General features: G+C 40.9%; 2 protein-coding genes, 3 long non-coding RNA genes and 1 other non-coding gene across 17 annotated transcripts; 4 read left to right on the top strand and 2 right to left on the bottom strand.

The window, feature by feature from the left end:
• Window positions 1–31,472: 31,472 nt before the first annotated feature.
• Window positions 31,473–45,223, top strand: LOC147355512 (uncharacterized). Of its 3 annotated transcripts, none has more exons than XR_015144593.1 (2): window positions 31,473–31,713; window positions 36,013–37,472. It is a non-coding gene; the product is annotated as an uncharacterized LOC147355512 (long non-coding RNA). The 3 variants fall into 3 exon arrangements; XR_015144592.1 differs by having other exon boundaries at window positions 31,508–31,713; window positions 36,729–37,472; XR_015144594.1 differs by lacking the exon at window positions 36,013–37,472 and adding an exon at window positions 43,261–45,223 and having other exon boundaries at window positions 31,563–31,713.
• A 107,734-nt stretch (window positions 45,224–152,957) lies between these two features.
• On the bottom strand, window positions 152,958–166,952 carry LOC147355511 (uncharacterized). 2 transcript variants are annotated; one of them, XR_015144588.1, is made up of 6 exons: window positions 166,832–166,952; window positions 165,684–165,806; window positions 161,592–161,799; window positions 160,956–161,041; window positions 157,727–157,793; window positions 152,958–154,024 (listed from the first exon to the last, which is right to left on the bottom strand). It is a non-coding gene; the product is annotated as an uncharacterized LOC147355511 (long non-coding RNA). The 2 variants fall into 2 exon arrangements; XR_015144587.1 differs by lacking the exons at window positions 152,958–154,024; window positions 157,727–157,793 and adding an exon at window positions 158,692–158,974.
• Window positions 166,953–169,634: 2,682 nt separating this feature from the next.
• On the top strand, window positions 169,635–192,315 carry LOC147355510 (uncharacterized). Its single transcript, XM_086346148.1, has 3 exons — window positions 169,635–169,665; window positions 170,311–170,793; window positions 192,105–192,315. Exons 1-3 carry the CDS (start codon window positions 169,635–169,637, stop codon window positions 192,161–192,163), a joined length of 573 nt encoding a protein of 190 aa, XP_086202274.1. The 3' UTR covers window positions 192,164–192,315.
• A 32,696-nt stretch (window positions 192,316–225,011) lies between these two features.
• LOC147355509 (uncharacterized) lies at window positions 225,012–251,925 on the top strand. 3 transcript variants are annotated; one of them, XR_015144590.1, is made up of 7 exons: window positions 225,012–225,153; window positions 245,658–245,742; window positions 246,310–247,222; window positions 247,872–248,017; window positions 248,116–248,243; window positions 248,478–248,642; window positions 250,489–250,691. It is a non-coding gene; the product is annotated as an uncharacterized LOC147355509 (long non-coding RNA). The 3 variants fall into 3 exon arrangements; XR_015144589.1 differs by lacking the exon at window positions 225,012–225,153 and having other exon boundaries at window positions 245,605–245,742; XR_015144591.1 differs by lacking the exons at window positions 225,012–225,153; window positions 245,658–245,742; window positions 250,489–250,691 and adding an exon at window positions 250,722–251,925 and having other exon boundaries at window positions 247,084–247,222; window positions 248,116–248,387.
• MED13L (mediator complex subunit 13L) lies at window positions 247,014–525,638 on the bottom strand. Of its 7 annotated transcripts, XM_086348055.1 has the most exons (32): window positions 523,090–523,780; window positions 492,101–492,338; window positions 491,803–491,924; window positions 380,798–380,882; window positions 367,969–368,052; window positions 307,394–307,539; window positions 304,703–304,897; window positions 304,128–304,316; window positions 299,612–299,777; window positions 297,389–297,493; window positions 293,303–294,031; window positions 292,284–292,509; window positions 291,219–291,321; window positions 290,791–290,915; window positions 284,154–284,253; window positions 279,188–279,408; window positions 278,486–278,691; window positions 273,744–274,681; window positions 269,829–270,008; window positions 269,001–269,224; window positions 267,022–267,214; window positions 265,881–266,307; window positions 264,908–265,127; window positions 263,661–263,849; window positions 258,287–258,510; window positions 257,956–258,098; window positions 254,980–255,138; window positions 254,035–254,211; window positions 252,735–252,892; window positions 249,892–250,053; window positions 248,128–248,240; window positions 247,014–247,157 (listed from the first exon to the last, which is right to left on the bottom strand). In XM_086348055.1, the coding sequence occupies exons 3-32, from the start codon at window positions 491,813–491,815 to the stop codon at window positions 247,025–247,027; spliced, it is 6,333 nt and encodes a 2,110-aa protein (XP_086204181.1). In that variant the 5' UTR covers window positions 491,816–491,924; window positions 492,101–492,338; window positions 523,090–523,780; the 3' UTR covers window positions 247,014–247,024. The 7 variants fall into 7 exon arrangements, with proteins under 7 accessions (XP_086204181.1, XP_086204183.1, XP_086204179.1 ...); XM_086348057.1 differs by lacking the exons at window positions 491,803–491,924; window positions 523,090–523,780 and adding an exon at window positions 525,304–525,638; XM_086348053.1 differs by lacking the exons at window positions 491,803–491,924; window positions 523,090–523,780 and adding an exon at window positions 524,048–524,170.
• On the top strand, window positions 342,975–343,046 carry TRNAV-UAC (transfer RNA valine (anticodon UAC)). The gene has a single exon. It is a non-coding gene; the product is annotated as a tRNA-Val (tRNA).
• Window positions 525,639–561,754: the final 36,116 nt, after the last annotated feature.

Genomic DNA, 561,754 nt, shown 5'->3' with positions numbered 1-561,754 from the left:
ATCCGAGTCAGAGTTTCAGCCAAACCAGATATAAGTTGAAGACAAGAAGAGGGAACAGAAAGAGGCTCAGGAAGATGGCTGCAGCATGATGTCTGCAGGAAGCATATGAGTCTTAGAATCAGGCCAGCATGGATATGGATCTGACTCTACCACCAGTCAAGCACCTACACCTGTCTGAACCTCAGTTTCCCCATCTGTAGGATGTGGGTAATGCTGCCTGTCTTACAGCTTTGTGGTTAGGGTGAATTGCAGTCACAAGAGGACAACAGCCAACACTGCTGGGCTCTCGGTAAATGCATTACCACATTACTAAACCCAAGACCAGTCTTCCCAGGGAGCTCAGTGGTCACGACTCCACTGGCAGTGCAGGAGATGTGGGTGCAATCCCAGGGTCAGGAAGATTCCCTGGAGAAGGAAATGGCAACCCACTCCCACTCCAGTATTCTTGGGCTTTCCTTGTGGCTCAGCTGGTAAAGAATCCGCCTGCAATGTGGGAGACCTGGGTTCGATCCCTGGGTTGGGAAGATCCCCAGGAGAAGGGAAAGGCTACCCACTCCAGTGTTCTGGCCTGGAGAATTCCATGGACTGTATAGTCCTTGGGGTCGCAAAGAGTCAGACACAACTGAGCAATTTTTGCCAGTATTCTTGCCTGGAGAATCCCATGGACAGAGAAGCCTGGTGGATTATAGTCCATGGGGTCATAAAAGAGTCAGACATGACTTAGTGACTGAACAAAAACCCAAGACCATTACAGAGGCATATTCTCTATACATTCACACCCAAAACAGTTTTGTCAGATGCAGAGTAGCAGCTCACTATCCCTGAGCCAGCACCGGAGACATTAATTCTGAACTTCAGACACTGGGGAAGTTTAAAATGAAGATCTTTAGGTTTCGTGTGGGGGGAAATGCTGTAAGTTCTGATGTGATCAGCTGTACAAAGCAGATGCCATCTCCCGCGAATACATTCTGTGTGGGGCACAGGATAACTGCATTCACAATGTAATTCAGATGAGTTGGCAACTCTGAGCAGGTACAAGTAAAAACTGTCTTAAATCTTCAGTCTTGAGTCTCGCTATGTTTCTTTTCAGTTTGTTTTTTCTTCTAGGGGTCACAAAGGAAGCCCCTGGTCAGAAAGGTGGACTTCTCATTTCCTTCAACAGTTCCCATGCAACACAGAGTTTATTTTCCCATCATCAGAGGGCTCAGCGCAGAGCTCCCAATGCGGGTGGATGAGGCAGGAAGAAGCTGGAGATAGAGGACTTCTCTGCTAGTCCAGTGCTAAGATTCCATGCTCCCAATGCAGGGGGCCCAAGTTTGATCCCTGGTCAGGGAACCAGATCCCACATACCGCAACTAAGAGTTCGCATGCTGCAACTGAAGACCCCGCAACCAACAGGGACCTACTGCACAGCACAGGGAACTCTGCACAATATTATGTGGCGACCTGGATGGGAGCAGAGTTTGAAGGAGAATGGATACATGTGTATGTATGCCTGAGTCCTTTCACTGTCCACCTGAAACTATCACAGCACTGTTAATCGGCTCCACTCCAATATAAAATAAAAGGTTAAATAAATAGAATAAAGATTACACAGATATGTGCTGGGTCTTTTTTGTGGCATGTGTTCTATATATATATATATATATATATTTAAAAATAAGTTGGAGACAGAGTTTAAGGTCTGACTCCTTTCTCTCCATCCCCCTCAAAGGAGAAGATCATTTATTTGCTTGGAAAGGGCTTCGCTCACTGGGGATTCCGTGTACCTGGAAAGAGAGAGGCAACAACCACCCAGGGAAGATAAACAAGAGGGCCCCTAAGTGTCCATCCATCAGTGGCAAACTGAAAAGGAAGGAAAATATCACAAGTTGTTCCTACAAGTTAATGCATTCAATATCAGGGGCTGCCCTTTATTCTAAAATTCTGTTCTCTCCATATTTATTATGAAAAGATTCTCTCTTTTGCAATGGAACACAGGTGATTAGTGCCCACCAGCTAAAAGCATTCAGGTTATTACTGCTCAATGTCCTCCACTTCTGTGCCTCTAAAGGACTGGTCTGCATTTGAGGGACAATCAGAAAGGGTTAGGAGGGGGGTTTTCTGATGCTGGATCAGGGAAAGAAGAATGGAAAATGGAAAGGATGGTGGGAAGTCAGCCAGTCTGCATGGCACAGAGGTGGAGTGGGTGGGGAAGGAAAGGCGAGACCAGAGATGGGGAGAAAGTAAAAACTTTGCAGAAGGGGCTGAGAGTTTGGACTTGGACATCTTTAAAAGCAGATTCACTTCAGAACTGAAACTTTTTGAGGCCAGGGTTTTCACTGACTTATACATGTACAAACTGCTGGTAATTGTAGAGGGCAATTTTTAAAAATCTTACTCAGCAAAAGAAAAATAAGGGCACCCCTACGTCATTCTCCAAAGAGTTTCAGAATCACCTTGCTTGTGACTTTCCCAAGTTTGTGCCTCTTTGGCACACCACACTGATTTTTCTCCAAGGGCTGTCTCTTTTACTCTGGAAACAGTGAGGTCTCTTCCTAAGAAGAAAGTAGGAGGATCAGCTGCCTTCTGAATTTAATGAAAATCAACAATCTCAAAACTTTTTTTAAAAGCTGATTATTGACTTATGAAAGCCTATATGATCCCATGTTTGGGAGGTAATAGAAATGGAAACTAACATTTCATGTTTGGGAGTAACTTCCACAGGGCAGGCACAGGCTAATAATGTATATTGTGTGCCTTACTTAGGGGGTGGGGAACAAGGTAATAAGCCCTTTCATAAGGGAGAAATGGTGATTGATGGGGTGGAGAGGGATCAAAAATGACTCCCAGATTTTTTTCCTAAAACTACTGAATTGACTGTGGGGCATTTTGTAGCCTAAGAAACATCCAAGAACGAGAAAATGAAAGGAATAAGGGGAAAAAGGAAAAGTTGCATTTTAGACCTGAAAAATTCCCAGTGCCTAAGAGACAGTCGAGTGCCAGCATGCAGGAAGTTTTAGGATAGATGGATTTGAAGTCCAAGAGATATATGGAACAAGAGACTTGGGTTTCAACACCACCCATGTAGATTGTCCCACAGGATATCTTTTAATTAATTTTTATTGGAATATAGTTGCTTTACAATGTTGCAGAACACTCAGTCTAGTCCTGTGCCACACAGTCTGTTCTCATAGCTATCTCTTTTACACATAGTATCGATATTTAACTGTACCCACCATCTCACAACCTTCATGTCTTGTCCAAGTTTGGAAGACATCCACCTTCAAAGATTTCCAATGAAAGTGTAACACACCCCTGCACCCTGCCCACCCAGGGGAGCTACTTTTGATCTCTTGTTATTTAACTCCCAGCAGACAATCATGACAAAAATCATAATGAAAACCAATAGCCCTATAGGACCTATGGTTTTCAAAGCAGCTTTACATACTAGATCCCTCTTCTGTAATAGGATTCTTTGGGTTGCAAATGACAAGAGAGTCCATTCAAAGTAGCTTCAGCAACAAGGGAATGTTGTTGGTTGGTGTACTGATTCAACCCGTACAGGAAGCCAAAGCCAAAATAGATCTAGACAGTCATGAGATGCATTGGGGGCGATGCCAGCTAAGGATACAGGAAGGGGAGGCAAGAATTGACAAGGAGAGGCTTCAGATGGTGACACCTGGGAAAGGAAGAGGGAAGGATGGAGGAAAGGGTAGAAAGAGCCTCAAACCATAGTGCAGCCCAATCCAGCCTTAATGAGGCCAATGGGAAGCCATGAAGTAAGAAGAAAAGGCCCTGCTCTGGCTCCCTCACCATGCTCAGTCAAGGCAGGCAGCCCAGGGAGAGGGTAGCCCCAGAGTAAATGCGGCAGCAGAGCCAAAGTTACAGGTGCTGGAGGCTTCCATTTATGCTGCCCCCAGTGGCATGTCTCACTACACCTCACTGGTAACCCAGGTGGCCAAGAGAGAAGCTTCAGGCACAGCCAGATCCAAATTTCTATAAGACATCATTAGATTCCCCCTCCCCTCCTCCCCATCCTCCTTCTCTCTTTCTCTCTCATACACACACACACACACACACACACACACACACACACCTCTCATCTCCCACCTCTTCTTTCCTATCTATTGGCTTCATGACTTTCTATTTCTTCTGGGATCAGCTGACACCATACCAAAGATGGCTCTCAACATCAGGCTTAGATTAGTCCTAGAGAAGCTCAGAATGTCTAAGGGAGGGAAACCCACTCTATCCCAGGATCCACCCTGATCTCAACAACAGACTCACGTGTTTACCCGGAACTGATCTGCTACATCCACGGGGATGGCAGTGCTCTAGACAGCCAGGCTGATGAGTAGTAGGGGAGTTGAGAAAGGGACCCCTGATGTGAAGTCACAGCAGAACGACATGGAACAAAGAAGGGCAGTCCGAAAACAGGACAACGGATAAAAGTAACATGGGACTTCTATCACCACGAAAGCTGGTGGGAAATGCAAGGGAAAGTTGATCCTTTAGCTGGGAAGTGCATACACGGAACAAACTGAGTGAGCACCATTTTATCTACTTATTTTTTTAAATTATTCTTTAATCTTTTATTTCCAGTATAAGCACCATAATATTTTTTAAATTTTTATTTATTTCTAATTGGAATATAATTTCTTTACAATGGTGTGTTAGTTTCTGCTGTACAGTGAAGTGAATCAGCTGTATGTTTGTATATATCCCCTACCTGGGTGGGATGGGAGGTGGCGGGAGGGAGATCTATTGATTTTACAGATCATTAGTTGAAGGTTAGTTTGGCCAGAATTACTACAGTTGGATTTTGTCAGGCATTGGCTTAGGTATAAGGAGAACAATAAGATTCTCAAAATAAAACTAATTCTGTTTTCTTGTTAGAAAAATTAATAGATGTCAGTGCTAGGAATCTAAAAATTAAACTACAATGGTGGTAATTAACTACTTCCCAATGACATATATTTTCCACATTAAAGGCATATATTTTCCACATTAAAGGCTATGAAATGCTCATCTCAGCTCTAACTGCGTGGTCTTGGGTAATAACCTCCTGGATTCTCTATCTCAAAATGGGAGAGAGAGAAAAGGAAGCCTCTATTCTTATAATAAGGTCATTGCAAGAATGAGGGCTTCCCCAGTGGCTCAGTGGTAAAGAATCCACCTGCCAATGCAGAAGACACGGGTTTGAGCTCTGGTCCAGGAGGACACCATGTCCTGCGGAGCAACCAAACCTGTGTGCCACCACTACAGAGCCCGGACACCACAGCTACTGAGCCCACATGCTGCAAATACTGAAGCCTGCACACTCTAGAGCCCCTGCTCCGCAGCAAGAGAAGCCGCCACAATGAGGAGCCCGTGTAGCGAGCCTAGAGAGTAGCCTTCGCTCTTAGCAACCAGAGAAAAGCCCACGCTGCAAGGAAAACTCGGCACAGCCATAAATAAGTAAATTTTTTATATATATATAAAGAATGAGTTATGATCATGAAACACCCTGGAGCTTAGTCAGTACTCAATACATTGGTATCTAATATTATTAAACCTGCGAGATGCCATGCACTTCAACTAGCATTGGCTTCCTGCCCTCTAATACCAGTCAGCCATGCCAGCAGGCCTGAAAAAGCCCTTTGCCTCATAATCCAATAATCCCATGGAGCCCTAAGAAGGGAAGGAAAAATGTTCCAAGCCCAACGGGCTATTTTTGGAGATGAAACATCATCCCATTATTTGCAGAAGAAAAAGGGGATGGGGCAGAGAGAAACTCTTCAAGCTATCCTGTGCCTACAGTTAATAGCGCCTTGGGGAAGGTTCCATTAGATGGAGATAGAGGTTTCAACATCCTAGAACACAAAGCACCTTTACAATTGTCCTTGATTTATTACATCTCTGAGGCTGTCTTCTAGCTCTGACCACAATCCGTTTGGATCCGCCCAGGTTCCTGCTTCTGCAGATTCAAGGGCATGGCCGCAAGCCCGGAGTGGAAGAAGGGTCCTGGGGATTCTCCCATGCCCTGCTCGGAGCCTGGCCCCCCTCTGGAAGCCAGGGGAACCTCCACGTTCCTCCAGAGTCCTTCACAGCAGATTTTGTATCCCACATGTTTCAGAAGCTCATCTGGCTAACCGAGAAAGCATTTTAGGACAACAATTTCAGAAAAATAAAAAGCAATTATACGAAAATGCATTTCCTTGGAGGTCATGGTCTATGATACTCCAATTTGCAGGAGGTGATGAAGCATTGGTGCTCGCTGCAGTCTGATGAAATAAAGCAAATGGCAAAGAAGTGTTCCCTGAATAAATAATGGTGGAAGGAACCCACTGTTAACTTCGGTAGGTGGGCATTGAGTGCTATGCTTCAACTTTCCATGCAGAATATTCCTGGTGTACTCAACCCAAGTTCACCATGGCTGTACTAGGCACCAGAATGGTGAGGGTGGCTCTCCTCGTGAGGAGAGGTTAGGGCAAGACAGCATTAAAACATACAGAATGACAAAACGAGTGGGTGGTTATCATGTGTTAGACTGTCAACCTCATTAAATCCAAGTAGTTGAAACAGGGAAACTGAGGCTGCTCCCAAAACAGAAGCAACATGGCCATCACTCCCAGCTATTTACCCAACCGAAGTGATGGCCCAGGTCGCAGGAACACAAGCACAGAATGTTCTCAGCGCCTTTATGTACAAGAGCCAAACACTCAGAATGGTATAAACACCTCCCAAGAAAGGAAGAGATGACCACCTGGGGCTGCAGCAGACACTGGAATACTATGTCGAAAATAAGAAATAAACCATTGCTACGCAACATGGATGAGTCTCACAGACACTATGCTGAGTGAAAGAAGCCACACCCACAAAAGAGGATGTTCTGTCTGATTCCGTTTATGTGAATCTCAAGGGCAAAATTTATCTGGGGAAGACAGAGTGGTGGTTGCCTCTAGATGGGCATATAGATTGGGAAGCAGCATGAACGAATGTTAAAGGGTGCTTTATCCCCATCTGAGCCGTGGTTACACACACACACACACACACACACGCACACAACGGATGATAGATAGATAGACAGGAAAATAAACAGAGTCAGAGACAGAGAGATGATAAATAGATCAATACAAGGGTAGATAGATGGATGGATGGATAGATAGATATCAATAATCACTTGGCATTTTTTTTTTTTGCACTTTACATTTTTGTGTTATACCTAAATAAATCTGGAAAGAAGAGAGGGAGGGGAGGAAGGAAGCAGAAGGACTTCAATTTCCTCAGCAAGTCAATAGCAAAAACTGGAATTTGACCCCAGAACTGCCTGGATTCTGAGTACACTTTACCTACTGGGCTATCCTGTCTCATAGCTGGGCTCATGCTGACTATTGAGTAAGCCTTTGTTGATGGATGGGTGTCTGTTTATGGAAACTTAGCTGCATTAGCTCACCGGCATTCAAGATTTAGATCCCAGTGAATTCCCTCTGACCTTTCCTATCACCCTTTTCAATATCTCTAGTGGTTCAACCAGGAAAATTTAGCTCCAGCAAGGCTATAATGAGCTTCCCCTGCAGGCTGAAGTTTCGTGGTGAATCTGGCCTCCTGTTCTTAGGCCATCATCAGGGGAATGTGGACAAGAAGAACAGAGATAGGTATTGATCCTTGTTCATTATTTAAATGCATATGGCGGCAGGCAGCTGTGCTCAATAAAGCTCTGACAGAGACGCCTCGGGCCTGAGTGATGGGCTCCTCAAGGGACCTGGGACTCAGTTTCCCCAACTAAAAAGAGGTGAGTGTTTTCAGACTCATCCATTCAAACTAGACGCTGGGGCGGCTGTTGTGGTTAACACTTGTGTGCAACGCATTCTTAGATGTTTCTGTATTCATAGAGCAGGGGCAGCATCCTGTAATTTTTCCCCTGCTAAGTTTAATATTCAAACAGAGTATCTAAGGGACTTCCCTCGTGGTCCAGTGGTTAAGACTTCACCCTCCAAGGTACAGGGTATAGGTTTGATCCCTGGTCGGGGAGCTAAGATCCTACATGCCTTGTGGCCAACAATACCAAAACATAAAACAGAAGCAATAGTATAATAAATTCAATAAAGACTTTAAAAATGGTCCACATCAAAAAAAAATAGTAAGGATATGGGAAGCAGCCAGAGAGACAGGACACACTGGAAGATAAATGGGAGATTAAGAAATTATTCAAACCAAGTGAAGAGGCTGTGTCAAGAAGACAGACTGTTTCACTATACATATAAAAGAGATAACTAATGAGGACCTACTGTGAGCACAGGGTACTCAGTACTCTGTAATGGTCTACATGGGAAAAGAATCTGTAAGAGTGGGTATATGTATCATAGATTCACTTTGCTGGATACCCAAAACTAATACAACATTGTAAAGCAAGTATGCATGCGTGCATGTGAAGTCTGTTCAGTCGTGTCTGGCTCTTTCTGACCCCTTGGACTACAGCACACCAGGCTCCCTTGTCCATGGGATTCTCCAGGCAAGAATACTGGAGTGGATAGCCATTGTCTCCTCCTGGGGATCTTCCTGATCCAGTGTCTTAGTCTCCTGCATTGGGAGGCAGGTTCTTTACCATTAGCGCCACCTGAGAATCTCAAATCAACTACACCCAAATTTAAATTTAAAAAAAAAAAATGTATTTAAAGGAAAAAGAGAAAAAGAAAAGGAGGGGAGAGTGTTTGATTGTGTCAAATGCTTTTGAGAAGTCACATACTATGAGGGAAAAAAAAAATCCATTGGATGGTCAAGTAAAATAAGCACATCCTTTGGATTTAACAACATTATGGAGAACCTCAAGGTTCCCCCGTATGGATTCAGGTGTGGGCGGGGAGGCGGGGGTATAAACCAGACTGGAGAGGGTTAAGGGAGGAAACAGAAATAATGGGGAAATAGGCACAGTGCACATAGAGTATGCTTCCAACAGTTGCCGCTGAGAGTGACATCTACACCCTAGATTATACGGGTCTGAGGGAGTAGGCATAATGCTTCTATTATCCCACATGCAGTTCCCAAGAAGGAAAGAAATCAAGTCTCTCAATAGATCTTTCTATCTAACTCTGAGGCCTGAACTTCACCTTCTGATGAGTTCAAACTTAATGAAACGCAGAGCCTTGAAGGGGTAAATCTCAAGTGCTAACATCCACAGACACATTCACTCACACACACATGCACGAGCACACACACATTTTAAGAGGCTTATATACAAGCTCATAATTCTTCCTGGACATCAAATGGCTCTTTACAGGCTCCATTTTGATGACCTAAGTATCCTACAAATTAAATAGAAACATAAGGATTACATTTCCCTCGAAGTACCCCGGGCTTTGAGGAAAAATAAGAGGAAAGAAATGCCTGGATGATCACATTGTGGTTTCTTCCCTTTCCTTCATGACTCCAGACCTTTGCAAATTCACAGTCTTGGAGAGCATGCCAAACCCATGTGACATCAGCCACACATCCCACTAACACCCTACCCTGAAGCATCTTCTCGTGCTGTCCTCTGTGGTCGAGAAGAAAGTGGGCTGACAGATCCACGTTCTCATGTATAAACGAGAAGACGCAGAGCCTCACAGACCAGCCGGATTCTCAGAGGAAGAAACTCAGACACAACACTGTTTTCCTGTGAGAGTCCTGTATTCACGGTGAATGGGACGTGACCAAGATTGGATAAAAACAGGATCATCTCGTACTTTTCTAGCTCATTTGCATTACACCACGGTAATTGACCGCTGTTGTTCTAGCCTGGGGAGTACCCATTTCCCCTTCGGTGGGGCTGGACCGAGCTCTGCCCCATGGGGTTGTCCATACAGTTAAGACCCCTTGGTGCCTGTGAAACATGTAGACACTGGCAATCAGAGCAAAGCATCCCAATGGACAGCAATCAGCTCACACAAGTGACAAGTAATAGACAATCAGAGAAGTAATCACAGATCTTCTGCTGGAGTTATTGGAAAAAGAGGAGCTCCCCTTCTGGTGTACTTCAAGCTGTGTGTGCACGTATGTGCCAAGTTGCTTTAGTCGTGTCTGACTCTTTGCGATCCTAAGGAAGGTAAGTCCACCAGGCTCCTCTGTCCATGGGATTCTCCAGGCAAGAATATTGGAGTGGGTTGCCATGCCCTCCTTAAGCTGGGTGAACAGTATATAAATCTGGACCTGCCGCTGCCATCGTGTTGTGTTATCATGAAGGGTAAACCTGCCGGAGATTGGAGCTCACACAGAGGAAAGCAGGGATGAAGAGAGAACAAAACTGTCCTTAATATGTCACTGGAGCCCTTGGGTACAGCCACGCCTGAATTCAAATCTGCCTTTCACTTATCCCACTGAGTTGGGATTCTGTTGCTCTCAGCTGAGAATCCTGACTGAGTCAGCCTTATTTGAGGTTCCTGCGATATTATGAGCTATCATTATTTGTGAAAACTCTTTCCATCTTCACTTTGCCTGGGGATTAATGACAACAGGGATTCCACACACCTGCGTAGTGCTCCGTGCTTTCCAGAATGCCTTCAGCAAGGGTGGACGGTCAGAGTGTCTGTCCTACTTGTTACAGCTAGCATCTGTCCAATAGCTGCTCCAACTAGTCCATCCCCATGGTACACAGACTGATAAATATTTTGGATATCACCTTTGCTTGTACCTTTTGTTGTTGTTGTTGAGTCGCTATGTCTGACTCTCTGCACCTCCATGGACTGCAGTACGCCAGGCCTCCCTGACCTCCATTATCTTCTGAAGTTTACTCTAGTTCATGTCTATTAAGTCAGTGAGGCTATCTAACCGTCTCACATTCTCTGTCTCCCTATTCTCCTTTTGCCTTCAATCTTTCCCAGCATCAGGGTCTTTCCCAATGAGCCAGCTCTTCGTATCAGGTGGCCAAAGTATTGGAGCTTCAGCTTTAGCATTCAGTCTTCCAGTGAATATTCAGGACTGATTTCCTTTCGGATTGACTGGTTTGATCTCCCTGCAGTCCAAGGAACTCGCAAGAGTCTTCTCCAGCACCACAATTCAAAAGTATCGATTCTTCAGCGCTCAGCCTTCTTTATGGTCCAACTTTCACATTTGTACATGACCACTGGAAAAATCATAGCTTTGACTATTCAGACCTACAGCATCCCGTTTATACCACAAAGCAAAGTGGGAGGAGAACGTTCCCTGACGGTCCAGTGGTTCACATTTCCCTTCTAATGCAGGGGGGATAGGTTCTATCTCTACTTGGGGAGCTAAGATCCCACATGCCTTGTGGTGGAAAAACCAAACAAAAAACAGAAGCAATATTGTAACAAATTCAACAAAGACTTTAAAAATGGTCCACATAGAAAAGAAACTTTTTAAAGTGGGAGCAGAGACTAGTTGCATCTAGTCAAAGCTATGCTTTTTCCAGTAGGCATGTACAGATGTGAGCTGGACTATAAAGAAAGCTGAGCACTGAAGAATTGATGCTTTTGAACTGTGGTGTTGGAGAAGACTCTTGAGAGTCCCTTGGAGAACAAGGAGATCCAACCAGTCCATCCTAAAGGAAATCAGTCCTGAATATTCATTGGAAGGACTGATGCTGAAGCTGAAACTCCAATAGTTTGGCCACCTGATGAGAAGAACTGACTCACTGGAAAAGACCCTGATGCTGGGAAAGATTGAAGGCAGGAGGAGAAGGGAATGACAGAGGATGAAATCGTTGGATGGCATCGCCGACTCAACAGACATGAGTTTGAGTAAACTCCGGGAGTTGGTGATGGACAGGGAAGCCCGGCGTGCTGCAGTCCATGTGGTCACAAAGAGTTGGACATGACTTAGTGACTGAACTGAGACCAAAGAATGGACCTCACAGGTCATTTTATAAATGAACAAGATAAGACTCTGAAGTGACTTCTCCAAGCTAATCAGTAGCCAAACTTGGGGTGGAAATTGGAACTTACCTTTCAGGGTTCTTTGCATCTCACTGAGGTTTATAAAGAATATAAAGATAGTCTATATTTTCCCCTCACTATTTCTCAGAAACTAGGCTAAGGGATTTATATGCATTGAATACTTAAAACAACCCTCAGGAAGTAGGTTTTATTACACTGTTCACTTTTCATTCAAGGAATCTGACATTCAGTGAGGTGAAGTTCATTTTAGGAAATGGCAAAGCCAGGATTTGAACTCAGATCTGCCTACTCTAAAAATCCATGTGGCTCCCACTCTCAAGAACCTAGATGTAAAGTCCAAATATACGAAAAGTTATTCATCATAGGCTTAAAAATACAGTTGATGTGATTATACTCAGATACAACATGGTTTGTAAGATCAGAACAAGGAAAGGTCAGTTGAGTTTGCATCATCAGAAAAAACTATCATGTAGGATTTCGAATCAACTCAAGACTAGACTCAACTCAAGACTATAAAATCATTTCTGATTTTATAATACTACTGAGACTGCCTGTAGAAATTTGGTAAAAATGCATTCAATCCTGAATGATGAATGGCACTTGGCTGGGCAGAGACAAAGGAATTCTGGGTCAAAGGGTCAGCACTTAAAAGCATATAAGTGTGGAACTTCCCTGAAGGTTCAGTGGTTAAGAATTCACCTGCCAAGGCAGGAGACACAGGTTTGATCCCCGATCCAGGAAGATTCTACAAACTGTGGAACAACTAAGCCCAAGAGCCACAACTATGGGGCTTGTGTACCCTAGAGCCCGTGCTCCACAGCAAGAGAAGCTGCTGCAGAGAAGCCCGTGCACCACAACCAGAGAGCAGCCCCCACTCTCTGCAACTAGAGAAGAGCCCACATGCAGCAACAAAGACCCAGCACAGCCAAAAATAATCAATAAAATTGAAAAAACAATAAGAGAAAGAGTGAAATGATTTTTTAAATAAAAAGAATGTAAGTATGGGGAAGTAAAGCCCCAGACAACCACGATGGTGGATCACTCACCTTAAGCCAGACATCCTGGAATGTGAAGTCAAGTGGGCCTTCGGAAGCATCACAATGAACAAAGCTAGTGGAGGTGATGGAATTCCAGTTGAGCTATTTCAAATCCTAAAAGATGATGCTGTGAAAGGGCTGCACTCAATATGCCAGCAAATTTGGAAAACTCAGCAGTGGCCACAGGACTGGAAAAGCTCAGTTTTTATCTCAATTCCAAAGAAAGGCAATGCCAAAGGATGTTCAAACTGCCTGCACAATTGCACTCACCTCACACACTAGTAAAGTAATGCTCAAAATTCTGCAAGCCAGGCTTCAGCAGTACGTGAACCGTGAACTTCCAGATGTTCAAGCTGGTTTTAGAAAAGGCAGAGGAACAAGAGATCAAGTTGCCAACATCCGTTGGATCATTGAAAAAGCAAGAGAGTTCCAGAAAAACATCTACTTCTCCTTTATTGACTATGCCAAAGCCTTTGACTGTGTGGATCACAACAAACTGTGGGAAATTCTTCAAGAGATGGGAATACCAGACCACCTGACCTGCCTCCTGAGAAGTCTGTATTCAGGTCAAGAAGCAACAGTTAAAACTGGACATGGAGCAACAGACTGGTTCCACATTGGGAAAGGAGTACGTCAAGGCTGTATATTGTCACCATGCTTATTTAACTTATATGCAGAGTACATCACGCAAAATGCCAGCTGGATGAAGTACAAGCTGGAATCAAGATTGAAAGGAGAAATATCAATAACCTCAGATATGCAGATGACACCATCTTTATGGCAGAAAGTAAAGAAGAACTAAAGAGCCGCTTGATGAAAGTGAAAGAAGAGAGTGAAAAAAGCTGGCTTAAAACTCAACGTTCAAAAAACAAAGATCATGGCATCTGGTCCCATCACTTCATGGCAAATAGATGGGGAAACAATGGAAACAGTGAGAGACTTTATTTTGGGGGCTCCAAAATCACTGCAGATGGTGACTGCAGCCATGAAATTAAAGGACAAGTGCTCCTTGGAAGAAAAGCTATGACCAACCTAGGCAGCATATTAAAAAGCAGAGACATCATGGACCGACAAAGGTCCATCTAGTCAAAGCTACAGTTTTCCCAGTAGTCACGTATGGATGTGAGAGTTGGACTATAAAGAAAGCTGAACGCTGAAGAATTGATGCTTTTGAACTGTGGTGTTGGAGAGGACTCTTGAGAGTCCCTTGGACTGAAAGGAGATCAAACCAGTCAATCCTAAAAGAAATCAGTCCTGTATGTTCATTGGAAGGACTGATACTGAGGCTGAAACTCCAATACTTTGGTCACCAAAAAGAACTGACTCATTGGAAAAGACCCTGATGCTGGGAAAGACTGAAGGCAGAAGGTGAGGGGGACAACAGAGGATGAGATGGTTGGATGTCATCACTGACTCAATGGACATGAGTTGGAGCAAGCTACAGGAGTTGGTGATGGACAAGGAAGCCTAGCCTGCTGAAGTCCATGGGGTTGCAAAGAGTTGGACATGATTGAGCAACTGAACTGAACTGATAAGTATGGAGAAACTCTAGAATGTTCAAAATAAAAAGCCAGACTGCCTACATCAGGGGTGGTAAATCACACCATGCTTCATCAATTGAGAGTGGCTGCCTGCAGTACTGTTTTGAGAACAATGATGAAACTGGATATGAAGTCAAAGCAAAGATCACTTAGTGATGTCTGCCATGGAGACTAGATTAGATTAGAACTGGTAGCACAAGTACCACGTATCTGCCCTTATCAGACGCAGAATACAAAGTATATTGAAGAATGTGCAAGCAAGGACACTGAAGAGCTATCTTAGGGTGTATCACAGAGAGTTATTTTCTGTAATAATGGAGTTTGGGGTTTCACTTAATGGCTGTTAGTCACTCAAATTGTGTCTGACTCTTTGCAGCCCCATGGACTATAGCCCACCAGGCTCCCCTGTCCATGGAATTCTCCAGATAAGAGTACTGGAGTGGGCTGTCATGCCCTTCTCCAGAGGATCTTTCCAACCCAGGGATCAAACCCAGGTCTCCTGCATTGCAGGCAGATTCTTTACCACCTGAGCCACCAGAGAAGCCCTGATTTAATGGCGAGAAGGAGCAATTTTGAGCTCCTGAAGTAAAAAGACTCCAAATAAAAATAGGATCCTGGTATATAGAATAACTAGATGACAGCTATATGAAAATTTGTTCCTGACCAGCCACAACAGCTTCTGAGCCTGATCTTCTTCTCATAGAGCTAGTTGTTAGGTATCAAAATGATGCTCTAAAAAGAAGAAATACATTATTTAGAAATTCACTCTTGGGTAAAAACTCACTTGGAAGTGAGCAAGCACCTGGCTTTCATCACACCTTAGAGACTGGCTAATAAAATCCCAAATATCACTTCCACAGCCCTGGCATCTCAGTGGTCACTGGGTCATCCCAATTGCACTCTTGAATATGGTATTTCACTGAGGAAAAGTATAACACCAAAGACCAACGTCTGACTTGCTGTCATCATGAGTCACCATGAGACAGTTGATCTCATCACTAAGACTTATTGAGCATATACTACATGCTAGGATAAGCCTCACTTTACATTTTTGTCTCAGTTGATCCTCATGACAACCCTAAAAAGCACCAGTGTGCCCATTCTGCAAATGAGCACACTGAGGCTTAGAGAGGGAATACAAACTCCCCAAGGTGGAACTGATACAGAAATTGAGGTCCATCCACTGCCAAGGCTGTGCCCTTCACTACTGTTGTCACTGGGGCCATGGCTCTGCACACAAGGACTCCATCAAGTCATATTCCCACTGCCATCACAGCATGCAAACCACAGACAAGCCTAGGGGACTGTGGATTCTGTCCTACTCTTCCCAGGAGACATCAACAACCAAGCCACAGGGACTTGGAAATTAATTTCTATGTTAACCACACCCCCAAAGTTCCTACTGTCAAGAAAGAGAAATAGGAGTGTCTCACCCCAAGCAGCATCATTTCCAGGACCAAGAGTGAATATGTCTGAAGCATTAGATACATATCTGAAATTGGGAAAAATAAACTCATAGATCATGAAAGTGAAAGTGAACTCGCTCAGTCATGTCCAACTCATTGCGACCCCATGGACTGTAGCCTACTAGGCTCTTCCATCCATGGGATTGTCTACCAAGAGTACTAGAGTGGGTTGCCATTTCCTTCTCCAGGGAGAAGAAAGTCATAAATCATGACTGAGGTTAAACTCTTAGTGTCCCAAGATCTACACACCCTCCTGAAAGCCTAGGTCTTATTTCAATTTTCTGATATGTCTAACACCTCCAGTTTCTAAGTCTAGTTCTCTGCTCTTATGTGATCAGTTTAGAATGGTAACAAAAAAAAACAAAAACAAGACTCCACACAAACCTAATGCCATATTTTAAATACATCTTTGAAAGGTTGAATGGTTACTAGAAAACCTCCCATTTCTGGTCCCAAAAGCCCTTGTTTATTTAACTGATACATAATAAGCCCATTTGCTTTTACCTTTAACCTGCTAAAACGCTCTGTGGTTTTCATAGATTTCCTTTTCACATGTGCAGTGATACCCACTTCCATTTTCATTACATACAAAAGCTTATACTTTTCATCAACCTTGCTTTTTTTTCCCAATAAGAATCCATTTCAGGGTATTTCAGAGCAATGTAGACTCTCTCTTTGAAAGTTAAAGAAGTTTTTTTCCCCTCTCTACATTTGGATCTGTACAATGGGATTACTGCACAATGCCATGGAAGTGTAAGGGCTTCCTAGGTGGCTCAGTGGGTAAAGAATCTGCCTGCAATGCAGAAGACCTGGGTTTGATCCCTGGGTCAGGAAGATCTCCTGGAGGAGGGCATGGCAACCCATTCCAGTATTCTTGCCTGGAGAATCCTATGGACAGAGGCGCCTAGAGGATTATAGTCCATAGAGTCGAAAAGAGTCAGACACGACTGAAGCAACTGAACATGCACGCACGTCATGGAGGTGTGAACCTTTGAAATATTTATTTAAAGAACAAAAATTTCTGTGGTCCAGTTTCTAGTGCCCATCACTGTATCAGTCAGATAGGATGCCTTTTGTTGCAGTAACAACAATCCCCACTTTCAGGGTCTTGTAACAGTGAAGATCTATTTCTCATTCATGCTACACTGCTCTTGTAGGTCACCTGAGGGCTCGGCCCTATATCCTCACTCTGATACCAGGCTGACAGAGCATCCAACATCCAGATCCTTGCTGGTCACCATGGCAGAGAGAAAGATAGATGTGGTCAATTGCACACCAGCTCTTAAAACATCTACTCAAAAGTGACATATCACTTCCACTTAAATTTTTGGCCAAAGTAAATCATTTGGTCATGGCCATTCCTAACCCCAACCTTCAGAAAAGAGCAAACCCTCCAAAACAAGGTTAGTACTGGAGTGAGCAGCCATTTCCTTCTCCAGGGGATCTTCCCAACTCAGGGATCGAACCCATGTCTCCTGCACTGCAGGTGAATTCTTTATCACTGAGCCACCTGGGAAGCCCAATAATGATGAGCCTCATCTTTATTGACTGCCTCCTGTACACAGGGGTGAGTTTAAACACTCTACACATATTGTCTCATTAAACCTTTAGGACAGCTCTATGAGATCAACAGCCTTATCCCACTTTAAAGACATTGAAACTGAGGAACAGAAGTGGAGTGGCTTGCTCAAGGCTAACTAGCTGGTAAAATGTTGGACTGAGACTTGAACCCAAGTAGGTAGCCTGGCTCTAGCTTTTGCTAAGAGAGTAGAATTGAAGTGCTCACACACACACACACACAAAAGACAAATGTATGAGGTGATAGGTGTGTTAATTAATTCAGTGGTGGGAATCCTTTCACAATATATACATATGTCATATCATCACATTATATACTTACACTCACAGTTTTGTCAATTACAGCTAAATAATGCTGGGGGCAGGGGGAAAGACCATCATTCTTAAGTCAAAGTGTTTATACCCATCTTCTTGGTTAAGTGAAGTGAAAGTCACTTAATCATGTCTGACTCTTTTGCAACCCCATGGGCCCTGGAGAAGTACATGGAATTCTCCAGGCCAGAATACTGGAGTGGGTACCCATTTTTTTCTCCAGGGGATCTCCCCAACCCAGGGATTGAACCCAGGCCTCCCACATTGCAGGTGGATTCCTTACCAGCAGAGCCACCGGGGAAGCCCCTCTTCTTTATTTAAGTTCTACTTCTTACTCTGTATTGGAATATAGATGATTAACAATGTTGTGATGGTTTCAGGTGGACAGCAAAGGGACTCAGCCATACATACACATGTATCCATTCTCCCCCAAACTCCCCTCCCATCCAGGCTGCCTCATAACACTAAGCAGAGTTCCCTGTGCTGTACAGTAGGTCCTTGTTGGTTTTCCATTTTAAATACAGCAGTGTGTACATGTCCAACCCAAATTCCCTAACTATCCCTTCCCCTCATCCTTCCCCCACCCCCAGCAACCATAAGTTCGTTCTCTGAGTCTGCAAATCTGTTTTATAAATAAGTTCATTTATATCATGTCTTTTTAAGATTCTTTATATAAGGGATGCCATACAAAGTTTCTGCCTCTCTGTTTGACTTACTTCACTCAGTATGACAATCTCGAGGTTTAGGAATTCTTTTCGATACCTCCCTCTTCCTTATGCTCTACCCCCTCCATCACCAAATCTTTGCAACTTAAGCCTCATTTCTCATTCACTTCTTCCCAGCTTCGTATCTGCTTAGTCATAAGCCACCATGCTCTTCGGCCTGGACTATCGCAATGTTCCCTTCCCCAAACTAACTTCCCAGCTCCCACTCTTGTCCAAGTCTTTTCTCCACCCTGCAGCCCAAGTGACCACAGCTGACCATGTCACACCATTAGTGTGATTATGTGACAACTGTTGTCTGAGCCGCTGGATCCAGAAATGCCTGAAGCCAGCTACCCTTAAAATGTTTCTGTTTCTTTTCTGTCCTTTGCACTGAATTCACCCCAGGCTATACTTACCTCTTTCCTCTACCATTCTGGATACCCTTTAGTTATCTGTGTACCCCCAAGTGGCTTATCCAATGCCCAACATCTATTGGACATTCTGTACATGTTTGCCAAACTGAGTCAATCTGGATGGTATTTAGTGTCCTGTTCTAGAAATGGGGCCTCAAAGGGAAAAGCCTTGGCTTTGTCCTTGAAAAACCCACAGAATGTCACTGCACCAAGACACAAAAGACAGATCTAATGGTTGACAAGCAAGTTGTGTCACCAGTCCTCTTCTCCATCCAGCGGTTTTAAGAATACTTTAGGGAGTTTTTCTCACTCCCTTAAATGTGGTTTTGCTTACTGACTCCCCAACCCCCAGGAAAGTCTCTCATCTCCAGGGCCTCTTTCGTTTTCCAAACTGGAAAAAAAAAAAAAAATGTGTGTGTAGCAAATCCTATAATTACTGGATCTGATTTTCATTTGAACTTTTCCTCTCTGACATGACTGCAAGGTTCTTTGGTAGATGGCAGGCACCAAGGCTTCAAAGTGTGTGTGCAATAAAGAATATGCTGCTGGGGTGTGTGTGTGTGTGTGTGTGCGCGTGCGTGCGCAGGGCAGGAGAGTGTTTGTGTATGTACGTGTGTGTATGCACTAGTTGACTAGTGTTAGTCATTCAGTCTTGTCTGGCTCTTTGCAATCCCATGGACTGTAGCCTGCCAGGCTCCTCTCTCCATGGGATTCTCCAGGAAAAATTACTGGAGTAGGTAGCCATTCCCTTATCCAGGGGATTTTCCCAACCCAGGGATCAAACCCAGGCCTCTTGCGTTGCAGGCAGATTCTTTACTATCTGAGCTACAGGGAAGCACTTTGAATGAGTGTCTGAAGGAAAGTGGCACATATGTTTGTACACGTTTGAGTGAGTATGTGAATAGCACGTATGTGAGTGAATGTCCTTAGGATATATGTATGTATGTGTTGTGTGTGTAAGTGTGAGTGTATGCATGTCTACGGGCTTCCCCGGCGGCTCAGAGGTAAAGAATCTGCCTATGATGCAGGAGATGCGGGTTCAATCCCTGTGTTGGGAAGATCCCCTGGAGGAGGAAATGGCAATGCATCGCAGGCAGATTCTGACCCTTGTCTTACTTAGAATGTAACGATGAAGACTGGGAAGTTCCAAGCCGGGCTTCCCCAGCTTGAATTTGGTCTCTGCTGAATCATTGTGGGTAAAGTTAACTAACCTTTTCCTGCCTCAGTTTCACCTGCTCTGTAAAATGGAGAATATCCTAGAAGCTGTCTCATAGCGCTATTAAAGATGATGGTTGGGTGAGTTAATATATATAAAGAGCCTGGAATAATGTATGGCTATTTAAGTGTTCATTATTGTTATCTCAATCACCAGCAGCAGCACCTCCCCAGCATTAAGCAAATGCTGGCTATAAATGTAACAGGTATTGTATCTAAGTCTGCTGAGTGAATGAACGAGTTAATGAATGAATGAGGAAGTTCTACACTGATAAGCTAGACTTTCCTGCCTGAGGTCTTGACATGTATCACACCCTCTGCCAGGCACTAGCATTCATTTCCTGACTCCTTGCAGCCCTCCCTCAGCCTAACTACATTGTATCCATCCTCCTAGTCTCCCATGAAACTTCACTTGCTCCAGGGAGCTTGCCCCGACCTCCCCCATCCTCCTAGACATGTATGTCCAGAGGGATCCATGCACCCTTTCTTCCTCGGTAAGTATTTACTCAGTGCCTATCTTCATTATTTGGCTGGACATCCATGAGGTTAGGAACTTCGTCTGTTTTGTTCCCTGCGGTAAAGCCAGTACCTGGTAAACAGAAAATGCTCAATGCGTCTCTGATGAATGGATGAATGAGAGGTAGAGCAGTGGTCCTTGGGCTTTACTACGCACCTGAGTCAACTAGGAATTGTACGACATTGCAGAGTCAGGGAATCACGTTCAAATGCTGGACTCTGCGTTAGTAACTAGCTCCAGGTGATGCTGATGCTGCTGGTCCACAGGCTACACTTGAACAACACGGCCCCAGAGGATCTACTTGTTTGAGGGTTTAGAAAATGTAACTGCTTTTATGCCAAATAAACATGGATACATAGGGAATAAAATGCAAACTTCACATGAATTTTTAAAATAAATCCCATGGTTCTGAGGGCTTCCCAGGTGGCTCAGTGGTAAAGAATCTGCCTGACAATGCAGGAGACTTGGGTTTGATCCCTGGGTCAGGAAGATCCCTTTGAGAAGGGAAGGGCTACCCACTCCAGTATTCTTACCTGGAGAATCCCAAGGACAGAGGGGGCTGGCGGGCTACAGTCCAGGGGGTCGAAAAAGAGTCAGACATGACTTAGTGACTAAAACAACAAGAAGAAGGTTTTGAAGATGAACAGAAGTGCATCCCCAGGACTGATATGCATGGAGTTCCTTGAAAATAAGCATTTGAGAATTCCTGCACTTCTCAGTATCTCAGTCCTAGAACAAGCCACAGAGAGACAACCCAGGGCCAGTCTTAGAAATAGGTATGCCAGTCCACACCAGTGTTTCCTGGTTACCAAGAAGAGCCTACTTTCCCCAAAACATCTCCTTCAAGCCCAAATTCCTGCAGGGCTGACAGGTCCACATAAAAGGACACTGGCTTTTCCTGGTGGTCCAGTGGCTAAGACCCCACGTTCCCAATGCAGGGACTCGGGTTTGATCCCTGGTCAGGGAACTGGACCCCATAGGCCACAACTAAGTGTTCACAAGCCACGACTAAAGATGTTGCATGAGGCCGCTAATAGATTCTGTGTGCCACAATGAAAACTGCAGATCCACGTGCCGCAACTAAGACCCAGCACAGCCAAATAAATAAACAGATAGGTAAATAAGTAGATAAATATTTTTTTAAAAATTGGATTTTGCTGCCCAGCCTCTGCCCACCTTGTTTCCCTTCCATGAACTGTCCCTGTGTATGTCCAGATAATACTCCTCTGCCCGTGGCTTCTCCTGGCTTGTTCCCTTTGTCCTCCCTCCAATCCTGTGAGCCTCTCTTTTGAACTCTCTTGGCCTGAGCAAGCCAGGGTTGGTTCTGTTGCTTCCAAGCAGTAAAGTCTAACCAATACTCTATCCTTGCTTTGGGCAAATACATCCATTCCAGTAAACAAAGCAAAACTGCAAAGAAAATCAACAAGCCTAAGTTACAAGCAACCTAATCATTTAGAATAATATAAGATCAGTGAAGTGAATTATGCAATATTTGTCAAATAGAGTATCATGTGCCCATTAAAATGAGTGGGGAGATCTCACCAACGTAATGCTAAGCAAAAGACTCTGGGTGACCCTGTATACAGGAGAACCCAGAAAAAACTAATCTATGGTGTCAAAATCAAGATGCAGCATTTTGTCAGGGTGACTGAGACTGGGAAATAGGCTGACATCTCCTGGTTCTTGATCTGGGTATGGTTTCCAAGGACGTGTTTACTTTTTGAAAATTCACTGAACTCAGCTTTTATGATATGTGCATTTCTTCTGTATGTATACTATAGACCAATGGAAAAAAAATGTTACTGATGAAAAAGAGTAGATTTAAAATTTTGTTTCATAGAGAGTCACATGGAATTCCTCAAAGACCACCACGTTAGAGAGAGGGGCTCCCAAAGCAAGAGAGTAGAGAGTAGAGGCCTGAACAAGACTCCGGGTTTCCAAGCACAGTGACGCCAGAGCGGTTCTATTCGTATGTCTTTTGATGCAGTAGGGAAGGAGGGAGGGGCCATTCAACTGTATGTGTAATGCTATGTTAAAAATAAGCATGTGTGAGAGAGAACAGATACCAAGATGCGTTGGAGTTTTCTGCTTTAAACCATCACTCTCTCCCCATGCTCCTGGGAGTTGAAACCTCAATGACTGGGGCCACAGTTGATCCCTATCCAGAATCTAGCACAGTGCTGGATCAGTAATTAATGCTAATGTGCTCACTGAGCAGCTAAGAGAACTAACATGGCAAAATCAGGTTCTTTGAAACATTGAGCTCCTGGATCAAGACTTGCCTGAAACTGTTCCTATCGCTAAATTTTCAATTACATTAAATCACCTTTTGTGTGAAACCCAGTCCCAGCTGGATCTACAGACACCTGAAAGATGACAGATAGCTGCAGCCCCTTCATCTTCTTGTGCCTCAGTTTCCTCATCTGTCATCCTTGTAAGAGCACATAAGGAAGATGAGAGAATTGTTAAAAGCACAGACTTTGGAGTCGAGAGACTTAGATCCAAATTTGGACTCCATTACTAAGTAGCTGCAAGGGCTTGAGTGAGTTACTTTACTGCCCTGAGCCTCAGTTTCTTCATCTGTAAAGTGGGGACCGTGCCTACTTGCTGAAACTGGGAGACGTATTCAATGCATGTAGCATCAACACTCATTCCGTGTTAACCGGACATGAAGCTCATTGCCCCAGCCCACCTCATAAAGATTTCATACGTGTCAGATGAGTTAAGGCTCTAGGAAAGCACTTCTCCAACATTATAGATCATTATTATTATTAGCAAGGTAAATGGATTTACAGAAGCAGAGCAGAACAAAGGCCAAAGGGAAGCAAGACTGTTCTGGAAAACAAACCAGGGAAAGGAGGCAAACATAAGTGTTATTGGTCAGGGCAAAGAAAGGCTGGTGCAAAATGGATGAGAAGATGGGTATTTTCAAGCTTTAAATGAACTTGTTTGTCCCCAACTCCATTCAGAGAGGAAAGTGCAGGCGGATATAATCAAAGGCTGACAAACAGCAAGATGTTTGTTCTGGTAAACACACTCATCTCTCCAAACTCACCTGAAACATTTTCTGCTTTCATAAAGAAGCTCTTATGAACTCAGAGCTGTAAAGAATCACCTGGTGAGGGGCTGTGCCAAGCCAAGAAAAGGCCGCCCAGCCCTGGACAGTAGGAGCCCGAGGCGCCTGGCTGGATGTCGTGAGGGTGACCTTCGATGGGCTTTGAATCCACTGCTACTTACTGTGCCATCAGGGTGGCACCACGCACGTCGTGAGCTACAGATGAGAATCCTCTGACCAAGAAAGGTGCAGCAAGGTGGCAGAGGGTGAACTGAGGCTTCTCTCCAAAAAGAGGAGGGACAGATGTTTGCTGCTGGTTTTTTCCATCGTTTTATGCCCAAGTGTCCTGTTCCAGTCATAGGGACCTGGAGCGTGTGAGGGTCTCTGTCAGCACCACTCAAAAGAAAAACAACACAAGACCCATTTGTAAGTTTCAATATTCTAGTAGCCACATTCAAAGGGAGGGAGCCCAGGAATGTTCATTCTATCAAGCATCTCTTCCCAGACGATTAAGATGCAAGTGGAGAACTGATGCTGTGTTGTTTGCTTTTTTTAACAGTGGTCTAAGGCAGCCCTTGCCCAATAGGAAGCCCATAGATTCCTCATTCATGCTAAAGACAGGCAGAGTCGTCTGTGACTTTCAATTTTCATGAATGCGTAAGTGGCCTTGGCCACTAAGGTAAGAGGACGACCTCCACTTTTAACTCCAGGAGCTTCTGTTTTTGTTTGATTTCTTTCGCAATGAGTATGAATTTACTTTTTAATAATTCCTTGATGTCCTTGGCCTTGATCGTAAGCAAAACTCACCCGCGTCAAGCTCTTTCCGTGGCTCAAACACTAAACGAAGCACTTGTCATGCGTTAGCTCACCTAATATTCACTCTCACCCTATAAGGTGGGCACTATTGTGATGACCATTATATGGATTGGGAGGCTGAGGCTGGCAAAGGCTAATAAGCAGTTGTTCAAGGTCACAGAGCTAAAAAACAGAGGAGACTGGACCGGGGCTCATATCGGTCGGTCTCTAAAGACCCAGTTTTACCCTTTCTTTATTCATGTTTAGCAGTAAGAACATGTGACACAAAAGGTTCTCAATAAAGATCTGTCTCACACGTCGGCATACAAGCACCCATGGATACAAGAGCGGGAAGGGAGGGTGGGACGAACTGGGAGAGCAGGATTGGTATACAAACACCGCTATGTGCAGAACAGATGGCTGGTGGGGAGCTTCTGTATAACACCGGGGGCTCAGCTCAGGGTGGGGTGGTAGGAAAAGCGCGTAGGTGCAAAAGGGAGGGGAGATATGTGTGTATATATATTCACTTTATTGTAGAGCAGAAACTAACACAACATTTAGTAAAACAATTATACTTCAATTTTAAAAATAAAAAATATATATATATAAGCTCCCATAGGAGCCTGGTTCATTACTGAAGATCCAACACCCACCACAGTGCCTAGCACAGAGGAATCCATCAAGCGTTTGTTAAATGAGCGAATGAATGAATGAATGAATGAAATGTGCTCTCTGAGACTTGAGGAGGCCCAGGTATATAAAACACCCACTTGAGGCCAACATCTAAAGCATTCCTCCCAACTTCATCGGGGATGTATCTGAACAGCTCAGACATGCTTTCCAGTTGAAAACATTCATTTAATTAGCAGGCATTTTCCAAAACGGATGTGCCTTTCTCAATCACTGTGTCTGCGGCGGACATTTGCTGAAAAGGTGCCCCCTTCTCCCAGACATCAAAGCTTCTGCTCGCAGACCTTTCTTCCCCAATTACTTCCATCGGAAAAGGACAGCCAGGCGGACAAGAAATCGGCCACAACGTGCAAGATGTTTTGCCTTTGTAGAAAAGATGCTTGTGGGGTAAGGTCCTTTTTGGGGGGAGGGGAAAAATCTATACCTTGGTTTAATATGTGTCTTTAGAAACGTTTCATTGGCCAGCACGGGCTGCTCACTGTGACTGGCCCCAAATCATTTCTCTTTGAGATCTAGCTTCTCCTCCCCAAAATAATATCAAGAACAATCTATATTCCCTGGTGGCTCAGACGGTCAAAAGAATCTGCCTGCAATGCAGGAGACCTAGGTTTGATCCCTGGGTCAGAAAGATCCCCCAGAAAAGGGAATGGCAACCCCCTCTAGTATTCTTTCCTGGAGAATCCCATGGACATGGGAGTCTGGCGGGCTATCGTCTGTGGGGTTGCAAAGAGTCAACGCTAACACTTTCATTGGATTTATTTCTTCCTAATTTTTGCAGCTACTTGGATATGCATTCTGACTCTTATATCAGCCTTGGTTTGACCGTTATAACTCAGCTTGAATAGGAACACTATACCTTCTTCGCTCTGGAGTCCCTGAATTCTAGAGCCTGTGGCACCGGGGGCTATGGCGTGGAGATGGCAACCATATTTGGGAAAGATGATGCTCCTTAAGAAAACACGACTCTCCAACCCACTGAGCTATTGCTGGAGTTGGTTGAATCAACCCCTTGCCCTAAACTTGTCCGTAACTCCCCACTGCCACCTGGATAATGATCAGATGCCTCAGCATGACTCACAGACCTAGATTCAGACCTCAGTTCTGCCTACTCTTGAACCTCAACCCTGCCCCCCACCCCCCGGACCCCAGCCAGATAAGTTATTTGCAGTTTCCAGCATCCTGCTTCCCCACTTCCGCACCAGCCCTTTGGCCTACACTCTTCCTGCTCCCCAAAACATCCTCTCTGTCCCCCCTTAATCATGCTACTCAGAATCAGTCTTCAAATTTGATGTCACTTCCTCCAGGAAGTCTTCCTGATTATTCCTTCTACCGACCCCTGGAAGAATTGAATCAAGCGTGCTCCCCAGCAGTATCACATCTCACCCCTTCCAGCACTGATGGCTGTATTTAAATGCCTATTTATTTCCCTATCACGCTCACCGGACCTGAATTCCCTAAGTGCAAGTCTCAGAATCTGGAATATATTACGCCCTCAATGAACAGCTGTGTATAAATACATAAATGGGGGCAGGGCAAGGGAAGATGCATAGCATCCAGATAGAAAGAGGTTGAATTTTCCTCACTGAAATGGTGGAGTTACAGAGCACTGTGGGCGATCATGACGTTGGTCATAGTCCAATCCTCTCCCCCAACCCCGAGGGGCACAAACACTAAATCTCGCCTACCACAGACCCTAAGAGGAAACCAACTTGGACCTACAAGATCATTCCAGCCAAACAGGTCTGCTTATGGTGGTTCTCTGAGCAAGCTAACTTTGCCCCACAGCCTGACCCAGAGAATCTGGCTTCCCAGACAAGCCACTCGGAATGCATCTTCAAGGTCACAGGGAAGGTTGGTTGAGAAGAAAAGGCAAGGATGGGAAGACAGAGATACTTGAATAGGAATGCTGTCTCTGTTTGGCTTTGAAGTTCTGGATAATTTCCTGTCCAGCAATTGCCAAAAAGCCAGGGCTCAATAATAAAGCTACGGTAGCGACTTCCCTGACGGTCCCGTGATTAAGCCTTCACCTTCCAATGCAGGGGGTGCGGGTGTGATCCCGAATCGGGGAGCTAAGATTCTACATGCCTTGGGGCCAAAAATCCAAAACATAAAACAGAAGCAAGATTGTAACAAATTCAATAAAGACGTTTAAAAACATGGTCTACCTCAGAAAAGGTCTTTAAAATATATATAAAAAGTAAAAAAATACATAAAACTACAGTGGGAAATGGGTGTCAAAAAAAAAGATCTTAAAAACTGGAAGAGTCTTTTGCCTCCAAATTTTGGAGTCTTGGGAAAAACTCTGTTTTACCATTTGCTTGCTCTGTCCCTCACAGTGCCTTAGGAGGTGAGTGGACCCTAGTATTCTTCTGCTCTAGCAGAATGGTGGTGCAAAGCTCACTGCTAAACAAGAATGACTGGGCTCTCTCAGCCTCCACTGACAACAGTCAGTTCACACTTCTGTTTCTCCGTACCTCCAATCTCTCTCTTCCCCGGGTCATCCCACTAAGGAAAGTACAAGAGGACTCCAGGTGCGGTGGGTTTTCCTCTTGAACAGAAGAAACCTTTCCTATTGCAAACTGTACGCTTGAGGATAACATGTGGCTATCCACTACCTTGTGGCTCAGATGGTAAAGCGTCTGTCTGCAATGCGGGAGACCTGGGTTCGATCCCTGGGTTGGGAAGATCGCCTGGAGAAGGCAATGGCACCCCACTCCAGGACTCCTGCCTGGAAAATCCCATGGATGGAGGATCCTGATAGGCTACAGTCCCTGTGGTCGCAAAGAGTCGGACAAGACTGAGCGACTGCAGTTTCACTTTCATCCTAATCTGATGCTCGCTGGCTCCCGGGTGTTTGCACCCCATCTTTGCACCTTTCAGGCTGTGTGATCTTCGGCAAGTGACCTAACCCCTCTGAGACTTGCCTGTAAAGTGGGATGAGAACAGAGCTCTCTCACAAATGTTTGTGAAGATGTAATGTGGCAGTAGAAAGACAGCACCAAGCGTGGCTCCTGGCTTCCACATAGCTCCTGCCACCAGCAGCTATTATTGCTGCATGGGGGTGCCCTCCTTTATTGAATGACAACATGCCTTAGACCACTGTTTTTTTCCAACTGCAATTCTGTAATCCTAACAAAGTACATCGAAGAAACAAAAATACATGTAGAACCTTGGAGGGCTTCCCTGGTGGCTCAGTGGTAAAGAATCTGCCTGCCAATGCAGGAGATGCATATTAGATCCCTGGTCTGGGAAGATTCCCCAGGACAAAATAGCAACCCACTCTAGTATTCTTGCCTGGGAAATCCCACAGACAGAGGAGCCTGGCGGGCTACAGTCCGTGGGGTCAGAGTCGGACACAACTTAGTGACTAAACAAGAGCCTCAGAAAATCCACACAAGACAAAGAGCTGGTGTGCTTTGACTCCAGGATGTATCATGAAGAAGTTTTGTTATTTCTGTTGTTAATACATTCCTAATAGCCACTTGTTTCCTGGATACTTGCCTCTTCGGCTCTGATTGGCCGAGTTCCAGTTTCTTGAGGTTTTTACTGCCTTTGGAAGCTATGTTATGAAAACCTTGAAGCCTCCATGAAAATGAAAACTTCCTTTTCTTCTTCTTTCTCCCCAGAGTGTGGTGGCCAAACACCCCTCAGAGTTGGAGGATGGTCCAACTTCCAATGCTCTGTAGCAGTGATTCCATAACTATCAGTTGTACCAGAAATTACAGCATTTTGGCATCTAAAATGTAATTCCCTGCCTTGCCTCTCACACTGAGAAGTGGTCAAGAAAAATTCTTTGTTGGTTTTGAACATTCCCCATTTTAATTCATATCATTTGATTCCATATCCATGATGTATCTTATTTTTTCCTTCATCCAACCATCCTTCCCCATCATCCAATCATTATATTCATCTGTCAATCGCCTTCCCCATTCTTAACAATGTCACACACACATACACAAATGTACATACACACAGACCCAAACTCCACGCATGGTCAGCTCCCTTCTCTTCCTCTACCACGGGCATTCCTATCATTGTAATTTATGGTCAACGAACATTTTGGTTAAAGGGTTTGAAAAAAAAACAAAAATGCCTTTCATTACCCAAGGGTATGTGAAGGTGTTGTAATTACACCGCCAACCAAAGAATCCATTTTTTCCTGAATACCTAAAGGGATTTGGATAATCCTACAAAGTCAGAGTCTTATTTTCTATTCAGTAGTGCCAGACCAAAATCCACCCACACCAAGACAAATGGGTCTTTTTTAGCTCCAGCAAGCTTCTCCGAACAAGATATCCCCACCATGTGCAAGTAGAACTCCTTGGCTTGGTCACTTTTCTCCTTCTCTTCATCTTTTGATGCCATTGTTGACTACCCAGAATCAGCCCCAAAGTGCCTGTCCACACTCTTGTCCCAAAAACCAAGAATAGCACCAAAATCAGGTCCAGGAGTAGTAACCAGGGGTGCAGTGCCATCTGCTGGCCATTTTTATAAGATAGCCTCTCAGCCCACACTAGGAAATGTTCCCCCGTTTCAAAGCTACTGAAAGAATCTGAAGGTCTGGTATGGGAACAAATGATTTTTACTGTATTAATATCCTATTATTGAGAATAGTCATTTAGAAATAAACGTCTTCTCTTTCACTACTTTTTTAGGTATGCAAAGGAAAAAATCAAAAATCTGGGAGAGATCGACTCGGCTTATAATTCCTTTTTTTATTGTTGTTGTTGTTAGTGTTATATTGGGGAATAATAATAATAAACTCTCAGAAAACTAAGTTTTACACACTCGTAATAAGGACCCTCTAAATCAGCATATCACGGTTTGCAAAGAGATTTATGGTCCACAGCAAGTTTACGAGACTTTAACACAACAAAGGCAAGAAAATAAAGGAGAAGAAGAAAAACAAAGCTGAAATGAATGATCCCGTTTCCAAAGGAGCAAGGCTACAGCTAATGAACATATATTTTTGTGATGAGGCTGATTTGTCTCAGATGTGGATAAGCATTTTTATTTAAAATCTGATGAGTTTATATCTTCCTTTCAGGCTACTGTATTTGTGTAGTCTCCTAAAATTCAGAGAAAACACTTTTAAATAAGGTGCCTGTTCGAAGAGAGAAAACAGAAAATGCGTCAGTGTGCTTCTTTAGAGCTTACTGTGCTTCCAGTCTTTCTGCTTTCAAATTAGACAGTGAATTGACAAAATTGACCAAAGAGAAAGGAAGGGACGCCTTTCCTTAAAAGAACTTCTGACATGTTCTTATCTGTAATATTCACCAGGAAGAGTGTCAATAACATACAAAAGTCAGGCATTCTCTTTCCAGTTGCTCTCTATGGAAGTTTTCCTAAGCGATCATCTACATAAGTGTAGACAAAATATATGGAAAATAGTGCAAATTGCACGCATGCACACACACATACAGGTCTGCCACGCTTGGAAATGCCCACTCTGAAGAAAGCTTGTCCTCTGGTTGAGTGCTTGTAAGTTTTCTACACCGAACAAGTCTTTGGGATCCTAAGCGTTCCTTTTGTTTGTTCTCTGCTCAGGCTTCCAGAAGCATCAACAAGCTACAGTCCTTACTGCGAGGGGAGGATTTGGTTAATAGTTCCTAGTATTTTCAGCCCTTTCGTTGATTTCCTTCCCTTCTAGTATTTTTAGTTCCTGAGATAAAACTCTCATTTATAATAAAGTCAGAATCCCTGGAAAACATTTCGTCAATGAAACATTTGGCTTTGCTGTCCATTATTTTATTGAATGAAGGGGTTTCCCCCCCTCTCTTAAAACCTGGCAACCCAGTTCTGATTATTTAAAGGCAGACACAAAGGCAGAACTGGGTGGAGTTTTTAAATATTTAAGAAGTAAAAATCTTATTAAAAATGTTTACTCTTTGCCGTAAAATTGCCTTTCCAAAAGCACAGGTTTGCTAGGACCAAATCATTCACTTTAGGAACTAGGGTATGTCGGCACCAGATTCAGTTCTGGCAAATTCTAATTAAATGTATGTCTCAGCCTAAACTTGTTTTCGTGTGTTTGTTTTTTTTCATTGTTATTCGCAGTCCCTGGCCTAAAATATTGAAATTTTGAGACACGACCAAATATTTTTAACTGAAACTAGTCCAATAAGAAGTTCTCTTTCTTTTCCTTTTTAAAGAAGTGTTATTTCTTTACAGGGTCCTTTCATTATTCCCCCAGAAATTTGGGAGGTTTTTGCAATCATCATACATTTGAAATACCAGCTGCTAACTTCAACCCAATTTTCTGCCCTGTTTGAAAAGGATTTTTTGTTTGGATTTAGTGGGGTTAGGATTGAGAGTGTGTGCGCACGCACGTGTGTGCCCAGAAAGATAGAGGAAAAAAGACGGAAAAGCACACAAATAGTTTTGCTTTGAAGTTGCTACATAATTACTGTTAAGATCTACCAAAATGTACTGAGAGACAGCCCTGCTTACTCAAATCTGGTGATTGAGCAGGCAAGCAGCGTCTGGGAAGACTTAAGGATGGATGAAATGGAAGCATCGGAAGAATGCAACCAAGGTAGACGGAAAGATGTTTTCTGTTGTGTTCTTGTAGAGACGTATTAGGGAAAGAGAGGGCAAGGGGAGGAAGGGATACTGGGGAAAAATAGAAAAGAAAACATTTATGGAGAAAAGGCCAGAAAGATATAAGAATTGGGGGGGGGCGGGGAGAGGGAAGGATGGAAAGAGGGAGGGAGGGGAGAGAGAGAAAGAAAGGTACTGAGCTGTTTTATCTTCCTGTGCTTCCCTATTCAAAGCCCTATGTCCTTGGTGGAGACATTAAACCTTACATATGGAATGCAGCAACAAAAAAGGGGGGGGGGGGCAATATAGTGAGTTTCCCTTGTTGATTTCCTTTGTTGGAATACTGACTTGGAACATCTGAAGAGAAAACGGTCGCAAAGTTGGAGAATTTCTTCTTTCAGCAGGCTCTTTCTGCAAAAGTTGTTTATGTCACAGTGCCCCCTGGAGTATGGTGGGGAAGGGACCCCTAATGTCCCCCCTCTAACTCCCTACTCTTGACTTGTTTTTCTTACCATGGGGAGGGGAGGAAGGGGGAGGAAGGATTGGAAATTTTTGAAACAATCTCAGAAGCTTTTGAAGAGCTGCCACTGGCCAGGGGAGAGGAGGATTTCGAGAAATGACTTCCGATTTATTTCGGATAGTTAGGGGAAAGGGGAAGGAGGGAATAAAACCCTTCCTTCTCTCTTTTTTTTTTTTTCCTTCCCCCTTACCCCCTTAATCCTATTTTAGTTGAGGTCTGACCTTGGAAATTTCCAAAAGACTTTAATCTCCTGTACTCCAAATTGCTAAAAGGAGCTCAAAGAGAGCGTGTGTGCGTGCGGGTGAAAGGCGGTTTTAAATTGTTTATTTATGAATGGGTTAGACTTTCCTGATAGTAAGAATGTTAACTAGTTCATTAGGTACTCTCGGTACATTTAAGTCTTTTTTAGTTTTTCTTTTTATTCCCTTCTCTCCCTCTTTCTCTCTCTCCTTTTTCAGACAAATACATTTAATCACCAAAACACAGCAGAGAAAAAAATGATCTTCAGTTCTGCCTTCTGCCTCTGGGCAGACCTGACCCACTTGAATGTTAATATTCTCAGATAACTAGGAAATGCCATTTAGTATTTTCTATAACTACATGGCTGTCCTCCACCCTCCAACTCTCCCAGAGAAAACAAATTACCTTCCTGTAGCAAGAGGGGTGGGGGGGGGGATGGGGGGGCTGGAGGTGGAAAACCCAAGAGAAGAATCATTTCCATACATAGCTCCCAGATATAAAGGAAATCCAGGCTCTATGCTGATCTCAAATTTGGGGAGGTACGAACTCATTGAAATCATTAAGCATTTCATTTTTCAGATGAAAGGCTCTCCTTTTGCATTACTGGGGAGAGTTCTGATGTAATCTGAAGTGTCACATTGGAGGGGTCTTGGTGATTAAGTCTTTTCCATTTCTTTCATTAAAGGGCCGATTTTCCTGAGGTGGGTTATAACTTCATTCCAATCTGAAATTTCACCCACCCACCCCGCAAAAAGGGCTATATGTACGACCGATTTTTAGAAAGAATAACAAATCCAGTTGTATACTTATTTTTTAACTGCTTTTGATTTTATTGAACTACGAAACCACTTTGCTGTCATTCTCAAAGGTCCATTCTAAATCACGAGCTACGTCAAGGTATAATTACTCACATTTAAAACATTCCGTAATTATAGGAGGAAAGAATAGAAAAATGGCTTTAAAGAAAGGAATTGTTGGAAGCAATTGACTCTCAAGAAATGTCTGTCTTTCATAAAGTTCATAATTTCCCAGTAAATTCTTTTAAGTTAATAAACATATTAAACATAAAGAACCTTAAAAGCACTCCCCCCTCCACCATCTGCCACCACACATACACACACAGGGGAAAAAAAAAAAAACAAACCCTAAATTCTTTTAAAATGTGCATTTTTTTTAAAGACCTCAGAGACGGAAATATTTCTCAGGAAATGTCAAACATGAGCGTCTACATAATATCTACATGAAATAATAAATCAAACTCAGCTTTTTTTTATCTGACAAAACACAATAAAATGGGTTTGGAACATTATTTTTGCGCATGCTTTTTAGCTCTCAAAAAAAAAAAAAAAAACCTCCAATAATAGATAATGCTTTATTGGGAAAGATAACATGTTTTCTTATAACTTGGTGGGAAAAACTTTTTTTTATTTGCCCTTTGTAAAGGAAATTAGATATATATTTGGCGGGGGTGGGGGGTGCAGGCAGAATATAATGTTTCACTGTGATACAAGCCAACAAAAACCCAGGAAATTCAAAGTCCAACTGATGTTCAGCTAAAAATTCACACCATTGTACCCCTTTACTGACAACAGATTTAAGAGTCCAGAATGTCTGGGGGAACATTTCCTGACTTTCAGCCTCTCATGTCTAAACAGTAAATTGTTATTTAAACTTCAGCCAGTCTTAGAAGAACTGCTCCCTCCCACTTTTTTTTTTTTTTTTGCTTCTTATATTTCTCCATGTATATTTTATATCTTTGCCGGTCCTTGTTTCACATCACCTGAAATGTATACATTATACTGCATTTTAATCCCAGTGATGGATAGGCTTTCTGGGGAAACTGAAATCTTTTTTCATTGAGAAGAGTATTTAAAAAGAGAGGAGAAGAATCATAGCAGCGGGATTTCCAAGCTGAGAGAAACCAAGGATATAGAGCAAATAGAAAGGGAAAGATAAATCAAAGGAAAAGGTTGGCGAATTGGGGGGTAGGGGGACCCCAGACTGTGTCCATGGCCTTGTTTGGGGCTATGCCTAGAAAAACGTTAACCATCAGGGACTCATGCCTTCGTGTAGGTTTCAGTTACAAAATCAAATTATAGAACTTAACACGCTGTCAGGAGCCCTTGCTAAATATTTAAACCCTCAAGTTCCACACCATTTGTGAATTCCAGATCATTAATTTACTACTGGATTGTTAATTACAACAGAGTAATGGAAAACCGGGCTTGTCGATTTTATGGACACCGCTCCCGTACAAGTGCCTGTGGTACTTTCAGAGGCTAAAAGCTTAAACTTTAACTACATTCTAAGTATTTGGGACTGGGGTGAAAGGGGGACCTGTGAGTAAATGCTTTGAGCAGGTAAGTAGTTAGTTATTAAAATGGGCTTTGAAGCCCTCTCTTGGTGTATGTCTGCATATTTTAAGGGTCCCAGCAAAAAAACAACTTTTTTTTTAAATGCACCTAATTTAGATTTCATTGAATTTTCTGCACGCACTGATGTTAGGATATTTTGGTGAGTTTAATTCCCCCAACCCTTCTGTAAGAAAGAAAAGAAACTCTTTCTCGAAGAGATTTAGCAAGGGAAGAGAAATCCTTTTTAAAAAGCTTAGAGAACAGGGAAGGGGTCGGGGAGTTAAGTGGTAAGAAGGCTTTAATTTCTAAAGCTTTAATCCCAAAGGAGAAGGACTATCTACGGAAGAACTGAAACTAATTTACCTGAATTCCTTTGTCACTGCCTGACTCTCCACTATTAAATGATTCTTTTCACTAGCCAATAAAACCGAATCCAAAGCCTGTTTGGGATGGAGGGCTGGTACCAGACCTACCCACTCCCGCAAAATGGAAAGCCAGTTTTCTATGCTATTTGCTTTAGTTTCCCCAAAAGGATTTTCAGAGAGAGAGCTGGGAGTTCAGGCCACCCTACTTGGGTCTCACTTAGATAGGGAAACATGGGGGAACGCGTTGGCTCTTGTTCCCGGAACTGAACGCTTCCTAAGTGTATCCCAGAAAAGAAAGAGAAAGTACCTGCATCTTAGGTTGACAAACCGGTAGCTGTTTTGTCTTTGTTTCCCTCTCATGGGCTGTTTTAGGATCTCTGCCAAGGCAAAGGGTTGTGGAAGTGATTGCTGCTCTTCAGAAAACAGTGCAGACTTTCTGCAACTTCATATCTCCACCTTTGTAACAGATAGAGCTACCGCGACCATCTGGAAGATGTCACAGAAGATGTTTACAAAAGATTGGGGCGGGGGGGGGTCCTTAAAAGCAAGTAGCTGTATAAAAATACTGAGTTGGTTTTTTTTTAACATCACGACAGCGACTTTCATTCTATTGCTGACATCCCGTCGGTCAGGATGGCAAAGAATATACGAGAGAAAGCATTAAAAGTGCCTAATCACGGCTACTAACAAGGAAAAGTACCCAGCACGGAGTAAACATTCAATAGTTGTTATTTAATTTTAATAGAAGTAATAGCCTTTCAAACTCTTTTGTCCCACCTTGAAACTAGAAAGGGCCCCTCCGCCTTTTATTACAGGAAATCAAGCCGAGGAAGAAATGAAGATAAGATAAAACGGCTCAGTAATCACCGTTCCTGGGTTTTCCAACCTCGAGTGAGGCCTTGATTCCAAGTCTCTTTGCCCAGACAATGACAAGCACCCAATTGAAAAATGGATGAACTAAAGCTTTTCGCTGTTCTCCTGTCCAAATTGGATTGGTTACCCAATTTGACTGAGTGCTTAGAAATTAGTCAATAAGGCAACTAATTAATAATTTGACTGGGTGGGGGGAATGGTGGAGGAGAAGTCAATTTCTCAGCTGTACACAGATGTAAGTCAGAGGAAACCTTGAGGCCCCTTACTACATAATTCTAGCAAAAGCCTGTTTTGAAAATCTTGTAAGCTGATTTAAAACAGGAATTCTGGGTTTAGTTTACTTTGTATTAAGCCTTTTCGTCTCAATGAAATAATATAGTGGAGAGAGATATCAATGAAATAATATAGTGGAGAGAGATGATATACAGAGGAAAAAAACAAAGCTGTGAGAGTTAATACAAGATACAGTAAACATATATTCTCTATAATATATATTTATAAACTATATTGTGTAATAAAATAGTCATTATAATCATAGTGCAGAAAGTATTCATGCAGAAGGTATGTCCTAGGTATGTGCTGAGTAAGTACTTTGAAAATGTTATCTTATTTAATCCTATGAGGGAGGTGCTATGATACTATGACCCCCAATTTACAGGTAAGGAGACTGAAGCCCAGAGAGGTCAGCCATTTAAAAACCAGGATCATATAACAGTAAAAAGAAACAGCAAGATTTTGAACCCAGAGCCACAGATTTCAAACGCCGCTTTCCTATTCCTCTCCTCTAAGACCATGGAGAAAATTAACCAGTGATCTTGTTGCCAACTTTCTTCCTGCTTAAGGGAAAACTAAATGACTTCAAAAACTGGCCCTAATTTGATGTTTGTCCATGAACAAGGCATGTTCCGCTGGACCTCAGTTTTCCCTGGACAAAGTCAGAGAGCTCCTCTAACAGCAGCTTCACAAAATCACCTTATCATTCCACACTCCAGGCTCTATCAAGAAACATGTTTTTATGTGCGTGGATTTAAATGCAAACTAGTACAGCCACTATGGAGAATAGTGTGGAGATTCCTTAAAAAACTGGAAATAGAACTGCCTTATGATCCAGCAATCCCACTGTTGGGCATACACACTGAGGAAACCAGAAGGGAAAGGGACACGTGTACCCCAATGTTCATCGCAGCACTGTTTATAATAGCCAGGACATGGAAGCAACCTAGATGTCCATCAGCAGATGAATGGATAAGCAAGCTGTGGTACATATACACAATGGAGTATTACTTAGCCATTAAAAAGAATTAATTTGAATCAGTTCTAATGAGGTGGATGAAACTGGAGCCTATTATACAGAGTGAAGTAAGCCAGAAGGAAAAACACCAATACAGTATACTAACGCATATATAAGGAATTTAGAAAGATGAGAACAATAACCCTGTGTACGAGACAGCAAAAGAGACACTGATGTATGGAACAGACTTATGGACTCTGTGGGAGAGGGAGAGGGTGGGAAAATTTGGGAGAATGGCATTGAAACATGTAAAATATCATGTATGAAACGAGATGCCAGTCCAGGTTCAATGCACGATACTGGATGCTTGGGGCTAGTGCACTGGGACAACCCAGAGGGATGGTATGGGGAGGGAGGAGGGAGGAGGGTTCAGGATGGGGAGCACATGTATACCTGTGATGGATTCATTTTGATATTTGGCAAAACTAATACAATTATGTAAAGTTTAAAAATAAAATAAAATTTAAAAAAAGAAAAAAAAAAAAGAAACATGTTTTCAAAAACTTATCAGATCTTCTGTCTGTACCCACAGATGGCAAAACTTGAAAAGATACTAGGAATTTTTGTTTTGTTTGCTTGTCTCATTTTTAAAATTTTTATTTTATATTGGAGTATGGATGATTTACAATGATGTACAGTGAAGTAATTTAGTTATACATACATAAACATATATCTATTGTTTTCAGATTCTTTTCCATGTAGGTTATTAGAGAGTATTAAGTAGAGTTCCCCATGCTATACAACAGGTCCTTGTTGATTATTTTTTTTTAATTTTTATATGGAACATAATTGATTTACAATGTTAGGTTCAAGTATACAGCAAAGTGATTCAGTTATACATATACATGGATCTATTCTTTTGACACTAGGGTTTTTCAATCTGGACTAGACCTTAAGAGATTGTTTAGAGACGCTTCATCAAGTTGTTAAGAACAAGAGTAGTCTGGGTTTAATTCATACTCTACCACCCACTAGGAAATTGGGCCTCAGTGGTCTCACCTGTAAAACTAGAATAATGGGATTAATAACACAGACATGAATACATATCCCATAGGGTTGTGAGGGTTAGATAAAAAAATGCTTTATATAGTGAAGGACACAGAGCTAGGAACATTGGGGATGCTCGGTAGGCATTTTCTACAGTAAGGATGATGGCGGTGTTGGAGATGATGAAGACAGTGATGATGATGGTGGGTGACAATGGTGATGATGATGGTGGTGGTGGTGGTGATGATGATAGTGGTGATGATGGTGATGATGATAGTGGTGATGATGGTGGCGGTGATGATGGTGGTGGTGGTTATGATGGTGATGATGATGGTGGCGGTGGTGATGATGGTGGTGGTGATGCTGGTGATTGATTATGGTGGTGGTGATGATGGTGATGATGATGGTGGTAATGATGATGGTGGTGGTGGTGGTGGTGATGATGGTCATGATGATGGTGATGATGATGATGGTAATGATGATGGTGGTGGTGGTGGTGATGATGGGGATGGTGATGATGGTGGTGATGATGGTGATGATGATGGTGGTGATGGTGGTGATGATGATGGTGGTGATGATGATAATGGTGATGGTGGTGATGATGATGGTGATGGTGATGATGGTGGTGGTGATGATGGTGATTGATTATGGTGATGGTGGTGATGATGGTGGTGGTGATGATGGTGGTGATGGTGATGATGGGGATGGTGATGATGATGGTGGTGGTGGTGATGATGGCGATAATGATGATGGTGATGGTGATGATGATGGTGGTGATGGTGGTGATGATGATGGTGGTGATGGTGGTGGTGGCGGTGGTGATGATGATGGTGGCGGTGGTGATGATGATGATGATGATGATAGTGATGGTGATGATGATGATGGTGGTGATGGTGGTGGTGGTGGTGATGGTGGTGATGGTGGTGATGATGGTGATGATGATGATGGTGATGGTAGTGATGATGATGGTGGTAATGGTGGTGATGATGATGATGGTGGTAGTGGTGGTGATGATGGTGGTGGCAGTGATGATGGTGGTGACGATGGTGGTGGTATGGTAAAAACGGTGATGGAAATGATGATGTTGGTGACAGCTGTCATGCTGATGGTGATGATTCTGATCATGAAGGGAATGATGGTGATATTAAGTCATTCAGTTAACAGCTGAGGAACCTGAGACCCTCCCCCCACCAAAATTATATGCTAATAACCAGCCTAGCCAAAACTAGAAATCCATCTCCCTGGAGCTGGCCCACTGCCTCATGCTAAAAATAAGTGGAGTAGGATTTGGCTGAAGGAAGCTGGGAATAGCAGGTCAGATCGTGGCTGAGAATCAGCATGGTTTTGGCTTCCCCTCCACCCTGAGCTCATTTTACAATGCCAGAGAAATCACTCTGTCCTCACCAGACCTCGTTCATTGCCTTTTATGGATGATGACACCTCCTGATGTTTAACTGAGAGGTAGGGGAAGAAAGTGAGGTCTAGCAAGCTGCTTTTTAAACAGTAGCTCCCAGTGATCCTATTGCAGCTGGTCTCACACTGTATTCTGAGAAATTCTCCCACAGAATTGACTTACTTTCTGGTTTCAGCCCAAGAGACAAAATAACCTACTGAATTTGTCTATTTAATTTTCCAGATGGGGCTAAGTGGTCCCTCAAGGAGCTTGAGATCAAGTCAGTAAGAAATCAGATTTGAAACAAAACAGGAGCATGAGAGAGGGGAGAAGTACATATATTTCATGCCAAGTAATAACAGAATTGATATTTTGGGTCAGCACACATCCCCAAAGAGCACTGAGTCTTCCCAATAAGGAGAGTAAAATTAGTTGTAAGATTTAAAGGAGCTCTATCTCAAGGAACAGACGCCCCAGGAATTCAAAGCTAACACACAGGAAGAATAGGTGATAATATTTCCCTTAAGGTACCCATGGCAGACATTACTAACAGATACTGGCATCCTCCACTAAGCCCAAAGCCGCCTCCCAAAGCTTCTCACAGAGCTCTAGGCAGCCATGAGCAATCGATCAGAGTGGACACGCAGATGAAAATGATTTTCCATTTAGCACATGGGAGCAAGACCCCGTAAATGATTCATAAGGTCTTGTGCTGCTGAAGAAACAATTAAGTGACTAGGTCAGGGGAGAGGTTACAGCCTTATTTAGACCTCCCAGTATAATCACATTCCAAACACTGTGGGTGATATTTCATTCATTCATTCACTCGTCCATTCATCCATTCACTCATCCACACATTCATCCATTCACTCATCCACACATTCATTCATTCACTCACTCATTTATTCATTATTCATTCACTTTCTTATTTATTCCTTCACTCATTTTCCCAATCATTCATTCCCTCTGTCATTCATTCTTTAACCAATATTTACTTATTCTGCATTCTAAGTGCCAAACTGTCCCACATGCTGAAGGCTTAAAAGTGAACAAGACAGACTCAACCCTGTCTACAGAGAGATTATAGAAAGGCCGGCATGGGGTGAGGTGGAGAGGTGAGCAGGGGAAAAAAGTGTTGTTTTTTTTGGTCACAGAAAAAAAAAAAGTTACATGTAACAATTACATAATTCATTATTTCTTTTTAATTGTGGTCACTGAAACAAAGAGTAATACTGCATGCTCTGAGAGCAGAGAGCAGGGACTCAGCTTAGCCTGGTGGGGAAAGGTGAGGATGGGAATCCTTACCTCAAAAGTGTCCCAGAGGAATAAATATTTGAGGTGAACACTGAAGGATGAGGAGATAACTAGACATAGAGGGGAAAGGGTTTCCAGGCAGAAGGAATGGCTTCTGTGAAGCCTGGAAGGATGGAAGCATTTTCATCACTGAAAATGAGAGAAGATCAGAGGGACCAGAGCCCAGGGAAGGCCGGAAGGCGTGATGCTAGATGACACTACGAAGGTGAGCAAGGGGCAGTGTCCCCTCCCAAACACGAGTCCCAGTGTGACCCTCACCTGCTAAGAACCCTTCAGTGACTGGCCCCTGCCCTCACAACAAACTCCAAACCCCTCACCACGTTCTGGCTCCAATCACCTCTCCACCTTGCCCCATGCCAGCCTTTTCACTGAAGACACTGAACCCAGATTAAACATCCAGTTTCCAGGATGGGAAACACTGCACTGTAAGCCCCATAGGAGCAGAGACAACGTGTGTGTTGTTTCCTGCTGTATCCCCAGTGCCCAGGGTCCTGGCACCATGCCAGACATAGAGATGAACTTGAGAAATACTGTAAATGTACGAATGAGTGATCCTTTGACCTCACCCTTGGCATAGTGCCACGCACAACGCACTGAAGGTTTAAACGTTAGACAAGAGCAGAGAAAGGGGAACGGAGGGAGGGTGGGGAGGGAAGGAAGGAAGAAGGAAAGGAGGGAATGAAGACAGGATGGAGGGAGGAGGGGGGAAAAGGAAGGAAGGAGAAGGAAGGAGGCAAGAAGGAATGGGGGGTGGAAGGAAGGAGGAAGCGAAACATCTTATGTGAGTATTGGGAAAAGGTCATGCCATAACCAAGCTTTTCAAAGCTCTAATTCTCATCCTAAAAGACAGTGAATCTAAATATTTCAGAACAAATGATTGTTTAAAAAAAAAAAATTCAGACTCACCAACCTGGCAACACAGGGTCCAGTAGGGAGAAGGAGGACCGACTGTAAGCAAGATGGGTGGGGCCCATTTGGAAGCTTCCAGCCAAAAAGCATTTTTGTGGCCTCGTAATTTCTGAAAGCTCTTGGCGAGGCTAACTGACTCCAGGCTCAGTCTCCTGCAGAGATCTCATCCCTGCCATCCCCTCAGTTCACCAACACGTAACCTAACCCAGGCCAGGCTGTTGGCTGGGCCTCAGTTTCCCTGCCTGTAAAAAGAAATCCTTGGGTTAGATCATCTCTAATCCAGCCCTAACACTGTGAGTCTCTCAGGTTCTCTTCCTGGAATCCCTTCCTATCCATCCACCTCAGCTCTGAAAATATTAACAATCATAATTACTATAATAATAGTAATTATACTAGCTACCACTTACTGAAGCACTTTGTTTTTCATCTTTGCAACTGTCACTAAGGTTGATCTATGATCTCATTTTACACAGGAGGAAACAAATTCAGAGAGGTTATGTGCCTTGCCCAAAGTAACACAGCCAGGTAAGGGAAATGCAGGAATCTGATCTCAGACATGTTTAAACCCAAAGCCCATCCACCCCTTCCTTTATCCACAAATCTAACAGGTCCCAGCAGGACAGATGTTTACTGAACACAGACATAGAGTCCCTAGTTAGCTTGTGAGGCAGGGGGAAAAACAGGCAAAGGAATATGTATGGTAATGGCACCCCACTTCAGTACTCTTGCCTGGAAAATCCTATGGATGGAGGAGCCTGGTAGTTCATGGGGTCACTAAGAGTCGGACCAGACTGAGCGACTTTACTTTCATTTTTCACTTTCCTGCATTGGAGAAGGAAATGGCAACCCACTCCAGTGTTCTTGCCTGGAGAATCCCAGGGACAGGGGAGCCTGGTGGGCTGCCGTCTATGGGATCGCACAGAGTCAGACACAACTGAAGTGACTTAGCTTAGCAATGTTATTATTGTTTGCCCAGCCTCTCTTTTTCCTTTCTTTCTGGGGCAAGGGATAAAATTGTCTTTCATATATATACAGATTATGGAGTTTTAGGGGCTATCACCTCTGCCATCCTTTTAGTTCTAATGGAACCACCAAGCACACACAACCCTCCCAATGGCAGCAGTCACGTGGGGCCTAGGTCACATGACCCATCCTGCGCAATTATAGTACAATATTAACCATCACCCAGTCATGATGATTGGTGATTGGTTCAATACTGAACATGTGACTCAAAACAGCCAGTAACAGCCCTCCCCTGCTCCTAAGTTCTGAAGGAAGGCTTTCTCTTTTCTCTAGAACCGCTATGCTGATGCGGAGAAGGCAATGGAAACCCACTCCAGTACTCTTGCCTGGAAAATCCCATGGACGGAGGAGCCTGGTAGGCTGCAGTCCATGGGATCACGAAGAGTCGGACATGACTGACGCGACGTAGCAGCAGCAGCAGCAGCCATGCTGATGTGATAGAAGCTTCAAGTTTCCTGTGACCTTGCCCCCATGGCCATCCCACGCACAAATGCCATGAAAGGGAAGCCCCGCCCCCCCCCACCGCGTTAGAGCGAAGAATGCGGCCAACAGAGAAGCTGAAATGAGAGTCAAGGAGAAAGGAACCCTCACGCCATAAATGGGCTACTGAAACCAACTCCACACTTGTCCTTCCCAGTTACTGAGCCAGTAAGGGCCTGAGATGTGATTCAGCCACTTGCAATCAGTAGAGTCCTAAGAGAATTTTTGACCAGCATTGCATAGTTGTGGTGATATCCCACCGCATACACGAACACAGTATGTCTGCTACCTAGAATTGTGCAGAAAGACCTGGTAAAGGGCATTGAGGAGAAAAAGAGGCAAGGAAGAAATATAGACAGAAAAGAAAAATTGCCAAACCGCCATTTCCTTCCCATCTAGTCTTGGCTCAATCTCTGACCCATGGTCATGCATTCATATCATCTGGGCTTCAGTTTCCCCAGAAAATCATGTCTTCTCTTTACCAAACAGCTTTTTTTCTGTTACCTCATTTATTCCTCACTAAAACCTGCAAAATAGAAAAGTTATATCCATTCTGCAGAGGAGAAACTTAGCCATAGAACAATTAAATTACCACATAATTAAGTGGCAGAGCCTAGACTTTTGAACCAAGATCGTGTAACTTAAAATCCATCCCTTTAAAACAAAACGACAAAACTACTTCCAACAGTCTCCCCCATCAATGACACATTGGTTTGGATGCCAGCACTTTCAATGGAGTTCTCCTTCTCTTTCTGCTCTGATATGTCAAGGGTTGCCTGTGCCTGAAGATCTGAAATTAACCAGGCACATCCTGACACAAGAGGATGTTTCTTTTCAGCAGCACAAGAGCTTACAGGTAGTTTGATCCTAAGGGGAAATATCCCCAGGACAGTGGCTGGCAGCAAGCAGTAGGCTCCCTCCACTTCCAGAAATCAGTGCCTGTGTGTGTGGAAGGCAATTAGGACAGCCCACTTGTTAATACAAAGGTGAAGATATGAACATGAGGATGTCTAGTGGGTATTAATAAAGCCGGACAGAGGCCTTTGGAAGCAGACAAGAGGAGGAACGTGATGTATAATATTGTCACTTACACTGCTTTGAACCCACAAGCCAGAAGACCTTTTACATCTATACTCAGTGTTACTTTTCATCCTAGGGAAGAAAGAAAGGGTCTGATGACCCATAGCAATCTGTACCTAGACTCTCTACTCAACCAGAACTTATTGAGCACCTACTATATGCCAGCTACTGTTCTAGTTACTGAGGACACAGGGATGAACAAGACAGCTGTCCTCAAACCCGCTTTCTGAATCATAGATCTGATCGTGGCATACTCCCTGCCTAAAACCATCGATGGCTCCCCATTGCCCACAGAATCAAGTTCAAAGCCCTCAATATGGTGTACAAAGCATTTCATTGTCCAGCCTCTTCAATTTCATCTCTTTCACATGCTCACCATCCCCAATCCTCCCGATTCATGCTGTGGCTATACTAAAATATTTTCAGTGCCCCCTGACTCCCAGGTTTTCAGACTTTCCTGTCCATCTCCCTTAGAGCACTGTTCTAACGCCACCAGGTCCTCTTGCCCACTCCATGGTTGTCCCACTCTTACTTATCCCTCAGTATACAGGTCACCTCTTCAGGAAGTTTTCTTGATCCCTTTTCCACACCAATGTTAAGCATCATTTTTTTTTTAATTTAACTTTATATACATTATTGGTTTTATACATAAAACAAATAAAAAAGCAAAACTCCAGTGCTTTGTCACAACTTAAATTTTTTTACTACTATTACATTTTGCTAGAGTAGAACTTATATTTTACTGGTGGTAGAATGTATTCATTAAAAACTCCAAACTCCATATATATCAAAATGTAAAGCCCTTAGCTATCTTTCTGTTATTTTTTATCAATTATTTTCACTATTAAATTTTATCATATAAAATCTTCCCTTAAGTTTGTTGCACTTTCTATATCAGCAGAATAATTTTATTTCATATGCTATTCAACAAATGAATAAATACTAACATCAGTCATCAGATTTCTGGACCTTAATGTCAAAAATGAGATTATGTTCTCTGGTATGAATCTTTCTTCTGTAAAGTTTTTTTAACTTTTTATTTTATAGTGGAGTATAGCTGATGAGGACTTCCCTGGTGGCTCAGCAGTAAAGAATCTGCCTGCAGTGCAGGAGACACAGAAGATGCGGGTTCAATTCCTGGCTCAGAAAGTTCCCCTGGAGAAAGTCAGGACAACCCACTCCAGTATTCTTGCCTGGAGAATCCCATGGACAGAGGAGCCTGGTGAGCTACAGTCCATGGGGTCACAAAGAGGTGGGCACAACTGAAACTACTTAGCACTCATGCACACATAGGCAATTAACAATGCAGTGATACCTCCAGGTGGACAGCAAGGGGCTCAGCCGTATGTATATATGTGTCCATTCTCCCCCAAACTTCCCTCCAGCCAGGAGTGTTATGCATCTTTAAATGATAGTGTTGTTTTGTTAGCCTCCCAACTCTCTCTTCCTTCTCTAGTAACAGAAAATCCTTCCTCCTATGGAGAATGCGTTCGAAGGCATTCAGTGGGCTATCCCATGCTCTTATCTTAGCCACAGATGACTTGAGCCAGGAATATCACCAAGCTATCACTGAGACCCCACTAAACACTAAATGCCACAACAGAAGGACAGACCTATATATGTGTAATTATGGCTCTTTTGCTTCCCAGGTGGCGCTAGTGGTAAAGAACCCACCTGCCAATGCAGGAGAGTAAGAGACACAGGTTCAGTCCCTGGGTTGGGAAGATCCCCTGGAGGAGGGCATGGCAACCCACTCCAGAATTCTTGCCTAGAGAATCCCATGGACAGAGGAGCCTGGTGGGCTGCAGTCCATGGGGTCACAAAGAGTGAGACACAACTGAAGCAACTCAGCACGCACAGGAGAAAACAACACAATATTGTAAAGCAATTTTCCTCCAATTAAAAAGCAAATTAAAGACAGAGAAAAGGACAGATTTGTTTGCTTTGCTGTCCTGACCTCAGCACCTAACATGGGTGGAGAATCCACAGGTAGGTTATCAATAAATATATTTGAATAGACAAAGGGAGAAAACTTAATTTGCTTTTACATTTGATCAAGCTAAAAACAACTGAGGTTTTCTACCACCAAAACTTCATATTTTAGGTCACGGAGAACCAAATTTCAGTTTAAAAGACCTGGGTTCAAATCCTAAATTTGCCATCTAAGAACTCAGTGGCATTGGGCAGGTGGTTTACCCTCTTCAAGATTCAGTTTTCTTGCTTATAAAATGGGGCTTAAAATGAACTTGCTGGGACTTCCCTGCTGCTCCAGTGGCTAAGACTCCGTGCTCCAATGAAGGGGACCTGGGTGCAATCCCTCGTCAGGGAACCAGATCCCACGTCCCACAAATAAAGATCCCATGTGCCACAAGGAAGATCAAAGATCTCTCACCCTGCAACTAAGACCTCATACACCCAAATAAGTAAATAAAAATATTTTAAATAAAAATTTAAAAAAATAAAATGAGCCTGCTTCATTGGGATATGATGAGAGATAAACAAGACTGTATTTGCAAAATTCTTAGGGCAGGCGTTGGTACTCGGTAGGAATCAGTGAACAGTAGTAGTCTCTGAGATTGTATTTAAACTAAGGACTCTAAGCTGTATATAAACTAAGCTCCAAGCATTAGCACTTCCTGTTCAGAAGAGTTGTCATCTGTTGACATCAGAAAGATCCATCCACACTGTCCCCTGACCAAGCAGATCTGCATTGGGAACTACATAGTCAACAAAAGGCACATTTTGCAGCCTCAGCTAGTCAGGAGTTTCCCATGATGCCTTAAGGAGCATCAATTTGCCACATCCTCTACCCTTGTCTGCACCTCGCATCAACCTGGATTGAAACGGCTACAATAAAAGACAGAGAAATGCCTGCTAATTATTTCCATTTCATGGGCTTTGGAATGCTTATCTTTGCCATATTTTTCTCATGGGATTTGATTTAGTGATGTGTTTTAATTACCGAGAAACTCTGAAACGTTGATGGCGTTTCATTGGGTAAGCATGGTTGTTCCTGAAAGGGATGACTAAAACTAAGGCTATTTTTAGGAGAGAAAACGGGCTCATTTCCTCTCTGTCAAATCCAATTAGCTTCTTTCACCTACCAAAACGTAGCACTGAATGTACCAGAACACCGTTGCTTGGTGCCCAACTGCGGTCTGAAGCCCTGTTGGTAGCACTGCCTTGTGGGTGAAAGCACGAACTCTAGAAGCAGAAGGACAAGTGGAGTGACCTTGGGGAAGTTAGCTGAATTCACAGAGTTAGTTTTCAAATAGGGGAAACGGAGAGCCATAGTTGTGCTGGTTGGATGTCCCAGTTTCAGCTGCCATTCTCCCAAGAGCAGACCCTACATCATGTACTTGTGTGGCGGTAACTTATTCAGAACATGATCTCAAAAAGTAGGAGTGAACTAATGAGGAAGGAAAAGGGATCTTTTTTAAAGTACATTATCAAGGTCTGTGATATAGGCAACAGAGTCTTGATTTTACACAGAGTATTTATTCAACAGTCCATGGTTGGGTCCCTGCACTTCTAGACAGAACTTGGGTGCCACCTAGCAGGCTCTTGGAGCACCAGAGAAGGTACTGGAACAGAAATACAGAAATCCAGAGAATAGGTCCTTCAGACTGCCAACTGAGGTATGTCTGAGTTCCCAGGGAACTGTCTACCACTGCTGAGGCTGAAATCAGAATTGATTGGAGGAGATGCAGAACAGGGGAGCCACAGCACCTGGGACCTCTACCTAGAACTCTTCAACAAAAAATAAAATAGATGAACATGGATTCTGGCAGATAATAAGCAACTCAGTGCACTCAATAAGAGCTGCAAGTAGGTGTATTGAGTAACTTGGTAACTCCACAGGTACTACGTGGTCAACTCAAAATCACAGGTGAGTTTCCTCTTATGTGCCAACTCTGATCAAGTGGGAGTGGCTGCCTTAAGCCATGTTGAGGCAAGGCTCCTGAGATACCATCTGAGCTCAGTGGGAAGGAATGTGGTGATGGATTATTGATATCTGCCGTGAAAATGGGGTACGTATACTGCTAATCTTGTATGGCCAATACTTAAGGTATATTGATTGTTTCTGTCTTCAGGCATTCCATTTCACACTTAGAGGTTAAGTGTCCAACCCATGTAAAATAAGGACAATACCTGTGCTTGACCTTCTTGACTCACAGGAAGACTTCGAAGTGGTATATTTGAAAGTGCTTCAGAAACACACAGGATGCACATAAATGTGAGAACTTCCCAGCCAGCTCTCTCCTCCCCACTTCATGGGAAGGAACCCTTGGAAATAAGGAGGCTCTCTGAGAAGATATTGACTATGCCAAAGCCTTTGACTGTGTGGATCACAATAAACTGTGGAAAATTCTTCAAGAGATGGGAATACCAGACCACCTGACCTGTCTCTTGAGAAACCCATATGCAGGTCAGGAAGCAACAGTTCAAACTTGACAGGAAACAACAGACTGGTTCCAAATAGGAAAAGGAGTACGTCAAGGCTGTATATTGTCCCCCTGCTTATTTAACTTCTATGCAGAGTACATCATGAGAAACTCTGGACTGGAAGAAGCACAAGCTGGAATCAAGATTGCTGGGAGAAATATCAATAACCTCAGATATGCAGATGACACCACCCTTATGGCAGAAAGTGAAGAGGAACTAAAAAGCCTCTTGATGAAAGTGAAAGTGGAGAGTGAAAAAGTTGGCTTAAAGCTCAACATTCAGAAAACTAAGATTATGGCATCTGGTCCCATCACTTCATGGGAAATAGATGGGGAAACAGTGGAAACAGTGTCAGACTTTATTTTTGGGGGCTCCAAAATCACTGCAGATGGTGATTGCAGCCATGAAATTAAAAGACGCTCACTCCTTGGAAGGAAAGTTTTGAGCAACCTAAATAGCATATTCAAAAGCAGAAATATTACTTTGCCAACAAAGGTCCATCTAGTCAAGGCTATGGTTTTTCCAGTAGTCATGTATGGATGTGAGAGTTGGACTGTGAAGAAAGCTGAGCGCCGAAGAATTGATGTTTTTGAACTGTGGTGTTGGAGAAGACTCTTGAGAGTCCCTTGGACTGCAAGGAGGTCCAGCCAGTCCATTCTAAAGGAGATCAGTCCTGGGTGTTCATTGGAAGGACTGATGCTAAAGCTGAAACTCCAATACTTTGGCCACCTCATGCGAAGAGTTGACTCATTGGAAAAGACTCTGATGCTGGGAGGGATTGGGGGCAGGAGGAGAAGGGGACAACAGAGGATGAGATGGCTGGATGGCATCACCGACTCGATGGACGTGAGTCTGAGTGAACTCCGGGAGTTGGTGATGGACAGGGAGGCCTGGTGTGCTGCGATTCACGGGGTCGCAAAGAGTTGGACACGACTGAGAGACTGAACTGAACCGAGAAGATAAACCTGGTTCTCTTCTTACTACTTAAACACACTACATGGGAGTGACTGATGGTTAGGAAACACTTGTTTGCACCCCAGTGTTCACAGCAGCACTGTTCACAACAGCCAAGTTATGGAAGCAACCTAAATGTCCATCAGCAGATGAATGGATAAAGAAGATTCATATTTTATTACTCAGAGAAAAGAATGAAGCAATACCATTTACAGCAGCACAGATGGACATGGGGAGTGTCATAATCAGGTGAAGTAGGTCAGACTGAGAAAAACAAGTAGCGTATGATAACACATATATGTGGACTCTTAAAAATGCTACAAAAGAACTTACTTACAAAACAGAAATAAACTCACAGGCATAGGAAACAAGCTTATGGTTACCAAAGGGGAAAGGTGGGGAGGAATAAATTAGAAGTTTGGGGTAAACAGATACATACCACTATATATATAAAATAGATAACCAACAATGACCTACTGTTTAACACAGGAAACTATCAGTATCTTTTTCTAAAACTTTATTTTATATTTGAGTACAGCCAGTTAACAATACTGTAATAGTTTCAGGTGGGCAGCAAAGGGACTCAGTTGTACATATACATGTATCCATTCTCACCCAGTACTCAGTATCTTTTAATAACCTATAATGGAAAAGAATCAGAAAAAGAATATATATATATGTGTGTGTGTGTGTGTGTGTGTATACATATATATACATATATACATACACACACATTTTAAATTAATAAAACATTGTAAATCAACTATACTTCAGTAAAAAAAATTTTTTTAATTATATGACTTGCCTCATACCTCAAAGAAGGGCTAAGCTCCACAGCTATTTCTCAGTACTTTCTCTGTTGCTCTAGCTGTAAGTAGGTGCTAACCCTTGCTACCTAATTACCCTTTGGTCCGATCATCTTTCCCCCAGAATTCCTATTCACCATCTCCCAGTGAAGAGTGAAATAAGGTGGCCCTGTCTCTGGAATTTAGACTTATGAATTCTCCCATTTCCTCCCTGATCCTCTAAAATTCCCACCTCCTTCCCTATTCTGGGTCTTCAGTCCCTATAGAGGGCTCTGCCAGGGATTCCCAAGGGAGCAGTGGTCCCCTACATTCAGGAGCCCAACCCAAGCAGACCAGAACACTTCCTGCCAGGAGATTACCCAGAGAGACCCAGCCCTTCATCTTTGCTCTGAGTTCACAGTCAGCAGAAAGCACCTGCAATTCTTCAGCTTCTCTTACACGTATATTCCTTCGCATTGGCTGGGCTCACAGCTCCAGCTGATGGAAGCAAATCAGGGACTTGATAAGTTAGGAGACACAGGTGGAAACCCCCGCTGCCAGGGGAAGCAGAGGGGAGGGCTGACTTCACTTATTCCTAGCAGTCTCATGCCTGTTGTTCAAAAAAAAGGTGGGGCATATCTTTATTTTCCCCCATAATATATCTGATGGATGTTCAAATTCCAATTTAGGCAAAGTAAAAACGTTTCTTTGATCTCCTTCCCACAGTATCTATAGTTAGCAGTTTAATGTGTCCTTCCAGACTTTAAAGACTTTTTCTTAGATAAAAAGATTATACTACATAATCATCTTATAATTTATGTTTTTCACTTAAATGTAAGACATTAAGATTGTTTCCCATTTTTAATTGGTAATCTGTCCAAAAATGTAATTAACACTGAAAATTACCAGATGAATGTTCATTTCGAATAATGGTAACACACACTGTAGTCAAGGTTTCCTTTTTTTCCTGCATTTTTTTCTCTCAATATAAAAACCATTTTATTGTCTCAAAAAAATAAAATTAAGAATATTTTAAAAGTTTCCAAATTTTCAATATTATAAACAACATAGCAATGGATATCTTCATTCATACATCTTCCACACTATTCCTGTTTGTTTGTTTGTTTTTAAGTCATTTCCTGGAAATGTGATTTCATGTCAAAGGGACTCATTTGTTTAACACTCTTGATTCACATTTCTCAGTCCTCTAAGTCTATTTCTCAATTTGTCAACCCACCAGAAGGATGTGAAAATGCCAGGTTTTCTACACCCTTGGCTTACAAATAAAGATACAGCATCAGGATTATTTTTAACTTTTTATTTTTAAATAACTGCAGCCTTACAGAAAAGCTGTAAAATTGGCAGAGAGTTCTCATAGGCCCTTCACCCAACTTTAAATGTTAACATCTTATATAACCAAAGTACGATGAGCCAAGCCAGGAAATAATACTGTTGCAATGCCATCAACTAATGCACAAACTTTATTTAGATTTTTACCAGTTTTTCACCAATGTCTTTTCTCTGTTCCAGAGTCCCATCTGGGAATCGCACATTACATTTAGTTGTCATAGCTCTTCAGTCCTGTCCAATATGTATGAATTCCACTGTCTTTCTTTGCTTTTCATCACAGTTTTAAAGCAGTCTGGTCACTTACTGGGTAGAAAGTCCCTTGGTTTGGATTTGTTGATTTCTCCCATGATCGCATGGAGGTTCTGCATTAGAGGTAAGAAGGCTACAGAGACAATAGTGCGTCCTTCTCAGGACATTGTGTCAAGTGATTTAAGATGCTGTGATGTCTAACTTACTGGTAATATGAAAGAAAGTGAAGTTGCTCAGTCACGTCTGACTCTTTGCGACCCCATGGACTATAGCCTACCAGGCTCCTCTGTCCATGGGATTTTCCAGGCAACAGTACTGGAGTAGGTTGCCATTTCCTTCTCCAGGGGATCTTCCCAACCCAAGGGTCGAACCCATGTCTCCCACATTGCAGGCAGACGCTTTACTGTCTGAGCCACCGAACCTGGTTCATTTGGTTAATATGGGTGTCTGCCAGCTTTCTCTGCTGTAAAGTTACTATTCATCCCTTTGTGATTAATAATGTCTTGGAGGAGATAATGTCGTTGAGATTAGGCAAATATCCTCCTCAAACTTTGGCCCACTTGTCTTAGTACCCATCTGTGTGTCTTGTCAGATGCAGCATCTTTTAAAATAAAACTTAAAAGTAGACAAAGCATTCCTGATTAAATAAGCAGTAGCTAGTGAGATTGGTAAATTAACTTGGAATCTATACCAGAGGGGTGGGTATAAGCATGTGTACCCACCCTAGAGGATGTTTTCTTTATGATGAGCACTGCAGCATGACCTACCACAGGTCATTACAGGTGGACCAGTAATCTGCCAGTCTCATGCATGTGGGACTTCCTTGGTGACTCAGTGGTAAAGAATCTGCCTGCCAATGCAGCAGACAAGGGTTCAACCCCTGGGTCAGGAAGATCCCCTAGAGAAGGAAATTGCAACCCACGCCAGTATTCTCACCTGGGAAATCCCATGGACAGAGGAGCTCAGCAGGCTACAATACATGGGGTCACAGAGTCAGACATGACTGAGCAACTAAACAACCCATGCACGTGGAAAATGGCTTGGAAGACAAAGCAGTCCACAGTCTCTCTCTCTCTCTCTTACTCACTCTCTTTTGCTCTCTCTTTCCCTTTCTTCCATTTGTTAGCAGGGTCACCCTAGGCAAATTACTTTCACCTGCTCAGTGCCTCAGTCTCACTATCTGTAAAATAGGAATGGTAGCAGTACCTACCTCATAGGGCTGTTGGTAGGATTCAGTGAGCTAATGACTGTATCATCTGGCACAGAATTAGTACTGAATGCACAATAGCGACCATTAGTATTGTGTAGCTTATCTGGTTGTTCCTGGCTGCTCTTAAGGAATTTCTCCTCTGCCTTCTGGGTGTCTCTGTCATATTAGCGACCATCCAGCAAAACCCTCTTGTATCACAGAAGCAGAAACTGCTATTCCAAGAAGGTGAGTGATTGTGGGGAGATGATTAAAGGTGTAGGTTTCCTGGTTCACATGTCATTACCTTTTCCAGTGATGAATACCAAATAGCAACACAATTCAAACGAGACACTTCACAGACCCCCACCTTCCATCTGCCCTAGTTAGGACTGTTTTTGTGGGATTGACAGAGGCCCAACTCAACAAGCTTAAGCAAAAAGGGAGAAGGCTCAATTTACTGAAACAATCTATAGGCATGCAAGCTTCAGGCATGGTTAAATCCAGAGGCTAAAGTGAAATAATTAGAGCTTGAGATCTTTCTTTTATATAGGATCTCTAATCTTACTTCTTCCCAGATACAACTTCAGCAGACAGAGAGAACATCTTTGCCACAGCCCAATAAGTCCTGGAATGAAATCTGGGTAACCTGGCATGATAAGCTATGACCAGACCTGCCTGCTGACAAGTCCCAAATGAAAATCTCCTAGGTCTACAGCAAAGATGCAGATAAGAGGATATTGCCCCAGGCTGAGTTCAAGGCCTAGAACCTCAGAGCTTGACCATGTGGTTTCTGAGTCAGAGAAGCTGCCTCATATATAATCAATATTGTGCCTAGGTGCTGACATGATGGAATATAAAAGACACAATTCAAACAAGATACTTCAAAAAGACAATGACTCTCTATTCTTCCCACCTTTGACATAGCAGACATCCGACTGTGCTGAGACAACCAAAGGTCACAGAGACCTCAATGAGATAATGACTCACATTCACCACCTACAGGCCTCTAGCCTTTATATCCTTCATATTGTTTATCAACTGCTTTAGTAGTAAAACATAAAAAGTAAAAGCCACCAAGTCCAAAGGACTTGCCCATCTTCAAACCTGGACTAAACTTTGTGGTCCAGTCTAACACACCTAGGTCATTTGCTGTCTGCTGAACCAGCTAGTGAGGCCAGAGGGATGGAGTGCTCTGCTAATCCCCTGGACTTGGGAGATGGTGTCCATCCTATTTGAACCACTAGAACTAAGAGTGGGGTTTTCCCAAAGAAAACAAGGATGATGGATGCTGGAACAACAAAAAATGACAGATTACAGCATTCCATTTGTGCTAAAAGAACCAATTTGGGGGGCTCATTCCTGTCTCCAATTCCACACTCAAAGAGGTTGTCTCTCTCAAAAGATCCTAATTATCATCCTCATTACCATTTCCAATACTTACCTTGTAGGGGCATTCAGCTGGGTTGCTCAGAAACACATCTGCCAGACAGATCCTCTGGCACTCAGGAGATCTGGACTGAGGCCAACTGTGCTGATGCAGACCAAACTAATTCTGATCAGTTGTTGATGATCTCTAGTGCTGTGTATCCAGATCTGAGCTCAGAGTGGAAGAGTGTCATAGTTGATTAGTGATGTCTGTCCTGGACATGAGCAAGAAGGATAGGAACATGTTTGCAATGTGTATCTTATCATAAAATATCTCAATGATACTGTCCTGCTTGCATATGCTAAAATCCAGGTCAAGGCAATAAACTTTGGAGCACACATTGTACATACAAAATAAAGCTTTGAATACAAGCTTTGTCCTATCGAGATTACTTCTAACTGGGAAGACTGGACATTTAGGAAAGCATTTGGACGTCATAGACTCTCAGCCTCAGATATTCCCAGTGACTCCTGCCCACTTCTCCCAGGTCTTCAGTTGCAAGGAACATCTACAGCCCCGATTGAGAAGATATCTCTGCTCTTGTCTATGGACTCAGGATCCCTTTATTGAGTGGCCCCCAACCTTTTTGGTACCAGGGACCAGTTTCATCGAAGACAGTTTTTCCACATACTGGGTGGGGAGGGGTATGGGATGTTTCAAGTGCATTACATTTATTGTGCACTTTGTTTCTCTTATTATTACACCAGCTTTCCCTCAGATCATCAGGTAGTAAATCCCGGAAGCTGGGGACCCCACTTTATAAGGCATGCTGTGTGTGTGCTAAATCGCTTCAGTAGTGTCTGACTCTTTGCGAACCTATGGACTGTAGCCCGTGAGGCATTAAGCCTTACAAAGCCTCAGATAGACTCCCTTCTTGATGTAATCAGAAGACAGAAGAGCACTGACAAAGAGAGAACACTGCGCATCCAGAACACAGGCCCCTTTGTGAATAAACGTTTAGGACGGGCACATTGAGTGCCTCCGTTGTTCATGCCAATGCCCAGAACAGGAGCTACTCATGGAGAAAGCCTCCTGAATGGTACCAACACATGCACACCAGTGGAGAAGAGCTTGTTGGGTACCACTGATGATCCCATGATGCACAGGAGTCATCTGGGGATCTTGTTCAACTGCTGAGCCTCATTCAAGAGATAGGCAGTGGGGCCAGAGATGCTGCAGGTCTAAGAGGTTTCCAGTGGTCTTGGCTCCAGAGGTTTCCAGAGGATGCCAATGGTCTTGGCTCACTTTGGAGAGCAAGGGTCTGGGTAGTGGGAATGCTATGGGAAGACAGAGAAGAGGGCTAGGGAGACGAGAAAGCACACTGTGTAGAACAAGAGTAGGAAAGGAAATGAGTGATGTTCTAAACATCTGCATGAAAGCACCAGCCTAAAGCCTGATACGTGGTTAAAAATTAAATTAAAAGTTCCCATCTTCCTTCTCCCTTTAATCCTTCTACTTTAGAAGTAAGGTAGAATTTTTGTTTCCACCCACTCCAGTATTCCTGCCAGGAGAGTTCCATGGACAGAAGAGCCTGGTGGGCTACAGTCCATAGGGGCGCAAAGAATCAAACACGACTGAGCGACTGACACTTTCACTTTTCACCTCCCACCCAACCCAACCCACACACACAGACACTTTCAAATGGGGAAACTGAAAGATAAGTAACTGGTCACAAGTTACACTCTGGGTAAAGATTCAAGCCAGAAACCCAGACACCAGCCCCTGCCTGCCTATACCCACTCCTCCGCATTGCAACATGGAACCCAGAAAGGGACCTTGAGAAGACTTGGGGGCGTGTGCAGAACCAGCTTAAGGGCCCTCGTCCAAAGGCCTCCAGTTTCTCAAATAATAAGGCCAGTTGGAAGCTGTTAACACAGACGGGAACCAGCCAACAGCAGGTGAAAGGCCGCCCAACCCAGCAGCGCTGTTCTAAGCCACAGCGCACTGCTGGCTTCCTCTCTCCAATTTCCAGGCCCGATCCCCAGATGCACCTGCCAGCAAACAAGCAGCAGCCACAGGGGAGACCCAGGTCTGCCCCACTCTGCTCCGGCTTCCATGTTCTCCCGTTTCCTGGAGCCTCTTGGGAGCACAGTTTCTCCAGGTTAATATATGGTGCTAACGAGGGGGAGCCGGTGGGGAAAGGCAAGGTCTATTTGATCCGGGGCTTGGAATGAAGCCAGGGTCCCTCTGGCCATAGAGTCTCTCTCCTTCCAGGTTAGTGGGAGATTAAGATGTATAGTCTGCAAATGGACTAACCTTTTCCAGGCCTCTTTAATGAGGCTTCCCATAATAGGGCCATTCCTCTTTCTTGCGTATGTGTACACATTCACACACACATACACATACACATTCCTTAACATAACCCATATGGAAATAAAAAATCTCTCCCTGGCTCTAGTTTTTAAGTGGATGCTATAATGGGCAACACTTTTTTTTTTTCTTCAAATGAAAACTCATGGTTCAACAACACGCCTTTCCAGTGACTTAAGAAGGTAGTTTCAGCCAACTGGCTAGGCCCCTCTTAGAGCTCAGCTTTATGGATAGTGCGCAATTGACTAGTCCAACAGTTCCAATACTTTGGATACCTGATGTGAAAGAGCCGATCATTGGAAAAGACCCTGATGCTGGGAAAGAGTGAAGGCGGGAGGAGAAGGGGGTGACAGAGGATTAGATGGTTGGATGGCATCATTGACTCAATGGACACGAGTTTGAGCAAACTCCAGGAGATAGCGGAGGACAGGGAAGCCTGGAGTGCTGCAGTCCATGGGGTCACAAAGAGTCGGACAATACTGAGCAACCGAACAACAACGACAGTTCCCCTGGGGCTAGGGGGAACCCAGCACAAAGTATGGTAAAGTTCCTGAGAAACATACTCAGTCCTGGGACTCTTTCTGGATGAAACACCATGAGCAGCTTCTAACCCTAGGTCCCTACAGTAAAGGAACATTATTATGTTCTCTATCATTCATTGAAGTTCCCTAATGGCTCTGGCAGTAAAGAATCCACCTGCAATGTGGGAGACCTGGGTTCAATCCCTGGGTTGGGAAGATCCCCCAGGGAAGGAATGGCAACCCACTCCAGTATTCTTGTCTGCAGAATCCCAAAGACACTTGGCAGGCTAGAGTCCATGGGGTTGCAAAAGAGTCAGACATAACTTAGTGACTAAATAACACCAACTATTATCCACATCAGGGCTGCGGGCAGGAACTCTCTGGAGAGTTTCAATTCCATCTCAGATCAGAGGATCTTCTAACCTTAAACTTCTCAGTGAGCAGGGGCATTCTCAGGCCTGTCTCAGACACGTGAGCTTCTGAACTCAGATGTCAAAGTGAGCAGTGTCTCAAAGTTAAATTGTCTGACCACAGAGTAATAAAACTAGATATTACTTTATTTTTTAAAACTCTGGCCACTTAGAAATTTAAAGGCACATCCCAAACAACTTGAGACAAAGAGGAAATCAAACCCAACAATTACAGCAAAGGAAATAACAATAATGAGAATACTGTGTATTTTAAAAATCACACGGGAAATACCCAAGGCTGTAATCAGAAGTGCAAGTCATAGTATTAAATGCTACTGTTATTGTATTTTAAAGGATACAAATAAATGAGCTGAGCATCAACTCAGGAAGTTAGAAAAGACAAAAGAACAATAGGGAAAAAATACAAATAATTATTAACAAAGAGAAAAGGAGAAATATGTGAGTTTAGATTTTTTTTAATCCAGAGCAAAGATACAAAACTCTGAGGGGCTAATCAAGAAAAATAAATAAGCAAGATACATATAATTAGGAGGAAGAGAGTTGGTGGAATAACCACAGTGATGGCAAAGATTAAAAATAGCAAAGCCTCTTAGTCATGTGCAAAAATGTTTGCAGCATGTGCAAGGTTCATGTTTTATTTATTAAAATAGTTACTAATATTCCTATATAAAGCATACTTGAAAATGAATTTTAAAGCTGTATGATAGAAAAATGAGCAAAGGGCATGAATAGGCAACTCAGAACAGAATGAATACATATAGGCAACGGACATACCAGAAAATGCCCAGCCACACTGTAAATCAAAGAAGGAAACATGCAAATGACTGTGATGCCATCTTTCCCGCTATCAAATTAGCAAAGTTTTGTTTCTGAGGTGGTTCCTACTGTAAACGGCTACATCAGTGAGAACAGAGATGAGCAGAGCCAGGTGGTCTGCCATCCAGGTAAGAGTAATGTAAATTACTGAAAGACTCCTCGGAAACATTCCAGGTGAGTGTTTGGCAATCTCCTTTAGATGGAAAGGTTTCAATCATAACTCTCCTTTACAACTGCTTACAAAACAAGACCTGATTCCTGCACATTTGGAGTTTCCAAGATACCAAAAGAGTCAAATTTATGGTGCCCAAGGATGAGATCAACAGTAAAGAACTCACCTGCCAATGCAGGAGACCTAAGAGATGCAAGTTTGAAGCCTGGGTCAGGAAGATCCCCTGAAGAAGAAAATGGTAACCCACTCCAGTATTCTTGTCTGGAGAATCCCATGGACAGAGGAGCCTGGCGGGCTATAGTCCCTGGGGTCGAGAAGAGTCAGACACGACTGAAGCGACTTAGCACGTGTGCACGCAAAAATGAGATCAAGCCAAGAGGAGAATGCCTGGCTCCGGGATCCTGTTCTGCCACCAGCAACCTAGATGACCTTGACAATTCTTTTAATTTCTCCCAAACTCTACTTTATCACCTGAGTAATGCAGGAGCTAAATTTGACCTCTAAAAGCTTTCCCTCCCCTAGTCAATGCTGACATATTGTTTCATTTTCTTCTCAGCGCCAGGATCTTCTTGGTATGTTTAAGATGGGCATTTCTGCATAAGAGGCAAAAGAAAGAATAATGGAATGAGAGTCAAGAAAAATGGACATAAGTAAATTTTGTTTAAAAATTAATATAATATCTATAAGGGAACTATTTTATTATCAAAGTAAATGATTGTTCAGAATCATAAAACACATTTAATCAATAAAACTTTAGTTCTATATGCATTTATAGAAAAAAGTAAAAAAAAATTGGAATTTTAAAATATTTCCTATATCAAATGTTTATAAAAGATTTGGTTACAAAGCTTAAATCTTTTAAATTTATGGGAGATGTAACTTACAGGCAAACAGAAATATAAAGTTGTCAAACAGAAAAAAAAAGAAAAATGGACTAACCATCCACAAAAGACAGTTTCTAACCTTTCCTCTGCTTCACTTCCTGCATTTCTTAAATGGGCTATAATGCTTTTGTATGTTAAAGCTCTCAATAAATATTTGCTGAATCCAAAGAATCAATAAATGATATAGAAAGCCTATTTCTGTAAGTTTTTTTTCTTACTGATCTCCAAATCACTGGAAGAATATAATAAAATTTCTATTTTGTTGTTGTTGTTCAGTTGCTAAGTCGTCTCCAACTCTTTGCGACCCCATGGACTGCAGCACACCAGGCTTACCTGTCCTTTACTACTTCCTAGAGTTTGCTCCAACTCACGTCCATTGAGTCAGTGATGCTATCTAACCATCTCATCCTCTGCCGACCCCTTCTCCTTTTGCCTTCACTCTTTCCCAGCACCAGGGTTTTTTCCAATGAGCTGGCTCTTCGCATCAGGTGGCCAAAAAGTACTGGAGCTTCAGCTTCAGCATCAGTCCTTCCAATGAATATTCAGAGTTGATTTCCTTTAGGACTGACTGGTTTGATCTCCTTGCAGTCCAAGGGACTCTCAAGAGTCTTCTCCAACACCACAGATCAAAAACATCAATTCTTTGGCACTCAGCCTTCTTTACGTACATACTGATAAGTTGATGAGGGTCCCTCAGAAAGAAATTGTGAGTCAAGGAAGGATACACATGGACTCTATATCTTTGCTCTGTTACTTATCAGCGGCAAAAGCAGAAAAAAACACCAGTCAACGTGACCAGATAATCCAGAGCACCTAGTCATTCCAGAGGGGAGAAAATCTAGTCAAGCCAGTTGCAGGTGATTCTTCAAAGGTGAGAGTTACATGGCCAGTGCAGTCAGCCACGTGGACTCAACCGTGTCCATCCACTCCTCCACTGTCGTTCTCAGCCCCTTGGTCAGGGTGGGAGGAACTGGCATGGGTAAAGCCACATTCTGGGTATAGCCACCACACCACTTGACTCTGTGAGAATATAGACTAAAGCCAAGTCACAAAGCAGGCCAGCTCAAGTTGGATTCAGCCGTCAGGACAACCCATCACATGCGTATCACAACTCTCCACGCTTCACCAACAACAGACATCATCAATCTTCCCTCCTGTGCCCAGAGGGGACCTCAGAATCCTTCACGGCACTGAACCTTCCAGCCCACCACAACTACCTGAGGAGAGTCATCACACAGGAAAAAGTGTATCTGTGGTTTCCGGTTCAGCAAATATCTCATGTTTCAATAATGGGTACTATGAGCTGGGTTGTGTCCTCCAAAAATTCATACAGTGTTTTCTAAAGCCCCAGTGTGTCACCCCAGAATGCGACAGCATTTGAAGACAGAATCTTTGCACAGGTGGTTAGGGTAAAATGAGGTCACCTGGATGAGTCCTAATCTCATATGACTGAATCATCTTAAGAATAAATTAGGACACAGACATACACAGAAGGAAGACCATGTCCTCACACAGGGAGAAGACAGCCATCTACAAGCCAAGGAGAGAGGCCTCATAAGAAACCAACCCTGTTGTCATCTTGATCTTGGATTTTTGGCCTCCAGCACCATAAGAAATGAGATGGTTGGATGGCATCACCAATTCAATGGACATGAATTTGAGTAAACTCCGGGAGTTGGTGATGGACAGGGAGGCCTGGTGTGCTGCAGTCCGTGGGGTCGCAAAGAGTCGTCGGACATGACTGAGGGATGGAAATGAACTGAACTGAACCATAAGAAAATTAATTTCTGTTGTTTAAGCCACCCAGTGGGTGATATTTCGTCATGGCAGCCTCAACAAACTAATACAGTGGATGTGCTGATAATTTGTTAGGTGAAAAATTATGTTACAAAAGAGTACATAAAATATCAGTTTTATGTAATTAAAGGTACATCTGTGTGTATGCAAAAGAGAGAGTGTACACTCCAAAAGGAAAATGGAATGTTATAGACCAAAGAGTTCACAGTGATTCTTTCTAGATGGTGGTACTACAGGGGATTTGAGGGAGCAAAGATGTGATTTCTTGCTCCTGCTAACCAGTGCTGCCTTTTCAGTGGCCATGTATTAACTGTAGCTTCCCTGGCAGCTCAGCAGTAAAGAATCCGCCTGCAACGCAGGAGATGTGGGTTCAGTCCCTGGGTTGGGAAGATCCCCAGGAGAAGGAAATGACAACTCACTCCAGTATTCTTGCCTGGGAAATCCCATGGACAGAGGAGACTGGCAGGCTACAGTCCATGGGGTCACAAAAGAGTCGGACACTACTTATTGACTAAACGACAACAATGAAATATTTATACCAGTGTACACATATCCAGCAGCAGCAGCAGCAACACATATCCAATAGTTATAAAAGCTAACCCAGAGGTGATACTGTGCGTCAGGCACTTGCTGTTTTATTTGTTTGAATTCATTTATCCTCACAATCACCCCGACCAGGTAGGGACATTTTTTATCTCCATTTTCCAGATAAGGAAACTGAGGCACAGAGATTAAGTGACTGCCCAAGATGATAAAGTTGACACATGGCAGAGTTAGCCTTCAAACCAGGTGGTCTTGTTTCACATCTGAGCACCCCAGCCTCCCCATCACTGGCCAACTCACTGCTTTCCTGAGAGTTTATCTGAACACAGTTTTGTTTAGTACAGCATGATATGATACAAGCGTACATGAACACACACACACACACACACACACACACACACACACCAGTCAAGCACATTTAGCTGCGCTTCATGGCTCAGCAAATTACCTAAGTCCTTTCCATTTAAGGCACGCAATTCAGTTGGGTTCAAGACCCCACACCTGAGAGGGTGCACCCTTCTTGTAAACCTCAGGAGGAAGACCGGAGAAGCTCCATAAGTTCTGGGGTGGGGCGGTGACCCTTATGCTCTTGGACGGAAGGTAGGGTAAGCAACCTATTCATATTTTATAAGTTTGTTTAATGGAGCCTTATTTTGGGGGTTTATGTATTTTTAAAGACCATACAGCTTAGACTGATGGAGATGCGATGCTGATTCTCCTCTGAAAGCCAGAAAGCTAGAGAAAGCTTAGCTCTTCTGGGCCCAAGGAAGGACAGGGAATAGTCGCAAATGGATAAATGCCCATCAGAAGGAAACTGGTTAAATAAATTATGTTCATCCCCATAATGGAATGTATGCAGCTGTTAAAAAGAATGAGCTCAGGCTATAGGTCCTGTCAAGGAAGGGTGTTCGTGATATACAGCTAAGGAAAAAAGACAAGCTGCAAACCACTGGGGATAATATGACGCTATCTGGTGATAGGAAATTGTGATGGGTGTGTTGTGCTTGCGTAATAATCGCTAAGGATATGGACCCTGGTCGAATCAACTGGAATTTACATCCCAATTCTATTACTTCCTAGCTGTGTGACCCTCGATTTTCTTAACCTCTCTGAGCACCAGATCCTTCACCTGTAAAATAGAGAAATCGTACTACCCATCCAATCCATGATGTGGTGTGAGGGTGAAATGAGAGATGGATGGAAGGGATTTACATTGGCTTGGCACACGAAGCACTGAAAAAGTGCTTCTAAGATTATGATGATGATATTTAGAAGGTCCATAAGGAAACCTAGCAAATTTTTCATAGTGTTCACCCCTGGAAAACAGTATCGAATAGAGCAAGGCTCTTTCTTACTGTTTACATCGCACATTGTAATTCTATCATATTTGAATTTCTATCATGTATATATTTGACTTTCCTCATTAAAATACAATAAAGTGGAGTTTTGTTTATTAATGAATAAAGCTGATTGCTCTCCTGAAAGAAATCATAGGACTCCTGAAGTTTCCAATAGGCTCATTCCTGGTTAGCTGCTCATGTTACGGCTGCAGTCCTGGGACAAGTCTTCTCTGTGAGGTAGAGAATAAGAGTGAGTCTTCCTGAATTGCTTAGGTGGGAATCAACAAAGTCATTTGCAAACTCCCAAGACATACACGTTGGCAATAAAATCTGCCCTAACTTGATTGCTACAGTCCCCTTATTTCAGTTCAATTCAAGCGCTCTAAACAGATAAAGCTGAGCCAAGTGAGCAAACCTACCAAAGTGCAGGGGCTTTGAGAAGAAATCAAATAGCAGCAATAATTTCTCAAATCCTTAAAAGTGTCAGGCATGATGCTAGATACTTCTGTACCATCTCATGTCATCTCTCATAGAAACCCTTTATGGTAAGTACTGACTGATCCCCTGTTTTACAAATGACACAGTAAAGGCTCAGAGAGTTGAAGACACTTGCTCAAGGACACACATCTGAGAACATCAAAGGCAGAATTTAATTTGATGCCAACCTGGACACAAGAAGAAATGGCCTTCCCTGGTGGCTCAGACAGTAAAGCGTCTGTCTACAATGCGGGAAACCTGGGTTCAAGTCCTGGGTTGGGAAGATCCCCTGGAGAAGGAAATGGCAATCCACTCCAGTACTCTTGCCTGGAAAATCCCATGGACAGAGGAGCCTGGTAGGCTACAGTCTATGCGGTCGCAAAGAGTCAGACACGACTGAGCAACTTCATTTTCACTTTTGGCCACAAAATCTAAGCCTTCCATGGTCCACAACCTGTGTACTCTGTCAGAGGGAAAATGGATGGACTCTTACATGGTCAGTTAAGACCTAGACACCCTCTACTATATAAATAATACCAAAGATGAGTATAAAATATTTCATGTTCACAAACTCTCTTGAAACTTTATGCCGGCTCAAATTCATTGATTCTGGGATCCCGTTCTGTTTTGTTTTGTGTCATGGTGATAAGTGTTTTGCAAGCAAAGAGTTTGAAGTTCTAGTGATTTTAGAAAGTTCTATTGGTTTTGTTGAGCACGTTTCCTTATTGCAAGACTTGTCAAAATCGTTGCTGTGCCAAGTATGTTTGATTACCTAAGAAGGCACGACTGAGTACAGTGCTACCCAGACTTACTGGTCACAGAACACTTGAAACCCTTTTCCTTACGAAGCATCTCCCAGAGCAGAATTCACTTTGGAAAATGCTATCCCAAACCAGACATGCCTTCTTTTTTTCTTGCTTGCTTTTCCAAGCATGTTAAAAACACAGAAAAGTTTTAAAACATTTAAATCTAAACCCCAAAGAAAAATGATACATGTCTCTCCTCATATCATCCCTGTGCCTTCAAAGATCCTGTGCCCAAGATCCTTAGACATACATCTGAATATAAGAGAACTCCAAATGTAATGTAACCCCACCTGTAAGATGAGCCTATGCTTCTCCCAACAGGAAAATCTAAAACTAGTTTTTAATTATATTAAAATTTAATTATTAAATTTTTAATAATTAAAATGTAATTATACCTTTAACTTAATTGTATGTATTTGGGCTTATATATATACACACATAGGCTTCTCAGGTGGCTCAGTGGTAAAGAATCCATGTACCAATGTAGGAGATGCAAGAGATGTGGGTTCAATCCCTGGGTCAGGAAGATCCCCTGAAGTAGGACATGGCAACCCACTCTAGTATTCTTGCCTGTAAAGTCCCATCAACAGAGGAACCTGGTGGGCCATAATTCATGGAGTCGCAGAGTTGGACATGACTGAGAGATTGAGCATGCATACACGCACATTTTTATATATATATATATAATTATATATAATATATATTATATATATAACATATATTATAAATTATATATGTTATATATATAATATATATACATGCTGCTTAGTTGCTTCAGTCATGTCCAACTCTGTGTGACCCTATGGACTGTAGCCCACCAGGCTCCTCTGTCCATGGAATTCTCTAGGCAAGAATACTGGAGTGGGTTGCCTTGCCCTCCTCCAGGAGATCTTCCTGACCCAGGGATCAAACCCAGGTATCCTGCATTGGCAGGCAGATTCTTTACCACTGAGCCACCAGGGAGGCCTATATATATATATATATATATATATATATATATATATATTATATACACACAGACATAAACATATGTATATAACTTGACTTTACAACTTTTAAGGATTAGATGGAGTCAAACGTTCATACTTATCATATGTAATTATTGAGTTTGAGATATACTTTTTAATAACACGTAATGTCAAATAATGTTGATGTAGACAATCTACTTTCTCCCACTCTCTCATACCATGAAACATTTTCATTCAAGCTCTTTGCCTGTATCTTTGTCTTAAGAAAGTCCCTTTTAGTGCTTCCCTGGTGGCCCAGTGGTAAAGAATCTGCCTGCCAATGCAGGAGACACAGGTTCGATCCCTGGTCTGGAGAGATCCCCCATGCAGCAGAGCAACTAAGCCCAGGAGCCACGCCTCCTGAGCCTGTGCTCTAGAGCCTGGGAGCCACAGCTACTGAGCCCATGAACCACAACTCCTGGAGCCCACATGCCCTAGAGCCTGTGCTCTGCCACAAGAGAAGCCAAAGCCCCAAGAAGCCTAAACACCACGCCTAGAGCCGCTTGCCGCAACCAGAGAAAAGCCTGTGCAGCAACAAAGACCCAGCACAGTAAAAAATAAACTTTTTTTTTAAGTAACCATTCTGTTTTTAAAAAAATTTAAAAAAGCCCTTTCATGTACCATCTCACACAGTGTTCAGCTAAATCACATTCACTTCAGCCCAAGTCATTTAGAATCGCAGCCACTTTAAACCTGTGCCACGTGCAATCCCTGGAAATGTTACTCCAGACCATAAGTACTGGTACAGATAACATGGCGACAGTCAGGACAGTTGTGTTTCGCCCTCATTCATCTTGTAGGTGTCTCGACACGACCTCTATGATACCACTGCTTCCAGGGTTGTTTGTAAAGTCAGCTTTGGAATGCTGGTTTACACGGACATCAAACACTGGCATCCCTGAGTCATAGCTCCTGGAATTGCTGTTACATCTCTTTGGTTCTGACAGGTGAATGCTGGAATCTTCCAAAGACCCAGCTTTGGTGTCCAAGTCATTCGTAAACAGGGCTTTGCTAGTCTAAATAAAATCGCTGCAGGAGTGTCCCGTCATGTGACACACTTCGCAAGGACCTAAGTGTCTGCGGCATTTTCTCTGCTACAGTGTCGATATGGGAAGAACCTCTCATGTTATAGTTGGGCAGGTGCCGTGGATACAGAGGAAGTTGTTGTTTTAGTCACTAAGTTGTGTCTGACCCTTTGCAACTCCACGGACTTCGCCCGCCAGGCTCCTCTGTCCATTCTTGCCTCTGGGATTCCCCAGGCAAGAATACTGGAATGGGTTGCCATACCCTCCCCCAGGGGATCTTCCCAACCCAGGGACTGAACTTTCATCTGTTGCACTGGCAGGCAGATTCTTTACTGCTGAGGCACATGGGAAGCCCTGTATACAGGAAAGACCTCCCCTCTAAATGGAAGGCTGTGCTGTGTCAGCAATGAGCGGCTTAAGCACAAGCTATGCACCCCAGCTTGAGAAGGAGTCAGGCCAGATCTGGCATGGGCCTCTTTCTGCCCAGGACCAGGAAGACTGAGGGCAACAGAGGAAAAATTATTGACCTAGGGAGAGCATTCAATTGCAACCTCATGAGTAAATGGGCCATTTATCCCCCAGTCCGGAGCTCCTTGAAAAGGTGACCGTCCATCACTCCCTTGTCCGAGCTGCCCCTTGATGAGCTGTTCTATCAATGGGCTAATTTAGCTGATTACAGAGGAATTTGAGAGGAACGGGCCGCCAGAGCCTGGGTCTGGGCCAGCAGTGCATTAAGTCCGCCAGTGTCTCCATCAGCCCCCACTGGGGACCGATAGGGGCGTCTTATTCCTGAAAACATGTCCCATCTGATGGGCTTTCTTTAAATTCAGCTCCAGCTTATCAGGTGCTAGGTGGAAACCCTGCTGCTACAGGGCATGGATTGTTCTGTCCTCCAAGTCCTTGATGGGGTAGGACAGCCTCTGGGACCAATGCCAGGCTATTCTCGGCTGCTGGTCAGCAGCGTGTCAACGCCCAGCTCCATAGGATGGGAGTGCAGGGAGAGATGCAGAGGCCCAGGCTGGACTGTCCTTGCTCCTTTATCCCTCTGACTTTTTACAGCACACAAGGTTTAGAAAATGCCCCCACCATCCTCCAACACAGGAGAAACTAAACTCACACACAGGAGGAACAGGGGCACAACCACGCTGGGAATCTCTCCACTCCTTCCAAAAGGGGTCACCTGCAATCACCTCTAAAATTTCCTACCATTCCCATCTTTGAATTAAAGTATTGCCCCATCCAAATATTCCACTTAAAATATGGAGTTGTTAGCCATTTACACTTTAGTATGATGTAGTCCCTAATAGTTTCCCTAATGGCTCAGTTGGTAAAGAATCCACCTGCAATGCAGGAGACCCCAGTTCGATTCCTAGGTTGGGAAGATCCGCTGGAGAAGGGATAGGCTACCCACTCCAGTATTCTTGGGCTTCCCTTATGGCTAAGCTGGTAAAGAATCTGCTTGCAATGTGGGAGACCTGGGTTTGACCCCTGGGTTGGGAAGATCCCCTGGAAAAGGGAAAGGCTGCCCACTCCAGTATTCTGACCTGGAGAATTCCATGGACTCTATAGTCCTTGGGGTCTCAAAGAGTCAGACACAACTGAGTGACTCACTACACTATGATTTAATCTGCCCACTCTTATTTAAGGTTCAGAGAACAGGACATACAAGGATATATCCAGAAGATAGAAATCTTAGATAGTTGGAAATCTAGAAAGGAGGGCTGAGGGATGCTATATGGAAGAATATTAAGGCATTTAATTCTCTGCACAGTTGGGTCACAACAGGTTTCGATGGAGGGGGAAGTTCAGTCAGTTCTGTTCAGTCGCTCAGTTGTGCCTGACTCTTTGAGACCCCATGAATCGCAGCACGCCAGGCCTCCCTGTCCATCACCAACTCCCGGAGTTCACTCAAACTCACATCCATTGAGTCGGTGATGCCATCCAACCATCTCATCCTCTGTCGTCCCCTTCTCCTCTTGCCCCCAATCCCTCTCAGCATCAGGGTCTTTTCCAATGAGTCAACTCTTCGCATGAGGTGGCCAAAGTACTGGAGTTTCAGCTTTAGCATCATTCCTTCCAAAGAAATCCCAGGGCTGATCTCCTTCAGAATGGACTGGTTGGATCTCCTTGCAGTCCAAGGGACTCTCAAGAGTCTTCTCCAACACCACAGTTCAAAAGCATCAATTTTTTGGCGCTCAGCTTTCTTCACAGTCCAACTCTCACATCCATACATGACCACTGGAAAAACAATAGCCTTGACTAGACGGACCTTTGTTGGCAAAGGGAGATACTAAAAGAGGAGGGAAAAAAGACCCTAGCTCTTTGACTGAGAGGGATCCCAAATTCAGAACATCATGAACCTTCCTGCTCAAACTTCTATTTAAAGGAATAAGAGCACAGGCTCACAGAGGTAGCTATAACATGACTTGAGTATCATTCATTTCTATTAAGGAGGGTCTGAAATGACCCTCTCCCTTTTAATGGACCTTCCTATTAGGACTGTGTTGATACACAAGTAATCCCCCTTGTTTATTTCTCCAACTCAAAACCCAAGCCCTTTTGTATTATGCAGAAATCATTTGTGGCAAGTGACAGAAATAGAATTGAAAAGTTCCAGTGTTAAGTAAGATGGTCAGGGTGAGTCTCACTGAGAAGGTGATACCTGAGCAAAGACTTGAAGAAGGTGGGTGAGGGGGTGAGGAGGTGGGGAGAATGGTGTTCCAGATGGGAGAAAGCAGCCAGCATCAAGGTCCTGGGCAGGGAATGTGTCTGGTATAGTCAGACACGCCAAGGAATGCAGTGTGGCTGAAGAAGAGTAAGCAAGAAGCTGGACAGAGAAGAAACAAGGAATCAGATCCCATAGGAGCTTGTGACCATTCTAAGGACATAAGTGCGTGAAATGACTACCACAGCTTAGCCCAGAGAAGATTCCAAGAAGTGGAAGAGTGGGGACAAAGACAGCAATCAAGACGCTGGTGCTGATGGCAAAGATGCTGATGCTAATGGTGAAGATGCCGAGGTGGTGATGACGGCCGTGACGACCGTGACGTGATGTGATGTGGCACCCAGCCGCCCAGCGACAGCATCCTGGCTTAACACAGACATACTCTCACCTTTCTGAGCCGTGCTGAGGATTTCCAAATTAACACAGGCAATTTGCACTTTGAACCCATGCTGAGAAAACTGCTGTGTCAACACAGGGTGTTTCCTGCCACCACGAGTCTTTATCAAGTGCCTGACACCATTATCACCGAGAGGTCACCAGGTGGCACCCATTAGCAGGGCTCACACTTGTTCTGCTCGCACCTCTCTGTTCTTCATTTCCTCCTGATATCGGCAGAAATTCCCTGAATCCAACTAACCGCCCCAGTGGATATCGTGTGTTCCTCACGCATGGCCTTTTGCCCAGACCAAGTGGATCATATCACTGGGTAATAATATGTGGTGTGTGGGTCCAAATTATCTGGATGTTATTAACAATCACTGACAAGGCTCCAGGCTATCGGTATTGACATCAACTAACTGAGCGCCTGCCTCACCCTGACTCTTGACTCCTGGAAGCCATTCCAAAGTGTAACTAATCCTTCTCAGACGCCCAGCGCCCCAGCGGAGTGGTACCACAGCACTGCTTGTTCAGAAAGGAGTTTTCCCAACATTTCCAGCACGTGGACACACACGTGGGAGGTTGTTGAGCTATCCTTTGAGAACGTCTCCTCCCCTTACCTCTGACCTGGCAAAGGGTGCTCCTCCCTTCACCTACACTCGTTTCCCGGGGACTTCCCTGGCGGTCCAGTGGTTAAGCGTTCACCTCCCAAGGCAGGGGGTGTGGGTTCGACTCCTGGTCTGGGAGCTAAGAACCCACATGCCTCACAGCCAAATAAACCAAGTTATAAAGCAGAAACTATATAACAAATTCTAGAAAGATGTTAAAAATGGTCCACTTTTGGGGGGTGGTGGGAAGAACATATCTTAAAAAAAATTTTTTTAAGAAATTCATTTCCCAAATCCATTGTGGCAGAAAGTCCCTTTTTGAAATTTAAACATGGAATTATCAAACTATTCGGCTTCCCAGATGGCGCAAGTGGTAAAAAATCAGCCTGCCAATGCAGGAGATGCAGGAGACGTGAGTTGGATCCCTGGGTTGGGAAGATCCCCTGGAGGAGGAAATGGCAAACCACTCCAGTATTCTTGCCTAGGAAATCCCATGGACAGAAGAGCCTGGCGGGCTACAGTCCATAGGGCTGCAAAGAGTCAGACATGACTGAGCACATACCTACATATCAAATTATTCAGCATGTTCCAAACGCCTTTAGGAAGGTCCAGACTCTTTAGAACACTGGCAAGGCTCCCCATGACTTGGCCTCTGCCTTCCTCTCCGGCTTCATCTCCCACCAGGCTGAGAATGCAAGAGCTTCGGTACATACACTTCCCCATTGTCCAGGCCATTCAGGTCTCACGAGTCCTCCTCCTCCACGAATCCTCTGCAGAACTCCTCAGCCTGGCAGAAGCCCCTGCCCTGTGCACCTGGGTAACCAGTCCAGAATCCCACTTCGGCTCTTCCCACCTGTCCTCCTGTGTTTGGAAGACACTTTCCCATCTGCCAGGCGTCCTGTCTCATTCACCCGTGGGTCTCCATCTCTGGGGAAAGGGTCTACTCGCAGCAGATGCTCTATAACTGCCTGTTGCTTGAACAGCAGAACCAGTCGTGTGTTTAGTCAATTCCGTCCTCACCTTGCCTTCTGAAGCACATGCAGATGTACGGTCCACAGGACACAGTAGCAGGCTGGTTCGGCAGACCTGGGTCCAGATCTCCACTCCATAACTTATCAGCCGTGACTTCGGGTAAGTCAACCTTTCTAGTCCCAGTTTTCCTGTCTCTAAAAGGGAAGGGTAACACTTCTTACAGCTACACGGAGGATTTTTTTTTAATTTATGAGTTTTATTTCTTTCTTTCTTTTTCGCAGTGCTTGGGTCTTCGTTACTGCACAGGCTTTTCTCTAGTTGCGGCAAGTAGGGAGTACTCTTCCTAGCGGTGCACAAGCTTCTCATTGCGGGGCCTTCTCTTGTGGCAGAGCACAAGCTCTAGGTTGCGTGGGCTTCAGTAGTTGCAGTTCCCAGGCTCTAGAGCACAGGCTCAACCGTTGTGGTGCGTGGACTTAGTTGCTCCTCAGCATGTGGGATCTTCCCAGAACAGGGATCAAACCTGTGTCTCCTGCATTGGCAGGCAGATTCTTTACCACTAGGCCACCAGGGAAGCCCTACTGCTACTGCTACTGCTAAGTCACTTCAGTTGTGTCCGACTCTGGGCGACCCCATAGATGGCAGCCCACCAGGCTCTGCCACCCCTGGGATCCTCCAGGCAAGAACACTGGAGTGGGTTGCCATTTCCTTCTCCAGTGCATGAAAGTGAAAAGTGAAAGTGAAGTCGCTCAGTCGTGTCTGACTCTTAGCGACCCTTGGACTGCAGCCTACCAGGCTCTTCCGTCCATGGGATTTTCCAGGCAAGAGTACTGGAGTGGGGTGCCATTGCCTTCTCCGGGGAAGCCCTACACTGAGGATTAAGTAGGATATTCTACTGAGTATTCAAGAAGTGCTAATAATCACTATTATTATATTCTCCATAATCGATGAAGGGGGTCCTCATATCCTCAAAGCTAGAGATTCTTGTCTATTTGTTCACTGATATACCCGAGGCACCTACCATGGTACCTGACACATAGTAGGTATTCAACAAAGATTAGTTGAATGAATAAACAAGCTAGTCTTGCTAGACTGAAGGAGAAATTCCCTGTATCCCTGTAATCTTTAGATTCACACATAGGATTCTCAGGGCTTCCCAAGTAGCTCAGTGGGTAAAGAAGCTGCCTGCAATGCAGGAGATGCATTCGATCCCTGGGTTGGGAAAATCCCCTGGAGGAGGGCATGGCAACCCACTCCAATGTTCTTGCCTGGAGAATCCCAGGGACAGAGGAGCCTGTCAGGCTATGGTCCATGGGGTCACAAAGAGTCAGACACAACTGAAATGACCGACAGGTACAATTAGGTGTAGAATTCTCAAGATGTCTTTTTCCTATTCCCAGAGGTTCTAGTTTGGCAGGGCATGGATGAAACCCGGAAACCCAAATTTGAATGGGTTCCTCATGATCACCCCATTCTTTATCAGTTCAGGAACCTCAGAGCTACATGATTTAAGTCTCCATCACCTCCCCCTCTTTCTCAGCTCATCCCCTGTTCCTTTCCAATTGCAGTCATCTGACAGTCCACTCTTAGTCGCAGTCATGATCATTGCGCTGGGGCTGATATTACTTGCGTCGGACACAGAGACCCAGCAGAGGCTTTTAAGTGAATACTTGGTAACAGAACAATCAAGTTAAAAGAGCAGTGTGACGCAGAGCATGAAATAGGAAAGTCTCGTGGCCAATTGATTTGGACCACACTTATGGGTTTGTGAAATGAATTTCATTTTCTGGACCAAATGGAAGCCCATCTTATAAATCACTGCCGCTCTTAGAGATTAATAAAGGAAACAGGCTTGATTAAGAATTCAGAGCATTGGTCCCATTGCAGATTTATAGACCCAGAGGTCTTGCCACAGGGATTTCCCACCTGTTGTCATTTAGGAAGATTAACCCTAGGGCTCCAAGCTAAAACCTTCAGGCCCAAGCCCTCCTGGGACAGTAAAGGTCGATTCTAGGAAACGCATTTCTCCATGTACTTCCAACCCTTCCCAGAAATGAACTAGTTATGTGGCCTCTGACATAACGTTCTCTGGGATTTTTCCTAGATTCTGGACAGGTGGGGAATTTGATTTAAATGTCTTTCTGCATATCTGCTCAAACTTGGCAGAACAAGGTTGAGTCGAGATTTTAAAATAAAAGCAACAAGAGTAAAAGGTGTTTAGGGGAATCAACTAAATGCAAAATAATCTCCATTAGCCCCAGTGTTTGCACACCCTTCGTGTAGGAAGGTTTACAATGAGTGCTGAGGCATTTAGCGTCCAAGATCATCTTTGAAATTCCTTATCTGTCAAAGCCTGTCTGTGCTGTGTGCTCAAGTCATGTCTGACACTCTGCGACCCCACGGACTGTAGCCTGCCAGGCTCCTCTGTCCATGGGGTTCTCCAGGGTTGCCATTTCCTTCTCCAGGGGATCTTCCCAACCCAGGGATCGAACCCGTGTCCCCTGCATCGGCAGGCGAATTCTTTACCACTAGACCAAAAAGAGATGAACTCATGAAACTTGAGATGGAGTCAAGACAAAAAAGAGATGAACTCATGAAACGAGATGAACTCAAGACCAAAAAGAGATGAACTCATGAAACATGTAGGGGAGGGCATGGGACCACACTAACAAGCTTTTGGGGACAGAATCAACTCCTGTTATTCTAGCGAAATGTCCTGGTTTGGGAACCAGGACACTTGTAATAAGTGTGCTCTGCACACAGGAAATCACGCTAGTTTGACATACATTTTACTCTTTAATATTTGGAGCCCTGGTGGTTTACCTTGCAGCAAAAGTTAGAAATCAGGAAGATGTCCATACCAGTGAAAAGGGAACACAAGAGAGGCTTTTGAGGTGCTGAGAGTGTTTCATTTCTTGATCTAGGTGTGTTCAGCTTATGACTTTTTCTCAAGCTGTACACTTAAGATGTTCACTTTTCTGATATTTTTTATATTCAATAAAAAGCTAAACATTTAAAAAGTAGCACAAGGCTGTTGGAACCAAACGAGTATGTCTGATGCTCCTGCAGGGTTCTGACCGGTTTCTTAAGTCAAAACAGCAGTGAAGAAGCCTTCTGTATAATTTGTTTCATTCATTCACACATACTTGCACTCATTCATTCAATAGATGCTATATGCCTACTCTGTTTATTCAACATGATTCTGTTTTACCTTCTTCAGGAAATTTGTCATTATCAAAAATTATCTTATCATTTATTTGTTTCATTTACCAGTATACCATCTGTCTCTGCTCCAATAGAATGCAATCTTATGAGAGCAGGAACCCCAGAGCCTAGGAAGTGCCTGGCACATAGTAAACACTCAGTGAATATTGGTCAGTTTCCCAAATGAGAGAATCAAAGTAGTGCCTTTAGCTCTGGAGTATCCAACTCAAATCTCTGTGGTAGCACTAAATCACATGGTTATTTTAAGCCAGTGAAAATCGCTGCTCAGACCTCTCTGGCGGTCCCGAGGCCGGGAAGATCCCACAAGCCTCAGGGCAACTAAGCCCGTGCACCACAACTACTCAGCCCAATGCAGCCAAAATAACTTAACTGTTTTCCAAAAAGGAATGTGTGTGTGTGTTAATTTTTAATAATTTTTTCTCGCTAAGTCGTGTTCAACTCTTTGGGACCTCATGAACTATAACCCACCAGGATCCTCTGTCCATGGAATTTTCCAGGCAAGAATACTGAAGTGGGTAGCCATTTCCTTCTCCAGGGGATCTTCCTGAACCAGGGATCGAACCCAAGTCTCCTGTGACTCCTGCATTGTAGGCAGATTCTTTACCACTAGCACCACCTGGGAAACCCCGTGTGTGTGTGTATGTGTGTGTGTGTGTTTCTTTAACAATTTAAAAAAAAAAAAAGACCACAACAAGATCTCACTTCATGGATGATAGGGTCAGTATTAACAAAAAGACAAGACTAGACAAATGCTAGTAAGGATGTGGAGAAAAAGGAATCCTTTTGCACAGTTGGTGGGAATGTAAACTGATGTAGACACTATAGAAGACAGTACAGAATTTCCTTAAAAAAATTAAAAATAGAACTACCAAATTCTGGGTATATATCCAAAGGAATTGAAATCAGGATCTCAAATAGATACCTGCATTCCTGTGTTGATTGCAGCATTATCCACAACAGCCAAGACACAGAAGAACTTAAATGTCCATCAGCAGATGACTGGATACAGAAAATATGACATATACATGTTGTTGTGTGGTCACTAACTTGTGTCTGACTCTTGTGACCCCCATGGACTGTAGCCTGCCAGGCTCCTCTGTTGATGGGATTTTCCAGGCAAGAATACTGGAGTGGGTTGCCATTTCCTTCTCCAGGGGATCTTCCCAACCCAGGGATCAACCCTGCATCTCCTGCATTGACAGATGGATTCTTTACCACTGAGCCACCAGGGAAGTCCCAGCTTATTTAGACAATAGAATACTATCCAGCCTTTGAAAAGAAAGACATCCATTCTGCCATTTTCAACAACGTGGATGAACCCAGAGGACATTATGGAAAGTGAATTAAGCCAGACACAGAAGAACAAATACTGCCTGATCTCACTTATATGTAGAATCTGAAGTAGTCAGACTCAGAGAAACAATGATGCTGACCAAGGCTGGGGGAGGGGAAACAGAGAGGTGATGCTCAAATGGTACAAAGCTTCAGTGATTACAGTTAACGACACCGTATTGTATAATTCAAATTTTGCTAAGAGGATAGATCCTATGCTGAGTGTTTGAAACTTCTGAAGATGATGGATACGATTATAGCATTGATTATGGGGATGGCTCCATGGGTACCTAGCTATCTCCAGACTCATCAAGTTGTACAACAAAAATGTACAGCTTCATGTATGTCGATCAAACCTGAATAAAGTGGTGGGGTTTCTTTGTTATGATTTTTTTATACTGTGCCTCTTGCCACATGGGATCCTATCACCCCAACCCATGTCCCCCTTCAGTGGAAGTGCAGAGTCTTACCCATTGGACTGCCAGGGAAGTCTCAAAGTAGTTTTAATAAAAGAAGTGAGATGGGGAAAAGTGTATGCTCACTGCATACACTGGCTGTTACTTGGAACTTCCCAGCATGCCGCTTAAGTCTGGATGTTTGCTGGCCCAATTTGGGGATGTTTGTGCTGTTACTCTTCTCTATTATTTCTATTTCTCTTTTCTTCTAATGATTGTATATTGAAATTAAGTTAAATATTAAAATAAGATGAAATCATTGTTAACGCTTTAAAAAGAAAAACAGACAACTGACCTTCAGGGTAGAAGCTAGAATATAAAATCACAGACTAGCTTCTGAGGACCCTAGGGCCTCTTCCACCAAGAAGTCCTCCTGAATTCTCCTTATATTCCCAGAATAAGCCCTTTTATCTCACATTAGCCAAAGTCAGAATCTGTTCAAGCCAAGCGTTATTATCAACTGAATTTTGTCTCCCTGTCCCTCCCCCATTTCCTACTCAATGCCTTAACCCTCAACTAAGGGAATTAGAAAGTGAAAGTGTTAGTCACTCAGTTGTGTCTGACTTTTTGTGACCCCATGGACTGTACCTCACCCCTGTCCATGGAATTCTCCAGGCAAGAATACTGGAATGGTATCCATTCCCTTTTCTGGTAGATCTACCCAACCCAGGGATCGAACCCAGGTCTCCTGCATTGCAGGCAGATTCTTTACTGTTTGAGCCACGAACTTTTAAGGAAGGAATTAAGACTAAATGAGATCATAAGTGTGGGGCCTTCACCCCATAGAGCTGCTGTCTTTACAAGAAAAGGAAGAGACTGCAGTGCTCTCTCTCTGGGTGCACACACAGGGAAAAGGCCCCGGGAGGACATAGCAGGCAGGTGCCACCTGCAAGCCAAGGAGAAGAGTCTCACTAGGAACCCACCCTGCTGCTCTGGGCTTTGATCTCGGGCTCAAGCCTCCAGAAATGTTTGAAAATAAATTTCTGTTTTGTAAGCCACCATATCCAGAGTATCTCGTTATAGCAGTCCAAGCAGGCTTACACACCAAGTGACTCTGGTTTTGTGGTTTTCAATTATGCATATTAGTTGAGACTCCACTAATACCGATGTACCACAAAAGGTCTTCATGGGAGCAGACTTTATTGGCCCTTTAAGAGTAATTCAGGGACCTCCCTGGTGGTCCCTCAGTTAAGAATCTGCCTGCCAGTTCAGGGGACATAGGTCCATCCCTGATCCAAGAACTAAGGTCCCACATGCCATGGGGCAACTAAAGCCCACGCGCTACAATGACTAAGCCCATGAGCTCGGGAGCCCTTGTGCTGCAACTGCTGGTGCCCATGCTACAGCTAGAGAGTCCATGAGCCTCAGCCAAAGATCTCACCCCACTTGACACAACTAAGATCTAATGCAGCAAATAAATATTTCTCAAAAAAAGAGTAATTCACCATCAGTATATTAGCAGATGTCCCATAATCCTGCTACGTGTGATCAGAGGGGGTTGCTAAAAGCAGCATAAACATCATCCATATTTACTTTCCTCTGGATCATTCATTCATCCAACAAACATTTATTGAGCACCAACTGCATACCCAGGGGTTCCCTGGTGGCTCAACGGTAAAGAAGGCGCCTGCAATGCAAGAGACATGGGTTCCATCCCTGGGTAGGGAAGATCCCCTGGACGAGGAAATGGCAAACCACTCCAGTATTCTTGCCTGAGAAATCCCATGGACAGAGGAGTCTGGTGGGCTACCATCCACAGGGTCACAAAGACTCAGACGTGACTTAACGACTGAATAACACAACGTGACACAAAACTGCATATCTAGCAGTGTGCTAGGCCTGGAGACGCAACAGTAAATGAGGCGTAGCAAATCCTGCTGCTGAGGGGCTGATGGTCCAGTGAACAGAGATAGAAAACAAACAAGTGAGTGAGACCATGTCCAGGAGTGATAAGGGCTCTGAAGGAAATAAAATAGCGTGGCTCACAATGAGCCTGAAAGAACTGTAGGGGCCAGTCAACAGGAAGACCTGAAGACAGAACGTTTCAAGAAGGCGGTACAGGGACTTACTGGAGGGTCCAGTGGCTAAGACTTCACAGTCCCAACGCAGGGGACCTGAGTTCAATCCCTGGTCAGAGAACTAGATTCCAACCTCCTACTTCACATGCCGCAACTTAAGAAAGATCACACGTGCCACAGCTAAGACCTAGTGCAGTCAAATAAATAAATATTAAAAAAAAAAAAAAAAACAGTCTCCTTACTTTAAAAAAATGGGTGGGGGGTGAGTATAACTTCAAACACCCTGAGACAGAAATAAGGACATGTGAAACCTCTCGAGTCAAAACTTAAAATCATCACTGGGCTTGAAAAAAGAACTCAGTGCTCAGTACCTATTTGTTGCTTGAACAGAAGAACCATTCATCTGTTTAGTCCCATGCCATCCTTACTTTCCCCACCCAAGCCATTGAAAATATACCAGAAGTCCCTAGAGCACTGTAGCAGGCTGGTCCAGCAGACTTGGGTTTAAGATCCTACCCTATTTCTTGAGTTTGCCTGGTGGCTCAGTGGTAAAGAATTTGCCTGCAATGCAGGAGACTCGGGTTTGATCCCTGGATCAGAAGATCCCCTGGAGAAGGGAATGACTACCCATTCCAGTATTCGTGCCTGGAGAATCCCATGGACAGAGGAGCCTAGCAGGCTACAGTCCATGGGGTTGCAAAGAATTGGACACAACTGAGCAACTAACACTTTTGCTTTCACTTTTCCATTTCTTAGGGTCTAGTATACTTGCAAGAGTGGGGAGAACAATGTTTATCTAGATGGATGCTCTTTATTCAAAGCTTACCCAACCTTGATATTCAAAGTCCTCAGACCAGCAGCACCGGCATCATGTGGGAGTTTATTAAAAGTGTAGCCTCCCTGGTCCCACTCAGATGTACAGAGTCAGAACCTGCTTTTTTAAAACATCTGCGTGACCATTATAGGTTGAGACTCATTGCTCTATGAAACACTCTGTACCCATCATTTAATTCCATCCTTGGAAGAAAGACATTAAAAGATATGGACCCATAGGCAAAATATGACTACGTCATCCTCCCCCTCATCTTTGACTCATGGTAATTCTTTTAATAGCCCAGAGAAATATTAAATGACCATGTGGACTGCAGAAGCACAACTCAGGAGAAAGACATGGATCTGAAAAGGGCTTGGAAGGAAGGAAACTCAGAAATATTTGACCTTTGTTTTCTGTTCAGTTTATTCCTGAAATCAGAGTCAAAAGGGGACAATCAAAGGAAATTAGAGTCAAATTCCCCTGAGAACAGCCCAAACCAAACAGCCACACTGAGTCACGACTAGCATGGGTTACACACAGCTTCAGCATCTCCAGGCCTTCAGGAACAGAGGCCTGTCTTCCCCGAGGAATCAGGTTGGGATACCTGTGAGTCAGTGTTATCTTTGGTGGGGAGGAAGCCCTGGAATTTGATTAGATGCAGCTGGTGCAGCCAGGGGTCATTTACCCGGAAAATTAGGGCTGTCTTGCTTACACAGCCCTAAGTGGGGAAAGTGCAGGGTTGGCTGAAATGGCTTCAGCATCCATGGGACAAATTAAAAGGCAAAGAGAAGAATATAATCTATAATTCACGAGGCCAACCAGAGCAGGAGAACTATAACAGAAGGAAAAGTACCCGCACATGCAGGATGGGCTCCGTCGCCCAAACATCTTTGGGGAAATGACTATGATTGTTCTGTACGGGAAGGAAAAATGTTTCCAAGAATCAGTGAAGATTCTTATTCAGAAATGTCCATAAGCTGGCGTAAGAGATGGGACAGGAAGGATCTGAGTATCTATTTTACAGAGCATTTAAAGGTGGTGATGGCATGATCAATTACTCAGGCCATTTTCTAATTTGAAGAGCATCATGCACAAGGCAGATATTTCCATGCCCACCCCTCGATTCCCTCCTCCCAGGTCAATTGATTCTGCTCACCCTTCAGCAGCAGATCAGGAGACAAAGGGGGTGAACCCTGCCTTAGAGTTGCTCACAGAAGTTCAAAGGCCACCCTTGCCCACCCTCCCTCCCTGTCACTGCATTGAGATGGGAAGCCGCGAGGGAGGAACATACATACCCTACCCCCAAGGTCACAGAAGTGGAAAACCAAACCCTAAACAGTACAGATTCCCATACAGATTTAATTGAGAGTCCTCTAGACCAAGAGTCAGCAAACATTTTCTGTAAAGGCCCAGATAGTAAATATTTAAGACTGCAAATCATAAGGTCTCTGTAGCAACCACCCAACTCTGCTAAGGGTGGCATGAAAGCAGCTGTAAATGATGTTTTGAGAAATGAGTGTGGGTTATTCCAATAAAACTTTATTTACAAAAACAAGTAGTGGGCCAGATTGGACCCATGGGCCAGAGTTTACCAACCCATGATCTAGAACAATATGGTCCTGTCTTCTCATTTTACAAATAGAAAAACCAAGGCTCAAGGGGGAAATGACTTACCCAAAGCCACACACCTAGATCAAGACAGAGCATAAGCTGAAAGCTTAAAATGTTGACTGCACCTTTTAAAACTCTCTCCACTGTACTAGATGGTCCCTTCCTCCCTTCCCTCCTGACTTCTTCCTTTTATTATGTGCAAAACAACTAGGGATAGGTATACAAACACACAGTACATGCATTCATGCCTCCAGCCTAGTGTTATACTGAGAAACCAGTTTAAAAATAAGCTTACTTTCAGAAGTAGCCTTAAGTGCATGCTGATTTGTAAATATTAATATTCTAAAGCCACTGCAATTAAAGTATTAGAATAGTGCTGACCTGGAGCATGCAAAGCGTCAAAGATGCTTGCACCTCAGAAGAAAAACTATGACCAACCTAGACAACATACTAAAAAGCGGAGACATTACTTCGCCAACAAAGGTCCATCTAGTCAAAGCTATGGTTTTTCCAGTAGTCATGTATGAATGTGAAAGCTGGACTATAAAGAAAGCTGAGCACCGAAGAACTGCAATGCTTTTGAACTGTGGTGTTGGAGAAGACGCTTGAGAGTCCCTTGGATGCAAGGAGATCAAACCAGTCCACCCTAAAGGAAATCAGTCCTGAATATTCATTGGAAGGACTGATGCTGAAGCTGAAACTCCAATACTTTGGCCACCTGATGGGAAGATCTGACTCATTTGAAAAGACCCTGATGCTGGGAAAGATTGAAGGCAGGAGGGAAAGGGGATGACAGAGGATGAGATGGTTGGAGGGCATCACCAACTCGATGGACATGAGTTTGAGCAAGCTCCGGGAGTTGGTGATGGACAGGGAAGCCTGGAGGGCTGCAGTCCATGGGGTTACAAAGAGTTGGACACACTGAGAGACTGAACTGAACTGGAGTGTGCAATACTCTTAGAAATGTATTTTCTCTTTTCACAGGTATGTTTGCTGCTTAGAAACTAATCATGCTCATTGAAGGGGAAAAAAAAGCTCTTTAATGTAAATAACAGATGGAAGGAGAAATTGCCCATTATCTTGTTATTCACAGATAGCTACATTAGCAATTTGATGTATATTTTACTTTTCTATATAGACATGGATATATATGTGTGTATATATGTATGAGGAGCTTCCCAGGTTGCACTAGTGAATCTGCCTGCGAAATGCAGGAGACATAAGCAACACAGGTTCGATCCCTGAGTTGGGAAGATCCTCTGGAGAAGGACATGGCAATCCACTGTAGTATTCTTGCCTGGAGAATCCCATGGACAGAGGAGCCTAGCAGGCTACAATCCATAGGGTCACAAAGAGTCAGACACTACTGAAGTGACTTAGCACACAGGCACACACGCACACACACACACACACACATATATGTATACACACACACATATATATGTATATATACATATATATATGTATATATATAAGTATATATATATGTCTCCTTCCATCTTATATATATACTTATATATATACGTATATATATAAGTCACTCAATCGTGTCTGACTCTTTGCCACCCCATGGACTGTAGCCCACCAGGCTCCTCTGTCCATGGGATTCTCCAGGCAAGAATACTGGACTGAGTTGCCATTTCCTTCTCCAGGGGATCTTCCCAACCCAGGGATCTAACCCGGGTCTCCTGCATTGCAGGCAGACACTTTATCCTCTGAGCCACCAGGGAAGCCATATATATGTATACACACACACACACATATATATATATATACATACACACACATACCCACATATATATATATATGACGGGGGTTAGGAGGGTGGTAACAGAAATGAGATCTTTCTAAGGGTACCACTCTGCACAGGTATAATATTGCTTCTATGGTAAAATGCCTATTCATTTCCATCCACTGAGTTACCATAAATTTTTGAAACACAGCCCATTCGTGAGTTGGCATTTATCTGGATCTCTCAAGAGCTTCTGGGGCCTCAGATGGAATGGTGGTGATGGTGGTGGGTGGAAAGAAGCAGGAAGACCCATGGAGATGCTCACCATCTTAGGAAAGGTGAAAGGTGAAGGTAGTCAGCTAATCCTTGAGTGTTTAATTTTTTAACAAGTTGCCTAATGACCTCACTGTTTAGGATGACTTTGATGGTCCAGAAATAAGCGTGCCACCATTACTAGAGGGTAAATTTTACAAAGATCCAGACCAAAGAGCATCTAAAGATAAACAATCCATGGCAGGGAAATATTTGGAATGGGCCTCCAGGGAATGTACCGAGGGTTTTTTGTTTTTTTTTTTAACCTTCTCCATCTCAGATTTATGAATCTGACAAGCAAGTAAAACATGAGACCCTCTTAGTCTAGGGGACTCAGGGTTGTGACATATAAAACCCCATGAGCTCAGAGGTTCCCTCCTCTTTGAATGGTGCCTCAGGTCAACATAAATCATCCATGTCCTGACCCAATTCAAACACAACCATTTTCTGAAGCTGGTGAGGGGAGGGCTTCATGATCCACATTGATTAATTCCATTTATCTGTTTTGGAGCCCTGGCTCTATACAAGCACAGTCATTTAGGGTTTTCTCAGTTGTAAATGTGCCTGCATGTTCAGTCATTAAGTCGTGTCTGACTCTTTGTGACCCCATGGACTGTAGCCCACCAAGCTCCTCTGTCTATGAGATTTCCCAGGGAAAAATACCAGAGTGGGTTGTCATTTACTTCTCCAGGGGATCTTCCTGACCCAGGAACTGAACCTGCATCTCCTGCATTGGCAGGCAGATTCTTTACCACTGAGCCACCAGGGAAGCCCTCAGCTGTAAGGAGCAGATGCCAACTCTGGATTCTGTAACCAAAGCAGTACCTTCTTAGAAGATTACTGGATAGATCACAAAGCCTAAAGATAGGACTCAGCAAAGACAAGAAGCAGAAACTGTGTCCCAAAGCAGGAACTAATGATGACACTCTTCAAGGCATCACAGTTTGGATGAATCAGCTCCAACCATTTCTACTCCTTGCATCAATCTATTCAAGACTTCAATTTTCCAGACATCACAGCTGATCCTTCTTTCTGGTTCTCATGCTAACCCTGTGACTCAGGGAAGATGGAACTTTGATTGACATGCCCACCCATGGGAGAGGTGTAGCTTCCCCAAAGCAAAATCAGACAGATACTACTGGAGAGAAAGGTGAATGGATGCCAAGTCAATGGAATTCACAGATGTCTGCCCCTGTAGGGGATATGCCAGGGTTCACAGCTGAAATGGACAGCGTCAGAGGAGCTCACAGTGCACATGGTTGATTGTCCCTTCATATCCTAGTCTATGATAATGTGATCACTCACCTAGAGCCAGACATCCTGGAATGCAAAGTCAGATGGGCCTTAGGAAGCATCACTATGAACAAAGCTAGTGGAGGTGATGGAATCCCAGTGGAGCTATTTCAAATCCTAAAAGACGATGTTGTAAAAGTGCTGCACTCAATATGCCGGCAAATTTGGAAAACTCAGCAGTGGCCACAGGACTGGAAAAGGTCAGTTTTCATTCCAATCCCAAAGAAAGGCAATGCCAAAGAATGTTCAAACTACTACACAATTGCACTCATCTCACACGCTAGCAAAGTAATGCTCAAAATTCTCCAAGCCAGGCTTGAACAGTATGTGAACCGAGAACTTCCAGATGGTCAAGCTGGATTTAGAAAAGGCAGAGGAACCAGAGATCAAACTGCCAACATCCGTTGGATCATCAAAAAAGCAAGAACGTTCCAGAAAAATATCTATTTCTGCTTTATAGACTATGCCAAAGCCTTTGACTGTGTGGATCACAAACTGTGGAAAATTCTTGAAGAGATGGAAATACCAGACCACCTGACCTGCCTCCTGAGAAATCTGTATACAGGTCAAGAAGCAACAGTTAGAACTGGACATGGAACAATAGACTGGTTACAAATTGGGAAAGGAGTACATCAAGGCTGTATATTGTCACCCTACTTATTTAACTTATATGCAGAGTACACCATGTGAAATGCCAGGCTGGATGAAGCACAAGCTGGAATCAAGATTGCCAAGAGAAATATCAATAACCTCAGGTACGCAGATGACATCACCCTTATGGCAAAAAGTGAAGAAGAACTAAAGAGCCTCTTGATGAAAGTGAAAGAGGAGAGTGAAAAAGCTGGCTTAAAACTCAACATTCAGAAAGCTAAGCTCATGGCATCTGGTCCCATCACTTCATGGCAAATAGATGGGGGAACAATGAAAACAGTGAGAGACTTTGTTTTGGGGGGCTCCAGAATCACTACAGATGGTGACTGCAGCCATGAAATTAAAAGATGCTTGCTCCTTGGAAGAAAAAGCTTCCAAACTAGACAGCATATTAAAAAGCAGAGACATTACTTTGCCAACAAAGGTCTGTCTAGTCAAAGCTATGGTTTTTCCAGGAGTCATGTAGGGATGCGAGAGTTGAACTATAAAGAAAGCTGAGTGCCGAAGAATTGATGCTTTTAAACTGTGGCGTTACTGAGAAGACCCTTGAGAGTCCCTTGGACTGCAAGGAGATCCAACCAGTCAATCCTAAAGGAAATCAGTCCTGATTATTCACTGGAAGGACTGATGCTAAAGCTGAAACTCCAATACCTTGGTCACCTGATGTGAAAAACTGACTCATTGGAAAAGACCCTGATGCTGGGAAAGATTGAAGGTGGGAGGAGAAAGGGACGACAGAGGATGAGATGGTTGGATGGCATCACCAACTCGATGGACATGAGTTTGAGTAGGCTCTGGGAGTTGGTGATGGACAGGGAAGCCTGGCGTGCTGCAGTCCATGGGGTCACAAAGAGCCAGACACGACTGAATGACTGAACCGAACGGAACTGAATCCTAGTCTACCCTTCTTCCTCAGGCACATGTTGCCTAGGGGTAGGAGGGGAGGGAATGACTTGAAAGTGGCCTTTTAAGTCCCAAGAGCAATTAAGGGACTTAATGGAGATCCAGTGGTTAAGAATCCATCTTCCAATGCAGGGGACATGGGTTCGATCCCTGGTCAGGGCACTAGATCCTGCATACTGCAACTAAGACCTGGCTCGGCCACATAAATGGATAAATAAAATATTTTTTTAAATGTCACTTAGAGACATTTTAAGACAGAAGACAGTCAGTCTTCTCTGATTACCCAGGCTAATTAGCTCCCCTACCTCTACCCTTATACTCATTGTACCCCCTGTTCAATGTAAAATGTACATTTTAAGACATTTAGGAGGTAGTCAGTCTTCTCTGATTCCCCAAACTATGTAGCCCCTCCACCCCCATACTCATTGTACATGTGTCTTCCCTCTGTAGCACTTCAAAGCTCAAATCGATGATTTGTTTTATATTTATCTCCCACCACCAGGTTAAGTCCCATGGTGTAGGGACTGTACCACCACCTTTATATATCATTTCTGGTGATCAGCACATATTACGACCTCCACCCATATTTGTCCAATGAATGAACCAGTCACAAACTAGTCACAAACAGTGTTGTATGAGGTTTACAGGCTCAGGTTTCAGAGGCAGACCCACGAGGTGTGAATCCCACCTCTACTCCTTCCCAGAGGAATGCTCTCAGTCTACGACTCAGTCTTCCCCTCTGTAAAATGGGAATAATAACATTACCTCCTTCCTCAGGGTGTCCAGCAAGTTAATGCACATGGAAAATGTACAACTTGCCCAGGGCAGGGCAATAACACAATAACATTAGTCCTTCGGCAGGAAACACCAAAATAAGCATAGGAATGATTTTTCAGAGACAAAAACCATGTTGCTTTTACTAAGTTTCAAGGCAGTGCTCTCTCACATCTCACAAGGTCTTGGGCCCCGGTCTCCTTTCATCCCTGCGTTTTGTATTTCTGGTTGGTTTGGCCAGGCTTCTTCCTGGAATGCAATTTCACACGGTGTGGGAAGAGATGATGTTCCTTGAAACTTCCGCCCTGTGGCTGTCCCGAGAGGACTCAGAGATACAAAGACAGATATGGCTCTGTTCAAAACCTGTTTTGAACATTCGTTGCACATACTTCAAAAACCCTGGTCCCTTGGACTTCTCACCCATTTACTCTTGGCAGAAAGCAGTTTCCTGCTTCTGCGACATTAAGGCTTTCAAGCTTAGGGGGAAAAGCTTTTTGGACAACAAACAGCCCTTTAAAAAACAATATTTTGATGAGTTAAGTGTAAATGAATCAGAAACACATGGATTAAGCTTCTCTTGATGTACACATGGGTTTAATAATTATCGGAGGTGGAGGAGAAGGGAAATGGGGCTGGAAAAGCCGTGTCTTGGGTTTTATCAAATCTAAAATGTTTGAGAAGTAATTCAAGACATTCTGCACACCCCCAAATGTAGCCAGATTTTCCGATTCCACTTCCAAGGAGCCACACCGGATCTTTCTAGTAATGATCTGAGTGTTCCAAAGCGCCAGGGTTTTGTGGCTCTGATTGGCCGGGCATGAAGCTATGATTTATGAGACCATGCAAAGATTTATATATTGCCATTATAAAAAAATCCCTTCCAAACTGAACGGTACCCAAATGCAGCTTTATAAATATCTTTCCTGTTAGACGCCTCCTTTCTATTCACAAAACTCTCCTTCTTTGCTTTTTTCCCCCTCCCCAGCCCCCCTTAAGCCACAGATTCCCCCATGAGGTCTCAGGCCAATGAAGAGAGAGGGAATTAATTTTACCACGGCTGAAACGTGTTTCGCTTTGGATTGAGTTTTAAATGACTTGGGTCCATATAAGCTGCGGGTCATAAGAAGGTTATAGCTAAAGGGCTCATAAGTTAGGTGAAGGGTGGAAGGGCTGGAATTTTATAAATGCTTATTGCTTTCATAAAAAGAAAAGCGAAGTTGTGTTCGTGACGAACACAGCCAAACACTCAATACATCAGGGCTCACCGTTTCCTAGAGGAAATGTCCTTCGCCGGTTTGGCCGGCTTCTGTCATCCTCCACTTCAATGACGTCATTAGCATTGGGTGAGTAACTTCTTCCACATGGCACCCTCCATGGGTCCTTCCCCCAACTAAATTTTGAGTTACTCATAGCTCAGAGGTACTCTGAATTGCATGGCTTAATGGGCAGCAGGGAGGGGGGTGAAAAGTGGTGGAGGGGAGGACTTTCTGGTTTTCTAATTCAGTATCCCATAGGTCTTGTTTCCAATGATGGGTTCACAAGCCCCATCCACCATGGAGTACAGAAGTTATCAGGAAAAGAAGTAACAGAGTCAAATCAGCATGGGTTTCAGAGCCAGGTACGTGATTGCAAAGTTGGCAGAGTTGGCTGATTTATCAAATACAATTTCTAGGGGCCACTGACCCAATAGTGCTGCGTAGGAGAGCCGTTGCTCAAGAAACCTAAGTCATCTGTGTTAGTCAGCCACGCCACAGCAGTGCCGCGTAACAAAATATCCCAAAATTCAGTAGATGGTAAGGACAATCAGGTATTCCTATGTTTTCAGATCAGTGAGTTGAACACAATCAGCAGAGATAATATAGACTTCAGCCTCCAGATTCTGACCATGGGCTCCAGGCAGTGAGGCCCTATATGCTTGGTCATGTCTGTCTCTTTGTGACCCCATGGACTGTAGGCCACCAGGCACCTCTGTCCATAGGGTTCTCCAGGCAAGAATACTGAAGTGGATTGCCATTTCCTTCTCCAGGGGATCTTCTCAACCCAGGGATCAAACCTACATCTCCTGCATTGGCAGGTGGATTCTTTACCACTGAGCCATGAGCCTGTGAACTGAGGTCAAATCTGTTTCAAGTGTCTTTCATCTTCCTTGTACCAGTGGTCACTCAGATCATGTGGCCTTCACCACATGTCACATTCCAGAGCTCAGATCTGCAATTCATTCTCAGATATAATATTTTTCAGATATTCTTGTGTCTATAATTCATGGTTTTCCTCTTCTGTAAGACAGGGTAATTTGATCTCCCCTGCACACCTCAGATGGTTGTCACCTGAAGTCCAAATCACCAAACAGTTGGGAAAGCATGTATACTTCATGAAGGCAGATTTTTATTCTTTATTTATGCTGTATCTGCAATCCCTAGAACAGAGCCTAACACATAGTAGATGCTAATACATATTTGTATAATAATAATGAAGTTGAAACCCAAGCCATGGCTTCTAGAATCCCACTGGAGTGGATTGATAGCCCCATCTACCTAATAATGGGGTGGATTGTACAAACTGAAATTTCCCTGAGGCTATAGTCATTAGATCTGCCTTATTAATAGACTATGCATTCAGGATTGGTCATTTCATAAATTGAGTCATGATGGTGATGGTGAGTGACAGTAATAGAATCATATCATCCTCTAGAAAGAATAGACACCCAACTCTAACTCCACCAAAAAGGGGTGGGGAAGATTGGGATTGACATACTTGCACTATTGATACTATATATAAAATAGGTAACTAATGGGAACCTACTGGATAGCACAGGAAACTCTACTCAGTGCTCTGTGGTGACATAAATAGTAAGGAAACCCAAAAACAAGGTGATACTTGTATACGTATAGCTGATGCACTTTGCTGTACAGTAGAAACTAACACAACATTGCAAAGCAACTGTACTCCAATAAATGCTTTTAAATAAATGATTTTTTTTTAATGAGATGAGGGATGTATTGTTCCATCTAACCAAAAATTCCACGTCAGGTCAGGCAAATTAAAACAAGGACCCAGGAATTAAAACAAGCACCCAGCTGCTCTCCATCTTTCCATTCTGTCTTGGAAAGTGACAGCTTAAGATGGTGTTAGTTCACTGCTGGACTTCTGGGCAAGACCCTGTGATGCTCAAAAAGCATGGTTGCCAATGGTTCATTCTGAGGAAGTAAGAGCGTCTCCACTGGGCACCCCTGCAGAAGGGGAAGAACCCTAATCTTCAGAAACCAATCAGATGACTTCCCGCACTTCACATGCTCTGATTGGTTAGATATTCAACCCTGAGCCAATGACTACAGTCTGGATAGAGATCTGCTCATTGCTTGCACAAGTTGGACCTGGGAGCTGGGTGTCAGGGACATCCCACCTGTGCTCAGTCGCACAGTCATATCTGACTCTTTGTAACCCCACAGACTGTAGCCCACCAAGCTCCTCTGTCCATGGGATTTCCCAGGCAAGAATACTGGAGTGGGTTGCCATTTCCCTTTCCAGGGGATCTTCCTGACCCAGGGATCGAACTTGTGCCTCCTGCATCTCTGTATTGCAGGCAGATTCTTTACCATTTGAGCCATCAGAGAACCCCTCCCACCAAAGCCTTGTGGCTGAAAGGAATAAATACCTGCAGAGAGAAACTCTAGGTAGTGTTAGTGGGGAAAGAGTGGCCTGAGTCCTGGTATATTCCATAGATGTCACCACTTCACACTCAGGTTACCTTTTCACAATTTCAAAAGCTCTTTCCCACACATCGTCCCTATGGAACCCTACAAAGGCTCTGTAAGGGACATAATAAAGTTATTTGGCTCTGGCATTTCCCACAACGCTCCCCAAGAGGGCATCCATCTCTTCTCAACTCTGCATTTGTCAACATAACATTGGGCGTCAGAATTAGCCATGGTGGGATATTTACCTGGAATGGGTAAAAGCTACAAATCATGACCTTTTTATTTTTTCATACCCACCAAGAGGATCAGAGAAGGATCTGTTTAGCATCCCCAGTCAATCCTCCACTCCACCTCCATAACAGGCTTCAGAAGACACAAATCTGATTAAGGCATTCCATATCAATCCTTAGCTAATTTGCCTTCAAATAATCTTTCCAGATTCATTCCCTTATTTATCCTTTGAGCTCCAACCATACCAAGTCATTCCCTATTCCTTAAAATACCAGGTGCTCTCTCAGCTCTATGATTTTGCACGTCGCTCCCTCTGTCAGAACACCTTTGTCACCATTCTTCACCTGGTGGACTCCTACTCCCCCATCAAGACCCAACTCAAATACTCCCATACTTTGCAAGCTCCAAGCAGAGCTGGTGAATTGTTCTCTGGAGTCCCATTTCACCTCTACTCCAAGATTTGTCATTGCAAACTTAATTACTCATTTACACATTTGTCACCCTCCTAAAAGACTGACTATTTTGGTTCACTGTTGTCTTCCAAAGTCTTGCACAGAGCCTCACATACAGTAGGTCATTCCAAAATAATCCTCAAATTAACAATAGATAAATGGCAAAACCAATACAATATTGTAAAGTAAAATAAATTAATTAATTACACATACGTATTTATCAGCCATTATGTGTCAGACTCTAGACTTTGTGACGGTGACCAAACATGGTCCCTGACCTCAAAAAGCTCAGATGAGGCAAATAAGCAAAGATAGAGACCTAGCCTAATCATCATGACATCCCTCCCACCTAGCCTCTATTATGTGCTGAACATCTGTTTGTGGTAAGAATGACAAGTCAAACTCTTTTTTTTGGCCGATTGGAGCCAGTGGGAGAGCATTCTTGACTCAGCTGTCATTTGTAATACACCAGCGTCGCCCAACACTATTAAGCATCCTTGCAGTATAAATACAAAACAGGTTACAGACACACGGACCTTGATGTCTGGGAGCCAGCATGAAACGAATGACATCAACCCTCAGCAAATAGGAAAGAACAAACAAGCAGAGAAAGAGCTGCATGCTTCTTGGGGAGAACAGAATGGGTGGCACCGACTCGTCATGGGATCAGAGTACAGGGACACAGAGTACCGGGAACTCCGGCCAGCTGCCCTATTGGGGTGGGAGAAACAGCATGAGTCACCACCTCAGTCACACTCGAAACTCTAAGGAGTGTCTGGGGTAAGAGGTGTGTAAGGCACGGAGATGATAATTAGCCACAGCCAACATTTTTCTTCTGGAGCACCGTTGTATGCACCAGGCATTGTTCTGAGCATTCTCTCTACCAGGTCACTGAATACCCACAGTTAGCTTGATGTGAACATTCACTTGATACAGATTAAAAAGTTGAGCCTCAGAAGAGTTAAGTCACATGCCTAAGATTGCCCAGCCAGTAAACTAGAGGACTGGGTTTCCAACTCAGATTCTGTTGATTACTTAACCTGATTTTTCGCCATAGCTTCACACTAATTCAGAGAAGTTAGCCAAGAATACGGAGAAGGCAATGGCACCCCCTCCAGTACTCTTGCTTGGAAAATCCCATGGATGGAGGTGCCTGGTAGGCTGTAGTCCATGGGGTCGTGAAGAGTCGGACATGACTGAGAGGCTTCACTTTCACTTTTCACCTTCATGCATCGAAGAAGGAAATGGCAACCCCCTCCAGTGTTCTTGCCTGGAGAATCCCAGGGATGGGGGAGCCTGGTGGGTTGCCGTCTTTGGGGTCGCACAGCGTCGGACACGACTGAAGCGACATAGTAGCAGTAGCAGCAGCCAAAAATACAAGACAAGAGTTGACCCTCTTCTTCCAAGAGTGATCAAGTCTGGGCCAAGTGTGTGTAAAAGTTTGTGAATTAGTCAACCTTCAGTTTATTCTTGACTCTGAAGACCCTTTGCTTGGCCTTTCACATGCTCCTGTTCCTCGTCCTCACTGATGTTTTTTTCTCCTTTATTTCTGGGCTCTTAAGGGGGTAGATACAAGAAAAGATTCTAAGATCCTAAAGGAAGAAAAATCTACAATATAAATCCATAGCCTGAACAGATGGCCGGGGTAGACTATCTTGTCTGCCTCTTTGTTCAGGATCGTTTGGGGAGTGACCTTTATTGTATGGCAGAGTCCTGGAAAGACAGAAATGACCCCCTCCATCTGAGTTGCTGAGAGGGTTATTTACAAAGGTTTAGCAGATCAGGGAGAATCTATGAGGGACAATGTAGTACCCAGGAGCTGAGCACAGCTGGGAAGCATTCCTACCCTGGTTCTCAAGAGGGAAGGGGGAAAATGGTTACTAGAACCTGAAAGAAAACTGTAGATGAGGCAGCCTTGATTAAGAACAGAGCGTTGGTGGAGGGCCATGATCAACCTGGCAGGAGGAACCTGGATTATAAACACTCTGAGCTCCACCTCTCCAAAACCAACACACACCTCATGCTGGTTACTCCCAACAGCTGAATTCAGTCCAGAATGCAGATAACCCTACTGACACAGTCCAGTTGGAATAGCTTCCCAGAAAGAGAATGTGGATCTGGAAGGACTAACGGAAAAAAAAAAAGGCACACCCGATTTATGAAATCAGTCTCCCAGAGGTGGAGCCCAAAACTCACTTCCCCAGCTTCCCTTGCAGCTAGAACCTGATCATGTGGCCCAGCCTTTCAATCAGATGTGTTCAGGTGTGATTTCCATGGGGCTGAAAGGGGATGGCCTGGAATGCGTTCTGACATTGTGGCCTCCAGAGGGACCAGTGACAGCTGTCTTTGTGGTGGTGTTCTCAGTATTGTTAGTGGGGCACGTTGCCCAGGTCTAGTGTAGCAACCCAGGAGTACGATACAAATGGTACAGGTTTTAAGCTTTATTTTCTGTCCTGGAAATTCAGTGAAATTTCTGATATGCTCAACACAATCCTTTTCTGCCTAAACTAACTAAAGTGGATGCTGTTGCTGACAACCATAAGCTCAGACTGATGCACTTCTCTTCTCCAGAATATTCTATGGCTCCCTCTTGCCCTTGAAGTGCTAAACCCCTTCACAGGATTCTCCAGAACTCAGATCAAATCCAACTTATGTTACAAGCCTGAATAAAATCTTCTCTACAATCCCACCTTCCCCTCAAGTGCCTCTCCAGTCACAAGCTCTTTATTACCTCGGTGCCTCCATAAAGGGTCACTCCCTCCCTGCCTGCCTAAATCACCATTTTCCCTCCTCCTTATTTAAAAAATTCAGTCTTTGAGAATGCAGCACAGTCACCTCCTCCATGAAGCCTTCCCATCCAGCCTCTAGGAAGATTTTGTGATCCTTTCTCTGTGCTCCTTCAGGGCTGGACTGACATGTCTACTGACATTCTTATTAAACTTTCATGTGTCGATCTGCTCCCAGTGAGGATGGGGAAAGGGTCTGTGTCTTAGAGTCTGTCATAGTTTCCCAGGGCTGTCAAAACAAATTACCACAAACTGGGTGACTTAACAGAAACCAGATAGTCTCTCACGGTTCTAGAGGCCAGAAGGCAGAAATCAAGGTGCCTACAGGGTCTGTTCCTTCCAGAGGTTCAGTAAATGCTTCTCTCTCTCTTTAGTCTCCAAGTCGTGTCTAACTCTTGTGACCCCATGGACTGTAGCCTGCCAGGATCCTCTGTCCATGGGATTCTCCAGGCAAGAATACTGGAGTGGGTTGCCATGTCCTTCTCCAGGGGATGGGGTGGCGGCAAGAACATTGGAGTGGGTTCCATTCCCTTCTCCAGGAGATCTTCCCGACCCAGGGATTAAACCCAGGTCTCCCGCATTGTAGGCAGACGCTTTACCATCTGAGCCACCAGGGAAGTTCAGTAAATGCTTAGACAGGGTAAATGAGGGAATGGAGTAGATGGAAATTTTCCTTGTGGATCAAAACTCAGTGTCTCCTACCAACATTCCCTTTCCTTCATCCATGCCCTTGTCCCACTTCTTCACCAGGGGCCAGTCAAGTGTATAGAGCATCTGTCAGGAGAGAAGGCAGCTGCATGTCTATTTCTCCTGACCCCACCTCCAACAGCCCCCACCAACTTTTTTTATATTGTTACTATTGTTCAGTAGCTTAGTCATGTCCAACTCTTTGCAACTCCATGGACTGCAGCAGGCCAGGCTTCCTTGTCCTTCACCATCTCCTGGAGCTTGCTCAAACTCACATCCATTGAGTCGATGATGCCATCCAGCCATCTCATCCTCTGTCATCCCCTTCTCCTCCTGCCTTCAGTCTTTCCCAGCATCAGGGTCTCTTCCAATGAATTGGTTCTTCACATCAAGTGGCCAAAGTATTGGAGCTTCAGCATCAGTCCTTCCAACGAATATTCAGGGTTGATTTCCTTTAGCCTTGACTGGTTTGATCTCCTTGCTGTCCAAGGGACTCTCAAGGGTTAACTTTATTTCTTTTTTAATTTATTTTTGACAGCGCTGGGTCCTCGTTGCTGCGCATGGGCGTTCTCTAGTGGCGACGAGTAGGGGCTACTCTCTAGTTGGTGCATGGACTTCTTACTACAGTGGCTTCTCTTGCTGCGGAGCACAGGCTCTAGGGTGTGCCGGCTTCTGTAGCTGAGGCTCCCAGGCTCTAGAGTGCAGTCTCAGTAGCTGTGGTACTCTGGCTTAGTCACCCCTTGGCATGTGGGATCTTACTGGACCAGGGATCAAACTAGTGTCCTCGGCATTGGCAGAAAGATTCTTAACCATTGAACCACCAGGGAAGTCCCCCTTCACCAGCTCTTGAAGTCGAATGTTTTTATCATTGATGAATCCAGCCAGGCAAACAGGGTTGGCAGAAATTTCCCTTTCATTCCTAGACTATCTAATTTCCATGTTTCCCAGGTTTACTGAGGCATAATTGACACATAAAAATTGTATATATTTAAGGTGTAAAATATGATATTTAGATACATGATATGTTATGAAATAATCACCATAGATACATGTGTATGTTATGAAATAATCACCACAATTAAGATATCCATCACTTTACTCACCTAGTTACTAATTTCTTTCACTTCTGTGTTGTGTGATGAGCACACTCAGGATCTACAGATTTATTCTCTTAGCAAATTTCAAGTATACAGTACAGTCCTGTCAATTCTAATCATCAGGTGGTACATTAGGTCTTCAGAACATATTCATCTTGCATAACTGAAATTTTGGAGTGGGAGAAAGGATTTGCAAACCATCTATCTGATAAGGGGTTAGTATCCAAAATGTATATAAGAAATACATACAACCCCAAAACAAACACACACACACACACACAAATCATCATTATCTGATTAAAGAAACAGGCAAAGAGATGGAATAGATGTTTCCCCAAACAAGAAGTGCACATGACCAACAAGTACATGGTAAGGTGCTCAACATCACTTACCATCAGGAAAATGCAAATCAAACCACAAGACATTATCTCACATCTGTTAGGATGGCTACTATCAAAAAGACAGGAGATAAGAGTTGGCGAGGGCGTGGAGAAAGGGAACCCTTGTGCACCGCTGGCGGGAATGTGAAGTGGTGCAACTCCATGGAGAGCAGTACGGCAGTTCCTCTGATTTCTTTCGCACTTCTGGGCAAGCGATTGCCTTGGTATAAATAGAACGTTCTCACGAGAGGTAACCTCAGCACTTCCCTTCACCACCCTTCTGTTCCAGCCGAAAATGCCCCCCTGGTGTCCATCTGGGAGAGGAAGTAAGAAAGAAGGAGGCAGCTGGGGATGTGAAGGAAGTTAGAGTGTGGAGACAGCAGCAGCTCAGACACGCACCTAGTGAATGACTGGACCAGGGTGTAAGGTGGAGACCAGAGAAAGAATGAATCTAAATGCAAAGTCAAGTTTCTTCTCTCTTGCTCAAAAATTAAGAATCTATGCTTGACACAGACAACTTCATGCAAAAAAGAGAAGTCAAAAGCAAGCCAGAGGCCCCAGGTCTCTGGTAAAGGAAGCTCACTACCACTCTGAGCTTTCTAAGGAACAATCCTTGTAGCACGTGTCAGTTAAATGCATGGGCTTTGGAGTTAGTCCCATCTGGTGGTGATTCTCTGCTCCAGCACTTGGCAGAGATGTTGTATCGGGTTAAATACCAGTGTCTCCAAATCTATGTCTACTTGGAACCCCAGAATGTAATTTTGTTTGCAATAAGGATCATTGTAGAGGTAATTAAGGTAAGGATAGCAAGATAAAACCATCCTGAATCTGGGTGAACCATCTATCCAATGAAGGGTGCCCTTATACAGGAAAGAAAAGAGAAGACACACAGAGGAACCCAGAGGAGAAGGCCGGCTGAAGACAGAGGTGGAAGTGGGTGTGATGAGTCTTCAGCTCAGAGAATGCCAGGCATCACTAGAAACCAGAGAGACAAGGAAGGATCTTCCCCACAGCCCACAGAGGGAACTGCAACTCTGCTGACCCCTTGACTTTGAACTTTTCACCTTCAGAATTTAAACAATTTCTGCTGTGGTAAGCCACCAAGTTTGGTGATCCGAAAATCCAATAACAGATGTGATGCCAGGCAAGCCATTTTATTTCTCCTCCCTAAGCATCTGTTTTCTCATCTTTAAAATGGGCACAATAGAAGACTTCCCTCGTGGTCCAGTGTTTAAGGCTCGGCCTTCCAATGCAGAGGGTGCAGGTTCAATCTCTGCTTGGGAAACTAAGGTCCCACATGCCTCCCGGCCAAAAAACCAAAACATAAAACAGAAACAATCTTGTAACAAATTCAGTAAAGACTTTAAAAATGGTCCATGTCAAAAAAAAAAAAAATCTATAACAAAAAGGAAAAAATGGAAACCAAGAACAGTGTTTAAAAAAATAAAATGGATACAATAGTAACATGAGGCTGTCTTCAGGGACAAGGTCTTTAAAATTCTTACAAGCTCATCAACTACAGAGGGGAAACCCATGAACAGACTATCCCCACACCTTGAGACAATTGTCTAGCACAGATATAGAGAAGGAGAGAGAGCAATGTATGTATCATTTTTGTGGATCAGTTCCAGACATCAGAGGGGAGAGCTGGAAAGGGCAGAATAAAAGCAGAGAAGACCTCAGATGATGTGGAGAGAAAAGGGACCCCAGAGATAGGCAGGAGAAAAAAAAAAAAAAAAAGATCATGCTCCTTCTGGTGCTTCTAAGAGGGCCTAAGATACAGTACTTCATCTCTCTGAGCCTGTTTGTTTTTCCATAAAATGGGGATAATAATAGAATCCCTCTTGCAATATTTTTCTGAGGATAAAATGACAGTTGGTATAGCAAGTCCTTAAGACAATGCCTGGTATTCATTCATTCATTCATTCCACGCATAACTGTTGGACCCAGGTTTGGGCCAGGCAGCAGGCAAGTAAGAAGCACCCAGTAAATTCTATCTGTTGTGGTTATTATTGTTATTGGGTGAGCTGGGAACATCTGTGTTGGTCAAGGGCTTCCCTGACTGTGGAAGAAGGATGCGAAGGGACTAGCCATTTTCCTCTGCCTCAATCCCAATCAGCCTCCAAATGTTCTCCTCGGCACCCTGCTGAAGTACCATCCATCAGCAAAGATTTTTCAGGACCACAGAGGACTGGGAGTAAAATCGTCCCACCCCTGCACATGGACATCTGCCCTGAGGACACAGCCCTCGCCTCCCAGAAATGCAACGGGAGTGATGGAACAGCCATAAATCTCACGCGTGACTTCAAGTTAATCAGTCACGCCACTCAGCTGAGAAACAGGACGCAGGGACTTCACAAGTTCCCTTGTGCCCTCAGACCCATGAAGAAAAAATCACTTCATTTGTTCATTCATTCATTCCTTCTTTCGATAAATAGTTATTGAGCATCTCTATGTGTTGGGAACTGTTCCAGATTCTGAGATGATAAAAGGGAAAAAATAAACAATGTCCCTCCCATCATGGAATTACCAGCTCTGTGTACTATACAGATAAGTATGTTATTTCAAACCATAGACAAGAAGTTATCCATTGTGATGAGAACATTTATAGAGGGATCTGACCATGGGGTCAGGAGAGGGGACTGATGAAGGCCAAGAGCTGAAGAATAATATGTAGGAGTTAAGCAGGCCAGGAGGGAAGTGGGAAAGTGTTCCAGGCAGTGGGAATAGCTGGTGCAAAGCCCTGTGGTTACAGGGAGGATTGCTGGAGGGTAGAGAAGGAGGAGGGCTATGGAGAGGAATAAGATAGGACTGGAAGGAGGCCGCAGGCTTGTAAAGTTAATGCCCTATCTCAGCTCCATTTCACAGGTAAGAATCCAGATGTCCTTGACCTGTATTAACTTAGGACTTTTGGTTTTTTCTTTGCTTGCTCCCATAATCAAAGGGAAGATAAGGAGAGATCTTGGAAAGGAGATTGGAATAAGGTAGGGGTAAGGGATGGACATGCATGGCTTAAGCACATCTCCCCTCCTCCATCCCAGACAAGCTGATGGGCCAGAATATTATTATCACTTTGCCTTTACACAGCACTTTTGCTTTTCTTTTTTGTTTATTTTGTTTTAGGGTGTTTTGGGTTTTGGGGTTTTTTTGGTGGTGGGCAGGGAGGGTTTTCTGCTCCGCCCAGCATGTGAGATCTTAGGTCCCCTACCAGGGATCAAACAGAGCCTTAACCCTCTGGAGCACTGGGGAAGTGCCACACTTATGCTTTTCTATCTGTGATTTCCTTCAATTGTCAAAGTAAGAATTATTATCCCCATTTTCCTGGAAGGGAAACTGAAGCAATGAAAAGTGAAATGTCTTGCTCTGAAGCAGAGGGCCCCTGGGGCTGAAGCCAGGGTTGAACTCCACTTTTCTGACTCCTAATCCAGCGGCCTCCAGCTGCTCCTCTGGGGCAGCCATCTGTCTTTTCCCCACTTGTCTCATGCCAGACACCATCCCGTGCTAAGACTGTTCTCACAAACATGTGGGTGACCCTGGAAGAGAACATCTTCATTCGGAGCCTAATTAACTCTAATCTGATTCCTTTTCAAGTGGCAAAGGTTAAAAAATGAATACATAATTGGCAGGAATTTCATTTTCAAGTACCTCTCTGTGGATCACAATGCATATTTTCATCCTCATTCCCATACTTTTCACACCTGTAATGTTAGCCAAGTTTAGCCTTATGTCGCTGAGCCTCCTTTTGTAAAAAGACCACTCGTCTGAGAATCACATGAAAAACAAGTGGAGACCTGGACGCAACCCCTGGTGAATAGACTATGGTCTGCAGAGTTAGACTTTACTGTTGCTCTGAGGATGATTAGAGCCATAAATGAGATTTCCTGAAGAATGTCCCTCATAAAGGGTCAAGGGCAAAGATTTCGCTGGTAGTCCAGCAGTTAAGAATCTGCCTTGCAATGCAAGGGCCATGGGTATGATTCCCAATCCAGTAACTGAGATTCCACATGCTGATGGGATCTGTAGAGAGATCAGCTAAGCCCAGTTGCCTCATAGGTTCCAAATGAAGATGTTCTTTTCCAGGGTCACCCATGTGTTTGTGAGAACAGTCTTAGCACGGGATGGTGTCTGGCATGAGACAAGTGGGGAAAAGACGGATGGCTGCCCCAGAGGAGCAGCTGGAGGCCGCTGGATTAGGAGTCAGAAAAGTGGAGTTCAACCCTGGCTTCAGCCCCAGGAGCCCTCTGCTTCAGAGCAAGACATTTCACTTTTCATTGCTTCAGTTTCCCTTCCAGGAAAATGGGGAGGCAAGTGAGCCTGCAAGCTCTGGAACCCATGAGCCACAACTGGAGAGTGTGCAAGCCAAAATGAAAGATCTCATGTGCTGCAAGCAACAAAGACCTGACACAGCCAAATAAATAAACAATTTAAAAAAAAATCAAGTGTCAAAAAGACTCAAGTCACAAGGCAAGGCACCGGGCCATTTTGGAAAGACCCTTAGCAAACAAGCTTTGGGAAAACAACCACAGAAAATCAATTATCTGCTTTGGAAAAACAACCACAGAAAATCAATTATCTGATGAACCATTGATTAATCACGGGGGAAGATATATACGAACTTAAATTATCTGGGAGTGTTCTGCTCAAACAGCTTCTAAGTGAGCAGACAGACAGATGTCTGCTGAAATATTCCATGTGGCCACATCTTCCCTGTGATCATACTTCAAGGATGCTGTGTTTCCATCAGACACCTCAGCTCTCCTGGCTATGAAAAGAAAAATGGAGTTAACAACTCCCTTTTATTGAGCACTTATTCTTCCCAGATACCATGCTGGCGGTTACACGTTGCATTGGCAAAAAAGTTCATTCGAGATCCATACCATCTTGCAGAAAAACTCAAACGAACTTTTCAGTCAACCCAACACTTTAACATGTTACATCTCACATAAGCATCATGTCAATCCTCTGTAGCATATATTCCTATTACCCGCACTTTACAGATAAGAACACTGAGGTTGGTTAAGCCATTCACCCAAGTGGCAGAGGCAGGTTTGGAACCTTGGGCTGTTTGATCCTATATTCTTAGAACATTTTGCTCAATAGCCCCACGGATTGACATCCAAGCCCTTTCCAGATCTCAGAATTTCTGAGTTCTCAGGTGTAACCCCACCCTTATCCTTGCTTCCTGGAAACCCTCTCATACACATTATTCTTTCATAGGTCAGTCTTGGCAGCCCCAGGCAGGGTCAGGGGACAGGCAGGTCAGGAAAGTTGAGTTACTCGGCTATAAATTCTCATCTCTGACACACCCCTTAACTGCTTATCTTTGGAAAACGTGACCTGGGATAAGCCTAGGGGATGGCAACCCAAGTCATAAAGCAGATGGCCGGGGACACTGGGTGTCTGGGCAATGCTCCTGAAATTCTAGCCAGGTGATAGCAGCAGAGCAGCCCACTCTCCCCTCCCCCTGCCAAATGACCTGACCCAGAGAGATGCCACAGGGAAGTCACCAGAGATCTTCTCTCATCTGTCCCCATTCTTGCCAGATCCCCTCTGAGCCCTTACCTCGTCGTGTCTGTCCTTCACCCTCTGATGTGTTTCAGATGTGTGAATATGATATGAGAGCTCCGATTTCAAAGCCTGTGTGGACTGAGGCTCCAGCCTCTTGGGCCCCAGGCTCTTCATTAAGATCCTTTCCCATGGATGGATGGATGGATGGAACCATCAATATCATGGCAGTGGGGCCATCTTCCCAAAGGTCTCCATCATTCTGACAGAAAGGGCACCAGAAACCCCTCTCTTCAGAGTAAGGCTGGTGGAAGAAAGCTGGGGAAAAGATTAACCTCCAGCTAAACCCAGGAATGGGGCTTCCCTGGTGACTCAGTAGGAAAGAATCCACCTGCCAAGGCAGGAGATGCAGGTTCGATCCCTGAGTCAGGAAAATCCCCTGAAGAAGGAAATGGCAACCCACTCCAGTATTGCTGCCTGAAAAAAATCCCGTGGACAGAGGAGCCTGGCGGGCTACAGTCCATCAGGTCATGAAAGAGTTGGACACGACTTGGCGACTAAACAACAGCAACCACCCAGGGATGAGCAACCAGAAAGCTCAGATGACCACACACTGGGGTGAGGTGTGGGGAAGAGTGCCCAGGGAGCCTATAATCACTGGAGACTGCTTTCCAACAGCAGTATCTTGGGCGGGACTCCTCAGACTCAGTTGTGCACCATCAACATGTGGGAGAGCTTCTTAAATATCATTGCTTGGATCAACCCTGGTGACTCTGGTTCAACTGGCCAAAAGTTGGACTTGGATGTTAGCAGTTGTAATTGTGTTTTTTCTCTAAGTTCCTTAGGAGACTGTGTTAATTCTCTATTGCTGTATAACAAATTATCACAAATGTAGGGACTCAAGAAATACACATGCGTTGTCTCTTAGTTTCTGTGGGTCAGGAATCTGAGCATGATTCAGTTGGAGCCTCTGCTTCAGTATCTCTCAGGAGGCAACCAGGAGTGTGGTCTCATCTGAAGGCTCGACTGGGGAAGGATCCATTCTCAAGCTCCTGTGCCATGGGCAGGATCCAATTTCTGGCAGGTTGTAGGACTGATAATCTCAGTTCCTTACTGGCAGGTGGGACCAGTCAAACCTGTATTTCTCATGCTTTAAAAAAGCATATAAATCTCCCAGAGACCTTGCGAAAATTTAGATACTAGCTGGTGCCTGGAACTCTGCATTTCTTTCAAAGTCCCATGTGATAGCCATGCTGCTGGTCCTCAGATATTTAGAAGCAGCAAGGATTCAAGGAGTGTCATAGGCCCAAGCAGATGTTTTTAAGGTCCAATTCCTACCTCATCTTTAGCATCATTAGAGTTAAGGTGCCATACCCAGATATTGTAAAGCTTAAAGCTGAATCCCCTAGCACATTGGATTAACCAGAATCTCATATTCAGTAATGCATCATTGAACACATCTCCTATTTCCAGTCAACTGAGGTAGTCCCCAGACCCTAATGGTTTGGCTTTTGAGATTTGACTTTATAGATTAAAAGAGTTAATACATATAAATACATACACATAATGTATTACACAGTAGAACTCCAATGATGTTACAGAAATATAATTTTTACTCTCAACCACCTAGAAGTGAAAAAAGACAAAACTTGGAAATAAAGAGAACAAACGTTGAGTTCCCACTACAGATTCTTTCAATTAAAAACACCCAGTGCATGTGTGCATGCTAAGTCGCTTCAGTCGTGCACAGTGTGATGGACAGGAGCCCCCCAGGCTCCTCTGTCCATGGGATTCTCCAGGCAAGAATACTGGAGTGGTTGCCATGCCCTCCTCCAGGGGATCTTCCCAACCCGGGAACTGAATCTGGGTCTCTTACATCTCCTGCATTGGCAGGCAGGTTGTTTACCACTAGTGCCACCTGGGAAGCTCTAAAAACCATCCAGTACCCTAAAATTGAAAAAAGAAATTAAACTTGTTTTTTTTTTAATTAAAAAAAGAAAGAGACTTCCCTGGTGGTCCAGTGGTTGAGACTCTAAGCTTCCAATGTGGTGTCATGGGTTCAGTTCCTGGTTGGGGAAGTAAGATCTCACATGCCATGAAGTATGGCCAAAAAAAATTTTTTTTAATTAAAAAAAAAAAGATAAAAACATTCAGTGCCCTATTTCCTTGATTCTGAAAAAAAAAAATTCTGAAATCAAATATGCATTAAAACTGATATGTACAGTTGATACAGTGATGTTTTTGTTTCCCTAAAACATGGCTAAAACTTGATTATATTATGATTGCAATCATCTCAGAAGTCTCCCTGCCTCCACATTTGCACCCTTCCATCCATCCACTCAGTGCTTTCTTGGTGGCTCAGTGGTAGAGAATCTGCCTCAATGCAGGGGACCCAGGTTCAATCCTGGGTTGGGAAGAGCTCCTGGAGGAGGGCATGACAACCCACTCCAGTGTTCTTACCTGGAGAATCCCATGGACAGAGGAGCCTGGCGGGCTACAGTCCATAGAGTTGCACAGACTCAGACATGACTGAAGTGACTTAGCAGCAGCAACAGCAGTTTATCCATTCAGCAAAGCCACCAGAGTGGGCCTCATCCTTTATAAGGATGAGGTAAGTCGGATCAGGTCCCTCCTCTAAGCAAATCCCTGCCATAGGTCCTGTCTCACTCAGAGTAGAATGCAGAGTCCTTACTGCTGTCTACTATGTAACCAGGTCCCTCGACCTCTGACTTTGTCTTCCTGCCCGCCTCCCGTCACTCACTCTGCTCCAGCCTTGCGGATCTCCTGGCTGTTCCCTGAATATGCCTAGCACAGCCCACCCCAGTGCCTTTGCACTTTTTGCATTTGCACTTTTTGCATTTGCACTTCCTTCTGCCTGGAACACCCTAGTCCAATATTTGCATGTCTCACTTTCCTCACTTCCTCCACATCTCCACCCAAATGGCACCTTATCAGAGAGGTCTTCTGGGACTACCCTGCTTATGAAGACCCAGTATCCTACCTTAATTGACTTGATAGTATTGGGTTGGTCAGAAAGTTTCTTCAGGTTTTACCATGAGATGTTACAGAGAAACCCAAACGAACTTTTTGGAAAATCAGATACTATCCTTTGTTTCTCATCTGACTCCCCAAAGCAGAAGGTAGATCCCCCGAGATGAGGGCCTTTGCTTACTGCTGTGTCCTCTCCATCTAAATCCTGCCTGGACAATATTTGGAAGTCAAATACTTTTAGAAGAAATGATATGATAAATATGATCTTTAAAAAAAAAAAAAAACTTCTCTATGATATAGTTAAGCAAAAATTGCTAACAGTGACAGATTTTATTTTCTTGGGCTCCAAAATCACTGCGGACGGTAACTGCAGCCACGAAATTAAAAGACACTTGCTCCTCAGAAGAAAAGCTATGACAAACCTAATAGGTATGTTAAAAAGCAGACATCACTTTGCCAACAAAGGTCTGTCTAGTCAAAGCTATGGTTTTTCCAGTAGTCGTGTATGGATGAGAGAGTTGGAGCATAAAGAAGGCTAAGCACCAAAGAATTGATGCTTTCAAATTGTGGTGCTGGAGAAGACTCTTGAGAGTCCCTTGGACCACAAGGAGATCAAACCAGTCAATCCTAAAGAAAATCAACCCTGAATATTCATTGGAAGGAATGATGCTGAAGCTGAAGCTCCAATACTTTGGCCACCCAATGGGAAGTGCCAACTCATTGGAAAAGACCCTGATACTGGGCAAGATTGAGGGCAGGAGGAGAAGAGGGCAACAGAGGATGAGATGGTTGGATGGAGTTTCTGACTCAATGGACATGAGTTTGAGCAAACCCCAGGAGATGGTGAAGGACAGGGAAGCCTGGCGTGCTACAGTTCACGAGGTCACAAAGAGTCAGACACAACTAAGTGACTGAACAACAAATGAATAAAAGCTATTTATGACTACAAAGAGGAGAAATAGTATCATTTCAACATGCAATCAAGCAAAAAATAATAGAGATTTTACACGTTATATCATTCATGAGTCACATGCATTGCACTTAGCCCACCTCAGTTCAGACCACCCACACTTTATGTGCTTGATGGCCACGTATGGCTGGTGGATGCTGTATTGGACAATACAGGTTGTCCTGGATGCAAATTCTCCTGCACGACTGTCATCTGAGATCAAGATAATTCTCAACCTGGCAATCCCTTCCCTCTCCCCACGGAAAGCTCCCATGTGTCCAGCTCCCTGTAGCTTTGTAGAACCACAGAAGAGTCTCTCCTGGCATTCCACCTGGGATAGGACAAGCTGAGCCCAGCCCAAGCATGCAGAAGGAGACAATGAGAGCATGGGTACCATGAGGTCAGCACCCTCTGCCAGCTCTGCTCCCAGGAAGCCTGCCCTGCCCTGCATTCTGTGCCCTTCCTTATGTCTGTCTTCTTCCTCTGGGTCAACATGAAGTGAGGAACACAGACCAGCAAAGAAAGCGTTGAGTATAAATATATAGGTGTGTACAGCGGAGTGGTGGGGACTGTGGCTAACTAGAGCCGCATGCCCCGTCTGAAAGGGCTGCCTCTGCTCACCTTCCACCAATCTTGCTGGAAATCAGGACATGAGCCCAGAGTGGCTAGATTGCCCATCTTTTTAGGCTGAGAGGTTAAGATTATTAAATGTGATCTGATATTTAGTGTTGGATCAATAGATCTTTTTTGAGCAGACTTCATTTTTTAGAACAGCTTTTTAAATATTTTTTTTTAATATTTCTGTACTGGCTGTGCTGGGTCTTCGTTGCTGCGTGGGCTTTTCTCTCGTTGCGGTGCACGGGTTTCTCATTGTGCTGGTGTTTCCTTGCGCTGGCTTCTCTCGCTGCTGAGCACAGGCTCCAGGGCAGGCAGGCTCCAGCAGCAGTCGTGGCACACGGGCTGAGTTGTCCTGCTGCATTTGGGAACTTGCTGGACCAGGGATCAAACCCGTGTCTCCTGCATTGACAGGCGGATTCTTTACCACTGAGCCACCAGGGAAGCCCTTTCAGAGCAGTTTTAACAACTTGTTCACCGGAGACATATTAATACATCTTTTGTTACTGAATGTTATTAACCAGAGACGTTTCGATATTCACTTACTTAACAAATCACTAAGGCCACAGGCATTAGTTTCTGCAGAAATCCCCTGGCCAATAATGTGTTATGTTCACAGCAAAGGTAAGCAGAAGGCACAGAGGCTTCCTATATAACCCCCCTAACTCCCTCACACACACAGCCTCACGCATTCCCAACATCCCCACCAGAGGGGGACATTTGTTACAAGCCATGAAATACACTGACTCACCATCATCACCCAAGTCCACAGTAGACACGCTGTGGGTTTGGACAAATGTATAATGACAGGTATCCACTATGATAGGATCATACAGAGTAGTTTTGCTGCCCTAAAAATCCTCCTTGCTCCACCTGCTCATCCCTGGTCAAAAGACTTAACACACCAAATTTAACTATGTCATCTCTAAAATCTGTCAACTGTGCCCTTGACTATTGCTGGACCTCTTTTGAGTCATTCATGTACCAAATATTTATGGAGTGTCTACTCTGAGCTTGGTCTGTATGCAGGCGATCTGGGTAATATTTCAGCTCCTGCCTTCCAGCAACTTATAGGTTGTCAGAAGAGCCAGGCTAGAAAAACCATAATGACAATTGTGAAACAATCTTGGGATCTTGATGACGGGCTGAACAAGACTTGGGGGTCATGAAGGCTGCCTGAAGGAAGTGACATCTAAGGTTAGAACTGAGGATGCATGGAAAGAAGGGGATTGCAGGGGGAGGAAACAGATGTGAAAAGTCCTGGAGCAGAAGGGGAGAGGGATTAAGTAAACATAGGGCTGAACGAGACAGAGAAATTAGTGGGACCTTCCTGCTGGTCCAGGGGTGAAGAATCCTCCTGCCAATGCAGGGGACACGGGTTCGATTCCCGGTCCACATGCCACACGGGGCAGCTAAGCCCGTGAGCCACGCATACTGAGCCCATACTCTACTGCCCATGCTCTGCAACAAGAGAAGCCACTGCAACGAGAAGCCTGCATGCTGCAACAAGAGGAGCCCTCACTTGCCGCAACTAGAGAAAAGTCAGCATGCAGCAACGAAAAACCCAGCGCAGCCAAAAATAAACAAATAAATCAATAAATAAAATAAAAAAGAAACTGATGGCATAGAGCATCATTTCTAGCACGTATCCTGCTAGGAAGCCCCCACTGCTGGCTGCTGTGATGAGGAAAGCCATAGACATTCTGCCGGTGCCTAAACTGTCCCTGACACTTCCAAACGCAGGGGGCTCTTTCTGCTTTAATCCACAGAATTAGCTTCTGGCCCCACCAGTGCCATTCCCTGAATTGCTGGAGGGCAAAGGTCAATGCATTAAGCAGGGCCGATTAATACCCAGCCGTAAATCCCACGAGCACCATTTAAGCAACAGTAATATTTCACATGGGATTGCTCCAGACATCGATCAGCCCATCTTCGGGAGGGTGCGTGTTGTGTCCTGGGCCGGCCGTGTTTACGAGGCTCGCCAAGCCCTCCTGGGCAGCGCCCCCCACACATTGCCCTTTGATCAGGGAAATCCAATAGCTGAGGTCTGGGCTTTATGGGCAAGCAAGTCTAGATTAAGGGAATTAACCACAGTTGATCACAATTAATAAAATGGTGCCTGGGCCCCACCACAGCATGGCCCTGGGGGACAGGTTGGGGTGGGGGGTGCGGGTGGAATAACCACCTGGGATCCCACCCAAAGGCCACCACTTCTAGCCTCCTCCCAGAGCTGCCCATACAAGGACACTGAGAGAGAGTGTGTGTGTATGCACGTATGTGTGTATTTCACCCAAACACTTCCGTATATTTTATTTTCCTATTCTCAACTTCCTCGCACCAACTTCAGTCTGAAATTTCCTGGAGAAACAGGGACCCCGAGACAATCAATTCATTCATTTCTCCATACAGTCATTCCTTCATCAAGTATTTAGGATGAATAGATGTGGCTGGCACTGTTGTGAGCTGAATTATGTCCCCCAAAGGATATGTCTAAATCCTAACCCCATTTACCTGTGAATGTGAGTTAATTTAGAAATAGGGGGAGCTCTCTTCCCTGGAGGTCCAGTGTGTAAGACTCTGCACTCCCAATTCAGGAGGCATGGGTTCAATCCCTGGTCAAGGAACTAAGATCCCACATGCCACACAGTGGCAAAAAAAAAAAAAATAGAAATGGGTTCTTTGCAGATGTCATCAGGTTAAGATGAAGGAATACTGGATCAGGGTGAGCCCTAAATCCGATGGCTGCTGCCCTTCGAGGAAGACGGACACCCAGGGGTGAGGCCACGGGACAACGGAGGCAGAGACTGGAGTGATGTAGCCACAAACCAAGAAAGGCGAAGCATCACTGGTGACACTGGCTGCTGGAAGCAATGGACTGATTCTTCCTCGGAGGTCACCAGAGGGAACCAGCCTTGATGACACCCTGGTTTAGATGCCTGACTTGCTGCGTCATGAGAGAATACATCTCTGCGTTTCAGTTTGTGGTGACTTGTTACAGCAGCCCCAGGACACGAGAACAGGCATCATGGTCTTAGCGATGAGTCAACCAGACCCAGCCTCTGCCCACAGGAGCCTCCAGTGTCCCTGGGAGACAGATAAAGATGAGGCCATTAAAACGCAATGTGGTGAGTTCTGGGAAAGAGAAAGCCCAGAGCTATCTGGTGGGCAGAGGAGGGGCACTGAGCATGGAGGAACCTGGGCACCCTCTCACATGTGCACTGTGCTCAGTCTCTAGGTTGTGTCCAACTCCTGGCAACCCCATGGACTGGAGCCCGCTGGGCTCCTCTGTCCATGGGATTCCCGAGGCAAGACTACTAGAGTGGGTGGTCATTTCCTTCTCCAGGGGATTCTCCTGACCCACGGATCAAACCTGCGTCTCCTGAATTGGCAGGCAGATTCTTTACCACTGAGCTATCTGTGAAGCCCTTAAAGTGCACGAAGACAAGTCAAACACATCATCCAGTCTGCAATCACGGAGCACAGACCTCCCTGGAATAACACAGAGTATGGTCATGTCCAGAACAGGGTAGGGACACCTGGAAGGAAGTCCCGATTGAGAAGGTAAATTTTGAGCTGGGGCGTGAAGCAGGTAATTTCAAAAACACAAAAGCAGTAATCGCAAGACTGAACATTTACTGAGTGCCCACTGTATGCAGCAATCACCATGCAGAGGGCTTTCCAAATGGCTCGCTCTTTTTTTCCCTAACTTTTTATTTTATATTGGAATATAGCCGATTAAGAATGTTGTGGTGATTTCAGGTGGACAGCAAAGGGACTCAGCCATACATACACATGTGTCCATTCTCCCCCAAACTCCCCTCCCATCCAGGCTGCCACATAACATTGAGCAGAGTTCCCTGTGCTATACAGTAGGTCCTTATTGGTTATCCATTTTAATTATAACAGTGTGTGCATGCTGATCCCACACTCCCTATCTCATCACCCTTTCTCCTCCCTCCAACCCCCACCATTTGACCATAAGTCAAATGGCTACCTCTTTTAATCCACCTGACAGGCTGTGGGTGGTCCTGCCACACCCAATGGCCAGATGAGGAGTCTGGGCTGAAGGAGGTGACCTCATAAGGTCACACAGCTCTTCAGTGGCACAGCTGGGCTAAAAGCTCAGTTATGTCTTAACCTGAAGTCCATGCATTTAATCACCCACGCCATGCCATGCATCCTCTTCTTTTTCCTGAGTTTTGAACCAGAGGGTGAGGGAGGGAGAATCTAGGAGAAGAAATGCAAATCAGGCAGCAGTTAAGCCTCTGTTTAATTAAGGAGGGTAGTGGGGAGAAGGAACCCTGACCTCACACCACCGTGATATGACAGCATCCCAGTATCTCCCATGAAAGAGGTACCAAGCTCATCTATCAGCACCAGATGGACCAGGTGGGAAAATAAACCCCAGCCATCAATTCATATGGGCTTCCCTGGTGGCTCAGACAATAGAGAATCTGCCTGCAGTGCAGGAGAACTGGGTTCAATCTCTGGGTCAGGAAGATCTCCTGAAGAAGGGCATGACAACTTACTCCAGTATTCTCACCTGAAGAATCCCCATGGACAGAGGAGCCTGGTGGGGTTCATGGGGGTCAGAAAGAGCCAGGCATGACGGAATGACTAACACCACCCATCAATTCATGTGTCCCATCCTCTTTAAAGGAGATCCATTCTGGGGTCTGAGAAGCAGGAGAGACATCAACTCTTCAAGACCAGTCTGATGCTTTGGAAACAACCCCAATATTCTAGAATGATCAATGGAGGAAGGTCTGCCCATCATGGGCCCTTGCCCCTCCCCTCCTTCTCTGTTCCTACTGCACACATCATGACTGCAGGTTTATTTGAAAGTGAAAGTGTTAGTTGCTCAGTCGTGTCCAACTCATTGCGACCCCATGGACTGTAGCCCACCAGGCTCCTCTGTCCATGGAATTTTATAGACAAAAATACTGGAGTGGTTTGCCATTCACTTCTCCAGGAGATCTTCCGGACCCAGGGATCGAACCTGGGTCTCCTACATTGCAGGCAGTTTCTTTACTGTCTGAGCCACCAGGGAAGCCATAAGGAAATTAGTGAGGTGTAGTAAGCATCCCTAAAGATGGCCACATCTTAATTCCTGGGACCTGTGACTCTGCTATGCTTCCGTGGCAAGGGGGGATTCGGGTACTGGGTAGAACTATGGCTGTTGCCCAACTGACGGTAACATACCCTGGCTTATCCAGGTGGACCCAGTGTAATCAGGGGATGTAAAGGGAGGTGAGCAGGAGGAAGAAGAGTCAGTTTCAAAGTGATATGGTATAAAAGGCTCAACCAGCCAGTGTTGCTTTGAACATGGAAGGGGCCACGAGCTAAGGAATGAGGGCAGCCTCAGGCAACTAGAGAAGGCAAACAAATGAATCCTTCCCTAGAGCTTCCAGAAGGACCACAGCCCTGTTGACACCTTGATTTTATTTATTTTAAAACCTACTTATTTTTATTTATTTATTTGGCTGCACCAGGTCTTCATTGCAGCATGCGGGATCTTTAGTTGCAGCATTCAGACTCTTAGTTGCAGCATGTGGGGTCCAGTTCCCTGACCAGGGATTGAACCCAGGTCCCCCGCATTGGGAGCTCGGAGTCTTAGCCACTGGACCACCAGGGAAGTCCCTGATACCTTGATTTCAGCTCAGAGAGACCACGTCTGACCTCCAGAGCTGCACATCCTGAGAACCCGGAGCAGTGCTTCGGGCATAGGAGCTGCTCAGTAATGACCTGTGAGTCACTTAGACCCCTCTTTCTTCCCATCTTTCTAAATATTACCACTTTCTGCACCAGCACTTATGCTAGAAACCAGGTCTTCACGAGCGTCCCCTGCTCAGTGCTGTCGAGGTCCCCACCTCAGCAGTGCTTCTGTTCATCCCCTCCTCTACATTTTCCCTGCCCGTATGCTAGCTAAGACTCTCAGCACATCTTGTCTGGAGTACTGCAATGGCCTCATGGTTAATTTCATGTGTCAACATGGCTAGACTATGATACTCAGATATTTGGTCAAATGTATGTCAGTTCATATGTCACCATAAAGGCATCTTTAAAAAAAATGAGATTACCATTTAAATCTAGATGTAGAGAATGGATTTGTGAACATACCAGGGGAAAGAGAGGGTGGAATGAACTGAGAGAGTAGCATTGATATACATATAAACACTACCACGTGTAAAATAGCTAGCTAGTGAAGACTTGCTATATAGCACATAGAGCTCAGCTCGGTGCTCTGTGACAAGCTAGAGAGGTGGAATGGGGGGTGATAGGAGGGAGCTGTATGTGTATATACATATGGCTGATTCACATCGTTGTACAGCAGAAACTAATACAACATTGTAAAGCAAGTATCTGCCAATTAAAAAAGTAAAAGAAGAATTTAAATATGAAATTACCATATGATCCAGCAACTCCACCTCTAGATATAGACCCAAAAGAATTGAAAACAGGAACTCGAACAGATATTTGTACATCCTCGTTTCTACCAGCATTATTCATAATAGCCACAAGGTGGAAACAACCCAAATGCTCATCAGATGATGAAAAAACATGAACAAAATGTGGTATCTATTAATACATACCATGCAGCATTATTCAACCTTTCAAAGGAAGGAAATCCCACCGCATGCTGCCACATGGATGTACCTTGAAGACATTATGCTGAATGAAACGAGCCAGACACCAAAGGACAAGCATTGCACAATCCCACTCATATGACCCCAAATAGTCAAATTTATGGAGACTAGTGGTGGCTGCCAGGGACTGGGGGAGAGGGGAATGGGGAGTTACTGTTTTCAGAGTATGGAGTTACAGTTTGAGATGACAGACGGTGATGATGGTTGGACAACATTGTGAATGCACTCCATGTTACTTAACTACATATTGAAACTCGTTAAAGTGTTCAATTTTATGGTACGTATATTTTAGCAGAAAAATTAAAAAAAAAAAAAAGAAATACAGTTGTATCTAATTTCCTTACCATTTCAGCCACTGGAAAGGCCCTAGTCTCCATGTCAAGGCAGAAGAATAAGTTTGCCAGAGGACACATAAAGAAGAAATCGTTCCAGGCAGAAGTGAGGCAAGGAAGAAAAACCACTCTGCCCAAGTCATGGAGCAATTTTCATTTTCTTCTTTTGTTGCCACTCATGTTTTCAATTTTCTTAAATTGCTACATCTCTGGATTTTCAAATGTCAGAGGCAGAAGTTTTCTCCCCATGCAGAATCTCCCAGAACCCTGTCGTCAAATTATACACTGGACAATAATGCCGCTAACATTCATCTATGTCACCGATGAACAACATGTTTTATAGCAACTAGTCTTTTTTCAAAAATGCAACTTTAGGCCAAAGGACATAGACTTGGCCAAGGGACTGGAAAAAGAAGCAAGCAGAAAGGGAAATGTTTTTCAAGAGCTTTAAAGATGGGGAGAAAGAGATATTGGTGAGAAAACGTGAATTCTGTGGGAGGAAAACAGTGTACTTTAAAGAACAGTATGGATTTATCCACTGTCGTAGGCAAAGGGGAGAAGGGCTGGGGATACACTTTGCAGGATTTAGCACAGTCATACAAGTGAAAAACTGACTACCATTACATAGACTTAGGGCTTCCCCTGGAGCTTAGCGGTAAAATGTCTGCCTGCAATGCAGGAGACACAGGAGACTCAGGTTCGATCCCTGGGTTGGGAAGATCCCCCGGAGGAGGGCATGGCAACCCACTTCAGTGTTCTTGCCTGGAGAATCCCACAGGCAGAGGAGCCTGGTGGACGGGATCTGGTCCATGGGATCCCAAAGAGTCGAACACGACTGAAGCAACTGAGTACACACAGACTTAGGTAGTATGTAATTTTTTGACTCTTCCTCTTTATGCTTCCAAATCAAGGAGCCAATGTGATCCAAGTTGTGATACAAAACAGCAGGAATCTCATCAATGAGGGCTCCAGCCTCTTGACCTCATCACCTCCCAAGGGCCTCATTTCATCATACCATCACCTATGGGTGGAGGCAATAAGTTCCAACATGGGAATTTGGAGAGGGACACAAACATTCAGACCATAGCAGAGGGAAAGACAGCCAGTACATAGAAGAACTTCCCTGCTGGTTCAGTGACAGACTCCACACTCCCAATGCAGGGGACCAGGGTTCCATCCCTGGTCAGGGAACTAAATCCCACATGCCACAACCAAGAGTAAAACAGGCTACAACAAAAGATCCCAAATGCTGCAACTAAGATCCAGGGCAGCAATAATAAAATTTGAAAAGCACATTATATGGGATGCAACATCTTAATAGACAGGAATTTTGTTTGGAGATAATGAGAATGTTTTGGAACTAAAAAGAGGTTGGGCCACTGAATCATTCAGTTTAAAATGGGTAATTTATGTTATATGAATTTTGTCTCATTTTTGAAGCAAATGATCAAACCAACCACACTGTGGATAATTTAATCTCTTAATTACTTAAACTCAGTGCAGAACTTAATCTTGCTAGAGAAACTTGAGCTCCACATACATCAGTTATCTCCCCCATGCAGTGAGGGACCTGGGGCATTAATTTTCAGTCCAGGGTTGAGAACACTCCCTCTCGGGGATGTTATTTCCTTTTTTATTTTTCTTAATTAAAATTTTTTTTAATTTTATATTGGCATATAGCCGATTAACAATGTGATAGTTTCCGCGACAGCACAGGGACTCAACCATACATGTATCCATTCTCCCCCAAACTCCCCTCCCACCCAGGCTGCCACATAACATGGAACAGAGTTCCCTGTGCTGTACAGTGGGTCCTCGTTGGTTATCCACTTTACATATAGCAGTTCTAGCCGGCAATGGGAATAGCAAAATAAGAGGGCTCCAGCTGGTGGCGCTGAAGATAACAAAGCGCAGGGTCATGGGTGGAACAGGCGCCCACAGTGTCACCTGGGCCAAAGGTGTTCCCATCAACATCCTTGATTTTTTTTTTTTTTTGCCCTCTGTATTACATTTCATTGTTTGCAAACACCTCACGCCTTTCAGCCACTCTATCACCCATGGGCACTTAGTTTGTTTCTAGCCATTATTGTAAACAGTAGCTGAGAACATTCTTATTGCTCCTGGACATCCCTGCAGGAGAAAAATTACTAGGTCAGGGGATTACGAATTTTCAATGTGAGATGATGACACGAAGCTGTTTTTCAAAGCACTTGCACTGATTTGCATTCCCTCTGCACCTCACATCCTTTCTAACCCTGACTTGTCAGATTTTTTCAAATATTTTACCAAACAGATGAATGTAAAATACTATCTCATTCTGGTCTTGATGTGCCCGACAATTAATTGTTGTACAATCTCTCTTCATGTATTTATTAGCCACATATATCCTTCATTTGAAATATCTGTGTATTTTGCCCATTTTTCTATTGGGTTGTTGAGCTATACTCATTGATTTCTAAAAAATTCTTTACATATGCTTGATAATACTCTGCTTTGTGAGTTGTGTGTATTGCATTTTCTCCCAGTTGGTAATGTATCTTTCACCTTTTAACCTTTTAAAGTGTCTGTTGAGAGCAAAATTCTTGATTTTAACAGTGAAATTTATTAATCTTTTTAAAAAAAAACAAAAAACTAAATATCTGACAACAGGGAACTGATAAGTAAAATATGGTATGCCCGTGCAATGGGATATTGTATAGCTAGGAAAAATTATTTTGTTGAAAAATATTTTTTGAAACAGAAAGATGTTTGCAATTTAATATTAAATCAAAAAGCAGTATGTATAATAAGATCTCACAGTATGTTTTTGTTAAGTTTGATAATTTACCATGTTGACAAACTTGTGAGCTGATAAGCTGTCTCATTCATTACTGATGGATGGTGTACATTGATACAATCTCTAGGAAATGCAACTTGGCAATGTCTATCTAAAATTTTAACGTATGTATAATTTTTAATATTCATTTTCATTAATTTATTTGGCTGTGCTGGTCTTAGTTGTGACTTGTGGAATCTTCAGTTGCAGCATGTGGGATCTAGTTCCAGGGATTGAACCCAGACCTCCTGTACTGGGAGCCCAGAGTCTTAGCCACTGGACCACCAGGGAAGTCCCAAAGAAGGTATCTATCATACCCAATTTAGAGAAAACTGAGGCTCAGATAAGGTTAAGTCCATCAGGGCTCCTCACCCAGCTTTGCAGAGCATACATGGGGGCTTCCTGGAGGCAGCAGTGCCTGACCACAGGTTCTGTCACCAAATGAAATGAGATCAAATCCTGGCTCTGCATCGTTCTCTGTAGGAGCAAGTTGCTCAGGCTCTCTGTGCCTCAGTTTCTGCGTCTATAAAATAGGAGCAATGAAAGTACTGCCTCCTAGAATTATGAAGATGAGATACGCTCAGATGTGTTCATTGCTGCAGCCAGTGAGCCTTTTAAAAACATATATCAGATCACATCACTCTTCCACTCAAAGCCTTTCATAGGCTCCTATCTCATTTGGAATAAAAGCCAAAATCCTTACAATGAAGGGCCAGTTATCTCCCTCTGTGGTCTCATCCTTTAACTCACTCATCACTTTAACTCAGTCAACCAGCTTCCTGGTGGTGCCTCTGACACATCCAACTCCTCCTTGCCTGCAGGCCCTTGGACACTTTTTTCCCTCTGCCAGGAGGACTCTTCCCATAATACCCACTTCGGATCTTACTCAAGTGTCCCTTTTCGAGCCCATCCTTCCTGACCCTCTACCTCTTTATCCTGCTGGGTTCTCTCTCCCTGGCACTTGTCACCACCACATATCTATTCATTGGTGTCTCGTCCTTTAAAGATAAACCTGATGGAGGCAGGTATGTCCTCTGTTTCATTCATCACTGCATCTCGGACACTTAGAACAGGATCTCTCATCCTTGGGGCGCCTGGTAAAGAATAGTTCTCGCAAAAGGTGGGAGGGAAGGGTGTTTCAGGCAAAGGGGCAAAGCTTGCACAAAAGCAAGACCATGGGGGACAGTGCATGACCTCAGCAGGGAGACATGGACGGTTCCTTTAACGTGGCTCCACCACCTTGAAATGGAAAACGGCCTCTGAGCACCAGCAGCAGCTCAGATGTGTTGATCTCTTAGAATGCAAATCCTTCTTTCGTTCTTTCCTGGGGCTGCTGCTGCCTTAGTCTCCAGCCCCCAAGGCTAGAGGTATAGCCGGTACTCCCAACCAGCAGCGTAGGGGATCTTGGGAGGACCTGTAGCTAACAGAATGAGAGGGAGACATTGAGGGATGAGGGAGGCCTCCCTGGAGCAAAGCCTCCTGGTGGAATATTGTCAGCTCATAGCAAATACACAGAAAAAAAAAAAATATATATATATATATATATAGGATGGCCAAGTTCATTCGGGTTTGTCAGTACAATGTTGCACTAAATCCAGATGACCTTTTTGGCCAACCTATTATATATATATATATATATAGGAAAAGACCTGCATCTCTTCTACCCCTTTAAGAAAGACACCTCTGGACTCAGGCTGGAGGTCTCAGCAGGAAGCCAACACACACAGAAGGGCGGTCCAGCCAGATAAATAGACATTTATTAAGGTACTTGTCTCTGCAGCAGGAAACCAGCATGGGGGTCGGAGCCTTCCCTCCCTAAGAGAGCAGGCATCTTGAAGAGAGAGCTGGGAAGAAAGCTTGATTTGAAACACTTGTCTCCAGATGGGACCAGTAAAAACAGCGGCCCTCAACCTGGATTCAAACCTCGCAGGAAAAGGAAGTGCAATGAATGGTTTCCTAGAACCTCCCAGGGCAGAAAGACAGGCCTTCTCCAGGCCACCAGGCTGGGTACACAGCCTGAGCCTCCACCAGACGTGTCCCCACACAGCTTCCTCTGACTTTCTGGCTTGGGCTAAAATGATAGCCCTGCAGCACGCTTTGTTTCTGCAAAGGGAGGTTGTCTGTGGAATGGAGCCAAGACGAGGTCTGAACAGGGAATTCCTGGCCCCAGTACATCCAGGAGGGGACCTCTCCAAGAGCCAGGTTGCCTCGCGCACTGGTGCTTACCTATCTTGAAAGCTTCATGCTCTCTCCTTCCACAGAGCCAGGCAGACTTATCTCATTTCGTCTGGAACATTCTCAACATTCTCTCCTGACCACCCCCACTACCTCCACCACCACGACCTCATCTTTTAGACCTCAGTCCACCAGGGAAGCCTCCTCTGATCACTGTGACAATTCAGATACTGTGTAATGGGCTCTCCTGTACATGCCCTGTCTCCACAATGTACACTGTCCATGCTTATCACAGCGGGCATTTCACACCTGATTCAGGTGTGACCGTTAATTGCCATGCTCACCATGAGGGCCATAGTGCCTGACACATAGTAGGCCCTCAATTAATATCTGTTTGATGAATAAATAAATGGACCCTGGAGGGAAAAAAATGTGAGTATACCTTAGGTAAGTGTCCAAACCCTTGATTGTATGCCTCAATGAGCAAATGAAAGAATGAATGAATGAGAGATGACTAAGAGAATGAATGAGTGAATGAGTGGATGGATGAGAGAATGAATGAGCCAAAGAACGCATGACAGATGAATGAATGAGTGAATGAGAATGAATGGGTGCGTGAATGAATGAGTGACTAAATGAGTGAATGAGTACATAAAAGACTGAGAAGGAATAGTGATGGTTCCCTCAGGGATCGCCCAAGGGTTCCCATGTTTTTTTCTGTCTTTGCTTTAGGTAGTAGAGTTTGGGATGAATATGACTCTAACCAAAACCTCTAAGAGAAGGAGGTCATTTCCCCAAGGGGCACCTGGTTGGGGGGCTTCCAGGCAGAAGCTGATCCCCAAGGGGCAGCTCTGTCCCTGACCCTTTTCACCTTCCCTTGTTCTGATCTTTATGGGGCCGTCTGCCTTTTAGCATCAAAGGAGACAGCAGGCCCGTGATTTGTCCCACAACCGCTCTATAAAAATGTAATTACCCAATAACCCGCTGTCTGCAAAACAAACCATCTTCCTGTTTCTTCTCCCATAAAAAGCATTTGACAGCCCTGTTCTATCAGCTTATAAAACCTGGAGAGAGTTGACTTAGCCCTCTCTGGAATGAAAACCCTCAAGGCGGGGGAGTATCCAAAGTGGGGAGAAACAACACCTCTGATCTCCTAGGCAGTCGGCTGCAAAGTCTCTTGGAGGCTTCTAGGGAAGGCAAGGGAAGGAAGTCATTGTGACCTGATCTGGGACTGGACAGTGCCAGATTCACCTAGAAAGGATGGGGGGGTGGGGCTCGGAAATGCTAAGAACCCAGGCCTGCCACAAGCAGCACCCTCAGAGCTTTCTGGAAGGTCATGCTTCCATTCAATCACTCCACAAACACAGCTCAGGAGCCTACTACACACTGAGCAATAGGTGGGACCCTGAGGGTTCAGTACACCATGTCATTCAAGAAACTCATATCTATAAATATGTATTTATCTATGGAGCACTTTGATCTGAATGGATTGACGTGCAAAAGGTGGGTAGAGTCCAGCATTACATGGATGAGGCAGGTTATAAAACAGTAAGGAGGGGACTTCCCTGGTGGTCCAGTAGTTAAGAATCTGCCTTGCAATACAGGAGACGTGGGTTTGATCCTTGGTCAGGGAACTAAGATCCCACATGCCGTGGGGCAACTAGAGAGACTGCATGTCACAAAAGAGCCCAATGCTCAGCAACTAGAGAAAGCCTGCGTGCCAAAACAAATACCAAGTGCAGTGTGGCTCCATCTGGATTATCTGTGTGTTAGTCACTCAGTTGTGTCCAATCTTTTGCAACCTATGGACTAGAGTCTGCCAGGCTCGTCTGTCCATGGGATGTCCGAGGCAAGAATACTGGAGTGGGTGCCCATTCCCTTCTCCAGGAAAGCTTCTCTACCCAGGGATCAAACCTGGGTCTCCTGCATTGCAGACAGATCCTTTACCATCTGAGCCATAAGGGGAAATAATGGAATCTGAGGAAAGGGTTGATAGAATTGTTCTTTATCTTGATTGGGGGAGCTATGCCACAGATTGAATTGCATCCCCTGAAAGACATGTCCAAGTCCTAGCCCACAGTGCCTGTGACTATGATCTTATTTGGAAATAGAGTCTTTACAGATGTAATTAAGACAAGGATCAAGAAAGATCATCCTGGATTAGGGATGGTCCTAAATCCAATAAGCATGTCCTCAGAAGAGGACGGGAAAGGAGATTTGACACACACAAAAGAGGCCATGGGAAGACAGAGGCAGATATTGGAGGGATGCAGCCACAAACCAAGAAACACCCAGAGCTGGAAGAGGAAGGAAGGATCCTCCCTGGAGCTTCAGAGAGCACTCATGCTTGTGTGCATGCTCCCATGTGCTCAATTGTTTCCGACTCTTTGCGACCTCATGAACTTCATCACACCAGGCTTTCCCATCCTTCACTATTCTATCTCCTGAAGCTTGCTCAAACTCATGTCCATTGAGTCAGTGATGCCATCCCACCGTCTTATCCTCTGTCGCCCTTTTCTCCTCCTGACCTCAGTCTTTCCCAGCATCAGGTCTTTTCCTTAGTCAAGGGAAATGCAAATCAAAATCACAGTGAGATACCACTTCACACCTACTAGGATGGCTATTACCAAAAGGAAAACAAAATAACAAGTGTTGCTAAAAATGCACAGAAATCAGAGCCCCCATGCATTAATAGTGAGAATATTAAATGGTGCAGCCATTGTGAAAAAATAGTTTGGTTGTTCCTCCAAGAGTTAAACATAGAATTACTATATAATCAAGCAGCTCCACTCCTAAATATATGCATGATAGAACTGAAAACAGAGGCCCAAACAGATACTTGTACATCAATGTTTACAGTAGCATTGTTCACAATAGTCAAAAGGTGGAAACAACCCAAGTGTCCATCAACAGATGAATGGATAAACTCACCTACAATGAAATATTATCCAGCCTTAAAAACAAGTGACGTTTTGACACCTTACTCCTTGGAAGGAAAGTTATGACCAACCTAGACAGCATATTCAAAAGCAGAGACATTACTTTGCCAACAAAGGTCCGTCTAGTCAAGGCTATGGTTTTTCCTATGGTCATGTATGGATGTGAGAGCTGGACTGTGAAGAAGGCTGAGCACCGAAGAATTGATGCTTTTGAACTGTGGTGTTGGAGAAGACTCTTGAGAGTCCCTTGGACTGCAAGGAGATCCAACCAGTCCATTCTGAAGGAGATCAGCCCTGGGATTTCTTTGGAGGGAATGATGCTAAAGCTGAAACTCCAGTACTTTGGCCACCTCATGCGAAGAGTTGACTCATTGGAAAAGACTCTGATGCTGAGAGGGATTGGGGGCAAGAGGAGAAGGGGACGACAGAGGATGAGATGGCTGGATGGCATCACTGACTCAATGGACGTGAGTCTGAGTGAACTCCGGGAGTTGGTGATGGACAGGGAGGCCTGGCATGCTGTGATTCATGGGGTCACAAAGAGTCGGACACGACTGAGCGACTGATCTGACTTAACCACATAGAGGAACTTGAAAATATGATGACTAATAAAAGAGGTGAAGCACAAAAGGACAAATATTATATGATTCGGCTTATACGAATTATCCAGAACAGAAAAATTCATAAATATAGAGGTTGCCAGGAGTTGGGGGGAATAAGAGTTAGTGTTTAATAGGTATAGAGTTTCTGTTTGGGATGATGAAAAAGTTCTGAAAACTGATAGTGGTAATGGTTGTACAATAGTTTAAATGTACTTAATGTCACTGAATTGTATACTTAAAATGATAAATTTTATGTTATCTATCTTATATATGTATATATAATATTTCTTTTAAAAAAAATAGGAGAGATGCCTAGATGCTACTGAGGACTGGAGTGGTTTTTCTTTTCTTTCTTTTTTTTTTTGCTTTCTTCTTTATACTTTATGGTATTTTCAATACTTGGTTTACATGAATATATATTATATGAAGAATTCACAGTCTGGTTGGGAAATAGATTAGGAAATCAGCTATTATGGTACATGGTCATATACACACAGAGTTGGGGCATATGAATCAGATTGTGGGAATGCCATGGAAGAGTCTCCAGAGAGAGGGCAATAAGCAGGAATGAGCCAGGCACAGAAGGGTAGTGGAGAAGAGAGGGTGTTCCAGTGGAAAACTGATATTGGAAATGCAAAAGACTGCCTAGTTTGATTCTTGGCCTGGCTACCTACTTGCTGTGTGTCATTGGGTCAGTTAATTAATGTCTCTGTGCTTCAGTTTCCTCTTCTGTAAAACAAGGCTCAATCATTGTACTTACCTCATATGGTGTGGTGAGAATTGAATTAATACATGTAAAGCAATTATAACAGAATCCAGCATATGGTAAAGACAATGTAAGCATTAGACTTTTTTTTAAATGACTGTAAAGGACAGGAAATTTCTGAAAATAGTATAAAAGAGAAATGGAATGGCTAAAGGAGCCTGGGAAAAATGCAATGTAAGAATTATCTTCAGTGAAATGTAAAGCAAATAAAGCCTTGGGGGAAAAGAAACAAAGGGAAATCACAAATCTGAAAATAAAGTATCTCATGATGATGGGATTACATTTTGGACCAAGATATTTATAGCTAAGAAAATTGAGTTAAAATGGGTTTGGACTACGTGAAAAGATGCTGAAAATGTATAAAGGAGTCAGGCTTGAAAGGCTGAATATAAGTCAGCCTCTTTGTTAGAGAAAGCTCCACTGTATTCAACATTTGGAATTGATGACTTGGTGGTTTCCTTTGGGGGAGAAAACATCTAGACATTTCCTGGTAAGTCTTCCTTCCTACCCTCCCTTGCTCTCAACGACCTTCTCTGTCAGCATAATGTCCCAGCTTGAGCATTGATGGGTGTGCGTATGTTGATGATATACAGGATATTAACAGTTTGGAGGCTCAGATCAGTGTCTGCCATCTTCATGAAGAGGCAAGCAATTCTACTGCCTAAGGACCCCTTATAGTCACAAATCACCATTCAATGAATTCCAGGATTTCAAAGCTGTGGCATAAATTTCCAAGCCAGAAGAGCAGTGTGGAAGCTTTAAGTGCTGGGTTTCAACCCTCCAGACTCCCTGGAACCACTGTCTGGGGTTCTGGCAGCATCAATGTGGCCCTTTCATCCTTCCAGGGGATATGGATAGTGTGTTAAGCCAATGAGAGACAGACAGCATGTGGTCGGTGAGTGGAAGCCACATCATGTACTTCAAGGCTCTTGGACTCTCTTTGAAATTCTGAATGGCAAATCTCTGCCCCTCACTCCTCTGCATGATCATCTTTTAGATGGGTACAGCAGTGTTTTATTCTGGCACAGAATGAAAGGTCTTAAAGTCTTTGAGGGAAGGAGGACTGGGTCAGTTTAAGTTCATAAATATTGGGACTTCATTTCACATTTAAGGGAAAGGGTTGGGAACATCCCTTTATCCATTAGCAATACATTCAGCTTCAAGTCATAGAATATTTCACCACAGTGCCTTAAATTAATAGGCATTCATTTTTCTTACACAACAAGAATTCGGGGGAAATCGGTGACATACTCTGATTCAGCAGCTCAATCAATGTTTTGACAGAAGAGCTGCCACAGCTCCAGCCACCACATCTAAATTTAAGACAGGAAAAAAAAAGAAGAAGAAGAGGGGGAAGGCACCACATGTGCCCCCTTTTTCTAGGAGAATAAGGTTTTCCCCAGACTCTCTTGCAACAGACCTTTTGGGCAAAACTGGGCCACATTCCCTCCAGCTATAAAGAAAACTGGGAAAGAAGGAACAGAACTTAGAATGATTATGATCCAGAGCCTGGGTCTGAACTCACTAGTCATCATTGTACTGCCTTCACAGGCTGGTAGAGAGAATGAAATGAAACAATCTATAATAATAATATACAATGATCTACTGGCGCTGTGCTTGGCACACAGTATATTAAACAACTGATAACTAGTACTCAAATTCTGAATTTCTGAGGTTCATTTCATGTCTTCTTTAAGTCTTCTTGGCCCAGGCTGTCTTTGGACCCAGCCATGCCAACTAAACAATCTCTAATAGGCGCTTTGAGATGTCCAAGATCAAAGTATGCCAGAGGTCTGTTCCTTCTTCTTTTTCCTTTCTACACAAATCAGGGAGTACCTAGACTAACATCTAACAACCTGTGCATGAAGAAATACATAAAAGAGTGATGAGAAGTTTAATTCAAAATAGAGAAAGACAATGCACCCCCCAGATCTCTTAAAAACCATGGCTGTCGGGGACACCTTGAAATTAGACTCCGAGACTTTCTGCCTGGTTTGAACTATACATTTCTCAGGTGATGGAATTGGGAACATGTGTCTTGGTTCATCATCTGGGGCTTTGCAACCTCCTTGAGCCAAGTCTGGCGTGCTGCAGTCCATGGGGTGGCAAAGCGATGGACACAACTGAGCAACTGAACTGAACTGGGCCAAGTCGATAAGAGTAGTTATTTAAGTGACTTTGTATTCCATACCTAGGAGAGAGACAGAGGAACAGAGGAGGAGGAGAAGAAAAAGGAGGAGAAGGAGAAGAAGGAGGAGAAGGAAGATAAGGAGAAGAAAAAGGAGGAGGAACAGGAGGAGAAAGAGAGATTGAGCACATGTGTGGGGGAGGGGGGATGAGCAAGCAGAAATGGACCTTTGCCTAGAACCCGTGGTAGGCGTGGGGGTGTGTCTGGTATCTAATTTCTGTTGACATGTGCAGGAGAAGCACATGTGTGACCTGTCCTAGGAGGAGGTCAGAATGACCCACAAACAGCTGAACATTCCTGATCATTCCATTTCCAATCCAGGGGTTGTTTCCAGGAGCTCAGTAACTTCTGCCCTGCTCCACAGTGCCCCCCCAACCCCCAACAGTCATGACCTCCTATGCACCCACCCCCAGTACCTCTCCCTGCCCATGAGAGAGCTCACTCAGATGTCAAGAGGTGGTCCAAAGGACCAGGAGGTGGGGGTGGGGGTGTAACACTGCAGGACTCAGAAGGTGACACTAGATGGCTTACTCAGAAGAAATGGAATCTGTCCTCCCAGGGACAGGCACCACTCACTCAGAGGCCATGAGCCACCGGGTATAATTAGACTAAAGCCCCAGCAACAGGCTGCGTGCCCCGTTCATGTCAGGACCCTGTTCCTGGCATGTGCTTCTGGTGCATATGTATTTCTGGCGTTATCTGGTCACTGATCCAGGGCACCCTCCCAGCAGAGAAGGGGTTGGCAGTGTGCTTTTTGGCAGTTTTTTTCTTGGCCATGGGCATGGCCATAACCATAATTCTAGGAAACCTAATAACAACAAATAGTTCATAATAACAATTGATGAGGAGAATAGAAATAATGATATTATAATCATAATGATCACCTTTGGAGGAGAGATTTTGTGACAGGTACTTGGCAAGGTATAGGTACTCAGTCGCTCGGTGGTGTCTGACTTTTTGCAACCCCATGGACTGTTGACTGCCAGTCTCCTCTGTCCATGGGATTCTCCAGGCAAGAATACTAGAGTGGGTTGCCATTTCCTCTTCCAGGGGATCTTCCCAACACAGGGATCGAACCTGTGTCTCTTGTGTCTCCTGTACTGGCAAGTGGATTCTTTACCATTGAGTCACCTGGGAAGCTCTGGCAAGGTATCAGGTTGGCCAAGAAGTTCGTTTGAGTTTTTCCATACAAACATACATAAAAATCCAAACGAATTTTGGCCAACCCAATATTTAATGCATGTCGTCTCATTGAACCCACCCAAAAAACCCCCTGAGGAAGGTAATATCCTCATTTTCCAGATGATGATAGAGAGGCAGGAATTGAACTCAGATTTTCTGGACTTTCAAGCACAGATTCTTTTTTTTTTTTAATTAATTTTTATTGGAGTATAGCTGTTGATTTACAATGCTGTCCTAGTTTCTGCTATACAGCAAAGTGACTCAGTTACACATAACATATATCCATTCTTTTTAAAATTCTTTTCCCATATAGATCATTACAGAATATTGAGTAGAGTACCCGTGCTGTGTAGTAGGTTATTTATTTTTAATTGTAGGCTAAATACTTTACAATGTTGTGGTGGTTTTTGCCATCAGTCAGTTCAGTTCAGTCGCCCAGTCATGTCCGACTCTTTGCAAACCCATGAACAGCAGCAGCACAACAGGCCTCCCTGTCCATCACTAATTCCTGGAGTCCACCCAAACCCATGTCCATCAAGTCGATGATGCCATCCAACCATCTCATCCTCTGTCGTCCTCTTCTCCTCCTGCCCTCAATCTTTGCCAGCATCAGGGTCTTTTCCAATGAGTCAGCTCTTCGCATCAGGTGGCCAAAGTATTGGAGTTTCAGCCTCAACATCGGACCTTCCAATGAACACCCAGGACTGATCTCCTTTAGGATGGACTGGTTGGATTTCCTTGCAGTCCAAGGGACTCTCAAGAGTCTTCTCCAACACCATGAATCAGCCATAGGTGTACATGTGTTCCCCATCCTGACCCTCCCTCCCACCTCCCTCCCCATCCTATCCCTCAGGGTCATCCCAGTGCACCAGCCCTGAGCACCCTGTCTCATGCATCGAACCTGAACTGGCAATCTATTTCACATATGATAATGGACATGTTTCACAGCTATTCTCTCAAATCATACCACCCTTGCCTTCTCCCACAGAGTCCAACAGTCTGTTCTTTACATCTGTGTCTCTTTTGCTATCTTGCATATAGGGTCATCATTACCATCTTTCTAAATTCCATATATATGCATTAATACACTGTATTGGTGTTTTTCTTTCTGACTTACTTCACTCTGTATAATAGGCTCCAGTTTCATCCACCTCATTAGAACTGATTCAAATGCATTCTTTTTAATAGCTGAGTAATATTGCATTGTGTAAATGTACCACAAGTTTCTTATCTACTCGTCTGCTGATGGACATCTAGGTTGCTTCCACGTCCTGGCTATTATAAACAGCAAGCACAGATTCTTAACTGCTATGTTCTATTGACAGATGACGGCTTTCAAAATATGCTGCTATTCTTCCAGCTTGAGAGTGTGTTCCAAATTCCAACCTAGGATTCTGAGAACTGGCTTTGCTGGATTCTAACCGAAAATTACTAGCCTTTTATCCTCTGCTTGGAGGCAGCCTTGCATACATGGTGGTAAGTAGTAGGAGAAAGTTTAAAAGGAAAATTGGGCCCTTTGGGGGCCAAAATTGGGGCAAAAATTGGAAGGCATTAAATAAGGTGCGTGGTAAAGACCCTCAAACAAACTGAGCTGGTTTCTCTTTTTATGTATGTATTTCTGAACATCCTTCTCTGAGTCCAATTTTTGTAACAAGCCTCATATGCAAGTACGGGGACCCATGGAGTATTTACTAAGTCCTTGTTGGACACGGTGGACTTCTCGGGTGGCCCAATGGTGAAGAATTCACCTGCCAATGCAGGAGACGCAAGAGACGCAGGTTCAATCCCTAGGTCAGGAGGATCCTCATGGAGCAAGAAATGGCAACCCAGTCCAGTATTCTTGCCCAGAAAGTCCCATGGACAGAGGAGCCTGGCAGGCTACAATCCATTGGGTTGCAAAAAGTCAGACTCGACTGAGCACACGCTGGACACGCCAGGTGCTATAAGCACTCTATAAAATGCAGGCAGAGTCCAAGGAATGACTGTCTAGGATGGTCGAATCATCGTGACGGTGCAAAGATGCTCATCACTGCCTGCACTCCTTTTTTAATTTTTTTGGCCACACTGCATAGCACATGGTAACCTAGTTGCCCTACCAGGGATCAAACCCCTGTCCCCTGCAGTAGAAGCAAGGCGTCCCAACCACTGGACCACCAAGGAAGCCCCTGCACTTCTAATAGCTACAAATCGCTGTTTTGTAGTGCCTGAAGCAAGGCAGGTGAGTGGGAAAAGCAGATAATCTCATCTCTCAGGGTTTAGCATCCACAACCTTCCCACCTGTTCACGAAACAAACTTTCTCTGCATCTTCTTCCTGCTCTGAATGCATATTCTTAAGGTGAGAATGAACTGCCCTCCCCCATAACTTCAGAACCATCAGTGTCACTGGGGGCAGAGGTGCGCATGGAGCCTGACAGTCTTCTCCGATGGGACCCAGCCCAATCCCTCTTATGTCAGAATGCCTTGTTTACCCATTAGTGGAGCATTGGACACCAGCAGCAGACAGGCTGGCTCCAGGGCATTTAAAAGGTCACGGATTGAGAGCCCAGGAAGGCAATCAGCTGGGATTCTGATCAACAGAGCTTCCAGAGATGAGCATCATTTCCTAAATGCACCAATGATGTGCTTTGTCCTAGAGGAGAAGGGGACCCATCAGTCAGAGGTGAGCCTCTCTAGGAAATTATCTTTCTTGCCAGCCCTCCTTGGCTAATAACCCAGGGGCGCCTGAATCACTTTGACCTTGGGGAAACTGAGATAATGGCCTTGGGGGAATTTTCTTGGTAAAACCACTGCCTTGGAGAAACTGAGGCAGTAAAACTAAGTGGGACTCGTAATCCTCATACAGCTAGCAAGAACCTGCTATAGAGCACATGGAGCTCAGCTCAACACTCTGTGATGACCAAGAGGGGAGGAAAGGGCAGGGGTGGGAGGGAGGCTCAAGAGGGAGGGGATATGTACACTTGTGCCTGATTCATGGTGTTGTACAGCACAAACTAACACAACATTGTAAAGCAATTATATTCCAATTTTTAAAAAAGAATAATCTCTAATCCCAAACAGTTGAAATAATAAGGACTTAGACATAACAAGCACAGCTCTTATAAATCACTTGCAAGCATGGACCTAGTGGTAAAGAACCCACCTGCCAATGCCATAGACATAAGAGTTTGATCCCTGGGTTAGGAAGATCCCCTGGAGGGGGTCATGGCAACCCACTCCAGTATTCTTGCCTGGAGAATCCCACAGACAAAGGAGCCTGGCAGGCTACAGTCCATAGAGTTGCAGAGTCAGACACAACTGAAGTGACTTAGCATGCATGCACCAAACGTTCTTGCTGAGCTCTCTGGGTATATTCTCTCATTTAATATAAAAGCCCTAAGAGGCACTTACTTTTATTGCTATGTTACAGGTAATGCTAGAGAGGTTAAGTGACTCACCCAAAGTTAGCCAGCTAGTTAGCTGGTGGAGCTGGAATTTGAACCCAGGTCTCTAAATCTAGGTTGGCCTCATCCAACCTAGAAGGGAGAAAATGGATGGAATCTAGCAGATAGGAATTATAAAGTGTTAGGACAGAGAGCTTTGTTGTTTTAGACGCTAAGTCATCTCCGACTCTTTCGTGACCCCAGGGACTATAGTCCACCAGACTTCTCTCTCCATAGGATTTTCCAAGCAAGAATACTGAAGAGAGTTTCCATGTCCTTCTCCAGGGGATCTTCCCCACCCAGGGATCAAACCTGTGTCTCCTGCACTGGCAGGCGGATTCTTTACCGCTGAGCCACCTGGGGAGCCCAGCACAGAGAGCTTGGTGAGGCCCAAATTGGAAAGAAATAGTATTTTTGTTCATTGTTTGTTTTTCCCAGCACCGTTCAGGTCAGAAAGTGCCCTGACAGGCTGAACTGGTCAGACTGGGGGTAATGGTATGATGGACATAGAAGATAAATGCTGATTCACCACTTGAATGTTTTATAGCTGGTAGAAAACACAAGGTGGGAAACTTGCTGGCTAGTATCTTAGAAGAAACTCTTCTTATTTCATATGAATAGATGTGGAAACTGAGACACAGGTGGAAATTGTCCTGACTTAGATGTAGCCTGGGATTATTGACTTTCTGGTTGCTAGAACACTCCTTTTTCAAATAACAACAGTAATAGCCATAATAACAATAAAAACAGCCCACAATTTTCTGTGTGCTTCACATGTGTCGGGCTCTGTGCTAAGCATTTTATATGCCTATAAATACAGCATTGTGCAAACTTCATCACAGCCTCACAAGTAAGTTCTAAGGCTCAGAGAGGTTGAGTCAACTGCCCAAATCACACAGTTAGTAAATGGCAGAAATAAGATTTTAAAATGTAGACAGCCTGACTCCAGAATCTGAGGTGTTTTCTGTTTCATTTTGTTTTGTTTTTTAATTGTTTGGTCACACCATGCAAAATGTAGGATCTTAGTTCCCCAACTAGGGATCAAACCTGTTCCCCCTGCATTGGAAGCACAGAGTCTTAACTACTGGACCACCAAGAAAGTCCCCAGAATCTGAATTTGTTTAAACTCTTTGACTCTGCTTCTTTATAAAATAGCATTCATCAATAAATATTGATGGAGCCCCCATAGGATTCTGGATGAGTGACAGGTTCTGTCTCTCCTCCATGAACTCATCACTTCATCAGAGAAACAGATTCATATGTAGAGAATTGAATACAGTATAAAATGCTTCAGTGAGGGGACTTCCTGGGAAGTCCAGTGGTTACGGCTCCACACTACAATGCAGGAAGCACGTTTGAGCACCGGTCAGGGAACTAAGCACACGCACAGGGGTCTAAGGCCCCACATGCCGTGTAGTACTGTCAAGAAAAAGAAAAAAGAAACAGAAACGGTGGGCAGGTATAGGAGTTACCCTTGAGAGCACACTTCCCGCATGCATGACATCTTGTTACTAAGGCCAGGCTCGCTCTGCTCATCACACAAGAGGCCAGTGAATCTGAGAGATGAGGGGTTGAGGCAAGAAATATGCAGAAAGCTTAGCATAAGAAGCTTGACTAAGAAGATGGCAGACTAATGTCTCAAAATAACCGTCTTGTTGGGGTCTTGACACCAGGTTCTTTTATGGATCAGAGATGGGGGTTATGTGAAAAAACAAAGTAAAAAGGCCATTTAATCTTGCAAATATCTCCTACAACGCCAAGCTTCAGGCAGGGGGATGTGTTAATTTCTTCATTCCTGCCATCTACAGGTGGAAAGGCTTCTCAACAAAGCCTCTTTAGTTAACAGTCAGGCAGAGGGGCAAGATTCTCTGAGGCAGGCCATTATGTATGATTATAATAACAAAAGCAGTTTTAAAAAAGGGGGGGTTAAAATCAAAGAAACAGATCTAGCATGGAAGAGTCAAAATTGACTCTTCCCTGTTACAATCTCTTGATCCTCACAACACATCCTGAGGAAGCTATCTCCATAGAAGGACATATGATTTGCTCAAAGTCACCCAACTGGTAATGCAAGGAGCCAAGATTCAAACTTGGGATAACTGACCCCAGTGCTAAGGAAAGTTCCTGACCACCATGCCATAAGAGTGCACAGGATCCCTCCAGGAAAGCATTCATCAAGGTAAGGCAGACTTTCCACTGGCCCATAGCTTTGTTGTCCGAAAGTTATGGTCAACTCGGAGAAGGCAATGGCAACCCGCTCCAGTACTCTTGCCTGGAAAATTCCATGGACGGAGGAGCCTAGTAGGCTGCAGTCCATGGCGTCGCTAGGAGTCAGGCACGACAGAGTGACTTCACTTTCAATTTTCACTTTCATGCATTGGAGAAGGAAATGGCAACCCACTCCAGTGTTCTTGCCTGAGAATCCCAGGGACGGGGGAGCCTGGTGGGCTGCCGTCTATGGGGTTGCACAGAGTCAGACACAACTGAAGCGACTTAGCAGAGAGCAGCATGGTCAACCACTTCCTCTCAGAATGCAGTTCAAATCAACAAAACCCTAGGCTTCAGGAAACACTCCGTTTTATAGGACAGACCCTGTCCTTTAAAGGACACCTTCCCTTCCAGGTGTTTATAAATTCAAGGCCATTTTTGGACTCATGCATTTGAGGAAACCCTGGTGGCTCAGATGGTAAAGAGTACCTTCAATGCAGAAGATGCAGGAGACACAGATTTAATCCCTGGGTCAGGAAGATCCCCTGGAGGAGGGGATGGCAACCCACTCCAATATTCTTGCCTGGAGAATCTCATGGACAGAGGAGCCTGGTGGGCTACAGCGCATAGAGTTGTAAAAAGTTGGACATGACTGAAGTGACTTAGCCCAGCACAGCACATATCATGAAGGGGTTTCACAAGACCAAGTTTAAACTTGGTTCTCAAAATAGATTCACCTCTCCAATAAACCAATTCAGAATTATAACCAGTCTTGTTTAGGTAGCAGCAACCTGCATTTGTCCTGAAGACACAGTTTTTCCATATATTTTCCATATATTCACTCAAATGTTTTATTAATTGCTGGCAATGTGCTAGGCATTGTGATAGGCACTGGTGAACACAAGTTTTTAAAAGATAGAACTTAAAGTATCAGCAAAACAAGGGTATCAAAAAATTAAGAGGAAAAATTTTTGAGTATTTCATATTTTATATCCCCCCCAAAAAACCATACAAGTAATCATAATAGCAAAAATTGAATTTAAGGCAATCATAATGTTTTCAGTACTCTAGGTCTCCAACTGCTTCCAAGAAAAAGACATTAGTCCCTAGTCTTTATGGAGCTGGATGAAATATATGTAGAAAATGTTTGAGCATGGTCATTTTTGAGTCAGACAGGACTTGGTTCAAATCCCATTTCTGCTACTTTCCAACTATATGATTTTGGACACGATCCTTAAATCATGAGTCTTGTTTTCTTCATCTATAAAATGTGAATAGTAACAACTTGCTCTTAGAGTTGTTATATGGATTTCATAAAGTGATGTCAATAAAGTGTATAGTCTAAATCAATATAAATGGAACCTCTTTTATGAGACCTTTCTTATCCATGGTTCTATTAGGTATCTATTTGTGCATAACAAATCATCATAAATTTAGTGTCTTAAAACAATGCACACTTATTACCTCACAGTGTCTGCACATCAGGAATTCAGGCATAATTTACCTAGGTTCCCTCTTTTCCAATCTCTCACAAGCTTGAAATCTAAGTACTGGCCAAGGTTGGAGTCCCATCTGAAAGCTCAACTGGAGAAGGTTTTTCTTCCAAGCTCACTTATGTTGCTGTTGTCAGGATTTAGTTCCTTCTGGGCTATTGGGCTGAGAGCGTCAGTTCCCAGCTGGCTGTCAACCAGAAGACACCCTCAGTTCCTTGTTACATGGATCTCCCCAACATCAAAGCCAGCCAGGGAGAGAGTCTGAGCAGGACAGAATTTACAATCTTAAATAATACAATCATGGAAGTTACATCCCATCATGTTTCCTATTTTACCTTGGTTAGAAGCAAGTCATAGGTCTTGCCCATCCTCCAGGGGAGGGAATTACACAAGAGGTGAGAGTTCAGGCCGGGGGAGGGGTGGGGGGCAGAAGCGGGTGGGGAGGGGGTGGGTGGGGCAGTGGGAACCTTTTAGAAACTGTCCGCCACACCAGCTGACATTTCTCTCACCTTCAGCAGAGGTTTCTACTACTGGTGTCCTGCTTGAAATTAGGTGGTGTCAAATGGAACTCAGGACACCTTTGAACCCAAGTTATATTTATTCACCTAGCAAATATTTACTGAATATCTACTTATTCAACTCTACTGGTCTAGACATTGGATACACTGTTTAAAAAAACTGTTTAAAAAATAAAAAACAGGTAAAATCTCTGTCTTCATGAAACATACCATATTGGCAGAACAGGGAGGAGGGTTACAGAACACTCTCTGCACTATCAATAATTTATCATATGTGACTCAAGTGTAAAGTTTAAACATAAAATTTGAAATCCATGGTTTATTTCCAGAGAATTGCTTAAAATGTTTATTGACAATTGCAGTAACCACTGCCTCAGCAGAACAAGGTCTCTCCAAAAAGAAATTAATTTTTAAATAACTGGAAGTCTTAACTCATGCTAATTACATGAGTACATACATTTGTTACAGCTCATTGAAATGCCACAGCTAGAATGTGTGCATGTTATTGCATGTAAATTATAGCCCATTAAATAAATAAATAAAAATTCGTTTCAGAAAAAACTACCTAAGAAGTGCCTTGCCTGATGAAAGATTTTTCTAAATTGGCAGGATCATCAATAGACCACAAATTATCAGAAAATATTGATTATAACCTATAATTCATCATTTTCCTGAAATGAAAGTAAGAAAATACATTTTTTACATTACAAATATAGAGCAATTTGTAATTATATATATCTTTATTTTACAGCTCATTCAACATCATCTACCCATTAATAGAGGACCAAGTCTTCCATGATTGTAATTAAATTCAGTCATCTTTGCTATTTTGCTGACTTTTCAGTTATTAAAAAACATATCACATACAAAATTTTTTATTTTGTTGTTATGAGTCGTATATGTCAAGATGGGACCCCATGGTGGGGGGGGGGATAAATTGAAAGACTGGGAATCACATATAAAATATATAACTAATAAGGGCATACTGTATAGCACTCTACTCAATATTCTGTAATGGCCTATCTGGGAAAGAATCTTAAAACAAGTTGGCTATATGTGTACATATAACTGATTCAATTTGCTGAACACCTGAAACTAACACAACATTGTATTGGGTTGGCCAAAAAGTTCGTTTGGTTAGTGAATATGTTGTTCAATAAAGTTCTTGGTGAATATGAAAAATATGCCTTTTATTTTTACTTAAAACCAAACAGACGTTTTGATCAACCCAATAAATCAACTATACTCCAATAAAAAAAAAATTTTTTTTTTAAGAAGGGACCCCAGAACATATTTTAACAGTTTTTTTTTTTGTCTCGTACACAGGGTTATTGTTATCATCTTTCTAAATTCCATATATATGCGTTAGTATACTGTACATATACACAATGGAGTATTACTCAGCCATTAAAAAGAATACATTTGAATCAGTTCTAATGAGGTGGATGAAACTGGAGCCTATTATACAGAGTGAAGTAAGCCAGAAGGAAAAACACCAATACAGTATACTAACAGTTTTTTAAAGTACATTACAACATGTAAATTTTAGCCTTTTGGGTATGTGGGTCTCCCCATGTTCTCTTGCCCTGGGTCTCAGAAATGTCCAGGGCAAGCCTGCCAAGGGGCTCAGCTTCCAACTCTGAAGGTCACACCAGAGCGATGGTTGAAAGTGAAACCAGAAGAATCACTACACGAAATCCAGCCATGCCCCTACACAGCTGTGTGACCTGGGCAAGGCCCCCACCACTCAGAGCCTCAGTTTCTTTACCTGTACAATGGGGCTAACAACAAAACAATCTAGTAGAGATGGTGGGAGAGGTAAATGAGATAATGGTTTGTAAACCAGTTAAGCACTGGACCTGGTGAAAATGAGAAAGCCCCTGGCCTTTCTTTTAAAAAAAAAAAAAAAAATCCTTTTGGGGGTTTGTGGTAGGGCAAATCTGGGAGGCAAAGAGTTTAGAGAAGTGGGAATGATTATGGGATAATATTCCCAGATGGTGTAGTGGTAAAAAGTCCACTTTTTTGATCCCTGGGTTCGATCCCTGGGTCGGAAAGATCCCCTGGAGAAGGAAATGGCAACCTGCTTTAGTGTTCTTGCTTGGAGAATTCCATGGACAGAGGAGCCTGGCAGGTGATAGTCCATGCAGTTGCAAAGGGTCGAACATGACATTCAAGGCAGAGGTAAGAAGTCTTTAGTGAGAACTAAGAAATAATTGGGGCTTAGCTCTACCCATGGTTCAGAGAATGACTCAATGTGAGTGTGATTCCCATGGGGCCCAGGCCCACCTGGGGACTCAGGAAAACTGCATCACACACACTGGGGGCCACTAGCCCCTCCTAGGAAGCTTACCAAAATGCTGATTCCCAGGGCCCACCCCCCAAAAGTCTGATTTAGTAGGTCCTTGGGATGGGGTCCCAAGACTGATTTTTTTTTTTTTTTTTTTTTTACAAGCATCTGCTTGTAAAATTACAAGCATTGTTTTCAGGGCAATTGCAAGAATCCCTGCCCTTCTCAGGTTCTAAGTGAGCCTTATTCATGTCACCCTTTAAAAATATGCATACTTGGTAATCAGAACACCCGCACCCCTCAAACTCCTGCATCTACCCAAGAGGGGCAGGAAGCCACAGGAGATAGCTTCTCCACCTCTGGCTAAGATCAAGCTGCATATCAGACCAGTGCATTGGAACCACCAGCCTTGGCAATCATGGTACATAGAAGAGCAAGAGATGAAAGCAAGCTGAGAACACAGGGCCTGGAGTAGGGGGAGCAAACTTCTGTAAAGAACCAAACAGTATACAAATTCCCTGGTGGTCCAGAGGTTAGAGCTCCATGCTTCCAGTGCAGGAGTCATAGGTTTGATCCCTGGTTGGGGAACTAAGATCCCACCTGTGGCATGGTGCAGTCAAAAGGGGGGAAAAAACGACCAAACGGTATGTATTTCAGCTCCACAGGCCAGACAGTCACAAAGGCGATGCACAAGCAGCCACAGGCCACACACATACAAATGGGTGTGGCCAGTTTCCAATAAAACTTTATTTACAAAAACAGGCAGTGGGCCAGATTTGGCCCATGGGCCATAAGCTTACCAACCCAGGATCCAGATTCAAATGGAATATCTGTGAAATCCCAGCTGCGCTGTGCTGTGTGTTCTTGTATAAGTTACCTAACTTCTCTGAGCCTCGGTCTCCCCATATGAAATTCAGCAGAATAAGAATACCAGATCCACAGTGTTGGTGTGAGAATCCTCACATTTTAAATACAAAGTATTTCACATCATTCTGGGAACTCAGTATACCAGGATAAAAGTCAGCTGTTAACTACTGTCTGGTCTAGAATGAGCGAGGCTCCATCCCTTCCCAGCTGGGTGACCTCATGCAGGTGATATAACCTCTCTGTGCCTGAGTTTCCCAGATATAAAATATGAATAAAAGCAGTTGTGAGAATTAAATGAGACAATTAATGCAAAATGCTTAGAAGAATGCCTGTAAAAAAAAAAAGCACACTGGAAAGTTAGCTTATTATTGTGTTATGATAAATTATAAATTATTATTTTGTTATTATGTTTCTTACAGAGAAGAGATTGAATCAACAGAGTAAGGGGAAAAGTTCCTTTATAGCAAAGAAAAGAGCACCAAGATTCTTGCCTTTCCCAAAAGCTATTAAGACTTGAGCCTTTAGCCAAAGACACTGAGTGTAAAAATGTCTTTCTTTGCACCCACAGGTCAGCCAGGAGACAGCCACACTGAAACCAGCAGATTGGAAGCTGAATTGTATCTACCACACTTAGCTTTGCCTCTAAATTCCTACTAAAGATGAAACACAATATCTAGAACCTTCGTGGGAGCTTTGAGACAAAGCTATGGGATGAGATGGGAGGGGTATTTTAATCAATACCCCCCAGATTGTTTTTACCTGGTTTTAATCTTAGTTTCACATTTCTTCTATCCTTTATTTAGTCTCTAGAATTTGCCATCAGCTTGTCAAAGACCAGTGATGCCTCTTCAAATATATTCTCTTTTGTAATTTATATATCGAATATATGAAGGTCTCTTTGGCTGGGGGTTTTCCCAACACACACAGAAGCCAACTCAATTAACTTTCCTTAAGGAAATTCCATCGCCTTTGAGAAAAACAGTTCTTGATCCTCTCCTCTGGGCTGCTGCTCCAACACACACACACACACAAACACACAAACGCAAGTCCAAACAGCACTAAAGTAATTAAAGCAGCTGGGATTGATTGGGGTTCTGAGTGACCTTTTGGTAACTTACCTACGCCTGCCATTTAGAGAAAGAATAATTTATGATGCAAGTCGAAGTGCAGAAAACCAAGGCAGACAGAAAGAGAATTCTGATTAGCCAAGAGGGGTGAACTGTCAGGAAGGGGCCCCAGAGCCCCTTGTCAAAACAGGGAACAAAAGCAGTAAATGTCCAGGTTCGCCCAGACACAGACGCCTGCGGTTCCCAGGGTGAGTCTGCTCCTCTGGTTTGGAGAATCCAAGAAGTTCAGGGTTGGGAAGGTCTTAAAGGTCTCACTCAGCCCACTCATTTGACAAATGAGGAAACTGAGGCTCAGGGTAGAGGCTGACTCACTCCAGATTTGACTGTAGGTCATCTGCCTGTCAGATGCTACGAGTTTCCCACTTTATCTGGACCAGTGTATTCAAACCAGAGGGATCTTCAAATTCCAAAATGCCCTTTACTTGTAAATTATAAATAAGTTCGCGATTCAGATTACAAATTAAAATCGCAGAAAGCAAGCTCGACAACACATGGATTATTTTCTGCTTTGTTCTCTACTGTACCCAGAACCTAGATTAACAGCTGCCATGAGGTAAATAATGCATTTCTCTAGAATGAGCTTTCAGGAGCCACCTTTCCTGGATTCAACAGATGAACGTAGGGCTGGGGCAGCTCTGTATCCAAAGTGCTACCCATTTGAGGGTCAGGAAAACAGAAGATCTAGATGCCACAGTATTGCAGCTGCATTAAGACTATTCCATTGCCTCTCCACCAGCAGTCCCACAGGCAGGAATGGCCACTGATGAAATCTGTGCCGCTACAAGAATAGATCAAATGGCTGAGACTCTCCTTAATGAATTCCCACCAGTGCCCCGCCTTGGCTTCGGCTGTTACTGTTACCTGGGAAATGCTTCGCTGGCCTCTGAGTCTTCACATCTCACCCACACTTTAAAATCCAGCTTGTAGGACTTCCCTGGTGGTCCAGTGGTTAAGACTTTGTGCTTTCAATCCAGGGGGTGTGGGTTCGATCCCTGGTCCAGGACCTAAGAGCCTCCATGCCATGCAGCATGGTCAAAAAGTAAAAAAGTAAAATTAAACCCAGCTCACGTGCTACCTCCTCCAGGAAGCTTTCTTTTCTTTTTCCTACACAGAAGCAACCCTTCCCTCTTTTGAGCTAACTTCCACACATCTTTTGGGACTTTGTTTAAATGTTACTTTGTCAGGGGAACCTTCTCTGACTTTCTGGATAAGGTTAGATTTTCCTACTTCTTATACTTTTACTATCACAGCACTGATTGTGCTTTCTTTATTATCTGTCTTTCCCCTTTGGATAGTAAGTGTCTTGAGAAGAGAGATCATTTCTGCTCTCTTCCACCATGTGAATTCCTAGAACCTAGCACAGTGCCTTAACCACAGGAGGCATGAACAAACTGAAGGACGGATGGATGGATCGATGAATGGTTGAATGAATCAATTAATGAATTAACCAATGAATGAATCAACATATGAATCACTTACATATTATTATCCAACCTCCAGCATGCTGTTGAATTTACTTCTCAAAGACAGAAGAATGCAGTGGTTAAAAGCGTGGTTTCCAACAGGCTCATAAACACAGAGAACAGACCTGTGGTGGCCAAGGGGACGAGGGTAGGAGAGGAATGGAGCAGGAGTGTGGATTAGCAGAGGCCAACTATTATTACAGAATGGATTAACAAGGTCCTATGGTATAGCACAGGGAACCACATTCAATATCCGGTGATCAACCATAATGGAAATGAATATGAAAAAGAATGTAAATATGCATAGCTGAATCACTTGGCTGTACAGTAGAAATTAGCACAGCACTGTAAGTCAACTGGAGAAGGCAATGGCACCCCACTCCAGTACTCTTGCCTGGAAAATCCCATGGATGGAGGAGCCTGGTGGGCAGCAGTCCATGGGGTCGCTAAGAGTCGGACATGACTGAGCGACTTCACTTTCACTTTTCACTTCCATGCATTGGAGAAGGAAATGGCAACCCACTCCAGTGTTCTTGCCTGGAGAATCCCAGGAACGGGGGAGCCTGGTGGGCTGCCGTCTATGGGGTCGCACAGAGTCGGACACGACTGAAGTGACTTAGCAGCAGCAGTAAGTCAACTATACTTCAATAAAATTTTAAAAATTGTGCTTTCTAGAGTGAGGCTGCCTGAGACAAAATTTTAACTCCATTTACCACCTGCATGGTGTGGAAGAAGCTCCTTCACACTTCTGAGCCTCAGTTTCCCCATCTCTAAAGGAGAACCATCGTACAGCCCACACATCATAGGACTGTTGTGGGTTTAAATGAGATCATGCATGTGAAGTGCTTGGCACATCACAAGTACTCAGGAAAGGTTAGCTTTATTGTTCTGATAACTCTTTTGGCAAGAGTTGTCAAATTCATCTTTGTAAGGCCCAGTACCTGGCAGATACACACGTTTGGGTCTCAAAAAGACTGAACACTTACATGGATATTGTAAACCTCTGCCAGGACACTTCAAAACTCTGAGAATGTCAAATATGTCAGCTACATGGAAGGAAGCTAAAGGGAAATGACAGCTAAATGTAATCCCTGACCCTGGACTGGGTCCTAAAAGAATGCTGTAAAGAACATCCTTGGGTCCACTGACAGAGCTGATCTACAGATGAAGATGAGATGAAGGTACTGTGTAAATGCTAAAGTCTCTGAAGTCGATAACTGTAATATGCTTACATGAGGCTATCCACATATTATACGCTGAAATATTTAGGGGTAAAAGACCTTCATATATGCACCTTACTCTTACATGGTTCAGAAAAATGATACACATAGAGAGAAAAGGAAAAAGCAGAGTAAAATACAAGTGACTCCAGCTCAAGGAAGGATATACTTCATGCTACTTTTGTTCTTGAAATTTTTCAACAAGTTTGAAATTATTTCCAGATGGAAAGAGTTTTGCAAATTATGAAATGAATCTGGAACCACCAGATTACAGTTCTGGATTTTCAAATAATATTATAGTTACATCTGAAAAACAATCTAGTAAATTAATAATCTCCAGGCTTCCCAGGTAGTACTAATGGTAAAGAATCTGCCTGCCATTGCAGGGGGAGATATGAGAGATCTGGATTTTCGATCCCTGGGTCGGGAAGATCCCCTGGACGAGGGGATGGCAACCCACTCCAGTATTCTTGCCTGGAGAATCCCATGGACAGAGGAGCCTCATGGGCTACAGTCCACAGAGTTGCAAAGAGTCGGACATGACTGAAGTGACTTAGCACTCGACTCAAACTAATCTCAGCAGATAAGCCTGCAGAGGAGGCAAACACTCGACTCCCCAACCCTTTCTCAGGGCAGACATTACTAGTCAAGATGGCATCCTTAATTAGTAAATCCAGACACAACCTCTGAATCCTCAACACAGCTACTACCAAGCAAATAAAACAACTCCCTGGATGGAATAACCATGGACTTGACCTCCTTCCGAGAGCTTTCTGTTCTAATCAGGGACTCATCAGACTTCAAAGCCTTCCTAGTGGAGGCACCATAGCCCCTGGAACATCTAGATGGATGATCTACAAAGTACCACTCAAAGTCTTCTGTACGTTATTCCCATTGAAACTTAGGACTGATTTTACTTTGGTAAATTTACTAAGGTTCTATGTGGTCGGAAGATTCTAGCAGTCAGATTTCTTTGTCTGAATAGCATCTCTTCAAGGCCTTCCCAGGTGGCACTACCAGTGGTAAAGAACCCGCCTGCCAATTCAGGAGACATAAGAGATGTGGGTTTGATCCTCGGGTTGGGAAGATCCCCTAGAGGAGGGCATGACAACCCACTCCAGCATTCTTGCCTGAAGAATCCCATGGACAGAGGAGCCTGGTGGGCTACAGTCAAAGGGTCACAAAGAGTCAGATATGACTGAAGCGACTTAGCACACAGGCACACCATCTCTTCAAACACACCTTCCAACTTGACAAGTCACTTTAACCTTCATGAACCTCAGTCTCCCCATCTACAAAAAGGAACATACAATAACCCTCCAGACTGTTATGAGGACTGGCCAAGGTAATGATCGTGAACATCTTATACCCTTTACAGCTAAATTATATGATTATAGTGATGGTGATTAACCACATCATCATCCTTCCATCTTTTTCTGCTCTCCAATTACCGCCCCCCTCCCCCTCCCGCCCCGCCCAGTTAATGGAGTCCTATTTCTCTTTAGAAGGTAGGAAACAGCCTCTTCCCCAAACATCTCCAGCCTGGGTTCTTCAACAACCCATGGAGCTCTCCTGCCTTGAACCTGAACCATGCCTGAGTTTCGAGAGAGCAGTTATGTGTCCATTTTCTTCGATTATCAGTGAAAGGTTAAGTGCCCCGGGCCTCAGCTCCCAGATATCCATCTAGGCTTTCCATTATGAGCGGAGGTAGATCAACCGGGTCTGTGAGTTTCATTCTCTGGCCCTGGGCTCTCCAGCTAATAGAACCTCAGCCACTCTCTTGAAGGTAAAGCTTTATCTCCGGGCAAAGCCAACCAATTTAAATGGCACTCACAGCTCAGGCCCGCATGTTCATGGGCTCTGAGTACTCCAAGGAGCCAGAGCAATAAAATCTATTAGGTCTCCTTTGTCCCATCTTGTTGTGAACTTATAAGAAAAAGCCACTAAGAGGATCAGTACCCAGAAAAACCTTCATAATTGTGGCTTCTATGCAGCGAATGAGGACAATTACCAAGGCAACCGGCCAATCATTCTGGTTAAGGGCAGAGGGAGTTTATTCCAGAAGAGGCTGTTTTGAACCTCTATGGCACTGTAATCAGAGAGTAACCAACATTTTAAAAGGCCCTTGTGTAAAAACAGGAGGAACAGCAGGGGAGGAAAAGAGGAGAGGGGGGGAAGAAATTAATTTCCTCTTATTTCCTGCCTGCCTCATTGATTGCAGTCCAAAGGCAAAATGATGCACTCGCCCTGGTGCACCTGGGGCCATGGGGGCTGACAGCCAAGCCGGCGATGTTGTCTGATTTTATGCATGCGTTTGTTTACTTCTTTTCCCCTCTGGATCTGGCACCTGCAGTGTTGATCTCAAGACAGGTGCAGCCAGGGCGTCAGTAAGAATCATCAAAAAAGGTATGGAGCTTCTTTCAGTACCTTCTGGTCCCGTGAAAATAAAAACAGTAGCCCATCCTTCCTGACCCTGCCTCCATCACCTCAGTTGCTGATTTTGGCAGATCATTTTGTGATGAAAGTTGTTTTGCTCAGCAGAGTGTCTCCTATGAGTTTATGTTGGAAATCAGGGGAAACTGGGAAAACTCTAGATGCTTTTCCATCTTGGGGACTCTGGAGATTTTAGCTGATACTGAATTGGGGACTGACTTTTCCTGCTGGGCCATGAGAGGCTCCTGGGATGGTTGAGGACATGGGTGAGAATATATCTTTGGTCTACAGTCTCTGTGTTCTCAGCTCTGTGTCCCCATGATTCCTCCCTGCCTCCAACCCTCCCAGCCATGGGCAGTGACACACTAGATAACCTGCCCCGTGTTTGCTCATCTTCCTGGTAGGACTAACAAAGCCATCCAGTGAAACAAGAGGCTATCTTTTCCATTAGTGAGCCCCCATGATGTGAGGTGTGAAAGAGAGGTGTGCCCCATTGAAAAAACTCCCTGATTCACTCGATAAACACAGGCCAGGCACTATTCTCTTAGCACCGTGTAGGAAATCATTTCCTTGTTTCTCCCCAACTAGCAGAGTCTATCATTCTAGTTACACTGAGATAACAGTAATGAAAACAACAGGAGTATAATAATATGACCCCAGCAACAGGTGAATTGAACATTTGCCCTTATGTCACGATCTCCCTTAAGCCTCTAGGATATTATGGCATCAGTCAGGGTCCCAGCAGGAAATAAGTGGCACATTCAAAGGGTTTAACTGATGAGGGTTTAATAAAGGGTCTCTCTTTTTTGTAGATGTACAGCCATGTTTCTTCCCCCAGCTTTATTGAGATGCAATTGACGTGTGCGTGTGTGTGTATGCTCAGTCGCTGAGTGTGACTCTTTGTGATCCTATGCACTGTAGCCCTCCAGGCTCCTCCGTCCATGGGATTCTCCAGGCAAGAATACTGGAGTGGGTGGCCATGCCCTCCTCCAGGAGATCTTCCTGACCCAGGGATTGAGCCTGTGTCACCTGCATTGCAGGCAGATTCTTCACCCACTGAGCCACCTGGGAGCCCAAATGACATGTAACATTGAATAAATTTAAGGTGTACAGAGTGTTGATTTGAGACATTTATATATGGCAGTAGGATCACCACCACTACCGGCTTCCCCAACAGCTCCTTCACGTCACATACTAACCATTTCCTTTCTGTGGTGAGAACATGTAAGATCTCCTCTCTTAGCAAATTACAAGTACATAATACAGTGTTGATAAGTTCTGGTACTCTAATAAAGGGGTCTATTTTCACAGGTGTGAACAGGGTTCAAGGAGTCCGCAAAGGATATTTAAATTCCTGGGGTCAGCCTTGGGTGGGGAGATGTTACCACCTGCAGCCAAATGAAGGGGCATAGGGCTCCCAGGCGAAGGACATGGAAGAGAGGCCACCCAAGAGGAGCTGGAGAAATAGAACAGCCCAGTCATTCCCTCCCTCCTGACCTCCAGCCTTTCTCCAGTGATTCCCACTGGCCAATCAATTGAGGTTGAATCAATCACCAATGGCCAGTAAGTTAATCAATCATGACTATTTAGTGAAGCCTTCATAAAAGTCCAAAAAGGAAGGGGTTGAGAGCTTCCTCGATGGGGAACCAAAACACATCCACGTGCCGTTTGTGCTCAGCTCCAAGTCCCAGGAGGCCAGAAGCCTCTTTTTCAGTATCTTGCCCTATGAATCTTTTCCATTAGGCTGTTCCTGAGTTGTTTTATAATAAACTAGAATCATAAACTGTACAGTCAAAGCTATGGTTTTTCCAGTAGTCATGTACGGATATGAGAGTTGGACCATTAAGAAGGCTGAGCAATGAAGAATTGATGCTTTTAAACTGTGGTGCTGGAGAAGACTCTTGAGAGTCCCTTGGACTGCAAGATCAAACCAGTCAATTCTAAAAGAAATCAACCCTGAATAGGGTTGAAATCAAGTCCTTCATTGGAAGGACTGGTGCTGAAGCTGAAGCCCCAATACTTTGGCCACCTGATGTGAAGAACCAACTCATTGCAAAAGACCCTGCTGCTAGAGAAGACTGAAGGCAAGAGGAGAAGTGGGGGGTGACAGAGAATGAGATGGTTAGATGGCATCACCAACTCAATGGACATGAGTTTGAGCCAACTCTGGAAGATAGAGAAGGAAAGGGAAACCTGGCTTGCTGCGGTCCATGGGGTCACAAAGAGTTGGACACGACTTAGTGATTAAACAACATTAATAAACTGGTAATCTAGTGAATTCATGGATTTCTTGAGTTCTGTAAGCTATTCTAGCAAATTAATTGAACCCAAGAAATGGGTCACTGGAACCTTCCATTTGTAGCCAGTGGGTCAGAAGGACTTCTGAACCTGGGCTTGCGATTGCATTGGTGTATGAAGTCTTGCACGACTGAGCCTTTGTTTCTTTTTTAATATTTATGTATTGATTTAGCTGTGCCGGGACTTAGTTTCAGTTGCAGCATATGGGATCTAGTTCCCTGACCAGAGATCGAACCCTGGCCTCCTGCACTGGGAACATGGAGTCTTAGCCACTGGACCACCAGGGAAATCCTAGGACTGAGCTCTTTACCTGTGAAATCTGATTCTATCTCCACAAAGTTAGTGTCAGGGTTGAGCTGACACCCTGCTGGTGTCTGAGAATTGCTTGTTGGTGCAGGAAAGCTGAATTTGGGTCCAGAAACCTAATTTAGTTGGGATACTATTAGATGATGCTATGGCCAGAGGATTCAGGAATATTGGAACCCTGTCCCAGACCATATGAGGTCCCGAGGCAATTCCATGTGAGGGATGGACACATGGAAGGTGAATTTGGAGACTGACACTAAATTCTCATGCATAACTCAAAATCATCCCAGGGGGTCATGGAAAGACCCATTGGTAACAACAGCCCTAGAGCTTCCCTAGTGGCTCAGTGGTAAAGAAACCACCTGCCAATGTAGGAGACACAGGTTTAATCCCTGGGTTGGGAAGATCCCCTGGAGAAGGAAAGGGCAACCCACTCCAATATTCTTGCATGGGAAATCCCATAGAGGAGCCTGGAGGGCTGCAGTCCATGGGGTTGCAAAAAAGTTGGACATGACTTAGTGACTAAACAACCACCACAATAGCCTTAGAACAAAAGCAGACCAGAGCTTTTTTTCATTTATTTCATTCCCTACATTTAAACTTACATTTCAGCATCACCAATTTTTTTAACTGAAGGATGATTGCTTTACAATGTTGTGTTAATTTTTGCTGAACAACGTGAATCAGCTACATGTATATATTTCTCCCCTCCCTCTTGAGCCTCCCTCCCACCCACCCCCCGCCCCAATCAGTCATCACAGAGCACCGAGCTGAGCTCCCTAAGCACCTCCACTTTTTATGCAGGAATTCACCTTTTATTTCCCACCTGGATGATCACAACAGTCTTCTAATTGGGCTTCCTGTGCATTTTCCCTGAACTTTCTCTAATGTTGTTTACTAATGCTTTCTTGACATCTTCACTGAGGTACTGACAAATAAAGATGGTATATGGTATATAATTTGATGTCTGATATATGAATAATTATGAAAAGAACTGCCACAATCAAGCTAATTAACATACTTCTGGTTGTGTGTGTGTGTTGAGAACATTTAAAGATCTACCACTTGGCAAATTTTAAGCATACTATACATTTTTATAATTGGAGGATAATTGCTGTACATCATGGCATTGTTTCTTTTGTACAACAACATGAATCAGCTATAAATATACATATGTCCCTTCCTTCTTGAGCTTTCTACCACCCCCATCCCATCCCTCTAGGTCATCAGAGAAAACTGGGCTGAGCTCCCTGTGTTATATAGCACCTTCCCACTAGCTGTCTATTTTACACATGGTCGTGTATGTACATCAATGCTACTCTCTCAATTCATCCCCCCCTCTCCTTCCCCCACTGTGTCTATAAGTCCATTCTCTACCTCTGCATCTCTATTCCTGCCCTACAAATAGGTTAATCAGTACCATTTTTCTTGATTCCAAGTGCACGGATTAATACATGGTTAATAATTTAACCGAAGTCATCCTGCTGTACATTAGATCTCTAGAACTTACTCATCTTGCATAATTGGAACTTTGTACCCCTAGACCATTGACCACATTTTTTCCTCCCCCACCCCTGGTAACTACCATCTTTTACTATTTCCATGAGTTTGACTATTTTAGGTTCCACATGTGAGTTCATGGCTTATTACCCTTAGCATAATGTCCTCATGACCTGCTTTGCCTAATAGAAAATGGTTAGGAGTGACATTTGGGGGTCCAGCTTCCACATTCATCCCCTGGGGACCCAGCACCATGCGGCAAAGATGCTGGTCCAGAATGCTGGAGGGAGAGAACACACAGAGAACCGAGACCCCCGTCTAAGAGCCACACCAATGGCCAGTTGTGTAAATGAAGTCCCCTCGGACATTCTGGCCCCAGCCGCATTCTCAGCAGATTGCAGCCGTATGAATGACCCTAGCCCACAACCCCACAGAGAAGAGGTGTGCGGTCCTAGCACAGCCCTGGGAAAATCACAAAATTGTGAGCTAGTAAACAGTTGCTGTTTAAGCCACTAGCTCTTGTTTACAGCGAGAGATAACTGAAATAGTGCCTTTTAAACATCCATCCCCCAAGAAAGAGTTCTCCAGTCCAGTGGACTGGAACCTGAATTATGCAAATCAGTGATGCCCATTCCTGAGGTGGAGTAAAGGGGATGGCAGGGTGGGTGGGAGAACCCTTCTTATAGAAAGGAACGGAAGGACCAAACCTTTCATCCTTCAGAGTCCTGATATGTGTGTGTGGTTGTCCTGCAAGCCAGTAAAAGCAGTTCACATGAGCTGTTGAGTTTTTTATTGTATCAAAATACACATAACATAAAATTTACCCTTCTAACCATTTCAAGGTGTACATTTCAGCAACGTTAGGCACATTCACCATGCTGTGTGACCATCACCACTACTCACTGCCCCAACAGAAACCCCACAGTTATTAAGCAATCACTCCTCATTCTCTCTTCCCCTCAACCCAAGATAACTACTTACCTACTTTCTGTCTGTATGGATTTGCCCATTTGGGACATTTCATATAAATGGAAATATGCAATATAATGATCTTTTTTGTGTCTGGCTTCTGTCACTTAGAATGATGCTTTCAAGATTCAGCCATGTTGTAGCATGTATCATTACATCATTCCTTTTTATGGCTGTATAATACTCCTTTGCATGCATAGGCCACATTTTATTTATCTTTTCATCCGTTGATGGACATTTGGGTTGTTTCCACCTTTTAGCTTTATCATACAAATTTTGAACTAATTCAGTAGCTGTCAACCAAGGGTCCTTGTGATCCACCCTCAAGGGGACATTTGGTCCCGTGTGGAGACACTCCTGATTGTCAAAAATGAGGCAAGGTGCTACTAACATCTACTGAACAGAAGCCAGAGATACTGGTCAATGTCCCACGATTCACAGGAGAGCCCTACCACAAGAATGCTGCTGCTGTGACTATTCAGTTGCTCAGTCCTGTCTGACTCTCCATGATCCTAATGACTGTAGCCCACCAAGCTTTTCTGTCCATGAGATTTTCCAGGCAAGAATACCAGAGTGGGTTGCCAATTTCCTCCTCAAGGGGATCTTCCCAGTCCAGGGACTGAACCCACATCAACTGCATTGCAGGTGGATTCTTTACTGCTGAGCCATCAGGGAAGCCCTCACCACAAGAATACTCAAGACACAAATGTCCCCAGTGCTGTGGTAGAGAGACCCTGCTCTAATCCAACCTCTCCCAGCCACCATGGAGGTATAGGGACTATGCCACACTTTCCATTTAGTGTGGATTCTTTCAAAGCCCCCCTCCAATAAATGATCAACCTTCTCTCCTTCCCATCCCAGAATTCACAGCCTGGTGACCAGTTTAGAAATGTGAGATTCTTTTTTAACACCCACTATTTCCAAGAGGGAAATCAAAACAGAACCCTTGAAATCAATTTGCAGGAAAAAAAAATAAAAGGATATTTCTGATGTTTTTCTAAGCTTTTCATCCTTTTTAAAAACAGGGGGGTCAAGTGGCAAGTGAAGAATAAAAGCAAGTGTTCAAAAGCACGAGCGACCAAAAGTCCACAGAAAATCAAAACAAACCCAGCTCTCAGTGTGCGTAATTACGGGTACAAGCCAGTAATGAAAGCTTTATTGGTTTAATGTGATTCCATCAAGTACCAAAAAGCGGGAAGGAGTGGGAGAAAGAAAGAAAATGGATATGAAAGAGCAGAGGGAGGGAGGAGACATGAAAGAGGAATACGAGAGAGCAGAGAGGGTGAAACCAGGAGGCACTGGTAATTAAGCTGCACGTTCTGGGTGTTGGACCAGTGTTTATTCAAAGGAGCAGCAGGAACAGACCTGAACACCTTCTCCAAAATGTGCACCTCTTCATTCAACCAACAGATCACCTGCCAGTGCTGTGTGCTTGACCCTGGTTTTGGTAGCGGGGATCCAGCAATGAATAAATTAGACAAAAATCCTGCTGCTTCCCCCTGGAGCTTACATTCAAGCAGGGAAAACAGCCATTCAATGAAATAGTAGGTGTGGGCCTCCCTGGCAGTTCAGTGGTTAGGACTGTGCTCTTCCCCTGCTGGGGGCCCAGGTTTGATCCCTGATCAGGGAACTAAGATCCTAAAAGCCACATGGTATGGTCAAAAAAAAAAAACCACAAAGAAAAGTAAAATACATTGTACCTTTGCAGAAAAAAAAAAAAAAGCAGGGGGAGGGGACAGGAAGCACCAGGGATGGGGGAGATGCTGGAATTTTAGAGCAGGTGGCCAAGGAGGGGGTGATAATCTTTTTTTGACCATGCCACATGGCATGTGGAATCTAGTTGTCTGATTAGGGATCAAACTCATAACCCCTGCAGTGGAAGCACAGGGTCTTAACCCCTGGACCACCAGGGAAGTCCCAGGAAGGGGTGATAGATAGCAAAGATCTGAAGGAAGTGAAGGAGTAAGCCAAGGACAGATTTAGGGAAAGATCATTCCAGGTGGGGGGAAAGGATGTGCAAATGTCCTGGAGTGGGATGTGCCTGTGGAGGAAGAGTGAAGGGGTTAGTGTTGGGACAGAGCAGCGGGGAGGCCTGTGGGAGATGGGTCAGAGCCCAGGAGACGTCATTGGGCACAGGAAGGTCTTTGTTTTTCCCCTGAGTGAGAAGTGGGCCCTGGGTGGGGGCAGGGGGTTAGACATAAGATTACTCTCATAGGAATTAGTGTGAGGCACCAAGGGAGGCACCAAGGGAGTGGCTGGTCCTGGGAGGGTCAGTTCCTCCAGGGTCAGTAAGAGCCCAGATATCATAGCATCAGGAAATAAAAACATGCTTAATACAGGGTGACCCACATCCAAGGACTGATCCACGCAGGAGTGTGAAGGTCTGGGTCTCCCATTTTCATTGCTGTATAGTATTCCTTAGCACAAATGTACCCAAATTCCCATTCTTCTTTAATGGATTTTGAGTCAATAGGCTTGTAGCAAAAATAATTTCTCCAAATGGCTAATAAACACATGAAATATTCTCAATATCATTAGTTTCCAGGGAAATTCTAGTTAAAACCAAAATGGGATACTGCTGCTGCTGCTAAGTCGCTTCAGTCACGTCCAACTCTGTGCGACCCCACAGATGGCAGCCCACCAGGCTCCCCCATCCCTGGGATCCTCCAGGCAAGAACACTGGAGTGGGTTGCCATTTCCTTCTCCAACCCATGAAAGTGAAAAGTGAAAGTGAAGTCACTCAGTCGTGTCCACCTTCTAGCAACCTCATAGACTGCAGCCTTCCAGGCTCCTCCATCCATGGGATTTTCCAGGCAAGAGTACTAGAGTGGGTTGCCATTGCCTTCTCCGAAAATGAGATACTAATATATACCAACCAGAATGGCTAATAGTAAAAGTTGGAAAATACCAAGTGTTGGTGAGGATGTGGTCCCACAGTATTCCTCTTTCATCAAACCAAGCTGTGTGGTAACTGGGTTCCTGGATGAGAAAGTAACTGTGTTCCCCAAAACCAAAGGAAACCAAGAACCACAGCAATTGAGTACAGATTTTAAATCAACCAATTAGCTCTTCAGTATAAACACAGACAGCAGGCAAATTCACCAGCCCTCACTCCTAAGCCCCTCATCCAGCCTACTGTTCCCTGTTAAGGCTATAAACCCAACCATAGTTGAATGTTGTCGTTGTTGTTGTTAAGTTGCTAAGTTGTGTCGGACTCTCTGTGACCCCATGGACTCCAGCACACCCATCTCCCATAGTTCACTAAATTCATGTGCATTGCGTCAGTGGTGCTCTCTAACCATCTCATCCTCTGTTGCCTCCTTCTCCTCCTGCTCTCAATCTTTCCCAACATCAGGGTCTTTTGCACTGAGTCATCAGCTCTTTGCATCAGGTGGCCAAAGTCTTGGAGCTTCAGCTTCACCATCAGTCCTTTCAATGAATATTCAGGATTGGTTTCCTTTAGGATCGACTGGTTTGATCTCCTTGCAGGCCGAGGGACTCTGAAGTGTTTTCTCCAGCACAGTTCAAAACCATTAATTCTTCAGCACTCAGCCTTCTTCATGATCCAACTCTCACATCCGTACATGACTACTGGGAAAACTATAACTTTGACTAGACAGACCTTTTTGGCAAAGTGATGCCTCTGTGTTTGAATGTGCTGTCTAGGTTTGTCATAGCTTTCCTTTCAAGGAGCAAGTGTCTTTTAATTTCGTGGCTGCAGTCACCATCTGCAGTGATTTGGGAGCTCAAGAAAATAAAATGTCACTTCTCCTTTTTCCCTTCTATTTGCTTCTATTCTATTTCTATATGAAGTGATAGAACCAGATGCCATGATCTTAGTGTTCTTCATGCTGAGTTTTAAGCCAGCTTTTTCATTCTCCTCTTCCACCCTCATCAAGAGGCTCTCAACACCAAACCAAAGGGGCAAAGATGGATATGCCATCTCTGACATAACTGTATGCTTGAACCTTGAGGCTGGAGAGCCAGCGGGCATGTGGATAGTCATCTCTCTTTGACATATTGCCTGAATGCAGGTCTGGTTGTTTTGATAGGCTTTCAAAAAATAAAAATTATAATCTAAAAGGTTACAGTGATGGATATTGAAATCCAAACCCTAAAAGCCTTCTGACTATGGTGTTCCAGGTGGCTCCAAGATATTTTTTTTTCCTTCTTTTTAATCTAAATCATGTTCTCAGACAGCACAGAGCCTGGTATAAATTCTCTTCTGCACTAATCTTTTATATACTTTTATGCTTGTCTGAGATGATTGAACATGACTCATTCATGGTTCTGTTTTCCACCACTGCTGGTCTCTTCCAGTCGGCAACATCTGGTTTTTTGCAGTAAAAGTTTCCCTTAGTCTGTCACATAACTCTGCGGTGTTCTGAGGAGAAGAGGAGTCTACACCAGGGGCTGGTCAAGTGCCAGGAACTGCCATGGACGATAGCAGGGCCGGGATCATCTCTACTATTTATCGATGGTGATATGAAACTGAAAGTCAGCTGAATAAAAACTGTCAGCTCTACAGTGTAGACTGATAGATTTCAACCTTTTATGTATATATATAGAGAGAGATTTTGCTGCAAATCCTTTTTTTCAAACAAAATTTCAATAAAATTGTGAAGAGTTCCTGTTCTGGGGGAGACACACCCTCCCCTTCACTCTCAAGACAAGTCATGAAGCCCCTTCTCTGAGACGCCAGTGTTCCCAAGAGATTCTCAAAAGCCACTGTGCAAAGCAGGTTCATACCATAGTTCTGGTTACCATAGGTTATCGCCAGGTGATCTTGATTTTTTTCCCCTGCTTTTTCTATATTTTAAATGCTCTACAATGAACATTTATAACTCCATCATCATAAAATAAATTGGAACATCTTAAAGAAAACTGGTATCGTTTGATACTCCTTAAACATACCCCATAAAGCATCAAGTCAGTCTCTGGCAATCAGTCTTTAAGTATAATAACCAAGTGGTAAATACATGCCAGGTACTGTTCTTGGCATAGAAGATACAGTGGTGAATACTGAGAGAGCAGCTGACTTCAAAGGTCTGACAGTTTAACAGCAGGAAGACAGATGCAGGAGGCTTCTGCCCAGCATCACTCCCCAGCAACTCACTTGAAGAATTCCCTGTGAGTTGGAATCCTCTGGGTCTAGAGACCCTAGTACTCAGAGAGAGGCTCAGTAATAATCCCAGGACTCAACAGTAATCCCACTCAACTCAAATCTATGGCTGCTTCCTGGTCACTTTGTGGAATTCACACCAGTCCTCCAGAAGGCAGAGCAATCAGCATGCTGGCATGGGTCACTGACCTTGATCATCATCAGGAGACTGGGCTGTAGCACAATGGAATTTTTATGTTTTTTGTTTTTGTTTTTTATTCACTAAGTTGTATCCAATTCTTGTGACCCCATGGACAGTATAACCCGTCAGGCTCTTCTGTCCATGTGATTCTCCAGGCCAACAATACTGGAGGAGGTTGCCACTTCCTCCTCCAAGGGATCTTCTAGACACAGGGATTGAACCCATGCCTCCTGCATTGGCAGGTGGATTCTTTTATCTCTGAGCCACTGGGGAAGCCCAACACAATGGAGATAGGGAGGTAATTGCTTGTGTTTGGCAGTTTGCTAGGGCATCTCCTGTTGTCCCCATGCCTAGGAGTAACTGAACATGGATAATACAGCCACCCCGGCCTGGTAAGGATGGGGTCACCGTGGGCTCAGACTCCTCCAGGATGAGGATCTGAGTCACCCCACCAGGCCAGTTGCTCAGACCAGAAGAGGGAGAGGGGAACCCGGAATGAATAGTGAGTGGGAGGAAGATGATGAGTGTTTGACATGGAAATACTCATTCACGTGATGGTTGATGACATGGAAACACTTGTCCATGGGATGGTTGATAACATGAAACCATCTGCAACAGTGGGGGCTCTCATCCAGCCCACTTCCCCTCCTCTTAGAAATGTCTTCAGGAATTGGTGACCAGAGTCCTGGAGATACTCCACCTAGATGAAATGAATGTATGTGAGAAGCAAATGGCTCTAAAGGGTGGATTGTAGCAGACAATGTTGGTGTCCTATCTGAACCCTCCTAGCTGGACTGTGCACCCATTCCCCCAGCTGCACTGTTGTTGGCTGAATATAACTCAGAGCTGACTCATTCTCCATATAATTGGCCAAAATGGAACCGCCTCTTCCAGGAGGCTAAGCTATCCTTCTGTAGGGGAGGCTGGCATGGTGGTACAAAAGCCCATAATGGGGTACCAATTCCATGGAGCAACTTACGTTCCAGATCATGAACTCCTTATTGCAAAATTCAGAGTTAAATTGAAGAAAGTAGGGAAAACCACTAGGCCATCCAGATATGACCTAAATCAAATCCCTGATGATTATACAGTGAAAGTGACAAATAGATTCAAGGGATTAGATCCGATAGAGTGCCTGAAGAACTATGGACAGAGGTTCGTAACATTGTACAGGACAGTGATCAAGATCATCCCCAAGAAGAAGAAATGCAAAAAAGCAAAATGGTTTTCTGAGGAGGCCTTACAAATAGCTGAGAAAAGAAGAGAAGCTAAAGGCAAAGGAACAAAGGAAAAATATACCCATCTGAATGCAGAGCTCCAAAGAATAGCAAGGAGAGATAAGAAAGGCTTCCTCAGTGATCAATGTAAAGAAGTAGAGGAAAACAATAGAATGAAAAAGACTAGAGATCTCTTCAAGAAAATGAGAGATAACAAGGGAGCATTTCATGCAAAGATGGACACAATAAAGAATACAATACACAACAAAGAAGAGAAACAGAACGGACCTAACAAAAGCAGAAGCAATTAAGAAGAGGTGGCAAGAACACACAGAAAAACTATACAAAACAGATCTTATTGACCCAGGTAACCACAATAGTGTGATCACTCACCTAGAGTCACACATCCTGGAGTGCGCAGTGAAGTGGGCCTCAGGAACTATCACTACAAGCAAAGCTAGTGGAAGTGATGGAACTTCAGCTGAGCTATTCAAATCCTGAAAGATGATGCTGTGAAAGTGCTGCACTCAAAATGCCAGCAAATATGGAAAACTCAGCAGTGGCCACAGGACTGGAAAAGGTCAGTTTTCATTCTAATCTCAAAGAAGGGCAATGCCAAAGAATGTTCAAACTACCGCACAATTACACTCATTTTACATGCTAGCAAAGTAATGCTCAAAATTCTCCAAGCTAGGCTTCAACAGTACTTGAACTGAGAACTTCCAGATGTTCAAGTTGGATTTAGAAAAGGGAGATGAACCAGAGATCAAATATCCAATATCTGTTGGATCATAGAAAAAGCAAGAGAATTCCAGAAAAACATCTATTTCTGCTTCATTGACTATGTTAAAGCCTTTGATTGTGTGAATCTCAACAAACTGTGAAAAATTCTTAAAGAAATGGGAATATCAGACCACCTTACCTGCCTTCTGAGAAACCTGTATGCAGGTCAAGAAGCAACAGTTAGAACTGGACATGGAACAATGAAATGGTCCAAAATTGGGAAAGGATTACATCAAGGCTGTATATTGTAACCCTGCTTATTTAATTTATATGAAGAGTACATCATGCGAAATGCCAGGCTGGATGAAGCTGAAATCAAGATTGCCAGGAGAAATATCAATAACCTCAGATATGCAGATGACACCACCCTTACGGTAGAAAGCGAAGAGGAACTAAAGAGCCTTGTGATAAAAGTAAAAGAGGAGAGTGAAAAAGATGGCTTAAAACTCAACATTCAAAAAGCTAAGATCAAAGCATCCAGTCCCATCACTTCATGACAAGTAGATGGGGGGGAAATGGAAACAGTGACAAGAGTTTATTTTCTTGGGCTCCAAAATCACTGCAGATGGTGACTGCAGCCATGAAACTAAAAGACGCTTGCTCCTTGGAAGAAAAGCTATGACAAACCTAGACTGCATATTAAAAAGCAGAGACGTTACTTTGCCAACAAAGATTCTTCTAGTCAAAGCTATGGTTTTTCCAGTAGTCATCTATGGATGTGAGAGTTGAACCATCAAGAAGAATGGTTGCCAAAGAACTGATGCTTTTGAACTGTGCTGCTAGAGAAGACTCGAGAGTCCCTTGGAATGCAAGGAGATCAAACCAGTCAATCCTAAAGGAAATCAGTCCTGAATATTCATTGGAAGGATTGATCTGAAGCTCCAATATTTTCGCCACTTGATGTGAAGAACCGACTCATTGAAAAAGACCCTGATGATGAGAAAGATTGAAGGCAGGAGGAGAAGGGAATGACAGAGGACAAGATGGTTTTATGGCATCACCAACTCAATGGACATGAGTTGAGCAAGCTCCAGGAGATGATGAAGGACAGGGAGCCTGGTGTGCTGCAGTCCATGGGGTTGCAAAGAGTCGGATACGACTGAGTGACTGAACAACAATTGAGGTTTCTTTTTTCAAACATTTATCCAGTTGAAAAGACTTTCCTTTCCTAATGGAATTGGGGCATTTGCTAAAAATTGTGTCTGTGTGAACTTGGCTTCTGTTGCATTGATCTATTTGTCTATCCCTGAGGTCATACTCTTGCTTAGATTTTTTTTCCCCTGACTTACCATCTTTCCCTCATGCCTCATCTCCTAAGAGAACTCTCTTAATAAATTGGTTGGCTAACATTCCCATCACAGGCTCCATTTTCAGGGAACTAGATTTAAGATTGCAACAGACATGCAGGTTAATTGTTAAATGAGATACTTCCAGGTGCTAATCAGTATTAGGAATAAGTTAAATATGGTAATACTGCAGTAAAGGACTGGCTTGCCTGTGGAAAGCTAGTTTAGCAAAGGTGTCTCTGAGAAAGTGACATTTAAGTCAAGTCCTGAGTCATGACAACATAAGTGGATGGTTGAAAGGCAAGGAAAATAATCACTAGAGCCAAGATGGTCTAGGAACTGAGAGGGAAGAGTGTTGAATGTTGATCTTCAATGTCATGACTGAAGCCAGAAGCATGATGGTCAGAGAAATGGTAGAAACTGGGGCAGAGAAGAAGTCGCCAAGCCAGGAAAGAGTTTATTGAAAAGCCCTTCATATTAGCTGGGAGTTTTGATGAGGGAAGGAGTAGAGATCATTTCAAAGTGTCAGTTGTGTGGGAGGGAGGCTCAAGAGGGAGGAGATTTATGTATACATATAGCTGATTCACACTGTACAACAGACAACACAACATTGTAAAGCAATTATCCTCCAACTAAAAAAAAACTTTTTTTAATGTTTTTAAGTGTCAGTGGAAAGCAAAGAGTACACCCACCACACCTGCAGGTACTGAGTTCTTCAGGAGCTGGGAGAAACCCACAATCTCCCTGAAGAGGGCTGTAGGGGAAGGTGTCCTTAGGGACAAGATATACAGCCAAGATGCATATGGAGAAAGAATATGATCAGAATTTGAACTTGAACATGTAGCAAAATCAAATGGAGGACTTGTTAAAACACAGATTTCTAGGTCCCACCCCAGGGTTTCTGATTCAGAAGGCTTGAGGTAGGGACCCAAGAATGTGTATTTCTAATAAGTTCCCAGGTGACACTGATGATGGGAGACCAGGGACCACTCTTTGAGACCCACTGGCTCAGACAATACCACGTCAGGAGACAGATGGTGGCTCAGCATTGGCAAGACCATGGACTGCTTTTGTTAATAAAGTTTTATTGGCACACAGCCATGCCCATTTGCTCACATGTCATCTGCAGCTGCTTTCCGGGTTCAGGGGCCGAGATGAGTAGTTGCAACAGAGGCTGTGTGACCTGCAGAGCCAAATATATTTATTAATACAACTCTGGCTCTTCATAGAAAAAGTTGGCTGATCTCCATTCTGTTTTATCACTAGACTTCTGGAGTTTCTTGATGGCGTGCCTAGGGGAGTTCAAGGCGACAAAGTACCCCAGATAAGGGTCATGATCTTTCGTAACCTAGTCTTTCCTGTTCTCTTCGAAATGGTAGGTCTGTGCTCTTAAAGATTATTTAACTATCTTTTTTAGTGACCTTCCAGTTAGAACTGGGGGCTTCTCTGGTTGGCTCAGTTGGTAAAGAATCTGCCTGCAATGCAGGAGACCACCTGCAATGCAGGAGACCAGGGCTCAATCCCTGGGTCACGAAGATCCCCTGGAGCAGGAAATGGCAGCCCACTCTAGTATGCTTGCCTGAGAGATCCCATAGATAAAGGAGCCTGGCAGGCTCCAGTCCATGGAGTCGCAAGAGTTGAACAAAACTGAGCGACTAACACTCACTCACTCAGTTGGAACTGAGATATTTGTTTTCGATCCACCAAGGTAATGATGTGGATTTTTAATAGAAGTATCTATGGGCCCATCAGACATGAGTCTTTACAAAACTCTAAGATGTAAAGAAATGCCTCTACAGAGAGAGTTGAACACATCGAGGTAGGGGGCTTCCCTCTTGACCCACTCTGGACCACCATCTGAACTGCTATCAATTCATAATGAAGACTTTAGGTGCCTGGAGCAAAATGAGAAGAGAAAGAAAATTTTTCTTTTTAAAATGAAGCTAACCATGCTTATTGTCCTTTCTTCTGAAAGCTTTTTCCAAATTTTTTGGTGTTAAAAATGTACTTTCTTTTAAAAAAAAAAAAAATGAACAAATGGTGATTTTTAAACAGCAGCTATTTTTAAATTTTTCTAGTACCTGCCAAACAGAGAAGGCAATGGCACCCCACTCCAGTACTCTTTCCTGGAAAATCCCATGGACAGAGGAGCCTGGAAGGCTGCAGTCCATGGGGTCGCTGAGGGTCGGACATGACTGAGCGACTTCACTTTCACTTTTCACTTTCATGCATTGGAGAAGGAAATGGCAACCCACTCCAGTGTTCTTGCCTGGAGAATCCCAGGGACGGGGGAGCCTGGCGGGCTGCCGTCTATGGGGTCACACAGAGTCGGACACAACTGAAGCGATTTAGCAGCAGCAGTACCTGCCAAAACAAAGAGTGGACACCTAACACTAGTCCAGGGCTCAGATGGCAAAGAATCTGCACGCAAGGCAGGAGACCCAGGTTCAATTCCTAGGTTAGGGAGAGCCCCTGGAGAAAGGAATGGCTACCCACTCCAGTATTCTTGCCTGGAGAACCCAAGGATAGCGGAGCCTGGTGCGCTACAGTCCATGGGGTCACAAAGAGTCAGACACTATTGAGTAATGGACACTTTCACATTAGTGCATCTGATTTTTCAGAAATTCCACTGATCTGTAAAATACCAAAGCGTGGGAAACAGTGTACTAAGATACTATAGCAGAACTGCAGTGCATGTCACCTCCTTTGCCCACACCCTAGAACATTACATTGAGTGGGATTCTACGGTCTGTCTGATCTCCCAGGAAAGTGTGCAATGATCGATTGATTAGTGCTGTCTGCACAGGTGCAGGAAGTCAGCCTGAAGCCTGGGCTGCCTTCACCTGCCACCTTTAAACGAACACCATTATCAGCAAAAACACATTTCTAGATCTGATCTTGAGACCCAAGAGGTTCCATGAGCACAGAGCGTACAGCTTGCTCATAAACATGCCCTAAGACAGTAAGAGGGAAATTGGGTGTAGGCACTAATACCCCCCACAGCTCATTTAAAGACCCCAGAGATGGCCTCAAAAAATAGAAGCAATCGAGTTATCATAAAGTAGATCCCACTTCCCCAGAGGAACAATGTTATACTTGGTGCACCCAGCCAATGACTGGGTCCCAAGCAAACCAGAACAGGACACAAAGTGGAACCATACATACACGATGATAACGGAAATAACATCTAAGATCTTTTTAACTCCCACCCTCACTGCTCTGCCAAAGAACCAAGTTTTGCCCCATTAGGAACGATGTTGCCCTCTTTCCATGAGCATGCACAGACTAGACTAGGTCACGAGCAATTTATAAGAATCTGCCTCCTTCAGGGAGAGACACGGATGACTGAGAGTCAGGGAAGGGAGGGAGATTCACTTTATTTATCTTTGGAGCCCTTTAAACACTCTACATATATTGCCTATTCACTAATAAGTTTCCAAAACTTAAAACCATCACCACTATCATTTCATAAGAGAAAGAATGTTTTCTAACCATGAAAAATAAAAGGACACCATCACAGAATATAAGATCATCTTTTTCCACAAAGAAGGGGTGGCAACTTAACACGGACTAAGAAATAAAACATGCAGTACAGTTTCATGTTTTGTCCAAACGCAAAAATAGAAACTTTCATTTTGCAATATACATTACATATAATTGTCTTAATAGAAGGTTGTTTTATGGGGGGAACACTTTGGTGATATATTTTGAAGTTAAACTCACCTAATTTCTCCCAGCCAATTATTTTCATATTGTTGACTGAAAAGCCACTTTCCCCTATGAATGTAGAAAACACCCACAGCACCTTCACTGATCTTTCAGATCTTAACTATTTTGGGCAAAGCCAGAAAAATTCAGGAACCAGGCCTATAGGTTTCTGGCTATTTCTCCTGACTTCTCACTGCAGTCATTTAGAAAAAACAGCGGCTACAGGTGTGAGTCGGAGAAGGCAATGGCACCCCACTCCAGTACTCTTGCCTGGAAAATCCCATGGATGGAGGAGCCTGGTAGGCTATAGTCCATGGGGTTGCTAAGAGCTGGGCACAACTGAAGCGACTTAGCAGCAGCAGCACAGGTGTGAGTTCCAACCAGCAAGTGTTACAAATGAATACACAATTTTTCAACTAAATAGTCTATTAAAAAAAAAAAAACTAACCTACTAGCAGGCACTTTAAAGCCTATGAAAGTCTAAAAAGAGCCACATGAAGTACATCCTATTGGACCCACTTCCCAAAGGAGACAATGAAAGCTCAGAGCAGTTAAGTGACTTGCCCAGGAACACACAGCATGAAAGCAATAAAGAAAAATTCAAACCCCGCTCAGCCAGACAGCCAGGCTTACTCACTCAGAATGCATGTAGCTGGTGTTCACTCATGGCTGGCTCCCTTCTTGAGCTTCTACTCCCAGTGGGTCCTGCCAGGAGTCTGCCAACTGAGGGAGAGAGCAGTCAAGACACACAGGCCTGGAACTGTTGGGGCTGGGAGTAGGGTTGGACGCTGGCCCTCGGACTTGGCACTGCTTCCAGCACATGGCCGGAGTCCAGTTGGGCTTCTCCATAAATACAATCCCCAGTCAGGCCCCCTGGTCCAGGTACAAGTGAACTTCAACCTAAAGGAACGATTTGGGAGACACTAGGCCCCACGGGCTTGAAGAGCAGAAAAGGCCTCTGAGGATACATGCCTTCAAAACCCACTAGGCCAGGCCCCGTGTACCACTCCCTCCTCCCAGCCCCAAGCCTGGAAACCATTTCTTAAATATTCAAACATGGCCTCTAAGCTGGGAGATTAACCGAGACGCAGCCTTCTTATCGCAGGTAGGACTTTCAGAGGCCCTCCTGGTAGAACCGTAACAGGATCCCTCCAGGAGGGGAACTAATCACCCTGAAAGCTTCTGAGCGTGGAGGGGAGGCAGGAGCAGAGAGTCTGCCCCACCCGGGCCAGCCTCATCCCCGCAGTGACCCACATACAGGGAAGAAACCTACCTGCTGCAAGACTGGGCCCCAGCCTCCCCGAAACGTGCAGAACCCAGAGCTGTCGACATGAGACACAAGCGATAGCCAGACCCATTTCATAGATGGGGTTCATCGAGTCACACTCAGAAAGCCCTCCAGGGCCCAGGACACCCAGGGTCCTCTTGCAGTTGTCCTAACCAGCATAGCCGGCCCATCTGAAGGATGCTCCAGGTGCACGCTGGAAGCAGAAGGTTACAGTCAGGAGTTCTGTGAGTCAGTAGCTTGAATTCAGCCTCAGCAATTGTTCTCCTGGTGGTTTTTTGTTTTTTTTTTTTTTAACAGCCCAGATTGTGGGCATTCTTTGAAAGCCCACATGCTTGGGATATCATGCAATGCAGGTAACTGAAAGAATTTGAACTTTAGAACCCCAAAGACCTGGGGCAGGGTCTCAGCGCCTTAGGAACTGACTAGCTTCAGGTGCTTGATTAAGTCACGTGACTGCTTGGCCCCTATCCTCATCTCCTGAGTTAAAGTGAGAAAGGACCCCTACCAACGAGGCTGCTCCAAGGATTAAAAGAAACAAACAATTGTAAATCAAATGCATGGCCTTGCTGAAGGGCAGGGTGGCTGATGAAACTGACACAGGGGTCATTTTCAGGCAGGTCCCCTCTACCGGATTGTGAGTCCTGCTAAGGCAGGGTCTGGTGCTCAGTGAATTCTAATTGAAGGAAATCAACACAGAGGTATTTACAACTGCCTTTCTCATCTTCTGTTGCCAACAGCAGAATAAACATCCTCTTCAGGGGAGCCAGGAGAATAGATACTCACCCGGGCGTTGCCCTTCAGAAGCCAGTGGCATCATGGAACCTAAGCTGCTATTCTAATCAATACCTCTTTTTTTTTTTTTTAACTCAAAAGATCTAAAGCCTGTATTTTTCCTATGTCCGTCTTCTTTAAAAGTTCTTTTTAGTTGCAGGATAATTACAATATTGTGTTGGTCTCTGCCATACATCAACAAGGATCAGCCATAGGTATACATATGTCCCCTCCCTCCTGAGACTCCCTCCCCCCTCCCACCTCATCCCACCCCTCTAAGTTGTCACAGAGCCCTGGTTTGAATTCCTTGAGTCATACAGCAAATTCCCGCTGGCCATCTATTTTACAAATGCTAGTGTATATGTTCGGAGAAGGCAATGGCACCCCACTCCAGTACTTTTGCCTAGAAAATCCCATGGATAGAGGAGCCTGGTAGGCTGCAGTCCATGGGGTCGCTAGAGTCAGACACGACTGAGCGACTTCACTTTCAATTTTCACTTTCATGCACTGGAGAAGGAAATGGCAACCCACTCCAGTGTTCTTGCCTGGAGAATCCCAGGGACGGGGAAGCCTAGTGGGCTGCCATCTATGAGGTCGCACAGAGTCGGACACGACTGAAGCGACTTAGCAGCAGCAGCAGCAGCAGCAGCAGTGTATATGTTTCTATGCTACTCTCTCCATTTGTACCACCCTCTCCTTCCTTGGGCTTCCCTGGTGGCTCAGCTGGTAAAGAATCCACCTGCAATGAGGGAGACGTGGGTTTGATCCCTGGGTTGGGAAGATCCCCTGGAGAAGGGAAAGGTACCCACTCCAGCATTCTGGCCTGGAGAATTCCACGGACTGTATAGTCCACGGGGTCGCAAAGAGTCAGACACGACTGAGCGACTTTCACTTTTTCCTTCCTAAGCAACCCCCGCTGTGTCCGTAAGTCTGTTCTCTATGTCTGCGTCTCCATTGCATCTTTTTTTAACTTTTTATTTTGTATTGGGGTATAGCCAATTTAAAATGTGATTGTCTCAATTAAACAGCAAAGGGACTCAGCCATACATATACATATATGCATTCTGCCCCAAACTCCCCTCCCATAATCAATACCTTCTATCACAAGAGGTACACAGGGGCCATGTGGCCTGGTTTTTTTCATAATAATCCCCAATTTCCCAATGAAACAGACACTGTGTCATCTCCACGAGTTTGCCCAAGCCCTCTCCTGCTCTGGGAGTCTAGCCCATCCTTCCAGACTCAGTTCAGGTGCTTCCTGTCCAGTGAAGCCTCCCTACAGAGGAGGGAACCTCCCTCTGGCTCCGGACATGCTGACCTTCTCTGCTCTGGGCTGAGACACAAGTTCCAGACACACAGACCTGGTTCCCATCTGCTCTGGGTGACTGGGCAAACCACTTGATGTCCCAGAGGCTTGAGATTCCTGAAAAAATTCCCTAGAGCTACTGTAGACCTTAAACAAAAATATGTAAAGCACAAGACCTGGTACCTTAGGTACTCCTTCGATTAATGGGAGTTGTTATTTTTACTGTGGACAAGGCCCATTTTCTCCAACTAAACACCCACTCCCCAACAGACACACACAGGTGCACCCCTCTAAACACAGGGGGTGCTCTGCTTGCCCTGGTTGGTAAATGGCTGGTGATGTAAGACAGCAGACAATGAATATCACACGCTCTCTCTCTCAAGCACCTACTATGTGCAAGAATCACACAAGGAGAAAAACAGGAATAAAGGAATGAGTTGGGGTCTGGACATGAGGGAGGCCGATTTGCAGGGAGAACAGGATTTGTCAGCTTCAGGAAACAGGACCAAGCTCTGAATCACCAATCTACAGAACTTCCTTGAGTCCCAGCCTTCCTCATTTGTAAGCATGTTCTAGGATCCACACCGTGTTGAGCATTAAACATCCCACATAAAGATCTAACACAGAGAAAATGTAAAAAATGTTAGTATTTATAAATGTGCTTGTTATTAGTGGTAATAAACCCCGGGAGGTATTATCACTGTGTACCTTGAAGTCAAGGGAGGAAAAAAGTGATGAAAGGAACCTGGGACTTTGGGCTGTCCTTCTGTCTTCAAACAGAGCAAGGACCTGGGCTGGGAAGAGTTGTGTGTGCTCAGTTAGGGTGTGCTCAACTGCAGGTCACAGACTAGATCGCCTTAAACAACCAAGTACAATTTCCTACCTAACAAGCCCAGAGCAGGCTGCCGGGGTTCGGGAGCTCAGGGAGGCCAAAGTTCTGGATCAATATCACTGCAATTCTCTAGTCCTCCATTCCTAGACTCAGCTCCATGGTAGCCCTCGTCTGCCAGCCTCCAAAGCATTGGGGGGGTGGGGGGAGGAAGGGACATTTCCCGGAACCCCTCACAGTCCCAGAGCTGCCATCAGGTCCCGCTGACCAGAGTTGGGTCACATCGGTACCCAGAAGCCAAGGATACCTAGGCAACGGGACTGGGTTTACCGTGACTACTCAGAGTCTCGCGATGTTTCATCCCTGGGGCTGGGCCCAGCTTCCCTGCAAACTTGACACGCCCCTTTTTTTCCCCCCGCAAGTGATGAGGTTCTGTTAGCAGGAGCATCAAGGAAGAGGCTGGCAGTGCCCAACACCTGGATGTACACATGGAAAGAGCAAAAGGCGGGGGCAGAGAGGATCCTGTCCCCAGTGCCCCCAGGAACTAAAGGTCAGTCAGAGCCTCAGGTGAGACTTATAAGATGCTTACTGTGTTCCAGGTCCACATGCCTGACACAGTAGAGGGTACAGGAAACCTGACTCCTGCCTGTAAAAGGACAATAAGGTCAAGTCACAGCTACAAGACACACACACAGCTGTCTAAAGAGTGGACGCTTCGATGGCTCCAGGCTGGTTGATTCTGTAGGTCTCAGTGTCCCGGGTCTGCAGAGTAAGGCCAGGGTGCCAGAAGAGGCAAGGGGGTCAGCCAGTGCCAGTGCAGAGAGGGTCAGTGAGCCCAGCCAAGAACCTGTTCCCTACACTTAGAACACTTACTTCTATGAAATGTCAGGGTTTGCCCCGGATGCTGGACACAGAGGGAGGAGCCCTCAGCCCTGTCCTTCATGAGCTCACAGCCTTCCTGCACCTCACTCATTCCTGTACCCCAAGTACATAATAACAGCAACAGTAAATGTGTATCATTTGCTGTAAACCAAGCCCCACTTTGAGCACTTCACAGTGCTCAAATCTCAGTTGGTATAATCTCAGTTGGTCAGACAACCACCCTATGAGGAGGTACAGTTAAGGTCCACATGTAATAAATGAGGAAACTGAGGCAGAAGACATTACATACCTAGAAAAGCAGTGGGATGAGAGCGGTGTGAGTGAGAAGCAGGAATTCTAGTTCCAGTCTTGGCTCAGCCACAGACGTTCTGTGTGAGCCAGGAAAGCTCTCTCTGGACCTCAGCTTTCCTGCCTGTAAAAGGAATGATGCTCCATGAGCCAGAAGGTTCTGAGCACGGGTTCTTGAACTTTGCTGCCCAGTAGAAACACCTGGGATCTTCCAAAACTCTGATACCCTCATCAGATCACAGGTCAATTAAGTCAGGAAGTCTGGGCATGAGAGCCAGGAATCTGCGATTTCTTGTTTTGCTTCATTTTTAAGTCATCAGGTGATTCCTACTTGCAGCCAAGTCTGGGGACAAGGATGATGATTTCCTGGCATCCTGTGAGAGTGCACAAGGATGGCCTGGTACAGAATGAAGACTGAGCCACAATTAAATATCCAGAATGGTCAAATCCATAGAGACAGAAAGCAGATTAGTTGCTGCTGGGGGCTGGGAGGAGGGGGAATAGACTGTTCACTGGGTCCAAGTTTCTAAAAGGAAATGGAAATGTTCCGGTCCTAGATCCAGGTGATGGTTGCACAGCATTGTGAAGGTACTAAATGCCACTGAATTGCACACTTCAAAATGCTAAATTTTGTAATGTATATTTTACCACACACACACAAAAAGGTTGAAAATGAATACAAATTCAATTGAAAATATGGTGTGTCTCTCAGAAGGTCAGAACTTTGTGCGCAAGCAAGGGAAGGAACAAGGTCAGAGCTGTCTCTGCAGGCAGACCTGAGTTCAAATCCCTAGTCTGCGACTTGCTAAGTGGATGCTGTGTGACCCTGAACAAGTGACCTCACCTCTCTGATGCTCTTTCTGGCCTCCTCTATAAAATGGAGGTAAGAAAACTACTGACCTCAGAGAGCTATGCTGAGGCTGGAATGGAACATGTACACAACATATTGCTTAATGAATGAAAATTATTATTACTCAGAATCACAGGAAAGCACTTCAGGGATTTGGCAAAGACAGAGAATGCTGGGGCCCAGAGAGGGAAGGGACTTGAGCAGAGTCACCCAGTGGGGATGAGAGCCAAGGAGCACGAACATCCGGGTGCCAGCCTGGCCACCTCCCTCCACCCGCGGGGCCAGGGAGCCTGACTCACCTGGTCCCCAGGCGCTGGGCGGGGCTGCCGGCTCTCACCTGGCGCTGCAGGCGGCCCCCACCCGCCACCCGCCTTTCATCTCCCCTCTTCGTGGCTCCGGGCGCCGCTTTCCCAATTGCCCAGGTGACGCCAGAGCCCGGGCTCTTGGCTTCCGCGGGGGGCGGGGCGGGCAGGTGAGGCCGCCACCAGGTGAGGCCGCCCCGCGGGAGGCCCGCCCACCGCACCGCCTCGCCTCCTCCCGGTCTGTGGCGACATCTGCTGGCCGTCTCCGGAGGGACACAACCTCTGCTCTGATTTCTGCTTCAATTCAGACTCAGTTCAGTTCAGTCTCTCCTCGCGACCCCATGAATGGCAGCACTCCAGGCCTCCCTGTCCATCACCAACTCCCGAAGTTCACCCAAACTCGTGCATCGAGTCGGTGATGCCATCCAGCCATCTCATCCTCTGTTGTCCCCTTCTCCTCCTGCCCACAATCCCTCCCAGCATCAGAGTCTTTTCCAATCAATCAGCTCTTCACATGAGGTGGCCAAAGTATTGGAGTTTCAGCCTCAGCATCAGTACTTCCAATTAACACCCAGGACTGATCTCCTTTAGAATGGACTGGTTGAATCTCCTTACCATCCAAGGGACTCTCAAGAGTCTTCTCCAACACCATAGTTCAAAAGCATCGATTCTTCAGTGCTCAGCTTTCTTCACAGTAATCCCCATTAATCCCTGAGCACCTCCTAGGGGCCCCGTACCGTGTTAGGTGTCTGGGATTCGCACCATCCCATGTCTCCAGGAATCTCAGACTACCTGAAAGCTCAGATGCAGAGAAGACAAAGAAAAACTTGCAAGTTGCAATCATTCTTTGCTCAGATACAGAATAACATTAGTTGGGGAGGTACCAGCCCATCCTCTCTGAGGAGATGTCCGTGGAAAGACTTAAAAGAAACCCAGAAAATCTCAGGGAAAGGAAGTGAAAGTAGTCCAGGCATAGGAAGACACCTGGCCTTTTACAAGTGAAAAGCCCAGAGGCTGGAACACCATGGCTGTGGTATGAAGTAGGCAGAGATCAGATGAGACCTTCTATCTATACTCTCAGTGTTCCCATGGGAAAACTAGGACCCGGGAAAAGGACTTTCCCTCTTAACAGAGTGAGGCAGTGACAGCCAAGCCTGGAGGACTCTTAGGCTCCACCACCCTCTCCAGCCTGGACTGCTATTGGTATCCAAGGATCCATTCAAACATTTCTTGAGCAGTTATTTGTGTGCCAAAGACTGTGCTAAGCATTAAGAACAAAGTAGTAAATGAGACATATTCCTTGAGATCCTCCTAATCTAGTGAGGGCATCAAATCTGTCTAGGATGGTTAGACAAGGTTCTCCATCCCCCACAACATACAAACCCAAAGGAATGAATCTCTAATGGTAGAAATCTGGGACAAGTAGAGGCCAGTAGAGGAGGTATCTCGGCACTCTCTAAAGCATACCATAGGAACAAATCATTTTAATCAGTCCCTAGCCCCAGGTTTTTTGTTTGACTGTTTTTGGCCGAAGGGATAGGTCAGAGGTATGGAGTCAGGATACACAGCTGGACCTCTTCTGAGATCAAAATCCTTGTGGTAGATTCAGCTCAGGGAATGTGTTAGTAATAGGAGTTCACCCCCAGGTTCCCAGAGGAGAGAACTTGTGCTCAGAATTCTGTGAGAGGGTCCTTATTATATACCGGGTGGTCAGGCTGATGGGCTAGGGTGATCCACGCCCTCCTCCTCTTCATTGTCATCGTCTGGAATGATCATCATTGGCACTATTGAGAATTTACTCCCAACCAGCTTCCAGTCCTTGGTTTATTAAACCAAAGAAGGTTTATTAATCACCATTGCTGTCCCAGCATTCATTTGGGGTTGGGACAGACTCAGAAAGGTGAAAGCCACCTTTCAACAGCTCACAGAAGAGGCAGGTTGGTGTTTAAGCAAATTATTTCAACCTGGTGTGATAAAGTGATTACAACTGTGGTAATTTCCACTTGGGAGGAAGGACGGAAGGCCATGGATTCACTCTGCCTGGAGAGGTTTTAAGAGGGAAGTCCTACTGAACCTTGAAAACCTTCATCTGAATCTCTAGTCCCGTGGTTCTCAGACTGTGGTCCTGAAGCAGCAGCATTTTCACCACTCAGGCACTTTGTTAAAACTGCAGATTCTGAATCTGGAACTCTGGGGTGGGTCCCAGTGATCTGTGTTTTAGCAGCCCTGAAGCTGATTTTGATGCTCCCTGAAGACAGAACCTCTGCGTGAGGCAGAAGGACACAGCATGCCTGCGTGCTCAGTTGCTTCAGTTATGTCTGACTCTTTGCAACCCTATGGACTGTAGCCTACCAGGCTCCTCTGTCCATGGGATTCTCCAAGCAAGAAAGAATACTGGAGTTGGTTGCCATGCCCTCCTCCAGGCGCTCTTCCCGACCCGAGGATCAAACTCACATCTTTCTGTGTCTTCTGCATTGCAGACAAATTCTTTACCCACTGAGCCACCTGGGAAGCCCAAAAAGAGGCAGAGGAGCCTATAAATTGGTGTCTTTAACAAGGGAACACTACTAAAGTTGAAATTACTAATTATTTTCACCCAGCTTTTACATTCCTTTTTATTTCTTTTGTCTCAGAATATTGTCTCATCTTAATTCTACATGTGTATCTGTTCTCATAGACTGTCAGGACCACACCAAAAAAGAACAAGTGTGGTCAAATAGGGGACTGAATGACCAGTCATTAACTTGGGACACTCCTGTTACAGCACTGAAATTATCACATCCCATAAGACCTTTAAGTCATGGGCAAACCAGGACAGTTGGTCATCTTAAGTAGGAATTTATAGTTGTGCCTTACTGTGACTAAATATCAAACAACCCAAACACTGAGAGTATTGAATTATAATGTTGGCAACCTTTTTACGCCAGTCCTAATCCCAAGTTCAATTTTGTAATCTTCATCATAATCATCTTCATGGCTTCTGATCCACTTTAATAAAACTCATAGGCAAAATGTTACACACTTCATTTTTATGACTCAGGAGTATCCTTAAAACTTGACCGTAAGGTCGAAAATGTACATTCTACGGTAGAGCGATCCTGCTTTTAGGAGAAACTTCTAGAGAAATTAGGTGGAAGAAAAGTTAATTGGTATATTGGTAGTGTCTTGAGAGATCCTTTTGCACTGAGATATGGAAACAATGTAAGTTATCATCAGAAGAATGGACCATCACATGGTACCAAAAAACAAATAAATCAAAGCTATAAGTATTTTGATTCAGCAGAACCCTAGGGGGCAATCCCAGGACAGACCCCTCCCCCAAATCCTCTGCTTTCAGCTCCTCTCTTAAGTACCTACATAACAGTACCTGATGCATATTTCCTGGGTAGTTTTTCATCTAAAACCCGCCACCAAATGGAAGAAATTAAGGACTTGAAGATCACGAGCACGTAGCCCTAGACCTTCTGGCCCTTCAGGATTGGTCACCATCAACCAATCAGAGAATTGTCGGGAGCTCATCAGGTACCCTGGGACGCCCCTCCCTCACCTGGTCTTTTTTAAATTATTTGCTGGAAGCCTGGAGCTCAAGGAGCTCGAGGAGCTCGGGGGCGGGGGTGGGGTGGGGGCGGGTTTAGCACGAGCCACCTGTCCTCCTTGCATAAAGCTATACTTTCCTTCACTACAACGAGGTGTCAACAGCTTGGCTTTTACTGCGCATGAGCGAGGAATCCGTGGAGGCCTGTCTCGCGTGGATTCCTCGCGCGTGGACGCCTTGCCTGTGGCGTGTCAGAACCCGCAGCGGCGGCGGCATCTCCCGGGACCTAGCCAGCGGCTGCCTGAGAACCTTTGCCTCCAAGTCACCCCCAGAACTGGCCGGCGGGCGTCCCTGGCCCCTGGCACTTCGGAGTTTAGAGGTGATGCAGATGAGGCCCTCATAGTGGCCGACCGAGACGTCTTTGGTGAGTAATGGCGCTCGAGTGTGATGACGCCTGGGTACCCAGCTCCATAACGTTGGTCTTGCCTGAGGCAGAACTTTACTTGGGTCTTTCCCCCCTTGGACCCACCTTGGGCTTTCCTTCAGCCTCATCTCTGATGGGACTGAGGTTCTACCTCTCTGGGGCTAGGAAACTTTGACCCTGAGAGACAGACCGTTTGGCATTGCGGTAGATTTCACAACACCTGCGGTGAAGAGTTAATTATGGGTATTCAGATCTCTGTTTTCCATCTTAAAATCCCCCTACGGGTGAATTTTGCGAAACTGGGAGAACTTCAGCTATGCTATCAGAAATGAAAGAAAGTGATGTTTTTGTTGTCAGCACTGTGGGTCTCAGTTCTCCTTGAGATCTGGAGAACAGAGACTTCAGCGGTTCTGCTACCATATCAAAGTGAGCATTTTCCATAGCTTTGGCTTTTATTAATATCTCGGGGGGAGAGGGGGTGTGTGTTTCCATACCTAAGTCCAAATCCTGTTCTCTCTTCCTGGTTTTGCTGAAATTGAGGCATGTAATTGTGAGCAAATGATAGATATATTCTTTTCTATAACTGTTGTTTGTTTCAACTGAATTTGGTGTTTGGAAACTGGGGGAACATTTCTGAAAATGGTCAAGGTGGCCGGACAGTTTGCAAGGAGGAAGCTGCATTTCTCTTGTGTCTTTCAGATGAATATATCGGCCTGGAACCTCAGGAACTTACCTAGTAATCTGTGTTCCTGAGGCTGAGGAAAAATATATATTTTAAACTCAAGCAGAAAAATTGAAATCCCTGGTTCTGTCTTTATGTATTTGTAAAAATTAACTTGTAAAAATGCTCTATTTGAGTTAAAAGTAAGTGCTTACAAAATACTTCTAAGTATAAAAGATGCTAGCCAGAAAAATTGCAGTTTCACTTGGTCTAGGAAATATGTAACATCTAATTAGTATCTGGTATTGTCGCTTCTTGGCCTTTTGGCTAAGATCTAGTGTAATATCTGGTATTGAAGCCAGTATAAGTTTGGTAGAATCAATACAGACATATATTTTGTTCTACCAAAATCCCATGGACGGAGGAGCCTGGTGGGAGGCCTTCTCTGGGGTCGCACAGAGTCGGACACAACTGAATTGACTTAGCAGTAGCAGCAGGTTACTGAAGATAGATAAATTTGTTACTTTTGTTGCAATTTGTCAGCGGAAAGAAACATTTAATTACCTTGTATGATGAAATTCTTATATGTAAATTACATGCAAATAAAACAACAGCTTTTGGGTGAACTTTTTACAAATAATTGTTTTAGGAATGTCTACTTAAAAATGATTTCTCTAGATAATGTGGTAACTTGAAATTTCAGAGTTGTGCTAAATTAAGTTAAATAATGGAAGTTTATTTTATAGTGAAGTCATTAGCAAGCAAAATTAATGAAACATTAATAACTGGATGTTGGCTTCCCTTTACAGAGAAACTAAATGTGTTTAGGACTATTACTACATGGTGCCACTGAGATGTTTTCTATTAAAAGCACATGTTTTTAGAAATTATTATTGGTATTTGTTTGACAAACTACAGAATGCTAATGTAAACGTTTATAAATACTTCTTGGTTTTCACTAGAGATTAAGGCTCTTAAGAGTTGAAGATTCTAATTTAAATATGTAATTAAAGCAGTTAGACTAATAAAGGAAACACTTCAGTATACAGTAGGAAAATAGGATATATATTTTAAGTAAAAGAAGATATGAGGAAAGGAATTGCATCTTGTTAAGAAAAAGAAAGGGATTTGGTTCTGGAGCTGTTTGTTTCTAGATCGGGAAAAAAATAAAGGACAAAGCTAAGATGGATACAGAAAGCTGTGGAAGGTTTGTGGAAAGGGAGTCCTGAAAAAGGAGTTTTATGAATGGTCAGGCTGAGATTATATTAAACTAAGTAAATGGATTTTATTAAAAGTAGGCTGGTACAGGACTAGATTTTGTTCCTCTCTTGAGAGAACAAGTTTACTTAGAATGCTAATTTTGATAACAGATTGTGTGAATTTCCTTGCCTTTAAGTGATCTGTATTTGCTTTTTTTAAATTGAAGAATAGTTGATTTACAATGTTGTGTTAGTTTCTGGTGTACAGCAAAGTAATTGTTTTGTGTATATATATACACACACATACATATACACATATATCTTTTTCATAGTCTTTTCCAATGCTTTGTTACAGGATATTGAATTTAATTCCTTGGGCTATACAGTAGGACCTTGTTGTTTATATACTAGTATCTGTTTATATGTAGTTTGTATTTGCTAATCTCAAACTCCTAATTTATCCCTCCCCTCACCCCCTTCCCCCTTTGGTATCCATAAATTTGTTTTCTATGTCTGAGTCTGTTTTGGTGGTAAATAAGTGCATTTGTATCATATTTTAGATTCCACATATAAGTGATATGGTATTTGTCTTTGACTTCAGTCGCTCAGTCATGTCCGACTCTTTGCAACCCCATGAATTGCAGCACGTCAGGCCTCCCTGTCTATCACCAACTCCCGGAGTTCACTCAGACTCACATCCATCAAGTCAGTGATGCCATCCAGCCATCTCATCCTCTGTCGTCCCCTTCTCCTCCTGCCCCCAATCCCTCCCAGCATCAGAGTCTTTTCCAATGAGTCAACTCTTTGCATGAGGTGGCCAAAGTACTGGAGTTTCAGCTTTAGCATCAGTCCTTCCAATGAACACCCAGGACTGCTCTCCTTTAGGATGGACTGGTTGGATCTCCTTGCAGTCCAAGGGACTCTCGAGTCTTCTCCAACACCACAGTTCAAAAGCATCAATTCTTCAGCGCTCAGCTTTCTTCACAGTCCAACTCTCACATCCATACATGACCACTGGAAAAACCATAGCCTGGACTAGATGGACCTTTGTTGGCAAAGTAATGTCTCTGCTTTTGAATATGCTATCTAGATTGGTCATAACTTTCCTTCCAAGGAGTAAGCATCTTTTAATTTCAGGGCTGCAGTCACCATCTGCAGTGACTTCACTTAGGTCCATTCATGTTGCTACAAATGGCATTATTTCATTTTTAGGGCTGAGCAGTACCCTTATATATATATAATATATATTTACACACATCACAGCCCCTTTATCCATTAAATTGTTAATGGACTTTTAGATTTCTTCCTTGCCTTGGCTATTGTAAATAGTGCTGCTGTGAACATTGCAGTACCTGTATTTTTTTGAATTAGAGTTTTCTCTGGGTATCTACACAGGCATGGGATTGCAGGATCATATGGTATTTCTATTTTTAGTTTTTAAAGGAACCTCTATACTGTTTTCCATAATGAATCAATTTTTCACTCCCAACAATGTATGAGGATTCCTTTTGCTATATATACCCTCTCCAGCATTTGTTATTTGTAAACTTTTTAATGATGGCCATTCTGACTAGTGTGACATAATAACCTCATGATAGTTTCAATTTGCATTTCTCTCAGTGATGTTGAGCGTCTTTGCATGTTCCTATTGGCTATGTCTTCTTTGAAGAAATATCTATCCAGTTTTATGCCCATTTTTTATTGGGTTGTTTGCTTCTTGTTATGGAGTTATATGAGCTATTTCTATATTTTAGAAGTTAAGCCCTTGTCAGTTGCATTATTTGCAAATATTTTCTCCCGTTCCATAGACTATTTCATTTTGTTTAGGGTTTCCTTTGCTGTTCAAAACCTTAAAAGTTCAATCAGGCCCCATTTGTTTTTGTTTGCTTCTCTTTCTGTTGCCCTAGAGACTGACGTAAGGAAACATTGCTGCAGTTTCTGTCACTGTTTTGCCTGTGTTCTCTCCTAGGAGTCCCGTGGTGTCATGTCTTTCAAGCCATTTGGAGTTTATTTTTGGGCTCGGTGTGAGGTTGTGTTCTAACTTCATTGATTTACATGTGACTGTCCAGCTTTCCCATCACCACTTGCTGAAGAGACTGTCTTTTCTCTGTTGTATATTATTGCCCTTTGTTGAAGATTAATTGACCATAGATGTGCTGACTTATTTCTGGGCTCTCTATTCCATTCTATTGAGCTACATGTCTGTTTTTGTGCCCAAAATACCATGTTGTTTTGATTACTGTTGCTCTGTAGTATTGTCTGAAGTCTGGGAGAGTTATGCCTACAACTTTGTTCTTTTTCCTGAGTATTGGTTTGGCACTTCTGGGTCTTTTACAGTTCCATATAAATTTTAGGATTATTCTACCTAGAGCCAGACATCCTGGAATGTGAAGTCAAGTGGGCCTTAGAAAGCATCACTACGAACAAAGCTAGTGGAGGTGATAGAATTCCAGTTGAGCTATTCCAAATCCTGAAAGATGATGCTGTGAAAGTGCTGCTCTCAATATGCTGGCAAATTTGGAAAACTCAGCAGTGGCCACAGGACTGGAAAAGGTCAGTTTTCATTCCAATCCCAAAGAAAGGCAATGCCAAAGAATGCTCAAACTACCACACAATTGCACCCATCTCACACGCTAGTAAAGTGATGCTCAAAATTCTCCAAGCCAAGCTTCAGCAATATGTGAACCATGAACTTCCTGATGTCCAAGCTGGTTTTAGAAAAGGCAGAGGAACCAGAGATCAAATTGCCAACATCCACTGGATCATGGAAAAAGAAAGAGAGTTTCAGAAAAGCATCTATTTCTGCTTTATTGACTATGCCAAAGCCTTTGACTGTGTGGATCACAATAAACTGTGGAAAATTCTGAAAGAGATGGGAATACCAGACCACCTGACCTGCCTCTTGAGAAATTTGTATGCAGGTCAGGAAGCAACAGTTAGAACTGGACATGGAACAACAGACTGCTTCCAAATAGGAAAAGGAGTTCGTCAAGGCTGTATATTGTCACCCTGTTTATTTAACTTATATGCAGAGTACATCATGAGAAATGATGGACTGGAAGAAGCACAAGCTGGAATCAAGATTGCCGGGAGAAATATCAATAACCTCAGACATGCAGATGACACCACCCTTATGGCAGAAAGTGAAGAGGAACTAAAGAGCCTCTTGATAAAAGTGAAAGAGGAGAGTGAAAAAGTTGGCTTAAAGCTCAACATTCAGAAAACGAAGATCATGGCATCTGGTCCCATCACTTCATAGGAAATAGATGGGAAAACAGTGGAAACAGTGTCAGACTTTATTTTTCTGGGCTCCAAAATCGCTGCAGATGGTGATTGCAGCCATGAAATTAAAAGACGCTTACTCCTTGGAAGGAAAGTTATGACCAACCTAGATAGCATATTCAAAAGCAGAGACATTACTTTGCCAACAAAGGTCCATCTAGTCAAGGCTATGGTTTTTCCTGTGGTCATGTATGGATGTGAGAGTTGGACTGTGAAGAAGGCAGAGCGCTGAAGAATTGATGCTTTTGAACTGTGGTGTTGGAGAAGACTCTTGAGAGTCCCTTGGACTGCAAGGAGATCCAACCAGTCCATTCTGAAGGAGATCAGCCCTGGGATTTCTTGGGAAGGAATGATGCTGAAGCTGAAACTCCAGTACTTTGGCCACCTCATGCGAAGAGTTGACTCATTGGAAAAGACTCTGATGCTGGAGGGGATTGGGGGCAAGAGGAGAAGGGGACGACAGAGGATGAGATGGCTGGATGGCATCACTGACTAGATGGACATGAGTCTCAGTGAACTCCGGGAGTTGGTGATGGACAGGGAGGCCTGACGTGCTGCGATTCATGGGGTCACAAAGAGTCGGACACGACTGAACGACTGATCTGATCTGATTTCTGTGAAAAATCTCATGGGGAATTTAATAGGGATTGCATTAAGTCTGTAGTTTTATTTGGGTTGTGTGGCCATTTCAGTAACGTTAATTTTTCTAGTCCGAGAGCGCAGGATACCTTTCCATTTCTTTGCATCATCTTCAGTTTCCTTTATCAGTGTTTTTCTTCTAATTCTCAGCATGTAAGTCTTTCACCTCCTTGGTCAGGTTTATTCCTAAGTATTTTTATGCAATTTTAAAAAGAATTTTTTTTAATTGGCATATGGTTGCTTTACAATGTTGTGTTAGTTTCTGCTGTACAGCAAAGTGAATCGGCTATATATATATATCCCCCTTTCTTGACTTCCTTCCCATTTAGGTCGTGACAGTGCATTTAAAGGTCCCTGTGCTATACAGTAGGTTCTTACTTGTTATCTATTTTATACATGGTTGTGTATATATGTCAGTCCCAATCTCCCAATTCATCCCACCTGCCTTTCCCCCTTGAGAGCCATACATTTGCTTTATACATCTGTTTCTACTCTGCTTTGTAAATAAGATCGTCTATACCAATTTTTTTCAGATTCCACATATATGCAGTAATACGATACTTGTTTTTCTCTTTCTGGCTTCACCCTGTATGACAGTCTGTCTATATCTCTACAAATGACCCAATTTCATTCCTTTTTATGGCTGAGTAATAATATCCCATTATATATATATATACACGCACCACATCTTCTTTCTCCGTTCCTCTGTTGATGGACATTTAGGCTGTTTCCATGTTCTAGTTACTGTAAATAGTGTTGCAGTGAACATTGGGGTGCATATCTTTTTGAATTAATGGTTTTCTGTCAGTATATGCCTAGTAATGGGATTGCTGGGTCAGATGATAGTTCTATTTTTAGTTTTTTAAGGAACCTCCATATTCTTCTCCATGATGGCTGTATCAAATTACATTCCCACCAACAGTGCAAGAGGGCTCCCTTTTCTCCACGCCCTCTCCAGCATTTATTGTCTGTAGATTTTGTGATTATGGCCAATCTGACCAGTGTGAGGTGATACCTCCCTGTAGTTTTGTTTTGCATTTCTCTAGTAATTAGTAATGTTGAGCTTCTTTTCATGTGTTTTTTGGCCATCTGTATGTCTTCTTTGGGAAAATGTCTATTTGGGTCTTCCACCCAGTTTTTGATTGAGTTGTGTTTTTTTTATATTGAGCTGTTTGTATATTTTGGAGATTAACCCTGTTTCAGTTGCTTCGTTTTCAAGTATTTTCTCCCATTCTGCATGTTCTCTTTTTGTTTATGATTTCCCTTGCTGTTCAAAAAGCTTTTAATTTTGGTTAGGTCCCATTTGTTTGTTTTTATTTTTATTCTCATTACTCTAGGATTGCAGTCCCCAGCCTTTTGGCACCAGGGACTGGTGTCATGGAAGACAATTTTTCCGTGGACTGGGGAGGAGGGTTCTAGTTTCACCTGCCATTCAACTCCTGCAGCCCAGGTCCCCTAACACCCGGTGTTGGGGACCCCTCCTGTAGGAGATGAGCCGAAGAAGAGCTTGCTGAAATTTATGTCAAAGTGTGTTCTGCCTGTTTTCCTCTAAGACTTTTGTAGGGTCTGGCCTTACATTTAGGTCTTTAATCCATTTTGAGTTTACTTTTGTGTATGGTGTGAGTGTTTTAATTTCATTCTTTTACATGTAGCTATCTAATTTCCCAGCACCACTTATTGAAGAGACTGTCTTTTCTCCATTGTGTATTCTGGCCTCCTTTGTCATAGATGAGGTGATCGTAGGCTTGTGGGCTTATTTCTGGATTGTGTATCCTGCTCCATTGATCCATATTTCTGTTTTTATACAGAAATATAGTACAGGCTGAAGTCAGGGAACATAGTCTGAGGTCAGGGAGCCTGATTCCTGCAGCTCCATTTTTTTGTTTTTTTTTCTCAAGATTGCTTTTGCTATTTGAGGTTTTTTTGTGTTCCATACAAATAGTAAAATTTTTTGTTCTAGTACTGTGAAAAAATGCCATTAGTAATTTGACAAGGGGGCTTCCTAGGTGGCTCGGTGGTAAAGAATCCGCCTTCCAATGCAGTAGACTTGGATTCAATCCCTGGGTCAGAAAGATCCCCTGGAAAAGGAAATGGTAACTCACTCCAGCATTCTCGCCTGGGAAAGCCCATGGACAGAGGAGCCTGATGGGCTACAACCCATAGGGTCGCAAAGAGTCGGACACAACTTTTTAGCGACTAGATGACAATAACAATTTTATATGGATTGCATTGAATCTGTAAATTGCTTTTGGTAGTATAGTCATTTTCACAATATTGATATCTATTTGTATTGTCTTTGATTTCTCTCGTCATATCTTAGTTTTCTGTGTACAGGTCTTTTGCCTCTTTAGGTTTATTCCTAGGTATTTTATTCCAATGGTAAATGGGATGGTTTTCTTAATTTCTCTTTCTGATCTTTCATTATTAGTGTATAGGAATGCAAGAGATTTCTGTGTATTAATTTTGTATCCTGAGACTTTACTAAATTCATTGATTATCTCTAGTAGTTTTCTGATGGCATCTTTAGGATTTTCTATTAGGTTGATATAAAAGTAATTGCAGTTTCAGACCATAAATTTTAAGTCATTGTAACTAGGCCCAAACACATCTTTATTAATCAAGATAGGAACCATTACAATCAACACATTTTTGCCAACAAGAAATAAGACTTCTCATTCCTGTAGCATAAAAGTCCATGCTTCGGGATTCGATGAATTCTTGGTTGGTTGTGGAAGCATTTTCCCTGAAAAAAGTTGTCAAGATTCTTGTAGAAGTGGTAATCGGTTGGTGAGAGGTCAGGTGATAGATGATATGATAGACGAGGGAAAACGTCATAGCCTAATTTGTTCAACTTTTGAAAAGTTGTTGCGTGACGTGTGGTCAGGTGTGGTGGTGGAGAAGAACTGAGCCCTTTCTGTTGACCAGTGTTGCCTGCAGGCCTTGCGGTTTTCAGTGCCTATCATTGATTTGCTGAGTATACTGCTCTCAGATGTAATGGTTTCACTGGGATTTAGAAAACTGTAGGATCAGACTGCCGGTGACCATGACCTTTTTTTGGTGCAAGCTTGGCTTTGGGAAGTGCTTTGGAGCTTACTGTCAGTCCAGCTACTGAGCTGGTCATTGCTGGTTGTGATATAAAACCCACTTTTCATCACAGTCCAATCAAGAAACGGTTCGTTGTTGCATAGAATAAGAGAAGATGATATTTCAAAATGATGATTTTTTTTTGAATAGCATTTGGCTCATGAGATACTCACTTATCAAGCTTTTTCAACTTTCCAGTTTGCTTCAGATGCTGAACAATCATAGAATGGTCGATGTTGATTTCTTTGGCAACTTCTCGTGTAGTTGTAGGAGAATCAGCTTCCATGATTGCTTTCAGTTGGTCATTGTCACCTTCCATGGCCAGCCACTATGCTGCTCACCTTCAAGGCTCTTGTCTCCCTTGCAAAACTTCTTGAACCACCACTGCGCTGTATGTTCATTAGCAGTTCTGGGCCAAATGCCTTGTTGATGTTGCGAGTTGTCTCTGCTGCTTTACAACCCATTATGAACTAAATAAGAAAATTGATTTTTATCTAACATCATTTCCATAGTCTAAAATAAATATGAAATAAACAGCAAGTAGTAAGTCTTTAGCAAAAAAACATAAAGCAAGAAATGTGCATTAAAATCATATGTAACATAACCATATTTATTGAGAATGTGTCCCAACATCAAGAGCAAATTTCAACAAAAACCATAGTTATGTTTGCACCAACCTACTATGTGTAGTATCATGTTATCTGCACTTCTTCAGGGCTAGTTTGGATTCCTTTTATTTCTGTTTCTTCTCAGATCGCCATGGCTAGGACTTCCAAAACTACGGTGAATAATAGTGGCTAGAGTGGGCATCTTTGTCTTTTTTCTGATTTTACAGGAAATGCTTTCAATTTTTCACCATTGAGAATAATGTGTGTTGTGGGTTTGTCATATATGGCCTTCATTATGTTGAGGTAATTTCCCTCTATGCCCACTTTCTAGACTTTTTTTTTTTTATCATAAATCAGTGAATTTTGTTGAAAAGCTTTTTATGCATCTATTGAGGTGATCATATGGTTTTTATTCTCCAGTTTGTTAATAGGGTGTATGACATTGCTATTGTGTATACTGAAGAATCCTTGCATCCCTGGGATAAATCCCACTAGATATATGATTCTTTTACTGTGTTGATGGATTCTGTTTGCTAGTATTTTCATGAGGATTTTTGCATCTCTTTCCGTCAGTGGTACTGGCCTGAAATTTTCTTTGTAATATCTTTGTCTGGTTTTGGTATCAGGGTAATGGTGGCTTCGTGTGAGTTTGAGAGTGTTCCTCCCTCTGCAATTCTTTGGAAGAGTTTGAGAAGGACAGGTGTTAGCTCTTCTCTAAATGTTTGATAGAATTTTCCTGCGAAACCATCTGGTCCTGGACTTTTGTTTGTTGGAAGATTTTTAATCACAATTTCCATTTCATTACTTGTGATTGATCTGTTCATGTTTTCTATTTCTTTCTGATTCAGTCTTAGAAGGTTGTACCTTTCTAAGAGTTTGTCCATTTCTTCCAGGTTGTCCATTTTATTGGCATACAGTTGCTTCTGGTAGTCTCTTATCCTGTGTAAAGTGGATTTTTTTTAACTTTTATTTTCTGATATTTTATTGTTAGTGTAAAGGAATGCAAAAGATTTCTTTATGTTAATCTTGTGTCCTGCTGCTTTGCTGAATTCATTTATTCTAGAAGTTTTTGTGTGGAGCCTTTAGGGTTTTCTGTACATAGTATTGCCTTATCTGCGTATGATGACAGTTTTACCTCTTCCATTCCAATTTGCAGTCTTTTTTATCTCTTCTTGTCTGATTACTGTGCCTAGGACTTCCAATACTATGTTGAATAGAAGTGGTGAGAGTGTGCATACTAGTCTTTTTCCAGATTTTACCAGGAAGGCTTTCAGCTTTTCACTGTTGAGCATGTGGGTTTGTCATAAAAATTTATCATGTTGAGATATGTTCCCTCATTACTCATTTTTGGTAAGAGTTTTTATCATGAATGGATGTTGAATTTTATCAAATGCTTTTTCTGCTTTTTCTGCATCTGAGATGATCAAGTGGTTTTTGTCTTTTCCTTTGTTCGTGTGGTTTATCACATTGATTTGCACATGTTGAACAATCCTTGTGACCTTGGGATGAAGCTAACTTGATTGTATGACTTTTAATTTTATGTATTGTTGGATGTGGTTTGCTAATACTTGAGATTTTTGCATCTATATTCATCAAAGATATTGGCCTGTAATTTTCTATTTGGGTAATATCTTTGGCGTTAGTATCAGGATGATGGTGGCTTCATACAATGACTTGCGGAGTGTTCCCTCCTCTTTAATCTTTTGGAAAAGTTTGAAAGGATCAGTATAAATTTTTATATGTTTGGGCGAATTCCCCAGTAAAGCCATCTGGTCCTGGACTTTTCTTTAACAGATCCTCTTTCACTTCTAGTAATTGGTCTGTTCAAATTGTCTGTTTTCCTTCTTTCAGTTTTTGGTTGTATGTTTCTAAGAAATATTTCCATTTCTTCTAGGTTGTCCAGTTTGTCCTCATATACTTGCTCACAGTGTGGTACTTGTTATTTCTCATCTTTCATTTCTTATTTTGCTTCTTAGGCTCCTCTTGCCTCTCTTCTTGGTGAGTCTGGGCAAGGATTGTTGATTTTGTTTATCCTTTCAAAGAACTAGCTCTTGGGTTTATTTCCTTTTTTTTTTTTTTTTTTCAGTCTTGATTTTATTTCTTCTCTGATATTTAGTATTTCCTTCCTTCTGCTGACTTTGGGTTTTGTTTATTCTTTTTCCAGTTCTTTTAAGTGGTAGTTTAGGTTTTTTGAGATTTTTCTTATTTGCTGAGAAAGGCCCATATGGGTATGAATATCCTCTAAGGACTGCTGCTGCCAATAAATTTTGTATGGTAGTGTTTTCATTGTCAAATTTATCTCAAGGTATTTTTAAATTTTCATCTTTTACTCCCTCATTGACCCATAAAACTCTTCATTTTATAGATGAGAAAGCTGTGTCTCAGGGTGAAAGGCTTTAGCTCAGACCAGGTGCTAATACTACACTGGGAACATCATGCTGATTGATTCTGCTAAAATCTCTTGCCTAAGGTGAGAGACAACTTACTGCACCTCCCACCTGCTGCCACCCAAAGCCAGATGCCATGTATTGCAGGTCCCTCTGAGATTCTGGAGGCAACAAGAACACGTCTGAGTGAGCTCCTTATCCACCTACAGAGCCACTCAGAAGGCTTCCAGCTTCAGTGGGAACCAGAGCAGAGAAAGGCTCTGCAGAGCATCTGGGCTACAGCACGAGCTGCTGACAACCCAGGTCCATGGTCTGGTGGACACACCAGTGCAGCAGAGGTTGCACAGAAGAGGGAAAGGAGAACACTCCCTGGATATTGTGGACTCCTTATACCACTGAACTGGCAAAGGAAACAAGTTAATTTACTGACAGAGGTTGATCCCTATTAGCAAGTGAAAATTAATAGGGATCAGTTTGAAGTGGGTGGCTTCAGTTCAGTGAGAGTAAGGAAGATGGTGTAACAAGGGTTTGGGTCACAACCACCAAATAAAGAACCCCCAGCAGCTGGCTAAGAGTGGAGGAAACACAGAATGAGGGGTGGGAGGATGGCAGCCTCACGACCACAATTCAGAAACAAGGATATAAGGACTTCGTATATTTTCTTTAGCTATGTTATAGGGATGTGTTTATTTTTATATACTAACAATTATATTTTCCTCCTTCCCATTATTTTACACATGACTGTTGGAAATTAAGTTTATGATTTAGCCATTAGGGATTAGAATATTCAGCAGCACTGTGACTGAATTTCAGGGGTAATTTGTATATTATTAATCAGCATAGATTCAGTGACTCTTGAAACTGTGCATCCTGTCAATTTGGAGAAAAGAGTGAGAATTTATTTGTAAGAAGCATGGCTGTATCTTTTTTCAGATAAGAACATGAAGTTAATCAATTGTATATAAAATTGTATATATGGAAGCTGAATCGTGGAAGGAAGAGACTATGTTTTCAATTTATTGCCTCTAGTTCTAAATGCACCCTTTTTTGCCTGCTCTGTGGAGAGGAATCTGAGCTTCTAAACCGTTTTCCTTTCCCACATGGCACAATGTTACGTGTTGCCAGCAGAGGGCGCTAGAGAGACACTGCAGGAGGAAGGTTCTTCTAGTGCTGATGGGTTGTTTACCAGGTTTCTCCTGCGCGCCCTCCAGTGGCCGACTGCTGCCGTGCGCAGCAGTCAGCAGCATCTAGGCTCCCTTCACCTCCAACCCGATCGCAGGGCACTTTCTGAATGGAGTGCCTCCAGGGAGACCCCACCCTATAATCGCTTTCCGTGACACCCTGGGAGGGGCGTCCACTGTGTCCCACCAGCATGGCACCCCAGCACTTCTGCCAGCTGGTGAACCACAGCCGTGTCCTCCCAACAAAGCCTGGATCTCAGCCCTGTTGGGGGATCTGGGTGTGGGAGTCTCTTGGGCGGTCTACCTCCGCCCTAGGGGGAGGAACTGCTCCTTAGGGCTGCTCTTCCTGGAGCTTTAGATGTCTGTACTTCTTATTCAGTTCACGCTAACAACTTAGGACAAATTCAGACTGCCTGTGAGGAAGGGGGACTACCCGACGCCTCTCGGGACTGTCCCCCCTCCCCTTCCCCCTCCTGTTTTCTTTGCCTCTGACTATCCCCCCACCACCGTTTCTCATCTGTTCCTCTCTGTCCCCTTCTCCTTCCTCCTCTTCCTTGTCTTATCACCACCCACCCTCCCTCTTTGAAAAGTAAGCAGCTCAGATTTTTGTGCACTTGAGATGCCTATTGCTTCAGAGCCTGGCAGAGGGCTCCTCTCTTTCCCTGTGATGACCCACCAAGAAGGGGTGGGCAGAGGCACAGGGCAGTCACAAAGGGCTGCATGGTCACTGCCCCAGCCAAGAGGCCCACACAGCACTGGCCTCCCTTCAGGCGCTTCCTGACACCTGCCTCTGCAGAACTCCTTCAGTGAATGTGGATTGAAAAATCTACACAGAAAAATCTGAGATCTCCAACCTGAAACCTGAAAGTATGAAATGCACAACCAAACTTAAGACTGGCTAAATCCCCTCTCCAGGCCTCAGTTTTCACATATGTAAAATGGGGAGGACTTTCTTTTCTTCACATAATTTTATCTTTATATTAAATATTTATTTGGCTGTGCCAGGTCTTAGTTGCAGCATGTGGGATCTAGTTCCCTCACCAGGGACCAAACCCAGGTCCTCTGATTGGGAGCGCGGTGTCTTAGCCACTGGACCACCAGGGAAGTCACCTTCAGATAGTTTTACCTATTTGAAAGGTTTGTAGAAACAGTTTCTCTGTTCCAGATACCATTCTAAGCACTGTATATTGATGCTGCTGCTGCTGCTAAGTCGCTTCAGTCGTGTCCGACTCTGTGCAACCCCAGAGACGGCAGCCCATCAGGCTCCCCTGTCCCTGGGATTCTCCAGGCAAGAACACTGGAGTGGTTTGCCATTCCTTCTCCAATGCATGAAAGTGAAAGTGAAGTCGCTCAATCGTGCCCGACCCTCAGCGACCCCATGGACTGCAGCCTTCCAGGCTCCTCCATCCATGGGATTTTCCAGGCAAGAGTACTGGAGTGGGGTGCCATTTCCTTCTCCACTGTATATTGATACATATTAATTGAATCAATATAACAAGCCAACACAGAGAAGGCAATGGCACCCCACTCCAGTACTCCTGCCTGGAAAATCCTATGGACGGAGGAGCCTGGTAGGCTGCAGTCCATGGGGTCACTAAGAGTCAGACATGACTAAAGCGACTTAGCAGGAGCAACAAGCCAACAAGGGAGGGACTATTCTTCCCATTTTATAAGCATGTCTATGACACATTAATGAAACAAAACCAGTGTTTAAAAGTGTATGTGAACATGACATTTACTATTAAACCTGAAAGGGTTAAGCCCCACCTTGTTAAAAATCATAATCTCAAGGATGAAGGTGTTGAGGAATGCAAACACCGTCACTTTCAACCTAGGCTCTGGTGATGTTTGACTATAATGTGCATACAAGCAGTTTGTAATAAAACAGATATTTCCAATCTGAATAATGAATGCATGAAATGCACAAACAGACTTAAGGCTGGCCAGGTCCTCTCTCCAGGCCTCAGTATTCCCATCTGTAAAATGGAAATGGCCTCTTCTTCGTGTTTTATGTATTTAACAAAGATTTGTAGAAACAGTGTCTTTGTGCCAGGTGCCATTCTAAACACTTTGATTCAGTTAATATGTATAATCCTTACAACAAGCTAATGAAAGAGGGGCAATTATTCTTCCCATTTTATAGATGGAGGAACTGAGGCACAGAGAGATTGAGTGACTTGGCCAAGCTTACCTAGCTAATAAATGCCAGAGCTAGGATTTGAACTCAAGCAGTCAGGCTCCAGAGCCTTGCTGTCATACAGTGTAGCAAAGAGTCAGTGAGAATGTATGTGAAATGCTTTTCATGTAACGTGTCACCCAATACTTGTGGAAGGTGAGAGGTGCTTCTCAGACTCTGCCTGCAGCGTGTGCTCCCCACAGCCCCCTAGAGTAGTCCCTGGCCCATAAAAGCCTCAGAACCCAACTGCTGGGTTAATGAATGTGCAAATGAACAAATCCACAGATGCCTGGACCATCACCTTACTTCTCTAAGCGTATTTTGCATGGCAGCATCTAGCCCAGGAGCTAGCACATATTAAGGCTAAGGGATAAATGGGTGGAGAGAGCATTTGGGACACAAGTAGGGCATCAGGAAATGACTGGCTTACAGCAAGATGGTTATTCTTCTGTTTCCTTAAAGCCACACTCTGACTCTTCTGGGAGCTCCAAGCAGGCAGGGACCTTAGCCCAGGGCGTGGCACACAGTAGGTGCTCAGGAATGGGTGAAGAACAAATGGCTGAGAGTGGGGCCTGAGGGAACAGAGGGAATCGGAGCTGGGTGAGCCTCTGTCCTGAGAGCTCAGGCAGGATGACCCCAAGGTGCCAGCCTGCAGCCTCCGTGGGCAGCTCAGCATGGTGCCTGGCCATGCGTGACCTGGGAGAGAGGAGGCAGGATCTGCTCTGTGGGGGGAGGAATGTGAAGAGGAAGGAGCCGAGGGGGTGGCGAGAGCCCAAGCCCAGGCAGGGCTGGGAGGAAGCCTGCTGGCTGTCAGCTGTGGGTCTGCGGCCAAGAAGAACTTCCCTCACATTGTCTTCATGGGGCTCCTCCTAGGCTCCTGAAAGAACATACTTGCAGCACCCCCAGAATCCTCCTTCCACACCCACAGCCCCAACATCCACCCTCTAAGGTCAGTGCACCCTAGGAAGAATCTCTCCCTTCCTGAAGCCCCCAGAGACAGAATTAAAATCAAGCCTTCCTTCTCCCTGTTCACCAGGACCTGTCCACTTCCCCTCCCCTCATGGAACCAGGTCCCTTTCAGCCTCCCTCCACCTCCTGCCCTCCTGGAGAGCAGGCTCTCATTACTCATTCTCACTAACATCCCCATGCTGCCAAGAACGTGAGTCTCTAATTGTGCGGTTCTAGGCATGTCCATTAGAGCTGGGCTGTTAATTGTGCTGTTCCAACGCCTTCTGCGTTCTTACTTATTACCCAGCTGTCAACTGCTGAGAGGCCTGTGAAAATCTTCCACTGTCACTGTGCACTGGGGCTGTGTGACGTGCACCCAAGTTGGAAATGATGATAGCTTCCAGTGAATTGAGTCTTAACACTACATTGTAAGCCTCTTCTTTTCTGACAGTGCTCTTTGCCATAAAGGCTATTTGGCTGGATATGAATATAGTCATATAAGCTTGCTAGTATTTGCCAGGCGTGTGTGTATTATGTACATTATCCTTGAACTTTGACGTGCCTTGTGGGTTTAGCTGCATCTTCTATCAACAGTTTATAGCTGACTTTTATTTTTGGTTTTCATCCAATAAGATATGGCTTCTTATTGTTATTCCTAATATACTTAGATTTATTGTAATTGCTGGTATATTTTAATCTATATCTACCATCTTCTGTTTGCACTTTTTTCTGTTTTTCCTATGCACTTCTTTTTTTATTTTTCTGTCTTCAACTTGATTGACAGTTTTCTGTTTCTTTTACTTTTCATGTTGGAGACTGTACATTCTGGCCCTTTACTGTTGATTTTTAATTTTTCTCCATGGCTTCTAGCTAATTGTGGGTAGCTGAGTTAATATGTATATCTTCCTCTCTAGCAATACAAAGATTTAGATCACTTTTATTCAGATTATCCTGGGGTAGGTTTTATTTCCAAATGGTTTTATAACCTCAAAATACTCTGTCGTTGTTTTTTTGTAACTTGTACATTTGATTTACCCATATGTATGGATTTCTCTTCACCTCTTCTTGCTATGGTCCATGCTTCCTCCTGCATTTGTTTTCCTTCTTCCTCAAGGATGTGCCTCAGTATTTCTATGTCTCAGGTAATGTTTAAAGCTGTTCTTTTGTCTGTTTGAAAATATCTACTTCAGCTCTCATTCTTCACTTGATAGTTTCCCTGGGTATAGAGTTCTGGGTTGTCAGTTACTACGTTCTCAGCAGTTTGCAAACGACTTTTATCCTCTGTTGTTGCTATTGAGACATGTGATGTCAGGACTTCCTTGCCAATCTTTTGTTTCAATTAAGGTTGTTTCTTTTGCTCTGTGTTCTGCAGTTGTATTATGATGTGGATTTATTTTTATGTATCCTTCTTGGTTTTTATATATGATCGAAAATTTCTAGGTATTTTGTAAACAGGGGGAGTCTAGTGGGGGTGGATCCAGAATCACTCTTGGGGGAGCCTGTGTGTCCCCAGCACTGCCTGGCTCAGAGCACACAGGCAGCTTGGGCAGGACAGGGTGCAGTCAGAAAGATCCCAGCCTCAGCTCTCAAGGGAGCCAGGCCTTCAGTTAATGCCCTGGGAGCAGGACATCAGGGTGGGAATAACTGACACAAGTAAGAAAGATCACTTGATAGACACTCAGTGATGCTCCCTCTGGAAGGGGATTCTCCTGACTGAGAGCAGAGAGGGGGAAGAACTCCTGCCTGAGGTGCTGAGAGAACAGGGATGGATTAGGGGAGGACCCCTTTGGGGAGCACACAGTCCAACAAGGCAGGGCTGCTCTATGTAACCAGGAAGACGAGGCTCCCAAGTGCCTGCCCCCTGCAGTTTTAGCAAACATGCACCCTAGTGGTAGGTGGTGCCTAGGCTGGTTCTCAGCAGCAGCAACACACTGATGAAACACTCTTCATAGCTACAAATTGATTTCATCCTCACAACAGGCTACTGAGTCCCCCCATTTAAACATGGAGAAACTGAGGCTCAGAGGGCAAATAGTGTAACTTCTTGTGCCTTAGTTTCTTCTTCTGTCATGTGGGATAATGGTAACAACCTCTATGGGCTGGTGTGAGAATGAAATGAGTTGATGTCTATGAAGTGTGTTCTGTAGAGCAGGAGAAGATAATAGGTGTTAGTGATGAATATTATCCACCTGACCCCAGAATCCAGCCTTCTCTTGGCCCCTCCCCACCCTCCACACAATGTCCTGTATCACTGTCTTCATAACATTTATCCCTGTATGAAATTACACATTCACTTGTGTGCCTGTTTACTGTGTCTTCCCCATAGATTCCTTGTGCCATGGGGACAGAGCCTCATGTTCGTTCACTCTGTCCCTGACAAGGTGGCACTCCATAGATGTTTCTGAGTCTGAGAGTAACTAAGCAACTGCTGGAGTCTGGATTTCAAGGAATCCCCAGTTAACCTAGATCCATGGGCCAGCCACTCACTCTGACCCATAGAAAGTAGCCTCTGAAATGCACATCCCTGGTCAGCCACAGCCACACTGAGAGTCACTGTTAACCCATGCAGCTCTCTCTCCTCCAAGGGCATCCTCATCCCTGGGCTACATTTATTTTCCGCTCCTGGTACTCTCTGTTTGGAGCTCTTTATAATACCTGTTGGCAATTATTGATTCCCTGCACAGCTGGGGAAGGTTCTCATAGGCAGAAACCAAATCAGTCATCTCTGAGTCTCTAGCACGTGCCAGGTATCTAGAAGGTATTGGAATGAAGGACAGAATATTGGATGACACCAGGAAAGGGTCACCAGATATAAGACACCAAGTTAAAACTGACTTCCCTGGGGGCTCAGTGGTTAGGACTCCATGCTTCTGCTCCAGGGGGCATAGAAGGGAACTAAGATCATGGGTGTCGTGTGTCACAGTTTAAAAAAGCAAAGCGAATTCTGATGGATATTTTTAGTATTAGTATGGCCCAAGTATGGCATGGGATATACTTAAATGGAAAACCATTTTTTTGGTTCTCTGAAATTCAAATTTAACTTGATAGCCTGTACTTCCATTTGCAAATTGTAGCAATCTTATAGGAGAGGTACATGCAAGGGACAGGAAGGGGAGACAAGTCAAACGTGCCTGTGGGGCTGGGCTTGCTGGGGAGGTGGGCAGAGCTGGCAATGCAGCTGCAAGATCAGTGGATTCTAAAGTGTGACCTCCAAGTATCTGATCAAGAAAAGTGGCAAGGGCTTCCTTTCAACCCCTCTGCCTCTGGCCTTGTGAAGGGACAGTCAGGGCTACTCAGGGAGTGTGGCTGGGGAAGAGAAGTGGGATGTCAGGAGGATCACTCTGGAGAAGGGGGATGCTCTCGTTTCGTCGTCTGGACCTCTCAGCGGGCCATATCCCAGGTCCTCAGGAAAGGCGTGTCAGCTGAAAATACACACCCCCTAAGGCCAGCTCCACCCTGCCTTCCCCAAAGTAACCACACACTTCAGTCATCAGCAGGGGTGTGACACATTGCATTCATAATGAGGAAACCTCTACACCTTACACAATTCAAAAACAAATACTCTCATACATTTCTACATATTTGGACAGATTTTCAAATTTAACTTCATTAGGTACTTTTCAAACCTGCATGAAAGTAGACAGAAGAATGTAACAGTCACCCATGTATTTGTCACATGATTTCACAATTATCAAAATTTTGCCACCCTCCTTATACTGATATTTATACCCTCACCCTTCCCCCACAAGCACACACTTACTTCCTTTGTGAGTTTTCTTAAAGCAGGTCTCAGACATCATATCATTTTATCCAGTTTACAATTCTAAGGGGTTTACAAAAACACCACAGTTTATCATGAGTGTTGTAATCCCATTTTACACATGTGCAAACTGAGGCCTAGAAAGCTGAAGTTCTTGTCCAAAGTGACAAGGAAATGGTGGGGTTGGCACCAAGCCATCAAGACCCCCGAACCTGAGACTCCCCTTCCTCCATGAGGCCCCCCGCTAGCCCTCCTCCTTTCCCCCATGGCAGGGCTCCCAAGTCAGACTTTGATCTCTGCCAGGGCCAAATTCCAGGCAGAGGTCTGGCCAGCCAGCTCAGGCAAGGCGATTGATGGGGTGCTGATGATGTCAGGGTTTACAGACAAGAGCCGGGCTGGCCCAGGCCAGGCTGCTGAGGGCCAATTGTCAACCGTGATGGGAACCAGACACCTCAGCCCCCTGGGGCCTGGAGGAGAAGGTGAGGGGCCAGGAGGGGGCCTGGGGGTTTCTCACCCTGCAGCAGCCACAGACTAAAGAGTACACGTCAGGTGGGATCAGATGGTCTCAGTTCCTCAAGGAGCCTGAGGGTGTCAGGGGTGTCCTGAGGGTGTCAGGGGTGTCCTGAACCTCCTCCACGTGGGATCTAGCAGGAAGGGCTCTCGACTGAGTCCAGTGTTGGCCTCTGAAAATGACCTCAGACCCTCTTTCCCTCTCTGAGCCTCAGTCCACTCACCAATAACAAAAGAAGCTGAGACTAGATCAGGGGTCAGCACACGTTTCCCATAAAGGGCCAAATACTTCAGCTTTAGGAGCCACGCAGCCTTTACTGTAGCTACCAGGTTCTGCCACTGTAGCCTGAAAACTGTCAGAGATGAGATCTACTGGAGTGGGCATGGCTGTGTTCCAATAAAGCTTTATTTACAAAAAGAGGTAGAGGGCCACATTTGCCCTCCAGCTGTAGCTGGCTGACCCATGGACTAGCCAGTCACTAAAGGCACTTTGATGGGCTTCTTCCATAGCTCAATTGGTAAAGAATCTGCCTGCAATGCAGGAGACACTGGTTTGATTCCTGGGTCGGGAAGATCCACTGCAGAAGGGATAGGTTACCCACTCCAGTATTCTTGGGCTTCTCTTGTGGCTCAACTGGTAAAGAATCCGCCTGCAATGCGGGAGACCTGGGTTTGATCCCTGGGTTGGGAAGATCCCCTAGAGAAGGGATAGGCTACCCACTCTAGTATTCTGGCCTGAAGAATTACATGGACTATACAGTCCATGGGATCACAAAGAGTCGGACACGACTGAGCGACTTTCACTTTCAAAGGCACTTTGAACTCTGAAAAATATGCACATCAGAGATTAGGGTTGACAAACTCCTATGCTCACAGGAGCCGGGCAGATAATGTGGATGAAGCAAAAGCCAGTGGAAGGCATTCAGGAGTGCTGAGGACTGAAGCAAAAACTACAGGCTGTGCCCTGATGAGAGGAGATGGCCTGGGGTGCTCCCTGCTTTAGCCAGTTGTTGCCAGGTGGAGACCAACTTACTCCCAAATATAAACGATTATTCAAAAGATGCTGGAAATCTGCTTGTTAAAAAATGTGAGTTGCCCCGTTTTGAAATGCTGGTTATAAACTCAAACTTGTAAGAAACATAGCGTGGCCACAATCCCATCACACTGTGTGCCGTGTTTGGCCCAAGGGCCACCTTTTGCCCTTCTTTCAGATCCTCCCCCCACCTCCCCACCTACTGCAGACACCAGGTTAATGTTTGCAGAAGCACAGAGACTGTTTTGGGGGCTCACCTTGGTGGACTGGTGTTTTCGCCCAGCCTTGGACACATACAGGCTAATGGAAAAGTAAGAAATACTGATACGAAAAGAACCCTGGCCCAGTCACGGGCCTTCATCCCTTGGGGCCTGGACCAGAGAATCTCCTGGGGAAGCAGCTCTGCTGCTGACCTAGAACCAGTCATCTGCAAGGCTCTCCGTCTGAGATGGGGGAGCACCGAGGTTTTTCCTCTTGGCGGGAAGCAGGCAAGGCTGTCACCCCAGCCACTTGCCCTGATGTCCCCGATGGCCACCGGCTCAGCCTTGGAGGCATGTCCCTCTGCACCGGCTCTCCAGGAAGGCCCACATTGCTCTGGTCCATCATCGTTTTCCTGGCTGGCACAGAAGGGGCCATGTTGCCAGCCTATGGGTGTTTCATTGCCAACTGTCTGAAAGGCAACATCTAGCCAAGATGTGCAACTCTAGAAGAGCTGTGAGAGGCAGAGGACCATGGGCAGAGACTTGGGGCTAGGCTGGGATGGGGGTGTTTAGCTTGAGGCCTATTGGTCTGGGAGCCATAAAAAAATGCTAATTAATCTTCCCGCTGGTCTCAGGGGATAAAGTTAGAGCCAGAAATGAGTCTGGCACTGTGAAGACTTCAGAAAGATACACAGAAGCTCTGCCCGTGTGAACTGAGGAGAAAACAAGACACCTGCCATCTCCCTCCAGAGCCATCCAGTGGGGTCTGTCTTCTCAGCCACCTTTGAAAATCAGGCTTACTGAGGTATCATTAATTTTTAAAAATACACCCACTTTGGTGCAGCTGCTGTAGAAAACAGAAGGGAGCTTCCCTAAAAAACTGTAAACAGAATGACCATGCCAGTTAGAAATCTCACTTCTGGGTATGAACCCCCAAAACTGAAAGCAGGGTGTCAAAGGGACACTCATGGCCATGTTCAAAGCCACGTTATTCACAGTAGCCAAATGTGGAAGCGCCCCACCTGCCCATGAGTGGCCCAGCAGAGTATGGTCTATTCCAGCGATGGAATGTTCAGATCGGTCAGTTCAGTGGCTCAGTCGTGTCCGACTCTTTGCAACCCCATGGACCGCAGCACGTCACACCTCCCTGGCCATCACCAACTTCCAGAGTTTACTCAAACTCATGTCCATCGAGTCAGTGATGCCATCCAACCCTCTCATCCTCTGTCTTCCCCCTCTCCTCCTACCTTCAATCTTTTCCAGCATCAGGGTCTTTTCCAATGAGTCAACTCTTTGCATGAGGTGGCCAAAGTACTGGAGTTTCAGCTTCAGCATCAGTCCTTCCCATGAATACTCAGGACTGATCTCCTTTAGGATGGACTGGTTGGATCTCCTTGCAGTCCAAGGGACTCTCAAGCGTCTTCTCCAACACCACAGTTGAAAAGCATCGATTCTTTGGCGCTCAGCTTTCTTTGTAGTCCAAGTCTCACATCCATACATGACTATGGAAAAACCATAGCTTTGACTAGTCGGACCTCTGTTGGCAAAGTAATATCTCTGTTTTTTAATATGCTGTCTAAAATAGAGTGTTACCCAACCTTAAAAAGGTTTTAAGGTTACTCAAACCTTAAAAGGAAGGAGATCCTGACATATGTACCACCTGGACAGACTTTGAGGACATCGTGCTCAGTGACTTAAGCCAGACAGACAAATACTGTACAACTCCACGTGTATGAGGTTCCTAGAGGAGTTGGATTCATAGAGACAGAAAGTCAATGGTGGTGACCAGAGGCAGGAGGGGGAGGGAGAGTGGGGAAGTGTTGGTTCATGGGGGCAGAGTTTCCGCTTGCAAAATGGAAAAGGTCTGGAGATCAGTTGTTAGCAAACTGTGAATATAATGCTGCTGCTGCTGCTAAGTCGCTTCAGTCGTGTCCGCCTCTGTGTGACCCCATAGACGGCAGCCCACCAGGCTCCCTCGTCCCTGGGATTCTCCAGGCAAGAACACTGGAGTGGGTTGCCATTTCCTTCTCCAATGCATGAAAGTGAAAAGTGAAAGTGAAGTCGCTCAGTTGTGTCCGACTCCTAGGGACCCCATGGACCGCAGCCTACCTGGCTCCTCTGTCCATGGGATTTGCCAGGCAAGAGTGCTGGAATGGGGTGCCATTGTCTTCTCCGTGAATACACTGAGCCCTACTTAAAAGTGGTAAGGTGGTAAGTTTTATGTTGTGCCTTTTTTTTCCTACAATTAAACTTTAGCATTTTAAATGACGCACCCATTTCATGTGTACGGTTCCTTGGGCCTCACTGTAGTCTAAGGTGGTTTTAAACTTTTTGCTGAATGAAAGTCTAATTTAAAGGAAATGATTCCCCCCATCCCCTAGATCTGGGCCAAGTCTAAACCTCTGTGGCTACAAGGAGCTGCTCCTACCTAGACTTCTAATCTGTCTGTGCGAGGGGACAGGAGGGAGCCAGGGAAAGACATTTACTTTGGCTTCTTGATTTCTAATCAGCTGCCCAGGGATTGAAAGTAGCAGTATGAACCATTGGGTCGACAGACACACCCAGACAAACACAGCTCCCAAACACACCCACACCCAGACACACACCCCCCCAGACACACACCCACACACCCACCAGACACATACCCACACACCCCAGACACACATGCCCCCCAGACACAGCAACCCCCCTTGGCAGCTGCCCAGCCTGAGCACACTCCCCCATGTGCTGTAAATTTGCCAGATAGGAGCCAGGCCACCCCACACTTGTCCTTGGGTGTTGCCGGGAGTTTGTCCCCTGGGGCTGTTCACTTGCTGTTCACCCCAGTGAGAACTTCCCTGGAGAGTGAACTCAGATCAGCCTCCTTGACTTCTCCCTTCATACCCTCCTCCCACCTAGCCTTGAAGACCTTTGACTTTTGCCAGTAAAGAGTGGTCTATAAATGTCGCCCCCTGGTGGCACATCTGGGACATCACAAAAATATGTTGGTGCTTTTGTGTTTCATTGAATTCATTTAATTCCAAATATTTGAGGGGGGGGAAATCATGACAGTGGAGAAAGCCAGAAGACACCTTAACCAAGTGATCAGGTTCACGTCACCTTCCAGTGGACAGGGGGACAGCATGTACCCCCGACTATGGCTGTCTCAAGTATCCTTACCCCTCAAATCCCATTACTTTTGCAACTTCTTCATGATCCTAAATTATTTAAAATTTATTTCAAAATTTCAAAGTTATTTCAACATAAAAAGTTAGTGTGGGCTTCCCTGGTGGCTCAGTGGTTAAGAAATCCACCTACTGTTGCAGGAGACACGGGTTTGATCACTGGTCCCGGAAGATCCCACATGATGCAGAGCAACGAAGCCTGTGCCCCACAATTATTTTTTTTTAATTGAAGGATAACTGCTTTATAGTGTTGTGTTGGTTTCTGCCATACATCAACATCAATCAGCCATAGGTACAGAACTACTGAGCCTGTGCTCTAGAGCCTGGGAACTGCAGCTGCTGAGCTCATGCACCACAACTGCTGAGGCTCACACACCCTAGAGCCCTGCTCTAGAGCGAGAGAAGCCACCAGCACGAGAAGCCGCACAGGGCAACGCGGGGCGGTCCTTACTTGCTGCACCGAGAGACCGAAGACCCAGCACAGCCAAAATAAATGAGATACAATTATCTTTTAAAAAATAGCGTGTTTGTGGGCCTTCTTGCTTATGTGGAAGGCACTGATCTTTAAACTGGGGATATCTGCCTTCGTGGAACTTATGTTTTCATAGGAGAGAAAACACACACACAAACCCAGCAGTTGCCTCTGTGTCAAATGAAAGGGCTGGAAAACAAAGTAAGGAAAGACGAAGGGTTGGGGGAAGCTGGTGGCTGGGGGTCAGGGGTGAGCTTTCCGTGGAGATACTCAGTTTCAGGGCCCCAAGTGGCTTAGGCGAGGCCCCATAAACTCCTTCACTAGGTGGGCACTGTCGTGTGTTAGATCGCGTGAGGGCCGTGGGTGAGAAGGGGGTGCGTGTGTTTTTTAAGGGCTTCCCTGGAAGCTCAGCTGGTAAAGAATTCGCCTGCAATGCAGGAGACCCTGGTTTAATTCCTGGGTCGGGAAGATCCCCTGGAGAAGGAATAGGCTACCCACTCAGGTATTCTTGGGCTTCCCTGGTGGTCAGATGGTAAAGAATCTACCTGTAATATGGGAGACCTGGGTTTGAGCCCTGGTTTGGAAAGATCCCCTGGAGGAGGGCATGGCAACTCACTCCAGTATTCTTGCCTGGAGAATCCCCGGCGGGCTGCAGCCCACGGGGTCGCAAAGAGTCAGACACGACTGAGCAACTAAGCACAGGGCTCTTTAAACAGCTGGTGTGTGACACAGGCCTTACTAGGCAAGTGGTGGGTGAGCAGAGGCCTGCAGGGAAAGGTCTGAGTTTCTGGTGCCAGGAACAGGATGCGCAAAGGTCCAGCAGTGGGCTTCTCACTCACAACACTGAGCACAACGGGACACTCAGTGTTACCCATGGACTTAACTTCTTTCTCTGCCCTCCTACAAGGGACACAAAAGTCGGCTTACTGCTGTGTCCTCAGCTGCCTGGCACATAGTGAGCTCGGGGATGATAATCTGCTGAATTAATGAATGTGTTTATGGGAGAGCTCACCCCGACCCTTCACCCCTAACCCTTGTCCTTGCTTTTTTTGCTTTCCGGTTCTTACTGTTGACATAGATGCGACTACTGGGCGGGTATGTGTGTGTTCTCTCCTTTAAGAACATAAGTTCCATGAAGGCAGGTATCTCCAGTTTAAAGATCAGTGCCTTCCACACATGGAGAAGGTCTCACAAACACTGTAATATTTATTTTGAAATACTTTTGTATCTTGGAAAATTTTTTGAAATAATTTAGGGTCACAGAAAAGTTGCAAAAAGTAGGGATTCAAGCATTAAGGATACCTGAGAAAGGAGGTACTCTACTCAGTGTATCACGTCGGAGATACATGACGTCCCCCTGTCCTCTGGAAGGTGATGTGGACCTGATCACTTGGTTAAGGTGTCTTCCAGCTTTCTCCACTGTCATGATTTCCCCCCTCAGATACTTGGAATTAAATGAATTCAATGAAATACGAAGGCACCAACATATTTTTGTTATGTCCCAAATATTCCACCAGGGGGCGAAGTTCAGCTACCAAAGTTCACAAGCAGAAGGCAGGGAGTTTGAGAACTAAAGGTCAAGGCTGGGGGCGGGGGGCGGGGCGGTTGGTGAGTGGAGGGTTAGCTCACGGAGGCTAGCCTGAGTTTGCTTTCCCAGGGGAGCCCTCACGGGTGAACAGCCCCAGGGGACACACTACCGGCTACACGCTAGGGCCAGTTGGAATAGTTGGGGTGGCTTTCAAGAACAGGCTGGCTCCTACTTGGCAAATTTATAGCACACAGAGGAGTGAGCCCAGGCTGGACAGCTGCCCTGGGAGTTGATGTGTCTGGATGTTGTGTGTGGGGGTGTATGTGTGTGTGCCTGGGTGGGTATGCGTGTGTCTGTTGAGCCAGTGGTTCATGCTGCGACTTTCAATCCCTTTGCAGCTGATTAGAAGTTAAGAAGCCGAAGTAAACGTCTCTCCCTGGCTCCCTCCTATTCCCTCCCACAGACAGAAGTCCAGGTAGGAGCAGCTCCTTGCAGCCACAGAGAGTTAGACTTGGCGAAGATCCTGGGCAGGGGTGGGGGGAAGATAATTTCCTTTAAATTAGACTTTCATTCGGCAAAAAGTTTAAAACCACCTTAGACTGCAGGGAGTGAGGCACCAGGGGCTTTATGAATGAGGGCATGCCCAAGGAGCTGCACACATGAAATGCGTGCATCGTTTAAAATGTTGAAGTTTAATTGTAGGGAAAAAGGCACAACGTAGAACTCACCACCTTACCACTTTCACGTAGTGCTCAGTGTCTTCACGGTTTGCTAACAGCACATCTCCGGAACTTTTCCATTTTGCAAGTGGAAACTCTGCCCCCATGAAACAACACCTCCCCACTCTCCCTCCCTCTCCTGCCCCTGGTCCCCACCATCTTACTTTCTGTCTCTATGAATCCACCTCCTCTAGGAACCTCGTATATGTGGACTCATACAGTATTTGTCTTTCTGTGTCTGGCTTAAGTCACTGCGCATAATGTCCTCAAGGTCTGTCCGGGTGGTGTGTTTGTCAGTATCTCCTTTTTTAAGGCTGAGCAACATTCCGTTGTTAGAACGGACAGTACTCTGTTAATCCATTCATGGGCACGTGGGGCGCTTCCGCCTTTGGCCACTGTGCATAAATGCGGCTTTGAACTTGGCCATGAGTGTCTCTTGACTCTGCTCTCAGTTCTTGAGGGTCAATACTCAGATATGGGATTACTTGTCATTCTCTTCATAGTTTTTTAGGGAAGCTCCCTCCTGTTTTCCACAGCAGCCACACCAAAATGGGTGCATTTTTTAAAATAAATGATACCTCAGTAAACCTGATTTTCAAAAGCAACTGAGAAGACAGACCCCACTGGATGACTCTGGAGGGGAGATGGCAGGTGTCTTGTTTTCTCCTTAGGTCACACAGGCAGAGCTTCTGTGTATCTTTCCCAGGTCTGCATAGCTCCAGACTCATTTCTGGCTCTTATTTTATTCCCTGAGACCAGTGGGAAGAATAATCAGCATTTTTTATGGCCCCTAGGCCTGTAGGCTCCACTCCCCACTCCGATAAATAAACACCTCCATCCCGGCCAAGCTCCACGTCTCTGCCCATGGTCCCCTGCCTCTCACAGCTCTTCTAGAGTTGCATGTCTTGGCTGGATGTTGCCTTTGAGACAGTTGGCAACGAGACACCAATAGGCTGGCAACGTGGCCCCTTTTGTGCCAGCCAGGAAAATGGCAATGGACCAGAGCAATGTGGGCCTTCTTGGGGAGCCAGCGCAGAGAGACACACCTCCAAGGCTGAGCTGGTGGCCATCAGGGATGTCAGGGCAAGTGGCCGGGGGTGACAGCCTTGCCTGCTTCCCGCCAAGAGAAGCATCGGTGCTCCCCCATCTCAGATGGAGAGCCTCGCAGATGACTGGTTCTAGGCCAGCAGCAGAGCTGCTTCCCCAGGAGATTCTCTGGTCCAGGCCCCAAGGGATGAAGGCCCATGACTGAGGCCAGGTTCTTCTTTATCAGCGTTCCTAACTTTCCCTTTGGCCTGTTGATGTCCAAGGTGGGCAAAAACACCAGTCCACCAAAGTGAGCCCCCAAAACGGTCTCTGTGCTTCTGCAAACACTAACCCGGTGTCTGCAGTAGGTGGGGAGGTGGGGGGAGGATCTGAAAGAAGGGCAGAGTTTGCAGAGGGTGGCCCTTTGGCCAAATACAGCACGTGGCCAGTGTGATGGGATTGTGGCCACCCTATGTTCCTTACAAGTTTGAGTTTGTAACCAGCCTTTCAAACTGGGGCAACTCACATTTTTTAACAAGCAGATTTCCAGCGTGTTTTGAATAATCACTTATATTTGGTATCCACTTGGTATAAATTGGCTGAAGCAGGGAGTACCCAGGCCATCTCTTCTAGTCAGGGCACAGCCTGACTAGTTTCCCTGCAGTCCTCACCACTCCCTAATGCCTTCTACTGGCTTTGCTTCATCCACAGGATCTGCGCTGTGAGCCCCAATCTGACTTGCACATTTTGCAGAGTTCAAATCACCTTTAGTGATTGGCTACTCCACAGGTTAACCAACTACAGCTGGAGAGCAAATGTGGCCCTCTACCTCTTTTTGTAAATAAAGCTTTATTGGAACACAGCCATGCCCACTCCATTAGATCTCATCTCTGGCAGTTTTCAGGCTACAGTGGCAGAACCTGGTAGCTACAGTAAAGGCTGTGTGGCTCCTAAAGCTGAAGTATTTGGCCCTTTATGGGAAACGTGTGCTGACCCCTGATCTAGTCTCAGCTTCTTTTGTTATTGGTGAGCAGACTGAGGCCCAGAGAGGGAAAGAGGGTCTGAGGTCATTTTCAGAGGCCAACACTGGACTCTGAGTCAAGAGCCCTTCCCGCTAGATCCCACATGGAGGAGGTTCAGGACACCCCTGACACCCCCAGGGCCTCCCTGAGCTCCTTGAGGAACCGAGACCATCTGATCCCACCTGACGTGTACTCTTCAGTCTGGCTGCTGCAGGGTGAGAAACCCCCAGGCCCCCTCCTGGCCCCGCACCTTCTCCTCCAGGCCCCAGGGGGCTGAGGTGTCTGGTTCCCATCACGGTTGACAATCGGCCTTCAGCAGCCTGGCCTGGGCCAGCCCGGCTCTTGTCTATAAACCCTGACATCATCAGCACCCCATCAATCGCCTTGCCTGAGCTGGCTGGCCAGACCTCTGCCTGGAATTTGGCCCTGGCAGAGATCAAAGTCTGACTTGGGAGCCCTGCCATGGGGGAAAGGAGGAGGGCTAGCGGGGGGCCTCATGGAGGAAGGGGAGTCTCAGGTTCGGGGGTCTTGATGGCTTGGTGCCAGTCTACTGTGCCCCTCTCACTTTGGACAAGAACTTCAGCTCTCTAGGCCTCAGTTTGCACATGTGTAAATTGGAATTACAGCACCCATGAAACTGGGGGGTCTGTAAACCCCTTAGAATGTAAAGCTGGATAAGACAATGTCTCAGATTTAAGAATACTCAAAGGGGAATTAAATGTGTGCTGTGGGGAAGTGGAGAGGGCATAAATAAAATGAGGTTGGCAAAACAATAATCACTAAATCTAAGTGAAGACTATGTGAGTGATCATTACACTTTTCTGTTTTGTGGATGTTTGAAAATTTCCTAAAGAGTTCAATTTAAAAATTCTGTATAGGGCTTCCCTGGTGACTCAGTGATAAAGAATCCACCTGCCAGTGCAGGAGACAAGGGTTCGATCCCTGGGTCGGGAAGATCCTGCGTGATGCAGAGCAGCTAAGCCTCTGTGCACCACAGCTATTGAGCCTGTGCTCTAGAGCCCAGGAGCTGCAACTACTGAAGGCTGCATGGACCCTAGAATCTGTGCTCTGCAACAGGAGAAGCCACCACACCGCAACTAGAGAGGAGCCCCAACTTCACCACAACCAGAGGAAAGTCCATGCATAACAGTGAAGGCCCAGCACAGCCATAAATAAATAAAATTATTTTAAAAAATCTGTATAAATCTGTAGAAATGTATGAGATAGTTTTTTGTTTGAGTTGGGGGAAGTAGCAGGGTTCCCTGATGATAAAATGTCTTACACCCCTGCTGATGTCTGAAGCCCGTGGTTAGCGTGGGGAAGGCAGAGTGGAGCCGGCCTTGGAGGTGTGTGTTTTCCCCTGACGCACGTTTGTTAAGTACCTGGTATATACTAGAGGCTGAGAGTGCCAGGTGATGAGATGAGAGCACCCACCTTCTCCAGAGTGATCTGCCCAACACTCCCTGAGCCGCCCTTCCTAAACATGCCCTGACTGTCCCTCATGAGACCAGAGGCGGGGGGTCAGCCCAGGCCCGTGGCCACCTTCCATGGGCAGATATTACGAGGCCACACTTTAGAACCATCTTGCTGCCTCACTGCCAGCTGTGCCCACCTCCCCAGCAAGCCCAGCCCTGCAGGCACATTTGACCTCTGTCACCCCTTCCTGTCCTTTGCAGGTGATTCTGCTATAAAATTGCTAGCTTTAGCAAATGGAAACACAGGATGTCCAGTTAAATTTGAATTTCAGAGAACCAATAGATGATTTTTAGCGTAAGCATATCCCATACCATATTTTATTGTTGTTCAGTCTCTCAGTCGTGTCCGATTCTTTGTGACCCCATGGACTGCAGCACACCAGAGACTTCACCATCCTGCCCTTCACCATCTCCTGGAGTTTGCTCCAAACTCATGTCCATTGAGTTGGTGATGCCATACAACCATCTCATCCTCTGTTGCCCCCTTCTCCTCCTGCTCTCAATCTTTCCTAGCATCAGGGTCTTTTTCCAATGAGTTGACTCTTCACATCAGGTGGCCAAAGAATTGGAGCTTCAGCTTGAGCATTAGTCCTTCCAATGAATATTCAGGACTGATTTCCTTTAGGATTGACTGGTTTGATCTCCTTGCTGTCCAAGGGACTCTCAAGAGTCTTCTCCAGCACCACAGTTTGAAAGCATCAATTCTTCGGTGCTCAGCCTTCTTTATGGCCCAAATCTCACATCCATATGTGACTATTGGAAAAACCATAGCTTTGAATATACGGACTTTTGTCAACAGAGTGATGTCTCTGTTTTTTAACATGCTACCTAGATTTGTCATAACTTTTCTTCCAAGGAGCAAGCATCTTTTAATTTCATGTCTGCAGTCACCGTCCACAGTGATTTTGGAGCTAAGAAAATAAAGTCTATCACTGTTTCCATTTTCCACATCTATTTGCCATGAAGTGATGGAACCAGACGCCATGATCTTCATTTTTGTAATGTTGAGTTTTAAGCCACCTTTTTCACTGTTCTCTTTCAGTTTCATCAAGAGGCTCTCTAGTTCCTCTTTACTTTTGGCTATTAGGATTGTTATCACATGCATATCTGAGGTTATTGATCTTTCTCCCAGCAATCTTGATTCCAGCTTGTAATTCATCCAGCCTGGCCTTTTACATGATGTACTTTGCATATAAGTTAAATAAGCAGGGTGACAATATACAGCCTTGACGTACTCCTTTCCCAATTTTGAACCGGTTTGTTGTTTCCAAATAACCGGTTTGCTATTTGTCCAGTTCTGTTTCTTCTTGACCTGCATACAGGTTTCTCAGGAGACAGGTAAGGTAGTCTGGTATTCCCATCTCTTTAAGAATTTTCCACAGTTGTTGTGATCCACATAGTCAAAGGCTTTAACATAGTCAGTGAAGCAGAAGTAGATGTTTTTCTTGAAGTCTCTTCCTTTTTCTATGATCTAACAGATGTTGGCAATTTGATCTCTGGTTCCTCTGCCTTTTCTGAATCCAGCTTGTATATCTGGAAGTTCTCTGTTCACACACTTGAAGCCTAGCTTAAAGGAGTTTGAGCATTACTCTGCTAGCATGTGAAATGACTGCAATTGTACAATGGTTTGAATATTCTTTGGCATTGTCCTTCTTTGAGATTAGAATGAAAACTGACTTTTCCAGTCCTGTGGCCACTGCTGAGTTTTCCAAACTTGCTGGCATATAGAGTGCAGGACTTGAACAGCATGATCTTTCAGGATTTTAAAAAGTCCAATTGGAATTCCATTACCTCCATTGGCTTTGTTCATAATAATGCTTCCTAAGGCCCATTTGATTTCACACTCTAGGATGTCCAGCTTTAGGTGAGTGGCCACACCGCTGTGGTTACCTAAGTCATTAAGACCTTTTTTCTGTACAGTTTTTCTGTATATTCTTGCCACCTCTTCTTAATCTCTTCTTCTGTTGCTTATAATTTCTGTCCTTTATTGCTCCCATCCTTGCATGAAATATTTTCTTGATATCTCCAGTTTTCTTGAAGAGATCTCTAGTCTTTCCCATTCCATTGTTTTGCTCTATTTCTTTGCATTGTTCAATTAAGAAGGCTTTCTTATCTCCCCTTGCTATTCTTTGGAATTCAGCATTCAGTTGGGTATATCTTATCCTTTCTCCTTTGCCTTTCACTTCTCTTCTTTTCTCAACTATTTGTAAGGCTTCTTCAGACAACCATTTTGCCTTCTTGCATTTCTTTTTCTTTGGGATGATATTATTCACCGCCTCCTGTACGATGTTACGAACCTCTGTCCATAGTTCTTCAGCCACTCTATCATATCTAATCCCTTGAATCTATTTGTCACTTCCACTGTATGATCATAAGGGTTTTGATTTATGGCCTAGTGCTTTTCCCTACTTTTTTCAGTTGAAGTCTGAATTTTGCAATAAGGAGCTCATGATATGAGACACAGTTAACTCCAGGTCTTGTTTTTGCTGACTGTTTAGAGCTTTTCCATCTTCACCTGCAAAGAATATAATCAATCTGATTTCGGACATGCTTATACTAAAAAATATCCATCATTTATCTGAAATTCAATTTTTTTCCATACCACGTGACATATGGGATCATAGTTCCCTTTCATGTCCCCTGCAGTGGAAGCATGGAGTCTCAACCACTGAGTGCCCAGGGAAGTCAGTTTTAACTAGGGGTATTATATCTGGTGTCCCTTTCCTGGTGTCATCCAATAATCTGTCCTTCCTTCCAACACCATCCAGATACCTGACATGTGCCAGAGACTCAGAGATTACTGACTTAGTTCCTGCCTATGAGAACCTTCCCTGGCTGTACAGGGAATCAATAATTGCCAACAAGTGTTTAAAATAGAGGTCTAAGTAGAGAGTATTAGAAGCAAAAAATGAAAGTAGCCCGGGGATGAGGATGCCCTTGGAGGAGACAGAGCTGCATGGGGTGACATTGACTCTAGATAGAGCTGTAGTTGACCAGGGATATGCATTTCACAGGCTGCTTTCTGTGGGTCAGAGTGAGTGGCTGGCCTGTGGATGTAGGTTAATCAGCAGTTCCTTGAAATCCAGGCTCCATCAATTGCTTAGTTACTCTGAGACTCAGAAACAACTATGGAGTGCCATCTTGTCAGGGACACTGAGTGAATGAACAGGTGAGGTCTTGTCCCCATGGCACAAGGGATCAAGGGGAAAGACACAGAACACAGGCATATAGGTAAATGAATGTGGGATTTCACGCAAGATAAGTGCTATGAAGAAAATGATACAGGACACTGTGGTGGAAGGTGTTGAGGGTCTGAGGGGAGGGCTGGATTCTGGGGTGAAGTGGATAATATTCATCACTAACATTTTAACATTCCTTTTACTATTTCCTCCTGTATTCCTGCCTGGAAAATCCCATGGATGGAGGAGCCTGGTAGACTATGGTCCATGGGGTCACAAAGAGTCGGACACAACTGAGTGACTTCACTTTCACTTTTCACTTTTCCTACTCCTCCGAATGCTCTTCATAGATGAACTCATTTCATTCTTACACCAGCCCAAAGAGGTTGTAACCATTATTATCCCATATGGCAGATGAAGAAACGGAGGCACAGAGAAATTACACTATTTGCCCTCTGAACCTCAGCTTCCCCATCTTTAATGGGAGGCTCAGTAGACTGCTGTGAGGATGAAATCAATTTGTAACTATGAAGAGTGCTTCATGGGTGCATCAGTGTTGCTGAGAACCAGCCTATGCACCAAGCATCTATCACGTGGATACATATTTGCTAACAATTGGGGGAAAAGTGAAAGTGAAGTCACTCAGTCGTGTCCCACTCTTTGTGACCCCATGGACTATAGCCTACCAGGCTCCTCCATCCATGGGATTTTCCAGGCAAGAGTACAGGAGGAAATAGTAAAAGGAATGTTTAAAATGTTAGTGATGAATATTATCCACTTCACCCCAGAACCAGCCCTCCCCTCAGACCCTCAGCACCTTCCACCAACAGGCTTCCACTTGGGAGCCTCCTTGGCTTCCCTGTTACATTAGAGCAGCCTGCCTTGTTGGACTGTGAACTCCCAAAAGGGTGTCCTCACTTCATCTATCCCTGTTCCCTCAGCATCTGGACCAGCACAGGCATGTTGCAGGAATTCTTCCCTCTCTGGTTTCAGTCATGGAGAATCCCCTTCCAAGAAGCATCACTGAGTGTCTATCAAGTGATCTTACTTATTTGTGTCAGTTATTCCCACCCTGATGTCCTGCTCCCAGGGCACTAACTGAACATAAGGCTCCCTTGAGAGCTGAGGCTGGGATCTTTCTGATTCCACCCTGTCCTGACCAAGCTGCCGGCGGGCTCTGAGCCAGGCAGTGCTGGGGACACGCAGGCTCCTCCAAGAGAGATTCTGGCTTCCCCTCCCTCTGCTATCCCAGAGAAGGGAATGTCAACCCACTCCAGTATTCTTGCCTGGAGAATTCCATGGACAGAGGAGCCTTGTGAGTTATAGTCCATGGGGTTGCAAAGAGTTGGACATGACTGAGTCACTCACACACACACCACACTGTACTGTGGACTATCAAACCAAAACCCCCTGTATTTACAAAATACCTAAAAATTTTGCATCATATATAAAAACCAAGCAGGACAAATAAAAATAAATCCACATCGTAATACAACTGTAGAACACAGAGCCAAAGAAACAACCTTAATCAATGAAAAGATCACCAAGAAAGGACTGACATCACACATCTCAGCAGCAACAACAGAGAATAAAAGTCACCATCTGCAAAATGCTGAGAACACAGTAACTGACAACCCCAAATTCTGTACCCAGTGAGACTATCATGTGAAGATGGAGAACTGAAGTACATGTTTTTGTTTTCAAATAGACAAAAGAGATGCTTTAATCATCACCTGAAATGCTGAAATAACTGCTGGGGCATATCCTTTAGGAAGAAGGACAACAAGTGCAGGAGGAAACATGGACCATAGGAAGAAGAGGTGACGAGAAGCAGTAAATATACGGGCAAATCAAAATGCACAAATTAGAGAAAATAGCGACAGTGTGCTGAGGTTGTAAAACCATGCAGAAGTAAATCCTTCATGGGATTATCTGAACTAAAGTGTTCTAAATCTTTGTATTGCTGGAGATATGTATTGATATTGACGAACTTAGTTACCCATAGTTATCTTGAAGCCAGGGGGAAAAATTCTTAATTTCAGTGTCAACATTAAAATAATTGAGCAAAATACACAGCTTCAGTACTCTTGCCTGGAAAACCCCATGGACGGAGGAGCCTGGTAGGCTGCAGTCCATGGGATCGCTAGAGTCGGACACAACTGAGCGACTTCCCTTTCACTTTTCACTTTCATGCATTGGAGAAGTAAATGGCAACCCACTCCAGCGTTCTTGCCTGGAGAATCCCAGGGATGGGGATTCCGTCTCTGTGGTCACACAGAGTCGGACACGACTGAAGTGACTTAGCAGCAGCAGCAGCAAAGGAAAAAAAGAGGACATAGAGAAAACTCAGTCAATCCAGTAGAGGGAAGAAAAAAGAAATATATAGAAAAGACATGAAAGCACAAAAAGATGGTAGATATAGATTCAGTTATATCAGCAGTCACAGTACATCTAAGTTTATCAGTAACAGCAATAAGAAACCATGTCTTATTGGGTGAAGAACAAAAATAATAGTCAACTGTTCATTGTTTATAGAAGATGCAGCTACAACTATAAGGGCACAAAAAGATTAGAAATGCAAGGACTAATCTGGCAAACACTAAGAGCAAACTTGCATGACTATATTCATATCCAGCCAAAAAGACTTTATCTCAAAGAGCACTGTCAGAAATGAGGCTTACAATGTAATGTTAAGACTTAATTCACTGGAAGCTATAATTATTTCAAACTTGAGTGCACTTAACATCCCCAATCCACAATGACAGTGGAAGATTTTCACAGGCCTCTCAGCAGTTGACAGCTGTGTAATAAGGAAGTAAGAAAACAGAAGACATTGGAACAACACAGTTAACAGCCCAGCTCTAATGGACGTGTCTCGAGCCACACAATTACAGACTCAAGTTCTTGGCAGCACAGGGACATTTGTGAAAATGAATGATGAGACTCTGCTCTCCAGGTGGGCAGAAGGTGGAAGGAGGCTGAAAGGGATCCAGTTCCAGGAGAGGAGGGGAGGTGGGCAGAGCCTGGGCAAACAGGGAGAAGGAAGGCTGGATTGTTTTTCTTAAAATATATATTTTATTGAAGTACAGTTGATTACAGTGTTTCACGTGCACAGCAAGGTGATTCAGTTTTTATATACATACATGTATTATTTCTGAAATTATTTTCCATTATAGGTTATTACAAGATATTGACTGTATTTCCTTGTGCTATACAGTAAACCTTTGTTGCTTGATGCATACCTATTTTTTTTAATTAGAAATCGAGCATTCTATTTATATCAAGTCAACAAGTGGCATCAAAATGTCATACATTTTTTAGTTCGGCAAAAATTCATAGTTTTTCTAAAATATATATTATACATATTACTTAGTTCAGTTCAGTTGAGTCACTCAGTCATATCTGACTCTTTGCGACCCCATGAATCACAGCACGCCAGACCTCCCTGTCCATCACCAACTCTTGGAGTTCACTCAAACTCATGTTCATCGAGTCGGTGATGCCATCCAGCCATCTCATCCTCTGTCGTCCCCTTCTCCTCCTGCCCCCAATCCCTCCCAGCATCAGGGTCTTTTCCAATGAGTCAACTCTTTGCATGAGGTGGCCAATGTATTGGAGTTTCAGCTTCAGCATCAGTCCTTCCAATGAACACCCAGGACTGGTCGCCTTTAGGATGGACTGGTTGGATCTCCTTGCAGTCCAAGGGACCCACAAGAGTCCTCTCCAACACCACAGTTCAAAAGCATCAATTCTTCAGCACTCAGCCTTCTTCACAGTCCAACTCTCACATCCATACATGACCACTAGAAAAACCATAGCTTTGACTAGATGGAACTTTGTTGGCAAAGTAATATCTCTGCTTTTCAATATACTACCTACGTTGGTCATAACTGTCCTTCCAAGGAGTAAGCGTCTTTTAATTTCATGGCTGCAATCAGCATCTGCAGTGATTTTGGAGCCCAGAAAAATAAAGTCTGACACTTTCCACCGTTTCCCCATCTATTTGCCATGAAGTGATGGGACCAGATGCCATGATCTTTGTTTTCTGAATGTTGAGCTTTAAGCCAACTTTTTCATTCTCCCCTTTCACTTTCATCAAGAGGCTTTTTAGTTCCTCTTCACTTTCTGCCATAAGGGTGGTGTCATCTGCATATCTGAGGTTATTGATATTTCTCCCAGCAATCTTGATCCCAGCTTGCGCTTCTTCCAGCCCAGCGTTTCTCATGATGTACTCTGCATATACGTTAAATAAGCAGGGTGACAATATGCAGCCTTGACGTACTCCTTTTCCTATTTGGAACCAGGCTGTTGTTCCATGTCCAGTTTGAACCGTTGCTTCCTGACCTGCATATAGGTTTCTCAAGAGGCAGGTCAGGTGGTCTGGTATTCCCATCTCTTTCAGAATTTTCCACAGTTTATTGTGATCCACATAGTCAAAGGCTTTGGCATAGTCAATAAAGCAGAAATAGATGTTTTTCTGGAACTCTCTTGCTTTTTCAATGATCCAGCGGATGTTGGAAATTTGATCTCTGGTTCCTCTGCCTTTTTAAAACCATTGTGAACATCTGGAATTTCACGGTTCACATACTGCTGAAGCCTGGCTTGGAGAATTTTGAGCATCACTTTACTAGCATGTGAGATGAGTGCAATTGTGCGGTAGTTTGAGCATTCTTTGGCATTGCCTTTCTTTGGGATTGGAATGAAAACTGACCTTTTCCAGTCCTGTGGCCACTGCTGAGTTTTCAAAATGTGCTGGCATATTGAGTGCAGCACTTTCACAGCATCATCTTTCAGGATTTGAAATAGCTCAACTGGAATTCTATCACCTCCACTAGCTTTATTCGTAGTGATGCTTTCTAAGGCCCACTTGACTTTACATTCCAGGATGTCTAGCTCTAGGTGAGTGATCACACCATTGTGATTATCTGGGTTGTGAAGCTCTTTTCTGTACAGTTCCTCTGTGTATTCTTGCCACCTCTTCTTAATATCTTCTGCTTCTGTTAGGTCCATACCACTTCTGTCCTTTATCGAGCCCATCTTTGCATGAAATGTTCCCTTGGTATCTCTAATTTTCTTGAAGAGATCTCTAGTCTTTCCCATTCTATTGTTTTCCTCTGTTTCTTTGCACTGATCACTGAGGAAGGCTTTCTTATCAGTACTTGGATGCAATCTCAAAAACAACAGAATGATCTCTGTTCCTTTCCAAGGCAAACCATTCAATATCACAGTAATCCAAGCCTATACCCCAACCAGTAACGCTGAAGAAGCTGAAGTTGAACGGTTCTATGAAGACCTACAAGACGTTTTAGAACTAACACCCAAAAAAGATGTCCTTTTCATTATAGGGGACTGGAATGCAAAAGTAGGAAGTCAAGAAACACCTGGAGTAAGAGGCAAATTTGGCCTTGGAGTACGGAATGAAGCAGGGCAAAGGCTAATAGAGTTTTGCCAAGAGAACGCACTGGTCATAATAAACACTCTCTTCCAACAACACAAGAGAAGACTCTACACATGGACATCACCAGATGGTCAACACCAAAATAAGATCGATTATATTCTTTACAGCCAAAGATGGAGAAGCTCTATACAGTCAGCAAAAACAAGACCGGGAGCTGACTATGGCTCAGATCATGAAATCCTTATTGTCAAATTCAGACTTAACTTGAAGAAAGTGGGGAAAACGACTAGATCATTCAGGTATGACCTAAATCAAATCCCTTATGATTATACAGTGGAAGTGAGAAATAGATTTAAGGGACTAGATCTGATAGACGGAGTGTCTGATGAACTATGGACGGAGGTTCATGACATTGTACAGGAGACAGGGATCAGGACCATCCCCAAGGAAAAGAGATGCAAACAAGCAAAATGGCTGTCTGAGGAGGCCTTACAAATAGCTGTGAAAAGAAGAGAAGCAAAAAGCAAAGGAGAAAAGAAAAGATATAAGTATTACTTATATATATGTATGCAAAAATTTTCTATGTTTGATAAAGGCTTGAGAGAGAACATAAAAAGAAGAGATGTAGAAATTGGAAAACATAAACTAAATGAAATGGGAGCACCGAATATGAAATAGAAAAAGTGAAACAAACTAGATAAAAGTAAAAGATCATCATGTAGTGCAGTTGTTTTTAAACATGACTTGCTCATTAGAAACATATCTGGAGCTCTGGAGGAAAAAAGGCAATGCCTGGGCATTTGAATATTTCAAAAAAATTCAAGATAATTCTGATATGCATCTGGATTTTAAAAAGTGATTACAGGTTTTTCTATTAAATCCTAGTTTTGACAATACAGAGTTCTATTTTTCTGTTGGTTTATCATGATACAATGGTATTAAATGAGTAATAGTTAATCACAATAGTAAAAGATGTTATCAGTTTTCACAGTCAATAGCCAGACAAAAAATAAAAGATAATTACTATTGTAAGCCATAATGGGAACATGATTAACTTAACAATATAAAATAATTACATACAATTTGGGGGATCAAGCAGAGTGATGTGGTAAGTGGAAGTGTATACAAGAACATGTTTTGATCAGACTGCTCAGCTAGTCTCTGTCTTTTGGTTGGTGCATTTAATCCACTTACATTTAAGGTAATTATCAATATGTATGATCCTATTACCATTTTAATTGTTTTGGATTTATTTTTTGTAGGTCTCTTCCTTCTCCTGTCTAGAAAAGTTCCTTTAGCACTTGTTGTAAAGCTGGTTTGGTGGTGCTGAATTCTTTTGCTTGTCTGGAAAGCTTTTGATTTCTCCATCAAATCTGAATCAGAGTTTTGCTATGTAGTGTTCTTGGTTATAGGGCTTCTCTGATAGCTCAGTTGGTAAGGGATCTGCCTGCAATGTGGGAGACCTGGGTTTGATCCCTGGGTTGGGAAGATCCCCTGAAGAAGGGAAAGGCTACCCACTCCAGTATTCTGGGCCTGGGGAGTTCCACGGGATCGCAAAGAGTCAGACATGACTCAGCGACTTTCACTTCACTTCATTCTTGACTGTAGATTCTTCCTTTTCATCATTTTAAATATATTATGCCATTCCCTTCTGGCTTATAGAGTTTCTGTTGAGAAATCAGCTGATAGCCTGACAGAATTTTCCTTATATGTTATTTATCATTTCCCCCTTGTTGCTTTTAATATTTTTCTTTGTCTTCAATTTTTGTCAGTTTGATGTGTTCCTCCTTGGGTTTACCCCATCTGGGACTCTGTGCTTTCTGGATGTGGTTGACTATTTCCTTTCCCATATTAGGGAAGTTTTCATCTTTTATCTCTTCAAATATTTTCTCAGGTCCTTTCTCTCTCTCCTCCTTCTGGGACTCCTGTAATGCAAATGTTGGTGCACTTAATGTTGTCCCAGAGGTCTCTTAGGCTGTCTTCATTTCTTTTCATTCTTTTTTCTGTATTCTGTCCTGCAGTGATTTCTAACATTCTGTCCTGCGGGTCATTTATCTATTCTTGTTGTTGTTCAGTTGCTCAGTTGTGTCTGACTCTCTGCAACCCCATGGACTGTAGCATGTCAGGCTTTTCTGTCCTTCACCATCCCCCAAAGTTTGCTCAAACTCCTGTCCATTGAGTAGGTGATGCCATCTAACCATCTCATCCTGTCATCCCCTTCTCCTCCTCCTCTCAGTCTTTCCCAGCGTGAGGGTCTTTTCCAGTCAGTCAGCTCTTCACATCAGGTGGCCAAAGTATTGGAGCTTCAGCAGCAATCCTTCCATCGACTATTCAGGGTTGATTTCCTTTAGGATTGACTGGTTTGATTTCCTTGCTGTCCAGGGGACTGTCAAGAGTCTTCTCTAGCACCATAGTTCGAAGGCACCAATTCTTCAGTGCTCAGCTTTTTTTATGGTCCAACTCTCACATCCATACATGACTATTGGAAAAACCATAGCTTTGACTATGTGGACCTTTGTTGCCAAAGTAATGTCTCTGCTTTTTAATACACTGTCTAGGTTTGTCATTGCTTTTCTTCCAAGGAGCAACCATCCTTTAATTTCATGGCTGCAGTCACCATCTGCAGTGATTTTGGAGCCCAAGAAAATAAAGTCTGTCACTGTTTTCACTGTTCCTCCATCTATTTGCCATGAGGTGATGGGACCAGATGCCATGATTTTCATTTTTTGAATGTTGAGTTTTAAGCCAGCTTTTTCACTCTCCTCTTTTACTTTCACAAGAGGCTCTTTAGTTCCTCTTTGCTTTCTGCCATAAGGGTGGTGTCATCTGCATATCTGAGGTTATTGATATTTCTCCTGGCAGTCTTGATTCCAGCTTGTGATTTATCCAGCCCGTATGTACTCTGTATGTTAGTTATATAAGCAGAGTGATAATATACAGCCTTGATGTACTCCTTCCCCAGTTTTGAACCAGTTTGTTGTTCTGTGTCCAGTTCTAACTGTTGCTTCTTGGTCTACTTACAGATCTCTCAGGAGACCGGTAAGAAAGTAAGGTGGTCTGGTATTCCCATGTCTTTAGGAATTTTCCATACTTTGTTGTGATACGCACAGTCAAAGGCTTTAGCATAGTCAATGAAGCAGAAGTAGATGTTTTTCTGGAATTCTCTTGCTTTTTCTATGATCCAACAGATGTTGGCAATTTGATCTTTGGTTCCTCTGCCTGTTCTTCTGCCTCACTAGTCTCACTTATGCTGTTGATTCCTTCTCGTGTATTATTCATCTCTGTTTGCTTGTTCTTTAGTTCTTATAGCTCTCTGGTAAACATTTCTTTCATCTTCTCCACTGTTTTGTCTAGATCCCAGATCATCTTCACTGAAGAAGTGAAGTGAAGTTGCTCAGTTGTGTCCGACTCTTTGCAACCCCATGGACTGTAGCCTACCAGGCTCCTCTGTTCACAGAATTCTCCAGGCAAGAATACTGGAGTGGGTTGCCATTTCCTTCCCCAAAAAATATTTCTTTGAGCCCCCTTTTTTTTTGCGGGGGGGCGGGGGGCAAGAATACTGGAGTGGGTTGCTATTCCCTTCTCCAGGAGAGCTTCCTGACCCAATAATTGAACCCGGGTCTCCCCCACTGTAGGCAGACGCTTTACCGTCTGAGCCACCAAGGAAGTCGAAAGTTGCTTATCTCCACTTCATTTAGTTGTTTTTCTGGGGTTTCATCTTGTCCCTTCATCTGGAACATAACTGTGCTTTTTCATAGTAAGTAACTTTCTGTAATATGGTTATTGTTTTAGCTGTTGTGGGATAGTGGTTCTTTCTTATTCTGTCTGCCCTCTGATCAGTGAGGCTAAAAGGCTTGTGTAAGCTTCCTGATGGAGGTGACTGGCTATGGGAGAAACTGGATCTTGCTCTGGTGGGTAGGGCCTTGCTCAGTAAAGCTTTAATCCAGTTATCTGCTGATGGGTAGGGTTGCACTCCTAAAGTTGTCTGCTTTATGGTAGGTGGTGAACTCCAAAGGGGACCTTCCCAGCCTGCTGCTGCCAGTGCCCCTGCCGACCCAGGAGGCCCTCCAGCATCAGCAGGTAGTTTTGGTTCAGTCTCCTGTGGGGTCACGGCTCCTTTCCTCTGGATCTTGGTGCATGAAAGATTTTGTTTGTGCCCCCCAAGGGTAGGATCTCTGTTTCTCCCAGTCCTGTGGAAGTCCTGTCATCAAATCCCACTGGCCTGTGTCGACTGAAACAAAGATGTACAACTTGAGAGTTGTAAGTTAAGTTTTATTTGGGGCAAAATGAGAACTGCAGCCGGGAGGCAGCATCTCAGATAGCTTGGAGAGACTGCTCCAAAGCCGCAGTGGGGGAAAGTCAATATATAAGGTTTTGATGAAAGGGGAATTCAATACCATGAAGCACTCATTTTACAAAAGGTTTCTGTTAGTCATGAGACTCTGATGTCACCATGAAGGGATTTAGTGCTTCTCTAGATATGAGGAGATGCAAGGATTGAGATCATAAAATCTGTTCCTAAAAACATCCAACTATCTAAAACCAGTCCCACCAGATTCCCTGGAGCACAGACTGCCTCACTCCACCCTGAACCCTCAGGGGTTGTTGGAGGTCAGCAGCTATAATAGCAGCATGGGGTTCAGTCTCCATAGAGGTGGATGGCAAATGCCTTTGTTGTTCAATTGTTGGCAATGCTCTTGTAAGTGCCCATTTGTTGTTGACACCTGCAAGGCCAGATTCCCTGGGGATTCCTGTCCCTGTGTTGGATCCGCAGGCTGAGAAGCCCAACACGGGGTTCAGAACCTTCACAACGATGGGAGAACTTCTTTGGTATTATCGTTCTCAGTTTGTTACCATACCACCCAGTGGGTATGGAATTTCAGTTTATTATGATTGTGCCCCTCCTACCCTCTCACTGTGGCTGCTTCTTTGTGTTTGGACATGGATATCTATTTTTTTGGTGGGTTCTAGCATCCAGCATCCTCCATGGAAAAGAAATGCAAAAAAGCAAAATGGCTGTCTGAGGAGGCCTTACAAATAGCTGTGAAAAGAAGAGAAGCAAAAAGCAAAGGAGAAAAGGAAAGAGATAAGCATCTGAATGCAGAGTTCCAAAGAATAGCAAGGAGAGATAAGAAAGCCTTCCTCAACAATCAAGGCAAAGAAATAGAGGAAAACAACAGAATGGGAAAGACTAGAGATCTCTTCAAGAAAATTAGAGATACCAAGGGAACATTTCATGCAAAGATGGGCTCGATAAAGGACAGAAATGGTATGGACCTAACAGAAGCAGAAGATATTAAGAAGAGGTGGCAAGAATACACAGAGGAACTGTACAGAAAAGAGCTTCACAACCCAGATAATCACAATGGTGTGATCACTCACCTAGAGCTAGACATCCTGGAATGTAAAGTCAAGTGGGCCTTAGAAAACATCACTATGAACAAAGCTAGTGGAGGTGATAGAATTCCAGTTGAGCTATTTCAAATCCTGAAAGATGATGCTGTGAAAGTGCTGCACTCAATATGCCAGCACATTTTGAAAACTCAGCAGTGGCCACAGGACTGGAAAAGGTCAGTTTTCATTCCAATCCCAAAGAAAGGCAATGCCAAAGAATGCTCAAACTACTGCACAATTGCATTCATCTCACATGCTAGTAAAGTGATGCTCAAAATTCTCCAAGCCAGGCTTCAGCAGTATGTGAACCGTGAAATTCCAGATGTTCACAATGGTTTTAAAAAGGCAGAGGAACCAGAGATCAAATTTCCAACATCCACTGGATCATCGAAAAAGCAAGAGAGTTCCAGAAAAACATCTATTTCTGCTTTATTGACTATGCCAAAGCCTTTGACTGTGTGGATCACAATAAACTGTGGAAAATTCTGAAAGAGATGGGAATACCAGACCACCTGACCTGCCTCTTGAGAAACCTATATGCAGGTCAGGAAGCAATGGTTAGAACAGGACATGAAACAACAGCCTGGTTCCAAATAGGAAAAGGAGTTCGTCAAGGCTGTATATTGTCACCCTGCTTATTTAACTCATATGCAGAGTACATCATGAGAAATGCTGGGCTGGAAGAAGCACAAGCTGGGATCAAGATTGCCGGGAGAAATATCAATAACCTCAGATATGCAGATGACACCACTCTTATGGCAGAAAGTGAAGAGGAACTAAAAAGCCTCTTGATGAAATTGAAGGTGGAGAGTGAAAAAGTTGGCTTAAAGCTCAACATTCAGAAAACAAAGATCATGGCATCCGGTCCCATCACTTCATGGCAAATAGATGGGGAAACGGTGGAAAGTGTCAGACTTTATTTTTCTGGGCTCCAAAATCACTACAGATGGTGATTGCAGCCATGAAATTAAAAGATGCTTACTCCTTGGAAGGAAAGTTATGACCAACCTAGATAGTATATTGAAAAGCAGAGATATTACTTTGCCAACAAAGGTCCGTCTAGTCAAGGCTATGATTTTTTCCAGTGGTCATGTATGGATGTGAGAGTTGGACTGTGAAGAAAGCTGAGCACCGAAGAATTGATGCTTTTGAACTGTGGTGTTGGAGAAGACTCTTGTGGGTCCCTTGGACTGCAAGGAGATCCAACCAGTCCATCCTAAAGGCGACCAGTCCTGGGTGTTCATTGGAAGGACTGATGCTGAAGCTGAAACTCCAATACTTTAGCCACCTTATGCGAAGAGTTGACTTATTGGAGAAGACCCTGATGCTGGGAAGGGTTGGGGGCAGGAGGAGAAGGGGACGACAGAGGATGAGATGGCTGGATGGCATCACCGACTCAATGGACATGAGTTTGAGTGAACTCCCAGAGTTGGTGATGGACAGGGAGCCCTGGTGCATTGATTCATGGGGTCGCAAAGAGTTGGACATGACTGAGCAACTGAACTGAGCATCCTCCTATTGATGGTTGTTCAACAGCTAGTTGCAGTTTTGGTGCTCTCATACAAGGAGATGAGTGCACGTCCTTCTACTGTTCCATCTTGGAAGGCTGGGTTTTTAATTCTGCCTCTGGGGGCTTCAGGCAGGGAGAGACTCTCTCTGGGGTGCAGATACTTGTAGGGTGGGTGTTGGAGTTTTCTTGGGGAAGGAGGACTTTGGGTGGGAGCCTGCATGTATTTTCCTCCAGAAACCTTTTCCTTGAAGTCAGGAATCTGTTTTCTGGAGGAAACTGGGAGGAGGTCCCCCCAAAAGACATGGTGGGGGAAGTTCTTGGCCTCAGTCCCACAGGTGACGGCCAGCAGGCTTCTTCTCCAGCCACCCCCTCGGCTTCTTCCCCTAGGGCTGAGGTAGACCCCCACACACCCAGGCCCCCCAACAGGGCTGAGATCCAGACTTTGTTTTCTGAAGGGCATGGTCATGGTTCACCAGATGGCAGAGAAGTGCTAGGGTGCCATGCTGGTGAAACATGCCAGAAACCTGCCCCTCCCAGGGTGCCAGGGGTCTTCCTGGAGGCGCTCTGTAAGCGGAAGCTGCCCTGCGGAGAGGGCTGTTGGTGGAGGGAGCCTCTGGGTGCTGCTGACTGCCCTGCACTGCAGCAGCCGGCCACTGGAGGGCGCACGGGGGAAGCCTGGTGAGCAACCCATAGGCCCCAGGAAGAGCCCTGTCCTCCTGCAGTGTCTCCAGCGCCCTCTGCTGGCAACATTGAACATTGTGCCATGTGGGTGGCTCACTGGGTAAACAGTTTGCCTGCAGTGTAGGAGACATGGGTTCAATCTCTGTGTCAGGAAGATCCCCTGGAGAAGGAAATGGCAACCCACTCCAGTATTCTTGCCTGGAAGATTCCATGGACAGAGGAGCCTGGTGGGCTACAGTCCACAGGGTCACAGAGAGTCAGACCCAACTGAAGTGCCTAACACTTTCACTTCATGTGGGAAAGGAAAATGATTAAGAAGCTCAGATTCCTCTCCATAGTGCAGGCAAAATTGGGTGCATTTAGAACTAGAAGAAATAAATTGAAAACAGCACAGTCTCTTCCTTCCATGATTCAGCTTCCACAGGTACCCTGCCTGCACATTGTAATTTTATATACAACAAACAACTTTATGTTCCTGTCTGACAAGATACAGCCATGCTTCTTACAAATAAATTCTTGCTCTTCAAAATGAGGAGATGCACAGTTTAAAAGGTCAGTGAATCTGTACAGACTAATCACATACACATCACCCTGAAATTCAGCCACAGTGTCACTGAATATTCTAGTCCCTAAAGGCTAAAGTTTAAACTTATCGGCCAACAATCATGTGTAAAATAATAGGAAGAAAGAAAAAGATGACGGTTAGCACATAAAAACACACACATCCCTATAACACAGCAATAGAAAACATACCAAGTCCTTACAGCCTTGTTTCTGCAGTCGTGGTCGTGAGGCTCAGTGATCCATACAGCTTCACCCTTCCACCTCTCATTTTCTCTTTCCCCCACTCTCAGCCAGAACTCCAGCTGTTGGAGGTTCTTTACTTGGTGGTTGTGACCCAAACCTTCATTTCTGAGTTTTTTGAGTCCTCAACCACCCTGACATTGTTGGCTGCCGTGTTTCTCCACCCACCTTCACTGTCTGGCATGGAAATGCTGGGGTCCACAGTACCCAGGGGGTGGCCTCCTTTCCCACTTCTGTGCAACCACCGCTGCACTGGTGTGTCCACCAGATCATGGACCCTGGTTGTCAGCAGCTTGTGCTGTAGCCTGGACGCTCTGCAGAGCCTTCCCATGCTCTGGTCCCCACTGAAGCTGGCAGCCCTCGGGTGGCTCTGGACGTGGGTAAGGAGCTCACTCAGACATTGCCTGCAGAATCTAACAGGGCCCGCCACACATGGCATCTAGCTTTGGGTGGTAGAGGGTGGGAGGTGCAGTAACTTGACTTTCACCTTGGGGGAGAGATCTCCACACATTCCAGATCACTGTGCCCCAGACTCCTTACCGAGGAGGGGTCCCCGAATGTTTGTGGTGGTTGTCTTCTCTCTCTCCTGTTTGTATGATTTTTGAAAGCATCTCAGACCTTGCTACTTCCTGCTCAGTAGAGCCGATCAGCGTGATGTTCTCAATGTCATGAACCAGGAGTATCAAGGTCTCTGTGGGCTGTATTAGGGCAGAGAACTGGAGAATTGGGGCATAAAAGGTTGAAGACATTGCAACTGGAAAATTTTTCTCAGCATTTTGTGTTGTTATTTAATCACAATTCAGTTGCTCAGTCGTGTCTGACTCTTTGTGACCCATGGACTGAAGCATGCCAGGCTTCCCTGTCCATCACCAACTCCTGGAGCTTACTCAAACTCATGTCCATAGTGTCAGTGATGCCATCCAACCATCTTATCCTCTGTCGTCCCCTTCTCCTCCTGCCTTCAATCTTTCCCAGCATCAGGGTCTTTTATAGGGAGTCAGTTCTTTGTATCAGGTGGCCAAAGTATTGGAGTTTCATCTTCAGCATTGGTCCTTCCAATGAATATCCAGGACTGATCTCCTTTAGGATGGACCGGTTGGATCTCCTTCTAGTCCAAGGGACTCTCAAGAGTCTTCTTCAATGCCACAGTTCAAAAGCATCAGTTCTTCAGTGCTCAGCTTTCTTTATAGTCCAACTCTCACATCCATACATGACTACTGGAAAAACCATAGCTTTGACTAGACAGACCTTTGTTGGCAAAGTAATGTCTCTGCTTTTTAATATGCTGTCTAGGTTTGTCATAGCTTTTCTTCCAAAGACCAAGTCACAGTAAAGCACATATATAAATGCCTGCTAATGATGACTATCCTGGTTTGCCCAAAACTTAAAGGTGTTCTAGAACATGGGCCTTTTACTGTTAAAACAGGACTGTCCCAGGCAACTCAATGGTTAGTCACTTTATCCCGTTTGACTACTCTTGTTCTTTTTGGTGTGGTCCTGACAGTCTGTGAGAACAAATGCACTCGTAGAAGTAAAAGGGAATGTAAAAGCTGGGTGAAAAGAAAAATCAGGAGTTTCAACTTCAGTACTGTTCCCAGACCCTGGGGTCATGGGAAATTGTCTTGATGCTTAATGAAAACACCTATTTAGAGACTTCTTTGGTCTTTCTGCCTCACGCAGAGGTTCTGTCTTCAGGGCACATCAGAATCACCTGCAGGGCTGTTAAAACGCAGATCACTGGGACCCACCCCAGAGTTGCAGGTTCAGAATCTGCAGTTGTAACAAAGTGCCTGAGTGGTGGAAATGCTGCTGCTTCGGACCACACTCTGAGAACCGCGGGACTGGAGATTCAGATGAAGGTTTTCAAGGTTCAGTAGGACTTCCCTCTTAAGACCTCTCCAGGCAGAGTGAATCCACGGCCTTCTGTGTTCCTCCCAAGTGGAAATTACCGCCTTTGCAGCACTTTTGTGGCACTGCGTTAAAATGATTTGCTTCAGTATTAACACGCGTCTTCTGTGAGCTGTTCAAGGGTGGCTTTCACCCTTCTGAGCCTGTCCCAACCTCAAATGAATGCTGGGACAGCTGGAAGCTGGTTGGGAGTAAATTCTCAATAGTGCCAATGATGATCATTCCAGACGATGAAGAGGCGGCGGCCATGGGTCACACTAGCCCATCAGCCTGACTGCCCTGTATGTAATAAGGACCCTCTCGCAGAATTCTGAGCACAAGTTCTCTCCTCTGGGAACCTGGGGGTGAACTCCTATTACTAACACATTCCCTGAGCTGAATCTACCACAGTGATTTTGGTATCTCAGAGGAGATTCAGCTGTGTAACCTGACTCCATCCCTCTCTGATCTAATGTTTCAATTCTGTGAAAACCTGGGACTAAGGATTGATTAAAATGATTTGTTCCTATGGTATGCTTTCAAGAGTGCTGAGATACCTCCTCTACTGGCCTCTCCTTGTCCCAGATTTCTACTATTAGAGATTCATTCCTTTGGATTTGTCTCGTGGGGGAGGGAGAACCTTGTCTAACCATCCTAGACAGGTTTGATGCCCTCACTAGATTAGGAGGATCTCAAGGAATGTGTCTCATTTACCACTATGTTCTTAATGCTTAGCACAGTCTTTGACACATAAATAACTGCTCAAGAAGTGTTTGTGGAATGAATGAATGGATCCTTGGATACCAATAGCAATTGAGACTGGAGAGAGTGGTGGAGCCTGGAGAGAGCTCTGGGCTGAGTCCTCCAGGCTTGGCTGTCACTGCCTCACTCTGTTAAGAGGGAAAGTCCTTTCCCCGGGTCCTAGTTTTCCCGTGGGAACACTGAGAGTATAGATAGAAGGTCTCATCTGATCTCTGCCTACTTCATACCACAGCCATGGTGTTCCAGCCTCTGGGCTTTTCACCTGTAAAAGGCCAGGTGTCTTCCTATGCCTGGACTACTTTCACTTCCTTTCCCTGAGATTTTCTGGGTTTCTTTTAAGTCTTTCCACGGACATCTCCTCAGAGAGGATGGGCTGGTACCTCCCCAACTAATGTTATTCTGTATCTGAGCAAAGAATGATTGCAACTTGCAAGTTTTTCTTTGTCTTCTCTGCATCTGAGCTTTCAGGTAGTCTGAGATTCCTGGAGACATGGGATGGTGCGAATCCCAGACACCTAACACCGTGCGGGGCCCCTAGGAGGTGCTCAGGGATTAATGGGGATTAATCTGAACTGAAGCAGAAATCAGAGCAGAGGTTGTGTTCCTCCGAGGATGGCCAGCAGATGTCGCCACAGACCAGGAGGAGGCGAGGCGGTGCGGTGGGCGGGCCTCCCGCAGGGCGGCCTCACCTGTTGGCGGCCTCACCTGCCCGCCCCACCCCCCGCGGAAGCCAAGAGCCTGGGCTCTGGCTTCACCTGGGCAATTGGGAAAGCGGTGCCCGGAGCCACGAGGAGGGGAGATGAAAGGCGGGTGGCGGGTGGGGGCCGCCTGCAGCGCCAGGTGAGAGCCGGCAGCCCCGCCCAGCGCCTGGGGACCAGGTGGGTCAGGCTCCCTGGCGGGTGGAGGGAGGTGGCCAGGCTGGCACCCGGATGCCAGTTCTCCTTGGCTCTCTTCCCCATTGGGTGACTCTGCTCAAGTCCCTTCCCTGTCTGGGCCCCCCGTTCTTGGTCTTGTCAGATCCCTGAGGTGCATTCCTGTGGTTCTGCGTAATAATGACTTTGACTCATTAAGCAGTGTGTGGCGTGCATTTCCCATTTGAGCTTCAACACAACTCTCTCCACCTGGGTTCCATCCCTGGGTTGGGAAGATCCCCTGGAGAAGGGAACGACCACCCACTCCAGTGTTCTGGCCTGGAGAATTTCATGGACTGTACAGTCCATGGGGCTGCAAGGAGTAGGACAGGACTGAGCAACTTTCACTTTCCGCAACTCTCTGAGCTTGGTAGTTTTCTTATGTCCATTTTGCAGAGGCCAGAGAGAGGATCAGAGGTGAGGTCGCTTGCTCAGGGTCGCACAGCATCCACTTAGCAAGTTGCAGACTAGAAATTTGAGCCCAGAGTCCGAGTTCTGGTGCTGTTCCTCCCCTTGCTTGCTCACCCTGTGAGAGAGACACCCTATTTTATTTTCACAATTCTATGTCAATGTATCTCAAGAAAAAATTTTTTTACATATCCACTCTTTTAAAAATTATTTTCTGAGACTTCCCTGGTGATCCAGTTGTTAAGAATCCACATGTCCATGCAGGGGACACAGGTTCAGTCCTTGGTCAGGGAATTAAGATCTCACACGCTTCGGGGCAACTAAGCCTGAGTGCTCTTGAGCTCATGCTTTGCAACAAGAGAAGCTACCACAGCGAGAAGCCTGAGCACCACCACTAGAGGGCAGCCCTGCTCGCTACCACTGGAGAAAGACCGCGCCGCGCAAATACCCAGCACAGCCAAAACAAGCACACGGGAGAAAATGCTTTTCCATGCGGGTCATTACAGAGTATGGAGAAGAGTTCCCTGTGCTCTACATTTTCCCTGGTGGCTCAGACAATAAAGAATCAGCCTGCAATGCAGGACATCCGGGTTAGATCCCTGGGCTAGGAAGATGCCCTGGAAAGGGGAATGCCTTCCCACTCCAGTATTCTTGCCTCGAGAGTTCCACGGACAGAGGAGCCTGGCAGGCTACAGTCCATGGGGTCGCAAAGAGTCGGACTTAACTGAGAAATGAATACTTTAAACTTTTTCACCTTCAGTGTGTATATGTCGATCCTAATCTCCAAATGTTTACCTCCCCTTCCATTCCCCTTTCCCCCGGAACCATAAGATTTTTTCCCTACATCTGTGACACTATTTCTGTTTTGTAAATAATTTCATTTGTACCATTTTTTTTAAGATTCCGCATAACACCCTATTTTGGTTGAATTACTTTTTATTTCCTCTCAATGCCCTCGCCTCTCCCAGCCCCTCACTGCCTTTGGGGGCTGGCAGGCCAGGGCCACCTCGGAGCTGAGTCCAGGAATTGAAGTCTAGAGAGATGCAGTGATATTGATCCAGAACCTTGGCCTCCCTGAGCTCACAAACAACCCTGGACTGGACTTGTGAGGTGGGAAATCACTACTGACTTGGTTGTTTAAGGCCGGCTAGTCTATGACCTGCCGCTGGGCACATCCTAACTGAGAGAACTCTTCCCGGAAGGAGAGCACAAGGGCCAGCGCTCCCTTCATCCCTTTTCTCACCCTTCACGTCATAGCACCCAGTGCTGCGCCTTCTGGGGCTGAGAGCCACTATTTAGAGCCTGTTGAGGGTGTTCATTGGAGGGACTGATGCTGAGGCTGAAACTCCAGTACTTTGGCCACCTCATGCGAAGAGTTGACTTGGAAAAGACTCTGATGCTGGGAGGGATTGGGGGCAGGAGGAGAAGGGGACGACAGAGGTTGAGATGGCTGGATGGCATCACTGACTCGATGGACGTGAGTTTGAGTGAACTCCGGGAGTTGGTGATGGACAGGGAGGCCTGGCGTGCTGAGATTCATGGGGTTGCAAGGAGTCGGACACGACTGAGCAACTGAACTGAACATTTTTTTAACACTTTCTCTGTGTTAATACTTTATGTGGGTTGGGTTTTTTATTGGACTATTATTGCTGTACAGTATTATGTTGGTTTCTGCCGTACATCAGCATGAATCAGCCACAGGTATACACAGCGATTGTTTCATCTATTGCTCACAGAATCCCATGACGTGAATCCTGGAACTTGTTTACAGATGAGGAAGCCTGGGACTCGGGAAAGACCTGCTGCTTGATGGTTGAGAGCTTGGTCCTGTTTCCCTTGCAGATCCTCAGCCTCCCTCACGTCCAGACACCCCAGCTCATCCCTTTATCCCCATGTTTCTCATTGTGCGATTCTTGCTCAGAGTATATGCTTGATAGAGGCAATGTGGGGTTCTAAAGTTCAAATTCTTTGTTATCTCATTCTGCCTTTAGGGTGATAACCCAGGCATGTGGGCTTCCAAAGGATGCCTGTGCCCTGAGCGAAAAATGCCAGGAGGATTGCCCTGGTTGAGTTCAAGCTACCAACAGTTCAACTACTGACTCACAAAACCCCTGACTCTCTAACCATCCTTGTCCAGCACGCACCTGGAGCATCCTTCAGATGGGACAGTAGGCCAGCCATGCTGGATTGGACAACTGCCAGAGGACCCTGGGCATCCCAGGCTTTGGAGGGCTTACTGAGCATGATTTGATGAACCCCATCTATGAAATGGGCCTGGCTATCGCCTGTGTATCATGTCTTCAGCTCTGGGTTCTGCACGTTCGGGGAGGCTGGGGCCCAGTCTTGCAGCAGGTAGGTTTCTTCCCTGTATGTGGGTCACTGCGGGGATGAGGCTGGCCCGGGTGGGGCAGACTCTCTGCTCCTGCCTCCCCTCCACGCTCAGAAGCTTTCAGGGTGATTAGTTCCCCTCCTGGAGGGATCCTGTTACGGTTCTACCAGGAGGGCCTCTGAAAGTCCTACCTGCGATAAGAAGGCTGCGTCTTAGTTAATCTCCCAGCTTAGAGGCCATGTTTGAATATTTAAGAAATGGTTTCCAGGCTTGGGGCTGGGAGGAGGGAATGGTACACGGGGCCTAGCGTAGTGGGTTTTGAAGGCATGTATCCTCAGAGGCCTTTTCTGCTCTTCAAGCTCGTGGGGCCTGGTGTCTCCCGAGTTGTTTCTTTAGATTGACATTCACTTGTAGCTGGACTAGGGGGCCTGACAGGGGCTATATTTACGAGAAGCTCAGCTGGACACGGGCCATGTGCTGGAAGCAGCGCCAAGTCTGAGTACGGGCCAATGTCCGATCCTGTTCCCAGCCTGAACGCCCCCAGGCCTGTGTCTCTTGACTGTCTCCTCTCTCCCTCAGCTGGCAGACTCCTGGCAGGACCCACTGGGAGTAGAAATTTGAAGGGAGTCAGCCCTGAGTGAGCTGACCATATGCATGCATTCTGAGTATGCCTGGCCATCTGGCTGACCTGGGTTTGAGTTTGTTTTTACTCCTGTCCTGCTGTGTGATCCTGGTCAAGTCACTTAATTGCTCTGAGTTTTAATTGTCTCCTTTGTGAAGTGGGTTCTGTATTATGTACTTCACATGGCAGTTTTCAAACCTTAGGTTGTTTAAGTGCCTGGAATATGTTAGTTTTGTTTTTTTAATAAATTAGTTGAAGAAATATATATTCACTGTCTTGCTGATGGGAACTCACACCTGTAGCCACTCTTTTTCTTTTTCTTTTCAAGTCCCCAAAGTGATAAGGCGTAAGAAATAGCCAGAGACTGGCTGAGAACAGGCTGAGTTTCTGAATTTTTCTAGCTTTGTCCTGAATAGTTAAATTTATGAAAGATCAGTGAAGACACTGTGGGTGTTTCCCACATTCATAGGGGAAAGCAGATTTTCAGTCAATGATATCAAAATAATTGGCCAGAGTAAATTACATGAGTTTTACTTCTGTACCTAACCACACTTGGATCTGCTCACCCGTGAGCAGTAAATCCCATCTACTGACACCTGGTGGTCGTGACGGCAAGTGCAGCTTTAGTGTAAAGGTGCCGATAGAAGGCAGGCAGGTGGCCCCCTAAACCCTGAGCTCCCTGAAGGCTTTCAGCAAAGCCCTTTAGGAGGTGAGGTGAGGGAGGGGCTTCCCGGGTCTGTGATCAAGTCGTGCACAATTCTGTTACTGGTTGAGGTGAACAGTCTTTAGACACCAGAAGGTCAAGGACTACATGCTCATGATTATAAAGTCGTTAAATTCTTCCATTTGGTGGTTTTCAGAGCTGAAAAATTACTCAGGAGATATGCATCAGATACTGTTATCCAGGCACTTCACAGAGGAGCTAAAGCAGAAGATATGGGGGAGGGGTCTGTCCCCAGGAAGGCCCCATAGGGTCCTTCTGAGTTAAAATACGTATAGCTTTGGTTCATTTAGTTTTGGGTACCACGTGATGATCCCGTCTCCTGTTGACAACTTACGTGTTTTCCTAATTTACCTCCCCACTCGCGCTATCCGCTTTGGTAACCATCAGTTTGTTTTCTGTGTCTGTGAGTCTGTTTCTGTTTGATAAATAAGTGCACTTGTATCATTTTTTTCAGACTCCACATATGAGTGATATCGTGTGATATTTGTCTTCCTCTCTGTGACTTCCTTTGCTTAGTATGACAGTCTCCAGGTCCATCCATGTTGTTGCAAATGGCATTATTTCATTCTTTTTTTATGGCTGGGTAATATTTTATTGTTTATTGTGATCCACACAGTCAAAGACTTTGGCATAGTCAAAGCAGAAATAGATGTTTTTCTGGAACTCTCTTGCTTTTTCCATGATCCAGCAGATGTTGGCAATGTGATCTCTGGTTCCTCTGCTTTTTCTAAAACCAGCTTGAACACGTGGAAGTACGTGGTTCACATATTGCTGAAGCCTGGCTTGGAGAATTTTGAGCATTACTTGGCTAGCATGTGAGATGAGTGCAATTGTGCGGTAGTTTGAGCATTCTTTGGCATTGCCTTTCTTTGGGATTGGAATGAAAACTGACCTTTTCCAGTCCTGTGGCTACTGCTGAGTTTTCCAAATGTGCTGGCATATTGAGTGCAACACTTTCACAGCATCATCTTTCAGGATTTGAAATAGCTCAACTGGAATTCCATCACTTCCACTAGCTTTGTTCGTAGTGATGCTTTCTAAGGCCCACTTGACTTCACATTCCAGGATGACCTGGCCTCTTGAGAAATCTGTATGCAGGTCAGGAAGCAACAGTTAGAACTGGACATGGAACAACAGACTGGTTCCAAATAGGAAACGGAGTATGTCAAGGCTGTATATTGTCACCCTGCTTATTTAACTTATATGCAGAGTACATCATGAGAAACGCTGGGCTGGAAGAAGCACAAGCTGGGATCAAGACTGCCGGGAGAAATATCAATAACCTCAAATATGCAGATGACACCACCCTTATGGCAGAAAGTGAAGAAGAACTAAAAAGCCTCTTGATGAAAGTGAAAGAGGAGAGTGAAAAAATTGGCTTAAAGCTCAACATTCAGAAAACAAAGATCATGGCATCCGGTCCCATCACTTCATAGGAAATAGATGGGAAAACAGTGGAAACAGTGTCAGACTTTATTTTTTTGAGCTCCAAAATCACTGCAGATGGTGACTTCAGCCATGAAATTAAAAGACGCTTACTCCTTGGAAGCAAAGTTATGACCAACCTAGATAGCATATTCAAAAGCAGAGATATTACTTTGCCAACAAAGGTCTGTCTAGTCAAGGCTATGGTTTTTCCTGTGGTCATGTATGGATGTGAGAGTTGGACTGTGAAGAAGGCTGAGCGCTAAAGAATTGGTGCTTTTGAACTGTGCTGTTGGAGAAGACTCTTGTGGGTCCCTTGGACTGCAAGGAGATCCAAGCAGTCCATTCTGAAGGAGATCAGCCCTGGGATTTCTTTGGAAGGAATGATGCTAAAGCTGAAACTCCAGTACTTTGGCCACCTCATGCGAAGAGTTGACTCATTGGAAAAGACTCTGATGCTGGGAGGGATTGGGGGCAGGAGGAGAAGGGGACGACAGAGGATGAGATGGCTGGATGGCATCACTGACTCGATGGATGTGAGTCTCAGTGAACTCCGGGAGTTGGTGATGGACAGGGAGGCCTGGCGTGCTGCGATTCACGGGGTCCCAAAGAGTCGGACACAACTGAGCGACTGAACTGAACTGAACTGGAGTATTGTATCCATGCTGCTGCTGCTGCTAAGTCGCTTCAGTCATGTCCAACTCTGTGAGACCCCATAGACAGCAGCCCACCAGGCTCCCCGGTCCCTGGGATTCTCCAGGCAAGAATACTGGAGTGGGTTGCCATTTCCTCCTTCGATGCATGAAAGTGAAAAGTGAAAGTGAAGTTACTCAGTCGTGTCCGACTCTTCGCGACCCCATGGACTGCAGCCTACCAGGCTCCTCCACCTAGGGGATTTTCCAGGCAAGAGGACTGGAGTGGGGTGCTGTTGCCTTCTCCATTGTATCCATACCACATCTTATTGATCCATTCATCTCTCCTGATGGACATTCAGGTTGCTTCCATGTCTTGGCTAGTGTAAATAGTGCTGTGATGAACATCGAGGTGCGTGTATCTTTTCAAATTACAGTTTTATTCAGATATATGCACAGGAGTGTGATTGCTGGATCATGTGTCAACTCTATTTTTAGTGTTTTAAGGAACCTCCACATATTTTCCATAGTGCTGCACCAATTTGTATTACCACCATCTGTATAGGAGGGTTCCCTTTTCTGCACACCCTCTTCAGCATTTATGATTTGGAGACATTTTGAAGACGGCCATTCTGGCTGGTCTGAGGTGATGCCTCATTGTGGTTTTGATTTGCGTTTCTCTAATAATCAGCAGTGGTGAGTGTCTTTTCACGTGCCTGTTGTCCATCTGTATGTCTTCTTTGGAGAGATATCTACCTAGGTCTTCTGCTCAATTTTATTAGGTTCTTTGTTTCTGCTTTTTTTTTTTTATTAGGCTGTATGAGCTGTTTGTATATTTTGGAAATTAATGCCTTGTCAGTAGCATCATTTTCCAAGGATGCTTGGTCTGTAGGTTGTCATTTCATTTTGTTAATGGTTCCTTTGCTGTGCAAAAGTTTTTAAGTTTAATTAGGTCCCATTTGTTTATTTTTTGTCTTTACTTCCATTACTGTAGGAGATGGGTCCCCCAAAATATTGCTGTGTTTTATGTCAGTGTTCTGCTTACGTTTTCCTCTAGGAGTTTGATCGCATCCGGTCTTACCTTTGGGTCTTTAATCCACGTGAGCTTATCTTGTGTATGGCGCTAGAGGCCGTCCTGGTTTTATTATTTCCCAGGCAGCTGCCCAGTGTCCCCAGCACCAGTTATTGAGGAGACTGTCTTTTCTCCACGTGTATCTGTGCCTCCTTTGTTGTGGATTAATCGATCACAGTGTGTGAGTTTATTTCCGGGCTTTCTGTCATTCCATTGATCTATGTCTGTTTTTGTGCCAGAACCACACTCCTTTGATTACTGTAGATTTGTAGTATACTCGAAGTCAGGGAGAGTGATTCCTCCAGCTCTGTTCTTCTTTCTCAAATTTGTTTTTGGTTTTCAGGGTCTTTTCTGTTTCCATACAGATTAAAATTTTGTTTTAGTCCTGTGAAAAATGCGATTGGTTATCTGGTAGGGATTGCCTTGAATCTGTGGATTGTTTTGGGTAGTATGAACATTTTTACAATATTGAGTCTTCCAATCCAAGAAATTAAGGGATTCTCCAGTCCCTTTGTTTTCTGATATTCTGTTGATAGTGTATAGAAATGTAACAGATTTCTGAACATGAAGTTTGTATGCAGCAACTTTACTGCATTTATTGATGAGCTCTATTAGTTTTCGGTTGTATGTTTAGGATGTCCTACATATACCATCATGTCATCTGCGAACAGTGACAGTTTCACTTCTTTTCCAGTTTAGATCCCCTTTCTTTTCTTCTGATTGCTGTGACTAGGACTTCCAAATCTGTGTTGAATAAAAGTGATGAGGGCAGGTATTTTTGATTTGTTTATGATCTTAGAGGAAAACCTTTCAGCTTTTCACCATTAAGAATGATGTTAGCTGTGGGTTTGTCATATATGGCTTTTATTCTGTTGAGGTTGATTCCCTTTATGCCCAATTCCTGAAGAAATTTTATCATAAATGGATGTTGAATTTTGCTTTTTCTGCATCTATTGAGATGACCTTACAGCTTTTATTCTTCAGGTTGTTGATGTGGTATAACACATAGATTTTAAGAATATTGAAAAATCTTTGCATCTCTGGGATAAATCCCACTTGATCACGGTGTATGATCTTTTTAATGTATTGCTAGAGTAAGTTTGTTAGTATCTTGTTGAGAATTTTTGCATCTATCTTCATCAGTGATATTGCCTGTAATTTGCTTTTTTGTGTGATATATCTTTGTCTGGTTTTGGTATCAGGGTGGCCTCATAAAATGAATTCAGAAATATTTCTTCCTCTGTAATTTTTTTGGAATAGTTTCAGAAGCAGAAGTATTAACTTTTTCTGTAAACGTTGGGTAGGATTCAACTGTCAAGGCCGCTGGTCCTGGACTTTGGCTTGTTGGGAGTTTTTAAATTACTAATTCCATTTCAGTACTGGTAATTGGTCTGCTCGTATTTTCTGCTTCTTCCTGGGTCAGTCTTGGGAGATTATACCCGCCTGTGAGCTTGCCCGTTTCTTCCGGGTCGTGCACTTATCGGCGCACGGTTGCCTGTGGTCGTCTCTTACCCTTTGTTTCTGCGGTGTCAGTCGTTACTTCTACTTGCTCATCTCTGGTTTTATTGTTTTGGGCCCTCTCCCTTTTCCCCCTGATGAGTCTGGCTAAAGGTTTATCAATTTTCTTTATCTTTTCAAAGAACCATCCCTTAGTTCCATTGATTCCTTTTTTTTTTAAATCTCTATTTCTCTTATTTCTGCTCTGATATTTATGATTTCTTCCTTCTATTAACTCTGGATTCTGTTTGTTCTTTCTGTAGCTGCTTTCGGTGTAAGATTAGGTGCTAAGTTGAGATTCACCTTGTTTCCTGAGGAAAACATGTCGCTATGAACTTTGCTCTTACAACTGCTTTTGCTGTAGCCTAGAGGTTTTAGCCCATCAGGTTTTCGTTTGTGTTTGTCTCTAGATACTTTCCGATTTGCTCTTTGCTTACTTCAGTGATCCCTGGTTGTGTAGTAGCCTGTGGTTTATCAGCCTTGGTGTGTGAGTGTGTTTTTTCTTGCTGTTGTTTTCTTTGTAGACGTCTAGCCTCATAGAGTTGTGGTTGTAAGAGGTGCTTGATGTGATTTCAGTTTTCTTAAATGTACCAAGGCTTGCTTTGTGGCCCAGAGTTTGATCTGTCATAGAGAGTGTTCCGTGTGCGTTTTAAAAGAATATATATTCTGTTGCTTTTAGATGGAATGCTCTATAAATATCAGTTCAACTGTTCTGATATCATTTAATGCCTGTGTTTCCTTTTTGCTTTTCTGTCTGGCTGAACTGCCCATTGATAGAAGTGTGTTGTTAAAGTCCCCACTATTATTGTTACTGTCATTTTCTCCTTTTATGTCTGTTAACATTTACCTTATATATTGAGATGATCCTATGTTGGGTACATATATATTTATAATTGTTATATTTTCTTCTTGGGTTGATTCTTTAATCATTGTGTAATGATTCTTTAACCACTGCCTCTTGTAATAGTCTTTATTTTAAAGTCTATTTTGTCTGATTAAATATTACATCTCTGGCTTTCTTTTGATTTCCATTTGCACAGACTATCTTTTTCCATCCCCTCACTTTCAGTCTATATGTGTCTCTAGGTCTAAAGGGAGTCTCTTGTAGGCAGCAAATATGACTCTTATTTTTGTATCCATTCAGCTAGTCTGTCTTTTGGTTGGAGCATTTAGACTATTTACATTTAAGGTAATTGTTGATATGTGTGTTCCTATTGCCACTTTGTTAATTGTTTTGGATTTTTTGATGTGGACCATTTTAAAAGTCTTTATAGAATTTGTTACAATATTGTTTGTTTTCTGTTTTGGTTTTTGGCTGCAAGATACATGGGATCTTACTCTCTGAACAGGGATTGAACCCATACCCCCTGCATCAGAAGGTAAAGTCTTAACCACTGGACCACCAGGGAGGCCCCTGGATTTGCTTTCATAGGTCTTTCCCCCCACTTCCTTTGTTCTCTTCTCATTTGATGACAATTTTTAGTGTTATCTGTGGATTCCTTTTGCTTTTGTCTGTGTTTTTTGTTTTGTAGTTACCATGTGGTTTTTGTATAGGAGACTTTATTTAGATGTGCTTGTTTTAAGTTGATAATCTCTTAATTTCAGGCACATTTTATTTTATTTTTTTTTAATATTTATTTATTTGACTGTGCCAGGTCTTTGGGGCACAGAGGATCTTCAACTGTGGCACGTGGGACCTAGTTCCCTGACCAGGGATAGAACCCAGGCCCCCTACATTGGGAGCGCAGAGTCTTAGCCACCGGACCAGCAGGGAAGTCCCCAGGCACATTTTAGATACACTGCATTTGTAATCTCCTCTCATGATTACTGTTTTTGTTTTTGTATTTTACATCTAATCATTTTCTGTATCCCTTAACTGCTTGTTTGTGGACACAAATGACTTTACCCCTTGTGTCTTTTAACCTCCCCACTAGCTTTGTGCCCGGATGACCTCCTACCTTTATTGTAAGTTTGCCTTTCCTGGTGAGCCTTTCTGTTTTGCAATTTTCTTGTTTCTAGTTCTGGCCTTTTCTTTTCTGCCTAGAAAATTCCTTTGGCATTTGCTGTAAAGCTGGTTTAGTGATGCTGAATTTTTTTGGCTTTGCTCATCTGTAAAGCTTTCGATTTCTCCATCAAATATGACTAGATCCTTGCTGAGTAGAGTATTCTTAGTTGTATGTAGTTGTTTTCTCTTTCATCACTTTAAAAGCCTTATGGGAATTCCCTCACCCAGAAGTGTTCCAGGTACCTCCTTCACCCCGCAGCTCAGAGACAGATCTGAGGGCTTCAACTCCAACGACTGAGGAGCAGACCCTGCCCCCGACAAGGGCTGTGACAACCCCAAAACAAAGAGGAGGCCTTGCCGACACCCGGTGCAGGCTCTGGTCCCCACACCACCAGCCACACCCCCTTCAAGGGGATAATGCCCAGCACACACTGAGGACGCACACGGACACTAAAAACAGCCTTTGCACCAAAAATATTAGACTCCCACAGCTACACGGGGATGACCCACAGGAAGAGCAGCCCTTCAAGACCACTGTAGATGGCTGTCTCTTCTAAACCCAAAGAAATATAAGGAAAATGAAGAAATAAACCCATGCACATATGATCAACTAATCTTTGATAAAAGTGGCAGTATATACAAGGGCTTCCCTGGTGGCTCAGATGGGAGAGAATCTGCCTGCAATGCAGGAGACCCAGGTTCGATCCCTGGGTTGGGAAGATCCCTGGAGAAAGGAATGGCAACCCACTCCAGTATTCTTGCCTGGAGAATCCTATGGACAGAGGAGCCTGGTGGGCTACAGTCCACGGGGTCACAAAGAGTCAGACACGACTGAGTGACTAACACTTGGATGTTCGTATACAATGGAGAAAAGATAATCCCTTCAGCGAGTGATGTTGGGAAAGCTAGATCTACAGTGATACTCATTTCTCTAGTTCAGCCATTTTACCTGTGGTTTAATTATTCCAAATGTAGCCAGTACTTTGAAATAGCACAGCATTTGGGACGTCACTTAGATTTTTTTGCTTTAATGTGGACCAATTTTTTTGTCTTTATTGAATTTTTTCAGTATGGCTTTTGTCCTATGTTTTGGTTCTCTGGCCACAAGTCATGTGGAATCTTAGTTCGCTGACCAGGGATTGAACCCCCACCCCCTTTGCTGGAAGGTGAAGTCTTAACCACTGGACCACTGGCAAAGTCCCTGGGAGGTCACTTTAAAACAGTTTTATTTTTGTTTTCCCCTGACCCCTTATTCTACAGTTACAGTTATTCCCTCGCTCCTAGATAGAATTTAGGGGAGGCCTCATAACTTCTCTGGTCACTATTAGGTAATGGTAAGTGTTCTGGTCCCTTTAAGTTACAAAACATAGGGACTTCCCTGGCAGTCCAGGGGTTACAACTCCATGCTGTCAGTATAGGGGGTGCAGGTTTGATCCCTGGTCAGGGAATTGAGATCCCACTTGCCTCATGGCATGGCCAAAAAAAAAAAAAAAAAAAAAACCAGTAACAAAACACACTCTCGGCAGGCATTTGAATCTCACTGTCATGGAATGCTTCTGTGAGCTCTTTGGAGACTTGCCAGCGCATAATGGAGGTCCCTCCCTGGGTTTCTCTGATATGGCAAAAGTATCGTTCACAAAGCTGGATAGCTGCATGCCCACAAATGAAGTTAGAACCCACCCTAGCGCCATACACAAAAACAGTCTCAAAAGGGCTTAAAGACATAAATATAAGACATGACACCATAAAACTCCTGACACCATGACACCGTAAGACAGAGAACATAGGCAAAAATTCTCTGACTGGTACCATAAATCATACCACTGTTTTCTTAGGTCAGTCTCTTAAGGCAATAGAAAAAAAAGCAAAAATAAATGGGATCTAATTAAACTTCTAGGCTTTTGCACAGCAAAGGAAACCATACCCAAAATGAAAAGACAGATGACCGAAAGGGAGAAAATATTTGCAAATGATGCAACTGACAAGAGCTTAACTTCCAAACGATACATACAGTTGATGTAACTCAGTAACAGAAACCCAAAGGATTCAGTCAAAAAAGAAGGCAGAAGACCTAGATAGATATTTCTCCAAAGCAGACAGATAGATGGCCAACAGCACATGAAAAGATGTTCAGCATCACTAATTATGAGAAATGCAAATCAAAACTACAGTCAGGTATCACAGCACTGACTCAACGGACATGAGTTTGAGCAAGCTCCAGGAGCTGCTGATGGACAGGGAAGCCTGGCGTGCCGCAGTCTACGGGGTTGCAGAATCGGACATGACTGAGTGACTGAACTGAACTGATCACCTCATACCAGTCAGTGCCCATCGTTAAAAAGTCTACAAATGACAAATGCTGGGGAGGACATGGAGGAACGAGAAGCCCTCCTACACTGTTGGTAGGAATGTAAATGAGTATAGCCACCATGGAAAACAGTACGGAGGTGCTTTAAGAACTAAAAATAGAATTATCATATGATCTTGCAATCCCAGTCCTGGGTATATATCTAGAGAACACTGCAGTTTGAAAATGTACATGTACCTCCATGTTCATGGGCTTCCCTGGTAGCTCAGATGGTAAAGAATCTGCCTGCATTGCACAGACCTGGGTTCAATCCCTGGGTTGGGAAGATCCCCTTGAGGAGGGCTTGGCAACTCCCATATTCTTGCCTGGAGAATCCCCATGGGCAGAGGAGCTTGGTGGGCTACAGTTCATGGGCTTGCACAGTCGGACACAACTGAGTGACTAGGCACACCATGTCATAGCAGCACGGTTTACATTAGCCAAGACATGTTGTTCAGTCAGTCAGTTACGGCCTACTCTTTGGGACCCCGTGGACTATAGCACACCAGGCTTTCCTGACCTTCACTATCTCCTGGAGTTCTCTCAAACTCGTGTCTGTTGTGTTGATGATGCCATCCAGCCGTCTCATCCTCTGTCGCCCCCTTCTCCTCCTGCCTTTAATCTTTCCCAGCGTCAGGGTCTTTTCCAGTGAGTCAGCTCTTGACATCAGGTGGCCAGAGTATTGGAGCTTCAGCATCAGTCCTTCCAATGAACAGTCAGGGTTGATCTCCTTTAGGGTAGACTGGTTTGATCTTGCAGTCCAAGGGACTCTCAGGAGTTTTCTCCAGCACCACAGTTTGAAATCATCAGTTCTTCGGTGCTCAGCTTTCTTTATGGTCCAACTCTCACATCTGTATGTGACCACTAGAAAAACCACAGCTTTGACTAAATGGACCTTTGTTGGCAAAGTGACGTCTCTGCTTTTGAATACACTGTGCAGTTTGTCCTGACTTTTATTCTAAGGAGCAGGTGCCTTTTAATTTCATGGCTGCAGTCATCGTCTGCAGTGATTTTGGAGCCCAAGAAAATAAAGTCTCTCATTGTTTCCATTGTTTCCCCATCTATTTTCCATGAAGTGATGGAACCAGATGCCACGATCTTAGTTTTTTGAATGTTGAGTTTTAAGCCAGCTTTTTCATTCTCTTCTTTCACCGTCATCAACAGGTTCTTTAGTTCTTCTTCACTTTCTGCCTGTAAGGTTGGTGTCATTTGCCTATCTGCGGTTACTGACATTTTCCCCAGCAATCTTGATTCCAGCTTGAGCTTCATCTATCCCAGCATTCCGCATGATGTACCCTGCATATAAATTAATAAGCAGGGTGACAATATACAGCCTTGACATACTCTTTCCCAATTTGGAACCAGTCTGTTGTTCTATGTCCAGTTCTAACTGTTGCTTCTTGACCTGCATACAGATTTCTCGGGAGGCAGGTCAGGTGGTTTGGTATTCCCATCTCTTTAAAAATTTCCCACAGTTTGTTGTGATCCACACAGTCAAGGCCTAGTCAGTGAAGCAAAAGTAGATGTTTTTCTGGAGTTCCCTTGCTGTTTCTATGATCCAAGAAATGTTGGCAATTTGATCTCTGGTTCCTCTGCCTTTTTAAAATTCAGCTTGTACATCTGTAATTTCTTAGTTCACATACTGTTGAAGCCTAGCTTGAAGGATTTTGAGCATTACCTTACTGGCATGTTTTGAAATGAGTGCAATTGCGTGGTAGTATGAACATTCTGTGGCATTGTCTGTCTTTGGGATTGGAATGAAAACTGACTTTTCCAGTCCTGTGGCCACTACTGAGTTTTCCAAATTTGCTGGCATATTGAGTGCAGCATTTTAACAGCATCTTCTTTCAGGATTTTAAAAAGTCCAGTTGGAATTCCATCACCTCCACTAGCTTTGTTCATAGTAATGCTTCCTAAGGCCCACTTCACTTTGCATTCCAGGATGTCTGGCTCTAGGTGAGTGGCCACACCACTGTGGTTACCTAAGTCATTAAGTCCTTTTTCTGTACTATTTTTCTGTGTATTCTTGCCATTATTTCTTAGTATCTTCTCCTTCTGTTGCGTCCTTACCATTTCTGTCCTTTATTGTGCCCATCCTTGCATGAAATGTTCCCTTGGTGTCTCTAATTTTCTTGGGGAGATCTGTAATCTTTCTCTATTGTTTTCCTCTAATATTTTTGCATTGTTCACTTAGGAAGGCTTTCTTCTCTCTCCTTGATATTCTTTGGAACTGTGCATTCATATGGGTGTGTTTTTCCTTTTCTCCTTTGCCTTTCGCTTCTCTTCTTTTCTCAACTGGTTGTAAGCCCTCCTCAGACAACCATTTTGGAAGAAACCTAAATATCCATCAACACAATTAAGTATTACTCAGCTATTAAAAAGAACAAAATAATGCCATTTGCAGCAACATGGATGGACCTAGAGATTATCACACTAAGTGAAGTTAGAGAAAGACACATATCATGTGGTATCACTTAATCACTTACATGTGAAATCTAAAATATGATACAAGTGAACCATTTACGAAACAGACTCACAGACTTAGAAAAGAAACTCTGGTTGTCAAAGGGGAAAGTGGAAGGAAGAGAGATAAATTAGGGGTTTGGGATTAACATATACACATTACAAGATATAAAATAAACAATAAGGACTTACTGTGTGGAACAGGGAACTATGTTCAATATCCAGTAATAAACCATAATGGAAAGAACATACACACACACACACATGTATGTATACACATATATGGAGCTTCCCAGGTAGCGCTGGTGGTAAAGAATCCGCCTGCCAATGCAGGAGACACGAGAGACACGGGTTCAGTGGCTGGGTCAGGAAGATCCCAGAGGAGGAAATGGCAACCTGCTCCAGTATGCTTGCCTGGAGAATTCTATGGACATATAATATGTAACTGAATCGCTCTGCTATATACCAGAAACTGAACATTGTAAATTACATACCCTTTGTTTAAAGAAGATTCCAAACTGGAGACAGGAATGGGTTTGCCCATTGCCCGGGCTGGTTTGGGGAGTGCATTTCTCTGCGGGGCTCTTTTAGAGGCTGGTTCACTCTGTCACAGATGCTGGCCTCCTCGGTCCTTAGGATATGGGAGCGCGGGGGTTATCTCTTCACCCCCTAGCACAGGGCCTGGCACCTGAGAGGCACAGAGTATCTGTTGACAGAATCCTCAAATTCCTTCTGCAGATGTGTTACCGTTCTGTGAAGTGGCTTCTGCCTTTGCTATGGAGAGAAGCGTGTAACTAAGGGAGCTGCTCAAACCTGCAGGGCAGTATCCAGGGGAAAGGGGGACAAAGACGGACAAAAATTCTGCTCTGATTCACAGGTCTCCACAGGGCCTGGGAGATGCATACAGCTGCGTGAGTCTTGAGAGAACAGGATGGAGGTGGAGTTAGGACTCGTGGTTAAGGAAGGATTTTTTTTTTTAGATGTGTACATGTAGATAAGTGCATTGTGAATGTTTGTGGATTGTTGTAAGGCAGTCACTAACTGAAAACTAAGGTTTCTCTTCAAAATGTTTTGAAAGATAAAAACAATTGAGTTCATACACAAAAAGGTTAAACAGAAAAGAGAAAGGAAGCAAACAAATCATATGTGCATTTTTAAGAACTGGTTGACAGGTCAAAGGGCAACACAGAACAGGAAACGCAAATGGTAGAAATGGCGCTGTTGAAAGAGATTGTAATTCTATGAAGCAATGAGACGCCATGACTTGTATGAAGAGCAACTAACACAGAAAGACAAAGGTTGGAAATAAATGGTCGGTCAAAGATAGAACCAGAATTCCAACTAAAGGAAATAGGGTTGGTAATATTCATATCAAAGGATAATTTAAAGCGAAAAATCTATGCAGAATTCATTATAGAGATAAATTATATAACAGATACATCATAAACCTTTATGCAGCAATAATGTAGGGTAGAGGGAAAAAAGGACAGCCAAATTGCAGTGGGACATTTAACTCCTACTATCTGGACGTCAGCTGAGGTCCAGACAGAAAATATAGAAAATATATTGATACTTGAGACAATTAATCCATCTCAAATCTTACATTCTGGCACTGTACTGTCCAGTGGGATAGTTAAGTGTGTGACTTGGAAATGTGAACATGGCTGAGGGGACTAATTTTTAAATTTTATTTTCATTAAAATTTAAAACCTGAAGCAGCATACAATTTTTTGGTTAAATTCAGCCTGTTTTGATACAATTGTATTTTGCTTTAACCACTGAAAATTTAGCATCCAAATTAGATACACTGTAAACAAAATATTGAATTTTGAAGACTTAACTGCAAAAATAAGAATGCTAAATATCTGATAACTTTTATTTCACATTGAAATATAAAAATTTAGCTATATGGAGTTAAAGAAAAATATTCAAAGTAATATCCCCTGTTGTCTTCACTTTGTAAATGTGGCTACTAGAAATTATAAAACTACATTTATGTGGCTCACGTTATATTTCTGTTGTGTTAGTTACTCAGTCTTGTCCAACTCTTTGTAATCCCGTGGATTGTAGCCCACCAGACTTCTCTGTCCATGGAATTCTTCTTTTTTTAATTACTTTAATTGGAGGACAATTACAATGTTGTGATGATTTCTGCTGTACATCAGTGTGTATTGGCCACAGGTATACACGTGTCCCTGCATCCTGAACCCCCTCCCACCCTATCCCTCCAGGCTGTCATGGAGCACCAGCCTTGGGTGCCCTGCGCCATACATTAAACTCCCACAGGCTATCTGCTTTACATATAGTAACATTTGTGTATGTGTTAGTCACTCAGTCGTGTCCGACTCTTTGCGACCCCATGGACTGTAGCCGGCCAGGCTCCTCTGTCCCTGGGATTCTCCAGGCAAGAACACTGGAGTGGCTTGCCATTCCCTTCTCCAGGGGATCTTCCCAACCCAGGGATCAAACCTGGGTCTCCCAGATTGCAGGCAGAGTCTTTATGATCTGAGCCAACAGGGAAGCCCAGTAATGTGTATGTTTCATTGCTATTCTCTCAAGTCATCTCACCCTCTCCTCCTCCCACTGAGTCTAAAAATCTGTTCTTTGTCCATGTAATTCTCCAGGCAAGAATACTGGCATGGGCAGCCATTCCTTCTCCAGGGGCTCTGAGGGACAGAGCTGAATAGGACACATCTTGTTTTGAAGGTTTTGGAGACTGTTTGCAAAACCCAGTCATTATTAGATTATGTGTAGTAAGAGAAAATTACAGTCCAAGAGACTTGAAATCCAAAGAGAACTTTCCTTTATTTAAAAAAAAAGCAGATCCAAAAAGAAAGAAAACACCCAAGTCTAAAAATAAAAATGAAAACATTAAACATCAAAACCTGTAGGATGCAGTCAGCTTTAACATAGTCCCAGAGCAGTCATTTTTATCCCTTTAAGGATCAGATACCACTGAGAATCTGATACAATAGATCCCCGCCCTAGAAAAAATGCAAACACAAAGAATTTTGCTTGTAACTCCAGGAGGCCCACACACATCCAGAAGCCCCTAGGCTATAAGTGCCTGTATCATCAAAACGGAAAATAAATTAACTAAGCAGGGAATTAAGATTCAAGGAAAATAAAACCCTCAAGGAAACTAGGAAAGGGAACAAGATTAAAAGCCAGGATAAATAACAGCAGAATTGTTAAATCCATGAGCTATTTCTTTGGAAAAAATCAAAACTAAAAAACAGCAACTGCTAGAATAATCCATCAAGAAAGGAAAAAGAAAAAAATGCATAAACAGAAATGAGAAGGACCATACATTACCAAAACAGCAGGTTCAAAATTAAGGGAATACTGTGCACAATTGCATAGTAGTAATATGTTGGAAAACTCAATTTTTTCCCTGTAAAAATTCAAATTTCCAAAATTGGCATAAGAAATAGAAAACCTAAATCAATAACAGAAAAATAAAAGGAATTCTTCTATTTTCTAGTATATAAAATATATATTTTCTGCTCCTCCAAAAAGCAGCAGCAGGTGGTGAATTTGCTGGTAAATTTCAGTTTTGATGTGTATTCATTCCACTCTTTCAACAAACGTTTCCCGTGTGCCTACTCACAGCATTAGTATATAGTCAGCCCAATCTGAGGTCGTTTTTGTCATTTTAAGTAAACTCTCCTGTTCACAGAAATGACTGGAAAGTCATTAGTTCATCCCATGAGAAAAAAAAAGACCTTGATTCCTAGACCTGATAGGGAGATAAATTCCTAAGTTTTGTAGTGATAAGAGGTCAACAGGAAAAAAAACCCAAAACCTGGTGTGTGCACATAGATAGAACTACATAAACATTCTCTTCTACAATTAAAAATCACACACTTAAAGGAGGCAGATAGTAAATAATTTTATATATTAAATAACATAAATTAGTAAGAGCTCCATCAAGCCTCTAAGTAAACAAAGTAAGATTTAAATAAGAGAAGCTAACTTATAAATGCTTTCTGAAAAGTGTTGGGCGCTCAAATTAATTAATTAAGACAATGACCATCTTACATGTTAAATGGATGACCCTTCCACAGCAAACATTTCCAAGTCAGCCCTCTCACTTTAGCTCTGGCAGGGCCAGTTCTCCTGAATATCATGTGGTTTTATGAAACCTGCTTAATTTGCAAGCAAGGAGACAAAGACATAAAATAGGGAGCACTGGCCAGAGAGATGCTGAAAGGGGCTGTTATAATTTCAGCGTGTCTGCCTGTTCTGAGGTGTGGGTGATTTTAAACGCACCGCGACACTCCTGCTTAGACTCCAACCTGAGCAGAGCACCAAGTTGCAGCCCGGACAAACGCTGTTTCTAGATAACTAAAACATTCTTTCCACACCTCCCTGCTTGCCTTAAAAAGAAAAAAGTGAGACTGACCCAGTGTCTGTCTGCATCTGCATCTTCCTTGGTAACTAATGTTCACTGAGGAAAATAACCTTAACAGAGAAAAATCAGGACTTCAGTCTTGCCAAGCTTTCTTCCTCAACTTTTATTCTTACCTGCTTTATTACTTTCTTCTGACTAGAAGCAGTTAAGTGCCAAAAAACAAATCTTTTTTAAAGTTGACCTGAGAATTTCAAGTGAAGTGGTGGGACTTGGTAAATCTGGTTCCAAGCAGAGTAACATGCCCAGGGCAACTGTTGCAACCCTGTAATTACCCGACAAAACAGAATCTTATGATGGTGTCTCATTAGGTATTAATGACGTGAACTAATTCCTGGTAGAGTGACCTTTCCTTTTTGTCAAGGGGATATAAACAAACTAATCATAATCATGTATTACAAGATAATGTAATACATGAAAATCGCATCTTGTTAGGACTGTAGCAAGTGGTACATTCAAAAGGGAAAGAAATCTTTATAGAACGGTTGGTGGTGTGTGGATGACAAGGAACAAAATCTGTTTCCAGTATGTCTCACACACACAGACACCAAGTCTTATGACAAATCTGTCCTTAAGAACTATTGACAAACTGCACTTTTTTATAAAGATTTTTCATGAGCTCTTTGATACCAGTTGGGAACAAATTCCTGGCCCCAGAACAGGGGCCAGGACATAAAACTATTGGATGGCATGGTTTGGGGGGAATGAACTGGTTTAAGCAGAATCTGAGCAGAGCAAATGCCTGGAGGCCGATGGCTGGAATGACAGGTCAGACTTAACCTACACGGAATCTGCAAAATGAATGAATTTGATAGTTTTTTCTGTCTTAGAGATTTCGCTACTGTTGATGTTGGTATGGCTAATAATGTTATGAAAACAGAGTTCCTAGTATAAATAAAGTCAACATTCAATGGTTGTTGGATTAAGTGCCATCGGATGTATGAGCACAGAACCCAAGAAAATGAATTGGTTGGAAAAATACCACCTAGTTCTGATTTTTACAGGGACACAGGAACAGTTGGACTGACCCGAATTCACAGAATCTACGAAGTGCGCAGTTGTCGGTGCTTTTTGGCCAGGGGCGTGTCCAAGAGGGCTGGGAACTAGGTATAAAGCAGTGGTAACTGGATAAGACAGAGATCAACATTATCTGTTAACCGAAATGGTCTCACTTTTCTCAGCCTTCTTCAATAGTACAACTATAGTAACACGGACACAGCTTTTGTGCTGGCATGGAACTGCCCTCAACTCAATCGCAGAGGAAATAACTGAGGCTGAACAGTGGCAACAGTTTTATCTGTAGGTTCAGAGTTAGAACAGTGTATATTGCCCATGAGCTGGAGTAAGATTAAAGGCAAGGTCTTTCAGCTTACTCAGATTTTGACAGTAGGCTCTGCCAAGTCCTGGTGTTAAAACTACTTTAGCGAGTGCTTCTGCCCCGATGGTGGTTTCTCCTACGGAAAGGATCCAAGGAGAGCACGAGGCAGTGGGGCCATGCAGTCAGTGAGTGTCTTGTTTGTGTGTGTGCTGGGTGGCACACAACTGTCATCAGCCCGTGTGCTGGGAAAACAGTAGAGTTGGAACTGTTGTTTCTAAGGAACAACAAAAGGGAAGTGGCTGAGCCCATGAAGAGACAGGAGCAGAAAACAGACTTGTAGTCTAGGACTGACTGCAGCCTTAAGAGCTGGAAGACAGTAGATCATTGTTGGAGCGATCCACTCAAAACAGTGAAGGAAAAACACCAGAGCTCCAATTCCAAAGCTGTGTATGTGTGCTCATTCTAAACCTTGATCCATGAATGCACTTGTATCTTGGAGTATGTGAAACCTATAACAGCTATCAGATGTAGTGATCAGGGGAGTAAAACTTTACTCTGGAAGGCAGAGCCTGGCTCCTGGTCAAGGGCTGTTCAATCCATAGTGCATAACACCTTTTGAATAGGCGTAATCATTTTTACTACAAAAGCAGGATGGAAGGGGGAAAAAAAGCCACTCAATGTTTCAGTAATTCAATAATTTATTCCTCTAAAAAAGTGTGTAAAAGTATATAGCTCTCATTCACAAGGTATATATGAATGACATTTAAAATGGAGGCTTTTTAGTATTGTTTCTTTTATCAAAGTCTTTTAGTGTACTGTACCAGCGCTATACTGTAGTTTTTTTAAATGAACTTCACATATTTTTGTATTCTTTCAAATTGTTTGCTATATATAAAAGAAGCTCACTGCAAAATGCTTGAAGGAAAAAGGAAACAAAAGAAATTCAGAACTTCCCAGAAATGTACAGCTTTTACATTTAAAAAAGGTTCTGAAATATACATACAAGCATGCTGGACAAACCCACCCCTCCCCTCCCCATGTCCCCTCTTTAGTTCAAACCAAGGTAAGAGTTCTGATTTCTGCAGAATTTCCAAAATTAAAAATAAAAAAAAAATAAAATAAGTTCTCACTCTGTAGCAAATCCAGGGCTTGTACATTTCAGATTAATTCAGTAAAAAACTCACAAGTAAAATAATGCATATTTAAGGGAAATATTATACAGACTTTTTCACACAGAAGTACATAATAAGATTTTTTTAAAATCTATTGCCATTCATTTATTTTTGCACAAAAACGTATAAATATGTCACCAGCTTTTTCTTAACTTAAAAAACTTAAATAAAAGACACCAGATGAAAACTACCCTTTGCTGCCTTTTTTTTTTTTTAAGTTTTTGTAGGGGTTTTTTAGTTTTTTGTGTTTTTTTCTTTTTTTGCTGAGAATTGGGTTTCTAGAGAAGAAAAGCCCCTGCATTAAAAACAGCCCATTAAAAAAAAATTCAAAGTTCTGATGAATTCTGGGAAAAAAAGCAACCCCAAAGTGGTAAAAGATTACAAATATCTACTTTACAATTTGTCTTCTCACCAAGATAATTTTATACAAGTTTACAATCTTCATCATCTTATGCTCTTCAAAAGGCCTTGAGAATTTTTCCTTTCTGATTAAGAAAAAATAGCACTGCAATATTTTTAAAGTCAATTTTACACTGTACACATTAGATACAAACGGTTCGATATATCAGATTTTTTAACCTATACATTGCGAAAGTCAACCCCTCCCCCTCAATTGGTGGTACAGAGAACAAAATTATCCATTTACAAGTGATTTCTCTGCTTTCACATTCCCACCACACATTTTTTTTTTTTAATGTTTTAAACGTTAGATTATTTCAAGAAAAATACTTTTACAAAATCATCAGTTATTACATTTTTTCTTTTTTTTTTTTTGTTAATAACCAGAATATGGAAGTTTCTTGGAAGAACTTTTAAAATCTGCATGATTCTCTCTACAGATGACTAGAACTCTACAGTCTGACCAGAGTGGCTCACGGGAGGCAAGCCCACACCCACTGCCCTCAGATAGAAACGCACAGCAAGGTAGGGGGTAGAGACGGGGTCTTCAGGACAACCCGCTCAGGCCTGGGGTGAGGAGTCATAAAATACTTCAGTTAGCCTTAATGCTTTAAAAAGGCATGTTTGTTTGTTTTTAAAAAGTTCCACCACAAAGGCTCAACTTCAAGTACTAATTTAATGGTTAAGTTGTAATATTTCTTTGAAATAATATTCCTATGGTCCAGAAAAAATTCACCATATTTATAACTGATGTTATGAACGAACACTTTTGATTGTGATATGTACATGAGTCCCTTTTGATCTAATGAGAGGAGAGACCTGGCTTTCAGTAAGAATTCACTAGAAAATATGTTTCCACTGTGACTATATAAAACTAACGAAGGTACTTGCCTCCATGGCTCTGGGGGGAGCCTGACTGCCTTCTGTGTAAAAATGTCCTTCATGAAACGCTGGCCACTTCTAATAAGGAACATGGCAGAGCGTTTACCCAGTTTGTTCTTGACAAAACCTACTGCTGGGTGGTTTGAATATATTATTACTTTGTAGGCATGATCCTCCCTAATTTGTATTCACTCCTTTTCCGGCTTCTAGGACAGAGGTATGTAGTCAAAGAATCCTATGGTGGATCTGAGTTGGGTTTTTAGCTACTGTACCTGGTCCTCGCGAATTAAAAAAATAAAAATAAAAGAAGTCACATGACAGAACAACCTAAAATAAATAAACAAAACGAAGACGTCTCCAGACCGCTTGTATCCACACACAGGTATAAAGTCAACCAAAGCACTCACGCCAGTCTAGATGGGAGCACGAGAGACAGAAACCCTATGATGAAATCATGTCCTTGAGCTGGTTCCTATTTTTCAAAAGTCCCAGATTACGGAGTTCAGGTAACCCACAGACCATACACCAGGAACTGGAGGGTTTCCTCGAGGGCTACACTGCCCATGTTAAACAGAGACTGAAAACACAGACTCTTGTGCAAAAGGACACCGTCTCTTCTATTTCCCTCTTAAAAACCAACAGAAAAACTTCCTGTGGCCCAGTGGTTGGGGCCCGCACACACTGTAACACTGGCTGAAAGTCACTGCTCGTGGAAGCTTCCAGGTCCATGAGAGGAGTGTCAGCGAGTCACTCTGGTACTGAACACCGCAGAAATGACATGTGCCTGCTGAGAAGGAATCACAGTGCGGGACTGTGCAGAGTGGTCTCCAAAGGAGGAAGTGGGGTATTTCAGAGTGTCGCAGGTTTCTTGGACTGAGGTTGCAGGGAGAAGGAACTGAGCCAGAGAGAACAAGTGCTTTTCCAATTAGAGTATATTCATGATGGCATTGTACAACTGAGTGAGCACCACAAAGTGGACGGGAAGGCAGGAGGTACGGTCCTGGGTGGCCGGATTGCACGTGAGCCACGACAGAGCGTTGTACTGCTCCAAAACAAACCTGCCGGAGAGAACACACAGGTCAGGGTGCCTGGCGGCCGCAGGACAAAGGCATGACCTCATTCTGTAAGTGGTCCCGCGCCCTAGCCCGGAGCGCCTGTCCTGACTCCCCTTCCTTCCAGACCTGCACTGTCCGATACGGCAGCCACCGCCCCTCGTCAACTCAGACATGGTATATGTAGAGAACGGGCTCAGGGGTTTCAGGGACTGAGTATTTCAAAAAGCAGAGAAAATAGCTCCTGACTATTTTTACGTTGATTACCATTCAAATGATACTATTTATATGATCATTATCATATATTTTTATATATTACTAAAATTTCAAAATTTTTCTAGTAGCCATATTAAGATGGTAATTATGTGACTCACTTCTACTGGATGGTGTTGCTCTAGAGGCTCTGGAAGCCAAAATCATGTAGATTAGGTTCTTGCTTTAATTATAATTTTCAAATCATTTAAGAGTTAGGAAACATTAGAAAAAGCTTACATATCTTCTCAAGGTATATGAAGCATGTTTATAGCTTGCTAAAGTGCAAGAGAATTCTGAGAGGTATTTCCCAACCATGGAATTTGTTTTACTTTATTTATATAATCTATGTCAGGGAGGGTAGAAAATGCGTTCAAAGTCAAGTGCTTTAAGCTTCAGACGTGGTTTTCTACCTATCCACGCCTAATCTGATCTACTTTCATCACCATGACTGCCGCTTGGGAACAGGAAGTGACAGCAGCGGTGCTCATGCCCAACTACCGGTGTGACGACATCTGCTGCCCTGTCTGTCTGTCCGTCCGTCCGTCCAAGGCATGCGTTGGAGGGATGTGGTTTCTCACTGGCTAATTCGACAGTGCTCCACTGCACAAAAGGTAACATCTCTTCCACAAACACCACATTTTACTCTTGTTTTTCCAAGGTGTTTTTCATTAAAACATATAATTTCAAACTGTACTGCTATGTTGTCTAGGTCTGAATCTACCTTAAAACATCAGACGTGGTTTTGGAGTCAAGAGGATGTGGAACCCGCTGAGAATTCCTGGCGGGGAGAAGTTCGTCCGTCTGTGCTACAGAAATGTGGTGATGCAGCGAAGCCTGGTAAAAGAACAGAGAATGTTACTGTTCGGGCCTAGTCAACTTGGGAAGGAAGCCCACGTCTGCCAGCAGCAGATACTATCTAAAGTCCCTTAGGAGTCAGGGCTTCTGTAAGTCCCTGGATTCAAGCTGCTCAGTAACCCCAAGGTGATTCCAAATAACTCCATATCCTAGAATAGAGAGAGGGAAAAAGCTATTTTTGCAAATGCCCTACAAATAATTAGTGTCCCTCTACAGGTTTTAATCTGCAGAGGCCCACAGTCTGGGTGTGGCTGACGGTGTCACCGTGATCCTCTCTCCTGACCTCCGTGCTCCGTCACTGGCGTACTGCCCTTCCAGCGTCAGTCCAGAGGCACGCGCTATCCCACCTGAAGCACCATGCCAGAGCCCTGGGTTCAGCAGGTACCAGCATGTTCTATCAACTATGAAGTTCCCCATCAATCTTTAACATAAGGGTTTTAGCATAGTTTTACTTTATTAATTTTGAAATATTTAAAGCAGAGGCCACATAAATGTTTGATTCTCCTTCAAAAGGTGACTTATTTTAAATGTTTTCTTTTCCAGCACAACTATGAACCCATAGACTTAGCATTAGCAGTCTGTTGCCACCACTGATCACTCTAATGACCAAATGACTGATCCCATCCCTGGGCAATGGGAACCCCTCCAAGTTGGCTGTTGGTTCTTAGAAAAGACTCTAATAATCTTTGGTAACTTCCATGCTTTTAGGCATGAAAAGATGTCTCAGGACATCATGAATTTCTTACTTTGGTCCTGGAATCAGTCATTCCTTAGAGAACTCTTATTCTTTGAATAGTAAGTGGTGTTGAGAAATCATACATGTGTCAAAAAAGGTGTTTATTGCTACTAAGCTATCATCTCTAAGTCTTTTCAGTAAACAGAGCTTAAAAATGTATATTTTTTTAAGAGAGGAGAAGATAATTCTGACGGTAAAGATTATGGATTTTTAATATAAATTCTTTGATTTCGTAATACTGTGTTAAAGTCATCAGGAAAAGAAAACTGTTTTGGTTTTAACCATCCAGGTGTATGTGTGTGTATAACGTGGATTCCTCTGTGGTGGGACTTCTGCATCAGAAGGGGTATGCCACAGTCCTGCCGAAAGAGTATGATATTCAACATCTGCATTTTTGCCAATCTATGGATTTCTTCTAGGTTCTTTCACCCAAAGTGAAGTGAGAGATCTTTTGCTTTTAACTTTAATTTGGAGTAAAAGAAATATACAGGAAAGGCATGCATAAACATAGGGTTTTTAGCTCACTCCTGCCCTACTTCTAAAAAGAACACTGGCCCCCATGAAGGGGAGGAGGAGGACAAGCAGTCATTACTGACCTCTCCCTCCCCAGGCGTAACTTCCCTGACGGCAGTAATCCTACACAGAACCACAGGGTGACCTGAGGTCTCCTCCCTGGGGAAATGTCATTCCTCTGTGACATGGTTTTGGGTTCCTCTCCTAAATTCTGCTCTCTGCCTCTAGCTGTAAGTAAAACAGCCTCAGATTTCAAGTAGACACGAGAGAATCAGGGAACAAATTCTCACCAAATTTTGAGTTTTAAGTCATTCATTCCGCCGCACCTCCCCCCACCCCCCCGCCCCCGCGCCAAAACTTCAAACATGACACCAAACCAACCTTTAGGAAGAGGGGACACTGGTTCTGAGCCTGGGGACATGATGACCAAAACCACTGGGGGAGATTCTCGGCTTTGGCGGTTGACACAAAATACCCAAGGGCTAGAGGCTGCTGTTTCAGCTCCTCGGGTGCTTCCCTAGAAAGAAGACGCTCACCCTGGCTCTGAAAGACAAAGTCCCAAAGCGTGATCAGCATTTATCACCAAAGAAAGCTTTCTGTAAAATCTTTTCAAAAGAAATCCATATAACTGCCATGCACACATGATGGCTCTAATTGTGGGAAATCATCACGTAAGTGTAGTGAACATCCCCATACACAGAGCTGAATGGTTTTTATTTTGATGAGAACTTTAAAAAAAAATCTATGCATAGCAACTATCAAATATACAATATGGTGTTTTTAAATGATTTCTTTCTGGCTGTGCTGGGTCTCTGTTGCGGCGTGTGGGCTGTGGAGCACAGGCCGAGCTGTCCCGCGGCACGTCCTCCTGGACCAGGGATGGACTCTGTGCCCTGTATTGGCAAGCAGATTCTTAACCACTGGACCACCAGGGAAGTCCCTACAATATGGTATTAACTATGCATTATTACATTGTAGACACTTCTTGTGTAACTGGAAGTTCGTCCTCTCTGACACCGTCACCCAGGTTTCATCAGTTCACCGTGCACACTGTAGTGACCAGGCTGGTAGCACCTCACACAGATGAACTGATGGAGAAAGGGCGGCAGGGGAGGCAGTGTCTGCCACACACGGACATCTGGTGAGATATATACATAAAACTAACATCAGCCGAGTAAACAGACTTATTTTCTCTGCTTCCTTTTCTGCAGAACATAAAATCTGCTCCATGGCATTATTAGATAACAAACTAAAAATGGAAGGAGTGGACTCTGACAGCTGAAGGCGCCGCACCACCACACCCATCTGCTCTTTCCCCTGCAGTCACCCAAAAACAGACGCCTGACTGTCCACTGTCAACAGGTCGTAACAACTCAAGGGTCTCTGACCTGCCAGCAGTGGGAAGTCTTGTTTCAATTTACAGCAATCCCAGGAGTAAGAGATTTTTGTGAGAGACTTACTGGGCGTTTTTTTTTTTTTAATTGACATTTTCCTCATCTTTGACTCTCTTAGCTAGCCTCAAGAGTTGAAAATGTACCTTTTATGCAAGCAATAATAAGTAATTCATTTGTTCTCAAAAGCCTTCTGTTTCAAAGAAAAAAAAAAACCCTCAACTACTACACCAAGTTGTAGCAATTCTGAGTTGCTTAAGAAAAACTAACTGCAACTTTGAATGCTTTCTCCTGTTGTAGCCTCTTAACTGAATATCAAAGAAGGGTTAATGGTTCAGAAGGAGAAAATGCTGAAAGCCCGTCAGAGTTACCCGGCTGCAGGCGTTCAGGAGTGGAAAAGGCCACCTGACCAGCTTCAGCACAGAACTGTTTCAAGTGTGACATTCAATGGCTTGAGGCGCCAACCAAGGGAGAAAAGACAGCACACCTCTGCTTCTCACAAAACTAACATACTTCAGTTACCAATTCTTTGTTAGTGGACAGGCTGAATTACAACCACCAGTACTGGTAGATAGTTGCTAGTATTTCCATTTCACAGTTAAGGTAACTATGGCTGAGAAAAGTAGAGTAAACTTGTCCAAGATCGCACAAGCTAGTGAGCTGTAACTCAGAGCTGTGTTTACCAACCTCCAGGGCACACATTCCTCGCTGCAGCGCTACTGGCCTCCAGAATCACGGTAATCCTAAATTCAACCACTCAATGCAAAAGTTGTGTTCTTGGTCCCCATCACAATCTCCAGTGAGCCAATAAATTGTCATTAACGGGCAAATGCTTGAGGAGGAAGTCAAGACACGTACAATCTCTTCCTCCAGAAGGGAAAATTAGGGGGCAGGCAGTAACATGAAGGCAGACTACTGAGTTGCCGTTCCTTGGTCTCATCTGCTCTGTAACTAAAGTTTTCCATCTTCTCTTGATTGTCCTTCAGTGAACTCAGGGCTGGCAATAAAAGTCCCACCTGACAGAAACCTAAGTCCTTTAAGAACATCTTTGTGTCTAAATGAGGGTAAACAGATTGCTTTTACTTGTCCAGTTTAAGATATTGGACAGCTATTTTTCTGTGTCCAAGCCCTCAGTCTCTTAGTATTTTAAGTATAAGACCAGGATAAGGCATGCATCACCTAGCTTTATGGCAGAACCTTTAATGCTTCAATCTTCTGCTAGTTCACCTCTAATATCCCTAGGATATTTAAAGATGAAACTAGTTGTAAGCTCTGTTTTGTCCCTTAATACTCTGGCATTAACATGGACACGTCTCCGAACTCAGCCACCTGTGGGCTCTTCCATTCCTGCAGGCTGGCTACACGGGAAGTCGGACTGCCTACCAAAGGTGGAAACCAGACCAAGACAAGGGGGGCCTCTTTCCGAGTAACCATCAACAGTGTGTTCTTCAGTTAACACAGTTATTCTGCATGTTGAATAAGCAGGATTACTGAACTAGTCTCTGAAAAGCTGCTGTTTTGGCAAAAATATTACAATTAACTGGGAAACGGCAAGCAACCAAAATTAATTTTTGCTCAGAAAACAATTGCAAAAAACTCTGACAGCTGTAATGGACTATTCTTCTGATTAAACACAGTCATCAGGAATGGTAATACATTTCTTTAGAATTCCTGCCTTTGCTCAAAATGAAACAACAGAGCCACACTGACTTCACTTGTATCAGGACCACCGGGAGGAAAGGCGGATGTGGTAACGGAGGTCAGCACCTCTAGGGGCCTTCCCTCAAAGCTGCGGTGGGTTTAAACGTGCCAAGTTTCCCAAGTCATGCTTACCCGGCTGTGCTGAAAGTGAGAGCCCACGCCGATTCCAGAAGGAGAGCCTGGGGAGGGGACTGGGGAGGAGTTAGGAGAGGAATGGAGATTCCCAGTCATTAATATGCCAATATCATTGTCCATATCATCTGGGAATGGAAGGTCAACAAACATGTCATCTAGAGGGGAGAGAGAAAAACACAAAAATTAAAAAGCTCATCCACAGCCCCGACTTAAAGCAAAACACAGTCTGCTGGCCTAGGGCTGTTCTAGGTATGCATCATTAACCACTTAGACTTAACGTGTGCCCTTTGGGTTCAAGGTGCTGCAAATAAGCCTTTCATTGTGTCCTGTCTCTAGTGATCTCCTAGTGTGAAGTATGCACAGAATGGAGAAATAACATAAAACTCCAGCCTCCAAAGGCACATAAAACATGGCAAAACAGCTAAAGAAGCAATTTAATTATTAAACAAAATTAAAACTGACGCCATCCAAGAAAACAGCACACTCCATCTATATATCCAATTAGCATCTAAAAACACTTAAGGCTGAATTAATGCATGCTAATAGGTGTGAACTTGGCCTGAAACTGGAGGCCTCTTACACCAGCAGATCAAAGCACACTGATTTCCCTAGGAAATTCTCTCCTGTATCATAGAAGTAAGGCACACAAACAGCAGAGAACCTGGAAGGTATAAAATGGGAAGCCTCGTCACCAAGAACAGTCCCGCTGGTTCTGGTTCTATATTATGACCCCACGATCATGCTACACATCTAACCTGTGTGCACACACGCAGGGTGATGGCCTTTCACCCTCCCCCTTTAACGGGAGCAAATGCTGCTAAAAACCCCTCAAAAGACACTGTAAATGGCTGCATAATATTGAGCATTTTACAGTTTATACTCAGTTAACAAATGCTTTAAGATATTCAAACCAAGAATATCTATTAAGAATCATCAACTAAGGAGTTGTTTCAGAGCGAATTAGATGCTGTCTGACTACTGCCCAGTAGTCTTCACCCATTTCAAACCAGCTAAGAAATATTTATTGAAAGAGTGACATCACAGCACACAGACACTTTCTGCCTTTCATTTCATGAAAAACAGGAGAACGTTAATTCCCCAAGAGAGGACAGTGTTTATATGGCCTTGGCAATAGTATAAATGAAATCCTCAAGACCGAAAAGATGCTTAGCCCTTCAGTTCCCTCATGCTCTATAAGCTGTTCATTACAACACAGAAGAACCTGCCACAGCGCAGTGACTCCGTGCTGTAGCACGGCATTTTGGTGAAGGAGTCGAGCTGCACTGTGCCCACTCACCATTGTTGGGGCTAAACCCATCTTCATTGGGATAGTTGGCTGGAGCCACCTGGATGGTTGACGACGTCGGGAACACCAGGATGTGTGTACAGGAAGCGTCTTGAGGGGTGTTAAGCTGAGATGACTGCATGTTCAGTGCAGTACTTCGACCAAAAACAGAGCCCATTGTGACAGCATCTTAAAAGGCAGGGAAAAGGTATTCACTCCTTTTGTGTAGCAGTGAACAACTCCAGAAATACATTTTAAGAGGACCTGAGCTGGACTGATATGAGTCTGACACAAGTGCCATGATGGACACACTAAAAGTTGAGCCCATTTGTTTAAATATTTTCAAGAAACTGACTCAGAGCATTTACCTATGATAGCCCAAGCCAGATTTCACATTAGGAAAGTTAAGATAAAATTGGACTGAGCCAACCAAGTATGATTTAATTAAGTATTTCTAAAAATAAAACCTTCTGTTCTCCTGTGATTGCTAATAATTTATAAAGGACTGTTCTCCCAACAGTGCAGTTCTGTAGAAATGATACCATTCAACTAAAAATTGTTAAAATGCATATTTATTGAATGCATACTATATGCTAGATTCCATACTAAATCTTTACTCATCTCATTCAATCATCAAAGCCAACTACCCCATGTCATAAGGAGGACAGAGCACAAAGAAATGATGTAACCCGCCCCACAGGCCGGGGTCAGGCAAATAATTCGCCATGACTCTAAGAGCTCTCGATCACACTCAGGACTCAGGCTCTCTCCCAAGTGATGGTTAACAGATAATAAAGTCACAAACCACTCCCTTGGAAGAGACCAAACGGTTTCTACTTTTGAGCCTTGAGTACAACTGTTTTTCATAAGGATACAATCTATATTTGTGTGTGAACTTCAGAATAAATGGACTGAAGTACTCTGATACCTAATTAAGAAAACTGACAAGAGAGTTACCTGGCATCACTACAAAGGAGCCCTGGGGCTCCATGGCAACCAGGCAGGCACTGAGGATAGAAGGCGAGTCTGCGGCAGAGATTCCACACATCCGGCACACGTCCTTGAGCCGTTTACTGATTGTCTGTAGTGAACATTCTCCGAGGAGGATACTCCAATCTGGAATCAAATACCACAGTCTCACACAGTCTTTGAAATGCATACTGATGTGAGCTTTGAGTGTTTTACCAGTTCTGCCTGATAATTGAATTTCCAGGATTGGGCCCTAAAGGGAATATGTCTTTATACAGGTTCCCCTCCTTGCTACAAAGAAAATGTTACTTGACCTCGATTACACTTCATTAACAAGGGAACAAAGGCCCACCATTATGGAGACTGAGGTTACGTGGGGGCCCAGCACAGACGCAGGCACATGTGCGCATACTTTCTGTTGGGGATGCCAGTCTATTCTGCCCTTTCTCCTTCTCCAGGCCTGGTTCTTTCACACCCTCATGGATACTTTTCCTCAGAAGAGAGCACAGCTGGGGGCGAACCTCAGTTTGGTTTACTGCTCTAGGTTGGTGGTTTCATCAAAGGCGAGCAGCAGAAGGAACCAAGGGGACCCTTTCCTGGCATGCCCCGAACAGCTGGTAAGCAATGGGTCCAAGTAACATGCTCCAGATAACGCCACATTAGCTGTTCAGATTAAAAAGGTGGCACAAATTTTCTATTGTTTGTTTCTTGCCCCCAAACAAAGGCAGGATATCTCATCACAGAACTGCAGAGGGTAATGTTACTCTGGGAATTGAAGAGCACTCGGCCCTCCCTTTATTCTGACCCTGGACACACAGGAGCCCATCAGTGTGACACGAGTGCAGCTGTGCACTGTCACACCCGAGGCAACACCACGCCACCTGTCCACCGCCACATGCTGCTCTCCCTTAAAAAGTTTAAAAAACCCCAAAACTTTCACGAAAATTTCATATTCCCAATGAACAGTGAACAGAAGTGGCTGAAATAAAAAGGGTCAAGGAACACGGAGGAGGGTGTATGTTGAAAAAACCACAGAAAAACCCGAGAGATGTGAATTCAGTATTTAAGAACCAAATAAGAAAGAAAAGCCAGTATGATTCTTTTTATCACAAACACTGTGGTGATAAAGAACAGATTCACAAAACCGAAATCTGTGGACCCGTATCTGCTACTGCCCCACAGAAATGCAAGGTGGTGCAGCGCTCGGTTCCCCAAAGGAAGAAGCTCGTGTCCTGGACACTAGGCTGTTTCCTGTGTTTACTCCTTGAAGGCACGTTTTCTCTCAGTCTTCTGATGGAGCCCTTGGTCACACTTGTGTCCCTTCTAAAAAATCATACAAGGGAGGGCAACAGCTCTAATAATTTTCCAAAACACCAAATAACTAGACTACTAGGCTATATTTTCATCTCCTCTACTTCTTTTCTATTATATTCTAACTTTTCCCAAGGGTTAAGAGTAGCTTAAAGCCTTTAAGAAGTAAGATTGACTAAAAGGTATACTATGAGAGAAGATAGGAATTCTGACAGAAATGAAATGATGAATCCCCTAATGAATTAGACCTCCAGGCTACTGATACAGACTCATTATAAGTATAATATTCTTTTAAAAATGAAAAGGGTGATATTTTTCTCTTGGCCTAGAGTATGATTTAATAATAAAAAAAACTGTGTATAAGAAGATTCCTAAACAAACACTTAATACATATTATATATTTGTATAAACTGCTGTTAAACCCTAATAATTAACCCCTCTGGGCACTTGATACAAGACGAGTTATCTCCATATCAGGGGGTTTATTTCAGGGTTTCCCCAAATACCTGATATAAATTTCACGTAAGAAATACTATGCACACTCCAATACAAGGGTCCACAAGGCCAGGTCGTGCCCACCACCTGATGTCAGCAAGGTCTCTGAGAACACAGCCATGCCCACTCAAGGGGGTACTGTCTGTGGCTATTGTGACATACAATAGAACAGCTGGGTTGCTCAACAGTGACCAGCTAGCCTGCACAGTCCAAAATATTTACTATCTGGCCCTTTACAAAGAAAGTTTGCCAACTCTGCCCTAATATACACATGAAACATGAAAACTACCAGGCTAATTTGTGACACATGCTTGCTTTTGCACACACCTTAGAAAAAATTCACATCTATATGCGTATACTGGACTTCTTATAGATACGCCATTGATAGGCCTTAAAAAAAGATAATCTAGGCCTGTTCAAATAAAACTGTACAAGTAGCTCCACGAGGATAATGAATGAGCTGGGCTCAACATCAGCCAAGGCGGCTGCCAGTGGTCAGTGGTGTTACACGGCACTTACTTTTATTCCTTTGTTGTATTTCTTATAAGGAATATAAGTTCGGGGATTCAACTTAAAAAAAAAAAAAAAAACACCTGTTCTCTTAAATTTCCAGACCACAGACTATCAGATAGTGGTGATGTTTTATAAAGATGGTTCAAATTTGCAACTACTTGTCCTTGTCAACAAGGACTATCTTGTTATCACGCCACTGAAACAATACAGTCTCCTCACCATCAACCATCAAAAACAAACAAGCAAATGCAAGTAAAGGCTGTATATGATGTTTACGATCATCCATAATCTGATATAAAATTTTCCAGGTAAAACTGACTTGTTTAAAAAAAAACAACAAAAACCACTTGTTCTTCTCACTGACTCAATACACAAATGTTAGAAATTCTAATTTAGTGTCCCTTTTATAGAGTAATATAAAGAATTATTTTTCTGTTAGGTTCAATATTTAAAATTTTCTTTGTAAATGATTCTGTTGCTAATAGAAAGTCTAAAAATCACAAGTTTACCCTGTACATTTAGAAGAATCAGAAAATATAACGTGCTCTATCTACTCTTACTCCCAACTTTACTGTTTTCTCCCTCAGCTTAGTTAATGACGTTAGCTCAGCCCTCTTCCTTTCCTTTGCTTCAGGAATTTCTCACCTTTGAGTTCCCCGTGGCCTAGACGCCCGAGTCGCCCGATCACAACTCTCCAGGGCAGAGATGTCATCTGGACAATACCGACGCACCATTCCCACAACTTCTGCAGTCCGATCTTACGTGCAGATACTTTACTCCTCCGTGACCTCAAATAAATGGAAAAGGGTCCCCAAATGAGTCAGAGCTATTACTCAGTACGACAAAGCCAAGAAAATTCCAAAGAACCCACCCACATGGTACCCAGAGCATTTAGGTGGGAGAGTTAGAAATATCCATGAGCTGAGAAAAGGCACAGTGTCAGTCTCCATGCACCACGAACACCAAGGCTCCTCACCTGTTTGGTAAAGCAATATTTACAATACAAGTTTCTAATAATTCTCCATGGAGATCAGTGCAGGAAGCCAAAAGCCAGCGCTGGTCGTGAGACAGACAATAGCCCACAAAGAGCACGTTGTATTTCTGGCTCGCTTCACCGAGCGTCTCTCCCGGCTCTGTCTGCTTGTCTTTGATTGGGGCCAATATAAAAGGAGGGGAGTAAAGCTGGATCGGGCTGGGCCGCTGAAATAAGAATCAAAATCAGAATCAGTAACAACACAGAGCAACTCAATTCGGTGTTCACAACAAACCCCATATAGCACTGAGGGAAACCAACAGGGAGAAATGACAACAGACTGCACCCCCACTAGTCCTATAAATAAATAATGATACAAAAAGACTGTATAAGTCACGTGAGCTGGGGAACTCAAGCCAGTATTTCTTTATGAAAATAAATAATTGGCCCAACTTAGTCATTAGGAAAGTCATTAGGATTAAAACCACTATATACCCACCAGAATGTGTGAAATACAAAAGACAGACAACATCAAGTACTCATGAGAACAGGGTGACTAGAACTCTCTCTCACTGCTGGTATATGATGTGCTTTGGGAAAGTATTGACAACAGCCTTAAAAGCTGAACAAACATGTACCCTCTGATCCCCACCCCACAAATGCACATATATGCTGACAAAGGACAGGTATAAGCATGTTCCTAACAGTATCCATTTTAATAGCTCAGAAAAAGGCACACAAAACTAACAAGCCATGTGGGATGTGTTACTTCTACCTTCTGATCAGCAAGATGTTTGTGGAAGCAGGAAAAAAGAATTCCAAAAAGAAATGGAGCAACCAGAAAAAAGATGAGTTAATGTTTGCAAATGCAGAAGAAGAATTTTTCTACAAGAAGACAATCCTGAAATTCAACTACTCGGTGCAGGAGGAGAGTGACACATGTCTGGGAGGCCGATGGTCCTTTGATGATGTACCAATGAAGCCCCTGCAAACTGTGATGTTAATTCCAAGCAACAAAATGAATGAAATTATGGAAAAACTGAAAGAACATCTGTCTGTCTAACCCATCTCCCATGGACCATGGTGGGCTTGCTTCTGTTCAATTACCAGAAGACTTAGTGGAGGCTTACTTAAAAACTCATGATTTTATTCAGATGAATGTCCTCTTAGAAAAAGTAGGGTTCTGTCACCCGTGTGTGCGACACATTTACAAAATATCTTTGCTTTTTAAAATTTTGGTCAAGTTAAGAATGGCTGCTTAAAAACTTTTCTAGTAATAAGAAAAATATGGAGTAGCAATTTAAAGAACTCAATAAAAACTTCTACTTTTAGTTTTTAAATTAAAAAAAAAAAAGCTCAGAAGAGAAAACAACCTAAATAACCATCAATAGTAACGTGGATGCTAAGCTGTGATAAAATTACACAAGCAGGGCATCAAATGGCCAAGAGAATGAAAAAACCATCACAGGCAACAAAATGGGTAATTCTCAGCACTGAATCAAAGTCACACACAAGACTGTAAACTATAATTCCATTTACATAAAAGCCAAAAAATGGGCAAAATTACACTGTTACAAGTCAAAATAGTGATTACCACTGGAGTGACTAGAAGAGATGTTGGAGATGGATGCTTGTTATGCTTTATTTCTGGCTCTTAGTTCCTTAATATTTTTACTTATAGAAATTCAGCAAGCAGTACACTTACTGACTATGCCAAAGCCTTTGACTGTGTGGATCACAATAAACTGTGGAAAATTCTGAAAGAGATGGGAATACCAGACCACCTGACCTGCCTCTTGAGAAACCTGTATGCAGGTCAGGAAGCAACAGTTAGAACTGGACATGGAACAACAGACTGGTTCCAAATAGGAAAAGGAGTACATCAAGGCTGTATATTGTCACCCTGCTTATTTAACTTACATGCAGAGTACATCATGAGGAACGCTGGGCTGGAGGAAGCACAAGCTGGAATCAAGATTGCCGGGAGAAATATCAATAACCTCAGATATGCAGATGACACCACCCTAATGGCAGAAGGTGAAGAGGAACTAAAGAGCCTCTTGATGAAAGTGAAAGAGGAGAGTGAAAAAGTGGGCTTAAAGCTCAACATTCAGAAAACGAAGATCATGGCATCCGGTCCCATCACTTCATGGCAAATGGATGGGGAAACAGTGACTGACTTTATTTTTCTGGGCTCCAATATCACTGCGGACGGTGATTACAGTGATGAAATTAAAAGACACTTACTCCTTGGCAGGAAAGTTATGACCAACCTAGATAGCATATTCAAAAGCAGAGACATTACTTTGTCCAGAAAGGTCTGTCTTGTCAAGGCTATGGTTTTTCCAGTGGTCATGTATGGATGTGAGAGTTGGACTGTGAAGAAAGCTGAGCGCCTAAGAATTGATGCTTTTGAACTGTGGTGTTGGAGAAGACTCTTCAGAGTCCCTTGCACTGCAAGGAGATCCAACCAGTCCATTCTGAAGGAGAGCAGTCCTGGGTGTTCATTGGAAGGACTGATGCTAAAGCTGAAACTCCAATACTTTGGCCACCTCTGCGAAGAGTTGGCTCATTGGAAAAGACTCTGATGCTGGGAGGGATTGGGGGCAGGAGGAGAAGGGGACGACAAGAGGATGAGATGGGTGGATGGCATCACTGACTCGATGGATGTGGGTCTGGGTGAACTCCGGGAGTTTGTGATGGATGGAGGCCTGGTGTGCTGCGGTTCATGGGGTCGCAAAGAGTCAGACACAACTGAGCGACTGAACTGAACTGAACACTTAAGACTGGGCACTTTTCAGTATGTATATTATACCTTACTATGTGTATGTGTGTGCAATTTAAGAAATCAAAGCATTAGCTGTTACTGAAGACAAATATTTTAGATAAACTGTGATGAAATTTAACCTTTTTGTTTACAGCTATTACATACATATCGGTATTTAGTAAACTACAGCAGGGGTCAGCAAACTTCTATAAAGGACCGGACAGCAAACACTTTAGGCCTTGCGAGTCTCTTTCACATAATCCTCTCTTTGTAAAACTGTAACCATCACTCCCATCTAACTGCTCATACACATGCAGGCTGCAGGCTGGGTTTAGCCCACAGTCAGAGTTGCCAGCCCATGAACTACAGCATAAGAAACAGTAATAATGCAATTACAGAATTTTGAAGTTAAAGGAGACTTTAGAGATAATTTAACCGAATTCCTTTATTTCAGGGATACAAAGATATTCAACAATTTGTTCAAGTTTTAAACCTAACCTTATCACTGATCCATTCACTCTCCACAGACCTGGAAATTTCACACCAGAAAAACCAAAAACACATAGCTACATAAAAACTCATACACGACTATTTAGAGCAGCATTAGTCAAGGAAATGGCAACCCACTCCAGTGTTCTTGCCTGGAGAATCCCAGGGACGGGGGAGCCTGGTGGGCTGCCGTCTATGGGGTCACACAGAGTCGGACACGACTGAATCGACTTAGCAGTAGCAGTCACAACAGTCAGAAAGTGGAAAAGTCCACACGTCCATCCACTAATGGGATAAACAAGTTGTGGTCCATTCATATAATGGAGCATTATTTAGCCACGGAAGAAGTGCCATATGTGCTATGACATGGAGGTACCTTGAAAACATGATGTTAAGTGCAAGAAGCCACACATAAAAGCTTACATGTGGGATGATTTCATTTACATAAAACACCCAGAACAGGCAACCCTACAGAGACAGCAAGTGGGATCGTGGCTCCAGGAGCTTGCATGAGGCTGTGCCACTGCAGAAACTGCGAATCCCTGGAAGCAGAGGACTCGCATCTCGATCACCGCTGCATAGTCGACACCTAACACAGAGTCTGGGAGCAGACACTCAGCTCCAGCCACTGAGTGAAAGTGAAATTCTACCCGCAGACTGAGGGAGAGGCCGCGCCTAGAGGTGAGCCAGGACCCTCACGCAAGGGAAGACTCAAAGACCTCAGCAAGTATTCATGATGTTTGGTTCTTAGGTTTTTAATTAAGTCAAACAATTGATTTCTCTCTTCCTGTTCCAAAACAAAAGGAAAGAAAGCATATTTTTGCAATTTATTTTCATCTGAGCCTCACTTTGTCTCATGAACTCTCACGGTGTTCTGCCAGTACGTTATATAATCTTTTAAAACATTACATAATGCCTTGGGATATCTTAATATAGGCAGTCAGCCTTTACTTACTCCTATGAAAATGCAGACTGCTATTAGCTGTCACTTGAAATTGTGATAGCTTCTTATGAAAGCATAAGGAATGACTGCATCTGAATTGTACAGTAACCACAAGAGGTAAAGAACTAAAAGATTTAAAATGCATACAGAAAGGACAAACTCATGATTTCCAGACACAAATAAGAAGCAGAAATGGATTTATTACAATTCTAGAAAAAGCTAGTAGAGAAAATAGATGACTTGCTCACCAAAGTAAAAAAAACACAAACTCAACAAACTAACCTAGAATTGCCAAAGACAGAACTTTTCTATAACCCCAGGGTGGATGTAAGCTGTCAGCTAAGCAGTTCCTTTCCCTGGGACCAAGCTGACTTGAACCAGGTTACAACAAATGCGGTATAAGTAGTACGTCATTTTTTTTTTTTTTTTTAGTTTTCCAGAAAAACATTACCGACTAAAATTAGCTATTTGGGTATTAAGTTCTCTAACAGTAAAGCACTGTTTGCTGGCTCTTATTAATGGGTAATTTTTCATGCAAAAGTTGTGGAATTGATTTTTGAAGGCTTTGAAAGTCCTCAACACTGCCCTGTACATCTATCTTCAGGAAAAGATGATTTAGTAAAACAACAGCAGTATACAACTCTTGTTTAAGGCATGTTTGCCTTGGTGTTTTGGAGGTACACATCTGTAGAAGATAGGGTTAGGAAGACGGAGAGAAAACACATCCATCCACACACACAAGCACAGAGACCAGGGGAGGAGAAAGCATCAGAAGGTGAGGGGTCCGTGCGGAGTGAACACATACAACAGCTGCTCCAGGAGGAAAGAGCTGGGGGGGGGGGGGGGTGGAGGTAGAGAGTGATTCGAGACACAGATCAGCTTCCAAAACTAATGAGCAAAATAAACATAGGAAAGCTGAACATTAGTAAGTAAAGTAAAAAGGGTAAGTGTATTGTTGCCTTAGATGTTACATCAAGAAAAAAGCAGGAGTTTGCTTGCCTCCTTTCTCAAAAAATTATACAAGTTCAGAGAAGTTATCTCCTCTATTTCAACTTAAGGATTAGAGAAATCTACCACTCTTATATAAAGGCAGAAGACAGAACAAGCAAGTAACTCTCCTGGCTTGCATCTTTAATATAAAAGCAGTCTTTGCCAATTTCTGCCCTGCTGCTGCCTACCTCCGGGTTCTTGAGAGTCATCTCAATGCTGGCGGCAGGCCCGAATCCTGTGAGGGATTTAATGTGGATCTGTGTAGGCAGAGGTCGCCTGCACTGGCAGTACACTGAAAATGCCATGGACTTCAAGTACTGGATGTAGAAAACTTGCTCATCCTTCATTGTCTGCAGCATGTACTGGCAAGGCACAATCTACAGACACAAATACAAACAAGACTGGAAACAGATCTAACATGCTAACAGGCAGCTGGAAAATGAAACGGCATGCATTCTTTATTTGAATGGGGGAGGCAACTTTAGTCTTAAAATACAGAAATGCCAAACAATATAATTCAATCTTAATTCCTTTCAGTGACACAAAGTCTTACATTACAACTAACAGCAGTTTAAGAAGGGGTGTCACTCTGCTAGGCAAGTTACACTGTCACTTAGAAATTACCCTGTTCCCATTTTAAGGATAAATTCTCAATTTATTGTTGCTATGCCGTCAAATTTTAAAACTTGCTTTAAAATATATTTCTCAGTTCTTACACTTAATATGCACGGCATCACTGGAATTATTGTCTAATCATGTGAGATACAAACTTCGATGAAAAACTATCAACAGACTACACCAGGAGCTTTAAATTAATTCTATAGAAATGACTTGAGTTAAAAGGGACAGTAATACAAAAATCTAAACACCCATCATTTTTCACCTATTAAATTATAAACTTAAAAAATTATTACACTATGAAGTTGGCAAAGGTGCAGTGAAAATGAGCATGCTCATCCACTCCTGAGAGAACTGTAAGTAACTGTAACCTTTTGGGAAAGGAATCTGGCATTATTTATCAGTATCTTTATCTAAGAATCCACTTTAAGAAATACTTGAAATATAAAAGAGAGATTACACATAAAGATGTTTATTCTGGCAGTATTCATTTATTTACTGGTCACACTATGCAGTTTTCGGGACCCTAGTTCCCCAACCAGGGGCTGAACCTGGCCCCGGCATTGGAAGCACAGAATCCCAACCACTAGCCTGCCAAAACAGTGAAATGGTAGAAAAAAATTACATGAAAATATGATCTCAATTGTGTAAACAAACACAGAAAAGAGGTTAGAGAAACAGCAAAATACTAACTAATAATGTCTGAATCTAAAAGGTTGAATTAATAATTTTTTTTCTGTTTTCATATACATACAGTTAAAAAAAATGTATTCACATTCATAAAAACAACAAAGTAAATAAACTTGCAGTTAGTTACCTGGAGAATGAAAGAATTTCTCATATGCTCAGGTAAATTATCCAGCATTTCTGTGTAGCAGCGCATCAAACTCAACAGCCAAAAGTTTCCGGAAGTGGAGTCTTCCTCCGCAGTGTACGTGAAGGGGTCCACCATGTAGATGACGACAGCCGGAGGGTAGGCTTGGCTGTCTGCAGAGTCAGGCTCCGTGGGAATGCCTATTCTCTCCCTTTCTGTAACACTGCACACAGAGCCACTTATGAGATGTGCAACATAAATTATAAAAAATACATCAACTCCAGAGCAGACCGACTCCCTGGACAGAGATTACAGAGTAAATGCAACATCAACAGAGAACAAAATGAAGGCAAACCCAGTCAGTCAGCACCAAGATAGATGGAAAATGACAATGTGCTTCTCTAAAATGGGAGATCTCTTTTCACCGCCATGGTTTCCTTCTACAAAGATGTTTTATAATGCTGTTATGTTAATACGAAGAGGTTGAAAGTCAAAATGTTAGTCACTCAGTCGTGTCGGACTCTTTGTCCAACTGTAGCCCACCAGGCTCCTCTGTCCATGGGATTCTCCAGGCAAGAATACTGGAGGGGTTGCCATTCCCTTCTCCAGGGCATCATCCCAACCCAGGGATCGAACCTGGGTCTCCTGCACTGCAGGCAGATTCTGTACCATTTGAGCCACCAGAGAAATATTATTCATATAGTATTAATAGTAATATTAATTACACTAAGTATATTAATTAGTAAGTACATACTATTATACTAGTAATACAATAATTACTAGTAAGTTTATAAGAAGTTCTCAAATTTCTTAACACTGAACTATAGACTGACAGGTGTTACCTTCTTTGGGGAAGAACAGAAATATAGTGCTTCACTAGGTTTAGAGACGCATGAAGTTGAGGGGGCTGGGGCACAGAGGAAGGGTAGCCCAGGGGTCCAAGCCGAGGCCACTCGGCTCCGTCAGAGCACTGTACCTTTCCTGTCCATCCTGGGAGGGCTGCGAGGAGCTCTGCCCAGGCTCGGTGTCTCCAGCGCAGCCCAGGCTCCCTTGCGTTCTCTCTGCAGCGCTGGCCCCGGTGCTGGGGTTCTGCCCCCCGACACTACCGCTGAATCCTGAGGAAGAGGTAGTGCTGATCTGGTTGATGATGGGAGCAGAGGCCGATGTGGAGACTGGGGGCCCGGTGGAGCCAGAGGCCGAACTGCTTGCAGCCGGGTTCAGAGAACTGCCGTTGGAGGTGGGATTAAACGCACTGCCCGCCGAGGGCGCGGCCGAGCCTGGATTTGAAGCTAAAGGCCCAGCGCTCCCAGGTGGCACTTGCGCCTGTGCTGCTGCTGGTGGGGTCTGGTACTTAGGTGGTATCAACAGGCTGCTGTCGAGCTGCAGAGTGGCCAGATAAGGTGCTGAAAGAGGACACACAGAGAAGTGACTTCAGGGACGTCCTGCAGGTCTGGCTGATGCAGACACTCAGAACTGTCACTTTCTAAAGAGCTATGCTTCCAGGCTGCAATACTCTGGTTCTGACACCCAAAATGCTATCTCCACACTGAAACACAAGCTTGTAGATAAACAGGGAATAAACATGGGGCCACTTGTTATAAATTCTGGAAGAGCCTTCTTTGGAGAACAGAAGAAAAAGGACAAAACCAATCATTTCGTTTTCAAGAAAACCAATCATTTTCCTTTCAGACCAATTCCCCACACCTTCACTAAAAACTGAGAGGCCATGTATTCTCAGACATCATGGTATATTATGCTCCTATGTGTTTAACGCCTTATAAGCTAGGTCTAAGATTCTCTTGATAATCTGGGTTAAAATTAACCAGTTAATACCAAATCATGCTGCTACATTTTTGAAACGTGGAGTAAATTAGATATGACTTCTTTAGGCTACTTTAAATAGCTTTTCAAGAATATACATGCACATGAAAACATTTAACTACTTAGAACAAAAAGATTGTGCACTCAGCCGCGTACGATTCTTTGCGACCCTATGGACGGTAGCCCGTCAGGCTCCTCTGTCCATGGGATTTTTTCAGGTAAGAATGGGGGAGGGGGGGGAACAATCTGATAGTCTACATCTCAAATTTGACTTTGTCACATAAATCTCCATTTACCTAGGTGATGGCGGCAAACTTGCGCATAAAGTTTGAGTCTGGAATGATTGTCACTCTCCTCGCTGCCCCACGGCTGGCTGAACCACTCGCTCACGAGCTCTTCCGTCAGCTTCTGCGCCACAGTCCTCCCCACACGCATGATCCCGTCGCGCAGCACTTTGCAGATGGGCTTGTGCTGCCCGAGTCGGCACATCTGACAGAACACAGAAGACCCCACTCAGAACAGGGACCCTCCCTCCTCAGAGTGCACCGTCAGCCGCTGAGATGCCTGACACACACATGGAGGCATCTTCCTTCTTCACTCAGCGTTTCCACGTGCAACCAGACCAGTAATGTATTTGAATCTGCTCTCCTGTCTTTCCAAACCCTGGACCAGCCTCTCTAAGGAAAAATGTTCTTTCTGAAGAAAAAAATAAATGCTTGTTCACCCCAAGCACCTCCTCCCCAACAAGGGAACACTGCTGAGCGCTACCTGACTGCTAATGGTCAAATAAAGAGCCGGATTCCTGCCTACGAAGGCTGACAGAGACATATGTCCACTGAAATCTCTTAAGTAATCCCTACTCTGGATGTTCTCCCATAGGATAACACTAACATTTTATGGGCCATCTGCTACACTGCTACATTTGGAGATCCCCAAGAGCAGAGGCCACTAAAGCAGTGGACATGCTGACTACTTTTTAAAAGTAAATAGTTGTTTTAGCACAATGAGATCCTATTATTAACCTCCAGAACATTAAAGGGGTGCTTATGGTAAAGAATGAATACAATATGTCTGCAAAAAGTAAGCTACTTAACTATATGCTCACTGGCAGGAGAGCCCATATAACTAGCCCATATTAGAGCTGATGAACAGAAGGCTTACCAAACCCCTAAAAAATCCTCTAGTGTACACTCCTCTGAAGCAGGTATACATTACTGCCAAAAGAGCAATTCTGAAGTGATCGGGTAATCCTTTTATGTTCTGTAACTTACGCTGAGAGCTTCATTTAAAAGAATGACTGGGCTTTAAAATTGCTTAGACAAGTTTTCTGCATTAGGGTAATTGTGATTCAGTATTATTATGCATCATGGACCAGGCACAGTTTAGAAATTACTGTTTCCAAGGATTTCCTTTGGTGGCTTAATTGATGCCATTATTTCAGACATAAGCGCCTTCTCTTTTCTCTGAAGCAACATGTAAATTTACTATTTCATGTGTACTCATACATTTATAGATGGTCAATTTCTGTTATGGCATCTTATTTAATAAACATTTTGGTAATGCTTATATTATGTCACAGCTCCAAACACTTTATAAACATTAATTTCATTTACTCTCATCAAATATGAAGATTAATTAGGAGGATAAGGTACAGAAACTTTAGTGTATATGTACTTTAGCAGAAAAAATATACACTAACTCTTTAAAGACAGGTATGATTCTAATTTTTCAAAAGTAACAGGACTTTATACACTAAATATACAAAATTATCTAACATTACTAGGGTTATTACATTATTAATCTGTACCAAAACTGAGTTTAAGATGTTTAAATAAAACATAACAGGGACATGAGTCACTAAACTTCTATGTGATTCAGGAATTTTCCAGCTAAACACTTTTATACTGTTTTCAGGAACTCCCCCCACCCCCAAGAGTAGATGTATTTTCTTTTTGTGAAGTTCTTCTTCTGAACAACCACTAACCCCCGGTGAGTAGTCCTTTTAAACTCAAGCACATAAACGGGGGGAAAAAACAGCTAGTAAGACTGGTAGAGGAAAATCTTTTCAATCTAATAAAATATAAAGCTATGATGGGAAAACAATGTACTTCCTGAAAAACTTGCCAACTTATCCTTTTCTTCGTCCTCCAACTATGTGCAAATTTTCCTGGAGATCTATTTTGAAGCTATTTATCCTTTAAAATTTAGCCACAACTAGAAACAGTCCGAGGCCCTGCATCATACAGACGACTTTCACCTCTCGTGTCTCTCTCACCTCATATACAGCACTCAAGTCCCTGAAGAAAGTTTTGGCTCCTTCGAGCAAGGCCTCGTTTTCTGGACACACCACAATATAGGCAACATCACGGTGGCCCCCGTATGGGTCCAACAACAGCCTCTCCCAAAACGGCAAGGAGAACGGCGAGATGGTGAGGAAGTCCTTGTCGTAGCCTACCAGCAGGGTGGGGATGGGCAGCGGCTCAGGAGACTCTTCAGAACCTAAAACAAGACTGCAGCTTAGGAAAGCTCTTGCGAGTCCGTTTCCCGCTACCTCCACAACTGCGCATTCTCTAGCGATTTGTCTTAATTCTGGCATCGGACATTTTATTGTAGGCTGACATGATACTCTTAGTCTTCAAATCCTCTAATTAAATGGCCCCTGATGAAGAACTTTAATTAAATGAGTCAGAACATGCTTATAAAGGTTCAGTGAGTGCAGAGCAGAGCAGGTTAGTGTTAGTTCTCTGAACAAAACGATCTACCTGCCTCTAAGACAGGCACTCTGGTCCTGACTACAAAGAAGCTGTCAGAACTAGTTCAGAGGTTCACCCAGATGAAACGGCAGCGAGCACTGGGAAGACGAGATTCTAACAAATAGTCTAGTTAGGCATTGTTTGCCCCATTGACCTTGATTATGCCAAAGACATTAAGAAATAAGTTATCTCCGAAACTGACTATTGGAAAACAAGGAGATTATAAACTGTAGTAGTCAGGAGGGAAAAGATTCTATTTTGTCAGCAAAGGAAGACTTGACAGTAACTAAAGCTGCTCTTTTCACAGAAGAAAAAAATCCGAAAGAACGTCAACAGGGAGAAAGGTCTACCGTAGGTTCCCCGTCCTGCCATCTTGTGGAACTGCTGCCAGGTGAGTGGTCCCTGCACGTGCTGGATGTTCTCCCAGGTCCTGCCCGTGCGCTTCTTCTGGATGGCGTCCTGGAGAAAGGGCTGCAGGGACAGCAACGTACGGACCACGTCCTGGGAGGACAGCATGCTGATGTCTAGCACTGCAAAGGAAAACGACAGAACAGGACCCGTCAAGGTGGGCTGGCGCGGCCTCAGCAACAGGCCCTGACAGAGACGTCACTAGCAGTAGAGACTCTAAAATACTTAGTAAGTAATAAATTTTATTATTATTGGAAATAATAAAAGGGGAAATAAAGTTATTCTATATAATCAAGGCTAACTATAGAACTGCCTAAAAGTGGAAAGGTAAATAGGTCTGACTTTTTAAAACCATACAGACCTGTTTCCAAGGGTATTCACAAGAAAAGAGAGCTGCAAAAATTTCTTAATGATTGCTTCATAATTACTTTTAGTTTCTTAATTACTTTTCAAAAAATTATCTATTTCTGTATGGCTATGCTGGGTCTCTGTCGCTGTGTGCAGGCTTCTGGTTGCAGTGAACAGGAGGCTGCTCTCCAGTTGCAGTGGGGGCTTCTCACTGCAGTGGCTTCTCCTGTGGCGGCGTGCAGGCTCCGAGTACAGGCTCAGCAGCTGTGGCGCACCGGCCTAGTGGCCCCACGGCAGGTAGGATCTTCCTGGACTAGGGTCAAACCCGAGTCCCTGCACTGGTAGATGGATTCTTAATCACTAGATCACCAGGGAAGTCCAGTTAATTACTTTTGTTTACAAGTATCAATGTTTATCTGATTATATGATGAGTGGGAAAAGGAATTTAAAAAGAAGCTTAGAACAGCTGGAGAGTCACGGTTTCAGAACACACATTCTTCCTGCTAGCAGGAGGACTCCTTAACCTCGAACATGAAAACCTCTGAAACTCTCCCCAAACTGCACGTGCATGCATGAACACAGGTGTATTTTTTTCCCAGGGGGGAGAGGGTCCATACTGCTCACCAAATTCCCTAAAAGATCTGAAGGAAGAAGCACTGAAGTTGGAGGTGGTCAGCTATGCGCCTGCAGAGCGGGGGCCTTGAGACCTTTCCTTGCTCTCACTTCCCCGGCTGGCGAGGACGGTGGCACAGACGGAAACCTGTGACCTATTTACCAACCGAGCCCGGGACACACGGTGTGAAGGGTCTGGAGACATTCTCAGGTGCACCCTCAAATCAAACACAGGCTGCAAACCCATGGCACAGAGGTTTTGTTTTCATTTCTCAATCTGAAATGGACTTCTCAGGAAATTTCATATACAAATCTGGATTTCCAGCTTCTCTTGAAAAACTGGAAAACGATCTGACAACCCTGGGGCTGAGACCACCGCACTGCTAGAGGACCACCATCTAGAGTCGAGGAGCTGCCTCTTTCAGGCAGTTTTTGACACCCCTGCTCTGCTGCCTGCCTGAGACTGAAGCAGAATTAACCTCCTTTATCTTCAAGCCTGTGCTTCTTTTCTTCTTACAGTAAAGAAAAAAGTAAAGTACTTCTTGTACTCATGGTTCTATCCAATGTAGGAAAATGACAGACTAAGAGAGTTACAGGTTAAAGAAAAATAAAAGCAGAGGCAATTCTTTGTGAACTCTATTCCTATGCATGCAAAATAGGATATTGTGGAAGGACACTGCTTTTTTGCAAAGCTGGCTCTCCACATCATTTGTTTACACGATCTGTCTGGTACTTTCAGCATCTGAATTTAGAACCCACATCTCATCTGCAATAAAACATGCTATTCTTCATATCCAAAGATGACACTACTCATCCACCCACCCAGACTGCTTTTCTATCTGAAGGCCACTATCTAATAAAAGAAACCACGTAAGATAATCACCCATAATTCTTCAGGGCAAAGACTAATTCATAAATTCATGCAGCAGCCATTAATCCAAGGCTTGCCAAGTATAAGGCATTGTACTTAAACCTTAAGGAGTTATAAAAATGAGTATAACCCTTGAAATATTTTCTCAGGCGTCTCTACCTCCCAGAAGTCTCCTTGCTTATATAACCTTCTCCTCTGCAAGACTGAGGATGATTCCAAAAGCAGGGTCCATGTTTCTTCCATTCATAGAATCCCTCCAGCTTGGCCTCTGCTCCCACAAACAGCTCTCACTGTGGTCAAAAGACCTGTTTAATACTTATCCTAGAAGCCTGACTTACTGAATGCCTGCTGACCACTCTCCTCGTGGAGCTTGGTTACACAGCAGAATGCAGTAAAGCTCTAAGTCAGGCCCTCCTCTGGCTCCACACCTGCTTCTTCCTCAGTGAGGCCTCCTCCTTCACCACGCCCTGACCTGGGCTACCATCCCTGTGCCGTCCACTCCCCTTCCCCTGAGCTCCACGCCATCAAGTCCCAAGTGTCCACCTGGACATCTCAAAGGAGATCTTTAAAACTTACTTCCCAAACTCAATTATGACCTTTAGACCTAGTCTTTCCCCAGAACACTCATTTTTGACCAACATGCCACCATCTGTCCAGGTGTACAAGTCACAAACCTGGGTGTTTTCCTTAATCTCTCTCTCTCTCTCTGATCCCCAAAACCCAACGCATTACCAAGTCCTGCCATAATACCTCCCAAACGGCCCCTGACTGTTCCCACTTCTTGTCCATCTCCTGTGCTGGGACAGTAAGCCAAGCTACTGGTTCTTCATCTGCGGCAGGAACTTCTCAGTGTCCTTCAACCCCCTCTTGCCGTTTTCTAATCCTCAGTCCGCATTCCAGTCAGAGTCCACCGTTTCTGAGTACACAAATCTGATGGCAGTGTCTCTTCATAACCCATCAAGGACTTGTTAAAACTGAAGACCCAGGGCCCAGCGTGTTCCCAAAGGCTCTTGATAATCTAGCCCTGCTGGCCTCTGGGCTCGTCTGAAGGCCCCGCACCCTACTTAACTGTGGCCCTCCACACTCACCACTCCTGCCCTCAGTTAACCTGTACCCAGCGTTGCAATCTCAAGTATCACTGCTTCTTCAAGAAGTGTCCTCTGACACCCCATGCTTTCATCACTTATAATGGTTTGCAGTTATATGCTTATTTGTTAGTTGTGTGATTCATGTCACTTTCCAAAATAGATTAGAAAGTCCCTGAGGGCAGGTACCTTGTCTCTTTCATTCACCACTTTCTCCCCCAGGACACATCACAGCACAGATAGAGAGTGAATAAAGAAAAGGAACAGTCAGGTGCTCAGCACTCTTAGAGCCAAACTCCAAAAACGTTTATCACCTGGAGTTTTTAAGACAGTGACATCCCCAGGAGCCCCAACATAAAGTAAAACGTGATTACTGTTACCAGAGACATAAAATACTGGAAAATCAGAGGAAAGAGAAAGTACTCTGTAAATGGACAGAAGGCTTCCTGGAAGAAGTATCATGGAAACTTGACCCAGAAGGGTGTGCAGATTATCAGTCTGTATAATCTAGATCAGGGGTCCCCAATCCCTGGGCCACAGACAAGTACCAGTCCGCGGCCTGTTAGGAACTGGGCTGCACAGCAGGTGAGCCGGGCAAGCGAGTGAAGCTTCATCTGTATTTAGTCACTCCCCATCACTTATATCCTCCTGGTCGGTGGAAAAATGGTCTCCCATGAAACCGGTCCCAGGTGTCAAAAAGGATAGGGACCGTTGATCCCGATGACTTTTATCCCACAACGTAATTACTCTTCTCCAAATGTGTTTCACATGAAACATTTCCCCATCCTTAAATTTCGAATTTCAAGATAGCTCTCACTTCAGTTGTGTCTATTTTTTAAGAAATAAAACTTAAAATTTTGTCACATAAAGTAAGGCAAGTGTGGGAGTTATCGTCATGCCGAGACAGTTCTCAAAGTAAATCTGTACTCCGGGAAACCTACCATTGCTGTGAGGCCAGGAGTGCACAGTGGCGCTTCTCACCAGGGCTTCATCCACTTTGCCACCCGTGGGATTATCCACATACTGCCGACCCTGCTCCAAGGCATTAAAGCATTCCGTCCAGTAATCATTATTATCTGCCTGCACCCGGTCGTAACTCCAGCTCACGCAGGGAAGGGTCTGGCGGCTGCTGGAGGAAATGTAGTCTAGGAAACTCAGTGAAGCAAAAGGCTGTGTGTGTTGGTTCTGCAAGAGGAGGAGAAGGCTTATCGGTGGCTCCTGGGGTTTTCTGGCTCCTTCCATCTGAGGAAGGAAGGTGGTCTGACACATCATTAGGCGCCTTTCAGCAGCCTGACCAATGTCAGAATTCTTCCCAAAAATATCCAACTCGTCTTCCAGGAAGAGTCCTGAATTGTAACCAAGTTTGCGATTCATGATCGCACTAAACCCACAGGTGCAGCGGTACTGGTCCTCGTTGGAAGAATCAGGGATGTAGAGCCCGACATCCGCCCCTTTGATGTTCATGTTACAGGCACAGATGCAACAGCTGTCAAAGTTTCTGTCTTTAAAGATATTCATCACGGAATCCGAAAGAATCAGGGTGACATAGAGACTGTGGGCTTCGGGGATTGGCTGCATGGTGGCAGGCTCCACAGAATTGAGAGGCCGAGTGGTAGAGGGGGTAGAGGCTGGTGAGCCCTGGTCGGTGCTGTCATACTTCACAGAGCCCTGACCACTGGCAGTGCCCCCTCCTCTGGGAGTTCTTGGTGTCCTGGGGGTTCGTGGTGTGGGGACAGAGAAGCGAGGGGTTGCTGGGGATGGTAAAACTCCTGCTCCACTGTTGCTGGCTGGGGCAGCGCTGTTGAGCGTTACCGGCGTGTTCATCTGTGGCGTGTTCAGATAATCTGGATCTGCCAGGCTCCCGACACTAGGCACATTGCTGCAAGAGAGATGGCACCTCGTGAGAACAGGGGGCAGGACACAGGTGCCAGACACACGCCTCAGCACCCCAGCCCGGCCGGGCCATTTCTTATTTACGCGTGCTATTGCTTGGTTTATTTGGTTTTCTTTTTTTTTTTTTAAGGATTCAAAGGAGTCAGTGCAGTGTGTGGAAAAGCAAGCAGCAAGGTATGAAGAGTAATTCAATACAGCAGTGCCCGTCCACTTAGTCCACACTTCAGCAAGCCTCCTCTTCATCTTTTGAGGAAACTTTGGCTATTTTTAACAAGAAAACATGATACTGCGTTTGGACAAAGTAGTTCTGAAAAACTCTAACTACTAAATAGAACTTTAACACATGAGTTCAGATGCCAAATTAGCTAGAAGACCATAGATGAAATTCCCATCTAATTTGCAATTACAATTTTGTCCTTTTTTGAGACTGAAAGTCTGCCAGTGTACTTGTTCTCTGAGGCTATAATCTACATGTGATTCTATAGTAGTTATAATCAAACGCACATGAAAATTTAACATTTTTTTAGTTTCCAAAAAATGCAGTCCTATCTAGCTTGCATTTTTATTGTAATGAGTGACCATGAGGGAATTCTATTTGAGGAACCCATTGGCCAGTCATATATTACAATTAATACAAATGTTACACATGCTGCCAAGAGGACTTGGTCTTAATTAGGTCTGTGCACGTAAGTATACATGCCACATCAAAGTGTCCCAACTGCTAACAGGCTTCTGCGGTAGGCAACTGCAGTTCATTTTCTATTTTCCATACGCCATGCAAAACAGCACCATGATTTTGAATTCCCAGAGATAATCACACTGTGCTGTTTTCTCATAAGCAGTGACTTCTGTCTGGAACAGCCACAAAGAAAACAAAACAGTGTCCATGATTTTGTAATAAAAGTTCTTATTGTAATAAAATGTTCTTGATATACATTATTAGAAGTACCCGTAAAACAGATTGGGATCACTCTTTCCAATGAGAAGGTATCAAAAGAAATAATATTTTTTAAATGCTTAAAATTCTTCTATTAATACTGTGCTTAAACTAATGTTCCTCCAATAAAGTACATATTCATTCACTTATAATTTGAAAGAAGAATGTCATAAAGTAATGGCTCTTTGAATCATTTTCTTTTGATTTTTAATTAGCTATGCCTAACCTACCAACCTGAAAATCCAAATCAGGCTCTGCAAAGAAATGTTCAATCTGAGGCACAGCGGTGTCTTTGAGTGCAGATAACGAGTGACCCAGAAACCCTGATCAGCAATCACTGCTATCTCAGAGAGCAAAATAGTAAGTGTGTAATAATGATCTTTACTCTAATTGGACTCCTTTCAAATTTTCCTGTTCAACAAAACTCTAAAATGATTATGCAGTTCAGATCAGAAAAGGAACTACAACGATTAACTGAAAACCTAAATAATTAAATTGCTCCCGAGGCAGTAAAATGGTTTATTGTGTATAGGAACCTGACTTTTCCCATTCAAGAAAAATGAACTGAGGACCAACCAACCCCATGCTAGTTGCTGGGTATGCAACAGTGAAAAAAAAAGAGGAAGGAAAGTCAGTGCATGGCAAGTATGAGAGGCATCAAGAGAGTGTTGGTGTGTTCTCTAATAAAGCGGGAGGACTTCCCTGCAGCTCAAACAGTAAAGAATCCGCCTGCGATGCAGGAGACCAGGGTTCAATCCCTGGGTCAGGAAGAGGCTCTGGAGAAGGGAATGGCAACCCACTCCAGTATTCTTGCTTGGAGAAGTCCATGGACAGAGAAGCCTGGCAGGCTACAGTTCGTGGGGTTGCAAAGAGACACGACTGGGCAACTAATACACACACACACACACACACAGACACAATGACACACCCCCACACACAGCAGGACGTGAAGGAGACCACAGCAGGACGACTTCCCACAGTCCACAACTGTGCAGTCCAGGAAGTAAGGGAACCACCAGCCCCATGTGCTGCACTTAAATGCAGTCTTGGTCTCAACAAGCCACATGCACAGCTACAACACGAGGGTGGTGGGCGCCACACTGGAAGGTGCAGGGACGCTTATTTCATTCCAGAGGGTTCTGTTAACAGCGCCAGTTTCGAATACCAAGAATCTCTGGGGTGGCAGACAACAGATTTAATAGATCTAAACAATTATCTAAATTATCTGTTACAGAAACTATCATGCAGCAAAGGGTTGTGTGTTGCTGTTTTGAGGAGCTTGTGTGTATAAGAGGCTAGGTGGTGGAATGGCTTCTGAAGCGGCTGCGCTGCTTGTGCTCAGCACGCTAACCCCTGGGGTGCTAGTTGCTGCAGCCGTGTGGGCCAGTCTGAGGTGAAACAAGCTGGGACACAACTGGAGAACGGCAGCCGAAAATAAGCCAGGCCCTGCCCTACAGCGTGCTTCTGGGCACACACTTTCATACTGCTGGTGGCATGTTGCTTCCACAACCATTAGTTCTCAGAGCGTTTCAAAAATCTTGTGCCTGAAACTCCATTTTAAACAGGAGAAGACCTAGATAGAAGGATCCCTTAAGGTCATACAGAGACTAAACAAAAAAGGCAGGAATTCGAGTCCTGTGACTCCATGTACTTCTCCAAGTCTAAGGTTCTTTTAAAGTACTTCGCTGTCACAGTTTCTCATTCCAATACAGACTTTACACAAACACAGGCATAAAGCCTGCTTATAAAATTAAAGTTGATTTCATTAAGATGATTTCTATACAAGGTCACAAAAGTAGCCCACAAACTGGACTACAGCATAAATTTGTCTTAGCTTTTAGAATATAACTCTGAATTAACTGTCAACAACTTTTTCTTTGGCAGGGGGAGGTGCGCCACATGTCTTGCAGGATTTTAGTTCCCTGACCAGGGATTGAACCCAGGCCATTCACAGTGAAAGTGCCGATTCCTAACCACTGGACTGCCAGGGAATTCCCAACTATCAACATTTCAAAAAGGAAATGTACATTAAAATCTCTCACATTCCTGCCTGAACAACTCCCTAAGGTTGAATAGCAAAAAGAAAAGCAAAAAGAAAAAAATAAAAGTCCCTTTAAAGGGGGCAATACATACTCTCAAACAGTTTACTGTTGGCCCCACTCGCCCCACTGCCCCCACAGTGACACTGGGTGTCAGGAGTGGCTAGTATTTTGCTCTGCCCAGTCCACTCCATCCACATACTGCTTACTTGGTCCTGACAGACATTTGAGTTTGTGGCCTTTTACTTTAAAGCATTTACATTATGTCATTAAGAAATTATCAATCAAAGGGAAAACTAATTCTGCACTGTTGAAGTCAGAATGACAGGATGAACTACGTACAAGCTATGATAAATACTTCCTTTTCCCTCCCCCGTATCATGGCACTGTTCTATTGCTGCTTTCTTGTATGACAAAGGGTCAGCAACAGAAATTAGCATATGAATACTTAACCTTAAAGTGCCTTAAGTAAACACATCTGAAATCATCAAAGTGCGTATTAAGGAGTACTTACCACCGTCACCCTAAAAATATTACCCACTCCAATCTACTGCTTGGTTCTGTGACAGACACTGATTTGACACTGAATGACCATAAACACCACGGTTCTCTATACAAATAACCTCAATTTTCCCATATATATGAAATTTAGTTTAGAAAATAATATTTTCAACACAAAAGAATATGCACAAAAACATGAATGGCCGATAAAGTTTCAAATGAAATGCTGTCATCATGTAAAGTAAATACTTAGGTTAAATGATAGAAATCCTATTAAATATGGCAGCCGACTTGACAGAATCCCAGCACATACTTGTAGCCATCTCTAATGAAAGTGGCCGCAGGTGGCATGGGCAGTTGTTCAATTTTAGGAGGGATTGCCCATGAAGGCCGAAACAGACAGGCATCAGGAATCTTCAGAGGTAGCAGGCATTGGCTCGGCAACATCTTCAGTGGAGCAAACATGGAGGATCCCACAAAAGGCTGAAAAGTTGGAACTTTGTGCACGTACGAAAAGTCCTGTGACAACAAAGTGGGGCTGGTGATCAAGCTGGTAAACAACTCGAGGACATACCGTAATAGCAACAAAAATGACTGAATTCACTATTTCTCTTATCTGATCAATGGGAAAATGTGAATGCCAACATTTAAATTAATCAAAAGACACTAATTAATATGCCAAGTGATATACCACATGATCTAATCCAGAGAACCCTTAGGAACGTATGTATATATTGCATACAGACAGTACTATTTTAAACAAGTTGTAGAAAAATGTGCTTTAAAATCACCGTCTTTGTATGGGCTTCCCAGGTGGCGTGAGTGGTAAAGAGTCCGTCTGCTAATGCAGGAGATGTGAGAGATGTGGGTTCGATCCCTGGGTATTCTTGCCTGGAGAATCTCATGGACAGAGGAGCCTGATGGGCTGTGGTTTATGGGGCTGCACAGAGTTGGACACGACTGAAGAGTCTGAGCATGCATGCCTGTCTGTGTACAGTAATATCCCGGCAATTACCTTTATTTCCTCTGGCTTGGGACTTCCTAATCCATCTTCCACTTCCATCTTGAATTCAGTGAGCTGTGTTGAAACCATACTGACCATGGGGCTTTCCATCATGCCTAATGCTGTCACTGTCTCTGAGCTGATCCCATCTTTATAATTCATCACAGGAGAAAATGCAGGGTGCTGTTCCAAAGAAGGAGGGGTGGGGAACATCCTCTGCAGGTCTGCAACTGCTAAAAATAAATAAATAAATAAGTAAAATTTTTAACGGGCCTGACTTCTTTAAAAAAAAAAAATCCCAGTTCATAATCAGGCCCCCTAGTTGGCATCAGAAATAATGTTAACTGAATGGGCATATCTGTTACATAATAGAGTACTAATAACGGAAGTTCCTAAGAAGGCCATCAGCAGAAAATTAGCCTTTGCTGAATCTTTACCACTGTCCTCTTGACGCTTTATAATTTGGCTTCACGTTAATTATGTGAACAAAGTCTACATAAACATAATTTTTTTCCCCCTTCTAACAACTGATACCCTGAAAAATCTAAGGAAACGAAACTTCATAGTCAGGATTAATAATCATACCTAGAACAAAAGACAATTTATTGAAAATCAACTGGGGAAAAAATTGTCTTTTAAGTAATATTTAGAACAGTGATTCTCAACCTTTTTAAAAAAAATCATTGTTATATACCTGAGGTTAACCATCATCATTTCCAGTGTCTCTTTAAGGCACTGATTCTTAGAGTAGTAGTGTATGGAATGAAACGCAAGTTGTGGTTATGAAATCTGGCCACTAGGGGGTGTCACGTACAGCAAATGTATTTGCATATTTGGAGGCACAAGTTTAAACCAGTGATCTGGAAACATATCTAACTCCCCAGTTCTCAACCACACTGCTCTTTCTAGCAACTTCAACATTTAAACAGTAACTACTGTCTATAGTAGTGTAATTTACTGTAACTACTGAACAGATGTTAACACGACTTACAGCACTGAATCAGAACTTAATAAAGAATAGCTGCCCTGTGCTTGCGCCTGAGGCAGAGCTGTACAGAGGAGCGGCAGTGGGCTGGCCCCCCACTCAGGTGGTCCCACCACAGCGCTGCTGTGTCCTGGGCACTTCCTCCCTCCGGGCCTAGCTCCTTCATCTAGAAGGAAAGGCTTGACTAGGAGTGTGGTTCTTATTAGGCTTGCTTTCTTCCCTTTGTTTATGGAGGGAGGGGAAAGCCTCCACCCAATGGAGCAGAGAAGGGTAAGAACCTCTGGATTAAATGATTTTTACCATGTTTCCTAGTTAATTATATAATCCTGAATAATCTACCCTCTCTTGGCCTCAGGGACCAACAAGGGGAGAAAAAGGCCAATAGGCAGGGTTTCAGACCTCAACTTTTACTTCCATTAGAGAAGCTCCACTTCTATTTAACTTTTATAATAGAATTCTGTATAAGATTTCATTTGACAAAACAGTACCTGCTGCTGCTATGGCAAAAAAGTTAAAAAGAGAGAAAAGAAGAAGAAAACCTATTGTAAAACTCCCAAGATGATCTTCAAGTTACTTTCTTGCTGTAATAGTATTTGACCCGAAGATCATATAACAATTCACAGTATTAGGGAAACAAGCCAAGCCAGAAACTATCATAGAACCACCGGAGAGATTATATAGTTGATAAGTCCTGCAGCTGAAAAACAGGTCTTCAGATGCAGCAGCAACCAAATCAATACACTTTTTAAAAATAAGACTAAATACTTTAATACAGAAAAATAGGTTATTCTTGAAATACATACATCACCTTTAATTTTTGGTCCCTATTCCTTTTCCCAAGCCAAGGAGCAGCTACTGTTCAATGTAAATATAAAATTAATTTGTAAGCAGAGTGTTTTAAAACACGTGTCTGCTTCATCAAATCTTCAAACTCCTATTATATTACAGAACTTAATTAACAAAGCAGATATTTGGAAAATAATGAGACTATATAAATTCACTTTGAGTTAAAATGACAATGAACTTAAAACACAGCCCTTTCCTAACTTATTAAGTATTCAAGCTATGGTACAAAATGTTATCCCAAAATTATTTTATTCAATTTGTTTTCAAATTTTCTCTGAGAAATGTGAATAAGGCATTCGCCATTTAGGGCTCCTCAATTTTTTCGATGCTACCGAACAGTTATATATCTCAGTTTTCAAAGCCTCAGCCACCTTGATCGTTTTTGTCAAAGGTTAAGAGAACACAGACCAAAAGTATGGATAAAATGATTTTTCATTTGCCAGAGATTTATGTTAGAAAGCAGTCTTCACCATTCTCATTATGAGCTATTCATCAGGAAGGCTCATAACCTCTCTATAGCTTTAATTTCCTCATCTACAAAATGGGAATAGTATCTCCCTCATATTTTCTGTGCACGTTAAATGAGATAAGGTATGCACAGAAATGAACAGTTTGCCAGGTCCATCTAAATACTCAGAAAGTAGTGAGAGTCAGTAACAATTAGTCCTCCCTGCTAATTTTGGTTTGATTAGAAAAAGATGGAAAAGGCTATTCAATCACAGGAAATTCCTGAAATGACCCTAGAAAGTTTTGAGATGAAAAACAGGGAACTGGACTCAAAGTAGGTAAGGCAGAAAGAAAACAGAAACCTACAGAAACATTCTGGTCCTCTAAATAGAAAAATACTGCCTGTAGTAGAACTGCCTGTTCAATTTTCTTCCCATAAAATGACTAGAATGAGTGTGAGAACAGCTACCAGGGCGGACTGGAGTTTATGAGTCTTGCCCACAAAGCTCCACTTACTCATCCCTGCCTGTCCTCAAGACCTGCTGCACCTCAGCAAGAACTCACCAGTCAGGGCACTCTCCATTTCCTACCCTGTATATCAAGTATTTATGCAGAAGACCGAAGCCTTCCAACAGAAGCATCATCACTAAGATTAATTTCTCAGTATTTGTCCCTTACAAATAGTAAGCACTCTTGTGGAATAAAAAGCCAATTCAAAAGTCTGACTCTTTCATTTTGCCTCCTCAAAGTCTCATACTTCAAACTGACATGCTTTCCAAGATAATTCATAAGTGACTGGTTTATAATAAAACCTAAGAGAAATGTTTCATTTTAATTAATGTAACAATACTTAACACAGACTTGATGCTAAATTAACTCTCACTGTTACTATATGTTGATTTCTTCATTATTACATATGCAAATGAGTAATTATGGACCTATGCTGTGCAAGGCAGGACCCACTAGCCACATGGCCATGGAGCATTCAAAAGGGGGCCCCATCCATCCTGAGATACGCTTGTGTGTAAAAGGTACCTTGGATTCCAGAGTTAATACAAAAATGGAATGTAAAAATCTCAGTATTTTTATGCTGATGACATAAAAATGACATATTGGATACACTGAGTTAAATAAAATATACTATTAAAATTAACTTCACAGTTAAAAAAACTTCTTTTTACTCTTGAATGCAACTAACAGAAAATTTAAAATTACCTTATGTGGCTCTCATTTGTGGCTTCCCTCGTACTTGTGTTGGATGGTGCTGCTATTCTAGACATTAAATGCTATGTCTTTCCACTTCAATGTACAATAAGCTACTGTAGAAATTAAGAGCTTTTTGCCATGCTGTTTTCATTGTCTCATCTTTGAAGGAAATACTATGTATATGTCCCCCCCACACATGCACACATACTCTGACATGTTAATCAGGTCCTCTGACTCTTATTTATCTATGTTTTCCTGATGCCAATATTTTTGCAATATTTCAAATTTATTAATTCTTATATCCTGTACTTTATCATAAAATTCTGAGTAGCTTCTTATTGAAGCAATTCCTTTTGGAACAGAAATGAGAGAAAAAAGAGAGAGCACACCATATTCTTTACTGGCAATGACACTAACCAGCAGGTTGGTTTGTGAGTGAATGATCTTGGACAAGTTTTCAGACATTTTAACATCTAACATGATTACATATTAGAGTGTCAAAAAAAGCACAGCAACTGGTTAAATGCAAGTGAAGAATTCATTCATCTGCCTTACTCCAGATGAATCTACTTTAATAATGTTTCTTTTAATCTGTGAGTTTCATGTTTGTAAAATTCTGCAGTGCAGAGTAATAAAAAAGGAAAAATGTTTAATTAAAAAAACTACAGCAACTGGCTGGCTATCATTATTCATTTTCATACATGTCATGCTTGAGAAAGCTTTGCATATTTTAAAAAGCTATGGATCCACTAAAGCTGTCAAAATCCAATCTCTGTATACTTCACACTTCTACATTTGAGTAAATCAGCAGTACATTTATAGGTTCATAAAACTTTTTGACTCATCCCTATGACATGGTGGTTTTTCCCCTCAATTTGTTCTCATTACCAGCTGAAGTTAATGAGAAGGTATTAAAGAATGATTTGCAATGGAATTGTGTTTCGGTTCCAGAGTACCCATATAAGCAACCTTGACTTTCTTCTCTCTTGTAGAATAATGTTTCTTAGAAAAAAAAAGGAAGTTTCTTGTCCGCATACATAATAAAACTAGTTGATTATCTTTAACGAAACACAAAATCTTCAATATCAATCAGAAAAAGGACCATAGAAAACAAATATTCATTACCCTTGTATGAATTAAATTTATGAACATGGAAACATTCTACACAAGCCCTTACGCCAGAATGTTGCTCTGAAAACCACTGAGCAGCATCTACCCTGCTGGGAGAGGACCAGGAGAGAAACAAACCGAAACACGTGTTTCATAGTTTAAACCATGAAAGTTAATTTGAAAACAAAAGAATTTAAATTTAAATGGGTCTCTTAGCTACCTGCCACCCTAGGAATACCAATATATACAAGTTTTAATTTATTTTCAGTATTCTGTTAGAATGAGAAAAAAAAAAGGAGGGGACTCAGATGAGGCACCACTGAGGATGAGAACATTATGTATGTATCACGAGCAGTAAGCTGAAGCTACATCTCCTTTCCTTACTCGGTGGATAAGGAACAGCAGCTCTTCCGTCCTTCCCAAGAGGTCGGTCTTCTGTCCCAACCGCAGGCATTTTTGATGAGCGCAGTGCAGGTGACACAGCCTAAGAAGAGATTAGTAATTATTAAAACCGAGCAGCACATTTGTATATAAGCAAGGCGGTAGTTAGCTATTGCTTAGAGTGTATGGCTATTGATATTTTAAAAACACACTTCCTTACAAATTTTCACCAGGTGAACGTCTAGAAATACTAGCAGACAGTGACACAGAAGAGATGACGACAACCTTATCAAGTATGAGAAACGAACTGACTGGGTCTTCTTGTCACGGGTCAGGGGAGGGCAGACTGCCAGCTCAGCAGAGGTCCCAGACCTTGGGCCAATTCCCTCTCCATGAGGGAAGCAGTTTCAGGGACACAATAATCACATCAAGCGGGTGCCTCCAAGCAGTAACTGGTCATCAGTCTGGTTTTCCTTCTGTTTGGAAGCAGGCAGCTAAAAGAGATGACCTCAAGCCCTCCCAAGCTATTACTCTTATTTTTCACCACACACACACATACACATGAAAGATACTTCCTATTCCTATTTCTTGGGCTTCCAAGGTGGCTCAAGTGGTAAAGAATCCACCTGCCAGGTAAAGAATCCACCTGCCATTGTGGGAGATGCAAGAGATGCGGGTTCAACCTCTCGGTTGGGAAGATTCCCCTGGAGAAGGAAATGGCAACCCATTCCAGCATTCTTGCCTGGGAAATTCCATGAAGAGAGGAGCCTGGTGGGCTAGACTCTGTGGGGTCACAAAGAGTGACAAAACTTAGTGCTCAGTCACAAAACTTAGTGACTGAGCACACACATTCCTACTTCTACAATTACTATTCACCTTCAGGGAAAAAAAACCCTTACCTCATAAAATTATTGAAATGTATATTCAATACATTTGAAGAAGGTTTTTCCTTGATTTGCTAAGTTCAGTTCAGTTGCTCAGTCATGTCCAACTCTTTCTGACCCCATGAACCACAGGACACCAGGCCTCCCTGTCCATCACCAATACCTGGAGTTTACTCAAACTCATGTCCATTGAGTCGCTGATGCCATCCAACCATTTCATCCTCTGTCGTTCCCTTCTCCTCCTGCCCTCAATCTTTCCCAGCATCAGGGTCTTTTCAAATGAGTCAGCTCTTTGCATCAGGTGGCCAAAGGATTGGAGTTTCAGCTTCAATATCAGTCCTTCCAATGAACACTCAGGACTGATTTTCTTTAGGATGGACCGGTTGGATCTTTCTGCAGTCCAAGGGCCTTTCAAAAGTCTTCTCCAACACCACAGTTCAAAAGCAACAATTCTTCGGCACTCAGCTTTCTTTATAGTCCAACTCTCATATCCATATATAACTACTGGAAAAACCATAGCCTAAGCTAGATGGACCTTTGTTGGCAAAATAATGTCTCTGCTTTTTAATATGCTATTTAACTTTTAGTCATAACTTTCCTTCCAAGGAGTAAGCATCTTTTAATTTCATGGTTGCAGTCATCATCTGCAGTGATGTTGGAGCCCCCAAAAATAGTCTGCCACTGTTTTCTCGTCTACGTGCCATGAAGTGATGGGAACCAGATGCCATGATCTTAGTTTTCTGAATGTTGAACTTTAAGCCAACTTTTTCACTCTCCTCTTTCACTTTCATCAGGAGGCTCTTTAGTTCTTCACTTTCTGCCATAAGGGTGTATCATCTGAGTATTTGAGGTTATTGATATTTCTCCCAGCAATCTTGATTCCAGTTTGTGCTTCATCCAGTCCAGCATTTCTCATGATGTACGCTGCATAGAAGTTAAATAAGCAGGGTGACAATATACAGCCTTGACGTACTCTGTTTCCTATTTGGAACCAGTCTGTTGTTCCAAGTCCAGTTCGAACTGTTGCTTCCTGACCTGCATACAGATTTCTCAGGGGGCAGGTCAGGTGGTCTGGTATTTCCATCTCTTTCAGAATTTTCCACAGTTTATTGTGAGGCACACAGTCAAAGGCTTTGGCATGGTCAATAAAGCAAAAATAGGTGTTTTTCTGGAACTCTCTTGCTTTTTTGATGATCTAGCGGATGTTGGCAATTTGATCTCTGGTTCCCCTGCCTTTTCTAAAACCAGCTTGAACGTCTGGAAGTTCACGGTTCACGTATTGCTGAAGCCTGGCTTGGAGAATTTTGAGCATTACTTTACTAGACTGTGAGATGAGTTCAATTGTGCAGTAGTTTGAGCATTCTTTGGCATCGTCTTTCTTTGCGATTAGAACAAAAACGGACCTTTTCCAGTCCTGTGGCCACTGCTGAGTTTTCCAAATTTGCTGGCATATTGAGCACAGCACTTTCACAGCATCATCTTTTAGGATTTGAAATAGCTCAACTGGAATTCCATCACCTCCACTAGCTTTGTTCGTAGTGATGCTTCCTAAGGCCCACTTGACTTCATATTCCAGGATGTCTGGCTCTAGGTGAGTGATCACATCATCATGATTATCTGGGTTGTGAAGATCTCTTTTGTACAGTTCTGTGTATTCTTGCCGCCTTTCCTTAATATCTTGTGCTTCTGTTAGGTCCATACCATTTCTGTCCTTTATCGAGCCCATCTTTGCATGAAACATTCCCTTGGTATCTCTAATTTTCTGGAAGAGACCTTGAGTCGTTCCCATTCAATTGTTTTCCTCTATTTCTTTGCACTGATCACTGAGGAAGGCTTTCTTAGCTCTCCTTGCTATTCTTTGGAACTCTGCATTCAAATGGGTATATCTTTCCTTTTCTCCTTTGCTTTTTGCTTCTCTTCTTTTCACAGCTATTTGTAAGGCCTCCTCAGACAGCCATTTTGCTTTTTTGCATTTCTTTTTCTTGGGGATGGTCTTGATTCCTGTCTCCTGTACAATGTCACAAACCTCTGTCATAGTTCATCAGGCACTCTGTCTATCAGATCTGGTCCCTTAAATCTATTTCTCACTTTCACTGTATAACTGTAAGCGATTTGATTTAGGTCATACCTGAATGGTCTAGTGGTTTTCCCTACTTTCTTCAATTTAAGTCTGAATTTGGCAATAAGGAGTTCATGATCTGAGCCACAGTCAGCTCCCAAATCAAGTCCCTTAATAGGCAAGATTATCTTTAAGAATGCAAATGAATTGAATGCAAGATAAAGCAAAAAAAAAAAAAAAAAAATCTCACAAATAGAAGGCCTTTTATTTATGTTCACTTACTCAATGGAGAATCCCCATGGACAGAGGAGCTTGGAAGGCTACAGTCCATGAGGTCTCAAAGAGTTGGACATGACTGAGCCACTAAACACACATTCAATGTTATAGAGTTGAAATGTGAAACTGAAGTCTGTGAGGTGAAAACCCAGACAACAGTTTCCCAATTCCAGTTACTAATAAGATGAATTAGCAAAACTATCCTAAGGTAAACTGTTCCTTTGATTAAATGTCAGGCCAGAAGTCAGAGTAGAAACAACTGTTCCAGAGAAATGAAATCAGATTAAAAACTGTCCAATTCTCCTTTGTATATTAACACTACTAAAATATATTCAAAAAAACAGAGTACACATCTCTTCATTTAGTCAGTAATTCATAATTTATACAGAGAGTAAGGATGATGGTTCAGAGCAGAGACGAAATTCACTAGGGATGCTGGCTATGAACAGAAACTGGGCAACTGTACAAAGCTTGGTTTTTTCTTTCCTTATATCTCTCTTTCTACTTCTTTTTAATTCCTTTACTTTTCACACTTTCTTCTCACCACCACCAAACCAAAGCATCTGAACTAACCCTCAATGAAACCACTCCTAGATAATATATGGCTTTACAGACACAATTAGGAACAAAATGGATCTCCAATGCCTGGGTCAAAGAATAAGGACGCGTCATTTCTTCTAACAGTGTTTTTCACATTGCCACGTCCTTTTCTTCATGCAGCTACTCCCTGAATTTAGGTCCTCGTTTTTCAATCCAACAAGTTACCACATAGTACTCTTGCTTTCCATGTATCAGACTGATATAAAACAGTACCCACTTCTACCAGGTCAGCTCCCCACTCAGCAGCCTTCAGAAGAGCACATTACCGTAAAGTCTGAGGTCCAAAGCTCGAAGTGTGGCCAAGTACCTCCCCAGCCCCAGCAATCTTTACCCCCAATTCAGGAAACAGATCGATGTGCTCACTATCCCACAAGGCCCCAGCTAGTTCATTCTCTTTGCTGAACCAAGACTCCTTCCAGGCTCAAACACACATCCCTCCCCTGCCTCTCACTAACCAAGTCTTTCCACATTCCAAGTCAATTTCATTTTTTGAGGTCATGACTATTCCATCTTCTAAGTACTTGGGTTTCTCAGGTGGCACTAATGGTAAAGAACCAACCTGCCAATGCAGGATCAAGACGAGGGTTCAATCCCTGGTCACAAAGATCCTCTGGAGGGCATGGCAACCCACTCCAGTATTCTTGCATGGAGAATCCCACGGACAGAGGAGCCTCACGGGTTACAGTCCATGGAGTCAGAAAGAAGTACTTAGAATACTACTGGTGTACAGTGTCTGTTAACCAGATATATTTTATTTTAAAGTAAGAATGGGCGTTAGAAACCTGATTCCTATTTAACCTCCAAGCCTTTACTTAAACACTGCTTGCCTGTTGCTTCATACTTGAATAGGTAGCAACTTTAGATTCAGATAAATTACTGCACTCACAAGGCTAAGTATATTTTAAACTTTATTTATATGCTATTTCTCCTAAAGTCTGTGAGCACCTCAAGCTTAAGACTGGTAATTTAATTTTATCTATAAACCTAGAGAACCTGCCACAAAGGAACTGATCATTAAATAATTAACAAATATCACATCAACTGGATGGATGGGAAAGTAAATATATAAATGAAAGAAAGTGGACTAATACTTTGACTTCATTGAAGAGCAGACCTATCTTACTCATCTCTAGGTCCCCCAGAGATAACAGGGGCACTTCTGTTTACACAAAGATACAGGCTTAGTTAGGATGATGACAGCACACGTTTCCTGACTCAGCTCAGCTGTTCTGCAGAGAATTATAAATTCTTATCTGTCACTTTAATCATATGATGTGCTGTGCTGTGCTTAGTCGCTCAGTCATGTCTGACTCTTTGCAACCCCATGGATTGTAGCCCACCAGGCTCCTCTGTCCAATGGGCACTCTGCAGGCAAGAATACTGGAGTGGGTTGCCATGCCCTCCTCCAGGGGATCTTCCCAACCCAGGGATCAAACCTAGGTCTCCTGCACTGCAGGCGGATTCTTTACCATCTGAGCTACCAGGAAAGCCCAAGAATACTACAGTGGGTATCCTATCCCTTCTCCAGGGGGTCTTCCTGAGCCAGGAATCAAACCAGGGTCTCCCACATCATAGGTGGATTCTTTACCAGCTGAGCTACCAGGGAAGTCCAATCACATGATACCTTGTATTATTTAATGTCTACGTGTATAAATTCTATTTCCTGACTATGATGTCATAATCCTAGAAAGTATAAATCATATTTGTAATCATCTCTCTAAATGCTGACTATTCTATGACATAAAGTTCAATATCATAAAATTCAAAAAGTTCAGTATGCCCCACTCAGTTCAGTCGCTCAGTCGTGTCCGACTCCTTGAGACCCCATGAATCGCAGCACGCCAGGCCTCCATGTCCATCACCAACTCCCGGAGTTCACTCAGACTCACGTCCATCGAGTTGGTGATGCCATCCAGCCATCTCATCCTCTGTCGTCCCCTTCTCCTCCTGCCCCCAATCCCTCCCAGCATCAGAGTCTTTTCCAATGAGTCAACTCTTGGCATGAGGTGGCCAAAGTATTGGAGTTTCAGCTTTAGCATCATTCCTTCCAAAGAAATCCCAGGGCTGATCTCCTTCAGAATGGACTAGTTGGATCTCTGTAGTCCAAGGGACGCTTAAGAGTCTTCTCCAACACCACAGTTCAAAAGCATCAATTCTTCAGCGCTCAGCCTTCTTCACAATCCAACTCTCACATCCATACATGACCACGGGAAAAACCATAGCCTTGACTAGACAGACCTTTGTTGGCAAAGTAATGTCTCTGTTTTTCAATATGCTATCTAGGTTGGTCATAACTTTTCTTCCAAGGAGTAAGTGTCTTTTAATTTCATGGCTGTAGTGACCATCTGCAGTGATTTTGGAGCCCCCCAAAATAAAGTCTGACACTGTTTCCCCATCCATTTCCCATGAAGTGATGGGACCAGATACCATGATCTTCGTTTTCTGAATGTTGAGCTTTTAGCCAACTTTCATGCCCTACTACATGGCTATTATTTTTTAAATCTAAGCTAAAGGGACTACATAATACATTCCTGTTAGTCTCATATTGAGGAGTATAAAAAAAAAAAAGAAAGATTTTAATATTTACAACAGTAATAACACTAATGGAAAAAAGCCATCAACAAACAAAACCCAAGGGTTATTATTAGAGAGTATACTAACAAGTTCAGAATCCTTTCAAGGTACACAAACATTTTTGAAGAATATTTAGAACCTGAAATATGAGCTCCCAATTCAGTAGACCAAACTATAAAGAAATACTGAAACACTAAGTCCAGCCACTGAAGTGCATTTTGTGTGTGTGTAGCTACTGCAGACTCACCCCAAGTTCGTCGTCATCAGAATTATCAAAGATGTTGTCTAAGTCATGAAGGGAAGGTGCCAAATCTGTCACCTGTGTGAGGCTACTGGAGCCTGCCCTGCCAGCAGCGTTGTCCTGCCGGACATCTGTGGGAAGGAGGCAAAAGGCACCGAATGAGCAGCTTCCTCAAAGGAGAAGGGATGAGGAGAGGGCAGTGAGCAAGCCCTGCCTGCCAAATGCTTCCTTACGCTGTCAGTCAAATCGAGATACAATTAGTGCCAAATACACTTATCAGTTTTGAAAGAACTGAAAAACAAACTATGAAAATATATTACAGATGAGGTCAAATCACTGCTATTACAATCAGCACATAATGTTAAATAGAGAAGCATCTTCCTCGCATTTATTTTAGCAACAGTCCAAGTGAGGCAAATAATCAGTGTACACACCTGTTTTAGTAGAACTGAAAAGGGACATGGCATTTTTCCCTTCAGGCACCGGCGTGGAATGACCTGGTGTAGTGACATCCTTGGTACCAAATCCATCCTCTGACTGTGTAATAAATTCAGCCAAACAAAACACATGAACAGCAACCCAAAGTGTGGAATATGAGGGAGAACACAAAGAATTAGAGGGCAGAATGGAACTTGTTATGAGCACAAGTGTGATAAACCATGGTCTATGCAACCAAAGGAAATAAAAGATATGTCCTCGTCCCTGATTTTAAACTGAAACCAAAAACTCCCACACTTGCCCCTCAATCTGAGTCAATCAGGATTTTATGCCTCAACAGTACTGGTGGGGTTTGATCACAGACCTGCCATGGTGTTAAAAGCTGCCTTTAACATATTTTGAAGGCTGAATTATGCTTCAAGCTTTCTGGATCTAGATAGGTGTAAGAAGTATTCTCTTGAACTATACTGGTCTCCTTTCATTCTCTTATTTCCTCTGTTCTTAAGAATATTTCTTTAAATGGCCCAGTATTTTAGAATGCTTTAAAATTTAAGGCTAAAGACAGCAGACACCCCCAGTACTCATTATTGAGATAATGAAACCAGTAAAATTATACTGACACAGTCTTGGAGTAGTGATGATATTAATTCAGAGAAATTAGAGGTAAAGCGCTTAACACAGTAAACAGTGAGCGCCTGATAAATGGTAGATACTGTCACCAATATTCTTCCTTACATTTTGGAATAATAATTAAAAAGAAATAAGCAGGGAGCATAGGCCAGCAAGAATTAGCATATGAGAGGAAACATGCACTGTACAAGCTATAGCCTGGAAGCTGTGAGGCTTCATTTATGTTCGGCTGACTTTTGAACAAAGGTGAGCCATGACATAAAGAGGAACAATACGCTGTTCGATACAGTAGTACCAAGAGCATGAATATGGGGACAGAGCAATCAGGCAAGACTATCTCAAACATTCTGCCTCGAAGTCTTCCCACACGTGTTGTACTGACATAGACTGAAACCCACTCCTGGCTGGCCTCTCTCTCTGTTATGCGGTACCTTATTCTTTTTCAGGGAGTCTTTTTCTGTCCCTTGTTTGCATTTCTTGTTCGCAGTAAAGATGTATTTTATGTCGCCATCCTCGAAAGTATACGGGTCGTTGACTTCTCCCAAACTGTCTCCAGGTTGTTGTGACAGAGGCAATGGGTCAAGAAGGTGGAGGGGCTGCATCTGGGGCTGCTTGTCTTGCCAGACTTTAAACCGTTTGTTAGGTTGTGCTAAGAGTCTGGAAGGGGAAATGAATAACGATTTAAGCAAGAAATTGTAAAAAGACCAGACTTTTTTTTTAAGCAACATTTGTGATTTAAAAGCATTTGGAAGCTTAAACTTTAACAACAACAAAACTAAAAAATTCACCTTCAAGTGACTCTGAGAGACTATATTCACAGTTAAATAAATCTTAGTAGCCTTCGTCAAGGCCATATACTTTTGTCTCTGATTCCACTGATTTCACTTAACAACAGAGATGGGCTCTGGGGACAGACTGTCTGGGCACAAATTCCATCCATGTCATTTACTAACTGCATGACCCCAGTTTCTTTCTCAGCTATGACATTAAAGGTGGCAATATGGCTGTGGTGAAGATGACATGAGATAATCTGTATAAACTGTTTAGAGTAACAGGTTGCTCAATAACACTCTGAAGTATTACTACTAGATGCATGATATACACATGAAAGCATGCAAAGCCTTCTAAGTGTCAACACACAAAGAAGGCACTGACTGCAATATGGAAAGTCCCATAAAGCTATATTCTTTGATTAACAAACACCAGACCAAAAATGAATTAATTCTAGTTAAGGAAATCTTACAACGAAACCTTTACAGGCCAGCATTTAAATAATGACACATATGATAAATATCACGTTGGATAAAGCATTTGACTTTTAAACCCTTTCCAGATGCAGAGTCTAGAATGGTGAAGAAAGAGCTCTTCAATTTTGGATCTGAAGGCCCTGATTCCTGGGAACCTTGGCCTTCTGTGGGTGGTCAAGGGGTGGGGTGGAGGATCGCCTTACCTTTGCAATGCAGTGCTCTCTGAGGTTACCTCCGTTTTGGCATCGCACCTCTCACCCTGGAGCTCTGGAGGCCGGAACTCAGCATCATCAACAGATGGTAGATGGTAACTGTGCCACCACTTATCTGACGACTCTGGGTTCGAGGGCCTGATCCCACAATATAAGGCGGTCTCACTGACCTCTGCCGTGAGAGGCACTCTTTGGCCTACGAGGACGGTCCGGTCATCCAGAGCAGACAACTGCTGGAGTTCGAGCCCATTTCCATAGAGGGCTGGATTCACAGGGACAGAGGGTGGGTCCAAACTCTCTGCTTCCTGACCTCGAGGCTGAGGGCTGAGTGTTGGCGGCAGAGGGGAAATAGGGGAGTGAGGTGAATCCATAGGATTCAGATTCATTTGCTTGCTTGTATTTCTGGAAGGCACGGCCATTTGCTTATCATACTTCCTACTGCTAGCCACCTCTAAGGAGGAGTCTATCCCTGCCAAGCCTAGCTTCTGTCCCGGTGGATCTTGTTCCATGCATAACTCTTCGGCCACAGACGGCCTGTGATGAAATGGTATCAAGGGTCTCTTTTGTAGCTTGTCTCCCTTGTCCTGTCTTTCTGTTGTTTTGTGCTTAGAAGAAGCAGGAGGTGGTAAAGATGAAGATGATGATGGTCCTGCACTGAACCCTGGTTGTGATATTGTGGGAGGTCGACTGGGGCCTACCGTACGTTTTAAAAGTTTATGCCTGAAATGAGAATGAAAATGAAGTAAGTAAATACACAGGTGAATATAACTATACCATTCTAATACTACAGAAGAGATGCCTCTAACCAGGTTACACCTTTTCAAGAACATGTTATACACACTAATACATCCAAATGGACTCTAGGTGTTAAATATATTGATAATGACTAAAAACTGCAACACACTCTGATAAGAAATAATGAACCAATTGCATGCAAGTAGATAAGAGTTGAACCTTAAGAAATATTCGTTAAAATGCCTCTAACCACTACAAAAATACTAATTTGAAAATTCCCAAATCTTCCAAATTTGGTGAGGGCCTCAGACAATCTATTCACATGGTATTTTAAAACCGAGACCATTTGTCAAGAAAGGCAGCAAAATAAAGCTTCCAATCTCTATTTTACAACACCCAACTAACTCCAACAGAGAATGGTTTATAAAAGCTTAGAGTGCTGTAAATCAGGAACAAGATAACTACGCAATTCTCCCACAAAGTGTGAAACTAAGGGTCAGTTTTAAGAATATTTAATAGGATAAATATACTAAGAGCCTTATATGCTACTATTATTCAAGAAAGAAGGGATAAAAGACAACTTTAGATCTTACAGAAATGTGCTAAAATGAGACAGAAGTAAAAAGGTTGTGAGTGAATATGAAAACAAGACACACATATACAAATGCATCTGTCCCATCTAAGTAGGAGCAGCAAGTCTGCTCACAACCTAACACACTTCTTGGCAGGCATGGGTGTGAGAAACTGCTCAGTAAGGGCCTACTAGATAATGCTAAGGTTTAATCTGCACAAAAAAGTTATACAGCAGGTCAGCCAGTTCCTCCCAATATATAAATCATTCCCAGGAAAAACGTAAGCTCTCCTGCCAGTGTATCAGTAACTCTCTGAGGCCACTAGGGTGGCATTAAATTACTGTTGCATTGCACTAAACGATGCCCTAGTGGGCAGTAAAATGGATTTGTGTGGCATAATGGGATGGTTTAGTGGGACAGCAGGATGGCCACCCTGCCCCATAAGACCATTAAATAGTGTGAGGAGTGGACCATCCCATAATGGGTTCGGTAATCCTGCAGTAGATAATCTGAAAACACTCTTAGAGCCCAAGTCTTAGCTACTCTTAAAAAAAATCCTGACTTTGAAGAAGTCAGTAGCTTAAAGCTACTGTCAAAAAGGCAAAAACTGGACTTTAAATCTCCAGTACCACACTGAGAGATGAATGTCTCACCTGAAAATATCTCAATTATATCTTCCAAGGGTGCTTATTTTAAGACCTAAGCTCTGAAAGTCTTTTACATAAAACTTTTTGATGTGGATTTTCTCCAAGACCATTTAACCACACTGATCTTTTGAGATAGATATTTTATAGCAGCCTTTTCAAAGTAAGGACTTTGTGCAAAGTGGATAATCTTATAAAGTTATTTTCTTCTACTACATTTAGCAACTTAGCTACGTTGTGGAACCTTCAGAATAGGGGATACACCGGTAAGGAACAGACCATTACTGCACATCTGTGAGTGGGTATGGGACCTCCCTGAAGCCGGCAGCAGGACCATCAGGCTCACAAGGCTAACTATGTGGCAGAAGCTGGGCCAAGAGTGTAGAAACATATGGTGACTAAATGAATAAGGAAAGCAGAATGACTGTAACAGACATTTCAAAGGAAGTCAGTGTGAAACGCAATGATAAAACTGATCTAGAAAAGTAAGGAAAATAAATGATAGTTCTAGGCCGAGGAGGAGAAAACTGACAGAAATGACTGCAACAGGGTACCTGGTTTGACGTCAATATTAAGGGTATATCTTAAAAGCACTTTGCAAAATACAAGACTTGAGTACATGTGAGAAGTCAGGTGTAGAGATAAATATTTAGAAGTCAATGGAATGGAATGCATTTTTACAAATAAGATCTGAAGGGTATAAGAATTTGGTGAGGAGACAGAACAGTACTTCCAGAGGACAAAAGAAAAAGAGTTATTTATTTACACTTTAGGTAAAAATAATTCAAAGTACTGAATAAAAATGTGATAGAAATCAGTAAAAGGGTTATTTTAAAAAGTGAATAAATCTAGATTAAGAAAAAAGGCAGGAAAATATAAGAGGAACGCACAAGTGAAGTTAAATACACTAAAATTTTTATCCTATGTACTTTCTAAAGGTGGACCATAACCTGGCTGTAAGCTGTTCAGAAGTCAATATTATTAGGAAAATACCTTTTTTCCCGAATAATCACATGATTAACAATGGCCTAGAGATGAAAGCAGACCAGGCATTCAGCTGGTATACCATTCCTATCCTGGGACTAAAGAGATTCTCATCAGCTCAGAGAAAGCACCCTTAATGAGCAAAGAATATCACCGAAAACATCCTCCTTGAAAAATCAATCAAGGGTTTCAGTAGGTACTTAAAACAGCATCTCTCAACAAAAAGCTGACTACCAAGGCAGGGCTTGATAAAAGAGAATCAACTTATAGGAAAGAGGAGCGGGGACAGGAAGAACCTGTTAAAACTTTTGCCAATGTGTATAAACAAACATGTGCACTCACATGTATATGCTCGCAGAGATTCCTGGGCATCGTGACCTCCTCCCCACCCGGAAGCCAATTCATATATGCCACATTAAGAACCCCGTCGTCTCAACTAGAGAAATAGATAGCCAACTTCCAAGTACACTTATCTCAACTGACCTTTGTATAAGCATTGAGCAGTATCAAATGGAAGCAAAGCCACTCTAAGTTGCTAAGAGAATATTCAGAAAATAATTTGGGTTTCTACTCAAATATCTAAACGAATGAGCAACAATTCTTTCCTCAGAATATCTGAGGAAATATTATTTCCTCAATAATATCTGAGGCTTTCCTCAGATATTATTACCACATATCTACTTCAGTCATCAAAAAACACCAGCACCAACAAGAAAAATTTTCTCTGGAAGGTCTATTTAATCCAAGTTCTATTAATTCAAGCCAACTTGCTTGATATTTATCTCAACTTTATAATTAAGAGTAACTAAATAAACTCAATTAAATGGCAAAAGATTGTCTTGTTAAACTGATGCCTTTAGTGCTAAAGAAGTTATCCTGAAGAAATCTGTGGGAGCTATTTGTTAACAGAGTCAATTGTCTAAAAAGGCCCAATAATAAAACTGTATCCTTTACATAGAAACAAAACAAAACAAAAACAACAGCAAGCTTTTTTTCTAGCACTGGAAGTAGAAGGTTTATAAAGAAAACAAAGCAAAATGACGTGGAAGAAGTGGTCTGAGAGACCAGGAGACAACGAACAAAATGTACTATGATTCTGTCCAATTCTATCCGATTACTGCTCTGCCTCGGCCCCTACCTACCTAGAGCAAGAACAGCTGACTCTTTGGGTTGGATCCACAAAATCCCAAGTAGCAGGATTGTTAGCAGGCTCTTCTTCAAGAGTTGGAGTGGACATTTGGCTCCTCCTAAAAAAGGTTAAAATATGTGGTTTGTATAAACATGAGATAATATTCATACCTCTGGGGAGGAAAAGGATGTTAGAAAGACATGAATACATCTTACACAGTAACAGTATCCTGCCGATAGACAGTTAAGAGCAACCCAAGGTGTAGGGTTGGGCGGCAGAGGGGAAGTCAACTACTCTGTCTGTGCACCAGAAGGAAAATCAGATTCAAAATATTTTTATTTAAGATTAATATACATTTTAACATGGGTGGCACAGATAGCAATGAAAACACTATCTGGCACTATTAGCACTATTTTTTAAAAAGTCACCTAAATTCTGGAGAGACAACCTAAATCTTTAAAAATTATCTTTTCATAGCATCTATGAATCATATACCCTCAGACAGATTATTTTTTGGTTCTGTTTGTTTTGCTTTATTTCTTTGTTAGACTGTTTAAATCACTCTGAAAACATCTACATTTACTAGCATTTAAGGGCAGCACTCCATGTATATAATGTGAACCAAAATACAAGAATCAAAGATGTCTCCTACACAATAACTGGCAGCTAAAAGACATCTATTGCTGCATAAATAGGAACACTGGGCAGTCCCCCTGCACTGTGGATCCTACTACAGCTGATGCTGCAGCTCACTGATGGCTCTGCAGGGACTTTGCTTGCTCTCCACCCTCCCCTGCCTTTCTGGGCATCTCACTTCCCCGTGCAGTGCTGCTGATAGAAGGGCTCTGATCTGTTAAGAGTTAGTGGAAAGGTTAGTGGTGATAAAAATCAAAGATGCTAAATGAAAGAAAAAGAAAATGTTAACGTGGAAATTGTTGAGGCATTGCAGACAGAAATGAAAATATCTGTACCAATAATTTTAAAAGAAAGGACCATTTTTAAGCAAACAGAGCTACCTTTTAAATTCTAGAACATGACATGATTTCCAACTGCAATTATTTTAGATTCTTTTCTACTAAATCTTTAGTAGCCTATTCTATATGTGTTAGTTGCTCAGTCGTGTCTGACTCTTTGCAACTCCATGGACTGCAGCCCGCCAGACTCCTCTGTCCATGGAATTCTCCAGGCAAGAATACTGGAGTGGGTTGCCATTCCCTTCTCCAGGGATCTTCCCAACTCAGGGATTGAGCCTTGGTCTCCTACATGACAGGCAGATTCTTTACCGTCTGAGCTACCATTCTAGAGCCACTAACTGGGAGATAAATATATAGTATGAATTTGTTAAAAACTAGGTCCGAGGTCTGAAGGACAGCTCTTAAATGTGTATATATAAAGCTTTGAAGAGTAGTCACTTAAGAACACTGACTTAACTTCTAAATGAGTCCTTTGGAATTACTGACAAAAATGTCCATATTTGTTCTGCTCCAGAGAATCAAGACTCATTGTTTACTTGTATCAGTCAAAAAGGTGGACATCTCAGTCATATCAAAACATGTGAAAATATGCTGAATACGTTTACAAATTCTTGATAGGTGAAAAAGTGTTTACTGACTACTGTTTGACATTATCATCCATGCAATTAAAATAATATCTCGTCTTAGAATCAATTCCTACTCTTTTCCAAAAATATGTTAAGGAAGGAGGGAAGGAGGTCAGAAGGGATAGATAGGAGGGAGGTGGACAAGAAAGGGAAGCTGGGTAGAGGAAGAAGAGAATTTCCCTGAATCAAGAAACAGAAGCACAGCAGCTACTAAACACTTCTCTAACTCTCATCCGTTTAGTTGAGAAATACACTGTCAATTAAAACATGGCAATGAAGGTCATTTTCCTTTGTAAATAGCGAACACTCATTAGTAGGTATACAGGGAAAAACCATACCCACAACTATTCTCCTGATATTCAGGGTGAATCTCCAAGTCAGCTGTGCTAAAAAATGTCAGATGAATACCATGACAATCTTAAGATGATAAAGAACTTCACAATTTTCCTGGACCAGCAAATTACTCTAACATCTTTGCTTTGAATTTTACCCTATTATGATCAGAAAGATGAGCTAACAATGCAACGACCCCCTCAGGGTTTGGTCACGCAACGGAGCCGTATGACTGATCTTCTTCATGTAGTAATAAAAGGCATGTCAGGTAAACCACCACCCAGACAGAAGGGAAGCACATACTTGGACTGGGTTCTGTTGAGGATGCATTCCTTCCAGACTCGATGGACCATGTGATTGTGGAGTTTTGGAGGAATCTTCCCCGATCTCTTTGGACTGTGCATAGTTAGCATCCCCCCGTCCTGGGCGCCCAGGTGGCTGACAGCACTCTGTGCACCTCCACTCTCACCTGGGAAGGAAAAGACAGTTTGGAAGGTCAGAAGTTTCTGAAAAGGCCTCCTCATGCACAGACTGCTCAGGGGATCTTCCCGACCCAGGGATCAAACCTGGGTCTCTGGCATTGTAGCCAGGTTCTTTACCGTCTGAGCCACCAGGGCAGCCCCTCATTCATTTCACATAGACATCTGACTGCTGAAACTGATCATGGCAGCTTTGCTGCTACCCCTGACAATAACGCTGTCCACAGCTATGAGTAGATCTGCGTCAGTATAGCTTTCAGTCACGTCAATACCCACACTCACATACCCGCAATGGCATATCCATCAGAAGGTATTCCTACTCAGAGGTTTTGGAGATGACTTACACAGGAGGACTCAAACATGACACCGTTAAAGATATAAACATGCATGGATTGTCTGAGTTTTTAAATCTCAAAGCAGTAAATGAGTTTCAAGACAGAAGAAAACAGTAGAGGGAGCTTTATGCTCAAGCAGCTAAAAGGCTGTGAAGCAACTGCACACAGTGCCTGGGTAGGAGAGAAAAATCCTTAACAAGGTCAAATTTCAAATCTGCATGTGGAACTGTTCATCCTTGTGCCTGACACCACCTATGCAAGCTAATACTAAAAAAAAGAGAGACTGACTCAACATTTTATATCAGAGGATTAGAAATTCACTGGTTTCTAATATTTCCACTTAGAGTTTCCAACTGTACTTGGTATGCGATACATTTTCGGTGCCATGCATGCTAAGTCGCTCTGTCACGTCCCACTCTTGGCGACCCGATGGACTGCAGCCCACCAGGCTCCCCTGTCCACGGGATTCTCCAGGCAAGAACACTGGAGTGGGCTGCCACTTCCTCCTTCAGGGCCATTTTCTATGATGCCTACTCTAACTGTTGATAAGATTAGTTATTGGTTGTAAATATTTTACTACTTTCATCTCATACAAGACAAATAATGAAGTCAATTTTCAGTCCAGGCTCCCCTGTCCACGGGATTCTCCAGGCAAGAACACTGGAGTGGGCTGCCACTTCCTCCTTCAGGGCCATTTTCTATGATGCCTACTCTAACTGTTGATAAGATTAGTTATTGGTTGTAAATATTTTACTACTTTCATCTCATACAAGACAAATAATGAAGTCAATTTTCAGTATTAAATTCTGATTCGATTACTTTTATCTATTTGATTTCATAAACATATTGAGGGTTTTATTCCTGATAGAATTATGATGCAAAATATCTCAAATGAAATAATTTTAAAGTGCTCTGAAATCCTTCACTTTCATGTGAAAAAGAAAGAAGCAACCTAATATTACAAACTAATATTTCTTGGTATCAATGCAAAACCACCATTGTATGGAATTAACTGGTTAGTCTCAGTTCCACTTTTTTAATAAAGCAAACCCCAATGCTTACATTCTTAGGAACTGAAGCTTTCTTGTTCCCCAGAAAAGTACTGTTATAATATAAATGAGATAAATTAACAGAGACAAGAAATTTGATCTTTCACTGCTATCTTTTAATCTTAAAAGTTCTCTAACTTGGCTCACAGGACAAAATATTTCATTCTGACTTTACAATGGATTTTCAAATGCCTATTATAAAACTAGGCAAAGTAGCACAACAAACAGAAGTAGAGAGCATAGCCCTTTGACCCCAAACACTCAACAGTATAGCCAAACAGACCATCAGTCCATGGTATCATAAAGGAATTATTTATGACCAAAACAGGAGAGGTTGTGGGGAAAGCCAGCCAGACTCTTTTCTGATTGAAGGTAGGTTAATAGTTTTTCAGTAGCTTTTAATGATTTAACTAAAATGTGGGTGGTATCTTACATGGAATTAAATGAGACTTGTATTACATGTTGTTAAATGCATATTCAATGCTTCTCAAATTATCTCCATAAACAGAAGAGGCAAGCTGATCTATCTATTCACACAAGTCAGAACTCTGGCCCTCCCAGGTCCTGTGCCAATCTAGGAGACTCTTGGCCATTTTAAGAGGCAAAGTAACCCTCTTTGTCCTATGCCCAGGAAAGCATGGCAGTGTTCAACATCATTCAAGTGCAGAGTGACGAGGCTGAGCAGGATTCTCACAGATGGAGCATTAAGGGTCCTAAGCTGTAATTCGATGTTATGATGTATAAAGCTGGACAAATTAATTTTATGACAAATACATCAGTCACTCTCATTCAGTGTTTCTGTTTTAGGAAATAAGGAGACATCAAGAGATTTATTTACCCAGGGTGTAGCACAATGATATACACAGAGTAGAAATCTAAAGATCTATAGTTGTAAAAGTACACACCTGAAATCCACCAGAATAAAACATTTTTTTCTGAATTATGAATTTAAGAGTTCTGAACTAATCAAAGGTCAAGGCATCATGCCCAGAGCAGGCCTTCAATTTTAAGCTGAACACAAATTTTACTAAATACCAGGCAAAACAGTAACAAATGTAAACAAAAACTGATGACTTCTGTAGTTTGTTAAAAATCCAAACTTCCATATGAAATATGGTTAACATTTTTCAAAATATTGACAATTCTAGACTTATTAATATGTCTTCTCTATGGTGTTATTATAATTATAAAAAGACTATACAAGGGTTTTTCTGCTTTTTCAGTTTAAAAGTAGTTTTAATAAAAATCAACTGATGGCAAATCCTTTCACAAGGGATCGTCCAAATTCTCTGCTCTACTGTATTCAGAGCTGGATGTAGTACATTTTTTCACCATCTTAGCAACTACAAGGCTCTTAAAAACAAAGGCTAGGAATTTCCTGGCAGTCCAATGGTTAGGACTCTGTGCTTCCACTGCAAGGGGCACAGGTTCAATCCCTGGTGGCAGAACTAAGATTCTGTAAGCCGTGTAGGCCAGCCTAAACAACCCACCAAAACCCTAAACCCCTAAGGTTACAAGTTCATTTCTATGTCCCTCACACAATATCTGAGTTATTCCTTCCAGATAACTTAATGTGTGTGCTATGTTGCTTCAGCTGTGTTGGACTCTTTGTGACCCTACGGACTTAGCCCACCAGGCTCCCCTGTCCACGGGATTCTCCAGGCAAGAACACTGGAGTGGGTTGCCATGCCCTCCTTCAGGGGATCTTCCCAACCCAGGGATCGAACCCAAGTCTCTTACATCCCCCGGCATTGGCAGGCGGATTCTTTGCTACTAGCACCGCCTGGGAAGCTGATAACAATACTGTGTGTTAAAACTGGAGCTCTGAGCACTTCTTTGAATTCTTGTACTACTGTTTGTATATTGCTTTACTGTTTATCAAACACTGTCAGGTACATGATCTAACATGTATAACAGTCCTGGAAACTATATAGAACTTAACAGAGAAGGAAACTGGTGTTCAAAACAAGTAAGAGAATTAAATAAGGTCACTCACGTAGTAAAAACTAAAGCTAGGTTTTAAAAGGTGTGTTCAATCACAAAGTCTATACTTTCCCCCAATATGTCATTTAACCATGCACATTTACTGAATGTCACTACATGTCAAGCACTATGGCAGCAATTTTTAAATACTGCCTTATTTCATTCTCATGAAAATTACCACGTGATGAACATGTATCATGCTTGATAGTCTGTTTTCAAAGTTTAGAGGACAAGACTTCGTTTACTGATGTTCCTGCCAATATGGCCCACATTAAATACCTATAAATAATCTTACTTCAGCTCAAGTGCGATGATTATCCTTTTCTTAGTGACCATATTTTCAATTAAAACGAAGTCAACTATAACAACAACAAAGTTAATATAGAATATATACTACTCGACAAAGGAAACATCTTCCCAATTTAAATAATTTCTGAATTTTCTCAAGAAGGAAGAATCTTGAAATGGGCAAATTTTTCAAGTTAATTAATATCTGTCATTAGTGTAGACAGATTATTGAAAGGACAAAGCATTTATTCAGAGCTCTTGGATGTCAGACTATCTTTATAACAAGAAAAGAGAATTCACCCAAGACTTGTCCCTGTCTAGCAACAGCCAAGTGGACAAGCACATCAACTATTCTCTGATTTAGTATTTTTCGCCACATCTCGTCTCCTGATTGCATGTGTGTGCACGCATGCACATCAGTGTAAAAGGGTAGATGCATGTGTAGAACTGAAGAGAAACAACGAAGGTGTTTAATTGGAGTAAAGACGAATAGACACAATTAAAATTCTGAAGCACATCAATTGTTTACAATTTTCCTTCTCTATTTTGTAAAATCCCACATTAGTCTATTTCCATCTCTTCCACCAGGAATTTCTCCGTGTGTTTTCTCATCTGTTCCGTGGCAGGGGTGCTACATGACTTTCTGGGATCTCTTCCCCCCAGGATGTTCCTGGATCGTACTCACCCATGATAGCCTGTTCTGGAGAAGTGGGAGGGGTGAGAGGCATCCCGCAGTTACTTGGGTCCTTCACGCTCCCAAGCCCCTGCTGCCCAACAGTAATATGGCCCCCGGTACTGGCCACACTCTGAGGAACTGGGATGTCATTCTGAGAGATCAGCACAAAAGCTGAAGGATAAACCATCCGAACACCACCTGTGAGGAGAGCGAGCGAGAGAACAGGCCTGAGAAAAAGGTCATGCCAGACTGCCAAATTTATTATTCCAGTGGTCAGAGTCAAAGCTCACTGGTGAAAATGAGACTCTCATTAGGTACTGTCAAAAGTGATAGGTTCCATCCTTTCATAAGTTAATAGCTATTTAAACATGTGTTCCAACATTATCATAATAGCATTTGGAATACAGGGACCATTGGTGCTTCAGGCAAGATAACTACTCAGCAAATACCACTGTGTCAAGAGAATTCAAAAAGATGGGGAAATTATGGAGATTATTTTTGATGAATCTGAATGATTATCTTTTTAAATTAAGCAAGATGAAGAAGATAGAATTAAGTTCTTCAGGCAAAACATTTTCTCTTACCAACAATTACTTCTACTGCCACAGGGAAATCATCATCATATCCCAACTCTTCCTCTTCTTTCATTTCTTCTTTCTTTTTCAGCACCATTGGGTAGAAATACTGCCATTCCTCTATCAACTTACGGGTGGCTGGGTCTGACATCTTGTATGCTTGGCCTGTTAGCGTGCCGTTTAAGCCATAAGGACTTACCAGTACTGAAGCAGACAGGAGAAACATGTGTTACACATCAGAGTAATAATTCCTACTTAAGTGTAATGCTACATACACGGTAGTTTTAGGGTGAGGCATATTATCATTTGATGTATACTGCTCTTTATTTCCTAACTCCTTTTTAAGTGTAATTTAAAAAAATTTCTAATTTTAGTACTTTTTATATGCCTCTCAACTCAAATCAGTTTTTGAAGGAAATCAAATGGGAGGAGATATAATTAACACCATCAGACAAGTACATCAACACACAATATATAAGCTATCTATACATAAGCTATCTACATATTACCTATCTATACATTAAAGCATATAAACATCAATTTGGTAATAGCTCATACAGTGTGAATACTGAATCTTCCATGACAGAAGACCATTCAATACATATATCCTGAAACCAGCCTGGGACTTGAATGCTCTCCCTATGATTTCCTGAGACTTCCTAATATTTGAGGTAATTTAAAAATAATACATAAATAAAACGTCTATTGGCAGAAAAGTCTTAATGTACCAAATCTGAAACATAATGTTATGTATAATTTCAGTTACAACTATTTTAGAGGTCTGCTGATTAAACAACTCTAAAATAAAATTTATTTTACGTAAAGTAAAGGACTTAAAAAGTCCTTTTCTCTTACTCTTTCACTGTTTGACCTTGATGTCATTTTCACTGAGCTAGACACAAAAATGCAGTTAACATAACACTGTATAACTCAGTTCTTATTCTCACAGTGAGTATTTCGACATTTCAAATAACACTTTTCTAGGGATAAAAGTCACTTTTCCTTAACTCTGATTTATAAAAACAAATCTCAGCATAAGCATTAACTGGGAGGTCCTTTTGGGAGACAGTTTTTTTCTTAACTGCTGGATGATACGTCACATCAATCAAGACAGAGATGGTTAAAGACATCACATATTTCGTGTTGCCTTCTGCTACTCTGTATGGATAAAAATGGAGAAATACTGATCTAAGCAACACAGCTAATCAAGGGCAATTTTCCTGTTTTAACACTTCTAAGAAATCCCCACATCAATATGATTAATTATGTTCACTATAATTGTCTATATACCAACACCTGCCCTAAGAATGTAACTTCTCTACACCAATAATGGGAAATAAGCAGGATAATGCCCCACAAAGTCTTCCATGATTCGAGATATTAGTAACAAACCAGTAATATTTAAAGTAAGTAGTCTACAGGGACCAAGTATGGCCAATATTATCTTTCCCAACTTAGAAGCTTAGTCATCTTTTCTCATGACTAGTAATTCCTTTTGTTACTTAAAGTAAATGCTTTTATTTTGCTCCACAAAATCTAAAGTCAGATGATCCTCAGCACTTTCAGAGTCAAGGAAACATAGTGTTTAAATAATCCTGACAATCCACAAAATGAGCATATTGTACAACTCAAGTGTACAGTTTGAGAACTAGGCTGTTTTGAATAATATAGCAGTTCATACATAAAACATCCAAAAAACTACAGAATAATAAAGTACACAGTTTAAAATGTGTTGCTAGATGGAGGAAAATGCAGCCAATAATCAGGACAAAATTACATGAGGTTCAATGTTCTTTTTTAGCTTAAAAAAAAAAAAAAAAGGCTTAACAATCTTTAGGGCAAGAAAAAGCTGATTTCATCAAATTAACTTACAATCATTTGTATAAGACCAAAAACCAATATAAATAACATGGAGGCTAAACACTCATTTGACTATTATATAAATACTTTAGTCAATTTTATTAAAAATATTTTTTAAATTACATTTTGCGATATACTAAGGCTATTTCAACCAGGCATCTCTAGAATTGATAAGATTAAACTAAAAAAAAAAAGTTTCTATATGGTTCAATTTAATATTATAACATTTAAAAAGTTATTTATAGAAAATTATGAATTCCAAAGACAAAACCAAAGCTTTAGAATATATAGCTAGAAAAAAAGAAACATGTTATTTGGTGATATCTAGGTAATCAGTTGAGCATTCATGAAAATATGAATGTAAGTTAAATTACAACCAAATATCTACAACCCACGCAGTCTAAAATTAAAAGAAAATAAGGTATTAATAAAGAAACTACAGACTATACAACTCCAGGAATTTGATTTTGGTTAGAATTTCAAAGAGTACAAAGCTTAATAGTAACTCTCTGTTAGTCATTACAGTCCTAAAACCATAGGACAAAGAAAACAAGGAAAACCTTTAACTTATAAGATTTTTGATCTTCAGGAAATCCTCCACACTTTATTCTTCAACACACTTAAGACCATGTTGTAGCTGAGGGAAGCTTTCAGTAAAAAAATGAGCAAGCTATCATCACTTACTTGTGGTCTTCCCTTTCTTCTTCAGAAACTAACCCTTCCTGCTTAGCTCAACACGTCCATTTCAGATACTACCTCATTCCATGAAACTTCACTGGGCAAGGTGGCTATCCACCAGGTAGGGAGTGGTGGAGAGGAGGAACATCATTGTTTACTTACCTTGAAATGGTGCAGGTGAAGACTGAGCCATGTGGATATGCTCCTCATTGATCAAATAAATTGGCTGGTGTTGGGCAATCTCCACACTTGTGCATACATTACTTTCCCCGTGAAGAAAGAATGTGAACGCACAGGACAAATGCTCACTAGAAAAAGACAAAATGAGAAACTCAGCTCTACATTTTGGTGGGAAATAAATAGGTGCTAGACACAGAAACACAGACGGGACACAGCTTTAATTTATCGAGCCTGCCCTAGATGGTATTAACAAGCACAAACTTTCCATCGCTGTGGACAAATAACAATGGTAATTAAAGATGCCAGATAAATAGAAAGTTAGGTCTCACTGCAAAACTGGAAATGACTGTGTAGAACGCTTTCTGCTTCCTTTGCACAGATTCTCCAACTATAAGCTCCCAAGGACAGGAAAAGAACACGTTTTTCTACCTTCTTGTGTGTTACTATCTGAACTGGCTTTTAAGTGACTAGGAACGATGACAAAGTAGTTTTGCTTGTGTTTGGTATGACATAACAGTAAGATCAAGTTTACAATCTTATACCATTACAATAAGGTTATTAAACTTATTGATCTAAAGATAGCAATTAAGAACACTACTATATGTAAATTTCCAATATACAACTGCTAAGATAATATGTTTCTAAATGGACTGGTGATTGATTATATTTAATTTTCACAATTTACCTCTGATCACAAAATTTTATTAAAGCATTCCACTTCTCCATTTTCCACACAATTTGCTAAAAATTGAAAAAATGATGTGTCTTGGAGAAAAATAATTTCAAAATTACTATAGTGGCACATTCTTTCAAAGTCGTTAACTTTGGCCTTAAGTCACCCATAACATCTCCATTTCTCAAGACAGCTTATAAGAACATTTGCCTGATGAACCAAAATCACTATATTCTAAGCAACGACCATTTGAAAACTCATCTTCCAAGATTTCCTTTTTTTCAAAAGTTCTCTAAAATATTATAAAGTATATTTTGAGTACCACTCATAAAATTAAAATCTAAGTATAAAATTATAAATACAGTATACTAACGCACATATATGGAATTTAGAAAGATGGTAACAATAACCCGGTGTACGAGACAGCAAAAGAGACACTGATGTATAGAATAGTCTTATGGACTCTGTGGGAGAGGGAGAGGGTGGGAAGATTTGGGAGAATGGCAATGAAACATGTAAAATATCATGTAGGAAACGAGTTGCCAGTCCAGGTTCGATGCATGATGCTGGATGCTTGGGGCTGGTGCACTGGGACGGCCCAGAGGGATGGTATGGGGAGGGAGGAGGGAGGAGGGTTCGGGATGGGGAACACATGTATACCTGTGGCGGATTCATTTTGATATTTGGCAAAACTAATACAATTATGTAAAGTTTAAAAATAAAATAAAATTGGAAGAATAAAAAAAAAAAAAAAGAAAGAAACACTTTAAAAAAAAAATTACAATGATTTTGGAAAACTGAAATAAAAATGACAACATTTTCACTCTATTCCTACAGGAAAGCATATATTAATATAGTCTACCTTGACAAGTACGTTGCAATGATCTGAGAAAATTTTGTGTTTTACTCAAATGTGCAGCTTCCTCAATAGGACAGACACACCGAGACTTGATATTTGGGTATTTAGCACAACAGAGTAATCGTAAGATAATAAACTGAAACTTCTCCTTAGCACCTTATGTCTAAGTTTCAAGTTCACAAAGAGGAAACAATGCATGTAATTTAAATGTATACAAATATACAGGAGTGTCAACATGTGCTGTCCTTCATTTATGGAAACGACACTGAACACATAGCATCCCCCAAGCACAACATTATTCCAGGCATGTAAAACACCAACATACGCATCAACTGACTGTGGACTGGTCGTTTTCGTTTGTAAAATCCAGTAGAGAAGGAGGATCTGACATATCCCTCTCATGCTTATTAACCCAAGCAGTCATCTGAATAGTAATAAGGCCACTGGTGAGAGTTACAGATTCTGAGTACAGCCCAGAGCGCGCTTGCTCTTCTACCAAATCCCAACTGTGCATGAACACAAACACAACCTACCTTTGTCTATCAATCAGGAAGTCAGAATGGTACAAGAAGTCTGAATAGTGACAATGAATAAAATATGGTTCATGTCCTCAAGGGGTGTATAAACTAAGGCTGACATAAATGCTTATCAGTACAATAAAGTCAAGTACAGAAACAGAAAACCAAAATGCCATGGGAAGGCTAAAGTGTACTGATTTTTTCAATTTCGAAGTCCAAATGCTTCAAAGAAGATGAAATCAGATGAAAGTGTGATTTCAGTATAGAGAAAAGAAAAAGTAAGAGAGGCAATGTGAGGCAAGGAATAGATGTAGTTAAGAACAGGATATAGCTTAGAAATTCTAAAAGGAGGAGACAGGACGTGATGGGAAAGGAAAAAGAAGTCTGAAAAAAGAAGTCAGAGGTCACCCTTGAGACAACCAAAAGTCTTCCCATGTGAAAAATAGCAGGGAGCCAATTTAAGGTTTGGTTTTTAAAAGTTGGCTCAATCTAAAGAATCGAGATAAAAACCTCAAAATAGAATTCAATTTGAATTTGCAATGTTCCAAAAGAGGCTCAGAGGTTAAAGAGTCTGCCTGCAATGCAGGAGACCTGGGTTCGATCCCTGGGCCAGGAAGATCCCCTGGAGAAGGAAATAGCAACCCACTCCAGTGTTCTTGCCTGGAGAATCCCATGGATGGGGAAGCCTTGTGGGCTACAGTCCACGGGGTCGCAGAGAGTCAGATATGACTGAGCGACTTCACTTCATTTCACAAAAGACACAGAGAAACACAAATGAAAACAGTAGGAAGTCAATCAGTGACCTATTTTCTATATTGATAACTTTTAAAAACAAAACTTTTTTTTTTTTCTAAAGAGACAAAACTACACAAGAAAAACAACAAGTTATGGGGGAAATAGAACAGAAGCCACCAGTAACTACAAAATGTTTGGTAAGTTACTTTACTGTTCTGATCACAGCTTCCTCATATGTCAAGTCAGATGCTGGCACAAATTGCTGCCCCTTCACCCCGAGAAATTCTCATTCAGAAGGTCTAGAATGAGCCCCAAGAATCTGCATTTCCATCCTATTCTCAGTGCTGCTGCTGCTACTCCTAGCTCAAGGTTCATGCTTCAAGAATCACTGAACTTTATGGCAAATAAATCCTTTTCAGCTATAAAATTCTTTTTTTTCCCCTAAGATTACAAGAAACAAGAGGGCAAGGAGGACAATACTGATGACCTAAGGAGGCTTTTGCCACTTCTAAGACTACACAGATAACACTTACAGCATTGCCTGTAATAGTTAACAACGACAGACAGACAAAATGCCCATTTGTAAAGGACTGGTTAACCAAACTATGATACATCCCTACAAAATAATACCACTTAAAAGAAAATACTGATACATAAAAACCTACCACATAAACCCATAAAAGATGAGGAAAAAAACAAGGTACAAAATTGCTGTGAATCATATACACCCATCTGTATAAAAATGCGAGAGTGGGGAGAAAAATATATGCACACACAATCTGCTTACCCTGGCATAAAATTTCTCTGGAAGGATTCACTTTAAAAACCTAATAATTTTGGCTGCCTTTGGGGAATGCAGTGGTATGACTAGGGAATAAAGAAAGGATTCTCAATACTCTTTTCTACTTTTTGAATGTGGGGCCAGGGGTCACACAGAAGGTAATGGAGGCAGGATCTGAAGGAAGCCCCCGCCTCCCGTCTTGTGCAGTGCCTGCTGGCCCAACTAGAGGAACCCAGTCTTTCATCTCACCACATTTGGCTCTTAGTTGAAGCCTGCTGAGATCATCTTTGATTCTGACTCTGTTATCTAACATGCTGGATATTTAATCAGCAAGCATCAATATCTTTATCCATGTCAGTGCTAAAAATGGTGAATGAGACTATACTGAGGAAAGAATCCTGAGTCACTTTATCAGGTAATTTTCCAGTTACAAATGCTCCCAAGTGCTGCCATTCATGTATAGTTTCTTGTCTACAAAGGACACTCTGAAAGATTACTATGTCAAATGTCTTTATACAATGCAGACACATAACAACTACCGTATTGCCCTGATCTACAAACCTGCCTAAAAGCCAAATTCAGGTTGTCTGATATAAAAGTCAACTCTCCTCATTTTACAGATGAGAAGATAAGGATAAAAAGTATGGCCTGCAAATGCCATTCTTAGAAGCGTAGCTGGAATTAGACTTGAAATTTAGGGATCCTTCCTCTCCTTTTCACCATACACCTGTCCGCTGCTGCACTCACCTCACTCTCCCCCAGAACGCTAGAGGACTACAGCTTTCCTTTTCTCTGTGAAGGGACTCCCATACTCTCTGCCACTCAGGAGTAGTCTTGATTTCCACAGCTTTACCTGCTCTTCACTACAGCACGCTACTCTGTTAGGGCTCCCTTATCTTTCTCCCTCTATTGACTAAGGTCAAATAATCAACATGTAAATAAAATGATTAGTATAATAGTAGCATTACTACTGATATCACTAAATAACCAATCTATAAATAACTCTGGTGTTATGAAGACGACAACTGTAAGGTGAATTTGGAAATACAGGTATAATTTATTCACTATCAAAAAGATAAAGATCATCTGAATGGCTGAAAAATACTAAATCCATCTACGTAATACTTACACCAGACATGCAAAATTAAACCACACCCATGGACCTCACCAGATGGTCAACACCAAAATCAGACTGATTATAGTCTTTGCAGCCAAAGATGGAGAAGCTCTATATAGTCAGCAAAAACAAGACCGGGAGCTGACTGTGGCTCAGATCATGAACTCCTTATTGCCAAATTCAGACTTAAATTGAAGAAAGTGGGGAAAACCACTAGACCATTCAGGTATGACCTAAATCAAATCCCTTCTGATTATACAGTGGAAGTGAGAAATAGATTTAAGGGACTAGATCTGATGATAGAGAGAGTGCCTGATGAACTATGGACAGAGGTTTGTGACACTGTACAGGAGACAGAGATCAAGACCATCCCTAAGAAAAAGAAACGTAAAAAAGCAAAATGGCTGTCTGAGGAGGCCTTACAAATAGCTGTGAAAAGAAGAGAAGCAAAAAGCAAAGGAGAAAAGGAAAGATATACCTGTTTGAATGCAGAGTTCCAAAGAATAGCAAGGAGAGATAAGAAAGCCTTCCTCAGTGATCAATGCAAAGAATACAGGAAAACAATAGAATGGGAAAGACTAGAGATTTCTTCCAGAAAATGAGATACCAAGGGAACATTTCATGAAAAGATGGGCTCGCTCAATAAAGGACAGAAATGGTACGGACCTAACAGAAGCAGAAGATAGTAAGGAGGGGTGGCAAGAATACACAGAAGAACTGTACAAAAAAGATCTTCACGACCCAGATAATCACGATGGTGTGATCACTCACCTAGAGCCAGACATCCTGGAATACGAAGTCAAGTGGGCCTTAGGATGCATCACTATGAACAAAGTTAGTGGAAGTGGTGGAATTCCAGTTGAGCTATTTCAAATCCTAAATGATGATGCTGTTAAAGTGTTGCACTCAATATGCCACCAAAGTTGGAAAACTCAGCAGTGGCCACAGGACTGGAAAAGGTCAGTTTTCACTCCAATCTCAAAGAAAGGCAACGCCAAAGAATGCTCAAACTACCACACAATTGCACTCATCTCACATGCTAGTAAAGTAATGCTCAAAATTCTCCAAGCCAGGCTTCAGCAATACGTGAACCGTGAACTTCCAGACGTTCAAGCTGGTTTTAGAAAAGGCAGAGGAACCAGAGATCAAACTGCCAACATCTGCTGGATCGTCGAAAAAGCCAGAGAGTTCCAGAAAAACATCTATTTCTGCTTTATTGACTATGCCAAAGTCTTGGACTGTGTGGATCACAATAAACTGTGGAAAATTCTGAAAGAGATGGGAATACCAGACCACCTGATCTGCCTCTTGAGAAACCTGTATGCAGGTCAGGAAGCAACAGTTAGAACTGGACATGGAACAACAGACTGGTTCCAAAAAGGAAAAGGAGTACATCAAGGCTGTATATTGTCACCCTGCTTATTTAACTTCTATGCAGAGTACATCAAGAGAAACGCTGGGCTGGAAGAAGCACAAGCTGGAATCAAGATTGCTGGGAGAAATATCAATAACCTCAGATATTTAGATGACACCACCCTTATGGCAGAAAATGAAGAAGATCTAAAGAGCCTCCTGATGAAAGTGAAAGAGGAGAGTGAAAAGCTGGCTTAAAGCTCAACATTCAAAAAACGAAGATTATGGCATCCGGTCCTGTCACTTCATGGCAAATAGATGGGGAAACAGTGGAAACAGTGGCTGACTTTATGTTTTGGGGCTCCAAAATCACTGCAGATGGTGATTACAGCCATGAAATTAAAAGACACTTACTCCTTGGAAGGAAAGTCATGACCACCCTAGACAGCATGTTAAAAAGCAGAGACATTACTTTGCCAAAAAAGGTCTGTCTAGTCAAGGCTATCGTTTTTCCAGTAGTCATGTATGGATGTGAGAATAAAGAAAGCTGAGAGCCGAAGAATTGATGCTTTTGAACTGTGGTGTTGGAGAAGACTCTTGAGAGTCCCTCGGACTGCAAGGAGATCCAACCAGTCCATCCTAAAGGAGATCAGTCCTGGGTGTTCACCGGAAGGACTGATGCTGAAGCTGATACTCCAATACTTTGGCCACCTGATGCAAAGAGCTGACTCATTTGAAAAGACCCTGATGCTGGGAAAGATTGAGGGCAGGAGGAGAAGGGGACAACAGAGGATGAGATGCTTGGATGGCATCACTGACTCAATGGAGCTGAGTTTGGGTAAACTCCAGGAGTTGGTGATGGACAGGGAAGCCTGGTGTGCTGTGGTTCATGGGGTCGCAAAGAGTTGGACACAACTGAGCAACTGAACTGAACAAAAAAAAGTAGAAAATGATATTGCACGCAAATACAAATAAAAATAAAGCTGGTATAGAGATAGTAATAAACAGTACATTTTAAAAACTTAGGTTCATCATTACAGAATAATGAACAGAGAAATTCACTAAGAAATTTAAACAATCTTGAGTGTGCATGTACACAGCCATATGGTACACAATATAACTTAGAAATATATAAAGAAAAAATGGCAGAATTACAAGGAGAAGCTGACATATCTTTAATTGATAAGTATTTCAATATACTTTTTTCAGTATTTAATAAGCAAATTACTTAGAATACCAAAAAAAAGACAAAAATATATAAACAAGTATGTATGTTGGCTTTTAAGAAATAAATAATCTGTTCTTTTCCAGGGACACATAGAAGATGTACAAAAAAGGACTGGGAACTAGGACACAAGACAAATCCAAAGTTCCAAAGAATTTATATCACACAGACTATACATTCTTTAATCATAGTGCAATTTAGTTAGAAATCAACAGTTTTTGCTTTTTTTTTTTTTAAGGTTAAAATAAAATCCCTTTGTTTGGAAACTTGAATACGCACTCCCTAAATAAATCATGGGTTACAGAGGAAATCACAATGGAAATCACAAAATGTTTAAAACTGAATGACAGCAAAAGTAATACATGTCAAAATCAGAGAAGTACAGTGCTTAGAGAGTAATTTATATCCTCAGATGCCTAAAAGAGGGTCTTAAAATAAATGAGATAAGCCTTCAAATCAAGAAGTTGAAAGGGGCAACAACAAAAAACAAGTCAACTCAATGAAACCAGAAGGCTGAAAATAATGACAAAAACACAAAAACTAGAGGTGGGGGGAGAAGAGAGGTAACAGAAATGATTAACAAAATGAAACTTGTTCTGTGAGCACATTAAAAGAAGACAAACCACTAAGCCAACTGATTTGAGGACGGGAAGTGGACAGATGCCTATGCAGCAAAGAGGGAGGGGTACCATCACACAGTCCTGAAAACCAAAAGGAGGAAGCACCCCTGAGGCATTGACCACGCGGCGTCAAGACTAGACACTTACTGCAAAGGCTCTGCTGCTTCCTACACCTCTGCTGCTGTGCATGCTTTTCTTTCGTCTAGAATAAACTTCTCCCATCCTTCATCACCTAATTCCTTCTCATCTTTTCCAAGAAATCATCTTTAAAAGTTCCAGAATTGGCAAAATGCACCCAAACTACTCTGTATATATCTCGGCCAAAGCTTCTCAATACTCGTTAAGTTTTACGTCTAGTGCACCTGACTGACTTTTGTGAGGACAAAAGTCAAGTTCTATCTATCATTTTGTATTCCCACGCTTAACATGGTGCTTGGAATGGGAAGATGCTGCATTAATCACTTGCGTTTGTGATACTTTGTACCTTTCCTCTAAAATTTTCTGGCATTTTATTTGGAAAGTCTGAAATAACCATGGAATTCTGAGTCATGAGACAGAGAAGAACAAGAGGGAAAGGGGGAAAGGGAAAAAAAAAACACAAAAAATCTGTGATTTTCCAGTCAAGAATACATTACGGGAAACCTACCCCTGGTCTTGAGAATCTCTGACAATCTCTCCATCTGGTCTTCTAAAGGGAACCTGCTTGGGGGTATCACCGACAGCTGTGGAGTATAACATGGTATGACTCTCACTGGGACCCAAGACAGTGTATATTTTGCACACCTCACCTACATTTCTGTAATTCCACATTATTTCCTACTCTGTCACTCTCCTTAAATCCCATCTTTCAGAGTCCAATATCACTTCTACTTTTTCCATATAAGTTCTTTTACATGGCCTTCTACAAAGGCCTACCCACTCCAGTGTTCTTGCCTGGAGAATCCCAGGGACAGGGGAGCCTGGTGGCTGCCGTCTGTGGGATCACACAGAGTCGGACACGACTGAAGTGACTTAGCAGCAGCAGCATACAAAGGCCTTCTCATATAAGCTCTTTTCACAGAGACCTCTTTATTCTCTGCCACTAAGAGTATTTACCTCTTGTTTGGCACCCATATTATCAAAAGAACTCACTTAATTAACAAGTATTTACTAAGCACATCTATCTATCTTGTATCAAACACTATGCTGGACTTAGCCATGTAGAAATAAGACCTGAATCAGCCCTTGGGTTATTTTATGTTTTTTTAAGCAAAGCACCAAAAAACTTTAAAAGGGAATAGAAATTTGAAGACTAAGAAATTCTGGTAGGATGCCCTCAGTTAAAATTGTGTACTTGAATGTTAGAGTTCTCAAGAAAGGGCCAGCATCATTACATGATGCTTCAGGCAAGAATTCTGGAGTGAGATGCCATTCCCTCCTTCAGAGGATCTTCTAGACCCAGGGATCAAGCCCATGTCTCCTGCACTACAGGCGATTCTTTACTGCTAAGCCACTGGGGAAACCCATCCAATGATTCCATCATCCACCTTATTTCTTTCACAAGACTTTGTCGTAATTTGCAATTGGTTATTTTGATGGTCTCCCTCATCATAAAATAAGGTCCCCAAAAGGAGGAACCATGTCTTTCCCACTGTCCTCTGAATCCTCAGCACCTAGACATATAAGACTTAGTAGTCACTGCACGGCTAAATGCAGTTTTAGTCATAACCAAAGAGTACTTTTCTTTTAGCAAGTTCCATCATGAGGAGAACAAGAAAAACTGATGTGCACAATGAATATTTTTTAAGTGGGAAGATTAATTATTATTAATAGGAGGGGAATGTAATTTCCAATGACAGGAAAACAAGTAACTTTAAAAACTGTTTACTTGGCAAATATAAGGGATTGGTGTAGGTTGCATCTGTGTTGTTGAGAAAAGACTTGCAAAAATGCAAAAAAGGAAGAACTATTTTCCCGATCATTTTACTCTTAGAATATTCTAAATCTTAAGAACAATTTTTTTTTCACTTCTTACACTGAGTTTTCAGAATGCAAGTATTACATGTGCTTTCAAAATGCATTATGAATATTAATAAACTCCTGTTCTTTTCAGGGTGTAAAAGTGTTTTGATAACAGATTCACAATGCAGAATGCATTTAGATAATTTCACCTAAATGCTTTTTGTGTTATGAACTTATTATCTTAAAATTTTCCAAGTTGTCATTAACCAAATCTCTTGCAAGAGGTAATTTGCCTCACTCTATAGATCCTCATTTGGGAATAGTTTGCTAATGTTACTTTATCATTTTCTTTTCTTAAAAATATACCATTTACTTTGTCAGCCTTCACAAAGACTATGGTGAATCCTTTGCTCATTGGCATACTGACCTTTCTCTTATTGAACAGTTCTTAACTTTCATCTCCTTTTTACAAGATGGTGACACTATAATATTCAAATAAGAGTTGATCAAATTATTTTATAAAATCCTGAGATCCTTTCACCATTTCATGTATCTTCCCTTCAAATTAGAAGTTAAACCTGATTACAAAGGCAATGAAAATGTCCTGAAAAGTTAATGGCACATAATTTAAATAACAAAAAACAGGAGTACTTGCATTATAACTGTTAAATTATCAAGTACAACATTATGAATAATCACCCTGCTAAAAAATAGTTAATCAATTAAATTGTCTGAATACAAAATTGCCTCAATGAACAATTTTTCTTCACAAAGGTATATACATTTGTGATGCACAGGTATATATATGCATGTAATACATACACATGTGCATAAATTTATAAACATACACACATGCACATGAGAAATTAAATCAGTGAGCTCTATGACCATTCCCTTCTACCCTGCCAAACCTCAAAGCCCAGTTGGTCCTTGGCAGTAAATTCAGCACGGGAGTGGTGCAGTAATTCTTCCCCATCACAAGGTACTGCTCCTGGTCTTGCAGTGGTAACAGAGCAGCAGCACCTCTTGCACTGATGCAAAAACAGTGGCCCAGTGGTCTACAAGACTGAATGTTCCTCCCTGGGTGCCTCACTAGGAGCAAATGACAGTGTGCAGGCTCTGACTCAGTATGTCTTTGATCCAAAGGCAGGAAGAGTGTGACAGGTTCTCATCCTGATGGTACAAACTAGATAAGGTAATTTTCAAGATGTCAAAATTGACATAACAGTTACTCTAGTCAGTGAAGTGTGCTTGAAGAAGCTGGTATACACCATATTTGAGGAGACTTACGAAAGCTGTCTTATTTAAACTCTCTCTTGAGGTTACTAAACTAAGCCAGATTATCTAGTCTCAATCGCTGGACAACCCTTGGAAAATTCAATGGGAGTGTGCCTGGCAGAGAATACAGATGAAAGTGACATTTATACTAGGGAACTCATAACTACTACAGCACTTTTACTGCTCACTTTAAGACACGCTTGGATTCTTTTCTGTTTTATTAAGTATAAAACAAAACCTTTAATCCATTTTTTCGTTACTTTAAAAGACAGTAACAAAGTGGGGGAAGGGGGGAAGGTAGAGTAATGGAAAGGTATAGGGAACCATAGAGATTTTCTACCATTTTTCTCATTAAATATTGATACCAATTAGGCATTATATATTGCTAAGAAAAAGGCTGAACTGACACTAAAATAGCTAAGACATATACATATACATATACATATATATATATATATATCTGAGATCATAAACCAGCCTTTCTCTGTTGCTCCTTACTGCTAAACTGAAATGCTATTTCTTCCCAAAGTACAAAATACATGTGAATGGTACCTCTTAAAATCAGTGACTGTTTGCTTATATTTTACACAAACGTCCAACCACTATGACAGATTCTGCTGCTGGAGGAGGAGCCTGAGTGGCAGACATGGTGGAGTTCTTGCCAGCTTGAAAGAAACATAGGGACAGACCTCTGACATCTGTCTAGATTCCCACAAGCAGCTCACAGTGGGAGAAACGACCTGCCAGAAAGCATAAAGCATATGGGAATTCCACTATGCCATTCATCAGGTGAACAACAGCAAGTACGACTTTACCTATGTGATCAAACAAAAAAACCAAAAAAAAAGAGAGAGAGGATAAAAATAGAAAGAAAATTATTAATGAATAAGTGCTAGGCAAACAGGGCTTCCCAGGTGGCTCAGTGGTAAAGAATCTGCCTGCCAAGCAGGAGACTCGGATTTGGCCCCTGGGTCAGGAAGATCCCCTGGAGAAGGAAATGACAAGCCTCTCCAGTATTCTTGCCTGGGAAAGTCAATGGACAGAGGAGCCTGGTGGGCTACAGTCCCTGGGGTCACAAAAAGTCTGACATGACTTAGCGACTCAACAGCAACAGCAGCAGCCAGGTATACAGCCTTTCTGCTGTCACAGAGTGTCATTTTTCCATACTCCATTACTACACTTTTCATCACTTACGAGTATCAACCCTCACTAGTTTTTCCTGCCTCATTACAATGATCATATGCAAACTACCTTAAATACTTCCAGAACAAGATGAGGCAGGTAAAAGAGACAAGGATCCAAGTTGAGATTTTGCTTCTCTCTCATACCCCAATTCTATTTAAGGAACTGATAGTACTACAGAGTTAAGTTATAGTATGTATGTAACAGGAGCTAATACATAAAGAAACAGTATGATGAAATTATTTTATGTCTCTACTTACAATGACAGTTTTAGTCATATTTTAAAGACATTGTCTACGATAAATAAAACAAGAGAAACATCTAACTTCTTTTATCGCTCTAATTCACATCTAGCAGCTGACACTCAATGTGGCTTGGCAAGTTCTTTAAAGGCTTTCCAACATTTGGCATTAACCAACCAGAGAGCAGAGTCTTTTATAATCAGCACTGCTGCAAAATGTCTCACTCACCAGTACTCAAAGGAGGTCACAGATTTCCCAGCTAAAGGAAAATAAAATTGGAGCTGACACTTACTTGGTAGAATGCTGTTATCAGCAAGAATTTATCCTCCATACTCTTCCCATGCCACAGGCCTACACCAGAAGCTACGTTTTCCTTTTCTTTAATCAAAACACAGTGCAGCCTTTAATCACCAGCACTGCTTGCCATCCCAACTCCCCTATCCCTAACACAAGAAAAATAAATCTTCTGGCTAGAACCAACAAAAATAAACATAAGATGCTTCTACATTTTTCTTTCAATCTAGTTAAGACTATGAAGTCAAAGAGTGCTACAAGTTGTGTGATATGTTTAACAAATTCCAAACAGAATTAACTTTGATTCTTAACAGTTGAAAACAATTTCTCCTAAAAATTCAGCAGTGATGATATACAAAGAAAAGTAGATATTGGAATTAACAGAGTCGTTAGTTGCTGTAAATAATGATGACATTAGCATCTCACTTAAGAGCAACAGAAAACACAAGATCCTTCAGGTGATGGATGGAGCACCTAAAAAGTTAGTGTATACTCCAGACACCCAGTAGTATTCATTCTTCAAACTAGTCTACTATATACAGTAGCTACATAAGCAGTTACTTAATGACAGTGATATACATTCAGTATCTGGTCATCATCAAAAATCTGAATGCTTAAAATTATGGATGTTTCTTCCTTTTTTTTTTAGAGTACCAATTTGCAAAAGGTTTAGGGGAAAAAAAAATTCTGATACAGAATCTCCTTTCATTATCAAGAATCATTTGCTCAGGCAACTTTTGGTTTATTTGTTAATTCTACAAATACACAAGCATTGCTCAAAAATGCCAGGTGTACCACAGTGAAGAAGGCCTATAGTCCTGACTCCCACAGAGCTGAAATCCTAGAAGCTAGGGCAATCAGAGAGTTTAAAAGGTTTTTTAAAAGATAATTTTGAGACAAAAAGCCACAAAGAAAGCAAAATAAGATGGCTGTGTTTAACAGTGGCAGTGGACTGAGGAAGGGGAGAAGCGACGACGCGTTAGATGGGAGGCAGCAGTGGGTAAGGGAGGGGTCTCCTTTGAAGTAAGGCAAATGAGAAGTCAGCCCTGGTGAGACAAGAGAGAGAGAAGTTTAAGTAGATGGTCATACAAAAGCCAGAAGTACAGAAACAAGCTTACTGTATTCGGGGAACAGAATGGCTTGCTGTGTGCTAAGTCACTTCAGTCGGGTCCGACACTCTTTGTGACCCTACGGACTGTAGCCTGTCAGGCTCCTCTGTCCATGGAATCCTCCAGGCAAGAATACTGGAGTGGGTTCCTATGCTCTCCTCCAGGGGATCTTCCCAACTCAGGGATCAAACCTGCATTTCTTACATCTCCTGCATTGGCAGGGTTCTTTACCACCACCTTGGAGGTAAGTACAAAATGAGATCAAATAGGTGAGCAGGGGCTGGATCATGTAAAGCTTTCAATACTGAGAAGGGGCATGGATTTTATTCTAAATACACTGATAAACCCTGCAGGATTTTAAGCAAAGGAATTACCATGGTCTCATTTATATTTCGAAAGGATCACTTTTAGTTACTTTCTTGATAATTGGTTATGAAGGAGATACAGGAAGACCTGCTGAAGGCTGGTTTAGAGAAAGGCATGGTTGAGAGTAGGTTGGCAGCAGTGAAGACTTAGGGGGACATGGATTTAAAATCTATTTCAAAAATGCGGCCAACAGCACATGCAGACAGGCACACTATGAAGGAAGGTGGATGCATCAATAAGGAAGGAGGTAAGATCGAGATATCACATGTGAAAGATGTTCCTTAACGACAGCAGTTAAAGCCAAGGGGATGAGTGGAAGCACACAGGTCTGAGTTTGAAAGAGTCCAGATACAGAAGAAGTAACGCAAGTCAACTTCTATTCTGACATCCTCAGGTTCTTTCATGGGGGGGTGGGAGGAGTGGGGGAAAGGCTACCGTGTTTTTAGTAAGACAGTATGTGAGGCATGTTTTAATGATCTTTCTCCAAACAATAGGTGAAGAGAAAATAGAAAGCTATAGTGTACTTTTCTTAATTTTTGTTTGTTTTGATGAGAGAAGCTCCCCCATACTCCGCCTGCACATACTCACTCCAATTTAGGGTTTAATGAATTTAACTGAATCAAACTAATCCATTTAAATTTTCTCCTTTCAAAATCGCCTTTAAAAAAAGATTACTAGGTTTAGTAATAAAATTAACTGAAAACAAATAATGAAGTTATAAAATACTATTTGATTCAAATTATCATCTGAATATCAAGTTTTTCTATTTAGTAATCACACCTAGAATCTAACATCACGATATTAAGTAACAATAAATGAAGTAATCACACAACCTATTTTACATTAAATTTGGAGATTTCCATTGAAAGTAATTTTCCCCTTTCATTATGCTAATAAAAGTGAGGGAGAAATGTGTTATCGTTTTTCTATAGATCCGGCAGGGTCACCCACTCAAAACACAAGACTCCATCACATCTAGCACTCTCTCACTGAATGACTTTGACACAGTATTATTTACTGACTTTAAACATATATCAGGACTGGAAACTACCTAAACTCCCATCAAGAATAGAAGAGATAAATCAACCCGGGCACAGTCACACAATGGAGTACTCTACGGCAATCAGAATAAGTGATCTACGACTGCACATACAACCTGAATAACTAAAACAACGGTGACCAAGAGAAGACAGAAACAAAAAGATACCTACGTAGGATTCTATTTATATGAAATGTGAAGACACACTAAACCGCTGGAACAAGTGCTCATGCTTGGAGGGGAGAGGCAGTGCCTGGAAAGGAGAATGAGGGAGGTTTTCGGGCTGCTAGTAACATCTATTTCTTGTGCAGGAACAGGGGTGTGTGTGCGTGCGTGTGTGCGTGTGCACACGTGCGCGCATGTGTGTTAGGTGCTCAGTCATGTCCGACTCTTTGCAACCCCATGGACTGTATGAACTCAATTTGGAAAGACTCACTGAGCTTTATACACTTACGATATATGTACTTTTTGTACTATATATTATATACATCAATAAAAAGTTATACACATGAAATATGAAAGATATATAGCAAAATGTTAACATTCTGGACCTCATCAGGTTAAATGAGTTGTAAAAGCATGAGTATTTATCTTATTGACTATGATAAATAGAATAATGATTTCCCAAATATGCTTGTGTTCTAATCTCCAGTACCTGTGACTATGTTATGCTATACAGCCAGGGGGAATTAAGGCTACAGATGATTAAGGTTACTAATCAAATAGCCTTAAAATAGGGAGATTATCTTGGATTATCCAGTGGGCCCAATGTAATTACAAGAGTCTTTAATTTATTGTTCAAAGAGGCAGAAGAGTCAAGGTCAGAAAGACCCAACAAGCCACCGCTGGCTTTGACAGCAGAAGGGACTCACAAACCAAGGAATGTGGGCAGCCTCTGAGGCTGGAAAATGCAAAGAAACAGATTTGCCCCGAAGGCAAATCAAAAAGGAATTCAACCATGCCAACATCTTGGTTTTAGTCTAGTGAGACCTGTTTCAGACTTCTGATTTCCAGAACTGAAAAGATAATAAATCTGTAAATAGAATGTTCAGTTTAATTCTGGATGCCACATTTTAAAAGAATATTAAGTAACCGGAGCACACTCAAAAGAGAATAACCAAAAGCACTTAAAACCACCCAACATAACAATAATTGAAGGAAATGGAGATATTTAACAAATAGATAAGACAACCTAAGGAAGAGATACAATGAAACACAAGCCACAGTTAAGCATAAAATGTTATGAAACCTATTTTGTTTAATATGATATTTTATAATGATTGCTGCAACAGTATGTGCTATCCTCAATTGTGGCAAATATCAATTTCACACACTGGTCAAAATTTCATGGTATACCAGAGAACTCAGGTACAGTGGTCAAGCACCATTGATAAAGACTACAGAAAAATAGATTTCAATTCAATATGAAGACTTTCTAACTGGGTTTTTTAAATAAAAAATGGCTTACAAGAAGGGTAATATGTTTGCTTCCCTGGTGGCTCAGATGGTGAAGAATCTGCCTTCAATGCAGGAGACCTGGGTTCGATCCCTGGGTTGGGAAGATCCCCTGGAGAAGGGAAAGGCTACCCACTCCAGTATTCTGGCCTGGAAAATTCCACGGACTATTCTATAGGGTTGCAAAGAGTCGGACACAACTGAGCGACTTTCACCATTATGTCTGCTATACCTAAGGGTGTGGTGGAGGAAATTCAAGCATATTGAAAAGGGAAAGGATGATCTTCAATGGTGCCTTCAATCCTCAGATTCTGATAATTCTACAATTTGATTCTCAGGTAAGTTGTGCCTATTTTAAAATATCCCATATGGGATGATTACTCAGAAGCAGAATACCGAAAGGCAAAGTACATCAAATTATAAGAGAAACATGTATTGAGACAGGGTAAAGAGAAGTATCTCGAAGACACCATTCCTGAAGCTTGAAATGTATACTGCTAGTGAAGTCATAAATACAAACTTTAAAGAAAAATTTTTTAACTCAAGTATAGTTGATTTACAATGTTGTGTTAGTTTTAGGTATACAGCAAAGTGGTCCAGCTACATATGTTTCTTTTTCAAATTCTTTTCCATTATAGGCTATTACAAGATCCTGAATACAGTATAGTTCCCTGTGCTAGACAGTAGGCCCTTGTTGTTTATGTATTTTATATATAGTGGTATGTACATGTTAACGCCAAACCCCTATGAATTCTCAATCCAGTCAGCCAAACCAAACTGTTCTGCTCTCCTTTTGTTACCAGGATTACTTTTTGAAAGCAGAGCTTACATGAATACCTATTTATTAAAGAAGCATTATAACAGAGGTGAATAAACACAGATTTATTCTCCCTGGAAAGGAGACATGAGGCTGATGCGATAACCTTCAAGAACAGCATCCTGTCAGACTGAAGTATCAGCTTGTGAGTCAGAATGAGAAAAATCAATATCAGTTGAATAGAAAGTTATACAAAATAAGGAAAACTTTCACTGGCGATAGTGCCATTACACTGCTTACCCTCAAAAGCTGACATCTCAGTTCAATTCTCCCAAGGATAAAGGGTTGTATTTACCCTGTTGCAGGTGTGTTAGTCGCTCGGTCATGTCCAACTCTGTGACCCCATAGACTGTAGCTCGCCAGGCTCCTCTGTCCACGGAATTCTCTAGGCAAGAACACTGGAGTGGGCTGCCATTTCCTTCTCCAGGGGATCTTTTCGACCCAGGGATCAAACCCTGGTCTCCTAAATTGCAGACAGATTCTTTACCATCTGAGCTACCAGGGAAGCTCATTTACCCTGTTAGCCAAAGTCCATCTTGAACAATGTACTCACAGAAAGTAAACTTTTAAATTTCTTATTCAGTAACAACTCCTATGCCTGGGGTTATCACTGGTAAGAGTTTTTAGAAATAGTCTTTCCCTGGAGATACTTTCAGCGACCCTGGAAGAATTACCACCTTAAAACTCAATGGATGGTTCCATCCCTCTCCCCTTTTAATCATTATACGCTGAATCCCCTATGCATCAATTAAGCACACAATAGAGTACAGTACATAAAACCACAATAAGCAATACAGAAAAAAGGATTAAAGCCATGAAAAATGTATTAATTTATTCTATGCAATGCACTTGTAATTCTCCCACTTTCAGTCAAGATCACAGTACAGTTTAATAGTCTGGTTCAGGGACCAATTAATCCTTTTATATTTAAATCAATCACTGACTCCTCTCCGAATAATTTAGCTTCTACATGCTGCCTCCCATTTGATGTCTTTGGGGAAAGAGCACAGTTAACACTATGTGGCACATTAATCATGTTTGGTAATAGAAAGAGAAATGCATTACCAGAGAAATCTCTTACGGAAAGTAGAACATGCTCTAAAACATGTTAGCATAATCAGTGTAAGTGTCATCATTTTCTTAATTAAAGCAGGCAAGTTAAACCTGGAGCCAAGAATGCACCCTTCAGCTGCCTTTTCAAGGTATGTGTAATGCATGTATCTGTTTATTTTGATTATGTATAAAATCTATATCCAGACACAAAACCACTCTATACAGCCCCTCCCCCAACTGCTATCAGACTGCTCTCTTCCCTTCCAACCAAAATCAGAATGACCTGATGATGCTCAAACAGTGGGAAAGGGGAGAAGTAAAAGAAAAGCATGTACCTTATTCAAACTGGTCTGTGTTTGGCACCATGCCACAAAGCTCTGTTTTCTTCCTTGAGTAACTCTGAAGCCTAATTAACGGGGTTAATCCAATGCCATAGTCATGTGTTGCCTAAATTCCTTACCACTGTATGTAAAGAAGCTGTCCATATTTAAGAATATTTTCTCTAAATAAATGCGTCAAGAAAGCATTAAGAGTTCATGTGACTTAGAATTCTACTTACTTTGACCAACAGCAAGAGAAGGAAGTGCGCCTTTTCTTTCCTGGATCTTCCTTGCCACAAGAATAATTTTGTATTCTAGTGGCCACACCATGCATTGCAAGCAAATGCAGGGTTTAGTTTCAGAAGTTCCAAAGCAAACATAAGTACTTTTCAAAGGGTCCATAAGTGAGTATTTTCAAAAAAATTTAACCGATTAACTTTGGATATAGATCCAGAAGTGAAAAACAGTGGAGTCTGTATCTTGGCATAATCTAAACGCAGTGCTGACTCAGGAGCTCTGCCAGTTCAAACAGCTCCCAAGAGAGGAAAGCACACAGTCAGTTAGCTCTGTGTTCACTTCACACCAGCACAGAGAAATCAAATGGTAAAAGTTTAAGGTCAGGTCTATAATACTAGTAGGAGGAATAATTTTAAAAGGGGCCATGATATACGTGGTAATCTGAACTTGAAGAGCACACACCATCTACAGAAAGAAATTCAAAAGCCTGGCTACATTAACTGTCACATTGAAGACTTACTTCGCTGGCTATGTGAACCGTGACAACCTCTGAGACTTTGTTTGACAACTATGACCTACAAATAATCATCAGGTGGAAAAAGAATGATTGTCATTACTCTCTAATCCCTAGAATAGTCACATCAAAGAAACATTTATTAATAGAAAGAACACAAGTCCTTTGTTTTTCATCTAGGAATGGAACAGAGCACTACTAATCAAGATTAAACAAGTGAACCAAAGCTCATCATCAAAAACCATCATCTTGGCCCTAGAATATGAAGTCACACCAGCCAACAAGCTACCATCAGCAGGACGTGTCTGTCTTAGTTTGAGTTCATGGTGGCTGGGATTCACTCACAGTCCTCTCTGTCTAGTTTCCTCTTGCTAAGCAAGAATTGAATTCCTCTCTCTTGTGCCACAGACAGAGAGGTTATAAGAGACCCTCCAGATTACTTAAAAAAGGAAATCCCAGCAGTTAAATTCAAGGGAGAAAAACCTTCTGTATGTGTTTCGGCAAAATGAACTCTTATTCTATTTCAGTGACTCTCAGATGGTGAATCTCAACAGGTAAAATGCTACATGCTTTCTGGATTCAGTTCAGGAGACTGTTCGAAAGAAGATCATAAAATGCTAGACAGTCTTTTTGAACACTGATGTACCTTTCTTTTCTCTTCTCTATTTTTAATCTAGCTGTCCTAATTCTGGGCCTAAATAGCACTGATACCCTCTGGCTGAGACAGCAAGTGAAAACCTTACCACATCCCCAGAGGGCTCCTTTGTCAGGTCAGGCCCCATCCGAGCTGCTCTGGACAATTCCCTCCCATCATCCTGGCAGCAGAGGTTGCACAGCTCCTACATGGGGATCACAGGTACTTCTTAAGAGCCCCAGGTATGAAAGCTTCTCTCCCTTTACCAGGCTGTGCAGACTTAGGACTATGGACAGTCATTATTGAAATCTACAGTGTGACACAAAGAACGAGGCACTGCATATTTGGTGTTCTTCTATAAATCTTATACTGAACATCATTTGATTAAAATCAAGATACCAGAATGTCAAATAAATAACCCAGAAAGTATTATGACTACCAAAGAGGATTCAAGTTGAAAGTTACTATTATACCAGCAGTCATCTTTAGGCAAGTTACCAGTAAAAATGGAAAAGAAGCATATTAATGCAACAAAACTATTAATGCAGAAACAAGCTTTTAACCAGTCTTTCAAAATCACCAATAACAAGATGTAATAGGTAATAAATAAAAATTAGGTGACTGAATGGTGATATTTCTAAGTCAATATACTATAAAATCTACTCTGGAAGAGACTTTCGCAGGTTTATAAAACATCTTAGTTGTAAAACTAATATTAAAATTCAACCATTTTACTCTGTTTATTCTCTAACATACCATGTCTAAATCAAATATGATAGGCTGGTTTATAGTTCTCACACAAGGAAAAGAATTCCTGATTCTTCTCTTATTTTCAGAAGTTGAATCAGTTAATTTTAAATAGTCATTGTTAAATACACACACACACCACACACACACACACACACACACACATTGAGTATCTATATGAAAGGCCTTGAATTCTCCTCCACTGACTCATTAAAAAACACACACACACACACACACACACACACACACACACAAGAAATTGTTAACACTGTGATGCAAAATCCAAGCCAACGGCAAATAATTCTACCTCCCAAAGTAACAGCTGGAATGGCCATTTAAAAGACACTTAATATCTGTAATGCATTTATCTTATATTCCATTATCTTCTCTGATAAATGAATCTGAATAATTCAACAAATACAACTCCAATAGTACTTCATATATGACTATTTTAACAGTATGTATGGAATAACACATGAAAATGTAATGAAATATACCTGTTCATAAGGAAATTTTTAGTTTTTTAGGAATCTGTACTATTTATTTATTTTTTATTTTTAAAGCTTTATTGAAGTATACTTCCATGTGTGGCTTACAATGCTGTGTTACAACAAGGTGACTCAGTTATACATACATATATATATGTATGTGTGTGTGTATACACACTCTCATATTCTTTTGATATATACACTCTCATATTCTTTTCTATTATGGTTTATCATAGATATTGAATATAGATCCCTATGCTATACAGTAGGACCTCGTTATTCATCCATCCTATATACACTAGTTTGCATCTGCTAATCTCAAATTCCCAACCCTTTCCTCCCAACCCCCAATCCTCTTTGGCAATCACATGTCCGTTCTCTACATCTGTGAGCCTGTTTCTGTTTCATAGGTATGTTCATTTGTGCTGTATTTTAGACTCCACATATAAGTGATATCATATGGTGTCTTTCTCTTTCATAAGGAAATTTTTAATAGCAGAGAAAATCAGTATAATATTTCTCTTCTGTTTCCATCTGTGTACAGTGAATTAAATTTTCTTTTTAAAAAGAAAACTGAAAATGCATTACTTTCCTCAGACACAAGGAGGACAAGCACCCTACTGACAAGGACATAAAAAAATTAAAGATAAAATTATTGAGCTAGCTGTTTTACAAATTTATAGAAAAATATTGAAGGGGGGGCGGAAATTTGCTGCTTTCATTTTATTCAGTAAGTGGATTTCCTTTAGTCAACATATCTGCCTAGCTTAGCTACATGGAACAAGTGATATGTTCTTGATAATCAATATAAATTAAGTTAAAATAATGTCAGTGATTAAAAACACAAAATTAAAGGAACTAGATTAAGATAATGGGGAGCGAGACGCTGACAGCAGTAACACCATGCAGAGACAGCTCAAGGATGTTCTCTCCAGGGTCTCTGAGCCAGTTCTAGGGATCTCACTAGTAGCTCCTGTCCCACTTTTTCCTCTAGCAAAGTCTTCCTGATCAAACCCCAGGGCTCAATACTAGAACTCTTACCCTGTCCTTCTATCTGAATAATCTTCACATTTTATCTGAGAGACTCGACGGTTAGAAGCAGGGTTCTGGTCTCCCTTCTTGCTTTCTCTTTCAACAGTATAGAAAGGCTACATGGTATTAAGGAAAAGGGAAGCTTAACTATAACATTTATGGAATGTGTTTTTATTCAGGTTAGTTTTTACTTGGTTTTATGAGAAACCTGCAGAACACCTGTATTTGCAAAGATGTGTTACTTCTACTTGTTCCACTTAAAACCTCATTTACTACCATCTAAAAAATCTGGGGACAGAAACTTGGCAGAGAATAAAAAAATCCCTGACTAGCACTAGTTATAACGGTGGACAGGGAATCAAGGGTAGAAACAGTCATGAGGGCAGCTCTCCAGAAACCACTGTACATCATCCTGGGCTGAGTGTGGGCTGGGTACCCAACTCAGCCTTGCCAATCCAGTTTCCTTCCTAACACCTGAAACTGCGATAGAGCGAGTTCTCATCTCTCCATTGGATCGCACCTATTAGAACTGGTAGCGCCGGGATTTGTATGTGAGCATTTCAGGGTAGAGGTGTGAGTAAGTACAGGAAAAGGACAGGAAATCAAAGTATCAAAAGGTTAATGCAGGATCTCAGAGTGAAGTGATGAAAACTTAAGATCAGAATATGACAGTGAAAATGAAAAGGAAATAGATTTTATAGGGAGACAAACCAAGAAGTATAAGTCTGTGAGACCATAATGGTCACATTCTTCTATTGGTAATGTTTAAGACATAAACCAATTTATAAATTAGAAAGAATCGTCTTTTTAAATATCCAGGAAAATTAGTTTTCTGCAGAAAAATGAGCTGAGTTATCCACATCTTACTTGCAGTCTTTTCTTACGCCTTCTAACTGGGAGGTGGGACAGGGCATCAAGTTACAGACAGCCATTACTATTAGAGATTTCTATTTTTAAAATTGCTGTTTTCTAATAACTTTTTTTTTTAAAGACAATGATACTTACATCATCTCTACTTAACCTTGTTCCCAAGGAAACAGCTAACTCTCAAAATCAGACCCTGCATAATTATTGACTACAAAGAAAGTATGTTACGATGAGACACTGCACTTTGGCAGAATAAAAATGACCAGCTTGGTTTTGCCTTCATATCAAACAAGTCTCTGATTTTCATACAGAGAGCAAAACTTTCTACCAGGCATATGCTAACAGGACCAGGTTACATTACTTAACATGTTCTCAAGTGTGGAATGCTACTATTTTCAGTGGCATTCTATTCTAGATTAAAACAAAGATGTAACTGAAACCACTTTTATTTTTAGATACTAGCGACTGACTCTTTTGGAAGAAACTCAGCTTTGAAGTCATTCTATTAAAGTGTAAGTAGAGATAACTGCTCATAAACCATCACAGATGAACATATTTCCCATGACCAAAAGCTCAAAATTAAAATGACTTGAATTTTAAAAAGTTTATACAATTTAAATTAGTAAAAGAACCTAACATCAACAAAGCATAAATCTTCTTGAATAGACTACATAATTTCTAATAATATAACTGCGAATCTCCTACCTTTTATAACTAGCCCTTTTCTAGAGAAAGCATTTAAAATGTTGATGTAGCCAAAGAAAGAGAGATACATGAATCATTTTCAGATTTATGTGGGGCTTTTTTTGGTTAAAGATTTAGAAATATTTAAACTAGGCAGGTCTACTAAGTCACTTCAGTCGTTGAATCTAAAAATATAACATGCATGGACATTTTGCCCAAAATATGCAAATAGTAAAGGAAAGCTGGTTAATTAAAAACTCAGCCTCATTTACCACTATATGGAACAAACTAAAATACACATTAAGAAAAGACCTGGGAGACAGAACCTTACTGAAAGTGCATGCATCCAGGGCCCTTCCATATGGGGAGAAATGGTTCTGAGAGAACAATGAAAGGACTGATGACAGCATTTCAGATGTGACAACTGAGATTCATGACGATGGCCCCACATCCTCCGGGAACTATTAAATATATTCTGGATATTCTGATTACAAAGAGAATTAGGGAACATATTTGAGATTTCTTCAAAGAAGAAAATGAACAAGGAATTTCAAGAGAGAAAGAAAGGGAAAGTGAAAGAAAAAAGGGGAGAGCAGAAAAAAGAAATAAAAAAGGAAATCCCTGGAGAATAAAATTCTAGCACAGGATTTTTCAAACAGTAAGGGTCATGAAACCAATTTCTTCATGTTGTTCAATGGCTAAGTCATATCCGACTCTTTGTGATCCCATCAACTGCAGCATGCCAGGCTTCCCTGTCCTTCACTATCTCCCTGAGTTTGCTCAAACTCATGTCCATTGAGTCAAGTGATACCATCCAACCATCTCATCCTCTTGTCTAAATTGAAACCAATTTAGTGGATTTCAATCAAAATCTTTTTAACTAAATATAACAGAATAGAAAGTGTAATAGAATTTCAGACTTGTTTTAAGAAAGGGAGAGACACAAACACATACATGCTGACTGCAATATAAGATTCATTTCTTTGAACGTAGTTAAGAATAATTAAAAAGTTTCCTGAAAGATCAAATATTATGGTAAACCTCAACAGAACATCCAAATAACATGAAGATTTTTCATTATATTGGCCTTTGAAAGAGAATGCTGTTAAAGCCCCAAAGGATAATTCACAACTAGATTCTTCTAGGTCTAATTATCCTTGAAAGTTAAAATTTTGACTCTGGGAGTTCAATAACTCCTTTATGATACAAGAGACAGCACTGCTTTCCTAATGCTGGTATCCCAGCATGCCAGGACAATATATGCACTTAGAAAATAACTGTGAAGATGCACAAAATCTGAAAATAGTATAACAATTTCATTAAAAATTTATCAGACAAGTCTGCACATGCTATAAAACTTCTCTGTGTAAACACAGAATAGGCACATCAAGACAAAAACTCTCTATAAACTAAATGTACCTACTGATGGGAAATCAAGAACCAACATCACTGAGACATTCTAATACATCGGTGGCAAGAAGCCAAGCCTGGTTAATACAAAAGCAGTAAATTTAAAGACTTCTCTCTCTGAATTAAAAGCACATCGTAGTTAGAAGATGGCAATTCTTTTTTTTCCCATTAAATAGTCATGCAAGCTCCATTTATATATATCCAAATTCACTTGTTCTAAACTTATAGTTCAAGAAATATTCATTCTTAAAACTTAATAAAATACTAACTTTTAAAATACTTAACAGTATAGTTTAAAAACATTCTGCACAAAACTGTTTGCATGAAAAACACACATAAAAGTACCTAAATCAGGAAACCAATGTTTTAAAGTCTAATCCCAAAAGATAGGTTATTTGTGATTCTTCAACATCATAAGCAATTCCCACAGAATAAAAATTATGAAAAAATATTATATAATACCAGGAAACAGAACACATATTTTGCTAAGATAAAATAGTAGAATCCAATTAGTATTGCATTTAAATAATTTTTTAAATCCAGAAATACAGTTTTACTCTCCCAGTAAGGGGAATAAATCATCTGTATGATCTCTATGATTCTAAAATCATAATTGAAAAATTAATTCTAATTAATCTAGATATTAACTCTGTCATTAAGGAGTAAAAGCTGGCTATACGGTCACATGCAAAGAGTAATGATAAATGGCAACACATTTTATCAAAAGAGATAATCCCTAAGGAGCCATGATAATTGACATGAAGGCAAGAAACAAGGTGAACCACAGCCATACTTGTAGCATCTAAAGAGGTATATGCTGAGAAATCACTTGCCAAAAAACCAGAATCAAATGACAGCCTGCCGCTCAATTTAACAGCAGCAGTCAACTGGTTTTCTGTTATTGAAGTCTAAAAGTATATTATGTGCTTAACTAACTTTCAAAAGCACACTTCATATGGCTGAGAAGCAGACTGACTGTTTCTTGGGGTAAATGTCTTTCATAGTGTGAAGGAGTCATTAGGGGGCAAGGATTAGAATTCAAAGCCTTGAGTGACTTGTCTTTTGTGAGCTCAAAGAGAAGACCTGATACACAGGACAGAGAAACAAAAAGGTCAGGCTGAAAGGATGATGAAAGAGTTTAGAAATACAAAGGTTGAGAGTGAGGAGTGTTGTTAGGTCCAATATTGCAGGTAGTGGGTCTTATTAGGACAAAACCTCGATTTTGGATGCGTAAAGCCATCTGCTTGGTTCTGCAAGAGACAGAGCCTTCAAGTATTTAATAAATGGGAAAACTACTCCAAGATTTTACTGAGTTTTGATGAAAAAATTAATTCTTCATTATCCATTGAGAAAAATGCTTTGGTGTCATTCTAAAATAGTATTAAATCAATTGTGATCTTTGTAGGGAAAAAAGCTGGAAAGCATCATTCACTCTTAAAGCTACCCAGTTAATAACAAAAATTACTAGTCGTGTGCTGGACTCTGGTTTGCATTATATGATTTTGACAAATTACTCCAATCTTATTTTGCTTTATCTAATATTAAAACCTGGCTATACGTTCCATCTCTAAGACATATTTAGAGACTGGGAAGAGAGAGCAGAGGGAAATGGTTTGGAGTGCAGAGGAGAAGCAAAACAAGTAGGAAAAATTAACAAGAAAGAATTTTCAAGAATAATTGACATATGAATAATTGAGAGTTTAATGTCTTTTAATTAAATGAACTCAAACATATTTCAACAAAGCAATGGGCAATGTAATGAATAATGTTAGGTAAAACCTCATCTTTAGTATCTTACAAAAGCAACAGAAAAACCTAAGGAATTTTCTACAATCCATTATTCCACTTATTAGGCAAATACCTATCTTCAAGAAAGGTTTACAGCAAAGTTCTTCATGTGTCATGCAGTATGTAAAACAAAACTACAGTACTAGAGTTTCTTAAAGAGTAAAAATCATTTTTTATTGGGTGACTTGTAAATTCTTAGAAAGGAACACAACTAGGGAGTTAAAAATATGAGTAAAACAATCTCTATCCTGAAGCAAATTATACTCTAGGAGAAATTTAAGTATAATAGATGGTACAGATAAATACCAGAGGACAAGTATAGGTTTCTCTAAAGCACCAAAAACAATTCTTCTACCTGTGGGAATCCAGAGGTGATGTAGAGGACTTAGGACTAAGGCTGAGCCCAAAGAATTTTCAGTGAGATAATGTGAGACTGAAAGCTTAGGAAGGAAGTCACTGCAGGAAAGGAAATACTAATAAATAGCTAATGTTTACTGAGTGCTCACTTTGGCAAGCACTATTCTAAGGGCTTTATTATCTCCTTAAAATCTCACAGTTAATTCTGAGACAGGCATTATGTTATTATCCCTATTTTGAAGTGATAAGAAAACAGAGATATAGAGTTAGGGTAACTTGCCCATGGTCACATCATTTGTCAAGAGTAGGGCCATCTTTCAAATTCAAATCTGACTTCACCAAAGCACTGTACTCTCAAAAGCATTGAACTTTACAACCTTAACTGAAATGGCATGACAAAAAGTAGCTTTCATACATATCTTAATAGCTAGACATGTCAATATATATTCTGTCAAGTTGAAATTCTTTTAAAATAACACAACTATCAGTAAAAAGTTCACAGACACCAAAATGGTTAAAAGAGACAATTCCAAGTGCTGACAGATGCAGAGAAACAGAAAATTTCATACCCTACAGATGGGACTCTATATTGCCGAAGTCACTTGTGGGAAACTACTCGACAGTATCTATTAATATTAAAGGTAAACATCTGTAGGTCCTCAGTTAACACACCGTTAAGTGTAAGGATCAGTTCCACCTACTGCTGGTGATGATAAACTCAAAGTCTAATAACTACATTTGTTTTCTATGAATTCCCCACATAGCAATGACATAAAGAAGAGAATCATTATGAGATTCTCTAAGATTCTTTAAGAAATTACATTCTATCTCATCATAAATGATTGCATAATTAAAAGATAAAATTAATATCTTGGGTACTAATTCAAATTGCACCTAATGATCCTAGAGAAATGAATTACTAGAGATAAAAGATAAATCTTGCTTGGGTTTCTGATCTTTATTTCTATCCTTAAAAATTAACAGACCTCTTTAATTTGTCTTTCTAACTTGGCAGATTTACTAAAATCAGGAGTATGCTGCAGTTACTTACATGTATTTGGTTACTGTATTTCCTCCACAACTAACACAAATAGTAAAAGAGCAAACAGTTCTGGTAAAGCAATAAAAATAGTCTTTTTTTTTTTTTTTTACTGTTTCCGACAATTAAATATATAACTGTAAAACAAAGTTAACCTAGAAGCAGAAGTGACCATCAGGAGAATCTCTGGAGAAAAGTAATGAGTGATTTAACAGAAAATGAAGCTGGCTAACACCTGAAGGATTAATGGCAGTAGATTATTCCAAGTTGCTCAGATACACAGCGTATAAAATAAAGCCCTACGAGGCAGTCAAGAGTCCCAAAGAGATTACATTTAATAATCCTCCTGAAATGGCAGAGGAACATTCTACACAAAAGTGTGGTGTCTGTGATGTCAAGGATGACAAAGACAGTAGCAGTAAACCCGAGAAGCCAAATCTCCAGCACCCAAACTCCAAAGTTCTCTCTGCCTTTATTTTGTGCAGCAGAGCTAATTAGCTGCCTTAAATGAGTATTCAGTATTCACATGCTATCCAGAGTTGCACACCATCTCTGCCATCAGCCTTGTCATCAGCACTTAAATTCTAGGTAGTGACCTAATAAAAGAAGATGTAGCATTCTATTTATGAGATATTGGTGACTTCTCTTCTGCCACTGGATAAGCTTAGTGTATCCTACACTCAGACTAATGGCCCTTATTACAATCTCTGAAACAGTTTACACATGGAGATAGTCCAAAAGTAAATTTCAATACTTTTACATTCACCTGGCAAAATATGATCACTTTCGTCAACTATTAAAGATAACTCTGAGTTCAAAATATGCCCTGCTTTTCAAAAATTTGATATTCAAAGTATCTAAATTTAGGAAGGAGACTTCGGTTTTGTTTTTAAAAAGCTCTGATGGTTACAAAAGGAAACTTTACAGGCTTATTTTAAATCACTCAGCTATCTATATCTAGCACATTTATAAATAGGATTCAGTTCATTAAAATGTATTTTTTTAAATGTATTATTGCATATGTTTCTTGATCCAATGTCTTAATGCATACTGAAATAACTATCATTTAGTCAAGGACTCATCTAGAACTTCACTAATTTTTCTTATCTCTGGCAAGATACATAACAGAAAAGTTTTTAAGCCTTTTAAATTACTAAAATAAGTCAATTATAGCCACTCAAAAGACATACATTATATTTCCTCCCGACTAAGAATTCAGCTAGCACCCTTACCCTGAAAAGTGGCAATTATCTCCCACTGGACAAGTTCTAAAGAAAAGGCATCAGCTTCTGATTTGAGGCCCACATTCTTCTCAGCTGATCTGATTTCTCATTTTAAGAAGTGAACAAGGACATAAAGAAAATATACCTTCATTTGTTTACTTTCAACCTAAGCAATGTTAAACTTCTAAAATTCAAAAATACTATTTCCCTCATATATATCCTGGAGATAGGTCTATATAATTATTGTGCTCACATGTCTGCATAAGTAGCAAAATTAAAACAAACGTTGAGATTATTGAAAGTACAAAAGAAGTTTATACAATAGCGTGAATTGGCAATAAGACCTTTCACTTTTTCATGTCTACAATGGAAAAGAAACAGACCACAGGTTAAGGTGGTATCTTGTTGGCCATCTATATAGCTATTTTTAACTCCCCCAATATTTTTAAGGTCATCAAAAGAAATAGAAATCTTTCTTTCAGAAGTTGCTAATAACTGTTTTTAATCAGTGTTGCTAGAAAAAGAATACCATCCTATAGGGAAAGCTGAACTAAAAACAACGTAGCCTACTATAAGACGACAGCACAGTAAAGTACATAGTGGTTTATGGACTTCCAAATTTAACATTTATGTATTCTCAAATATTATTATATTCCTCCATTCCCCCTCAGTAACATTCTAAAACATCAGTAGTTTTTCATCCCTTTTAGTAGAATGACTTACAGCCACAAATGTAAAATACAAATACATTAATTAAAGATCTTAATATGGTAAAAGTATATACAGTTGTTTCTAACAAGAAGCTGTTATGCTTATAAAGACATGTGAAATAATCATTTTCACTTACAAGTTTATGTTAAATAGAAATGTGCTATTATTTTTACCATAAAAAAGTTGTTATAGAAGTCATCAATGTCATAATTATCACCTTAAACAAAATATCTGAAAAGTCTTTGTCTTTTCTCAACTGTGAGGCAAAATAACCCCTGCAAATACTATATAATTCCTCATATGAAATTCATATATTTTGAGAGAAAAGTAAAGTAAGTTCAAGATATTTCCTATAGATTCCCCAGGAAACAGTCCAGGATCACCCTCTTTCAACTTGGAGCACGTATCTATCTGTGTATCATTAACGGTATCTGGAATTGTGCCAAATAGGCAAATTTCTAATAAGCCTCAAATTTTAAAAAATTGTTTTATTTTGAAAAATTTAAAAGAAAACAGGTAGAAGGATAGCAATCAAGTACATTTTTTTTCAGATCGGATTAAGTGGCCAAGAAGTGTCACTTTGTATTAAATATACTTAGTATTTAAAAATCTGAGAAATATTTTAAGGTCTGAGATATTAAAAAGCAACCATATATACACCAATATTTTGATAATTTAACTACAAAATACATTTATTAGATTGCACTGGGGGAAAAGATTCTAGATTAAACCATATCTTAAGTATACACACATCAACACAAATGACACTGGTTTTATGGAGCTTTGACTTTTGCAGAATTATTAATTCACTGAAGATAAACAGCAGGGAAAGCACAGAGACGAGAAGAAAGTTAAAGTGTCGTCTTTAGGATGAGGAAGTGGAAGCTGAGGACAGGGGCGTAAGAGCATCTGTGTCTCCTGTTGTTCTCCACTGTGCGCTTTCCTTCCTGTTCCATCTCTGAGGCTCAGCTAACATTCACAAGCATGCTAGCCACTAACTCAAAGCCTTTTTGTCACAAAAAGAATATAAGTAACTTTTTTCATCTTCAATTTAAAAAATTATAATTTTAAAGAAATTTGGGGGAAAGGTTTCTTTCTTTCCATTTTAAGTCATGAGACACCTATTTCTAAAACTTTCATTTTTGTTCTAAATTAAAATTCCACCTTCTAAAGTTGTCCACATCAATATTTTTGGCCCAGATGCATTTTTTTTTTTTATTTTAACATACCCTGTAGTTAAACATAACATGTCTATTTAAATGCAAGGCCATATACAATCAATTCTCAATTGTTCAGCACTAAGAAAGGCAATGTCAGAGTGTCTCACAATTGGGCAGGACCGGGTTCAAATGTGATCCATTATTAACTGTCTCAAGTTAATTAACCTCTCTATTTCAGTTTTCAATGTTCTAAAATAGAGATGATAAAGCACAGCTCACAGAGATACAAACATTAAACAAGATGTGATCACACTCTGGATATAATAGTTATTGACTAGAAAGGAAAATCCACTCCAGAATCCAAATAACAAGGTATTACACAAGCCACATCCAAACACTGATACCTTAAATCAATTCTGTGCCACTGGTTTTTTAAACTCTTCTGAGCAATACTGGGGCTTCCCTGGTGGCTGAGAGGTTAAAGCGTCTGCCTGCAATGCGGGAGACCAGGGTTTGATCCCTGGGTCGGGAAGATCCCCTGGAGAAGGAAACGGCAACCCACTCCGGTATTCTTGCCTAGAGAATCCCATGGATGGAGGAGCCTGGTGGGCTACAGTCCATGGGGTCCCAAAGAGTTGGACACGACTGAGCGACTTCACTTTCATTTTCACTTTCTGAGCAATACTGCCTTCCTTTCATACCAAATGTTACAGCGCATTCTGATCTACTTCAAAAAGCAAAGACCAGAGTGGCCTAGGCTGCACTGAAGGCTATTTTCACTCAGATGGCCTCACAGTCCTGCATACCACACAAAGTCCCAGAGCTCTTCAGACTCTCTACCAGAGAACTGCTCCCTCTATGGCAGTCAAGCCTGTGTACACGATGTCCCATATATAGAAAGCAGACACACTTTGTGCCTTTCCTGCCTTCTTGCAAAATACTGGCTCCTCCACTTTATTATCTACTTTATTCCTCAAAATAAGCTCAAGATTGTTCCACAGGCTCTATAAGACAGTCCAGAACAAAACCCTCTCTCTGAACATGAACTATTCTTCCTGTCCATTCTTCTAGATGAGGGTCCACTCATCTCGGAGCAGCACTTTGTTTGGTATTACTTAACTTGGGGCACCTGTCTTCTCTGCAGACCTAGTCGCACTCACAAGGTATGTGTGAGCCCCTGACAGTCCTGAAGAGAGCCCTGCAGATCACTTTTTTGTATTACTAAAAGGCAGAGTGTGCTCTGAGAAATGGCGGGGTGGGAAGAGTCATTTCAATTATGCAATGTTTGGGATTATTTAAGCTACAGACTCTGACTTAGATAAATTAACATCAGTAGAGCCCAAGATTAATCAGGCAAAAGCCTTTTTTAACTGCTACCATTAAAAAAAACTGACTGGAATATACCCATTTAAAACTGTACTACACACATACACACACTTAGTGCTGTTAACTGTGGTACTGCTATGTTATTAACACAAACATACAAATAGCAGTATTTACGTCTTACGGAGAGAGGTTAATTTGATTAAACTTCTCTGCTCTTAAAATCTTTGGAATTTGGTGCCCCGGATGTCTGGAGCATGAGTGCCTGGGGAAGAGAGCGTGACTGAGAAAGAGGATCGACAGCTTAGTTACGTCTTAGACTGAGAAGGGCGTTCCCAGGGTCTCTCTAGTACTCAGCTTGTCTAACAGAGGGCTGCTTCGGCGAAGGCAGACAAGGAAGACTGCTTAAACACACAACAAAGCAACTGAGCCTTCCACAGCACTAAGGTGCCAAGAGAGCAGATTCCTCTCCTCACAGCTCCTCCATCTGACACTGCTTCAGCACTGAGACTCACCACACCAGTGCACGGTCAAGCTCTGCTTTACACGGTGCTGTTCAATTATAAACAGCGTGAGGACAGGGGCCACATCAGTTGCCCACACTGTTAAAAGCCCTTGCATCCATCATAATGTGTGGCATACAGCAGGCTCTTTAAAAAGGGGGGTTTGGGATGGGAATCTATGTATATGTACACATATATGCTGAGTATAATAAATGGATGGCAAGAATAAAGAAAAGCGCTTTCATGCTCACCATCACATCATACTGATTTTTTTTTAACAATATGACCTGAAGATGGAGTTTTAAAATTATGTTAAATGTAAGATATCACATTAATAAATTTCCTGCAAGGCAGGATGACATGTAGAATATTTAATATTATTTCTGACCAGGTCTAAGCTTTACTTATAAACAGTTTTTAAGAGTCTGAAGAAAACATGATTGCAATACAGTAGAATCTTCTGCATTCTGGCAGCACATCAAAAACCTGTCCCAACAGGCCTAATGCTGCATGGTCAGCGAAGAGGAAAAGTGAAAGGAGTCTTCTACTTTGCTGCTTCTCTGAAAAGGGAATCACATTAGGCCATTAAGTAGTCAGATACATTATTTTATTGCTTGCAAAACCCCTGGGTAATAAAGAATGAGTACAAATTGCCACAGGCAGTTTTGGAGGAAAAACAGAACTGTGCAAAACAATGACAGCTGCTCCCCGCAGCACTGGACGACTGCAGTAAAGAAAACAGGGCATCGGCTGCAGTCTTTCTGCTCAAGTGGAGCGCGCGGCCATGTGCAAGAAGGGGCTACATGAGCACCTGATTCTGCAGGAGCCGGGTGCACGGCACAGGGAAGAGAAGGGTGGGAAGAGGCAGATGTAGTTTGTAAAAGCAACCACAAGTCAGAGTCAGTCACACACATACATTTTCATTCTCTTCTCAGTAAGACGACCATGGGCAGCCACCATGAAAAAAAAGCACATGCCCCTGGGAAACACATAAGTAAAAAGGTCAATACTTTTTATTGAGGGGAACATTAATATTTTCCCATGGAAATACTAAGACATAAAAATAAAGAAGGATATTTCTTCAACATGGTCTATGATCTAAGGAAATAATTTCCAGGCAAAGAAAACCAATTTGTGTCAGATCTCGTATGGGGAAATAGCAAGAATGAGTGATTTATTTTCATGGGGTTCAGAGACTAAAACTGGACTCGTATCTTCAACCTTGCTTAAAAGATGTTATAAAATATCAGATTTATTTCTAAAAACCACTGCTTTACTTTAACCTCTTTATTGTGCTATTTTTAAGTACTGTGTGAGACCTTTATTTTACACACTACTATACTATCAAACTTTTAGAAAAAATTACAAGAACTCTTCAGTATTATAGTAATAAAAATGCAAGAGCTTTGCTTTTAATTATAGAATCTCATTACAAAATCATGAAAGAATTTTATCTGTAACAAAATAGAGAAAACCCTTATTTATGAATTTTCAATTTTCAAATTTTCATTGAAAAGAAGAAAAATCTCTAGTGCAAAGAGATTTTTCTTCTTTTCAATGAAAATTTGAAAATTGAAAATTCATAAATTCATAATCCATAAATTCATAAATTCATAAATCTAGTGCAAAGGAATCAACTATACCAGTGACCAACAGATGGCACAGGTGGTCACAAGCAGCCACTTTAGTATCTGCTCTTTCAACTGAGCAGGTTCATGCTCAGTGTCACGAAGTTTTGATAAGATGACTAACCCTATGATGTTTAATAAGCAAAAGAGCAGCACAAAGAAAAAATGCGTGGTCAACAGAAATGAAACCCAAGATCATTTCTAAATCTAAAAGCGATGAGGAAATGATAAGGTCAGGACTTCCCTGGTGGTCCAGTGGTAGGACTCAGCACTTACACTGCTGGGGGCCTGGGTTTGATCCCTAGTCAGGGAACTAAGATTCTGCAAGGCTGTGTCATGTGGCCAACACAACACTGAAATGTGTGCTAGAAAACAAATCCACACAATACTGAAATGTGTGCTACAACAACAGAGTTCTCTATGATACCTATTTTGATCATCCAATCACAGTTTACCTGCTTCAACAATTCTACAACGGTCCATATTAGTGCACTTTGGGAAAAGACTCTTGGATAGCACTTATACTGCCAACAGGCACCTGGTAACACTGGCAGGAAATTGCAGGAGAGGGAAAATTCGAATAAACCATTTTGACTACATACTCCTATCAGCTAAATAAATAAATAAATGAGCAGACATCACCAATATGGAGCTATTCATTTACTTTCTAATTTTCCACACTTAACTGTATTTCATTGAATGTAAGATATGATAAATTGTAGATACTGTTATCTTACTAACGCTAAGGAATAAAAAGCACTAATTACAATTATTAAGTAAGAAATACCACAATTTGAGATGTTAAGATGGTGGTGAGGGGGAGGAGATGCATTTTAGAGCCAAAGAAGTGTAGGGAGTGACTAGCACTTGATGTGTTGTGTAAGATCTAAAAACTCCAGGAAATACTGAAGCAAAGTTAAGACTGGCATATTGCAGTCCATGGGGTCACAAAGAGTCAGACATGACTGAACAACAACAAAATATCCACTAAGGTGGAATTTTTAATAGAAAGGGAGAAAAGACACGAAGTAACATTTTTATCCATGCACTTTAACAGATTTGTCTTCTGTTTGGAGATCCTTATCAGAATACAGGATGAAAGGGCACTGGCAGAAGATGAGGTGAGATCTCAACAAATGGTTACTGAATGAAGAAGCAAATGTTTTATCTCCTCTACTGGGTTTATTACACATCACATGAACACGATCTGTGATGAACTCAACAAGAAGAAAGGAGAAAAAGCAGACCACAAATATTTCTCGTGAATTACCACCCCTCTTAACTTCTTCATTCAGTTCAGTTGCTCAGTGGTGTCCAATCTCTTCATTAGACTAATATAACTGTAGGGGTAAAGAGCACAGACTTCAGAGCTGAACAACTCTGGTTTTGCAGCATGACTATCTGTGCCACTCATTATGAAAATCACTACAGACACTTCAGTGATCTCACCTATAAAATGAAGATAACAGTTCTTATATCACAGGATTAAAATGGGGATTAAATGAGAAAATGCACACAAAGCTTTTAGCAAATTCTCAGAACTCAGCAAGACTCAATGTATGGCAACATAGGGATCATTTATTCAAATTAATTTCATCTTTTAAATTACTTTAGATTATCTGAGGTGAGAGATGCAAAGATGGTATCTGAAAGTATTTGACTTAAACATCAGTCTTATTCACCAAGACCATGTTTAGATGTCCCTCTAACACAAATATTCACGGGATGAATCCTGAAATCAAAATCCATTTTTACCTATAAATCTGAGGGAAAATCAAATTAGGGAATGGCACCAAAAATCACATACTGCCTTCTTATTTAACACCAGTACAGCACTGAGGAGTGCTCTGGGCCTCAGATGTGTCTGACAACTGACAACAGTAATAGGAACAGCAAAGAACTCTCTCAACAACACAAAGCCAGAAGAATCTCCCCAAAACGTCAAGGCTCATTTTAACAAGATCTGGTTTTCTTAACAAGTGCCTTTGACACAAATACTAGTTTAAGTAAGAATGTATTGATAATCTGCCCTATAAGAATATATTCTACTGATGACCAATTTTCAAACATTAACACTGTCAAATATAAACACTCCTGACACATGGTTTAGAATTTCCGAAATGGTCAACTAAAGAGTTCCACCTTGGCATAAACCCAAAGGTGGATGGCAAAATACTGACACTGTTTGTGGTAAGCAGGAATCACTGGCCTATAAATTTGCTTCCTGACTCCCACTGCCTCTGTTTATTACCTTAGGACTGGCAATAGCTTTTCTCAGAGTAAGAAATCCGAGTTCTACGTACAAACTTGAATTGACTTTCCACATATGCTTTTCAGAATGTCAGTGCTTTGGATTCAAACCCTTAAACGTTACATTTTAAGGACACTCAGTCTGTGCCCTCGCTAGGACTGTGAGGATTCTAACCTGAAATAATACCTATCACTGCTACGCACAACCATATATATGCTAGCACGGGCATCATCTTTAATGTACTCATGGTAGCCCACATTAAAAAAAAAAAAAGCATACGTTTCCAAGATATAAAAGTCTAATAGGGAGGAAAAAGACACGCCCTCAATTTGAAGTTCACAACCAAAGAGCTCTGGGTGTAACAAGGGAACCTGGGCACAAGAGCCAAGGTACTCAAGAGAATGCAGCACTCATGACCTGGTCCATGCGAATGACAAAGATGCTGCTTCCGAAAGTGACTGAGAAAAACTCAAGGTCCAAGGCATATGGAGGGTCTACTTTATTTGAAGACCTGACATCTTCCCATTGCAACAGTTCATCAAGTGGACACCTCTTAACAGTCAGAAACTTAGTGGCAGAAATGAATAACACCAAAGGAATCCAGAACAGCTCTATTAAAGCTGATACTTGGAACCAAGACTTGTTGGCCAAACACATCCCTCATTTAAAACAAGCCTAACCTTTGTCTTTTTTCCTGAAAGATGATATCCACCCTGGCTTCCTTCACTCAAGTCCTGACAAGTTTTTCCTTCTTTTGGCCTGGGCTCCTCATTTCCAACCTGCAGGTGAACTGCCTAGTCCAATGGTAAAACCCTGCCTGTCCCAAATTCTTGCTCTGGCTACCCAGTCTTAACACAGAATCCACCAAAGTCAAAGGCACTGAGGTAAGAGCAGAGATATGGGAGAGCAGGAAGTATGAAGGCAGGCTGAAAGCCCAGCCCCTTTAACTTGCTGGCTGTCCAACTTTGAGTGGGTTACTTAACCTTACTGCACCTTAGGTTTTTACATCCATAAACCAAGGGTAATTATTACCTAATAGGATTATTATCAGAATTAAGTAATCTTTGAAAAAATGCTTATAAAAGCAGTATACAGTACTACTTTAACCAGTAAGTGCTAAGATATTATTTCCATTTATATATTTTACATAACAAGAGGTTCACTGGGGGTAAAAATACTGCAAGAATAGCATGTGTTTCTTATTCAGCCAGCTTTACAAAAAATAAAAACTAGTTAATATCAATTATATCTCAATAAAACTGGGAGAAAATTTAAAGAAATAAAAACTATAACAGGATCACTCGTTGATTTTTCTATCCACCTATCATCCACTGACTTATAGAAATCCTGAACAAAAGACTGGACCCTGTGCTTAACTCACTAGTCATCAGTCAGCCAAGTATAAGTCAAATACCATCAAACAGGGATGGAAGGGGCGAGGGGGAACTTCCTGGCCACAAAAAATAACTTTAAGAATCCATCACCTCTTGCTATCTTTGGTTCACAGGCTTCACAGAATCTGTGCCAGGTATCATTTTGTCTCACACCTTCATTTACAGATAAAGAAATTGGTATCCACCAAGATTTGTATAGGACTTTTATCATTATTAATAAGTTATTTTATATGAATGCAAGCATCATACACATTTGGTATTCTTGATTACTTAGAAGCACATGTTAAATACTATAAGAAATCTCAATGTGAGTGAAAATATAAATCCATATTCAAACAAATATTTTTGCTGAGTTATTGAAAATTAGGGGAGGTCCCACTTATTGGTCAAACATAAATAATACAACTAGAAACAACAATGGAAAAAAAATTTTCCCGTAACACCATTTGCCAGAAATGGTATTACTAGGTGAAAGGTAACATGAATTTTACAGTTCTTGTTTTGCAGTACAATATCACTATCTAGAAAGACTGGATTCATTAACATTTTTTTTAAAGCGTTGCAGTAAATAAGTGTGGAGGCAACCCTTAAGTGTCACCAGCCTTGGTTTTGTCCATTTTATTTTTGCTTCATTAATATATATGAATGTATACTTCCCATTTATTTCCATCTGCATTTATTTGGGGGCTTCCCTGGTGGCTCAGCAGTAAAGATCTGCTTGCAATGCAAGAGATGCAGGTTCCATTCCTGGGTCAGAGAGATCCCTGGCAGGCTGCATGCAGTCCATGGGGTTGCAAGAGTGTTTTAATAGGATGGGTGAACAAAACACTTCTCTTGCAAACTTTGCCTTCAAGATTATTGTAAAGACTGACTGAAACTGAGTCTTTGTTTCATAAAAAATGGCTGTTTTTTTAATCTATTAACCATTTGCAAAGAGAAGGGTCTAATTAATGTGTTCATTTTCAGTATTTCCTAGATATTATACTTGATATATTTATCATGATCAGACTGTTGCTATTATTTTTATTAGTAATGCTGGTTTTCAAGTACTTTTTGAAAAATTTTTAATGTAACTACCAAAATACAGATAAATTATTATTGGTTCAACAGGATTTCTTTTAAGCTTCATTTTAAAGTACAGCCAAGATAAATAAGTTTTTTTGGTGTATTTATGCTTAATGAGCATGTTTCATTTCACATTTGACTTCAGTGCCTATATTTTGATTAGCAGTTTCAGGTTTTTTCCATATTAACATACACACCTTTCTCAGTTTATTATGTTTATCTTCTCAATAATTTTATTTCACTCAAACAAGTACTTGTTAAATTCATATACAGCCGACTCTATTCTAAACTATGTATCTTACGTTTTTTAGGGAGGGTGGGTGGGTAGGAGAGTAGTTGATGGGTACTAAGTATCATAAAATTTAAACAACTGTTACTTTTTTCATGACTTAGAAACAGGTAATACAATCCCCCATATGCCCTTTTTACCCATTAGAATCAGGCCTGATTATTTTTTCACGCATACTTGACTATAATTACGTCAAGTTTTACATAGCATAAGCATCAGTCACTTTTGATAGGATGCATTAAAGGCTAAACTAGATAAAATCACTGCCAGGGGACGTGTCCAAATGCAAGGGCTATTATAAAACAGGTACTTATAATTCCAACGCACATTTTTGGACAGCCCAGAATTTAAATCTCAGAGCCACAATCACTAGTTGTGTGACCTTAGGCAAAGCACATAATCTCTCTGAGCTTTACTCTTCACATCTGCAAGATAATCATCTCTCTGTAAAGGTTATTATGAGGATTAAATGAACGTTCATTTGACGAGTAAATAAATGTTAGGCACACTTCTAAGCACTTTGTAAGTATTAACTCATTTAATTTTCGTAACAATCCTGTGGTGTAGGAACAACAATTACCTTTCTTTTATAGATAAACTGGAAAAAGAGACATTAAGTAACTTTACTTACCCAAGGTCACACCACTGGTGAGCAGGAAACCTAGGGTTTGAATCCAGGCAGTCTGACCTCAAAGTCGACACTCAAGTACCGCACTAAAGTGCCCCTCAAAACACTGAAAGCACTTGCCCGGCACCCAGCATAATGGTCAGAACGATGATAAAGCACACAGTGCAAGGCTGGGCACAGAGCGCACAGTCCCCCAGAGGCCCAAAGATGGCTGAGGGCCACAGTGTTAAGACGACATATAAAATACACAAGTACTCCAAGATTAAACTTATACCCAGTACAGAAATCTCTAAAAATACAAATTAGTAACACTGCTCTAAGAACGTAAAAAGTAGTGAACTGTATTAGAAATCACTCTCTGCCACTGAGAGCCTAGTTTTTTCTCTTAACATTGTTAAATGAATCTTACAAATAACTAGCAGTTGAAACTTGGTGTGTGTGTGTGTGTATATATATATATAGCGGGTTATATAATGAGTAGCCATTTCTTTCTCCAGGGTATCTTCCCAATCCAGGGATAGAACCTGTGTCTCTTGCACTGCAGGCAGATTCTTCACCTGCTGAGCCACTGGGGAACCCCCAAGAAATACAAGGGTAGGAAGAAGAAAACAACAATCACTAGTACTTCAATATCATCATATACAGTTAGAGATAAATATTTAATTTTCCGATGATGACAGCTATAATACTTTCTTTCAATTCTGAAAACAGATGAAATTTCATGAACTCAACTAATGTCAAGGTGCTTCAAGACAGAAATGTTCTTCAATTGAGAAAGAAGCATTAACTCCACTTACAATTGTTTTATATAAAGAATGCTTTCTCCACTCTTTATGCTTAACGTAAATTAAGTTCAGTCAACAGACATGATTGACTGAATCCAACTAACTAAAATGGTTTCTAAAACCATTTAAATAAGTTTCTATAAAATCTGAGTCACATGTTGAGAAAGTGATTACTAATTAATGACAAACATTGGAAATAAAACTCATCCTCTTTCATTGTATAGATGACACCAAATCACTCACTTGGCGTTGCTCTAGCGTAGTATGTTTCAGCTTGGTTCCATATATGCTAACGAATTAGAAGAAAAAAGGAACTTCTGTTCTTCTAAATTGGGTACCCTGTGAAAAACAACTTTCAGGCAGAGCCAATACTATTCAGATGGATACCTATTCAAAAGGCATTTATTTACACTTTCAGTATACTAACATCAACAGTCCTCATAAGCGAGCCTTCAAATTCCAAGCCCTGTACTAGCTAGCAAAGGGCAAGAAAAGTAGTGTTGAAAAATATTCAAGTAAACTGCCCTTTCCCTGCCATACTCAGAACAATACTTTTATACAAATCAAACAAAACTCTTACACAATCTTTCTGGGTTTTCTACCATAATAACGGCTTAATGTGATATGATTTTTTTCTTACGCTAATTTACAGGACAAGTAAGACTCTTAACGTATCTTTCAATTCTCCAAACTAGTAATAATTAAGTTTTAATATTTAAAATAATCTTTTTAAGTATCTTTTTTTTGCCATTTTAAATCTGTATACCAAATCAGTGAGCTCAAATAAATCCAATTAGTTAAAGGCACTCCAACTGTGGTAAATCAGCATTCACATCAGTTTTGGGAAGCAATTCCTTATATTTCAGGAAACTTAAAACTTCTAGGTTTTCAGCTTTTATATCTCATTTGATTTAACATTAAGCTAGCGCTGGTTTTTATTATATGTTCAAACAGGTTTCTCATCAAGCTATTGATCTGCTATTTGAAGAATAAGCAGGCTTGCCATCCTGCAGATACTTTTGTTGACTGAGATACTTTTGATACATCCTGCAGTCGTGTCCAACTCTTTGCGACCCCATGGACTGCAGCCAATCAGGCTCCTCCGTCCATGGGATTTTCCAGGCAAGAGTGCTGGAGTGGATTGCCATTTCCTTCTCCAGGGGATCTTTCCAACCCAGGAATCGAACCTGGGTCTCCCACACTGCAGGCAGACACTTTACCGTCTGAGCCACCAGGAAGATCAAGATACTTTTGTTAACAAGCCTTAATGCCCTGTTTTTAACTGTACTTGTTTAAACACAAGGAATATTTTCGTTATATTTCATACACAGTGACAAAACAAGGCAAGGATTCTTCATATAAATGAATTTTATAAAACTGTAGAGTTCCCTCAAACTTCACGTGTTTACATACCCATGGCTGATTGCACACTATTTCATATTATACTATGTCAAGGTAACTGGCAGATATGATTCCTGCCAAATCTTGCCCAGTAAGCACTATTTCACACGGGCCATGCTCTGTCCCCTGACACTACACCATCAGCAGCACCACCACTTAAATTCCAATCAGTTTCCTGACTCAAACTTCATACTCCAATTTCCAGCCATACCCCTCCCCCTGCCCCGGGTATGAGGGGGACTATTGGCTCATAAAATTAGCTCACTCAAGTATGCAGAACAGAGCTGTAATCTGATCTGAAATGTGTGGGAACCTGGTTCCATCTTGCAACATAACATAATTTTAAAATTTCCCTTTAACTGGAGGAAATGGATTAATAGGAAATTTGGCACTTGAGTGGACCAAACATTGCAGGAGGCCCAAGTAGATTCTTGTCTGCTGGGAAAGGTGGTCAGGACCAACACAATAGCTTTTGAGTACGAAGAAAAACAACTTGATTCTCTGAGAGCAGAATGAAACTAAAATTAAAATCATACGCATTTACTATGGAAAAGTTCTTAAAAATAACAACCCCCTCACTTTTTTAATGAACTGTAATGAAAAATTACTTTATTTAAACCCAAATATTCAAGTATCTGTTGCGTGCCAGGTGGTTGATGGATTGGATTTTTGAAAGCAACTCCTTTAGAACACATATGAAACACACCTGCTATGATACACAGTTCACTTTTAAGCCTATAAAATGAATTGAGAGGCAGTGGGAAGAACAGAAATCTAAAGGTTGGAACCACTTACTGGAATTAAACACTATGGAGCTCTGTGCAAATCACTTAACCTCTTATTTAAAAAGCTAAGGGGACTTTCTTACCTCACAGGTTCTTCCAGCTCCAGTCACATAACAAACCAGATTCTTTTAAATAAAAGTAGCATTAAGTAGTTTGAAAGTCTACACTTGGAAGCTAGGAAACTGGATTAAAATGTAAAGTGTTTTAATTTTTCTTAATTTTATGGTAAATTAAATAAAAATTACTAATACAGAGATACAATATTAGAGTCCTCTGAATAAAATTCTGAAAGAATACCTAAGAGACCATTCACAGGGACTACCTCTTACGAGTCTGGGAGCAAAACAGCTGAAGAGGGAGGTTTTTGTTGCCTTCTAAACTACCTAATTTTTCCTAGAGCATTTATTACTTTTATAATTTTTTTGAACCTCCAATTTTTAAAAAACTCAGGAGCACGTAAATCATCGCAGGCTATGTAACACAGCAGAAAGCACAAGGGAATACGGACGGGGAGAAAAGGTGACTAGTCTGCCTCTGTCTGGCTCTGTGAGCTTGGGAAATACATTTGAGGTACAACATTATAGCTTTCTTATGAAAACAAGAATGAGACTGCTCAGTGTGTTACTATCCCACTGGACTCAATTTTATATTAACTGGTCTTAGGTTACTTTTCTCTCATTTAGCCATTAAGTGTGTCCATCAAACGGTGAAATAACAGCAGGACCTAAACAAAAGACAGAGTGCAAATTAACTTCCCTATAATAAAAATAATTAACAGCCCCCCGCCCAAATCTAACAGAGTTCTGAAAATGTTTAATTTGCGGAAAAGAAAAGAAGGTATAAAAGATATACTTGGTGAAAACCTGAAATCTATTACTGACAAAGGTGAATAAATATACACTTGGACCTAGACCTGAATGTTTTATTAGAATGCTTTCCAAACATATGCTAGAAAAGTAATTAAATTTAAAAATTATTATCAATCACATAAATTACAACTCTGCTGGAGTTAGGATATTGTCTTGTTTCTTAATTGACTGATGGTCATACTTTCTGTCTCTAAATATTAACCCCATTATGGATTTCCCTAAAGATGGATCTGAATGCATGAAATTATTCTTTGTAGTTTAACATTCGCCCTCTTAACAGACAAAACTAAGGTTTGTTATTTTATTGTCCTTCTCAGCTTCATGTGACCAATACAAGGGTTAGGTGGTTATCAGGCAGCTTTCTCAAAACTTCCTACTAACATGCATCTCTTTATTGTACTTTTTCCCCGTATCACACCTCTTGAATAAAACATATTGTTAAATATTAAAACTTAAAGTTTTCTTAAGCATTTAACCTATGTTCAATTTTTAAGCTTTGAAAGAATGCTTTTTCTCACACCTCATCTAATACATAAATGAATAAATGACGGGATGGTAATAATTTTCTCCTCCGAAATTCTAAATTTGGCTAAATGCCACAAATAAAGTGTATTCTTAAATTACTATTAAGCACCAGTCGCTGAATATTTAGGCAAAACTTCAAAAGACGGGTAGAAACTCACCTCTCTGTACCCCTGATCTCTATTCCTTTGACCCAAGGATTCAAAGTGACACCTAGAAAGACTTCCAGTTTGACAGTGCTAGGGGAAGAAGCAAACCAGGTGATGACCACAAGGGAGCCCTCAACTGAGCAGCTTGCACCTTAGACCCTTAGGCCAAGTGCCCAACCAATGCCCAAGGCCTGGAAACTCTTTCTTCCTTCTAAATATGCATTTAAATGTCCTACTTGGGCTTTATAGTGCAAGCAAGGTCTGTAAAAGAAAAGCAAGATTAGGAATCTCCTTCAAAACCTTGAACACTGCCATCTCTGTCTTTTCTTGTGTCCCTTCTCCACAAAATAGTTTTCCATTGTCTGCAGTTAGCCCAGGAGGTAAAAAGCGAAATCATTTGTTTTTTGTTTGTTCTTTATGACGTCACACCTAATAGTAAGCCTGTACTTTTTATCTTTCTCTAACTTTTTTCATTTTTTGGAGGAAGACAGTACTTATTCTTCGTTTGTTGAAATCATGGGCAAGAGCCCTGGGAGAACAGAAATCCCGCTGTGCCCTGGTCGCAGTCTAGTCTCACTCACCACCAGTCCTTACAGGCTGAGGAATGCTGGTGTTGTTTAGTCACTAAGTCGTCTCCGACTCTGTGTGACCCTATGGACCATAGCCCACTAGGATCCTCTGTCCATGGGATTCTCCAGGCAAGAATACTGGAGGGGTTGCCATTTCCTTCTCTAGGGGATCTTTCTGACCCAGGGATCGAACCTGTGTCTCCTGCTTGGCAGGCGAGTTCTTTACCACCGAGCCACAATAATAAGACACAAGGACCCAGCAAGCAGTTTGCAGAAAGGTCTTGCCCTTCTCCTGGAAAATGCACTCTTAGCTCTGGCACTTTTTAACTCTGTTACTAAAATTCTCTAGGTCTCCACGATCTCATCTGTAAAACCAAGGTAAATGACACAAAGCTCCAAGTATGTAATGAAGACTGGAAATAATTTATGTACAACATTTAGCACAGTATCTCAATTAATAATATTCCTAACTTACAAATATTAGCTCCCTTTCCTTCCAACTTGAAGTTTTGCTACTGAATATCTCTATCTTAGTTGGCTTTTTATTCTACCATTTCAATTTGACTGTGAGAACACATCCAAGCCTATACTGCGGACTCTGGGAAGCATGACTGCCTTTCTGCTGATGCCTTCTCTTTGAGTCTGAAGTAGATGCCAATTGATTAAACCCACACAGAGAGGCCAAAGTGGCACCAGGGAGCGCTATAAAGAAATCCCTGTTAATTCTATAATAAGGCTTAGATGCCTCTCAATTGCAATAATGTGAGACATTGATAGGTTCAAAAAAAATTTATCATGAGCAGTAAGAGCCTGCAGGTTGTAAATGCTAAAATCCTTGGCAAGAGAGAAAATAAGACAATACAAAACGCACTAACTAAAAACAGTCCCAGACTATGTTAATAAAATCTGCAGAAGCAAGGAGTCAAGAGCAAGAGGGAAAAGTTATAGATGAATCTCCACAACTCAGTGGCCAGTTTGGACTGAGCCATCAAAAGAAGTTTGGTATTTCTGTTTAAGATCTTTAATTCTCAGGAAAATGTTTACTGGTGGCTCTTTTGCAATTCTTAAATTCTAACAACTACTCTAATTATTTAGACATTACTAAAATAGCGTTTAAGTGTCTTATCTGTACTCACGAACTATTACAAGTAATCAAAGCTTCATTAATGTAGAAATCTGTCATGGTTTTAAACTTGCTATTTTGATGTTATGCTCTTTCAAAGAACATATCCTTAGCCCACACTCATTTACCAAAATAAATAAAAATCCCAAATCTATCATTGTGGCTTAAAGACAGAACAGTGACTACAGGCAAAATTCATTTGTGGCTCAGCTCTCTACCAAAAATGAACACCTAGACAGTTTCTTAGTACAAGCACATAAATTCAGTGATACACAGGTCCTGCAAAGCAATTCATCATCTTTCGTACATCTTGGGCCCACAACAGAGAAATGTCATAAAAGAACTTCTATGTAACTGTCGAGATCACTTGAGGTCTCCTATTAGAAATTATCTCTTATCTTCCACCGTACCTTCCTCTTGAGATGTCAAGTCTTTGCTTAAGACACCACTGGGATATGTCTCCTTGCTATTTTCCTCTCCACGATTGTACCCCAAGTCACCCAAACCTCAGATCTGACAAAATACAGTTAATTTCATGAATCTTTTCTCTCCACTAGAACCCACATCAATATCTTACAATTTTCCCCTTTAGTGCTTAATATTTCACAAACCAAGACACTAATTATATATAGTGTCTTATCTCTAATTGCTTTAAGTGTTTATATCTTGCCTTCCTGACAATAGTAAGATCTTTGGAAGGACTTTGTCAAGTTATTTTATCCATGTTGACCAAATACCAAAACAAAACCATTAAAACAACAACAACAAACTGTTAGAAAAACTATTCACAGAACACAGATAACAAAGTAAACAAATCCTGAAGCTAGTAAACTTCCTATATTGTCCCATAGGTACATACTTGGATTGATCTTCAATACATCATTACTATAAAGTGAAATAAAGCAATGGAACAATGGGTAGGATGCGTGCACCATGTGGTATACTATGTGCATAGAAAAGGGTAATATACACACTGCGTATCTGCATAAACTAATCTCTGGAAAGACACAAAGAACCTGGGGGCTTCCCTGGTGGCTCAGATGGTAAAGAACCTGTCTCCAATGCAGGAGACCATGGTTTAACCCCTGGGTTGGGAAGATCCTCTGGAGAAGGGAATGGCAACCCACTCCAGTATTCTTACCTGGAGAACTGCATGGACAGAGGAACCTGGTGGGCTACAGTCCCTGGGGTTACAAAGAGTCAGACACAACTGAACAACCAACATTTTCATGTTTTTCCAGGTTCAACATGATTTAACACTAGGAGAAAAACTGACTGGGCAGTAAGTGGAGGAGATATTTTCACCTATGTAATTTTGTGCTGTTTAAATTTTACACTATATACATTTATTTCCCATTCTACACAATAATTTAAATAGGATAAAATAGCTTTTCGGTTAAAGAGAAAACACTGCCAGATATGTACATTTTAGTGAATTATCATGAAAATTAAAATGCTATGCTGTGCATGAGATTTACTATGATAAAGACACATACAAAATCATCTCTTGGGTATCCATGGAGATTCTAAATTCTAGCCCCTATATTAACTCTGTAATTAGATAAATATTTACCTCAAAAAATTTATTTACAATCAATGATCACTCCTACATTAAAGGTATAATCATTAACCTTACTAGTGAAGTCAGCATGAAAAACTGAGGAAAAATAATGGTTGTGAAACTAGAAATGCCTAGACCTGAATCCTCGACTTTCTAGCTATGTGGCTTCCCAGCCAATCACTTTAGCCTATCCAGACGGCAAATTTCCTTTTAAGGGCAGAGGTCTTCAAATTTAGGTACCAGGGCCAACTACATCCCATTGTAACTGAGAGTGGGGGTTCAGCTGCTTGCCTCTGGAAAGTCAATAAAGAGGCCAGTTGGTGAAAAGAAGAGTTTGCTTTATTTCAGAGGGTGGCAACCAGCAGGAGAGCAGACTCCTGTCCAACGGCTAACTCCCCACCACTGACAATCGGTGGGCAAGAGCTTTTACAGACAGAGCGAGGCGGCAACATGTAGAAACAGCACCATTAGCTCTGACAGTCATCTTGAAATTGGTTTCTTTGAGGCCATTTCTTGGAATTAGGGTAGCTTATGTCTTGACCAGAGTCTGGTCATCATGTAAACTTCCACCTAGTGGGGATTTTAATATTTATAAGACAGCTCAAAGGACATGGCTTAGAATATTATCTATAACCCCTGAGGTCCTTGACTTTGCTCATTAGGTCTCCTTTGATGATTTTTGTTTCTCCATTTTCTCACTTCTTGGATTAAACTTATTCTTTGGATAAATTTTTCCACAGACAAAAGGCAAGCTGGGGATATGAGTGGGGTGAAGGTAGGGGAGGACCATTAGGTCCTGCTCCACTTCATGGTCACCTATTTTTTTGTAAATAAAGTTTTACTGGAACAGTCTATTGCCTATTTGCTAACATATTGTCTATGGCTGCTTTTCCAGTGCAGTGTGGGATGTGACTAGTTTTGACAGAAACCATATGCCCTTCAAAGCTGAAAATATTTACTATGTGCAGGAAAAGTTTACCTGCCCCAGCCTAAGAATAAAATGCAGACAAACCACATCTTTGTTGAAATTTTTTTAAAGTGCAGGAATGCTAAGCAGGCAGCAGGTCAAAACTACTTTCAAAATAACATGAAGACATTATCCTTTTCACTCTGATTTTCTCCAAGTGCACAATGGAGTTTTCCAGAGACTACACGGTGTTTTATGTCACAACAAACTATAAGCAGAAGCAGACACAAGAATACAGCTGTTTTCCCTTAAGCCAGACTTTAAAGACAGTCACAAAAACAGTGCCACTCTTCTAACTAAATATTTTCATCTTTTAAAAAGTGTTATTTTAGTTTAAAAAAGAGTTATTTGTGTTAACATATAATGGCCTTGTTACTGTTATTTTTAAAATTTATAAACATTTTAACTTTTCCAGTTTTATTTCTTTAAATACTGAAAAGTATAACCCAATAAACAAAAGCTCTATTGGGTGTTCAGTAACGTTCACAGGTGTTGTGAAGTCAAAAAGTTCAAGAAACTGCTATACTATAGCTCAAATGTATCACAGCGCCATGATTAACTGGCCTACTAGAACAGTCTATACACTGGGCACGGACTGAGGATAAACATGAGGTAGTTTATTAATCATGGACAGTACCAGGAAAATCAATGGCACTACCACCATTCTGTGCAAGTTGTTTCTGAAAGAAAATTTGACAATTTGCATTAGATACTCCTTGGAGTACTTTTTAAAGAAATTTATTCAAAATTCTGAAATAAGGTCAATGGAAGACAGGCTGTCCTTACAATACTGTATTGGGAAAACAGCTAATCCAAGGATTAGCTAGTGTCTCAGTTCTTCGACTATGTACCCAACACCTCAGAACACTGCAGTAAATTCACACGGATGTGCCGGGATATTTTAGATTGGCAAGGCCAGGGGAATAAAGTGACATCTGTTGGACTCTACACAAACCACTAGCTCAAGGCAGTCTACAGTCTCAATATTACACTATACTGCATTCACGGCAATAAAGTCAGATCAGTAGGGACAGGAAATAAGAGCAGTGACAGCCAACCGGACTTCAAGGTCTGGGAAGCTGTGGTGCTCAACAGACACGTGTCCTATTTATAAGCAGTTCGAGGTAAGAAAAAAAATAAATTTTATTCTTTCAATTTATGTACAATATTTGTTCAAATAGCTACTAAGTTGTAGGTGCATAAATACCAATTAATTTTCTAGAAAAAGCTAGCTACTCAAATGATCTCTGAATTGGTTTTCACATGTTACTTGTTCTTTCACTAATTAATGAGTTGATTAAAATATATGGCATTTATTCATTTTATATTTGCAGTAGAGTCCAAATTTTACCTATCATTCTTCACTCCATGTCAAATATTCTTATCTAGATCATTCTTCTCACTTCAAGCTACATAAGTGATAAATGTGTTTAAGAAGGAAAAAGAATAGAAAACAACTGTCCCCTTTCTGGCACCCTTATGAGGAACAATTGGGAAAAAAGCGAAGTAAAAAGCAAGTGCAAAAATATGTTTCTAGAACGTCTGACAGATGCCTATTCAAGCAAGAGGAAAATTCGGGAAGTATCTACTACTTTTAATTCATGCTTTATATAAATAATACAACTTTGACATATATGTGCTTAGTTGCTCAGTAGTGTCCAACTCTTTGCAACCCCACAGACTGTAGCCCACCAGGTTCCTCTGTCCATGGGTATTCTCCAGGCAAGAATACTGGAGTAGGTTGCCATGCCGTTCTCCAAGGGATCTTCCCAACCCAGGGATCAAACTCAGGTCTCCCACATTGCATGTGGATTCTTTACCATCTGAGCTACTAGGGAAGCCTTCTGATGTATCAGTTCAGTCGCCCAGTTGTGTCCGACTCTTTGCGACCCCATGAATCCCAGCACGCCAGACCTCCCTGTCCATCACCAACTCCCGGAGTTTACTCAAACTCACATCCATCCAGTCAGTGATGCCATCCAGCCATCTCATCCTCTGTCGTCCCCTTCTCCTCCTGCCCCCAATCCCTCCCAGCATCAGAGTCTTTTCCAATGACTCAACTATTCGCACCAGGTGGCCAAAGTACTGGAGTTTCAGCTTTAGCATCATTCCTTCCAAAGAACACCCAGGGCTAATCTCCTTCAGAATGGACTGGTTGGATCTCCTTGCAGTCTAAGGGACTCTCAAGAGTCTTCTCCAACACCACAGTTCAAAAGCATCAATTCTTCAGCGCTCAGCTTTCTTCACAGTCCAACTCTCACATCCATACATGACTACTGGAAAAATCACAGCCTTGACTAGATGGACCTTTGTTGGCAAAGTAATGTCTCTGCTTTTGAATATGCTATCTAGGTTGGTCATAACTTTCCTTCCAAGGATACAAATAATATTAAATAATCTGAAAATGGAAAAATAAAGTGACACACAATGCTATTCCTGAATTATGATCATTTAATTCTGAAAAGCTGAAAGGTTTCATTCATAATACAGTGAAGAGTATATAAAGTGCTATAAGAATCTAGGAAACTTATGAAATAGATTTTAAATAACCTGTCAATCCATTCATTAAGTATCTCCCACTTAATCCCCAAAACAACCAATATATAGACATCAATATACCCTTATTATTATTCCTACTCAGAGTTTAGGGGGGGAAAAAATAGGAACCGAAACACAGGATACAGCAAGTGGATCATTTTGACTATGTACACTAACAGCATAACCAGGAGTCATAACACAGTCCTAAACTTCTGTCATTTATGTCCAAAGGAGCAGTCTGTTGGATGGTAGATGCAGGCCCATCAGTAACACTTATAATAATGTATATATTTGTGCATCCAATTCCTGAAAAAAAATCACAGGTACACGAAGTTCTAATTCCTGAACCCAATACTGATGAATCTGAATCCTTACATGGTAGGTCAGGATGACTGGTCCTTACTCAGCTGCCTCATCCTGTCTGATGTCATCCTCACATCAACTCCAACCTGGCAGCTCAGGGACTTCAGCTGCTTCTGAAAATATCTTATGTGTTCAAAGGAGTTACAGGAGCACTACATGAATCCTTAAAAGAGATCAGATATACAATGTGCCAATGGCCCAACTGAAGGCTTCTTCTCTATGATATATATACTTGGAGGAATTAAAAGAGCTCTGAAACTTAGGAAGCTTAGTTTACAGTAAATCAAAGCACAAATACAGAATGGTTTGTTCCACAGCAGCTACAGAACATACCCTGTATTGTACTTCAAACAGAATCAAATGATACTTTGACTGAAGCATCCTCTGGTTTGAAATGCACTTAGCAAGTACTTTATTGAGTCTTTCCTGGGTATTTTTAACTGCATATATTTCTAAGGGTTGGGGTAAAGGGAGGCCTTGTCATTATTAGGGTCCTTTATTAGTGCCATTATTAGTAATTTATCTTTTTGAACCTACAAAACATGCACAAAGTGATCAAGGTTAATGCAAGAGAGTACATGTTTAATTTAGCACATGAACATAATCATGTGTCTCAAACCAGTAAAGTTTTTAGAGACCAGGTAAAGGAAAAGCTACAGGGATAAAGTCAAAAAGTAAAAGCATATAATCCCATTTTTTCTATTTTCACAAACTGGGTATTTAAGGGCTATCACAATGTCTTATTTCTTTCCTAAAAAACTCTAGTTGAAATCAAGGCCTAGAAATAGTCAAGGATCCAATAAATCATTAGGAGAAGAAAGTGGTCATTTCAGGGATGTGAACCATACACTGATATAAAGCTTAACTTTTAGATCTTGAAATTATAAATAAGAAACAAAGGAGGGGAGGTGGCATGCTTGCACTGAAATTGATGTAATACTTTAAAGTCCACTGAGACAAACCTCAAAATTCTCCAGCTAACAGTCCAATTTTCTCCTTCAGTGAAACGTACCTTCTACAGTCTTTTTTTTTTTAACAATTCACCTAACAGAGAAATACTTTAGTCAACTGTCTTCAATTATACATACTAAGATGAGATGTTTCTTTGTTTTCTTACATTTTCAGTACCAGATAAACTCAGCAAACAACACTGGGTCAATTTCAGTGGTACATAATAATGCTTCAAATGTTCCCCAACAAGGTTCTTTCTAGGCTCTTCTGTGTGCAACCAACTAGAAAAGCCTCCTTTTTTCTATGAGGTCTGTTAAGAACTCAAAACATGTTAAGTCTGTTTCCACTAGCAGAATTGCAACTCACAGGCCAGCAACAGGTGGCAAAGTCCAACAGGGTAAAGTCTGCTTTCTACTTATGGAATACTTAAACTAAAGTAACCATCATAAAGAGAGCCCAACTGCTCAAACCTGAAACAGGAACAAATCACTAAATAATATTGAGAAAAGACTCATGCAAAACTGACAATTATAAGAAACAAATGTTTTAACCCATTTATAAAAGGTAATAATTGAAAATGGGAATGTAATCTTAAAAACTTTGATATTTTGTTTTACATTAAATCAATTTTAAGACATCATTTTTTAATGGATTCTCATCTTAGTACAAATTCAAGAGAAAAATAAAAAATTTTAAATAACACACACACACACACACACACCAAGAATAGTAAAAACATACTATTGATAAATATTGAGGTAAAATGTCAGGGAAAAAAACAGCTAGAAAAGTTGCCTCAGGGGAGCAGCTCAAAGACGAGAGATCAAAGTTAACTTGAGTTGCCAGAGAAGACAGAAGCAGGGTGGCAGGGTGGGGGAAGAACGGGAACAAAAGAGAAAAGGAGTTGAAACCATACTACTAGGAACTGGGAAGGGCAACTCTGTCTGGACAAAAGGCTTCTTCTGGGGAACAAGAATGCCAGATAAAATTCGGGTAACACCCTAAACACTGACACCACATTATGGTCTTATACAGGAGAGCACCTCACCAAAAGCAGTCGAACAGAAGGATACAAAGGGTATTTGAAACACGAGCAGCTTGAAGTCAGAAGATCCAGACAGGCAGAAGACTGTAACAACAGACCAGACCTGAACAGTCCAACGGAAGCTTCACAGTTAACGTAATTTAAGATTTCATCTGAACACTCACAGCTTCCATATTCTTTAGCCATAAATATTGAGTTATAATACCTCAAACTTACACAACTATTAAGGAAACCCTACATGAGAAATAACTGTCACATTCTGTCAGGTTCTCAGATAGAAACCTAACACCTTTGAAGAACCACACTTAATAAAAGCTTCATTTTTATAATGCCCTATGTCCTCTAACAGTCCAAATACATCAAAGAAGTAAACCAACTACTTATAAATCCCACTGGTACCTAAAATTTCTTCTCCCCTCTTGCTAATCTCATTATGAACATTATTACTGAAACTAACACAATCCCTTTCTCTAGACACATTCTTGAAAACTTTCAGACCTTTTGGAACAGTAATCAAATCCCTTGAATTGGTAAATAAAGGAGTTACTTTCTGCTTACAGCCAAAACAGAAACACAATGAAAACAGTATGTTTCTGGTGGTAGACAAAGAAGGCAGAAAAGATATATATGCGTGTGTGTGTGTGTGTGTGTGTGTGTGTGTGTGTGTGTGTGTGTGTGTGTGTGTGTGTGTGTGTGTACATACACCGAGGACTTGTCCAGATTCTACAATTTCCCTGGAAACATTTTAGAAATAATAAATGCTAAAACTAAAGTCCACAGGATTCAGTAAGTCCCACAAGGTCAGATAGTTAATGGGAGACCATCCATATTTCTGGATGGAGCAGTGATCAAGGATAGCTCTGTTTCCAGCTTAGTTTCGGTCCTCTAGCAGGAATTAAAACAATGCTATTCACAAAACCTCTTCAATGTATATATATGTTCAACTATATATGTATATGTTTACAGATATATAGGTACATTTTTAAGGAAAAATCCACCTGCAATGCAGGAGACATGGGTTCAATCCCTGAGTCAGGAAGATCCCTTGGAGAAGGGCATGGTGACCCACTCCAGTATTATTGCCTGGAGAATCCCATGGACAGAGGAGCCTGGCGGCTACGGTCCACAGGGTTGCAAAGAGTTGGACATGACTGAAGAGACTTAGCACAACACATTTCTTACTGTAGGGTGTTTAAAATCCATTTTGAAACTGGACAGTATATATTTAAACTGTGAAAATCCATTACTGATATTCAGGATATAAGTCTTTATTGTGTACTTTTTAGACTACTAATAGGACAAAATCCAAAAACCAACATTGATGATTGCCTTTTGGTTATTTTTAAAAAAAGGAAAGTAATTTTTAAAAAGTGAACAAGCTACTTCTGGTTGAGCCAGTCTTTCAATTTAACACTCTAAGCATCACGTCTGTGAAAGTACAAAGCAGAGTGCGTGGTATATGAAGGATACTTTTAAGAAGGATAGACAGTATCACTAAGACTCATCAGAGGCTCTTATTAAATGTCTCCTGCCTTCCTAGTAATAGATCCAACAGTTTACCACTGTGCAGATACCTGTGACAAAATATAGCAAGAAGTCTACATTCCTATCTTCATTTCAACTCCCATTTATAACTTAGGCTACCACAACCTGAAATTCACTTCAACGAAACTGCTCATGTCATGTCCATCATGACTGCCTAACTACCTTTTAGAATGTATTTTACATGTCCTCACTGGTAGAGACAGCTGATTACTCTTGACACTTTAGAAATTCATGGCTTTGGTGATACCAAACCCCTTGGGTCTGTCTCCTTTCTCACTGACCTTCCCTAGCCTCCTTTATGTATCCCTTTTCTCTACCCATCCTGTAAATGCAGATGCTCCCCAGGACTCTAACCTCATCTTCTCACTTTTCATACAATTCTCAAATTCAAGAGACAGATACATAGTACCTTCTGATATATCTTCCATCAGATAAGCTAGCAGAAAATGACTACATATTTTATAGATCCACCAAAAGCAAACAAAAAATATGGTAAAATTATTATGTATGATTAATACATCCAAATTGTCCCATTACTCTTCTAAATTAATTTCCCATCATAAATTCTTATAGGCACCATACACATGCAAATTAAATTTATATGGAAAATTACAAGGCTATCACTAATGACCTTATTTTTCTGGACACCAATAAGAGATTCTCATTACTTTTCATAATGAAGTGCCTGTTTAAATATCTGCTTACCCTCTAGTGAGATCCCTTTCCCTGAATTTTTATCTCTGCATCTCAAGAGGGAAACACAGATGACTGGGGCTATAAGGAAAGTACAGGAAAGAGGAAGATGGAAAGGAAAACAAGAAGAGGTGAAGAGACAGGGGAGGGTGAGGAAAGAGAGGGAAGGAAAGTTTTAAAGTGCTAGAGAATACTGGTACCTCAAAACATTCCATCCTGTTACACAGAAACTAAAATCAAAGGACAAGTACATCTCTTGCACATTAGGTAGTATAAGAACATAAAAAGGAAGTTACAGAAATAATTCCAGGCTTAAGGGTCAAGACAATATCCAGATGAGACAGCACAAAAGCACTCAGCGTAATACACTTCCCACTGTGTACGTGCATGTGCGTCCACTGACAGCACACACAAGAGTAATGAAAAGATCTGAAAACACGTGAGGCTACTTGGAGCATTACCCAAGAGCAGGGCAGGTTTGCCGATGAGGAAGAGATGGCAAATTAATTCAAAAAATGCACTGGCAAGTTCGTATTTGTGTTAACTCAGCTACCATAAATTTGATACCAGGAAAGATCAAAGAGCCAAACTGCTATTGGGGACAATCAATTATTCTGTTAAAAATGGCATTCAAAGACTAAGGAATATAAACTTCAAATTCTGTGGCAGTCAAATGTGGGCTGAAACTAGACTAAAGTAGAAGATTGACATCTTTCCAATAGAAAGAACCTCCCCCACTGGATAATTTTTACGTTATCTTAAAAGAATATTTTTTTACTGGTTTGTTTTTAAGAATACTCTGGAAGTATTCTTTTTCAAGTTCAACATACCTTAGAAATCAGAAATTTTATTTGTTTGATGTCAGCTGTCACAACTTTTTAGGACAAAGCCAAGTTCTCTTTCCTACTGATTATATTTCCAAGAATGAGTAACAAGAGACACACTACTATAGCAAAAACAAAAAATGATATAAATTTCTTTTATCTTCCTGGACCTGCCTGGTCAAATCTGTGTGTGTAAATTTATACACATATATAATTTTTCTTTAATTATCCTGAACATCATCTCATATCAAACTTTGAGAACTCTAATTTCAGAGTCCTTTAACAAATAACTTATTTTTACTATCAATACAGAGAGAAATGATAGCTCAAAAAATAATATATTATTAATCAAACTCATGAAACCTAATCATCAATATATTCTTTTGTCGCCACTATTAAGAGTTATTTTAGCTTACTTAAAATATGCAGTGTGTTAAGTGGTGCTTTTGATCTAAAGTATCTATATGCTAGTATCAGTTTACTTTATATTTAGAATATTATTGTTTACAGTATGTTCTTTTTATTTGGGTCTAATGATATCAAATTAGGGAATTCCTAAAAATATTAATTTGTACATACAATGCATTTAGCATTTGCAGCAAATTTTCCTCTCCATTGGTATTAAACTGGTATGTACAAAAAAAAAAAAGGAAAAAAAACAAGAAGCTTAAAGATTAATTTGTTCTTATTTCTCAACTAAATTATAAACTAGTCATATAAATTAACTCATTTAATCTTCACAATAATCCTCTAAGATATCATTATAAATTTAATAACAGCAAAAAATATAAGTTCAACTCAGAAAAACAAAACAACTTTTATAAAAGCAAATAACTTGTAAAAAGAGGTGTAGGATGTGATACTAACTCTTCTAATCCTAAATGACCTCCCCTACAGCACTACCCTATCCACCCAAAATGACTTAAACACTGAGATTCTATTCAACATCCGACAAGATACTCTATTTTCCACTCAGAGAACAAGAGTGAAAAAGTCACTACCCCTAATAAAGTTTTATTATACCATATGCCAAATTTTTTAATAGAATCTTTGCTTTAAAATGTTTTCTAATCGTTAACACCTTCCAAAATAGCTTTTTAAAAGTATCAATATTTCTACATGAAAAGTTGCACAAGATTCAACTACAACTATAAAGTCTTAAAAATAATAAAATAATTTACACAACTCAGAAATCAACAGCCTCCCAGGTACACAAAATCAAATATCCAAACATATTACATGTATTATTTACATCTGGTTTGCTCAAGTTAGGAAGACTCTGAGTATCTAAATAAAGTGTAAAGATATACAAGCTATAAAAGAAGTACATCTGACTGTTAAACATTATTTTTTATATTAAAATAGTAATTGCTACTCCTTCAACCACTCCTATTTCTACATTTAGCTACAATAGCTACTCCTATTTCTACATTTCCTCTTCATCCACAAATTCCTCACAAATCATCACACAAATATCTGTACCTTTTGGTCAAAACTTTCAGGACTGGCTCAGTTAATTCATCAGAGACCAGTTGTGAGAATGCACACTGAGCATGGAGAGGCGCGCTAAGGATGGCAAAGGAGAACCCTACACTAAAGCAAGACCATGCATCACCATTCAGACTCTCCAACAATAAAAGCCCAAACTTTAACCAGCAGGAAAGTTAAGACCTCTATAAATTTAAAGAAAATGCTAAGATGAATTATGTCCATGAAACATTCATCAGTTAGACGAAATCAGTAAAAATAAAAGGAAAAAGAAGTTCCTCTCCATCATTCAAAGCATCTGTAAACAGAATCACACCCAGACACATTAGTACCTTTTTTCTAAAAATCATTATCCTTTTTCAGGCAAACTTTGATACCCACAATACCTACTACCTACTTAAACACAATTTTAAATAAATGCTAAGTGTACTAAAAGGGGAGAAATATTTCAAGGAAGTTAATGATGATTTGGAAAAAGAAAAAGAAAAGTCAATCCCTAATTTATCTGATTTGAAAAATCCCAATTTTCATAAATTAGGTTTAGTTAATACGGAGATTCCACAACCATTTAAATCAAAGCTTTATGACATACAGATTGGAGAGAAGGCTGGTATTATCAGAAGATGAGTCAGAGTAGCCAACTGAAATTCTGGCCAACTAACCAAACTGAACCTTCCACAAGGGCTTCAAGAGCTCCCATCTACAGCCACTAGCTGGTACCCTTAGCTTAGGACGACTTCACAGATAGTAAAATAGAATCAAGACTGTGTCCTCAGTTCTATAAAAAATGAAATAATCACCAACTTCCCATTAAACTCACACTGTGTTCAAAGGAAAGTGAGATAAATATTAGATTTTGATGGTTTTGGATTTTGATTCTGGCTTGATTGATCTAAAATTCCACGTTTGTTTAGTATCAAAGACTGCCTTTAAAGCCTTGCATATGATACATGATGGTAAAAAGTTTAGGACTGTTTAGATAAGTAATTCCCAGTCCTGGTCTGGCAACTATCAAGAACGTGTTGACCAACTTTTAAGGGAATCAAACAATTCTATAAAAACTGTTACCATTTTAATTCACTTGACTATTGATGTAAAGTTATGCCACATAACACTTTAAGGAATAAAGATAAATTAGAATAATGAGAATAACAAAATAGAGTAATTCAATTCCAAAGAGTGTGGCTATAAGGAAATCAGACATGCGTTACCAATAATTCTTCTAGCTGAATTTAATATTTCACAAAAACTTAGTAATAGAGTATTTAATAAAATGTGATCCAGGAATCTGTTTCAAACATCAAACTATTTCAAACTATTAACATTATTGGAAAGTAAATAAAAGCTGCTTCCTCCATTCATCTCTTCTCCAAAGATAGTTGCAGTCAAGCAAAAGAAACCAAAAGACCAAAAGCAATGCAAAGACTCACCTTTTGTTGACTGGCTTTTCATCTTTTTCATAGGGTCGGACAAACCATTTCCCAATCCTAACGAAGTTCTTATCCATTAGGCACCTACAATAATTATATCAAGAATACAGTTTTAATAACGAATTAGCAAGTCACTGAATCAATAATCAGATAAGATCCACAACTGAAAATAAAACCATTACCAATTAAATTGGCAAAATGTTTTCTCATCACTTAAAATTTTTACACTATACTAAACTGAAAGAACTTTCTGACTTTGGGCACAGACTTCCATTATATATTATTCTTATACATTAAAAAAAAAAGAATTAAGTTGAAAAATTCCTGAAGCATTTTACACTTCTGAATTACTTCAAGTTCAATCACACCTCTGTGTGACTTTAATTCTTCTGTGATCAAGAATGTTGGGAATACATAAAACATTTCTTATGAATACCTCAGAGAAATTCTTCCAAGTGTCTGATGCCCTTTTTTGCAAGTTTTAATGCTGGACTTGCTTGGTGTGTGGCAGTCAATTCTTTAGCAGGGATTTTGGTAACAAAAGCATACCAGAGCCTCTTTTTTTTTAATTTATGTATTTTAATTAGAGGCTAATTACTTTACAATATTGTATTGGTTTTGCCATACATCAACATGAATCCGCCACAGGTGTACACGTTTTCTCTTCAACTAGGTACTTTCCTTTTGTAGATATGGTAAAGCATTTCATTATGGCTTTGCCAAAACAAACAAACAAACAGAGGAACTGCAGTCATTTCTTCACTAATGAATATTTGCTTTCTTCATATCTAAATTGTGCCCTGCTTCAGTTTTCACACCACTTTATGTACATTATTTTCCCATGTCAAGTCACAGGGTACTCCTTCTGAATACATGTTAATGGCAACTGAACTCAACTGATATAATACCAAAAATGCATACAATTCAACCGAAGTGACAACAATACAGATAGCTATGACCAAGTTCACTGGAATACAGGCAGATGACAACTATATCATAACTGCCACCCAGTCAATTGTGAGCTGCCATCATTTGTAAAGAATATCACTGATTTTGAAAATATAAAAATGTGGGAGAGAATGTGCATTTTGAAATTGATGAAATACAGTAATCTCTAACACTATTCAATGAAATCATACATATTTTGTAAGAAAACCTGTCAGAAAGGTAGATGTAATTCTTCTACACAAAGTTGTACCCACCAGCAAAAGAGCTGCACAGCAGTTCTTTATTGAATATTCAGGCAGTTCTGCAGGTGGCTTTTGCCTCTGTAATTCCCACTCCATCAAGGAGGATGGAAACAATTCAAACCTTCACCCAACTCATTACAGATTAGATGCCTTAGTAAATGGCAATAGTTTCTGTTGGCCACAATGTAACTCCCTGTGGGCAGAGCCAATTTAAAACAGTGTTGCATCAAAAAGCCACTGGCTTCAACTAGCTTTATTTTGAAAACTATTTCTACAACAAACTTCCTTAATTTACAATGAAAAAAAATCATTTTCAAAGTAACCAGACTGTTCTAAAATTATAAATAAACTTGCTTTTTAGGATTAAAGACTGTATGACTCCATTAAAGTTAGAATAGAAAATAAGGAAAACCCATAAGATGGAAGTGCTCAAGAAGCAAAACTAAAAAATAAAATTAACAGTTTATTCTCTAGTTAAGGGACTTAATTGCATTTTTTAGGTAGATGACATATATGCTGTCACATTCATGCAATTCTTGATTCATTTTTAAAGTCCAAGTTTATCTTGTAATTGATTAATGTTTCTTTATTCTCCAAAAGCTATTACTAAATTGAAGGTATATCTTAAAATCAATAATGGAAGCAACAGGACATGTACAGAGTCACACCAAACATTAAACACTGTCTTCTACTGACACTCATCCTCACTTACTAAATACCATTTTTAAATAATGTATTCATTAGCTTATAAGTCTTAAAGGTCAGAATTCAAAAAACCCATTTGTTCAATAACAGAGAAAACATGAATTTACAGTTTATGGAAAGAAAAAACTCCAAGGCTTTTGACAGTATAACATCTCTCATTAAAGAGGACAATGTGTAGTCTGTTTCAAAACCCCTGCCCTTCTATGAAGTAAAAGCAACAAATTCTATTCACAATTTTCATTCCAGCACAAATGAAGGACTGGAGTGGAGGAGCAGCAATGCACAGCCAAGGACAAAGGCAAAAGGCAAAAAGCTAATGAAAATGCTGAGGGTCTACTCTGTGCTAATACATCTCCTGGAGTTTCCACTACAGATCATATTTCTTTGTCAGGCAATGTCAACAAAAGGTTATTACCACTAATACACAAAACAGCTATGGAAACGACTGCTCCTTCAATCCAAAAACATCTGGTTCCAAATTAGAGTCATAAATGACTTATGTGATTTTTCAACCAATAACCAGTGTCTACATGATCAGTGATTTTCCTCGCACTGGAAGGAAAACATGAGAATGCACAGTTGCACTGGATGAAGCCATGTTTTTAATACTGTTCTAGATCTGTGACTGCCTGCCTGCCTGACTTCTGCATAAGGGAGCTATCACAAGTAACCCTGTCACCAGTGATGTGACAGAACGTTAGCAAAGTCACCAAGTACCTCAGAGAAGGCTGGGACCAAATGAGTGAAGATGCTGAATGTGCTCCCTCTCTATCCTCTGACTCCCAACTCAATAGAGAAGTACAGACATGCTGTTAGATGTAGAGATGAGTAAGAAGTTTCTTTTTAGTCAATGAACAGGTTAAAAGAACTCAGCAACTATCATTATTAATTTTTATACTCCGCAATCTCTTAAATCTCCACTATGGCTGACCCAAAAAACAAACAATCTCTCTCACACACACACACACACACACACACACTCTCTCTCTCTCATAAACACACACAGTGATACACATGAATCCTTCAAGACTAAGCAGTACAGTAAGTATTTCCGTCTGGAGTCTTGTGCTTTATGCTATGGGAGGAACTGTGAGAAGACATGTGGCTCTGCTAAGAAAGACAGTTCTGCCACCTGACTGATACCTGGAACTATGCTGGCTCAGTAGCAGATAATATACTGAGATACTAATAAGTCCTTGCTTCTCAATCATTTTGGGGTCATGATTCATGTAATATACTTTGTATATTTGGAGTCATGATATGCAATATGCTTTATGTTCTGCTCAAAAGTAATAGGTGCTCAATAAGTATGTCAGAAATGAATGCTATACGCTGAGTATTTTCCTATTCACAGTGTAATACTGAAACTCCTCTTGTTTGTAACCACTAATCAGGGGCAACCTCACATTGTTAATTGAATTTTCTTGTGTGTATGTGTTTGGGGCAAATATATATATTTCATTTCCTTACAGCCCATCACAACTCACTCCAGACTAAAATCATAGTGGATACTCAATATGTGGAAAATTAGATCAGATCAGTCGCTCAGTCGTGTCCGACTCTTTGCGACCCCATGAATTGCAGCACGCCAGGCCTCCCTGTCCAGTGTTAACAAATGTTTAGGAATACTGGCACTAGTATTCCTATGCTTTAATTATACCTGAAGAACAAAATTAAGCGTTTTTTTTTTTTTTTTTTAAAGAGAGAGAATGCTGTGCTATGCTCAGCTGTGTCGGACTCTTTGCAACCCCATGGGCTGTAGCCCGCCAGGCTTCTCTGTCCATGGGACTTCCCAGGCAAGAATACTGGACAGGGTTGCCATTTCCTTCTCCAGGGGGTCCTCCCAACCCAGGGATCGAACCCTTGTCTGCTGCGTCTCCTGCACTGGCAGGTGGATTCTTTACCACTGGACCATCTGGGATATCCCAAAAGAGATAATGCTAAGATATAAAAACTACAGTATATCAGAAATACAATTTCCCTCTTTTATACCGTATTAACTTTTATTCTTTTTGAGAGACAAAATTTATATTTAAGTTGACAAATATGTAAACCTAGAGATATACCTCATCTGCCAAAAACTGCTTTAAATCAACGTTACAAATAGTGCTAAGAATTTCTATCAGTTAACCCTGGCTATCCACTCAGTAATCCCACTCATTATTGTTGAGATTTAAAAAATTACCTTACTACTAAAATATGACAAAATTCTGTAAAGTAGTACAACAATGTCTTAAAAGATCACAATGTGCTTTCAGATTTATAAAGTGTTCTGTAAGTAATATTCTAGGTAAGTATTTCTTTTTGGAAATAATCCCAAGTCCCCTACTACCTCCCTAAAAATCACTATTTCAAGAAGAGAAGAAACAGGAGCCAAAAAATAAAAAAGAAATCCAGTTGTGTGTTTGTGGACACATGATTCTGCATCATGCCAAATGGTTCTAAATAATTAAGTTAATTGACTACAAGAACAACCTGACTCTGAAGTTGGCAAGCCCCAATCTCTAATCCCACAACCACGGGCAGACTTGACGTAAGATCACAAGAGCCACAGCAGTAACCACAGCATAAATCAGCAATCCATTTCCCAGGTAGGATAGCTGGGAGGTTTAGAAGGGAGCCAACACTGGCTGCGGCTCCTTCTGAGCCCTCATATTCCATAGGTACCATAGCTTTCCTAGATACAAAAGTCCAAGGACAGCATTCCTCCACCACATGCTCAACTCAACTGCCCCTTTGTGCAAGCATCTACTTACAGGGCTGTTCAAATACACCAAATTTTATGTAACTTCATACCTCACCAGCAGTAGTCTTCACCTCAGCAGCCCAATCTATATCAAACATGTATGCAAAGAAGTATTTTCCCAAGACTGCAGTGCTCCCAATTCCCAACTAAATAAAAGAAACCCCATTTTTGTGACTCCATGGACTGTAACCTGCCAGGCTCCTCCATCCATGAGATTTCCTAGGCAAGAATACTGGATGGGCACCTATTCCCTTCTCCAGGGGAGCTTCCCGACCCAGGGATTGAACCCAGATCTCCTGCATTGCAGGTGGATTCTTAACCATCGGAGCCACCAGAGAAGTCCAATTTAAGGTTAAAGACATCTTTTTCAACGGATCCCTTCTATCTTCAGTACTTCGGGTTCCTACTGTGCCCGAGTGGATGCTGTCTCTTCCAACCAAGTAATCCCTATTATTTCCATCCTCTCCAAAATCTCTGTAAGGCTAAGGCCTTTTGTAGGACTGGCCTAACCTGAAAAGCCCATTCTACAATAGTTTTGAACATTTAGTGTCTGATCCCACTCTCTAACCACACAAATAATAGTAATACATTTATATTTAAAATTTAAAGTCTTAATCCTTTCCCAGTCCTAAAAATATTAATAAATATTTTAGGTCTAAAGCCTTAGGTCTAAAGCCTCATCTTTCTAATTCTTTTAAAGAACTCTACACTGCAGCAATTCAATAAAATGAGAATTTATTAGTCATTTCCTGCTCTAATTACATTTATTACCCCAGGACCCTCAAGGTTGCAGTGTTACATCACCATTTCTTCAACTAAGGCTGCACTACTCACTATCCTCTACTGAATGTATTTATCATTTTGAAATATATTTATCATTTTGAACTACCACATCCAAGGACCTTGCTCATCTGCCCTCTGATAATCACCTCTACTGGATCACAATACCATAGGGTATTGAAAGCTACTAATTTACAAATGCAATGTTATTGTTATCATATAATTCTAATCCCCTCCATGTTATTTTTAATGTCCTTTTCCAAATTGAGTATCTTCACTTAAAATACCAACTCTTGGCAAACTTAGAAGCTCCAGACCAAAGGCAATTTTACAGCTGTGTTATAAACTTCCATGGGGGGAATATGCCAACAATCCATTAAAAAAGCAGCACCAATGGATGACTCGGAAGAGCCATTATGTTTTACAAAAATCAAATACTCACAGATTAAAGTCTCCCTAAGTAAGCATGGGGACTTCCCAGGTGGCTCAGTAGCAAAGAATCCTCCTGCCCATGCAGGAGACTCAGCTTTGACCCCTTAGTCGGGAAGATCCCCTGGAGAAGGAAATGGCAACCCACTCCAGTATTCTTGCCTGGACAGTTCCATGGACAGAGAAGCATGGTGGGCTGCAGGCCATGGGATCAAAAAAGAGTTGGATATGGTTTAGTGACTAAACACCACCAAGAAGTAAGCGTGGACTGGACAGAGCACAATGGCATCAAAAGACCCATGTAATCTTCCACTGTGTGCAAACCAATGATCTGCATTTTAGAGGAGGGAAGGGGGGGGATGGGGGGGAAGAGGGGAGAAAACCCAAAAAAAAAACCCTTTCCATCAAAATCAGCTGTGTTTAATTCTAAAAGCTTAAGAAAATTAAAATTAAAGTATACTACCACATATACCCACACATAATTGCAATTTGACAGCATCATGGCAGGCATTTTAAGTATGTCTTCAAAGCTACAAAAGCAAGATTTTCCTAAGTCCCATATATGGTGCAAATCACTGAGGCAATAATAAAAACTCTGGGTGATATGAACTACACACATTTCCTGAATTTGTTTTAAAAGCTTTTCAATCAAATGTTTCACTTCATTTAAACAGTTACTTGGGAAGGTATGGTACATTATGGAAACTATACAAATTATAAGAGCAACAGCCATTATATCTGTAATATTAAAAATGCCAAAATGAAGAAACGTCTGAAAAAAGACTACAAGTTTTTGTTTTCCAAAATTTATTCACAGCTAAAGTACTTTAGTACTTTTCTATTAATGAGGAGTGTGAGACAACCTAAACCTAAAATACAAAGTGTAACCTTTGACAAGTTCATTAGAAATACATACAGAAACCCATATGAAGCTGCAAAGACTGATTAAGAACAGTTTGAAATAGAACATTACTTTAAAAGAGAGTGAGCAGGCACAAAAAGGTGAGGTACAGTGGAGTCAAGTCAAACTGGCAGAGATTCTATAGGAATAAAAAAAAATTAATGGTATTTTATTATTCTAGTCATTTTGCCAAAAGGGATAACTGCACATTAAGAAAACAAGCAGCACCCTTTCTCAGAAAGGAGGAAAAATAACAACGATCGTATGATATAAAACTTAGAAGGCCTACATACTTTCAGGTACTGAAAATGACTCAGAAATCACAGGTGAAGAAAATACCAAAAGAAGCCAACATGGTCAAAGGTTTTAAAAACATGTACACATACACCAATAGTTGTGTTTCAGAAACGTATCTGGTTTTAGTAATATAACTAGCACCTGTTTGGAAGATAATTCTTGGAGAAGAGCTTAATTAAGAGACATGGTAGACTGTATCCTTTTCCCAGTATGTGCTACCCCTTCCTTTCCACTGACATCAAGCTTGGCCGTGGGACTTTAATACCTCTCAGTGATAGTTAATACTTTCTCACTCACTGACTTTAAGCTTGGTGGTAAATGTCCTAGTCAATGAAATATAAGCAGATATGCCATGTACCACTTCTGAACAGAGGCTTCAACGGGCTATTACGTATTTTGCCATTGCTCTTTGCTCTTTACCAGGAGTCTTTGACAAGGGGTGCCCCAACCGTATAATTCCTGCCTGGAGGGAAGAGGATACAGAGAAGGGCTGTAGTAAACGACTCACAATGGACAAGAAGCGTGAGCAAAAAATGAACTTCAACTGTCAGAAGCCAGTATGGCTTTCAGATCTTTTGTTACTGCAGTGTAACTGAGTCTAACCTGACTGACTGAAGTTGTTGCTGCTGTTGTTCAGTTACTGAGTTATGTCTGACTCCGTGCAACCCCATGGACTGCAGCACACCAGGCTTCCCTGTCTTTCACCATCTCCTAGAGTTTTGCTCAGATTGACTAGAGAGGCCACTGCAATACTACATGAAACACCCATGAAGTCTTAAATTAGGCCAGTAGCAATAAAAAATGAAGAGAATTGGACTGACTAGAGGAAATCCTAAAAGGCTGAAGGAAAGGGTGAGGATATATATAGTAAAAATATATAAGGATATACAGTAAAGAACCACAAACAGAAAAAATAATTAACTCAGTGTGTGCAAGCTAAACTGCTTCAGTCACGTCTGACTCTTTGCGACCCTATGGAATGTAGCCTGCCAGGCTCCTCTGCCCATGGAATTCTCCAGGCAAGAATACTAGAGTGGGTTGCCATGCCCTCCTCCACGGGATCTTCCCGACTCAGGGGTTGAACCTGTGTGTCCTGTGATTCCTGCATCACAGGCGGATTCTTTACCACTGAGCCACTGGGGAAACTCCAAATTAACTCAGGGGACCAAGCTAGTGAACAGGCCACTACAGGGAAGCTGGACTGATGAATTATATACAACCCCCAATGAACAGAATCAAGATCAAGAAAAGAAAATTACAGGGATACAGATTTCTACTCAGCATAAGAAACTTTGTAACAGTGAGTACTCAGAAGATAAAAAGAACTCCCTTGGGCAGCGAGGCTCACATAATCAGAAGTACTCAAGGAAAGGACAGATGACTACATTAACAAGGATATTATAGAATGGAATTCCATAATTAGCTGGGTAAACAGACTATTAATGTTGTGTCCAACTGTAGCAACAGTAACATCAATACTTCTGTTAGCTAATATTAATAGCAGTTAACCATTTATTGAGCTCTTTTAACAAGAAAGTTACTGTGCTGAGGAAACCAGCCCTTCACCCTTTTATAGGTAAGGAATAGGAATTCAGGTGACTTAAATCGTCTGCCCATGTCATATATAATTAGCAAAGCCAAGGCCAAATATATACGACATACTGTATGCAAATACAGAAAAGTTACAGGAGAAATGAGTAAATGAAAAATATTTGAAGTCAAATTACCTTAGAATTTAAAATCTAAGGAGTTCCCTGGTGGTCTAATGCTTAGGATTTAGTACTTTCACTATTGTGGCTGGATTCAATCCCTGGTAGGGTAAATGAGATCTCACAGACTGTGCAGCACAGCCCAATAAATCAAAAAAAAGATTAAGAAAATCTCTACACAGTATCACTATAGTATTATCTAAGCACTAATCAACAGTAACAGGGAATGAACTGATCTTACTCTATGTGAAGTTTACAATGGGACCTTAATTTCTATAATGAAATTATGTTTTATGCATCACTGCAGTGACCCATCATTCCGTACACACTAGCAACCATATAGAAGATCCATTTATATGACTACTGCTAAGCTGTGACAGCTTCTCAAAATAGTTAATGGAATTACTTTTTAATTAAACAGTTTTGTATGTTAAAAAAATTAAGAGAAGAAATAAATTGTAGGAGCTTTGTTAAAATGCAAACTGAAGGGAAAAAATGGTTCAGGAAGCACAAGTACCCTTCAAGTGATACATTCTTTGATGATGCATTTCAATAACCTCAGTTTTGGCTTTCATGCTAGAAACTCTAAACATATTCAACCTGGGAAACAAGTCAATCTTATCTCAATAGAAATGGAGAGATAATCTCATCAAAACAGAAAGTCAATCTTATCTAAATAGAAATGGAGCCCTGGTGGTCTAGTGGCTAGGACTCCATGTTCCCAATGCAGGGGGCCAGGGTTCAACCCAGATGCAGCAACTAAAGAGTTTTGTGTGCCTGCCGCAAAGACTTGTTGAATAAACAACTAAAAAAAAAAAAAAAGATGTAACAGAAAATTGTTCAGAATAAGATAGTGAACTGTATTTCAACAAATTTAGGTTGTAAAGAGAGAAGTAAGTTACAGCAAGTGGTTTAAGCTATGAGAAGAACAAAAGGGCAAGTATGTATTGGCCAACCCAGCTTCTACTGACAATGAATAAAGACAGCTAAAAACAACCATGCAAAATGCTTCCCTGTCTCATGAGTAGGGTAATTTTCACTCACAGAGCACAGTTAAAGTTTGATGAAAAGAGAACATTATTTTAAAGGACAAAAAACTATTACAAATTTTCAAAAGAATCTCAACTCATCCATTCTAATAGTAGGAAGGGAGCCAAACAGCATAATTATTCATTATTTTCTCAAAGAAACACTGTTTTCTTTGCTTCAAAATAAACTTATATTAGGATCCAAATCAAAATATGCCAAATAATACTTTATGGGGAAAAGGAATTAAAAATTATTGAAAACAGGTCAAGTATTAAGTGGAAGGCATCATATACATTATCTAACAAAACGTCCAAATGCATAGTTCAGTTCAGTTCAGTCGCTCAGTCATGTCTGACTCTTTGCAACCCCATGAATTGCAGCACGTCAGGACTCCCTGTCCATCACCAACTCCTGGAGTTCACTCAAACTCACGTCCAGAGAGTCAGTGATGCCATCCAGCCATCTCATCCTCTGTCGTCCCCTTTTCCTCCTGCCCCCAATCCCTCCCAGCATCAGAGTCTTTCCCAAAGAGTCAACTCTTCGCATGAGGTGGCCAAAGTACTGGAGTTTCATCCTCTATTTAATTTAAAGGGAATTAACTAAGACTTAAGAGAGGTCAAGGCAACTGTCCAAGTAACAGACCCTGAAACCAAACCAAGATCTAACCCAAAGTTCTTCAGAACTCAAGCTTTATTACATGTCACACTGCATATGACACAATTAACTTTCTTATAAAATAAGGAAGTTATTTCAAACTGACCTAGACTACATTTTCTAAGCAGTTCTATTGTAGCACTATAACCCTAGATATAGCTGAGATAAAAACAAAGGTACTAAAACGCCCTTTCAGTTTTGATCACCTAAAAGAACTATATATAAACTCAGGGAAAGAAATACAAAGTTTTTCCCATAGAAATTCTTAAATAGCCCATTCTTTCTCTTAGCTCTCTCCCCTTAAAACACCATCCAGAGCCTGGGACATACTCTTACATGGAAGTAAAGAAGTGCTCAAATGAGGAGGACAGGTCAAAAAACCACAGGAGCCATCATGAAGGGACTTCCCCCAGACAAATCCAGAAAAACTTACACATCAAATTAAGTGATAATAATAAACTATAATTCATTGAATAACCAGGAACCCCTTTTTTTCCAAAATTATAAAGATAAAAAGATTAAGTGAGACAGATAAATGCATAAATCTATGGAAGAAACTGAAAATCTTTTCCTTACAAAAGAATGCCAACTAAATAAAAATAGAAGGAATGGTACATTTGAAAATTAACATCAAAGTCACATAGTAATAAATGATATACAAGAACCATCAATAGAAGCTTAAACAAGTGATTTAGATTTTGATAACGAAAAGGAACACTACACAATTGTATTTGATCACACGAAATGCTGGGATGGATGGTTCACAAGCTGGAATCAAGACCACCGGGATATATATCAACAACTTCAGATATGCACATGATACCATTTTAATGGCAGAAAGTTACAGGAGAGTGAAAAAGATGGCTTAAAACTCAAGATTAAAAAACAAAGATCACGGAATCTGGTCCCATCACTTCATGGCAAACAGATAGGAAAAAAGAGGAAATCGGGTCAGATTTCATTTTCTTGGGCTCAGAAATCACTGCAGACAATGACTGCAGCCATGAAATTAAAAGACTCTTGCTCCTTGGAAGAACAGCTAAGACAAACCTAGACAGTGTATTAAAAAGCAGACATCACTTTGCCGACAAAGATCTGTATAGTTCAAGCTGTGGTTTTTCCAGTAGCCATGTATGGATGTGAGAGTTGGACCATAAAGAAGACTGAATACCAAAGAATTGATGTTTTCAAACTGTGGTGCTGGAGAAGGCTCTTAAGAGTCCCTTGGACTGCAAGGAGATCCAACGAGTCAAACCTAAAGGAAATCAACCCTGAATATTCACTGGAAGGAATGGTGCTGAAGCTGAAACTCCAATACTTTGGCCACCTGATACGAAGAACCAACTCACTGGAGAAGAACGTAACAGTGGGAAAGACTGAGGGCAATGGGAGAAGGGGGCGGCAGAGGATGAGATGGTTGGATGGCATCACTGACTTGATGGACATGAGTCTGAGCAAACTCAAGGAGACAGTGAAGGACAGAGAATCCTAGCATGCTTTCAGGGGGTTGCAAATAGTCGGACACGACTTAGCAACTGAACAACAATAACATTGGATCTGGCCACAAATTACTTATTAATATCAAAGACAGAAATAAGGATCATAGTTAACAAGTCCTTTTCTATGGTGTCACTACTGAAAAAGTATACAGTAAATCTAATCATGAGGAAAATATCTCAAATTGAGAGACATTATATAAAACATATGGCCTGAATCCATCCAAATGTCAATGATGACCCCAAGGGAAAAAAAAAAGGAAAAGTTAAGGAACTCTTCCAGATTTTAAAATGACCTCAGAACTAAATATAATGAATGATTAAGGGCTAATCTTGGGGGGGCGGGGGGGAGGCATGCGGGAGAGAGGTTAAGCTAAAAAGAACATAACTGGGACAGATGATAACAGCTGAGTTGAACTACAGATTAGATAATGGTATTTTATCAATGTTATATTTCCTATGGGCTTACATGAGAGGATGTCCTTGTCCTTAGGAAATGTATGCCTAAATACTTTAGAGTTATAAAAAATGAATCTCAACTGTGCAAATGACGTTTCAGGGAATAAATCTGAATGCACTCATGTGCACGCACAACACACACTGAGTGCAAAGCTGGGGGTGGGTGAGAGGGTGAGGAATCACATGGAATATAAAGCAAATTGGGCAAAAGAGAAACTGTAAGTGAATCTATGTAAAAGGATATATGGAGTTCTTTGGGCTATTTCTAAAAATTCCGTAAGTCTGAAATTATATCAATATTAAAAAAAAACGAGAAGTTTATATAAAATTTCATAAAGTTGTATGTGAAATGTTTTGAGAGCTACAGGAACCTTCTGAGTATCTAGCATTACACTAGGGTGTCAAAACCACCATGCTGCCGCTCCTTCTCTTACCTTTCTAACAGATTGTGGATCGCTTTGAAGAGCAGCGTCCGACATTCATAGGAAAGGCCATTTTCCCAGAGTCCTTCTTCCACAACTGAAAACAAAACAAAACAAAGCAAAACAAAAAAATGAACCAGTAAGCAGGGCATCCAAATAAAAATAAAAGAAACTTTAAAAATATTTTTCTAAAGCAAAGTTAATGAGTTAATTTAAGTAGATGAACTTACACTGAAACAGAAAATAAGTTCAATCCTTGCCCAAAGTCATAAAATACTTATGTACAGAGGGAATAATGTCTCAATTTTAAAGTTACTGAAACATGGGCATGGCACATCCCCCTCACACAAAGGTCTTACCAACCTGCCTCTGCAAAGTCTGAAACCATCCAAAAATCTCAAATTACTCTTTCTACCTAATAGTGCCTCAAAGATTAATTTTACTAAGGTTCTACTTAAAATAACAAAATGGCACAGATTAATACAAAGGTAATCATGCGTATTTTCAGAGAGAAAACCAAAAAAGAAAATCCAAAAAAAAAGGAACATTACACAAATTTCTCTAAATGTTTTGAAAGCAGGTATCTGAATAGGATTTTTAAAACATGGTTTTAGGGAGAATGTCAGAAAATTAAATCTTAATATAACATCAAATTCATTTCCTGAACTCATAATTTCATTAATGTTTAACATTTGGCAAAGTTTTAATATTTGTTTAATATTTGCCTTTGAAATATGCTGCAGCATCACTTGAAGAGCCGCAAGGAACTTTAACACCAGAGAATCCAACAGACCAACAATATACCTCATGCATTCCTAACATTCTTTTCATATGTAAAAACTATAAAATGCCTGAGAGAAGATAGCTAATTTTCTTCTAAATTACATTAGTTCATTTCAACACAGCAAAATATTCAAAGGATGCAGACAACATTTGCAGATGAAAATTTTCCTCTCCCTTTTTAACATGCTGTCTTGACAAAAGTACTCACCGGAGAAAATTGTAACAGAATTAAAACACATGTTAAATCCACAATGTACTTTTCATGCATTTACCGCACCAACTATCTTTCAAATTGCATCTCCTCATTCTCCAATTAGAATTTGAAAAAGTATACTTACATTTGGGGGTTTTTCTCTATACGAATTTTTTTTTTAAATGATAAAACTGTATAAATATTTCTTTTCTTGGGATGTCAGGTAATTTTTTTATCTTCCTATGTGGCTTATCATGACCTACCAAATTTTTCCAAATTAACCTCTGACAAGAGACATTTTATACTATTTCTAACTAGATAAATGGAAATAAAAGTATAGCAAATAAACATTCCGGCTAGCAACAGACTATCTCTGCTCAGGACAAAACATCCAAACGTTTTCTACAGTCCTGTAAAGGCATCATGAATCTCTACTTTCACACATTTATCTTTGGGGTTGAGCTTTTCTGAGTGAGAAAGCAAGCTAATATATTTCAATGAAAGGAACACCCCATATTAATTTGCTCTTCTTTCCTAACATAAGCTAAAAATTCCTAAAACTTAATAACAAAGCCCAGCTCTTCTGAATTACTCTTCAAAACAGTCACTGGTTTCAGCTTTTTCTATAGTCTTTAGTGCCATAAAGAGTGTTGATGATGCAGTATTTATGAAAAAAGTATCCCATTCGTCCTTCCAAGATTTTCTTCCAAGTTGGTGGCACCTATTCTGCACATTAAAAACACAGGAACTTTTATAATTAAAACCTTCACACATACTTTAGTGTAGAATAATAGGCCTCAAATAAATTCCAACACCAAATTATCAACAGTGTCATTTGCTTCAACCACACTGCTTTCCTTTTTCTCTCTTTTTTCCTTGATATATTTTTGAAGCACACCCCACTCCAAAGTACTTCAGTATATATAAAATTTGAATCTAAACAAGGTCTATCAATTGCCTGTCAAGTTGTATCTCTTAAGACTCCTTAATCTCAACATCTCATCTCCTTTTTTCAAACATGGCATTTATTTATTGAAGAAACCAGGTTAGTTGTTTTATAGAATACCTTGCATTCACATCTGATTGTTTCCTCATCATATTCTTTAATGTTGGCACTACTTTGATCTTAACAGAAGATGTCAAAGGAAAGCTCTCAGACAACAAGCAGAGCTCTATTTCTTCCTCAAAAGATCCTCAAATACTTTGTTAACTGAAATGTGGAAGGGTTATAGCTGTCTGGTCATGCACTGTGGAATACTAAACAAGTTTTAGCATGCACAGGTAATGCCAACTACATCACTGTGCTATGATGCACAGTGATCTTATCCTGATTTCAAGAATTTTTAAAATAGGCCTTAGAAATTTTTCTTTGAAAAAAATCTTAAAAGAGCAATTACAACACACCTACACCTAACATCATACTGTTAAAACACTGAATGTTTCTCCTAATATCAAAAACAAAGCAAGGCTGTCTGCTCTGATCAGTCTTCTTCCACGTTACAGTGGAGGTCTCAGCCAGTACAAGAGAGTAAGTACCAGGCATACTAACTGCAACAGAAGAAATGATCTTTATACAGATGACGTGACTATTAGAAAATCCTAAAGGATCAACAAAGAAGAGCTACTAGAACCAAAACTGAGTTTAAGTTAGTTAATGTCAATAGACACAAAATAATCATATTTCTATACAATACAATGAATAATTAGAAATTTTTCACAATTTGAGTACTATTTACAATAGCACCAAATCCCATGAAATTCTTAGGTGTAAATCTTATAATTGGGAGACTAACACTACCTAACTTCCAGGTTAACTATAAAGCTAGAATAAATAAGACAATATGGTACTACAGAGAGGACAGATACACATACAGATCAACAGAACAGAAGTCAGTCCAGATATAGACCCACAAATATACTGTCAACTGATTTCCAACACAGCTTGCAAAAGCAGTTTTGTTAAGAAAACAGTCTTTTCAACAGATGATGCTAGGATTAATGAATATCCTGATACAAAAAAATTGAGCCTCAAACCATACCTCCCACCATATAGAAAACCTCAAAATGGATCATAAAATAAAATGCAAAACCTAAAACTATAAAACTGTGAAAATATAGGAGAAACCTTTTATAAGTTTAGGTTAATCAAAGACTTCAAAGCTGACACCAAAAGCATGATTCATAAATAAAAATTGTTAAACAGAGCTTCATAATAACTTAGCTCTTTAAAAAACACAGAAAGTTATAGTAAGCTATAGAAAAGATAAGCCACAGATGGAGGGAAAACAATTACAAATCACATACCTGTCAAGGACATGTATTCAGAAAATGCTGTTGTTGAAAAAAAATCTCAAAACAACACAATTTTTAAAAAAAATTTTTAGAGAATGGAGAAACATTTGGACACTTCACCAAAAAGATATACGAATGGCAAATAAAAACATGAAAATATGCTCAAAATATCATTGGTCATTAAGGAAATGCAAATTAAAACCACAGTAAGATATCACCCATTAGAATGGCTTGAAAGAAAAACTGAAAATCCTAAGTGCTAGTGAGCATACAGGTAACTAGAACTGTCCTATACTGCTAACGGAAATGCAATATTAGTAAAGTCACTTTGGAAAAGCGGACTGGCAATTTTTCAGAAGTTAAAAATATGCTTTATATACAGCTTAGCAATATCCCTCCTAAGTATATATGCAAGTGGAATAAGAACTTAGGTTTACATGAAAAACTGCAGCAATTTTTTTTGCCCCCATAGTTGACAAAAACTAGAAACTACCCAAATGTCTCTTAACTGGGGAATGGTCAAACACTGGAAAATCCATACACCGAGATACCATTCAGAAATAAAATGAACTACTGATACACCTAAAACATGAACGAATGTCATTCAAGTGTTAGTCGCTCAGTCGTGTCTGACTCTTTGTGACCCCATGGACTATAGCCCACCAGGCTCTTCTGTCCATGGAATTCTTCAGGCAAGAATACTGGAGTGGGTTGCCATTTCCTACTCCATCTGATACACCTAAAACATGAATGAATGTCATTAGGCTAAATGGAGAAAGTCACACTTAAAAGGCCACATGCCATATGATTTCACTGGGTGACATTCTTGCAAAGGCAAACTTGAGGTAACGTGAACCACTCAGTGGTTTCCAGGGATGGGGTGGTGAGAGGAGGGCTCATAACATAAAGACATGAGAAAATGGGGCAAGGGGCATGGAGGTTGGGTTGGGGGTGCTTCTGGAATATGCTTAAACTGATTTTTAAAATACATTTTTAGTGTTGAAAATGAGAACAGAGTGTGAATTATAAGAACTCCTACTCTAAATATGTATTCTAAACATAATTGTTTTTATTCAAAGGACTGTGTATATTTGATTAACCTAAATTATTAAAAGCAAAAAACAGTTGTAAACAAAAAGAGACCACAAACCCAACCACAGTAGTCCTCCCAAACAACATAATATACTATTATCTATAGTATGTACTCTATGTTAATCACTATAAATAATACAAAGAGAGAGTCTCTTTCCTGGCTCTCTGAAAAGAATCTGCCTGCAGTGTAGGAGACTTGGGTTTGATTCCTGGATCGTGAAGATCCTCTAGAGAAGGAAATGGCAACCCACTCCAGTATTCTTGCCTGGAGAATCCCATGGACAGAGAGGCCTGGCCGACTACAGTCCATGGGGAAGCAAGAGACAGACACAACTTAGCAACTAACCCACCATCATAACAAGAGATGAAAATAATTCAGAAAGATGTTTTTGCTTTTTAAATATTAAAAATATGAAAAAGTATCTTTATTAGTATTATTAATTAAATTCTCATGTCTCCCTATACAGTATAACAAAATTTAGGAACCAATGTAATAAAACAACAGGGAAGAAAGTAGTAACATGAAGTAAAACAGATTCCTCCACATTAAGCTCTTGTTTAAGAAAAGTATACTAAAGCTGAAACAATAATAGAAAATTATGAATTATCCTATAAGTTAACCAGTAAATTTTTAAATATAAGTCAGTAAAGGTAATTAAAAAGGATACAGTGTTTGAACTTCATATAAACATTTAAGTTTCATAAGTCATATGATTTATTGCAGATTTCAAAGCAGTCAATAATTTACTAGAAGTCAGCAACTGTGATCAAAGATTAACCACTGTAATAAAAACCATCAATATAAGCTATGGATTTAAGGATAATGCATTAATATACTAACCCTTTTAATTAACTATTTATATATACCCAATAAACTTGTAGAAAGGAACATTAAGTCAGAACATACTTTATTTCTATCAATTTCACATACAGAATTTTCAGAAATACAAGAGTGATCAATCTCTAAAATTCCAAAAGAAGCAAAATCTAGAATGACATTTTTGGAGTCTGGTAATAGATATTTGGCCAATAATCACTGGCCAACCGTTCTTGGCTATAAATCAGGAATGTTCTCAAAAATCAAACAGACTTTGAAAACCACTGTGAGGCAAAATTACTTTAAATACTTTTCAAATCTGCTATTGAATGCTGAAACTCTTTTCTTTTAAAACACTAATAGGAAAGCAAAATAACTTAAACAGTCAAGGTTAGTTTTCTCTTCAGGAATAAACAATCTTTCTCATTTAATTGAGGCTTCATGTACCCAGTGTGAACCAAGCACTCCATCAGTGCATGCAGATGCAGGGGAAGGGTCCTCTTTTCACAACACTCTGAGACAGAGTGAAAGGACACGCAGCGTTCCTTTTTCTCACTCAATACCTGACTTCTCCCCAACACTGCAAGCTGCTTACTTCATGAACTCTGGCTGGGAACAAAGATGGTCAGTCACCCCTAACAGGAGACGAAAATGCTGATTCTCCTACAAGTGGGACAAGGATCCATAAGCTAAATGCTAGGTGCTCCTACACCATAATTTTGACCCTAGATCTTGGGACACAAAAGGGAGTGGACAGAGAGAACTTTCTGTCAGCACTAAAAACAGAGGCTGCAAGATTAAGTTTCCTGAGGTACTGTAGCATCAAGGGCTTGGTGGTGATAACATAGTTTTCTCAGACCACATATGCAGCACTGATCCTAAAAGACAATACTCAGTATTCTCTTACCCAACTCCTCTTCTTAGTTTGCAGCTAAAAACACTGACCAATATACTTTATTCTAATCTTCATTTGAGAAAACTAAGGCTTAAAAAATAAACTTCCTGATGGTCACATAATAAATTAAAAAAATCTGGTGTTAAATGTAACTACACTCAACAGGACTTCCCTGGTGGCTCAGACGGTAAAGCGTCTGCAGGAGACCCGGATTCAATCCCTGGGACGGGAAGATGTCCTGGAGAAGGAAATGGTAACCCACTCCAGTATACTTGCCTGGAAAATCCCATGGACGGAGAAGCCTGGTGGGCTACAGACTGTGGGGTCACAGAGTCGGACACGACTGAGGGACTTCACTTTCACACTCAACAGCTAATGGGATCAAATCATTTTGTATCTACTTTTATAAACAATAAAGTATACAACTTAGTCCATTAATTAAACTCCTGAAGGGAAGCAATTTATTTCCATAACTGCACTGACTAGGACATCGCAGATACTCATAAACCTGTTTTAAATTGACTTGTTAGTATGTGTGTCCACATCTTTCAGATTTCATTGGAATTCGTTTCAATCTAAAATCTTCTTATATCTAACAAAGAGGATTAGCAGCAAAGATGGGATTCAAATCCAAGTTTTCTGACTAATGCCCAATGCTCTTTCTACTATTACACCATACTTCTCCATAAGTTTTTGTTGTTAAACTGCCCCACCCCAGCTTTTATTCTCATGCCAAGTAGAAAGGCAAACTTCACACTTAAATTTCCCCTTGGATTCATAATTTGCACCTTAAATTAATGTTTTCTAAATAACTGTAAAGTAACCTATTCAAAGGTTAAGCAAAACTGAAAGTGCTTCTGCAATCTATTTGTACAGATCCATGATAAAGTCAAAGAAAATCACAGATTTTTAAAATTAATATATCTGACACACCCCCCACCCAAGGTAAAATTTAAACCAGTACTTCATTTACTTTATATTGTGATTTTCCAAAAAGTATTCTTTTTTTGAGGGGGGGTGGTGGGGGGCTGGCAGACGGAGGAGTTAAAAAGTAGCTAGTCTAGGTTAAGATGCTATAAATGACATGAGGTGCATTTACTACTTAATTCTCTATCTCCCTTCCAATTGGACTGAGAAGAAAAGCCAACTGCCAAGAAGTTTTACAAGAAGGTAGGCAGATGCTAGGCCCTATCCTTAAGAAACCTACAATCTCCCCAGGGCACACTGTCTTCATCTTAAAAAAAAAAAAAAAAGCCTTTCTAATTCTTTTGATCTTTCAAGTTTCAACTTAAAATGCTTATTAACTCCTTAAGAATATAAATTATCAAGAAGACTGTCTCTGTAGAATACACTTACTCTATATAATGGAAAATTTTTTCTAAAACTTTGTTAACAGTCTCAGGAAATAAAAGCAACAAAAGAAGTAAAATGAATGCACCAAAAATGACTGGCAAAACTCAACCAAAATAAATTCCTAAATTAAAACATGCTCTTGATGTTTTGTGGTCGATTAAAGCCAGACTGAAACTGAAAAATAAAATTAAGTACAACCATAACTGCCTACTTACAAAGAAAAACAATTTTGGCATTAAAGTTATCTAACTTAAATTGCAAAAGCTATAATCAGAATTTGTTCAAATGGCTGTTATTTAACCTTTTTTAATATACTAATCCTCATAATCAAATATTTAAACTGTGAAACTATTACATAAATGTTTTCTTTTAGTGGAGAGACAGTGTTTTAGAAGCAAAAATTTAAATAGCAGTAATTACTGCTTAGTTCACAAATAATTTTTTTAAATCATCACAAATTGTACTACAAATTCTTTCAACTTTGCTAAACATGGTTCCTTGCAGAATTAATAAGCTTCTTTGAAAGAAAAATCATATAAAACGTTCAGGGGGAAAAAAAAGTCAATATGGCAAAATATCAAAGCAGCATATACTTCAATGATTTTGTGTTTCCCAGCAGAGATCACGGAAAGATATCTCTTCCAATTCGACAAATGAAACTGACATACTTTACTTGAAGGGGGAAAAAAGGGAGGAGGGAGAATGGAATAGGGTAAGGGAGGAGCATAAAAATTGTGAAACCTTCAAGAAATTCAAGCTCATGCTTTTAGAATTCAGGTCACCCTGCCTTACGCAGTTTAAAAGTAGAATTACTTTCAAAGAATACATATTTCCTCAGAGCTATGATACATATTTCCTTTTAATGTATCATATTGCGGCAACAGCTGAAATGAACGTCTAGACATCAAAAACACTTCTTACTCCCACCTACTGCTTTTTTACCTCAGGCATCAAAACTAATGAAACCTATTATCCAGAACATTGAGTTCAGTAACCACATTGGCCACTGCAAATACTGGAGGGGGGAGGGGCACTTTCCAGGGATGGCACTCCTGATTCAGCCATTAAAATTACTGAAAATCAAATTGTGTGCCAAACTCCAGAAATACACACAGATTAAAGCAAGGCACATGAAACAAGAAGATTATTTCTCAGTTAGATTTCAGAAGCAAAATGATAAAGATAATACAGCTCTGAATCCAGAATTTATAATTTTCCCACAGCCTTTGTGGTCAAACCTTTATCTGCAATATATAAAAAAGCCCACTAGATTTTTTTTTTTGTTTTTCTTTTTTTTTTTAATTAAATCTACTACCTAGGAATTATACTTAGCAAACATAATAACATTTAACAATTTATCATTTATCCATTTAATTTTAAGGGTTGCAATAAATATTTTCAAGATAAATAGATGGAGATTTTTGAAGTATCTGCTGTTTCTTTTTCTAAATTGGGGTATAGCTGATTTACAATGTCTTCTTAAAATTGACTTATAAAAAAACTGAGTAACAAAGTAGCATAATGCTACATTAATTCTGAAATATAGCACAATACCCATAAAAAATCCAGTTACATACAACACGATTGATCACAGTTATGCTGCCATCGATTTGCCTTGTAAAATCTATATTTGAAGTCATTAATAACTAAATGGACTGACTTATTACTTATATAAAATCAACGCACCTAGAGCTCTGATTTCCCTGAATTGTTCATGGATGTAGAATACTTGCTATCACTTAACAAATCTATGTTGAAATGGATTTTAACTTTCCCAATGTCAATTAATCAATCAAATAAGAATTTGAGATATAGGGTATATATCAAAATGGTCAATTTGTTTCGACCTATTTGCCACTTTACATGATGACGAACACTGACAACATTTATCAGACAGAAGCACAGCTGTAATTCAAAATTTTAACAGTATAATGTCTAACTAAGGAATCTCTAACAGCATGAGTTCTCTGCCAGTTGCAGGATAACCAGAATTTTAATGACGGTTTCTACACACCACTGAAGCAGTTGAGACATGACCTAAGTTAGCATTTCAATGGATCACAGGACTCCATGAAAAGCCACTAAACTTTAAACTGAAGGAGACCATAAAACTAAATTTCTAGATAAATTGAACAAGACTTTCAAAAAACAACTGCTACAGAAAACAGTCAGGCTGCTGTGCTACTTTAATAGCTACACAATGAAAAAAAATCTTGCACAATGGCTGTTACTGACTTCGAAGAACTAAACTTGCCCCCATTTTTTACTCCTTTCAAAGATTTTTAAGTAATTATTAATTTTTATCCTTTCAAGCTATTAATATGCTCTTAATTTTATAATACACATAAACAAACAAAGGCCTAGAGGAACAGCCACTGAAATTAATAGAATAATTATTATTTTCTTTTTTACCTCTTTGTGTATGTTAGCGATCTTCTTTAACGAACATGTTACTTTTAAAAAGAGACATCATATCTGAAATAGATTTTTTAAATGTCTACTGTTGTTTATTAAAGAGCAGTATATTTAAAAAAAAAAAAAGCTACGTGCTCATAAATTACAAGAAAGGTAACATCCTCAGGACAGGAATCGCCACAAGATAAATTAAATTTTGAAAAAGGAAAACCAGACATATGATTCCGTTAGAATATACATTTAAACCCATCAATACTGCAAAATGAACATTTTATAAACTTTCTCTAAGACAATGACTTTAATGAAGATGACTCAACTATTGATTTCAACATTGGCAAAACTGAGCAGTAAAAATTAAAAATATTTCCTTCCACTCTTCAGAAACAACCTGATTTGAAACACAAACACACACCCACCCCCACCAGACTGCATGAGCGCACACACACACACCCACCCACCCACTCACCCACACACACACACACACCAGGCTGCTACTAAAATTTTAACAGAGAAAGTCTCCAAATTGCCTTTTACACTAAAGCTCAAACAGTTGTCTGTCACTGCTATTACAGTGAGTAATCCTTGCAGCTGTAAGTGTTTGAAAGGCAGCTGTCTCATTGGCATTCTCTCCCCACCCCCACTCATCCAGCATTTCTGTTCTTGCTACAATAATCTTAAAGAGCATTTTACAGGAGGCTTAGCCCTGGCTGAGGGCACTCTACGGCGTGACCGAGAGAACATGGAAACACGATTCATTAGACACGCCTGGAGTGATAACAATGGTGCTGCTTCTTGCTGCCTTTCATTTCGTACATCAGGCTGAGACTAATGCATTCTCGTTACACAACAAGCACATTTATAGACAGGAAAAAACTGTAATCACCTTTGATTAAGAGACAGCATATTTTTCCTATATGAGCCGCCAGCCATACTGACAGAGTAATTATTTTTTAACTGACAGGTTAAAATAGCAAATGTAGCAAAAATAACATCTGCCCAAAAGAGACAGAGAGATGACTACTATAAAGACTTCATACACAAAGGTTTCTTAGACCAGGCTCAGTGCCATACCCTTGAGAACTGATCGGTACCTGGGCTTATATTTAAGCTACACAGTCTATGAGAAATAGAACAGGCCCTTTAAGCAATCTCAATCTATACACCCAATTCTTTATAGGTAAAAATTACAGAATTTCGTTGGTCACTTTATCTGTAATTATTACTGACCTCCTTTATACTTCTTTCACCACAGTACTACAAAATTCAACAGTACTATTAATCTTCTTCTCATTTTCCATTATACAAAATAATTTATCCTTTTACATAAAATGCTAGCCCAAAACAGAAAATCTGCTTTCTATCCAACTGTAACATCAAAAAAGTGTAATTTTGATTAAAAACAGGGATATAGAATAATTATTTTCTATCACCCAGCTTCCTCAATCACTGCACCCAATAAAGGTTTGAATTGTACATATAAAAGAATATAAAAGACCTAATTTAAACTGAAAAAAGTCATAAACCACATTACATTGACAATATGTAAAGCCAATTTTCTTACAGGATTTCTTACTTCTTCACATACCCATTCACTTGCAGCCTTTTGTGGTTCATGCATATATGTTGCTCACTTATTACTTATGGGGAGCTTGGTAGTTTAAATTATTAGCCAGAAACTAAAAGATTATACATTAGCCAAAAATATTGCAAAGTATTTTTTCAAGGTTAGCAGACTGCATAATTAAGCATTTTTTAAAAGATGTTTAGTTTCTCTTTTAAGCTTTCTATGATATACCTCTATTTTACACCGAGAATGTGCTACAAAACTACCAAAACATTTTGTACATGTGAACATTTGCTAAAACATTAAGGAACCAAAAGTGAGCAAATAACTGAAAAGGTCTGGTTCACGAAACTTTTGAGTTCTAAAAACAGCTTTAAAAAACAACAACAACAACAACAACAAAAAAACGGTTGTGTAGAGCAAATGAGTTTTTGTAAAGCAGTAAAATGTTTAAGTAATGTTTAGCTGCTGGATTATAGGTTTGCTGACCTGTGCCTCTACCACACCAAACTAGAAACTAGGAAATATGCTGTTCATCTTTGATGTGTCTGTAAGAGGACCACTGAACTCTAACATCTAAACACAGTGTGCTTTGAAGAGAAGTCTGATGTGCATCACAGTACATCAGAATTACATAAGTTTAAAAATTTTATCATCTGGAATAAAATAACATCTACTACAGAAGGTAACAATCATACAATTTCTATTCTACAGGTGCCCAAGTCTTGTCTCTCTTATTTTGGTCTCTCTTAATTATTTTTAAAAAATCAGTATAAATGAATTCTTACTTTAATAAATAACCTGCTGTTTTACATTGGAGAAGGCAATGGCACCCCACTCCAGTACTCTTGCCTGGAAAATCCCATGGACGGAGGGGCCTGGTGGGCTACAGTCCATGGGGTCGCTAGGAGTTGGACACGATTGAGCGATTTCACTTTCACTTTTCATTTTCATGCATTGGAGAAGGAAATGGCAACCCACTCCAGTGTTCTTGCCTGGAGAATCCCAGGGACGGGGGAGCCTGGTGGGCTGCCGTCTATGGGGTTGCACAGAGTCGGACATGACTGAAGCTACTTAGCAGCAGCAGCAGCAGCAGCTGTTTTACATATAAATTTCCATTATATTAATCTGGCTCTTAGAAGGATCTCAAATCATTATTTTCACTTTTAAAAGCAGGCCCGTGTAAGTCTGCCCTGAAGTCTTCAAAGTTAGTTTATGCTTTAAAAAAAATTTTTAAACAACCTATTAGAAAGCATTAAAAGCATCCCAAAACTTTAAATTCAAACATACACAGAAAGATGTTGCCTTTTCCCAAAACTTTTAACAAACTTTTAAACAGTTTCCAACTCATAAGCAAAAAATTTATAGATGATCTAAGCACTCCAACAGAGCCAACATTCTATTTCATGTAGGTGTTTCAACACTATAAGATTCCTTTACAGTAACAAGATTCAAATACAAAAACTTGCAAGCACTTTGGGAAATGAAGATCAGTTATTTACCCAGCGGTGTGAGTGAGTTCAATCCTATTTTCTTTCTAAACTTGGCCAGAATGGCATTTGATTGGAGGGTAGGGCAACCCAGTAATTTTGGATCGGGCACAATCTGGAGCTGGGAAGGGCTGAGTAGGTTCAATAACACACGAGGCAGTGGTTTAGTCCCTGTGATCCTGGGAGGACGCTGTCCCACGGAAGAGCCCCAACAAGTCTCCAGTCTTTTCCATCTCCACATTAAAAAAGTAGTACGCCTAGAGTTTTATACAGATATAAATAATGGAGTTCTGCTACCGAGGATTCATTTGAAAACATAAATAAGTACAAAGAGTTTGCAAAGAGGACAGAACTTGCAAACCACTGGAAAAGGAAACGGAGTAAACAGGACCAGAAACCCACAAAGGCTACTCTCTAGCACTACACTCCCCGGCGCCACAGCTTTTTTCACACTTATCTGCACTCTTTTTGAGTGTTTCCAGCCCTCCAACTCCATGATTCTAAGGATGAGTGCTAGCATATGAGGAAGCCTGCCAAGACAAAGTGTGAGGGCTTCAAATACAGAGTCCAAAACGCAGTATGCAACTGAACACTAAAGTTAAGCATTACTGGTTAATAGACTATACAGACTAGCCATAGAATTTATCAACCAGTTAGGCTTTTCACAGGGGGGAAAAAAAGTATGTTTCTCTCAAATTATTAACTTATAGATGGCCTTTCTGAAAACACAGTATTAATATTTACTTCATCAATTGGTGTTTGTCCATGATGAATCTCCTTTCCAGTTTTTAAAACCTGCTATTATAAAGTACAATTAAAAGTTACCATAATGACCATTTATCACTGAAGGGAAAAGAAGAGAGTTTTGATAATGAAAAACAAACTCAAAAAGCTTCTGGAGTGCTGGTAAAATTTCTCAGGAGCTATATTTTAGATGTCTTTGTAGAATAATTCATTTATCTTGAATGTAAATCTCTATCATAGCTCACAATTTTAAAGTATGTGTTCAACTATGCTCCTAAAACATAAAAAATGTATATGGAATAAAGAAGATTAAATTTCAATTGCATATACACTATAATCACAACTTTTAAGAATGCATGTCTAAATATCTTAAAATGGAATAAAAAAACATAGTCATTGTTATAAATTTTAAATTTAAGTACACGCTTGCAGGCATGCTCAGTTGCGTCCAACTCTTTGTGACCCCAATCAGGCTCCTTTGTTCATGGGATTTCCCAGGCAAGAAACAGTACCGGAGCGGGTTGCCATTTCCCACTCCAGGGGATCTTCCCAGGCCAGGGATCCAACCCAAGTCTCTTGTGTCTCCTACGCTGGCAGACAGATTCTTTACCACTGCGCCACTTGGGAAGCCCAAGTACATGGATACGCTCCTTAAAATAAAAGTAAATATCTTAACTAAAATATGCATTCCTAAAGGGCTTAGCAAATCAAATATTTATCAGATAATAAAGAAAATAGCCTAAAAATAAAATGCAGTAAACATGAAACAGATATTATCTGGACAAAACATAAACTAACACTTTGTTGGGCTTCCCAGGTGGCGCTACTGGTAAAGACCCTGCCTGCCAACGCAGGAGACCTAAGAGACTGGGCTTCCATCCCTGGGTCCCGAAGATCCCCTGGAGGAAGGCATGGCATATACTCTGTAAAGTACATGTATTGTTGTTACATTTCCTTTACAACACAGCTTCATCAAGAAGCAAAAACTTCTAAACCGCTCTCATTGTTTTCACTCTTGGTATTCTAAGCCCACTTTTCGTGATGTGATCTTTCCAAAACTTAAATCACACCATTGCGTTCTTCTGTTTCAAACTCTACTCCAATGGCTTCACGTGACAGTAATAATCTATTTAAGCTCATTACCACAGCCTACAAAGTTCCATCTGATCTCATCTCTATCTCTTTCATCTCCCATGAGCTTACCAGTTTCAACAGCACTGACCTTCTGTTTCTGCAACAAGTGAGGTTGGAGGTTTTTGCCCTTACTTTCCCCTGGGATTGCATGTCTGGCTGGGTTCAGATCTCAAATCTCAACCCAAAATGTCATTTCCTCCCAGAAGCTTTTTGCTAAATAACCCCCTTACCTAAAGTATCCCTATCCTTTCCTAGTCACTCACTTTTTCACCATTTGCACTGTAACACATGATCATATGAAATTATTCATTCGTTTACTGTCTTTTATCCACACAGAACAATGCCACTTCCAAAATGCACAGGCGGAATGTCAATACTTGTGTACTTACGATATCATACACTGTGACCTCAAAAAAACCAAAACATTCAGAACTTCTCTGGTGGCGCAGTGCATAAGAATCCGCTTGCCGATGCAGGAACACAGGTTCGAACCCTGGTCTGGGAAGATCCCACATGCTGACGAGTAACTAAGTCCATGTGCCACAACTATTGAGACTGTGCCGTACAGCCCACAAGTCCCAACTTCTAAGCCTGTATGCCCCAACTACTAAAGCTCGAGCACCAAGAACGTATGCTCTGCAGAGAGAAGCCACCACAATGAGAAGCTCACCAATGAGACCTCACACTTCAACGAAGAGTAGCCCCAGCTCACTTCAACTAGAGAAAGCCTACGTTAAGCAACAAAGACCCAGCCCAGCCCAAAATAAACAAATAAATAAAATTACTTTAAAAATAAAAACATTCAAAGTGGAACAAAAAGCAACCCATCACCCAAAGACAATTTAATGTCACTCAGCTTTTCAGACAAGGGAATTATATACAATATGGTAGCATGGTATAGCATGAATCTAAGGTTTTTAACACTATGCATAACAGACACTTCATAGAAAGTGTCTTTATCTTTATTTCTACTGATGATTTAAGGCAAGTTGTACACATTCTCAGAGTTGTGGTTTTATACAGTTTCCATGGAAACCAAATAGGGTCATAATTAAAGCACAAAAACATTTCTAAAGAATCAAGTATAAATGAAAGATGTGATGCAAATAAGATTTTATATGAACCCATCATCATTAACAAGATTAGAATGACTAACGAGAAGCATTCTTGAGGGGAAAAATCAATTGAATTAAGTTAAATTACAATGCTTTAAAATAATGGCAATAAACTATCACAATTTAAAGCAGTTCATGTAAGGACGTGAGCCTATGTTTTTTTGTGCTAAAATCAGATAACTCTAAGTTATAAAACTTCTATCCCAATAAGGAACATTTAGAAACAAAATGAACTCATCATCTTTCCTCAGCATAACTGATGCTAGTAATCAACTATAGATGGTTGCTATTAGTATTATTATTATTAATAAGGACTCTGTCACTATAAATTTATAATGTCCTCTAATTTCTGACTATCAGTCATATTCATCAAATTTAGAAAATAAAGTTACACAATTATTTAGCAACCTTAAATTCACATTATATGTTGATATAACTATATATAAACGTATTACTTGTTTCAGTCTATAAGGTACGAGCCAAAAGTCTCTCTATAGTTATCTAAAGCTACATCTATAAAGGCCACAGGAACATGTTTTTTGTTTTTTTTTTTTTGGGGGGGGGGAAGGAATGCAAAAAAAAATTTTTTTGGAAGAAAAATACCAAATTTTTGGTATTTTGGTAGAATCCATTTCTATGTAAGTTTTGGCAATGTTATATGGTTTTCTGAAGTTACCACCAGTAGCATTATTCTCAACTTACCTCTGGTTTATTCACGGACCAAATTTTGTGATTCTCAAACAAAATTTTAACTAAATTTTTAAGTATAACTTAATCACTTTACCAATAGTAAATTCTCAATTTTAGAGATGATATTTAAAAGATTTCTTTTATCTATTTGAAGACAACTCAAATATTATACTTTGAGCTAGTTATTAAAAATCCCATTTTCCACAGAGATGTTTACAAATGAAGGTACATAGAGAAGAAACTGAAACACAATGGCTCTTTTAAATTGACTAGACAACTATTCACTGTTCACATTCATTTTGTATCTTGCAGTCTGGAAAAGCTAAGGCTCCTTTTAACTTTCAATTAGTCATATGCTGTCCTGTTTAATTTTCTTCTCTGACCATTTTGCCCTTTTGAAGGTGAACTCAAATTAAGTCAAAAACATATAATACACTACAGTAATTTGGAAGTGGATTTCTGCCTCCCCAAACCAGACATTATGCCTTGCCAAGGGAAAAACTGTATAAATAAGACTATTCACAAGATAGGAAGCATAAGCAACATGCCCATTTACCTTCAGGGTAGTCACTGAAACTTCAAAGCACCATGAAAGGCAGCATCAATGCTTTTGTCTAAAAGATCTCAGAAAATGTAAGTTATCTTGGTTTCATAAATATCTAAGACTTTTCAGGAAACAAACAGGTTTCTTAAATTCATAAGAAACTGCCTAAACATCTCTTATTAGCAATGAAAACCACAACCTCTTTCCTTGAAGGTGATCATACTTACATAAGTTTAAGGGAAAAAATTTTTTTTGGCCACAATGGAATAACATAAAAATGTTTTTACACTTGCTTTACTTTAGTTCAGGTTAAAAACAACTATTTTAAAAATAAAACTCCAGATTGTGCAGTTTCAATTTTCCACTGCTCATTTTCTATGACAATCTGACCAAGAATTTCCCTGGTGAGGAAAGAAGATGATATCTGAAACCTTATTTTCAGAAAAATATCTGATTACATATCCAGTTTTTTCTAAAAACACTAATGAAAAGGTAATGATATAATAAACTGAAAGTTGGTTTTAGAAATGAGCAAGTGAAGCTCATCTAAAGGCCAGAAAGGACTTTCTGGAAAGAATGATAAGCATCTTGGAATCTCACAACTCTCACACACTGAGCTCCAATCTGCAGCCATTTCCCTCTGAGCCAATGCACTTGATGGGTGTGATAACAGATGGATCACTATATCTGCCAACTTCCTGTGATGTACTGTATGGGGACTGATAATTTAGTGACTACAGAAGTCCTACAACAGACAATGCAAGCAATCCTGGCATTCGGTAAGTAGCTGCATGCAGTCCTTTGACAGTCTGTAGGTGTTGAATATATGCGGATCATTGTACAATGTAAGCTCTCTGCAAGTATCTATGCCATCTTGAAAAAAGGAAGAAATTAAACACTGGGCAAGCTAAGAACTAAATAGAACAAACAGGAAAGAACAAATATACTTAAAGTAACACTTTTTACTTAAAAAATATGAAAACCATATATTGCTCAAAAAGTTATTAGAGCCTCATGACCAGGTTAACTAGAAATATATGTATACACACTGTGGGCCTAATTTTCAAGTTTCACAACCAGGGTGATACTGAAGTTTGTGTCAAATAATTCCTTGCTGTAGGGAGCTGTCCTGTGCATTATCCCTGGTTAATGGATGGTTAACATCACCCCTGGCCTCTACCCAGTAAATAGCAACAGCACCCCACCCCCAGTGGTGACAACCAAAAATGTATCTAAACACCGCTAAATGTCCCCTGGGGGACAACACCACCACCTCGTTGAGAAGACAGTCTAGAACTGCTGCTGCTGCTACTGCTGCTAAGTCACTTCAGTCGTGTCCGATTCTGTGTGACCCCATAGACAGCAGCCCACCAGGCTCCCCCGTCCCTGGGATTCTCCAGGCAAGAACACTGGAGTGGGCTGCCATTTCCTTCTCCAATGCATGAAAGTGAAAAGTGAAAGTGAAGTCGCTCAGTCGTGTCCGACCCTCAGCGACCCCATGGACCGCAGTCTTCCAGGCTCCTCCATCCATGGGATTTTCCAGGCAGGAGTACTGGAGTGGGGTTTCAATTCTAATGTTTACTTTGGAGTGGAGGGAGAGAATACAAGGAAAGTGGAGTGTTTATTCATGGAAAGCATACACAAAATACTCAAACATAATCTATATAGTGTGGATCTGCTAAGCACATATTACTATGAAGAGGAAAGGCCATCTAGAGATTTGGTGGCTAAATTGTTCACCAGGTTATGAAGGGAAATGAAAAGGCAACTTCCATTAACAAGCATGAGAAGTGAATTCTCTCTGCAAAACAGGAAGAAAATCATAGCTCTGCTACAACACTATATACAAATGATACTGACAGTACTTTTGTCACAAATCCTCCTCAAATAAATTCTTCATTATGTCAGGCACCGATTTACAGAATTGTCAACTTTAACAGATGCTCAGAGATGAAACTCTCCAGGTTTCACGTTCTGGTTAAAAAAGTCGTGTCTGTGCACACACACACAAATGTGTGTGCATGTATATAGTCAAAATCCAAGTGTAGACACATTTGAAAAACATGGGTACTGAATTCAGTATGACCATCTTATTTTACTTGCACATCGCTGGAACCTGCCAAACGTACTCAAGTTATTTGGGAGAGGATTAGTTTGTCATTTTTGCAGCACCTCTAATGTAATGCTCTTCTCTAAGTCTAAAGCACAAAATCTCTTTTAAAATATTATTTTACAATACTACACAATATTAGCACTTGGAGTAAAGTCCTATAATCAAATTAAGGATGCTATTTGCACAAGGAAATGCAGTTTTCTTTCTCCTCATTTTCTGTCTGCCTACTCTTTCTGCAATTTCACTACTGAGCAAAAAAGGAGGACTAAAAGTGGGGGTGGGATAGAGGGATGATGAGAGGAACAGACTAACCAGGGGAAATGAACTCAACATTACTTACTGCTGCTGCTGCTAAGTCTCCTCAGTCGTGTCCGACTCTGTGCGACCCCATAGACGGCAGCCCACCAGGCTCCCCCGTCCCTGGGATTCTCAAGGCAATCACACTGGAGTGGGTTGCCATTTCCTTCTCCAATGCATGAAAGTGAAAAGTGAAAGTGAAGTCGCTCAGTCGTGTCCGACCCTCAGGGACCCCATGGACTGCAGCCCACCAGGCCCCTCCGTCCATGGGATTTTCCAGGCAAGAGTACTGGAGTGGGGTGCCATTGCCTTCTCTGACATTACTTACTACACAGTTGCAATTCTTTGATTAGGAACGAATTTTTGAAACTAGAGATTTTTGAAAATGATGAGTAAGCTGGATTTACTAATGATAATATTGTCACAAAAAGAAAACTCGTTGGTAATCTGAAAGGAGGACATGAGTGAAGGGGCAACTTTTCCCTCAACTAGCAGAGGCCATTAACAATAATGAACAAAACCAGAATTGATTTCTGGCAGGTCACTACACAAGCAGTCTCTGGTTTCAAATTCTTGAAGGGCATCCATAAAACATAGCACTTTATCCTGGAACACTCACCCTGCCAGTCAGCACTGCCTTAAAGTCCAACCCTCGGCTTCGCTCTACAAATGCAAAGGCTCAATCTCAGAGTAGAAACAGGAACTCCTAACAAGGTGGGAAACGCATAAGCATGGAGAAGCACTTGATCCAGGATGACTACAGACCAAGCTGGTAGTGAAACTCATGCTCCGCTCAAAACTGGCTCCAAGATCATGCGACCCTCAGATACAGACAGACAGGCCCTCAACACCACAGCTCACCCAGCCAGATACCATTTGTTTTCCAAAGATGGCTGACACAACATATTCCGTCCTGTGCTGTGCTTAGTCACTCAGCCATGTCCAACTCTTTGCAACCATGGACTGGTAGCCCACCAGGCTCCTCTATCCATGGGGATGCTCCAGGCAAGAATACTGGAGTGGGTTGCCAAGCCCTCCTCCAGGGGATCTTCCCAACCCAGGGATCGAACCCAGGTCTCCCACATTGCAGGTGGATTCTTTACCATCTGAGCCACCAGAAAAGCCCAAGAATATTGGAGTGGGTAGCCTATCCCTTCTCCAGCAGATCCTCCTGACCCAGGAATCGAACCAGGGGTCTCCCACATTACAGGCAGATTCTTTACCAGCTGAGCTGTTCTTTTTACACTGTGACACTGTCACTCTTCTCATCAAGGAATAGGGAGTATGTCACCTTCCCTGAATCTAGATGGCTCTCTGTGAGTGCCTCAACACACAAAATTTGGCCAGAGTGACACCATGCTAGTCTCCGGGTTCAAAGCTTCAAAAACTGGCAGTCTCCATGTTCTGCCTCTTGGAATGCTCATTTTTAGAATCCAACCACCTCGCTGTATGGAAACCCAGTCACATGGAGAAGCCGCAGGTGGTGGTTCTGGCTATCTTGGCTGAAGTTCTAGCCAATAGATAGCACCAGCCACCGGCTATGTAAGAAAGATATCCCCAGGGACTACCAGGTCCTTGCCACAGAGTCACTTTTAGTCTTGGAGTCATACTGGGAGTCCTCAGACATCCTGGAGCACAAACTAGTAGCCCCTGTTATGTCTGGAGTTCTGACCCATGGAGTCAATGGGTATAAAAAAATAGCTGGGTTTGTTTGTTTGTTTTTTGCCACTAAATAACTAACTTATCCAGTGCAATCAGCATCCTAGGCAGAGTAGATTCAGTACTTCATTCACAAAAACAAAGCTCTTACAGTACTCACCCTAGTCTTGCTATATAACATGATCTGGATGATTTATTGCTGGGTGACAAATCATTAAGGTAGCATACTGACAGTGAAAATACTAGATTTTAAAGGTTCTGATTTCATTACCAAGTACAATATAAACAAAGATGTAGAGATTCAGTGAAACAAAATAGGAAATTTGTAATTTACAGTATTACATATAGGACATTTTTATGAGAAATATTATGATGTAATGGAACACTGGGGTGGTATTCAGACAGATGAGTAAAGACACAGCCAGGCAACTCTAGCACCCAGCCATTCAGGTGTTCCAGTTTTCCCAGCTGAGGCCCCAGACACCATGACTCAGAGGTAAAACCTACTATATGCCCTGCCCAAATTATTGATCAAAGAATGTGTGAGCATTTTAAAGTTAAAAAAAAAAAAAAAAAGCTATTGTTTACACCACCAAGTAGAGGGTGGTTTGTTATGCAGCAGCAGATAACTGGAGCAAATGATAAGGGGAAGCCCACTGCAAGGAGGCAGCAGAGGTAGCATTTGTTATATGAGAAACAAATGCTATCAGGCAGGCAAGCTAATGAGGATGTTAAGAAAAAGCTGTCCCAAAAGGGAGAACGAGTATTAAGTCCTAAAGCAGGAAGGAACCTGGAGGCATGAGAGACGTCAAGCACGTGGCAAAGGCTAGATGATGCAGAATTTTGTAGGCCTTGATGAGTTATTCAGAAATTATCTTCACTGTACAAGGAAGTCACTGTAATGCTTTAAGTAGGACATTCTTTCAAAGATCCCTTTGGCTGCTGTGTTTCCTGATGTTAAATACGGAAACTAAACTAAACACCGTGATTCCTTTAGGTCTACCACGCATACACTCAGTGTGTCTCAAAACTGGGTCTCTAGAAAACCCTTAAGTTCTCTACAAAATTAAATAATCTTTTAAAATTAATGTTGATTTGGGTCCACTGAATGCCACCACACAATTTCTGTGTGCATGCATTCACACCTGTAAGTCCTTCACTGAAGTCTAATGAGAAAAGTACAAGACTCAGTCTATGTATGTATACACTCACATACAAATGCGCTAGACGTAGTCACACCACATGAGGGCCTAATGAAGCTCCAGGAAACTGTGCAAAGAAAGTTTTACACGAGTTCCAGCAGGAGGAAATGGTGGAAGAACTGAGTCATCACACCATTCACAAAACAGGCAAGGCAAAATTAACAGATCTCTTTCAAAACAGACAGTACCAAACTCTTAGAGAAAATTATATTCAGGTAAACATCAGGTAGCATAAAATGCTATGATGTTACTCTGTATTTTTACTGGTCATACAGTTTTGATGGTTACATTTAACCTGTAAAATTTTTACAGTTTAAGGTTTTATAATTATATATGCTATAAGGGATTTATTTTTCAATTAGTCACACTGTCTCTAAAATCATAATAAAATGCTGCCATACGTAATGTATGAATGTATTATACATCTGTGACTTTCACATCATTCAGTAGACACATGTTATATGTTCATTTTCATCAACATTTTATTTTCCTGAATAAACTTAAGATCCCAGCTGATCTATGTCAATTATTTTAAGTTAGCATAAATAGAAGGGAACTGAGGTAAATCAATGGCAAATAACCAATAGTTATTTTGAAATAATTCTGTGTTTTAAGAAAATAGTCTTCTCCTTCCAATATGTCTTTACTTGACTAAATATTTTTCATTCTTCAAAGTCTAATTCAAGTACCACCTCTTTGTATAAACATCCCAGACCACTCCAGCACAAATACTTTTCAGTACCTCTAAACCCCCACATAATGTCTACACCCTACCTCGGCATGCTTCCTAACACTGTTAGCAATTCCATGCATTTGTCTCTTAAGATGGCTGATGAGGAGACGACAATGTTGCTACAGGTGCTATGATGATGATGACAATGGCAGCAGCTATCATTCACTAAGTGCTAATTTACATTCCAGGCACAAAATTCACTCTGTGGTCATCTCCATCTTACGGATAAGGAAACTGAGGTTAACAGTAATTATGTAATTGTCTCAAGGCCACAAGAACTAATGAAGGAACCAGAATTCAAAAATTCTGACTTGATTAACCAGAGTTAATCAAAGCATGGGCCTTTGAAATATCAGAGTCATAGGAGTGTGTGTGTTAGAAATTCTCAGGTACCCCAAATTACACTAACGTCTCAGGGAAATGGTCTTGAGAATCTAGTAACAAGCTTCCCAAGTACATTCTTATATACGTTGAAGATTAAGAAACACAATGCACCCAAATAGCACTGGGTGCCTCCATTTAGACTATTTTTTGAGTCTACAAACAATCTGAAATAGCTCTCCTTTAAGTAAAGAATACAGACAAGAGTAAGCCATTAAATTTTTATAGCTGTTAAAGTCTAAAAAGATCTAATTACAAAAGACACAGCTGCAATTATTAAATTTTATAAAACATAATCCCCATTCTATTGGTATGTATAGCCTACACTTAGAAAACAGTAATAATTTTCATGGTTTTCAAGTATTTTTTTTAAACATAAAGGTTTGCTGGTGGTGTTCGTATAAAGCCTGGAAGAGTTGAGTTCAGGATAGAGATTGGATGGCAATGACATAGAAGGCTGACAGGGAAAAGACTATAAAGAAAGGGAAAGAACCAAAGATTCCTTGAGTGGTTCCTGTTGTCTGTCAACCCCCTATTCTGCAGGAAAAGCAAAGGCCAAGCTAGAATGCTCCCAGAGCTACAGTGTCTTTTCAGAATTTTATGATTCAGTGAGGTGGTTGCTGAGTTAAACTACTGTCTTCCTATACCAAAGATCTGTCTTTGTCCATCAGGATGGATCTGGGGAAGGTCAACTTACACATGTCTGACCTTGGTCAAGTCATATGTCTTCAAAATACATCTGCAATATTGTGACCTATCAGAAAGATGTGAAAGGTGTGAAATTTTTATTCTATAGTATTTCCTTCACTCTACTCTGTTTAACCAATGATCTAAGGCACTACAGTTAAAGGTGTCTTAAGACAACTAAAATCTCTGCCTTAGGATGTTTTATTACATAAGAAAAGAGGAAAGAACCAATATTTTCAAATCAAACTACCCTTAAATGCCTACTTTATTAGTAACTACTGAAAATTAGAGCAATTAATACATTTGATTAATGGAGGACACCACAAAACCATAATATAGTTGAGAAATATTTCTGATTCTCTGAATCTACCATTGCCACCTTAGTGTTAACAAAGAGGTCGAGAAATGAGTGGGCTACAGATGACAAACTGAGCTTTTGATATGCCAACCTCTCACGCTGTTTAACCAAGGGCCTTTGAACCAAGAAGATCATAGAGCGTATTTCTCAAATTTTAACCCAGCCAGCATTTCAAAGTTTGAAAACCAGGAACTTTATATAGTGTCCTATATTTTACCTATTTTATCTATTACATAAACTAAAAGATAAATCACAAGGTGATTCAATGATGGATTGGTGAAAACTTGGTAGGTTTTCCAAACTACACTCAGCAGGAAACAATGAATCATAATGCAGATTTTTTTTTCAAATAAAGACATCCTGATATCTAGAGAAAACACTGATTTTCAGCAGTCAGTATTATAATTCCACCAAGGGGTGCCAGTTCATAAGGGAAATAGTTTGTCATGTAAAGTCAAACCTAAAATTCTTTGTTATACCTACCCATTTTTTTTTAAAAGAAGCGATAAACGACTCTCCTACAAGTTACCATAATGTGTTGTTTTTTTTAAAAATATCTTTCCAATCTGGTTTTAAACTCCTTAAGGGTAGAGAATGTGTCTTCTATCTCCTTTGTTTCATAGAGTAGGTAGGACAAGGTAGGAGAAGGCAATGGCACCCCACTCCAGTACTCTTGCCTGGAAACTCCCATGGATAGAGGAGCCTGGTGGGCTGCAGTCCATGGGGTTGCCAAGAGTCGGACACGACTGAGCGACTTCACTTTCACTTTTCACTTTCCTGCATTGGAGAAGGAAATGGCACCCCACTCCAGTGTTCTTGCCTGGAGAATCCCAGGGACGGGGGAGCCTGGTGGGCTGCTGTCTGTGGGGTTGCACAGAGTCGGACACAACTGAAGCGACTTAGCAGCAGCAGGACAAGGTAATATGTGCTTGCTGAGTATTTACTAGATGAATCGCTGGATGTGAACTGTTCCAGTTTCCAAGTCAGATAGGACATTTAAGTGTACTTTCAATTTTAAGTGTACTTTCTTTTTATAACTTGCCTAGGAACAAAATTACCTGAAAAGGAAAATTTGCATAAAGTGAGCAAAAAGCATATCCTCCTTTTTTTCCCCAGCATACTCTGTCCTCATCTCGCTTTATCTTCCTCCAGAGCACTTACCACCATCTGACATGCTATATATTTACGTGTGTACATTGTCTGATTCCTTATCCCATCTCCTACTAGAATATAAGCTTAATGAAAGCAAAGATTTCTATGCTTTGTTTCAAAGCTATATCCCCAGGGCTCAGAACATTCCCTGGTATACTGTAAACATTCAATAAGTATCTGTCAAATCCATCTTCAGAGTTCCTTAATGGTGAATGAACTCTCTTTGTTTCTTCCAGCAGCATCTTTAGAGCTCTGATTTGATACTAACAAATGAGTAAGTCTTTTGGATATGCTATATGCATGTAAACAAAAATTATTTCATCCCTTATGAAATACTGATATCTTTGAGGTGTTTTATGTATATATATAGCAGGTACCTGAAGAAAGGCATATTTAAGATAGCAAGCCATCACATACTCATTTAATCACAAAAAATGATCCAGAAAAGCAGACAATTACTAAAATTGGTTTAAGACCATAGCCTTCAATTACAATTGGTCATCCCTCATGTTAAACATCTCTCATGCAGCAGCAAAAGCCTGATTCAGCCCTGACTTGAAGAGTATAACAGTACCAATACTATTCCTGTAACTCCTTAAATTATTTCAATGGGGGGGTGGGGGTGGGGGTTCTAACTAACATTATTCCTAAGCAGCAAGAAAAATGTCTAGAATGACATAATCATAACATTTTATCTAATTAAATTTTAAATGTCTACTCGCTTTGCTTGACTGTTAAGCTGCAGGCACTACAGGTACTACAAGGTCTGTCTCCTTCGATCACGAATTATTTCATTATTTGCTTACTCAAAAGAACAAAAAACAAAATCTGTTCCCTGTCCAATAGAACATAATAATCATGACTGCAGAGAGATGACAGGGCTGAGCACAACAAATAAATATTTGTTCAACTGAATTCAATACAGAGATTAAGATGCCAATAAAACTAATCTTCAATCTACAACCTTATTTCTAGAGAATTCAATTATCATATTAAAGATCCATACCAGGAACTTAATAGGAAAGCAATTAAGTAAGCCTCAATTAATCTGTTAACATTGTTTCAAACCAATATTAAAGCTATGCATAACCAGTTATTGTAATTACATAAATGAAGGGCTATAAACATTAGGTGGCAGCAGCAGTACACTGTACTCTAATCCTGAAATTGATCTTTTTATACCCTCATATATAGAAATCTGATCCATAAATGGGGCTACACAAATAGACTCACAGATAAAATGTGCAAAAGGAACTGAAAACACAATAATAAAACACAGTATCTCTTAGTATCTAGATTCCTCAAATTATTCTTTAATGAAATAATTGAGCAATTTCAAAAAGCAATTTCCTATAAACATACTTACATTTTTGTTTTATATTGGTTCTCTCATAATCTACATCCAACCAGCCAACTGCTACCTTCAAAACTGTATGTACAATATGACCACTTATCACCATACCAATCAAATCCAAGCTACCATCAGCATTCACCTAGATCATTACAACCACTTCCCTGCCTCTGCACTGTCCCTCCCCATCCCAGCCCCAACCAATCTGCTCTCCAGAGGGTAGCTAGAGGGATCCTTTAAAGGTCACCTCATGCCTCTGCTCAGAACCCTTCAATGGCTTCCCAACTCAGAGGAAAGCCCTACTTTGTCTTCAATACTCTATGTGGATGCACCCCACCCCCATGCACGCCCTACCCCAACTTCACCCCTACTCCTCTTCACACTCACTCGGCTCCAGGCACACTCATCCTTCATCAGGTCAACAAGCACTCTCCACCTCAAGAGCCTTTGCGTTTACTCTTCTCCCTTCCTGGTATGCTCTTCTGACAGTCATGCCCAGTTTTTCCCACACATTTCCGTCAGATGCCACTGTAATCAGTGAGACTTTCTCCTGATCACTCTATTTAAAATAGCAGCTATGTTTCTTACTGCTTCACTTTTCTCCTGGACACTAATCAGCACCTGACACACTTTATATTTTGTGTTCCTTTACTATCTCCTCTAGAAATTGAAAGCCACAACCATCAACATTTCAGTACGTTTTCTTCACTGTTTGGTCCAGAGCTGTAAACAGTACCAGGTACGTAAGTAGTGGCAGTCAACTATTTTCAACTATTTGACTCCTGCTGTCAAACAAGCTTATAGCAATAATTTTACAGCTGGTTCTTACTTAAGACGTACAACTGCCTGAAAAGTTCAAGAGTGCTATTGGTTTATTTACTATTTTTAAGTTCAAGTATGCATAATCCGAGTATGTGTATGTATAAAAATGAAGTGATATTTTTTAAATACATACATTTTTAAAGCAGTAAGAACTTGAGTCAAATGTGTTGCAGTGACCTAATGAATTATATTTTTATGTTAATATTTTCTTTAAAATACAATATACTGATAAGTTCAAATTATATATATATATCTTTTAAATAACTATTTTTAGTGTCTTCAAATATTAAGTTCTTCCACTCAAATCAAACAGGTGAATTCAAAATTGCCTGTTAAATTTTTAATCTTATCTACTGACAAGCTTTGTGGCTTCAGGCTCTGCTGGTTTCAGGGAGAGAAAGAATTACAGGTTTGCTCTCCACTAAATGACTCTATAATCGGTGCTGATTGCTTAATTCTGAACTACATCAGTAGCTAACCACTGATTATGAAATGCCTGGATCTAGTTTATTTTCTTTACTGTTTACATTCTGTAGAATAAACATTTGAGCAAGAGATGGAAATACTAAAGAACCTCAAGGAATTTTCTTTATACCTATAATATACCTTTAAAATTCTCACATGCCCTTTGTTAGGATGATCAGTATTAGAGCTAACCTCTTAAGTGGCTTTGAAAGCATCTCAACACATACGTGAGAGAGTCATCACTGTCACTTATTAATTGTTAATACGTGGCAAGGGCTTTTTTCACAGAGCATACTTGTGCATGTTCCAAAGAAAAGGTTACAAAATTGCCCAGAAAAGGTTCTTGTTTTTGTTTTGCTTTGTTGCTGTGCAGAGTAGGGAAGCAGGAGAGGAATGGTAACACAGAATGAATAGAAATCAGAAATTTAACAAATGTGGAATACTTTCTTCTTTCTGTGTCAAACTACAGGAGGCTACCTGCTCCTTTGCCATAACAATGTATGCAGAAAATTATCATGCCACAGTTTACCCACATAACAAGTAAAATGCAACACAAAATTATTTCTTGGTCATAAATTAACTAAAAAGAAACAAAAGATAACCAGAGCCATGGGAATTCAGGTATACCCATGACTGCTTGAGGAGAAGACAATGGCACCCCACTCCAGTACTCTTGCCTGGAAAATCCCATGGACGGAGGAGCCTGGTGGGCTGCAGTCCGTGGGGTCTCTAGGAGTCGGACACGACTGAGCGACTTCACTTTCACTTTTCACTTTCATGCATTGGAGAAGGCAATGGCAACCCACTCCAGTGTTCTTGCCTGGAGAATCCCAGGGACGGGGGAGCCTGGTGGGCTGCCGTCTATGGGGTCGCACAGAGTCGGACACGACTGAAGCAACTTAGCAGCAGCAGCAGCAGCATGACTGCTTGAAGGCTGGCTTAGAAAGATCTTAATTAATTACAAATAGGTTGTGTTCCAAAATGTAATTTGTAAATTCACTAACCTGGAATTCAAAACTGTTTTCTCATAAGAACAGTGTTAAATGTAGCAGTTAGGTTCCCAGTTTGTCCATAACAGCTGACACTACCTTAATTTACACTTCCTCTAAAGAGTTAATTCACCTCCATTACTCTTCTCAGGGACCCCTTACTTCTAAAAGGTTTTAATTGTACATTCATTGACTTTTGTAGTCTAAGCTAGACATCACCACTTTATATGCTTTCTATATATTCCTATGAAAACAAGAAAACTGCAGGCCAAGGCAAAAAAAAAGAAGAGTGACTGAGAATACTTTCTGTCCTTCGTGTATCTGGAAAGAGCTAGACCCTGATGAGTTTGTTCGCCTTCATCAACAGGATAGATTAATGTTACAAATCCTAAACCATGTAAAGTGAGTATACAAAACTTGTTTTCAAGCAAAAAGAAAATCACAGTACTTTCTACCTTTATAAAATCAGGTTATTGATTGGCTAAAAGAGACCACACACACACACACACATACTTCCTTAAAATTCCCAATTATTTAGCCAATGCCATAGAACTTAATAAAAGCCAGGTGGTTAGACAGAACCACAGAAAAGGCACATATGCAGCCTATCTTTGCTTTGGCTTTCCCTCTACCCGTGGGTTCCACATGCCACACACTAGCAAGAATCCTGACTGAACTGAGAAATTCTTGCTATTGCACTGTCCCAAAGGCTTAACTTACCATTTGGAAGTACTCACTCCATGATTCCACGTAAAGTAATGCTTGAAAATCAGCGTTCTTCATTCCTAAATCAAACTTAGCAGCAACAAGGCCACATCCTCATCTAGGGTAAGGAAGCAAAGTTGCTGTCCAAGCATTCCCCCAAATTCCCCTATCTCCTGCTGTCCTGAAGGGCTTCCCTGGTGGCTCAGATGGTAAACAATCTGCCTGCAATGCAGGAGACCTGGGTTCTATCCCTGGGTCAAGAAGATCCCCTGGAGAAGGGAATGGCAAACCACTCCAGCATTCTTGCCTGGAAAATTCCATGGACAGATGAGCCTACTGGGCTACAATCCATGGTGTCACAAAGAGTTGGATGCAATTGAGTGACTTTCACTTACTCCATTGTCCGGAAGAGCTTGGCTCCCCTACTGTCCAACTCTAAAGCAGATTTCAGATACCTTTTCTGAAATTCTGGGTGATTCTGACTTAGATCTGAGGATCTCTGTCCCAAATCTATTCTTCAATTAAAAAAGAAAAAAAATGTTCTTTTTTTTTTTTTTCCTTTAATGAGAGAGCCTACCCCAAAACATGGAACTTTGGCTCAAAGCAGTCTCAATATAAATTCTTTATACTAAAAATCAATTTGGCTAATATAACTAATAGCTCACCTACTGAACTTTTCATCATGAATTCATAGCCACTATGAATGTTCTCTAAAACTCCAACTACTTCATGGAGAGACTTTTTAAGGATTCAGTTCAGTTCAGTCACTCAGTCGTGTCCAACTCTTTGCGACGCCATGAACCGCAGCACGCCAGGCCTCCCTGTCCATCACCAACTCCTGGAGTTCACGCAAACCCATGTCCATCCAGTCAGTGATGCCATCGAACCATCTCATCTTCTGTCGTCCCCTTCTCCTCCTGCCCTCAATCTTTCCCAGCATCAGGGTCTTACTGAGATAATATCTAAAAGTACCTAAAACTGTCTCCAGCAGAGGGTAAATGTTCCATAAAAGATTATGGTAGTCTGTGCACGTAAGCAGTCTGACTGCTAAAGCTAATACATTCAACAGACTTAATTATTTGCTACCTAATAATCAACTACTATGCTACACTGCTTTCAAGCAGCAATTCATGGCATCACCAAAGCGTTTCTGCCGTATGGTTGCTCCACTTAATTCACCCCATACCACTTACAAAGGTAATTACATGTGTCTATGTGCCTAACAAAATAGCAGTGCAGGGCACAAGATTGTTGTCAGTATACTAACTTCATATTATGATCCCATTACCTTCACATGGCCATTTAAATAAAACTGGCTCATCAAAATTATCCTCTTCAGATCAATAAATTACTGGTGTGGTTTTTTTTCTTTCCATAAGATGGCTCTAGTAGTGCTTAGTTCTCTAAAATCATTCAAAACAATTCCTGGATTGGATTGTGACAGCTGTCATACATAAGTGTACGTTTAAAAAAAAAAACTTTTCAAAACCGGGGAATTTTTGTGTTGAAAATTTTGTGAATTTCGTATTAAAGATGAAAAAAGCAATATTTTGGCATATTATGCTTTATTACTCCAAGAAAGGTAAAAAGGTAACTGAAATGCAAAAAAGATTTGGGCAGTGTATGGAGAAGGTGTTGTGACTGACTGAATGTGTCAAATGTAGTTTGCAAAGTTTCCTGCTGGAGGTTTCTCACTGGACAATGCTCCATGAACGTGTAGATCAGTTGACATTGACAGTGACCAAATCAAGACATTTATTGAGAACAATCAACGTTATACCATGTGGGAGATAGCCAACATACTCAAAATATCCAAATGAAGCACTGGAAATCATTTGCTCCAGTTCGGCTATGCTATTCATTTTCATATTTGGGTTCCAAATAAGTTGAGCAAAAAAAATCTTGACTATATTTCCACATGTGATTCTTAACAAAAATGTTCCATTTTTAAAATAAATTGTGATGGGCAATGAAAAGGGGATACTGTACAATAATGTGGAATGGAAGAGATCGTGGGGCAAGCAAAATGAAACACCACCAACCACACCAAAAGCTGGTCTTCATCCAAAGAAGGTGAAGTTGTGCAGATGGTGGGATTGGAAGGGAGTCCTCTACTATGAGCTCCTTCTGGAAAACCAAACAACTAATTCCAACAAATACTGCTCCCGATGAGACCAACTGAAAGATGCACTCGACAAAAAATGTCCAGAATTAGTCAACAGAAAACGCATCATCTTCCATCAGTATAATGCAAGACCGCATGTTTCTTTGATGTCAGGCCAAAAACTGTTACTGTCTGGCTGGGAAATTGTGATTCATCCACTGTATTCAGCAGACATTGCACCACTGGATTTCCATTTTTTGGTCTTTAAAAAATTCTCTTAATGGAAAAAGTTTTAATTCTTTGCAAGACTGTATAATGCCCCTGGAGCAGTTCTTTGCTCAAAAAGATAAAAAGTTTTGGCAAGACAGAATTATGAAGTTGCCTAAAAAACGGCAGAAAGTATTGAAACAAAATGGTGAATACCTTGCTCAGTAAAGTTCTTGGTGAAAATTTAAGTTTCTTTTAGTTTTACTTAAAAACCAACCCAAGACTATCCATTTTGGCCAACCCCTACAATCCACCTCATACCAAATAGGGGAGACAAATTTCTGAAAGACAAAGTGCTCTTTAGAGGAGACGGAAGGAAGTTTAGTTATGCTGTGTCTCCTGGTACACTGTTTGATATGGCAATGCTAACGTTAACCAAACCAATGGTCTAAATGGCAGATGAAAACTGTCCAAAGGAATCCTGACACTTAATCTCTGTGGACATCAGTATGCTTCAGGAGTTCCTTATCATAGGCTGACAAACCACCAAGATGGATTTCTTAGAACAGAGTCTCAGGATAGCTGGATCTTTAAAGGCCCCTTCCAGTCCTGAAGTTCTAAGTTCTTTCCTATTACTATGTGGCTTTCAGAGTAAATAGCATGTAGTAGTTTCTGAGTAACTGTTGCAACTTTACCAATTAGCCTAAGCCTAGTGAGGGAAAATTTTTTTAATTCCCCATATAATAATGTTTTAATATCATGCTCCAGGTTATCTGCAATATCTAAACAAATCAACGAACAAGAAACATTGAATCCCTTCCTATCTGTGACAAGAAATATTTAAAAACTGTATTAATGACAATTAAGCAGTCCCTTGGAACATGCAGGTTCGCACCATCAACCCTTGATGCAGTGGAAAATCTGAACCCAGCGTTCCACATCCCTGAATTCCACCAAGAGTGCATTGTGTAGTAGTACTGCATCTACTCTGGGACCTATGGAGTTCAAACCCACATTCAAGTCAATTGTACTTTAAATTTTTAAGAAATCTTCTAAGTAGCCCCAACTCAAGAAGAGTGACAAAGGCACAGACCAAAATATCAAATGTACATCTATGACAACAAAGACAATCACCTGTCAAGTATCTGTGGTATGCAGTTTCCTGCAAGAAGGAACTACTGGAGCTGTAACGATAATTATACCCCTGGGCTCATGCCTGCAAAGATGACAGGAGACATATATTCACTTAACATTCAACAAATATATGTATCTTTGCTGATTATTATGTACCCTTGGCTGCGCAGCATGCAGGGACTTCTCCGACCCAGAGATAGAACTTGTGCCCCCTGAAGTGAAAGCAGTGTCCTAACCACTGGACTGCCAGGGAACTCCCACAACCAATATTCAGTATGCAAAAATCTGTGTTTAGTTAGAAATGCTGGGGGCGAGGGCGGTGGGGGGGAGGTCCGCAGGGGTGCTAACCCACTGTATTAGTTTTTGCCGGGTTTTGCAAAGGAAAAAAAAAGGAAAGGAATGGAGGGAGGGAGGGAAGGAGGGAGGGAGGAAGAAAAGAAAAAAAAGCAGGGAGCCAAATCAAAAACTTAACAGAAACTGTTTTGCTTTTCCTCTTACAATTTTAAGGACCAGCCATATTTCTGAAGCCCTGATATCTCTTACTATTCCACGTTCAAACAGCACCTCACTTCAGTATGTGCTAAGTCGCTTCAGTTGTGGCCAACTCTTTGCGACCCCACGGACTGCAGCCTGCCAGGCTCCTCTGTCCATGGGATTGTCCAGGCAAGAACACTGGAGTGGGCTGCCATGTCCTCCTCCAGGGGATCTTCCCCATCTAGGGATCAAACGCACATTCTTGTGTTTCTTACACTAACAGGTGGGTTCTTTACCACTAGAGCCACTATAGTGTCCAATTTGACATTATATTGGATCAAAGCATCTAGTTTTCCTCACGGCCTGCGTAAACTGCTGATCGTGAAACTTAGAACTGCCAGAGAGCTCCATCTTATCAGACTCTTCACATCATGAGTAGTTGTTACCAGTATCAATAAAATATAAAACAGAATTGTTTTCCTGTGACTGCTATCCTGGCTGAACACAATCCCTGTAAAAGGTATGGGGAAATAAGTCCACACCTGGAAATCTTCACCAGACAACAGAGCCCTTTCTGACTGAAGAAGGCAATCTTGCACTGATGAATCTGCCTCAGAAGTCTTAATAGCAAGTTAAAATCACAGAATGCCAGTGGGGGGAGCAATTAAGATAAGCACAGATACGAAGATTTAGTCTTCTCCCACAAATTGGGAAAACAGGGGTTATAGGATAGCTTTTATAGGATGAAAAAGGATAATAAAATTGTCTTTTTTCCAGGGGGCGTGGGGGGGAGGTAACTCAGAGAGGTATGACATTTCCTTCATTTTGGTTTCTAACATATCCATAGTGACATAAAAAGATGCCCTTATCTCCCTTGAATTGTATAACATACCAATTAAGTATATACATTAAGCATATACATTTAATAAATGCACATATGGAGATACTTAGCTGTCAAAAAAATGGCTCAAACTGCAAAAATCTTTCAAAGACCTAATTGGAATCAGAGCTGACATTGAGATTGCTGCTATACCAGTACGGCCCTAAGCCAAACCTCTTGTTCTGGCTGACCATGCAGACTATGTCACTGGACATTAACTTCACACAACACGCAACAACCACCAAGTGTAGCCCTCTTGTGTCTGCCTAAGGCCAGATTCTACCTTTCCTCACAGGAGAGTAGATTATCAACGTACTCAAAATACTACAACAAAGTCTTGGAAAGAAACCAGGAGGACAAAAAGTCACTTCTGTTCTTCTTAAAGTCTAGATATTGTCATCATTCAGTAAATCAAAGTTCTATAACGAGGTGAGAAAGCCTTAATTCGCCAGGCCAGCATTCCAAATCTCCCAAGCATCCATCTTGGTCTTGTCTTCCACTTCCTGAATACACCTCTGTTCTCCAGCTTTTAAATTCCCCTACCTGCTCCCTAAACACGCTCCACTGACACGCAGAGTTATCTATTATTTCTGGAGTCTCCCACTGTACTCAAACACACTGCATTTCCTAACTTTTACTGTTATCTGTGTAGGATTCTAAAGCTGGGAAGATAGTGAAAACTTACTTTATTAATGGATACTTTAGAATAATGGAAAAAATATAAGCTTTGGAATTAGACAGGGCTTGATTTGAAACCCAGATCTGCTGCTTCTTGGTTATATAGTCTCAGGCAGATCATTTATTTCTCTCAGTAGGTTTCCTCTTCTGTAAATACAATCTATAATATATCACTACCAGTTATTCAAAGAATTAGAGCTAGTGTATGTAAAGCATATGGCATTATACTAGGCACATAGTAAGGACCTAATACATGGCAGTTATTATTGTCATTCAATTTTGTACACCCCTTCACTCCATTCCCAAAGGTCCATCACATCGCCTTAATGTTTTTTTTAAAAAATGAGAAAATTAAAATGACAGAGAATAAACTGGACCCACAATTTCATCTTAACCAGGCTTGATGCAACCAAAATCATGGGGAGGTGTGGGTGGGGTACTGTTTAATTCTAACACTCTGTTATTCAAAAGAAATGAGTCTAAGTGGTCTCCATGAAGATGCCAATTTTCATATAATTGGTTAAGAGATCAGACATGTCTTAAGCTACTATAGAAATGTCAGAAATGTTAAATGCTTTAAGTGAAAGTGTTTCTTTACGTTCTATCTTTAAATTGCTTCTTCGATGAAAAAGAAAATTATTTTAAAAGGTATCATGAAGAGACCACATTAAGCAGGGGGTGAGGACAGAGATTTAACAATAAACATATACAATGGAACTCCTCTGTTGCACTGCCTGTAGGAAAATACGGGAGTGCTGTATGTATCCCATGGAGAGGCCTGAACCTGAGCAACAGGAAGCCACGTTACAACAGACCTCACTGCAGGAACAAACCTAGAGCAAGTTTTGGAAAACCAGAATTAACCGTCATGTCAGTAAAATGATGCCTTCTATCAACAGTGGCTATGGAAATGGAGCAAATCAATGGATGTTGATTGTTAAGATTCCCAAAGGTGATGATAAGTACAAAAACACAGGAAAGCAGAGGATAATGTAGCTCTCTAAGATATATCCTAAATCTAAAAATTAGATATTTCCTAAATTTGAAAGATACTCAATTCAAATACATCAATGCTCAACTTCTATTCCCTATGCTTTCTCACCTCTATACTTCCATTTATTTTCTTCAGTTTGTCCAAGATGTCTGAAAGATAAATTCTGCTTCTTTGGATCACTCAAAGACCATTTCTTCCCGCTCCCCACCACTACCACAATTTCTTCAGCATTTCACCTACCCGGATTTGTAGGACTTTCTTGCTGCCTATGACATGGAAATATCTTTTGTTTCACAGATTCTCTCTTCCCCACTGGATTATAAACTCATTGAGGTCAGAATGTTCTTATAAAGCTCCAAAGAGTTGTAAAAGAATAAATATTTTCAGAAAAAGTTTGTTGAATGAAAGGTATTAAAAGGTAATTTTTTCAAAGTCTGGAATTATTTTTAGCATAATCACGTTCTAGCAGATTTGCATTACTGTTTCCATATCTAAGCAAACTTAAATAATAATAATAATGGTTCCTATCATGCTAATATAAAGTGAAAAAGTCAAAGTCAAAGTCACTTAGTCTGTTCCACTCTTTGGGACCCCATGGATATATACAGCCCATGGAATTCTCCAGGAAAGAATACTGGAGTGGGTAGCCTATCTCTTCCAGCAGATCTTCCTGACCCAGGAATTGAACCAGGATCTCCTGCTTTGCAGGCAGATTCTTTACCAACTGAGCTATCAGGAAAGCCCAAGGAGCTAATAAAAAGGTATTATTTTGTGGATTTGGCAGAGGGGCGAAAACAGATGATTTAAAGGGTCAAATTCTGTCTTCAGATAAAGTTGCTCTAACTTTTGGCATATGTCTACTACTCAAAGAAATGCAAGACACAATTTAATAACATTTTATACAACACCTTGGAGGCTTTCTATACATTTGCCCTCTCTGCTTCCCACTTCCTTTGCACTGGGGCCTCAGAAAGCAAAAGAGATCCTGAGTCGAACTTGGAGTCACAGGACCCAGTCTTTGCAAAACCCAAAGAAACAGAGAAACACGAGCAGGGGATAAAGGTTGAGAGCTGTTCAACAACTGAAAACAAATGTAAGAAAAATACTAAATGAAACATGTGAATACTGCAGTGTGGTTATAAGAAAATTTTTTTTTTTAAAGAATCATAATGAAATAATATATAGAACTTGTTTTAAATTTTTCAACAAAAAAAATGAAGCAAATATGGCAAAACACTCTTTTGAGGTGTTCAGTATAATATTCTATCTAGCTTTTCATATATTTCAAATTCTTCATAATAAAAACTAAAAAGAATTTTAAAAACTTGAAAAAAATATTGAGCTGTGAAGTGTGGATTCTGGTCCCAGCTAGGTCATGTACTGATGGGCAAAGATAAGTAAAGTAAACCTCTGTGAGTCTTAGTTCTTCATCTGTCAATACTACTAAGCTTAAGAGTTATTTCAAGATTAAATGAGAATGTAACATAATGAGGGCAGTGCCATCACACAATAATTACACCATATAGGTTAGCTACTATTATTGTTAGTATTCCTGCTGGAAAGTGCAATAACCTAGTTAAACAGTTTTATTTTCCCGCTGTATACAGAACTTACTGCTGATGGCAGCAGGGGTACCGGAAGGAAAAGATCAACTGTCTTTCTCTGGTCCAATATTTGTAAAGAAACTACAGTGGCAGCTAAAAGCCACAAAATTAAACAAAGAAAGGAGGAAGCTAAAGCACCACCTCCCTCAGCAAGAGAAGACCTAGAGCTTACTACGGTGACTGACAGCTGCCACAAATCCCCACTGCCACGAACTCCACCTCCACAAACACAGAACTGGAAGCAATCAAGCTTTGTGAAACAGCAGTAATCTGACATGGCATTAACAATAAAAATCAGTTGCTATTCACACAATAAAAAATTAAAGGTAAGAGTTATGTATGCTTAAAAGGCCAAGAGCACGTTAAATTCATTCTCCTAGAAGAAATGATGGTCAAGATTCCAATGGGATATGCACATGGGAAGCAAATGATTTCTCTCAAAAGAAAGAAAAGACACATCAGCTTCTACTTCAACCCATCCCCCTACTGCAGAAAAATTTTGTAAGCAAACAGAAAAACCTTCTAACTTAAATATGCAAAGGTTATGTTTAGCTTAATCCTTCCTTTTGTGCTTAGAATATACTTGCCCATGAGGACACTGAAGACTTACACCATGGCCTCACAGGTTCCTTTTTTCCCCAAACTGACAACATTCAGATAAAAAGAAACAATCCCTTCACTAAAAATAGAAAACAGAAAAGACCGTAATACATATCAATGTCAGTGAAAGGAAATTCAATGAAGAGTAGACCTAACACAGCAACAAGAAGAAAAGTCACTGCTGCCTGGAGCATTGTTCTTATAGCAATAGCAGAAATAGTGATGATGTTCACATTAACAGCTTATATTTAGTCTTCTAAGCTAAGTGCTGTGCTAAGTGATTTACTTGCATTAACTCATATAATCCTCAAAGTATTATGACTTTAATTCCCCACTTTGCAAATGAAGATGAAATTTAGTGGTTTTGCCAAAGGTCATACAGCCAGAGATGGGATTTGAACCTGGGTCTATCACCAAAGCCCATGCTGTTAATTAATGAGACACAGGCTCTCTTGAATGGATTCCTACAGCTGCCATAAGCCTGGAGCTATGACTCTGGTATTGCCAAGGCCAATTAGAGGCACTGACAATGATACACCACAGTCATCTTGCCGCCTTGCAATTTAAAAAAAAAAAAAAAAAGATGTTAAAAACTAATTCTAGTAAGTATACTTTAAAAAGTTCTTTTTTTTTTTACCATTAGTTCCATGCAAAACACTTACTTTTCCCATGTTGTGAGCTTAAATTCACCTTATTCAGAAACTTCGGTTTACAATGATTCATTTTTCAGATAAGTAAAGCACTATTGTACTAAGAATGAAAATTGAGCCGATAATGATTAAAAGAGGTACCAGTAATTCAACAAAATAACATGAAAAGTATCAACATAGCATAAAATATACCCACTCCACTTTTACTTTGTAAAACCTATTAAAAGAGGTAGATATTTAACCCCATCCACAGAAAGTAAGTACCCAAATTTTAAAAGTCATATTTTTTTTAAAAATTACTTTTTTGGGCTCTGAATACTTCCAAATCCCAAATGTATTTTAAATTAATAAAATTTAATGAAGGAAGCCCAATGGGGTAGATAAAGCAAATGTACCACAGTTAAGTCACAATATGTATATCTCATGTTTGTTCATGAAAAATGTTCACAGCTGAAATACTGTGATCTTTTGATCACAGCCTATTAGTACTATGGACAGTGCTAGGATTCATTCCACCACTGGGAAAACATTTTACCAAACAATATCTTAAACAAGTATCTGGTTCATACTTATCTATGACCACAATTTTAAAAACTAACTTGAAACTGCTGACATATTAAGTATTCTTATTGGTTCTATTCATAGAATTTTTTTTGTTCTTCAAAACACAAAACCATAAATATATTGCTCCTTGGTTCCAAGTATTCATTCTTTCACTTTAACAAAATAAAGATATATAACTATACGTATCAATTGTATGAATATACAGTATATATTTAAATGATTAAAACAGCAAGTTAACAAGCAGAATTTAACCATTTCCACTACTGTATATGTAAATTTATACTCCAATTAATTTTTTACTCAACTCAATAGAGGAAAAATATCTGCATGTCAATTATTTCCATGCTTCTACAGACAATTCATTCTAGAATGCTTTTTTCTTAAGTCTTTTATTCAGTATAAGAACTTTTCTCCATTCTGTTATTGTAAAACTGTCATGATCTCATTTCTCAAAAAAGAAAGTAATATCCGTTAAGTCTGTATTACTATTAGCCACGTTAAGGTTCAAGTTCACTGACTTTAGTTGTGTTTTTGCAATGGTCCTAAATATCTCTCCAACTATATGATGAACGTCCTCTAACAAAAATAGTTTTAACTTTTCACTAAAGCATGTATTATACCTAATATTTGAGTACATCTATTAAGATCCCATTTTTTGTCTCCAAATTAACTAATGAAAGAATAGTGAATTAAAGGCAGTGTTAGTCGCTCAGCCATTCTGACTCTTTGCAGCCCCACAAACTGTAGCCTGGCAAGCTCCTCTGTCCATGGGATTCTCCAGGCAAGAATACTGGAGTGGGTTGCCATTCCCTTCTCCAGAATTAAAGGCAGCAGAGAATAAATGCGAAGTGTATCCAATGCCTAAGAAAAAGCTTTAATAGTCCAAAATTAAATTCAATACATCTGAGGGGAGAAAAGTGATGCTCACTGCAAATCAAACAACACTGGTAAGTACACTGCAGGCCAGGTTTCCAAGCACCAGCCACGCCCTTATACACCAATACCAAAGTGTCAAAAGTATAAAGAACAAATATATGTGTATGTATGCAGAAGCAATAAGGAGAGGTAAGTCAGATTTAGTTATTTAAACCAATGCATGTTATTAACTTTGAGAATCTGAAAGAAAGAGAAATAGAGAATATATGTGACTCACTGTTAAGAGAAAATTCTTAAAAAATTTAGCATTTGCAAATACAAAGAAATACTTAAAACAACAAAATGACAGACATAACTTAGAGATGAAGTGGAGTAAGAAGAAAAAGAAGAGATAAGAAACCAAATTATTGCTTATGTAATTAGCATTTTGATGACGTTGATAATGGCTAAAAGATACTGGACATTATCTTGTTTATTAATTTCCATAACCCTCAAGGTAATACTATTAATATCCCCATATTACAGATGGGGATACTGAGGCACATAAAGCTAAAGTAACATTTCCAAGATCACATGGTTAACAAGCGGCTCATTTGGATATAAATGTTTTCCTATTCTGTAACAAACCCAGAAATTTAGAAGAAATGGTTCATGTCAATCACCAAACAATAGTCTTTAACATCTCATTTCTCTTTGGAAACCAAAAAAAATAATTCAGTTTCACCTTCCTCTAACACAACTTTCTAGGAAATAATTTTCTTTATTGAGTTTTTTCTAAGTTTTAAAAGAAGGGCAGCGTTAAGAGTTGAAGGTCTATAGTGTTAAGCTTCTTAAAATAAATAAATTAATTCTTTTTCCTGCATCACTGAATACAACAGGGTCAAAATAGGGGCTCTGAGATTTTTATGTCCAACAAATGAAGGTCCCAGTCTCAAAGCTTACATAGACATTACAAAAAATGTTTCGGTGGTAAGCGTTTATTTTAGTATTGGCTGTCTGCCCAGAGAATACCAGAGTACATTTTAACCAAGTAGACAGAAAATAAAGTGGGACAGATCTGAACTCTACTAAATCTACTAAGATCTATGTAACACCACAATATAATTTCCTCTCGTTACTTTTAATATATAGTTAGACTAGGGAGGTGACCAGGTAATTTTTTTAAGTTCAATAATTCATATCTGATCATTTTACCTTACAGTCCATGTTCTTCCATACTTTAAAGTTATATTTTAATTGAATTTCGGAGATTTAAGGGAAAAAAAGCACTAAACCAACAATGGTATCTTGTTTTGTAAGGTAACATCTGTGAAAAGGATATAACATTAAAAGAGCACACAGGTTTATTTAACTGTCTGCAAAGAATTAGAAAGGTTGCATTGTGTTTGTGAATACATATAAATATGTATAGTTATCTATAGATCTTATGTGCAGCATGTATACATTTAATTCCATAATACCAGCTTTTTTTGCTTTTTAAATTAAATCTTGAACTTTATGCTAACCAGTTCTCAAGAGGAAAGAATTATAAATGTGCCACATCCTGTTCTTTATTTCAAAGTGTCAGCGTGAAATAATAAAGAGCTAATGTGGTCCTAACGATTACTGTACATTTCATTAAAATTTCATCTCTTTGTCCCATTTAAGGACTCACGACATGCTTCTGGCCATATGGAGTCAGTTACACAGACTCTGATTTCGTCTCCATAAACATTATTTCACTACTTGCACAGGAACAAAAATAACATAAACTAAGAAATAATTTACACCATTTTTATAGCCAAGTTTTCCAATGATTCCATTACAATTCAAATCATCAATGTATCATGAGGTCAAATTTCATTACAATGAAATCAACGGAAATTTCAAATATTTCCCAAAGGAATACAGAAATCCCAAATTCAGTATTCATTAGCTTACACTTTTTTAAGTAACAACTAATTTTTAGCTTTTTTAAAACTGTTATGACGTATGTGAACATACATTTTAATGTTGCTGAATGAAACAACTTGGTCAATACAGTTAATACGAACCATGAAAGCATCACAGTAGCGACCACACTTCCTCTCTAAAGGTTGGCAAGCGTTACAGCAGCCTCCAGAAGCACTGTGGCACAGCAGGTCACAGCGCAGAGCAAGAGCACCGAGAGCCTGCCCCTACTCCTTTACATGGAACTGGACAAGCCATCTCCCTCCCTGGACCTTGGTTCTCACTGGTAGGAAGAAACGGAACTAGATACTTCATTCGCAAACTTTTAAAGCAGAATCCTGGCTACAATTATGCCACCAGAATAAAAGAGATAGGAGGAGACCTGCACCGAACTCTCTCCAGCAGCAACTCATGAGGCAGTGCCAAGCAAGCACCTAGGGCCTCAGCAGAGTGCAGTCAGACATCTGGGGCAGTTGAAAATACTTATTACTGCTCAAACACTTTCCAGCACTTAACTCCCAAATGCTTTGTGCTGAGATTAAACTAACACAACCACATGCATTGCTGCTCCCAAAAATATCAATCAGAAACTGGATAAAGCAATTACATTCAATAAATATTTACTGAATATCCACCAGGAGGTAGATCCTGAGGATTAGTGGCAAATAAGACATAGTCCCTCCCCGAAAAAGAGCCTTGCAAGCTATAGGAGAGACAGGTACAACCAACTATAATACAAACAGGCAAAATACTGTGGCAGCAGCAGAGCGCTACCAAGACACAGAGGAGGTCAGTTTACGCAAACTGGAGATGTCAGGCAAGGATTGTCAGAAAAAACTGCATATAAGCTAACAAACCAAATGTATACATCATAAATGACAGTGTCCTAACTCCAGTGGATTCACTCACTTTTCTAACCACTCCTCCAAGTCTCCCCCTTACGCCCTACACGTTCCAACCTTCTCACCCTTACTCTGCTGTTCTCAGTAAAACTGACAATGGGTATGTCCATGTAAGCACTTCTTTTAAGGACAATAATATGCTTTCAAGACTGAGTGCTTTATGGAAACATCCACATGGGTGTGAGTTAACACAAGAGATGTGTGGAGGTGTAAGGTGCGTGGTTATTTTTATAAAATCTGTCCATGAATTTCTACTGAGGGTAAGGGCCATAACTTTATGCTTAATATATTAAGGTTCAAAGATATTCTGAAAGTTCCAATGTCATCACAGGTATTAATCTAACATAGAAGTTAATTAACCAATGTTTTGAAAAGATCTGAGTCAGTACTATATATAAACTATGAGATCTTTTTCAGAATCAATAAAATCACGTCTCCAAATAACCCTATTAGGGAAGTAATATAATTTGATTAATTTGCTATCTTGACCTTCAATTTTTGTATTTAATTCCTTACAAAGTATAGTTTGGGGCAAGTGTTTTCTTCCATTTTTCTCTTTTACAACATCTTAACATTTTAATTAATGAAAAAATTCAAGTTCAATTGGCCATTAAAGTCTTATGAAATCAATTCCTTTTAAATGCAAAATACAACATTTTACAACTCTCAGATAGTAACAAATATGAAAAAGCTGCTTAATACATACTTGCAAAAAAATTTTTTTAATTCATAAAGGTTTAAGTATAATAGAAGACACCCAAAGCAGGTATTTACTATCAATAAGCTAATTATAATCAGCTCAGTTCAGTCACTCAGTCGTGTCCAACTCTTTGGACCCCATGGACTGCAGCACACCAGGCCTCCCTGTCCATCACCAACTCTCCAAGCTTACTCAAACTCATGTCCATCAAGTCAGTGATGCCATCCAGCCATCTCATCCTCTGTCATCCCGTTCTCCTCCTGCCTTCAGTCTTTTCCAGCAACAGGGTCTTTTCCAATGAGTCAGTTCTTCACATCAGGTGGCCACAGTATTGGAGTTTCAGCTTCAACATCAGTCCTACCAATGAGTATTCAGGACTGATTTCCTTTAGGATGAACTGGTTGGATCTCCTTGCTGTCCAAGGGACTCTCAAGAGTCTTCTCAAACACTACAGTTCTAAAGCATCAATTCTTCAGTGCTCAGCTCTCTTTATGGTCCAACTCTCACATCCATACATGACTACTGGGAAAACCATAGCTTTGACTAGATGGACCTTTGTTGGCAAAGTAATGTCTCTGCTTTTTAATATGCTGACTAGGTTGGTCATAGCTTTTCTTCCAAGAAGCAAGCGTCTTTTAATTTCATGGCTGTAGTCACCATCTGCAGTGATTTTGGAGCCCAAAAAATAAAGTCTCTCACTGTTGCCATTGTTTCCCCATCTATTTGCTATGAACTGACAGGACCAGATGCCATGATCTTCGTTTTGTGAATGTTGAGTTTTAAGCCAACTTTTTCACTCTCCTCTTTCACTTTCATCAAGAGGCTCTTGGGTTTTTCTTCGCTTTCTGCCATTAGGGTGGTATCATCTGTGTATCTGAGGTTATTGATATTTCTCCCAGCAATCTTGATTCCAGCTTGTGCTTCTTCCAGCCCAGCGTTTCTCTTGATGTACTCTGCATAGAAGTTAAATAAGCAGGGTGACAATATACAGCCTTGATGTACTCCTTTCCCAATTTGGAACCAATCTATTGTTCCATGTCTAGTTCTAACTGTTGCTTCTTGATCTGCATGCAGATTTCTCAGGAGGCAGGTCAGGTGGTCTGGTATTCCCATCTCTTTCAGAATTTTCCACAGTTTGTTGTTGTCCACACAGTCAAAGGCTTTGGCATAGTCAATAAAGCAGTAGTAGATGTTTTTCTGGAACTCTCTTGCTTTTTCGATGATCCAGCGGACGTTGGCTACTTGATCTCTGGTTCTTCTGCCTTTTCTAAATCCAGCTTGAACATCTGGAAGTTCACAGTTCACATACTGTGCCTGGCTTGGAGAATTTTGAGCATTACTTTGCTAGCGTGTGAGATGAGTACAACTGTGCAGTAGTTTGAGCATTCTTTGGCATTGCTTTCTTTGGGAGTGAAATGAAAACTGATCTTTCCAGTCCTGTGGCCACTGCTGAGTTTTCCAACTTTGCTGGCATATTGAGTGCAACACTTTCACAGCATCATCTTTCAAGATTTGAAATAGCTCAACTGGAATTCCATCACCTCCACTAGCTTTGTTCGTAGTGATGCTTCCTAAGGCCCACTTGACTTCACATTCCAGGATGTCCGGCTCTAGGTGAGTGATCACACCATCGTGATTATCTTGGTCATGAAGATCTTTTCTGTACAGTTCTTCTGTGTATTCTTGCCACCTCTTCTTAATATCTTCTGCTTCTGTTAGGTCCATACCGTTTCTGTCCTTTATTGTGCCCAACTTTGCATGAAATTTTCCCTTGGTATCTCTAACTTTTGTGAAGAGATCTCTAGTCTTTCCCATTCTATTGCTTTCCTCTATTTCTTTGCATTGATCACTGAAGAATGCTTTCTTATCTCTCCTTGCTATTCTTTGGAACTCTGCATTCAAATGGGTATTTCTTTTCTTTTCTCCTTTGCCTTTAGCTTCTCTTCTTTTCTCAGCTACTAATTATAATATCACCCTTATTAATGAAAAATATATATTAAATCCAAAATATTCATTAACTACACCTCTCTTTATATAATAAATATTTGTGATAACTGCATTGTTTATAAGGTGAATAAATTTTAAATGTACATGGAAAGGGTTTTTACAAAGATTCACAATAAAGGTTTTCTAAATAAAAAAAGTACATACATATAACACACCATACTTGCTTAGAGGTGAATTAACCTGAAATTGTATTTTTAAAACTTTTATAAAACAGACTAATATAAACTGACTTTCCAGTAATATCTTCAAGTTGGCAGGCCTTGGCTTCCCTGGTGGCTCATAGGTTAAAGTGTCTTCCTGGAATGCCGGAGACCCAGGTTCGATCTCTGGGTTGGGAAGATCCCCTGGAGAAGGCAATGGCACCCCACTCCAGTACTCTTGCCTGGAGAATCCCATGGAGGGAGGAGCCTGGCGGGCTACAGTCCCATGGGGTCGCAGAGAGTCAGACACGACTGAGGGACTTCACTGGCAGGCCTTTAGCAGTAATGAGACACACAATAGCAATGCATTTTCAAAGCCTATAATATCACAAGAATAAAACAATGATTGTTTCAACCACAGAAGGCATCACATGATAAAAGAAGTAAAACTGAAACTCTTGGGGAAGGGGGAAAAACACTTTAAACTACAACGGCAAGTTGGCCTATGTAATACTGATCATAAAACTTCACATATTTAAAAAGATACACGTCCACTCACAGATTCCTAAATTATACTGGGTTCAAATATTGTGGGTGAGCTTACTTCATGGGGACCTACTTGCTGCTCCTTGTCCATGTCATTCTTCTCCTATCTGCACTATGTGCCAAGGCACATAACCATGTACATCAAGAAAAAGAATTAAATCATTTCTCCCACTCAGTTTTACCTTTATTACTTCAGAGATTGGCCCTCCAAAAAGTATTTAATATTCTCAGACCATTCACTCATGAGCTGAACCCACCTGTCAATAAACAATTCAACTTCCTCAATCAAAATTCTATGTACACAAAAGAAAACAAATTCAACAACAAAAAGAGACTTAGGAACAGAGCAGTAAAATATGAAGGAGAAACACTTTTTGTTTATTTAACTGCAACAGAAGCTGCTGCAGCTGCAAAGAGCCTCTTCTGACTGATGTGACATGAGTCCCTACATTTTAAAACAAGACACTTTGAACAGATGGCTATTTGGCTGAAGTCTTCAGGCATTATCTCCCACTCTCAGTCACATTTGCCAAAGAAGAGGGCAGTAGGTTTCTGCTACAGCTTCAGTATTTGTACACTGACAATTACACACAGGACCACAGCTTAGTGATAAATAACTGCTACCATAATTTACATCTGTAAGGGTGTAAACTAGTTTCAAAGACACAGCAAGAAGCAAAACAGTAAAGCCTAGGTAACGAATTCATTTAAGTGCCTTAAATGTAGGCTACAGCTAACACACAATTCAAAGACTATTCTGTACTAATAAGTGTTTCAACTTACGGTCACTTTTAGTCATTTGTTTATGTCAGAAGTTTACGCTGCCACAGTAATGACTAGCAAAATGTGTAGCTGGAATATAAACCAATTAAGGATCACCTTATACTCACACATTTTTAATCAGTCTCCCAAAAGCACATTACAAGGCATGCTTACGAATACTAGCCTTCATATAGCTGCTTTCGGATTATATCTGTGTTAATAATCCAAAGAAACAAGCAGCCATCTGCACTGGTGCTGCAGGAAAACAGTGGGATAAATAACATCCAAGCTTCTAACGCAATAACGTGCTAGAAACTGCTTCAGAAAGGGGGCTTACAGCAATTTAAAAAAACCAACAACAACAAAAAAGGCATCATCACTTCCTTGGAAGACTATACAAGCTTCCTGAGCAGAATGTCCGTGCCTGCCCTCTTTTTGGTCACATCCTCTTCTATCCACCCTGCACACTAAATTCCGCCCCAAGTCACACCTTTCCTTTCTCAATCCTCATCTGCACACATTCCCTCAGCGCCCCCACTCCCAATCCTTGCTTAAAATATGTAACACCGATTCTCCTAGTTCTTAGGATAAGTCCTTATCCTGTCTGGAGAGGCATCTGTAACCCAGCTGTGCCTGGTCTGCGCCCACTGACACTCAGATCTATCTCATCTGATAACACTCTCTCAGGCACTTTCTCTGCTAGAGCCACACTGGTCTTCCATTCCTGCAATACACAGAGCTTCCTGCTACCAAGGGCTACTGTCATATCTGCCACAGAAATACTGTTACTCCTCTCTTCATCCACTTCAAGTCTACTCTACTTTCACATTTCAGTTCAAACACCACTTTCTCAGACAAGTGATTTTCTTTTATTAAATCCCATACTATCTATATAGCACCATACAATCCAGTTTCTGTACTTATGGCAGTTGTGATTTTTTTGTGTGTATTTATGTGACTTTACTAATGCCTACATCTCCCCAACGGTTTAAATTCAAAGACTGCAAAAGTTCAAGTGTGTTTGCATCCACCACTATATTCCCCAGTGCTTACAGCACAGTGACTGGTACAAACTGAGCAATTAATAACTGCTGAGTGAGTGAGTGAAAACAGGTGATTAAAAAATCAGTATACATCTTTCAGTAAGAAAATTTATTACCACATTTTTCAGTTGCAATCCCATAACAATTTACTTTCACTGAATTGGAAATTTGGCAAAACTCCTCTTTAGGGATCAAATTTTTCATCCTTTGACTTTGAGCATGAAGATAAAATTCTTCATATATAAACCCATGAATTTACATCATAAAAATAAGAAGCTATTCTAGAATTAAATCTTTAAAAACTAGACTGTGCTTCAGAGAGACAAAGGATTAAAGATGAATTTATAAAAATAAAGAAATGGATAGGAAAAGGGGTAGAAAAGAAAACTCAAAGTAAAGCAACTTCCTGAAGGGAATAAAATGGTTTATAGAATATATTTTAATTCACTAAGATAAGAAGTTAGATAAAAAGATACTAGGGTTGAAATTTTTGGCAAGAAAGGAATAATATCATTTTTTATACATAAAAGGATCCCCTTAAAAGAAGGCAGATTAAACAACTGATTTTTTTTTTTTTTTCATTTTAACTTGGGAAGCAGATTAGATGCCAGCCTGTTAAGGATGTAATACTTTAATACAAAAATGTCATAATCAACAGCCCAGCAGATACTGTATAATTCATTTTTCCTCATTGTAGTTATACTGATTTAGGATGTGGAGGTTTAATTTTTCCCCATAATATTTACACTTCTTAAAATCTTGTTCTCTAAGTAAGGGCCATCACTTACAAGTGCTTGTTTTATGTAGAGATTATTCTGAAGTGTCAAGAGATCAATTCATCATATTATGTGTATTCCCTTACAACACAATTTACTAGAGAGACTTGACTACACAATGTCAAATAGTAACCAATTTTAAACTTAGCTACCTTAAAAAACACTGTGTTACAGCCATGTAGACATTCCAGTGTGTTCCTTTCTCACCTATATTTTTATTTCCTTGACTTCCTTATTCATTATTGCTTCATTGCTAACATTTCCTTTTGATGTGTATTGATCACACTAATAGCTATAATACTGCTTTTTGTGCCTGGAACTGATGGACTGTATTTTATAAAAATCTATATGAATTGACCAACAAGCTTATTTAATGATGTTTATTCAAAGGAATGACATTTTCTAGACATTTTCACCACATTTAAAATATTCAAGATAAAATACATGTTAGCTTTTTAAATATATATATATATATTATAAAACTTAAAAAATCTTCTAACACTGTAACAAATTCACCACATGTAAATTTTCATAGACCATCTAAGCTACATGTACCAAGTCTATCACCAATATCTATTAAGACAACCTGATCTTGTGCTACACACCTGTTGGAAGTATAAAATGAAGATCTTTATGTGAATGTAGTTCTTTAAGTTCAAAATGAAGACATTTTTATTCCTACATATAAAATCCTAAATGTGACTAAATTAGTTTTATCTAAAGATTTAACTAAATTAGTCATGAGGACAAATAAGAGTACTAAACAGAAGTAACACACCTCTTTAACTCCTAGAATAGTACCTGGTGCTTAAGAAACATTTTCTAAGTGAATGAACAAATAAACAGCACAAATCTTTGTGATGAGAAACTATTAGGCTCCTCCCCTCACGTATTTCCTGGCCTCCAATCAGAAGGAAGGTGAGAAAATTAAACCTGTCTTAAATGTGAGTAACCCCAAAGCCTATAGAATCCAACCAAGTCTACAAGAACAACTGTTTAATCCCGCAAGATACTCCTGGAAGTCTCGCTGTTTTATAAACCTCCAAGATGCAAACTAAAATTAGAATTTTCTTCTTCAACAAGCCTAAAAAGACAGTCATCTGTTTAAACAATTTCAACAATGGTTGTAGGAGGGAGTAAAAAAAAAAAAAAAATTGCCAGGCCTAGGCCTGTAATACAGACTCTGAAATACTTTTTAAAAGAACATGATACAAATGGAAACCCACCAGATGCTACAGACAAGGTTGGGGGTGGAGGTGGGGCGGGGGAGCGGGGGGACACTCTCTGAAATGAAAGACAATAAGAAGCATAAGTTGCCTAAAGGAGTCTTCAAAATGTGACAGGACTAAGATGTCTGGTGAGCTGAATCAAAGTGATCAGAGTTTGGCCTTAGAAAAACATTACAGCACTGAATCAATTATGAGACGATGGGGTTTGGGGGAAAATATATATATATATTTATATAAATATATATATACGTATTTTAAGAATTTAAAAGGAGCCTGTCCAAAACAGAAACATGTAAACAGACACTAGACAGCAGGGAGGTGCTCACTACTGCGCAGCAGGGACACAGGATAACATGTCCCAGAAAACAGTTAATTCCTTTGATCTCATGTTCACCAAGCAATCCTTTAACACTGCTAATTTAGTTTCCCAGGTACCAAGACACAATGGAAAAGCATGTTGGAGAGCAATGAGCTTTCCCAATTCACTCCACTGTCAATTAACTGACAAGCACTGAGGATTATAAATCAACTTCTTTCTGAAAGTGTCTCAGGTCCCCAGAGCTGGATCATACCTAGGCAAACTGATGAAAACATACAGCTGAAGTCATGCACCGAGAGTAATGGATCCCTTTACACTTATATATCATCACACAATATATTATTCATAGGAAAAATAACTATATTCACCAAAATTAGTTGAGTAAAGGGGTGCTGATTTTCATTATCGCTAACCACTTTTAAGTCTGCCTTAATAGAAGACAACTGAATTGTTGATCTGCTTCTAAATGCAATACATTGTAATATGCTGTCTTGGTTAAAGTTTACAAAAAAAATCCAACTCCATGCAAATAGGTACTTGGAGAAGAAAGGAACATTTTAATAATCTTTAGAATTAGCTGTGTTATACCAAAAGCTGATAAATGGTAGCTTCTAAACATTAGTACCATCTAAAAACCTGTATCAATGAACTTTCCATCATCTGTCACATTAAAATCCCACTGTTTGCCTTGCCCTCTAAATGGACCTGTTAACTCAATGCATGATTTTGTAATATCATGCACTGATTGTCTGGAAAATACTCGTTCTGAGTTATGCAGATCTTCTATCTGCTGACACATTTTACCATTAAGTGAAGTCACTCAGTCGTGTCTTAACTGTTTGTGACCCCATGGACTGTAGCCCACCAGGCTCCTCCATCCATGGGATTTTCCAGGCAAGAATACTGGAGTGGGTTACCATTACCATACAATATCCAAATATAAAATCACACTTACTGTTATCTCCAAAGATCTCACCAGAAAAATCTTTAGATATTGGGAACCTAAGAAAACACAGTAGCTGATAGAAGTTTTTAAACTATAATTTTCACACGAAATCACAAATTTTATAATAAGCAACAAATATGTCAGTCTTCCTTGACAAGCTCACTTCAAGTTCATTTTGGAGAAAACATCTGCCTAATACCTAGGTCTGAAACTATAGTTTGTCAGTTGCCTTTTGAAAACCAAGAAAGCAGCTTGTTTAACACAAAATTCAGATAACTGCACAAATGCTTCCCCCTGAGATAACCACCCTGAGCATAAGTGTCTGACGTATGTATATGCTTGTTAGTTTCCCTCATAGGATATTAAAAAGACACATACTCAAGGGTTAAGATTTAATACAGTTAATAATTTTTATGTCTTGATCAGTGACACTTAAACATAAGGTACTGTCTTCTTTGAATGTGTGGCAATGAAGAATAAAACAATGACAACTAATACAGTTTGATACCTCTGCCTTAATTTCATAAGGCACCTGCAGTTTGACACACCATTGCTTTTGCACCATCGGCACAAATTTCAACACAGTGAAAAAGGCAAATATTACAAAAATTGTTTTCAGTTCCTGAAAGAGACTAAAGGACTCCCTCTCACCCCTGTGACTGCATACCACATTTGAAACTGATGGATTATAAATCGACTTCTATGGGCTGCTGAGTAAGCATCTAAAAAACTTGCACTGCAAAGGCTTGTTGTTGTCGTTCAGTCGCCAAGTGGTGGAAAGCCCTGTTAGAGATAGCCAAATGGCTTCTCTCCCAGAGATTTGTTTTTGCTGGGAAGATGGAGGCTCCCTACCTAATGAGACAATGGATTTATAATGACCTCTATTCTTATACTAAGTTAAATCTGTAGTCCTGTAACTTATATCCACTTCTTGGAAAATAATACAAAATAATTTTTTGTTTACAACAGAGACTATTTTATAAGTCTCTAAAAGTCCAACATGTGTTTTCTGTTTCCTCTTTAGGCTAAATATATCTAATTGCTATAACCATTCCTAGTATGACATGGTCCCCAGACTTAGCCCCATCCCAACCAACCCTTCTGTCCTGTCATGGCTCCAGTTTTCAAAGTCCTTAGAATGAAGCTTTCCAACATGAGCATCTAATTCCAGACATGGCTGATGAAGAGAGAGAGCAGTAAAACTACTCAAGTACCCTGACCTGAATACAATGCTTATATCAAGACAGACTAGGTATCATGTAAACTTCATTAGGCACAGACCAAAACATCTAGCTTCTTTTCTTTTACTCACAATACTGTCAAGCCCCAGCTCCTCCATCTATACCTGTCAATCTGCTTTTTTAAAACCTTAATGCAGGGTTTCACCTTTATCCTTATTACATTTTATCCTGTCAATCAGATATGCTGACCAAAGATAAACTTCTAAAAACTCTCAACTTTATTATTATTTTTTAAATCAGCTTTAAGCAGATTTTATAAATATGACTTTTCTCATTATCCAAAATTTCCGTTGTTTTTGTTTCTAAATTAACAAGTGCTTAATAAGACAAAAACCACAGGCAAAGTCCAGGGACATAAAACTGCAGAATCTCCTTCTGGGCCATGAAAGACTCAATCAAGACCCACTTGGGTATAAGTTCCCCAACACATATCCCTAATTTGCACAGAGGTTAAAATTGTGTGCAACTGCTTACCTCCAAGTCCATGACTCAAGAAAAGGACCAAAGAGTTCCTTTCTAAAATGAAAGAATCACGTTTTCAGATGTAAAAACTTCAGTCAGATACCAGTGATCTTCTCCCTTCACCTTCAATGAGAAACGTCGTAACAAAGTGCAACTGCAACTTGAGTAACTAGTGACATCACTACCAAAAAGATCCTTTTGCCATATATTCCAGACAAGTAAATATATCTGAAAGAACATCTTCTAATTTCTATTCTCTAGAAATGAGAAACCTCCAGCTTTCAATAAATGGCCACAGAAACTGAAAGTACATTTTACAGAATTTAGGTAATCTTCTACTCCCTACTAGATACTTTATCTGGAATACTAAGCATCTACCCCAAGGCAAAAAAGCATACTAAAAAAAAAGATCTGAAGTCAAAAACTTCTTGAGCCCTAGCTTCACCACCTTAAAATGGAGTGGTCATGAGCCTTCACTTCACATCTGTGTAATCCTGAATATGTACTGGAACTTCAGTAGACTCAGAACACTTCATACATCATAGCATAACTGTTAAGAATAATAATTGAGGTAACATACAGGAAGATGCCTCATAAACTGTCTAGCACAAAGGAAAATTTCAATATACATGAGTTTCCATCCCTCTTGACACAGTGTCTTCCAAGGAATAAGCATTCCCTCATTATGCTTCCTTCCAAATCATTTAAGGCAAAAAACAAGTGTTCTTCTGAGCTTGCACAGAAGACAACAGTTGTCTCTCCCAGTCCCAGAGCTAACAGCTTTTATAGACAGCATTACAGATTGTGATATGATTGATCAGAAAATATGCCTTGCTCATCTTTGGAGACAGGAGCATGGCACACTACAAGTAAAGAAAAAGAAAAAAGAAGTTTGCCAAACTAGTGATCCTCAACCTAAGAAACTCTCACCCACAGAAAAAAGTACAGATTCAAACTGAATTTTTTTCAATCCAAAGCACCTATCATGTTTTTAAAAACATGAATCTAAGATCTCAAAGTAAGAACTGCAATGGTTAAACGTAACTTGGCTAACCACGGCACTGTAGGTGTCCTTTCAATGTCATTATCTTCACATACAGCAATAAAACCACGACAAGCAGAGAGAACGACAAAGTCAAGAAACTATGTCACCATGATTCAGAAACAGACATAGGACTGTCTTATTTTAACATGGCAGGATACAGGGTAGTAAAAGAGGTATTTTAAATATAGTATGATAAAACACATATATGCTATAATAAAAAGTACACATCCTGTTTCATAGTTTGTCTCTGTCTTCCCTTGAAAGCATGGCAAGACAATTTAATCAGAGATGTTTAATATACTACATTTCCTTTCCTTGACTCCCTTACAGAGTGTTAGATATCAAGATAAGAGAAATGTGAGATGCAACGAAATTGGTAAATGTTTCTAAATATTGGCCCAATGACTAACAAAATATCACCCATACAACCAACTCTATTATCATTTCCACCTCACCAAATTAACAAAACCAAATATATCAGTATCACACAATTTGTATTACAGGAATCAAAAGGAAAAAGGACTATCTATATAAGGGGTCAACTGAGAGAATAATCCTATACAGGCTACCCACTCCAGTATTCTGGCCTGGAGAATTCCATGGACTGTATAGTCCATGAGGTCGCAAAGAGTCAGACACAACTGAGCGGCCTTCACTTTCACACTATATATGAGAAAGAGGAAGAATGGCAAAGCTAGGATGACCCAGTGCAAACACTTACATTAAATGTGAGAACAATACTCCATATTCGCAGGTAAAGGTTAACCAAAGTTCTACACTACATAAATGGACAAGATAATAACCTGAAGAGATGAAGGTTTTTTACTGGCTAAGCAAAAACATTTCAGCTACAAGTATACAAATTAGAAACAATCACCACATAATATAAAACTTTTTACATAATTTACATCCACTTTTATAGTTATTCATCTGTATTCCCAATATGATTCTTATTTTCCCCATGTCTAAGTACTTAGAAATAGTAGTTTGACTTAAATCTCAGACATTTCACATGAAAATTTCTCAAGTATAATTTTAAAATTTCATCTTATATTGACATTATTAATTTGGTACCCAACCACACTATTCTTACTATATTTAATAGGCCTCTTTCATTACTGATTATCTCCCTGCATAGTTAATTTTGTATTATTAAAAACACACCAAAATATAAGCCTATCATATAAAAAAAAGTAGCACATTAAAAGAGTACATTATCACATTTAGAACTCAGTGTCCAAATATTTACTAACAGCAACTTGAATTTTACGACAACAATTATTTCACTGAAATGTCCAAAGCAAAACTCTTAACATAGATTACAGAATTTTCAGAGTTACCTCTACAGATTTGTGTTACATTTCTGATGGCCAGATGTTATACTCCTCTATGGTACACAACCAAATACTTTGATAACAGAGTATTTTGTACTGAAATATTTATACAATTTGACAAATGATCCTAATTTCACAGTTAGGAAGATCTAGAGTCTTAACGACTTGCAGAGCTAACTGTTCTTTGAGACTGACCTACAAAGCTATATGTAATAAATAATTCTGAAAATTAAAGTCAAAATTGGAGCTAAATTCAACTATGTAACTATGGAAAGCTACGCAGTCATTTGAAAGAAAAAATATCAGTTTCCCTACTGTTAGAAGTATCCAATATACAAACTAAAGAACATGAATATATTTTTATTAATACCAAAATAACACTGTAATCCTGTGATACATTAATACCATTCTTAACCACCCCTTCGAAGAAGGCAATGGCAACCCACTCCAGTACTCTTGCCTGGAAAATCCAATGGACAGAGGAGTCTGGTAGGCTGCAGTCCATGGGGTCACGAGGGGTCGTGAAGAGTCGGACTGAGCAACTTCACTTTCACTTTTCACTTTCATGCATTGGAGAAGGAAATGGCAACCCACTCCAGTGTTCTTGCCTGGAGAATCCCGGGGATGGGGGAGCCGGGTGGGCTGCCATCTATGGGGTCGCACAGGGTTGGACACGACTGAAGCGACTTAGCAGCAGCACCAGCAGCAACCACCCCTTACCTTGTCTTCACCTCTTTTGTACAGAATAACGTCCTTCCTGATTGATCACCTACTGAGTCTCTCACCAAAGGTGTATCTTAATCAGCCTTGCAGTATGCAGCACATATTAGGAATTCCAAACTTTGGGGGCTCAATCAAACTCAATATTCACTCCTAAGATATTCTGATTACTTAGCATTTGAAAGGGAGTGTGAAATGAGAAAACATCTAACATCTTTTTGTTAAGTGGGTTCTAAATTAATATAAAGAACTTATTGCAGACTATACAGTTTTGCTCTGTAAGCAAAGCAATCTATATCAGAATGAATTTTTGTGAAGTGAATTAATATTCTGCACTACCCATTTTAAAGTATACTTATTTTCTCCATGGAATATGCACTTTGAAAATACATACATAAATTGTTTGTATAAAAGGGGAATACTGAAAGCAGAACAGTTATTCAAAGCGGAAAGGTAATGAGTAATTATGGTTTTGCTTCTTAGGTCCAAAATTGTTTAAGAAGTTCTTCCCATACAGGATGCTCGGGGCTGGTGCACTGGGATGACCCAGAGGGATGGTATGGGGAAGGAGGCGGGAGAGGGGTTCAGGATGGGGAAGGGAACACGTGTACACCCGTGGCGGATTCATGTTAATGTATGGCAAAACCAATACAATACTGTAAACTAATTAGCCTCCAATTAAAATAAATAAATTTATATTAAAAATAAAAAATTAAAAAAGATTTAAAATCTCCAGTTACTTATGTGTGTATATGTACATGATGTTTTTACAAAAGGGGAGCAGTTTCATGTCAAGAAGTAGTGGAGACTTTTTCTTAACTCATATTGTAAAATAGAATTTTAATATAAACTCATTCCGCCTGTATTTAAACTCAGAGAAACTGTTGACGCAGATAAAAAATAATATTGTGTATATGGGTTAAGGATAAGTGGGAAGGTTTCTCAAGGTCCAACAGTCGTGTCAGTAGTGGGGACATTCATGTACCTGAGCAGGACACAAACTGCTTCTAAAATGTTACAGGAGAGTACAGTAGAAGAAAGAAAAGGGAGAAGGAAGGAGAAACCAAAAGATTCAGGGTAAAATCCTCAAGTACAGTACAGATGATATGGCTGTTCTCCATGGAACACTCACTCACTGCAGAATTAGTCGCTGCTTACCCGGCTACCACCAGCTGTATTTTGAATCTATATGCATAGCTATTGAAAAGATTTTAAGTAAGTACCTGAAAGGGTTGTTGTAGAAGATGCCAATAACACAACAGTAAGCACCAGCTAAAAGATGCTGGTCATATCTCATAACTGTCAACATTCTTTACTTGAGTATCTCTATAATCTAAGTGATTTCCTTCATGGCCCTCTTCATTCCAAACTGCTAACTGGAACAACTTTTTAGGATTTCACCTCAGTCTCTGTGGCTTGACCACACTGCCTTGGTCATAAAAGTCCAACCTGGTGCAGTTTACAACAAAAGACTCTATTATTGCCTATCAGTGCAATGAAACTCAAGAAAGTGGAGAAGAATGCAAGCCAAGAAAGTGAGGCTCAACAGAATGCAAGGACAGAAATATTTTCTGAATAGAACAAATGGTTAGATGTGCCCAAAGTCAAATCAAAAAGAATGAGAACTTCATTTTTTAAATAAGTCGACTGGATATACATAGAAAAATATGACTTGTTGAATAAGTCTATAAAGATTACAGCTGACCATGTCAGGCTGAAGTGTTACTGGGATTGTATCTTGATCGATCAAGATAAATTTCTAAAATGCCAGTGTTGCAGTGTCAACCACCACAGAACAAAGACAAAACTACAGAAACAGCCACCTGCCTGCCATTTGTTCTTTCTCTCATGACTTGACTTTGCACTTCAATAGAGAAAGTAACTGGAAAATAATTTCCACAGATGCAGAACTCCACCTCTACCCAAATGCCAGAACCTCGGTGGCTCTTCTATTACCATAAATCACTGGTACTCAACCTGAGGCAATTCTGACCTCTAAGGTCAAAGTTTTTGATTGTCAAGACTGAGCAACTAGTGAATCAAGGCCCAAGGTGTGGCTAAACATCTTACAGTGCCCAGGACAGCCCTCTAAAGGAAGAATTATATAGCCCAAAACGTCGTCAGTGCCAAGGTTGAGAAAATGACACAGATGGATTATCCACGCTGCTAACAAGTCCCTAAGAAGATGCCCTAGACCCCATCCCCCTCACCTACTGTAAGACACAGGTTCAGTAATTCTAAGTATCACTATTACATCAATTTGTGTGCAAGAAAAGGTGGAATCTTAATTAAGGGGATCCAAAAGATATTTATTTACAGTAATATATATTTTAAGCTGTCTTCAGCACTAATCAAACCTAAAGGGCTAATCAAAACTGTAGCAGTTCCTCCTTACCATATAATTACAATGTTTATATGTAGAAAACAACTTCTAAAAAAACTTGGAAAGGAGTTCCTTGTTAAATAGAAACATATCTTGAAATTTTATCTAAATATACCATTTATGAACATTTTCTTTTTTAAGGAAGAAAAAAAGGTATAATCTAACTTCTTAAAAAATTCTCATTCAAGCATTTGGTCCTCTGTTTGAGATTACACATGACAACACCTAAACCTAAAATTCCTTTGCACATCATCCAACTGGAATGTGGCACCAGAAATTTAGACAACAAGAATATAAAAATACTCATGTTATCACAAATTACACTGGAAAACAATAATTTCTTCAAAGGAAACCAAAGTTTTAACTAAAATAATGTTTGTGAGATGGAACAAAAAGTGGGGGGAATGTATTTCTACAGATTATGCCTTCAAAAAAATGGAATACTAGGAGAATCTCAAAATAAACTTTTTTTTGGGGGGGGGGCGGGGCGGGGAGGCCATGGTTAACGCACCCTTACTACCTTCCCTGGTGGCTCAGAGGTTAAAGCGTCTGCCTGCAATGTGGGAGACCTGGGTTCAATCCCTGGGTTGGGAAGATACCCTGGAGAAGGAAATGGCAACCCACTCTAGTATTCTTGCCTGGAGAATCCCATGGACGGAAGAGCCTGGTGGGCTGCAGTCCATGGGGTTGCAAAGAGTAGGACACGACTGAGCGACTTCACTTCACTTTCTTTACTACCAAGAGTAAGGCCTAAAATCATAATTCAAATTGGTATTACCACAGTGAACCTCAGGCAACTGGAAAACGGTGGAGTTCGTAACCCCCAGGTCCCACCACCTTTCTTGTCCCTCATTCTCATGCCTTCTCCTAGATAAAATTCCGTGGTCACTCATTATAGTCACTATGCATGAACCTTCAACTGCCTTGGCCCTCTCTCATGTCCTTGTACACTCTGACACAACTCCAGTTAAATCCAACTCTCCACCTAATCAGTGCCTCAACCTACAGTTGAATGTGACTACGTGAAACCCAAACCCACACAAACCGGTGATACTTTAAATTCAAAACCACAACTTAAGTGGGCTCCTGCCATCATGCAGAGAATTAAATCACTTTTCCAGAGGCCCTTCACTTTACTGCTCACGCAAGACTAACCCTTTTCTTCTTTGCCCTCTACAAGCCTGTGACATCTCTTCCTCTATCTTTGCTCTCAAGTGATGACCTTGCTTCTTTTTTCAATGATAGTTAAAAACCACTGAAGGAGAAATTCCACATTCCTCATCTACCACCTACTGCATCTGTATTCATCAATTCTTATCTCCTCTTTTATTACACAGATATGTCTTTGCTCTTATCTAAAGCCACCTCTCACTTCTGCACTTTCCCCCACTTCCTATGGCTTACTGAAGAACACTGCTCCAGCAAATTCTATCTATCCTCTCTGCTTATCCTCTATTCTACCTGTCAATTTCTCATTCTCTACTGTATTATTCCTGACAAACAAAGCAAATAAAAAACAGAAGGGAGAAACAGAGAGACACAGATACCTTCTCATGAAATCCTGGTCAGTGTTCAAGGACTATCCCCTTTAGAAAGTGCCTTCTCCCTTAAAGTTCCAGCAGAGCACCATCAGAGCACTTTGATCACCCTGCTAACATGCTGCTCTTCAAGTACAAAGATATACGTTTGTTGCCCTTCTTGAGATTTCAAGTTCCCTGAGGTGTGTGAATGTTCAGCAAAGGAAGGAAGGAAGGAATTTTTGCATATATTTCTTGCAGTGTACAAATCTGAAAAAACATTACCAAAAATCTGTTGAGAGAAAAGTTGATTTAAACCAATGTATTACAAGCACTTTAAAAAGGTCAGAGAAGGATTTGAACTTAATGGGACTCCACAAGTGACAACAGTTTGTAACATACCCGTTTGGGTGTAAATATCAGGAAATGAGTTCACAGTGGTTAAGGCGGCTATGCAGATTTCGACTGTGCTAAAACCTGAGATTTTCACAAACCCTGCTGTGAACAATTAAATATTTTAATAAACTTCTTAAATGAAACATCACCTATGAGCGACTGTTCAGTTCACAGATACTTAAATATAGGACTGGTGGGCTAAATTTTTAAATGCACATTTTAAAATCTCAATCTGTAAAACTGAGTTAATGCATAGTGGTATCATAAAGCATAACAAATAAAATGACTAAATACCACCAAAGAGGACATTTGATTTTTAAAATACCAAATTTTAAATTTCTGAACACCACCTAATAAATTCCTTAACTGTCAATTCCTAGCATTTATAAACAAATATGCACTTTAGTACTAAGACCTTTAAGTTAATTCTATAATACAAGCAAAACAACCACTAAGGTGAAATGTCAATTTTCAACTATAAGATAAATACTCCAATATGTTCACAATCTCTGAAAGTTCACTTTATTTCTGTTTTAAAATTCATAGGAGTCAATGAAATTAAACAGCACTACTTTTTAGTGTGTGGGGAAAGGGAAATTAAGATCAGATTCTTTCTTAAATGGGTTATAAATTCTCCATGTGTTAAAAAAACAACAAAAAAAGAAAGGTGTGTGTGAAGAAGATGAACAACAACAAAACAACGGAGACCTTGGGAAATAGAACTTTCCTTGAGATAACTGGTTAGGACAAACTCCAAAGTTTGAACATTACACCAGGCAGAAACCAGAGAAGTTCTAAACACTTTACAAACCACCATTCCAACCACCCTTAAGCCTCATTTCAGGATTACTGCCGACAGTTTAACCTCACTGTTGCACTGCTTCAGTGATGAGTCCAAAGAAAAGACAAATATGGGGTTTCAGCAAATGTACTCTTCATGGGCTATAGAGAACACACTGGAGAAGTCTGCTCAACATTCAGAAAGTCAGAGCCCCTCTGGTAAGGTTGCCACAATCTTTAGTTAAACCTTAAACTTTTAGAATAATTACAATCAATCTGAGGTCAAATATGGTGAACAATATTCTCCTGCCTATTAAATAACAAAAACTAACAAAAGTAAATTAACAATTACAGAATATGGATGGTATGCAAAACAGTTTTCAAAAGTGCACAAATGGAAACTGAATACTTTCAGGAAATGTGGAGTTTGTAAAACAAAGAAGAGAGGGATGTTTTCAGCGAAGTGGCAACTAGCCAACCTCTCATTTTGAATCAAATCTGTCACTGAAATGAGGTTTTCCAGGAAGCAATAAGAATAATAAAACTTTAGGCTTCAAAGAAACTCAGCTTAAGAAAAAACTATGTGGCAAATACTCAAAACATCAGTAAAGTAACAATAAATCATATATTCAACTTGAAATCTGAACAATTTCTGGAAATGTCAATTAAACCAGATCTCTATTTAAGCAGCAAGTCTGAACTACTTTTCTAATGTCAAACATTCACACACACACACAAAATCAATAAAAATCATTATTTTAAATCACATATCTAAAAAACATAACTATTTATCACTTGGTTTTTCACTTGGCACTGCTGGTTTTTCAAAACAACTAAAAGTCACTATTATTAAAGTTTTAATACTGTGTAAAGTTTACTTGACAACCACTACCAAATATTTATGACCCATGCCTGTTAGAAACAGCACTGTACATGGCAATGGGATTTCACACCTTTAGGAATATCATCCTAGTTAATGTCTATGCTGTTGAGGAATCACAAAAGGCCTGAGAGAAGCAAGCACATCCAAAAGATTTGTTTTGTATTATCAGCAGGAAATTTTATCACCAAGAAATTTGAACATACAAACATTTTTATTCTTGAAGTGTCTCATCTGATAAAAAACTGTTGAAGACTGGCATAATTTCAATCAAACTCTGAATAACTACACAATCTGTACTCTCTTACAAAGTAGTGAGCAGAAAGTAGTAAATTGCTCTGGGCACAATAAAGGACAGAAATGGTATGGACCTAACAGAAGCAGAAGATATTAAGAAGAGATGGCAAGAATACACAGAAGAACTATATAAAAAAGATCTTCACGACCAAGATAATCATGATGGTGTGATCACTCACCTAGAGCCAGATATCCTGTAGTGCGAAGTTAAGTGGGCCTTAGGAAGCATCACTACGAACAAAAGCTAGTGGAGGTGATGGAACTCCAGTTGAACTATTTCAAATCCTAAAAGATGGTGCTGTGAAAGTGCTGCACTCAATATGCCAGCAAAGTTGGAAAACTCAGCAGTGGCCACAGGACTGGAAAAGGTCAGTTTTCATTCCAATCCCAAAGAAAGGTGATGCCAAAGAATGTTCAAACTACTGCACAATTGCACTCATCTCACATATGGGGTCGCACATAGTCGGGACATGACTGAAGCGACTTAGCAGCAGCAGCGATGCACAAAATTCTCCAAGCCAGGCTTCAACAATACGTGAACCATGAACTTCAAAACGTTCAAGCTGGATTTAGAAAAGACAGAGGAACTAGAAATAAAATTGCCAACATCACCGAAAAGAGCAGGAGAGTTCCAGAAAAACATCTATTTCTGCTTTCTTGACTACGCCAAAGCCTTTGACTGTGTGGATCACGATAACCTGTGGAAAATTTTCCAAGAGATGGGAATACCAGACCACCTTACCTGCCTCCTGAGAAATCTGTATGCAGGTAAAGAAGCAACAGTTAGAACTGCGCGTGGACTGACAGACTGGTTCCAAATTGGGAAAGGAGTACGTCAAGGCTGTATATTGTCACCCTGCTTATTTAACTTGTATGCAGAGTACATCATGTGAAATACCGGGCTGGATGAAGCACAAACTGGAATCAAGATTGCTGGGAGAAATATCAATAACCTCAGATATACAGATGCTGCTGCTGCTGCTGCTGCTGCTGTTGCTAAGTCACTTCAGTTGTGTCCAACTCTGTGCAACCCCATAGATGGCAGCCCACTAGGCTCCTCTGTCCCTGGGATTTTCCAGGCAAGAGTACTGGAGTGGGTTGCCATTGCCTTCTCCAAGATATACAGATGACACCACCCTAATGGCAAAAAGTGAAGAAGAACTAAAGAGCCTCTAGATGAAAGTGAAAGAGGAGAGTGAAAAAGTTGCCTTAAAGCTCAGAAAACTAAGATCATGGCATCTGGCCCCATCACTTCATGGCAAACAGATGGGAAAACGATGGAAACAGTGACAGACTTTATTTTCTTGGGCTCCAAAATCACTGCAGATGGTGACTGCAGCCATGAAATTAAAAGACACTTGCTCTTCAGAAGAAAAGCTATGACCAACCTAGTCAGCATATTAAACTTTGCCAACAAAGGTCCGTCTAGTTAAGGCTATGGTTTTTCCAGTAGTCATGTATGGATGTAAGAAAGCTGAGTGCCTTTGAACTGTGGTGTTGGAGAAGACTCTTGAGACTCTCTTGGACTGCAAGGAGATCCAACCAGTCAATCCTTAAAGGAAACGACTGAAGGACTGATGCTGAAGCTCCAATACTTTGGCCACCTGATGCGAAGAACTGGCTCACTGGGATGCTGGGAAAGATTGAAGGCAGGAGGAGAAGGGGATGACAGAGAATAAGATGGTTGGATGGCATCACCGACTCGATGCACATGAGTCTGAGTAAACTCCATGAGTTGGTGATGGACAGGGAAGCCTGGCGTGATGCAGTCAATAGGGTTGCAGGGAGTCGGACCCAACTGAGAAATTGAACTGAACAGAGTACCTTATGATACTCAACAGGACAGCTGATCTTGACATCTAACAACATTCAAGGTCTAAAGTTCTAAAGCATACCAAGCAAGCCTCTTGGTAATCTGGTCCCATCCCATCTTTTTGATCTATTTCCTATTATTTCTGGCCCAGATACTTATTACAAAAACACCAAATTTTGTGGCCACATGTTTTTCTTTCTCTATGCCTTTATTCATTGTATTCTCTTCCCCTGAAATAAATAAATTCTCTTCATTTCAGCATCACATCCCTCTTTCAGCACTTCCTCCTCCACAAAGCATTCCCACTTCTCCCAAGCAGCAATAATCTCTTTTGAATTACCATAGCCATAATTATTTCATAAGCATCATTTTTCATATACCATTATACTTAATATGTTTCTCTCCCCTACTTGACAGAGTGTCCTGTGACCAAATCACACCTGCTGAATAAAAACCATCAGGGTGCCATAGATCACAAAGCCAGAAGAGATCTCGTATCAAGTGAATAGAAAAAAGCAAAGTCTTCCCACTCACCTGTAGTTTAATTCCTGTTTAGCAGCTTTATTGCTTAGCAAATTGTTTTCTGAGGAAAAATTTATATGGGTCCAGTAAGTTAAAAGTTAGATTATCTCACTTGGTTGTCACAGAAATCCTAAATTAGTTATGTGAAACTAACCCATTATACAGCTGAGGAAATGAAAGCCTGTGATTAAGTAACCCATTTCAAGGTCATTACAGCAAGGAGGTGGAAAGCTGGTATACAGTCCAAGCTTTGTGATACTTGGTTTACTGCTTTGTTTCATGACACTATCCCCGCTCTGGATAATCACAGCAAAGCTAAAATACAGAACTTAGCATAGAGGCAGACAGACTAAAGAGCCACTTTTATAGTTTTCTCTAGCTCTAAGAGTCCACATCCAAGGTATCTATGATAGATTTGGCTCCTGCTGTTCCTCTAAATGACTTTCCAGAAAATGCGTTTCCCAAATCCACACTTTGCCATTCAAAAGTCTAACCCTAACTAATCTGGCCCATGTTTTCTACCGCTCTCCCAAACAAACTTTCAGCTCCCCACAGCTGCTTACTGCTATGCCACATACAGCACATGTAAATACTCACTGCTTTGTGCTCAGGCTGCTATCACATTCCTATGTACACTTGTGCTAATCTTTTGTGTTCTCCAGGCAAACTGCCCTAATGACTCCAGCTCACAGATTTTAGCCTATTACTTATGAGATCACATTACACGTTTTATTATAAGTGCTCTCAGTTCTCTACAGAAGTCAGTATAAAGTGGTTAAAACCAAAGACCCAGAGCCAGATGCCCTCCTCTTCCACTTACGTGTCTTCTGGGAGTTCTTAACATCTCTATGCCTCAGTTTCCCCATGTATAAACAGGAAATCTTAGTATAGTCTCTACCACACAGTAATGATATGATAAAATGAGTTAATACAAAAAAAAAGTGCTTTGAACAACACCCAATATGGAGATAATGCTTCAAAGTTACTAGCTATCATTGCCATTTCTTCCAGTACCACAGTTAGTTTTATCTCCTCAGAATTATTTAACTATTCCACAATGCTAGACACATATTGTTTCATTTGTAAGTTATATTTTAATAACATGCTTTTACGTCTTTCCCCAAAAAAATCAATTTATATTTTCTGAGATCTCTTTCATTTTATAAGGCAAACCAGTACATGTGAAAAACTTATTTTTATAATATAGAAAATATAACTATGGTAATCATAGGGGATTAATAGAGGTAAATATCCACTCCATTAAATCTGGAACTCTGTACTGATTCAACAGTTCCATTCATTTAATCAAACACTATGCAAACTATTAAGAGTTCCTTCTGACTTTAACAGCTAATTTCTCAGAGAAAAAGCAAGTGCCTGCTAAAAGATCTTAATAATCCACAGGGCCTGGAGAGTACTGCCTTTTTTTCTTTTTCTTTTTAAAGTTAAAAAAGGCTTTTCCTCTCAACAGAAATCAATGAAAAGCCTCTTGAACACAGCAAGAAGATAAGGTTGATTTTAGCTACAATGTAAGTCACTACAGAATTTCAGAGTGCCAATAATGGTGTCACTTTTCTCATTCACTGGACTTATTCCTATTTTTTCAGAACTACAATAGTCTGTGCAACGTTATGAACTCCTCACCAGTGTTACATTTCACATAACATCATTAACAAATTATATATATATTAAAAAAAAAATCACTGTCCTATCACAGCTGCTATTATTAGTCCTGAAAGGAAATCCTAAACATGAAGGGAAAAAAATTGTATTATGACCAATGAGGCCAATTTTACATCTCTAAAACCATATATTTTGAGTAGTTTGAGGATAGCTAAGTATTCATGTTTTTTAAAAAGAGGGGGAAAAATCTGTGCCCATATTATTCAAGGATCCTCAATTTTAAACAACCGTAAAAAGATGAAAATAGCTGTGGAAATAGATGATTTGAGTTTAAATTTTACATAGCCAGCAAGTGATACAGATGCCAAGCAGCTAAGTAAAACATAAAATAAGTGCCTATCGAGTGAAAGGGGAAACCATTCACTTATATTCATTTTTAATTAAGCATTTCACTTTGAGATAACTGTATATTCACATGCAGTTATAATAATAAAAAAAAAAATACCAAAGATCTCATGTACCGTTTATCCAGGGTCCCCAATGCTAAGTGCTTACAAAACTATTACATAATATCACAATTAAGACACTGACATTGATACATCAAGATAGAGAACATTTCCACCACCACAGGATCCCTCATGCTCCCACTTTTATAGCACACTAGCTTTAGCCCTCTCCCACCCTGACCTAAACTCCTGGCAAATACTTATCTGTTCTCTACATCTACAGCTAAGTCAAGAATGCTAGATAAATGGAATCAGACAGTATGTATTAACTTCCAGGGTTAGCTTTTTCACTCAGCGTAATTTTCTGGAGATTCATCCAGGTGGTTGTATCAACAGTTTACTCCTCTAGATTAAACTGTAGTATTCCATTGTGGAATGGCTATATCACAGTTTAACCTTTTTTCCACATATTGAGGGATATCTGAGTTGTTTCCAATTTGGAACTTTTTATGAATAAAGCAGCTATTTGTTTACAGCTATACATGTAAAAACCTGTTTTTATGTGAACAGACATTTTCATATATCAGGGATAAATGCCCAAGAGTACAGTTCCTGAGTTGTACGGTACCTGCACATTTAGTTTAAGAAACCATCCTGACAGGATTAGAAAGGTGAACCACTCAGGAACTCTCTGCACAGTGGTGCAGAAGAGCAGACAATCAGTGCTGTGCTGGCATTAATCCCAGGACCCACTAGCAGCAGTGGGGCACCACCAATCTAATACGAGCACAGGTGCTTCGTGACGAATGTTACTAGCATGTTCAACTGCATAATGTTCTAGCACTGTATTCTGAAAGACATTAATTTATTAAATAAATTGTATATATTAAAAAAAAAAAAAAGGTAACCATCCAGCTATTTTCTATAGTGGCTTTGTGTACTATTTCAAAATCCCACCAGAAACACGTAAGTAATCATTTCTTCACATCCTCCCCAGCATTTGATGTTGTCACTATTTTTCACTTCAGCCACTACGGTAGGTAAGTAATGACTGATTATAATTTTAATCTGGATTTCCTTAATGGCTAATGATGCTGAAAAGCTTGTAATACACCTTGTATATTTGTCTCAACAAGTCTTTTGGCCATTTTCTTCTATATTAACTATTTGGTTTTTTACAACTGAGCTTTGAGAAATCTTTACATATTTGAGACTAGGCCTTTGTCGAATATAGTGTTTGCTAAGACTTTTCTCACATTTCAGCTTTTCATCCTCTCAAAGGGGTTTTCTGCAAAGCATAAGTTTTTAAAATAAATAATCAATTTGTTAATTTTTCCTTTTATAAACTGTGCTTTTGCTATTGGCTCTAAAAACTCCTAGATCACAGAAATTTTCATACTCATTGTTTTTTCCAAACGTTCTATAGTTTTATATTCAATGCCTGTGATTCATGGAGTCTTTTTTTTTTTGGTATAAGGTATGAGACTTGGGTCAAGGTAATTTTTTTGGTTGTTTTTGGATGTTTAATTACTTCACTACCAATGGTTGAAAAGGTGTATGAATTTTCAGCATATGAGACCTATACACTTTTTGTTAAGATTTTTGGGGCAATTATAAATGGTCCTGGATTTTCAGTTTTGTTTTATCCACAGGTTCATTGCTAATATATAGAAATAAAAGTGATTTCTATATGTTTACCTTGTATCCTGTGACCTTGAACTCACTTATTTCTAGACTTACAGGTCTTTTTTCTTTTTTTGGTAGATTCCTTGGAATTTTTTACAAAAACCATTTTATCCACAAACAGGGACAGTTTTATTTCTTTCTGATCTGCCTCTTCTTTCTTTTTCTTGCCTTACTGTACTGGCTAGAACATCAACGTTAAAGTGAGTAAGAATGGTTAGACAACCTGGCCTTGTTCCTGGTCTTGGGGGAGGGGCAGAAGTATTCAGTCTTTCATTATTAAATATAATGTAAGCTGTTCGTTTATGTAGATGCTCTTTACAAAGTTGAGGAAATTCCCCCATTGCTGTTTTTCTAAGAGTTTTTATCATAAATGAATATTAATTTCTGGACTTGAGTTTGTCACAATTTTCAAAGGGAAATGATGAAGAAGTTGCTCTGAATTAATCCTCAACTGTTTGCTCTTTAAGTATGAAGTTTGTGAACAGAGAAAATTGCTCACTACATCAAGTCTGAATTAAACTGCATTTCTTTTTACTATATAAACGTATACCTTACATCAACAGCTTCAAGTCCTTCCCCCCCAACCCTAGGAAGCAATCCAAAAACATGATCATTTGGGCAACATGCAACAATCTAATACTTTTTGTTGAATTAATTCATTAAAACTAAGTACTGCTTTGCTTTCCATGTTCTTAAAAGTTCACTTTTTTTTTCAGCATAAAAAGTGATGTACTATTTTAAACATATGAAAACAACACAATTTGACCTTGTCAATGGAAATATGAGTGGTTTTCTTATCCTGGGATGTTTCTGCTGCTACCTTGAAAATCACAGCTTAGCTCAGTCAAGTAACAGTCATTCCCTGTCAAATACCTAAAACAAAATTCTATCCTCTAATCACTATTAATCTAGTGTTAAACTGCAATGGTACTATCAAGGAGTACCACTCAAGGATTAGTGGTGAAACACTAATCAAACTCTGAATTTAAACATCCATTTGTTTTTAACTCAATTTTAAAACTTAGAATTTTAAGAGCATAGAAATCTACGTTTAATTTAAAGTTAAACTATAGCATCAGAATTTAAAAGCCCAATTATTTCAAATCACCAATGGACTATCAAAGGGAAGACAACGGAGAGGCAAATACACCCAAAGTATTAATAATCTGCATCCTACCTAAAACTGTATTCATTTCCTTAGTCTTAATAAGGGCAATAAATAGAAAAAAGTAGTTAGAACAACTATGATAAAATAGTTTACATTCAAATGCTAGAAAAGCAGATACAATTATTAAGTTAAGGTATCTTAAAAGTTTTACATCCAAAGCCAAAAAGAATACTAAGCTTAGAGGGCTATGGAAGCATTGTGGCTATTGCCTTTGTAGAACCAGCCCCCTCCACATACCCCTCTTAGTGAAGACACCCCACTCATAATCTACCATAGCCAGGCACTTCTGCACTCCAAACGACAGAGCATAACAAAACGCCTTTTAAACCAAGTATACCAAAATTCCAAAATTGCTAGTATAGTTAGAGAAAATTTAACTCTCTAATTATCTATGTTAGTTATGTTTGCTTTAAAGATAAATGAAGTAAACAGGATCTCTACCTGCGTAATCTAAAAGAGTGAACAGAGGAAGCAGAAGAAGACAGAAATGCAAACGCAAAACAAAACTGAGAAAAACAGAAATGAAAATTAGTAGAATATACCACTAGTAAAAGGTTTTACTGTGTATGATTTCATAGGACTTTTTCTGAAAATGCAGAACTGTTCTTAAGTCACATAAGATATCTTAAGTTACATAATATATATTGGGGACCTGAATACACCAGTGTTAAATTTGTATTACAAACCTACTCAGGAAGTGACTGGATAGTTCAATATTCTTCAATTTCCAGGACAGTGTGACAAGAACAAGTAAAGCAAACAAGAAAAACTAGTCTCTTTCTTTATACTTCACCACTAAATTAAACAAACCATGTAAAAACTAATTTCTTTTTAAAACAACCAGAAGTATTTTTCAACGTAAATATTAAAGTATGATATTGCCAGTATTTTCTCTTAGAACCTAAATTCCTAAACCTAAAATTTAAATAAGCATAAATATCAACTGAAAATGTCTATATATTAATTTATCATTTTAAGAGTAAATTGAAATGTGAGCATCTCTCTCTTAAAAAAAAAACTCAAGTAGTATATAATTAAATACATTATGAAATCTAGTCAAGATGAAGACTTAGCATTAAATAGAAATCTCAGGAAAATCCAGCCCCTCTCAATCACCAATATACCCCCAAAAGACAGGCAAAAATTCCTAATTCCTCATAATCAGAGTCCCCAAATTAAAGGAAAAGGCACAAAGAAATGAAAACCACATGTATGCCTCAGAAGGAAAGCACCATGATACTAGCCAGTGACAATTAGAAACTGCCTCTAGTCCAAAGGAAAAATACAATCCAGGGAACTGATTACTTGACAGATGTATCAAAAATCGGAATATTAAAGGAGAGTTTGTTCTGTATTCTACTTTTTAACAGAGAGAGACATAAATGACAAGGTAGAAAGAAGGAAAAAGGAAGGGAAAGAGAAGGAAGAAAATCCTGTCTGTAGCCACACCTCTATTTTTTTAAAGTACAGGATGATTTCTAATTATTAGAGGGATAATAAAAATCATACATTTTAAGACTACTTCATCTACAAATTTTTAACCCATCTGATCAAATTCACTTTCACCACATTGATAAGTACTTCAAAAATATAAAGCCCACAAAGTAAAATAAATTTTGGCTGAACTACAGAAGGATAAAAATTTGTACCTTACAGAATACAAAAAGATTCAGAAGATTGTTTAAAAAAAAAATAAAAGGAGTATTAAATATAAAGTATGACTGGGAATGTAATAAACTAGAATCTATTCTAATTTTTCAATTAATTTAGTTATTCCTGAAGTAATAAATCTCAGGACTTTCAGTCAAGCAGACATCATAAATTGCTCTAAAAACCCATTCTGCTCCAAATATATAGCAATGATAAGATAAAATAGACAAATTTTAAAGGCATGAATACACTAAAAAAAAAAAAAAAAAAGACAAACACCATGACAAAGAAACACATAAGAGTAAGAGGGATTTAAGCTGTGAGCCTCCTGGGCTCTTGTTTTAGAAGGTATCAACAGAGGCCCAGATTTCAGATTCTATGAGCAAAGAAATAAAAATGGCCCACCCAAGACTAGAGCCTAGAGCTGAAATTGGGCTGAAAAAAAACTGCTGGTAATAGCTGCCCCGGGATAAGTAAGTTGTGTGCGTGTAAGTGTGGCTTCTAGACTTGAGTGCCTAGGAAAGTGAGACTATCCAACTTGACACATAGGACCTAAGCCACACCATCTAGTTGACTGGCTATTGGAACAAAGACAGACCGAGCATCAGGGGTGGGCAGTCATCTGGTTTTGGATTGGGGGTTGGGGGAAGGGACAGTAGGAAGAACCAGTTAAGAACACCTGCAAAACCACTAGATAAGAAGAGTAAGAAAAGACAGGGGGCTGGGGGGGTAGTGACTTCTTGACAGTCAAGTTGTACCATGACATATGAAGAAAACTAGTAAGAAAGACAGTCCACAAATACAGCAACTAAAGTACTTAATTCCTCTAAACAAAACAAAATCAGGAAATACACCTGAAAAATAGATGTTTGATAGTTCCTAAAAGATAAATATTAGAAAACATAAAATTTCTTTTATAAAAGGAAAAAAGTCAAAGACAAGCAAAACCTAAACAAGAACAGGTGGAAATGAGAGAATCAGGTAAAAACTTAAGTTTATAAGTTTTAAATAAGTAATGAAATTAAAAATTCAACAGACAAGAGAAAGTTTAAACTGGGAAAGCTGAAAAGGAATTCATGAACTAGACGATAATAATGAGGGATGTAACAGAGAGAGTTTTAAAAAATATATACTATGAAGGACTCTGTGGGAGAGGGAGAGGGTGGGAAGATCTGGGAGAATGGCATTGAAACATGTAAAATATCATGTATAAAACGAGATCCCAGTCCAGGTTCGATGCACGATACTGGATGCTTGGGGCTAGTACACTGGGACGACCCAGAGGGATGGTATGGGGAGGGAGGAGGGAGGAGGGTTCAGGATGGGGAACACATGTATACCTGTGGTGGATTCATTTTTATATTTGGCAAAACTAATACAATTATGTAAAGTTTAAAAATAAAATTAAACTAAAAAAAAATCAAAATACCCAATAGAACTGAACACATTAAAGTTTTTAGAATATAAAAAAAAATATATATATATACACTATGAAGGATAGATACAGAGGTTTCAAAATGTATTTAATAGCAGTTTCAGAACAAGCAACGGTAAGAGATTAACCTTCTATTAGTAGAAAAAAGAAAAATCACAATGAATCATACAGTATTCCAGACAGATGAATAGTTTTCATATAAAAAATATTCACAAAGGGTACATTTTAAACAGCAGGGGAAAAAATACTAACAACTCATCTGCTGCTGCTGCTAAGTCACTCCAGTCGTGTCCGACTCTGTGTGACCCCATAGACGGCAGCCCACCAGGCTCCCCAGTCCCTGGGATTCTCCAGGCAAGAACACTGGAGTGGGTTGCCATTTCCTTCTCCAATGCATGAAAGTGAAAAGTGAAAGTGAAGTCGCTCAGTCGTGTTCGACTCTTCGCGACCCCATGGACTGCAGCCTCCCAGGCTCCTCCAACTCATCTAACCTAATTTTAAAACTATATTTTGAAAGTTGACAAGACGTAATTAACAAAAAAGTTCCACTCACCCAGTCTTCATTTGCAACCCAATAGTCCTCCAAGTTCAGTTTCTACACTCAGAGAAATGAGGCACCATATGAGAGTGCTTTGCTTGTCAAAGTGCAGTAATAAAAATTGTGATTGGGATAGAAGAATAATAGAATTGTAGATTATGCAACTGAATAACAACTGATTTCCAACAAAAAAAGAAAATTTCTCGTTTACTAAAATCACATAAATCAACAAAAAGCAAAAACCAGTGCTATCAACAATAAATTATTCAAGCAAAAGTATCGATTAAATTTCCCCTCTAAGTTTAAAACAAGTTGTCAGAAAAACTGTAATGCTGACAATGGGGCCTGCATTTACACTCACGTTTTTGGTAGTTCAGCTATCTACAAGGCTGAAGAATTTGACAGTTTTACCTGAAAAGGTTAAGATACACAACTGGTTAAAGCTAAGATACACAACTGGTTAAAGCCTTGTGTGTTTTAGCAGGACGACTAGATTAATAAAATGTGAATTAATTTTATCATTATACAGACATGGATTCAATCATCTACACTAATCACTTATTTTGATAGAAATATGTATTTAGAAATCAATCAGAGATAGAGTAGTTGAAGACTACACAAGAAAGAAACACAAACTATAGATAGAACATCAGTGTCTTCATCAAGACAAAGCATATTCTTTGCTGGTGATAAACAGTTTATTCACGTCACTTTAGTCTAAAACTCCACCCAGGCGATCCATAAAACTACTCCACTGGATAAAAATACAGCAGCAGATATGCAGCCTGACTGCAAACACGGAACTGTGTACGCAGCAGAGTGCCTGGCCTTGCTAACGAGAAAAGTTCAGGCACTTCTACGGTCTGACAGTAGAGAAACACTCCATGCGCTTTCTCAGTTATCTATAAATGTCAGTAGCCCTCTGGCTCACTGCCATAAGGAGCTCTTATCTCTGTTCTCTGCTTTATCTCTTTGTCCATTCTTCAGTCATTTAGCACAACCACTACTCTATTTTCATCAGTAAGATGTTCTTCTGCAACAAAAATGGGAGCTCCAACTGCTTCAAAAGCAGTTACTCACCAGCTGCTAGCTAAAATCATGAAAATTACAAAGCAACACTTTGTGGCTTTTTTAATCAAAGGAGCATCACATTTCAAACTGACATTTACCACCCAGCAATCCACCCTCTTTTATAGTAAGCCAAATATATATACACACACATATATGTATTAAAACGTTCACATAAAAGCAATCACTCTGATAAAAAGTTTATAGACGTAACACTTACTTAGAAAATGTCTATGAAATCACAAACTCATTAACAGTAAGAAATAATATCAACAGTGTTTATTTAAGTATGACAGATAACCAAAATACGAGCTGTTATTTATTACTTTCCTTCTACACACCAAAAACCCAATAATTTTTTACTGAATGTAAAAAAGAAAAAAAAAGAAAGTATCTCAACCTTTCTTCTGCTTAGGTCTGAACTGTATCATCAATCTAACATTACATCCTGGCTTCATTCTGCCCTTTCCTCCCCGCTGACATAGAATTCTTTGTCGAGTGACCTAAGAGTATTCAATGTATCCTGTGTGTGTCCATATACTAAAAAAAAAAAAGTAAATAGAAAAAACATGCCTTTCTTATATTGTACCGTCTGCTTTGAGTAGCTTTTCCTTCCTCTTCTAAAGGATATTATTCTTTTTTTAAAGGCAGTAGCTCCATCCAGTTTTGCTAAATTTTCATCAATAGGCAAACAGAATAAACTGCTTTCTTCCTGTGATCCCATACAAAATTTTAGGCCTGCCTCTTTACATTGAGACTTGTCTGACAACTCTGCTCACCAGGTTGAGGGCAAGCAGAGTTTTGCAACTGGAAAAGACCCTGAGCAGCAGTTCCTGTTGTCATAACTTAGAGCATGATAGCTACCTCTTTTTCGGCAGCAATCATTCTGCCTGACACCTCCTCTAGCTAAAAGCTTCTTCAAGGCAGGGCCTCAAGAAACGTCTCTTACCACATAGAGATTGTAGCTCTCCACATAACCACCATGCAAAAACTGCTTGGTGAATAATGAAAATTGAATCTATAAACACACTTTGAGAAAACTAGTACAATGAGTTACAGTTATTGTGTTAGATAAAGACACAGATGCTAAGCAATGTAAGATCTTACGAATACAATTACACAAAGTCACTGTCTCTACTATGTCTCTCTAAGCCTTATTACCCACCCTCTCTATCCCTAGGAACCATTAAAATGTAGATATTTACAGCCCAACACACTGATTCAGGACTGTAAGGTATGTACAGGTTGGTGTCTGATCCACTCAGAGAAGTTATGATCTTCTTCTCTGATGTTCCTTCTGTCTGCTCTAAGCATCTGATATCAGCCTCCTCCAGAATTCCCTTCCTTCTCCAGTCCCATATGTCTCTCCATCTCTTCTACCTTCTCTTACAGATCAACTTGTACATCAGAGGACTGACACATTTTATACAATGCTAGTCAGCCAGGGAAACACATTTTATTCCATGCAGTAAAGCAAGCTTTGATCTTTAAATAGACTTTATAAACATAATCTCAGGCATTTCTGCCTAAGAAAATGGAGAAGAGAGTTCACACAAATGTGGTACGGGCTTCATGCATACTTTATTTTATGTCAAGTAGCTTCCTATAGCAATATCCTCATCTGCAGTAAACACTAAGGTCTTATTTAGGAGTGCTAAATTGTGTCACCCTTGAGGCTTACAGAAGCTCATCATCTGACTTTTAAACATTGTCTATTAGAAAAAAGTTTCATCCAACACCTAAATTTCTACTTTCACTAAGTGTAAAAACAATAGCACTAAAGCACTTTCAGGAAAACAGTTCCCATTTTGTTAAACAATCATCAAACTTTAAGACTGAGACTACAACAGTTCAGTTCAGTCCATTCACTCAGTCATGTCCGACTCTTTGCAACCCCATGGACTGCAGCACAGACCTCCCTGTCCGTCACCAACTTCTGGAGTTTACTCAAACTCACGTGCATTGAGTCGGTGATGCCATTCAACCATCTCATCCTCTGTTGTCCCCTTCTCCTTCTGCCTTCAATCTTTCCCAGCATCAGGGTCTTTTCCAATGAGTCAGCTCTTCGCATCAGGTGGCCAAAGTACTGAAGTTTCAGTTTCAGAATCAGTCCTTCCAATGAGTATTCAGGACTGATTTCCTTTAGGATGGACTGGCTGGCTCTCCTTGCAGTTCAAGGGACTCTTTAAGAGTCCTCTCTAACACCACAGTTCAAAAGCATCAATTCTTAGGTGATCACTTTTCTTTATAGTCCAGCTCTCACATCCATACATGACTAATGGAAAAACCACAGCCTTGACTAGACGGACCTTTGTTGGCAAAATAATGTCTCTGCTTTTTAATAAGCTGTCTAGGTTGGTCATAGTTTTCCTTCCAAGGAATAAGCATCTTTTAATTGCATGGCTGAAGTCACCATCTGCAGCGATTTTGGAGCCCAAGAAAATAAAGACTGCCACTGTTTCCACATCTATGTGCCATGAAGTGATGGGACCAGATGCCATGATCTTCGTTTTCTGAATGTTGAGCTTTAAGCCAACTTTTCCACTCTCCCCTTTCACTTTCATCAAGAGGTTCTTTAAATCTTCTTCACTTTCTGCCATAAGGGTGGTGTCATCTGCATATCTGAGGTTATTGATACTTCTCCCAGCAATCTTGATTCCAGCTTCTGCTTTATCCAGCCCAACGTTTCACATGATATACTCTGCATACAAGTTAAATAAGCAGGGTGACAATATACAGCCTTGACGTACTCCTTTTCCTATTTGGAACCAGTCTGTCAGTCCACGTCCAGTTCTAACTGTTGCTTCCTGATCTGTATACAGACTTCTCAAGAGGCAGGTCAGGTGGTCTGGTATTCCCATCTCTTGAAGAACTTTCCACAAGTTTGTTGTGATCCACACAAAGGCTTTGGCATAATCAATAAAGCAGAAATAGATGTTTTTCTGGAATCTCTTGCTTTTTCGATGATCCAGTGATGTTGGCAATTTGATCTCTGGTTCCTCTGCCTTTTCTAAAACCAGCTTGAACATCTGGTCAGAGTTCACGTATTACTGAAGCCTGGCTTGGAGAATTTTGAGCATTACTTTGCTAGCGTGTGAGATGAGTGCAATCATGCGGTAGTTTGAACATTCTCTGGCATTGCCTTTCTTTGGAATTGGAATGAAAACTGACCTTTTCCAGTCCTGTGGCCACTGCTGAGTTTTCCAACTTTGCTGGCATATTGAGTGCAGCACTTTCACACACCATCTATTAGGATTTGAAAGAGCTCAACTGGAATTCCATCACCTCCACTAGCTTGTTTGTAGTGGTGCCTCCTAAGGCCCACTTGACTTTGCATTCCAGGATGTCTGGCTCTAGGTGAGTGATCACACCATCGAGACTACCTACTTACATTCTTTGGGGGTGGGGAAGGTGGGGAAATGTCAAACCTGCATCAAGAGAAATAATATTTTGATCCAGTATAAAATTCTATTCTTCTCCGCATTCCCACAAAGAAAGAAATGTATCTACCCTAACACCATACTTCTCACATTTAAGAAGCTAATCAACTAAAACTATTAACTTCATACAGTAATCAATAAAAAAGGCAAATTATCATCTCAAGAAAATAATTTCAAGTTCAAGCTTATAATATGAGCATTCTCTTGCCTTCTCTCTTTTTGGCCACACTGCACAGCTTGTGGGGTCTTAGCTCCCCAACCAGGGATTGAACCTGGGCCCCCAGCAATGAAAGCACTGAGTCCTAACCACTGGAGGGGCAGGGAATTCCCTACATGAGCATTTTCTATCCTAGATTGTTTCTTCTATGTAATATAACTTAAACCCGCAAAGAGCCAAAATTCTTTGTTACGGTTGAAATAAAGGAGGAAAAACAAACATATTTTAAGCAGCCTGTTAAAAAATTCATATATAATTAAAATCACTTACCAACATAAAAGTTTGTTTGATAAAATGACACCAATCCTCTTCCTTTTTAAACAGTCTTATTTCCTTCTTAGACCATGAAAAAAGGAATAATGGCCATGTGGTAGTCATTCAACATTTCCAAAGCACTTTTATACTTTCTACAATGTTAACAATTCAATATAATTTAGCCATCGTTCTTATCATAGGCTGCAAAAATGATGCTATTCCAAGACATCAATTATATTCACAATAAATTATCACATTTATTAGACCAACAGCATTTATAGTTCAAAATAATTTGAACCATCAAGAGAAACAAAGAAAATAATCTTTCCCACCAAATCTAAATTTTAAAACTCTTAGGAATTCATTCAACTAAAAACTGTTCAACTACTGCTGAAATACTTAGTCAATACTATGCTAACAGTGTTCATAACATATATGGAGACTGCCCTCAATGAGTCTACAGTCCGCTGGGAGGGAGCATGAAACCCATGATAACACAATGATACATATGAAGCATGCTTCAAAGACAGTACCCTCACTGAAACTCACCTTCCTATTAATGAATTTTAATGAGTAAATGTTATTGATAAAATTAAAGAACATTAGTCAGCAAGTTGAAATTTTACAATAAAGGGCTGGAGGTAGATAACATCATAAAAGTTCCTGTCACACAGTAGATACAATGGCTATTGTTCCTGTAACTTAAAAACGGAGTGAGGAACACACATAGGCCCAGCTTCTGAGTTTAAAAGAAATCCAATTCGGAGAGAAGGTTACAAAAGAAGAGCAGTCATTCTCAAGATAAATTAATAAACATTCAAGCTAGCCTTGAAGCACTGGCAAAATTCCAAACTGTAAACGAAAACTACACAAAGACTGCTGACTCCACCAAACACAACAGCACACATCCACTGGTTTGACAGACAGGCCCCTGTGGCTTGTCATATGAAGAGTATCTGATTCTACCTAAGTCTCAATTTTCTCTAAGGCATTCTATACCTACATTGAAAATATCATTTGGAAATATTACGCACAGAAAGTATCAAGGAAAGAACGTCACAAAATGAAATCAGATAAGCCCATTGTTAATACCATACAATCTATCATATGAACTTTCGTGATCAAATGTATCCAAATAACGGCTGTAAAAACCAAGAAACCCTGAGATGGATAGCTTTCCTTCTCTGGAAAAAAACTGGAAGAACAAGGAAAAATAATAAAAACAGATAATAAGGCAGGGAAAGAAAAATAATACATGTGTACATCAACATATTTTATTTAAAAGTGACTCAAATGTTCAATGAGTATAAAATCTGTATATAAAAAAGGTAACTTTGGTCCACAGTCAACAACATGATTAATGTACTTAATAACAGAGGTCAAACAAAGGACATCAACCAGGAAGCAATGTACTTCAGGGGATCTGCCCTAGGGAGCTCCACCTCCCACCAACTGTACAGTTTTAGAAGTATGTGCATAGGTGGTTTTCCTAGACCACCCAAAGCTTTCCGCAGATCTCAAATGCATAAATGACCTAAGAAAGCTAAGAGTTACTCATCTAAGACTGTAAGTTTCCAACATTCCCAATGTTAATTTTCCTTCACAATGAACAACAATAAGAAAACAAGCTAAACGCTTAATAAGGTTAAAACAAGCTATCATAAAACTCAGTGGAAATTTTTTTACAGCAAAAGAGAAATACACTGTATTCTCTTTGTAAGTTGTAAATTTGGAAATTTAAAGTTTTATGACACTAAACTAGCTTCACAAAACAGATGTTGTTGCCTATGCCATTTAATCAATTCAAGTCACATTCCTAGAAGACAATATAGCCATCTGATGAGTTCAGCGTCAATGGAATGAGCCAAATCCACACAACAGCATTTTACAAAAATAATCAGTGGTTTAAAGCAGGGCATGTGCAAAATTCCTGAAATAACACATACAGAATTCACTGCCAAACTCAGATCAATTCAAAATCTGCAAAGGCAAGAAGCATTATTACGGCTCTGAAACCCATATTCAGTAAGGCTGTGTTCAAAAAAGTTTCATTTCAATTTCAAGAAAGTAAATGACTAGAGAAGTTCAATAATGATTTTGGCAGATATCAGTATCCCTCGTTCAAAGCAGAAAAATTTTACACAGCTCAAGATTCTTTAAAAGATAAAGAAAAGCACCAATTTATAGAACCTGAGTCTGAATTTAGGGATGAAATGTCACCTACTTGAGAAATATAACACTGCATCCTCTCAAACATTACAGCCATCTAGACAACAGAAGCAAAAGAGCACAATGGAAAAGTAAGGAGAAAGCACAGCCTTATTAGAGGTCAGGCTGTCATTCTGGCTCTGCCACCAGCAAACTGTAAGGCAAGTTAACTTTACCCCTTTATGCCCTGGTTTACTCAACAAAGTATCACCAAACTGAATCCAATACCACATAAAAAAAAAGATCACACACACGATCACGTGGCATTCATCCCAAGCTCACAAGGATGGTTCAACACATGCAAACCAATCAATGTGATACACCACATAAACAAAAGACAAAAACCACATGGTCATCTCAATAGGTGCAGGAAAAGCATGTGACAAAATTCAACATCCATTCATGATAAAAATTCTTGCCAAAGTGGGTACGGAGGAAACGTATCTCAAAACAACAGAAGTTATTTATGACAAACCCACAGAGAATGCAATACCAGTGGTGAAGAGTAGAAAGTCTTTCTGCTAAAATCTGGAACAAAACAAGGATGCCCACTCTCATCACATCTCTTCAACATAGTATTATAAATCCTGCCACAGTAATCAGATAAGAAAAAGAACAAAAGGTATCCAGATTGAAAGGAAAGAGGTAAAACTGTCATTACATGCCAATGATACAATATGATATACAGAACACCCTAAGAACTCCGGGAGTTGGTGACGGACAGGGAGGCCTGGCATGCTGCAATTCATGGCGTCGCGAAGAGTCAGACACGACTGAGCAACTGAACTGAACTGAAAGACTCCATACAAAAACTACTAGAACTGATAAATGATGAATTCAACAGAGTGGCAGGACACAAGATTAATATACAGAAATTGGCCGCATTTCTTCACACCAGCAATGAAATATCAGAAAAGGAATGTTTAAAAAAAAAAAAAAAAAGTAACTTTTAAAATAACAGCCTCCAAAATAAAATACTTAGGAATAAACTTCATCAAGGAGGTAGAAGACTCATACACTGAGAACTGTAAAACATTAATTAAGGAAACTGAGGGGGTGTGCTCACTCAGTTGTGTCCAACTCTTTGCAACCCTCTGGACTGTAGCCCGCCAGGCTCCTCTGTCCATGAGATTCTCCCAGCAAGAATACTGGGATGGGTGCCATTTCCTCCTCCAGGGAATCTTCCTGACCCAGGGGCTGAACCTGCATCTCTCACATATTCTGCACTGGCAGGTAGATTCTTTACCATTAGTGCCACCTGGGAAGCCCAAGGAAACTGAAGTGATTCAAAGAAATGGAAAGATATCCCATGCTCTTGGACTGTAAGAATTAATATTGTCAAAGTGGCCATACCACCCAAAGCAGTCTACAGATTTACTGCAATCAATATCAAATTACCCATGACCTTTTACAAAGAACTAGAAGAAATAATCCTAAAATTCATATGGAACCATAAAAGACCCAGAATTGCCAAAGTAATCCTGAAAAAAAAAAAAAAAGCAGGAGGTATAACCATCCCATGCTTCAGACAATACTATAAAGCTGTGAGAATCAAAACAGCATGATATTTATACAAAAACAGACAAATGGATCAATGGGACAGAATAGAGCCCAGAAATAAACCCACACAGTCAATTAATCTTTAACAACAGGGGCAGGAATATATAATGGGAAAGAGTCTCTTCAGCAAATGGAGTTCTACACCCACATGTCAATCAATGAGGTGAGAACACACTCACCATACACAAAAATAAACTCAAAACGGCTTAAAGATCTCAACCTAAGACCTGACACTATAAAACTCCTAGAACAGAGGCCATTCTCTGACATAAATCACACCAATGTTTTCTTAACGTTAGTCTTCCAAAGCAACAGAAATAAAAACAAAAATAAACAAATGGGTAATCAAATTTACAACCTTTTTCACAACAAAGGAAACCATAAACAAAATGAAAGACAACCGACAGAATGGGAGAAAATACTTGCAAACAATGGCAACTACCAAGAGCTTAATTTCCCAAATATACAATACAAAGAGTTCATACAACTGGACAACAACAACAAAAATAACCTCATCAAAAAAGAAGACAGAAGACCTAAGTAGACATTTCTCCAAAAAAGAAATACAGATGGCCAATAGGCCCATGAAAAGATGCTCAACACTACTAATCATTAGAGAAATGCTAATCAAAACTACAATGAAGTATCACCTCACGCTGGCCGAAATGACCATAATTTTAAAATCTACAAATAACAAATGCTGGAGAGGGTGAGGAGAAAAGGAAACCCTCCTATACTCCTGGTGGGGATGTAAATTGGTGCATCCCCTATTGAAAACAGTATCGAGGTTCCTCAGAAAACTAAAAAGAGAATTATCATATGATCCAGCAATCCCACTCCTGATCATCATGTGTGTGCACTCAGTTGCATCTGACTCTTTGTGACCCCATGGCCTATAGATCACCAGGCTCCTCTGTCCATGGGATTTCCCAGGCAAGATTACTAGAATGGGTTGACCTTTCCTTCTCCAGAGGATCTTCCTGACCCAGGGATCAAACCTGCTTCTCCTCCACTGGCAGATATGTTACCACTGAGCCACCATGGACTACTTCTCAGCCATAAAAAAGAATGAAATAATGCCATCTGCAGCAACCTGGATGCAGCCAGAGATTATTATACTAAGTGAATTAGAAAGAGACAAATATTATATGACATCACTTATGTGTGACACAAATGGAACCTAACGATGAAATAGAAACAGAATCAGGACACAGAAAATAGACTGTTAGTTGCCAATGGAGTGAGGTGTGGGAGAGGGACGGACTAAGAGTTTGGGACTAGCAGATGCAAACTAGTACACACAGGATTGATAAACAAGCTCCTACTGTACAGCACAGGGAACTAGATTCAATATCCTGTGATAAACCATACTGGAAAAGAATATGAAAAAGAATGTATATATAACTGAGTTGTTCTGCTGTACAGCAGAGACACAACACTGTAATTCAACTACACTTCAATAAAAACAAATTTAAAACAAATAAACTGCCTGAAGCTGTGATGCCCAAGGAACCTCTTAATCTCCCCTAACAACTACCAACCCTTAACCACCCCACAGGCTCAAGCTTTCCTTAAAAGACAATTTTAATGCTTTGCTGCTGCTAAGTCACTTCAGTCGTGTCCAACTCTGACTCCATAGACGGCAGCCCACCAGGCTCCCCCATCCCTGGGATTCTCCAGGCAAGAACACCGGAGCAGGCTGCCATTTCCTTCTCCAATGCGTGAAAGTGAAAAGTGAAAGTGAAGTCGCTCAGTCGTGTCCAACCCTCAGCGACCCCATGGACTGCAGCCCACCAGGCTCCTCCGTCCATGGGATTTTCCAGGCAAGAGTACTGGAGTGGGGTGCCATTGCCTTCTCCAATGCTTTAGGAAAATTTAAATTCCTTCTCACAAAAGGCATGGCAGTAAACACAAGAGTCTCAAAAATGTAAAGACATCTGGCAAAAGAAGGACAAAAGAAAGAAATTACAAAGGTTTACAAAAGCACTGCTGTTCAGGACCCAATGCTAAACATACCTGGAAACCAGAGCAATGAACTTTGCTAAAACTTTTCACATCTGATTCATGACTGCTTTCCACAGAAATCTATGTAGAACCTGTAGCCTGAGTTTCCTCACCTGCCAAGTCGTATGTATGTCTAGGGGATGGGAGTGAGTATGCATTAAAATCAGCAGCTTTCAAAACATGTTCCTCTGAACTCTCAGGTCCTGTGAAAGTGCCTCACAGGTCTCGGGACAAATGTCTTCACACCACCTTCAAGCAGGCAACCCAGTTGTATTGCTTTATGTATGATCTGGTTTTACATTAAGGAAAAATCACGTAAGGATTCCATGTAAGATTCTTACAACTAAATTCTGGTTATAAATGTTGGCAAGTGATACACAAAATAAATGGTTCTTAAAGCTCTGACACTCTATGATTTGATGGCTATCATTTTGAAATGGAATTTAACAGTAAAATGGGATTTGCTTTATAGAAACTTGCTTGTGCTACAGATTCAATGACAGATTACATCTATTTAATACTATATTTATCCCCACCTCAGGACAAAGGTAACATCTAAAATGTTATCTTCATCAAGTTTTAGAGGGAAATACCAGAAAACTGACGAGAAAGTCAGATACAGAAATGCATGTGGTTTAATTCATCCATGTCTCTTGTAAGAACTTTAATGTGATTACAATCATAAATCCCTGCAATTCAATTATTGCTAAACTAAGTGTTAATTTACAAATGAGTTGCTTTGAATTTCTTCAAAGAAAACCTACATATGAAAGGAAGAATATACAGAAATTCCCTGGCACTGACAGATTTAAAGTTTTTTGTTTCAACTAGTCAAGAGGCAAAGGAAGGGCCACCATCATGTAGTAAACTGCATTTTGCAAAGGCTAGACTGTGAACTGCTGGCACAGTGACACTGGTGAAAGGGAGCAGTCATTTCACTTGCAAACAAGCTTCACTAGTAGACTGTTTATGATTTTTTTGCTATTGTTTATTTCCTTCTACCTGTTGTCAGAAATACAGTAACTTTCCTGAAGCTATTGTTTTAAAAGTTGCTTTTTTGTTTTAATCAAAAATGGACACAAAAATAAAAACCAGCCAATTGCTAGAGCTGGTGGTAGATGTGAAGAGGTCCAAGGAATGACTAGTGTTAGCCAAAAATACAAGAGGAGGAAAGTCACTGGTGACCACTCAGACTTAGGAAGTGAACCAGTGACCCATAGGCTCAGTTAGAAATAAGAAAAAGCCATCTGCAGGAGTATTTTTGGTGAGTGGACCAGGCAGGACAAAAATTATATTTTATGGAGGAAAATTCTATGTCATAATGGTATATTTAAAAAAAAAAAAAAAGTGGGACTTTTTTTTGAAGACTTCAAGATGTACCTCTCTCAAACAGATTTTATAGACCACAATCTTAAAACCTGTCTACTTTGACAGAGAAGAGAACTTAACAGAAACTAACTCAGCATAAAACCCTAGTGATTTGGACCAGCTGCTCAAGAGTCACGAGCAGCCAGATGTAAAGTGAATTGCTGCACTCTGCTATCACCTGCGATAAGGACCTGAAAGGGCCTTCCTGATGAGGAAAGACTGCTGTCTCAGAAGCCATGCTGCAGACGGCTCAAACCAGCTCTCCTGGTAGACCTCTTTTTCAGTGTAGATGGATGTTCTGAGTCCCAAATGAAAACATGTAGCCAAAAACCTTGTCTCTAGTATGTGTCCTGGAGTCTGACTGCTGCCATAACTTTTAATATAGAACCTTGCTGCATTCCCCATTAAATGCTCTCCTAGTTACAACCCATTTCTTTCCATCTTACTTTCCACTATGTATATCTTCCTTTGGTCCACCCCTTCTTTGTTTCAACCCACTGTATTTCCTATACCTGGCTGCTGCTCTTAATCCCAAACTTCCCTCGTCTTGTGTGTGTGGATCCCAGCTTGCTATCTTACTTTCATAAACTAATCCAGTCAGGGTCCAAGACAAATTGGCAGCAGACAAGACATGATCCCTTTTGGAATATATGAAAGGGCTAAGATTAAAGAATAGGCATAATGTCATTGACAAGAGAAAGGAACGGTGTGCACTAATGTGGTGATCACAGCTGGCGCTCACTCACAAACACCAGTTCCTTGCCATCTCCTCTCATGGTGACCCTAGGACACTGTCCAGGATTGGAAAGGGACAGCCCTCACTCTCAACAGCATGTGGCCTCCAACAATAGCCCATTCACAAAAAGGACCCAGAAGCCATCTCGCACAGGCTTTTACTGACTGAAAATAAGACAAGCAACATCAAGAAGGATGACAACTGCAACTGACTGAAACAATCTGTTTAAATTCTTGAGTTAAAAACATTCAAAAATAAACACTCACAGGTCAGTTCCTGAAGAACAGTTGACTATCACTCCTTAAAGAATTTTCTTCAAATACTAGTCATATTACACCTGCTGTTTCAGTAATAACTCTAGTAAGATTTAAATGTTCTATTCATAGGGAAATGGAAGCAAAACTAATCTGCATACTCTGCATGAAGAATAAAGCAACAGAAAAAAACATAAAGAAGAAATAGCATTATCTGGTCAAAGCCGTGATATAAAAGATGGAAATGTTAAACCCCTCTCCCTCCACAAGAGTCACAATGTGTATTTTATGCATCCCAATCAGCATTTTTGTATATATATGTCCTGACTTTTAAATCTATGCAAGAATCATCAATGATTGAGTAGAGTTCTGAGAATCTAATGGTTTTTTAAATTGCCAACACTTTAGGTACCTATTACCAGCGGACTTTAAATACTGCAAGGATACAGAGCGGACAAAACTTTGAAGTTTCTGATTCTAGAGGATAAATTACAAACCAAGGAGATAAACACTATGTTCAACATCATTTAAAAACTTCTATTTTGGACTAAACCAGAACCCTAAGGCCACACTGAGGAAATATTTTTAAACTGTCCCCAGAAAAATCACACAAGCTAGAGTTTATTCCTCTTGAACTTCATGGTTTTGCTTTAAAAAAAAAAAAATACTACAAAAACTGTGCCATATTATTGACCTCAGGACATTTCTGAAGCCTTGTCTTGCTACAACCAAGACCATCTCACACTTTTTTCAAACTGTGACTCAAAGGAAAAAAAACCACTCTGTACTTAGTTTACGTAACTGGAGTATGTAAATCCAACCATCCTCTACCATGCTTTCCTTCCTAAGTATTTGTCTTAATATTCCTCATTGCTTCCTATCAACTGCTGAGCGAGTAGTCAGATAACTATTAGGGCCAACCTCCTACCACAGTGAGGTTTGTTCCAGACCTACTTACATGGTCCCAAAGCCAAAATAAAACCAAGATAATACTTCCTCAAATGATATAGAGTCCTCCAACTGTGGTAAGCCCTGAAGATTTTCAAGCAGTTCTACTATAATCTGGGCTCTTAATGCTAATAACACTTTACCATGGAATAACCAAAATGATGGTTCCTCCTGAAATACTCTTCTAAAAAAACACTAGGAAAGTTAAAACAATTCTAAAAACTCTAAGAAAGTTAACTATTTTTCCCCTAAATTTCTCTAATGTTTTGGGCAGTCAACTGCCACAAACTACACTAAGCCAATTTGAGTGAAGAAAAATTCAACTGCTTTTCCTTCCCATTTCAACTTACATACTACATGAGATACAGCAGCTTGGGAGGGAGGGCAGGCAGGTTCAGACTAGAGAATAAGGCTTTTAAGTATGATGAGTTAGCAGAGGCACCTCAAAATGAATTCCAATCACCCCAAAAGCATACAGACATTCTCTAAAAGACACTCAAAGGATCAGAATCTTCAGCGAAATCATTTAAGGACAGAGTGAAAGTGAGACTGCACATGGGGATCTTCAGCTACACAGAAGGACAGGAGACTGCTTTGAAATACTGCCACATTTACATTCTCAAGAAAGTCAGAAAAATCACAAAGCACACGGGATGAATAACATTCTTTCTTCTCCCAAAGCTCTGAGGGCATTTAATCAATGCTTTTTGAGTGAACTGCCTTATTTTATGCAAAAGCTGAAATAAGGTGGCCAACAGGGTGGCCACATAGGGCAACTAAGCACGTACCACAGCTCCTTAAACTTCTTTCTACCATTTCTCCAACACGGAATAAACATACCCAAATCAGTCTTAGAAGCTTACCAACATATACTCACGTAACATTTCTGTAACGGTATAGTTTAGCCCTAAAGTGTAACCACAGGTCTTTCCGGGAAAATGTGTACGTTCTGTACAGCACCTGATATTCTGTTCACAAAAGGACAACGAAAAAGCCACCAAGGATTCTAAAATCCGAAACTGGCACAATTGTATCCACCACATTTATATCTGCCCACAAGCAGAAATGCACAAAAATAAGCCTCCATAAATCATGCCTGGGTTTAGGAAAAATGTAAACTGGCAAGATCACAAAGAAAGAAACCTCTAACTACAGCTAATGCAAATGGAGAGGCATTTATAAATGAAAGCTCATCAGGAGATCAAGATAAATCATGCGAAAAGGAGATGCTGAAAAGCACTGTTAGGTTTACCACCTGAAGCTGTCAACTTGAAGAGCCTAGGAAAATCATCAAGAAAACTAATTCCCTGCATAGTAAATAAGCTCACCACCATTTCAAAAAGGAAGTAAGGGAAGAAAGAGAAGGACAGAAGTTTTCCTTAAGTCCTCCCAGGCCAAGGGACTTAGGGAAAACTTCCGGACACCCTTATTAAAGCTCCCAGTCAGATGAGGAAAAACTTTCTACCACATTCCTGCTCAATGGTCTTCTGTTAGAACACTTTAGTGCCTCCTCAAGGTGCTATTTCTGCCCTTTCCAACCACTGCTGGTTTTCCCCCATAGCAGAACTGCTAATCAAACCTTCCATAGAGATGAAAAGGTCTCCATTATCCAACAGGGTGGCCATGTAGGACAACTAAGCACCTGTAATGTGTCATGTGACAGAGGATCTGAGTTTTTCATTTTATTTAATATTAATTAATTTAAATTAAACAGTCACCAGTGAAGTGGCTGCCATGCCAAATAATGCAACTCCAGAGTCAAAGTAATTTGATACTTTATTGTTGAAAAAAGTTTTACTGATAAAAATGTACCTTTTAAGGTGGCTGATCGATTCAAAAAGGTGTATAAACTCAGGGGAAAAAAAAATTTTTTTTTCTTGAGTACATTCCTGTACATATCAGTTACACAGGGTCCTCTCTACTGAAAGGCAGGCATATTCCAAAACTGGTCTATTTATACTTTAAGACAGCCAAATTTTGGAGTTAGGAATAATTTTTATGACATGCACGAAAGGTAAGTAACAGAAGAAATACAGTACAAAAATAAACCTAGAAAGTTCCAAAATTTTTCTTAGTTTAACCTTTTTAAAAATAAAAGTAGCAGGAATTCCCTGACAGTCCAGTGGCTGGGACTCAACACTTCCTGCCTGGGGCGGGGGCGGGCAGGGTTTAATTCCAGGTGGGAAAACTAATATCCCCTAAGCCATGGTGCGGCCAAAAAAAAGTAGCTACTTATCACAGGTCCCAAACTACTAATCACTACATCCCTATTAAAAAGTTTCTTTCTCAATTACTACTGTATGATATTTTAATCTTACATGTATCATATTTTAACCTTTGATTACATTCAATTTTAAAACTTCGTTATACATGACTGTGTTAGATAGCATTTCCTAAGAATAATGTGACATATTCTTATAAAGCAACATGAAAACAGGACTATAGTAGCTCAATAAATAATTACTGAAATAAGTTAAAATAATGAAAAACAGCCTTTTAAAATGCTTACTAAGTATATATGTACCATTTTCCCTGAGGAAGCCAAATCTACTAATCATATTATACCTCTGTAATTAAATCTTAAAGTTTGCAAATAACCTCCTCTTAGAAACCCATGAGATTAAGCTGCTAATTTTTTAATAATTATATTAAGTTAATTTTTATAAATTATTAAAATTGATACTATTATTACTTCCCTACTTGAACAAATATAACTCAAGAAGAATACATTTTGTCATGGGAAACCATCAAAACTTCTAAGAACCAGAGAATCTGACCCCACAATTTTCTGGTCTTTTCAGCAGAGTGTACTATGATGCTATTTCTCATAACTTGGTTTTTCTACTAGAAAGAGATTTTTTAAGCCAAACAATTACAGATAGTTAAAATTATTCCATAAATATAGTACATATGGAGCATGTTAAACAAAATCTAGTTTTCCAATTTAACATGGTATTCAAACTTCACTTCCTGCAGCTCATATAGCCAAAACAAACACACATACACACAACTTTAACCAGCCTAAGCAAAACACATGTTCAGAAAACAAAATCAAATATGTTCTGCCCTAATCATCAAATTATACTTTTAAAAAAGGCTTTCTATAATATCAGGAAACTCAAGTGATTCCTAAAAATACATAGTTCTTATAGACAACGAAACTACTGCAGAAAGGACACTGAGAGAATTACAACATACATTATCACTTTCCTTTTGAAACTAAAAATCCCAATACAATCTCAGAAAGTCAAGAGTAACGCTCAAGGCAACTCCTTGACATGCTGCCATTAGATCAAGTAGACTGTCTTCTGAGATGTTGCTATGGCAATCAGCGATGGCTATCCTAAAAAGAAAAAAGCAACTACCACTGTTAATTATAGTCTCCATACTAGTATCCAAAAACAAATCCAATACTGGAAGAAAAAGCATATTGTAAATGAAGCACAAAGCCCCCTGTTCCCATCATTTGTGTGGCCTGATGAACTTTTACAGTTTAAATTTTACTTTTCAATAAACCAAGTAGGTTTTCTTCCCACCAATTAATTCCCCTTCACAAGGATGCAGGGACCAATGGACTGAGAGATGCACAGCAAAAGACGACGAAAGGGAGACCTCCCAGCTATGTATAACAACCTCGGCTTCCAATCAAAGGCAAAAGCAAGTATGGGAGGCAAATATTTTAGAACTAAAAAATAAACACTAAAATTATTTGCAAGTTTCTCGTGGAGTACAGGTTATTTTCCCTAACATTTTGTAACTATTCTTCCAAATTCCTAAATTTGATGCTTCTGATTTATTTGTACATAATGATCACTACCAAACAAAAGATCCTTTATTTCAAAGGGTACTGGTGAAGACTAAATTTAGGTACAAGGTAGAAAAAGCCAAGAAAAGCTCATTGGCCCAGAATTTAAAGTTTGTATCTAGGAAACAAAGCATTACATCCATCCTGTACAGTTCCATTGGTTACCCCCTGCCCCACCTCAACACCCTTTAAGGGAAAACAAAAACAAAACCTGAGGTATCTTTTACGTCACAGAGCAAAATGTAGGATTCTTTAGTGATGTGAACAACTCTACTAGAGACAAAGTTCTGATTTCCCTGCCCCCCCAATCAACAGATCAGGTTAAATAACAACTACATAATATAATATCCTCCTGCCAGTATGTTGCAGTCATGGTAACAACACAACAGCAAAATACTAAGCTGTTTCTTTCCCATCTGACTCATCTTGTTATGTAATAACTCAATTCTGAGAGTCAAGAGCCATTTAATGAAACTGGAATTACTTATGAAGAAACCATCTATCTTCTCTTGAGACTGTCAAATGATCTTAAAAAAAAAAAAAAAAAAGGGAAAAGGAAAAATAGCTTTGCAATATCTATTTCAAAGGTGTGAAGCTAGATCAAATATTTTCAAAATATTAACTAAAAACTGAATTAACCCCAAATCAAAATTTCAATATTTATATTCGTCCCAAATCTGGATTAAATATAAGTAACACTAAAATTCCCCCCTATTCAGGCATCCACAATATCTAAGGAAAACATGGTTTCCAGAAACAGTTTCTTTCTCTTGGTTTCCTATCAAACAACTTAAATAGGAGTAAGTAAAAATGGTTAGCTCAAATCACTTTATTCAATTTGTGAAAAAAGTAAATACAACAGCCCAGTTCACATTATATCTAAAAGCTTTGGAGGAAAAAAAAAAACCACACACAACTTTTAATCTAATTCATTGTGATTTCTATAAAGTGACCCCAAAGTATATTTGGTTAGCTTAGCTCTGCACTACTTTATCACCAAAAAATATCCTCATACATAATAATTTTTGCTGCCCAACAGGATAATGTCTTTATTGGACTGACCAACTATATTTAGGCTGCCTCATTTGAAAATGTATACCCACCAATCTAGCCTCATAAAACTATCAAATAGTGTATCCTAATATTTCAGGGGCACTCTTAATTTTACAAATTATCAAAATCTACATAAAAATTTCAAAGGGTATCATTATATATGTACAAACTGAATAATAGATTAATTTTTTAAGTGTTACAATAAAAACATTTCAGGGGCAAGGGGTGGTTTAAAATATTTTATTTTTCCTTTAGCTATGCTCAATAGTATATTATAATACAATCTTTGTTCTCTTTCACCCACAAATGATGTTGTCTATGAAAATCAATACTGCCTTTAAGTGAACATTCCCTAATACCATTCTTTCAGAAATGACAAAATCATGTTTACAGGCTCTTCTTCTCAGCAGTCTTAGAGAAATCTGTCACCTTGCATTCCATATAACTCCCAGTGGCTTTGTCCGATGTCTAAGAGATAAAGCCAAGGAAGCCTCGCACAATCTGATTCCTACCTACCTTTCCAGCCTCAACCACCCTCCCCTATCCAGTCACCTCTTCTACCACATATTCTACAAGCCCTGAACATTTGCAGTTAACTCAACCTCAATTCAACTTCTCCTGCCCTGTTAAAATACAAAAACCTAAAGAGTGCTGAGATCATATCTCACTTTTAGATCCACAATGCTTAACTAAGTATTTAGCAGAGAGGAACAAATCAACAAATTAAAACACAGATAAATTCAATATTAAGAAATCAAAAAGCCAGATTAAAATACACAAAAATGCTATTTAATGGCTCTCGGATTTCACCAAGGATGATGGAACAGACCCCTAATATTCTCCTTGCCACCAACTTCCTTGCTCCATTTTATGTAATGCATTACAGTCAGATTAATCCTTCTAACTGCTCTGGATTCTGAAGAGATCCTGCTAATGGTCTACTGAATGGTGCTAATTGCCTTAACCCACTATTCAAGGTCCCCTATTATTTGAACTACCTTTCCAATCTTATTTCTTGCTCTTTTCCTTATCACTCCTTTCTCAATCAGTTCAGTTCAGTTCAGTCACTCAGTCGTGTCCGACTCTTTGTGACCCCATGGACTGTAGCACACCAGGCTTCCCTGTCCATCACCACTTCCTGGAGCTTGCTCAAACTCATGTCCATCAAATTGGTGATGCCATCCAACCATCTTATCCTCTGTCGTCACCTTCTCCTCCTGCCCTCAATCTTTCCCAGCATCAGGGTCTTTTCCAGTCAGTTCTTCTCAACAGCCAAGCTGAAACTCCAGCTATGACCAAAACTTCTCTACTATGCTTTTGTCCTTGGTTAATCACTTTCACTAGATTAACTTCTCTTCTTCCAGCCCCTGAAAGTCACATGTCCAAAATCAACTTTCTAAAACGTTTTTTTTTTTTAACTGGTCAATGTAAGAAGCACACAGCCATGAATCCATCCTCTTGCATTCCATACTCAACAAACATCCCATTCAATTTAAGAGAATTACAGCTGGTAGCTTGAGAGACGGTAACAGTAGCAAAGACCAACATGCTATTTCTATATCTGATTTCACACTGAAAATCCCCAACAAAGATGTACCTAATTAGCAAGGACATATGGTATGTGGAATACATAAAAACATGTCATAAATAATGTATGACAGCAAAGTTGATAATAAGGACAGGAAACTTTCGGCAAAATCCCGTTTGTCTTCCACATGAAGAAAGTTTTAATATTCTGACACTTTTAACAAACCTAGCAACTTGGGAAGTCTTAACCTTTAGCTTTACAGAATATTCATTGAAGACACTCATTCAATTGACTTGAAATGTCTTCTCTCACCCTCTGAAAGTTGTCACAATCTAAAAAGACACTGCAACATATGAACAAGTCTAAGAAGCTGCTTGGGCACCCATCTATCTAGATAAAAATATAACAACCTATGTTGGAAAGAAGCAGGAACCCAGTGAGAGAAGTTGAGTTTTTACAACCTTCTGTCTTTTGCTATTGAATAAGCAACACAGAAAGACAATTTGGGGATGTAGGAGAAGATAAATAACTAAGCAACTTTTTAACTGCAAATCCAGCTGTCTTGAATCCTAACTACACATCTCTTGAGTTTCAAACATAAAATCAGTCAAGTTTTACCACCCTGCTCCCACAGGGAAAAAAAACTTCATGTCTAGCTTATCTATCATCTCAAGATAATGGCATCTTACAAAAGAAGTGCCTAAACATTTTTAACGGAAGAAACAAATCCCTTATGTCACAAGAGGAACAGGACACTTTGAGGAGGAAAAGAGCATGAACAGAGCAGAAGTACTACCCATATCAGAGCATTTATAACACTGTACTGAGTACTTATCTAACTGTCCCACAAAGAATAAATCTGAGAGATCAAGAAGTGAGTTGTTCAACTTACCAGTGAATGCCGAATATCTAGCACATTATCTGGCCCATGTTCATACATGAAGATTGAACAAACAAAAAGCAAGAGTAAAGAAAACTCACTCAAACCTCATGAGTTCCTGAGAAATGTATCAAAGTAAGATGATCTAAACTCAAATTTTCATTAATTAAATTCTTGGAAAATGAACAACAAATTATGTATGTATGGAAGGCAATAACCATGTCATCCCCAGCACACAGGACAGTACCGAGCACTCAACAAATGTTTGTTGAAATGAATTCCGTACTTTTCTCCTCCTCCTAGTATAAGAAATATAAAGAGATTTGCTAAAATAACTATCTAATTAGCCTTTTTCTAATTGAATCTTTGCTGGGTCATTTTAGGAGATACACAATTTTATTTTAATCCAGTGGCATATGGTGATCAAATTTACTTCAAATAACACTTTTTTTTAAAAGCTAAACGAATAAAAGATGGGATTTTACTTTTTTCCTAACTTTCCTTAATAGTGCCCTTGATCTTAACCTGAATCTATTCTATAAGCTAAAAAAGTCTCTTTAAATCTATTATTCAGTACATTGGGCAATTACTATCCACTCAATATTACTTCCCCGGTGGCTCAGACAGTAAAGCCACAATGTCTGCCTACAATGTGGGAGACGCCAGTTCTGTCCCTGGTTTAGGAAGATCCTCTGGAGAAGGAAATGGCAACCCACTCCAGTACTCTTGCCTGGAAAATCCCATGGACGGAGGAGCGTGGTAGGCTACAATCCATGGGGTCGCAAAGAGTAGGACACGACTGAGCTACTGAACTGAACTGAACTGAACTGAAATATAACCAAGTCAGGATTAGTTTTTACTCTGTTCAAAATATCAGGCACTTGAAGACAGACAACTCCTGCAATGCCAACAATTATAATCATGTCAACTAGCCAACATTTATAACAAAAACATGCTTTTTATATCCAACATGCCTTTATCCTAACTCTGGAATTCACAGTTTGGTACTCTGTGTACTTTTTGGCATTTTCCAGAAATTTAGTCTCCAGAAAACAGTTTCATACTTAACACACCAGGATTTTTTTTTATGACATTAACACCACACTTCTGAGAAAATAATGAAGTTGTTAAAGACTCTCTAATATCAAATTTCTTCTCTAAATAACCCAAGACAAAATTCAGTGGAGTACTTACCAACATTTTGCAAAGCAGTTAAGACTAGCAGTTAAATATTCTAATGCTGGTTTTAGCAAAGAACTGACTACATTTAGAATTCCACGGTAATTTTAATTTTCTTTACTACTTTCAGAAATCAAAAAGCCCACAAAGGATGACTTTAAAGACTTTCTCAATTATAAAAGGAACACAAATGAGTTGGATAGATAATTTTTAAATGATCGAAACAAATGTATACCTCAAGAATTTACATCATAGTTCTTATAAGTTAGAAAGAAAGTATCATTAGATACTTAAAGCACAATAGTTAATTCCATACATCATTTTAGTTAACTCAAAATATTCTGGAAGAATATTAATAATAAGAGATGGAATTTATTCTTTTCCTATATATAACTGTACTGGTTTTTAATTTATATTGAATTTTAAAAATATATAATCAAGGAAAATGAAATGAAACATTTAAACATGAAAATTTAAATTATATTTATGTTAATGTAGTACATATTTCTGCCACATTATAAACTTAAGATAGATCAGCATTACAAATATATAAATGATGAAATAAATTTATTTCAGAAGAAAATAAATTCTACACCCAACTCATTCATTTCATGAACCTTTAAATGATCTTTAGCACTTCTTAAAGAGAAATATATAAATATGCAGATTGATTCATTTTTATGTTCATAATGTGACCCCAATTAAAATCCCAAGATAGCCAACAAACCAAACTTTCAAAAGCATTTATCTACTGTACATCAATTGTAGTTTAAATTCAGTAATTTCACATTTACATCATTTCCAAGGCAAAATAATTTTAAGAACGAAATGTTAACAGCAAAATTGAACCACAGTTATTCAAGAAATACTCAACCTTCTAAGGCCTAAAGATTGGATTCCAGAAAACTCTTGTTAAATTAAGTTCAGCTGCCAAACATCTTTTCATGTGAAACATCACAAATATCTGTAAAGCCACCTATGTAGACTAAAACTATAATATATGGATTAACTTTGCTGTGTTAGTGCTGTTATAAACTGATGAATCTTTTCACAAAACACATATTCAATAATCATAAAAATCTGAATTATTGTTCCAATGAATATTTTTCCAAACTCTATTTTCTTCTACTAGAGACTTTCAAGAGAAAACTACGAACTCATTATTTACAAGGGTGACTTCCATATTTCCCACTTCTTTCAGCAGGACACCTAAATACATAGATTGATTAAAGCAGACTATGACCAAAGGTTGTTTTGGTTTGATATACCTAGACTGCTAATGCTGCTGCTGCTAAGTCGACTCAGTCATGTCCAACTCTATCCAACCTCACAGACGGGCAGCCCACCAGGCTCCCCCGTCCCTGGGATTCTCCAGCCAAGAACACTGGAGTGGGTTGCCATTTCCTTCTCCAATGCATGAAAGTGAAAAGTAAAAGTGAAGTCGCTCAGTCGTGTCCGACTCTTCGCGACCCCATGGACTGCAGCCTACCAGGCTGGTCCGTCCATGGGATTTTCCAGACAAGAGGACTGGAGTGGGGTGCCATTGCCTTCTCTGATACCTAGACTGGCAGAGGTTAAATTTTATAGTCCATACACACAAGAGTTAATCAACCAAATAAGATGCCAGGTAAACTCTGGGGCACAACACTTAACCTTAGCAAAACTAAAAAGCTGGAAAAAGCTATGTGACTCTGCTATTTAAATAAAGCATCTCAACTACTAAACAACGGAACTAAAAAATTCAGTGGTTAGTTCACAGTCCCTCTAGTGTTCAACTAGTTAAATTAACAGTCTCAAAATGGTAAAGACTGCTGTTTATTTCATAACTATTAAATCTGTTCCACATATTAAATAAAATTGAATTAAAAAAAAAAACAAGGTACAAAAACATATCAACAAACTCTGAAATCTTTCCCTTAAATCATTCAAGTTAAGATATAAAAAGAATGAATGAATTCAGAATCATCTTCCACTGCAAGATTGATAATCAAGCACCCAGCATGATGCTTGGCACATAACAAGTGAACTATAAATATTTGATTGTTGTCTGGTTCCTACTTTCAACATATAATTATTTCAAGCCATCATTTATTTTTGGTTTATTACTACTATAAAATTAGAAACAATAAGCATAAATAAAAACTACTCTGCAAATAAAAAAAACAAAATGTGGAAGAAAAATAGGCTTATTATGGCATGTAACATGAATCTGTAGTAATCCTTGTTAGTCAAATATTCCTGCCAATTGTCTATATGCAACAGTCAATAAAAAGTAGAAAACACTCTGGTCAATTAATAATTCACATACACCATACACTTACCATAATTTTCAAGGATCAGATCACCATCCCTATTTAGAATAATACAGAATACAATTTTAATTTTTTATTCTAAAATCCCTTCAGCACAGGCATAAGTATTATCAACCATCCTTGTACTGCCAAACCCAAAAAGACAATTATGAGACAACTTTTTGAAAAATCAAATGGCTACATGTTAATTTAACTAAGATGACACAGACAATGTCAAGTGAAAAAGAATTCAAATTTTATCTACAGGCAGAAATTATGACCAAAACTATGAATTATAAAATAAGTTCATAAAGATTTAAATATTTTCAAAGCAGAGTTCATTAAAGGAAAAGTATGACTATGAAAAGCATTGATTTACACAGCACTTAAAATCTATGAACTTTCCCTAGTTGCTTCATGTTGTATCACAAGGTAAAGCTGTAATTCCCATAGTATAGACAAGAATAAGTCAAAGCAAATTTAAATGACTTGTCTCTAATGAGACAAGTATCACAAGGAGAGACAAGTTGTGAAAATTCAAAATTTTTTTTAGTTTACTTATCATACTTACGGTCTCTACCTCTATAAAGATAAAAAATAATAAAAGAATGCTCAATTTCTTCCTGGCCTCTGCTACATTTTGGATATGTGAGAGTGAACAGGAGGGAGTAATTCACAACCCATGACCTATACTTCTGCTGAATGCCAGCTGAGCTAAGGCGACAAATGGAAACAGAGTTGTAATGGTTCCTAGCCAAGAAGGTGTGCTTGCTGAAGATGGAAGGGTTCTTCAAGCATTCTCTGTGAGACAGGGCTGCATTTCATGTGTGGTCAAATGCAATTTCAATTAACACAGGAAATTCAATTAACTGCAGGTATATATGCAAGTACATTTACAAGCATCTTTGGAGGGACAGATCAACTCTGTGAATAGTTTTCGAAAAATGCCATTTTAGAATTATAGAACTAATTAAGTAACAACTTGCTATCTCAAATGTTTAGAAATTAATAGAACCAAAAGGCTATCTTTCTAACAAAAGAACAAAAGATGTATATTGACACACACACAAAAAGTCTGTCAAGGATTTCACTGAAAATGTTTGCCTAATAGTATACTAACTCATTTTATCATGTAGTCTATAGACATGATATTTAAAGAGGTCAGTAATTAAGGATTTCGGAGTGAGAAAGCTCAGTGAAAGCTTTCAATCTGATTCTATAGGAAAATATGCAGTTTACCAGTGAGCATCTCAGCCAAGCAATCTTAGCTAATGATTTCTACATAGCAAATATGAACTCTAAGATTGGGCTGGCGATTTATAACATAGAGAGGACAGCCAAGGTCATTCAATCTGTGACATAGTTATAAGTTAACAAGGCTTCTGACACATAAATATCATTAAGCACTTTAATCCAATAAACAGTGCTCTTCCAAAGCCCCTGTTCTACATGACACAAGCTTTTTTCCCACTGCCCAATACTTGCTATCTACGAATGAATAAAATAATTTATGGAAAATAATTCAATTCAATTAAGTTTAATAAAACCTTTAAAATTAAACTATGAAAAGCAATAACTCCCCCCAAAAATGAAGAAAATTATACTACTGTCTTCTTAATTTGGACTTAAAAGAGAAATCAATGCAGCAAGAAAATCTTTCAAATGTGGTCATATACTTTCTTTACAGGTCTTCTGTAAGAGCATGTTTTCCTATGCGATCCAGAATACTACAAGGACTTCATAGTGTGCAATGATGCTAAACTGATAATCTTCATACAAACTTTTCTTGCACTCATTCATTTACTAATTAACTTATCCTCTAAATATGTGCCAGGAATTATGTTGGTCCTGCAGTTACAACAATGGGCAAAGTCAGATGCAGGTCTTACCCCCAGCACATTTCACAGCCTACAGGGAGCTTCCCATCTCATCCTATCCAAAACTTCCCCAAATCCCCAACTACCTATTAAGTCCAAACTCCTCAGCCTAGTATTTAAGCTCCATCACCATCAGGCACAAGCACGCAGTTTCAATCAACTTATCTTTAACTCTTCCCCCACAGATACTGCAAACTTTCCTACTCTGTATCTTTGCACGTGCAATTTCATATACCTGAAATGTTCTTGCCATGACACAGTCATATACCCAAATTCTACCCACTCTTTAAAGTTCAGCTTAAGAATCAATTGTTCCTCAAAGTGCTGCCTCTTTCCAAATAACTCCAATAAGACTGTGTGTGTTCCTCTCAGGACATTTGCAGTAATGCTCTAGGTACATGTGTTGTGTCCCCTATTAAGAGTGTCTGTTTCTGAAGAACACAGTATGTTTCTGATTCATTTCATATTCTGTACAGCACCTAAAATAATGCAGACTCAATAAATATCTGCTGGCTAAATACATGATGGTAACTCTAAATATTAAAGATCATTAAAGAGCAATAATACTTTACAAAGCTGAAAGGATGCTTTAAAAACATCCTTTTGTACGTTATTTTACTGCTGTTACAAAATACTATAAATTGAAACATGGGGGCAATTGAGCTGAATCAGTATTCCAGGACATCTGAGGAAGATGTTCTTGCCCAAGTGTATTCTACCTCATTGCCCAACCATGCTGTGCATCAAATTGATATCTGTGCACATCAGGACTAATCACAGAGAGCGCTTCATTTAAGTCATTTAACCCTTTTATTGGTAAAATTTGCTTTGAAAAATTGTAAGTCACTCAGTCGTGTCCAACTCTTTGCGAGCCTATGGACTATAGCCCACCAGGCTCCTCTCTCAATGGGGATTCTCCAGGCCAGAAAACTGGAGTGGGTAGCCAGTCCCTTCTCCAAGGGATCTTCCCTACCCAAGGATCGAACCCAGGTCTCCCACACTGCAAGCGGATTCTTTACCATCTGAGTTACCAATGGCTTATGCTTATTAAGAATGGGTTTAAGGGCTCTGGCTATCTGAGTTCTGGTTAATGAAACCTTTTCTATAGCAACCAGGTATGTGTTCCAACCCCAGATGGCTACTGGAATCAAGGGCTCCTCCTTGTTATACTCTTCATGAAACCAAGAAACGGCCTGATAAATGTCTCCATAAAAGTCACTGCCAACAAATGTTCCTTCCTTCCTAAACAGAGTTGCATGTAATTTGTCCAAGAATGCCAAGGCAGGCGCCCTTTCCATTATTAATATCTGCTAGGCTACTTTTAAAATAAGTTAAAAATACACTGCCTAAAACTGAACTGACAGTATCCAAATTTTTCTCCTTTAGACTAAATATATTTCAATGTGAATAATCTGCCCTCTTATAAATAGCAAACATCAAAGCTGCTTACATTTAAACAAGCCCAAGATTACCAGTGAAAAAAATAATCTTAATGAAGAGACCTCATCTTGATGATGTTCACACTTTCCTTCTTCAGGCAGTCACTCTACAAATATTTACTTATCTCCAACTGAAGGCATAGAATAAGCCTTCAAGAAGATGAGCAAAAAGTCTTACCTCCCCCTAAGGCTAGTAAAGCCATAAATAAAGCTAATGTTTTAATGAAATATATTTTGCATATGACATTATATTAAATATGAGGAAGGGGTTTTTCATGACAAATCTGTGAATGCGCTACCTTTCAACTTACCACTGTATACACACAATCCTTTTCAACATAAAAGCACTCTATCCAATTTTTAATCTTAATATTTAATTTGTTTTAAGTCAAGCCAGTTTTGCTGCATGATCAACTGCAAACCACAGGTATTATTCTACCACAACAGCCTGGCAACTGGCTCATATTCAGTTACACTATCACAGCACACACACACACATACACACACACACACACACACACACACACACACACACACACACACACACACACACAAGACTAACTGTATGATCATGTGGCTACTGCAGAAGGCCTTCAAGCTCAATCCTAGGTGGGCCTCAAGAGGATAATGCTTATTCTGTTGAAGTCACAGACAAATCACAGTACCACAGAGCCAGGATCAAAACGAGACCCAACTATACCAAGAGTACATTTAATCAATATTGGGTTTATAAGAAATAGGTATGTGGCCCAGTACTTGTGGGAAATTGTACAGAAATATGTACACAGATGAAGCAGTAAAGAGAATTACTGAACACTTACTAGCCATAATGATATTCAATGAAAAACTCCTCAGGTAGCATCAGGACAATTTTAGGCATGAAATATTTAAAGCAACAGAATCCAATTTCATAATTCTCTAGTGCTTAAAACATTTCTAAACCTTTGAGATCTTTTGGGAGGAGGGAGGAAAGAAGCATATACTATGTGTTATTTCTGCCATTAAAACATTTTTTATACAGAACAAAAAATTCTAGCTCCTAACTGAATCATTTTGCTGTTCATCTGAAACACTGCAAATTAACTATATTCCAATATAAGATACAAATTCAATTTAATTTTTAAAAATACTAATAAATAAATAAAGTCAAAAAAACATAAGCCCTATGTCCAGAATTAAGCAAGTCAGTGCTCTATCTGTAAGTTCAGAAAATAGATTTTATTAGATACATAGATAATAGAACTCTAATAGTTTATTTTAAATGATATGGTAGAACTGAATTACTCTATGAGTAAATCACACAGTTTATGTTATATAGAGCTTTAGAGACAATAATGGCTTTAATTAAGGCATAAAGTATGGATCTGAGTTCCATTACAACTAGTGATATGACTAGGTCATGGACTTTTATAAGCATCCATTTCCCTGTGGGTGTGCTAACTCAAATGTATGAATGGACAGGACACTCAAGGAGTCCTCTCAATGATGAACCACCAAGATTCAGCCCCACTTTCTTCCTTCCTTTAAAAAACCTAGTTTTATTTTAGAGACTTCTAATTTTATCTTCTATATAAAACACTTCAAACAGTAAGACTGACTGAATATGTCAGCAAAGGATTTTCTTGTAAAGTGTGTAGCAAAAAGTGTTTTGTTCTCTAATGTGTAATTTTATATCTACATCACTCAATTTTAATCTCCAAATACGTGTTTTTTCTTGAATTAATTAGGCCTTTAAATTAACTTTTTCTCCAATTTAGCACATTTTAATTTCTTAGATCAATCTCTCTGAACAAGACATAAAGAAATTGCTTTACTGGACAAAGAAATCTTTATAGTACTTTAATGCATAGGAACCTATTTTAAATCTTAAAAGTATTCTATTAAAATAGAACAAGATTTTGAACCGTGTTCATCACTAAAACTACTTACGTATCAAGCAAAAAGAAAAAAACAAAAGCTGGAATACACCGAGAAAGTTTACCTACTTTTAGGTTAATTTGCAACCGTACTTGTGGTGGTGACTTTAACACCTCATTACTGGGGAGTTTTATTCAGGTTTACTTTATAGAGTAGGTAATTTTATATATAATGCTTATACATACTTACCAAAACATAAATCTACACACACACACACATACCCTGCAAATCAAATGATTTAACTTTTCCCTAAAGCAACCATCTTTAAAGTATAATTTTTCTTACCGTTTAATTTTCATATCATTAGAACATAAGTCCTTTACATGCTATTTCACTACAATCTCTATATAAATGTCTCATTTTTCATAGAAAAAACTAATTACATGGTTCAGTAAGTTGCCTGTGGTAACACATCGATTTTATTTACATTCAAAAATTAGACTTCAGCTTATTCTCTCAATTTCAAGCACATTTAGCTTAATAATTCTATCTAATCCATTACATCTTTTCCTATTCTTCATATGAAAGAATTCTGAAATCTTAACCATCATTTTACAATATAAATTTACTGCTTACCAAAGTCTTAATAAGTATTTTACTTTCTCTTTTAAGAATAAAATGTATAATTTTCTATTAAATCTTTCAGTAATTACACACTAGAATCACTTGTATAATCATACAATGAAAACTATTACTATTTTATAGTTTTTTAGCAAGCTAATTCTTTCAAAACAAAACACAGTGAAAACAAGGAATACTTTATAACTACTCAGAACTAGCTACCATTTACCACTCGGTTCATGTTTTCCATCAAAGTGTTTGCTTCTTTTGAAACATAAATGTATTTTTCTATTATCCTCCACAAAGCAAATATGAAAATTAAAGTAACATTTACTTTTCAGATACACTGTGTTAACAATCTCAAGAATTATTAATGCCATGTAATGAAATCTCCATATAAATGTTGATACATAAAATATTAATATTAGAAATCTAGAATGTTGTAGAATGGTATAATTCACTTGTTTTCAAAAACATTAGATTTATACACTTGAAGAATAAATAAATGCAAACAATGTGAAAAAAGCTTTTTCAATCTAGCCAGAGATTAATTTTAATGAATCATAAATGAACTATCAATAATGACAAAACAGATATAAAAGCAGAGTGGAAAGTCAGGGATCAGAAGAAATTTCTTTAGAAGAAAAATTCAAACTAAATGACGTTTTACCTAATTTCATTCCTATTAATTTTATATGTAAAGGTGTCATTACGTTCAGAGAAAGCAATTCTTTTTCATTGCAACTGAGAATAAATCCATTTACAATGCTGACTAAAATTCATTTCATTTAGTCAAAGATAATCAGAAATCACCAAAACCCAACTGAAAATTCACACTGTTAAGATACACATACATGGTAATACATTCCTGTGTAGACATACTTCATTGTCTATGATTTTATGAAAATTCAATGCCAACACTTCTCTTTTTAGTATTCTAAGCAATAAGTGGCTATTAATTTTCAGAGATTGGCTTGATCAACATAATTTGCCTTTGCGAGCTCTTGAATGTTTTTCATCCTTTCTTCTCTCCTCTGCCTGCCCCCCATCTTTCTCATGACTTCAGAACAATCTTCATTTGAACTTTTAACTGCTTTTGTAAAAGCAGATGATTGAAGAAGTACTCTATCTTTAAACAGGTTCAGGTTCTTCCTCAAGCCAGAGTGAAAAGTTATGGGGGAAAATAACAATCACAGTCTCAAAGTTTTGCCCCAAACTTAACAGTTACAAAAGTAGGAGGGCATCTTTATACTGGATATTTACACCTCACTGAGAATCAAAAACAGAAATAAGAATGCCTTAACTAGGTTTCAATCTTCTCACATCATCAAATAATTCAAAATTTCAAGTGTATTTATTATAAATCAACCTTATGAAAGGATAAACCATGCTATGTTAGAATCATTTAAGAGGTTTTTCATTCATTCATTCAATGAATGTTATTAAGCACATACACAACTAATCTGTGTAAGATACTTCTTCTGGACCAGGAGTTCTTTGGGTCAAGCCATCTCCAATCCCTAGAAGTCTGTGCTTGCTCTTTGTATGATTTTGGGACTCAAAGATTGCATGTCTTTCCCATTACTGACTAACAGGCAATGAAATAACCAAACAATTGTGTTTATAAAATGATTCTGTTTGGTAAATAAGAAGTCAATTTAGCATAATATATTATTCTCTAAAAATCAAACTGAAAAATGTGGCAAAGAATTTAGTCAAGCAAAAACAGCCCAGTTATAATAAAATAAAACGGGCAAAAACTATCAATATAAAGTTCAGTACATAGTCATTGGTATTTTTCAATTTAAATCTGTATCCTAAACTAAAAACATTTAATAACTCAATTCAGAATAAAATATTACAATATTATGGTCTTCCTGCCCATATTCAATATCTTATATATAATCTTTCTAATTATCTTTCTTGATCAGAAACCTGTAACAATTCCTCAAAATCTATCAGATTAAGTCCTTGCTTCAGTGAACTCCACACTATGGCCCACCTCCCCACTTTTTGTTTCCCCCAACTATCTCACTCATATCCCACGTTCTGGGCAAGCCTGCCTCTTCCACAGTTCATTCACTGCCTGAAGGCCCATTTACAGAGGCTACTTTCTCTGACTAGGGCAAATTCCATTGCAACCTATGTAACAGATGTATCCTGTAAGACACCGCAAGCCTCACAGCCTCTGGGCTTCACCCCTATCTCCCTATCTCTTTCCCTGAAGTCGCATCTGGTACTTCTGCGAGATCCCTAACTTAAACATTTGGAGCTTACTCCACTATATCATCATTATGGACTCATTTAGCTGCTTCCCCAGTAAGACTGTGAGCTCCTTAAAGATGAGGATTCATTTTTACACATCCAGGGCTGATCACAGCTCTTGCCTAATAGAGACTGAATAAACAGACCAGAAACCAAGGTTTCTCGCTAGGACTTACAGTGTTCTTGTGAAAACTTTATAGAACACTTATTTATGCATTAGTCCTGGAATTGAGGGCTTCCCTGGTGGCTCAGACGGTAAAGAATCCGCCTGCAATGCAGGATAGCTGGGTTCAATCCCTCGGCTGGGAAGATCCCCTGGAGGACATGGCAACCCACTCCAGTATTCTTGCCTGGAGAATCCCATGGACAGAAGAGCCTGGCGGGCTACAGTCCATGAAGTCGCAAAGAGTTGGACACAAATGAGCGACTCAGCACAGCACACACCTGGAACTGAATGTTTGCTAATGTGGAAAGCAGTCAATCTACTGTATTTCTCTTATATACTTACAGTGTTCCCTGCATTATACATATTTGTGTGCCTGTCTTATATCCTTTTCAGACTATAATTTATCAAGGGTAGAGATTTCAAAACCCTATAATTGGACCTGCTGATACAGGTACTTAGAGATGGAAACAAGGAAGGAAATACTTGTATATTCAGTATTCAGCCAGTGTCCTTTGATACCTCTATGTGGAAAAGGCAGTAAAGTTACAAATCTACATTACAGGGATCCAACAGAGTCAAATCTTAAAGTTCTGACCTCTTTACAACATAATTTAAGGTCTGTTATGAAATTCTGTTTACAGACTCTATCTAGACAAATTTCCTATGAATAGGAACATCTTCACTGCTCTCAGTTTATTATTCTCAGTTATTCGACATTAACAAACTCAAAAATGATTACTTCAATCTAAAAGTATACTTTAAAAAACTAGTATTTGACAAACATCAGCAAATAGTGAATGTTATACCACATAGATCAACTGCCAAAATGTTTTCATTTTAACATCTGAGTTAATTGCTGGTACTGAAGTAGCAGCAGTAGTCACAATTCTAGATTGGCTTGCTCTCTGTGCTTTTCTGAGTACTTAAACATTTTTTATTCTTGTAACCCAGTTTAGAGTGAGGAAACTGAAGCACGAATAAGGTAAATAACTAAACCAAAGATACAGAGCAAGCAAGTCAATAAGCAGGGATTGAAACCCAAACCTCTGAACCACTATGCTATACAATATAAACAACAACTCCCTGAACAAGAGCCCAAAAGTGTTCATCCAAGTGACAGAGACCAGTTATAAACGTATCTTAGTCTTCTCATAGACTATTTCATAGGTATTTTAAGCAATTGAACAAAAAATGTAATATAAAACTATGTGTATCCTACAGGATTGTTCTCCTTCTGCATATACTTAAATATAATGCTTTGTGACATTTCTTAGTAGAATGCTATTTGGGCTTAACTGTAAAAACAAAGGTAAATGCCTAACAGCATAACTAAAAAGCATTTTTTTAAAGGACAGTAAAATGTCCCTTAAAAATAGAGAATGCTACAAATAATGGTACCATTATCTTAATATTAAAGGACCCTGACAAAATTTACTTTAGTCAAAATGGAATCATTCTTACACATACTAGAGAATGAAACAGATCAAAAGTATCCTAAATCTGTGTGACTGCCATTACAATACTCCCCTGGTATCCTTTTTTCATGATTGCTCTACATGTCATATTCTCCCTCACTTGAAACAAAGCAGTCTTTACGTCACTCATTTTTCTAATTAAGTTTCATATATTTCCTAATATTAGTTGAAACGTAAAACTACTCTTTGCAACCACTTTTACCTACAGAAAAGATCATTTGCCTTGATCTAATAACTTTCACACTTTCAACATATTAAAAAGAGTAGATGTACTTAACAAAGTTATGATTGTTTCATCACGCTAATACTTCCCTGGTGACATACCAAAAAATAAACAGTTTACACTGTTTTCAGACTCAATAGGGAAGAAAATTAAAACGCAATCATTCTCAGGCGAAAACATTCATAAGACACCGTTAAGTGAAAAGGGCTGAGTTAAAAAACAGTATGATACCACTTTCATTTATACACAGAAACACCAAACATTAAAACTCTGCTTTAGACTTCGGGATTCTTGTTTTTTTGTTTTCTTCCTTTGGCAGTTCTGTTTTCCTAACTTTCTAATTAAAGTGTAATATTTCTGTAATTTATAAAACGATCTAAAAGAATTTAATCTTCAATATGTACCACAAAAAACACTTAAAACATGAACAAATGTACATAGGCAATCTATAGCAACTATAAAATATTCAAACAGGCTACATCTTTTCGTTAACACAGTAACAAAATTCATGAGAAATAACACAGTAACTTAGCAAGTTATTTCTAAAAACACTGACCATGTGCCTTTTTGGTATGGATAAATAACTTTATACATCAACTAAATAAGCTTAAGTAATAGTTGGGCTTGGTTTCATCTTCATTATAAAATGATTATTTGTGTTGCTAACAGTAAAGACCAGACCAAAAAGTTAAAACATAAAGGATCAACAGGGAAAAAGAAAGAGAGTGAGACTGAGTCAGAAACAATCACAGAAAATGAAGGGGAAAGAAATGGAAAAAAAAAAAAAAAGTTATATTCCTCTACCATGTGTGCAAAATACTGTGAAAGAAGAAAAAGATATGCTTTGATACTTAAATGGACAAATATAAATGCTATCTTTTAGGAGGTATTTTATTTTAAAAACTCTGATTAAACGGAAACCAGATGTTTAAAACTAATTTTACCTGAGTTCACTGCAAACTACATGTAATAAGCTTTGAGATGTACATAATTCTGAGATTTTGCTGACTAACCAGCTAGGTAAGCAATCTTACCCAGAATAGATTCTTATATATATATAAACCAAATACTCTAAAAAACTATGGGAGAAAGGTTTGAGCTGAACAAATGGACCATAAAGTAAACAGCTCAATTAGTCCACTGTGGTTTACTGCCCTCTGGCTGTTGTGGCAGGAGATATCACAGATAAAAAAAAGTGGCTGTAAAGAAAAGCCAGGAAGGTGTCAAGCAGAAGTTGGCGGGAAATCCTTTAGGGAAATTTAGATGCTTTAAAATAGATCCTCAGATACATTAAAATTAGTTTTACTCCTTCCTATAAAAAAAAAAATTAAATATACGCAGTAACAAAACATTCAAACACTAACCAAAATTTTTCAACCACAAATTAATAAGAGTAATTTAGCCATTATAACGGAGAAGGCAATGGCACCCCACTCCAGTACTCTTGCCTGGAAAATTCCATGGACGGAGGAGCCTGGTGGGCTGCAGTCCATGGGGTCGCTAAGAGTCGGACACGACTGAGCGACTTCACTTTCACTTTTCACTTTCATGCATTGGAGAAGGAAATGGCAATCCACTCCAGTGTTCTTGGCTGGAGAATCCCAGGCACGGGGGAGCCTGGTGGGCTACCATCTATGGGGTCGCACAGAGTCGGACATGACTGAAGCGACTTAGCAGCAGCAGCAGCAGACATTATAAATGCTGGCTCTAGGAGACTAAGTCCAAAAGAGTTAATGACCTATCCGAACTAAAAATCAGAATTAGCCCTGATTTAGAAAAATTCTTTAGCATACTAGACGAAAACATTTAAGGAAAGAGGTAAAAAAGTTTTACTAGAAATTCAAAGAATATCAATAAAATTTCCTCTGGTTATAAATTGGTGGTAAATACAAAAAGTATCGATAGCTCAGAAAAATCAAAGTCTTATACTAATTCAAAATTTCCAGATATCAGAGGTAATCTGAAGTTAAACATTAGGCAGCATTAGAGCAAATAATTCCTGGAATCACCTACTTACATAAAAAGCAGGAACAAAACACAGGAAAACATGCTACATCAAAACCAGAGTAGATTCTTTACATAAATCTTTCTTTAAATATACTATGCAATGACACCTCATAGTTCTGTCCAATAAGGCTTGCACTAAGTTTCTATTATCACTTTACAATTTTCCACCAGAGCTCAGCTGGCAAAAACTATAACAGCACGAGTCCAAAAAGAAAAAAAAAATTCTTTTCATTTCACTGACTTGCTCTAATAACTCACATTTCACTATCATTTTAATACAGTAGATCTTAGCCTCAATTCCAACCCAAACACCCAGGGGACACTATACTTTAATAGAGTGGCTCTCAAGGTACTGAGTCCCAGTATGAATGGGAAAGAATCTGAAAAAAAAAACAGGGGTGGAAAGAAGAGGGGTGAGTAAAGAGGTTCCTTTGACACAAATCCATTAAATACTTGGATTTTTCTTCTTAGCAACTCTTAATAACCTTTTCAGAATTTACCACTATTCAAAACATATATAATGCAGATAGTTTTTAAGAAAAAACAAAAAACTTACCCTGTAGTTCATGATGTATTACACCCACTAGATTGGGTTCGTCTCCCCACCAGAATATCCATAACTCTTTGCAATCTGGTTTGACATCACGGCGCCATACACACAGCAAGTTGGCTTGGAGACAGCGGATGAAACTTAACAGGATTGGATCATCTTGGGCTGGGGCTGAAATTATGGGTCCACAGTCCCCGTGCCCTCCAAAATTGTACCTACGCCATTTGATTCCTGTGAGTTCAGCCTGGAAAAAGAAAATTACAATTTTGACTGTTTTCTTCACATAAAGAACACTAAAAACAGGCTTCAATACAGAAAAATAAATCTGCTAAAAATAATATTTACAAATTTCTGTCAATCCTTGATTTTTTTTAAGGGGGTAGAAAGTTCATTTCTTCCTATCAAGATTTCTAAATACATTATATATCAAAATACAGCAAAAAAGTAATCATTTCCTGTTGAACCGTTTTTTATCTATTATTTACTATAAAGTCCCTATACATAAAACTTTCTATATTATTATTCCTTATTTAACTCATAAATTACATTTAGAAATCAAGAGTCTGTAGAACTGAAATAATTTCTTTCAAAGAATTTCCTCAATTTCATCCCATCCAGAAACTATAGTTTAAATCTTTTTTAATTGGGGAAATACAATGCAGTAACATAGTACTTCATTATGAAAGCCAAAATAACCTGCTAATAAACTAATGGAATGTTATCGGCAATTTATTCCTGCTATTTAGTGTGTGGCACACAGAAAAGCTTTCCTTCTATAACAATTCCCTAGTGCAGTTTGGTCTTTTGTTTTTAAAACACATTTTGAAACATAGTAACTTTAAACCAGCTGAGAGCAGATCCTCTATCTTTGATCTGTCTTGTGAATTTGTATTCTAAAATTTCTTAAGTATTAAGTTTAAAAAGAACGAAGTTTCAAGGATGTTTCAACACAAACAAAAGCTGAATTCCTTACTTGACTAGGAACTACAACTATGTATTCAAAACTGATAGTAAAACTTATTCATAACATAATTCTGTACCAAAGAGTCCATGTATCCCTTGCATTTAACCCTTACTCACTCATATTCCCCCTCCTCACACCACTCCCAACCACCAAGTTAGTAATTTTTGTCAAGTTGCTTTTCGAAAAACAAGAACCACAGGTGAGAAAAATAACTGTTACCTTCTACTAGCATAACTAAAACAAGCTGAAGTCCTAAAACAATCACTATATATAAAGAACATCTCCAAGAAAAAATTATCAGTTTTCTTCAATCCCCAAAAAAGCATCACTAAAAGAAAATGATTCCAAAAATACAAACACCCAAACTAGAACTGTCTGAAATTCACTAATTTTTCCTTTCACAGTATGAGATGTGGAAATCTAATCTTTAATGAAAATTCTCAGTAAAACCTGGTATTGGCATCATTTAGGCTTTCTCTTTGGACCACTTGGTTTTTCCTACAACTAAATATACCTGGCCAAGGAAAAGGTTCAAACAAAAAAGTAAACTAATCACACAAGAAATAATTATTTTCCATTATCATATGAGAAATAATTATCAGCATACTTTCCTGTTTTTCTGTACCTAAACATTTTGAAGTTTACATGTTTTCATATCCTTTTTCATTTACTATAAATATTTTTTATATTACTAATTACCATTCAAAAATAATATTTTCATACTACTCACTGCTTGGAGAAAACAATTTATTCAATAACAACTGGACAATCTTCATTTTTCTCACTATTATAATTATTATAACTGGAGAACATCCTTGAACATTATTTTCCTCAATTATTTCCTTAGGAGAGATTGTTTGATGCAGAATTACCAAAGACTACAAATATTTTAGTCTTTGGTAAACTCAGAAAAGAATGCTACCATATTGCTTTTCAGTAGTCTCATCAACACAAATAACGTCCTCCCAAACTGCCTATCTTTAAAAACTCCTATCAGTTTAATAAAATGGTATGTCCTTGTACTAACTGGTAGTCCTCATTCCACTTAGAGAAAATCATTATCATATATTTGATCTGATTTGAGCCAGTTTTCCTGGGTTTGACTTCCAGCTCTGTACTTATTAGCTGGAGGCAGAAGTATCCAGCAAATCATTTAATCTTGGTCTCTCAGTTCCCTTACAAGTAAAATGAGAATAATGGTATTCAGAATTGATCAAATGAGTTAGTATACACAGACAGTGCTTAGGACAGTGCCTGGCACAGGGCCAAAAACATAAATGATACTGCTGTCATTACTAGTATAGTTGTACTGCTTCCCTTCAGTTGTCTGTGTTTTCTATCATATAGATTTGTTTCTTCAAATAAAAGCAATATGTATGTATCTGTTTATGTTTTAATCAGAAAGCCAAAGATCAAGCTTTAAATATGTATCAAAGAAGGTATTAAATAAAAAGACTACGTGGGAGCAATTGAAATCAGAAAAGTAGAAGACTTGTTCAATCACTCAGTCGTGTCCAACTCTGTGACCCCATGGGCTGCAGCCAGCCAGGCTCCCCTGTCCATGGGATTTGGGGGTTGCCATTTCCTCTTCCAGGGGATCCTCCCAACCCAGTGATTGAACCTGCATCTCCTGCACTGCAGACAGATTCTTTCCCACTAGAAGACTAACTTTTCTTTCATCACGTAAACAAGCATTCTATGCCCAAGGATCCTGAGGAAGTGAGGGGAGAGGGAGGTAAGGGGGGGAATGAAAATATACCAATGAATGCGAACCACTCAGCAGTCCATCGGGTCACAAAGAGTCAGAAACAACTGACAGACTAACACTAATGTTTACACTAAACGTATTTAAAAGGTTAGAAAATTTAAATATATCAGATATTTAAACATCAGGTGAGTCAGTTCCCAAGAAAATCTATGAACCGCAATTTACTCATGAAAATCTACGAACCGCAATTTACTCACAAGAATAGTTTCACCTGTAACATCCAATATGGCTCGGCAGACAAAAATACTTGGCTTTGATTCAGGAGAATGGTTTCCTAATCCTAGCACTTCCACTAACTTCCTATCAGTGCTTCTATGGTCTCAGTGGTAAAAGAAAGCCGCTGCCACCTGCTCTCTATCTTTATGGAGTTCTTCTAGCAAGTGATATAATACAAATGCAAGTGACATTACTTCAAAGCTACAAACTTAATCTCTTTATAACTAATTCAGCCAGAAGTACTAAAAATGTCCAGTCATTTAAAAACAATTTACCCCTTTACCTTAAAGCTAAATATCACTATACCAATCTTCAACGGAAAATGTAACAATGAAACACCATTAAAGCCTAACATATATCTAAGTATAAAATGAATGTTCAAAGATTTAGCTTTACATTTTGAATTAGTGATGGACAGGGAGGCCTGGCGTGCTGCGATTCATGGGGTCGCAAAGAGTCGGACACGACTGAGCGACTGAACTGAACTGACTGAACTGAAGAGGAAAATGATTGAAACACTTTGCCCATGAAAAAAAAATTTTATCATGGATATAGATTCAATTACACTATTAAAATGTCCTTATATGCCATGATCATGTTTATAGTTAAAAATCAATTCCACACAAAGGTCTGGTGACCCCATTTCTGACAAATGTATATCTCCAAGACTCAATATTCTTGAGGCAATCCTTTAAAATATTTCTAGATGCAAATTGTCCCCAAAATGAAACTATTTCTCACTGTCAAAGATAAACAATCCATATTTATACTTAAGATTGTTGTTGTTCAGTCGCTCAGTCGTGTCCAACTCTTGTGACCCCATGGACTGTAGCCCACCAGGCTCCTCTGTCATTGGAATTATCCAGGCAAGAGTACTGGTGTGGATTGCCATTTCCTTCTCCAGGGGATCTTCCCGACCCAGGGATCAAACCTGCATCTCCTGGGTTGGCAGGTGGATTCTTTACCACTGAGCCACCAGGGACTCCCTAAGCTTAAGATTACATAGTTTTAAAAATATAGAATCAAAAGTATAAATATATAAATATTTTTATTCATCACCTACTTAATACCAGGCACCACAGCAGGGTCTTCACATAGAATTTCTAATATGAGGCACCATACTAGGCTTCATATGTAATTTCTACATATGAGGCCTTCATATGTAATCTCTAATCTTGGCCAACAGCTAAAGAAATTAGAAGTCAGAAAAATTAAATAACTCTTCCATAACCACACAGGTAGCAACTGGCAAATCCCAAACATAACTGAATTTAAAGCATGAATTCTTTCTACTCTGCCATAATGTTTCATAGGGCTAATGGTAACAAGTAGCCCTAGAGGATTATAAAATAGTACAAAGAAACTGTCATCAACTCAAGTTAGCAATGACAAGACCTCATGGCCATACATTCCAATTTAAGAAAGTTCATGAATCTTTCTTCACTCTTCCTGAGTTATTAAGAAAACTAGTATAAGACTGCTCACTACACCATCCCATAAACAGAAGAGATTAATTTCACTCAGATAATTACATACTCCTGTACACATTACCACTGTAAGACCATAACCACACAAGCTAATTCTTAGGGTATGTATAACAAACCAATAAAATAACTACTCTAATAGTAACAGAGACTGGAGGGAAGTTTTCTCAGCAATGGCTAGTATCAGCTGCAAAGGTAGTCAAGGTCCTTGGGGAATTGAACTTAACCAGAAGAGACTCTCCCAGCCAAAACAGTAGCTCAATTCAGAATGGTTCTAACTAAATTGCAACAGAATCAGGATAACTGCATTTTCTTATGACATGAATGTATTTAAAGAAAATTTATATTGAATCTTACCATCCTAATCTTTAGGTACTAATGTAAGAAGTGAGCTGATAAATTTTCCCACTGGAGGTCACTTATTTGCACTGACCCACTGCAATCAGATCCCTTGTGACCAACATACATCAATACTTGCAAAGTGGCTCTCCAAAGTTAACTGTATTCAGAGGCCATGGAATAGAGTAAAACTAATGTAACTTGACGGAGAAGGCAATGGCACCCCACTCCAGTACTCTTGCCTGGAAAATCCCATGGACGGAGGAGCCTGGAAGGCTGCAGTCCACTGGGTCGCTAAGGGTTGAACACGACTGAGTGACTTCACTTTCACTTTTCACTTTCATGCATTGGAGAAGGAAATGGCAACCCACTCCAGTGTTCTTGCCTGGAGAATCCCAGGGACGGGGGAGCCTGGTGGGCTGCCGTCTATGGGGTCGCACAGAGTCGGACACAAGTGAAGCGACTTAGCAAGCAAGCAGTGTAACTTGAGAAGAATGAACCCCGGGTATATTATGGAAAGAACACTGGCTGCAGGTCAGGAGACCAAGGCTCTAGTACTAGTTTTTCAACTATTTAGCTAAATGGTATCAGGAAATCTCCATCTTAGGGCACCTTGGCAAGGTGATACGGCTGACCTAGATACTATAAAGAGCTCATGTCTCCTGACCCAAGCTAATTACATCCCACTCACAAACGTGACTTGTAAATGAAACTGACCCTCATTAGAGACATTTGAATTTTCAAGAAATAGGTGAAATAAAGATTTCTCAAACTACAGAACAAGCAGCTTAATATCAATCCTTGGCAGGATTCTAGGATGATCTGTAGAAAAGGCAGATGTGATCATCTGGGACTAACGTGAGTACATGAGGAAATTTCAAGTCTGCCTCACACCACTTCCTCCTGTGATAGGGTTACTACGCTAGCAGATCAGAAAAATATAGCTAACAAACATATTAAGTCACCTCTCAACGAGTCAAAGGAAAGAAAAAAGTTAGGATAACAGAAAACGTCTGTTAAAACATAACTAATCAGCTCCAGGTAAAGATGGCAGAACAAATACACACATCTGCTTTTGCTCGCTCTTAAATCCCTCAAAAAACCCAGTAAAGAAGTTTGTTTCTTTGTTTTGTTCCCTTAAATCAGAAAATCACAACAGTAGGTAGCAGAGATGAGAGCATCCAGATTTTTAAAGGTAAGTAGCCAACGCTCAAGAGGTCAGGAGCCTTATTAGGTACCTAAGAAAACTGAATCTGGGCTGTGGTGAAAGCAAAGCTACAACCCAGTTTACACAGAACGATAAACACAGGTACAGTCGTCCCTGAGTATCCATGGGGGATTGGTTCCAGGACACTCCACAAATTATCAAAATCTGTGGATGCTCAAGTAGTTTAAATAAATGGTGCATAATTTGCATTTAACCTATGCATATCATTTAACCTATGCATATAATTATCAAAGAACTAAAAGGGCTCTTAGAAATTTTAAAACAATGATGCCAGAAACGATAAAACATCCAGAAAAGGGCTGGAAGATAAAGTTTCTCCCAGAAAGTAAAGCAAATAAAAATAAATAAATAAAAATAGGAGGGTGGGGGGAGATAAAACTAAAGGATCAGCCCAGGATGTTCAAAACCAAATAAAAGAGCTTTCAGAAAGGGAAAACACAGAAAATGAAAGAGGAAATGACCAATAAAATGATTCAAGAAAATTTTGAGGGGTGAAGAGGTAAGGGTGGGGACAAAAATGCAAATTTCCAGATTGAAAGGGACTCACAGAAACCATATTACTGTAAACTTTCAACACAATGCAGACAAAGACAAGCGCCTCAAAGCTCCCATATAGTAAAACGGGGTCAGGAATCAGAAGGATTTCTGACTTCTCAACAGTAATACTAGAAGCAAAAAGGCAATGGTGTAGTATCTCCAAAATTCTAAAGAAAAAGTATTCCAAACTAAACATCTATGCCGATCTAAATTATCTATGAAGTGTAAAAGCAGAATACATTTTAGAATATGCAATGTGTTTTTTAAAAAAATAAAAGGCACCCTTTCTTAGGAAGCTACTGGAGGCATACTCCATGAAAAGGAGGGAATAAACCGTAAGTAGCCATGAGATTTAGGAAATAGATTCAACATGGGAGGGAGCAAACGAAGCCCTAAGATTACAGGAAATAATCAGATGATCCCAGGTTGTGAACTGTGCACCAGTTAGAGGGCAACCAATCCAGATTATAAGAGGTCAGATGGCTCCAGGGAAGACCCTGTCACAAATCTGGAACTGACAGAACACCGGATATTTGAAAGTCTTTTAAATGGAGATTCAAATATTAGGCAAAAGGTTTGGTGATGAATTAGTAAAAAATACATAGAAAAGTAAATAGTCCAAAAGCAAGCAAACAAAATCCAGATAATTACCATCTTCGAGTTACACAGAAAAGAAAAAGTAATCAGAGTTTACTCGATGGCTCTGCCATATATTAACATAATCAAGTGAATGTTAACACTGAATACTGAGCTAACCAAAATTACAATACAGCTATTTTGGTGAAATGGAAGGATGGAAAAGGCATATTTGCTTAGTAGGCGGGAGACAGAATAAGCTAAATCTTGATTTTCAACAGTGGAAGGTTCAGAATTTTAAAACCTGAAAGTAATTATAAACTGTATTTAGAAACATTTAAAAATTAAGATAATGAACAAAAGTAGATGAACACGTATGTCTCTGGAGAGGGTAAAATAGGGGCCAGGAGTAAGGGAATGCTATTCACTAAACCTAGGAATTCCCTGGAGATCCAGTGGTTAGGACTGACTGTTATCACTGTCAGGCCTGGGTTCAAATCCTGGTTGGGACACTAAGACCTCACAAGCAGTGTGATGCAGTTAAAAGAACAATAAAAACCTTTTAGAATTATTTGATTCTTTAACTATGTCAGAGTACAATTCTGTTCTAAAATTTTAAAAAACACTAATCAAAATGTAGCAAAATATTTAATACATACAAAAAGTTAAAACTAATTTTGAGAACTCACTTATACATTTTTACAGACTGATTTTAGGCAAATTCTTAAGCTTCAGAACAACTTAATATCCCATAAATTGTGTTGCAAAGCCAGAAACTTATTTTACTGGGGGTTAAGATAACTGTTGTTATCTGTTTCTTCTCTCCATTTTTAGACTATTAAAACTCTAGGTGGGCAGAGACATGCTTCCAGCTGCATGCTCCCTCCCATCTAGCTCCGCTCACAGAGGCAAGGAGCACAACAGGGCACTGGGCCTCTCATCTGACTCTCATCCAACATGGTATTTTCATGTTGTGAGAAACGCAGTACGGTAACTCCCTCCATACAATAAGTTGTATGTCAAACACGCTTTCTAACACATACATACCTTTGCTGACTCATAATAACTTTTTCCCTCAACTGTAACTTTCTTCCCAGCCCTCAGTTTACCAACACTATTTCAAAAATATAAAGATTTTAAAAATGGAGTGTAGCATGAGTGGAAAGGGGTGTTTTATTTGACAATGACCTAAACACAAACAATGTGAAGTAACTTATTTTAAAAGTTACTGCCATCCTAAGCTACACTGATAAATGTATAGTATCTAGATCCTATATAACAGATTTTAAGAGTCACTAGTCAATCCTGCTTTCAACTCCTAGCTCCTTAGTTTGAGAAAAATCTAGATAAGGTGCAACAAATTAACAGATTAGGATGAGGAAATCTAAACATGTCATATGGCTAGAGGTTATATGGCCTCATGTTCCAATTCTTTCAATCGAATAAATAGCAGAAAGAAAATAAACCCACAGCTGAATTAAGTTGAATGAAGTTAAGAGGCTGAAGAAATTTGAAAAATCTTCAAATTTAATCACAAAGAAGACTGATACAGGAAAGATGAAATCAATTTGCTCAGAACTGACCCAAGTAGTAGCAGACAATCAAATGGAAAAAACTAAAACAACAATGAGAGCTCACTGAAGAAAACAGCCCTGACTGGCATCCCTGAGAATCATAGATATGGGGGGTTAGCGAGAAGCTGGTCAATGCTAGACGTGGCTTCAAACATCGAAGAGCTGGTTAAACAGTATGATTTATAAGGTTCCTTTCAAACATGAAATATGTATCTCCTCCCTTTCAAGCATACGACTTCGTAACTCTAATATCATTTGTATCTCAGTCAAGTAGCTCAGGGGGTAGCAAACTAGGGCCTGCAGGTAGGCCACTTATTTTGTAAATTAAGTTTTATTAGTACACAACCACACCACGTATTGTCTATGGCTGGTTCCACAATACAACCACGCTGTTCAACCTGAAGTAATGAACTCTCTGGTTCTCTAAGGAAAAGTCTGCTCATCCCTAAACTAGGATAATATACACAGGCAAATATGACACTTAAAATATAAAATAAGAAGCACCAGAATTATCCTCCCACCATAAACAATCAAAAAACCAGACCAAAAAAAAAAAAAAAAAGGAAACTGGTTTCAGATACTGGACGGCAGACAACACAAAGGTAGAATCTCTGAGGTAAAGAAAACCAATGAAGCAGGTCCTATAGAGTCTACGGTAACTAGAATATATTAAAGTAGATCACCAGAAAAGACAGAGTTTATACTGAAAAAGAGCTCCAAAGATCTGACAGGGTCTCTTCCAAGGCTGTTCCTAAATACCAAGTTGCACATTTAAACAAAATTCAACAGGTGCCAGGCAACCAGGGAGTTCAGTGAACTCAGAGCAATATAAACCAAAAGAAAAAAGAAAATCAAAATATATACAATCAAACATCTGAAAACCTGAGATAAAAAGGAAAATCTTCTGCAATGACAGGCAGGTTCTTTACCACTAGTGCCACCTGGGAAGCCCCAAAAAGAAAAATCTTAAAAGCTGTCAAGAGGGGAAAAAAGAAACACATTACATAAGTAGAAGCAAACAATATTTACAACAGATTGCTCAAAAGAAAATATGCAAGCAGAAAATAATGGAACTTGGGACTTCCCCAGTAGTCCAGTACTTAAGAATCTGCTCTTCCCATGGGTTCAATCCCTGGTTGGTTAACTGGGATCCCATATGCGACACTGTTAAAAAGCAAACAAACAAACAAAAAAAAACCAACAACTGAACAAGCTGAAAGAAAAAAAATCTCCACTCCTATAACTCTAGATCAAGCACAAATCTTTCAAAAATGAAGGTAAAATACTTATTTTTTTTTTAGATCAACAGAAACCAATGGACTTGTACTTTAATAAATGTTAACTACAATAAATGCTTTTTAAAAAGTTCTTCTGTTACAAGGAAAATTTATCAGATGGAAACCTAGATCTACACAAAAGAATAACAAGCACCAGAAACAGTCAATATATAAATATAAATCATGTATTCTCATTTTGAAATTTCCTGAAAAGCTAATTAACTGTTATTGCAAAAATAATGGATCATGGACTGGATACTGGATATAGAAAAAAAATTTAAAACAACAGAACAAAGGCCAGAAGGAGAAAGTGGATATACATTGTTCCATTAACATAAATGAAAAAAATGCACTATTTAGAGGCAAACTGTAATAAGCTAAAGATGCACATTATAAACCCTTAACCAGTTCTTAAAAACTAAAGAAGCATATCTAATAATGAAGACAATATGGACTCATTCCCCAAAAAAAAAAAAAAGTACTCAAAATAACCCAAAAGTGAAAGTGAAGTTGTACAGTTGTGTCCGACTCTTTGCGACCCCGTGGACTGTAGCCCCCCAAGGCTCCTCCGTCCATGGGATTCTTCAGGCAAGAATACTGGAGTGGGTTGCCATTTCCTTCTCCAAGAAAATAACCCCAAAACAAGGAGAAAAAGACAAAAAAAGAAAGAAAATGGGTGCAACAGACAAGAAAAAAGCCAAAATAGCTGATTTAAACCCAATCATATCAATATAATTATACAATTAAAAGACACCAATTCTCAGAGTGGATAAAATATTTAAAGGCCCAACTATATACTGCTCACAAGAAAAGTACTTAAAGAGTGAAATGACATAAAAAGGTGTATCAGGCAAGCATAACTTCTAAGAAAACCAAGTGACTACATTAATACCAAAGTTGACTCCAAAAGGACTATTACTAGGACTAGAGAGAGAAATTTTATAATGAGAAAATGGCAATTCTTCAAGAAGACATAAATCCCAAATGTGCAGGTATCTAATAACAAAACTTCAAAATATATGAACCACAATACAGATATATATATCTAAAAGGAGAAATTGACAAATCCAGAATTATAATTGGAGACTTCAACAGGCCTCCTCTCAGCAACTGATAAAACAAGTAGACAGAAAATCAATAAGGATATAGAAAAACATGAACACTATCAACCAACATAACCAAACTGACATTTATAAAACATTATAACTCAACAAAAGACTACACATTTTTTTTTCAAATGCACATGGAACATTCACCAAAAGAAACCATATGCTGGGCTATAAAATAAATATCAATGTATTTTCAAAAGCTGAAATCTCTGAACAGAATTAAATTAGAAATTAACGAAGTATCTCCAATGCTCCCCTACCCCACAAATAACTTTTAAATAATGCACAGGAACACCTCCTGCCAAAAAAAAACACAAGGGAAACTAGAAAATATTTTGAACTGATTATGACAACAAAATATACTGAAATATGAGGGCTACAAGTAAAACAGTGCTCAAAGAGAAATCTGTAGCATTATATATTCATAGCAGAAAGGAAGAAATGTATAGAATTGCTCTAAGCTTCTTCCTCCGGAAGTTAGAAAAGGTATAAATTAAATAAAATGCAAACTGACGGAAATAATAAAGCAAAGAAATAAATGAATTATAAAACAGACTAACAAGAGACAAATCCAATAAAATGAAAAGCTGGTTATTTTAAAAGATCAATAAGATTGACAAACTTCTCACTAGGTTAATCAAGAGAGGTAAAAAAAAGACAAATTACCATTATCGGGAATGAAAGATGAGAAATTACTCCACATCGTAATGACACTGTAAAGATAATGTAATTACTATAAACAACAGTATGTCAATAGTTAAAACTACTTAAATGGACTTCTTTGCAACAATTACAAAAGTAACACACACACAAAGACCTAAATAGCCCTTTATTAAGAAGTGGAATTCATAAATTAAAATCTTCCCTAAAAGAGTTCTCTAAGGCAAGATGGCTTCACTGGTAAATTCTATTCAAACATCTAAGGAAGCAATACCACCAATTCTACACAAACTTTAAAAAAACAGAGGGACTACTTATCAATTCATTTTTAGGAGACCAACATTACTAAGACCAAAGATGTTACAAGAAAAGAAATCTACATGTCAATATCTTTCATGATCATAGATTTAAAAATCAGTAACAAAATATTGGCAAATCAACTCTAACATTATATAAAAATGATAATACAGGAGTTTATTTGGGGTATTAAACTTAGTAGCATTAGTTTGAAAATCCATCAATGTAATTTCAGTCAAGTTTAGTTCAAAAACTCATCAATAAAATACCCCATATTAACAAAACTTGTGATCAACCCAACAGAGAAAACATTTTACAAAATTCAACGCCAATTCATAGCAAAAAGATTAAGCAAACCAAGAATCAAAGGAAACTCTTGCAACTTGATGTACATTCTTAATACATTTCTATTCAACTTTGAACTATAGATCCCTCCCAATCAATGCAATAAATAAAGCAAGGAAAAGAAAAGGCATACAGATTAGAAAGGTGTAACACATCATTTTTATTCACAGACAACAGCATCATTTACATTTAAAAAGATAAAGGGACTTCAGAAGAGCTACTAAAATTAATACAGTTGACCTTCAACAAACACAGGTTTGAACTGTGCAAGTCCGCTAAAATGCAGAATTTTTTTAATACTACAGCACTACATGATTCATGGTTAGCTAAATCTGTGGATGCAGAACTGGGGATATGGAGGAACCATGGGTATGTTATAACGGACTATAAATTATATTCAGATTTTCAACTATGGGGATGGTTGCTTCCTATAACCTCCATATTGTTAAAGGCTCAACTGCAATTGAATTTAGGGAATTTACAGTGTGTGGGATAAATATTGGGCTTCCCAGGTGGCTCAATGACAAAGAACCCGCCTGCCAATGCAGGAGACATAAGAAACGCCAGTTCGATCCCTGGGTCTGGAAGATCCCCTGGAGAAGGGCATGGCATCCCATTCCAGTAGTCTTGCTTGAAGAACTCCACGGACAGAGAGAGAAGCCTGGCGGGTTACAGTCCATAGGGTCACAAAGAGTCGGACACGACTGAAGCGACTTAGCATGCATGCACAGGATAAATATACAAAAGTTAACTATATTCTATCAATACATACTGCTGCTGCTAAGTCACTTCAGTCGTGTACGACTCTGTGCGACCCCAGAGACGGCAGCCCACCAGGCTCCCCTGTCCCTGGGATTCTCCAGGCAAGAACACTGGAGTGGGTTGCCATTTCCTTCTCCAATGCATGAAAGTGAAAAGTCAAAGTGAAGTCGCTCAGTCGTGTCCAACTCTTCATGACCCCCTGGACTGCAGCCCACCAGGCTCCTCCATCCATGGGATTTTCCAGGCAAGAGTACTGGAGTGGGGTGCCACTGCCTTCTCCGATCAATACACACTAGCAGTGAACCGGAACTACACAGAACTACAACTTAGCACTAAAAAGGAATTATCTACTTAAACAATATGAAGCCACACAAAGGGGACTATATACTATGTGATTCCATTCATAAAATATCCTAGAAAAGGCAAAATGAGTCTACAGTAACAGAAGATCAGTGGTTGCCTGGAGGTGGGGGATGGTTTCACTGACTACACATTCATCAAAACTCATAAATCCGTACTGCTTAAGATGGGTAATATTTTACTGTATGTAAACTATACCTCAATAAAGATAATAAAAAATGTATTAAAGAACCTACTTTAAAAAATTTCTCAAAGGACAAAGTAACCATATTGTGTATCTCCAATATAAATGAATCTTTTACAAAGTATACAATATTTTCAAAAAATATTATTTTATAATAGTTATTATTATTTTCAATTATTATTATTAACATTTTCATATAGTTATTTTCATGCCTAACTGTATCAGGACACTGATTAATGATTTATATTTATTAAACTTAACTAAAAGAGAACTCGTATGAAATACCTGGGAACTATTTAATGAAGTTCATTAGTGACATTGGGATGATTTCTTATCCAACTGCAATAAGACTATAAATAAAAAATTTACGTTACTTTCTCTGTATATCAGAGATTGTTAGCTCCCTACCCAAGCATGAATGGCTCCTTCCTCCACAGAAACACACACTCCAGTGCTGGGGAAAACAATGTGCTCACTTGAAGAACTACATTTCCCAGCCTCCCTGAGGTTAAGTATGGCCAGATGCGTTATAAAGAACTTCCTAGAAGTTTCCTTTAAAAGGAGGGGTGTGGCCCTCCTACAGTTCCTTCTCCTTCCTATCTAGAATGTCACCAGGATGATTAGAGTTTGAGAAGCCATCTCGGACAATATGCTACTTGTGATAAACTAGAGATGATGGAATAAACAAGAAAGGACGAGCCTGGGTCCCTTGATGACTGAGAAAAGTAACCAAGTCAGTTCTAATGCTGCCTCCTGGTTGCATGTATGCAAAAAAGGAAACTTCTACCTTGTTTAAGCTATTTTTATTTTGAAATAAGCACATGATTATGTTACTATAATAAATTGTTTCTGATGAACATTTCTGCAACTGGTTTTTCATTTTCAAAAAAATTTTTTGTGAGATGATGAGTTTTTTTGAGACTATACAGTTACCTAGGTTTTTATCTTGCCCAGTCATTGACCAAAACAATAAACCACCCTAATTTTTCAACTGATTTCTCTATTTGGAATAAAGTAGTCTAGGAGAAAAAAAAAAAAAAAAACCTGTCTATCTGTGGAAAGAAATTTTAAGCTGCGTTATTACTCCATTAATCTCTGATGAAACTTTTTAAAAATGTAACCTGTGTTATCACTCCATTAATCTCAGGCAAATCTATATGCTCCAGTGACTTCTACCTTCATGCTTATGCTAAATTATATGGTCTACACTGTTAATATTTAAAAGGCTCAGGAAAGAAAGAGACCAATAATGTCTGGAATAGCTAGGAAGAGCTTCACAAAAACTCTAAAAGGATTTAGACAAGAAAAGAAAGGAGCACACAATACAACGCACCAGGTTAAGTGCTCAGGCTTTTAAGTCAGTGACTCAGCTCATGACTGGCTGGCTGTGTGACCTAAGGCAAGTCACTAGAATCTCGCTTCAGTTTTCTTATCTGAAAAATGGGAACAGTAGTATCTATCTCATCAGCATCTTGATGAGAAAATTTATGTAGCTGGCAAGAAGTTAAGCAATTCCAGGCATTCAGTAAGCACTTTTAGAGCAAAAGCTCTGACATGAGAATGTGTGCAACATGTGAAGATCTAACCTGAAATAAAGATGCCTGTTAGTGAATGGTTGGAAATTTTAAATAGAAAAAGAAAACAGAAGGCTTTCTAGAGATTAAATGCTTTTGAAAAATAAGAAAATTCACAAAATATGTATACCCGTTTGTATAAAAGCATTCTCATAATCTCATTAGAAATAAAGAAACTGCAAATTTAAATACTGAGATATTTTCTGCTCAGAGTATAAACATTTAAATAAGTTTCACAATAGGTGAGGATAGAGGAATTGGGCATTTATATTATTGCCCAAGGAAATATAAACTGACACATCTTTCTGGAGAATTTATGGTTTTAACTATCAAAAATGCATAACTACTTGTTACCGAAAAACAGAACTGTAATATTTCTCACAGTTGATGGTTAAATAAACTGTACATCCAATCCTGTGAAACATGATACAACCGCTTAAAAAAATAACAGTGAGGTATATCTAAATTTACCTGGCAGCAAAATATTTACTCGAAAATATTTTGAGACTTTGATTCTATGACTTTAATATTTTTTAAATGTTAAGTTGAAGTGTATGTTGCAGGGAAAATGGGAGAATTAGCCCCACCTGTAATTTTTTTAACTACAAATACGACCGTCTTCAACAGAATGCATAAACTGTGGTACAAGAGTAAATGATAATTGCACATTGTTGGAACATAGTATTAAATAAAAAGGTAAGTTGCAAAGGAATATAGTTCACTCATAAAAAGTTCCAAAACCCAAAACTATATATATGTGTGTATATATATATCACACACTAAATTCACATGATTAAAACTTTGTTTAAAAACAGATGATAAAAATAAAATCCAGAATAGTTACCTCTGAAGGGATAGAAAAGAGAATGGAAAGCAATCACAGGACTTCACAAACGATAAGATGTTCTTTTTCTTACTCTAGGTATTAGGTACATGGGTGTTCAATGTATCATGATTGTTTGTACCTTACGTACGATTTATACATGCTATTATCTAATGGAAACAATTTTGAAACTGCAAGTTCATAAGCACACAAACATTTTTTAAAAACCTGGAATGATAAAAAGTAAACTAACCTGGAATGATAAAAATTAAACAACTGGTAGTTACCCCTACATGGGGAAGGGGAACCTCCTGTTACCAATATTGAATTATTAACTTATAAAATTAATTAAATTTATAAAATACTCTTCTCTTTCAAATTATAATTATGAAAATGGTAACCACATGGAAAATATGTTAGTGCATACAGCTGAATAAAGAACTGTATTTACCCTGTGATGATATCTGTTTTTCAAAAATTGCACGTTAACAAGAATAAAAAAGTTGTGTGTGTCTAACACACAGAGATCTAACGGTGTGTCTGGATTACGTAGGCACTTCATGCAGTTTAAATTTCTTGGAAGTTTTATTTCTTGGAAATATTTTGTATTTCATTAGTACGACCTCACTTGGAGAGAAATTACAGAAAAATGCAACTGCAAGAAAGCCAACTCTCCACCTCCAGGGTAGCCAAGTTAAAAATCTAGCGCATGGGAAAGCTGAATGAATTACAGCCAATTGACAATGGATAGCACATGCTGTGCCAGTAAGTGCACTCAAAACAACTGGAGAGGATCCCCACCACAGCAAGGAGATTACATCAAAAGGTTCTGAAGTGCATATGTACATTTTAGCGCTTAACTGAGAACTGGTGCTGCCAAGTAAAAGTGCAGCGGGTAGGGAAAGCTCCAGAGCACAGGGAGTCCAGGAATGTGCTGAAAGAGGAAAGGGGCAGGGAGGGATGGGCAGAAAGTGAGGGACGAAGGGAAAACTTTTCCCAACATGTGAGGTGGAAATCTGACATGGCGTAACAATGATACTCTTATCTATAAAAATATTGTCCAACCAGAAACCTAAGTGCTGAGGGAAGAACAGGATGATAGGAATGAAAATTTAAAGGAACCAAAAATCAGAATAAAGAAGAGGTGTCAAAGATACACGGCTGTTTTCTGGTTTTTACAACTGTCCTCTTAGTTTATCCACTATGCCAGTTCCTAAAAACCAGCAGCTTCCACAAAGGCAAGAAGAAAAACAGGCGTAAAGGTCTTTTTCATCCTCCTACCAATAATATCACTAATATGAAATTAATATAAAGAAAGCCTTTAAATCTTAATATAAATAAAACCTTTAAATAAAAAGACTAAGTGAAAACCACCCAGAGCAGATTCACAAAGGGAAAATGTAACCTGCTTTCTGAGCTCACCACTATTAAAAGCAGAAGCATCACGTAGCAAATGCTGGTAGAGCCACCGCTGTCAGGGTACACCCCACCTATTTCCTTTCTGTCAGAGTTTCTCCACACCCATTTCTGATCATAAACATTTCAAGAGCTCTTCCCTACCAAAATATTCTTCATGACCACCTACAAACAACCACCATTCATCACCCACACCTCTCCACCCAGCCTACCAGCCTTGCCTTCTCCTTCCTTCCCCCCCTTTTTAATTCACCCCTTCTTGCCCCTAAATCTTATTCTCTATTTAAGAGAGAACTCTTGTTCCCACTGCCTCAAGTCTTTTCTGAAAATAGGCAGGTTATAAAGGCTAATGTTTGTTTTTACTTTTTCCCCACTATCTCTTATCTTTCTGCCCCCAGCTCTTGTCCGTAATTAATTTTAAAACTGTGACTTCCACGGGGCATAATTTAATAGCAAGAACTCAGACTCAGTGAATACTTTCACATACATATATGACTATGATCAAAGCATAGCTCTTTTTAACAACTATAGCTCATGGATGCCGCTAACAGTTCTTTGTTTTGTATAAACAAGGACACAAATGCTATAAAACCAAGAATATCTGTTTGCCATTTGATTCCTCTCCTATGACAAAATTTGGTAACCAACTTCTGTCAATTCTACCTCCAAAATATTACTTGATACCATTTCTTTCTCTTCATTCCTACTGACCCTGCATAATTTCTCAGATCTAGACTATTCTAAGAGCCTTCTCTCTGCCTTTGGGGTTTCTCCGCTATTACAGCTGACACTACACAGAACCCACATGAGTTTTCTCTCTGAAACATAAATCTGGTCAGGTCATTATTCTCCTCAGTAGCCTTCAGGAACTCCCCTGTGCATACAGAATGAACTTCCAGCTCCTTCATGTCATCCAGTATAGCATCAAACATCATCTTTCAGGATTGTCTCCTATCTATTATAAGCATTAAATAAAAATAAGTAAACTCAACAAAAGAACAATTTCCAAGGGTATCTAGAAACAAACTCTTAATATATTATGTATGTAATTATTTATGTAACTGATAAATTTATTTATCTCAACCACATACTATTACCTCCAAACTCAACTTTTACAAAATAGCTAAAATAAAGTTCTATCCACCTAATGTGTTAAAACTGAATTTCACTATTTCAAATATTTTTTATTTTCAATTCCAATATTAAAATGTAAGGTGGACGACAAGGATTCTAAAATCAACAGTTATCTTTTAAATGAATGTTAACACATATCGACAGATTTCTCAGTTTTCTGGAATTTGTTAAAGTCAGCTCTTGGAGTTGTTAACAGCGTATCACATCTACCATATGAGAAAGTTTGACAACAAAGTTTAAGTCACTTTAGAAGAAAAGCACCTACCTTACTGAATCCCATTTGTTTTCCATCTAGACTATTTCTTGAGTTCACCATATAAACTATCAAGCCAGGCTACTCATCTTAACACAGTTATTAGAAAAGTTTCCTAAAAACAAGTACTTCTTTTTCAAATCAAATTTATAAAATTTACTAAAAAAGACAGTTCATTAGCTTACACACAGCAAAGGCTGGGTTCTCATGAGAATCATTCTGCTGTGTAATTAAGTGTTGTAGGAGCTTGCAGACAGACTCAAGAACCGCACCATCTGTCTGGGTTGCAAAGCGCGGTTTTACCATGATATTACCAAACAGCAACAAAAAATCATTTTCATACATATCTCAAGTAATTTACAGACAACTAAAGAATTTGTCTATTTAGGATCACAACACTTGATTCAATCCATACCCATGATAACACTTTGTTATGTAAACCAATACTCTTTGAAAAATGTTTTTAGTAACTTAGACTTATATACTTAGTTTTTAGTAACTTAGAAGGTAAACATTTATGGTCTTCAGTAGCTACAATGTAGATTTATGCTCTGGTATAAATTCTAAATGTTAAACTGTTCAGGTGTTAAATACATCTGTAAAATTTAAAAGTGCCTGTTATTTGTTTAGAATAATATTTAAAATCTATCCCAAATATCTACAGATCTAGGATTACACTGCCACACTTTTTGACAGGATTTCAATTCTCATTTTTTAATGTGAGAAGTATTTTTTAAAGAGAAATTATTATAAATAAAATCATCTATGTAACATGAAAACCATAGGAATACAGCTGATTGAGAAAACTCTCATGATATTCCTGAATTCAAAAGCAGAAAATAATCCTTGCCACTGCAACTCAATCTAAATAATACAAGCATGCCTGCCACAGATCAAACATCCTCTGCACCACCTCCTCTAACACTGAATGTTAAGGCAGACCATGAGAAAGTAAAATCCTAAATACGCACGTAAGTGCTAATCTTTGCTGCCTCGTGTCCAATTCTTTGTGACCCCATGGACTGTACCCCTACAAAGCTCCTCTGTCCATGGGATTCTCCAGGCAAGAATACTGGAGTGGGTGGCCATTTCCTTCTCCAGGGGATCTTCCCAACCCAGGGATCGAACCCAGGTCTCTCACATTACAGGAGGATTGTTTACCGTCTGAACCACCAAGGAAGCTCATAGTTGACTATGTGGGCAGCCTCAAATGAGTAAAGCAACACTCAGTGGACAAAGGTAAGTTACTTTGGTTTCACAGGCCAAACTTTCTGTTAAAACCTAAAGAAATTGTCTCAATGGGATACTTTATTTATCCTAAGGCTTTTCTTTACAATTACTTCCATTTAGCCAAAATTGAGGAGGCTGCCGACATGGCTCAGTGTTAAAGAATCTGCCTGCCAATGCAAGAGACACGGGTTCAAACCCTGGGTAAGGAAGATCCCCTGGGGAAGTAAATGGCAACCCACTCCAATATTCTTGCCTAAGAAATCCCATGGACAGAGGAGCCTGGTGGGTTACAGTCCATGCGATCTCAAAAGAGTCAGACACAACTTAGCGACTAAACAAGAAGCCAAAAATGAAGCTCAGGAGGATGCTGACGTTTGCTAGACAGACACAGACAGAGCACAACTTACAATTCTACTCCTCCTCTTCTGATAATCTGCCTTGATCCCCAGAGAGCAAAAATGGCACTCCCAATATGTAGTCCAATCAAGGGACCACTAAATCCACCTCCACTGAAACTGTACTGAAACAAACACACTGCAGCACCAGACAGAGAACCTGGAAGGCAACTGCACAAGCAAGGAAGGAGCTCTTGGCATATATGTATCATGTATGCAATCCAGTACAGCTGGCCTTGAACTGCCTGCCCTGAAGAGTGGAAAATTCAGTGTAACTTCAGTCAGCTCTCCTTATCCATGGAACTCAATCCATGGAGCAGGTCACATAATACTGTAGTATTTATTTATTGAAATACACCTAAATATAAATGGACCCATGCAGTTCAACCCCATGTTGTTCAAGGGTCAACTGTATAGCCAAAAGCAGAGTTCTTCCCAGGACTTCTGCTCAACACCAGTAAAACCCCCATCAGAAGGCACTAAATTACTGACATAAGCAATAATTTACAGCAAAAAGCAGAACCAAGAGAAGAGAAAAGACACTGACCAAAGAAGTATACTTTAAAGTAAGACTTTTCAGGACAGCTGACTAAACTGTCTCTAAAAGAAATTCCAAAGGAAAAAGACCAAAAGATACTAGACAATGGCATCAATAGCTAATCCATTTCAAAGGAAAAGCTTCTCATTTGGGCACATGTGTTCTAGTTCTAGTGTGACTAGCTCAAAATTAGTTTTGTAATTGTGAAGTGTACAACCAAAGGAAGTGACATTTGACCTACTTAAAACAACCATTAAAGGAAAATAAAAACAAAAATGGTTGATAGTAACAAGAACATCAAGTAAAATGCAAAATTTTTAACTAAAAAAATTTTTACATGTTTATTCAGGCTCAAGCTCAGTATCTTTTAGTCTTTGAACTTAAAAAGCACTCAAGCTGCAACTGAGATTGTCCCACTGCCTTCACACTTACTCATTTCTTACACCCTCACAGCTTTTATTTCTCAGGTGTCTTACTCTTTTCCCAGTGCTAACCCCATCACCTGGGTTCTTAATACCATCCCCAGCCTGATTGTTTCATTGATTATCAACTACTCTCGTATCTTTCATTTTTCTTTCCATCTCTCTACTACAGTTGCTCCTAACCTACAAATACAAATGAGGCTCTGGCCTTCTGAAAAACTGCCTTCATCTACCTTTCAGTCTCTTACCCTTCCCACTCCCATATCACTGCTTGTTTCACAATCAAGTTTCTTCAACTGCGAAGTGTACCATTTATTCATTTTGCAAGCTGCTGTAATTCAGGTTCTACCCTCAATAAGCATAGTTAATGATTTCAACCAAGTACCAAGCTGCCCAAACAGGAAACTTCCTCATCTTCCTCTCCTTAACTCTTTCCTTCAAGGTCCACCACAACTGTCTTTGAAAATTACGATTATTCCTTCTTTATTATTTTTATATCAGATAAAGCAAATTATATTGTCTACTGAAAACACTTTAACATATATATTCATGACTTGAATGTCTAGGCTTCATGAGAAGTAATTCTAGACCAAAATCTAATTTGTTTTAAATGCACAAAATTTAAAGAACGATAGGTTACACGGCTCAACAATTCCAATTTGTCTATGTAAGAGAGCAATCCTAGAAAGGCTTTTAAACATATTATTAAATGTAATACCATTTAACACACTTGTTTTTCCTCAATTCATTTCTCATAATAGTTTCTATATCATCTTGGATTATCTCCCACTTTTAGTTTCATATCCCATCTGCTCATTTAAGATTCACGTCTGTCCAGTTTCTGAAATATTTGTCACTTTAGTCATTAGCATTTTGCGTAATATAGCACTGTTTTTTAAAGTTCAAAACTGAATTATTTTAGAAAACTGATTATTTTAACATCACCACTTCTTAACCTAAATCAGTCTGCCCACACTTCAAATTTTCCACCTAACAAAAAGCAGATTTCAGTAAGTTTTTTGTACTGTTTTTTAAAAGGGAACCAAGACCATTGATTAGAAGTGCTCTCCTATATACCACTTAGGAAATATTCTCAAGGACAGACAGAGTTGACAACTGAGCTTCCAAAGAATATGCAAGCTTTCCATCCCCCTCTAAGAAGCCATATCCATCGATTCCTTCAAGACCCAGTTTAAAATTCCCAAGTTTTTCTGGTTGAGTTACTATGCTCCCTGTTCACGTTGCTCTCCCTCTCCACTTACCATATACAATCTTATAGAAACTAAATATCAATAGTATATACATGCAGGTCTTTATCCTACATATCAAACCCTTTGTTTAGTAGCTAAGCCAGCTATCTCGGACTCTTTTGCGACCCCATGGACTATAGACCGCCAGGCTCCTCTGTCCGTGGGATTTCCAAGGAAAGAAATCTGGAGTGGGTTGCCGTTTCGCTCCAGGGGATCTTCCTCCAGGGGATCTTCCAATTCACATCTCCTATATTACATGCATATTCTTTACTACTATTTTACTACTATTCCCTAGGGAAGCTCATTAGCCCTTCTGTAAACCCAAGCCAGATTTCAAGCATTTCTAATGTATGTACATTATTTGAAAAAAAATTATATACATCCTAAATTTCTCAAGCATCTGTTGTTCAGTTGCTTAGTCGTGTCCGACTCGTTGCAACATGGACTGCAGCACACCAGGCTTCCCAGTCCTTAACCGTTAACATTCAAAAAAATTGTCTAAATACTTTATTAGTTACCCCATCCAATCTCACCCCCAATTCCCTTTGCCCTTCACTGAGGCTCATAAGTGCTCATTTATCATATAACATAGCAGGTAGAAAAGACTATCTTTAAGGGTGAATGAAGGAAAAAAGAGAAGGGAAAAGCTAAAGCGCAAAGATGACATCACAGAACCTGTTACTACTCCCTACATTTTAGGGAGGACATCAGCAAAGAGGAAGCAGCAGCAGATACCCTCAGAAAGGAAAGGGACTATCTGCTTAAATCCTTGTTCCAAAACTGTTCTTCCCATTGGGGAGAGGCCACCCTCACCTCTCCATGCCCTCTTCAAGACTCTGTTTCAGACAGCTATTCTCTCCTACCCTTCAAACATGCCCAGAGTCTGGGTGGGCCTCATTCTCATTGCCTGGAGCTAAGATGGGTTTTAGGGAGGGCCTGCTCTGACAGCCAGCACTATAATCAGAGGAAAGGTACTCCTAATACCCTAAACTTTCCCATAAAAATGCTCACATAAATATCATCTGAGTTCTATAATACAAGTAATTAAGTACAATACAATAGGCTTACTATCATTTGTAGCGACAGAATTAAGGGTAGGTTTTATTTAAAAGCAAACTTACGAACAAATTAACTTTTTCTAATATTTAGAATGCTGGAGACCACTACATGTAAAATTCTACACTTTGGATAAAAACTTAGGACACTGTTCATAATCAACATGACTAAAACTACAGACTGGGGCAGAGGGGCTTTCCTTCCTTCAACAAGGTCTAAATATTTTTAGATGTCACCACATTATTAAATGGAAAATAGAAACTGGCTGGCAGTTGAGGATATATACTTTGTTCAAAACAAAGTAAGGATTATGACATGTGTGTCACACTAAAATGTGATTTAGTCTTTAAAAAGAAAAAGATATTTATTAAGTACTATTTCTGACATTCCCTGAGACAAATCTCAAAATGTTAATAGAACTGCTATTTAAAGTTCAAAGAGCACTCTGGAGCTGCCAAGGAATTAATAGCTTAAACTACCAAATAAGAGTCACAGTTCAATCTCCAGTCTCAGCCAGTCAGAGCTCTGGGTTGGCACAGCAAAATCACCCAGCTTATTAAAGACACACTGTGCAACCTGAGAATCATATACACAAATGAAAAGCTGTGACATCTCAAGATGGCTCATTTATAAAGAAAGACACAAGAACAATTTAATCTTCTGCTCCCCTCAAAAAGCACAAATTCAACATAACTGCCATACTTAAAACAAGTAATTTTGCTGTTCCACTTCCTAGTTAACTGTCTAGGGTTACTCTATAACTTGAGTTGTAATTTGCCAGAAAACTCTTACTACTAAAAAACATTATCTAGTCGTCCAAAGTGCTTTCCTTAAAAGATACTCAAAATGATTTCTCACAAACTCCCGTATTTCCATCAAGTTTATAGGAGAAAATGAGGCACAGAACCATTATGTGACCAGATTTAGTCACTAGTTTAAAAAAAAGGCGGGGGGGGGGGGGTGTTGAATACCACTCAACTTTCCCTATTACCAGTTTACTACCGTTTTACTGAGCTCATAGAAAGTTATCTTATAACTGAAGATTAAGCAAAAGCCTTCTTACAGGATACCTCTTAGAGAATGAAAATGGAGGAATTTTGGATCAAACCTCAAATAAAATCTCCAACAGGTTCCAAAATCTATTAGATTGCTACCACCTTACACAAAATCTAAATAGGAACCAAATTCCTACTCCTTTGGGATATAAGCATGCATCTCTTGATTAGCTGGAAATTTTTAAGAAAGATTTTCTAGAACTCATCTAAAATATTACCAAGTAACAGTACATACAGCCTAAACAATGTATGTTCAGAACACAGAGCTGAACAGCTAAATAAACCTCAAAAATAATAACAACATGGTGTGATCAGGGCCTAAATGGGTAATGAGAACTCCCTTACGAAACAAGGTGGGAAAGAGAATAGTTGTCCAGTCATTCATTCATTCAACCGAGTTAACAGTATTTAACTATGAAGGGAATGCAAAGATGGCTTAGACAGGGTCACTGCCCTACGGAAGTTCATATGACTATCAGAGGTAGACAGAGGAGGTAGATGGAAGGAGCAAGAGTGACAAGTTCGATCTGTGGGAGTCAAGGAAATCTTCACAGGGGGATGACATTTGACCTAGTTAAAGATGAGGAGGACTGTGCCAAACATGTATGTGTGCAATAAAACTAGGAGCTGGTTCCTGAGTTGGACATACGTATGTTTTTCCTTATTTCTCTTCAGAACATTATTACTCAATCCTGTGAACTGCCAACACAAAATGCTTTTTCACACCTATTTTACTCTTTTGAATACCTTACTTATTAGCTCTCAAATTAAGCACAGATGGACTGTGGGAACTTTATGTGTCATGCAAAAATACTTCCTCAGAAATACATCAATGATGGGAGTGAGGGGAAGGATCATGGTTTTCATGCAACTTAATATGTTTTATGTGAACAATCTTTGTAATTTCCACTAGTATTATAAAGAATTATGTGCGTAATTAATGATATATTTTATTTGAAACAAATCATTTCTTCAAATTTAATTTTAATACCAAATGTCTTAAATATATCCAATTAATGTAGTGATTTAATACAAATCAAGACAATTATTACAGTAAAGAGATCTAGCGAAGATTGAGAAAACATGTTTACCTGAGAATTTACCTAATTCTCTTTATCTTCCTTTTCATTTTTTAAATTACAAATTTAAACAATGTAAAATAAAGGCACAAGTGAAATTTTAAAAGAATCAATTCAGGATGTTCCTTTAACAGTAATGGAATTTCACTGTACTTGGAAAAAGTACAAAATGCAGAAAGCTGTCGACCAGGGCTCTGTACTATTTCACAGTAGTAGAAATACAGCTTTAATAAGACTACCACAATTTATCTAGAATGAGAAAATAAACATTCAGAAATATACATAATAAACTACAGAGTATGGAAATGCCAATGGCGTAAACATTCTCCCTTGGACACCATTGATTCTTCTAATTCTCATCTAGAAAGAACAACAACAAAAAAACCATCTTTCTTGACTAGAATCCAAATGTACTCTAAGACATTTTATTAGCTTAAAAAAGGAAAACAACTTTATTCCAACAAACATAACTAAAACATGTTAATACAAATGCAAGTAAAACAGGAGTTCCTAAAAGAAAACTATGATAGCCAATTTATGACAAGAGAATCCAATCTATAGTACAGATGATTTCAAAAATTAAGTACACAACAAAGTAGTGCGGTGGGGGAGCTGCCTCTAAAAGAAACACCAATCACATATTAAAAGCATTTAAAACTATTTTTGTGTAAACTAAAGCAAAGATAGAAAACCATGCTGATGTACATAAGTGACTTTATACTCAACAAAAATTGAGCACACATACATATTTCATTCATGCAAATGAACACGAATTTACAATTCCTCGTTTATGTTAATATTTACCAAGATTAATGGAAAATCATCTCCCCTATGTAATGAAGTGAATTCCCCCAACAGAACAAAGCTAACACCTTCAAATCTTTCGAATAAACAATGAAAGCACATACTATAAAAGGAAATTATCTGAACTGGATAGAAGTTAAATGACTCAAGAGAGAAGGAAAGTCCGAAATTCCAGTACACATTACAACCGTTGATTCATTAATTCCAAATCTCTAAACCAGTTCTATGAAACAAAAATGTGTGCCTGCAAATTTTTTAACTACCCCCCACAGCACATTTTTAGACTACCTAATTACCTCATTTTGCAATGCACTAAATGCAATTTTTTGAAATAGCAATGTTTACACAATGACAAAATAGAAATTCTGGTAGCCACAACACACACTCTGTAAAGCAAGTTAGCACATAACACATTTTAAATAAAGGACAATAAAAGAAATGCCACAGAAACTCTTTTTCTCCATTTCTAATAAATGGCTGCAGTGCATAGCTCAGTAGTAACATCTAATATTCAACCGTATTACTAATTCTCATAAACTTCGTCTAATCTCTTACAGTAGCTAACTTCTGTGAAATAAATATATCATCCACTTTCAAAACAACAATAAATCAGTACCTTCTACTACTATTTCAAAGGAGAAGATTATGCTTTTCCCCTACTGAAAACAAATTAAACCATTCAGAAAAACATCTAGTCTAGGAATCCCCAAGCGGTCCAGGGGTTAGGACTCTCTTCCAGCGCATGGGTTTGATCCCTGGTCTGGGAACTAAGATCCAAGCCGCCAAAAAGAAAACAATCTAGTCTATCTCTGAATCAAACTTTGGGAAAAAGCTGAATTACTTCCAAAAATCCAGATAAATAACCTTAATACTATTTACACTGAATTTCACCTCAATTTTAAATAACTTAAACATTACTATAGAATATGCCTATCTTTTGTCAATATATAATACATAGACTATAGTATAAAGTGGGGACAGAGTATTTTTCTTATTAATCTCAAGAGCAGAGAAGACCTTTGAAAATGTTTGATGAATACAATTAATTCAGAATTAACTAGGCTAAATTAGCCCGTGAACAAAAAAGATGAATCTTTCCATGCCTAATTAATATAATCCACTACTATAACTTAATTTTATTTAAAGAATGCCTTAAAAGGCTGTTTTTCCCCCAAATACCTAATACAGTCATGAAGAAAATGACCAAAATATTCCAAAGAAAGTGCTAAACTACATAAGCACCTGGCATAAAACTCAACACTCATTGTTGTAAGGCACCCCCTGCCTTTATTCTCACAAAGCAGCAGCCGCAACCTAACTTCCTCTCAATGAACTAACTCTTCAAGCAATAACACAGCAACATATTTTGTAGCATACAAGTCCTGCGTACATTATTTTCTCTTTAAAATTATGAACTCATCACACGTACAAATGGCTCTTTAAAACGGTCCAGTAAACTGCTATGCTATGCCTTAAATTGCTGTCTATTATGTACTTAAAAATATTTACTAGCAATTGGAGGTTAATACAGCAACTACTACCGGGTAAGCAATTATTGCTATTTAAAAAAATATAAATATCATTAAACAAAATGAACCATCATGAAAAACAGACGCTTCACGTGTAAATACTAACGCTGGAAACTCAGATAAAAAAATACTCTGTATCAAGTACTGGCATTTGAGAAAATTAATCATTCCTTCTTCCTCATTTTCAATTGATGGTCCTCCCCATCTGGTTCTAACTCAAAAGAACAAATCTCAAAGTTTCTACAACTATCTTCCCTCTCTGCAAAAAAATAAAAATAAATCTCAAGAAAAAAGAAAGCAGGTCAATGAGAGATTACTGTAAAATCTTCAAATACTGAATGAATGGTCCTTAATAGGAATTATGTACTAATGTGTATTTCAATTTAGGAAGGAAGAATTTGATACCATCCCCCAACTACCCCATAATTAGGAAGATTCTATGCAAATAAAACAACAAGAATGTGGGGCATACATAACTAAGAATTAAACTGCCCTGTGTCAAAGAGTATATATATATACTTTATGAAGGACATAAAACCACTTTTCTCTGTATCATCTTGAATAAGAAAACAGAAAGAAACAAAAGTAAAGATATACTTACATCAGGAAATTATAATATGTCTTTCCACAAGGGTGAGTTGACATCCCATAGAGCATTTGTACACTCTCCAAAAGGGCAGATTTAACACACTTAACTGAATTATAACTGAGTGAATACATAACAAGAGTCTCCCGGAAATGTGATGGACAGCATGAGAAAACAGTTCTGAGTCACAAAGGCACAGTCAGGCAAGCATTTAATGCAGTAGCTACAAATCTCACAACTGCCAAGAATAACCCATATCATGTATGCACAATGGCATTTTTCACATGTTAGGAAAAGAAGCAGGGTTGACAAAGAATTTAGGAAATATGATGATGCCATGCAGTAGAATATCAGAAGACAAACTAAGTAAAGGACTAACAAAAATCTTTAAGGCATCTGACTGCCCAAATCAACTCCTGCTAAGCCAGGTGAACACCTTGAGGTAACAGAAAGTGGGTGGGTCGTTAATGTGGTACAGAACTTTATCAGCTCTAGCTTACATTTCAATCCACATTAATAAGAGTATTTAGGTAAATTCTCTATAAGCAATACTTTTCTCTGCTCAAAAAAACTACAGGTCAAAAAGAAAACTATATGCTAATATTATATACTAAGAGTTTTTATAATACATGCTTTATTTTGAACAGGTGATGATTTTATCTCCTTTGGAATTAATTATTCTATACAATGTATTTTAGGCAACATATTTTTGAAATTCCAGGTTGCTGCTGTATCTGATTTTCAAGAAAATGCTCAATTTGGAGCAAGAAAAATTTACAGTATCAGCAGCTCCTTAACGGATTTGTAATTTTTTAATAACCAGCTATCCAACCTCCATCTATAAGAGAATACAGACATTCCACCGTCTTTCAAAAAAAAAAAAGCATTTCTGCATTTCAAAGTTGCTACCTAAAGAATAATTCTGTTTAAAAAAAAGTATACTCAAAAATCAATTCCTGGTTTAAGCACAAACCTTTAGAAAGTCAGAAAGCACAGAAGTATACAAATTGTTTCTCTCCTACAAATTGTACACTCTCCTACAAATAGTTTCTCCAAAACATTTAAACATCTTTAGAAACATTATCATTCTTACTTAAGCTTTAAAAAAAAAGGGATAAAAAAAGAAATGATATATACTGAAGACTGGCTACACATGTATTTTCATTCCTACATGAAAGGTACTGTATACAAAATAGCCACATATATACAAGACATTATCAGTCAGCATGATATATGGTAATTTGGGGGAATCTCTCCTCACTAACACTGATCTATTTGGTCATTTTAATTTCCTGATAAAGTGTCAATGCGGTCACCAGTCAGCAAACAAAAACCATTTAAATACCCCTTAGTCAATGTTTGCTAACCTATGGAAGTCCCTGAGAATCTGAGTGATACTAAATGAGAGACTGAGAGAAGAAAAAAAGCAAGGGCAAGTTATCACAGGACTGAAAGGGAGAATCACAACTTGTAACTGAATTTTAAGATTAAATATCCAAAAAAAATGTGGGGAGGAAAAAAACTGACCTGCCATTACTACAGTAAAAGCACAGATACTATGTCACTCGGTCTCAGAAGGTAAAAATCGCTTGTCTTCATTTTTTTTAATCTGTATAATGAAATATATTTAATAAAGCTTCCATTTGAAAAGTTGGCAAGAATTTGTATTTCTCCACTAGTCTCTAAGGGAAAAAAAAAAAAGCATCTATGCTACCCATAATTAAATGTAACTAATTACAATTTGAACACTAAATTATGTATCCAGTGTAAACAAAGATTAAAAGGAAATAAAGCTCTATGTACAGGAGATGTTATGGAAAACAATTTCCAAAATGCATCTTCTCTAAAGGCAGTCCCCCAAAAAGGGTACACCACTTAAACAAAGTTAGGTTTTTTAAAGTCTAAATTAAACAAACCGTTCAGCCAATTTTCCAATTATATTCCACGCTTGAAACATAATTGCCTTACATCTGTTTACAAATCTTTGCTCAATATTTAAACAAATTCGTAGTCTCCCGGGCACATAGCTATACATACAGTTACTCATGCACAAAGCACATATTTAAAGACCACGCACTGCAATTATTAGTCTAAACGCCAGGTTTAACAACGTGAATGTTTTCAGAGCTAGGTAATACGACCCAATAAAAAAAAGCAAAGATGGCATTTACCACCAAATGTCACTGCCACCGCCAGGAAAGAGTTGCTGGAACCCTATACATTTTTAATTTCGATGAATCTAGACGCCGTCGTCGAATGCCAGGCTTCCAGGAGAACAATTGACACCCTAACTGCTTTAAGATTAAGGCAGGCGATTCAAATCCAAAGGAAAAGTTGTCAATTATTAGAGAGAGAGCGCGAGAGAGGCGAAGGCAGATAAAAGCGATGTTATCAAACCGCCCAGCTTGTTGCTTTGTGTGTGTGTGTGTGGATTCGTTGTGAGCAGAGAGAAAACAGTTTTTAAAAGACACAGGAGGAGAGAAAGAAAAAAAAGCTTTCTCCACCTTCCGTCGGCTCGGTGCAATGGCTTTAAGGCTCTCCAGCGTAGTAAGCCCCGAGAGGCAGGCGGCTGTCGATGTTTACAATCGCCGGAGCTTCGGGTGCAAGAGTCCTTTACTGACACAATCGCATTCAATCAACTGTTTTCGGGCGAAATTGCAGGTGTCATTATGGAATTTTTTAAAATTTTAAAAGGCGGGCGGGCGGGCAGCCGATCCGACACAAGGGGGAAAAAAAGCTGCTTATCGCAGGCGCGGGCAACACAAGGCAAAAGCCTTCCACATTTAGGAGGGGAAAAGAGGGGGAAAGGGAGGGGAAGGGGAGTGCGACTGCAACAGAGGGTGGGCGTTCGAAGTGCGACCCAGAATCCGCAGCTTTGAGACTTCCACATGCAAATTCCACGCCGAGCGCCGCGCTCACAAATGATTTTTAAAGAGCCAAATAAACACTGGATGGGATCCAAGGCGAGGGAGAGACGATCCAAAAGGGGGAGAATCGGCGAGAGAGAACGGCGGGGAGAGGCGAGGGAGGGGCGAAGTCCCGGCGGCGGGAGGAGAAAGTTGGTCGGCGGCGGAGGTCGACCCCCCCCACCCCACGGCACAGCCCCCTCCCCGCAGCCCGGCTACTCACCAGCGAGAAGAGGTTGGAGTGACAATCCTCCAGGCTCGCCCCGTTCGCCACCCAGTTCGCTGCCGCAGTCATGATCCTCCGCGAGCCCGGCCGCCAGAGCGGGGCATGTCGGAGCGAGGCGTCCGAGGCGAGGCCGGGCCGGGCGGCGGCGCCTCGCCGGGGAGCGTGGGGCGGCCCGGCCGCCGCCGCCGCCGGGGGAGGACGCGAGGGCCGGCGGGCGGGCGGGAGGCGCCGCGGCGACGCCGCGCCGGGGGCGGCGGGCCCGGGCCGGCGGGGGGGTCCGCGGCGGCCGCGCGGCTCCTTCCTGCTCGGGCGGCGGCGGCGGCTGCTCCCGCGGCGGCGGGGGGCGCTGTCCGCGCGGCCCGGCGCCCTCCCCGCCTCTCAGGGCCCCCGCTGCCTCCCGGGCCGGCGCTGCGGGCCGGCCGCCGCCTCCGCCTTCCCTGTTCCTCAGCCGCCGCCGCCGCTGCTGCCGCCGCCTTGTTTATCTCCAGCCACCGACTCCCCCTCAGCCCCCGCCGGCGCGTGAGGGGAGGCGAGCCCTGTAGTCGCCGCCGCCGCTTCGGAGCCGCCGCCGCCGCGGAGCGCGAACTCGCGAAGGGGGGGGTGCGGACGAAGCCAGCGGGCGACCCCGGCAGCCGAGCGACGTCCCCTCCTTCCTCTTCCTCCCCCACCCCCCCCTCCTCCCCAGTCAGCCTCGCTTCTCCTCCCTCCCCGGGCTCGCTCGCTCTGACAGCAATGGCGGCCGCCGACCGCGGCTCGGCCCGCCATTGGCTGGAGCCTTGTCACGTGACGGGCGCCGGCCGCACGGGGGGGGAAATGGAGGGGGCGGGGGAGGGGCCGGAGCGGCGGCCGCGGCTGTTCGCTGGTGGCGCTGCTGAGCCGAGTGCGGCTGGATTCTCCGGCGGAGAGAGGGAGGGAGACGGAGACAGAGAGGGAGAGAAAGAAGTGCGGGCGGCGCGGCTCCGAGGCGGGCGGGCAGTCAGCCGCCGCGCCGGCCGCCCCGCGCCCCGCCCCCTCGGGTGCACGAATCTTTGCCGGGCGCGACCGCGAGCCCCGGGAACGCCCGTGGCCGTAGCTGTGGAGGGCTCGGGGCCCCTTGCCTGTGCCCTCGCTCGCCCCGGCCGACTGGGTGGCAGAGGCCCGCCATGGGCCAGACAGCAGATCCAAGTGCTTCGGAGTGTCTCCTCGAGGTGTCACTCCGTGGTCCGCGTTTTGCAGATGAGAAAACTGAAGCACAAAGAGCTTAAGACACTTACCCGAGGTCGCGCAGCTGGAAAGAGGAGGGGGTGGGATTCGAACCCCTGCGCTCAGGCACACAGCGAAGCGAAGCTCTTGCATTAAGATTTTTAAGCCTAGCCCAGGAAGTGCTTATTGTGTACCATGCACTATGCACTGAATCCAGAAATGCCTTTTAAGCCCTTACTCGTAGGCGCTGTGTGCATGCATGCATGCATTGCAGAAATGCTTTCTGACCTCTTGCTTTGTGCCAGGATATAAATATATGTGTTTTTTAAACTACCAGACACTTCTGGGGTGGATTTGGGGCAGACTTTCCCGCCTGGCTCCATTCAGTCAATAACCAACATTTCCCAAGCATAACAGCGTGGGAGTCCAGAGAAATAACAGTATGAGGAGGCTCTCTATCAGACCTCAGAGCTCATGCTCCCCGCGAAGGTGGGAAGGAGATAACTTCTTCATTAACAAGCCCGCAAACGTGGAAAAGCCAGATGGACTGGATTAAAACAGGGACGAATGGAAAACAAGAAAGAAGCAGTGTAATAAAAGGAGAACAGTATTAGATATATGAATTGAGCTTTGGAATTACCACAAATTACTGCTAAAGCAAAACTCAGGAGTAGCATGTTATAATGTGTATTATCATGACTGACACTACGGTATAACGAATGTACCTACATTATTTCACATAGTCCTCAGAACAACCGCATTAGGATACTGTTATTATCCTTAGACTGTAAGTCAAAGCTCAGAAGTGCAGTGACACCTCCAAGCTCTGCCGTTAGTGAGCGGCTCAAGCCCAGGTGTATCTGGCTTCAGAGCCCAAGCCTGAGTCCAGAAGGTTGTGTCAACAAGTGCCTATAGATGACTCTGGCACCCATGGTTGTATTACCTTGTCACAACAGTTTAACTCTCTGAGCCTCATGTCCCAGTCTGTCAGAAAGAGATCCCAGTTGCTGACCCACTGACTTCAGAGCAATTTCATGCATTTCTATTAAGATGTATTGATGCAAATGGGGGGAAAAGAGCACTTTTTCAACATGCATGATGTTACTTGGGTCTGAGCAATCAGAGTGATGGTCTATCATATCCAGGTGTGTTTCTATGCCAGGAGGCTTTCATCTTACATAACTGGTCAACAAATTCTCATTCTTCAGTAAGTTGTTTTTTTTTTAAGTCTCCCAAAGCAACCTAATTGAAAAATGATAAAAGGACATGGACAGTTTACAGAGTAGGAAAGACATATTGCTCTTAAATATATAAAAAGATGTTCAACCTCACTTGTTGCAATGGACCGAGTGTTTGTGTTTCCCTAGAATTAATCTGCTGAAACTTTCATCCCCAGTGTGATGGTATGTGGAGATAGAGCTTTTGGCAGGTAATTAGTTCACAAGGGTGTGGCCCTCATGATTGCAGTAGTGCCCTTGTAAGAAGAGACAGCAAAGACTTCCAGCCTTCAAACGCTCTCCCTCCCTCCTTCTTTCTCTTTCTCTCCCTGCCTACTTTGCCCTCCCCCACCTCAACTGGCTCTGCCCTGTGAAGACAAAAACCAAGAAAAGCATTCTTACAAGAAACCAAATTGGCTAGCACCTTGATCTTAGACTTACCAACCTCCAGAACTGTGACAAATAAATTTCTCTTTTATTTGTTTAAGCAAGTCAGTCTATGGTAATTTGTTGGAGCGGCCCAACAAGCGGACTGAGACACTCATCATAAGAAAAACAGAAATTAAAGCTATAATAAGTATTGACAATATTTTAAAAGCTTAGGCAACTGTGAAGGGAAGCAGAACTCGTACACGCTGTCAGTGGGAATATAAATTAGCACTGCAGCTTTGGGTGTCAATTTGGAAAAGAGCAAAATTTATAATGCACCTTCCATTTGACCTAGCAATTCTGCACAGATGTGTAAAGACCTATAGAGCAAGGATGTGAACTAAAGCCTCTTTGTAGAAAGCAACTTCCATGTCCATCATTTGGGGAGTAGTGAACAGTATAATTTAATTCCATGCAGCTGTTAAAAATAATGAGTTAGCACTATGTATACTTATACAGAATAATCTCAAAAAGAGATTATTAATTGAGATATCCCTGGAAGGTTGCACCAGAGATAATGGTAATATCAGTTTTCTCTGGGGATAGAGAGAATAGGGAGAGAAATCACTTTTCACTGTTTTGCATTTTTTTAGCCAAATGTGTATATTACCTATTCAATACAGTAAGTTTTAAACAACACAAATCAATAGATAAAATTGAAATCAAATTTTGGAATCAAATAAAAATAAATAGCAAATAAAGCAAATTGGGAGGAAAAAAAAAAAGAGAAAACCTCATCTAGGGAGAGCTCTTCGGCTGTCAAAGCAAAAGCCCCAGAGTGGAAAAGAAAAGGCCAGAAGTGCAGTGTGCAATTGCCTCAGCAACATGAGTAACAGAATGAGGACCCAAGAGAACTGGGTTCTAGTCTCAAGTGGGCCCCTGAGCAGCCCTGTTATCTTAGACAAACCACCCGACCTCTCTGGGCGTTTCCTCCTGTGTGAAAAGGCAGCCCAGGTGATCCTCCATGCTAAGTCATTTCTAGCAATGAAACCCTTTGACTCTGCACTGTAGAGATGACTGATAAATATCTGCAGAGCCCTTAATAGAGAAAGCAATGGGAGTTGATGGATAGCCTCAGGAGATAAAATCAAAACAAAAAAAAAGCCATGCTGGCGACTAGGCAGCAGCAAGACACCAGGCACTTCTGAGTCCAGTTCCCCATGTGGGGGGCTCATAAGAAGCATCCTCGTTCATGACGTTCATGAGTTTCCCTCTTTGTGAAAATGCCTAACTGCCCAGGCAGGAAATGGATGGGCCCCTCTGCACAAGTCTCAGGTCCTATTCTAAGAATGACAGGTTAGTTCCCTTTCATGGTTACCAAATGTCATGGCAGAGAGAAAATGGAAGCAAAAACCTGACCGGAGGAGGAACCACCCTGTTAGAAAGACCACAGGAAGCCGCCACAGCTGCAGGGTGGGAGTATTTTGTAGGAGTTAAGAAGACGGCTTCAGAGTAAGACACACCTGGGTTGCAGTCTCTGCTCTGTCATGTGCTAGCTGTGCAGCCTTAAGCAGGTCACTTAACCCCTGTTCCATGAGTTGACCTCCCAGAGCGATAGCACAGAGAGAGATCTTAGCACAGTGATCAATAAATCACAACAATCACAAATCACTTGTCTGTCCTTGTACAACGGAATGTAGCATCCAGTCACATCACTTGGAGGTTTTTTCCCTTTAACCTTAGTTTCATTGGATGTAGTTTATCGTAAATAACAAAAGTAACAAAATGCTAGCTGTAACAGGTTAAACAGCATGGGAGCATGCCAAGGAAAATCTCTACCACTAAGATCACCAAACTCAACCAAATTATTAGGAGTCCTTATTTGGCTTCCTCCAAGATCATACCAAATCATATTGGTTGGCCCAATAAAGTTCCTTCAGTTTTTAAGTAAAAGTAAAAGACACATTTTTCATTTTCTCCAAGAACTTAGATCAACAACGTATTCACTGTTTTGTTCCAATACCTTCTGCTATTTTTTAGGCAACTTCATAATTCCATCTTCCCCAAACTTTTTATCTCATTGAGCAAAGAACTGCTCCAGGTGTCTTTTACAGTCTTCCAGGGAATTGAAATTTTTTCCATTAAGAGAATTTTGTAAAGACTGAAATAAACGGAAATTTGAAGGTGCAATGTCTGACGAATACGGTGAATGAATCAGAACTTCCCAGCCAAGCTGTAGCAGTTTTGGCCTGGTCATCAAAGAAACGTTTGGTCTTGAGTTATCCTGATGGAAGATTATGTGTTTTCTGTTAACTAATTCCAGAAGATTTTCGTCGAGCGATGCTCTCAGTTGGTCTCACTGGGAGCAGTACTTGTTGGAATGAATCGTCTGGTTTTCTGGAAGGAGCTCATACTAGAAGACTCCCATCCAGTCCCACCATATGCACAACCTCACCTTCTTTGCATGAATATCGGCCTTTGGTGTGGTTGGTGGTGGTTCATTTTGCTTGCCCCACAATCTCTTCCATTCCACGTTATTGTACAATATCCACTTCTCGTTACCCGTCACAATTTGTTTTAAAAACAGAACATTTTCATTACATTTCAGTAGGGAATCACATGTGAAAATATGCTCAAGACATGGGTTCAATCCCTGGGTCAGGAAGATCCCCTGGAGAAGGAAATGGCCACTCACTGCAGTATTCTTGCCTGGAAAATTCCAAGGACAGAGGAGCCTGGCAGGATACAGTCCATGGGGTCTCAAAGAGTTGGACACGACTGAGCAACTAGGCACACATGCACACAGATATGTGGGACCCAAACATCACAGTAATTAACATAACCAAGCTGGTGCAGGGTTTCCCTGGTGGCTCAGATGGTAAAGTGTCTGTCTGCAATGCAGGAGACACAGGTTCGATCCCTGGGTTGGGAAGATCCCCTGGAGAAGGAAATGGCAGCCCACTCCAGTACTCTTGCCTGGAAAATCCCATGGACGGCGGAGCCTGGTAGGCTACTGTCCATGGGGTCGCAAAGAGTCGGACACGACTGAGCGACTTAACCTCACTTCTTCACTTCACTTCAAGCTGGTGCAAATGATTTTCAATGCTTGATTTGGATATTTTGAGTATATTGGCTATCTCCTGCATGGTATAATATTGATTGTTCTCAATGAATGTCTTGATTTGGTTGCTATCAACTGCAGCTGGTTTACCAGAACTGGTGTGTCATCCAGCAAGAAATCTCCAGCACCAAACTTTGCAAACCACTTTTGATACATTTGACCAGTCACAGCACCTTCTTCATACACTGCACAAATCTTTTTTTTTTTTTGGTGGGGGGAAGGGGGGTTTAGTTGCGTTTTTAACCTTAAAACAATAAAGAATACTATGCCAAAAATGTTGCTTTTCTTCTTCCATCTTCAATATTAAAATGGCTACCCAAAAATTCACCATTTTTGATAAGTTTTTTTTTAAATGCACACTGATAGAACAGCTGTAATGATACAATGTAATAAAACTGTTTCAAATGAAGTTAGATAACTAAGCATTACTACGGCCATCTTACAGAAAAAAAAAACCAAACTTTTGGCCAACCCAGTACAATTTAAACACACATTCCTAAGAGGATTTTTTTGTTTGTTTTTTACAAAAATGGGATCATGTCACATATATTACTTTGCAAGCTGCTTTTTTTTCACTTAACAATTTATCACAAATATACCCCTAGGCCTATATATCTAGATCCAACTCAGTCTTTTATTAGTTGTATAGTGTTTCATAGAACACCTGTGCCATAATTTATCCAATTATTCCACTATTTCTGAACCTTCGGGTGATTTTCAGTTTTTTTTCCGACTCTAAATAAGGATGCAGTAAATATCCTCATCCATATTTCCTTATGAAGTGACACTTTTATTTCTGTAGAATAAAGTCCCCAAAATAGGATTGCTTTTTTATTGTTAATAAATGTGTGTTTTTATTGTTAATAAATACAGCCGGAAGACTTTCCCCAAAGACTGTAGCAATCCACACTCCCTCAAGCAGTAAGGGAAGACAGTATACTTCCTCACCACCCTGCCAGCATTTGCGTGTTGCCAGTCTTTTTAAATTTTTGCCAACCCCACAGTAAAAAATGGTGTCGTTGTTGTCTGGATTTGCTTTCTCAAACTCCAGCGAGGCAGATCGGCTCTTGGGTCTCTGGACCCTTTGCATTTCTTCCTGAGGGTTTTTTTTTTTTTTTAAATGCTACTCTCAAGTCAGCAGCTGAGACGAAGGAGAACCAAAGGTAGTCTCAAGGAGACCAGCCAGGGGTTGGGCTCAGTGACAAACACGAGTCTTGGGTCCCTCTCACCTGGTGTGGACAAGGCCGTTCATTTTGTAATTCCAGAAAGATGTTTCTAGATGCTTCCATGTGGCATGCCTATCCTTTTCATTCCTTCACTTTCATAATTCAATTTTTAAGTTGAGGTTTTTAAGTTACCTCTGAGAGAATGGTCTTATACCAATCAAGCTGGGCTGCCTTGGGCAATAACAGCTCTGCTCATAACCACCAAGGATTTCCTAATTGTTCCAACCTCTCCCCTAAGACCGTGCAAAGGATGAAGTAAAAACAATAGCAGTCGTTGCTGGTTCCGAGCGTGGCTTGAGGTCTGGGGAAGGGCAAGAACATCAGTGCTGGGCCAGACCCCAGCTCTGTCTTGGACTCTCTTGAGCTGTTGGCCAGTGACTTGACCTTTCTGCACCTCAGTTTCCTCATCCCTAAAGCGGGGTCGTCCTTGTGTCTGCCTCTTAGAGCCACTGTGTGTATTCAGTGCGTGCACACAAAGCACTTGGCCCCCACCCAACACATAATAGGTGTTCAATAAATATCAGTGACTCTTCAGACTCAGAGCTTTTATAAAATGTAGGTGGAGACAGAACTCCAACAAACACCACCAAGAAGATCATTTAAGCAATGATTTGAGTTTTTAAAAATCCCAACGAGCTTAAATTAACTGTACTTGGTGGCATTTTACCTATACCTACATACAAAGGACTCTTGCTTCTGGTAACGCGGATTTTTGAATGAATTTAACAAACCACGATAAAGCGCTTTCAAATAGCCAGTAATAAGGAAGTGTGTGAAGGTCCCTGAAATCTTTCTTTGACTACTCTGCCTCTTGACCCAAAACAAGTGACCACATTCATACATTTTTGGCCTCCGCTACGTTCACATGTTGCAGGCTATGACCATGGCAGGTGGTGAAATATATCATATGAAACTAAATTCTGTTTCCTCTGGATGGACCCACATACATACACACTCTCTCTCTCTCTCACTCTTTCTCTCGCAGTCTGAATGTCCTCGCTTACAACAGCCAATTCTGGTTTGAGGCTGAACAAAATCGTCTTTAAGAGAAGAGGGTGTTCAAGAGGTGGATTCTGTAACTTTTCCTCTCCAGGGCTGTGCAAGTGTGAATTCAGTGCTCACAAGAGAGGCTCACAGTCAGGCTGTGCTCTGGGAGGGGAGATGCCAACTTCTCTGGCAATTTTGCCAGCCCATCTCAGCCTTTCTGCTTTCTTGTACTCCGGGCCAGACCCAAGCATCCAGGGGTTTTGTAAGGAAGACAAACATCTTTTTGCTGGTGGCCTGAATCAGGGACTTCAGCCGAAGTCTGGATAGGTGAGAAGGCAACTGATCGAGCCACCCAGGCCATGTGATGCTGCTTTTTGAGAAGCGGCATCCAGGTCCTGTCACATTAGACAAAGGCCACCATCCTCCAGGGACCCTACCCGTTCCCTCCAAACTGTGGGCACTTTCCGTTCCCAGCCTGAGAGGACACTTTCCTGCTCCCTGGCGCAGGTGTGCGGGCTGCCTGCTGGCTGGGGCCCTGCCTGGAGCCCAGACCTTGCTTTCTGCAACAGATCATTTTATTTAAAGGCAACCCTTGGAAAGAGCATGGTCCTCACTCCAGCAGCACTTTGGAGGCAATAAAAAAATGCCATGGTGTGAAACTTGAGTCATCACTTTGTCTTCATGTGGCCTCAGTGACCGGTTCACCGGGCTCCTCCTGTCACCTGGGTTATGGGTTCCCGGCAATGATGAGGCAAGCAGCTCATCTCTCCAGCTTGAGTCTCAGTTTCTCCTTTTTAAAATGGGCTGCCAACCTCTCAGGACGCTGGTGAGTTATAATCAATTGTTTTTTTTTTTTAATTGCACACACAATTTCTCAATTTTCAAATGTGCTGACTGCAATAGTCTGTCAAGGATGGAAATGGAGTACATCTAGAGTTGCTCTGTTGCTGCTGTCGGTACAGATCGCTTCCCCAAGGAAATAAATTACATTTCATTCTCTATATATTGTTTACTTTATAGTCTCTTGATCTTACTTTGCTGACTTCTTGTTGTAGATTTTTCGGTAGCTTGGTTCCCACTTAATCACAACAGCTTCTGTAAATGTTAGCGAGTTGTGTTATGGGGATTTGCTACCGGCGTTTCACAACGGTTGCTGAACATAGAAGCCCCTTCTTTATTCTACCAAAAATGCCTCGGTAAATATTCCCTTCACTTAAAAAAAAAAAATAGACCCTTAAAATGATTTTCCAACGAGCGGACTTTATTTCATGTTCGCCATGCAATAACTCAAAGCATATTTTGCAGGGTTCTGTATTTGTGGCTTTATGAAGAGGTCACTGTTTACACAGCATGTGCACCCCGATGAGCCGGTTCATTATAATCTAATCAGCCACTTCCCAAGATCACAGTGGAAGACAGGCTTTCTCCTCCCTAGCAGAACTGTGTGGTGCAGCCAGAAAAACCAGCCATTTACTCGGTTACAACCCTCCTTACTGTACCACCTTTCCAGGAGGGTGCTATCTTCCAGATGTGTTTATGGAGCTCATTTTATGCCAGATATCTACTTGCCACAACTATCTTGAGGTAGGTTTTATCCCAGTCTACATTTTATAAGTGACACAGCTGAGGCTCAGAGAGGTGAAGTGACTTGTCTGAGGTCACACAGCTTAGAGGAGCCAGACAGGATCTGAAGCTTGGCCACTGCTGCCTTCTGTACTCAGATGAGGTGAGAAGACTTCCCCATGCTTAGACACCCTCTGCCTCTTATCTAGGCTTCTAGTCTTCTTCATCAGCCCCGTGTGCCTCCCCAAAAATGTTCCAAGAGGGTCTGGAGAAATACAGTGCCAGAAATACTCACCAGCCATCTGCTCTCTGAGCCTCAGTCTTCTCATCCATAATGTAGGCATAATTATCCTGGCCTCTCTGGAAGAGTTGGTAATAATAATAATAACAACAAACACGGACGTATGTATGGAGCACGTCCCTTATCCCAGGCACAGGGCCAGGTACTTAACACCATGAGCTTGTTTAATCCTCCTGTGAAAGAGACACTATTATCATCCCATTTTGCAGATGGGGAAAATGAAGAATGAGATAAAAATTCCAGAATGTGCCACCACCAAGTCTAAGCCACTGGCCTCTCTGCTCATCCTTCACTCCACCCTCACTGTATTCTCTTTTCCACACAGCAGTTGGAAGGAGTCTAACTAAACCTAAGTCAGATCAAGGTCATTCCTCTCTCCAAACCCTTCCATGACTCCCACCTCATTCAAGGTAAAAGCCAAATGCTCCTTCACCGTCTGTAGGACCCTGTGTGCCCTGGCCTCTTGCTCTCTTGCCAGTGTCCCTGCGCACACTTGGCCACAGGCCTGTGACCTCCCTGGGGCTCTTCTCACAGATGCAACCGCAGGGCCCTGGCCCTTGCAGGCCTCTCCACTCCTCAGCTCAGTGGTCCCCATAGTGATAAGATCCCTTTGGGCCTCTGTACCTAAGACGGGGTGCCTCATCCCTCCCTCTGGCACCCCTCACTCTGTTCAGTTTTCTCTTAGCATCTAAAACCCCCTGACTTATATTTGCTTCCATATATTTTTGCCTGTCTCCCCCTCCCCCTATTAGAACATCAGGTGATAGAATATAAGGGCTTTTTTTTCCTCTTATTTGTTCATTGCCACATCCCCAGTGCCTGGAACATTGTTGGTATTTAATAAATGTTTGTTAAATGAATTACAAAATAACATTAAGTGGTAAGTGTTTGGTCTGTGTCTGGCACAGAGCAAGTGTCAACAAACGGCTGTTACTATCAGAGGTGTTGAACCACCTTGGGCCACGGACAGTTCTCCACGACAGGAGGACAAAGGTCATGCCAGCCCCGAGCCTCATTCCACCTCCATTCAGAAAACTTAGTCCCATGGGAACTGCTGAAGGGCCATCTCCCCCCAGGAGCAGCTTAGAGGGGACAGCAGCCATTCCTCACCTGAAAGTAGGGTGGGGGTCCCAAGCCAAAGAGAAGGGCATCCCCCAGGCTTCTCAGGCTCTGCGAAGTCACACTATATCTTTGACACCTTGAGTGGACAACTGCCCTCCAGAGCCAAAATTAGGGTCACGTGATGTGCCTGAGCCTCTCAGGTGAGTTCTGTGCCTCCCGGCAGTAGCCTGGCCGGCACGGAGGACGAAATTTTGTATCACAATTTGATTCTCCCTGTAATTTTGCAAGTAACACTTGCCCTATAAAATATTCAAACATCAAAGATATGTGTAATTTAGAAAATGAAATACCCCTTTCCCCAACCCAGATAACTTACTGTTAATAATTTGGCATGATGGATATTCACCTAGACTTTTTTTCCAAAGCATATTCTAACATTATTATTATTATTACTTACAAAGATGGGATCATATTGTATGCACCTTTTGCACTTCAGTTTTTCCCCTTAATCAGGTTTACTGAGGTATGACTTACATATAGTAAAATTCACTGGTCTTAGTGTAGCATTCTTAGGATTCTCAACAAAACATCATCAGCTGTGTAAGCATCACCACAATAAAGACTTAACACAGGGACTTTCCTGGTGGTCCAGTGGCTAAGACTCTGAGCTCCCAACGCAGGGGGCCCAGGTTCGATCCCTGGTCAAGGAAGTAGATCCCACATGCTGCAACTAAGAGTTTACACGCCTCAACTAAAAATTCCGAGTGCCACAACTAAGGCCCGCTGCAGCCAATGAACTTATTCATAAGTGGTTTTCTTTTTAAAGGCTTAATACAGTTCTAACATCCTCTGAAATTCGCTTGTGCCCCTTTGGAATCAACCCCTTCCTTCACGCTTTGTTCCTGGTAATGACTAAACTGTTCTTCGTCCCTAAATTTTACCTTTGCCAGAATGTCATATAAATGAAAATAGTGAGTATGCGGCCCTCCACTAAACATGATCCATTTTGTTGCATGAATTAGCCTCTCCTTATTTTTTATTGTATATGATATTCCATTGTATAGCTGTGCCAGGTTTTGTTTAACCACTCATCAGTTGAAGGACATAAGGTTGTTTCCATTTTGGGGGTGACTACAAATAAAGTCACTATAAACAGTCACACACAAGTTTTGGGGTGAACAGAAGTTTTCATTTCTCTTGGGTAAATACTCAGGAGTGGGATGGTTGAACTATAAATAACTTTACAAGAAAATGCCAAACTATTTTCCAAAGTGGCTTTTCCACGCTCCTTGCTTTTTTGTAAGCTCCATGAGGCCAAGGACATTGTCTCCTTTCTTTACTCCTGCATCCTCTGCCTAGAGCAGTGCCTGGAACTTAGGAGGTGCTTGAGAAATGTGTGGAGGATTAAGGAACCCCAAGCCTGCAGAGCTCCCTCCACCTGCAGAAACGTAGAACCACATCATTAACCCACCAGGGGCAACACCATGAATGGTGCTGCCTGGCTGAGTCTCACGTGTCTCCGCTAGTCCTCCTATTGTGAGTCCTTGGTATCCTCCAGTTTTTTCACTTTAAGACAAGGCTACATTTCTTTGCAAACTTGTGTGTGAGTTTCCCATTAAAACAAATTCCTAGAAGTAGAATTGCTGAGTCAAAGTTTATGAAAGATCACAACTTTCATAGATTCTGCAAAAAGGTTATGCCAATTTATACTTTTGCCGAGAGTGGAGGAGATAGCCTGCTTCGGGAGATTACAGGCTTTGCCGCAGCCTCACCTACACTGAGGATGGTCACTTGGGATAAATATGTTAAATCTATGTTGCTGGAGGTCTCAGGGTCATCAAGATCAGGGCTTCCCAGATTTTTGGATTTCACATGTGGGTACACTCTCCAGAAAGAATGGTGGAGATCCACGCAAGACTGCTAGCTTCTTGTTTGGCTAAGCAAAGGCAACAACAACAAAAAAATCAAGACCAAAACAAACCTATCTATAAAACATAGTACCACCTCCTGTGGTGTCATAAATAAAAGGACATTTTTCCCCACTGAAAGGCAAATGTGGAGAATAAAATCAATCTAATTGTGATCCGGTTGGACTTGTTTTTTTTTTTTTTTTTCTGATTTCACTGTGAATTGGGGAAAAGAATGCAGCCTGGGTCTTGCAGATGAGTTTGGATAGGAGCCTGGTTAATGCCAGCAGGCCTGCGTAGGTGACCCTGCGAGGGCTTTAAATGAGAACAACAAAAGATAGTTGGGAAAAAAATAAAACGAAATTGAAAGGGGGAAAGAAATGAAAGTGTTATAATTAGTTAATTGGGCTCAGTTCTTGTGGTTGTAGCTTTATCTCCCCCGCTGTGCATGGAGTTCTTCTCCACATCAAAGACCATTGATCGCCTGGAGAATTGGAACCACTGTTTATGGAGTGCTTTGAAGATGTAAAGTACTGTTTAAATGCTAAGTATTATTATTATTATTATTACTTTAAATTTTAAATACCTTTTTTTTGGTGCTGATGGGAATTTTTCATATATTTGCCATTTTTATTTTATGCTGAAAGGGAACTTGTCTGTTAAATCACACCTCTATTCAGGCTGGGGTGGGGCAAGCACTCCGACATACCTTTGGAATATGGAACTGAATTCACCATTCTGTCCTTGTAAATTGTGTTCTCTGGGAAGATGAACGCTGTCAATCCGATGCTGTCAGTTTATGTAAGAACATGTCTCGAGATCTAATTGAAATACAGTCTCTTTCCAGGCAGGGTTGATAGAGTTATCACATTACAGATTTTATTTGACTCTGCATCTCAATTCATTCCTTTGTATAGTTTCCAGATTTCTTCATAAAACAGAATTAGACACAGTCTTGACATTAGAATTTCACGAAGAAGCAATCAAATCCAAATTACTTCGAAGAAGGAAAGGACTATAAAAGTGACTAAACAAAATGAAAGGGAAAAAACCTTCTGGAGGGCCCTAGCTCATGAATTAATTTTCTGATTTGGTCCTTGGGACAAGTCCAACTTAATTTAGGAGGTTGCCTGACTTAAAAACATGAAGAAAGACTTTTGCATCTGTGGCTACTAAGGACTTAAAGATAAATATTGTAAAGTTTGAAAGTTTTGTTTACTTTTCACCCTCACAAGTTTTTTTTGTTTTTTGGCATAGAACTCAAGATAGTATCCCTCTCATGCGTTCACCGTGTGCTAATAGATTTTTTTTTGAGCATTAATGGGGAATTTTTTAAATTAAAAAGTCATCAGAGCTTAAATGAATCATCCGGCATAAAACTTGGATCCAGAATGAAACACAGTCATTGGGTCTTTGCAATTTCCTATGGTAACCAAAGACCAAACTGTGTTTTAAAAACTCTTCTAGTAATGAGATTCACAAGAGGTCTCAAGTTACTAAGTGGCTTTGAGCCTCTTTTGAAACCGAAGTAAAGGAAAATCTCATTAATTTGAACTGTGCTAATAATGGAATTTGTTATAAGTCAGCCTGGCCTAAGCTGCAGTTTACCTTTGGTCTACCTGTGAAGAAAACTTTACAGTGTAACCGTGTAAAGAAGGTTGTGTAAAGAGTGTCTCATGTCTTTAAAGGAATAAACCGTTTTAAGGCTTTTAGCACCTCGTCTTACCCAAAGAAATTCCTGCCAAATCCAGATGAGTTTTAAATGTTGATTAGAGCAGCTGGGAAGTAATACTACTTGGGAACTCTTTCTTTGTCAAATTCTCTTCTGTACTCAAAAGAAAGAAAGGTTCATTTTGTCTAAGGATTCTAAACAGGCCCTTTAATGTAGACGGATCTCTTAACCTGCCCTTCATACATACTGTCATGAATGAATGAGGTTTTATTGAAGCAGTAGCAAAGATTTGTAATTACAACCACCAACAAAGGAAGGAATTCAATAAAATGCGTTTTTCCATGACACTTATATGTGTCAGGCCATGTGCAGCACTTTTTAATGTCTTCATGCGGTGCCTGGTAACTAAATAGGTTCTTACTAGATGGTCACATTTACTATTAAGTAATCTGTGTCTTCTTCCAGTTACAGGAGGACATTAACACTTGTTGACCTCATGGCTATCAGTGGATGGATAAAGGACAGTTAAAGGAAAAGGAGGAAAATATATGTAAAGAAATAGATAATAGATGATAGATAAGGATGGATGAGGGCTTCTCGGGTGACACTAGTGGTAAAGAACCCGCCTGCCAGTGGAGGTAGATGTGAGAGACACAGGTTGGATTCCTGGGTTGGGAAGATCCCCTGGAGGAGGGTATGGAAACCCACTCCAGTATTCTTGCCTGCAGAATCCCTTAGACAGAGGAGCCTGGCAGGCTGCAGTCCATGGGGTAGCAAAGAGTTGGACGCGACTGAGTGACTTAGCCTGCACACACGCAGGGATGGATGGAGAGATAAACACATGGATGGATGGACGGATGGACAGATGCACACAAAGCAAAGAAACAAGAAGTGGCACTTTGGGCACGCTAGCCTGTTGCCAGTGAATGGCTCTCTCCATCCAGTCAAGAACTGTGGCAAGGCACAGTTGAAAGGTGGCCATGTACCAAGAATGACACAGCCCTTCTGGCGGTTACAGCAAGCTGGCTTAGGAGTCTGTATCTGGTGCTCCTCCGGTGAGGTTCCAAGGTCTTATTAAACTCCATTCAGTAATTTCCCTATCAGACAGATAAGGGGGTCATTACAAGTGCTTTCACTATTAAGTATAAATGCTGTGATGAATGTCCTTACAAATAGGCTCACTTCTAAAGGAAGTGAATAGATAGGTAGATAAATGATAGATGATAGGTAGACAGATAGATAGATGGGAGGGAATAAAGAAGGAAGGAAATAAACAACCAAAGAAACAACTGAATAAATGAATTATGGTATGTCCATACAAGAGAACACTACTCAGCAATAAAAAGGAATGAAGTATTGATACACAGCAACATGGACGAATCTAAAATTATTTATGCCAAGTGAGCTTTTCATAGCTTCAGTTTTCTTATCTGTGAAATGGGAATAGTAAGTAGTGTTGTCCACAGAGTGCCCGTGAAACAAAGGCATGAGAGGCTCAGCACAGTGCGTGGCACGCAGCAGGCGCCAAGTGAGAGCTAATTTCATTTTAGTTTTTATATAGTAGTGAGGAGGTGAAGAGCTTGGACTCTGGATTCAGGCTGATCCAAATTCAAACCCCAGATAATTGCCCCTGGGCAAGTGACTTCATTTCTCCAAGCTCCAGTTTCCTCCTCTGTAAACGAGAAGTGATGCCAACGCACTGGTCAGCAGTCTGGCAGGAAACAGAGGGCACACTGAAATGGAGTAATCTGAGGTGAGTTTAATATTAATAAATTATTTGCACAGTTGTGGGCAGGGTTTGGGGAGACCAAGGCAGAGTGCAATACCTGGGGATAGCAGAGGAAGGCGCTATTCCTGTCTTGGGTCTATAGGAGCAAGGAGAAGGGTTAATTCCAGAACCTGGAAAGGGGAGCTGTATGGAGAGAATCACCCAAAGGAGCCAGCCTACAGCCACACAGCAAGGACGAGTCTGGAGGGGTGGGAGTGGAATTACTGGCCCCAGTTCATTGCCTTTCTTCCTCTTTTCTTCTTCTGCAAATCCGATCAGAGGCCAGAGTGCACGGGAGCCGACTGGTGCCATCCACCCAGGTCAGCCTCCTGGGCTCAGAGCAAGGGTAAAGGGGGGCCAGCAGACCTAGAGGGGCAAAGAGATGAATACAATATGCAAAGGTCCCACCTCATAGGATCAGTAGGATGAACTGAGTTCATGTCCGTAAGGCATTTGCACATAATGAGGCTTTGCAGTCCATGTTTACCCCAGAACCCACCCCAGCCTGGGTTCTTGAGGTTGGTGCCAGGCCAGCCTTGACCCAACCTACAGTGCTGGGAATGCAACTGAGCTGATCTACTGCTACATTCTGTGTTTACTTAGAGAAAACTTGGCAGCTGAGAGCAAGAAGAGGTTGACTGTGGTTTTCTGCAACAGCTGGGGGGTGGAGGGGAGGTGGAGAGAGGGGAGCTGGAATCTATTAGGACGCCTGAAAACCAAGAGACCCCAGAGCCCAGGAATCTGAGAAGAGTCCAGGTCGAGGGCCGAATAGGCCTGCATTCTCTTTGCCAAGGGTGCTGTGGATTTCGGGGGCTGAGCAGCAAGCCCTGGGACCTCATCCCCACGGGGCCGGGCCATGGAACAGCCCCCTGTGCTGGCCACGTGGAATGTGCCACTCTTGGAACTGAGGCTTTTGCTTTTCAAAATTGGCTTGTAAATCTCTGTATAGTTTTCAGGGTTTGGGAATTTTATTTTATCTGGATTAAAGTCATGTTCTGCTTTGGCATCCGAAGGCGTTTATGACTGTTAAAACAAGAAATGAAAAATATAGGCCTGGAATCGGCAAGGCTGCCTCCTGCCAGACTCCTAGGGATTTGTCTTGGGGGCTAGGTTGAAGGTTTTCTGCCCCTTCCCCTGCCTGCTCTGGTCTTCCTTGGTCAAGCTGGAGCTGACTGAATCCAAGTACCGAACACAATGCAGGGAGAGTCCATCAAGAAGAACACCTCTCTTTTTCCTTAGGTGAACTTTACCACTCTCGCCTCCTTCTGGTTCCACCTCCCCTCACAGCACACCCTCTTCTAGGTCATTGTTTAAAGGACTTTCCCACTCTCACTGTCACTTGGCTTCACTTGGTCTAGGGGGCAGATAGCTTAAGACTTTTGCTCCATCATTTTGGGATAACTTTGAACTCCCCAAATCGCAATTTTGGGCAAGATTGAAATAACTGCAATTCCAGCTTCTTTGGCCTACTTTGCCATCTTCTCTGTTCCCTCTGCCTTTTAAAACACACACACACACACACACACACACACACACTTCTTTCCTAATGGCAAAGGTTATAGATGCTTCACGAAGAACACTTGAAATGCAAAGAAAAGCACCCACGGGGGGAAAGAAAGCAAAAAATCATGAGAGAAAGTCACTCAAGCTTTTGGCAAAGATTGTTCTAGTATTTTTCCTCTTCTCCATTTATCTAAAATTTATCTGTTTTAAAAGTATCACAATGTGCAATCTTGTCTCCCGTATTGTCACTTGTATGTTGGGAGAATCTTTGTATTCCTACAGATAATGTGTTGTATTTTATGACAGTAACAATAATGATTGCCATTTATTAAGCACTGTGGTTTAGAACTCAGCCTTTGTAGACAGAGAGATTTGGGTTCCAATCTCAGCTCAGTCAATGTCTAGCTGTGTCTTTGGGCAAGTTACTTAATCTTGCTGGGCGTAAGTAGGTGTTAATATATAGTAAGTGTTCAATAAATTCCAGTTCATATTCCTATGGCTGTGTTCAGCAGTGATCCATATAAGACATTTGTCTGTGTTTTTCTTTTCATGAGAGTGTTACATGCAGCATTCTCTCTAAATCAGAACTTTGCGTTCCACAGCATTTGTTTCACGGTAAGCAGCTAGCTGATTTTCAACTTCTATCTTCCCTCAAGAACACGCGACAAAATTGGCAGTCTGTACTATGCAAAAATTCACCCAGAAATGGGAGAGAGGGACATTTGCACAAGCTGGGTTGTGTCTACAGAATTAGAAGGCACATTTGGACTAATTTTAGTGCTAAAAATTGGAAACATTGGAATCATGCTTCATAGGGAAGGCAAATTCTCAAAAGTGGTGAAAGGAACCCTCAGGAAGGTTTGAATTGGGTACCATTCCCTCAAGGTTTGGGCACCAGCCCAAGCTGTACACAGGTCTCGGTTTGTCTGAGAGTTGAAAGGTGCAGGCGGGAAAGAGTTAACTGTCCTTCCAGCCTTCAGGTTAGCAGTGACCAGGGAGGTCTCCTTCACGTGCCTCTTCATTGTCTTGGCTTTCCCGGCTATCTGCTGTCCATTGTGTGGCCAGAGATAATTTTGATCCTGTGACTGGGCAGTTGCTGTGTTGGGGCCCGCTGGTATTTTGTCCTTCGGGATTTCTGAGCGGCACGGGCCTCTGTGATTGGCCTCACGTGGGCAAAAGCTGCACACAACTCACTTTGTATCTGAGGAGCCGGAGCAGGGGCCTTACTCCTTTTTTGTCGCAGCCAATCAGGCTGGGGCTGAGAATTTATGAGATGAAGGGGAACCACTTGGAAGAAAGACGCCCTTGTCTGCGGGCCTGGCCATTGCTCGCTGGTGCGCGTGGGGTGGCTGGGAGGGGGTGGGCCGGCAACCCTGGGGATGGATGGGGAAAGAAAGAAATCTGAGCAACCAGGGTCAGGAGTCTTTCTGGGAGCAGGAAAGAAAACTGAGCAGGTCGCCTTGCAGGTGGGGAGCCAGAGCCCTCCCCACGGGTCAGGGAGGAGTGGGAACATCACATCTGCCTGCAGACCCCATTCCGCCACAAGGGCAGAACCAGAGAGGCGAGGTCGAATCGCTTCTAGAATCAATCCCGCCAGCCAGTAACTTAGACGCGGTAATATCTCCATGGAGGCTTCTCATCTTGTACCGCTTCTCATCTTGCTGGCCTTATACGTTTTTGGCTTCTGATCTCTGAACCTCCGTTTCTTCATCTCTTAAAGGAGGTGGTTGGTTAATCACAATCCCTTGCTCATGGGACTTTGGGAGTAATGTGTGGAACACATTCAGTACAGCTCCTGGTATGAAGTCAGTGCTGAATAAGTAGAAGCTATTATTAATGATGATATATTTGGTTTCAGAAGAGAGTAGTCTGTTTTCATGAAAGCTCAAATTAAAGTTCATTCATTCACTGGTTCTTTCATTCACTGGTTCAGGTGATCAGTAAAGACTGATCAGGGCCTTCTACCTGCTGGTTATTCTACTGGAGGTGATGATAATAGTCGCTAACACTTGCTTGGGGCTGACTCTGAGTTAGGCTCTACTGCCAACCCTTCATATATATTAACTTACACAGACTTCACAAGCAGACCATTGGGTGGGAACAGTTTCTAATATCTGAAAGTAGAGTGTTCCTACAACACTTTGTAAGCCAAGATTGTTTAAAGCAAAGAAGCGATTACTTTAGGATACATTGCTCAGCAAAAAGCAGAGACATCACTTTGCTGACAAAGGTCCATATAGTCAAAGCTATGGTTTTTCCAATAGTCATGTACAGATGTGAGAGCTGGACAATAAAGAAAGCTGAGTGCCGAAGAACTGATGCTTTCAAACTGTGGTGCTGGAGAAGATTCTCGAGAGTCCCTTGAACAGTGAGGAAATCAAACCAGTCAATCCTAAAGGAAATCGTCCCTGAATACTCATTGGAAGGACTGATGCTGAAGCTGAAGTTTCCATACATTAGCCTCTTGATGCCAAGAGCCAACTCATTGGAAAAGACCCTGATGCTGGGAAAGATTGAGGGCAGGAGGAGAAAGGGGCAACAGAATATGAGATGGTTGGATGGCTTCACTGACTCAATGGACATGAGTTTGAGCAAACTCCAGGAGATAGTGAAGGACAGAGAAGCCTGGCGTGCTGCAGTCCATGGGTCACAAAGAGTCGGACATGACTGAGCAACTGAACAACAACACATCTTGTTCATGTGGACTTCCCTGGGAGCTCATCAGTAAAGAATCCACCTGCCAATGAGAGAGACTCAAGTTCAATCCCTGGGTCAGGAAGATCCTATAGAGAAGGAGATGATAACCCACTCCAGTATTCTTGCCTGGGAAATCCCATGGACAGAGGAGTCTTGGATACAACTGAGCAACTGAGCACACATGCACATCTTGCTCACAAATTCACAGAATGAATTGAAATAAAGCACAGATGCTCACACAGTTCAACACTGTGGCGACTTGATGCTGAGATGCCAAGGGTAGTTTCTGGAGAAGAAAATTGGAGCTGCCACTGCTGCTGCTTGGGGGCACCTGTTGCCTCTACAAACAACCAAACAGCAAAAGAAACAGTGAACACTATTTTGGCTTTTAGCCTTTTTTCTGTAAAAGTGAAAGTCCTCTTCACATTTCTTTCAGTTACTGATGTACTGATGGGTGCTGGTGTGAGTCTTTGGTAAAAGTGAAGTGGTGTGAAGCAAATTTCTGATAAGCAGGGGACACCTGTGTTGAGAAAATGAATTTGGTCAAGATCACAGAGCTAGTAAGGTTAGAAGCTGAGATTTGAACTAATGTCTGCCCACCTCTCAAGTATGTGTCTTAAATACTCTGCCAGCTCTAAACTAAGAAAACAACACTTGACTCCGGCCCCACCCCCTCAGGGCAGTTCTGTTGGCTGGTGGCTATTGTATTAACCAGGACGGTTCTAGGAATTCAGAGTCTAGCTGAAGCCATTTGTGTTAATCAAGGCAGTAAGTGTTATGCTATCTATTCAGTTCAGTTCAGTCGCTCAGTCGTGTCCGACTCTTTGCAACCCTGTGGACTGTAGCACGCCAGGCTTCCCTGTCCATCACCAACTCCTGGAGCTTGCTCAAACTCATGTCCATCAAGTCGGTGATGCCATCCAACCATTTCATCCTCTGTCATCCCCTTCTCCTCCTGCCTTCAATCTTTCCCAGCATCAGGGTCTTTTCCAATGAGTCAGTTCTTTGCATCAGGTGGCCAGAGTATTGGAGTTTTAGCTTCAGCATCAGTCCTTCCAATGAATATTCAGGACTGATTTCCTTTAGGATGGACTGGTTGGATCTCCTTGTTCTCCAAGGGACTCTTAAGAGTCTTCTCCAATACCACAGTTCAAAAGCATCAATTCTTTGGTGCTCAGCTTTCTTTATAGTCCAACTCTCACATTCATACATGACTACTGGAAAAACCATAGTTTTGACTAGATGGACCCTATGGCTCTGCCCAAGTTCCAAGGGCATAGGGAAGTCAGCATTGTTGTGGGGTGGGGGCCTGTGCCCAGGTCAGGGGAGGCTTCCCTGAGAAAAATCTTCTCTGAGCCAAGTCTGGAAGAAGGAGGAGCTGGCAGGAGGGGAGGTATTCTCAAATTCACCCACATAGGCTGGGTTTCACAATACAGATGGTGCTCAGTCAGGACTTTGGTGGAGATTGAAACCTGTAATCAAGACCCAGGGTCTTCTCTGAGCTATAGGATAACCAGAGCTTCCCCCTGAAGGATGAAAGAATATTGGATTCAAGAATCTGTTCACTGTGTTGTTGTTGTTTTTCTTCAGTTTGCAGGTATCAGCTTGTGTTTGGCTTCTAACCATCACCTCTCTGAGGATGTGAAAACACCAGGAAAACAAATCTGAAAGATTCACCAGCTCATCAGAATGCTTTGTCAATATCATGTGACGCTAAATGTCCAAGAATCGTGAGCCAGCTGTAGGCAGACAAAAGGAGTAGTAATAATAATAAGGATAATGATGATAATAATGAAAAACAGTTACCACTTATTAAGACACTTACTTTGTGCCAGACCCAATCTTAAGTGCTTTCGTGTATTGATCGTCTCACATAATTTTACAATCTATTCTCTACATGGCAGGAGAGTGGCCTTTTTAAGACATAAACTCTAAATCAGATCATGCTAGTCTGTGGCTAAAAACCCTTAAGTGGCTCCCCATTATATTTAGAATGAAATCAAAGTTTCTGGCCCCAGCCTGCCAGGCTTGTCCCCTGTCTACTTCTCCCCGTTTGCTTCCATCTATGCACCAAGCTCCAGACACATAAGAACACTCTCTGGTATAAAGCGCTAAGCTATTGTCTGCCCCAGGACAAAATTCACCCTTACCCTCCACTAGAATGAATGTGCCGGCGGAGAACAAGGACTTTGTTTCTTTGCTCACTATTGCATCATTAGCTCCTACGACGGTAAGAACTCAATAAAAATACGTAATTGAAAACATTTCAATCCTATATACTAGGCATTATTATTCTCATGTAACAGATGAAGAAATTGAAGGTCGGAGTGGTTCATTTGCTCGAAGCCACACGGCTTGTGAGTTTCTGACTCCGTAGCTGGAGGAATCTGTCCATTTCCTCATCAGCCAGCCGTGCCGAGGCTGCACACCTACCCCTGCAGGACGAGCATCCTTCAAGTTGTGGTTTTCATCCTTTCACTCTGCAAACAGTTCTGGTTTGCCTCACTTAGTCCTTTATTGCCTGGACCTGTCTATATAATAAGAAACCCTAGCCTGCATAACAACCCAGTTTTCTTCTGGCTTTTACTTTATGTTTTTCTCTGATCATAAAAATGAGTATTGGAGACAGACTGGAAAATATAAGGAAAACATATAAAAAAGCTGGGGGAAAAAACCACTCATGACTGCACAACCCAGAAGCAAATGGGTTAACACTTTGGTTTCTTGATTGCCAATCTTTTCTATGGTCCTGATCTCATTATCTGTATGTAATTTTGTGTCCTGCTTCTATCCTTTAACACTCTATCTTCAGAGTGTTCTCAAGGCATTGCAAAGTTTTCATAAGCATTAAAGCTAATGATTGCGTAATACTCCTTAGGTACACTCAATTGACTCAATCATTTTTTTTAATTGGGGGGCGGGGTGAGATTCCCTTTTCTTATCTTGCAAAGTTAGTAAGCCAAAAATAGGGCTTACATGTAAGGAGGCACATATTACAATTATGATTTAAAAATAAAGAGATGCTTGGACAATGATGTTTCCCTTTTGAGGTCAGACAAGGGAACATTTGGGCTTCCCTGGTGATTCAATGGTTAAGAATCCGCCTTGCAATGCAAGGGACGCTGGTTTGAGCCCTGGTCCAGGAAAATCTCACGTGCCACAGGGCAGCTGAGCCTGTGCGCCACAACTACTAAGCCCATGCTCTGGAGTCCACAAGCTTCAACCATTGAGCCCACGAGCCGCAACTACTAAAAGCCCACATGCCCTAATGCCTGTGCTCTGCGACAAAAGAAAGGGCTTCCCTGCTGGCTCAGACTGTAAAAGAATCTGCCTGCAATGTGGAAGACCCAGGTTCCATTCCCAGGTTAGGGAGATCCGCTGGAGAAGGAAATGGCAACCCACTCCAGTATTCTTGTATGGAGAATTCCATGGAGCCTGATGGAGGACAGAGGAGCCTGGTGGGCTGCCGTCCACGGGGTCGCAAAACAATGAGAAGCCCTTGCACCACAACAAAAGAGTAGGCCCCCCTCACCACAACAGAGAAAGCCTGCACGCAACACAGAAGCAGCAGCACAGACAAGAATACTTTGTTTTTTTTTTTTTTAAAAGAAAAAGGCACATTTGTATGCCATCAGAATAATTATTGCTATTATTTTATCATTTCCTGAGATTTCATAGTATATTAAACTTGCAGATATTCCAGAGAAAATTGTGGATTATACCTGAATGTCTTTACCCAAAGTAAATGTTTTAGGGGTGTGTTGACTCTTGGGAAAATCCCTTTGGTTGCCTCATCAGGGATACTTTCTTAGCCGCTAATCCTTCCCATGATGGGATCCGGGCGGTAAAGAACCCATCCTCCTGCCAATACAGGAGATGTAAGAGACACGGGTTCAATCCCTGGGTCAGGAAATCCCCTGGAGAAGGGCATGGCAACCCATTCCAATATTCTTGCCTGGAGAATCCCATGGACAGAGGAGCCTGCCAGGCTACAGTCCATAGGGTCACAAAGAGTCGGACACGACTTAAGTGACTTAGCACATAGCACAGCTTTTTAAAATATAGCCATTGGCAAGTCCCTCGTCTTGCTGGTGATTGGTTCCATGGGGACCACGTGACCCCATTCTAGCGACTGAGACCGTGAAGGTGGGGAAAACTCTCCTTGCTCCAGGAGGTAGAGTGAAAAATGGCTGGGATTCTAGAGGCCAGAAACCAGGGTTCAAGGTCTAGCGTTAGGGCCTAACCATGTCACGTGCGTTTGGTCCCGTCACTTCTCTTCCCTGCAGAATGAGGATCATAGTCCTTGCCTCAGAGAACTGTGAAGGTCAAATGAGGCATCTGACAGGGAGGGTGTGTAGTAAACTCAAAAAGGCCATAAAGTTGTTTGGAATGCTTATGATCCAATGAGTTATGACCACAGTGGCTATTTAAAAAGACTTAAAGGTCAGTAGAGCCAATGTTCTCCAGCTCAAATCTTTAAAAGACTTGCTCTTGTTATAAGACGTTATATATAAACCAGATTAGCGGGTCCTCTGCTTGTCATAAATTCATGGGGATTTGAAAGAGTGGGTGGCATAGGCTGTGCTGGTTGCCTACCCAGTGTCCTTGTCCTACTTTGCTGTGTCCTAACAAAAGATCTGTTGGGGTCAGGCATTCGCCTTGTCCCAATTCAGAACGTGACTCAGGGCGAAGTGACTCCACCCCCAGCTGCAGGGGTGGGCCTGATTGGTCAAAGAGTAGTCCCTCTTCTTGCCAGTGATTGGTTCCGTAGGGACCACGTGACCCCATTCTAACGACTGAGACCTTGAGTGTGGGGAAACTTCTCCTTGCTCCTAACAATTTATGACTGGAGAGAGTTTTGTTTTCCTCTGGATGCCCTACCTTGAACTCTGGTCGCCATCTTGCTATCAGAATGGGGGATGAAGGCAACACGAATAGGGGAGGGGTCCAGAGAATGATGCTGGATGTGTTAATAATAACAACAACAATAATAATAGCAGCAAACACTTTTTGAGCATTTAGAGCTTTACAGGTACTATTCTCAAAGTATTATAGGCTTTAGTTTAGGGGGGCAGCTGCACCTATTTTGATGGCCAGTGAACCTAAGAATGGTTTTTATATTTTATTATGATTAAAGAAAAAAATCAAAAGAACAGTATTTCACAACACATGAAATTACATAAAGTTCAACTTTCAGTGTCCATAAATAAAATTTCATTGGGCCACACTCATGCCCACTCATTTATCTGTTGTCTACCATTGCATTCATGCTATAACAGCAGCGTTGAGTGGTTGGGCAGAAACTACCAATTACCTTGCCAAGAGCAAAGCCTAAAATATTTACTGCCTGGTCCTTTATAAAGTTTGCCTGCCCTTGCTTTAGCACAGACAACAGTACTATATGAGTCAGCGTACTATTTCTAGCCAATTTTTAACAGATGAGAAAAATGTGGCTCAGAGAGGTTAAGTAATTTGCCCAAGGTCACACAGCTATTAAGAGCGGGACTTGAGATTCACTACCAGACAGTCTCGCTCTAGAGCCAGTGTTCTTAACCTCTTTGGGAAAGAACCTGTATTCGCGATGACATTGTTGAGATGTTGAATCAACCAACCCCAAGCCTGCCTCCCTTGGGATTTCCATATTCAAGAGGTACTGTGTTAACAAAACCAGTTTGAGACTGTGTTTCTGTTCTTTGTAGGTGAAAGCCTCCCAGCTAATGCCATGAGGAAGCACCTTAAAGAGGTAAGAGCAGAAACAGAAGGCAAGCTCTTTGGACCAACTGCTTTCTTTCCTCAGTCAAGAGAGTAAAAGCTTTCTTTCTCTAGGCAGTTCAAGTCTCCACAAGTTCTTCCCTTTAAAAGGGATTATGAAGGAAATCCTATTTTAGGATTGCTGCTGCTTTTGGCAATCTGCAATATTAGCCTGATGAGGAATTACACTTGCTAATAAAATATCTCAAGTTGGGCTGAGTCTAATTGTTGCGAGTGCTGGTTGTAATAGCCTGTCACAAGGACTTCTATGCCAGCGCATCCCTCGCTTGGCTACAGCCCATGTGGAAAATCAATTTCCTCTAAATGTTTGAAGAATGGCACAGAAGGACCTGATTTCTTTTCCCTCTGCTGGAGTCAATCTGGAGATAGTGAGCCTATGAGATGAGTGAAAACAGCTATGATTACAAGACGCAGGGTAGAATGCCAAGTTGAGCAAAGCCTGATCACAAGCTCTGAGTTCTAGACTTTATGTCCGGAGACCGCAGACAATTACATTTGTGTCCCAAATCAACATGCTCTTGAAAAGTCACAGAACAGAAAGGATCTGACTTCAGCCCAGCTATTTCACTTCTAGGAATCTCTCCCACTGAAAAACTCCTATAAGTAGGCAAGAATATACAAACAGGGGGTTCCTCACAACCTCCTTTGTGAGGGTGAAAAACTGGAGGTAATATAATTATCTGACAAGAGGAGACTGGTTAATTAAAGGGTGGTATTTCCAGGCTATGTACCCATTAAGAAGAAACAGATAAATCCATATGTATTCATGTGGAAAGATTTTTGTGATATGGTATTGAGTGGAAAAAAAGAAAGCTGAAGACCAGTGTGTATAGTATAAGTTTGTTTTGGTTTAAAAAATGTGCACATTTATATGCAGATGCTTGTACATGTAGAAAAAGGTATGAAGGGATACACACCAGCTTATAGATGGTGGTGGCTAAACCCAGAAGGTGGGAATAGTGCAGATGAGAGGGAAAATGCTCCTTCTATATTATTGAGATTTTTTACGAGAGTATATGAGTTTGACAATGATAAAGGAAATAAAGAGTTGACTTTCTGGCATGTATGAATAACACTGTACTCACCACCATTTCTGAGGGTGCAGAAAATCAGCCTCAATTCCACAGCACTTACCATCCAATCAAGTCACAGATGTAAGTCTGTTACATAGCCTAATCTGACGGGTCATAGCTCCTCTTAGTTTATAGTTGTCCCAAAGAGACTTCAACCTTAGCTACCTGCCTGCCAAATCAGAACTAACCCAAAATGTCCTGCTACCAAGGCCAGAATTTAAAGACTTACTTTAAAAATCAATGGCAAAAGATATGTAACATAAAATGTACTATTCTAACCATTTTCAAGTATACAATTCAGTGGCATTGGGTACATTCACAGTGTTACGCAACCGCCAGCACTGTGTGGTTCCAGAACGTTCTCATTACTCCAAAAAGAAACCTCGGGGACTTCCCTGGTGGTCCAGTGGTTAAGAATCTGCCTTTAAATGCAGGGGATGCTGGTTCGATCCCTTGTCAGGAAACTAAGATACCCGTGGGGTAACTAAGCTTTCCTGCTGCAACTAGAGAGCCCATGCTGCAATGAAAGATCCGATATGACGGAATGAAGATCCTATGTGCTGCAACTGAGAATTGATGCAGCCAAATAAATAATTTTTTTGAAAAAGGAAACCTCATACACATTAGCAGTCACTCTCACTCCCCTCTGCCCAACCCCTCTGAAACCACTAACCTGCTTCCTGTCTCTGTGGATTTGCCTATTCTAGACATTTCATACAAATGGAATCATACCACATGTGGCTTTCTGTGTCTGGTTTCTTTCATGTAACATGATGTTTTCAAGGTTCGTCCATGTCGTAGCCTGTATCAGTACTTCATTCATTTTTATGGCTAATATTCCATTGTATGGATAGACCACAATTTATGTGCTCATCAGTTGATCCACATTTGAGATGTTTTTATCTTTTAGATATTATGGATAATACTATGAACATTTCCCATACATATTTTTGTTGAGCACCTGTTTTCTACTCTTTTGTGTATACACACAGGAATGGAATTGTGGGGTGATATAGTTAACCTTATCAAGATTTGCTTTTAAAATCTCATAGAGCTTCCTTGACCATAGGGGACATAGCCTGAACGGGAAAAACTTCCCCTAAGTTCTCCTAAGTTTCTCTATCATGTCCCCCGAGTCTAGGCAGTTAAGTACATAGATGAAGATAACTACTATGTAATAACCTTATCTATGCTTTAAAAACCATCTGCTAAGATCTCACTTCTAGGATATTCCAAATATTGGTATCACATGAGCATTTGGGGAACTGTTATTCAAAGTACATGAAACAAATAGTTAACCCAGGATTTCCCATGAAAGTTTCACTTTCTGTTACCACTTGTGGGAATTCAATAGTTCTGACTATTACTAAGCACAATGGCACTAACTTTGAATTGCTGAAACACCAGACCAAGTGAACAGGATCTTGAAATGGGCTTTTGCTCAGTGGTAGCTTGCAATTATCAGTGTATCTTAAGATGGGCTTAACTTGGGATCAGTACCAAGTTGGGATTAACTAACCATAGCAGTTAAGTTGCTTTGGGACAGTAGGACCTGGATTCAAGTCCTAACTCTGCCATTAACTAATTTACCCTGGGAAAGTCACTTAACCCTTCTGGGTCCCCCAGTTCTCTCCTCTATAATATGGCTATAGGACATACTTCATGGCTTATTCAACAAACATTTATTCTATACCTATACAAGCATTTACTGACCAAAACACAGCAGTCCCTGGTCTTGTGGAGAGAGGCAAAAAATAAACATAACTAAAAGTAATTATGAGGTAGTTAGATGGTGATACATTTTATGAGGAAAAAATAGACCAGGAGGGCTGTGGGAGGGTCTGCATTTTAAATACTGTGGTCAGAATAAGCCTCCCTAAGAAGGTGACATTTGAACAAAGACTTGAAGGAAGAAAGAGGATAAGTCGTGTGGGTGACTGGGAGGAAGAGGAACAGGTGTGCAAAGGCCCCAAGGCAGGAATGTTCTCTCACATTCACAGAAAGTTGAGGAGACTGACTGGTATGCCGGGCCCAGCATGTATTTCGTGCATTTGGGGGAGAACAAAAGAAGCTGATTTTGTGGGCTTTTGGGGAAGGACTTTGGATTTTACTCTGAGAGAGAAAAGGAGCCCTTGTAGGCTTTTGACCTGAGATGACTTCTACCTCAAAAACATAATTTAATCTGCTCTGTTGAAAGTAAAGCACAGAGAGACAGGGGCAGCAGCGGGCAGATCAGTTAGGTGCGTTCTGCAGTAATGCAGGTGAGACAAGGTGGTGGCATGGAGATGAGTAATGGCAGGGCTCGGAATACATTCTGAAGGCAGAGCCAACACAATTTCCTATCGGGAGGATTAAATAAGATAATGCAGGCAAAGCTCTCATCACAGAGCCTGCATGTAGTTAATACAAAATAATGGTAGCCGCCTTTATTATCAAAGTGGGCTCCTTTGTAGGGGCAGATTAGGAGCTAAAAAGAAGTGAGCAGACTTGCATTGTGGTCCAGTGGTTAATAATCTGCCCACCAATGCTGGGGACATGGGTTTGATCCCTGGTTCTGGAAGATCCCACATGCCAAGGGGCAGCTAAGCCTGTGAGTCACAACTGCTGAGCCCATGTGCCCTAGAGCCTGTGCTCCTCAACAAGAGAATCCATGTCAAATGAGAAGCCCGTGCACTTCGACTAAAGAGTAGCCCTCTACTCGCTGCAAAGAGAAAGCCCACACGTAGCAACACAGACCCGGTGCAGCCAGAAATAAGTAAATAAAAAGAAAGTGAGCAAAAGAGACCATATTCAGTTTCCAGTGTGATTTTCAGTGAGTCATAAGACCACCAAAGGTAAGGAGGCGTTGACACAATGAAGACAAGGACTTCTGGACCTTCCAGAGAATTGGAAAACCCAGAGCAACAAAAACTGACATAATTTAGGCCAAAAATAGAGATTTTAGATGTCAAGTTTTTCAGATAATCGCAAAAGCTTCCTTTTCAATGCAGTGGTAAAGAATCTGCCTGCCAATGCAGGGGTTGCTAGAGACTCAGGTTCAATCCCTAGGTCGGGAAGATCCCCTGGAGGAGGAAATGGCAACCTGCTCCAGTATTCTTGCCTGGAGAATCCCATGGAAAGATTGGTGGGCTATACTGGTGGGCTATACTCCATGGGGTGGCAAAGAGTCGGACATGACTGAGCACACACATACATAGTGTGTGGAAGGCAACATCAGTCAGGGGAAAATGTTTGTTTCTAGATTTCCTTGCTTTGGAAATATTTACTGGTGCCATCGTTGCAGCCCAGGTATTTAATTTGGGGTTTTTGATTGAATGCCCAACTCTAGAATTCCTTTCAGGAAGAAAAGCCAATTGCCAGGAGACAACTGGATTCCTTGCAGCTCACCTTCTCTTTGTTCCAAATTTCAGAGACGAGATGAAAGGTCGTTCTGAGACTGATAAAGATGGATTTTTCCATGGGGGATGCCAGCATTGCTCCTCGAGCCTCTGGTAATTACGCCTCCTGGAAGCCCTCTGCCAGCCTCTTCCCATCAGACATCTGGCCCCAGCAGGAAGAAACGAGGACCAAGGCACTTATTTTGGTTTTGACATCGGCAAAGGAAGGCTGATTAAATCCATCATGAGAGCAGATGAAAAGCTACCAAACAGTATCTCTCTTCGTTGCATCACCTGCATTTCTAGATCAGGCAAAGGTCTTGCTTCCTTTTTTTTAAATTTTACTCTGGATTAAGGTGTGATTTTTTTTACAGTTAATTAATTAGAAGATAATAATGCCAGTGAGCTTATTGCTAATTATTTGTATCTGTACTTAATATTTATAAGTGTGCTCAGTTCTTGCGAGCTAACATTTGGCTTGTCAGATGTGTTAGTCATTGTAATTAATTGAGCCCGTGTATGTTAAGCGTCTGTCTACAATGTGGGAGACCCAGGTTTGATCCCTGGGCTGGGAAGATCCCCTGGAGAAGGAAATGGCAACCCGCTCCAGTGTTCTGGCCTGGAGAATCCCATGGACAGAGGAACCTAGTAGGCTACAGTCCATGGGGTCGCAAAGAGTCAGACACGACTGAGCAACTTCACTATATCCCCATATGTTCACTGGGTAGATTTCTAGGAATAGCAGCAGATATGAAATGTCTTCACTGCCCTGAACTTATCTTGATTTTTTGTTGTTGTTGTTGTTTTTTTTGACCACACTGCATGCCACGTGAGATCTTAGTGCCCCGACCAGGGATTGAACCTGCACCCCCTGCAGTGGAAGCATGGAGTCTTAACCACTAGAGCACCAGGGAAGTCCCCTGCTCTAGATAGAGAAAAACTATGGAGGTTGGATCCTTTGGGTGATGTTCATTCTTTACCTATCAGGCCTCTTTCCTCATTCCTCTTGAGATGGTCTTTTCTGTAAGACCCTCCACATCCTCTCTCTTGTGACTCCCCTCTCCTCCTTCATTTCCTTTGTACCACCAGGCCCAGCTGCCTTGCTTGTGGGGGTCTGGTGCAAAATAAAAATATGGATCCCGTTGGTCAGAAATGATGAAGAATGTCAAGACAGTGACAGCAGAGTATTAAACCCAATGTGCGGCCCTGGTGACTGCATAGGTCACACGCCAGTGAAACTGGCTCTGCATGCCATGGTTGCCTTTTGCTTTTTCCCAAAAAGCATCTTCCCACCAGAAAGCACCCCATCCCTCTTCTCTACAGCTGAAACAGGGCACAGCACCCAGGAGGGGCTCAAGAAATGAGTAAAAGATTTTCCAAATGCAAGCCTGAGAAAAGCAGAGCATAATCATGGAGCTCTCCTGTTTTCCTCTGGATGGGTTGGGTTCTATATTGATGTAGAGGTGATGGTCACAGAGGGGTAAGTGTTAATAGCTCAATCATGTCTGATTCTGTGCGACCCCATGCACTGTAGCCCATGAGGCTCCTCTGTCCATGGGTTTTCCAGGCAAGAATACTGGAGTGGGCAGCCATTCCCTTTTCCAGGGGATCTACCCTGACTCAGGGAGCAAACCTAGGTTTCCTGCATTGCAGGCAGATTCTTTACCATCTGAGCCACCAGGCAAAGCCATGGTGGTGGTGGGGGTGGGAGGTGGTTGAGGTAAACATTTGTAAAAACTCATCAAACTGGACTTCAGAGGACTGCACTGCACTGAGGATCATTGCACGTCAATTAAGTGGGCCTAAAATAACCCCCAATGCTCCACGTTACCCTCAAGACAATCTTGTTTTTGTCATACAAGGTCCTTCCTCAGGGGGCTGTTCATTGTTTTTCAGTCCCACCTCCAGCACTTCCGGGCTCCCTGTTTCCTAGCTGTGCTGGCTGCCTGCTCCTCCATGCCCTTCCTACTCAACAGCTTCCCAGTGGCCCAGGAGTAAAAAGTCAAATACTAACAACCAGTACGGCATCAGCACCACCAGGGAAGGACTGAGGAGCTGAAGTGGAGTCCTGGAGCTTCCTGCTGTGCCAGGTATTAACCTTGTCTTCTCTGCATTATGGGAAGGGGATGGAGGCCCAGAGAAGAGAGTGTGAGGTGGAAAGTATGCGGTAGGCTGTAGGCACTGGCTATTTATCCATCAATACAAAGGTTGGAAGGAAAGCTATGACAAACCTAGACAGTGTATTAAAAAGCAAAGACATCACTGTGCCTACAAAGACTCATATAGTCAAAGCTATGATTTTTCCAGTAGTCATGTACAGATGTGAGAGCTGGATCATAAAAAAGGCTGAGCACCGAAGAACTGATGCTTTCAAATTGTGGTACTGGAGAAGACTCTTGAAAGTTCCTTGGACTGCAAGGAGATCAAACCAGTCAATCCTAAAGGAGATCAAGGAAACCAACCCTGAATATCCACTGGAAGGACTGATGCTGAAGTTGAAGCTCTAATACTTTGGCCACCTGATGCAAAGAGCTGACTTATTGGAAAAGACCCTGATGCTGGGAAAGATTGAAGGCAAAAGGAAAAGGAGGCAGCAGAGGATGAGATGGTTGGACAGCATCACTGACCCAATGGACATGAATTTGAACAAACTCTGGGAGACAGTGAAAGACAAGGTAGCCTGACATGCTGCAGTCCATGGGGTCACCAAGAGTCACACACAACTTAGCAACCGAAGGACAGCAAAGGTAGTCAAATATATGACCTGACATAGCCAGGCTCCTGAACATCAACCCACTGCCTAAAATGAGGGCTAGGTCTTTCTTCTCTGTCGACACTTTCCTCTTCCTCCTTCAAGTCTCAGCTTATGGGTTTTCTCCTCCAGGAAGTCTTCCCTGACCCCAAATTCTCTCTTGACCTCTCCTTCCATAGCATTTACCACACTGCTCTAGATGAATTGACATCTGTCTTCTCCAGCTCTTAAAGGCTGAGTCAGTGTCTTCCTAGTTCCAAAGTCCAATAAGGTGCTGGACACAGACACCTGGGTATACACATGAGTGAAGGGTTCTCTTTTGGCTTTCCTGGTGCGTGGTGCAGACGCAGATAAACTCGCATGGAGGGATGTATGCGTAAATGTCCCCCATACCTCATCTATCATTCCTTTAATCGAGGCAGTGGGGGGTCTTGGGACATGGGTTTGGAGAGAATGTATTGCTGCAGCTAAAAGGTCTCAGGCAACCCAGAGAGATCTTAGACCTTGCTGGCAGGCATGCACAGGCAAGCGACTTGACCTTCCTGAGCATCAGATCGGGTCAGTATTGCTCTGACTTCACAGGGTTATTGAGAAGCTCAAAGGCAATAATACCTGCAGAACACTTAGCCTTCAGCAGCTCTGACTCAAAGAGAAGTTGGATCTTGTTCACCAGGGGGCCTGAATCAGTGACTGTGGTCACCGGACAACAGGAAAAGAGGCCATCTGCCATTTGTAGCTGTCTCGAATAAGCAGCTCTGATTTTTGCCTTCCGTGAGCTACCCAGTCTCCTGGGTCAGGCAATTGCACAATAAAAGTGAACTTTTCTCTGCAATAAGAATATAACTATTGGCAGATGTCACTGAACCGAAATCTGGAAGACAATAAAAATGGGCATTTTCTTGTGGGCCTCCAACTTCCTGTTTCTCTGCAGAAAGACCCCAATTTCAGCCCCGAGAGAGAGAAGAGAGTGGTCCTCAATCATAAAAATCAAGAGAGAAACCAATGCGTTGATTGCCTTCCCAATCAAAATGCCTTGTTTTCTGCCTTTCTGAATATTCCGCCCAAGAATAATTCTTGGCTAAAACATGGCATAAATTGTCCCATTGCCCCATGCTTCCTCCTCCTTCCAAACCACGGTCTCCCAACAAATCCTGAATTCCCAAGAAAAGGCAGTTTTGCATCCTGCCTGAGAACTCAGACTCCAGAGTCAGACAGACTGGAGTTCCAGTCCGCCCCTTACTGGTTCCTGGCGTGAAATCTTAGTCAAGGTTCTTAACCTCTCATAGTTTTTTTTCCTACCCTGTTCGGTGAGGAAAGAACGGTGGAGCTTCTGTGAGGACTAAGTGACACTAAGTGGCAGAACTTCGTGAGTTTTCACGAAGTATTGGTTGTTGTTATACTCACTGTTTTAAAGAGAGGATATGGGATGGCAAAAATATTTTAAATGCTTATAATAAGCCCTGCAGACCTGCAAAATTTGGGAGACTCTCATTTTATAAATCATCTCATCTCCCGATGTGGTAGGAAAGATTTAGAATCAGTTCCTTGGAATCTGGGAATGTGATCTCATTGGAAAAAGAATCTTTGCTGATGTAATTTAGTTAAGCATCTTGAGATAAGAAGATGCGAAGGGGCCCTAAGTCCAATACAAATGTCCTTAGAAGAGAAGGGGAGGAGACCTGTATGAAGACCATGTGGGGACAGAGGCAGAGATTAGAGTGATACAGTCACAAGCCAAGGAATGCCAGCAACTACTCAGACAGGGAAGGATTCTCCCCTAGAACCTTCAGAGAGGGCAGGAGCATGGCCTTGCCAACATCTTCGTTTCTGGCCTCCAGAACTGTGGGAGGATACCCTTCTGTTGTTTTAAGCACCCTGTTTGCAATAACTTGTTATAGCTGCCCCAGAAACTAACACATCTTATGGCATCTTTAACAGGGAATTCAATATCTTGCCTCACAGGGTTCTAAGAATAAAGAAGGTGACGCTGCAGGTTTGCTGCCTTGGGAATTTTGTTAGAAGCCAGCATGGAGCCCTCACAGCCTGATCGTTGAGAGCAGGCAGACTTGGGCTCAAATTCCAGCTTCCCTTTTAATTGCTGTTCAGTCTTGGGCAGGTGACTCAACCTCTCTGAACTTCACTTTCTTCATAGGTAAAATAGGAATTGTTGTTCAGTTGCTCAGTCATGTCTGACTCTTTGCGACCCCATGGACTGTGGCACACCAGGCTTCCTTGTCCTTCACTATCTCCTGGAGTTTGCTCAAATTCATCTTCATTGAGTTGGTGATACTACCTAACCATCTCATCCTCTACTGCCCCCTTCTCCTTTTGCCTGGCTTCATTGAGTTATGCAATCCCCATTGCCAACAACAAGGCTGTGATCCATGAAGGGGAAAATAAGAGTGGTAATATTCTTTTTGAGTTAAATAAAAAACTCAAAAAGTTTTTGATTTAACTCAGATGACCATTATATCTACTACTGTGGGCAGGAATTCCTTAGAAGAAATGGAGTAGCCATCATGGTCAACAAAAGAGTCCGAAATGCAATACTTGGATGCAATCTCAAAAACAACAGAATGATCTCTGTTCGTTTCCAAGGCAAACCATTCAATATCACAGTAATCCAAGTCTATGCCTCAACCAGTAACACTGAAGAAGCTGAAGTTGAACGGTTCTATGAAGACCTACAAGACCTTTTAGAACTAACACCCAAAAAAGATGTCCTTTTCATTATAGGGGACTGGAATGCAAAAGTAGGAAATCAAGAAACACCTGGAGTAAGAGACAAATTTGGCCTTGGAATACGGAATGAAGCAGGGCAAAGACTAATAGAGTTTTGCCAAGAAAATGCACTGGTCATAGCAAACACCCTCTTCCAACAACACAAGAGAAGATTCTATACATGGACATCACCAGATGGTCAATACCGAAATCAGATTGATTATATTCTTTGCAGCCAAAGATGGAGAAGATCTATACAGTCAACAAAAACAAGACCAGGAGCTGACTGTGGCTTAGATCATGAACTCCTTATTGCCAAATTCAGACTTAAATTGAAGAAAGTAGGGAAAACCACTAGACCATTCAGGTATGACCTAAATCAAATCCCTTATGATTATACAGTAGAAGTGAGAAATAGATTTAATGGCCTAGATCTGATAGATAGAGTGCCTGATGAACTATGGACGGAAGTTCATGACATTGTACAGGAGACAGGGATCAAGACCATCCCCATGGAAAAGAAATGCAAAAAAGCAAAATGGCTGTCTGGGGAGCCCTTACGAATAGCTGTGAAAAGAAGAGAAGTGAAAGCAAAGGAGAAAAGGAAAGAGATAAGCATCTGAATGCAGAATTCCAAAGAATAGCAAGGAGAGATAAGAAAGCCTTCCTCAGCGACCAATGCAAAGAAATAGAGGAAAACAACAGAATGGGAAAGACTAGAGATCTCTTCAAGAAAATTAGAGATACCAAGGGGAACATTTCACACAAAGATGGGCTCGATAAAGGAGAGAAATGGTATGGACCTAACAGAAGTAGAAGATATTAAGAAGAGGTGGCAGGAATACACAGAAGAACTGTACAAAAAAGAACTTCACAACCAAGATAATCATGAGGGTGTGTTACTCACCTAGAGCCAGACATCCTGGAATGTGAAGTCGAGTGGGCCTTAGAAAGCATCACTACGAACAAAGCTAGTGGAGGTGATAGAATTCCAGTGGAGCTATTTAAAATCCTCAAAGATGATGCTGTGAAAGTGCTGCACTCAATATGCCAGCACATTTGGAAAACTCAGCAGTGGCCACAGGACTGGAAAAGGTCAGTTTTCACTCCAGTCCCAAAGAAAGGCAATGCCAAAGAATGCTCAAACTACCACACAATTGCACTCATCTCACATACTAGTAAAGTAATGCTCAAAATTCTCCAAGCCAGGCTTCAGCAATACATGAACCGTGAACTTCCAGATGTTCAAGCTGGTTTTAGAAAAGGCAGAGGAACCAGAGATCAAATTGCCAACATCCGCTGGATCATCGAAAAAGCAAGGGAGTTCCAGAAAAACATCTATTTCTGCTTTATTGACTATGCCAAAGCCTTTGACTGTGTGGATCACAATGAACTGTGGAAAATTCTTCAAGAGATGGGAATACCAGACCACCT

Source organism: Bos grunniens, chromosome 17 (assembly GCF_055505025.1).
Source record: "Bos grunniens cultivar Pamir isolate PY7600 chromosome 17, Bosgru_T2T1.0, whole genome shotgun sequence".
Taxonomy (NCBI): domain Eukaryota; kingdom Metazoa; phylum Chordata; class Mammalia; order Artiodactyla; family Bovidae; genus Bos; species Bos grunniens.
This window is presented reverse-complemented; position numbering and strand designations above follow the sequence as displayed.

Coding starts and splice junctions, on each gene's coding strand:
- LOC147355510 (XM_086346148.1), top strand. CDS start 169,635: ATGGGCAAACCAGGACAGTTGGTCATCTTAA. Junction 169,666..170,310: donor AGGACAGTTGGTCATCTTAA/GTAGGAATTTAT, acceptor CTGGCCCTTCAG/GATTGGTCACCATCAACCAA. Junction 170,794..192,104: donor GGCCGACCGAGACGTCTTTG/GTGAGTAATGGC, acceptor CTATGCTCACAG/GAGCCGGGCAGATAATGTGG.
- MED13L (XM_086348053.1), bottom strand. CDS start 524,119: ATGACTGCGGCAGCGAACTGGGTGGCGAACGGGGCGAGCCTGGAGGAT. Junction 291,322..292,283: donor ACTCCCTGAAAAAGAATAAG/GTACCGCATAAC, acceptor TTTATTACACAG/TCAGAGGATGGATTTGGTAC. Junction 255,139..257,955: donor AGGCCACGGGGAACTCAAAG/GTGAGAAATTCC, acceptor ATTTGATTCCAG/ATTGGAGTATCCTCCTCGGA.